At 39.0% G+C, this 556,035-nt stretch overlaps 7 protein-coding genes across 18 annotated transcripts in view; 3 read left to right on the forward strand and 4 right to left on the reverse strand.

The window, feature by feature from the left end:
- Positions 1–8,816: 8,816 nt before the first annotated feature.
- BMPER (BMP binding endothelial regulator) lies at positions 8,817–155,167 on the reverse strand. Its single transcript, XM_086468291.1, has 15 exons — positions 155,050–155,167; positions 154,055–154,140; positions 130,552–130,651; positions 119,095–119,177; positions 117,489–117,579; positions 116,579–116,661; positions 79,816–79,915; positions 76,389–76,498; positions 75,633–75,773; positions 73,242–73,346; positions 67,721–67,766; positions 58,413–58,742; positions 52,193–52,529; positions 15,762–15,892; positions 8,817–8,998 (listed from the first exon to the last, which is right to left on the reverse strand). Exons 1-15 carry the CDS (start codon positions 155,165–155,167, stop codon positions 8,817–8,819), a joined length of 2,043 nt encoding a protein of 680 aa, XP_086324417.1.
- Positions 155,168–158,670: 3,503 nt separating this feature from the next.
- BBS9 (Bardet-Biedl syndrome 9) lies at positions 158,671–456,699 on the reverse strand. Its single transcript, XM_086467596.1, is given in 24 exon segments — positions 158,671–158,706; positions 158,708–158,812; positions 245,119–245,129; positions 286,553–286,663; positions 310,456–310,678; positions 327,712–327,894; positions 380,266–380,418; positions 382,571–382,743; positions 387,392–387,487; positions 389,710–389,850; positions 393,603–393,617; positions 395,698–395,802; positions 396,744–396,846; positions 399,520–399,573; positions 401,867–401,943; positions 405,282–405,463; positions 420,444–420,573; positions 421,593–421,776; positions 423,502–423,586; positions 424,766–424,940; positions 449,100–449,213; positions 451,659–451,723; positions 452,900–453,050; positions 456,588–456,699. Coding segments are annotated over 24 exon segments (2,784 nt in total).
- A 1,805-nt stretch (positions 456,700–458,504) lies between these two features.
- NT5C3A (5'-nucleotidase, cytosolic IIIA) lies at positions 458,505–487,198 on the forward strand. 9 transcript variants are annotated; one of them, XM_086467694.1, is made up of 10 exons: positions 458,505–458,616; positions 474,098–474,204; positions 481,529–481,627; positions 482,071–482,140; positions 482,849–482,895; positions 483,282–483,367; positions 483,617–483,706; positions 485,024–485,186; positions 485,649–485,849; positions 486,583–487,198. In XM_086467694.1, the coding sequence occupies exons 1-10, from the start codon at positions 458,505–458,507 to the stop codon at positions 486,682–486,684; spliced, it is 1,077 nt and encodes a 358-aa protein (XP_086323820.1). In that variant the 3' UTR covers positions 486,685–487,198. The 9 variants fall into 9 exon arrangements, with proteins under 9 accessions (XP_086323820.1, XP_086323821.1, XP_086323826.1 ...); XM_086467701.1 differs by lacking the exon at positions 458,505–458,616 and adding an exon at positions 473,647–473,729 and having other exon boundaries at positions 474,074–474,204; XM_009951905.2 differs by lacking the exon at positions 458,505–458,616 and adding an exon at positions 473,647–473,729.
- A 7,196-nt stretch (positions 487,199–494,394) lies between these two features.
- FKBP9 (FKBP prolyl isomerase 9) lies at positions 494,395–512,561 on the reverse strand. The gene is made up of 10 exons (XM_086467837.1): positions 512,308–512,561; positions 508,409–508,554; positions 507,656–507,845; positions 506,792–506,937; positions 505,352–505,541; positions 502,889–503,034; positions 501,465–501,651; positions 499,230–499,375; positions 496,925–497,088; positions 494,395–495,237 (listed from the first exon to the last, which is right to left on the reverse strand). Exons 1-10 carry the CDS (start codon positions 512,559–512,561, stop codon positions 495,055–495,057), a joined length of 1,752 nt encoding a protein of 583 aa, XP_086323963.1. The 3' UTR covers positions 494,395–495,054.
- Positions 512,562–526,767: 14,206 nt separating this feature from the next.
- Positions 526,768–533,197, forward strand: RP9 (RP9 pre-mRNA splicing factor). The gene is made up of 6 exons (XM_086468260.1): positions 526,768–526,964; positions 528,209–528,239; positions 528,883–529,012; positions 529,319–529,410; positions 530,870–530,931; positions 532,063–533,197. The coding sequence occupies exons 1-6, from the start codon at positions 526,768–526,770 to the stop codon at positions 532,286–532,288; spliced, it is 738 nt and encodes a 245-aa protein (XP_086324386.1). The 3' UTR covers positions 532,289–533,197.
- Positions 533,198–538,979: 5,782 nt separating this feature from the next.
- Positions 538,980–545,904, reverse strand: LOC104353081 (uncharacterized). The gene is made up of 5 exons (XM_086468463.1): positions 545,757–545,904; positions 543,123–545,054; positions 542,136–542,261; positions 540,162–540,284; positions 538,980–539,017 (listed from the first exon to the last, which is right to left on the reverse strand). Exons 1-5 carry the CDS (start codon positions 545,902–545,904, stop codon positions 538,980–538,982), a joined length of 2,367 nt encoding a protein of 788 aa, XP_086324589.1.
- A 3,060-nt stretch (positions 545,905–548,964) lies between these two features.
- The window catches only part of KBTBD2 (kelch repeat and BTB domain containing 2), a 13,691-nt gene continuing 6,620 nt past the window's right edge, over positions 548,965–556,035 (forward strand). The window contains exons 1-2 of one of the 4 annotated variants that reach the window (XM_086467918.1): positions 548,965–548,993; positions 555,969–556,035. The exon at positions 555,969–556,035 is cut by the window's right edge and continues 463 nt beyond it. The gene's annotated coding sequence lies outside the window, so the exon portion shown is untranslated. Of the gene's footprint in view, positions 548,994–549,305; positions 549,327–550,682; positions 550,699–553,019; positions 553,236–555,968 lie in introns of those variants that run through there. The other 3 variants (XM_086467920.1, XM_086467921.1, XM_086467919.1) reach the window with 3 other exon arrangements.

Consider the following 556,035-nt stretch of genomic DNA (forward strand, 5'->3'; position numbering starts at 1 on the left):
CAAAGACTGGTGAGATAAGCCTGCCCTCACCAAGATGAACATTCAGTGTCTCACAATAATGAAGCAGCCTGTCACTGGGGTCTTCACATCAATACAATCAATGTACTTAGTACAAACCAAGAAAGGAGTCCCACAGCTATAGAGCATGTAGCACCAGTAGCCCTGTGAATTTAAAGCAAGCAAAGTCACGAATCTCTTACTTTCTATGCTCTCCTTATCTTGGTCCAGAAGGGAGAAATCCACCAAAGAAGGTTGTCTTCTCACTCAGCGCAGAGCAAGGCCTGCTCTCAGCCCTGGCCTTTTGGGTTCATGATCTACTTACCCTTTCAGCAGTAGGGCAGGTTCCTCTTTGCAAAAAAATAAAACACTTGGCAATTGTGAGGGCTGTTCTGGAGCCCAATGGACATTAACAGGAGCCTTGTCCAAACACAGATCAGGGGATTTCTAACAAATGCATTGTTCCTAAAGTTTCTGTGATTTTTGTAAAGCATTATAATTTTTATTCCACCAGTGGGAAAACTAGGGCAAATAGCAGTGAAGTAACTTGGCCAAGTGATACCACATAAACGAGTCAGCAGCTGAACAAAGGGTCCCAAAATCCCAGCTCCCAACGTACAGGTAAAAGTAAAGGAAAACAGTCTGCATGGCTCGTCCCTCCCCTCCCAAGGAATAACAGTATTTGACATCAGTTCTTAGGAGCACACAGTATTAAGCGTTGCATGGGAGATGTTGCTTTTTGAGTCAGACCTTGCAAATCAGGACAGCAATTTTCACTGATAGCTATGAAATAATCAGGCATCAATATTTATCTGCATAAAGATAATAAATATTAAGTTTATAAGGGAATAAATAATGGTTTTACAAACATACTCATCACATTCCTACTTTTACAAAATTATATTAGTACAATATTCTTGCAAAAACTGTATAGACACTCAAAGACAAGCCATATCAAAGTTACTGCACAGTTTTGCAGTTCTGTAAGATACATTAAACTACATAATCTTTTTAAATTCAACAAAGGTATAAACTGAGACATACTGAAAACCGAAATTTAGTAAAATTTTAAATAGATTTCATATTTACATGAATGCACCTCAGGTGAAATCCATTAGAAATTTAGCACGAGTAAGCAAAGCAATTCTAAATGTTAAAATGTAAACATTCTGCAGTGATGCTTTTGACACTTTGGAGCACTTTCCACAAATTGCTTATAAAATATTTCAAGTAACTAATCCATACATTAATGGCCTCAAACATCTAATATATGTGATACTCACTGTAATTTTCCCTGCAACTTCTCTTACTTCGCTTCCCCTTGATCTTTTGCAGGGTAACAATTATAATGCACGAGAAATTAAAAGAAAAAAAAAAAAAAAGCACTACTTGTCTTTTAATGTAAATATCAATCTATGGGTTCTTGTAGAGTTACTCTTGATGCACACGAATATGAAGAAAGTCAGGACTGTATATGGTGGGGCTCTAACACCTGCATATTTACACCCCGGACTAGAAAACAAACATTACACATTCAGGTGCCTAAGATGGGAGAAATTATTTCCTCCAAACTCTACTCATTTATTTCACTCCCTTCAAGACACAGTGAAATTTTAACTGTAGAACTGCATCAGCACATACCCATTCTGGATTTTGATCCATATTCTTTAGAACCCAGTCAAGTTTTTTCTATGGGTTTTGAATGCCACTCAATGGTACTTGTTAAAGTAGTTGAATACTTGTGCTAAATATTAAAAAAAAACCCTTTAGTTTCTAAATTCTCTTTTCTTCACCAGTTTCTACATGCACTTTTCCTTTTTCCTTATTAATACCATTTATAAAAATTATTGTGAAAGTCAGTTAAGTACAACAAATTACTTTTTTTTCCCCCCCTCATTTACAACTTCTGATCTCTTGTAGCAAACTATTCGTACTGATTTAGGCTGCAGATGCTTTTATTTTAATACAGTGTTATCAAAGTTTTATAATGAACTATAGCTAGAAAGTTTTATAATGAACTATAGCTAGAAGAAATTAGAAACCTAATAACTGAGGGCAGCCCCACCAGGATTATTGATTACTTCCATAAGTATAAAGCCGGCATGGTGCTAGTATGATCTCAAACCAGTTTAAAACTAGCGTAGCTAGCAACAGCTAACTCACTGAGTTTGTTCCCTACTTTTACCAGTGCAAAAGAAAAAAATTCAAGTCCAGTATGTCCCTTTCTTTTAATAATAATAAGAAATAAAATAGGGTAGGAAACTACAATGTATTGTAAAATTATTATGTTGACATCAGAAATCAATAGGGGAGATTTTTCAATCTTCTAAAATCTTAAAACGTAAGGCCTCAAAAAGCCTTGACTTCTATCATGTTCTAGCAGTAGAAAGCAGCATGGTAGATCTATGTATAGAAATCATGAAGAAATACAAAATATCGTGAGGTTTAATATTTGATTGTGCCAGATGCTGAACTCTCTGGCCCTGACCCAGCAAACCATTTAAGCATCTGGTTAGAAGTCAGCATGTGTGTTGCGCTATTGAAGCAAACAAGGTTATTCAAAGTTGGAGCACATAGTTAAGTTCTTTGAACGACTGGGTCATTAAAGTACCAACCACTTACTGCTAGAGTATAAGGCTAAATTACCGCTATGAGCAGGTTGTGGCGTAGCTGTCCATTGTGAGGCTTACGTACTGCTCTTTGAAACATGCATTTCTTCACCACTGGGTAAGACAGACTGGGTCTGGCTGGGCAGGAAATTCCTACATTCTCATCATTTCACTTTCATGTGCAAAACCAAATTATATTGATGCCCAGGTGTCTTGGTTTGAAAAGACAGGTGTCTGTGGAGGAAGGCAGGAGCCTCCCTTGAAATGGAAAGTGCAACCCCCTTCCCTCCAAATTATTATAATTTTGAAATTAACGGGCCTTCAGGCAAAGATATGGGGAATAGGAATAGCAGTTCTTTACTAATATATATATATATATATATATATATATATATAACACAAGGCAGGGAAAAACAAACAACCCACTGGTTTACACTGACAGAGTCAGAAAATACAACCTGACACCCTGTTAGGGTGGCAGTAGCAGTCCGATAAGATGCTGGCTGCAGTCCTCCTGAAGCGATGGGTGTAGTTCTGTTGAAGTAGCTATCAGGGAAAAGAGTCTGGTCTTCTTCCCAAGGTCCAGTGGTAGGTAGGTAGCTCTTGTCCTCTGGAACTCCAGTGGGGGGAAAAGCTCCTCTGGGAATCCAGTGGAAGAAGGCTGCTAGGGTGTTCGAGATCTCAGTTTTTATTTGGCATGGACTGCTTGGCTCCTTCCCCCCCCTCCCCGGGCGGAGCATCTCACAATGGGATGGGGAGTCGTGAGGCAGTTCCTTGATGGGCCATTAACAGGAGATAGCCCAGGAGCGAGTTATCGATGGGTCAGGCGATAAGGCATTGTTGTGCCCATTAACAGGAGATAGTCCAGAGGGGGGAGGCAGGGAGCACCGCCCCACCTGGTCTCATCAGCTCCTGAAGATGGTAATAGAATATTTTTTTTTCTTTTTGGCACATTTTACACTGTAACCCAGGACACCAGGTATAAGCATCACTTAGGGAGATACAAAGCGCTATCAATGATAATGGTATTTATACAATGCCACCCCTCTCCCACCACACACACACACACTCCATTGAAGCCAACTTCCTCCTGTCTGCAGGGCTAGCATTAACTCATAATGCACATGGAAAGGGTAAAGTCATGCAAATAGCAAATGCTACATGTCATATTTTACATTGCTTAGAGTTTCTAAGATGCTGCTTGATGCTGAGCAACATTGCTGCCTGGTAAAAGTGATATGGTCAAAAAAGAAAACTTGTGCCCCCTTAGTAGTAAGTAGAACTTTCAATTTTATCTCAAAGACAGGAACAAGACTAGTTATAGAAGTGCATTTGTAGCCTTTGTTCTGACAGTTGTAGACTGGGAAGTGATGTGTGTTCACTAAAACATAAATCCTGGAGGAAACCAAAACAGGTTTGTTGTGCTAACAGAAGCATGAGAACTGAATTCTGCAATATTTTTGCCTTATCTCAGCCCAGGAAATAAGATCCTTTTCCTTAACTTTGGTGGCTTCTTCCACTGTCATTTAAGGGTGTGAGAAAAGTAGGCATAGAAGCTCATAATTTAATTTTTATTATGGATTTCTATACCTACCAATATATGCCTGTTCTAATCAGATCTCAACATATGATGCTGCTGTGCTTGGTTTGGGTTTTTTGGGTGGTTGGTTGGGTTTTCTTCTTACTCAGGGAGCGTGGATGTACTTTGCCTTTGTCAGAGAACACTTTCAGTTTAGTTCTAACCATTTAGAGGGAAAATATCCACATAGGAAAACAATCCTATTACTACTTTCTCTTTTCTCATTTGCCTCTTACTCTTATGCTGCCACCCTGCCTCTTTATTTCCTCATGTTATTGTACCGTCTTCATTCCAACATTGTGCCATGGCCATTTGAGGTATGAAGAGCTACCTCGTCTTCATAGGAGAAACTTACTTTTCTGTTTTAGACTCTGTTTGGTGCTCAGGTGTCATGGTGATTATTACACTAGAAATACTAATCTGTGCAACAACCTTTACACAGAGAGAGAAGAAATTCTGTAGTGGCAGCACAGTTAGGCCTTTGTCTTGAAAAATTTACAGTCATAGACTAGAAGTGTTTCTGTAAGGAAGCAAAAACATCTCTCTCAACACAGGGCTTTCTAAAGTGGTAAAATAACAGAACAAGAATTTGATCAGTGTTATGTCATGTAAAGTTCCTGTTTGTCAAATACTGAGCCCTTGGCGTGTAATGCCCCCTTAGTCAGGACTGTTCCTGAAATACCTGAAACATCTCACCACTTCAGTGCTAAAATATGTTGACTGCCTCACTTTCCAGCCTCTCCAGCTGCAAATGCATGGGGCTGTTATTCTCATATCCGTTAGCTCTGATATAACCTTGTCCACTTTTGATGAAGCTTCTAATGAGAACTTACTTCTTTTAGGTTATCTACTAGAACTACTTTTGTGGTGCAAGGTTGGGGTCACATCTGGGTAGGATATTAAGAATGTTTTCATTTTTTGCTCCAAGTGCATACCTTAGTCTATAGAAGAAAGGTGTTCTTGGAAGATGTGGGAGTACCTACAGAGTCAGGCTACAACTCAAATTGCTCTGCTTGGCTGAGGCTTGTCCCCATAGTTTATAAAACTCAATATATACAACAAAAATAGACACAGCTGAAAGTAAATGAGGAGGAAGTAAATATATTTGACCTCCACATATGCCAACTAAAATCTGACTTTGAGGTGATGATGATATGGGAGATAGGGGACAACCTGATGCAAAGCAGACCTGAGTACATTCGTAAAATACTAGTTGACATTCCCCATGTGACATATGGCATTTTAGAACATTTTCTATCCATAAACTTAAAAAAACCCCCAAAGCCTCATTTCCCCAATGAAGTACAGAATATTAAATGACTTGCCAGGGAACATGTAGCAGGTTAATGGTGCAGCTATTGATCCAAGTCTTTCCTTAATTCCATCCACTGGATTACAGAGCTGTTTCTCAGACTCCTTTTCGATCATTCTTTGGCTGGAACCTCTGCTCCTTCAAATATATTTCAGCTTACAAATTGGCCCAAAGTTACATTTACAGATTGACATAAGCATAATCAAGACCAAAACTTACACAACCATCAGTTTTGCATGGTGAATATACCATATGGATTATCAACCTTATGCTATTATTAAAAACACATTATTGCATACTAAACACATTCAGCATATTGAGATTGGATTATCAGTTAATTTTGTCAAAAATAAATCCTCAGTGATCCGCAGGAAGTCTCCAGCCGTAACATCCTAGGGGTAATATTTCATGAGCCAAGACAGCAGAATTAGAAAGAATGCTGCACTAAGGAGGAAGATGGGCTGCAACCCAAACTCTATGAGGCCAGTGGTAATGCTGTTATTGATGCTATTGGGCTAGACTTGCAACTTTTGAATAGCCAGGAAGAAGTGAGGCAAACAGGAGAGTGGAGTGAGACAGCCCCAGGTGGGACTGATCTGGTTGGAATAGCTCAGTTGGGCACAGGGTAACTACAGATACAGATATAAAACCTGTGCCAGGTTGAAACTTGGGGGCAGTTTCTAGAAAAGCGGAACTCCTTTACCTTAGCCTGCACATGTGAACTGAGCAGATGATAGCCCTTACTGTGGCCTTGAAAACTGCTGAGTTTGGAGGAAAAAATAAGGGCACAGTCAGACAGCTTAAAGGTAAAAACCACCTTCCTCTCTTCCTCAGTGTACATCACTAAAGCAAAAAGCAGGAGGCTACCCTTTTAATTAGGCAGATAGGAAAAAGCTAAACCAAGGAATGAGTCCTCATTTTGAGATGACCTGCAGGTCAGGTTTCAAACTGAACCATTTTAAGATTTTTTTTAAAAAAAAAAAAAAAAAAAGAGTTCATCCTACAGATAGACTGAGTCACCTCTTCACCTGGCATCACTTAAGCATTGCTTGAATGCGATCAGTGGACTGTGAGAGCTGGAGGGCTCTCCCTTCACCTCTCACTCACCTTCATCAGTCAGGAGAAGAAAAGGGAAGGACAGTTCTATACACTGGTCATGTATGCAATTCACTTTGCCTGTATTTTTGTTTCAGAAACATTGTGCAGTAAGTAGTGAAAATCTGTCCTAAACTAGAGCTAGGCAAATAACCTTTCTAATGGTTCAGACCCCATATCTCAGCATCAAAAGTTCACCGGCTGCAATGTTCTTTGGTCTAACTGATGCTTTAAATTATTTTAATGATTGCCATTTTATATTTTAACTCCTTGGACCAATTGCAATTGTTCTAAATTTCAGCTTCACCATTCAATTATCACATGAGCCACATAAAATTCTTCTAGTTTCCTGCTTTGATGGGATCTGCCCATTTGCAATTGTGCTTCCCAGTGCACTCGTGTATGCGGCTTCAAAACCCTCTCTGCTGGTAATACAGAATTATTTGATTGATCCGAGAAAAAGAACGTGAAGAGGACATAAAAAGATCAAGCTGAGTTTATTTCAGATTCGGATAAACGTGCATGGAATGCTCCTGGCATTATTTGTCCAGCTGTTTTTAAGACTGTGGGCATTGTGGATAGTGTGGTGCCTAACCTAACCAGGCTTTCTCAGCATCTTCCTCCAGGATGGGACTGCAGACAGGTTGTATAACCCAAGTGTGTTGCATCCACTCATCACTGTAAACTCAGACCCTGCAAAGCTTCCTGGAGAGTGAAGAATTAAATGAGAAAATTGTTCAAAGCATTACAATGTGCAATGTCAATGCAAAGCATAATGGAAGTAGCTGCGTAGGAGGATATTACTTCATTATAAACATAAATCAGATGCCCAAAGATTTCTGTCATCTCCAGAGACCATTCCATCAGGCTCTACAAGAGGTTTTCCAGTGGAAGAAAAATAGCCCCCCCCCCTTCAGGCTTGAGAAAGTTGTATGGCTTTTTTAACAGTTTCTAATGAAATCCCATATTACTGCTTCTCCCCTGGGAGACTTCAAAAGTTGTGCAGACTTCACAGAGCCCACATGTTCATAAACCTCAAGCAAAAGACCAGTAAGGAAATAAATTGCAGTTCTCCAATTAGCATTTGACATTCTCTACTGGTTTTTTGGTGGGGTGAATTTGCCTTTCTTCTAAACCATGCTGATAAATTAAATGAGTTACTAAACCAGGCATTATTTCATGTTTTAAGGCACACTGAAATCAAACTCTCCTAATTCACAGTGGGATTTGCTTTCTGCATAATATCTGGGGGAAATATGAAACAAACCCAGCAGTTTCAAACATGTTAAAGGGGCTAATATGTACATGAATATTTTCTTCATGCTCCTTATTGTGTATTCACAGCTACTGCCAAACACAACAACAGAGACGGGACATTAGGATATGAAATGGGAAGCGGTCACATTTTCAAAGCAAGCTGCTGGGTGCCAAACACTTTTCAAAATCTGGCCCCTGACTCTCTGGTGCCGTTCCAGAAAAATATCTCTATGCTGGAAGTTGGCCAACCAGCTTTGGAAATCTTTTTTGCACAGTTATTTCAGTAAAGCATAAAAGCCAATCCCCAGCTTTCTCTGCCTGATTAAGCACTGTCACCAATCACTATGCAGCTCTGAGGTACGCATGAAATATTCCTAGATAAATCCTCCATCTCCAGAGAAATGCGTTTCCTGTACAACTGTAAATCCAGGTTCTGTGTTGAAACTAATCCAGTCTGGCAGTGCTATGGCCCTAGAAAAGTTTCCTTGGAAACAACAAACTTATGCAATGGCAAAGTCATCCAATCTTTTCATGCCACTATATCATATTAAAAACACCTGGTTTATTTATACAATGACTTACAGATCAGGCTCCTAGAAATAATAATACATAAACTTTATAGCAAAAAATATACATATAATAATTCATCCTTCTATGATATATAGAAATGATGTATATTTGTGTGAGTGGACATATATATAAATATATGGGCTGTACTTACGTTTAGGGCACTTTTGTATAGGTATGTGTATCTACATACACACAGTATACATTTATATATCTTTCTAGGTGCCATGTGTGTATACATAAACACACATAAATATACACACGGGAGCATATTTACACTCTGTAAGTTGACATGTACTTTGCAGAATCTGCACACAAACAGCTGGAGTCCTTCACTGGCTGTGAGCATCAAAGGGGTCAGTGACCACCCGCATTAGTGTCCATGGAAAGAGAATGAATGTCATCGCTGTGGGCAAAGAACTGGCTTGATGCATCTTCCTTTGTGAAGAACTAAATTTGCTGGACAGTGGCACCCTGCAACGCAGGGCTTGTTGCATGGGCCAATCTCATTCCAGTTGTCACATGTTTTGACACATCCTGGACCACAGGTATCATAAACTGCACCGTGTTTACATTGGGTTGCTGAAAGGCAGTTAAAAGGAAAAGAACAGGCACGTTACACAGAGTAACACAAGGAAAATTACATATCTGCTTGTTTCCTTCTGCAAATAGGAAAAAGCGCATTTTGGTATGATGATCATCTAGAGGAAAGAAATCACTTGTAAAGCTGTGGGTTGACCCTGGCTGGACACCAGGTGCCCACCAAAGCTGCTTTATCACTCCCCTCCTCAACTGGACAGGAGAGGGAAAAATATCACAAAAGGCTCATGGGTCAAGATAAGGACAGTGTAATAAAGCAAAAGCAAAGGTTGTGCGCAAAAGCAGAGGAAAGAGAAAGGATTTATCCTCTACTTCCCATCAGCAGGCAATGTCCAGCCACTTCCCGGGAAGTAGGGCTTCAGTATGCGTAGCAGTTGCTCCAGAAGATAAACATAGTAACGAATACCCCCCTCCATCCCTCTCCTTTCTCTTAGCTCTCATTGCTGCAAGGACATCATATGGTGTGGAATATCCCTTCGGTCAGCTTGGGTCAGCTGCCCTGGCTGTGGCCCCTCCCAAGATCTCACCCACCCCCAGCCCACTGGTGAGGGGGAAGTGTTGGAGAGCCAGCCTGGGTGCTGGGTGCCCCCTGCTCGGTGGTGGCCACACCACCGCTGTGTTACCGACACACGTTCCAAGCGGCCCCTGCAGAGCACAGCACGATGAGGGTTGCTATAGGGAAAATTAACTCCATCTCAGCCAGACTCGATACTGTATTGAATGCAACGCTACTTTACATCACAAATATAAAGGCAGCAAAAATCCTAATCAAAAAAGTATCAAGTTCCTGGCAGTCTTGAACTTTTTGAGAATTTTAACACAGTTGATGGTATATAAAGCTTTGGCAAGGTTTCTATCTATAGGCAGATCTATGCTTTATATTTAAGGCTTAATGTTGTTTATTTATTTGTTACAATGCCTTTTATCAAAGATTCTTGAAACGTTTACAAGGACAGACCGTTACTATCAGTCCCACTCCTACAGAAAGAAGAAGAGAGAGTCATTTACCACATCAGACTTTCTATTCCTAAGACTGTACTTCCAGTGTTGCATATTGCAGCAAATCAAAACAATGCTGTTAATTCAGCAGCACCATTTCTAACACAAAAAAAAAAATTAAAAAGCAATTATTTCCATGCTTTATGCTATTTTACCAAGGGATCACTAAGAATGAGGATTCTTATACATAATGATTCCAGTATCTATTAATTGATTTATGTAGTTGACAGTTCAATGCATTTCCAATATAAGAGATCACTGAGGGCTCAGCTAAAAGCACTATACACCCTCCAGATCAATATTTAAACTCTTAACATTTTATATCCTGCCTTTTTAGTACGGAGAATAATACATGGTTCGATAGCAAATAAAAGTCTGTTATGCTTTCTAACGGCTGTGATGATTGCAAAAACAAGTACTGATAAAATAGTTTATAGATGGTAAGAGACTCTCAACATCCAGCATCATCTCTTGCTATTTACAGAGAGGTGGTTGCATTAAGGTTTCTTCTGTTTTAAGAGAGATTGAAGGTCCAGATTTTTTAAAGAACAGTTCTGTGATGGACAGAAAAATGCTGTTTTGTTGTGAACATTGGCCTTAGAGTGACATTACAATACTGTTATTATTCATAAAGAGAAAACAGGCAGAAATAAATTGATTAAGTATGTATAAGAGTGTAACAGAAGATGGAAATCTTAGTGCTAAGGCATCATAAATTTAAGGGGTTCCTCTTCACCAGTAACAAAGTGATTTCAAAATAGCACCAGCTTCTTGCAATTTTTACTTCTTATGCATTTTATGGCATTTATACTTATGTGAAAAGCAGCCCCGAAGAATAAATTCTGGCAAGAATGCATACAAAGTTCTCAGGACACAAATCTTAAATAAGCAAACAAAAAATTGGAAAAACTGGAAAAAAAGGCAGAAAATTACCTTGGAGTTACAGAGAATCAACAGATGAATATTAGATACATATTAGATATTAGGGAAAAAAAAAAAAAAAGTTTTCTAGCTTTAAGCATGAGAGAGCACCAGAGCAAGCCACCTAAAAATTCTGAGAGACATCTTTTATAGAACATCACTTTAGAACAGGTTGGAAAAAGCATCTTTCAGCAATGTTCAATATTGGCTTATTCTGCTTGTGGGCATAGATCTTCTGAGAACTTTTTCCAGCTTTACATTTCTGTCTTGCTCTGCACGAGAACTTTCACACACATTGAAGAAGGAACAAACAAAAGGAATAACTAAAATGAAATTTAAATGAAACAGGAAATTTAGAAGGTGGGAAAAACACACAAGCGATATTGAGTGTACAGTGTAAGATGTTAGATTCACAACAAACTCTGCACTTACGTACTGTGTAAGAACAGAGATTGAATCTCTCTAAGAGGGGAGATGAAAATGTGCAGATTTCCCAGGAGCTTGGCAAACAATGTATTAACTGTCTAGAAAAGTAGACCAAGATGTTCAAAGACAGATAGTGATGGTCTCTACACAACGTGAATTATTTTAAGGGGGCTGTTTACTAGAAGGTTTTGTTCCTCCTTGCTGAAAATGAGTTTCCCTTCAAAGGATCTCTAACAGACCAACCACAAATTGAAACATTAGGCTTCAGTACATGCAGTTTCCATATAGAAAGGTCTGCAAGCTTCAGTTTTTAGCATGCACAGGTTTCATCCCACAAAGCTTACTGCAGTAATAGCTTGCCCGTTCATTCCACCTGAGCTCTGTTTGGTGCCTCAGCCAGAGGTTTTGAAGAAAGTTGGCCAAGGTCTCCTTTCCACTTCCTCATCTCTGCCCCAGAGCAAATGAGGATATATTACAGGCTGCCCTTGGCAGCCGTGGCATCTGTAAGTACTCCCCAGCTCTGCTGTACCACATATGGATGTGGTATGTCAAAACACCTCCTTCTCCTTCAGATGATGCCATGTAGAAGATATGACGACTTTATTTTCTGCTGTAGGCAGTCTATAATGTCATTATTAACTTGCTGTCAAGGGAAAAATCAGAAAAGTACAATAGCTGCTGTTTAAGTTCCCTGGATGGCTTTTATTGTTGAGTGCTTCAGTTGTTAACATGTGGTGTGATTGATCCAGAACATTCCACTTCATCAACAGTTTAAAAAATAAAAATAAAGACATTCTGCAGTAGGCTTCCCAGGGACTGCTGAAATGAATCAGCACCATGCAAACAAGGAAAACAGAAGTGATGCCTTTGCACCCGTCTTTTAAGGCAAATTCCTCTCTTAAAGAACTGAGCTCTGTTACTAATAACTTCCTTAGTGCACTAGCAAAAAAAAAAAAATCAAAAACCCAACCCCAAAGCACAAAAGTTACTAATAATACTGCATTTTGCAATGTTACCAGTCCCAACAGGATTTTTCCACTCTTCTTCTAGAACATGTGTTTGGCATGACAGATGTGAGCTTCCTCACACCGCTTTCTGAGCTAGTGGGATGATAGCCAGCTCCAGTCCAGAAGCCATATAGCCACATAAATACAGCACTGTGCCTGAGCTAATAAACCCTGCCTAATAAGACTACACAGTTTTCAGACCAGAGCTGGTTTATTCCATCCAGTTTGCCAGTTTCACAGAGAAGGCTTGTATCTGTCTGCACCTGTCTTTGTAGACATGGCTGTAATTATTTAGAAGGAATGCTTGTTCCCCAACACAAATGCCAAAAGACCCAACATGGAACTGTTGAAGGATTCCTTTGGTGGATGATATCTGGTAAATCAGATTCCACAGAAACTTCCAAGTTAATATCTCTGCATCAATGAATCATCTTGCTTGCACATTTTGGGATTACAAACTGAATGTCACTCATAGTCCTTGCGATTCACAACATCTTTTTCTGACATAGTAGAAGGCAATAGATCTGCCACTGACCACCCAATAATACCCTTGTGTTAATCTTTTCAACTCTCAGTTTTTAATGAGTTTCCACTGAAAAGTCAGAATAGCCTTCCGATACATATTCACATGGAATAAAGCGATTAAAGGAAAGCAACATATAACAGCCAAAAAATGCCACAGCAGAGAAGAGGGGACCCAGGAGAGAAGAGTTAAGTCAAAATCACGTATACATTCATCCTCGTCTAGTTCTACCGATCACATAGGAAAAAGAGAAAATTGTTCAGCTTTTTTGAGGCTGTTGGAGCATGTCAGCACGCCAGTGCTACCATGTGCACTTTGCACTTGTATCGTAGTCCATATGGGCTTTTTCTTCTTGCCTGTGTGGTCATGCCCATGGCAGGGAGTTATTGCCATTTGCCATTCTTGAGTCTTCTTTCTCTCAGTGCCCCCAGAAATTCAATGTTAATTTGCTGTGGCCCAAGGCTATTTACCACTTCAGTTTACTTAGTTGCACTTTATAAACTGCTTGCTTAGCCTTTCTTGGGCTGAAAAAAATCTTTTTTTCTATCGCCTTTCCTTTTGAAACCTCTTCCATTTGTATCCTTTCTTTTCCCTCTCAATGTATCACTTTCTCTTATTTCTTCTTTTCCTCACATTGGCTCTCCTGTTTTGATTTTTTTCTTCTTCTTCTTCACACATCATGTTTCTTCCTGTGCCCATCCCAGCAGGTCTCACTCCCCACTACTTCCCATAGAAACCCATACTCCTTTCCAAACCCTCTCTGTTCCCATGCAGATCTCACAAACCCTTTCCTACCCTAACCATTTTCCTTGCTCATTAGCATCTTCTCTTCACCCCTCCAGTTAAATGACAGCTGACATTCCCCTTACTGAGCCAGCCTCAAAGGACAGCAAACCTTGAGCAGCAGTATTTCACAGAAGACTTAGAGGAGGATACACTGCCACTCTGGGGGAGGAGGAAGGGCACGTAGGGAGCAGGACATGTAATTCAGCCTCCTGAGCATCCTGTTTGGCTGGCCCTCCAGACAACACAAGCTTTCTAAAGATTATAAAAATGAGCTACGCGTACAGCATTCAGGGTAGAGGAACTGGCAACCACACAAGATCTGGTTTTATAACACACAAAAGAATAATTAAAACCTGACTTTACTAATAAGTATGCTCTATTTTCATCAGAACACAGCTCTTCCAAGTATCCCACCAGCTATGAAATGTCAAGCAGGAAATGAAAGTCACAGAACGCTAAAGTTTTATTACAGATATATTGTTTCATACCCAGGAACTTTTATCCGTAATTAGGACACAATAATTGCAACTACAAGTTTTGGGGAGAAAAAAGTAACTTAAAGATTAAAAACTTGATGCTGTTCACTGGTAACATATGGAGTGCAGTCGATGCACTTTAATGCTTACCGTATGATTTATAGAATATGGTGCTACTTGTTCAACATTGGATGCTTAAGTGTTTTGAGGGTACTTGACCATATATAGCTTATCTATATTTTCTGCTTAACAAGATTTCCCCTTTCCCTTTAAAAGTCTGCACTGAGATTAAAAAACACGTGTGGATTTAAACACTTTTTTTCATTAGCTTTAATGGGAGATCTGTGTTTAAATTCCTTCATAATGTCCTCTCAAGGACTGTTTTTGCCTTAGAAACTTTTCTTGTCTTTGGTAGAATGCCAGAAAAAATTGTGAAAAGAAGCCTCAATTAGTTAAGTCGTGATATGCCAACACTTGTATAAACTCCTTAAAGCAGGGACCAGAGTTTTTATTCTTTTTACAGCATCTGCCCCAGTGAGGTCTCAGTCTGAAGTGCTCCACTCAAAAAAAAAAAAAAAAAAAAAAGTCAATATGCTTGGTTCAGGTTCTGCATGGATCTGCTACCAGATCAATACATGAAAATTACATACGTTATTAGTGCTGTCTGAGACCACATCCTTAAATAGGGCTTTCACTTAGTGACACCCTGTTCGGGTTGTTCTGTTCATTTGTAAGAAGAAAAACGAGCCTTTCGGGAACAGTCAATCAAATCTAATTTGCTCTGTCACTCACCTACGCCTGAAGGCTGTTATCATGCCTTCAACAGAAAAGGAAATTGAAGTTGAGAGAGTAGACCCTGAGCCACACACAATCACCAAAATGGACCACAAAGTAATAGCTCTTTGACCAGCACTGAGTATCCTTCTCTCTTTTTTTTTTTCCAACTACTGTCAATTGCTTTACATAAATCTGAATACATTTCCAGGCAAACCGATGCCATTATAGAATGTCCTAAATTAATGAGACTATCATCAGGGGAAATACTCATCTGCAATATTGTATTTTACTTCAAGTGCCCATGACCACAGGCCACCACTTCTCATGGAAACAATTACTCACAATTACTTGCAATTAATGCAGTCCTAATCACATGGGGAATCTGGTCCAAGTACCAAAATTAATGCAGTTTTGCGTTTTAATATCCCCATTAAATACTTTCTCTTGTCTTCCTTTGTTGAACCTACTGCAATTATATATGCATGTTGTCTCTGGAAATATAACTGCAGTTTAACAAGAGGTCAAAACATTATCTGTAATCAACTGTTTACATATCCTGAAAGAAAAAGGCATGTACTTCTTCCTGGAAGTACATAAAATTAAGATAAGCTGCATTAGAGCTGAAAAATTTTGCAGCAAAATAAACATCTGTAATATTTGGTGGTTGAAAATCTTTCCTGGTAAGGTCTTTCTCCATAACTCAGTGCAATCCCAGTCCTTTCTAGCTGGTTTATTTTTGATCCTCCTCCACCAGTAAAAGGATAATAGCCTATTAGCCTATGGACTTCGTAAGCCTATAGGTTACAAAGAAGCAGTCTCAAAACGCTTACCTGCACAGTTCTGCTCTGGTACCCACTGGACTTTCAGCCCTTCCCTCTGACAGGCTCGGGCATACGCCAGGAATGACTCGCAGTAGCAGTTTTTATGGACTGGGCACTCGCACATGTCTGTTACACAGGACCTGCAGAACAAAGCCCCAAAACAAATAAGCAAGGAAAGCTTTGGCAGATATCTGTCCAAGGTTTGGAGTTTGCTTTCCAGTCACATGGAGTTCAATGCCACAGCAACTTGTGCTAAATGGCAAGAAAGCTAAATGCATCTCTGCTGTCACATCCCAAGGGCTCATCTCTTTTCTGATGTGCTGCTCTGATGCAGAGAATTCTCAAGAGCACCAGGGAGAGAACCACACAGAAATAGGGAGGTGAGAAAAAGAGCCAAGAAGCATCAGGCAGGACTGAGACCACAGTGGGAAAAGGCAAACTCCATTTTTGCAATGATTTTATGTCAACACCAGATAAAGACTTCTTTCTTATTCCCTGGAAAGTAATAATTTAATAATTTTACCAATAATAATAGCAGCAGTGTTAAGTAGATGACTTCTGCAGGTAGTGAGCACGTGCCCTTCCATGCAATGCATGAGAAATGGTGCCTTCTCTCCAGGTTACCTCCAGCCTCTCCCCACTTTGAAGGCTCTAAAATACTTATATGCTTGTTTTCTCAGCGACATCACTACTAAATGCCAACCTTTAAGAGAATCCAAAGGAGCAGGGGTGATGCAGAATAACTGAGCAGTTCTCATGCTTGGAAATCCCCCAGGCACTTGTTCATACCACCATCTTCTTCCATTGCATAAGATGGAATCACCACAAAACATAGCAGGGAGCAAAGGTGCTAACATGGCCCTAAGTGAAACTGCTACTGCATACGTCACCACTGTATTTCAAGTTAGCTCACCCAGAATGTGTGCCCATTTGGCATAGACCTAAACTGTAACTGGCAAGAGCCAGTGGATCTGCAGTTAGCAGTTTCTGCATAGGCAAAAATGCCTAGACACTTCTGCAAACGCAGCAATGCAAATTCAGAAATTATGAGTATTTACTGCTCTGAGGGGAAACATTAGAAGGCAGGGACAAGGTACGGGGAAGAAATACTTGTCGCTCTGAAAATCATGCCCTCAGTTCCTCTGCTTTCCACTGATGGTGCTCTGTGCATGCACCTTGGGTGTCCATGGGCAAGAGCCCGGTGCTCCACACACGTTCAGGAACTTCTCTGTTCCTGAGAGGACAAAGGCAATGTTTGCGAGAGGCACAAATCCTCCAGAAAGACCAAGGGCTGAAATAAAAAATGAGCTCTCCATGTTCACTGCTGTTGCTGTGGACCAAAAATTCAATTTTCTATAGGAAAAGGATGGATATAGGCTTAATTTTCCAGAAACTTTCCCCATAGCTGAATAGGTAATAGCTTGGAAAAGGTGCAAGCACCTCAGTCAAAGTAATCAGGAGCCCTAATGCCCATACAATGCTTTAGAGCCACTGGAAATGCTCTATTCAAAACTAGGAGAGAGAATTAGTGGTCCTTCAAACATAGACAAGCTTGTTTCTGCATATTCAACAGTGCCCCTTAAAAAGAAGTATTGCCCCTTGCCAAAGTCACTATTTCAGTGATCATTCATATGGTGAAACCTGACAGTTCTGCTTGACATTTCCCTGAGCTTTTAATAATTTTACTCTCAGTGGACCCCCAACATGAAACTATCTAAAAATTCACTGTGACAAATAAGCAACATAAGCGCTAATGTAAAAAGGTTACCTGTCCTGCATTTAGCAGTATATACTGTGGACGAACAGAATTGCTTTGGATCACGTATATAACATGTTCATATTTACAGAACCAGTGGTTTTAATTTGAAATAACTTTACTTTCTAGGGACAATGTAATTTTACTTCACTGTAGTTCTGCGGTAGGTCCCTTTACATCTTTCCCAGTAACAGATGTTGCTGTATGGGTATCACAGCTGATGCGTTGCAAGGAACAGATTAGCACAACATCCTTGGCATTGTTTGATGTTGTTAGTTGATAAAAGACCTTGTATAAGCACAAAGGGTCACCTTTTTTACACGACACAGTATATAACATTACACTGTTTCCTTTGGCCTCAACATGTTTGTAGTCTCTTGCTAGCATCCCTCCAGCAGGCACTGCTCCATATACCCCACACCATTTAGGAGATCTTTGTCTTATTTTACAGTGAAGTAGATGCCTGTTGGCTACTGAAGCAAATTATTATCACAAAGACATTCTGTAATAATCTCCACAGACAGAGTCCATTATCAAGATATCATTTCATCATCTTTTTGTTTCTGTGCTAGCCTCCTTTATCAATCACATTTTCCTGTTCTCCACTCAGATTTAGTTATTATTAATACCTGCAGTGTTTAGGGATGCTTGCCAGTGCCATGTTCACCTTCCTGCCTCAGAAATTATAAAATCCTAAACTTGAGGTACTTCCTCCGCTTTTCAGAGCATAAATACATTTTTTTACCATTACTTAGAGGGGGACGCCACCTCCTGCACTGAGTCAATGCACCTACAGCTACCTCAGGTGCTCACATCAGGTCAGGAAATCTCCAAGCTCACCATCAATCACTCAGTCTTTTTAATCATTAACATGTTCGTGGCAAGGCTAGAACTTACCCTGACAAAGCCTGGATATGGTCTGAGGGATTAGGGAGGTCAGGGCACTGTTCCCAGTCTGCAGGAGGGCAGCCACGCTCTTTGAGGGTACGGAGTTTAGCCCCTACATACACCTGAGCAACACTACACCATTAACCCTTGGCATTGAAACGGCCTTGGACATCCAGGCAGGCTCCAGCTATTTGCTACAGTGTTCAGCATGGGTGCCCACTGAGGGAGGTAGCATGCCACATGCAACACAAACAGTCCTCTGATTCATTACGCACCTAATTGCTTGTGTAATTTTTATTTTCCCGAAGTATTTAATCCTGGTGACAGCTGCTGGGCTCAAGCCCTAGGCTTGGCTGAGGAGCAATCATCAGATGGCAGTGGTTTTATTAATGAATTACAATTTCTAATTATTTGTAAGGTTTAATTAATTAATTAAGGTTAAATGAAAAACTGAGAGTAAAGGAAACTATATCCGCAGCTGCCAAGCCTAGTCAATCAAAATAACGCCTTTTTTTTTCCTAATGATATTCCTTGCTGGCAAGTTTAATGCATTAATATTAATTGTAGTTAGATGGGTTGGCAGTCAGAGGAGAGGGGTGTTTTTATATGTCTTCTGAAATCAGCAGGGAGCATGTTTGATAGCCACTGTGTGAGTCAAAGGGCGGTTCTGGGAAAGGATGTGGAAGCATGTCCATCCTCTGGGGGTTGGCTAGTGAGGGGGAGCTGCCGATGGTCCATGGGCAGGCTTTAACTTTGGATCTGTATTTTTTTTCAAAACGTGTTTATTTCTTGCATTTAATTACATTTCTCACACTTATTGTTGTTACAGTTGTATTAGAGAGCTATTACAAGATGCTTCACTAGGTTAATTTAAACACCGATTCTTGTGTGCTGTCCTAATCCTTCCCCCTTGCAAAAATCTTTGGTATGCCCATAGCTTTTTTTCCCCATCCTCTCCAGTGACTGATAAATTTCAAAAATTAATCTCTGCTACCCTAGATTTTGCTTCCTTTTCATTCCTCCTTTGAATCTGATAAATAGATTTGGTGACACTAACTGCATGTATGCAGAGGCTTATCTGTACTCTAATCTGACTGGACTGTTCAAACAACAGAAAAATAAAATTTTAGTAAAGTGAAGCTGTACTGACAAGTTACCATACTGCACACTAACAGAGAATTAGAGTCTTCTGAGGTATTGTGACTCTACCAAGACCAAAACATTTGTTTGAATGAAGTAAAAACATATCAGAAGCTTAAACATCAAAATATTAGTCATATAGAAATAATCCCACAGGAAGACTGCTGTGCAAGTTATAAAATGAAGCCATTTTACTAGCTATAAAAATACACCCAAGGTACTTCAGGCAGCCTTAGCTCTGCCCTCAGTGCAATCATGTAGAGATACAATGATGTTGTGGTCCAAAAAAAAATTACATTTCTTTTAAAGACATATTTACATTTCTAAAAAATATTTGGTTGTGATGGTGCACTTTATCTGGAGTCCCTGCTCTGAATAAGCACCGGAGCACAGCCAACCTCTCAGTCCTCAACTGGTACCAACTGCCTCACTGTGGTTCCTTTTGGTGCTGTCTATGCTGCCTGCAGGGTGTGTGTCAGAGATGGCGCTAATTGGGTGTGTATAATCACAAACTGTTGCAAGGGGAAATCCATGAAAGTGAAGGCATCCGGCAGCTGTGGGACACACCCTTGAAGGAGACAAACACACACACGCTCTGCTGCCACATCTTCAAAGCAAACTGGATGAGTACGCTCCTTCAGCAACAGCCCTTTTTCACATTAAACCATGGAAAGCCTCCAAGTCCCACAAAGGGCAAAGAACCGAGTCCTGTGCTACATAAGCTATTAAAAAGAAGAAAAGATCACAGCAAGGAAGCCTACAGCCTTAGTCCGTGCCACACGGGATTGAAACTGCAGATGTTCACTTGCTGAACATGAGCAGTTCCTTTTTCTTTTCAGTATGCACAAATCCAAAACCAGAACCAGCCATTTTAGGGGGACTATTTCTTTTTGCATTTTTTTCCCCTCACATTTCACAACAAGACTGTGACACAGTGCATTTTCCGGACCCTTTGGTATCTTCAAGAAGTGGCTCTACACAGATGGAAAACACTAACATCTTTCTCTTTCCACCAGTAGGTCTTAACAGACTTTACAAAAGCAACTAGAGATCATGCATCACTACATCCATTTTATGTATGTGAAGAGGCATCGGGTAGTGAAGGGGGTTGTCCTCTGTACCTGGGATAAGCTGTACACTTGCAAATTCCAAAGCCTGAAGGGCCATCTGTGTAGAAAGGAGGATTAATTTCCAGCCCCGCCATCCCGAGATGCAGACTTCTTGGGGTAACTTCTTATTGGGTATGCCAAATCAGAGTTCTAGTACAAGCTTGGCCTAATTTAGCACTGGTTATGATAACAGCCATACTCTACACAACAGCCAGTTTGGATTCCCATAATCACATCAGCATGCTCATAATTTAACAGCAACACACAGGATTCATTTTTCCTGATGCAAAATTAGACCTCCTTTCTCTTCCATTACAGGAAAAATAAAAGCCAATGGCTTCTGTCAGTAGTTATGTTGTTACAAGAAAGTTTGTTTGGGCTGGTTTTCCTACAAAGTTTTAATGAGTTGCCAATATTTATGCCAGCTAAAGAAGTCATTTCACAAGGTGAGAATATTGCAAGCTCTCTCTTGTCTGTATGTGCAGGTTTAATCTTACTGAAGTATTGAAGCATGGTGTGTAGAGCTGGAGACCTTTTATGGCTTTAGATCAGAGGCTTGAGATCATTCTGCCTGACTCCAGAATTTACTAATATTAATGCAAAAGCAGAAAATTACTCATGAGGAAGGTAATTTTGGAGGCTGCTAAAAACACAGAAGCACTTACATCTATTGAGTATTCGTTCAAAGCACTTGCCTGGGGAACAGACTGTTTCATGCACCAAAGGCAGTCATTTTCAAGGATCATTTCTTCCAAGAACAGGTCACTACATCTACACTCCCTCTGTGCTTTTCCCACACATCATAACAATGGTAACATTGCCTTAAATTAGGGCTCTGATAAAGGTATCCATAACAAAGTTAAATCATCAGTGCCCTGATCTGTTTTTCTGTTAAGTGGGGAAGTGCCCAGAAAAAGCGGCAGGCAGCATACATGTACTTTGTACTGGAGACTCCCCCATGGTACAAGAGCTCCCACACTGCTGAACTGGCTCCAAAAAAACCCTAAAAATGTGGGAGCAGAACAGGAACTTACAGCTCATCTCTAGTGAGCTGTGCATAGCAAATCTACTGCAGGCATATGCTTTCCTATAAAGAGAGCATTGGCCATAATGCTTGAGAATATCACAGTTGTTTTTGGCAGATTGCAGAGGAGTTTGCAGTAGTAGGCATTTGAATCACACGTTCAAATTTCATCCCAATCCCTGACTTTTCTGCAACTTTGAGTCAACCATGGAGTGCATTGCCACATGGAGCCAAGCAGAAAGAAATTATAAAATACACCACTCCACCAAAGGGCAAGAGCTGCATGTGAGCTAAGATTTCTAGGGCATAGCAGTCACGTTACACACACATTAAAGAGTCCTAATTTAACTCTGAGTGCCATTGTTCCTGTTCCAGATATAGACTTGGCACTCAGAGATAATTAAACAGAATCACACAAGATATCCGTATCCATCCCTGCCTTGCCAAGGCACCCTTCCAAAGCAGTTATTTAGAGAAGTTCAGTCGATTTGGGAAAAGGATGCTTTTAAATGCAAGTGGTAATTATTGTTGGTAATTTCCAACATAGAAGAGACAGACAGCAATTAAATTTTTATTTCGTTGCATATCCAGCTCCTTTAAAAAAAAAAGTCAGAATCCATACTTTCCTCACAAAGGGTAAACAAAAACGCTATTTTCCAGACACTGAATAAATGAAGGTCCGTGTAGACCTCTGAAAAAACACACTGTGCTGCACAATATCACCACAAACCTATACTACGTGCTGCTAAAAGTATTATCCAAAAGCCTTTGGATAAAGCCAAAAAGAGTGTTCCATGTATATTTTTAACTTTTATTGAGAGAGCATGCTGTGCCAGAATTGCGGTTTACTGCCTTAACCAACATTACCCACAAGAATATGGTAAAATGAACAATGAAATGTTCTGGAACATTTTCTAAAACTGCATAAAATTAAAGTTCTCAGGACAGCACTACCCCGACACCTATTTATAATCTCTCTGAATATATAGTAGCAGTGGTAAAGGCACTTAAAAGGAGGGAAGGAGGAAGAACCAAATAAAGAACAAAACAGCACAGCAACCTTCCCTACTTCTTTCTTCATGATAATTCTACTGCTAATGTGTCAAGTAGGATTTTCGTATCTTGTGCTTGAATCCGTACGGTTGTCTGTGGCTTTAAATGTTCATTCTGGTCCTGAGAATGGAAAGGTTGGCTAAAATCCCTCCATGGGGAAATAGCTGAACCATGACTGAGGAAGACAATGAAGTCCCATGCTGGGCTCCAAGAAGCATCTGGTATGACTCAGAATATTTCCTAGAGCTGAAGGTTACAGTACAGTTGAGCAGCTGACTTGCCACCTTTAGAGAGAGTGGATTTTTGCTCAAGAAACTCCAACGGAATATAGAAATGCCACCCACAACCCTGGAAGAGCTGACCCCTTGCACTCTCACTCACTTTCAGAAAGTGGGAGAGAGTTTTCACCGCCTCCTCTTCTTTTTCAGTTGTGCTGGGCCATGCAGAGTTTAACCTTTAAAGGCCTGGCATTTGAAATAAATATCTATATGCATGAGAACGCAAGTATTTGAGACTGAGTTCATATTTAGCATGTACCTTGAAGTGAAACAGTTAAAAACCACTTCTTTGTGCACATTACATACAACTCAGTATGTGGAATTATTGTAATAAAGAGGACATACAGTGTAAGTTTCTTAACCCATTTCAGACAAGTGACCAAAATCACACTGAAATGTACCCATCAAAAAATGCTCTCTTTTACTTGCTTACTTGAGCAGTATACATACAATTTATTCCACCTTTGGTGAGATTACTGCAAAAAGGATTTGGCTGCCTGCATGCGGTATGAGCTGTGGTTTGTATATCTGGCTGGAAAATACAAGGATCATAACAACTCTGCTCTAGAACAGAGTTTCCAAACTCGTTATAAAGAGGTCATTCGCAATAAGAAGTTCGGACCAACAAAAAGATAGAGAGGCAAATTCAGGAGCATCACCTGGAACCTGACACTGAAGGTTAAAAAGCTAGAACCTGACTTCTGAAGACATGTATCTCTTCAGTTAAGTAATATCCACAGTCATCCACTTGCAAATATCCATCACATAATTGGTAAAGATTACAGTAGAGGTATGTCTTATGCTACCTGATATGGCTTTTCATGCGTTATGCAAAACTTTCTGGTGAAAAAACCTCTAGGTGCTCTTTGCATTATTAAACCTTCTAGTCACCTTCTAAGGGATTTTCTATCAAAAATCCCATCTTTCATAGGCCCAGTGGCCTGAGGTCTATAGCATATGTGCTCATCACTGATTTCCTATGGCAGACTGTTTCGGCCAAATTATGTCAGAACCCCATCATTTCCCCTCAGAAGCCACAATCTAGAAAAATTCTTAAATTTCATAATTTCCTGTTTTGAATTTCTTAAGCCAATAAGAATTCCTTATTACAGATCCTGTTCTGACAGAACACAGCAGTATTCAGGGTACTTCAACTGACTGCATCAGATGTGTATATCAAGTCTTTCTTATGAGAGGAAAAGAAATGGAGGATGTCTTAGTGGACCTTATCAATATCCATACTAGTATTCCACATTTCCATTCACTGTGTGCACACACTTAGCTTAGCGCTTACACTGCTAATGTGTGTTTGCCTTACGACAGAGACATTCCATCGTAATGGAATTTTCAGTGTCCTCTGGCATAGCTAGAGATGGGAAATCCATCATCATTTTGAGCTTTTGCATTACGTGATTGACATAAAATTTTATCTTTTTCTCCATGTCTAGACTTAATTTTTAAAGAATAGTCCACCCAGTCTCCAGTTCTTCAGACACAAGTGGAGACTGAACTGTCACATTAGAGAGTCATTTCAATTTCAAATAGACAGATGTGTTTTAATATCTAACTTTATCCTATTCAGGAGGTAGTTTCAATTAACAGCTAAAATTTGTTATTATGTTTCATACAGTGCAAATGAACATGGCATAGACTAAATGACTCTAATATGACTGCATCAACTCTCACTTTAGCAGATAGAGCGCCCATTAGTGTATTCTGTGTGACAGTCCTCATCTGAGAAAAGCCAGAGGTTTTTCAGGAGCTTATAAACATCCTAAATAGAACCTCAAAAATTATTGAAAGGTTTTGAAGTCATGACCCTACAGAAACATAAAACCATGTAGATATACCAATAGCATATTGCCATAGTCATGAGATAGACATATAAAATAATACAAGATTTAAATCTTCTAAAATAAAAATTTAAAACAGATCATCTCCTTCTGTCTACCAACAAAATATATCGTGGCCCTGATATGCCATCTGTCATAAAAGTATGTCGTATCCAATAACAAGCACAATGAGAACACAAAGCAGGAAATATTTCCTAAGTGTAAACATAAACTGAAGTTATCTTCAGCTTTTGATGATGATTCACTGTATATATTTCCAAGGAGGTTTGTGATATAATAATAAACAGGCTGGCTAGTTTAGAAACTCACATTCTTAAACTCTGCAGAACGCACTCCCTGTCTTAACCCATATAAAATTAACTTCAATCAAGCATATTTTTCCTCTAGGTGGCTGCAGAGCATTTAAAAAGTTGCTGGCTCCAGATGTAATAGGAAAGAAAGCAAGCAAGGGAAAGAGTAGATAGGAGACTGCTACTTAGAAAACAGCTTTCTTCCTCATCTTGCTCCTTTTACAAACCAAGAGCCAAAATCTCGTTTCAGCCATCAGATGAAAGTGAGCATTCCACATTCCAGCCTGTCACACACTCACAGTGCATTTAATCTTAGAGGTCTCCCTGCTTGCTCTTCAAAGATAACTGCTAGGACTTGCAAGAAGTGGCACAAAAGCCAGCTTACCTGAATTGAAAAATTAAAAAACTGCTCTGTTCCTGGTTTTACGGCTTATTGTGTGGTCCTGGCCCAGACCCATACAAAGACTTAGGCACATAAAGCATGATTTAGGTAGGATTCAAACACCTGAATGCAAAACTGCGGTCCTGGCTTGGTTGCTCTGACCCCAGAAAGGCTGACCTTTTCATGCTGGATACTTAGTTCCCGCCTTTATGTTTCCTCAGGCACCTCTGTTTTCGCTCTGCATGTTCTCAAGACTGCGCGGGCATTGGCGGGCCTAAGTCCAACTGGCACCCCAACAGTGAGGTCCTCCTGCACACCAAGGAGGGCTGTCTTAAAACAGTGCTGCCTTGGTCCCATTCAAGATTCAGCAGACCAGAGGGAGAGGGTAAGCACAACATTTTGACGGTGATACAGGACAGCCAGGAGGCAGAGACATGGTCTCTGGTCAGTTTGACTTAGCTTGCTACTCCATAGGCAGAAAGCTTTGGATAAAGAGATACTCTACATATTACCAGAATTCTTTTTAACCTTCCTGAGTGCAAGATCTCAATTGCAAAATACCATACAGAGTCTGAAAACACAGTGGATGAAATGCTGGCTCCTGTAAAATGGATGGGGATTTTCCTACTGACAACATAGGAGCCGAGACCCAGAACTGCCATCAGAGGTTTTTTTGCAGTTCTGTACTTTAATGCTTTGAAGGATCCAGACTCTTTCAGGACACAACTAAACATTAAATTCAAGCTTCCTGAATTAAAATACTATGAATTAAAATTTCCTGTACTAGACATAGCAACTCCATGACATATCAGCCTGGCCTGGGAGCCACAGGAGCCCACATGGATGTTATAAAGTCAGAATGACCTAATTCTGGGTGAGGTGGGATGAGATGATACAAGCAGATGGAGCCCAGCTTTGTTCTCCTTCATTACAAACTTACCTTTCAGTGTGTTGGTTTGGGCACAGTCATTTACTTGGCTAGATACAAAGACAGATCTGATGTGAATCAGCAGTCTTTGAAGAGAAGTGCCGGCCACCGGCATGAGCAAACCCTCCCTATCACAGAAGCATCACGATCATAGGTTATTTTCCTTCTCATCTGTGGATGATGCCCAGTGGCAAAGATGCTAAGATAAAGTCTGGGCTTCATCTTGTATACAAAGTCCTAAATATCTGAATTTGACTTTGCCTCTTTTTGTTGGCAAGGCATAGACTCCATGGAGCAGATCAGTGTCCAATGTTAGCTATCTTGAGCATACTGCCTGACAGAGTCACAAAGCCATTCATTCTGTCTCCATCACTTTTCACTCCATAAAATCTTCCCTGGCTTCCCAACAGAAGCAGCAGAGAGATCTCAAAGCTGTACTGTTTTGTTATGAAGCTTGCTGTCAAATTTGGCAGTGGCTGCAAGCTACTTTAAACCTTTCTCACCAGCGAAGTTTGAGCGTAGAAATTGTCAGCGCTGAGTGTGCCTTTCAGTCTTCAGGAAGAGGGAGGTGGCACAGCTGCAGCAAAGCAGCTCATACAGCATGTCTCCTGAAGAAGCCCAGCTGACAGGAGAGGGAAACCCTAGAAGGCAATACGGAAGGAAAAGCTGTTGCTGGAGGTTACGCAGGATTCATAGCTCATGTTCTCCATGGGTCCTCAGGAACCACAATGTTTACAATCCATACCTCTGGAAGGCCATAGATTTCTTCCCTATGAGGTGAGCATGTGGCACCTGCTCAGTAGTTTTTCTGCTCCCATGGATCTTTCCACAGGTGGAGAGCCCGAGGGCCCATATGAAAGCATGAGCAGATTAGCTCTGTCAAAACAAAGATCCTGTTTTTGTGCCAGTAAGGAAAAAAGGAGGGAGCAGGGAAAGCGTAAACGAGAGCATATGATATATAGAAGGAAAACTGTGTTTTAACAGAATCTTTTCAAAGTTTTCCACTAAACTTTGGTTGCTTGTAGTGCAAGTTCTGGAATGCAACTCCCTCGTCCCCTTAGGATGGTCTCCATTTTATTATGTTAGTAGGGAAACCCAGCTTATTCCTAGCAGTGCCACTGTATAAAATGTTTCAATCTCAAGCCAAAGTGGCAGGAGGAAAAGCCCCTCCTGACTGATTTTCAGCCACTATTCTGGGGCCAGTGATGTAACATGATTTTGATGATGTGCAAAAGATACTTTTGCTACCAAGCAATAAGTAAATGACAAATGATCACATCAACATGAATGAGATTATATGCATCCAAAGGTTACCCATAGGATGATTCTAGATTTCAGCTGAGATACCTAACCAGAAGGAGCAAAGGAATCTCAGAAGAGGGGAGGAGGTATTGGTGATGGCTCAGGGGAGATGAACTGAGTAATGAGAGAACATTAGAAGCTCTTCTTTCCTTCCCTCCCTGCTCTCCCATTTCAGTGATGCAGGGCACATGGATATTAGAAATAGCTGTGCTGAAAGACAAGGAGTAACTGCAGTACCAGCAGTCCAGGAGAAAAAAAGATGGGGATCTGGACAAGTGGCAGTACCATAAGTCTGTCCCCTTGGAGTAGGCAATGGTGGGGAGGTAAGGAGGAGTAAATCCTGTTACACGTATCTATAGCAATTCCTACAGTTCAGAGACATTAGGGAGGCAGAATGAAACCTATGCCTACCAAAATGAACACAAAGAAAGGATGAGACACTTCAGTAGGATCACAAGAGTGTAAGAAACTTGTATATATCTGCATAAGCTGTATCAGTTCAGCATATTAAAAGTAGCTATTGTCTCCAGGGATGCCATTTAGAAGATTTTATGAGCACTGGGCAAATTGTTACACACTTAAAAATCAGGGGAAATGACCAAGTCTTTAAGGTGCAATTCACCTTGCAATGTAGCCAGGGTCTAGTCTTCTCAAGGTGTCTCACCTTTAGATCTAACTTTCCTGGGTAAAGACTGAGCCTTCGGCTTTGATTCATGATGAATTCTACAGAAAGTGCTACAGAAAGTGATGTGATTTCTCCTCGCTCTCTGACAATATTTGTCTGGATGCAGTCAGCTTTAAGCCTCTGCTTTCTCACAGTCTCTCCCAGAGATATGTGGCCAGGACTTATTCCTCTGAGTTGCAAGGTGGTGGCTCTTGAACATGCTTTCGAGAGAGATCTATTCTTCAGAACACTTCAGAAGAAACAATACAGTACATTGTACCAAATCCTCTCTGTCTTCCATGTGAATCTTGTAAATAAGATCTGTGTTAACCAGAACCAGTACCATTCTGCTGTACTTTCCTCTTTCTCTGTGTGTGCATGTGTGTGTATATAGGTTTGCTTCTTTTCTACTGCTAGGTCAGTAATGCAATAGGCTATGCATTGCACTTCAGGTTAGACAAAAGTCTTGTTTACTTAGTTGCCCTTGTATTGCATTGGATATCTTGCCATTTGGTGGAATTATAGCAAAACAAGAGGAACTTAAATTTTAACATTAGTTCTCTTGCTAAATAGGTTGATGAAATCATATAGTACCTCCATGGAGGTTTGCGCATGTTCAGCGCACTCCACATGGATGTCAGCTGCAGTCAGATCTCACCTCCCTCCACTTATAAGGAAAGAATATCACCATACATGCAGAAGTTAGAATTTTGTCTGATCTTGAAATCTTCTCAGAGAGATTATATTATTGTGAATGGCAAGCCCAGCAGTTCTTAGAGATCCCTTTATGTAACAGTAGCAGCAGCCATGGAAAGAAAGAGGCAACAGAGTTCTTGATCCCATCTGGGCAAAGAGTACAAAGGGAATCATCACATCTGTATGAAGAGAGTGATGGTGATGGAGTATTAACAGAAGAGGCAGAATCCCCACAGCCAAACACTGCGGGAATGAGTAAAAGCCACAGAAGGAAATGGAGGCTAAAGAGAAAGGTCCACAGTAAATATCTGCAGATGCTGTCACTTGCAGTGGGGGCTAAACCAACAGGGACGTAGTAACACACTCATGTAGCACCTACTAGCCTTAAAGAAAAGAGAAAAAAAATCCCAGCCTCACCGGTGGAGGAATATTCTTTTCAAGATCAAAAGTCAAGCAGCAATAAAATTCGTGTCAAAAAACATAGGCAGAGGAGGTTGTGCATGCTCACTTGTGAACATCTGCACTAGGAAGCCACTTAAGTAACCATGCAACAGCATGGAAGAAACATCTGCAGCGTGTAGACCACCAGCTGTGCAGTAATAATACTTTGAATATCCAGAGAGCCTTTCATCTGAATACTGCAAAGCATTTTCCAAACAAATTAAGCTTCACAACACCACTGTGAGCTTCTTATTTAATGGTAGGATTATTTCATCCTGCACTAAAATGCCGTTGCTGCCAGAATGAAAAGTAACACCTGTTTATCATCTCACAGAAATGTTGTCCAGTTTTCATGATGGGAAGTGACAAAAAGGCTGTAGTTAAGTTAAAGTGCAGGAAGACTTGAGGTGGTCAGAATTAAATGTTTAGAAATGAAACTTAGAAAAACAGAGAATTACCACACTCCCCCGTTACTTTTTATACAAACTGTCACATTAATTTTTATGTCCACATGCTGTTACTCTTTGGTCTTTATTTCACACTGGGAAGAGACAGCTTCCTTGGGTATATACTTGTAGGGGCGTCTACAGATGTGCTCAGAAGTACAGAAAAATACCTTTCTTGGTCGTATACGCTCAATAAAATATATTGCTGTGCACTGCAAATAGCTTTCCTTTGTACTCCTTCAGATCTGTTTTTATACAGCATCCTGATGATTATACTACAGCACTGCCTTCCAAGGCAGCATGCCATCTAGTAAGTCCTAAACCAAACTCCTTGCTGTGTGTGCGCTTTCAGCCCGATGGGCTACTCCATGTAAGCAGCATTCTGACCTGACTCTGCTGAGTTAGTGAGATCCGACTGTATGTTTCCCAAGAGCAAGGAGAAAGGCTGGAGAACATGACACTTGAAGACAGGAAGTAGTAGACACCCTATTATGATTTCCTCTCTCTGTTTCTTAATACACCCACATTTCAATCCCATTAATGGGAAATGTTAGTGGAGGAAGCAGTTTGATATGGAAGCTGTACCAGTGAAGCAGGCTGGTTCTTTATCAAATGAAGCTTAGTACTGGCAGAACAATGTATGATACTGTGTGGGACATACTGTCCTGAACGCTTCAAAGCTAGACAAACATCCATCTTTAAAACTTGAACTTTTTGAGGGCAGCAGTGAGATTCTGATTTGTGCTTGATGCTAGATCCCTAGAATCTTAACCTATGAGTAGGGCCTCTTGATACTATGGTTAAATAAAAAGAGTAGCTAGGACTTGGAAATGACTAATTGTAGAAATTAAGGGTGTTTGGATATTAAGCAAATAGTTCTAGCTTTGGCTAGGGAGTATATTTTAAGCATTTCTACATTCACCATCTCTGAGCTGGTCCCAGCTGGGCATGTGGTGGTTAACCTCAGGCCAACTTCTCCCTTCTCCCAGAAAGCTGGTTCCAGGAGGACATGGCCTGGCTTGAGAAAAGAAGGCTCTTTCATGGTTAATATTTTCCAGAAACACTCGGTGTTGGTCTAACTCCGTCCCTGTTGAAGCCCAGGGTAAAATTCTGTTTGTCTGTAATGCCAGGTATGGTTGGCCAGCACCAGCTGCTTTTGACGTCTCATCCTACACAACCAGCTCTCAAAAAGTTCTCTCATACTCACATACTGACTTTTCTCCAGAAAGAGCTGTTTCTTTTCTCCATGGATGCAACCGAACACATGTGCCAAGTTGCTCACTATCCCGCCAGGACTGCCTACTTCATTTCAAATAAACCATAAAATGGCATGAATTACTTGGGGAGAATAAAATGTTCCCTTTCAGTATGTACATTCATTAGTTTTTCTCTTGTATGCTTGTTTTGTCCATTTGTTTCATATAGGATTTTCCTTAGCCATATTTAAAATAGTGAATAGGAGGATTAAGTCTTAAAAAAAAATCTTATTTTCAGTTCTATCACATGTAGGATAAGCAGTTCATCTACTTTTTGATATATGATCTTGAGCTGCCCACACAGTCTGACCCGTTTAGAACACCATTAGTAAAGTACAAGGGACTTTGAAAGGCTTCTGTCCCTAGGAGTGTCAACATTTGTTAACCAGCATCTATATCCATTTTGGTTTTCTGAGATTGTAACGTTTGAATTGTATTTTGTGTTTCAGTTTGGATAAACCTCAGAGCTCAGAGGGTAACACAGCTGAGACCTAAGCTGCACACCAGCTCCAACTTGCCAGTTGAAATGATAGCATTGCATTGTTTCTACAAGACAAGGAGAAGAACCAAAATCTCCAATTCCAGATCCGACATCTGTTCCAATTTAGTAACAAACTAAGCTCATTCTCCATCCCCCATATGCATATCCACACGTATGCACAATGGAACACTCAATTTTAAGGACATTTGCCTCTCTGGATCTGGATCCTTGTTGGGCCACTTCTAGTTTCCAGACACAACCATAAATCAGTCCAGCTTTGCTAGAGAGTGGAGATTCACAAAGAGCCCCAGGCAAAGATCTCTACCCAACTTTCCTAGCCCCAAATCTGGCTCTGCAGTAATACACTATATTTATTCTCAGCAATGGAATAATATCACATATGATCATAGTCTCACCAGTGACAATTTATGAGATTGTTCCCCCTAACCTTCCTACATCTGGTCCTTCACAGAATTTGTATCCATCTTCAGAAATCACATGAAAACCATGTCTTTTCTCAACTCTGCTTTGAACCCCCGCCATTTGTGGGGTAGCAAGAGGACCAAGAAGAGCTGTGAAGGACGGTAATGTTGAACCACTGCTTTGGAGACACTGGAGCCCATGAGCCTGCATGACCATGTGATTGGACTCAGTCCCTTGCTGTCCTGCTGTGGAGCAGCTTGGTCCAGCAGCACCAAGAAGCTGGTGTTAAGCATCTTCCAGCTAGGCAGCCAGTTAGTTGGTTTGGGAGGCTTGGCAGGGAGCTGCACTGTTAGAGCTCATAGTTAACTAACCTCAGGCCTTGACTTGACGGCTTTTGTGGTGATGCCAGATAAAGGAGTCCCCCTGCCCCTTCTTCCCTCAGAAAGTGTTCTTCTCCCTTCTTTTTACATTCAAATAGAATCCTAAAGTTGAGGAAATCAGAAACGCATTGCTGATGTGCTCCAAAGATTGCAAACTGCAAGGCAGGGACCAAGCTGGTCACCCACAAACACTTTGCTGTTTTGCAGCATGAACTCCATGAGGGTAATAGCCAACGTACCACTTGGTGTTTTTTATGCCAATCAGAAGCTGCAATGATAGCAAGTAGCCCTGAATGCCTGAGAACAGCAGGTCAGCCTCAGAAGCATTTCATTTTCCCATGGTCTGTTTTCATACTTCATTTCACAGACAAGTACGTGGGCAATTTGGAGCCTTGAAAGTGAATGCATAGTGCAAGTTAGTGTACCGTAAAAAATATTTATACCCCTAAAGCATAACTACATTCACGTGCTAATACAGTAGATATTTTTAAAGTCAAAGCAGCTTGAAATGCCATTTTCCCCTCAATGTTTCCTGCTAAGGTTGTGCAGCTCGTGTGCTTTTTAACTTGCAAAAAATCCAAAAATTTATATTTACAAAACAGTGGTGGGGTGAGAGCCCCGGCATTAAAGTCTCTTATTTAACAAGAAATGAAGCGAAGCAAGGTATTTCCACAGGGTATTGACAATGATCCTACTGTACAGGTAGGGAAAGACTCCGGTATCTTTACATAGCCTCTGCTAAGGATACCACTTTGCTGCTAATTATTTATGTAAATGACTAATAACAGAGGGAAGTCACCATCTCATTTAATGCAATTTGCATGCTGCTCACTGAATGCAAACCTTTCAGCCCTAGACTCAATTCAAACCAGAGGCAGTTGTTAAACTATTTGCATTGATGGTCAGATCTCACGTGTGGGGATGGAAGAGAGAAATGATGACAAGTCTTAAGTTTGTTCTTTGCAAGTTCAAGGCAATGGGCAGATCCAACCAAGGAACCTCTACCTTCCCCTTAAGGAGTCAGTTACAGGGTGGATAACAAACAAGTCATGTCTTCAGCAGGGGGAGAATGGCAGAACTGGCTCTGACACCATCTGCCGTCCTCCCCATCGCTCTGCTTTGCAAGGTGCTTCATCACTATTTAGCCTACACCTCAGACCATCTCTGCATGGTAGACAGAGCTCCTCTCTCATTTTTTATTTTTACTTCCAGTGCGTTCCTGAGGATGAACAAAACGTACAGATCACACCCTGTGACCACAGAGTGATGCATAAATCGTGTTTCTGGGATACACATGCTTCCTAGGGCTTCCTCTGATGCTGCCTGGAACGCCACAGATATGTGCTATCTGGCCTTTCCAAATCCCGACCCTCCATAAGGGCAAGGGTAGCGCACAGTCTGCTGCATCTGACTTCCAAAAGCAGTGGGGAATATGCACAGATGTGGAAGATGTCCATGTCTAGTTGCTATTATTATTATTACTTGTCCAGTATTTACCAGATTTTCTAGACATACATTCTTCTGGCCCAAAGTCTTGGCTGCGTCGTTTTAATCAGGCCTGAGCTATCTAGGTCAAAAATGGGGTCATGAGGATGACATTCAAAATGGAGAGTTTGTGTTGACAACAGAAGAAACAAATGCTGTCCCATATTATAATCTGAAATAAAAATGCAGCAGTTTTCCAGCAATTCTGTGAAAAATCTGTTAAACTAACTAGACTCCATCAGTCATGATGACAATCCCAGCATGTATTTTCTTTTTCCTGTTTTCTGTGCAATAAAGTGACCCAGAGATGTTTTTCCATTCATGAAACAAATAGGGAAATGTCAGGTTAAAGGCTGAAAAGAAGAACTTGGCTAGGATCAACACTTCTTTACTGTTATAATTATTTATAATTATTGTTAATATTATTGTATTACCAAACAAAATAGCTCCATTGTTTTACACAGCAGCAGTTGCAGGTCCTATGATTCATTGCACGCAGTTGCACAGCACTCTAGTGTGGACTTAAAACACACTTCTCTCTTAATCCTGAATGGACATGAACCTGCACATACAATTTCCTTGGTGGCCTCAAGCACATCATCTCACCTGCAGCAAGACAGATGAAAACTGCCATTAAGGTCTGACCCTGAGCTGATATAAAGTGGAGGAGAGCTACAGAAAGTGCCATGCCACAGGCTTGTACTGAGTGCCAGTAACAACAGTCAATACATAGTCCTAACTCTCTGTGTGTACTGCACCGCAAAGGGACAGTCCCTGTAAAGGCATCCATTTATACAGCAACAGTCAAAATAAATGTCTCCATTTAGATACCCCATTTGCACTGTCAGTCCCACTCGCTGTCTTATTCCCAGGGAACTTCCAACTGCTTCATGTTCTGGTTGGACTGCAAATTCCTACAACATGAAGCAAACACCTCTTGCCTCTGGAGCAGTCCTTTTCCCAGAAACCTACCTAGGAAAACCCATGGCACTCTAAAAGACGACATGGCAGAACTGAACCTTTTAATTTTAAATCTACTTTTATTGCTGTTTACAGCCATCACGGGAATCACACAGCATGCAAGTCAGAAAATGCAGACACCAGAAATCAGCTAAGTGGCAAATACCTTTCATTTGTGAGTTGCAGATCAAGCACCCAGCTGCTGCCCTCAACACTGGACTATCTCCCTGGCTCATACGGACTCTGAAATCTGGTGCTAACCTCAACTGCTCCAGTCATCAAACTGAAAGAGATGCCAAATCTAACCTCTATAGCCTGCCTGCCCAACTTGTCTTCCATAAAACACACTCCCCAGCAACACTGGCATAAGTTCAATGGAGAACATTGATGTTAGCGAAGCTGTTGGGTTCATTGAAGACCTAAACCCAGCAGAGCCAGCCCCTCCACAAGCACATTTCTGCTCTCTGCCCACTAATTGGGCAACATAGACAAAGTGAAAACCCCAATGCTGAGCCAACGGGTAAGTCGCCAGGAAATTTCAAACTGCTCCAAGCATGACAGCCAATGGAAACCATGACATAAAGTTCAGAGGAAGGTCACTGCTTCAAAATTTCTTTCTAAAGAGAGATTTTGTTATGATTTTTCTTTTGTAAGCATGGATCAATGGAGCTAGAGTACCAGACAGAGAAGAATGGTGGATGTATAAAAGAGATGAAAAATAAATTTTGAAGTACTTTTTGCCTGGGTGGTTCAGGCACATGTTTTCAGCCTTTGGTACAATGTGTGCATCTGCAAAACTCTGCACTGATGGGCATGGAAGTGGTTTACATGGCTGCCCACGTTCTGCACAGCTGATAACCCCCTGCACCATAAGGTCAGGGGAATTGGACAGACTCTACAGTAGCACCTGACAACCATTTAGAGGGTTCTCACTGAACTGGGAGGCTCACATATTAAGACTGAGGTATGCCTGGGCTGGTTCATATGTGACAAAGGGCAGAGCTGGGACCAAGCCTCACACCTCCCATTCACTCAGCTCCAAAACACCAGTCTCCTCCTGAAGGTATCAAAAAAATGTTATGCTTACTAAAAAACTTTGGAGATTCAAAATGAAAGCCCTTGGCCACCTGAAGAAAAGGGATTACTTCTTTACAATGGGACTCTGGTCTTCTCCTGTGTCTAACTGGGCTACAGCTGAGTATATCACCACACTGCTTGCAGGTTTTCTATGTGGTGTCATAACAACACAGAGAAATATTACGTTGAAGTGGGTACTGCTCTCCTTCATTAGGACTGGATCATCTTTGTATTAAACAAGAAAAAAAAAAAAAGGCAACAAAAAACCACTGGGTTTTCTGCCAAAAGCTGCATGCTTTGTTTTGACTAAGGTCCTCTAGGAGCTCTGCACAAGCTAAGACAAGAGATTTAAGGTATTTTATCTTGTGAAATTTGGACATAGACTTAGATTTTTCAGAAGTAAAAGAAACATGACACCAGTTCAGCCCTATGTTGTGTGGGCTCTTCACGCTGTGTTTCGTGGCAGCTTTCTGTATTTGAAGGCTATCACACATGGAAACACATCTCTTGTAACAACCCACAATCATTTACGCGACTTTCCAGATCAAGCCAACTTAAGAACCATGTGGACTCAGAGACAGAAAGCGGGTTCAGAGAGAATCCAAGCAACCAGCATGGCTACACTGCTGAGATAGCTGTCAGTCTGAAGGTCACTTCTAATCCCACTGGTTGTAAATACATAATCTGCTAACTGGCTGCTAAAGAGTTCTTGCTGGGCTGTCAAAATATTTGCCTGTAATCTATTGTGTAGTCCCCAGTAGGGTCCACTTCTCACACAGTGATCGCGTGAAGCTTCTCTAAAATACAGAGCAAAAACATGCCACTGGGTATTTTCAGAAAAATCGACTTACAATGGAAACCCCAGAGGAGAAACCAGCAGATCTTCTGTCCCTCACGCCCACCACATGTGCACCTCCAGTGTGGAGTCCTCTGATAAAGAATTAAATGACTTGTGGGTAGGAAATGGCAAAGGGCAACTAAAATTACATTAAAGTTTCTCATGGCTTTTCTCTGGTGTTTTCTGCAACACAAATGTCAAAAGATTAATTTGTTTACTGTACACAGATGCAACAATAACCACAATTGCTTCCCAAGGAACATTCAGTACAGCAACACTCCAGGTCCCTCTCTGCCACCATAGCATTTTTCCACAGCATCTACTGGGGACTGCCACAAGTGGGAATGCCAGTGTGCAGTCCTGAAAGCACGAAGCGCCCTGCCTGAGCTCAGAGAGCCAGGCCCGCTATCAGTAGGGGAGGAGAAAACCCATGCTATCTGCTGGAAAGCAACCAAGAGAGACATCATGCAACCATGGGCTACAGTGCATCTTGTGCCACTAAAGGCAAAACTCTTAAACGTTTCTCTGATTAAATCGGTGTTAAACTCATGACATTATTCCTGACTTAAAAATATTATCAATGAAAGAAGAAGCAGCTTAACAAGATTAGCCATGGAAATGTTGCCACACACTGAACTACATGACTGTGTCCTTACATGCTTGCATAAAAACTCACACAAAGGTATTCACTGAAGCCCATCAGTGACTATTCACCCAAACAGCTGCCTGTTGCTGCAGATAAAATGCTTATCACATAGCGGCCTGTCCCACCATGTGTGAAGCACATTCAAGTGAGAAGGTGGGTGATTCATTCGGGTCACTTCCATTTTTGGGACATGACTTTGACCTCAGTCATTTGGACTGTTCCCATTACACTTCCCTTTTCTGAGTGACTATCAAAGTTCTCAGAATAGCAGGAGGAAGATCTCCTCCTGGGCATCGCAGGAGCTTAAGATGTGTCAGATAAATGCATCAAAGAGGAGATTATTCCTGAAGACTAAAACCCACTGGAAATATATATGACAGCCCCAAGGCAGCCTGACACTAGCATCCCTCAGCTGGGGCTGTTAGACAAACAGCTCATATTTTACTCAGAGTGAAAAAATCACACACGTTATGGTTCTCTGACACTCTTTAATCTTAACACAGCTGTGAGCTTCTTTCAGCAGAGAAACCTTCTGGGTGAATGTGACCTTTGGATAAATCCTTGCATGTTCTCTGTGGTTGTATTTATTGTTACAGTCAGGCTAATGATTCACTTCGTGAACAGCCCTGGGAGAGATCTTTTTCCAGCAGCCCTACAGACCTGTAAACGTGTTCCTCCATCACTGTCACACCTGTACTGCAAAAGGGGAAAACAAAGGGTCAACCAAAAAAAAAAAGGTATTCTTTCACACTTTCATTTGGATTACTGCACAGAAAGACAGCATTCATGGTTGCAAGATATATAAGGTAACACTTAAAATTTTTAACATTGAGGCAACTGGCTTCTGTAGACTGTAAGTTATTACCGTTTTCTGGAAACACTAGCTACCAGGACATAATGCATTTTCCTGAGCCAAAAGGACAAGTAAGGCATCACTGCGCTTGCAGAACATTCACATTCAAAGCAGGCAGTGGACACTACAAGAGAGGAGGACAAAACCAATACGAGCCTTGAAAACTAAACCACACGTCTCTTTGCCAGCTTTCAGAAATACTCTTAATCTTAAGATAAAGCTGGTTTTCTTGCAGCTGACACTCAATATCACAAAAATTGTTTCTGTTCATATTGCACATAAGCATAATAATCCTCTCTTGGTCATTCCACACTCAGCTCACAACACAGTCCTTTTGCTGAGCCACCAAGAAGCCTGAATTCGGTCTGACCATATAATTTGACAGGCTCCAAGCTGCCAAGGAAGGGAGGCGTCAAAAGCTCCCCTCTGGGTCTAACCGTTGAATGGGTTATTGGGTTATTTTGTGAAATACAATTCTGCCTAGAGCCCCATGAGCTGAACTAGCCCCACTCTCGCCACTGACAAAAGATGAATCAAACAGTTGGTTCATGTCAAACTGGAAGGCTTTCTCACATCTGAATGGAAAGCAGACTTAAGAATTTTATTAGTACCTTAAGCTTGAAAGTGAAGGATGCTGCCAGCCTCGAGCCAGCATCTGCAAGAGATTAATTTCATAGAGACTGTTAAAAAAATAGCAGTGTTCAGATCTTTAGCAATGTATATAATTCAGGCAACAGTCAGAAGCAGGCAAAAATACATATGCTGTATATGTAGGAGTGATAGTCATGTAATATATTAGTTTATGAGATCAGGCTCTGATCTCTGACTTTCCTGGCTCAAACACTCTTCTTTCAGGCATCTGATGGTTTTAAATGATAAAGCTAGCACAAAAGCAACAGTAGTGGTGACCTGGAATGAGTTCATCTGGATTTTCTTGCTTCCCAGGAAGGAGCAGTCCATGTCACAAAAGCCACCAGATTGTTTGCAGTTATTCTGAGACAGTCAAGGAGTCAAGGACTGGATAGATACAGGGATGATACCAACTGTGGATTCAGCAAGCTGTGCTGTCATAGACCAAGATGGAAACATAACAGTAGGACACAGCAAGAAGCTCCTGTTGCTTCTGTTCATATTGTACCCATTCAACACACAATGCTCCCTCACTTAGGCTACCAATCCAGCATTTTCATGCACTCTACATAAACCCAACAACTGTATGTCAAAGTGGCATATCCACAATTAAAAGCCTCTTTAAAGCAACACTGTAATGTTAATTTCTGTAAAGCATTGTAACAAACATTGTAAGAAACTTTGGAATAATTCTGAAAGTCAAAGAAACAAGTTTCTATCCTTGGAAAAGGTCACTGTCGGATGTCTATACCATGCAATCTTCTGTTTTCAGTCAATATCCAGACTTGGTAGGCCTTACGGGAAAAATCAAGCTTAGTTTCCCCTCAGTCAATATTGGTTCTCAAGTCAATAAATCTTAATATTGACCACAACACAGAAACCAGTAACTGTTTAATATCTTCTTCTGGGTTTTAATTATAAACACTGAGGAAATTTGTCAATTCCTGACTTCCTAGTCATATGGAAAAGCTTTTAAACATTCTGCATAGACCACTGTTGATCTAGCCCATCACAGTTACAGAAATAAAACATATTCCACCAACAATTCCCTGAGCATATACACAGGACCTTTAACCTTGGCACAACTTTGAACCCAGCGTGTGCATCTGCTGCAAGGACACTGAAGATAATAAATAGCATCTTTTTATGTTGCAAGAGTTATTATTTGCAGTGCCACGGTTAAATTTCCTCTGCCCATATGAAACTGTAACTTCCATACGTGGTGAATGTTGTCAAAAATCCTGTGGTATCCCATAACTAAAAGTGTTCCTGGCCAAGTACTTTATCATTTAGAAAGAAATATGAACAGCACTGAGAGACAAAGAGAAATAAAAGAGACAGGTGAAGGAAATTCTGGGGCTACAAGACAGCGCAGTTTGCACGCAGCTGATAAAGAGAACCATGCAGCGTGAATTCCTTGCCTCAAAAACCAGATGAGAATCCTGGCCAGGGATATCGCCTAGCTACCCCATAACACAGGCTATGGCTATGGAATAGATTATGTCAAGTCAGGCAGGAGTCTAGACATCTTGGGAGAAAGCATGGGCTCATGAGAGAACACCCTGCCAGAGAAGTCTGTTCCTTCATTGGCTCTCTACCACTGCGCTTTGTGTGATCTCGCCCGGCCATGCAGAATACATGTTTCACAGGTGCCTGCTAGCTGTGTTCTTCATCTGCAGGTGATGGATCGACACCAGCTTGAAACAACTGTCTAGAGATTAAACTAACCAGGGAGACAAACTATCTGGAGATCAGTACAGGAGAGTTAAAGGAGAGCTGGAAGATGAACCAAATATCCCTTACTAATGGGCTGAAATGTCTGTGTAATGTATTTCAATTCTGTGCTTATTGGTGTTTTTGAAATCAGATCTTCTCTGGTAAATAACGGTTGCAGCGAAGATCTGGGCCTTCTGTAAAGTGAGGAATTGTGATGCAAATAGTGGGAACTACATATTTCAGATGCTGACAAAACACAGCCTAATTAATGTATAGAATCTGAGGGCACGTTAACAACTCAGTAACAGATAAAATAGCCACTTGTTTGTGGGATCTGTGTAGTTCTCTGATTACAGAACAACTTTCAACCCCTTCAAGTGATATATTAGTGATCCTTCTCTATATTGCCAGCAAATCATCTTTGCCTTTGGAAACAAGGCCAAGAAGTGTATTTCTCATGCCATGCAGTCAATAATCCTTTTTTTTAAAAAAAAGGTTTTCTGTACCCACAGCAAATCTTGAAATCATTGAAAATTTATGTCACCCTTTGAGGACATCTAGGAAGTCTATGATCTATGTCATCACCTCACCATGAGAAATATCCCTCCAGAGAGTATGGGAATTTTTTTAATGAGAAATCAGTACAAAAGAGAGTAACCATGTAGACAGAAAGATGACCAGAATGACAAAAATGGGCTTTCAAACCTCAGTTAAATCTTTGATATCTGAAAGCAGAGTATGGGGGTTTTCTTGCATATTGACTCCTCCTGCTCCAAACCCATCTTTTTTAGTACATGCCTCAATCCATTACTAGGTTTTGACTTGTTTTAAGGTTCTTATTTGCCAAAGACATATTGCTGCATGGAATATTAATGAGGTTGTCATCTAACTGGGCCTTACAGGAGCAGAGAAGATTTAGTATCTTCTTAAAAAGACTAGCAATGCTTTCTTCTGAAAGTTTGAGAAGAATTTGTGCTTTGACAAGAATAAGACAATACACTTCCTGTGGATGTGAAACCTCTTAAATCCCATCAGAAGAACTTGAGCTTGAGGCCAGGAACCAGCCACTTTCACATTTTAATCTCAAATCTGCTTTTGGCTTCCTGCACAGCAAAGAACTCTTTCTTCATTTCAACAAGTTTAAACCAGGGTACAGTGAGAATTAAATGTTTACACTGCAATTTGAAAATGTAAAGTGCTAAGAAGGAGCACTTAGGAAATGAACTTTGTAAACTTTTTCCTTGCTGCCATGGTATCCACCATCCTCAACAGCTCCTTACTTCATGTAGTCATAGACTACATAACCTTAAGCACTCACCCTCTGTAAACTACATACCTCACTTGAGAGCTGATGTACAAAAATCAGCTGTCTGAATACCTTAACACTTACGACAGCTTCCTCTGGACTGATCATAAGAGCAATGACTTGTTATTAATTTTCACATGCTGGATTTATTTTAGCTTTTATGTTTCAGGAATATTATATAAACAGAATGTTAGTTGTAGGAGTACCCAGGAATGCAAGAAAACATATGGCTCCAACTCCCTTCAGTATTCACAGCACATTTCCCACCAATTTTAATTTCAACTGGCTTAAGTGGGGGAGTCAGGGACAGACTTAAATGCTCTCATCCTCTGCATATCATGACATAGAGGTGAAATCACAGCACCTGGTCTCACATACGCAGAGGCCACCATTTGGGTGAAAATATAATCTACTGCTCCCTTTGGGTGAGGAAGGGACTGTTTATGGTGTATTTTGGATCCAGTGGAATTTTAGTTCTACCTCTACTCCAGGATGGCACTGGCAATCTTGGGTCTTGAGACCTCACCATGTTGGCGTAAGTCTATGCCTACTCTGATGAGTCCACCAAATACAGAGTTAATTACAAGAGCAAAGCAACACATGTGTGTTTCTAAGTGACACCTCAACAGTTTAAAGGGTGGGTGAACCTGACACACATACCCATGCATCCAGCCTGTGCCACGTACCTTACCCAGGATTAGGTATTGTGACGGTAAATATTTGAGATGGATAAATACATATTTCTGTATTAGCACAAGTACTGCCACCCATTCTTGCCTTACTTCCCAAGTCTGTTTTTTGCTCTGGTGTTGCAATGCCCTAGGGTACAATAATCTTCAGGTGCCAAGGTTTGCCACCGGGGGGGGGTTCATGAGATTTTGCTGTCATATCCCAAGCCCTTATCAGCACTGGCCCTGCTGCATACGGCTGCGTAAGACTTTTGTGCTCACAGGTAAACGAGGGCTGCGCTGGCCTCATCACGCTGCCAATGCCTGGTGCTCAATCTGCTTTTGCTCTTGGTGCTCTGCTGCGCAGGGAGCAAACATTTTGCAGGCTGAAGAGCAGCAGTAGAGGCCTCCCAAAACAGCTTGTGATGCTCTCGTTTGCAAGGCTGCATAAACTGTCAGTAATGTGAGGTGCTGATTCCTTCGTGTGCTGTGAAGACTGAAAGAAAAATGAGGCTTGAGTAACTAACAGAAGTTAATTGCTTTACACACTAGCACCTTCACACTTGAAAGAGCAAGCATGGAGTATGGGACCTTCACATATCTATCAATACAACAAGGGACAGACAGGAGAGGAGATTTGCCTTTACCCCAGCTTGCTACTTTATACCACAGACAGCTAGTAAAAAGCTGACATAATGCAAAGGTCCCAGGAGATCTTGAAGACCCCCCAAATATTTTGGATGCCCTGTCAGATTCAGGAAACACCACCAAAACTGAAGGAAAAACCTTCAGCTATTAAAAACACCCACAAGAAAGCTTTCAGTTAAATCTAACCCATATAAACTCTCCAGAATGGACCCCTCACATGTGGCAAGTCAGCTCTCCAAAAGACAGCAAGAACAAGCTTGATAAGCTGCTCAGAGCTGTCAAAACCTTCCTAAGACAAACTTTCTACAGAAAAGTTTCTGTGCTGATCACAGCTCACGTCCTGCTTTGTCTGGTTATCCTGCCAGAAGCATAAATGAACTCATAAGAATAACAGGAGGATTAGGCTAAGCTTATTTTTAAAATATTTCCCACAAATTCATCTCATTTGCCTACTTATAAACACCCTCGTTCATCTTTGCTGTGTGTCTAATTAGGCAGGATATACTGCAGGTGGCTTAAAATAGGAGCTGAAATATAGTAGCTTTGCAGTTATGCATGTTAAAGGAAAGGTAATTAAAATTTCATGCTATGAGATGTAAACTGATCATCTCAGGGGCCTGAAAGGGATTTCTCCACCACAGTTGGCCAGCTACAATATGGGTGGGTTTCCTCTTCATTGCAACGCTTATTAGCCTCTGCCCAAGGCAGAATATGAGATCTGATGGGTCAGTTTCTTGAATTATTTATTCACAGAAATATACATATTACCATCAGCTAAGCATATCTGGATTTTATTTAAAATCAATATTGCAATAAAGCTTAAAACATAAAAAGATAAAATTAAATTAAAACAAACTAGCAAAGAAAGCCCTGCTGTGAATATGTCTTAAGAGGTTAATTGAAATAAGATCGAACAGAGGTCTGGGATTTTGTAGCAGCTCTAGTTAAAATTCTGTGGTACCTGACAGAGACATAGGGTTGCTTCCTCAGATGACGCTGACAACTTTTCTGAACAGCACCTCTCCAAAAAAGGGATTTATTTTTATTTATTCTAAAAAGAATACTTCAGTGTAGCAAGTATTTTTGCTTTGGCAATGGGTCAAGTTGCACCAAATGGCACGTGGTATCTTTTAAAACATTTCCACAAGGGAGGATATCATTCTGCTTTTCTACCAGTTCCACCCCATACTTGCTCTCCTCTTCTTTTTAAAAATGATGCATTGTATTATATTACTGAAACACCAGGGGTGTTTTCCAGAATGTGAAAGGGCCCTTTCCAAAAATTTTTATTAGTGTATGCAACAGGGATGCGCTCGTATTTTGCCATGATAGTCCTAGGGCTCGTTCATGCTTACTGTGAAACAGTGGCATTTTAAGATTGCAGTTTTAATTCAATATTTGAGGTTGGGAACTCTATATTAAAGAAGTTATGCCTAGGGCATGCTTAAAAGCTCTAGCCATCAGATACGCTTTGAAAAATATGAGGGACAGCAGACCTAGCATTGCAGGCTTTTTCTACAAACTTCTTACAGCCAAGAAGGAAGAACCACAAGTGAACTCAAGTTAGTGAAACACAGAGAGGATCTCTCAGTTGCCTGTGGCTAGACAAATTAGGTCTTCTGCCTTGGAAAGCCACCCTTCAGGTTTTCCCTGTGAAAAAAATGCCAAGCAGACAGGATCTGGGAGCCCTGATCTGAATGTGTTTCATTTTGTCTCCCCCAGTAAAGAATGGACTCGCTGTCTCTGAACCAGCTGCAGTTTTCTTGAATCATCTGTGGTACAGCAAATGGTGGGAAGGCTAACCAAGGTTTACTAACTCATGAAAGAGATTAGTGTAATAAACTTTCATGGGACAGGAACAGTCACAACGATGAAAACCTGTCACGCAAATATAGCAAAATTCCCATTGACTTCAGTGAATCAGGATTTTATCCCATGACTCCAAGGCACTGTAGAAAAACAAACAAAACCACCCTACCAAACCTCTGTTACAGATAATTCAGGAACAAAAAGTTCTGAGAATGCAGTCCATACTGACTAATGAGAAGGGCATTTATGTTACCCTACTTTTCTGTTAGATGTCTCCCCCTCTCCTCCCTTCCCCATAGCTCCTACCATCCTTCAGGATCATTTTTGTCTCAGTCAAACTGACCTTAACATTTTCACATGCAGAGTCTCACATCTGTCAGACACTGAGCAATACAGTGGAAGACAGTATTTGGTTATGAAACACCTGACTTGAATTTCATTGAGCCAGGTAATAAACCAGAAAGAAATTGAAGTTTTACTAGGCAGAAGCAGGTTTTTTTGTAATAATTCTCTATATACCTGCATGCATGATAATCATAAATTGAGTTATTTCCTGGAAAAGTGAGAAAAGAAGCCTCATACTGCACTTGCAACCAGTAGGAAATACCATCTCATTCAGTGTAAAAGGACAGCATCAGGTAGGGTTATGATCACGTAATTAGGTAAGCAAAACAAACACATTCCAGCCATGCCATCCTTTGAAGGAGACGAAACTTCCCTGGGTTTTAATCACAGAGTAGTATGCTGCTTCATCTGGTTTTCCTATAAAAACATCTTTCCTTGTTAAAAAAAAAAAACCCAAAACATTACCTTTCCATATAGGGAAGCACAAAGCGGGTCATCAGGGAAGCACGCACTTCTTGGCTGGAAGCAAGCCATGGACAGTCCCAGGTGAATAGTGTCTGTCCAACACCACAGTCTTGTCACATTTTGGAGCCCTCTCTACCCTCACCCCCACCCCATTCCCAATACCTCAACAGGAAAGGAGACATCTGTGAATCCTCTGGCACTGCTTCGATGTTTTACAGCTGTAATAACCACTGATACAAAGACAATAATATTTTCTGGCCCCAAATTCCTGAGCTACTTTTCTAAACAGACACAAGTGGATGGGGCTTGGTTATGTGAAAAATACCCCACTAGGGGCAGGGGTGTGGGGAAAGATGAAGAGGAATCATGATCTGCAGATAATTGAGCTTAGCTTGGCTGCAGATTTATCTTTTCTGACCACTCAACCTATTTCTCCAAATCCAAACTTCTCATCCTTAAATCTAAACAGTATTTTTCTGGCAGTTTGCACTCACTCTTGGCTACATCAGATGAAAAATACTTAAAGGAGAAGGCCTAAAACAGTGGTGATCTATAGCCTTATACATATGTGGCATTTTTGCAGTCCTCCTTACCATCAGCATATAGGTAGCAAAGTTTGATGCTTGCTGCTAGAAATCCCAAAGTGCATCAGACACTACAAAGTCCATTTTCTCCCATTTGTGAGCACTGTCAGTCACCAGCAGCGTAAGTCATGGTGCCTTGTACCTCTATGTCAGCAAGTTCATCACAGCCTTACACAATAGGCACAGGCTGACTATTTAGAAGTGGTTTGGGGAATAATGTCAATTCGTATAGGGGCATAAAGTAAAGGCAGCAGGCAGCCTGGCCAGATATGCATAGAGAATGTGTTCCTAAGCATCAATTGCTCTTGTAAGGGCTGGGAACACCAGCTCTCCCATTTAAGCTTAGTCCTTTGTGCATTTCTCCAATGCAGATCTGCAAAGGATCACTTTGTATAAGTAGAATAATATCAAGCAGAGTATTTCTGTACAGAAAGCCTGAATATTTAAGCACTTAACAATGCAAGCAACTAAAACTCCAGTGCTAACTTCAAATGGATGGAATTCTCAAAGATGCTGAACAGAGCAGACTAGAAAGTGGAGCACACAGCTCATAGGAAACTCAAGTCCTGGCACAGATTTGCTTAAAATCATACAATTATTATTTCAAATATCTTAAAATTCCTTTCTATACCAGAAGCTCCCTGGGTCCTACAGCTGCTCAGTAACAATTTGCCCAAGAAGCTGAGTAAATTGTTTCATCCTGAGCTCCTCTCTGTTGTGGTCACACTGCTGCTAGTACCCAGACTCGGGGCCAGCTTCAGGCAGGCAGTCTGACAGGCGCAGGAACATCCCTACTGTAGCACGAGGGCAAGTGGGAGCAATAGCCACTGGGTCTGTGAGGGGACCAGCCATGGACGGCTTCATGCCATCGATCCTTTTCTCAAATCAACACCACTGGTTTGACTTGAAGGGAGGGACAAGCCAGCTCTGCCCAGGGCTGGGTGGGAAGACAGATGTGGAAGCTGGTGCAGGAGCAGGAGCCGGGACAGAAGTCACTCTAGTTGGAGCTACAGCTGCCCTTTGGTTACACCACAGACGAGCCCTGGAGCAGCCCGGCCTCAGCTGGAGCAGCACAGGCAACTGCTGTGCCCACATGCACAGCCAGGACCGAAAACCTCGCAGGGAGAATTTTACAATATGCACCCTTGGCAGCAAACAGAGGGCTCCAGAGATCCCAGTTCCACCCATCCCTTTAACACTTGAAACCGGCTTTTCTGAAGTCATTCTTCAGCCTACATTTCTTCTGCACCATCCTGCTGAGTGAACATAGGGGCGTAACCACATGAATTTTACAGCTGTAGGACATCATTGTTAACAGGGAAAAAAACCTTCAAACCTTCTGCTTCAAAGCCACAAACCCTTGGTCCCCATCTTAAATAGAGCTCATAATTAACTTAGCAATGCTATGGCTCACATGCTCTCTGCAGCCATTCATGGCATATCTGTCAAACTTAATAACAGGGAGCCGATGGACTACACAACATTACAATTTATGCTCTAACCCTAAACAATAATATTTTCTCTAGTTAAGTGGAAATTTTTAGAAAAACTGCAAGACTGCAGCAGTTAATTGCATAAAGTTAATTTCGTTAACTGAAATAGAAACTCATTAACTGATTAACTGAGAGCTAAGATGGAGTAATGTCAGCACAGTGACAAGCAACATTTAAGACAAGAACTGCAATAAAGTAGATTTGCAATTTCTGGATGTATTTGATGAACAGATTCAAACAAATGAAGCTATTACTATGTTAATTAGTGCTTGCCATAAAATACTGAATGTGATTAAATTCAAGTGTTTGAGACAAAAACATACCTCTTATGACAGTTACAAAAGTGAAAAAGAATAAATAATTATTTGGTCTGCTGTTGTCTGTTTAAAACAATAATAATTATAATAATAGCAACAATAACAAAAATATATAACAATAACAACAGTAGGAAGAACAATAACAATGAAAAGAAGTCTCAAGAGTTTGGAGCACAAATTTTCTAATCTCAAATGAGGAAAAAATCTACTGCATGGCAAAAGCAAGACATTGAGTATTTTTCCAAAGGAAGGTCCCAAGAGGCGTCAGCCATGGCTCAGCAAAACAGGCATGGGGGCATCCTGGGCACCTGTCTGCCCTGCCACGTTGCTCCCTGGCCTCACTGGGGCTGGAGTCACCTCCAGACCCCTGCTCCAGAACAGCTTGAAGATACACAATGACGTCAGCCATGAGGTAGGGCTTGGTGAGCACAGAAAGTCTTCTTCTTCCTCAAGTCCCCTAAGCTCCCCAAATCCTCATCCAAGAGTTTAAATAGTACCATAATATTTCTTGATAATGTGATAGAGCTTTTTCTGGTAATAGCAGCATGAGAAATTCAGATGGTATCGTCTATTTTTAGTGCTACTTATACTCAAGAGCAGCTTCAGGAGTCTGAGTGCAAGCTTTATTGCATACATGGTCAAAGTATCCCCTCTAGAAACCTGCTACTGAGTAACCTTAGTAACATTTTCTTTTTTTGGCAAGGACTAATCCAGGATGCTTAGCCACATTAAAATACCAAAATAGACAAGTGGCGATGGTGATGACTGTCACTGCTAATCTCTTCTTCACCCAGACTTTGCCAAAATCTCCTGGAAATTCAAAATAATTTCCCTGCTTAATGATCTTGCCTCCATAAAGTTCAACCCCAAGGGTTATTTTTAGAGTATTACTCATGAGTACTAAACAACTAGCAATGCATCAAAGACAAACAAAAAATACCAACCCAAAACTAAACAAAACAAACCACAATTAAAAGGCCATAAAACGTGTCTAGTTACAAAACAAAGTGGTATAAAATTAGATACTAAAACTGTTAGTTTGGACTATTCCAAAATCCCTTCTTGTGCGCTTATATTGTGCTTTCTTCTACCATGTGCTTTGCAGAGAAACAAAAGTCACCAAAGTCACAACATCAAGAAAAGGGTTAAGGGCAAGGTGCACAACCATTTCTCCTAAGGCATCACAGGACTATCAAAGTCAAGCTCAGGAGTCAGCTGTTTTTCACCCCACAACCACACAGCTAGGTCTCTGCTCTTTAAAACATTAACCATATCCTTTTCACCTACCAATCATGACAATCTTGCTGTATATCTTTTTTTTTGATCACTAACAAAAGGAGAAACTACAACTGTAAAAAGAACGAGACTTAAAATTAATTTGAGACATCTTCACAGAGATCTCCTCAGTAACACAACATCAGACAAATGTTTGCAATGCATTGTTCGCTGCCTTTTTTGGTATTTGGAGAAAACACACCCTAATTCGTAATGTTCCTGCTGAGTTTATTTCTATTTCTGAGAATTCTTATTAACAGCAGGTCACTACCAGAGCAGCATAATGAAAATGAAGCAATGTTGATAATATAGGCAAGAATGACCAAGAAAGGTTAACTCTTGGGAATGCAGAATTTCAGGTGGAAAAATTCCATAATACATAATGTTGGAGGGTAAAAACTGAGAAGCTATTCATTTCAAAGAGATGAACAGAAAAAGGAAAGAACCTGACCCTACCATTCTGCCTCTTCACTTCTTTTACTGCTAGGAGCTTGTTCGTAGTTGGAAAGAAGATTTTTTGTTAAACCTAGCCTGAAATTAGAAAACATTGACTAAATATGCTTTTCTAAAAGACCTCAGCAAAAATGGTAAATGCTAATTTAAATTTCTTTTAATAGTAATGTAAATTTTCATCACCAGTAATGGGTTCTTTGAAAAAAATGCAAATCCTTAAGTACTCATATTTATACTTAGACACACACACGCGTATTTATGTACGCAACGATTTATGTTAGAAAGGTTCCCAGAACTTTCTTGAATGTATGTCCCATAATCGTTACCTCCTTGCAGGAATTTCCTAGTATCAAAAATGGCCACAGTCATCGAATAAGTTGCTTGCTACAACTTTATATGTTTCTAACAAAAAATAACTTTCTACTAAATATCTTTCTGTACTAGATTTCTACATAATATAATTTATATTTTATCTTTGATTCCTGTATTGGGAGCTGAGCATTCCATCAGCTGGCAACATCTAAATGGAAGCAAATGAACAGCTACTTCTGACAGAATATGATGGTCATTCTGACATAAAGTTTCCTTGAGGAAATCAGACTTTTCTACAAAAGGACACAATGAAATTAAATACTTGCTTGATTTCGTTGTCTTTCCAGGACAAACAGAAGACATAGTTTTGAAGAAACAGAAATGCTCTACAGTAATTCTTGTGTGCAAGCATGTAGAGATCTTTTTTCTGGCTGCTGTAGCCAAAATATAAATCATTTTCCGCTGTGGTGTCAGGAAGTGTATTGCACTCAATTAATCATGAGCTACTTTAAAAAAGGGACAAAAATCCACTGCAAAATGAAACAAATCTCTCTGTGCCTGTTTTCCATTTGCATTGTCATCACTTACCTTTAGAAGACGATGGAAGTGAGATGGGAATGTTGCTGAAAAGCATTCAACAGACCCTGTGTGCATGTGTTAGCATCTCTAGTGCTCTCTGCTGTGCCTCCAGCCATTGTAAAAGATAAAGTATTATACCCTGCACACAATATAATCTTCAGTCTTTGCCAGGCTCCTAGCGCAGGGATACACTACAGCAAACTAAATGCAGAAGCATGTAGACTACAAGCCAAGCTGTGTGTCGTTTTCTAGCATTTCCCAGTCCCTGACGTATTCTGCTGGGGTAGATAAAAGTCTTTCTGTCTCATTATAAAAGAAGAGGAAAGACAATTCATAAGGGAAATGGAGTCATTTTTGAAAGCTTTTCCTAATAAACCCAACAGTTCAGCAGATGTGCACAAGTGGGGAAAGCTGGGAGCACAGAGATCAGGCAGCTCCATCCACCATCATACAACTGTGACTTGGCTTGCTTTTATCTTTTATGTCAAGCAATCAAAAGAAAAGCCAATTTTATTTACTGAGTGAGAGGCAAATAAATTCATGCCAATTAAAGAACAGAAATGATACCTCTGTGATTTAGACGGGAAGCATTTTAAAGATAAAAATTTTAAAATAATACATTCAGACAAGGCTTCTAGATCCTCACCGGCCTCCCTTGCTCCCAGGGGAGGATGGGCATACACTGAACTTTTTGTTAACACTCTTCTTTCAAACTCTCAACTCAGAAACTACACCATCCAAGAGGCACTAGTAATATTTAATATCCCTGCTTTAATAAAGTAATTTTGAAAATGCTCCTGGGAAAACACACTTCTCTGGACCACAAGCAAGAGCAATTAAAGTCAGCCTCAACTTTACAGCTGACTTTGAAATCAGAAAGAGCTTACCAAAATGTTTTGAAGTTTCTTCCCCCTCTTTCCTCAGTCTTGAAAAGTACTTTTTCTCTAGGTGATCACAAGTCTGCCTGACTTTCTCACTGTTGGCTGCTTGGGTCTTTATTAACCCAGGAACATCTTCTTCTGATTCCTGACTCAGAAAAGCTCATCATAATGTAACTCTAAGCCTGTATATTAATTCTTAGCAAAAGCAGCTCAAAACATGTGCTTAACTACTACTGAAATTGGGCCAGCTGTGTGTTTTTTCTCCTCGCAGAGTAACTTACTATCTCCCTCCGCAGCAAGCCACGCTTACCGGTAAAATGTGGTATAATCCACCGTTGAATGACAGCTCTGAAACTCCCACGCTTTGAGTTTCTGGCATTCCCGATGAGCTCGGAGTTTCACCCTGACTGTACCATGACAGAGCTCGGGCACCGGTTTTCTCTGTGGGCGGCTGCAGAACTCATTGGACTCCACGCGCCAGGATTCAGCAAAGTCATCCACATCAAACTTAAAATTCCCATCCCCCCCAATGAGGTCATCTCGCTTGTGCCCATTGTAATTGCCACAGAGACCACAGAGTTTGCCTTTCAGATGGGGCGCAGCCATGACTTCCACAAAACTGTCTCCATCCCATGAGATTTCCAAGCCTAATAAAGAGACCAGATAAAAACACACACACACAAAAAAAAAGAGAAGAAGACATTGAGGATAATAAACTGTGCCTTATGTTTGTGAAACAGTGTTCACGGGAACCTAAACAAAGCCATTGCCTTCCTTCTGATAATGTTGTTAGATTTCTATATACCTCCCAGTAAGTGCCTCTGGCAAACGTAGTGTTTCTTAAATCACAGTCAATTACAACACACTCATGCCTGTCTCTGTTTATTTTTGTTGCTCCTTGCTAATCAATGGGGTTATCCTGAAAACTCTGGAGCAAAGGCAGAACTACTCTCAACATCGGAAGAGGGCTCTTGCAAAATTCTGCAAATTGAATTTGCTAGGGCAAATTTCTATCTGATTTCGCCAGGGGCCCAGAAATTCAGCCATTGTCAGCCATTGCACAGGTCATGGGCATACAAAGGTGTCTATGACCCATGAGACTCCACTAGTGACCACCTTATGGAAAACATCCTTTTCTTGCCTGCAAAGCTGACACTGATCACTCATTTGGATGAATACCACTGTTCCAATACAAATACTTTACTTTGTGTGGGTAAAAAGAGTTAAAAAGATGACCACAAAGATATGTCAGATGGTTAATACTGTTGTAAGAAGGCATTCTGAACTGGATTCAAATTGTTCATTCAAAAGTTGTTAGTTCCCAGCCTTTTCCAGTTGTCTTCATAAGTTAGCAACACTGAGGAATGATAGTAAACATCTAACCTTCATCGAGTGGCTTGGACCTAAGTGCTTTGCTACAATCTGTTTTACAGTAAGGTTTTGCGCGTCTAGTATATCAAAATAGCCTTCTGTGGGTGAAATCCATTTTATCTGTCTGTACCCATCTAAAAGCTAGGTGTCTAGCTTAAGTCAGATGCCTGGGCCCTCTGTTTGATGGAGAGAAACATGCAGCTCTGGGTCACAAGATCGGTGTCTAATGCAGAGGGAATGAACTACTTTCTGAATGCCTTTCTGTTTCCAGTGATACTCCAGAGGGCCCAGAAATCAGGTGGAGACTGAACTTCTAGTTTTTCCCTGAGTGATTGTAAATTAAATTAATTCCATCCTTTGAGGAGTAAATATGTGTCTCATAAGGGAAAGCAATTTTGGTATCATATGTGAAAAAAAGAACATCAAGAATCACTGCTGCTTAACTTCTACCCAAAAAATGGCCTTTCTTTTATTTATTTCCAATGTCTGATGAATGCTACTTCACATCTCTGCAGTAACCCTGCATCTGAAGATCACAAATCATTTTGCTGTTGTGACTTTATTCCCATAAAGTACCTGCGTGCAGCGGTTAGTTAAGGATAAACACAGGAACTTGCTTTTAAACAGGGTAATCCAGATCTTACTCTCTTCTCCCTGCCTGGCCAAGAATACCAAACAGCATCACTCCATGGTGCAAGACTGGGGCTTCACTCCAGCTTTTTACATTTGCTGTGTGGGCTGGCCTAACACCACCCTTTCCTCTTGTAAATCAGTGCTTGTCACTATGTGATCCAAATCCTGCCCTATCCTGATGTAAGTAATTAACATACCAGTGACTCACTTCAAAGCTGGAACCCTTCCTTTAGCAACACAACCCATTGTCTCCTATGACAATTCCTACCCACACCACAGAGAAACAGGGTGAGGCTCAAACAGCAATCATGGCTACAGAAGGGGTACTCTGCCATCGGTACATACTGTCCTGGCACTTGTGTGGTTTACACCGTATCACCTAGAGTTTGGGAAACTATTTACCCAGCAAGGTTGTACAGATAATTCTGCATCACTGGTCTCTACAGTCTATTGCATCATGTTTTCTTATCACTATAGGTTAGCAATGATAGCACAAATATGTCCTGAGCTGACTATGCCTGAAAGCAGTTTCAAATTATCTAATAAACCCAGAATGGTATAGGCCCACTGTGTTCTCCTCCAAAGGCACTTTACGCCCAGCCAACTGAGAAATTGTGCAAGACTACAATTGTTAACAAGGCCAGCACGGTGGCAAGGGGGAAAGCTGCCTTTTAAGCTGCTGCATACATTATCATTGCTGGACAAATTCAAATTCCAGCTGTCTTTGCTTCTGACAATGCTGAACAAAACAAAACACAGCTTGATTTGCAGACACCAGATTAATACTGCTGTGCTGGCATTTAGAAAAACCTTGCCATTAACTTATAAACTAAGATTTCTTCAGATTTGAGAAACATATGAACTTTCTCAAAGCTTGAAACATCAAGATCCAAATTCTCAGACAGTTCTCTTCAGAAAATAACTCCAGTTTTTAAGGTGGTGTTCAACTTCTTCCCCAAATGAGCTCCCTCAGAAGCTACTGACTTTAACCAGGGTCACAAAAGACTGGCTAATAATTCTATCTTAATTTTCCTTTTACAACTTTTTTTCTTAAGCCAAGACTTCCTGACTTTCAGTGAAAGCACTCAAGTTCATTATGAAAGATTAACTCTAAAATTATCCTTAGTATTTGTGTGTCCTGTGTGAGAGTAAAGTTAACCTACTTGTTACATGTTGCTCTGTGAACTCTAGGTATGCAGACAAGAATAACATAAAATTATGACTTTTCATCTCAGCATATAAAAATGCACATTTTTGAATCTAGAGAGTCCTTCTTCAATTACTGGATTTGATTCAAGAGACTCACAGTTTAACCACCACAAAAGGATGTACTTTCCTCTAGCTAGGTATTGTTTAATTACACTATAGTCTGCTGTAGTTGCTCAGATGGAAGGGTAATTTCTAGCTTTGATGAACAGCCTAAAGGTTTCTGTCCATAATGAAGCTTATTCCCTTTTGGGGTAACAAGGAAGGGAATTTACTACTACATGCATGATAATTTTGTCGGAGCCTGACTGCACTGTGCTGTGTGTGCCTTTTTGTTTGTTCACAAGCAAAAAATTAAGTTGGTTACTGTAAACCAACAAGTGCTGTGACAGACAGGATCATTGTACAGACCGATGTTTGAAATGGTCTCCTTGGCAGACAGAAATTGTTTGGAAGAGGTTCTTGGTGCCTATACCTCCCCTTTCCCTCCCCCGCCCCAAATGGATGAGTTTCGCATTCACTTGGACAAGGATCAGAATCCAAGAGATGTGAAGCCAAAGGATGCAGCATCTGTCCCATCTGGGGATGTGCAGATAAGGAATATTCTCTGAGTTACTTTTTAGGGTTTTCCAACTTTCCCCTTTCTTTGAAGGATGCTTAACCAACTTGTTACTTGATTTCTTAACTTGGCACACTATGTGCTCTATTACATTTTTTAAAAATCCTTCTGGATTTATGCACATCACACACCGAGTTCCCTATGCTGGGAACTCCCATCAATTGTTCTGCATGATTTTTCATGGTAAAGGCATCCTCAAGAACTGGCAGACCACTCTTCCCTAAATATTTAGCGCCAAAGTGGTACAGAAAACCTTAGTAAAGCAGCTTCATGCAAAAGATCAGCACAGAAATACCAAGAAAAACAAATGCTCCTGTACTAAAGGGACAGATAAGTAACACCAGCCCTGTAACCCTCTGCTCTCTTGTCTTTTTAACACAGAAATTTTAGACAAGGACTCATCACCATTCCAACCACGTTCATGACGAAGTACCTGAAAGTGCAGGGTTCCAGAATTGCTGCTTCGTGGCATCCAGGGCTACAGCTGGTGAGGAATTTAGCAACAAAACAGGTTTTCACTGCAAAATGCCAATTCATCAGAACTGAAATGCTTCAGGGAGACATATCAGATTCAATGAACTTCCAACACAGCACAGGCAAGGCTCCAAGCTGCTTTCCTGCCAGCTTGCCTGGTGGGCTGCCTGGAAGCCTGGATTCTCAGGATATGAAGCTCCAGGACAGCCCTGCCATGCAGATTGCCCTGTAGGCAGGGACCACAAGGCTTCCTGAAGCTTTGGGCTCCCCTGTTTTACCCGGAGCTCAGCTCCCAGCTCTGCAAAAGGAAAACTAAAAGCTGTGGGAATGCCAGTTGAGCTGTAAGCACCAGACCCTGTGCTTCCCAGCCCAGTTTTACTTTGAATTTTGCTTCTAGTGCAGTGGTTTTGCTTATTTTTCATTACTTCCTTCCTCCCCCTTTTTTCACCCTACACTGGGAAAGTCTGTATTTTTTAAAAAATCAATGTTTCATTCTGAAATAGAGAAAATTCCTCAATTTTTTTTGCCCCTGGCAGTAGGAATTTCCTGTGGAACAAAAGGTTTGTCTTTAAACCAGTTCTACTCAGCACATTCCTCCTCTCTATAGCCTCTCTGCTGCTTGTCCTCTCCCAGCAAAATGGACCCATGCCGTTCCGCTGCTTTCCAGGCCTTATGTGCTATGGAAAGGAGGACTTGGCCCATCGTTCTGTGTTCAGCAAGAGAAACCCGATCCTGCTCCGTTAAGGGGAGGAATTATTTAGGCTATAATTTGCAGTGATTACACACTGTTTGGTACGTTGTCATATGCCATGTTTGCACTCCCTCTGCCAACACATGGACAAGGATGTGTGTAGTCATTTATTAGGCTTGCACCAGAGACAAATGGAATAGCAGCAGGATTAGCTGTCATTCATCTTCGATTGAAAACCTTTCCTTGGCCTGTGGTTGGCTAATGAAATCCACATCACCAGAATTCATAGCATTCAGCTGGCTGCAAAGAGAAACCCTCAAGATGCTTTTAATTAGAAGTTGTGAATAATGGTCAACTTGTGTGCATTTTACAGACAGCCACAAAAATCTGCATTGCCACTTTGAGGAATGAGCCCAGAGCCGGGATCCACATTATGCAGACTTACATTTCCAGGGGCTATATGAACAGGTGTCTAAATTCTCAGCTTAACAGTGGGTGCTAGTGTCCCCCTTGAAAAAAAATGATGCTAGATAATGAGTATGACTACGCGTCACGCCTGTGACTATATCACTCCATTAGAAAGACTGGTTTCACTGCTTTCACATGGCATTTAATTGAATTAACAGTAAATAGTATTCTCACTGAAACAGTACTTCACTGTGTAAGTGAAATCTCTCAGGACTACAGAGTACCTAACACATCCTAATGGGAAGGTTTTAAACTTCCCTCAGTACTTATCTATGCAAGGACACTATACTTCAGAACAGTGTATTAAAACAAATCTAAGTCCTTTGGTTTAGCATTTTGACAATTAATATATTTTCTAGGACTCAAAAGACACGACAATCTGCTACCTCCCTTTCCTGTTTCTACCAATAAGGTACCAGATACCCTAAAGTTTCTGATTTCCTTTTGCTCCTGGTGCTGTGGGCTCTCTGTTCTCATGGACAAACTCTTTCTCGAGCACAAAGCAAGCCCAACAATATGGCACTGAAGCACAAATTAGGCTTTGGTTTTCAAACCAGGACCTCCATTTTGCTGGGTAGCCCCAGTGACTTGTTTCCATAAATTGACAACTTAAACTCATTCCAGCCATTAGTAACTATGATTTTGTATAATTGCTGACTTAGACTGTGAGGTATGTTGCTGCAACTAGGAAAAAACCTGAATGTTATGTTGAAGAACTGATCTCCTCTCTGTTCTTATTTATAAGTATCAAACGATGAACCTGCATAAGCCACTCTTAAGTTACTGGAAGTGAAAATCATGGTACATTCATCTATGCAGGCAGTTAATTTTCTGCTGCAGAATGAAACATAGCTTAGCAAATGCTCTGCAAAGACTTTGGATTCACAGCTGAGGTCTCTGCTTGTAAGCTGCAGGGATTTTGAAAGCACTTTGGGTTGCTCAGATCTCTAAAGAGTTACAACTACGTTTATTACCACTATCATGCTTTTTTACTGACTGCTGTTTACGTTGCACTTGAGAAGTCCTTCAGGGAGAAAACACACACACAAACACACACACTTTCCCTACCTGCTTTGGTTGTCACTTTCAGCAAATAACCATCCAAATCGATCTGAAATTGCGGTGTCTCGCAAGGAAGTGAGATGCGGGTCCCATTCCACTTCACTGTGAGGTGCTGCTGGAGGCTGATAGTGCTTCTGCCCAACACAAGGTCCACTGACTTTGTCCAGGAGAAAGAACGGGTCCGACGGGCATCATTTTTTACCAGCACCTGAAAGGGCGAGGCAGAGGAGGAGCAGTCTTTTGTCAAAACGTACTGACATGTTCCCTGAAAGTTAAATGTCCGTCCATCAAAAGTGTTGTAGTGAGGGTCTCCAAATACAGTGCAAACTCCAGGCTCTGCAGGTGAGTGAGAAACAAAAGCGCCATATCAGGATCAATCAAAGTTTGAAAAAAGCAGTTGATAAGAATTTAGAGGATGCTGTTCTCACCTAATCTATCTCCCTACAGGGCAGATTTGGCTGACGTGCACTAGGAACACGTATTTTTGAAAAACAGGAGCTTCATGGCTTTAGTAGAAGTCTTTCCCAAAGCGGGTGGGAACCAAAGGCCAATTCATCCTTGGGGCAGCATAGAAAGGCTAACCTGTAGCTAGGAACCAAAGACACATCTTCCAACCTGTAAGTTTTTTCCTTAAACATAATGTACCATCTGAACAGTTTAGGTTATTACAATGCCTGACAAATTTTTCAAATTATTTCATTTCTAGAAAATACAAGCCCCACTCATGGTATCAGAGCAGGCAGAGCTCAGATGTCTCTGGAGATGTGTGATGGGAGCCTTCCCACCTAGCTTCAGCTTTCCAAACATGAAATGTCTAGTCTAAGCAAGTCACCCAGTCTCCCCCTCACTGACAGAGAGAAACAGACATGACTAAAAATTTTTTCATCTCAGCAATTTTAGACATCCCTTTTAATACATGGGGAATTACTCTCTGGAGGAGCCTGTCTCTCTGCTGCCAGCTCTGGGAGCACAAACAAGTATCCAAGACTACAGGCATTCCTCTCAGACAATTAAATTCCCCTGGGAAGAGCTCCCACCCTTAAGTTGTGTTATGGTAGCAAAGCCAAACCCACTAACAGAAGCAGAATTCAAAACACCATGCGTGTATTTTTGAGAATAATTTTAATGTCCTCGGTTAGGCAGAGGTGAACCCCTGACATTGAAATCCATCAGACCACTTCAGCAAGACCTGGTTCTGTCTGTATTTTACACAGGCACGCTTATAAATATCGTACATTTATAAATGAGGTATATTTATGGGTTTTTTCCAACTTATCTGTAGAACCAGCATCTTTATTCAGCGTCACAAGCTATCATACATGTTGTTCATACACAATTGACTTGTAGTAGTTATTGTTATCATGCTACCAACTAAAAGTCAATAGCATGTAACTAACATGATGCAATGACTGCCCAAGGGCATGGTATCTCTACCAATCATTTTCATCATTACAAATGGAGGGAGATTTCTTATTGATATTTGCAGCCATATGCTCGTTGAAGAAGCCATGGCTCAAAGGCAGAGCGTTTCCACACTCATGTCAATGATGCTGAGTTACCCTGCAGTTACCCAGCAGCTGACTGAATTGCCTCGCAATCAAAGACAGCAGCAAATTTATTTGCATTGCAGCCTTCTGGTACAACAATAGGTCCTAACCACATCTCACTGCTGCTTTTCCTGGAAGGAGGAGTCTCAAGGCAAAGAAATGCACACTGCTACTGCCAGCTGAGTACCCATGGGCCGAGGCTGCTTTTGAAAGATGATGCCTGTTTTATGGGGAGGGCTTGGTGCAGTAACAAAATTTAACTCAGTAATCAGAGAACTGTGAACAGCATCAATCAAAAAAATAAAACCAAACCAAAAACAACAAAGAAGGGAAGAGCAACAAGGAATACAATTTATTCACTGAAAAAAAAATTATCCGACTAACAATGGCTTGCCTGAAAAGGCAGCTAAAAAAAGGCAAATTCAAACCTACAAAAAAGACGACAACATGGATGTTATAGAGAAGAGGCAGGGAGTTCCTTCGGTGGAGTTCAATGCAGCTCTGACTAAGCAATACGCCTTTCTCGGCAGGGTTTTTCAAACTAGGCAGAATGCTATGCTAAAGCAGCTATATTTCTGGTGTTTTTCTAGCTGTAGTTAAAAAGCGTCCAAGGATATCTATGCGGAGATACAGAAAACAGGGCTGCAGAGGACCCCAGGAGACATTACCTTTTCCTTCTTCAGCTGTCATGCAGAATCACCTGTACCTATGTGATTCTTGACAGACATTTATCTAACCTGCTTTTAAACATCAGCAGCAATAGCAACTCCACAGCTGCCTCCAGCAACCTGTTGCAGTGCTCGGCTGTCCTTACTGTAAGCTGTTCCTAAGGTATAACCTCAGTCCCCATCACTGCATAGTGCAGTGCCATCACAGAGCTAGTACTTGGGAGATCTGTACCTTACCCCTAACTTGCCACATGCATGCTTCTTTAGCTAAGCCAGTAACTAGTCTTGGCATCATTATTATGCCTCTCTACTATGTTTGGCAACTAGGGACCAAAAGTTTAAATTTCTCAAGGATATTATGTTGACAGCTCCATTACAAGTCAAAATGAACCACATGTGATCCACAGCTATGGAAGTCAGGCCCAACGGACTTTAAGCAGAGCCTGAAAACAAAGACGCTTAGATAAGGGAGTGCGTTTAAAAATGTGCACTTTTGTAAGTCTCAATTTCCTCATTGATACCAATGAGAACATCAGTAACTGTTTTCCAAAGTCCATAAAAAGAATAATTGATTCTCCATAAATTGTCAGGAACAATATAGTTTTTAATTGCCAATGTAATTGGTGATCCAAAATCCACAGATTCTATATTGAGACCATCTGACTTTACCGTTACTAAATCATACTATCCTTATGTACTCATGTAATTATCTGCATGATGAATATTAACATATGTTTTATTACCTGCTCAGATTCTATTTCATTTTTTCAGGCTTTAATTTTTCTTTAAACATTAATGACAACTTTTATGAAAACAAGGAAACTACCAACAAAAAAAAACAGCCCAAAAATCAGTGAAGACTTCAGAGAAGAGAACTGGGTTTTTGTCTGCGTTTCTAGGGGCCAAGAAGGTGGACACATTATACATGTTATTAACTAACATATCAGGAGGAGCGGGCTGGATCTTCACCTAAGCAAGTGGCTAAGAGGCAAGACATGAGAGGAACAAACATAATTTAGAGATGTGCAAGTAAAATTGATAGTACCAATGGGATCCAAAGGAAATATTTATTTTTAATTTCTAATGTGTTATGCAGAGTAATGTTGTTTTATGTTATGTTACATTGTGTCACGTCATACGTCAACTTGATGCAGTGCAGTTAAAATAAAAAAGAATGTATTTTGGACCAGATAGCTGAATGTCTGATCCAAATTTTGCTGTTTTTTTAATAACCAAGGAAATAGGGGAGGGGAAATCTACCTAAAAACAGCCCAAATAATCGATTCTCTGATATCACTGTGTAAAACATTCTTTAAAGGTTTGCTAAAATTGTAGGGTTTTTTAAAAAAAAAATCCACACCCTGCAAGAGGGTGTGTGATAACTCAGGCACTGCCAGTAAGAAGAACTGGTTGGCCTAGAAATAAACCTTAAATACCGGGTGTACCAAGACTGCAGAAGACAGGCAACATGAGAAGACTTCCTGCCATTTTTAGATTTTGGGTTGTTGTTTATTTCCTTTTGGGAGAGTTTCAATCACATCATGTTTTATGGTTTGCTGCTCTTTTTTTATTCTTTTTTTTTTTCCTCTTCTGAAACAAACCAGTCTTTCTGCTTGGCTGTTTTTTAAATCTATTGGAAGTACCAGTTCTCTAGTTAGGATCATGTGTGACTTGCTCCTCTGTTGGGACATAAAGGATGGAAAGGTGTTGCTGCATCACCAAAGCTACGTTCCCCAATGCTGAATGAATAAATTTTGCCAGCTTGTGCTAACAAGTCATAGGGTCGTGGGTAAAGAGCCTTCCCTTTTTTTCCTACAGTAAATTGTTCCCAGCTTATTTCGGATGCTCTTTGTCTCTATCAACTGTCTAGGGTAGAGCTAGAAAAGGGCAATTATATATGATACTTCCCCCTAAATCTCCCCCAGTCTCCAGCTATTTTCAGCTCAGGGACTTTCAGAGGTAGACATGGTTTCTCTTTATTTACTAACCTTTCATAGACTTCTCTGAATTTGTCCAGTCTCCCCTTGAACCCAAAAATATTTTTAGCATCCACAACATCCTTGGGCAAAGCGCATGAGGAACCACTGCCTCTTGCTTCTTTTGAACCTGGCATTCATGATCTTTGATGTCTTCTTTTGCTCATCTACACATGCACATGAAGGCAAATATACCCATTCCCTCTCTGTCCATGAAAAAACACAGATTTTTCAAAGGAGGGCCCCAGAGCTGTGTTCAGGAGGCTGTGATTTTCAAAGCACCTTAGGCACTCAACTCTGATTAAACATTACTGGGAGCTGGCTGCAAACACCTCTCAACCTCTTCTGGAAATCCTGCATTTAGGCTCCCAAATCAGTATTCAAAACTTCTGGCTTTCATAAAAGCTTCTGGGAGCTCAGTGGTTTTCGCATTTGTTTTTTAAGCAACGAAATATGGACTTTATGCTTTTTTACATTTGACAACATTAAACTACACCTGTGATTCATGCAGTTTGCTCAGCTCCCACCTGAGGCTCTACAGCTTACTTGAAAACTAATAATAATAGCTTTTAGGTGCTAAAGTGAATGCTATAGAACTCTTGGCACACTTTCCTTGCATTTACAAATCATGTGCCCAATTCAAATGAAATAGTGACTTTTTATTAGAAAAGGTAATGAGGAAGGTAACTGTGCGCAAGGAGCAATGTTTTTTAAAACACATTTATCTGTACAAAAAAGGAAGCTGAAAAAGCAACAGTAAGGAAAATATTTTAGCATCGTTTTAACATAATCTCATAAGAAAAAAAAATAGTTTATGAAATCATGACCTGTTTTGGCCAATACGGAGAGATAAAAGTTTGAAAGACAACTCATTTCTAGTAAGTAGTATGCGGAGTAAAGGTAAGAACCGCCTATTGAAATAAGTGGTTGCCAAAAAGTACCTTTCTGCCTTCCACCCAATGCCCCCAACTCCCCCAGACAGTATCCAGCCTTTCTAGAAAGGCGAGATATACATACTGCTCGGTGGAGGCCAGACAGACAGTCAGCACACACATCCTGACCAGCCGGAAAGCATGAGTGTATTGGCTGAGCAATTAGCACACTTGTAGCTCCAGAGCAGCCACAGGATATATTGTCTCTAGCTGGGTTTATTATTTGTTGGGATATAAAGGAAATGGGACACAAATCCATAGGAAACCAGGCTCTGTTAGCTCTGGTGCTCATGGAATAGCTTGTTTTATTTTTTCAGGAGATCAGAGCAGTCAATTGAAGTCCAAGATGTCCAGATGTCTGGTCACACTCTTCTGGGCTTGTAGCTAGTTAGGAGTGGCCAAGAAAAATATACTTTAAATTATAACTAAAATTGGTTTGGACACTTTCTAAGTAAGGATAGGGAGGAAAAAATACAAGTTTACCAGTTAATGGTGTTCTGGTTGCACACCTATAATTCAAAAATATCTCAGCTTTTTAAAAATAAAATGAAACTTTGAATGCAATTAGCCCATATGCTGAATTAAGCCCTAAATCAAACAGAACACATTATTAACTTTTGAAAACTAGGTATAGAACACGCATAATAGAATTTTATTAGCTTTTCTGTAAAAAATGTATAGCCATAGAGTACTTTCCTCATAACTGCTGCATAGTGCAGCTTGATATAATACACATTACAAGGTGTGGTGTCAAAAACTCCACAGGAGACTTTATGGTCTATTTCATAAATAAAATAGCTATTCCAATTTGTCCAAATACATATTTATACAGTAGACCATCATGGCTGAAACAGCTGAGGAGGTAAATCATGAACAGCATTCCAGCATGAATAAACAATTGCAGTCTTTTTGTTGATGTATTTCTCCATGGCAAGGAAATAACACAAGAAACAGGACCAGCAAGGGCCTATGTGGTTCTTTAGTCCCACTCCCTGCTCTCACAGGTACCTACAATGCCTAACACCACCTTTTTTCTTCCTTTTTTTTTTTTTTTCTTTCAAGAGTCAGCAGTTTTTTCAGTATTTCTATAAACAAACACATTAAAAGGATGCAGGACCAGGTGAAAGTAGCAGCCTTTTACTCCTAAGGCTGGGTCCAAATGCCCTTGAGCTTGGTTTATCTCTATTGGTTATTTTGTCAATTAAAAAAGCTGCAGAATGATTTGTGATAAAATTTTCTGCCCAAAAGAGGCGTTTACTGCAAAATTAATCATATGTATTGCTAGACCTAGATGACTGCAGTCCACTTTGAAAAATCTTCATCCATAAAGCCTCACAACGACTTGGGTAAGACTGTGTTAGAATTACCGATAATGATTAAAATCTATCTACATGGTTGCAGTAGGAAGCTTTCATACTGCATGCTGTCATTTCAGCAAGGCCTATCAAACCCTCTTTGTTGAGAACGAAGATTTAACCTCCACTGCAAATTCCCATCTTTGTCTGGAGCTGAGAGCAGTCTGTTAATGTTACTTGAACTCAGGTTTAGTGTTTTCTTTTTTTAATATGAAAATGACCTTGGTCTAACATAGGATTACTAATTTATGGAATTGACGTCAGTGGTGATTTTTCTAAATCAAGCCCAAAAGAGTACATTTCATTACGTTTTTACAGCAGCATAAACTAAACTGTTGAATTTTCCACTGGTATGACCACTGTGTTTAATTAGTGATAACTGTATGCCAGCCATCGAGCTTAAACAGCAACATGCCAAAACTAACCATAGTTAACTTCGGCAACAGTAGACAAAAGAGACTCTCCAGCCCTTTAGGAGACAAGGTACTTTTTCTCTCTGCAACAAACTGCTTTGAAAATAATCCTTTGATTATTTTTTTTTCAGCTTAAAGTGAACACTTTAACAACGTGACTGTTTTTGACCCACTTCATAGAAATTGGCTGCATTTAAACTGTACTCAAAGCTCTCCTGTGTACAGTATGTTCTTGTACCTCCTATGTTGTTTTTACTTTGGAAAATTAATATCTGCTGGACCGCCAGAAATGTCTGGTGTGTTAACATGTGGAGAGAGGATCAACATGAGTGGGTGGGTGAGGGAAAGGGCTGTGCATGTACACCTTATCTCATCAGAAACTGGCTGAATTAGTAAAGTTTCTAATTTCTATCTGAGATAGTGATCATCACTGAAATCCTTAAGCCTTTTGCCTTTCTTATGTCATGATGAGATTTACAGCACTTCTGCCGCAAAGGTGAATTAGTTTCTTGCAAATGGCAACTGTTAAAACGCTAATGTTAAAACAGCTAGCGGTAGCCACCACTGCTGTGTGACAGTGGTGTTTAAGCTCTTTGATTACATTACCTGATAGGAGCTAGGAACAGCCTTTAATCATAAAAGCTTAGAATCAGCTCAGCATCAGCTCTCCTCCAACTACTAAATGGGCCCATAGTGAGACAACTCTCAAAAAAAAAGGACCACTCCGTTTCATGTGCAACAAAGGAGCATGCCACCATGGGACAGCGCAACAAGCCTCCTAGCCTCACACACAGCCAGCGTAATGCTGACAGGACCCATAAGAAAAGGCTAAGGGAATAAGGTTGTCTATCCTGAAGGCTTCAGGGACACCTAAGAGCAGTCTGCCAGCACCTAGAAGGAGGTTACCGGGAAGATGGAGCCAGGCTTTTTACAGATCTGCATGGCAGGAGGACAAGCAACAATGGTCTGCCCTTAATTTCACATGTCTTATAATCATGACCATTCCGTTCTTGTATCATCAAGAAGTTCTGACTTTTTAGGTAGCCTGGTTCCTAGATCACTTTTGCTTTGAATAAGTCTATTTTTTGCCACCTCCTCCCATGAAACAGTTATCACAAGTCAGCGTTCTCTGGCAGCATTTCTCAAGGAGTCACTGTACTGTCTTCTTTTTAACTCCTTACAGTAGAGGTTCTGCAGTGTTTTGAGAGTATGTCCGACCCCATTATTTCCTCCCCCCCTGCCCCCCTCCATGTCACAAGAGAACACATGAATAAGGTTACATGAGACTGAAACATAACAACAGAGGCAAGATAGAGATTGATAAATTCATGACACTAATGACATGTCATGTTCAAGAAGAGGTCTGTGCAAATTTCTTCTCCCTTGAAACTGAGCTAAGTTGAATCCTTTTTCATTTCTCCCTCTGCTCAGTACTATTTCAAGTGTTTCTGAGGTTGCCACTTATATTTCATTTCATTTTGATAAAGAAGACGTGCAAACTAAATTTATTTTATCATAAGTTACATGTTTCAAAATAATTGAGCTGCAGAGTGGAAAAAACAAGAATTTGTGCAATCCAAGAGCACCCAGAATTGAGTTGATCAGCCAAACCACTTTGATTTTAGACAAAAGAATAGGAAACACTCGCCTTAAAAACCTGTTCCTTCTTTCAGAAGCCTTCCTATAAATCAAAAAACCCTCATTTTAGCAGTCTGTCCCTATTTGGTAAAATACTTAAACATGTCCTGAAGAAAATATGTAATTGCATCCTGTTAACTTCAGTGAAGCCAGGTCACACTGTTGACTTAAATAGGACAAGCTTAAAGATAAATATTTGTGTAAATAAGTGCTTTGCTGACTACGAGAGAATAAGTGATATTAGAAGACAATCATGTCTGAAGTGAAGAGCAAAGGGATAAAAAGGTGACGGTTCATCTAAACACCATAGAGACAGAAAGACAGCTTTCTATTGTACTTTCCACTTCTGCCCCAGACTGTGTCTCAGATTTCTGCGCACCTTTTCTTAACTCTCACAAATCACCTGCAAAGGTGTTGAATTATATATACATATAGTTGGTCTGTTACTTACAGGTATAAAACGTACCCAGTCCTAAAACTTACAACTCCATTCATTTGCTTATTCTATTACCTACAAATTTGACAAGCCAACTATATCCTTCAAAAACCAGCACCTCAGATTTGACAAAAACAGTGTTGCCATTTGGAAAAAAAAAAATAAATAAAAAATACTCAGGCATTTTATTTAAAATTTACAGATTTATAGGAGGCTAAATCTGTGGCCAGCAATAATCATCTGCCCTTTAGCCACCTCTGAAAAGAAGGCAGAAAAGCAAACATACTTCTATTATATTTATTTTCTCTGAAAGAATAAAAAAGTTAAAGAATGTGAAGAAATAACTTACTTTCAGTGCAAATAGGACAGCATCCTTTTCTGTTCAGGATTTTACCCTAATTGGGAGAAAGACAGGCTGATTTAATGAAAGAGTTTTTGGAGCAATGACTGTGTTATGTTGTAAGGCTGGATAAGCCTTTGAAAATAGTTCCAGTTGTGTTTGAACTCAATGCCCTGGTTCAGCTTCAAATATCAGGTGCTAAAAACAGACAGAACTATTCAAAGAGCTTCCTGGCAGTCTTATAAAAAATGAAATACTAAAAGGGTTCTCTGTTACCACTTCTCTCTTTAGAGACAGTGTGAGAGAATTTTGAACTCATGTATTCACAGATATCTAAAGCAGATTAATCATTGGGTTAACAAGACCACTACGTTTTCCCCACCTCACAAAATATATACAATACATTTCCTATGCACACCCATTTAGTTGCCACACAGAAGCAATCTGCTCCACACCCACCCCCACACTCCCTCCAGATCATTCATTTTTCCTACAAAAGTGAAGGCAGGAAGGAGGCACTGGTAGAGATCTAGTTTGGCCAGATTCCTTTCATGGCTAAACCTTGTGGTATCTCTCACCAAATCATATTACCAATCACACAGAATCACAGAATGTTAGGGGTTGGAAGGGACCTCAAAAGATCATCTAGTCCAACCCCCCTGCCACAGCAGGACAACGGGTTCAAGTTTTATTTACCGCTCTGCCCAGGACAATTTTATTTATAGTTGTGTCTTATACAAGGCCATCTAGAAGCAGAAGGCATGCCTCTGCGTATGCACATTCAAGCTCCTTTTCAGTCTTCATCAAAGATAAAAGATACTCTATCTGATGTTACTTAAATGCCCTAAAGCTAACCATCAAGCTAGAGGTTAAGCCTGGAAAATTTCAGACTGAACGATGTGTTTTTCCAAGCAAAAACTGGCGTGGACTATAACAGAACTTATGGTGATATTGGAGCTCACCCGCATTCCCACACAGGGAAGGAAGAGACACATGGAGCTGTGCTGCTCCCCAGCACTGACCCTTTGCTCCAACAGTAGCTGAACACAGAGAAAGTCCCCTTTATGGGACCACTGCTCGTGTTCCCCAGCAAGCAGGTGAGCAAGGAACGGCCAGCAAGAGCAAGCAACAGGAGCTGTGCTATTCTGCCCACTCAACAGTGCAGAAAAACTCATGAAAACAGAAAAGTAATAGGTGGCAGGTCTATGCAGAGAGCAGGGAAGCGGGCACAGGCAGCAAGCCCTATTGCTGTCTGCCTTGCTTTCTGCCTACAGCATTGCCCAGCTTTGACAATGTGCATGGGGAGAAATGAACTCCAATATCTGCCGGCAGACTGGAGTGGAGCATGCTCCATCCTGCTCACGCTTGATGTACTCAGATGGCATGAATGAGAACTTGGTGATGAGTGCGCTTGGGCTAATCATCTGCAGGGCATAAAAGTTCAGTGTAAGCTTGTCTTTGAATGTGCAACTGCATGTGAACAGACTTGAGGCACATCTAGACTTGGAAAAAGGGCTGGATCAGAGCTTCACTGGCAGCAAGGGCAGTGCTTAGATGTTTGCGTGACCACCAGGCCCCAGAGCAAACAGAATAGCTGAGGACCAGGCTGCAACAAGGAGACCTACTCAGCACCTGCTAGGACAAAACCACTTAAAGGAGGAACCTGTTAAAACTGCACAGAAATAGGGAGCTTGGCAATGCTTGTTTGTATGAACGAAGGGCGTGCAGCTGAATGCCACACACTGCACTGCACAGCCTTACCTCTCCATTTCAATAAAAGAGTTGAAATCATCAGCCGAGCTGGAAGTGGCAAGAATTCAAGTGAAATTGGAATCTCCAAGGCAGCCTGCTGAGGCTGGTTACTTGAGCCACCATGTTGGCTCAAGATCCTGTTTTTGTCTTGCAGAATAAGGAAACCCATTATTGCTAACATGTGCTGCAAGAGTTCGTTAGCATTGAGGATTCCCTTAGGAGTGGGCTAAGTGATGTGATCCCATTTTTCCCTATGAATATTTATAAGCAGACCACATTTGAGTCTATTTATTTTCTGGGACTTTTCTTCTTTTTTATGAGGTTTTCAATTTTATGTCTGAGGTTTTGATTTTCTATTTTTTTAAGGCAAGACTAATTGCAGGGGGGAAGGGGGTTGTTTGGTTGTGCAATAGCAACAGCTGTTGTTTTTTTGTGCTTCATTTGGCACTAAAGTAAAAACAGCAACTTTTTGTTTGTAATAACAGATGTGTATAACATTAAATGCAGTCTGTGTTAGAGATGGGAGAACGTGTTCTGAATAAATTTTCAACTCACTTGAAGTTCACGAGTTCAAAATTCACCCACAGAATCAAACTCTGCAAATGTCTTCACATGCCGTGAATTTAATTCTATTAACTTTTGCACAGCCTTAGAGCTCAGAAAAGGCTGTGTGCTGTAAAATTCACCAGGCTTTCCTCTAGCAGTACAAAAAGAGACATGTTCATGACAACTGACCATTACCACAGGCTTACATTGTTAGTGGGGAATGCAAAGGTGTAAGGAGAGGAGGTGAGGCGGAAAATTATAAGCATGGGTAATCCGAAAGGAGATGGCACAAGGCAAGAAAGAGGCTGGAGCAGGGCTAGGGCAAGTGAATAGCAAATTAGGTAACAAAAGGTCTAAAGGATTTCTGAAACTCAAGTCTTGCCAAGTGTTGAGATTACTCCCTTTCTATAAAGTAGTTAAGCATGTGTTTAAGTTTAAGCACACATGGAGGGCCTACTAACTTCAGCAGGACTGGACATATGCTCAATAGCTTTGCTGGATGGGGGCCAGTGTGTACTGCACCTTGCAGGCCCACACTCCAGGTAGCTGAGAGCGGGAATATCTATGTGGAGCCAGCGGTTGGAAAGTAAGAAACAGAAACCACAAGCCACAAGGCTCACTAGAAGCCCAAGGAGGACCGATTTTATTATAAATATGACAGGAGGGATTGGATTTGTGAGACGTATTGCCTCCGCTGCAGATGAAAAGAAGCTAAGAAAGATACTTCCTGTAATTACTGATACAGGATTAAATACTCCAAAAAGAAAAGAATACAAGAAACAGAACCATGTGCCTAGCCCTATGAAGAAAATGAAAGAAACGGCAGAAACAGTCTTCGAAAAAATGTCAGCCTGCCACCAATACATTGAATAATACAAATGGCTGCACGGTATTGGAAATTTCTGCAGAAATACCACTTTGAAACCCATCCTTTCAAGTAATAATTGGGCAAAATCTACATTGATAAATTAAATAATATTCCACCACCAAAAAACCCACAACTTCATGCAGAGAGTATTAAGACTGCATGGTAAAGCATTTAAGTCGAGGAATAATATTGTAAGTTCCTTGTGAATCTTCAATCCTTTCACACTCAGTTCTGTGTATCATAACACAGTTTAAATGAGATAACTTTATGTGGCCTGACACCCTAAGGGACACTAAACAGCATTTTATTCCACAGCAGTCTTCAATAGTCAGTAGAGACTGCTTACTGCTAGAAATATTGTGAAGAGAGAAAAGAAATGGAGTTCACACCCCTACAGTTTGCAGAGCAGCAGCATAACTCTATGCATGATATCCAGACTTTCAGAATCAGAATCACTAATACATCTTTATCTTGAATAATGTGGTGTGTTTAATTAAGGTTTATAGATTTGTGACAGAATATCTCATCAAAGAGACTAGCACATAGACAAAAAGTAAAATATTTAAATCCATTAGCATACATTATTTGCTTTAAAATTACTTGGTATCCACTTGGAATAGGAAAATAAATCTCACTCTAGAGTTTACATTCTTCTTTGTCCTTCCAATTTAGCTTGGAAGAACAGCAATGTAATGTGTACCTGTGGAGGATGGTGGGTTTGCGTGCAGCTTGCTGCAGACTCCATTTTAAGGTGGGGAGCAGGCTGACTGGTTAGATACTGGAAGGAATAGTGCTACAGGGTAACAAAGCTGGTCTTTTCAGCCTAAAGGAACCAGACCTTGTGTGAGGACTCAGCTCGGAGGTCTAGGGCAGTTTACAACTTCACGTTAACCTTGGAGCAAATTGTGTAGCAGTACTGAACAAGTTCATCAGTCAGTTATGCTGCCACAGGACTGTGGATGGTGAATTTTACCCACCATTTTCATTTTAGAAGACAGTTCATGTAATCACCTCAATGCTCAAATTTATATATGGGTACTGCTGAAATGGTGTATTTCACTTAAGATCTATATTAAGCCGTATTAGTTATTTGATCTCAGAAGCATCTTAAACATTTGAAATGCATCAGCATGGGGAAAATATAAATGAGATGCAGTGTGTGCCTGGTTCTTGGCCAACAAAATATTTGAAGAGACTTGAAGAGTCCAGGCTCTCACCTCCTGCTTATACTGTGAATGGCCTGAAGCGAGCAAACCTGATTGCCATAAGCCATATCAGGTTCCCAGAAGAGCAGCTCCATTTGTTCACACTTCCTAAGATGTATGCAACATCTCACATGAGGCCCATTAACAGGAGATGTGCCCTCTGCAGTGAGTGCCAGAGTGAGATGAAAAGGAAATCTCCTCTGAGGATGCAAGGATTTCTTTTGCAGCCCACCGTCACAGCAGAACAGGGTGCGTCAAGGTACAGACACTCCATTCTACCACCGCTTTTGGATCTCAAAAGTTTACGCATATAAAATTCTACAAACCAGAATTTGTCATTTAAAATTTTACACCTAGGTGTCTGTGACTCATATTTTCCCCACTGGCTTCCAGGATGGAGAAGGAAACACTGAGAAGGTGTAATGCTAACGACTTGGCGGTCTCTTCTGCAGTTCTGTTCTTCAAAGATCTGCCCCTATATGAGGTGCTATTTAGAGCTCCCTCTTCTGAAAGCTTGAGCCATTAAAACAAAATAATTGGTCAGTGACAGAAATCCAAGAAGAAAAGGCTGACTTTAGTTTGAGGTTTCAAGCAATGCTAGTTTTTGAAGCAATGAAGTAAAGTTACAATTACACCACTCTCTGGGTTCACTTCAGCCTTTCAAATAAAAAATACTCAGGTTGCAAACTTAGAGAAGGCAGCATGGCTTGACTGAAATAATTTACTTTCCTTTGTTTAATTTACGTTTTCAACCAAGTATTAAGCCTCATATGCACTGAGAAACGTAAGTACAACAACCTCCTATGGCTTGCCTTAACAATATGCATGCTCTTGAAATATTAACGTAGTCAACTCACCACTCTGTAAAGCTATTAAATATATGTGAAAGAGATGTTCCAGTGCAGATACTTGGGAGAAAGAAAGTTAAAGGGAGGAGGCAAAAAGGAGCAAAGAGTGTTCAGAGCAAGGACAGAAGCAGGAAGCCCATCTTCAGGGTAGCAGTAGCACACTTGGGGAATGTCAGCTTAAATTAATATGCCAGAGGATCCCTTCTTTCCAATCTGCATGCCCCACTGCCATGCACAAACTTCCAAAAAAACACTGAAAAAGATAACGGTGGAGAAAAGAGAAGAAAGCTCTGTTCTTTTAAAAAACTCACATGAGGACAGCTGCTGACTGGAATGCACTGTTTCTTGCGACACTCTGTCTTGCCTTTCACACAAGCACAGATGGTGCAGTTCACAGAGGACCACATCTCTCCATCCTGCAAGAGGGAACATGATACAGTATCAGCTGGGGTGGCAACAGGAAGCTATTTCAGCAATGTATGATTGCACAAGAAAGGATGACTTTCCCTGTTGGCATTGTGTCATTGTTTAGTCTAAATTATTTTGAGGTGTCTGTCCACGGCCAGTCAGATTAAAGACAAAGATCAAATTCAGCAGGGTTTTCTTCCCTTTGGCCCTCTAAGTCAGAAATTCATTTTTCCAAGGCTAACCAAATCATATTTGCATTTTTCATCAGTGTCCTGATTATTTGCATTGTTTTCTCTCCAGTGTGTGTCTGAGATGTGATCACACCTACCACAAATTTTCACTTAAGCTCACATAATTAGAAAAACCTGATTCACTGGGTTGAGTGACATCTTTAAGTTGCTGCATGTGAAAGTATTTGATTAAGATGTCAGCATATAGTGAATTTATTCCCAGGTGAAGCATCATTTTGACTTATGGCAGGAATGGTCGAATAATGAATTCTAATTTAGATTACTCACAGCACTTTCACAGATACTTGATCTGCTAAACATCTGAAAATGTTTAGAAGAGATACAGTGCTGAACTTCTCAAATGCAGAGCAGGTAAGACTGTCTATGTACGGCTCTTAAAGTATTAGGTGCAGAGCAAAATATGCCTTATGGTCTTGTCCCCACTTACTTGGGAAGGACTGCTTGTGGAACTGCCCTGGCTCCTTTTTACATCGTATTGCATTTACCAAGTGTGGTTCCTAAAACATTCTGTCTCACCCACTTGTAGTCTTGTGCTAGCCCACTTAGAGCCAAAATGTGCATGTTTTCTGTTTACAGGGCTACTGTGAAGGAAGGGTGAGGATAGACCTGACAGGAACAGGCAGTCCAACCAGACAGCTGTGACCAATTACATGCCCGCCTCAACATGGTGTTCTGACCAGAGAGGAAAACAGACTGAAATGCCAAGGATCCTAATTTATTCAGCTCAGCATGCTTGGTCAAAGGCTGTCTCACCCTTATCTTTTGTTTCCAGGCCATGTTACGATTGCCTGGTGGTTCCTGATGCAGCACGTGTTCTTGTGGGCCTGTAATAACTGTTCTCCAAGCATCCGCTAGGGTACCAGAACATACCACAGCTGACTGCATGCAGCTACCCTGATCTTTTGTCTCACAGCTGGTTTTTTGCACAGGAGCACAAAAACACATTCGCTGTGTCCATTCTACCTGTGTTAGACCATTAACTTCAACAGAGTGATACTGGATTTATCTTTTTGCATACAAGTCCAGAAATGGGTATACTGTCTCGTTATTTTTTCCTTACTCCGTATAATACTTAATAATATAATAAAATCTTCACAAGAAGAAGAATATTTTACTTGGGTGCTTAAGAAGCAGGCATTTGTTCCTGAAGCACAATGGCATCAGTGTGAAAGTGCCAATCAGATGGAGTATAGTCTCAGCATACAGTAGGTTCACATGTAATTTCCAGAATAAACACTTCAGCTATGTACACAAAAGATGGAATAAATGGGAAGCAATTCTGGCTGAGCAAACCAAGTATTCACAAAGGATTTAACATTTGATCTGATTCAATGGTCTCTTAATTCACAGATGGCCCATGAGGTGACAGAATCTTTTTCTGACACAGTGTGAAAAAAGCCACACCACTTGGAAAAACAAACAGGGTCTCAGCAATAGCAGAAGTTTTCTGCAGGGGATTACCTGTGATTTGAAAACATTGGGTGAGAGTACAGTAGGTAATAGTTATTACATGGTTACCCTAATATAAGATGTCAAGGGGTTCTGTCCTTAACAGAGACATGAAATGCAGTAAATCATGACTAACTTTCAGACAAGATGAACTTCATAAATCTCCTGTTGGCTCAGCTACGGAAGAAACTCTTTGGCTCAGCAGATAAAGCCTACATACCACTCAGAATATCTTCTCCACGAATATCAGTGTTTGTCTGGGAAAGCAGAGCACTACTATCTCTTACTAAAAATGCATTACTTGTCATGAAACAGCAGCTTGAATCTCTGCATATGGAAAGGGAGACAACCTGTCACATCAAGGAGGAACTAAACTGTAACTGCTGCATATCAGCAGAATTTACACAAACTCAGGGAAAAAAATAAAACAACAGATGGCAAATTTTGCAAAGCTTTACCTCTGTGTTGTTCCATCATCAATCAGAATGGTAAGGATTCTGCTAAAAAACACGCCACAATACTAATTTGCAGTAACCTCATGCTGTTTCAGCTGTTACAATGGCATCTATTCTTGAGCCACACCTGAAACTTTACCTGGAAGATCTTATTGCCAAACTTGCACACTTTCACTTCCTCAGGAAAGATATAGGAGACACACTCCTTGCAGCAGTGGTCTTTGTTTTTATTGCATTCACCAGGAAGTAAGCATCTCTTCTTACATATCACTGTTGAATCCTAGGTAAAAGGACAAAAGGAAATCATTAAATCATCACCAAGATGTTTGAGCTCCTGTGTGTCCTTACCATAACATTTCTGCTTGCATCCACCCAAGCTACAGCCCAACTGCTTTGAACAGGTCAGCTCAGAGAAAATAAAAATTATTTACTGGATTAAGGGTCATGGTCTGTAAAGCTAAAGCCCAACTTGTATTCTGTTGGCCTGCAAAAGCTTACTGATTTCACGATACTTTCATTTTTTTGCCTAGGTGCAAAAGCACAAGTGGTCACAGACATGTTAGAGGAACTAAAAAAAAATCACTGCTGTTCAGCAGAGATGTGGTAATTCATCATGTAGAAACTCCTCTTCCACTGTAATGCAAACATAAAGAGGACCACATAATCCAAGTAACTTCATTTTGCATCACACAGAATCAGGCATCACGCCTCAGCTGAGGCAGTCAGGAACTTTTTAAACTTTCCTAGCACAACTGCAAGTGCTCTTCAGATCAGATTCTCAGGGACCACACAAGATGCCAAAGAACAGTATCAGGGCTTACATTTCCACAGCCCTACAAATTACTGCTAAGCTAGACAACCAGCAACACACAATACAAAAGCACTGTGGACTTACCTTGCATGTACACATTGTGCAGTTGTCATAAATAAATGAGGACCCATTATCATACACGTTGCTGTGAAAGAGGCAGCTTCCAAATGGGAGGTCAAACACTTTCCTCTGTCCTGAATATAAATAACAGTAATAGAAACAAAATGTGGTTGAAAAGATGCCACATTGTCAACAAAAATAGTAGGGCTTATTGTCACCAGACCAAATTCATATGCAACGTGTCATTTGCTATGTGTTTCCATTTTGCTGTGAAAAAAAATATGTACTTTTAACAGTTCACTTTTCTTCTAGCACACATTCATCTGTACAAATTCTACCATGGGAGGGTATATAAATATGATTTATGGTACGTTTATAGTGGAAAAATCTTTCTTCTCCTTTTCATCATAAAGTGCACAGCACAGCTAAAGGAATAAAAAGTAAGCACCGCAAACTCTTAGGGTAGGTACACTTAAACTAATTTAAACAGTCTTTAACTTAATGAAATAAGTTATCAAATAAAGCAGCATTAACTGGTTTTAGCATATCTCTCTCAGGGGTTCACAGCAGCCAAACTAAATTAACTCAGTGACACCGATGCAAAAAAAACCATAGGTGGTGTCCAGTCTCATTAAGATGGCTTGGTGTACCACGTTCACGCAAGGCTGCAAGAAATACAGACATTTGCATTGTTTATGAGCAGGATGAGGGCAACACAAGATACTTCGTTTCCAGAACCCACAAAATATTTGGGTTTCGTGAGAGTGAGGAAAGGCTTAGAGCACTGTACAGGGAAGGCAGCATCAATATCAAATCCTTCCTGAAGCCCTGAAATCCTGCAAGCACTTTCAGATCCAAGTTGCAACACACTTTGTGTTCTGCAAGCTTCTCTTATTCCTCAGCTTCTTTCCTAGTAGGTTATTTTCAACAAGTGACCATTATGATAGATAAATATAAGCTCTTTACAAAAACCCTATACTTATCTTCCTGGTTTTGAATACCTTCCCCTGTTTACTTTTGGTGGCAGCCAACTAATAAGTTCTTGTATGAGTGGCTGCCAGTCTCCCAGCTTATCATTTCTGAGGTCTGATGTTAAACCGGCATCAGTTCTGAGGTAGGGAATGGCCACTATAAGTACATACAAGACGACGCTAAGTACTAGGCCAATACTTCAGTGCTCAAACCATCAGGTCTTGGCACACTGTAATTCCTTCCCTTTTCAATAGTTCCTGATAAACATGGAACACCTTAAAAGAAAAAGGTTCCATTTTCCTCTGAGATATAAGTAAAAAAAAAGGATAAGCATACAGCAAAATCCATTGGATCAGCCTTCAGTTTTTACAAGTCTGTTAAAGTAACTATTACACAAAAGTTAAGAAATAATTGCTGTTGTTCAGTTAGACACAATTTGAATATCTCTCTATTGTAAATCAGCTACCTTGAACTAATCTGTGCTTGCATAAACAGCCTTCCTTTTACTGAACATGCATCTTTCTGAAGAGGCTTAATTTCTCTAGCAGGACTGTCATATGAAATCAGTTGAGGATGCTCAGTAGCCCTAAAAGGAACTACTCTACATCCATGCACCACTTATGGGCAAAGCCTAGCCATAGCCCCACCTCTAACAACACTTCCACTGCTCTATGTGGGGTCAGGACTTCAATCACATAACTTACGTTAACAAGTGAACAAAAGTCCAGTTCTCTCTCACACACTCTTGCCATGCCTTGCAAACCAACCAGCACAATTCCGGGTGGCCAACCCTGTTCAAATAGTGGTAAAAAACCACTGACAAAGGAGCTACCATTTTAAAAGATGTGGTGGTGAAGATATTGGCTTAATGGTCAGCTTTGCTGGCTCATAACCACTAGTTAAACTAATAATTCAAGTCCCAGTAGAGTCCACAGCATTCTTCTAAGCTATATATGCTGAGTATTAGGAATTCAATTGCAGGGAGGTCCTCCACATGGTACTTTAAAAAACATGCCTCAGCAGCATCCATGAAAACGTTTCTCTTTCCCAACTGCCATGCAGTGTGCTACACATCCCTTGGTTCTACCTTTGCTCCAAAACTTTCAACACTTCTCTGTGAATAGACATTATCTATTCACAGGTATATGACATGCTTTAGAGCAAAGACCACATAAAATGAAAATCATTATTATTAGTGAACTCATTTACAGACACTTCTAAGAGGGGAAAAAAGAATCTGTAGAAAAGTCCCCATGAACCAGTCAAAAATTAAAGCTGGGTTTTGAATGCCTAGATCAAGGAGGGGAAAGTTCAGCTGGGAAAAGCATGGGGTGGAGAGGACACAGGCAGTTTACAGAAGGAAAGAAAAAGTGTCCTCAGCCAAAACAGAAGCTGGGAGTTTGGACTGTTCTCCTCTCCATTTCATTCCTCTACCGTATTACCCTCTGGTGCTGCAGTTAAATGTTCCAGGCAGATATTTATCTGTAGCACTTCTCAATTAGCCAATAAATAAATGAATAAAATCAGGCTTGTTTCAAGCAGTATTATGAGAAGCTGGAACTCTCTATGGCTTGCTGCCTCCAAGGCCAGACCTCCCTGTACACCTAACTTAGCCCTGGAAACAGACTTTGTATAGTAGTAAAGATATAGTCAAAATGACAAAAGGTTTCTGTTGAAGAACTGGGTGTTATCAGCTCTGAAAAGTTTCCAAACCTAGTTATAACCTCATGGACCAAATTAATGCTAACTTACTTGGTAGGCTGTAAGTGCTTCTTGTTTATGAAATGGAGGAACACGTGTTGAGGAACCTGTGGGATCTGCGGACATGGTAAGAGCAAAATAAGGACACTCAAAAGTCACTGCCTTCCTTGGCATGACTTGGAAGAACAAGCCCTTCTTAGAGACCTTTGACTTACTCCTTTAAAATGTGTTGGAAAGACATAATTGAAAATATTCTTGGCTGAAACCATGATTCCACCTTAGGAAGGCAACTATGAGGGAGACTCCTAGGTCCCTGGCCGCTCTGACAACAGCTTCTAAGAATGCAATTTCAGTCCAGAAGTTTACTCTGACTTGCATTTCCTCAAACGCGAGAGTCCAAATGCACACATGAATAAAAACATGAGAGGGTGAGGCCTTTTTCTCACGGCAAACTCCAACAAAACATTTCCTCCTGCCTCAGCCTCCTTTGTAAAATGTGTCATGGAGGAAGGAAACATCTCTATATTTGTCTCTCTAAGGAATTCAACTGGTCTATGCTCAAATGCTCTTCTGCTGCTGCTTGCTTAGTACCACCCATCACAACCTATGCCCTGACCCTGTGTACCTGTTTAAGCCAGTCGACTATAAACTCCACTGAGCAATATTGTCTCTTCTACCTCCCAGAACGTACCAGTATTGTGAAATACTGGTATAAAAGATGCCACGCAGAAACATATCATATTAATTACAAAATTACCAAGGAAAAAACCCCACTCACCTAAGCATTTGGGGCAACACTGTCCAGCAGGAATATGACTGAGGTGCTGGGGACATGACAGAATGGGGCAGACTTCTTGGATGCACTGTGTCCTGCCACCCTGAAGGAAAATAGGCTCAGTCAGAAAAAAAATAAAGCAATACGTCAAGTAGATGTGAACACATCCACACAGACTGGTAACAAGTCTTGAAAAGCCTTAGCCAAAGCAGTATTTGCCAACAAAAATTCCTCCTTGCATCAGGCCTACAAAGAACATGTACAACCATCCTTCAACACTTTCTATGTTGCTTGCAGACACCTTGGATTATTCATAATTTTTCATTCTCTCAAGAAATTAATGTAATAGTTGAAGAAACAGTGTCTTTCTATCTTATTTCTTCTTGTGGATATGAGAAAACCAGGGAGAATAAAATCATTATCCATTAACCTTTCCTGGATGTTCAAAAAAGTTATTGAGCAATTTTTAACATTATTCTTCACCTCCTGTGCCATGCCCTTCTAGGCTTGTCTGGGACAGGGATTAAGTGCTGAAGCAAGATGAGAGCAGGTGTTCTTCCACTATGTCCATGACCTCAGAAACCAAGTAAGCCAAAGTCACTTAAGAAAGCACATTTTTGTTAGCCTCCGAGTCCAACTATGCAAACCCAGAAGGTCTGCTTCCTTCAGAGGACTGAAAACTAAGAAAGCATATGAAATTTTAAGAACTGATGTGGCAAAAAAAAAAAAAAAATAAAAGGAAGAAAAGAAAAAAATAAGCAACCTGGACTGGATATATCCTGGTATATGAATGAATATCAGAAAGAGAGAGAGGCAACAAGCACAGCAAAGACAATGGCATAGATTATAAGTCTAAGATGAAGTCAGTCAAAAGAGATCTTTATTCTCGTTCTGCTCTGTTGCCTAATTACTTCACTGTGCTTATACAGTGTTTAGCTCTGAACACTCTACCAACATGTGCGCCATATGCTTACGAGAGGTCCAGGTTGTGAAACTTTAAAAATCAGTCCACCTTTGTCTTAGCAAGAGAAGTCAACCCTGCCTTATTTACCACTCAGAGCTGCTGGCTCATCTCAACAATAAGCTTTATGTTCCTGAATGCTGCGATGGAAGACTTATGAACAGTCTCCTTCAACCTACATGCTGGATGCCTCTCGGGTCTCCCTGGGGAAAAATGGAAAAAGCTGTTCATTTTGAAGAGCTCTGTGCCTGAAATGATGGTATGCCATTCCACTCCTAATGGCCTCGGTGAATCATGTAAAAGCTTTTACATACAGGCAGACCCACATATACACTATTATAGAGAAAATAACACACTGACTGTACCCCTGCTCTGTAAGTTTTCAGGCACTGAAGTCTACCTGTCCCACGGGGCTACCAAAGCATCCTGAATGTACATGGCTAAGGACTGCTCGTAATTCTTTCACTGTGGCACGCAGGAACACAGAGTTTATTGTAGACTGAAATGACTGCTCTAAATTAAGGGTCAGATGAGAAACTTGACAAAACAAAATGAATTCTTTGCTGATGTTCCTTATGATGCTCAGGGAATAGCTCTGTGAGAAGAGACACAGGTGCAGAATGAAAGAGAAAATTCCAAAGAAAGGCTTTTTGAAGCAGTGCCATCATTCAGCCCAGGAAAAAAGGCTAAGAGAAGACAAAGTTCAAACTTCGGTGACAATTCAGCAAATGGGAAAGTATGGTATGGAGACCTCAGCCAGCCTGGTGACAGGATCAAGGGTACATCCACGGAAGATAAAGCAATGCTCCAACACACAATGATCACATTTCCTTTCTTGCAACCTTGCTTCTGTGTTTAATAATTACATATCCTATGCCTCTGCAGAACTTCTCTGCAGTCTTGCTTCTCTGACAGATTGAATCAAAGCTCAGGCTTAGCACATTATTGAGGCATTGCCTTTGTAGCCTGTTGTACAGATATTTTTTAAATACAAAATGCCATGAATAATATGAAATATTTCTTCATTTCGTCTTTTGTTTGTAGCTTCTTTTTTACCTTTTGCACTGGCCCCTCCCTCTGCACAAAACTAAGTTCAGTTGCATCTCTCTTTACCCCACTACTACTCCAGCTCCCAGCTGTAATGCTGCTTTTTAACACCAAATTATTTTGTAACTTGCTGCTGTCCCAGATAGGCTCTTCCAGGCTTGAATATCATGCTATGGTGCAAGTTCAAAACCAGTCTGAAACAAATCAGCCTGTACCATTTAAAACAAGAATAATTCTACTTGCCCTACAGAGCTTAGAGAGATAGCTCGTTGGGCATTATAAGGAAATGTCAAAACCTATACAGTATTTCTATTTTCTTAAAAGGCTCAGTCATCACAATTCAAAACTCACAATGCATTCAGAATACCAACTTTCAAAGCAGAATTAGCTAGTGCTGCCAGTGCTTTAAATTGCATGGACTAGAAAAAACAGCACAACGGAAGTTCAACAAAAAAATCAAGGGGAAAAAAAATAACTCTGGAAAGCAAAAAGATTGGCTCTGCATGGCCTAAGCAAGGGTGGGAACTGCATAGTAAACACCTTGCCTCCTCCACCTCCCAATTACATCTACAGCTTTTAGCTCACATTTCCCTGTTAAGCGTAACATCTCCCAGGCAGTGAAAATATTCCAGGTCCAAAGCAACACCTTCCAGTAAAGCCAAACCTGAATTGGAAGCCAGCACAGACCAATAAAGTACAAGTGACACCTGCTTCCTGTGAGAAATGCTATTCAAGAGCTAGGCAAATAAATCCTTGAGTGACAGTTACGTGAAGCCTTAATCAGGGGATGCTGCTGCAGTCCACAATCCTCCGGAGGTAACAGATTTTTTAAGAAATCTACAGTCTACAATGAAAAGATTCACTTTCCACCTTGGAGACAAAGAAAAACACTAGAATTCCTGTTGCCACCCTCTATCTGCAAAACAAAGCAAGAGGCTCCCTGGCATTGCCTCAGAGGGAAATACGGACTGAGCTATCACCTCATCTCAGCAGCTTCCTTCAGAGACAGAAGAGACAGGAAGATGAAATAGCACTTTCTAACTCTCCCACAAGCGGTCCATCTTTGAGAAAAACAGACAACGAGTCTTTCCTAAAACAAAAGCATGGAGCTAGTCTAGCTACCCATCCACCCACTTCTGCTAAGCTCCTAGCTCAAATATGATGCTTCACTGCTCAATAAGGACACAAGAAGCTTTGCAGAGTTAAGAGATGCACCCATCCAGGCTGTGGCTGACTTTGCTGGAGAAACTGGATGAAGGATAGAGTGCAGTTTCTGGGCAGACTACCCACATGCCTGGTGCATAGCATGTATGCAGCCTGTGTGCTAAGACAGACAGAGAGAAAAAAGTCTGCATAAAAAATTGTCTGTCAATAAAAACCCCAAAGGTTGGGAACCTGCTGCAATTAATCTCCAAGATCCCCGAGTTTCATCTACCATGAGGGCAAGAACAGTGACCACCACCAGCAGAGCTGCCCTTGTTGTAAGCAGGTTTTGAAAGCATGCATGAAATCTCAGGAAGACAGACGTTTCCATACTCCCAGTTTGTTTGCTACTGATAACAAGCATGTCTAAACTTACTAATATTTTATATACATGTTATCTAATGTTAAAGGTTAACTTCAGTATTATCAAGAACCATGTTTCATGTGGGCATCTCATTTTCCATTTCACTTTCAGGCTTTATCTCTGTGCTTTAGTGAAGCTATAAATCACGTATAAAAGATTCCTCCCTAGGTTTGCCCTATGTTCACCTTGTGCTTGAAAGACTCTGCTAATCCTCTAACAGAAGTAAAATTTCCATTGATTTTGCAGAATATTTTGTCTAAGTGCTGGATTAGAACTCAGCCCACAGTGGATTGTAGGCATTTATTTTTAACTTTCATTCTAGAAGAAGTGTGAAAGGTTTCATTTGTTACCAGAGAGGCTATCCTTATAGGGGAAAAAAAGTCATGAAGAAATATCAAAATTACATTTCCCTTAACTCCAGGATACATATTCCAGACATTTAGAGCAAGGTCAGATACACACTGTAACCTCAGCAGGGGTTGCTGTAAGAACAAAGACAGATGTTCAAGGTTGTCTCCAGCTACGAATAAAGATTTTACTCCACCAGCATGAAAAATACCTTTGAAAGTTCAACTACTGAGCAAGTCTGCCCCACGCCAGTGGCAAGAGAAGCCAAATAAACACAACTGTATGACTGTTTGTCTTCAACCGCTCTAGCACAATGCAGGTGACTACAGTCACCATGAACATACTGAGACATTATCCTTTTTGTGACAGCAATGGCATAAAGACAACGAATAGAAATCTGCTGATAAAAAAAATAGATGTATCATCTGAGATTCACATAATGATGAGTATTACCATCCTGGAAAAAAAAAGATTAAGGCATACCAGGATTCCTATTTCACACCACCACATTCGCTGATGTGTATAAGGCCTCCTACATGAATTGGGTAGTGTATCAGCTTGCATACACTTGTTGGTCACCAGGAGCTCTGTCTAATGTATTAACTACTGTGTGATAGTAAAGACGTCCTCTACCTCCCAAACGTGTACTAAACACATAAAACAGGTCAGCCACATGTACTATGCAAACATCTTCAAAATGCCCCTGGAATAACATGCTTGTAAACCCATACCTTGAGTTTACAATCAGATGTACAGTCCTTGATGTATCATGCAAGTAGACTTCAAGCACAAAAGTGAGAGGATACTGTATTTAGAGTGTGGTTTTAATCTGGAAACAAAATAGGTGTTCTTTCCCAAATCAGATGAAAGACACTCTGATTCTTACAGGAACGCTGGTGCAGTATGTGGCAGACAGCCTCTGGGAGTAACTTCACCCTTACACAGTATTTCAGGGTCCCTGAAACAGCCATGTCACGCACAGTGAGAGTTCCCTGGAAGGGTCATGGGACAGACAAGGTTTTTAGGAAATGCACAAAGTAGCAAAACAGTTCTCAACATAAAAGCAAACAGCACATCAATCAGTTCAGCAAACAGACAGACAGACAAGCCAGAGCTTCCCACATCCCTGCAGTCTGATCTATTGTCTAGACTAGGATTTTAAAATGCCTCTTTAGAAAGTATTGGATAAAATTCAGAACAGGGAGATCTTGAGCTTCAGTTCAAAACAGCAGGTATTTATACTGCTTTGCATGTGCCAGATTTTTAAACTCTGGATCTAGACCTCAAACCCTATTTACTGAGATATCACTGCTATAGGAAGGCTTTAGAAAGTGGTCCTAGTGGCAGTCTAAAGTGGTGTCCTAAGAACCGCATGTGCAGCAAATGCTCTAAAGAGCTTACCTTCATTTTAATACTAGATCATGCAGGTCAGTGTGGATATAAATTATTGTCTTAAATGTCTTAAAAATTATTTAAAATCTCTATAGATTAGAAATGGTAAGCTGAAAGATATGAATAAATTTTTAGAACAAACTCTGGGGCAAATTACAGGTACAATTCTTAAACAATCCTTTCCCACTGTTTTCTCTCAGTCTGATGCAAAGGAATTCCTTCACACAGCCAAGAGAAGCCTAAAGAACTCCATTAATTTCTAGCAGGTAAGAGTTTGACTACTACCTCTCCCTTCACATGTACCCTTAGGTGTATTGTTTGTGTCATCAACAAGCTGTATTAATCAGAAAGATTGATTAGTTGTGTCAAACGGATGTAAATTCATGTCCCTGAGCTCCTAGCAAATTGCAAGCATGGTTGGAAAGCGTCACAGAGTTACAACATCTTGACCTAACTGCAGGAACCAAACAGCCTCCCTCTTTTGGAAGTTAATCTGTATGTGGTTGTATCCAGCTGCTGAGGAATTAACTAAATTATCCATTAGTTAGTAATTTAGGGTAGGATGAAGCCTCTAAATACTGTCATGCTTTCCATCAACCAAATACCACGTGTACAAAGTGACTCGTGTAAGTGCCAAGCCAATCCAGTCTTGCCATCTATTCCATTCCTCAAGAGCCACATGTTTCCTGGGATTGCTTAGATGAAGAAAAGAATTTTTCTCTTTTTCAGAGGGAAGTGGTGTGCTGTGTTTGTTTGATGAAATATCACAGCATCCTCCTAGAGAGTGAAGTATGCTGTTCTAGGGTATATAGCTCTCCACTTTGAAATTGGACTGCTAGGGAGCTGCTGGCCCTGGTTCTTTCAAGTTTTGAAAGGTGATTTGCACCAGCTCTCGGGTGGGAGGAGGTGGAGGACCAGCATATTTACTGCCTTGGGTGAAAGAGAACGTTCTGGAAAATCAAATCTTGGGTTGCACAGAAGCTTTCTTTAAGTATGCACAGGCAGAGACACTGCTCCTAAAATTTCACAGTTGCTGGAACTGCAGAAGGGCTCCTCAGGGAAGGTCACACAGTGCTCTGCTCTCAGCTGGAGGACTCAGCGCAACCACCACTTGGTCATATTTCCCCAGTCTAATAGCGTTGTGCAGAAGTGTTGCTGGGATTATATTGCATCTGGCTTCACAATCCGGCTGAAATCAAACCGCTCGCTGACCCAACAGCCTAGCTGCAGAACAGCCAGCAGCCCTCTTCCCTCCAGGGCTTACGCATTGAGCTCTTGGCTCTGTTGAAAGTGATGTTGTAAATAGCCCCTCTTCACTTGGAAGTCTTGAAAGGTTTAACCATGGTGTGTACTTTTCCCCTTTCAGGCTGATTTCCTAAGGAAAGAAGGCTTATGCAGGCACACCTGTAGCTTGTGAAACCCTGATCAGCTCTAGTCACAATGATTAAAGGGACTCCTCTGAGATAGGTATATAGAAATAAAATAGCAAACATCAAAAATGATCTTAAGATCTCAATGACATTCAGTTCCTACAGGTTTTGCCAAAATCAGACTGCTGCAGAGAGTAGAAAGTGCCCAATTTCCTTCCCAGAAGGGACACCAGAAAGCACCCCACAGTGCTAGGCAGCAGCTGGTCATCCAGGCAGATCTCCCAGACCTCCTGCCTTTTGCTTGGTGCTCGTGTCATGGAGGTGCTGGAGGAAAGCTCAGATTATTGCAGTTAGGGCAGATAAGTAAAGTTGAGGGAAGTGAATCTCCCCCTCTACACCACTCTCATAAGACCCCACCTGCAGTGCTGCATCCAGCTCTGGGGCCCCCAGCACAAGAAAGACATGGACTTGCTTGAGTGGGTCCAGAGGAGGCCACAAAGATGATCAGAGGGCTGGAGCACCTCCCCTACGAGGACAGACTGAGAGAGCTCAGGTTGTGCAGCCTGGAGAAGAGAAGGGTCCAGGGAGGCCTTACAGCAGCCTCTAGTACTTCAAGGGGGCCTACAGGAAAGGTGGGGAGGGACTCTTTGTCAGGGGGTGTAGTGATAGGACAAGGGGTAACCTTGTTTCAAACCGAAAGAGGGTAGTTTTAGATTAGATATTAGGAAGAAGTTCTTTACTGTGAGGGTGGTGAGACACTGGCACAGGCTGCCCAGAGAAGCTGTGGCTGCCCCCTCTCTGGCAGTGTTCAAGGCCAGGTTGGGTGTGGCTTGGAGCAACCTGGTCTAGTCGAAGGTGTCTCTGCCCACGGCAGGGGGTTGGAACTAGATGATCTTTAAGGTCCCTTCCAACCCAAACCTTTCTGCAATTCTATGACGAAACAACAAGGACCACACATCTATAGAAACAGAGCTGCATTACTTCTGCTGCTCCTGGAACAATATCTCTATTCCTAGGTTAGCAGGGGCAATGGGACATAAGGCAGGTCTGTGTCCCATACCAATTGCACCATTCCCATGATATGAGGCATTTTTCTTCATGTCTTTCCTGTTTCTGCCCCCCGCCCCCTCCAGTACGTACACAAATTCATAATAACTGTGTTCCAGACTGGCCTGCAACTACCCTGAGTGTGGGATGCTTTCAGCTGGAGCCCAAATACTTGTCCTGCTTTGGGATCTGTTATTTCAATGATCCTGGACAGTTCAATAACTCAGACTTTTTCCAGGGGCAGATCTGTTTCTCTCACCAAATCTCTCCTGCAAGCAGAAATAATGGGTCCCACAAATTATTCTGTCTTTCATTAGCTACTCTTTAATGTCCTTAAGTTACATGCAGAAGGCAAAGTTTTCAACTCTGTAATACAAGTGCCTATTCCTTCTTCTGCTAGTTGATAATGAATTAAAATTCAACAGTATCTCTCTACAGCTCAGAGATGCCTGGATTCGCACTGCACCTTAAACACCTTTGTGGACTGTTTAATTATCCCGGGCACTATTCCCAACAACAAATCACCACTTCTTAGAAAATTTTTTCCCAGTAAAAGAGTACCTTTTCTCAACTTTACAGACAATACACAATGCTACATAGCAAGTTTGTTCTTGCTTTCAGCATGGAGATGATTGGCCAGCATCTGAAATCCAGCTTTTCCTCTAGTCTGAATCCTTCACATCACCTCCATCACTTGCTGCCATTTCACACACTTACTAATCCAACTCTCCTCCTTGCTGCAGGTCTCATTAAACCGATTGCTGCCACTGCGCCTTATACAGTCCATGCTAGGTAGTAGTATCAAAAGGCTTCAGAATTCTGAAATTAAAACTAGCTCTCTATTAATAGAGAGCTACTTAACAGAAAAGCCGCAACCACAGGTACCACTGCACGTACCTTCCACTCACATCTTGGTGTTTCCTATAAACCAGACACCCTTCTATAGGCTATGCTTCACCCTCAAATCTCCCTGCTAGTTGCTGCACAGGGCACTCTCAAACAGTGCAAAGTCGTCTCTCTGAATGCTGCTAGGGAAAACAGGGTTAGGGATCTAATGCCGTACAGCACTCACTACAGCACAATGCCCTTCTATAATGCTGGAGGTTAAAAGACATACACGTGGTGGAAGAGGTGGATTTTAAGGCAGGATATAGGCAAGGACTGCATCAAAGGCCATACAAATCAGTGGCAGTCTTTCCGTTGAGTTTCAGTCCACTTTGGAAGACAGCATTTTGAACAAAAGTCCCAGAAGTTGCACAGGGCAGTGGTGAAAAATGTGCCAAGATAACTGTGTAAGCAGGAATGGGCCAGAAGGGCAACCCCCACTGCAGAAAGGGGCAGAGCTTTCCACCACCTTGGGGGTAAAGAGCAGCAGCTTCATGGGGACAGCACAAGGGAAAGACAGGCATTGGCAAGGAAACCATTCTGGCGTGCCACTGCAAGAGAGACTTCAGCTATTCATGATTAATTTAGCTGTTACACCAGAGGTCACCAGTGACTATGGAAGCTTTGCCGTGAGCCACATGATTATTTATTTCTCTTCTAAAAAGAGAGTTTCTATGAAAAATTGCAATAAAACATCTTATGCTGGAAACTGTCTGTGGCCAGAAAAACTATTAAAAACCACTAACAAGCTGCTTCAGCTTATTCATGTCCCACCCCAGATAATAAGAAAGTTAGGGTTAAATCCAAGGGACTTTCCTAACTTCAGTTATTAGAAGCAGAGCAGTAGCTCTGTAAAGTAGGTCCTGGCTTCTTGCAGCCATGACTTTTCCCCTGACTCAGTTGGAGGCTGCTTTGTTTTCATTGGCATCAAGAACACATGGAGCACAGACCAGTGGGTGTACAGTTGTGTATACACCACCAGTGCATTTGCATAGCATTTCAAAGTCCTAACCCAATGCTTGCAAAATTATAGTCACTGCCACAATGTATTTATATAAATATCACTTGCTTTTCATAAGATAAATTTGCAGAAAGGTTTTCCTTTTTTTTTTTTTTTCTTTTTCTGCAGCATAGTATTTTTGATACTACCTTACAAGCTTTTCTTGCTATGTCCCACAGTAAATGGTACTCCTATAAATCCCACACTTTGGCAGCTGTTGGTGACTACCCTTCACCCCCACTTCTAATTCCCACATTACTGTGCAGTACTGGCCTCCCTTCTGAGAACAGCTTTTCCTTCTGAACAGTCCATTTACAGAGATACAGTTATTAAATCCCTCCAGTGTCCCCAGCGTGCTTGTTGCACACACAGAATACTAGTACCATTGTGGTCTTGAGAGAGGTGACAATTCTGACTCTCACTTCATCATCATTCTTTAAAATACTTGGTCATGACTAGAAACTCTACAGATGTATCCGTACAGCTTCGCCTTAGAGCATTAGTTTTAAATAATTCACCCTAAGTTATCTGCAGGACTAAATTGAAAGACTCAAGTGAATTAAATCTCCAAATGCCCAAATTCTGACATCTGGCATTTAGATACAAAATAAAGGCTTTATTTTCAGCAGCGTGGATGCTTTCTTGTAGACAATATGAACGTCATTTCATCGCATGGTTAGAAGCTTCATTTTTTGGAGGTTCAAATGTATAAATAAGGTCATGAATAAAACCAACCAGGGTTGTTCTGGGAAGAGGAAAAAAGCCCACAATTTAGAAGAAGGTGCCTATGCACCTGAATTTGGAAAAGTTGTTACTAGATCAAAACCTGCCAGAATAGCCCACAGCAAGTCACTGTTCCATTCATAAGCGAAGAGAACAAACCTCCTTCAGTGATTCAGGGCAATGAGGTATTGGAGAGGTTGAGATTTAATCCTTCACTGGATGTTTCTGCAATTTATGGATGCCCTTGCCTGAAGGTCTGATGATAAAGCACACTGATAGCTGTAGAACATCAGTGCAAAATAAATAATTCTGTTGTAGTAGTGGTAATAAGGACACTACTTCCAGCTTTTTACAAGACCTTTATACATGCACGTACCCCTCCTTAAATGTTATGCTTCATGTATACTGCTGAGGTAACCTCAGGAAATATAGGATTACATTGCACTGCTTCCTTAATGCATCCATCAAAGGTTTTCATTAACAGGAGATCCTGTTTGTCCTAAGCACTTAGCAAAGAGAGTTAAAAATACACTTTAAAATGTTATGCAGACTTCAGCAAGAGAAAGTGCTTAACTGCAGCTCATTTAGACAATTTCTTGGAAATAAAGTTTTAGGAAAACTAGGCTACCTTTATGAAACCAGTAGGTTACGAAACTTTCTACAGTGAACAGGGCTAGCTTCAGTCTACCTACACTAGACTCACTGTAGGCCAACAGTACTTATCTATAATTACATCCCTAATACCACAGTGCACAATTCCACTGCTTTGTACTACCTAGGGCTGTCCCTTCCCAGAGATACGGCTTGGCTTTACTCCAGGGTAGGGCACAGTTTGGCTTGTGATCAAGGGAAAGTAACACATTTTTGTCTTAAACACAAGCCTGAGCAAGGAGTGCTGAGGAATCTGCAGCTCTCCAGGAATAGCCTTGGGAAGCACTTTGATTAGGAATCATTTACAAGTCACAGTTCCTCTGCTGATTCCTCCTTCCTCCAGGGGTAAGGACTTACAGAAGCATCAGCAGCAAATTCTGCCATTTCCCAGTCCTGACCAGCAAGACTGATAGAGGAATCACATTTTCTTCCCTCCTTCCTAGCTTGCAAACCATCTGCACATGTATGGGGAGAGGGCGGATGAAACCCTAAGTCCATTCCTCCTTCACACCCCTGCATAGACCATGACATACACTCAGGTCTCCCCCAGCTTTTCTTCCAATTTTTTTTCCCAATAAAATTCATATCCAGCTACTGCTGTTAATTTATGTGTGGGATCCTGTTGCTAATTACTGGCTTCTCATTGGCAGCAATGCATCTGTAAAAAGCTGATGCCCAGATCTATAAAGATCTTAGGCTCCTCAGGGACACCTTAGGCATGATGTAGAACCTACAGAAATATCAGTTTAACCATTTAAGCACCCAGAGCATACCAGGTCTGGCTATATTTGGCAAGGCCAGCTCTTCTGGCACCTGCTTAAAGGCCTGCTGCTGTTCATGCTCTGGATCAGCACCATTACAGCAAGCCAGCCAGCTCCGCACTTATCTCTGAGCTAAGCTCACGTGACATTCACAAACTGGATAGTCCTATAACTAAATTCTTTGTGAGACCGTATACATAGGCCATGTTCAGCACATGGCCAACTTCATTCCAAAAGACTGCCAGAGGAGCTGGAAATATTTGTATCTACCTCTCCAGTAACATCCTGCTAACCAAAGCACTTCAGAACAGAGGCGCAGCCCAAGGTGAAGACGCTCCATCAATCACTTGATAAAGCAACACCATCGAGTAGTCAAAAATGAAAAGATCTATGTGAAACCATTTTGTTGTCTAGAAAGGATTATGTTTCCAGAGCCTAATGAAGAGGGCACATACCACAAAGGAAGAACTTTTCACATTCTATGATTTCTCATACAGGAAGATCTTTCTGCATTTTACATTTCAGAAAATACTTACATCATATTATGACTAAGAATGGGGATCACATCACATGCAATTGGAAATGCAAATTACAATGCATTCTTATATTTGGCTTACTGCCTCAACATCAAAAGCCATTAGTAGTGCCTAAGAGAGATAATAAGCAAGCAAATAAAATTTGGGTTTGGTTGCAAGTATAGGTCTCTCCTTGGCCCTGTTAAGTTTCAATTGTACCTGTCTAATGATGTGAAATGGTCTTAAAATCAGCATAAAGTGACTCATTAAGGATTCTCGTAGGAAACAATCATACATTTTTACATGTAAGATTTGTTGAACTCTCTGTTAATTAGCAGAGCAAAGTCATTTGGAAAAAATGTGAATTATTTATATTGTAACTGTCATCCCACAGGCAGAGTACTTTGATAATTTACTTTTCCAAACATTGTCTTTTTTTTCCCTACTCTTTTTTTTTTTTAACGTGCTCCTTAGATTACAATCCAGAACTCTCTCCTCAGCAAGTTTCCAGCATTTGCAGTGTTCTCAGCTGCATGCACTTCCAGTTATTAACTTTCCCTCTATTCTTGCTGCCCTTGCAGAGAGGTTCTCTGATAATGTGAGAAAGTGTCATTTGAAATTATTCTAAACCAGAGAACAGCTACACACTCCAACCTATTATTGTAAGTTAACAGTAATGGCAGCTATACCTTTCAAAATGATACAATATTTTTTACTATTTAAAAAACAGACTCATCATATAAAACAGCTGCCATGTTTATTTAGATAAGTGCTCCTCTACTCTTATAAGTGGAGGCTGATGACAGATGTGTTTTTAAGGGAAAAATATTAACTCTAGAAATGTCAGCATCTGCTTCTTTTCAGCCTAGCCTTACGGATTCACACATCATTTTTCATCCACAGGGAGAGTTTCTTTTTTCTTACAGAGAATCTGAAAACAAGGGTGTAAATTACCGGTCCCGAGGCCTGACAGTTTTATTAGCATGTCACTGGTGCTACATGTGTTAGGTCTGATTAGACATAGAGCGCGGCTGGTTTCCACAGCCCGCTCCTTGCAGGATGAAGAAGGCTTGCACTTCCCCAACAGGAATTTTCCACCTGCCTGTTCCATTTCTGTGAATTGATATTTGCTATGGTAAAGAGATGCCATGTAGTTCCTGGGGTTACTAGAGAGAAAGAGATTAAAAAACACAAAGCAAAATTTTCTACTAAATTCAAGAAGGAGTCCAGCTTTGTGGCTCACAGAGCTAGCATGCTATAATCAATTTTAATGTATTTAGTACAGTAATTGTTGTTCTTTTAATCATGTACATAGCACTATTAGTAGACACAGCAGATGAAGCTCTATACCTTACTACATACGTGTGAAGAACACCTCCAATGTCTTTATCCTACATCGCAGAGGAGATCTGCCGTACTTGCATTGCCTCCCAGAGAAATGCATGCCAAAAGAAAACACCACCCAAGGATAATTATGTACAATCAAACCATGAACAGAATATGAACAAACACCAATTAGAAGATGGCTGATAACCATCAGCAATTCAAGACAAACCATCTTCCAATTAGTGACCAGTTAGAGCAAATTAGAGCTGTAAGAATGGACCACATTAGCTAAGAAGTCCCTCTGGGCAAGATTCATGTACATGTCACTAGCCTGTGCCACCTCAGACCCAGTGACTATCCAAGACATTTCCATAGCACTGGCAGTCATGATAAAAGATTTACCACTGAAGACCCATACCTGCCTAGGACAACAGCGAGCAGCCACAAAAATGCCCGTGTTGAATAACCAAAACCTGTCCTACACTGAATGGTAGCTGTTCTCCACAGCTGGCTATCTTCACTTCAGACTATGCTCAGGTTGTTAGCCTAGACATTTTAGTGACAGTAAGACTTCTCCAGCATGGTTGCACAGAAAGGTGCTGACAAATCTCCTTATTTCAACATTTTGAGCTGGCCAGAGATAAGACATCACTCCTGTCTTGTCTGCAGCCCACACTGACCTCTTAGCATGGCACTGTACCTAGGCAATATGTCCCAGAAAAAGCAGGCCATGAGCTGAGAACTTGAAGCTGCCCACATCCATTACAGGTGCTTGTACGAAGTGATATCGCTAAATGACTTCACAAAATTTTCCCCGTTTTCCTTGAAGTGGGGCAGTGCAGATCTTCTCCTGTAAGAGTAAGTAATATATTTACATAGGCACTAACAACGTGCTGCAGGCTTTAAGCATAAACAAAAAAGCCAAAACACCAAGTTCTTGCCTGAGCAGCTTTGTGATCTAAACAGGTAACACAAAGCAAGGGAACAAATGGGAAGCAGCTTAACAAAACTGCAACTCTGACTGTCCTGTAAGCTTTGTAATTTCTTTGTTTGCTTACATATTTTCTGCAATTTATCCTCCCTTTGCTTACTCCTTGGCCAAAACATATTTTTACAGATGGGGCTAAAAATAGCAATAGATGATAGAAACAGAGGACCAAAGAAGGAAAGTGTTGCCAAGTGAGCCTGCATGGATTCTCTGCAATTCTGTGTCCAAGTTAAATTGATATTAGAGTAGCCACTGCTAAGGGCTTTCTATTTTTCTCTTTTTTTGTGGGTGACAAGCACTTCTGCTATTGTCTATGCTTAATATTCCTGAACTCTTAATTTTTAGGATCGATCAAGCATTTAATTTTTAAAAAAGTTACTTTGACTGACATTAAGCTGGTATTTTTTCAGCAACACCAGGGGAGTCTGACTGGCAACTCCATTTTGTTTGTAGTTCAAAGACTCTACAGGGACTTTATTTTCAAAATAATTTTACGTTTCTTTAGGAGAAAACGTTTCTTCTCTCGTGCCTTTTCAGATTGCAGAAAAAGATGGGTTTGAATTTTTTGCAAGTGTGACCACAACTCTGCCAAATCCTGTACACTTTTAAGTCCTGGTTAGAATTTGCAAAGCATCATATTTTGAGAAGATTAGAGAAAAAGGTTATATTTGACTTAGAGACTTCCATTTCTCCCAAGGCCTCTGTAAAAATCATGCAATAAGGTTGTCCAGATGGCAATCTGCAAGTGCAAACTGTCTTCCCCAGCGCTAATTAAGACTTATGCAAAGGGAAAAACAAACCAAGTCTACTTATAAGTCTACTCTGCTTTTCAAGGAAGGAAAGTTTAGCAGACATTTTGGGTGGTTGAGGATGGCCACCAAATTCTGTACACCAGGCGTTCTCCAGGTGGCATTAGCAAGAGAGGTGTCCTAGGAGAGGCAGCATAGGGCTCTTGATTTGGCACAGGCATGACACAGTTTATTCCTTAGACATAAATGAAATAGAAGCAGCAAAATAAGGACGAAGAAAAATTCCTACTGGGAGCATCACTCAAAATACTGCCTACTCTTCCCATATCATTTAAGAAAGTGCATGTACCAGAAGCAAGAGAATTGTCTTTTAAGTGAAGACACAGAAGAAACCACATTGCTTTCTAGATAACAACAGTACAATTTGTGCGTGTGCAAGACCTTCTTGTCAACACACTTCTGTTTTAAACGATCTGGAGCAACTAAAATAAATGTAAAGGAAAAGTGACTATTTTGCAGTCTCGTCCCCCTCCCAGCCCTCCTCCCAAATGTGAAACACTTGCTTAGGAAGGGCTGCTCTTCAAAGCTAAATGTAATCTTCTCTGTATTATCCCTTCCATCCATAGCCCTCTCAAAACTTTCTTAATTAATTTTACTGCTGGTTTCAAAGAGCTCTCCAAGTTGGCTCAAATCCCTTTAGATCACATATCAGCATTAGCAACAGAAGATATATTACTTCTCTCTCTTTCTCCCACTTTCTCTAAGAGGAAGCAAGGAAGGATGATCAGTCACGTTATCACTCAAGAGTATGAGGCAACTACTGCATCGGAGTCAAACTCTGGACTCCTCCTGTAATTTTTATACACACTACTAACTTGATAGATGCTATGTTTGGTTTTTCTTTTTTTCCTGTAGCTTTTTTCTTTCTCTCTTTTTTTTTTTTTTGACAAATCCTGAAGGAATCAGTCTATTCCATAATAATCTCATTAAGTCAAGACAGGTTTGAATTATGTTTCTTTTTTCTTCCTTTTTCTTCCTAAGTTCAAAAAAATTTAACTTAGATTTTCAAACTCACCAGAACTCTTATGCAGATACAATGAACTCTGTGTAAGACCACGGACAGGATATTTCCTAATGCAAGGACTTCTCAAGAAAGGTCCAAGAGCTTTCCAGAGTAGTCAGGTATGGATTACAGCCAAATTCACACACAGCATTAATGTAATGTCACTCTAGTAAAGGCAATTTGAACACAGTGAAATAGCAGCTCCTTATACCAAAGCTGAATTTGACGGCAGTGATTTTAATGGACTCTTTTTCTGAAGTAATTATTCACTCTTCATTCATAAAAGGGTGAAAGAGAGAGAGGGAGTGGAAAAACCCCTGTACAGATGTCAGACACTCATAAAGAGGGATTCTTCTATTCTGGTGTAAATTCTTTGCAGATTGCACCATGCATTTGTCCCATTTGCAAATTCACTAAGAGAGAGAGGAAAAAAAAAGCACTTTTTTTTTCCCCCAGAGTGAAACTCTTTAATTACAAGCAGGGTTTCAGAGTAGTATTAGAGTGACATATAATGAACAAAAATGCAGTATTTGTAGCTACTTTTAAATGCAGAAAAACAAGGGGGGAAAAAATGCCTGCAGTGTACACTGAGGTGAATTACTAAAGCCCCTCTCCATCAAAAATCAGAACCACCAAGACCACCATAAAATCAATAGTTATCATATTTTTAAAGCAACATTTAGCTTGCGAAATTTCAAAGGAAAAACAGCAGTTCCTCCCTTTTCTTGCTCCCACCAGTAATGTTCAAAAAGAAATCTGCAAGTTCCACTTCTCCATGTTTCTAATCCACCAAGACTGTTTAAAAAAATAATTCTTTTCTATGGAGCATTTGATCAGATGGAAGTGAAATAAATGGAATGGAAAGGACGAAAGACCCTGAGCAAACTCTTCTCCAAATAATGTTTATTTGGGCTTGAAATTTAAAAATTAAAAGAGTTGAATTGAGACACGCTGTTGGGTAAGCGTTGCAGAACAGCCTGTGGGGCACTTCCTTGGTAGGAATCTCCAGCACTGGCAAAAATTCCTCTCTGATTCACCCTCACTGCTTTTCTCCTAGTTGAAAAGAGAATTTCTAACGAACACTTTAATTTCTCTGGTCCCTCTTGAAAATCCAAAGGTCATGAAGACCCCTCACCACTGCAAACCTGGAAGGAGAAATGTTGCCTCCCGTAGGCAGCCTGGAGAGTATGGCTTACAGGAACAACACAAAGCTCACACAGGTCATGTCAGCTGGTAAAGAACAACTAGCTGAGCAGGAACACAGGGCTGTGCTAGCACTGCAGGGACACTTAAAAGCTGAGATTTGTCAAGATGACATGACTTCAACACCAATTGCAATGCCGTGATTCTCTCCTTTTCCCTCTATCAATATCTGAGCCTTTTCTCTCCTCCTCATCTTTGGGGACTTGGGTTTTACTCAGAAATATTTTTCTTCTGTAAATTGCCATTTTTATCTCATGTCACAGAACCAATCTCCCTGCTTGGCCTGTCTTCCCACCCCACGCAGTTGCACTACACACACTATGAAGCTGTTCATCCATCAGCGAGCCCAAGCGACCTGCGGCAACATCGTGTCTGGCAGCAGTATCACCATGGGGTTCTCACCGGTGGGTTCCTGGGGAGCCTTCCTCAGCAAAAGGTCGGCTGGGAACTGAGGCGCACACACCTCCACGAGCTAGCCCCAGCCAAGTCCTCCCACCACAATGCCACAGCAGACCTCTGTTTTCTTTCACTCAGCTGGCTGTTCCCCAGGAGCTGAATTAGGCAAGATAGCTAGACAGCTTCACACAGGTGGCAGAAATCTGTAGGTTTAATTAGAAAAACACTCTCCCTGTACACAGGGGATTTCTGCTGGGAACCTTGAAATGCTTACAGCAATGAACCAGAATCTGGTAACCTTCTGCCCAGTCTTTACCAGGAGGCCACTACTCACTCGAAGGGAAGCTGAGCGTACGCAATTTTGGTTCACACGTCACTCAGGTGGAGAATTCACAACGTCAAACACTGCATGGCCCCATCACTACAACAAGGTCCTCCACACTCAGCACTTGGCCGTCTTAGGGTTTCCAAGCCACATTTGCTTTGAGTGCTGGAAGTAAGGAACAAACAAGAACCTAATTTTAATCTTATAGAGGGGCCTAAGAAACAGGGAGTAAGTTAGAGGGGCCCTGAATGACATTCACTACCTGAACAAGGCCTCCAGCGATTCAAAAATGTAAGCACCATAAAGATGGTTTAAAACAGTATTTACCTCATTCCTGATCAACACAAGGAAAGGGATAATTGTGAATATGGGCAGCAGTTGTGACTCTAGGACCACCAGCTGATGGTTGCCTTCCAGATCTTAGCATTACCAACTGGAGACTATCCCATACTCAGAGGTTTGCCAAGAAGGGTTGCATGAGCTTCAGGCAAAGGCAGTCAGATTATCTCAAGCCACCTATATCAGCTGCTTGAGCCTATGCAGCTGACTTTGCCTGCAGTCCATTTAGCAAGTGCTTCCTGGCTCCCTTCCACTGGGGGAGCTCAGGGGATAGGAACGTACACAAGACGGGAATATCAAACATCTGGAGATGGTAACATCTTAACCAGCACAGCTGCCAGCAAAGCGAACATCTGTCTGTTGCCCAGGTCTCCTTTCACAAATGAAAACGCTCTCTCCCACAGGCTCATCTGCGGACAATACAAGTATCTGCTCCCTCACTAAGAAAGTACCTTGTCCGTGGTTAAGTTTGTCTACAGTGTGAATTAGCCCATGCAATAGTCTGTGTTGCCACAGCTAGACTGCTTTGGATATCAAAGCTAACTTGAGTATACTACAGCGTCAAGCACATCTAACTTTTTTATTGCAAGTTTCAGTGTAAATGAGCCACAGTAAAACTAAGAGGAAACAGCACCAAGGAGAATATTCTCTGTGACTTTTTGGCATGACCAGTACTACATATAGGTTGGATAATAATGATGCGATTCCCTCAGACTACTTACTTTCCTAAAGAACATGACACATGGTTTGGTTCTTAATGTTTAAACTTTTTTCCACCCAGTAATTAAATAAGTTGTCAAGCAGCTCTCCCACACACAGGCAAAGCTGTTGTTTATGAACAGTCTGGGGCCCTCTCTGAAGTACTGTTGAGGATTTGGCAAGCCTCTTAGACCCAGCCAACAGTGTCATGTACACCCAATCTGCACTGACCCATGCATCATGCAGACGGAAATGCTACCACAGTCAAAGGACATTTATTAAGACATGGAGAATTCCAGATTTAGGAAATTCAGAGCACCAGAGCAGATCTTAAGTCTCGTGCCAATCCTGCCTGAGAATGCAAACCACACTACAGCGTTGCTACAGGGAGAGCAGTGTTAGGTGGGAGGGAAACACAACACCCAGCACTTATCAGGAAACTTTCTCGTCTGGAAATACCCTGCTCTCATGCCTCCCATTCACTGCTGGCTTCACCCAGCATGAAATCACCGCTAATGCTGCCCGTCTCTCACAGTAGTTTATTTCATTCTGAGGTGTAATCAATTCTTACTTTACTCCAACTAGCACATTCCTACTGGTGATGTCTTTAGGCTCTCCTATTCTCATGACATCACTGAGACACTGTCTTGCTCTTACTGGCCAACAAAGTTTTCAAAGCACTGCGTCTGGAGAGGGAATTCCTGCCTGAGAACACAAGAAGCCACTTCTCTCTCTGGCTGGTTCACTACTACTGCCGTCAAATCCTGTTCAGCTTCCCAAGCAAATGCACTTCTGCTTGTTCACCTCCTGCCTGTTCCACCTCCCCTCCAGCCCAGTATGGCATAGCTCAGGGCATCTCTCAACTCCCTTTCTACTGCTGCAAATTACACAGAAATTATGTGCTTTCTACCAACAGAGAAAGATAAAACACATTCGCGCTCTGTTTTATTCCATGCTTGGCTAAATACATCTCTGCTATTGCTCCTGATGGTCTGTATTGTAGGAGCAGCAGCAGTGAAAAAAGTAACCATTCTTTTACCAAATTTCTCAGTATAATGATTCGTTCTTCTAGTACATTTCCTGCCTTTTGAGAATTTTCTGTGTTTTAGGGCAAGGTAAATAAATCCTGCAACTCACATGAGTGTTCTATTTTTGACAGTTCTCAAGGATATCAGATTAATGGACAACGCTCAGTATCACGAAAACATCGTGCAAGAAAAAGGGAAAAGCCACACTCCCTGGGAAAATACATAGAGATTAAGTGTTCCAGCATGAAATGTATTTTGCTGCGTTCCTGCTGGCTCTTTGCCTGCCTTCATGTGGGGAGAAAGGATAAGGTGTGAAGCCAGATCAAGCTTCCTCTTCTGCCTCCAACAAGACAATCCACAACCAAGGAAAGAGCACTGCAAATAAGCCCTGCATACAGATGCTTTTCAAGAAAGCAGGACAGGCAGTCCCAGTGGAAGGTGAGCTCATACTTAATCTTGGCTGGCCACATGCCCATTTTCTCCAGAGAAGGTGTTAGCAGTCCAGGGATATAGCTGTAGTTGAAGTCGTATGGACCGAAGTCATACGGACCTTTCCCTACTTCCTAAAATTCTTCTTCATTAGGACCATCGCTAAATAACATGAAAACATTTCTCTCATCTTTAACAGCTACAAATAATGTGTTCCACCATCCACAGTTAAACTCAAGAAAATTCAGATGTAATTTTTAATGCTGTTCCTTTCGTGACTGGAGTATCTGCTAGGACATTTCCTTCAATGTGAGGCAATGCTTTGCTCACCGGATGCAAACTCCCAGAACTTGTCATGTTTGCCCAGTTGTCATTTGTAGATATTTAATGCTAGCCCAACATCTGTATGTCACATTCTCTCCTTAAAACCCTAAGTGCTTTTCAAAGCCTGCCATATGCCAGAGCTTTCTCAGTTATTGCTCATCATTGGAAGTGACTCTCCTAGTTTTTGGAATGTCATCTCTGACCCAAAAAGTTGCCTCAGAGACAAATACCACCATGCTCTGGCTACCCTGCAGTAGCTCATTAGAGACCTGGCACTTATTGGGACCATCCAATCATCCCAGTTAAAGGATCCCCCACTGTACAGTAAATGTGTCCACATCACTCAGAACCAGCCTTAGCAGCAAAAGAAAACAAAGGTTAAGCGAGTGTATTTACTTAAAAGCACAGACTAGCAGTAGTAGAGTAAAGATACAAAAATATAACACAAATACATGTTTAAGCTTTCAGTAAGTAACAAATGATCCACTTCTCAGCTGCCCCAACATCTCAGGTACCTCCCACTTACCATAAATTCAGCCAGTCTCCCTCTACATCCTGAAAACAGACTCTGTAGCTTCTGTTGCCTGGGACAGCACTGGTCTCCACCTCTCTGCCTTCTGCTGTGCCCTCTCAGAGGAGCGGGAAGGCCTAGAGCAAAACCTGTGACACTTCTAACTACATCCAAAGCTAAAATGTCTTTGACCCTCTGACTTCTTTTCACTGCATGATGGTGCTCCATGTAACACTGCAGGAATTAAGTCAATCTGGCCTAATTTGGCACTTCTACTTTTTTTTTTTTTTTTTTTTTTTAATAAGCACGTTCCTGATCTCTGCATCTCTTACAGACAACTCAAGAAATAGTGGTAAAACTTCATATACTGTATTAGGAGGAATATTAAATCAACATCTCCTTATAGCAACTGCTGGAGACAAGCCACTTGCCCAGATGAATCTTTCTTCTGCCTCAGTTTGCGAACCCTTATGTCTGAACCAGCAAACAGAGGATTCAGATATACAGAGCACTTGAACAGGTTAATGTAGCAACATGCACAACGGAAAGGCGTCCATAAGAGTCCTAGTGAACACAAAGACACTGCTTAAGTAGCCCAAGGTATTTCTTTTTAAATATTCAATTGTGAGTGAATCAGTGATGACTCAAAGAAAATAACCCTCTTGTCTCCCTATGGGAAGTCAAGCACACAGTAACGAAGGTTGCCCCAACAGACACAGGCGAGTAGCTTCTTCCGAGGATTAGCATGTCATTCTCTGCTAGAGGAAAAAGGAGAGAAAGGAAAGGGAAAAAAGAATAAAATATCTACATTTTATTCTACATGTCTACTACACCATCCCCAGGCCCTTCCCTTCAGAAATGAAGGAAATGAAATGTGAATGTGAATTACTAGGGCATAAATTGCTTCTCCTTCTTAATTACAATAGCACTAAAGGTACAGGCCTTCCTAATTATTTACTTCATGGGGTGGATTGTCCTCCTAGGTAGTCTACAAGAACAAGAGGAGTAGATGCCTGCTGGCCCTTAGGTCTAAAAGAGGAAAAGCCCATCACTCAAGAACCTATTTTGTGTTTACCAGGGTGATTACAAACAGCTCCAGTCCCTTACTTCCTTCCCAGCCTTGCAAAAGGTTAAGTGTTAGCAAGTTTAAATTTGCAGCTTAAATTTGTCCCCTACATGCTGACTTCAGTGGTCATATGACTAGCTAACCCCCGCATAGCCGTGGCTACTAGCCAGCCACCACCTCCTAAGTAAAGCACACTATTCGGTAACCCACTCGTCTCATGCCTTACACATTAAATTAGCCAAAGAGAAGGTAAGTCGAGTGTGAATAACCCTGCAGCAAAGCGGTTGCATCCTGTTAACTGCTGCAAGGAGGCAGAGAGGCTGCACCGAGCGGTGCTAGCTGCAGCAGCCGCTTGGGAGTCGTGCTGTGTATGCAAAGGCATTTCAGGGCTAACGAGCTAATGACTGGTGACTTCATTTACCTTCATTTTAATAATAAATAACAACGTGAACCTAGCACTTGCAGCTAACTGGACTCCAACTTAACACTACCTTTTTTAACTCCCCAGTGGAGCACAACTGTTTAGATTTCCTTCCTTTCTATTCTCCTATCATTTTAATTAGGCTGAAACCCAAAAGCTGTATATTGATGCCTGTTGTTCCAATATTGCAAACTTTTATCAATCTATATATGCAAAAGTTTATTTCAAAAACTGCACTGTCACCAGAAACCAAATCCAAGTTTTACCCTGCTGACCCAAGTTTCATTACCAGAGAAATTATTATGGGGAGAGGCAAAAGCAGAGAACAGGAGCACTATTAAAAGGCGTCACTCAAACACACACACACAAACATATACACGGTAACATCACCAGCCAGGAAGTCAGCGTGAACGCAAAAAAAAAGGTCAAGTACTTTCAGGTTCTAGGGAATTATATTTAAATTGGGGGATTGCTGAATGCAGAAACAGAGCTGCTGGCACCTCCCAATATGGCTCTTATTAAATGTCTGTTATTAATTGTCCAGTTAGTCATAGCTGGCCATGGCTCTGCTTAGGAGTTTCTGAACTTGGGGACAGCCCGTCAGGCTGCCTGTAGCACTTCACAGTGCCCTTCTACTGGTAAGATGCCTCCGCACGGGATAACTTCTCCTTTTCCATCACTCTGAATTAACTTTCACTTTCTACAGCTCCGCGTGCTGCTGGAGCGAGGCAAGCGCGCGCCCTTCGGCCAGGCGAGGCTGAACCCCGCCGCACCCCACCCAGCCCAGCGTTGCCTCGCCAGTGGCTCCACCAGGCCCGGGGGGCAACTCGGCGGCTGTCTCCTGCCTTTTGGTGACAGGTCTTGTGCGTGCCTTGGTGCCACGCGTCTCCTCGTAAGGCCTGGCTGGGCCTGAGCCCACCGAGGCACGGCTGAGGTAGGTAGCCCTGCCAAATCCCCACACCAAGGGATCAGCCATTTGAACAATTCGCTCTTCACTGAAGACGTTTTAGCTCTCCGACTGACTTCTCACTTTATGGCTCCTGGCTTTTTTTTAAAAAAAATCCCCAGTTACAAACCTATTTCCACATTGTTTTCAAGGTGACCACTATAACAGGCTCATGACGGCGGAGCAGGGTGATTCACCCCGCCTGCCCCCCCCCCTTCCCCCGGCAGCCACCAGGTGGCGCTCGGCAACAGCGCGGAGCTGCCGCTGGCCCAGCGGGGCCGCGCCCGGCAGCGCCCCCCCGCGGCGGGACAGGGGACGAGCCCGCAGAGCCGCGCGGCCACGGGCGGCCGGGAGGGTCCGGGCCCCACGTGCGCGCACACGGACGCCGGCGAGCACGCGCGAGCACGTGAGCACTCGTGCTCACAAATACGCGCGCTCACACCAACAGTCACGCGCGTGCGCAGAGCGGCGCACACACGAAGCACAAAACCACACGCAGGTCCGGAGGTACCCACGCGCGCTTCACTTCTTCCTGTCACTGGGCCTGTCCTCGTTTCAAAAATAAGCCATCCCCGCCCCCCCCCCCCCCCCCATCACGTGACTGTTTTGCACTATGGCAAAACAACCCAGTTAGGCTACATTTGTAAATTTTCCATTCGGCCTCCAGGCCATTACACACGTCGTTATCATAAAGTTTGCTGGTGTTTGCTCTTGAGTATCAGAACGGTAAGCTCCAAAAGCAGGACTCCATCTACCCCTGAGTTAACGCCACTGAAATGAACCTAATTAAACCAGGACATCACAGGTCGTGCAGGATTACTTGAAAACCAAGTTTGTTTTCCAAAATTCAGAGGCAGCACACAGCCATCCCCAAAGACAGTAGCCTGCTGTTGACAGCGCTCTAGCAATAGGTGATAAAATTATGCGGTGGGCATAATTAGTTTCTCATTTTTATACCACCCAACCCAACTCCTCGATTCCATTTTTACAAACAAAGTTATCTCAATTTTATCACAGAAAACCACATTCATTTTAATATTTGTGACCTTTAAGTTCAGCATTGTTTAATTCAGATAAAAGGAGCAGACATTGAGTCTAAATGCAATTGGATTTAAAAGGGCTAGAACAAACTTCTTCCCTAGGGCCAGGGTTTCAAAGCCAGTGCTGTCAAGCCTTTCTCACTCAAGCATGAGGTGGTGCTACTCAGCACCGCCTTATTTGAGGCCATTTAGCTTTTTGGAACCAAGAACACAATCATCATTTACCACGTTTGAAAATTTCCATCCTGTTTTGTTTCATTGCTTTCTTTTCTGCACTGAAATGTTGAAACTCTGAGTCCTCAAAAAAAACCCACCCAAACCCCAAACTAATTTCTGTCAACAGACTGGAGAGAAACATCTTGGTAGTATTTCATGGGGCTGACACATCCTCATTCTGGTGTTCTGGCTGTTGAAGACAAATCGTCACACTCCTACACATTTTCAACGTATTGATTCTGATTTATTAAACCAGTAATTTTGCAAACTATTATGGAAGACTAAATTTTATCCAAATTACTGTTCAGCATTGGGGAAACGGGGAAGCAGATTTTAATACATTCACTATTGTACACTACCCAGATGCTGGATACTTAAATAATTTTTATGTAATAATATTAAATTGTTATTTATTTTGTAGTTGAACCACAAATATGCTTGTTGGTATTCTAGATATGAATATTTCAGGCTATTCTGACTGGGCATGTGTGGTATGCTACATTTTATTCAGTTTTCCTTCTGTGGGCAAGTGTCATCCCTAGGAGAAAATCTTCCATCTGATAAAAGTTGATATGAATTTCAAATGAGATCTTAGAAATTATTTTTTGTGATACTGACTTAAAGCTCCTACTCCCAGTATGACTGGTTTACTTTGCTTGCAAGAACACAAATACTGCATAAATCCTGTACATCAGAAATTATTAATTCCTTTTTTGCCTTTGCTTTCATCTGCCCACTTCCAGGACACATCTTATGCATGCTTCCCCCCTTTAATAAACATAAGTATTTAGAAAAATATAGAGTTCAAAACAAAGCAGAGATGAAGTAATTTGTGGGGAGCTAGAAATTGCAGATTTTTATCTTTGTACAATCTGGATACCCCTGGGTTTTTGTGGGCAAGCTGCACCTTCCCTTGCTGTAGCAGCTCCAGGGTCCCAGTGAGTTTGAGCTGTGCTTGCTGCCCTTGGAGCACTGTACGCTTTACACGTTGTTTTGCAACCACTACATCACGAAGGAAAAAATATTGCCGAAGCATGACTTGGCTCCCTTCTGCTAAACCTTGCCACATCCTGAGAAGAGAACATCCTCTCTGTTTGAAACCAATTGCCCTACATCAAAAATCAGACTGGAATCAAAAATTTATTATAATCAGAGTATAACGGGCTACTCACTACAGCAGTATCAGGGAAAAAGAAAGCAAAATCCATGTCAACTTTGGGAAATTTGCCACCTCTTTCTGTAAGTTTGAAGGAAGTCTGAGATAAAGGATTTCCTGGAGACTGACAGCAGTGAGAGGCAGACGGGTAAGATATTTAGAAATAGAGGCACTCATTACAAAAACTGCAAAAAGTACTTTCGGTCATTAGATGTATTAGTAGTATCCTTATTAGCCTCTTGTGTGACTCAGAGAAATGGAACAACAGCTAACGTGCTACACAGGCTGATGATATTTCTGTTGATGTACGAGCATGTTTCTTCCCCCTCCACCACCCCCCTCCCGGCCCTCAAATTAGCCTGTAACTTACTCCTCATTTTATATAATTGCTTGCTGTTACCTCTGCTGAATACTCAGAAAGCAAGAATGTGTCCTCCAAATGCCATAAATGCTAAAGCTTCAAGTGAAGCCCATTTGAACACGGCGTAAAACCCCACAGCCCATACTTCAGGAGGCAGAGCTATTACTGCTGACCACAAGGAATGTAACAAAACCAAGGGGAAAGAAAATGCCTCCCTGGCTTGGTTTCCAGCAGGTGTCAACTTTTATGGGTCCTATTCCCATTTAGCTGCTTTATAATATGCATACTGTGTTAGAATCAGGTTCACGGTTAAAAAGACAAAGTCATAGTAGCAGACACTGTTCAGGTACTACTGATGTTTTTACAAGTACATGCCAACTACAAAGAGCAGCGGATAGTAGGATATAATAAACATAGGATTTTCCCTCCCTGCGTGGTCCCAGACATGTACGTACCCATACTTGCTTAAGTGCAGCACTGAAAAACCTAGATGGAGGAGGAATGGTAATTGCAGGAACCTTGGGGAATTAAAAAAACGGACCTCAAAAAGACAGAGAGCAGGGCAGTTAGCTGGCTGCTGAAAGAATAAATAGTGCATCAGCAACTAAAATTGCTAAGAAGAATTGCTATTCAGCTGCCTCCAGGAGAAGCAAAGTTATGCTGCAACTAGGAGAGGGGGCAGAGAACAGATGGAGCGCTGAAAAGCACAGAATCCTTAGACCACTTGGAATTAATTATTTTCACGTACGCTGTCTGATTTTCAAATTTTTGTTCAGCATGTTGAATATTCGAGTACAAGGCAGAGGATGGTAAAAGGAATAAGACTCTCCTCATTGTTATGCTCCCAAAGCCGAGGCCAGCTCTGTTTTTTCCTGTGAAGAAAGCTATTATTGGCAAGGGCACATTAGCTTCTGTCCTACTCTCAGAAAACTCCTGGTGCTGTGTTCTGGAGAAAGAAAAGAAAAAAGGGAAAAGAAACCACACAAAGCATGCAAGCTACTCAAATCCTTTTGGGCTCAGGCGCCTCAAACATCAGATCTGAGCCTGCTGGAAATCTGGACTTTACACTTTCAATTGCGTTGGCTCTGACACCCAAGTAGGCGCGATAAAGAAATTTCCATTTCAATGATTTTAGCACAAAATATTGAGTAATGCCACTAAACTCCATTTTACAAAACAAAACAAAACACACAAAAAAACCCAAAAAACCTCACACATCTGCTTTCTGTAGAAAATCTCAATGCTTTATTACAAAGCCTCTGGCAGAGAGCTGAAAACTTCTTGGGTTTTCAATGAAGCTTGGGTTTGTCAAGTTTAATGGTGTTCTAGTCATGTTTGGGACAGAAGCTTAGGTACTGTGAGAGTGCAACTTCCTGGAAGAAAGTTAAGACATCCAGGCAGTTTCTATCACTAGAGTTAAAAAGCATTTTTAAGGACTCACCTTTCATATTTAAGCATCTACAGTGGAAGCTGGGGACTTAGGTCCCACTGCTGACTCTAAGTCCGAGGTTAGAGTGCCTACAAAGATTTCTGCATCTTTTCTTCACATTGAGGTACCCACAGCAGAGTGCCAAAGATGTTATGATAGTTGGCTCCTAGTCAAATTTTATGTCTGAGAGGTTAAAGACAGAATAAGTAAATCACTGTCATGTCTCAGAGAACTTTTTTTTCCCTTTTCTGTTTCCTATGTCTATTTTGACAGACAATGAATTATTCTGCCTATCCCGTTCTCAGCCTAAGAGGATGAGTCATATAAAAAAGTTACAGCCTATCACAATCCTGAAAATAGTTTGCTGGGTACCATTTTCCTCCCCTTGACTATCCAAGGTGTTTGCGTCTCATTATTAAGACAACAAAAGTAATAAATATGTTCATTAACATTTAAAAAGCTGATGGAATGCAAGGAGTCTTTCTATATGACTGGTTTGTTGTAAGAAATGTTAATTTATCACATATCCCAGCTGGAGAATAGTTTATCAGGCAGGGTAGGAAACTTGCTCCCTTATCAACACAAAATGCTTCCAGGGCAGAAAACAAAAGCAATACTGTAGAAGGCACTGGAAAGAGCAAGGAGAATTTAGGCAGACTAATAGCAAGCCAAGATGGAATTTGGCAATCACACTAGATCTCAACAGCAATTCAGACCTAATGATCGCAAGTTTCACTTTACATCTTGTACAAAAGACATTAAATATGAACAAAGTCAACAGCCACAGCCATTAATTAAGTAAAGAAATACGGTACCCAAAGTGATGCAGAGGTCAGACTTGAGAGAGGGGAAAAAACTTAAAACCCGAAGCTTCTCATGTGTCAATGTATTGCCTCCAATCTTTAATCTTTTTTTTTTTTTCTTTTGAAAATCAGGCAAAGAAAAACAAGTAAGTGTTATACAGTTAGTTAAGCTCTCTTGTGTAAATGTGTTTAGCAATATTGTGCATACTAAGACAACTTGCCTCAGGACACAGAAGGCTGTGTGCAAGTTTAAAATCATTAACTATTGTTATCAAATAACAACCCCCAAACCTGTGACACCCAAGTTTATTTAAACTGAAAGGGTGACAAACATGAAAGCCAAGCACTCCTACTCTTCTCAGCCTCTTCTTCATTGTAATACCAGCCAGAAGGGTCCTGAACTCTTCATAAAATGTTTGGCAAACAAAGGCTTTGTTAATTGACAAGCTATTGCTTTTACTGCTTCCTACCACAACTTGTGGGAATCTTTTAGACCCAAATCAATTCTGCACACAAGTGTTCCCATGAGATGCCACACGCATTCCCATTTGAAGCCACTTACAAGAAGTGCTACAGCCATCTCTCATAAAACCTTTGTCTTTGCAGGGCACTTCTGAAACCTCGTGCAACCCTTTCATCCCCTGCTGGCAAGCAGGTTCTTTTTTTTGTCTGTTTGTTTGCTTACTCTAACCAGGTTGTTTTCTGCCATCTTACTGCTTTGTTTTCCCTCCAAGATAGTTCCTTGCCTTTGCAAGGAGTGAGTTATAGCAGAGATGTTTGTAGTCTTCATTGCAGCCCAGTGCCAATAAAAAATAGTCCCCTCATCAGAGGCTGCCTGTTAACAGCTCTCCTTTATTGTTAAAGCTCTGTGTACTTAATTCTTCTCTGTCAATAAGAACAATCAATCTCAGCCTGTTAATTAGGAAGAGTTTAGTGAGACAAGGGACTGCCACCTGACAGCAGAAGCGCTGTTCCTTTGCCCTCAAGAACTACATAAACCTACACTCGAGGTATAAGCCTTTATTATCACCCTTTAAAAATGGTCAACCTGCATTATTTTTTTCTTTATATGCTTTAGGAGTGCAAAATCCACCCTGCTCTGTGCATTTATTTCCTTTAAATGATAACAAGTCCTGGACACTTTTTCTCTGTACTGCAAGAGGTTGTTCACAGTTGGAGGGGGCTGTTAATCAGCATTTACTTAGGCCCTTCAGGTACCCAGAAAGTTTTTAAGTCTTTCATGCTTCTAGTGTCACTTAATTCATTAATTATTGCAATACCATCTTGGATCATCAAACTGGAAAGACAGTCTCTGTCCAAACACAGGCTTTATAAAGGCAGAGCTCCTTCCTCCAACTCATCAGCATTTCCACCCTTCCTTTCCAGCAGGAAAAATTCCCTGCAGAAATCTGCCAAATCAGCCTTTTATCTTTCTTCACATTCTGCCACACTTTCTTCTCTCAGGGACAGGAATACATGTCCTTATGGCACAATGGCACTCATCTTTGACTGGTGGCCACAGATGCCCTCTCAGAAATAACAACTGAGTAGTGCTACCTGTGCAAAACGATGGAGAAGAAAAGAGAAGAACAGCTAGAGGTAGAGCCCTCTGACTGCACAGCCAGGAGAGCATGGACCATGCTGAACCACAGAAGGCAAATTTGAACTGAGTCCTGAAGGGCAGGAGGGGCGAGCAAAGAGCTCTGAGGAAGAAAGTGATATGAGAAAGATGCTGTATGTTCTAGGCTCGTGACTCTTAAAGAGTCACCTAAATCTTCAGGAAGCTGCTCAATGCCTCTGCTCCCCTAGAAATGTACCCAAACCAGGCACAGTCTCGCTGCACAGAAAGACTCCTTCAATCCTCACCAAAATTAAAAGCATGACGAAGGGTTTCTGCAGCCTGAGCCAGTAACATGCTCTGACTAGGTAAGCTAGGAAGATCTGCAGGTAGGAGAGATGTAAGACAATATTCAAATATCCACAGAGGGAGGAAATGAGACCTTGCCACTGAAAGATGCTTTCTAAACTCTGAGATTTGAAGTGCTTATGAATATAAATCATTTACACTGAATAATTAACACTGAATTATGCCCACTTGCATTGGTATTCAAGAGCTCACTTGTATTTCAGAAAAACTATGATTAATTTTATTTTTAACTTTACTCCATGACTTTTATTAAAAAGATTTTTAACTTTTTCCCAGACACATTTTTTGACAAAATTTTTACATTTTTGAGGAATCAAAAGAAAGATTAAAATGGCCTGCCAATGACAAAAAACACCTCACTTTTTTTTTGACCACTTTTTTTTTAAACGTCCAAACTATTTTTTTTTAACTTTGATATTTCCAAAATTAAAAGAATTTAGTATTTCAGACATGGCACATGTAGTGTACAATCCCTATGGAAGTGGGTATACTTTTTGAAGCCTGAAGAAAATCAGATAAAGAAAGAATAAATAACAGGACACTGTCTATGTGTCTATGCCACATTATTTTTCTTGCTGAAGTTCAGCACATAACAAGCCCTTGCTCTTCCACACCAACATGCACAGCCATATTACTTTACCTGCCTGGAAGATTGTGTTTTTATTAGGCCAGTCAGAAAAGCAAACTTTCTAGCCTTGCAAAAAATCTGCAGACAAATGTATGGGGGGTTCCCAGAGAGACACAGTGAGCACCCCTCCATATGCCTTTTCTGAATGCTTACTGCTCTCCATTTGCATCCACCCATAAGCCAACCATTTCTACTTACATCACTAACTTTGAGAAAGTGAACACTCCTCCTACCAAAAGACCAACTCTTTGCTTTTCCAACCCTGATTACAACTCTTTGCATCTGTTTCTTAGCCCCTGAAGTGGGGGCAGAAGTGTCTGCTGGATCTTGGAGCTGAATCAAAGGAGCTGGAGTACATGGAAATTAGGGAAGATCAGCATTTGGCACTTCACTGAGGATGGAAATTTGAATTTGGACATAGCTTCTGCTACCAAACTTCACTGAGGATACATTTAATTGCAGGTTCCCCTGAGTTTCCCCATAGATTGGAGTACCGCCCCGACAGTCCATTGTGGTGGGACGTATTTCAGCAGCTCCCAATATCTGTTAAACCAAGCCTTTAAAGCAGTATCAGGGTGTTTTATCTCCCAGCTGACTTCAGGGGCAGGATCCATCTTGGCTATCTTCAGCCATCTCAGAGGCCAGGGAGTTTCGTAGCACACACACCCCCCCCCCCCCAGTTAGTGGAGGAAGATAGGCATCTGCAGAGAGTAATCCATCCCACCTCTCTCTCTCCATTAACTTAAGAGAAGCCCAGATAAGTAGTTCAGACGAGACAGATTACTTCTGAATGGCTGGAGCTAGACAAGATGAATTCCACCCTCAGTGTCCAAAACACTAACATATGTAGCTTCTCATTACTTATCACAGTTTCAACGCCTGTTACTCATTGATTTAGAAACAGATTTTCTCGATGCGATTTCCTTTTCTTTGTGCAAAACTTTCATTATGCAGTTTTTGCACCCTAGCACTCAGGAACATAAATGACAAGACATTTCCTGCACAGACCCACAAGTACACCTGCAGACCAGGAGCTGTGTGTGTCTTGAGTCCCTCTGAGCACACTTGAGCAGCAGTGTAAAAGCCTCTGACGATGCAAAGGAGATTGAGCAGAGGCTGCTTTTAAATTCAGCTCTCCAAGGGCCCCCCATGCTCTGCTTCCAGCCATTTGGGTTTCACTTGCTTTGAATCGTTTTGGAAGAGCAGATAAGAGCTCAGGATTGCTTTTGTGAAGCGATGCCGCTTGGGGACCAAACGTGCGTGACCACCCATCATCCCCATGACGTGCCTCCCTGCAGGACAGACAGACGGTGCAACCCTTCCCACTCCCAGCCCTCGGCCATCCCAGCAATGCCGTAATCCAGCTTCCAACCGTTTCCCGAGCGGGTCCGCTCCCCTTCTCCCCGCGGGGGTGTGGAGGAAGACAGGTCCTGGGCTGCGGCGTCTCCATAGTGCTGTGCGCTCTCAGCATGGTGGTACCTCGTACCGCTGCATGCCTCGCATGCCGAAACGCGCAGCGCCCATGGTCTGGGTAACAGCGGTGTGAGTCAAAAGAGGCTAGTTATGAGTTTGGATACTACCATTTAAAGATAAGCTTCTCCATGGTTACTGCTCTCACGCAAGGTCACTTTCCTGCCAAACCTCCTCTCCTCCCTGGCTCTCTTTCCTTCCCTCTCCACTATTTTTTTTTTCCCAAACAAGCTACATCAAAAGAGAAAATGAAAACATTTAAGATAATCACAGTCTGACTATTTTAATGCAGGCTGTAGGAAAGGAAACATGTAAGCCAAGTGCTCTCACTGTGCTAGCAGAAACACACTCTTGAGCTCATAAAAGTAGTATCTAAGAAATAACACTTGATTAAAGCAGCCGGTCCTTCATTTAAGTAGGTGCTTATGGTAGGGAAAATATCCAAAATTTCTCTAGAACAGGCCACTGGCCTATCATGAAAAGCAGGAACAGGCCAGACAGATGAATTATTGCGAGACAGCTGGGTTTCAGCCGGGGTGTGAGGAGATCCCCATTATCCTGTCCACCTTTCTTACACAAATGCCTCTCCCCAGAGAAACTGAGTCAGTAAAAGCCAGCTCACTCATTCCTGACAGACAATATGCACTGAGTGAGAGGTGATATATTTTCATTTTCAGCAAGAAATCTTAGTCACCCCAAGGAGCGGCTCGCTTAGGAGAGCAGTAATGGAATACAGGGCCTTTCATCTCTGCCTCACTGTCACAAGCGCAGCCTGGCTCGGTAGCAACCCAAAAGTTACTAGCTAATGGGTTGTTTCAATGACCTCCATGAAACAAGTTTGATGGGTTTGGTCCAGTTTTCAGTAGACAATAACTAGAACTACAAGTAGCTTTAAACAGAACCCATATTAACAAGTTGAACACATGGCAGGTAAGGACCGAACGACTCGCGCACATGTAGCCGTACTGTTGCTTTTCCTACCCTTCAGGGCCATGGAGTGCAAGGGAAGCCCTGCAGTCAGCCAGCCTGCTCCACAGAGACAGGGATCCCCAGCTCCTAAGATCCCCATTTTGTCCTAATTTGCACAAGCAATGCGTGTTAAAAACAACAGCAAAATAACATCTTAACAACCATTTCGCATTCTTTAGGAGCTCAATAGTATCTAACAGGCGGCACTTTGAGCTGAAAATACCACAAATTTGAACTACCAAAGACTGAGCCCCACAGTCCAGGCCTGCTGATGTGTCCTGACTTTTGAGGACATCATTTTGCAAGGGTAAAATTCCTTTTTTTTTGTAATTCATTCCTCATTTTAATACATTTAGTGAGTGCAGGACAGCCCTGCATCTCTCCAGGAAAACAAACCACAGCCATCCCTCTTTACTTTTTTCCTGTTCAACGCTACCTGTAGTCCCACCCTGAGCTATCTCTGGGACAGTGATGGCCTATGGAGACCAGAATAATCCACCATTAGAAAAGCTTGCTCCCAAGTAAAATGCAGAATTCACCCTGATGTAAGAGTGGTTTGAATCCTTACCCCATCGCCCCCAAAATACCTTGGCAGTCATTTGTGCCACTTCCTCTGCCACATTTCTGCAAAAGATTCGCTAAATAATTACAATCTGAAATCCAGAAGAAATCTAATTTGGGGTGAGGCACTACCTTTCATCTGTTAAAGCCTGCACAAGTTACAGCACATCACAAGCCTTTTCCCATCACGTTGCATGACTAGATACACCTATCTTTAAATAAGGCATCCCCCAACTGCTTAGGTAAGAGATTTACTAGGGACCCACTGCCAACAGGGAATGGATAAAGCAGGCAGCAAACCACTGTCACAGCCCTGAGGGTGCCCCTGTTATTTCCTTTGAATTTAATTTACATAGGAATTAGCATAGGCCAAAATTCTGAAGGAAACAGGCAAGAGGGTAAAAAAAGGCATTGCAGAGAGAGGGAAGGGGATAGGTCAGGTGTGGCTTACACATAGATGGCATTTCTTTTGCACTTGGTAAGATTCAGAATTAGAGCTGGACATTTTATACAGATGTCATTAACAACCAAAACTATCATACTTCTTTCTCAGAAGGAATCATTAAGCCTCTTGCTTGAGGGTTTAAATGTCTTACTATCAGTAACTGATATGTTTCCTTTTCTACCGTAGCTGAGACTGGTAACTGTCAAAGAAAGACCCTCAGGCCTGACCCTGTATTCTGTATTCCTATATTTCTTTATATTGCTCTCCCTAAATATCTCCCACCTCCCATGCTCTTCTTGGCACACCAGAGAAGTTGCTTTTGTTATTTAGGCAACCAAGGAAAGTTGATCAAGGAGATACTGGCACACCAACAACAGGGCAATAGGCAACATCTGTACAGTATTCATGAAAGAGCAAAGCATAACCAGAAAAGACCCAAGTATGTCTCCACGGACTTGTCAACCATTCAGACCTGCCTTCCCCTGAGGAACATGACCAAGGAAAGCTGGAGTGTAAAGCTAGTACTTTACAGCTGAAGCAAGAAGGGGACCCACCGAATAGAGAGGGAGCAATGTTCCTCAGCCTGGGACAGGAGGCATTCAGCAGAGCAGGAGCCCAGGGCATATATCACTGTGACATATGTGACTCCATATGTGCATTATTACAGGATTAAAACTTAAAAAAAACCCCAAACAAAATTACTTGAGCAGCCTAATTCTCCAGAGGAGCAGTGAAGATTTAGTGTAAATTAATTTTGCAGATTACCAGGATTTTTTTTTCCCACAAAACAGTACAAGTTCTTTGCAGCAGCTTCATTAAATATATGTGCCTATGTATAAATACATATTAATTTTTTTACTCTATTGTTCTCCCTTATTTTATTTTCATGAAGCGGGAGAGCTGTGTCTGGTACTGACAAAACTCTTGGCATTCTACTGAAATGTAAAATTCCCTGGCCTTGCATTTTCTGCTGATAACCAGCCCATCGATTGCAACAAAAGCAGTGATCTGAACTTTGCATTTTACTCGTCTCACAGATCACACCAATAAAGTCAAAGTTATCTGCCCCAACTCACACAGCATTATCTTTTAACCTAATGGAAGTGAAAGAGAAGCCTGTGCTTATCACCCGAAGGATGCAATTATTACTTCCTCTCTATATCGTTGGTAGTCAAGGGTAAAATCCAGACTATAACCTTTTCATTAAGCATCAAGCGAAAAATCCACCTGGGACAGCCTAAGAAGGCTACCCTCATCCTTTCGCTCAGTAATTCAGAGCAAAGGCCTTTGTTGCATATAGCTGAAAGGAATCTTTGTGAAAGATCAGTTTAAAGAAACATCTAATAAATGTTGATCAATAGATGAAAACCAGAAAGATTTCTGCCTCCTCCTGCATGATCCCATCACAAAAAAAAAAAAAAAAAGCACCAATTTAACACATCAGCCCTCTCCCAAATATCCTGCTCTATCCGAGTACAGTGTAAGGTCACAAAAAATTATAAATTCAGAATACGAGCAATATAATGTATTAGTGCAGTAAAATCTTCCACAGAAACCTAAACTCCAAGAGAAGAATGCATAATAATGTTGAATTCCTTATACTTTTTCTTTGTTATGGCAATAATAATGTGCCTTTTGAAGTTCATGCAGGGAGACACAATGCCAAAAGGCAAATACTTACAATACAAGAGCACTTGGTACATTTATTGCCTTCAGGCCTAAATTCTTCTCCTTCATTGTAAAGTCTTCCTTCAAATATACAACCTGGAAAAAACAGCATTTGAATAAGTTTAGTTCAGGATAGCAGGTTGCCTTTTCTCTATAACACACCCCACCATAGGACAATATGAAAAGTAAATCATACCATCCTCTCCGATACAAATAACTTCTGAAGCCTTTTCAAAGGCCTTGAGAACCCCCAAATATCTTTCCTGCAAAGATATCTGGGAGAAAGAAAGCATCCTTCTCCAGCAGATATATCTGCACGAATGAAGTTGAGGCTAAATCAGGCCTTCCATCAAAAGTGGCTTTGAAACACTTTGCTAAGCTGCTTGCTTTTTACTACTCATTCTTACTCCCCAAGTATAATATAAATATAATATAAATTAGATGTTGGCAGAAATTATAACTCATTAGAATATAATAAACCCATTATATCACGAATGGAGCAGTGCTTACCTACAAAACTTCTGTTAAAATCAAATTAGCCTATAAAACCATGTTACTTTGCCACCATGCTTCACAAAGGCAACATATTCCTACTCCGTTTCAAAAAGTGAGTCTCCTTTTTTAGGATTCCTCTTATACTTCCCATTCTAACAAAACCCCAGTCATCAGCCAGGCAAAACCAGCTGACAGACTCTCTGAAAAATGATATAAATACGTCTGTGGATACCCCCTAGTCTGCATGTCCTCTATTAAAAAAATATTAAGCATGCTCTTGTGTCATTTAGTGCCTCTTGAGGCACTGGCCCACATTTTAGTAACTTGTCAAGTATAATGAAGAAGTTAGAGGCACCCTCCCCAGGTAATGATGGTTATCATTAGAAACACTTGCACATGTGAAACAGCATCTTCCCATGAAATCTCACCTGGACACACAGGACAACACATTCCCATGAGTTTGGAAGGGTTTTTGCAATGAACAACACACTGTACCTCTGACTCTACTATCACTCCTTCCTGAAAAAGAAGCAGATCAGACATGTTTATTGTTAGCATTGTGGTTGCTTTAACAAGCAAAAATCCACAATTACCAGCGGTACAATTAAAGTCTGGCGCATGCTGTGGAGTTCAAAACTGGATTTCAAAACCTCTTTTCTTTCTGTACCTGCTGCCTGGTATTATGATTCCAGGTTAATCCACAGTCAAAAGATCCACTTGAGTCTCCCTGACTCCGGACACAGGATTTGCCTTCAAATGCATCAGGTAAGAAACCAAGCACCTTCTTAGGAAAAGGAATCCTGCTTTATCAGGAATCCTTAGCCTCAGTAATCTGCCATGCAGCTCTGGTGAAAACAGGCCAGAAGCAAGGCATTCTCATCCCTCTCCCCTTGGAGGAAAAAAGGCTTAGAAAGCAGATAAAGGCATCTTGTTCTGTAGAGGGGAGACGCTTATCTTTGATGCTTTGCCTGATAAGTATTAGTAAAGTAACATTTCCTGTACTTCTTGTTCAAGAAGTTAAGAGTTGTCCTGAACAAATCTGGGTGTGAGGATCTGTGCACCAAAGGCTGCTACTTTTTTTTTGCCACTTTCAGCTTTGCAGTTGGAGGCAAAGAAACCTGTTTTTTAAATATGTGGATCTAGGGTAAACAGGATCAACCAGTTTTGCATTTAGACACTGAAACAGGCAAAAATAGAACTGCTCATTTCATGTAGCGAACAGTGATAAAAGTATCTAAATTCACATTGTATCTTTTCATTAAGTGCAACGATACAGAATACTGCTGCTCCAACTTCATTCTCGTGGGTGGGTTTTATAGAGCAGAGGTATCACAGAAAAAGAGAAAAATCTTGAAACTCTCTTTTCCTTTTGTGTAAGTTCTTCATACTCATTCACCTCTCCTCTTTCCAACAGCTGCAATTCTTATTATCTGCCTGAGTATTATTATTAAAACCAGATCAAATTGTCAGCAAAAATAGCAGACCTATTCACAGACAGAAACCAAAATTCCCTACATAAGTACTTGGTTTGTGTCTGAAAATGGACAATCTTGCAAATGTTATGGTTGCAGATAGGCAAGCTACCAAAAATGCAACCCTGGTAACAGTATAGGAGCCCAGGAAAAGAAGATTTGGTTGTGGGTTTCTTTTAAAGAACATCCCAGGTAAAACCCATGGACACATATGCACAAAAGTGACCCATTACTAAAATAATAATTTGTATCTCACAAAAGGCTTAGCATGCTGAAAAAACAAGGACTTATTTCAAGGTCAAGGCAGCAGGAAATGGCATGGCTGTGTACCTCTCCTTCAGCAATGTTTGGGTATCACAGTACTCAAGTCATATAAAACCTATCATTCTGAATGTTTGGTTATAGCTGGCCACGTCTGAGTGGAGTTAAACTACTTTCAATGCAAAGTCCATATTGTGCTTTGGGTATAAAATATTTCAGGTTATTTGGGTTGGATAAAAAAAGGCTCAGTATTTCATGGGAAAAGCTCACAACTCAATTAGCACGATGCTAACATCCTTACCTGGCACTGGTATGTAACACAGGGATTGCCAGGGAGGTGCCATTTCATAGAGCTGTTGTATGTATTTCCTCCAAAACTGCAATCTAGAAGAAGAGACAGAAGCACGTCAGTTCCGCTGAACACAATGATCTTGTGGGAGGCTGCTGATGAGGATCACAGAGCAGCATCCTAAATGCGACCTATCCTCTCCCCTGGGTTGACAGAAGAGGTAGAGCTAACAGCTGGGACTGACAAGAAGGATCGTGTACTGGGAGGGCTGGCAGCACCACTGTCCCGGACATCTGCTGCTGATGCGTGACTGGCCAAACTCCTTACTGACCATGACAGTTCAAGACAAACTAAAATTAGTGACAGTTTACCTAAAAACGGATGTCAGTGCTTATTCTGCAGTCCATTCAAGAGTGCTTAGCCAGTCATGCACTGGAGGGGGGAGAGGGAGAAGAGAGGATAAGAGAAGAGCTGTAAACGTTCATCATCCAGCCTGGCCTTGCTATCCTCATCCATTAACCAAAACCCCCAGGAGAGCTCTTCAGCCAGCACAGCTCAGCATGGATGAACTGACATCAGCAGAGCTACCCTTCCTTTATACCTTTTCACTTTCATGACAGAAAAGATCAACATCCACATAAACTAAAAGCCATCAAGGTCCTCTGTACGGGTGGTGAATCTCTGAGTGGGGACTATTTTGGAGTCCCACCGGGTTTGGCTTTATGACTCTTTGTGTGTTATATGACAACATTGTTAACAGAAAACAGGTTGGTTTGCCAGTGCATAGGATCAGCATGCATTTTTTGTGCAAAATGAAGTTTCATTGAGCCATTTTGAAAAAAAAAAAAAAAAACCCCACACATTAATTTTCACTTTTTTTTATTATGTGTTCCTACTAGTTTCCCTTCCCACACTTTCACTGTTTTCTGGTATTTTGCAAAAGCGAAAACCAAAAAGGAACACAAAGACAAGAATAAACTAACTCACCAGAAAAGCAAAACTAGAAAAGACATATTAAGCAGAAATAAAATATAGTTGTTTTAAAAGAGTTTGTTCATTAATGCAAAATTGTTTCAATTCAAAATTAGCTTCTTTGGAGACCTATAGTATTTCTGAAAAAAACATTTTAGAAGCAACACATACCCCATTTTCTTCAGGAAAAATGCCCTTTTTCCATTTATTGCTCTGAGGGTTTTTTACTAGTCTATTTTATTCAAAATGAGATTGATCAAACAGCCCATGAAACCAACAGGAATCTTGCCACACACTTGGAAACACAGACAAATAAAGAGAGTCACCGAGCATAAAACTACACCCAAACGATGTCCATGGCACCGTTCTCTTTCCACACCCTACTTCTGCAGCTACCCTAAGTCATTCTCTGCTGTGTAGGGTGCACTGTCCCGAACTGCTTTGGGCTATACCCTTCTGGAAATAAAGGCAAGTTATCAGCCCTACATCAGTAAATCTCTGAGCCCACTGTATAAGAAAACTTGAGGGTCACAGCTCTGAACTGCTGGGGAATTTAAAATCCCCACAAAATCATTTTGAATTCAACCCAAAATTTAAAGGAAACCTAATATATAAAGATCATTTACAAATGTGTTAACTGCCTCCAGTTAAGATCTTAAACAACAGAAGACTTGTACTTCAGGATCTTCAGTATTCAGAAATTTTTTCAGACCAAATACAGAGCAACACAGGAGAAATTTGCAGATGCTGTGGCTATTTCACTTACCTAAGCTGAAACAGGTATGCTTTTTTAAAGAGTTGATCAGTAGTCTAATAGCTGGCTGTGATAATTTAATCTTTGACAAATACTGAAAGGTACAAAGTATACATCTGAATCTCACATTTTTTTTAAGTAGCAAAGCCCCTGTGAAGTTATTTTGAATAATAAAGAAACGTTCAGATTCTCAGCTTATTTAATACAGTTCAGTGTGAGCTCTCATACACACAAGACCATCATGTCAAGAGAGAAGCATGAAGCCCTATACTCCTCTTAGGCATTTTGAAGTCCCATTATGAAAAACACAGAGCTAATCTTTCAGCACAGTCTCACTTATTGCTCACTGCAAACCCTGATGAATAGCAGAGCCTGTTCAATGTGTTTTAGGATTGTCGAGATGCAGAAGCCCAGGCCATACTGGCATACTGGTCCCACTCTGACAAAGATTTTGCACATGTGCTGGGCACTCAAGATGGAATAAGCTGTGTTATTAAATACCTGTGCGATGTTTTACCAGATGGGTCTGGTATCTTCAGCCATGTGCAGAATCAAGGGCAAGGTTGGAAACTAGCAACTGCAAAATACCATGCATATTTGCTCACCAATTATGTTCTTTAACTTAAAATGTTTCCTCTTTAAGAAAGCTAATGACCCAGGGCTAATCTGTATGTACAGATGTGCGTATTAAACTGAAATTTTCAGTTAAAGGATTAGTCTGGTTGAGAAACCATGAAAGTGGTGTGTCCACACAGTCACCGCTGCTCTCACTTGAAGTGCATATCCAAGCTATGCTACAAAATCCTCTGCCCTGAAGCACCAGCCATTGCCCCTGTGGAAAGCAGCAAGGAGGAACCAAACGCCATCTGCCCACAAGCCATTTCTGTCACTGATATTCGGTGCTGTCAGCACTGGGGGACAGCACGCCAGAAGTAACCATGGCAGGGAGAGCTTGCAGGCAGCAAAAGGGAAGTTTAGAAACGGAGATCAGGATGGAAAAGTCTTCAGAAGCACTGGAGATACTAAGATCACTCTCGAGCTTTAGAACAGGCCAGCAGGTTGAATAAGGGAGACAGAGCAGCATCATGCAAGCACCAATGCGAGGCACAGCGGGAGCTGGATTTCAGCAGATGCTCACTTGAGGAGAACAGCATGAAGGAAGGGGAGAGTTAGCCAGTAACACAAGCAGGCTTGGTGAGAGCTGAGGGAAGGCTGAATGTCAGGCAAACTGAAAAGAGGGCAAGGAAGTGCTTTACAATCTCCAGGTGAGATTTTAACCTGTCTCTGACCAGAGGTGTGCCCTGACACTCTGCCCTTTGGATGCCCCAGAGCTACACCCACTACATACTCTTCAAAAGGAAAAAGAAACAAAGCCCGCATACCAACTAGTTTTTCTGAACCTCATTTTCAATATACAAATCTCTCAGCTGACCCCTGCAAACATACACGTGGACTTTCCTAGCACACCTACCCATAGCATCGAAGTTTATGAGCCTCACCTAAATTCAGCTGAGTGAAACCTGCCTCGCTCCATGTGCCAACTCAGTTAAGCTGTTGTAGCTCGCCCATAGATAAAGGTCCACCATATTTGGCTTGGAAAGTAGCAGTCACTGAATATCTCACGTCCAAAGGCAAAGTCCCTGATGTAAATTTCTACAACAGAGTATAGCGGAACATACTTCAATTTCCTAAAAGCTGTTTTAATTCCCTTTTGAAATATTATGACATTAACTTACTGTCTCCATTCACCATTTGAAAGGGAGAGCAGGAGAAAAGAATAAATCAAGATAGATCAGAGCTTAGCCAATCACTTAAATGCCATCCACTTGCTTCTGCCTGAACACATGCTTAAAAAAAACGCTTTAAAAGAAAGGGCTACAGAGGAGGTTTTCAAGACAGGAACCCAAAAACCGTGCAAATGTTCTACAGAGTAAATGAAAAGTAACATATTTGACATTAATAGGTAAATTTGATCCCATGACATATACCCATAAGGAAAACCTTTAGGATTCCACATACAGAAGGAAGTCAAATATCAGTGGTCTACATCAATTTTAATGGTGCTAAGGTGATTCATATCAGTCAAGGAGTGTGTCCTAATGTTTTAGTCCTTCCTGCTTCTTTCTGTAAGAAAAGTTGGTGTTATATTAATGTAAAATATTAACTTCCAGTTAGTTGTAGGTTTTGTTCTTATTACCTACTTCAACCAAAATAGTTCAGATAAGTCCTGGACAAACATGCAAGCTGAAAGTTGCTTATCTGAATCAAACCAAACCACTGGATACTTTGAAGTTGGTCAATTGTTGTATATGCAGTGGAAACTGCCAATTACCTCCCGGTCACCTCATAAAGGCAAAATGATTCTCTAGACTTGAGCCATTCCTGCACAAAAAATGATGATAAAAAAGTGAAATCACTTCTAATTTAGCAATTTAGCTACTTTATTTCAATGTTGTTCATGCCTTACTTGAGCACCTCAGTTTCAAATATAATAAACCAACCTTTGGCTCATGTAATTTGAAAGAGAGAAATTCAATTCCAAAACAAACATCCTCATATGGAATTGGACTGGAGTAACAAGAGAGGCAAATTATAGCAGATTTTGTTATTGGCACGTGCACAAGCTGACAATCAGGAAGCCATTTGTTTTTCCAAATCTAGTAACAATGTTAAATGACCCTTTTTTTTTTCTTCCCCAGACATCCCAGCACAGAGCAGTATCATGAAGATAGGGAAACAGACTGTGAGAGACAGTTTAGTAGTGCTAAAGCTCAACCAGTGTCCTCAGGAGCTCATTAAAAGCAAGCCTTTATTACTCAATTTGACATTGCCTAATAAGATTCCAGAAGAGATTTTTGCTTATTTTAGGCTAATGAGAATTTTATAGACAAGTCATTTCCTTATTCTCCCAAGAGAAAGTGATAGATTGGTGCACAATAGACCATCTCCCCATCCCTCATTTCTTCAGCATCTTTCTTCTCCTATTAAGTCTTCTTCTTGCTTTCCCTCCACTTTCTATTTAAAAAAGTAACCTCTCTATTGGCATGGAAAATAAACACTAGGAAAAAGAAAACAGTCAGAAGACATGTTTTATTTAGTGTTTGATAAATTAATCCTCAGGGAGGTATCCAGGCATGCTAACACTAAATACCAGTTCTAGCCAAAAAAACCCCAAAAACCCCAAACAAAAAAAATCCCAATAACTTGCACATTCTGCAGTATTTCCCTGGCATGAAATCTGTTGGCCAAAACAAGAGAACTGTGAATCACACATGCACATAATATAAAATACATTTTCATGTGTCTTAATGATGGTAAAGCCATTGATAGCTACTAAAAATTAAACTTCCTATTGGGTAACCCTGGTCTTCATTTGTCAACACAGAAGCATGAAAATATATACAAAATCTCCCATGCTTATTAAGTCTAACTCTAAACAGAGAAAATCCAACTCTTTCCTCTGCAACCAAGAACTGTCAAACGTATTTGCAGCTGAGCCATCGCAATTACAATACCCAAAGGGATGGGAGGTGCAGGGGCCGTATAAAGGGCATACAACACAGCAAGGTGGCCGTGGAGGCGAGCTGTGCCAGGACTGCACAGTTCATAGGCTTATGACATAAAACAGCTCATATTCGCTGAGCAGATAGCAGCAGAAACATAGGCATCACCCCCTCCCAGTGCTGTTTTTACCCCCTGCACCCCACTGGAACTGAATTTCACCTTCCCAGATGTCTTGTATTTCACGAATATGTATAGAGGGTGAAAAAAGTCACTCTTCAAGGTCCGTAAGAACCTCATGATCCAAAATGCTATATAGTTAAAGCTGCCATTGAATCTTGAGCTGATACTCAATGTACTTGCCAAGCCTGGCAGCTGGAGAACTGTGACCCCTCATGGTTACAAGGGGTGTCACGAATGATGTTACTTGGTGACACAATTACTTGCCATTTATAACCAATTTCCTCACACCAGCAAAACCATTCATGATCAGTACAGCTTACAGCTTCAGAGTTAAACCGTAAAAGAAATTCTTATTTCAGTATTAAGTGTCCTAAGATGTTTATCATGTTGCTCCAAAGAAATGTTACATGTGAATGTTGTGTGAAGCCTCTATCCTGGTCTTCAGCTTGGTTTTACTTTGCTGCACTGGACACAATGTCCACACATAAGTTACAAGTGCATCCATATACCACCACAGAGGTGTCATGCTATTTTCTAATACAAGCATCCTGAACAACTTCGCTGTGATTGTAAAAGTCTGGGTAACTGACGTTTTACTGCAAAGGTGTTTATGACAACATGACAAGACAGTTCATTAAAAGCTTCTTACATAAATGGAAATTATATTAACCAAGGTAATAATAAAATCTGAAATTTGAGGCACTATGGAACACAATAGTATACATCAGATATTCAAGGGATATGAAATGTATGTGCTAAGACCTTTGTAAGAAAAGTTAACTCAAAGGAAGGATGGAGAGGTAGAGACCTTTTCTTAGACATAACCAGAAGTAAGCAAAGCTGGCACCACGATGGTACTGGATGATACTGTCCTTAGCGGCTATATGTCACTGCTTCAAAATCCCTGCCTTTACTTGAAATGCAAAGCTAGAAACTGAATGAACGTTGAGATGAACCTGTACCTCCAGCCTCAAGAAGCAGGCCTCCTGGTTCAGAGCTGGCGCACATTACCAAGAGATGGAAAGGCAGTGAGACAGGCCAAGAGAAAAGTTAAGACTTGATTATGTCCCCAAACCATCTCTTTCCATAACCAGTCTCTGACAGATGCTAGGACTAGATTATTCAGATGCTAGCCCATCTCCCACCACCTATGTATTAGGTTGCACCCTTGTCTCTGAAAGCTTGCCTCTGAGCATGCGAAGATGGGCTGCATGTTATAGTGCCCCGTCAGGGTCCCACACAAAGGCACCCCTGGTCAGTCTTACAGCAGGGCACCGAACTGGTATCGAGTATCTCATACTAGGGGTGTCCAAAGGCGAACAAAGTGCCAAATGTATGCGTGTCTGCTGCAGGGCATTAGTAGAGTAGCCAGAATACTGATAAACTCGTAACCTCCCTCTAACTTCCTTTGCAAGCCAGGCCTAATAGCTGAAAATTGGCTGCAATCCTCACCCATAATATTTGATATCCTTTCCAAGAAATGCACAATTAACTATGATAGCTTTGGATATTCAATATGCAGGGGAACTAGCACTGCTGTTGCCTGGGATGTGATTACATTCTCTGGTAGAGTCCAGATCAATGGAGCATAGCACATGAACCTCTAAGATCATTAATTACTTTTTTAAAAAAAAAACACATAACAAAAAACCCCACAGTAACTCTCAAAAGTTAACAGGGGCACATAAACCAAAATTGCACATGGGAAGTGAAAGAAACTTTGGAACAAATCTATCTATTGTAACAAATACCCACCAATTTTGTGTTTGCACATCCACAGAAGACTCCGATTCTTAGGATAAGAGAGTAGAATATGGTGCATAATTTTAGAAATGCAAACTTCATGCAGCCCTGAGTCGGTAATACCATGTCTTCAGAAAGCAAATAACTTATTATTAGAGGTGTAGAGAGCTCTATATCCAAGTGACAGGTCTCCATCCAACTAAATAAGAAAATGCTGCCAAATCTATTTCTATAATCTCAATGATCTCATATGTTTTCATTAAACATATTAAATAAAATGACGGATGAAAAGCGGCCTATTTATCCTATGCTAAAGTAATAAGAGGGCTTAATTTTTTAATATTTTCAAAATGAATAGTATGCTAGAGGTATATGGTATGTTTTATAAACTATAGTAAGCATCTGTCAGAAGAATAATCTCACTGAAAATCTGCACCATTATACTTAGTTGTTTGCATTCTCCTTGCAGCAGGGAGCCATAATCATGGGCCCACATTTCTCTGTTCCAGACTTTGCACAAATGCACAGCAAGAGAGCGCTTTGCCCCACCAACCTTACTATCCAAGGTCCTATGGGCCTGAAGTCAAGAACAGTGTTAAAACAAATCGCTAGTCTGGAGGATTAAAATCTTAAGTAAAGCCAAATCTTTTAATATGTTAGGGATAACATGTTGTTTCCACCACAGAGAATTTTCTGATTGCAAAAGCTATATTGCTGCTGTTTCTTACTTTTTTATTTATTAAGAAAAATGAAAAAAAGTGCTAGAAATTATTTAAGAAGCATACAAATACCCAAGCAGAAGCAAAAGACACATGCTCAGCACATAACTATTTGCAGGAAAAACTCTCTACCAACAATTCCATTTCTCCTGTATGCAAAGCTCTAAACACAGGAGTTGAGCTAGATGCACTGTTGCAGACGTGCAGTATTTCTTTGTTTCAGACTACTTCTTTGCTATCAGAGATACTGGGCCTACATACACAATCCTCATGTGCTCCTCATAATAGAATAAAATATCCTGGCAGCAATGTCAGAAATGACTCGCAAGTGGTGCTTTCCTTCCTACACAAGCCATTTCTGGAAACGTACCCGTTGGTCCTGATGTTATCCTCCTGATGTTGTATTCAAATGACAGCAGCTATTCATTCATTCATTCATTTCTTCACAAGGCAGGAAGACGTGAAGCTATCAAAGAGAGCTGGCAAGAGCCCGTAAGGCCTCATATTAAGCTTTTCTAGGCTTTGGGAATGAAGCCAAGAAAAAAAAGCATCAGGTTCTGATGTCTTTTCTTCGTAACATTTTGTTCATGTTTAGATGAAATGCAAGCAGTAAAAAAGAAAAAATTTTAAAAATCCCTGTTTCCCTTTTCCTGCTTGCATTCCCTATGGGCACTCTGGCAGCTTGACAAAATAGTAACTGAGAACAAGCGCTGCAGGGCCAAGTCCTGGCTGCAGCTGAGCTCCATGCCAGGAGTGCCGGGGAGCTGCTAAAGTTCTATGCAGCCAGGCTGGTGTTTGCACCCTCGATTCCCCAAATACTCCCCATGGGACACTCATTTTGGATTTTACACAGAACAGAGCAGGAGCCCCAGCAGAGTTCAGAGTAGCAGGAGAGCAAGCAGCCTCCCTGGGAGCAGAGGTGGCTCCACCAGCCTCTTCCCATGGCACCAGAACAACCTGGTGACATGTGGTGTTGGGACTGCTGTAGTTATATGGGTGCATATTTTGCTTTACCTTTCAGAAACAGACGAAAAAACTTATACAGAAATTTTGCATTTACTTTGAAAATTCAGCCTCCAAGAGCCTTTTTTTTTTATTATTCTGAAATTTAGAGCTATTCTTGCATCTTAAACACACTGGAACTGCCATCTTAGATCAGACCAAACATCCTTCTAGCCAAGTATCTTCTCTCTGATAGCAGCCAATAACAGACACCTAGGGAATAGTAAAAAATACAGGGCAAGCTCCATAACTCTACTTTAGCCTCCAGAGGGGTGAGAATAAGCAGCTTACCTGGTATTCCCTCAGTGGGCACACCATGGACTCACACAGAGGGACAACAGGCCATTTTGTTTTGTACCCTACTCCTTTCCTAATAAACACAACATTCACTTTTCCCTTTGGAGAGCTACTGGGGTTTGAGTTGATCCTGCCACAGAAGTATCTTTTATAACACTGAGAAACAGTTGTTAATTGGTAGTTGTCAACTCAGAGCCCAGTATTATATTTGTAAAGTTAGGACTGCTTTGTCCTGTGTACACCTGTTTACTCCCATCCACGTTAACTTCCTTTGCCACTTTGTCATCAGTTGTTCAGTGTCCTAAGAACCTTCTGCAACCCTTTGCAGGCAGCCCTCCTCCTTTACTACCCTAAAGAGATCAGGTCAGCAGCAGCAACCTTTCTGTCCCTCTTCATCCCTTTTCTAGATCATTTCTGAGCACGTTGACAAGTTGAGATCTTTGCAAGGATCTGTTGGTAACCTTTTTCCATTACAAAAATAACCATTCATTATCACCACCTGTTAGTTATTTGTTGTTGAGAAGAGTTTCTCTACAAATTCAGGGCTGCTTAGTTTCTTTAGTAGTTTTTGGTGAGGGATCTTGTTGGATCTTGCTGTCCATATACTTTTGATACATTCGAAGGACTATCATCTTTGTAAGACATAAATCTTCCTCCTTATATTGCAATTACCCACACGCCTCCTAATTCTATTTTTTAACAGTTTCTATTCATTTTCCCATCAGAGATGTCAGGCATACCGATCTACAGACGCCACGGTCAAGCCTATTAATAACGTTCTGTAGGTGCTCACCTCAATTCAGGATTAACAGAAAATCTTACAAGGAGTTTGAAACAAGGAGTTTGAATTAAAATAATACATTAACATAAAACCTGTGTCCTCAACTTTGTAACATTAATTTTCTTGTGTAGAATCATTTTGTATGCTTGCATGCACATATGTATATGTATGTATATAAAATTTTCAGACCATTAACCAACTACACATCCCATTATGGAAATGAAAAAACAACCTCCAGCCTAATCAAGCCAATGCTTAGTAATCTTTTGCTATAAAGCTGACACTAAACACAATTTGACAAAAGAAATAAATTACATTTAATTTATGTAAAACCTGTAACTACAAATTCTTACTGTTTCAGTAGTGCTTTAGTATTTTTTTTCCAGTTCATTTCCTTTTCTTTTAAGTGTCAGACTTCTAGACAAATCCTCGAATTGGGGCTTGCCAAACCTATTCCAAAGTTGCAGCACAGAAGCAAATCATGAGCACAGCAGTTAACGCACCTCTGCAACCATCCAGGAAAAACACTTATCCATCATACGTCTCTTCCGTCTGAATTTCAGCGTAATCTGTTTTCCTACATTTGTATTTCCTCTGGGAAGGCAATAAATGCTTGCATTTCCCAACAATTCATCCTACCCTATCTCCTTCTCAAAACCACTCTATCACCACTAGGGAATTAAGCAACAGAGAAAAATAAAGAAAAGTAAAGCTGTCTGAATCCTACATTCTTCATGTCTTTGATTGCATCAGCAGTCCCTCAGCAAAATTAGTGGTTTAGACCATATTACTCAATATAAAAAAAGACTAATTTTTAACTTCGTCTACTTGCACATTTTTCATGTGAATAAGCATGTCATGCATGCTTACACAATTAATTTATTAATTTTTTCATGTCTGATAATTATCTCATTCTAAAAAGCTTGGAATATACAGTGTTGTTTAATAAATAAATGTATAATGTTCAGATGGTTGCCCATTTTGGCTTTAATAAAAATGTCCATGATATTAATATTTGAATCAGGAAATATTTAGTAAAATGAATAGAATAGTTGGTTTGTTTCTAGTATGAGGAGGAATAGTCATTGATAATTACTCCACTCTTTATTAGTCAGAAGCATTATTCTTATTCTGTCCATCCCCACAAAAAGTTTAAGGAATTCCTGTTGACTTGTGACTACTAGCAGATTGATGTTGACCTAAAATATTTCTGATGAAGTTAGAACAGGAAATGCCTCTCAAAAGACTGACAACATACCAATGAAGTACAATAAAGATGTATTTCTAAAGGATTGTTGCTGCATAAGAACTAATAATTACAGGACGAATATGTGAATCTATGCATCTCCACCAGCTTTGTAAACATATTTCTATTAACTATGGTTATTGCCCTTCTCTAGCCTCCAGTGACAGCCAAGTCCCAGCTGAGAGGCTCCCAACTCTGTCCTATCTCTGGCAACATAAATGTGAACTGATGACATTTTAAAAAGAGGGAAACAACAGGAAGGGAACCGCACCTTTGCAATGCTCACAGCAAGCTCCTCTCTGCTTAATGACGAGAGCACAGTCCTTGGAGAGCATCGGACACTTCTCCCTTTTGCATGTCACTTCCTTATTCTGAAAAAAAAAAAAAAAAAAAAAAAAAAAAAAAAGTAGACAAAAGCTATTGCAAGCAAACCAAATCCATGGCTACCATTTCTTCCAATTCAGAAAATAAAATGTGAGGCTAGCAATCTGCTCTTTTGCTTCAGGAGAGGTCCTTGTGATTCAAAACACCTTTCTCCCCTTGAAGGAACACAGTAGAAAACAGTCTTGAATTATCCAGGAGCCCAAGTAAATGGTGTTTAAACTCCACTTAGACAATCATTCATGACCGCTACCCATCACAGCACAGAAAACTATGCCCCACTGAAGCAATCCACTTTACTTAAATGAAAAACTAGCTACATGATGCGCTTGTTAAACTATCCTTGGGGTCTCAAGGTGCTGCTCCACGAACTGCACAGCTCAGGAATCGTTTCTTACTGTGACAAAAAGACAGACGGATGAGGAAGAAGTGGCAAGCTCAGAGAAAACAAAATTCTCTGCCACTGCTAAAAGCCATTTTTAGCTAGCAGTCTTACCTAGCTACCCAGAGGTCCTTCAAAAGAGGCTACTACATACTATACTAGAAAAGAGACTACCGTAATTTGTGTTTGTCCCCAAAACGCTGAGAATCAAGGAAACACCACAAGCAGGCAGAATCACTGTACTTTATTACAGTGTCAACTTTCTATGGCAAAAGCCAGCCATGGCCAAGGCCAAAGAGCACATAGACCACACATCAATAGAGGATGTGCAACAGCAGGCAGGAGAAATATTCCATTTACAGGCCTGCCTTGCCCCAGTGGTGTCAAACCTTCTGGTTATCCCTGCCTTTAAATAAGGGCAGAAAACAAATACTTTGGGCGTTTTGTTCAGTAAAATTCTGCTACTTGAAATTCCTGTCTGAAAGCAGCCTCTGAAGTCACCTCCACCTATAATTAGTAGTTCAGTTCATTAAGTAATACAGGTGGCCATCTACTAGATGCAAGCACCCACCTCACTCAATCTTATGACTTAATTAGAGACCAAAAAAATCAAAGGGCTACAAAAATGTAAATCATAAAACTAAAGGAAAAGAAGCTGTGCTTTCCAGTCTTTTTCTTTTCTCCCTGTGGCCTTATTCAAGGTGCCTGTGAAGGATAACACACAGCTTTTATTACACTCCAGCTCTTTGTCTAAAATCAGAGGTTTATTTTCTTCAAAGTCACTGCCTGATCTAATGGGAGCTATAAAGGCACTTCAATCTTATCAGTGCAAATGAGGACTCACTCTCACCAAGCCAGTGTGAAATCAGCAAATGAGAATCAGGCCCTAAAGCACAGCTGCAGCGACACAAACAACTAGTGTAAAATGCCAAGTCACTGCTATGTGCTGGCTGCTCTGCATCACTCCAGCATTGCAAAGCAACCATAAATGCAATTTAACTGGCAAGTTAAGCTGAATTTATGGCAGGTCTGTAGCTCTGGACTGGCACAAAGCAGCCACAGCACAGCACTGCAACTGGCTCAGCAACTTCTTTTCACAGCTCAGGGTGAACTCTTGATTCTCCTTCACGTGAATGTAGTGCCCCCTGATTTTGCCTCCATAAAGTCTGTTGAAGGGCAGCAGAATCAAGTTTACCAAATCGACTACAAACAGTCTGTATTTTAAAGGGTTCTGCTAAGCTCTGATTCTCTTTAACAAGAGTTTGCTTAAGGAAAGATTTAATAAGCCTAGCGGCCTCATTACATTTGTCTGTGAGAAAATCTTATGCATGGTGAAAATGGGCCTGAAGGAAGGGCAAAACCCAGTTTAGACTATCTTCCTTTGGAAAACATGATTTACACAGCTACAGCATGCATCGTGGACCTCTGTGAGATCCAAGATGCACAGTGCCCTTCTGGGCTAACCTAGCTGGGCTGGACACACATCAGGGGTCCAGCAGGCAGCTACTCGTCGGACTCCCTCCTCAAAGGAAGAAATTATTATTGCAGACCGCAGCGAGAGAGATGAGAAGTAAAACACAGCTCTCTATTTCTCTTTGTTCCTTGTTTCCCAGGGGACTCCTGGGGCAAATATCTCATGCAGCCCAGCCTCCCAGGCAGCTTCTCATCCTCTCCCCTGAGCACCAGCTGCCTCCCTCTGCCCTCAAGTACATCCTGACTTCTTGTTGGCAATCAAAAACGTTCCTAAGGAAAACCCTGACACATATTTCAAACAGGAGATACTTGCTACTTACTGTTCCTAAGTAAAAGCCTCCTGTTTGCCCCGCATCACTTAAACCAGAAATCTCTGCCAATGTTGAGTTTGGTACCACTGAGCCAACCCAAGAGGGCAGCCAAATTTGGATCTTACTCTTCTTCCCTTATCACCAGCAATGCTGATGGCTCAACCCCAAACTCAGGACTTGCATTACAGGTGAGGATGGAAGTAACTGGAAAGAAAAAGCAAAACTGAGCCAGGCTGTACATCCTAGCAGCTAGGAAGTTTTCTGGGATGGAAGATTTTGGAGTTTGTGTTGTGGTGCCAAGGGCTGTTTTACATTAAGCAGCTGTTCCACATAAAGAACATTAGTGGCCCACAGTGTAGAAAGAGAAACTGAAGGGTCCTTCCCCCTTGGACAGTGTTTTAAGCAGAAGGCTACAGATCCATCTTTCTTCTCACTATCCCAGTAGACCTTGAACTACTTGCTGCTCAGTGTTCCAGGCTCAGCAGAAGAGGGGCTTTTTCCTTGTGCTCGCAAAAGCCACTAGTCCCAGCAGTAAGGATGCTTGTTGGGAATACAGGAGATGAATCTTTGAATTGCTTCTGGACATAGAGGGCACCGAACCTGGATCACTGTCTCAACTGTGAATTGTTACAGCATGGTGCTAAAAGGCAGGCAGGAGGTGTCACACTCACTGCCTGACCCCGCCCCCCCCCGCCTTTTTTTTTTTTAAAAAAGAAAAGAGCAAGATCTGCCTGCAGGGACAGGTCTGTGTATCCCAGGTAAACAGAGACAATCGTTGCCAGCACGAGAAAAAAGCTGATCCTCCTCTTTAGCTAGTATTACAGGCAAGCCCCAGGTGGCTCCAAAAGTCTGTTTCAGATGCCACCTCAAGGTGCCTAACTCCCTGCCATCAGGGCTGGGCTGCTCTTCCAGGGTGTGAGGTACAGCATTGCTCAGGGTGCAGGCCCCACCACTCCTTTTGGGGCTTTTTGCTGAACAAATATACAGTAGACCCACAGCCGCAACACACTGCCCTGGGTTGTCTTCACAGCAAAATCCCTCTTGTACTATGAAGAGACAAGCGTAGATCCAGGGAAGCACATCCAAGTGCCTCTTGCTGCTTCTAGGACCAGATTTAATCCCAAAATTCTTTCCAAAAGTCCTGTTGTTTTATCTCAATGCTGCATCTTGTGGAAAACTAGGCCAACAGATGTGGAGGAAAGGGTTAATGTACTGTGCTGATCAATCATAGGACAGCAGCAGATAAAACAGGGCTGGTAAATCATTGTTTAGTCTATTGCAGTCGTGCATTATCCAGTGCAGATCTCTCAGGCCCACTGGGTGTAAAAGTACAAAGATAAAATAAAGAGCAATTGTCATCAGGAGGTGGTTTTTTTTTTTCCCTTCACCCTGTCGCCCAAAACACTGCTATTAATGTGTACTGTCCATCTGCTTCTTTCAATTTTGCCTTCCTCCCATTTCATAAGGGCAAAGAAGAGGGTGAGAGCAAATGGACTTTAGCAACAAATCCTTTCCTTCCAAATATGTCCCCTCCTACCCCCAGTAATCATAACATTTCATTACTTGTCCCAGCCATACATTTAAAAAGTCACTCAGTAGCTGCATACAGGAGAGCTGCGTTACCAAACCTCCATCTGTGTTGTCAACAGCGTCTCTGGAGTTGTTGAAAGCTCTCACGATACTTTGATTTTTGCTGTTCTTAAGAGAAAACTTCTTAGACGGCAACATTCAGAAGCCAACAGTTATGGGAAGGCAGGGGATTTTTTTTGTTGTTTTGTTTAAAAGACACACACTCTGGCACCGAAAAGTGTGGAAGAGACACATGGCTCATAAATACATAAACCATTTGCTAAATCAGAAACCTGGGAGTCAGTCAAATCTATAATAGGATCCCAAGATTCATAATAAATAACTTTTAATTATAGTCCTGCACAATAGTTATTTTAAACAGATGGTTTATAGATTCACATCTGGGATTTTTTTTTTTTTTTTTTAATTTAGTGCTCAGGCACACACACAGAAAGAGGGAGAACCTCAGCTAAGGTTTTTATTAGTGTTGGAAAAACACGTATTTTTTTAAAAGAGGTCAGGCTGATCCAGAACAATGCTGCCACAGCTGACGCAACTCCCCAGTCAGTGCTCAGATCAGCAAAGAGTTCGCACTGGAATCTCAGAGCCCCTCAGAAAGGAAAATTTAGGAAAGTGCTGGAGGATCACCCTGGACTCCTCTCTTGCACTCACTGACCCCAACTGCCAGAGAACTCACATTTTAATGCATTTGGGGGAAGACCATAAAGTTTTGTTGGATGCCCACATTTCTCTCCTCTCCCACGCTTTACCAGTGGGAACCAAAGGTCTCTTTAACTCAGCATGCAAAGGTGATGTCAAATTCCTATACAGGAGAGATACACTAACCAGACCTAATACCAGTGTTACTGCTTCATGTTACCTTTACTACAACCTCCTCTCAACGCAATTTGTTCACCTTCTACATACAGCTCGTATTTTTACCTTCCATCAAAGAACTCCACACAAAATAGTCCATTCTGGTGACAAAGTATATCAAACTAATGGCCTTAAACTCATGTGGTACAGTTAAATAGAATGCCAACATGAAAAGGAAAAAAAAAAAAAGGCACTAAAAAGAAATCTGAATATTTGGCAGAGGTCTTGGAGAGGATGCGTGCCAAACCACAGCTTGGAAGCCGCAGCCAACTTTCTACAGGGTTCCCCACTGGGCTCCTGCTGGCTCACAGCAGCCACCAGGAGGATGGCTCTTCTCAACCTGGATTTAGCTTGGAAGAGAAGAAAAAAATAAAAATCAGGAGTTTGCTTCATGTCTTCAGGGCTGCACCAGGGAGTGCCTCCATCAGCAGTACCCCAAGACCACTGTTGTGCTGTCATCTGGCTGATGAAGACCTTGCAGATGCAGGTCCTCAGGGGGCTCAATTTCCATTGTGAGAGTCTGGGGTTTGCTTGCTTTTTTTTTTTTCTCTCCCTTTTTATGTTTTGAAAATGCTTTTAGGAGGCTTGCACTGCATTTCTGATATCCTGAGGTTAACTATTTATATTGAATAGGAAAAACGTTGCTTAAACTTCCATTTAACCAAAAAAGGCTGAGGAGAGAAAAATAATAAAAGCAACAAAGACAGATTAGGTAAAATATGAACTACCACTAATGGCTAATCCTGAAAACATTTGTTTTTTACCATTATTCATCACAGTCCCACTAGTAACTCTGATAGGACTCCTCACCAAGTAGTTCAGAGTGTCCCGAAGTTTCTGCCAGGAGAAGCCTGTGGGATCATCTGCCAAAACAATAGCAATTTTCAAACAATGGCAAAAGTTACCCCTGGGGAATTTGGGATGCAGCGTTCAAATATGCACATATGACCTTAGAAGAAGAAAAATCCATTTAAAAATGAATGGAACAAGTGCACTCAAGTCACATAGGCAACATCTCCACTGCAAGGCATAGGGCAGACTCAAACACAGGCTCACACTGTGTGCCATGACCCGCACGCTCTCTGTCCACGCTGCTGGCAAATGCTGCACAAGGCCAGAGCATCCTCTCGAGTGCGCATGGAGCCGCACTCAGTCCACAGAGGGCATAGGAGCAAAGGGCTGGGCCAGCACTGGCCACAGGCTCTGTCCCTCTGTAAAGCTTGAGAACACCAGGCTCACAAACATATGCCTGCACCTATGCTTACGTGCAGACAACCCCAACATTAAGTCAACTTGAGCTCAAAAACAGGCTCAGACACATGCACAACTCAGTCTAGACAAATCCTGAGGCGCTTTCTGAAAATACTACCCTTGCTCCTTTGGCACTCCTGCCTTGAACTCACCCTCTTGGGTCCAATTTAAAAACCTCCCTTTAACTGGCAGAGTTGATGCAAGCAAGCAATCCTTGCTAATACTGTGGGACTGCTGTCTTCCATGAGCATTTCTCTATCTGAGCAAAAGCCACATAATTTGGCTTCGGGGAGGAGACACCACTCCCCAAGAAGAGAGGTTTGCAGACATTTTGAAACACTGTCAAGGGAGATGAGAAAAAGGTCTCATTTCCTTTTTCCCCTCCAATTGTATGTTTGGGGTTTTTTTCCTTGCAAAAACAAATTTTGTGGGTACAATAACAAGAATGATTTGGAACACTAGGTGTGGTTTTAAATTCAAGGGGCAAAAAATATTCCAATATGAAACAATGTCTGTTCTCTGCAAAATGATATAGTTCTCTCTGTTTACCCACATAAACCTACAAACGCCAAGGCATACACTTCACCCCACAGAGAGAAAAGTCCTGTGATTTTAAGCATGTCTTCAATTGCAATAAAAAGACTCACAGGATTGAAGCCAAACATACACTTCACTACTTTCAGCATTAGGTCCTTGCCCATAGCACAACACGAGCATGATTTCTGAAATTACTACCCTTGCTCCTTTGGCACTCCTGCCTTGAACTCACATTGCATTAGATGCAAATGATGGTATTTCATCAGGAACAAAATATGCCAGTTCAGTCCACAGAGTCTCTCTTTCCTTTTTTGAGCAGAGCACTCGGTAGCCTCTGATTTATCCCCTCATCCCTGTAATCTCTTTAGCTTATCTGGCCTCTCTGAGGGCGAGCAGGGAGGAGGCCGCAGCTCTCCCTGCAGTGGTGTTCAGCCAGCATCAACCACCCTCTTCATAATTCAAGCTCTCCCCGCTCCCTAGGAAAGATGATTAAAACAAAAGCCCTGCTGAAAGATGACACCAAATTTCACTGCAAACAGGTATTCCCCACTGCTGTGAGGAAGACATGAGTATGTGCAAGTCAGTCAGGACACATCACTCACAGCCCCTTATAGACTGAACAGATTTTTTTTTTCCCCCACTGTGGTTAATGATGTTCACCAGCATGAGGAAAGTGACCTCGCTGGCCTGCTGCAATCCTGAACACTCCCTGACAGCCACCCACTGCACTACTACATGAAAAAAAGAAAGCACTTTGTTCCTCTTACATTTTTTTGCAACTGCTAAGGCTGCAGCTGGGATCAGGTCCCATTACATCAGACATCATATAACCATATGCAAGGAGTATATCCCTGCTCCAGTGAGCTTATTGACAAAGTAGACATAGCCAGACAAAATCACCATAACTGCAGATTAAGTCAGCGAGAAAGCCAGAGCAGGATCCAGACCACTTAGCTCTCAGTCTGCCTGCCTCCACCTCAACCTCCAAGTGCCATTTTGGATTAGAATTCTTCAGCTGTAAAGTTAAAGGCAAAACTCTTTACCTGTCAACAGAATAGCATGATGGTCTTCTAGCAATAAGAGACACGGTCTTCACAGGTTCCCAGAAGTTCATCCTGCAGTCCAAGAAACTACTTATAGTAATCCAGAAGCCAGGTTTCAGGGAAGGGGTGGGCACTGGGGTTCTCATGGGAGACCACACCTTTGCATTTCACAAGATATATGGATTTAAAATTCACAGCATTTTCCCATTAATTTTAAATGTGTTTTTAAACAAACAAACAAATTAAAGGTTTTTCTACTTTGTCAATAAGGAATTCATATTAATTATCAGTCACCTAAATCTGATGCCAATACCTAAGAAAACAGTAGTCACAGGCAATACCTGTCTATTTGAAGCTCAAGGCGCAAATCTGTACCTGTGCTGCTGGAAAAGGTTACAGCTCACTGACCCAACCCTATAGGCATATGTTCTACCCTTGTTGGATGTTCCCAGTCACTCAGATCAGCCAACGAACTTTTCAGATGATCACTGCCCAACTCATTTTGAGCTAAATGAGTGATCTTGAAAGTGTGGTCCAGCCTAGCCTGGTTTACCTCCCAGATAAGTGATAGGCAGCCGAGGGCCATAAAATCTTCCACTACCTTAGCTCAATCCAGAGGCCACCTGCACACAGCTGAAGTCAGCAGATGTGGAACAGTATTGCTGCCGTAGGTGCATTAATTCCTGGAGCATGCTTCTCTGCTGACTCCCCTGAAGTGTCATAGGACATCTTGGAGAAGAAGTTTGCTTCTATCATCCCCAAGCCAAACTGGTCTGAAAACACTTTAAGTAAATCCTACCCCAAAAAATTGTTGAAGATGGCACTGATGAATTATCAAGCTGATTTCATAGAGGGAAAAGCAGATTGTGCCAAAGGTTTAAAATAAATTATGAAATCATTGGAATTCAACAAATTTTAGATCAAGCCATAGTGTCACATTCTGTCCCATCTCAAAAATTAACTCAGGCCCATAAAAAGAGCATCCTAACAATATTCTACTTTTGCTCATTTAACTACTGCCATCCTGGTCCTGTAGACTGTTCAACTTATTTTCCAGCAGACATTTGCAATGAGAGAAAAAACAAAATCATGAAAACAATAAAAATGTACATCAAAACCTGAGTCGTCAGTTCAGAATTCCTATTTTTGGATACCAATATCTTCTATTACAAACTGAATACTAACAAACAGTAAGTTTTCTTCTACTGATGCGAATGAAAACATTTGACTTTTATTTAAAAGACTGTTTCTTTATAAATATCATTTCATCACATTTTGATGGCTAAATCTACAAGTATATTATCCAAACAACAGTCACCTGTCAGTGCATCTTTTTTATTGCCTTCTCTGTCTGAAGTCTGCTTACTCAACTCTTACACTGGAGATTTGGGCAGTGGCAAATGCTCTAGTTTTGGGCTTCAGTCTGTTCTAAAAACTTTGAACAAAGCAGCCCTTGAGGCCATGTACTTCTTAAAGAGCTTAAAAAGCCCAATGGGCCTCCTAACTTACTCTGCAACAAGTCATATCCCATGAAGAAACTCACTTCTGTACAACACAAAAACAGGGCTAGATTAAAGAAAAGGGAAGAAAAAAAAGCAAGGTCCCCTGCTGCTCCGTCTGGCCAGAATCATGTCTTTTACTGCCCATATCCTCTAAAGAAACGATGCTCTCATGATATATTACCCTAATACATCACCAAGTGACAGTTTTCTCATGATACTGTATCCTCAAAGATGTGATGCATGCCAGAAGCAGCAACAGGAGATCTCAGCTGGGGGAGGGAAGGGTTTTTTACTTTCTTCCAAATTTTTAATCTACATGTTGGTTTTTTAATGTTATTTTGTCAGGAAAATCCCTGACAATCCTAGTTTCATAATCTAGAGGACTCCTAGAAGTTTCAGAGTAGTAGCACAGTTTTTAAACTGGAAAGCACCAAAAAAACCCCAAAAACCCAAAACCAAACCCTTTTCATTTAATTGAAGCAAGTTTTGAAATACGACCAAAACACTTGAGGAACAACAACCAAATAAAAATAGTAGCCCAAAAGAAAGCAACAAGAGTCTGTTTTCTATTATAAATTATTTAGGCAAAAAGCCTCCAGACACTGCTGTTTTAATGATCTTGTAAGAAAACTGAGTGCTGACCCCACATTTGTTTTCTTACATGATCTTGCCTGTACTACACTGTGGTATTAGAAAACAAGAGGAGGTTATTCACGGCGATCTGCAGAGAGAAAGGGCAGCCCCCAGTTTGTCAATCTGTATAGAGAAGAGTGGGAAGAGACAAGGACCAAGAGCATTTCAGGCAGGATTCCTTGAAGAGGGCAAGAGCTTTTGGTGTCTTCTCATGCTGCCTTCAACTCACAGAGGCTCACTCCTTTTTGCTGCAACTGCTCCACGCTAGTAAAATCTCGGAGGGGCAGGCAGGAATCCTAACTCACAGACAGCTTATGGCAGCAGTGCCCCTCAAGCAGACTTCATCTAGCTGGTGCCAGCAAGAGAAGGCTCAAGGCCAGGGGAGAATTTAGTCAGAAAAACCTGCACCACAATGATGTTTTATTTGACACATCTCATTTCTATGAGTTTCTACTTCACATCTACTCAAACTTCTGATGGATGCAAAGCTTCCATCAGATGCAAAGAAGGAAAGTGGAATAAGCTTTCCTTTGTTGTGATCAACCGCATTGTGAAATTAAGTTAGATTGTGACTTTCAAAACTTCAGCCAACGCTGTAACTACTAGGAGAAAAAGCATATTTTGACTTGTGAACTAAGCAAAAGCGATATGGAAGTCATTGAGAGGAAACTAAAAGCCAAAGCTGTCAGAATCGCTTTCACAGTCCTTGAGCTGACTTTGACCATATTTGTGGCCTGGCCCTTGCTGATTTTGGGTGAGATGTAACAGCCCTCATTCACAGCAGTGATCACTTAGCCACATGACAATACCATTGTAGTCAATGAAACTACCTGCGTGAGTTCACAGGTTTGAGCCGAGCTCTTCAGCGCAGACACATGCACAATGCCCTATGTACTGGGCAGACCCAGTTAATTAAATAGTTATTTTTAAACATTGCTCTGGAAAGAAGTTTGCTGTACAAAATAAGAAACTAATATTGCACAACCACTTTCTGCTTGAAAAATCCAGTGGTTAAAACATGCTTTTGCATAATTGTAGCCCTGCAGGGACAGTTTTCACTTCTGAAAAGCAAATTATCTTCTTTCTGTTTTGCACATGTACAAACAAACACATTCTGGTATGTCCAAAGCTTGTGAATCTCAACTATAATAATACATTGAATAGAGGCCATAGAAGCAGATTTTTTCCTCAGCTTGTGTTTCCTTCACTCCTTCCTGTCCCCTGGCCCACTTGCACTGCTGGAAGTAAAAAAAATACCTGTTTCTGACAAGTAAATGGAGCTGACATTAGAGCGAAGCTCTAAGGTGAACAGGCTATGCACAAGCCATTTGTCATCTTGACAAAGTGATTTTTGGTCACCAGTGGGACACTTTAAAGACATCTGAACGGTTGGCCTTGACCACCAGCATTTCTTATGGCTTATAAAGGGACTCATGGGACCAAGAACACAACCTGCTTTTGGAAGCAACTCCTGCAGTGGTACCTTTTGATAAATGTAAAGGCAGTGTGATATATCAGGTGCCATTAAGATTTTTGCTAATAGGTTATATCTACATAACTATGGAGTGCAGATAGCATCTTGTTAACCCAATTAATGAGACTCAAATGTCAGGAAAGGGATTATGCCTGGCTCAAAGTCCACAGCGCTCGCAAGGCAGCCAGAGATGATTTCATTGTGTGGGACAGCACTGCTCTCTTCAAAAACCAAGAACTCAGGCAGCAACGCTACTACCTGAGCAGCCAGGGGGAAAACACAGGGGAGATGGAAAGATGGTCTGAAATCCAAAGGTTTCACACCTTTAGCATAAGAAGGGCTCTTTATGATGAGAGACTCAAGTGCCATGTAAAAATGAGAACCTGGGGCTGAACCGAAGAAAAATAAAAAGTATCCATTTGAAGTCTTGGAAACTTGCTATTTTATTAACTGTACCTTCCTCTGCAATTAGAGAAAGCCCTCATTGCCAAGGCACAGCCCCATCTGAGTTGGAAGAGGAACAACATTTCATCCAGCCTGTCCACAGTGCTGTGTTTTATGCAGGCAATTGAAACACAGTTCTCTAGCCTAGAGAAGAGCAGAAAATTTCCTGACCAAGATGAGATCACTAATCTCTGCATCAATGATTTTCGATATAATTGACAATAAACTGCTTTTCTCTCACAGCCTCCAGCAACAGTTGTATGACATAAGAGGAGATCACTCTTGTCACCCAGGTCAGCGCAGTGAACTCTGAATGGCACAGCATGAGGTACTTGGCCCCAAGATAGAGAGAGGGATTTAGGGTAAGCCTCGTACTCAGCACCTCCTGTCAGCTCTCTGCTCAGCATGCCAGCTATAAGAAATCCCTGTTCTGAGTTGTCTTCTCAATGGAGGAGACCAGACAGTTAGCATGGGCTGCATGGGCCAATAGCCCAAGCTAAGCACTACTCGGCAGGTGAACATAAATCCTTTGATGGTAACAGTACCTTATAGCCACAGTCACAAGTTGTCCACAAACATACAGTAGCAATATTAAGTCTCCAGAAGATGCTTAAAATACCAGAGTCATACATAGCTTTCCTGGAGTCACATCATATCCTCTCAACTAGAGCTCTGTCTCACCAGTAGTTTTTGTGCTGTCTTGTATGCAGGTAATGGCCAGTGAACAGGCTAGAGCTGCCTACTCATCTCTCCAGATGGTTGCCTTCCAGCAAACCTCCCTTTTGTTGTAGGTGATTTACTTTCTTTCCCCCTTTATGGCTCCCACCTTTGTATGTTTCCATATGAGGACTGGTTTATTTATGCCAAGAAGCATGATGACATCAAAGATATTCTACACCAAAATAGTTATAACACAGTTTTAGACACCAAATACATACCCTTTGTGTAACAAGTAGTACATAAAACCACTCGAATTTCTTACTATCAAGGTCTAGAGTTCTAGATTTTTTCTAAATTTCCACTTCAGATTGATTTTTGGGTCAAATAGTTTTTGCTTCAGGACTGGAAACCTTGCCAAGTTAAATCGGACATATACAGACATTTTTCCAGAAGCTATACAAATTGCACGCTGCTTCTGTTTCCTCCACTTGTTAAACAAGCTCTGGTTCAGTATCAGTGAACTATGCTGCATCTTAAATGTCCACATCAGAAAGCTTCTCCAGAAATGCTTAATGTGTTTAGATCACAGACAAACTATGCCTCAAGCATGTGTCTATTAAAAGGGTTTCTTACACTATCACACCATCAACATTTTAATGTATAATGATTTTAATTGTCCAGCATTTTTTATCCACTGCTTTTACAAACAACCCATCCACCAACCCTTGGTTTACATGCTAAAAAGCTTGCATGCTTTGCATTCTACCTGCCAACATAATTTTATTCATTTATTTTAATCAAAAGCATTTGCCACATTGAATCACCAATCCACCTAACCCAGTTAACTGCTCCAGCTCTCCCCAGAGCTGAGTATTTGGGGCAGGGGGTAAAGTGCTAAATATGAAAATAATTAGCTGTGCACTGACATATACAGGGAAAAAAATATTCTGTCACAAGCCAAAGATCAACAGTCTCATAGTAAGAGAGCCTGCTCCTCTTATCAGTATTTTAGGTCCCACAGGCAATCCTTCAGCTAATAGCCTTATCTGAAGGCCAGCCACCCTGCCTGGCTCCTTCCTGCCCCAGTGTCTTCCAAGTGGCACAACCTGGAGGTGTTTCACTAACTGACACAATCAGATCATAACCACTATGCAGCCCTAGCGCAGCCGTTTATCAGCTCTTCCCCATCTCTCTCAAACCATGCTTCAACTGCACATCACTACCCAGACAGAAAAAAGGAGGGGGAGACAACCTCAGGACAATAAAGGTCTGTTATTCTTCAGCCACTAACAAATCATAAGGCAAACCAGAAAAACAGATGCAAATGTACGACTCTAGCTGGCCATCAGAATACATTTTGGTGGTTCCAAACCTTGGGGAAGATCCAATTCCTGTTAAAGCCACTTAGTATAACTCAATATAAAGATGCCAGGAACAGCTAAAAAAGGAACAAAACAAGAAAACAAAACACAAAACACACAACTTTCAGTCTATGAGCTATCAGAAATCGGATTTTCCTGGCCAAGTCTCTACGACACATTGGCTTGCATCTCCCCGAGGAAGGAGTGTGGAGCTGCTGCTTCCATGCCTCAAGCAAGATCTTTAGCTATGAAAGAAAAGATGAGCCATACCACGGCCATCTGGAGAAAAGGGCAGCTAACCCTTCAGCCAGCAGGGGAGCCTAGGGTTACATTGAGAACCTTAGCAGCCCAGAGCTGAGCAATACCTGGTTTTTGGTGTGAAGCAGAAATGGCAATCTTCAACTTCTCAAGCCCGGCACAGCTCTGGACATTGAAGCTAACACAGTGCTTGGCACAGAGTAATTTAAAACTGAAACAGAAGAATCTACACAGTTGAAGAAATTTGCACTAAATATCCAATTTACAGGAAGTTTCAACACTGCAGGTTGGGGTTTACGCCTAAATAAGGCAGCGTCACTACCACGCGGCCACCTGCAGATGTCCCACATGAACTAGACCTGCTGCGGAGCAAAATGTAGCATAACCATGTAAGCATAGCTCTAAAGCAGAGTTAAAAGACAGCCTGATTCAATCTTTGACACCGAAGCTTTGCAAAAAAGGTTTATTTGAAATAGGGAGTCAGAAAAACTGGGGCCTCGATTTGTCAGGGAAAACATCAGACCTTTTGCGTTATTTTTCTAAATGGCATTTTACCATGTTTCCATCCTTTGTGCTCACAAGAACAAACAGATCTCCAACTCTAATTCTGTTTCAAAGTACTGCCTTTTGCCATAGCACTTTACAGCACAAACACACAGTGCTTCCCCCTCCAAAAAATCTAAGATACAATACAGAAAATGAAAACTACAGCCAAGAGGTTTATGTGTAGAACAGATGAGGAAACAAGTAAAGATGATGCAAATCATAAATGATGCATGAAGACATGCTGTTTTTTCAGCGAGGTGGTGGTACACAGTCCTAGTTTAACAGCCCATTTTGAACCACCATCTAGAGCAAGTGGATTCCAGACACAGGGGGCAAAGGGAGGAAAAAAGTCTAACAAAAAAAATGGGAGAGACAAACAAAAAGTATATGAAATCCAGATCTCGGCACACAAGGTCAGCTCCTGGGGATGACAAGGGATGGGGTCCACGCTGTAGTTGGACCCAGAGCTCAGCACCTGATTTAGTTGGATGCAAAACGCTGCACAGAGCTCAAGCAGACAAATGGTCAGACTAGGAATTTTTTTAGCTGCAGCTTAAAGCATACAATGAAGAGGCCAAGAGGCCTCAAAGGAAGTAATTACAGCAGTTATTAGGTACAATATGAGCAAGTACCAGTATGATAGTCATTTTAATAGTAGTATTACAGGTAAAAGCTTTTATACAATATTGTTTTTTCTTCACATTGGCCTTTTATTTGACCATAAACTCAATATAAAAAGGCTGCATTTTCATTTGATTTTTTGGTTGTTGCTTAATATTTTTCTTCCCTCAAAAATTTCTATTAAAACATGATGGGGAAATAAAACCAGATATTTTGTGGGGAAAAAATATCTATTTTATATAGCAGCAGAAAGCAGAACAGCAGAAGTACTGACATTGTGAGCCACTCACTTACAGGACCATAACTCTTAAAAAGACCGTTAACAACTCAATGGAAGAAACTTGAAAGCTAATAAAAACTATATACAGGTAACCGTATGCTTTTAAAATGCCATTTTGATATTGGACTGGCTCTTTAATAATGTTTTTCTTATTGGCAATAAAAAAGTGCCTTAACTTAGATTGATCCATTTTGCACTTATTATAGACACATTCCAAAGACATTTGCAACTGATATTAAATTTTCCATTTAGTTTATGGCATTTTTGTGCCCTTCATATTTTTCCACATATTATTTATATATTTTAAATATGTTCTTTTGTATTTGAGTTCTCTAATCCTTTAATTATGCCAAAGAGAATCTCATTTCCATACTTGATGGATTGGATCTTCATCATCGTTACAGTCACTTATCACCAGCTCTCTTCCAGGAGGGTTTTGCCAAGACCTATAATCAGTTCAGCACTGTGTGCATATGTATGTTTGCTTGATGCAGCTGACTCTGTGTTAGAAATGTGCAAGTAGTGAACTCTTCACTATCCCATGTGGTCTGAGAACAACATGAAATAGCTTCTTCAAGCCTGCAGATTTCCAGAAAGGCTTCATCATAAGCTGCCACATGTGACTGCACACCACATCTCCAAACTAAATGTCACGATAGAGCACAGCAAACTAAAGGCAAACATACCTGCATAGGGATGTGCCACTGTGAGGCCACTCTGGGATGTGAAGCAAAGCACAGAAAGTAGACTTCAAAAGGTCCATGGATGACACAGACACAACACCCAGCTATACAACCTGTACTCATTCCTCAGAGGAGAAAATTAGATGAGATGTTGCACATGGTACTACTTGGCTAGAGTGGCCATATCTGCATATGGCATTAAACTGACATGAACATTGCCTTATCACTGCTGTTGGAAACTTAGAGGATCAAGATTGAGTATCTTCTACCATAGGTAGTTTGTGTTTCATTCTCAGTCAGGCCAAAGCCTTGTCTTACAAGTATCGTATGAATTAAGAACAAGTACAACTGAATCTACCTACCTGAACCATCCTTCAGGAGAGCCTACCAAGGCAATCACCTCCACAACAGGTAATTAACCAGCTCTAGGCTCTTGATCCAATTAACTGACTCACTTCTCACTTGCAAAACCGTCTTCATATATATATATACACACACACACACATTGTTATTTGGTCTCCACGACAAAACATATATGGGATGCCCAGCGGCACCAGACATGGAGTTAAGACTGGTTTTTGTTTTCAGAGTTTGTTTCTGGGGTGTTGGTTTTTTTTCATTTAAGAGATGGCATATACATCTGTATTGTTTTTAAACTGGATAAAAACTAATACAGCTTTCATCATGTTGATCATGTTTGTGTTCCAGGAACCCTTCATGCACCGATCAAAATAACATTCTCTTCTGCAGTAATATGGGGGTGAAAACTACCAGTACACTACTGTATCATAGGCTTTTTTGTCTCTTTGTTTGTTATTTTTGTGGGTGAAGAGAAAGCTGATTATATTATACAATAATAAAGACCAAGAATATTTAAATTGAAAGAAGATGCAGTCTTGGTAGATTCTGTAGTTGATGTATGTAAACTATTGAAATTAAATTAAATAAAATAGGTATGAAAGAGTTGTTTGATGATTTTTTATATTTTTTTTTAATATGCACTACTCCACTAAAAGTCATCTGGGCTGCATTATACCTTGACGCAACAACAATTGAATCCTGATGTACTAAAACACTGCCATCTTCACTGAACATGTGTCAAACACTTGCTCTCAGGCTAGCTATGCGCTTTCACCTTGTGTATTGTGCCACAGAAATCAACCACGCTATAGGTAAAGAACCCCAGCAAAACTAGTTGCTTTCTTGCTTTAGTCTGCAATGAGGAGTTGGGGTTTGGGTCAGGGGTGGGTGGTGCAAGGAGGACAAGGGGTTGAGGTTATTTCTTCAATTTTTTGTTTTGCTTGCACTTGGTTTCACTACTCTGTCGGTGCAAGCTAGGTAGAACACTAGGTCTTATAACGACAAATTTAACATATTTTTTTTTTTTATGAGCAAAGGTCAAATTCTACATTGCACATTTGGATTTAAAAGCGGAAATTTAAACTACAGAATGATGTTTCATGCTGAATAAAACTTACGCCAAGCAAAGCTCTGATTTCTAGTTTCCTGAGCTCCTGCCTCCAAACTTTTCTCAGGTTTCCAACACTTGGTTACACTTTCTGGCTCACATTTATTTCCTTCTGTTCTGGATTTAGGTGATAAAAGGTTGAGACATATGATTACCAGTCCTCAGGTGCAGTTGGCAAGTTTGAGGTGCAGGCATGAGGGAAAGAGGGAGGAAAAAAGGTGGGGGGGAAACGGCATTCGTTTAGATGAGGTTTGTCAAGATCACTACAGGCTTTTATCAGCTGTTTCTTGACACAACTCACTTTGCTCTAAAGTGTTTCGGAAAAATAAAAAATTAATAAAAGACCTTTTTCTCCCCACAAAGAGCACACCAAAACTAAAACCCCTCATTCTCTTGACAAAAATAGAAAAAAAAAAGCTCTTGCGATATAAATGCCACTGTTAGCTGAGGTATGCTTATCTGTTTCCTTGCAGTTCCTGGCTTCTCACCTGCCCCTTTCAGCTGGCAGTTTTGCCACGTTCATTTTAAAACTACATACACCACTGGCCAATGGACGGGTTATTCTTGGATCTCTGCTTGCTTCTGGCAAGGTGTTCAGCATCCATGCAGACGATAATAAATGAGCACAAAATGACATGGCTTTCCTCACCACCACTGGCACCACTGCCTGTCATCGTTGTCACTGCTGAGCTCATCTCACCTTCAAAAAACTCAGCACTTCGAAGTTTAATTCAGGCTGTTAATTCTGTGGTTTTTACATTCTCATCTTATAATTATGCACAGGTTCTCATTTCACCTATTTCCGACAGGCTGTAGCATTTTTATGTCTTTTCCACACGTATGCTGAAGCATATATTTCTTGAAAGCAAATGCCATAATATCAGGTGTGAGCCTACTTCTATTTTGAGTTTTCGATACCTTCCAGCCAAAAAGCTGTACCAACAAAAACTCTGCTGCACTTGATCATTTACCGTACTTGTACCAGAGTTGAACTTAAAATATTCCATGACTATTTTATACGCTGACACCTATATAAAAGAAAGTTCCCCCAATATTCTGTTAATAGCATTTCTCCCCTAACATTTTGAAAACCTCAACATATAAAACATCCAAAATTCACAAAAATCTGGTAAGTTTTCACATTAACGAAGTTTTGTTTCTACTATCAGAAATTCACTCGTGCCTCCACTACCTGCAGCCCAAAATTTTCACATCTGAAATATAAAGAGGCGAATCTGTCATACATTACATGTTTGGGTTCCTCAAAATGCATAAGGTCTGTGAAATGCTCCTACGGATTGAAATAAACTCATTTTTCCACAGATGTGGGAGAATATTTTTAGAAGATAATTTTTGCATTAGGTAATGTAGTTATAATTGCTTGTGGTCTTAAAGCATTTAATAACTGGAATAAAAGAACTAATTTCTCAAACTGAATCAATATAATTCCATTATAAATACCATCAAGATTATATATTTTTACCTATAATCATCATTGCCAATTTAGACAAGTTCTTTAAAACCCAAACTTTTTTCAGTCAACTTCATAACCCACGGTTTCACTACTTTGATTTTCAGAAGCCAGAAGGACATCAGATCTTCTTACTATTGGCCACTAAGCATAAAATAATTTCACAATCATATGTTCTCTAACATATTTTTTTGTACTGTCAAGGGCCACATCATTATCTGAAATAACAGTTTCCCTTTTTTGTGACAATATTTTTTTATTCACAGAGTTGGTTGACTTAGTCCTTGCTACTGCCCATCACATCCAGAATTTCCTTTCAGTTGTTCACCTTCCTCTGATACAGAGCTTGCTGCAGCTTAGAGCATTTTCCATCCTTTCATCAGAAAAGTCTTTAGCTAAAAATACGGTTGCAATGGGATGCTCAGCCACGGCACTTCACAGGTAGGCCGTTCTGCACTTTTTACATAACCTAGCTTCAAGAAAAACAGTTTTCCAGGGCAACTTCTCTATATCTCTTTTACCCACTAGCTCTAAGTACTAAGGATGCCAGTGCTTTCTCCAGTTTCTGTGTTTAACAGCATATAAGGTAAATGCACGAGAAAGCAGGTACTTTCAGTTGCCTTCAGCCTGCTTTGCACTATTCCAGTATCTCAAGCCCTATGGAAAGGCAGGCGGCATGGTAGCTTTCCAGAGACAGCGTACCTCCTCGGAGATGTGGAACCACAGACACTCAAAGTGGAAGTGAACAGAAGACCAAAGCACACTGGCTCTAAGAGCATTCTACAGATAGCAACAGCAAGTCATACATCATAGTTCTCAAAACCTCTGGATCACAAAGTCAGCTTTAATTTGCCTTTGCCCATCCATGCCTCAGAACAAGCTCAGGAGAGCAAACCCAAAAAACCTGGAATCTCTGCAGCCTGCCCGTTCAAAGAGAAACAAAAAAGAAAACGAGTGTGTTCATACTGCAACTGTACCACCCACATCCACTTGTAAAGTGAAAGTGCATGAAGTGAGAAGGGATGGCTTTCTAGTATAACCATTAGACCAGGAGTTAGACGGAGCTTTCATCACAGTCCTACAAGAAATTCCTTGTGGATAAACCACAATCTTTCTTCGACTTTGATGTTTTTCTCTAAAAAAAAACCCCAAAAAACCAAAGTCAAAAATCAGCCACTTCTTGCAGTCAGCTGTAATTAATGACCAGTTCTTTGGAGATCAAACTCATCCATGTTTATTAAGTGCTTAGAGATGATTAGATGGACACAATATACCATTGCTAAAGTGTTGTAATTGTAAAAGCTAACATTGAAACTACTGTCTTACAGATGCTAAAAATGACCACTTTTATGGGCATTATTAAGACCATTAACTAGAGATGTATAAATTACAAATTAGGGAAGTCTAGATTTTAGCCAGTGGCTTGTTCAGCTGGTAGTTCTTGCATACGGAGCTACAGTGTACATTTACACACACATACACGCTCTTAAGTCTTACCTGTTTCCTTATATTAAGGACAAGCATCAGTGCTGTTCTGTGTACTCCACCACATTTCATTTCAACAAATAGGGAATTCCAAAACAGAGTTATCTCATGGTGGGTGCAATGCCTTTTTATTAGAAAAGCATTACCTATACTTTAGAAGTGAATGACTTACTATATACTGTATACAAATCTCCAGCACATGTCCCCCAGGCTGAATTCCTGTTATCACCAAAACTTCTCTTTTCATATATTACGGCAGATGCTCAAGAATGAACTCATCTTATTTGGTAGCTAGACTTGGCTGTCTCTAGGACATCCCCACCCGTGTCCCTTTTGCATTCAAGATCCAGTTACTGTTACCAGTAACTCTAAAACTACAGCTGGAAGCTTTATTAAAGCAGCATCCCCAGAAGCCAGTCTCTGCTCTATCTGCCTTGCTCCTGTTCATGCTGCCATCATGAATATCAGTCTTCCCTGTCTCTGCCAATCCACGGGAGAACTTTTGGTTTTAGTCTTCCTACCAAGGCTTCTCAGTGGTGTACAAGGAATTGCACTTGTCATTGCTCTTTACGGCTTTTGTTGCGTTATTGCAACTTACTCATAACCTATGAGTTTCCAGTTTTTACCACATTTGCTCTTAAGAGTACTAGCTGTTGCTTTGTCCTCCCAACTGATTTAGCCTATTAAGAGTAAGCTGGAGACCACTGTGGTCATGCTGCCTCCATCTCTCCCCTTTGCTAGGATGCATCCCCATCCTCTGCAGGACACAATCTGCAGTCAGTTCTGTCAAACACTTGATGATTCAGTTCCCACATTTCAGTTCTGTCTCCTTTCATTTGTGAGATGGGGAAAGGCCTGGAAGGCAGTTATTTAGATATTCCTCTTCTTCCCAGAGCCGCTCAGATTTCCTTAACTCGTGCAGCTATTTATGGCAGCTTGCAGTCATGGGAAGGTATCACTGCTAGGGAAGACCTGCCATAATCCAATCCAATCCTTCAGTTACTTGTTGCACTGGTGTTTTTAACACAAGTGCCCTCTGCTGAATTTTCTGTTCTCTCCTGGACAGCAATTGCTTCCTTCCTGGAACAGCTGATTAAGCTCTCTTTTTAGTTGCTCACTTCTTATGATATGAACATCCATCAGGTTTGCCCTTGAAGAGTATGATCAGTCTTCCAGAGAAGGTTCCTAACTGAGAATCACTATTAAACAGTATTTTTAGTTGGATGTAAGGAAACCTGGTTCTCTTTTCCCTCCTGGTCACAAATACCACATCGTTTCTTTTGTTTCTGCTCTCCCCAGATCTCTTAAAATTGATCTTTTCCCTTGTGGCAGGACTCAACAAAGAGTTCAGCAACAGGCTGTCCAATAAGTCATTGCTTTGGATGCTGCACAGTGTTAAAGTCAGTATGTCCAGACTGGTTTCCTTCTCCTCTAGCAGGTCTCTCAGCTTCCAACTCAAGAAACAAAGATCACATTTATCTCTTGGCAGAAATAGGACAGAGCGTATTCAGTGCAGGTAACTGCAGTAACTCACTAGGCATCCACACTCCTAATAAAACATAGTGTCCTCTTAGCATAGAAGGGAGCCAAATGCCCTCAGCTGCCATTTCACTAAAGTAAAGCCTTACAAACCACAGAGATTTAGAGTTCTTACTTCCAATGTTTTTTGCAGTTCTTCATGTTCATGCACTAAAAGGCTGCTCATTGATTTAATAAAGCCAAGGTCTAGAGAGATCTATAAATACAAGTATTTTACCCTGATGCATTATTGCCCTGATGCCCAAGACTGAACTTCTGCTCCTTCACAGATAAATTGCTTCCTCGCTGGTTAACACCAGCTTCCATTAGCAAGAGTGGTGGCAGACATATTTGGGAAGGTGATCCATGATAAAACACAGCTTCGTCTCTTTTTTGCTTTCTCTTTGATTTCTTTGCTCACCACATCCCATGCTCCTCCTTTCTCCATCTCCCTCTAGTCAGAAGAATCAATAACTTATTCTTTATCACTATTAGCTAAAAAGTTATCACTGAGTCTCACTTAAAATCTATTGAACTCGGGGCAGCAATATACATCAGCCTTATGGGGCTCAAGATCAGCATCTTACAGTTGCCAAAACTGCCTTCTAAAAGGCAGTCTGAAACAATTATTTAAGTCTGCTACAGACTTACTGGCTGGCTAATGCTAACGATATTAATAGCAATAATAGAAGGGGGGAGAGGGTGTCTTGATATTTCAATTCTAAAGTAGAACACATTCTGTACATTCAGCTCTTCTATAACTTCCAAAATTTAAACCGTCATGCTTTCTGGTCTATACTTTTCTTTGTGTTCAACAGCAAATTAAGGTTTATGGCTTTCTTTTAAATATATTGTAGGAAGTTTTATTTAGAACAACTGTTTTTCAATATCTTCTAAGCCTTGGCTTGTCCAGCTGAATTGCTCCCAAAAATGCTTAACTATGAAGCAGAGTTACAAGGAAAGGGAATGTTTCTCCCCAAAATGTGTATCAGCTAACGGCATTATTAACCACTGAATTCCCAGCAGAGCAGGCAGTGTCATCCCCAGAACAAAGCGCTCTGATGCAAGCACCACTTGTGCTTTCACTGTTGTATTATTACAGCATGTATAGTCACATTGCAGCCTTCACCTTGCACCTTGCTGCAGCTCCTCAGCCACTGGCGTGTGAAACTAAGCATGTGGGAGCTCAAAGTAGCAGCATTTCCAGACCTCACCTTTCACTCTCTTTGCTGAGCTATATACAAACACTTTTGTGTGCACCCCTGACTTTGTGAAAACAGTTCTCCCTCCAAATTCACATGGTAAATGCGGTTTCACAATGTCATATTAAAGTCATGTACGCTTTGTGCCCAAGAGTTTTAAAGTCAAAGAAATGATTGCCAGATCATGGATTGGATTACTTTCCATTAGCTCAGCTCTGAGATAACTTTGTGTTACATAAAGGCGACAGAGGCACCCAAGATTTGACGATGTGAAATATTCCCCTCTCTGTGCAGTTACTTTTAGTACAGGCCTAAATCTTCTCACTATGTGAAATTCAAACTTACCAGGCAAACACACATTATACAAGGGTTGTCTGTGATAAATGGTATCTGCAGAATTTCCCCTTCATTTTCACATTTTGCAACAGATCCTGAAATAAAAATAAAAATTTTAAAATACTGATATATTTCAGTTCCCCCAGCTGGTTTTGGAAACTATCGTTGTAGCACTCATGTTTAACCCCTGCTCCATTCCTAGCCTTCGATTTTAAATCTTGCCTTAATTTGCCTGTTTTAAGCAAGCAAAGATGTTCAGCGTTCCTGTAAGACTCCAAAGGGAACTGGGAAATGACTGGCCTTTTACTGCTGCACAAACCTAGACTTTCTTTGTGCCCCAGTTATAGCAAAGAAAGACGCTTCTTCTCTTCTCAGATGACGTGTGGAGAATAACGAGTACTCCACGCAAAGCAGGATACTTCTTTAACGACAGACCCAGAGCTCGCTGCACCCAGCAGAAAGCTGTCCGTTACACTCCGAGGACTTGGAGCAGGAGTACAGCTCAAGCCCTAAACCAAGCATCCTTTTAATGCACAACAGCCAACTGGCAAATGAGTCAAAATTAGCAGACTAGCTGTCAAACGGCATCAAATTAGAAATCCCTTTACGGCCCTCACGCTGATTAGCCAGTGTTGTGTCATGTTGGATTCACTTCTCGAAATCTAACGGCTCCTCACTCGCGCTAGAAATTGATTCAGCGTTTCCCTCCGTACCCCAGATATCAGGAAAATACAGCTCTCCAAGGAAGGGGGGAAGGGGGGGAGGGGGGGGGGGGGGGGGGAGGGAAGGGAAGGGAAAGGAAAACAAAAAAAGCAGGGGGAAAAAAGGATAATAAAAAAGGGGGGAAAAGCACGGTTCCTATGTTCACCTGCCCCGCACCGCGCGGTTACACCTCCAGCTGCCCACCCCTCCCGCGAAACGCGGGGCAGCCCCAGCGCCCGACGGCGGGTCCCGGCGGCAGGTGGGCACCGCGCAGCCTGCGCGCCCGCTCCGCGCCCCCTTACCTGTGAGCAGGGAGGAGGCCAGCGCCCCGCGGAGGCAGAGGGCGCCCAGGAGGACAGCGGCAACGGCGGCCAGGACGAGGCGGGGGGCCGCCGGCCAGCCCCCGCCGAGCCGGAGCATCGTCCCGGGGGTGCCGCTGCCCGCCGGCTGCGAGGCAGCGTCCGGGACGCGCCGTCGGGTGGCGGAGCCCGCCCGCCGCCGGCACGCCCGCCGCAGCACCGACCCTCGGCGCCGGGCAGCAGCGGGGGGTGGGAAGCAGCACAGGAGACTGTGGCCCGCCGGGGAGTCCCACCCCACGGCAGCACCGGGGGAGGGGACTGTGGGTGCGGGGAAAGCAGCTGTCAGCGCCTGCCCCTCGGCCCCGCACCCCCTCTTTCCATCACCCCCCTCCCCTGCCCGCATCCCTTCTTATACCTTTCTCTCCCCATAGTCCCTCCTCCGGCACCCCCCGGCCCCCATGCCTCCCTCCCCCCCGGCGCACACACGCACAGACAGGCTGCCAGCCCCAGACCCCGGTTCCCTGCTGGGAGATGCCCGGCCACTCCCTCTCCCGGCCCCGCCGAGCGCCGCCCGGGCCGGCCGCGGCGTCGGGGGGCTGCGCCCGCGGCCGCTCGGCGGGTGGGGCGGGCGACGGGGAGACGATCGAGGAGGAGGAAAGAAGAAGAGGAGGAAAAGGTAAAAGAGGAGTAAGGAGGGGAGGAAACGTGGATCCTCGGAGAGGTCCGCTGCGGCGCAAAGCCCGGTACCTGGGCGGAGAGCGGCGGCGCCTCCGGCGGGCTTGTCCCCGGCTCCGCAGCCCGGCTTGTGTCAGCGCCGTTTGTGCTGGCGGGCGGGTTTTGCCGGCCGACAGCGAGCGGGGAGAGGAAAGAACAGCGGGAGGGACCGGCGGGGACACGCAGGCTGCCGCTGGGAACGCCGCGGCGGGGCTCCGCTCCCCGGCTGCCCGCCCGGCCGGGGCCGCCGAGTCCGATCCCCCCGCCTCCCCTCCGGCCCCTGCGCTGCCCCCTCTCTCGCCGCAGCACAAACTCCCGCAGCCGGAGCCCGCCGCTTCCCGGGGCCGCTGCCCCCCGAAGGGGCTTTTTCCGGTCCTCCCCGGGGCTGCCTCTCCCCACCGGGGCAGCCTGGGGCTCGGCGGGGTTTGGGCTCAGCCCGCCCGAGGGGCTGGGGCGCAGCGGGGTGACAGCGCTCGGGGCCGCGCTGTCCCTCCCCGAGCCTGACCTGCGTGCGGGTCTTGGTCCATCGCTCCCCGGCGGGCTGTTGCCTTTGCAGCTCCTCCTCAACACTTGCCCTTTGCAGATCCACGCTATCCTAAGTACAAACACAGGCAAGGTTTAGGTATAGACATCACCGAAACCGAGCTCTGGCACACACAAGTACACGAGTGGTCTGGACAGGGTGACAGGTGTGGTGCGTGGCAGGAGGCTTTTCTGTGACAGACCTTCCCAAGCCTGTTTTATAAATCGTTTTCCTTCCAACTGTGATGTTTCATTTGGGGAAATGAATGCTCTGTGAAATAAACTAGTCTGATAACAAGCTGAAAAATATTTTCAGATTTAGACACGTTCTTATTTTCTTTCATGGGGGGGGGGGGGGGCGGGGGACGGGTAGCTGTGAGCTACTGTTTCAAAAAAGCTTACAATAGTGGCAGATCAGGTGCATGGCAGGCTGGTAGGTGCAGGATTACTTCAGACACATTTCACTTCCCAGTAAGATGCAAGACAATTAGATTTGCATGTTCATTTTAAGAATAAAACTCAAAAGTCAAGACCTCTGAATGCCTTAATCTTTATTCTAAAAAGTAAGATGTGTACACCTCATACCCAACACCATTTGTCACCTACCTTTAGGGTAGGAAGCAAAAGTCCTAAAATAGCTAAAATTGCACCTATGATAGGAACTGTGGAAAACTGATACTGGTAAACTTGTAGACATCACTAGCAAAATCCTTCTCTATGAAAAAAGAAAGCCTATTTTTTTCTTATCTCCCAAACTCAATCTGTACAGGTTGAAGCTGCATAGGCAAATATGATAATTTAAATGCCATTAAAAGGGTTTTATGTTCCCTAAAAGCACAAGTAGGATACAAAATTTGCCCCACATTGAGTAGAATACATAAACTCAGTACATAAAGTGTGTAACCTGGATATATTGGGGGGGGAAATGTCATCTTTATTATTTCCTGCATTTTAAACGTAGATGAGCATGTAGAGGTACGTATTACGATGCACTACTCCAGAAGAGATTTTCACATTTCCAAATGTTTTTTCCATTGGAAAAGTGTACTGAATCTTTTGGCAAACTAGCTTTTTCTTACTTCCCTATCTGCAATCAGTGGCTATGTTTCCCTTTTCTAATTCCAGTGCAGGCACAGCCCTTCTAAAGCAACAGCCATAGGACAAAAAAATCTGCCCTAATAATTTCTCAAGTGACAATGGGAGAGTACTTATATCATTGTGTGCATTGAATCTTCTCTTCGTGATGGTCTAAAATTCATTAAATATTAACATCACCCGGTGTGAGGAACATACAAATCACAATGAGGGCATCAAATAACAGTTCAGGCGTCCAAGTAACAGCAGGGAACACGCTAAAATACTCTGAAAATGCAAAATGTTTCATCTTTATAAAATGAAGACAAGAGGTGACAGCAACTGAACTTCACACTCAATCCCTGCCATAACTCATTCAGTTAACAAGAACACAGAATGAAATCATACCTAAGGTAGGGCAGTTATGGAGCAATACACACAGACTTGTTACATGGTTTTACTTTTTTTTTCCCGGGGTGGGGGTGGGGAAGTGTAATCATCACTGAAGCACCCTCAACACACTGATTAGGCCTAAAACTTACTCTGAAACACCTGCAGCATGAAAATACTGTCCATGGAGTGAGCTCACTGGGTCTGTGCCTCTTTCCTAATAGCACCAGTGTCGGGGTGAGGAATTTGCCCATTCCTTGCTTGAAACACCTGCTGAAATGGGACTTTAAGTCTCCCCATACCATGCCTACAGCACACTTCACAGGCTGATAGCTGCCCAATAGCTGAGGGCTCTCTCAGGAGAGAGAGTGCCCTGGTTCCCTATCTCCCCTCTTATCAGGGAAGAGAGGAGATGCTCGTTGTTAGCAGCAGCCTCTCATTTCCTCCTCATGTTGATAATGGTGACATGTCATGGAGAAAGATCACTCTTTCATTTAAATCTCTCATGAAGTAAAACCCAGCCTGGGAAGGAAATACGCCATCTTAATCCTCACCCACCTTAGTTCCACACATTCAGTGCTACAGGTATGGTATTTGTCACAGCTTTTTACCTCTCCCTTACCCTATATCCAAAGTCCACTTTATCAGAGGTCAGCATCCTTTCTGATTATAATGGTGCACTAAGTACAGTTTCAAGGGTTTTTTTGCCTTTTGCATCCCTGTTCAATTTTTCCAAGCAACATTCAAAGCTGTGGTAATTTTAGCAAAATCAGAGGGTCACACTGAAAACCATATCCTGCTATCAGATATGCACAGAGACTTTGTTAAATGCCAGCAGTTAAAACAGAAGTCATGCCATCAAAACCCTTTCCTCTTTTGTATAAGCATTACATGATATCAGTTGTTATTGAAAGGATACATCTGTTAGTTCTGTTTATTGGTCAGCCTGGGCTCATCCAGCTTGAGAGAGCAGTAGCTGTTCACAAATACAACTTTGTATGTAATTCAGCTCCTCCTCCAGTGATGCTTTCCCAGCAGTCAGCCATAAAACAATGTCAGCCATTAGCTGGTCATAACAATGGTTCAACTTAACACCCACCTAAAAATAAAAAAAAAGCTTTTTGATTAACAATAGTAACAGGGAAGATGGCAGTGACCACATTCACATCTTTGTGATTATCTGTTTTACTGGCAAGTCAAAATTGCTAGAACTGGCAAGTCAAAATCGCCCAAAATCATGGGCTAGAGAATTCTTCCGAAAGCAGAGGAAGACACTGAATCACTGGAATTCACATATATTTTCTTTTGTTTAGGAAACTCACTCTTCTAGGTCTTGGGCATAGGCCTTCCCAAGGGTCCCTTACCATGCAAGAAAGCGTGCGGTAAACATGCTGCATAGGAACGTGTATATGTTGGCACTGGGAACATCCCTGCTTTTATTACTTTTATGTTGCTATGCGTTATTTTAACACAGTTTCTTTGTATTTATGAGACTTTCAAAATAAAGAAGAGAACATGCCTCTGTATTTATGTCAATGGGCACAACTCACTGTTTCCAGTTCTGTTTTGCTGAGTGACTATGCATTCACAAGGCACTGAAGGTGGTTTGGATATCAGATTGAGCATACACATGTCTATTGTTATTAACATTTTACTAAAGGTAAAGAATTCTCAGTCCAATAACTTAGATAATCAAAAAGAAGCTCACACACATCTGCTGTAGTTGGAGGAGTGAGTCTGATAAACTTCAACCCTGCCAATTCTTGAAGAGACACCTGAATTTGGGAAAGTATTTTATTATCACGGTGCATCAGCACACAGCAGTTGGGAAGCTCCATAGCAGCTCATAGGATCATGATGGACACACACTTTCATGCAGGAGAGCAGACAGGAGTTACTTTACTGTTCACCCTTCGGTGGCTGATCGGGTCTTCACAGTTCAGTTGTACTGAGCTGGGCTGCAGCCTTTCAAATGCTTATGCATGTTCATTCATTTCTGTGCTTAATTGAGTTTTAAAGTTAAGAGTATCTACCGGTGTGAACAAACAATATTTCTCGCATGGACTCTTTTCCTCCAGGAGATAACGTTAATAAACCTCGAGACTGGCTTGAGTATATCAAAAAGGTGCTCCTGACAAAGCTCCTGTACTGCAAAATATTCAGAAAATTAAATTGATGTAAATGAGGTCTGGAGACCACACTAAGAGGTTTTAAACTGTAACAGGATTTAAAATGGCATATGGTCAAAGTCTTTAAATAAAAGGGAAGTACAAGAAAGTATCTAAAAGTTACAGTGACACTTACTTGAATAAATGTTTATAAATTTTATCGAATAACTCATCATTTTGACAATTTTCCATAAACCCCTGGAACATGCAAAGCATTTAACTTATTTGCAGCAAGATAAAGATAATGAGCAACATTTTAAAAGTTTATTAACATAAAATGTCCTGGCACAGTCAAACATGCATACTTCTATTGTTTAAATTATATTTTCTAAGAATTCAAAAAAAGTTAGCCTTACAAAAGGGAGTTTCTCATGGCAAACGTCTTCAAAACGATCCTCATCATCTGTATTTGTACAAATGCAATCCAAACGAACAGAGCATAAACTAAACTGTATATAAATGCCACCAGAGCCTCAAACTGCAAAATACTTGTATGCCACAGAAAATACCATAGCAAAATGGAGACAATGGACCGCTCTAGTAATCTATACCAAATATGTTAAAACAACAAAAAAAAGTAAATTATAACAGAAATGCTGATGCTGTCTTATGGGATTCCCAGCAGAAGCTATTCAAGGGGCCATAGGCCAAGCAAACAGAATGAAGTGGCATATGCTCGTATTCCTTTTTGTTACTTCGCTGCTGTAAATAGTTTGTCTTCCAGAGATAATAAAAATTATTTTGTGTGAGTTATGTAGTTTTGTGTTAGGTTTACCCTTGAACATCTGCTGTGTCTGATAAAGGATAAGAGCTAATGAAATCACATGAAGAGTGACATACATGAGGTACTTCTTTGTTTTCAATTTGTGAGACAAACCAAAACCTGCATTTTGCCTGGCTGCTCTATTAGCTAATAAATGCAACAAACAAGAAGTACTTGAGAAACATTTTATAAAATGGAAGACTGATGATTGCAGATGAGAATGGACCCTCTCTGTACTACAGAGAGCCACTCTGCATGTGCAGAAATTCTTGATCCCACCCCCTGCCCTCCCCAAAAGAAAAGGCATGCTTATTTTGACAGAACATTATTCCCCCCAGCCAGGATCCAGTTCAAAAGCAGCTGCCCCTACCAAGCACAGAAAGGCAAAGGCTTGCATTTCTGCTAAAAGAGAAGTTTCCAACAGTGTACATCCTGCAAGAGCATCGCTTCACCTACCGAGAGACTACCCCATGAGTTCATTCCTCCTGCTGCTACTCTTGTTTTACAGCAGAATTTCTCCCAGGACTTTTTTTTTTTTTTTTTTTTTGAATGACAACTAAAGGCTTAAAACCTCAGAGGTGAGTTTTGAGGAGTGACATATATCAAGCTGGAGCCTCCTCTCCTTCACATGGGTGCCCTCATTCACACTCAAATGAGTGAGAGGAGACTAAGGGCCATTAATTTTAAGTCATATATAATAAAAAGTTACAGCTCGTCGACAACGGTAGGTGAAAAAGAGAGACACTGCTGTGCGGTGCAGCTGCTGGCAGGTGGCAGTGTTGGGAGAGCAGAGCCCTGCAGCCGGCAGCCACGGACCGGGATGATCTGGAGCTGCTGCCACAATTACCCTGAACCGCAGATCTGGTTATAGCAATGTAACCCATATGTGCTAATGTCTTGCTCCTGCGTGAGCGAAGTGCTCTCTTGGTTTCTTCTCAGAATGTGCTTTTTCTTTTTGCTCATCGGGCTTTGGCTGTACAGCACATTTGCTTTTACTGTCCCTGCAATTAGTACAACAGACCTTATTTTATCTGGAAACAAAAGAAAAAACAGTTTCACAAAGAACGCCTACTTACTGATATTTTCCAGATACTTTTTTTCTTAAGAAAATTGCCTATGCAACATTACAGCTGGTGCAGGTAAGAAATCCTCCCTACTACTTCTTACTGGCTTCTGATTTAAACAAAGCACACCTAATTAAGCATTAATACCTGATCTATCCTACTGACTGACAGTACCACACATGTAGAGAGCAATGAAGTGACAATCATAAGGAGTCTTTTTCAGCTCCAACCTTGAGGATACGTTCACATAATACATATGAGCAAATTGGGGTAATCCTGCACTGATCTGTTGAAACTTCTACTAGTTATGCAATTTCATAACGAGCAATACAGCCATTATTAAAGAAGCAATACTACAAGATTTAATAATTATACTGAAATGCCCACCAATCTGACTAATTAAACCCCGGATATTCTGCATGTGCTTAAACCCAAAATTAGACAAGAGTACACAAAAAAGCAGAAATAAGCAAGTATACTAGAACTAAAAAGTAGAAATTTGTTAAAAACTCATCTTATTTTGCTTACCAGGTCAGATTAATCTCAGCACTTCACCAAAAAGAAAACACCCAGCTTCTTGGGCAAGAGAAAAAATGTATTTCCGGAAGGCAGTGTAATTCATCTACCTGCCTCTCAGCTATCCAAGGCTCTTTCAGGGTGAGACGAGAGCATCATTAAATGTGCCAGAGGTGGGCTTTTGGTGTCATTATACAGATCTGTGGTCGGGTTCTGCCAAATCCCCAAGTTCTCTGACAGTAGCGTACCTCTAAATACATAATTTAGGAGCATGAGCTGAACAGAGACAGGGAATTGTATTTACTTTGGGAAAGTATCAGTCACATGTCTTGTATATATTAGCAGGTTAAACACAAGAGAGTCAGCTGAATTTCTTGTGACCAAAGAACACAATTAATCAACAGTTTTAAGGCTTCACAGAATTTTAATTATGTATTTACACATGGTGTATGCTATTTATTTTAGGTTATCTTTAAACATAGACTCTGAAGTCTCAAGGTAGCGGCTGGCAGATATTCTGACATACAAAACGATGTCTTTGTGAGAGGCTGGTTGGTGATAAGCTGTTTTCAGAACAGAATTTGTGGGTTTAGGGATTTGGGGTTTTAATTAAGCTAGTCTGAAAAATGACAGAGCTACCTCTTTACCAAGTCGCTTAAAATTCTAACTGGTTTTAATAGTTAAGTTTTGATCAAATTTGCTTTAATATTCATATGTTTTGATCAAATTGAAGTCAGTCTGTATGGCTGTAGTGTGGTTTGTATCAGTATGGAAGTCCAATAATGGAGAAGATAGCTATTATTAAACAAAAAGAACATTATGGTGCTGGAATTACTTTGGAAACTGCTGACCATGCTCATAGATCACATAATTTAGACCCTTCCCCAGGAAACATTCACACATCAATGAAGTCAAGAAGAATAATCACATCATGGGCAGAAGGCCCTCCTGTAAGCACTTGTTGCAGCAGGTCCCCAGAGGAAGCCAGGATAATGCCATTCAAAAGCCAGGCAGCTACAGCATCGGGGTGCCCCTGTGTTCAGGGTCACCCTGTGTTGGGTTACCCAAGAAACAGGTCTCTTCTCCCAAGGGGGATGCATCTCCTGGGGCTGCCAGGAGGAGGAATTTGGGTCCATAGGCCTCTACAAGTGGCAGCACTAAGTGCTGTGCACACAGACAGCCACACCTCTGGCCTGGGGTGTCCCAGAAGCACTCAAGGACAGTCCACCCCATTGCAACCTGTTCAGTTAGCCCTCCATTCAAACTGGCAGCAGATGTAAATGTAAATCAATCCACAAACTCAGCTAAGCAGCTGTCAGTGTCTAGGGTCTCCCAGGCTTTCCTTGGGAGCCAGTGGTTTCATGGAAGCTAGGCAGAAACAAATCCAAAATTCTGATTGGAACCTTCAGAGAAAAGGCATGAGAGTGCTCCTGTACTTACAGACTATGCCAAGCTAGCTGTGTGGCTTGGCTGCCCGCTGGCACTGCTCGGATGGCTTGCTTGGGACATGCACAGTGTGGAGCACCTGCAGGATGGAGACCCCAGCCTTTCCCTAAGAGGTCATCCAGGATGGTATTTCTAAACTTTCACAATTACTTTCTTAGATGGACTTGTTTTGAAGCATGTGTTTACCTTCATAAATGTTCATATTAAGAAAGAAAAATATCAAATAATAAATCAAAGAACTGAGGGTTTGGCCACCCCACAGCAGAGCTGCTTTCAGCTCTGTTGTGCCAGAAGTAATGAAAGCAACTGGACTTCTTAAAGATCATTTCTGTGCATCTTTATTTAAAAATAAAAAATCATCCCCATGCTCCAAATGATGATGAATGGACATCTGAGCATTCCACAATATGACAACACAGGCCATCTATTAGAGAAAGTAACATTGTGAGCACTAGCCAATGCTCACAACAGCTCCACGCTTTGCTTTTGGATCCACTCCAACTGGATGAATAGACAGCACAATTCCCAAAATGCAGGAATTCTGCTGCTATGAAGCAATCAGAGGACAACAATCAAGCCTCGGCTTTGTAATGATAAGATTTCAAAAAACAGCCATTTAAGATAGTCTCTGTGGTTCATAAAGCTGTTTCTGCAGAGCGCGCAGAGGATAACACACACATACGTTCACAGGCTTTCGGCTACTGGCCCAAGTGCAGAAAAGGATTAAGACAAGACAGTGAATTTACATGATACAAGCTAGAAGAAACAAGGAAGAAAAGATGTCTCTGAAAGCTATATTTTCATTTCTCCTAGAAGAGGTGTAATGCAAACTAAGTATTTTTTCACAGCTAGCAGGATCCAGCCAGATTGCAAAGGTATGAGCATGGGAGCAGCTGAAAAACAGATCTATTCACTCACAATCAAATTCTCCAAATCTGGAGTCTCACTTTCTGGGTTCTCAGACTAAGCCATGGGCCTCAAGTTTAATTGGGGTATCTAAAAATATGAGCACAATCCAAATTATCAGTTAGTTTTGACAACACAGGTCTCAGCAAGGGAAAAGACAGGGACTGAGCCGAGACAGTGTGGTACATTAACCCAGATATCCTCATGGGCACCCAGTGAAGATGATGAGAGACATGGGAGCCTGTAAGGAGAGCCAAAACTGTTATATCAGTTTATGACTGTTTTCTAAGCACCACATGGTGCTATAGTTAACAAAGGGAGGAGGCCAGATGACACCTCTGATGTGAACCAGGCGGAGGCACGAAGCAGAGGAAATCCAGGGCAAGTCTTGAGGGATGCTGGCACAACCTGACTGCTGGCACAGCCTGTGCCGGAGTGGGAGATTTACCCTTGAGAAGTAGAACTGAGCATCCGTACTTCTGCCCTGTTCAAGAGCACAGAGGAGCCTGTGTGTGTGTGGGGAGAGGGGAGAAGGGGAAAAGGGCTAATGCATGGGCTGCCTAGGCACACTGTCAGAGCCTCAACTACCCCAGTTTCAGTTTGTCCTAGCCACATGACTAACAGTCTAGCCCTGAGTAACAATGAAGTAGGCACAAGAAATTAAGGAGAAGGGCGTTCCTTTCACTAATATCCTCTGGCTGTTTTTTTTTCCTGAACAAAAATGTCCTCTGGATATTCTAGTGAGTAAGTTTACCATTTTGGAAACTGCTCCGCCACACCCAATGGATGCTGAATCAGAGTAACACAACTTCCCTATCTACAGGCAGTTTGATCTGCTTACCTCTGCTGTGCCGCTCACTCAGTTGCAGTAGTGCACGGCTGCTTTGAAGGAGAGCTATCAACAGGGGTAAAAGTGATATGGAGAAGGAATAATTTGTCTTTAAAAATTTGGTGAATAAAAGTTTTCAGTAGTGAGGACAATGATCAGTAAGAGAGGAATGAGTTTCAAATCAGAAGTCAACATGGACATGATTTGATAGCAAAGCTCTACACAAAAAGTCACATGCAAGTTTCCATAAGTGTTATCACGAAGTCTCTCCCAGCTCTACTATAGCAACCCAAATAAACATAGAGGTAAATGCCCAAACTCACTTCCTAGCTTAGCCCCGGAGGGATGGACGCGCCCTGCTGCTTTGAGATTTAAGAAGCCTAACAGCTAAATACTGAGGGTTCTGATTTGTCTAGTGGGTATCTCCAAATGACAGAGCACTGGATGAGCATTTGTAGAAATTGTTTTTCTGGACAATACAATAATCCTGAACAAGAAGGACCAGACTGTATTGTGGTGCCTATTAGGTTTTTGTGCAATCAAAATTGTCAAGCTGAAGGTAGGAAGACCACCAGGCTCAGCAATTAGGTCCTCTCTCGGCATGCTGTAAACTGGAAGCCAAAAATAAGTGGCCAGGTTTGAAAAAGTTGATCTTAATGAGAAGCAAGAAAGGTTAAATGTACAAAGTGTTACTCATTGGGATTTATTTGCTCAGTTCTAATTTTAACTTTAGCTAGCCCAGTAAGAGGTATCACATCACCGTCTGGGTAGCTGTCATACAAAAAACAATGCAGCTACCAACTTTCCTCCTTTGGATGACATACTTGGGCAGTAGCCCTTTAAAAAAAGCTTCAACTTCTTTAGAGCATTTGGTTTTCCATTCATTATTTTCCTGATGCTGAAAGCAATGTTATTCAACCCAGAGAAGAATAGCTACATTGTATTTCAAAGGTTTAACCAAAACACTCATTTTGCTGCAAGTTTTCCTTCTTTCAGGATTTTAAAATGCATCTACAAAGTGGCTGCTGGGCAAATTCACTGATTTAGGGTCCATGGGATCTGGTAGACAAAGAAAAAAAAGAAGCAAAAAGGAAAAGAAATGTATGATGATTGCAAGAGTGACTGCTATCTACAAAAATGTGGATGACAAGGAGGACTAAAAGTAAAGAAAGGACTCCTCTCCCCACAAGATGAGCTAATGAGTGCTGAGTTCGGAATGACTTTGTTAAAAAAAAAAAAAAAAAAAAAGAGACAAACCCAGAAATATAAAATCAATTCTTAATACACTAAGTGTTTACCATCCACAATCTATAACCACCTACAAATTCACAACTCTCTTCCACCTTATTTTTGCCAACCTCACCTGTAGCATTTACACAGAATGCCATCCTTTACCTTCTCCAGTCCTGCTTGCCTGCAGCGAGGAAGTATCATCCATTTCTGCTCAGACCTTGCTTTCCTGTGACTCTCAGTCTCTCGATTCGCAATGGTGTAGGACTAGACAGGTACAACTGACATAGCAATGATAATCCATTAGCTATTCTGAAAGGCCAGCCACATTGTTGTCACGGTTTGAGGCTGGGCCGGCCACCAACGAATGACAGACGCTCTCTACTAACCCCTCTCCCCTCCCAAAAGTGAAAAGGAGAGAGAACAAGGGAGAGAGACTTTACGGTTTGGAAAAGAAAACTAAAACAGCTTTAATGGAACAATAACAATAAAAGAAAAGAAAAGAATAAGAATAAGGAAAAAATGAAATATATACAATATGTACAAATACATACAAAACCAATACCGAACCCAACTCCCCCCACCCTGATGACAATATGTCACCACCACACCACAGGGCTGGCACCGGGGCAGTCCCAGGCTGGACCTGGCAGCAGACAGGGATGGGATACAGGAGCTGGACTCAGGCACTGGATTCAGGGATGCACGGATCAGTCCTCCTCAGATGTCGGCCATCGAAGAAGAGAGGAAGAGACGAAGAGGAGAAGAGCGAGACCCTCGTGATCTCTCAGCTTTATACTGAATATGATGTATATGGGATGGAATACTCTGTTGGTCAGGTTTGGGTCACCTGTCCAGTTCGCTCCTCCCTGTAGGTGCGACTCTTTTCACTCCTGGCACCCCAACATGGAGTACAAGATTTAGCAGTGACCTTGGTCGCCATAAGAACAAGTATAAGCAAGGGCCTCTCTGCATACCATTCCTTGGTACGAACTATAAACATCAGGCCTTATCACTGCTAGGAGCAGTCACTGTCTGGAAAAACATGCTGCTGTTTCAGAAAATGCCGTTAGTTAGAGGAGACTTAACTGAAAAGTTAAAAGCACTAAAACAGAATTAGTTCTGATTTAGCCCAAACCAGGACAATTGTCCATATTCTTCTTTGGTTGCTTGGCCACAGAAACACTTTTTCAGTCTCTTACTGATGTCAAGCTGGTTGTTATCACTGCTTCCAGCCCTGTTGTATGACCACCAAACACCCAAATGCACCAATCCCACAGGCACAGTCTTACCCAGGCAAGGCAGGATTCTTCTTCTCAGGAGAATACATTTCTCTGTGGCAGCTGGCATAGGAGCTTTAGGTCATGAATCTGCTGGGAATCCAGCTCCTTGGGTCTCCTCTTCCTCCTCCCAGGTGTTCTGGTCACTGCCAGAAGAGGCAAATCCTTACAGCCAAAATACTGTTCCCCAGAGCAATGGGCAAAACTCTCCCCTCCCAAGTCACACCTACCAGCTGCTTTTGGGACTTGCATCCTGAAGTCTGCAAAGCAGCTGTCCAGTGTCATGATGAAAAGAGACATGTCATACCATCACAAAATATCTAGTTAATGCTGGAACATGGCACTCAAGTAAGCAGTCAATAGAAACTCTCTGATTCTACTGGATCAGAAGCAACCACACCATGTTAACCAAGCTGTGTTCTCACCAGTTCCTAGTTACAGTCACTGCTCAAGCAGAAAGAAGACACTACACATCCAGACAGCTGGAAAAGCAGTTCCTGTTATATATGCAGCAATTTGACTGTTCTCCAATATTTATGGATCCCAACTGCCTCCACTTCATTATACCATCAGGGGAAGAAAAAGCACAATAATCCCCTTTATGTCTCTTGTAATTGAATCCAATCATGATTATAATATATTGTGGGCACTTGAAGTAACTATTAATTATTGAATGCTTGCTTTACAATGAATTGGAATACGATTGTTATAGACCAACTTCATATATTCTGTAACACTTCCAAGATGCTGTAGAACTGGTCTATCCTTTAAAATGAATAAAGTAATAAAAACAATACAATAAAAAACTCACTTCTTTCCCAAACACACTGCAGACTTTGCAATACAGTCTCTTCATATTTAGCAAAGTAAGGAGGACTGGTCCAAGCCATCCTTGGATCAAAACCCTTGTTTTCTAAGGATGCCTAAGAATAGCACCTATGCTACATTCATTAACAATGATAAAATGTCTCAATATAATGAGAGGAGACTGGAGGTGCCAATTTTTGAATAGTAAATGAAATTCAGGAAATAGTAATAACAACAACAACAACATCCCTTTAGAGAAACCATGGCAACTTTTAAAAAGATAGAGGGCCAAGCTTTCTGTTGCTCAAATGCCAAATTAAGTAAGTGCATTCTTCTTAATAAAACATGTCCTGGAAATACTTCCCTCCCGTACTGTCTCGGTTGAGGAGCAGAAAGAGAGCATGCTGTTCATTGCTTGATTTCCTAAACTATTTAATAGTGCTGCTTTGACTGTTGAAAAGCTGCTATACATCATCTTGAGAGTGATTTCATCTCATAAGTGGCTGAAGTAACATTAAAATGCTCCGGGCTTTTATTTTGCTAGGGCCTATTTCACACGCAGCATCACTCTCTACAAAGACACAACCACTTCTGGGATGGAATGCAGCAGCTATTTAATTAATACTGACTAGCTAACCCTCATGCACATTGTATTTTGGGACTAGTACCTTTTGGAATCACCCTCATAATTTATTACATCATCTAGCTAGGAGTTAAATGGTGCTTATACGTCATCTTAGGACATGCAGTCTCCAGCAGAAGAGTAGGGATGCTCTCCTGTCAAAATCAATGGCAAAATACTCAGTTAAATTCAACAAAAGTAGATTTGGGCCTCTAATCAGGTTACAGTAATGACTCAGGATGACTGACCTCCCTTCAAGATTTCTGATTAGGCAACAGCTTACGTAATTGGAACAGCTTTTATCTTGTTTCTGCAGCTGAATATGCTGTTGGCCTGCACCCAGCTGGAGCTGTGGTGGAGGGTGAGCTATGATCTGCAATGATCATTCCCACTTAGGAAGCACTCAAAGGCTCTATTCTGCTTATAAAGATGAATCAAAAGATCTTATCAAACACCGTTATCATTGTGCTCTGGAGTCTTAACTGGTTTTGCCAAAAATAATTTCCAAAAGAAATATTTTTTTATGATGAGAGTGTAGTGTTAAAGCAGTGCTAGCAAACAAATGAATAATACAATATGCTCATGCTACATCAAATGGAAATTACTCCCATTAGAGGTAACATCAGTTTACATACTGTAGCCTGAGGGTGCGGATCTCTTCCAGGGCTCCTGGTTACTTTTGTGATTTTTTCACTGCTATAAAAACACGATTTTGCTCAATCCTTTCATTTTAAGAATGAGGATGGATACCAAAATCTCCAATACAGCAGGTTCACCTGCAAACAAGGATGTCTCATACACACATAGTAAATCTAAGCACGTGCAAAAGACCCATGACAGCGCATGTGAAAAACATCAACCTACAATGAGTGTATATGAAAATATAATGCTATTTTACTCCCTTTCCTGCTTTTGACAACATGAAACTCTTGGAAAATATCACAGTATATTAAAATTAAAATTATACTCATTTAAATGTGCTTGCATGCTGCATTTGTTTGTACTTCTGGCTATAGCAGATGTAAAGATACAGCGATCAGGACACTTTGTCACAGAACACCAGGTCAGATCATTAACTGGGTTATGCTTCCATCCCATGATTAACTAAATCACTTGCTATACATTTAATGCTAACAAAAGTGCTAGGTGTGATCTGCTGGTCTCCTGGATAAAGCACACTCCCCTAAATTAGCAGCTTCTACACAGCAAACAGCTAGCTGTCTTGCAAAGGAGAAGGAAACAAATAATAGTTTCTGATACTACTGACCATTATAAAAATTTACAACAGGAGACAAACAAGTAGAGAGGAGTTTCAGACTCTAAACCAAGCAATGTTTTTCAGTCTTTATATAAATATCAAACTGGTGTTGACCTTAGTCTACTGGAATATTAGAATAAATCCTCATAGAAACAATGCATTCAAAAACACCTCTACCTTGGATCACTTTTGCTGATTATAAGTCCAGCCTGTAGACACCAAGTGCCTCAGTCTCCCACTTGTTTTAACACGACCTGGGGGCATTCTGTCCCCTCAATAGGATCAAGGCTCATGAACCAGAAGAAAGGTATGCAAACTTCACCTTTGAGCTGCAAAGGAACCAAGTCACCTGCAAACAGCATAGGAAGATACCACATAAACACTGGAGGAAACTTATGCTACGAGGGAGTAAATAAACAAAGTGACATGATGTCAAGGGGTAACAACAAAGCAAGCTACGGGAAACTCAAGGTTAATTTCAAATAAAGAAGCAATACAGAATCTTGGTTTTAGGAGTACATCATGTATTTTACAGCACCTTTGGAGGTTTTTTAATAAGATTCTTTATAAACAGGATATTCTGATAAGAAGGAAAGATACTTATTCAATATGATGCATACTCTGTATTTTTTTTATGCTGGAAAGACTTCACATGGAAATACAATCTCTGCTTAGCAAATTTCAGTTTATGGCAGTAAATTACTCTTTATAAGCAATACAAGAATATTGAAACTTATCTCTAATGCTTGCTGTACAGTAAACGCTGAAGAGAAGAAAAAGACAACACATTTTAAAGCAAAACCCAACCCCTTAAAAGTAAAGAAATGTTGGTTTTCTGTGTCATAGTTTAATAGTAGTTGGACAGAAGAATCAATCTGGGGCTGGAAACCACAGTCCTAGTTTGAACTCAGCATTGTGTTCAAAGCCCAAAAGATCAGCAGAGCCCAGACCTCCAGATTTTGGTCATCAGAGTAGTAATTGTTTTAATCTGTTCTTCTAAATTGCAACAGAACAAAAACAAAATCAAAGAAAAGCCCTTGGACCATAACACCAAGAAAATAAACTCCACCAAGAAAATAAACTCTAGAAGTATTTATCTGTTTAACAGAAAAAAAAGTATATATTTTGCATTAGGACTTATTTTAGAAAATGCATTTCAAAGTGCTATAGCACAAATATAATAAAGTTGCCATGACTCACAGCATGGTTTTCAAAATGTCACAAAATTACTTGTAGATAGATGTATACAAAATTAATTTCAATTAAATGATAATTTAAAATATTTTTTTTCTGTGAGCCACCTAAACATATAAAATTCTCCTTGAATACCTAAACACACAGACAGGCTGCATATTTATGCTGACCAGGCATTACTCTAAAACTCTGTTCAGAATAGTTTGATTGGCCAGCAATGTCTGTCTGGGCCTCAGAAACATCATCAATGAGAACCAAATATTTGGTTCCCCCCAAACTAGCAATGTTTCCTTTCATTTTTCAGTTGGCCAACTCTCTAACTTCAAAACTTCCTGTAATTGGCCTGATTTTTTTTCCACCCAAGAAGAACTTAAAAATTCAAACTACTTTTGAGAACCGCTAAGAATTACTTTACAATATTTCCTCTTAGCCTGCTGTGTAAATGACTACATTTCAATGGCTTCCTTCCTCTGAATTAGATGAACTATTTGGCATTGGGGGAAACTAAGGAATTTTTGTTCAATGCAACTTTCAACTCCTGATGATACTATCAAATAGCACAATTTATTGCAATATACAAAAAGGTCATACATTACTACAATACACAGTCTTACCTTCCCCCCCCCCCCGCTCTTTATTACCAGTATGTTTTCCCCTTTCTGTAAAACTATTCTCATGAGACCTCATTTTACAAAGCATGGAACAGAAAAGGCAAATAAGAGTGCTTCTGAGCCTTATAGCTTAAAATGACAGAAAATAACTTAAATAAGAGGGGATGATACAATTGACCTGAGTGCCTACTTGTTGTTTACCGTAAACTCCCAATGAAGCCAGGCAGCTCTGAGCACTGGGATCACATTCAATAATGGTAATTATGACAGAGTAATATATTTCACAAAAGTCTCACAAGTAGTGTGCTTTCCAGCTATATTATACGCCTATATTTTAGGATTCTTTGGTCCAGGATTCTACACCATTATGGTACGGTCTTTCAGTGGTAACCGTGGTTGATTTTTCTAGATTACCTAGTAGTCACTGACAAGAGGACAAAAGAAGATTTGAGATCTATAGTTAAAGTTTAAGCCTAATAGCTACAGCAATTGATTAGTTCTCCATGGATTTTCTTTGGTCATTGAGGTGTGTACAGAGACTACAGGAGATTATTTTATTGTGTAATTTTCGCAGCGCAGCAGGGTACCTTGACAATGGGTTAGATACCACCCTCCTGACAAAAACCACAGGGGAGGGATCAGTGAAGAAAACTCAACCAGCAGAATCACTCCATAACAAGCAGGGGGTAGGATTTTTCCTTCCTGGGAAAGAGGCAAGATTTCTGGCCCCACAACTTGTAGATATCTGAGGTCTCCTGGGGGACAGAGTGATTTTTATTGGGAGTTGCTGCCCACTTCAGTCCTAGAGGTATGAGAAGCCTTACACAGTTCCCTGACCACTTAGCTCTATTTAATAGCTAACATGTTGAAAAAGGCTCTATGAAACATGGCTATATCATGTTTACTGAGCCAGAGTAGGACCAGAGGATTAAGCAGCAGACACACAAAAGTAGCGCAAAGCTAGTTTTGTTTTGGGGGTGGATGCAAAGAGGTTGAAAGTAGATACAGACATGATGAAGGTTGATGGCTTAAGACATCCTGAAGAATAAGGTCTCCTTTTTATGCACAGATCAGTCTAGCACAGACCACAGAAACGGCCACAACCTATGCCTAAACAGCACAAAAGTGAGTTGCAGGGACCTCTTCTACAGCTAGAACAAGAGTTGGTGAACACCTCCTGAGGAAACCAACAGGAGCGTGGTATGGGGAGATGGCTCATGGAATTGCATCCACCAGAAACTAAGATGAGACTACCAGTGCTTTTTGTATCTGCCATCCAAAAGACCGCAACTTGTATATTGGTACGAACCACAAACAGCCAGGAGAGGCCTCGTTCAAATGCCTGTTTTTACACTTGACTCAGGTCTCAATTACGTTCAGTGCCAAGTATCTTTTATTGGTATCTCAGCTCACTCTCACAAACCCAGACATGAGCCTGACGATTCAAAACCCTAGGCCAAGGTCCTCTCAAAGGTCACCTCAGTTGATGGGTGCATTTCAGGCACCATGCATGGACCTGACTTTCAGAAGGGAAATACTCAGCACTTTCTAAAAACTCAAAGCACCCTCCAACTAGATTAATAAAAATTAAGGCACTCAAAAGTTGCTAGTTACTTCTGATAATCTCACCCATAACTAGAACAGACTGATTGACAAGAAAAACAGAAGTTACAGTTAACCATAAAAAAAGATCCATGTGTTGCTGTGCTCAAGGTACTTACAGTGTAAACTTTATTCACATTTATAGTGACATAGTTAATGGCAAAAGGGTTTGCCCTTAATGTCCAGTAACCATATTTTACTCTATATCTCTAGAGAGCAGGAGTCTGTACAAGCAATGAGAGAGGGGAAAAAAAAGTTGATGGATTACCAGCTTTTCTTCTGGTGGTGAATTCAGCTGTCTGGAACCATGAATGTTAGTACAGAAGGAAACGAGATAGTTATCTTGTCAAAACTGTGATATAACAAATGTTATAATCTCAAAGGGAGGTACAGTTCAGAATATCTTTTAAAAAAGATAAAACAGAGCCTGAAATAAAGGTTGCTTTTAACTATGTGTAAACAGTCTTTGATCAATCAACTGAATCCTTAGAAAGGGCTGATATATTGCAAAACATAACACAACACCCCTACCACAGTTGGGTAAGTGCTTAAACTCTGCTTACAGAAAGGATGCTAGTAGTTAGCAGGGAGACCCAACCAAAATTATTAAAATGGAAACTTTTTGGATAAATTAGAACAGTCCTCTCCTCCTGGAAGCTGCAATCAGTAGACAGTAAAATGGATTGGTACTGTTGCATTATAAATGCATTTGACATCAGACAGAAATTCCTCCTGAGGGTCATCTTCAGATTTCACGGCTTCTCTGCTTCCTCTGCTGCATCCTCAGACAAACCTATAAAGCAGAAAAGAGATGCTTAAAAATTCAGTGTACTTGGCAACCGTACGCTCTATATTGTTGATTCCATCAGTTTGTAAAGGCCTTGGTTATAGCTGGAGGACAATTTATTACATGCAAAACAGTTAGGATAAAAATGCATAACTTGCAAATTCAAGCACTCACGAGTTTAGAAAATACAAAAAATTAAGGCAATAAAGGCAATTTCACATCAGCTCTTTTATGCATATGATGGATAATACAGTTGTAAAATCATGGACTACTCTTACATCAGAAAAAAATGACAGGGAACAACTAGGCATGTGATCTGAGACACAGCTAGCCCAACATACTTGCATTTTGCCTGCCCCTTTTCCTAGGTAGAACTGGCAATACAAATCGCAAAACAACAGAAAATGAGGTTCCATAAACTCATTAAAAAGGATTTTTGAATTAGTTATATTTAATATAAGGCTAACACTTTGGGCAAGGGGAAAACAGCAAAACTGCTGTATTGAAGATAACTTCTGCCTTAAACCAAGAGTATGAGTTTCCTATTTTAAAATATCAGTTCAAGAGATGAATCCATCTTGGACTGGGTATTAATCTTTGCCATAGTGAACCTGCCAGATTTGGAAAAGTGAGTAGAAACTCATAAAGAGTTACCTGGAATATCTAGGGAGAAAAAGAATAGTAGATAATCACACAACTTTGTATATGCACATACCTGCATGTCTTTAAATCGAAGTTATTATTTAACCCAGCAGTTCCTTACATATCCATTATTAGTTTAGGTTGAAAATTATTTACCTTAAACACTTTTCTAATGAATGTAAAGCAATCCAAAATTAATTGTCATCATCTCCAAATGAAATATGAATAATAATAAAAATAACTTTTATGGGTTGTGATGGTTTCGGTTTTTGTGGGTTTTGAGGGGTTTTTTTATGAGCCATTTCTGAAAAAGGCTGAAATCCCCACACACCCAGTGATTTCAAATGATCCAGCAGGTCAGAAGAATAAAATTTGAGCATCCAGGTCTTCTGAACTCAAGCCGCCAGTCACCCATCAGCCCGAAAATCATGTTTACACAGAATTTAGCACCAACAATCTACATAATCTTAAAAGAATGTGTTTTCATTTAGATCTGTGTAACTCCACATGAACAAAAACATCTAGATTTCTTTTTCAGTTTTTATTTTACACTATCTGTTTTTTGGTGTTTTGGTATAAATATTTCAGTATTTACAATGGTTTTCATGGCTGATGGCGCTAAACTGAACAAATTTTATCTCAAGCCTTGAGACTGAAGGAAAGCATCAGTGAAGCTAACAGAGCAGGAGATCAAGGATAAAAATCACCAAGATACAAAAGACCAAAGCAGTAAAATTGCAGCAACAGCTGGAAGCCCAAGGCCCCCAAGGGGCTAAGAAGTTCCCCTTACTGAAGTTTCTACTTTTTTTTCTTTTTTTAAAGCACAATTAAAAATACCATGTTAAGAGCTGACTTGGGTTTACAAAGGTCAGCCCTCGAATGGTAGTTCTTTTGTTCAAAACTCTTATCACATAGCACATGCTGGGACGCCAAAGGGACCAGCAGCAGGTCCCATCTTGTTTCTTTAATGATCTAGGGGAAGAAGGTAGGTGGCATGTTAATGAAATGTGTGGATTATAAGAAACCGAGATGAGCTACAAATACTGGAGAGGAGAAAGAAATATTGCTTTAGGACTAAGAGAAGATAAAAGGAGATACCACTTGAAATACATCATGGAAATAACAATCTTAAACACAGATACTTGCTGAGGAAAGCCCTGCAGAAGTAGCAGAGTGGAAAAAGCTATGCATTTGCAGTGAAATACCCCGCGTAGCTCAATGCAGTGTAGAAGGCACTGCAGAGCTCACAGTTAATACTGTTCCTGACTACACAGCTTTGTTGAGAGCGTATCTGGAGGTGTTTACAGCTCTGTACTACATAAAAAGATACTGGAGAGATTTTACTCTCCCACCATAATCAAGGAAAAGCATTTGCAAGAATTATGAAACTGATTTCTGCACACTCTTATAAAAGCTGGACATGCACATAGTTTGGATGAGAAACAGCAAAAAAGTGGTATGATTACAGCCAGCTCTTGAAGAGAACAGCTGCAGATTTACCCAAGACCAAGAGGCACGAACTGGTGCATTAGCACTGCCTGCTAAGTTGCACACTGAAGACAGGTGACACTGCCAGTGCACAGTGCTCTCAACTTCAATACATTTGAGGACTGGCTGGAGGACATCTAAGAAGCACAACAGCATAGAAATTAAGGAAGTGAGATTTACAAAAATATCGGGGAGGACAACACGGATGACCAAAAATCTTCATGAAAAGGCTATAATATCCCAACGCATCTTTTCCTTTATTAGGTTGAAAATATAACATGTTAAAAATTAAAGTGTAATTATAAAATTATAATGCAAAAACACGTATTTGAGCTGTAAAATAGTGCCCAAGACACTGCTTGCAAAACCTGTTATTTCCATAACATCGACTTCTTGCAAATAACCTCTGTGTCTATTTCTACAAACTGCCATGCCAAAATGGGCAATATGAATTATTAGTTTCAATCTCATGAAACACAGCAGATCCACTAAACCTAATGTGTTAACTGTAATTACGGGCTGGCAGAACTGAAGTAATATAGCAGGATTTAACTCCATTTCACACAACTTTGCCCAACAGCACTATACACAGCTATAGGGAACCTGGAATACTTCTGCATGGATCAAAGAACTACCACAGAATTAAACAGTGGGAGAGGTGACCTGACAGATGACGTACAGACTGTGACTATTTTTATTGTGTAACTCCAAAATAGGAGGCAGTATGAAAACATGGCTTGCAATAATCAGCCTTCCCACCTCTACCCTGTATTTTTTCAACATTCAATATTTATTAGTCATCTAGGAGAACAACAGAAATTTCACATTGATCTATCTGGCACATGCCATATCATAGTAGGTAAGATGGTTAAAACCAGAGAAGTTTATCATCAATATATTCTGACAAGCTTAGGCAGATCCTAAGAAATACAGGGTATAAAATTCAAAATTCTGTAGATTAAGGCTCATTTACCTCATTTCATCAGAACAAAAAGCTTCCTTCTGCATTCATATACCCCATTATGAAGTTCTCAATGTTTCATTTTATAGATCATTCAAAAATCCTGTCAGGATAATACTGGTCTGAGCATACACTTAGACAAATATATATTAAAACGTTTATATCTCTATTTATAAACACAGTTAATCAACTAGGAAGCTGCTTTTGGAAACAATCATGATAAATTTTAACTCCTCTGCAGTAGGCAACCCCAGGAGTTTTTGGACGCAAGTTTTCAAAACAGAGTTAAAATATATGATTAAATTAATATCCTGATTAGTAACATGAGATTGCATATATCTGAGGTCAAAAACAGATGCCACCTTCAGTCACTTAAATCCCTCAAATCGTTTTGTGTAAACTGTTTTGTGTACTTGTCAATCAGAGCACATTAGCATCCTCATGAAAGCAGCTTCTATAAACACAGACATAGAATACCTCAGTGTGTTAATTTGCCTCTTGAAAAGCATGACTTAATGCATACATATCATTGAGTCACAGAAAGTTCATTTGTAAATCAAAATGTATTATTGAGTCTTGAAAACTTAAAGTTCAAAGAAAATCAGTTACAGTGACAGAAGCACCAAAGAGAGCTAAAAAACTCAAACTTTCCCGGAATTATTATTCATGCAGCTAGAGAAAAAAAAACAAACCAGAACACAAAACCACAAAACAATGAAACATTTAAAGGGAGGGATGATATTTGAGCATGATGGCAGAAGGCAGGAGAAAGGATCATTTTCTGTAGTCATAAATTGTTCACACTAAGCATGATGGTGTAAGGTTTAAAGATGTTCAGGTTAAACAGTTAGGCAATGGAACAAACTACCCAGGGAGGTGGCTGAGTCAAGGGTATGAGAAGTTTGCAAAGATAGAGTAGATGAAATCCTACTGGGGATTAGCGAGAAGGAAGATACACAGGCTTTGTACTGGATGACCTAAAGGATCTTCTCCAATCCTATCATTTATGCTGCTATGATTCATCCTAAGTAGAACATTTTGGACTCTTATGAATTACTGGCTAAGTTTCCTGGATACTATTGTACATTAGTCTACTCTGAAGCATGCATAAAACTAAGTCAAAGTTGGCTTTGAAGTGTTTGATCTACAGTATTCAACACTTCCCAGTCTTTTTCATACAGTGACTCAGAAAAAGGGCTGTTATAACAAGACAACAAAAGTTATTTTGAGTTCAGATTAAGTTAGAGAAGGGAGGCACCTCTTTCTTCAGCTATTCCCACCTAAAAGAAAAGAGGAAAAAACCACCCCATCTCATGGCCTGATGGTTAATATTGCTATTTCTAGACCTGACATAAACCAGTATTAGAACAAACAACAGCTTTAATGTAACTGTTTTTCATAAAATTTTGGATCCAAAACTAAATGTTCCAAATGACCAAAGTTAATAACTCGTTTTGCTTTTCTGTTAACAAAAGACAACAGATTTTTCCCAGCACCTTCAAGTTACATTTCTGAAAATTGTGATAATTTTAAGAACTCCATCTATTCATGCTAATAATTTTCATTATCATTATAAACTGCTTGAGGAAATATATATAACTCCCTTTTTCTTAGCATATAATCTTTATTCCATGGACACAATCCAGAGGGGTTTTCAGAAATTTTAAGAAAGTAACAATATGTTGCTTCTCCCAAGCAGAATGACACAGTTTAGCTTGGAGTGCAAAAGGGATTAAAATCATTGACTTTAATGCAGTGCAGAAGATTCATCATCATGATGGACAAGCTACAAACTTTCCTACACTGCTTTAATGAGAGAAACTGAACTTGATTAGTATTCTGTATCACTTTTTATGGAATAATAAACTGAGAGTGAGCCTTACCATTGTGTCCCAAGTCACCAGTGAGTCACTGATCACTGCATACATAATTTCAAAATGATCAGAGTTTTGAATCTGAAAGGGGACTGATGGCAGCTGAACGAGTGGGAAGCATGGACTGACTCATTCATTAAAGAATTGTGTAAATCAAATAAATTTGCTTTTCATTAGGAAGTAGTGTGACTGATAGCAAGGACTTCATTCAGTGAACTTTTCTCTGTCCTAAGGGACCATATACATCAGAATGGATAACGTGAAACAACAGTTTCCATCACTCACTCTTAATTATACTCCCTGCTAACTGCAACTAACGTGGCAAGTCCAACCTATATGAAGCTATCAGAAGTTTCTAAACCACCACAAAAAAGCAGGGGTAGAAGGTGCAGCTCTTACCTTGGGGGTAGCAGGGACTATTCCCACAAAACTTAAAAAAAACTTGCTAAAAATCTTCCTTTTGTCATTCTGACTTAATAGTGACATGTAATAGCAGTGTAACACAATGGAGATAACAAGGAGGTAACAACGACAAAGGTAACATTTATCAAGTGTCCACATACTTTTTTTTTTTTTTAATTAACTTTTAAACACCTTACGAAGTTCTTGTGCATTCATGCCCCTAGGCAGTAGCCCTCAGTGGAGACTCTGCAGACATGGACTTGTGGAAACTCAGGCCAACTGTGAAAAGGGACATGTCAGGAAAAGTTGCAGTGCCTTTTCCAAAGCAATTTCTTTGTTTTCCAAATATCCCTATCATTAATTTTATCCTGACAATTAACGACTTATGCTGTGCCTGTTTTGTATAATACTGTTGACTTCAACCTTCATTACATTATATGGTGTATGCACATATGTGTACCAATACGCATCCCTACCACAAAATTTTCTCTTGAGGACCCCAACACTCAACAAGCATTAGAGTTGCCGCTCAAGGAAGGAACAAGTAGATTGAATTACTGCCCATCTGTTTTGGCTAAGGTAAGGTGGTGTGCACTAGTTCACCATTCCTGCGATTATCAAGTACTCAAGCTGTAAATGGTAGAGTTCTGACTCCTACATTTATAATGTTGCAAAGTTTCTATGCTTTCTTTAGGCCTTTCTCCTGCTTTCTATTTGGAAAATGCCCAGGACATATATGAAATGTTTCCAATATAAAGTCACCAAATTTGAACATCAGGAAAAACATCCAATGACACTATCAAAAATTCCCAAGGCACACAGCTGCTTCTTCTAATGACCCCAGTCACACAGACATATGTGTGTGTGTGTATATATATATATATATACACACACAAACCCCCACATACACACTACTGGAATAAACACATTCTGTAAAAAACAAGGAGCTGTCACAACATTGAATTTAGCTTACATTTATAGATACCAAGGAAATAAGAACAAGAGGAATGGGATGCTACCTAGTTTGAAGCAATGTGGAGTCCTGTAACCACCACTCTAATAACAGTATTCTAAACTGCATTCAGGAACAACAACAAAAAAAAAATCAAAAAATTATTACAGAGCAATCTGAACATGCTTGCAGGAAGAAAAGCTGCTTAAAAAGCAGCTACCTGTCTGAAATGAAGTCATTGATCATTACTGTGGGAAATGCAATTTCAATGAAGCCAAAATTTTGGATGAAATATGCCTATTTGCTCCAAATATGTGGCATGTCACAATCACCTATCAAATCCTGCATATTTTTCTAGGAAAGCTTGCAAATCTTTTGAGAAATTAATGTTTTCATTCAGAGGTGATCACAAATAGTCACAAATGACACATTTCAGCTGGAACAGGTATTTGTTGCCAGGAAGTAAAACCCTAAAAATGAGTTTGCTTTTCAATGGCCAAACCTCCCTTCTTTCTAATCAGCTATCAGCCTTTTTTAGAGCAGTAAATTCATTCACTGGCTTCTAGGGCAAATGTGCACAATACAAATCTAAAAACTTAACTAATTATGGCCACACAAATGTCAATGCTTCAATTTATTCTTCATCATGCTTCTATCTTCCCATTCACTCCAACCCAGGATCCTATTAAGCTTTTCAGAAATGTTGAGTCCTTAATAATTTGCTGCCAGAAAAAATATATAATATTTGAACCATGTATATTGAGATTAGATAGATGATAATATATTAGAAACAGGGTCTTTTTTGCACAGATGCAACTCTTCACTTTTTCCTGGGGAGAAGTAATACCATAGTAATCAGTCTTTTGCCTGCTTGATTCGTTGTGCTGTTTTGTTGACTTCCCAGACCGGCAGATCAGCCAGCTGACTATTAACAAATCCTTTATCTTCACAGGCAAGTGATCACCATGACAGATAAGCAAAACTCCAGGGGCAGGTTAGCTTTAGGGCAAGATTTTCCACCATTTTCATATGAATGGCAGTGAATCCTACTCCTGGAGACCGCCACCCTGTGTCCGCCTGCAGGAAGATCTATGATCCTTTATGGATATCTTAGATAGATAGATAGATGGATAGATATAGATATATAGACAGATATTACAGTCAATTCCTACTCCTATAGGTTGTCTGCAGCTTGTAACTGACACCTGAAGACCTATCACTTCCCTGTTAGTATAACTTCAAACATTCCTCATCTACTTATGTAACTTTAGCCAATACTGAGCAAACTTTTCACCTGAGAAAATTGCAAATGCAGGTCAAACAAACCACAGTCAAATTTCTGCGGAATTTGTCAGACCAATTTGGCTAAAAAAAGTAAATAATTACAGCATTTTTAGTATTTTCAAAATATTTTGGATTTTCATTTCACACTGAATTATTGCAAATAAACTTCCTTGAATATAATGCTGTGGGTTTGTTTGTTTGTTTGTTTGTTTTTAAAAAAAAATAGCAAATACAAAGTTTAAGTGAAATACTTCATTTGAGGAGAAAAAGTGAAATCTGAATCAAGCATTGGAGGTTGTCCCAAAATAACAAATTTTCTAATTTTTTGCTTCAAGTTAGAAACTTAGAAAAACACGAGTTATTCACAGAGCTCTCTTCTTGTTAATGTGTACCTGTATCTTAAGTCAAAATAGTGCAGTTACACTTTTAATATGCATAATTGTCAGAATGAAGCTTTCAACAAATTTAGCTCCAATGCATACATGCAAAGTATATGTGGCTTTATCCAACATCAACTTCAGTAAAACATAGACTAAAAAGTGTATCAGGTTTCTAGGGGAAAAAACTTCACCTTTTTATGAATAATGAGTCTGATACAGACTTGCATCTAGGGGCTGTGCTGTGCTTCTTGTGCAAGTTTAACTGTATGGCCACACAACAACATAGGACCTTCATACATAAGCAACAGTTTCTCCAGCAGAGGTTTCCAACATTTTCTTTATAGCCTACAGTACACACAAGCCCATGGCTCCTCAGTACCAGAAAGACACAACAAGGGAGAAGAAATTCCAAAAGGAACAGCATAAATAATTGTGTGACTTTTTTGGAAAACTGAAAGGAGGAGAAGGAGAGAAATAAAATAGCTAAAGGCAAAGCAACATTAGGAATTGTTTAGTGCAACGAAGAGATATAAAAGTGGATCAGGAAGATGAAGTCAAGGAAAGGAATATTCAAGGCTGCTTAATGCCACATATTGTCCCAAGGGAAGTGTTAGAAGGCACATGGCTTATGACATTTGCAAGTTAGTATCACAATGAAGACAACAATCTGGTGATGTCAGGGAGATGGTCAAGCTGATACAAGACAACTTTTCAATTTCTAACTCCTATTACCAGACAACAGATCTGAGGTGCTACAAATTCCTGAGTGTTTTGTAATATTCACAGAAACATCAGCTTTTGCTTACCATCAAGTATTCAGCAACTGAATACTCTTCAGTATGTTGCTCCTTTTAACAATGGAACATTACAGTGCAAATGATAAAATCATATTCAAGATTTCCATGGATTCTTCTGGAAATAACATACAACAGGATTTTACCATTTGATGTCATTTTTCCTTTGGAGTCTTGTGGGAAAAAGACATTGGTAGAGGCGCAGGTTTGAGGAAAAATGTGTTTAAAAAAACAAAGGAAAATTAATACTTTTCTGTAATACTTTCCAATCTTGAATTTCACACATTCCTTTTAAGCTACAGTATACGAGAAAAATGCTTTAAGAGGTTTTTTTCCAAATGCCATCTTTTGATAAGTCTCAGTGTTGGCTTAAAAGCAAAAGAACAAAATAAAAAGAGCCTGTATTAAAGTAACAGCTGAAATTTCTTTGAAACGGACACTTAACTCCTTTCGATTGCTTACCAAAAGTCTGTAGCTGCTTTTTTTGGTTGTTGCTGTTTTGGGGTTTCCCTAAGTCCCAAATCTGTGCATTTCTGAATGACGACTAGAAATTTCTGGGCCCTGCAATCTCACGTCAAAATCAGCAGAACCAGAAGGAGGGCAGCACTTTGCGGGACTGTTCTAGCACCTCCAGAAAGAGCAGTAGAAGCCAACACATCCACATCTAAGGCTTGGAATGATCCTAGAATCACAAAATAGTTGGGGTCAGAAGGGACCTTTAAAGGCCATCTAGTCCAACGCCCCTGCAGGGAGCAGGGACATCTTTAGCTACATCGGGTTGCTCAGAGCCCCGTCCAACCTGACCTTGAATGTTTCCAGTGATGTGGCTTCTACTGCCTCTCTGGGCAGCCTGTGCCAGTGCTTCACCACCCTCCTTGTAAAAAATTTCTTCCTTATATCCAGTCTAAATCTACCTTCCTTTAGTTTAAAACCATTACTCCTTGCCCTATCAAATGATGAAAGTAACAGTATTAAATGAATTACAGATTTTCTCATGAGCTCAAGAAGCAATAAAAACTAAGTATAGTCAGACTGCAGGAGAGCAATATGGTTTTCATAATTTTCTGTGACTGTAGGGAAAACACGCTTAACTTTTACAGACAGCCAATTTGGTATTACAATTTTCAGGAAACGTCACTGCTATGGGATTCCCACAACAAATGCAGGTTATGTTGAAATTACTGCTTTCTGCAAAGACACTGCTCCAAATAAATTCCTGTCACATAAATGAGTTAGTTTAATTATGGTGCAACACAACTAACTGTCCTAGATCATAGACTTCTCATTGATCTGGACACTAATGAAGCTAGGAAGAGCAAATTATTTCATTCTGGTAGTTATGTAATGTTAAGATTATTTCCTCATTCATTAATAAAGTAAGTGCCCGAACAAAGCTAAGAATGCAAAGATGAACATGCTAAATCAGAAAAAAAAACCCCACAAAACCAACCCAACAACAAAAAGACCCAATAAGGTAAACAATTTCCAGAAAATACACTGAAATACAGTGAGAAATAGATCTTTCATTGTGCAAAGTTTCAACTTATCAATCACTTTGCAGTTCCTTCCAGCTTTGGAAGAAGTTTAAACGTCAGTGGCTTGGAACATTCAGAAACAAAATGAGAAATTGCAACGTAGTTAAAGGATATGCCACAAATAGTTAAAAAAAGATCCTTGATTTAAGGTCAGGTACTGTAAACACTTACCATGGTTTATGCATAAGTAATTCCACTGAACTTAAGGAGTCCTACAGGAATTCTCAAACATGTAAATGCTTGCAGAAGCAGAGTCTAATTTTCATACTACAAGTTTTTTAAGTTGCTAACTGATTTTATCTTTTCATTCTGATGAGTAGTACAATATTATCAATTAAATATTAATTAATGCAAACAAATGATGTGTCTTGAAGCATGAACACCAGGTTTCAGCAGCTGTATCTATATAGCAGAGAAAGAGCTGCCTTTGGAGCTGTTTTACCTCCACAGGTTTTCACAAGCCACCTTGAAGTGAGTGACAGTTCTCAACATCAATGTACTCCTACTTAGCTTATAGGACAGAGCTCTGAGACTCAGAGCAGCCCACTACTCATGCATGATACTCAATTAGCTACAACTCCAGTTCAGAAAACTGTCTCAAATCACTTAAGCGTATAATCAATTGAGATCAGTGGAATTGAATACACCATGTATGTGTTCAAGTTGGGTGAATGCACAAGCACTGTTCTAACAAAGAATCTAAGAATAGCCTTAAACGCTTTCCTAAATAATGCCCCAGAATTCTCTGATGCTATAACACATTATTTCAACCTATACTTCAGAAGTGCTGTTATCAATACATTTATGTATTCATTTCAATATTATTTCAAAGTTAAACTTGCTAGAATATTGATTTTGGAAAAATCTTTGAAACATGAAAGTGAGTTTGTGTATAATTTTTTCCTTTTCTCTTACTCTCTCCCTCCTTGATTTTGCTAATGATCTCTGAAACTCTGGCATAAAAGAACTGTGGCGAAACAGAAAATAAAATAAAATTTTAAAATCTACATTCATGTTCTGAATGAAATATAAAATGCTAACGAACAATGCCCATTTATTAACAAAAAGAAAATTAGTTGAGTTTTTTAAAAAATTTTGGATTTTACTGTGCGCATGACCTGCAAGTAACGTTGGTTCGAGTTTTCTGTGCATGGTTTTAAATGTAAAAAGAATCTGGTGACATCACCCAAGGAAATACCCAAATCATATATTACATTTAACTCAATATAATTTTGTTTAAAACTTTCTGAGGAAACAGATGTTTTTCTTGTCTCCAAAGTGTTCTCAAAGGACTTTCTGCTTTTGCACATGGCATTTCTGATTTCTCACTGCAGGAGAGCTTTACATCGAAGTTCACATAGAGCTCCAAAAGCTCCACTGGAGCCTCTCAAGGTGATAGTTAGGGCAAAAATGTAAAGAAAGATATGTTATTGAGAGCCATTCTGTTGCAGCAAAAGTGAAATCTAAATACAGTAGATGGAGATTTATCAAAATGTAGACATAGTCCTGCTGTGCCTGCTCATTATCTGCTTCTGCTAGGATCTTGCAACAAGCTGGATGCTATTGCTTCTCTCCCAGTGCATTTGGAGTTTAGAGGTCTTGTTGCTATAATCAGGGACTTTGTTGGAAGAAAGGCAATATACATCACATGTAAGATGTTTTGAAAGGAGCTGCAAGTTAAGGTATAGATAATTTTTGTTTTTAACCCTTACTTGGAACGATAATGGTGTTTTCCAAACTGTCATCCACAAAGTCACGGTCTGCAGCCCACGAAATCAAATTAAACAAAAAAAAAACCATCATCCTTACAGTATTTTCAGCTAAAGGTGCAAACATATGATCATCTGCAGGAGATGGGCCAGCAGAAATATATGATTGTGAAAGTGTGAAAACCACTCGTTCAGTGGTGCAGGAAGATAAAAAGTAGAGGATCAAATTGCAGTATTTGTTTAAACTACAGATGATGAACAAGAAAACAGTAAAACATATGAACAACAACAATGTGTAACGAAGTTTCAAATACTATTTAAAGTAGGACCTACCCTTCTTCTCATGCCTTTTGGAAGGCAGTAGAACGAGAACTTTTGAAATAGGTCCGGGCATTAGCATCTCATTTAATGGACTGCAGTAAGGACTACCCAGTAGCTCAAGACAGACAGTTCCTTTAAGCATGGTGGAACAGTCTGCTGGCTCACACTTAACATGGCCAGATATTCTCCACCCACACAGAAGAATTCAAGTTGTCCTGTCAGAAATAGTATTTGCCCACAGGATTCCACACGCGTTACCAGACTGAGTCACTGTGCAGTAGCTTGGAAAAGGATGGCTAGTCATTTTAACAAGTTACAGATTCAAAAAGGAATGAGCTATTCTCATACCTATCATACATCATGCATGGGATGACAAGTTAAATGACTTCGTGTTTGTAAAACTAGACTGGATGATACTGGGATACCTATCTTCAGAGATGATGCAACACCACACTTCCCATTCAAGCCAAGACTGTTGTGAATGACTTCCTAGAAATGCTTCTAATACATCTTTACCTTCCAAATTCCAGGATCAAAATGTTATCTTCCTTTATTCCTTCTCTTAAATCTGATCTAGAAATCCCTTTATCTGGCATATGATGCCACTTTCACATGACAATACCCAGATCTGGCACATACCAAGCCTTATCTGTTTTTCCAGGCTCTTTCAGGAGAGACAGAAATATATAAGGAGGATGATAAATTCTGAATACAGTTTGAAATAAATCACTTATCATTGTTAGATCTTTCTGTGTCATTTTGACACACTGAGCTCTACGGTTGGGCTCTATGATCTTAAAGGTCTTTTCCAACCTAAATGTTTCTACGATTCTATGATAGCACAATCTATCTAAAACTTTGGTTGGAGACTTTTGTGAATGTAAATAAGTGATTTTAATTAACTTAATCAGATGATGGAAATAATACAAGGCTCTACCATATCTCCCTTAAAGGCATGTGCTCACTTGTCCACAAAGCACATAATCTACTCTCTTAATCAATGGGTATTCAAATCATGACAGGAACTGGCATTGGATTTCAGGGTGGAAACAAAAAATGACCCACAAAGTTCAATGGGATTATGAGTCAATTGAAGTCATGAGCCAACAGCAGCCTGTCGCTGATGGACTCTGCCTCACCAGTAGGTGTTACTTCAGCCATTAATGCAGATTGCTGTATGGCCACAGGGATATGCATGCCTGCCAAGGTACATAAAGAACATCCAAACCACATTAAAATCTGTCAGAGTGTGAAAATATCACGTAACACCCTGCTCTGCATCTGCAACAGCAACCAAAGTAACATTTAGGAGAAATGACCACGACCACACCCATCCCTATGTCTGCAATACAGCCTGAAGGTTTTTCATTGCTGGCCATTCCACTTAATCATTCAAAGTGATGCTTGGCTATTTGATTGCTGCGATTTAATATAGCAATAACAATAATCCAGACTATGTTTAAACCACTCACAGTACTTCCAAAACTGTTTATTAGCATTGGCTTCTGCTTTACTAGCTATTTTCAACATACTTAATACTGAAGTTCCTCTCCTGGCACCTCTGACTAAGGCCATGACTACATGAAAAAGGCGGCCTTATTTTTTCTTCAACTGAGTATTTGATAACTGCACTTACTTTACAGTTTATTTATTTAACCTCAGCTCAGGCTAAAGCCATCTAAAATGCCCTACGCATTATAACTTTAGGTCCAAGACATTACTGTATACAGAATACAGACGCTTTTGTTTCTCTCTTGAAATGAAATTCAATAGCTCCTCTTCAACTGCAAGGCCATCATTTAATAATCCCATCCTTTTATTGCAATCATAGTCTGAAAATTCAGGTCCCCATGCTCAACATCAGAGTATCAGACATACCAGACTGAGGATTTCTGTTATGCTTTCACTAAATCTTATCTTTGAGCTTGTACTTTCCTACTTGTAACTGAGCCTCTTTCTGAAGACCCTCAGAATGGGAAGCTCATCACTAGCAGTCTATCATAACCTTTCAACACAAATAACTTTCCATGGACTGGAATGACTTGTTTCTTAATGTATAAATTTCATCCTTCTTAAGAGTAGAATTCCAGGAACTGAATGCATCATTTAAGACTTACACCCCAACAGAAGCCAACATTTTACCAAGCAGTCATTAAGATTAGACAAAGAAAAGGGCCCCCTTAAAAAGTAGGTTTTGTTCAACAGGAAAGGCACAAGAGCAATATACAACATAACAAAATGATGTGTCTATTTAACATAAAACATCTCACATCTGTTTTCTGAAAAATGTTACCTGACTTTAATGTATGCACTAATATTTTTATTAGTTTCTATAAAACTTACACAACTTTTTTTTTGTCTACAAAAATACAGTATGTGAAAGGCAGAAGTGTGTAGCCTTTCATCTATACACAATATGAAAGAACAGCATTTCTCTAGGAGAGTTTTGTACTAATCCAATGCTTATAAAAGCAGTGCAATTGAAAGCAGGTGGGACGCATACAAGGGTTTCTCATCATTCTAAGCACACAGTTAGGCTCACTCAAATAATAAAACCTCTATGCTTATTCAGTCTTGTACTTCTCTTAAAGCTAGGCTACTCAATTGTGCCAAATAATGTGTTGTCCAACTTGGATTAAACTGAGAACACTAAGCTCATTTTTCTAGTGAACTGTGCTGTACTTGTACGATTTCTACATTACAAACAGACATTATCTATAAGAAAAAATAAATTAAAACTTTTTAAAGTCAGCACTGTTTCAAATTTCTCATATTATTGGTGAAACCTTAAATTATAATATTCTTGAGATTAAAACTTAAAAAGAACATTATAACCATGATGTAAATACGATTGTATACAATTAAGTACTCATGTGCAAACATATATCCACTCTGCTAAATGCTGCACCGTCACTATTATTTATATTTGATCTGATAGCTGGAAGACCATTTTCTTTAAAATGGTAAACAGTAGATAGCATCAACATTTACACTCATTAAAGATTAACAAGTGGCTAACAAAATTTTTCCCGCATTCATTTTTTGCAAACTTAAAAGTAAGAAGACGATGAAAGAGTAACTCGCATCTCATTATGTTGAATTGTAACAGAGAAAAAGAAAAACAAAGATGATAAAGCAAGGGTTTACACAGTGAATCTGCTGATAGCTGAACTTGTTGAGATAAAATAAAGGCTATAAATCAACTTGAAATAGCTGGAGTTAGTAAAAAGATCAGGTAACTTTCTGGTGTCTTTAATTCTTCCTACCTCATATTATCTATTTTCATAATAATCTTTTAAATTTGGCTTGCAGCCAGCATCAAACACCAAAATGAGAAGTGACAGAACAGCTTTTTTCTTTGAAATCTGACTTGCCAAGGAGTGGAACCGTCACTCAAATTTGCAAAGGCAGTTCTGAGATCCACATATAACTTTGAAATGCCAAGAGGCCAGTATAATGAAATCAAGATTAAGTCTGATTGTCAGTACTTGTATTGGAAAATATATATACTCTGAACTGTGCAATGTCTGTGATTGCAACTCGGTTCTGGAATTGAAATGCTTGCTTTATGGAAAATGTTGGTACTCACCATAGGTTTTCATCCTCAGCTGTATCAAAACATGGAAATATAACAAAGAATGAAACTTTTCACTAAGTTTCAGATCAGCAACATCACCATAATCACCATAAAACAAGTTGTGGTTACAAATAACAACAGAAATTACAAAATCTCATTTCCTATCCTAATTCCTATTCCTGATTTCTGTCAGATTTACACATTCCCTCTCCCACAGTTTGCCCAGCTAAACCCACCTGTGTCCCCTCTCATCTCACTTTACCCTCAGCTACCCTTCACATCTACTAATTGCCTCCCAAGCAAGAGCCACAGTCAAGCTGGTTTTGAGGTAAGGGTGTACTTACTCAAGATCACATCAAACACAACAGGCAAAGTTAAACTCCTGTTTGAGCCTTTCCCCTAGTCATCTGAACCTTTCCTTTACACCTACCTGACAACTTCTATGAAATTTGTATGAAATTATGTATTTTTTGAGATGTTTATCTCTCTTCAAAATGCATCAGAAACTGGTCATGGGCGTTCAACAAGGGTGGGGAGAGAAGAACAAGAGACAACCATTATTATTACATAGGGTTTCAAAGCAGGTTAAAAATTAAAGGCATTTTTGTTAGATATGAAGTAACCGGACATTTTGAAATTATAATTTTGAGATATTCCAGTTCAGCAAATCCAAATATCCCATTTCAACATGTCCAATTGCTTCATGTCAAACAAAAATAGATGCATTTTCAGCTCGGTTTCCTGCAATCCATCTGTGTCTCAGAGATATTCACTGAAGTTGTGCAAAAACCTTTACATAAACTAATTTACCACAGGGCAAATAAAAACCAGTATTGTCGATTTTCCCTGGACAAGAGTAGCTTTTAGATGAGAACTTTTGGAGAATCAAGAAACACTCAAAATCAAAAGCCCACGCCCTGACATTTAATTATATACTCCACTAGGAAAACAGTCTATGAAGGAAGCACTTCTAAGTTAGAGGCTTGTATTAAATTCAAAAAATAACCCTATGATTTATACCACCAGTTAGCTTCATAAATTGCCACATGTTAAAAAGCAAACATAATTAAAAAAGCAGGGTAGATTTAATACTTTTAAAAATGCCTTCCTGATTGTAAATGTTCTGTAGAAAGATGCTACTGAAAACTGCAACATTTGAAGAGATAAAGAAAATGCCTTTCAAGTGGAGATGCCCAATTTTACCCCCAGGTTTCTGTGGAACATCACATGGGGCTCATTAACGCAAGCTCTGTCGCACATGGGCACAATCAACACACTGGCAGGACCCCAGCAGATACCTCCATGCACAAACTCAGTGCCATTGCTGGAGTCCCCACTGCATGCCCTGAGCGCAGCCCTGACACATGGGAGACGACTAGGAGAGCTGTAAGCCCCCTTCACACCTTCCTGGCTCTCGGCCTCTCTCAGGGCATAAAGAAGATTTCTACGAAACTGGTGGAAACCAATTTCTGTGGGCTGCTGCCCGTGGAATAAAGGAGAGAACAGGGATCCACAGAGCAAACACTTCTCAGCTAGGGTTTGCAAAAACAGGTGCTCATTTTCAAAAGGAAAGTAGTAGTTCTGGATGATGCACTGAATGAAGACCCTCATCCTCACAAACATAAGAATGATGGGGGATTCTTTTAGCTGGTACCACACAACCCTAAAGTGCACCACCAAAGTGACTCTTTAATGGATCATCGGGGAAAGGAAGACATGGGTATGCATCTGGCACATGCACACCAAACACAGAGTACCTCTGTGCCGGGGAAACTCTCCGTTGGGAACCTACAAAAACCCTGCTGGAGCTAAACTGAGCAGAATTTGACTATTTTAAAGGAATACTGGGTATTATTAAGCAATGTTGCTCCTCACTGGGGCACACCACTTAAGAAAACACAGCATGGCAACATGAAAGCATATGCCAGCAACCTTCACTGTTCAGATTTTAAAGAGAAGGGCTTAGACTATGATGATCTCAATACAACCATCTAGTCAGATGCCTGGAGTAATACAGAATATAGAATTTCACCCAATAATTTACTCAACAAGTGTTTAACTTCAAGTTGAGCTTTTTGGTGTAAAAACTTGAAGCGAAGAATGAATCACATCTGTAAGGAACTTTCCTTTCTGCCCAAAATTTGTCCTTTATTTCTAGGTCCAAATTTTCCTTGGTTCTGCTTCTAGCCTCGTACATGTATAATACATCAGCTCTAAAATCATTATCTGGTTTTGTTCACCTCTATTTTACATCAAACAAAACACAAGAGGAAGCAAAAAAATAGCTGTAATATGCACATTACAGAGCACTTAATCTCATGTCTAGTGTCATACAAAGTACAAGATAATGATCTTGAATATAACACACATTGTCTACTACAATTGTCATGGCTTGGATAGTGAGTTCGATTTGCCAGTACTAGAAGGATTAAGTCTAGGTAAAGCACATGTCTGAGCAAACTATGCCCAACACTGATAGTTTCCCCATTTGTTCGCTTATGGAATGAAGGAGACAGAAATGACACTCACTACACTCTGAGCTTTTGCACTTTCAGCAGATTTTTCTCCACAGGATATGGAACTGTCTGGTGGACTTCTCTCTCTTTTTTTTCAAAGTATGTTTGAAAGCCAGATGACTTGACTTATGCAAAAAGCTTTGCTTTAATAAGTAATTCTACTGTCAGACAATTTTCTTTACAAAATAAGAGAACTTTTTTTTAAACTAATTTGCTTCTCTGGCCACAACTATGGAATAGGAGCTGTCCTGTACTGTGTGTCAGTCATTGGAAGAGCAGAGTGGAGATGCTGCAGGCCTCGGCAAACTGAATCTGTGTTTTATAAACTAAAAAATTCTACTCCGCACTTTGCAACTTTATACCAGAAAGGTCTCTACTGATTAGGACACTGATGTTTTCTTCATCAGAAGGCACTGCCAGACATATTTTCCCAGAAGCCTTCAACTTTAGTGTTGCAACATAGTAACAATGGTGGAATAAGCTTCCTGTTAAGAAAGAGTCATACTTCAGCAATAAAGAAGAAATGGTGAAGCTCAGAACAGCAGTGTATAGAGAGATGAAGACAGCCTGGACATTTGTTCAGTATCCTAAAAGTGCCAATTGAGCTCATGTGGTAGGAAAACAAGTAATATGGGAATATAGTTGCTCCAAGTTACATCAGCAGCGTTAAGATGGAAAGGGAAAACCACAGTTTTATGCTGTTTCTGAATCAGGGGTAGATCCTCATCACCTCTGACAGAGGACATTGACCAAAGACTGCGGCTGGTGGTGAAATCTTTAGCCAGGTTTGCAAGATTAAATGGCACACAGGAAAAGAGCAACGCATGCTGAAACAGAGCTCTCTGTGAGACACTGGCTGAGCTGAGGTAGCAGAATTCAGTGTAAACATAAAATTTCAGAAAAATATCATTTTACCACATTCATTAACGAACCAAGAACAATACCAGGAACACAGTTACACCCACATCTTCGTCATCTTTTACGAAAGCCTCAAGCCCTAAACCCATTCCTGGCAGCTTCTCTGCAGAAGGTAGTATTAATAGACTAATGACAGCAGCTTCATAATTTAGACATACATACACGCTGGGACCAGGTCCCCTGATCGGGTCATCCGGATGAGAACCAACAGGCTACTGTTGCTTTGCTTCTAACCACTTCCTGACTATAGTTTAGCTATTTAGTTTTTCAGCACCTGGTTTGTATTTGATTTGCAAAAATAAAAATAAACAATCTCCTCCAAGGAACAACAAGAATATTGCATAGTATGCAGTTTGTGACCAAAGCGGCTAGGAACCGAGGCAATACATTCTCTGGTACCTAAGCCACAGGTCAGATTGGTTGCCAGCTAAGCCAATATTTCTGGTTTGAAGCATCTGCTGAACTCTCAAACAATAAGAAAGATTTGTTCCATCCCTGAAATAGAAAACCAAATTTAAGAACGGCTGTGTAAATAAAATAGAAGTGCATTCAAAACCAGTGACCCAGAGTCCAGCTGTTTCTGGAATATAAAGAAAATTAAGCTGGGAAGACGTCTTGAAGTTTGAAGCTGTAATTCTACTGAATTCAATATGAATGTATACACAGGAATAAAAACGGCTCTGAAATATAAAATTTAAAGAACAAACAATTTTTTTTCAGATATTTATCTGTAAATAGAACTAATTTTTTATTTTACTGTTAACTTTAAAAGGCACCTGCTGAATTAAAAAGCTGGGATTCCTATTTTTTCCTAGCAAATAATATTGTATTTTTTATTGCATATAATTGTATATATTATTGTAATATCATGACTATTTGGTAAATAAATCAATCCATTGTAACATTTTATGGATATCTCATCTTCTAATTTTAATTTATCCACTTTAATTAACTTTGGGATTAGTTCTTCCTACACAATTAAGCTTCAGGCCTTAAGTAAAAGCTATATTCCAAATGCCTGCTTAAAGTTGCTCACATAGCATGTTGCTTAAAAATACAACTTGTCCATCAAGCAAAACTGAATAACAGCATTTCAAAACTCTGTATAGAATCTTAAATTCTCAAATTAGTTCAGGGTTACCCAAATCTCACTGATGTTCGATTATCATTATGCTCCTTAGCACTCTTCTAGCATGGTGACGGGAACCTGAAAAGAATCAAATAGACACTTACCTATCTCCAGAAACTGTATAGCAAGCACATTTCATCCCCCTTACAAGCTGTACAGTTAATGCTCAGTGCTGGCAGCACGTCAGGGTGGGAAGAAAAAGAAATGCTTCTGTTGACCACCACCGAATTTTCTTATGCCCCAAACCAGCTGCACATCTGGTTCCCTACCTACTGATTCCAATCCCAATTAGCCAGTCTGCATAGAAAAATCTCTGGCAATGACTACACTTATTTTCACATTGAATAGCAGGGAAAAAAAAAATTGTTGAATTGCAATTTTACACGTTCATGTTGCCACATATCATGGCACTAAACCAGGGACGAACTTACACCTCCGCTTACATTTTAGTATACACATATTTCCACTTACTTCTGTGTCAGTACTCACAAATTTAAACCTAAGCATGATACAATATTTTAGAATAAACTGGGTAATGCCTGCTTCCCATTTCCTTCTATGCCTTGTGTTTCTGCCTAAAAATAAACCTTCCCCTACCTTTAGGAAAACAATCTTTCAAAAAGTACTTGCATAAAAGCACAGGAATGGCATACACAATCCTACTTAGCTCAATAGCCACCTTTTGATAGTGACCCAAAGTAGATACTTTGGTTCTGTGCATAAAGCAGAGGAAAATACAAAGCAATGTTCACCTTCTAGCACTCCACAGCTGGAAAGTTTCCTGAGCTAGAGCTCAGTTTTACACTTTTGTAGCTAGTAGTTCTCAACTTATTTTTCTTTCATAAATTCATCTAATCACTGAACCCGTTTGTACTTTGGGTTTCCACAACATCCTGTGGGAAGGTGTTGTACAATTTATATATCACATAGAAAGGTATCCACTTTTTTTTTTTTTTTTTTTGCAGTGTGCTGCCTGATATTTCACTCAGTGGCCCTAATTTTAGTATTCTGAGAACCATTGAACAATCCCACCTGACTCCACACCATTCAAGCTTTTCTATGTGTCTATCATACTACTTTGTGCCTCATTCACCTATTTTCTATTCTAGAAAACGGTACCATGAAGCACCTGATCTTTAGCTTAAATTTTGCCCTTTGGATCTGTCTCATCCCTCTTTGTCTTTGTTATCCCTATGGATTAGGACTAGCATCTTGCCCCTCCGTTTCCTAATAGATATTCTAAGTGTCTTGACAAGTGTATCACCTCTGCACACTGATCTCCTACCTCAAGTAGGAATTTGCCCCTCTTTGGTTAAGTGGTCACAGTTGCATAAACTAGGGTTTTTTTCCCCAGTCAGACTCTGTTCCAAAAAGTCTTCCAGTCATGTACTCTTCCCTCATGCAGCAAGTGTGGGAGGAGAAGAAAAGGGACAGACAACACTTCCGTTTACAAAAGGCCCCACTGTTCCAGCAGCTGACAGACACATGATGCCAAAGTGGCTAGATCGCTTTCTTGCGCCTTTCCAGACACTGTGCTTCCACCATTGCTCCTTGGGTGCCAAATTCCTGCCAGCAGAACATCCTCATTCATGGCTGTCACAAGTACAAACAGGACTCACAAAATAAATGGATTCATAGCCAAATCTAATCCCCAAAGTATGACAGAAGCCATATGAGTAATCCCTTATCTGTCAGGGCTGTGTTCCACTTCCTCTGCACATTGCCCACCAAAAAGGGCAGAGATGAGTAGAGTAGTTCAGTTGTGGGAAGCTGCTGGCATAGAAGGAAGCTCCAGCTGAGCTTATAATAGAAACCACCTGCCCCTTCGTTATGATAGAACAGAATTTCTCATTATATTTCCTTTATACTACTTACAAGACAGGAGATTTTCAATGTCATGTTAAAAAAGAGAAGGCAATTTAAAAGGATAAATGAAGAAGGTTAAAAATAAAAGATGCATTTATTTTTTAATTAGTACACCCAGTACCTTGGTAGGTTAGTAAAACAAAACATGCCAAACAAGATGCAAAATGTGATGCAAAACACAGAAACAGAAAGTAAGAGTTATTACAGCAATTTCTTTTCATCTCAAGATAATGCCATCATTGCAGACAGCAGGAAAGAAATCCCTTCTGCTTTCAATAACCAATGTACAGCTGACCTATGAATGTCTCAACTCAGGTTCCCAAAGCAAGTACTAAGCACCACTGGCATCAGTACATTCCCCGCTTCACCACAGTTATGTTTTCTAATTTAGGTAGAAGTCATGCAGGGCATGTTGAAAGTTAAAATTCCATAACCTGCTACTCTTCAAAGCAAAATAGCCACAAACAGGTATGTTTGTATTCTACAGCACTCAAAAAGTAACCACGGAAAAATGCTTTGTTGTGGGTCTAAGCTTTTGGTAAAAGTTGATTCAATGCATTAGATCAGTTTTGAAAGCAAAAGCTAGATCAGCTACCAGAAATGGCAGCGCATTTTTTTTGGCACCGTAACATGATTTGAGAGCACAACTGTACCTTGCACTATGATCCCATCAGATCTTACAAACACAACTAGGATGGACCAGTATGGTACTTGGCATGGCAAACTTCCAGGGAAAAAACTGCTGTCAGTCCACAACTGATGACAGAGCAGATGATATGTTCTACTCTTTAATCAGTATCAAACTATCAAGGTGTGAAAGTAACAGAGATTGTGTTTATTAGAGGGAACACCTCATTGAATGGAGCACCACAGCACTTGAAGCTGTCACGGTTAGGCAAAGATCGTTTGAGGGGACCTAGAAGCAAGTTCCTAGCCCCTTGGAGTGATCAAAAAGATGGTAGAATTTAACCTACAACTAAGAAGGAAAATTAACAAGCAAACAGATAAGCTGTGTAACAAGATTCACCCCGCAGTCTCAGTGGGATACAGTATTTTCTTCACGCTCTCTCCTGAACTGTTGTGTAGTGTTGCTATGTACTATTAAATACTTACCGCATTCCACCCCAGGGGTGGCTCCATTTCAGTGCTGGGTGAAGTGATCCTTATTTAAACATTACTTAGCTCACAGGAGTGCTGTGAAACTTAATTAAATTAATGCCTGCAAAGTGCTTTGAGGTTCTCAGATGAAAGGTGCTATAGAAATCCAAAGTACTATTAGTGTTTCTGAGGATGGGAGAAGCAATTTGGATAAACTAAAAACCTACATAAATCTTCCCTTAAAGCACAAGTTTTTTGCAGTTTCAGTTAACCTATTTTTTTATTTTTGTTTTCATTTTTAAGACCTTTACAATTCCTGACTTCACCTTCAATTGGAATAACCATTTTATAACCACACAAGACAGAGCATACTAAAACCTCACTCATTTTCAGCCTCAACTTTACCTCTGCTTAAAAAGACACTCTCAATATTTCAAACCACATTGCTCTCAAAGATCATAGCCATCTTTTTATCTGTAATGTTACACAGACAGCTTCATTAGATAAAAAATAAGCAGGTCTTGAATCTTCAGTTAATTTACAGTTACAGAATTAGCAATCGACTGTTATTGGAGTCTCTATATGTGCTGAACTGAAAACGCAAGCTGTAAGTAACATCATCCTGATTCTACAGACAGCAGAAACAATAGCTTTTGGAGAAGAAAACAATAGCCTGGGGAGATGGGATTTTCTCCTTAGTCTCTGTGACTGCCTTTGGAATAATACAATTTTTTTTACGTCCAAACTAGGACACTTCAGAAAATCTTCTTTCTTAAAAAAAGTTCAAAAGATTATAATCAAAGTTCTCTGTTACCATGCAAACGGAGGGCAGCCTTTTACATGACACGTAGCTGAAGACTACATAAGAAATGCATTTCTAAAAGGTATAAACAGAGCATTATTAAAATCATGTTACCACATGTAAAACTTATATCAAACAGAAGGTAATTAAATCCCAGAAAACTCATGAAAATACTCGTTCTCATGAAATTCTCAGCTTAGTTTCCAAATCAAAACAATATGAATAAATATCCTAAACAGAAAAACTGCAAGAATGGAGCTTTCAATTCTTTCGAGATTTGCCCCTCACCATTTATTTCCTTTGCAGTCTGGAACTGAGAAAAGGAATGCTGCAACTCTGTCACCTGCAAGAGTGGACCAAGGGATGTGGGTACATAAAACAGTATGGCTACTCCACTTCAGTATCACTTTATTCAATGCAGGCTGAGAGGAATTTTTATTGATTCAGTGCACTTTGGGGGTTTGGCATCTACTTACAGGTTATATAACATTACTGCGAGAAACCATTTTTAACCTTGAGTATGCATGAATGCTTATGACTACTTTTATGTTATGAGGTAACTATACAGGAACTGAAAAGGCTGTAGTCCCAATCTCTGCCCTATATATATTCACTATAATTGCCACCTGCATATAAAAATATATGCTTTGTTTGACTAAAACCACATAGAATATATGTGTTCTTTTGAAAGAACATAAGAACATCAACGTGAAGTAAGAGAGGACAATGCATCAAATGTTGCCCAAATATGAAATTGCAATTTGGTGAGCAAATAAACAACCACCAGCCTACAGACAGATCAAAATACAGTTTATTCTACTTAAATGCAACCATAGAAGTGAAATCTGGTATCTGTACTAGAGCATACACACCAAAATGCTACACATCACAGCTTCCATGGTGAACTGGCCCTACCGGAGTCCAGCACATATTTGCCTTTCCTGTGTTGCCTACCACCATGGACCATGAACCATCTGTAGAGAGACTTCCATTCATTCACAGAAACCAAAAACCCACCTAGTACACTCCCCTCATTTAAGCCTGCATATGTTCGATACATATTTTCTTTCAAGTACCTATCCATCTCTTTTCTGGAAACTCTATTACTTGCTTCTCTGTTGTCTTCTCTCTGAAAACTGTACAATATTAATAACCATCTTTGTAAAACAGCAATTCCTCCTTAATTCCTTCCATAGACAGCACTTCAAGTCTTGCCCATATCTCCTTGTTTTCTGCCCCAAATTCTAATTCAAAAAGCCTTTAAAGATAAGACTCTTCCAATTCCCTTAAACTTTACACACATCTTAATTGAATCCCTCTTACTTCAGTAGAGTCCCCTTCTTTCCTAAAGAACCCTGACCTAGTTATTTTGCACAACTGGAACCCCTGTATTACTGCATTATTCTAGCTGTCCTTTGCTCTGCAGTAACTTTTCTCTTTCTGTGTTTTTCCTTCTTTTAAATTAACATGCGTTCCTTACACAGACCTAAAATTAGTTCCTACAGCTATTCCTGAAATTTTCAACAGTGTTTTTTACAGTTTAACACAAACACTATACAATGCCTTCTGTCCAAAAAAGATTTACAGATACACTTTACGTTATGTTTTACCGTATCTCCAGGAAGTGCCTCTTTATTTACAACTCTCTTCCCTCTCAGCAAGTAAGACTATTATCCACGTTATAGAACCAGAATCTCATGCAGCAGGGACCAGAAAAGCCTATGGGCATGGCTTCACCCTTGGCTGAAGCTCATCTAAGTATGGGCTGCAGCCCAGAGTGAAGGCCCACCCTTCCTCCTCCTCCCCCCTCTTGGGTCCCTGCAAGCAGGGCTCACACAGCCAAATCAGGGAATGGATCCAGTTGAAAATAGACCTCTTTTGTCAGGTTGCTAACTGTCTCCTAGCTCAGCTGACCGTCCCACCACGTACTGGTGGTGTCACCACAAAGGGAAAACGCACAGCTGAGAGGCAAGCACAGCTCCCACTTCTTTCAGCAGGAGTTTGAACTTAAATATGATTCAGGTAATTGTAAAACTGCAGCCACAGTGTAGAGACAGGTAAGATAGCTGCCCTGAGGAGTCATTAATACAAAATGGAGTCTTATCTCCTGTCTATTATTCCAGCTCCTTGTTCCCATTCCTTCCTTGTACTGGTGCCAGGCCCAATCAGATCACAACTGAATCATCACATAACACCTGGGAAACCTAAACTGGCAAAAACCATACAAATATTTCCTAGTGGTTTAGTGAACAACGTGCTAGCACATAGGTAAGGCAAGGGGATGGGCTCCAGACCTGGGGGCAGGAGCAAGAAAGAACAATCTCCTCTTTCCAGCAAGTAGTGATCCTAGACTAGCTCAGTCACCTCATCAACTCCACACTAAAGGATTTTTTTAAAGGGCCACAAGCTAGTCAATTGTGAGAATTAACCCAGAAATATGTACTACTGTTCCAGTGCTGTGCTTGCAAACACTTTAGACCTTTATCTCAAATAGCCTTAATGACCTTTTGTCATGCTCATGGTTTGCCAGTATTTGTCAACTTCCTACTTTCTTTCTCAACCTATTAGTTTTTAGTATCTTACAATTCACCAGTTAAGCACTGTTGAGTGTTTACTGACTCCCACATTCCCCAGTTGCCCAAACTCTGAATCACACTATTCTCTGTGTATTAATCCCCTTCATCTTCCTTAACCATTTTACCTTTCACCCAAATTCTTCAAAACATTTCTCATAGTACAAATGCTGTCCTCCTTTTAACTTTTTCTTTGCTAGAAGTAGAATTTACCCAGATTTACTTTCTACTTACAATCATGTCTTTCCTTAACATATCTCTGAATTACTGGTCTTCCCCTTTGAGCTAGCTCTCAGCAAACTTTGTTTGTTTCCTCCACTGGGGAAGAAGGGCCACCTCTTTCCAAACCCAAGGACGGGCAGTAGTAGTGTGGTACCCGTCGCAACAGAATCTCACCCCAAGCATAACATGTACAAGTATAGACTAACTAATGTTCAAGTCAATCGAGACCATACAGCTACCAAATGATACATTTAGGGTAAGACAGCTGTCCTAGCCTACCAGTTACCTCCATTATCAAGTATGTTATAAGCATCACACCATAACTAAGTTTTAAATTGGATTTCACCTTCTGTCTATTGGCTCTCCATCTTATATTCAGATCTAATTAGACTATGTTAATAGACAATGTTGAATGAAAAAACAGAAAAATGGACAGAGCAAGAGCTGAGCAATATCCTTAGTAGAAGGACCTGATCCCATGAGGTTCTGAGTGCCCAGAAGTTCAACACTATTAATGTAAGTGAGGGTACCAACTGAGCAGTCTCAACAACAGTATGTCACCACTGATCTGAAAAAAGTTTAAGTGCCAGGCTTTATAGCTCTGCTCTCATGAATCTCTAGAGACTCAATTTACATGAATGCTTTTCCAGAAAACAGTAGATAATCTCTTGCCTATATGGCACAATCACACACACACAAGCAGTTGTAAAAATCACTCAATGTTGCTCTAGCCACAAGAACCTGTGGTCACCCTTAACTTTAAACTCTTGACCAGTCCTAAAGCATTAAAGCGAATTACACAATTGTGCAAACATAGACATGTAGGCTTTTGCAGGCCTCTTCAGAGAATGAGATGTACATTTCTTTAAAAGACGAGAAGAAAACCTTTATTTTTAATGCTGGGACAATTTTAATACATTACTACTAAAAGGACAAATTGGCTATTCTGTCAACAAAGAACACCAAAAAGTCGACTAGTCTTGTTACAAGATGGGCAAAGATTAAATGTGATGAATGTGCAGCTGATGAAGGAAATGTATAGCAAAAACTTTTCAGGATGGTACTCAGACTGCTAGCAGAGGGCTCTGCCTTGCCAGCTGCCAGAGCTCAAACAAAGCCTTTGATGAAATCACAACTACCCTTGTCTCAGTTTCACCAAATAAAAGAAACTGTGGACAGTTTAATTATCACAGAACCATTACCATCAGCAGCAGTTTCATAATCTTGAAATGCTGCCATTCTCAAAAGCCATTTGCTCGAAAAAAAAAAAATCCTTAAAACACAAGAGGCTGTCATACTGTCCAAACAATAGAGCAATTCTTATACAATCAGACGCCGCAACTAATTATTCAAAACAAAAACATGCCCCCCCCCCCCATTTTTAAACAAAGGAACAAAGGATGTAAATTTTATCCAGAAATATTAGATTTTAAAAGGAGTAAAAATATCTAAAAATCAAAACAGATGAAGAGTGTAGACTTGCCTTTCTTTCGTGCCTGCACAAAACTGATTCTGTGTTGAAGGAATGAATACATACACTGTTCATGTTCCTAACAAATGCAATAAAAAATAATAAGTAATAAAAGTAAACTCTGTAGGAGCTTTTTCGGTCACTTTCACTTACATTTCAAAGGAACTGCCTGCTTCATTCACACTCTATCTTATTTAGGTTAATCAAACTGTATTTTATTTTTTCTTTGGCACCTATAAAGATTGTACTGATACAGTGCCTATTAAGATAAGTGTTTCAATGTTCTTTCTTCTTACCATTAGTCACAATTTCCTAACACTGATATTTTGCCAGGAAGACGGAGGAAGCAGTTACAAATGCAAGTGATTAGTATGTGTGCATGTGCCTTGACACACAGTTTTGGTCACTTACTAATACAAATACTAAGCTGGCCTAAGGGCATCTTTGTGTCATTTTCCATTAATAGAAAAATATGAACTCTCTGTAACAAGTTGCTACTAAGCATTATTTCCTTGACTTCTATTGAGTTAACTTTTCAAACATCTGATGTTTGTTATTCATTTTGTACAGGGTTTGGACGTTCTAAAAACCTCAGTAATCAAAACAATATGCGCATTGGAGAATGTTCTTTTTGTTAGTCTATACTGGTCATATATCAATTATCTGACTATACAGAGACTGGAGTAAGTTCAGCTTGTTTTTCTTTTATGAGACAGTTGCCTATATACCAATTATATATGCAAACAGTGCCCAAACACATGGGAAAAAAACGACACAAAAAGATAGATAGCAAAATCCTCAGCCAGTTGACTCGAGCAGGGCCAGAATTACACTCCTAAAATTTTGGTTTAAGACATCCTGCTTGAGAAGGTAAAAGGAGTAAAAAATTATGGAGTTTATGAAGAGGAAGCTCAGAGGATAGCATAAAAACACACTGCCAAAATAGGAAGACAAGCAAAAGACAGCTAGAGAGGAACTGCTGCAGAAGAGCACAAGTAGAGCTGAAGTCTAAAGGGACAGTGTGAAAGCTACGAAGTGAGACGATAAATGTAGGTAATTCAGGCAGGAGACAGTAGCTACTAGAGGCTAATAAAACCAGTGGCTGTTAATAAAGGAAGTGATAGAAGGGATGTATGCAGTTTGCAGTACATTTCATTAGACATAACTGAGTGGGAGGAATACGGTTATTAGTTGTCAGAAAGGGTCCTGGACTAGCAGGGGGTTTTCCAGAGAGATGCTGTAAGCAGGTCAGTAGCATGCTTGATCTGAACCTGAAGTGGGCACACAGGCCAGAATTCTTGCTTCTAATATCCCAACACTTGGAGCTGGGGGTAGTAGTGTGGGGATTTTAGAGGTCCGCATGGTACACAAGGGGAATGGATGCAGTAAAGGTAAGCAGAACCAGCCTAAGGCTTGAAAATAATCAAGTGACAGGAGCAGACTACTGAAGAAGGAAAGTTTGTACCTGGAGGCTGTGAACACCGTAAGTAGCAGCTCTTGTTTCTAAGGTGGCTGACCCGCATTAAGATTCAAAGAAATCCTTTGGAAGAAATCCAAAAGGATTTCTACTGCTACAGGAGGGTCCTGGGATTTGCAGTCACCTATTGTCCAAAAGAATGTTTCTCTGCCTGACCTGAAATGAGAACTAGGCAGAAAAGTTTTCTTTGCTTCATTCTTCTGAGCTGGCTGCTTTTCCTGGAGTCTCTTATACCAAAAGCAAAAATGTGTAAGACTGCTTCTATAAAAATACAGCAAGTGGGGATCTACGGAAACAGGTTACCATAATGCTTTCCTTGATTTTAGTTAGATATTTTCTAGCTGCATCAGAAGAGGAAGAATGCTTCTTCCTCCTTCTTGAGTGCCTCCCCTCCCCCCCCCCCCCAACAAAAAATTAACATAGCAAGTAATTTGGGAAAGGTGTGTTGCACTACGTGCATTATCTTTATAGGACACATAACAGACCTCAAGGGATAACTCTGAAGATGGCCTTAGTTTACATCCACGTCCATGTAAGTTCTGCACAGACAGCAATATGGGGAACTCAAAAGTCATGTCTGCTTCATTGCCAGCGCAACTTTCAACTCTGCCCCTAGCAAAATAACCACATCTAGAGCAAAATGTTTTAAACTCTGTATAGACGTAAAGCCAGGGGAAAAAATAACTCCTTCACTTCCATGGAATCAGTTAGGGAAGGGATAAATTACAAAACAAATTCTAGATGTAACTAAAGTTGAAGTGAGGTGAACTAGTAAACCAGCAAGGTACTGCTGGCGTCCTGTGAGACATTACCATGAAGTCTACTCTTTATTTTTTTTCCTTAGAAGACACACAAAAAGGCTGTTTAAGCTGCATGCAGAGCCCTAACTAACCACGTCCTGAACATGAACACTTAAGAGTCTCAGTAGCTGCCACCGCAACAACAGGGAGAGCAGACTGGTGTAGCAAGAGATTGCCTATGCATGTGGCAAAGCACTTGCATCTAGCAGCCACTGCATCAATGTCACCTGCAACTGGCCTGGGATACTCCGCTTGGCAGTTTGATTGGCTCTACATTGTATCAGAAGGCACACAAATGTCTGCGTGCTTGTGTGCCTTTATGCGCATGCACAAGTGTCAGGGATCGACACCAAAGCTTTTCTTAATCCTTTACTAAATGCATAAACCTTTAACTTTTTATAGGAGCTAAAATACAACACAAAGAATCTCTCAACCATCCTGATAACAGTGAATTTACGGAATGTAAAATAATGTAATGTAATATAGGTGAAATATAATTTATACTATCAATCTTCTACAGAATTCAGATACATATTAGCTGAACTTATAGGAGGAAGAAAGATAATTTGGAAAGATATCACTTTAAACAACAGAACAGATGCATAAGGAAATATGCATCTTATTGGAGACAGCATAAAACTGAACAGAGGTAAAAACACCACCATACATTGTTGACAGAACAGAAATGTATTTAACACTTCTTCGATCTTTATATATAAATAGTAAGCTTATTCTATGAAGATTTATGACACTAATTCCACTAGATTATTTATTTTAAATGAGGTATTTAAATCAATTCACAAATGGATTGTTCTGTGCCAACTTGGATAGCTCACAGGCACTGTACAAGGATTTTAATATAGTAGCCCTTTTGGCAGGGGAGGGGAAATAGTTGTGTTTTCCCTTCCCCACCAAAAAAGGCTTTTCTATTAGAAATATAAACTCAAATCCAGGGTGACAGCTCATCTCTCCCTAAATCTAGGCATGTTTTTTTAAAAAGCCTATGAAATTATAAAGAGTTAGGAATTATATACAAAATAAAAATATGACAGAAAGGGAAGCTTTCATCTCTTATGGAAGCAAAGACTGTTTTTGTTGATACATATGGAAAAAATTAGGCCCAATTATATGTTGTGCTTTGGCACTGGGGTTCCAACTTCACCACAGGCTTATTTTTTTCACAGATATACCATTACAGCCAATTCTACCCTTGAACATTTGAACTCAAACCTTGTAACACAGGCATTTTTGTTGCTAGATTACTTGTACCCTGGATGAAATGCTCCATGTTACCGTTGTACTATATTTAGAGGTTAAAAAAGGGTTATCGGTATAGACTTCAGAGAACATATATTCATAAAAGTATAATAAGCTTAAAACATCTTGTGAATAAGGCACACTTTATTGCAGCATAATTTTTAGTTTTCTAAATTAGATTGTGAATTACAGTCCTCAGTATCATGAGCTAAAAATTCACTCAAATATAAGTTTTTAATACAGCAGAACCATTTTATTTTATGTGATGAATCTCTGAATGAAGATAGTTGCTTTTTCATGTTAAAAGGTGACATAACAGAGAGGAAATAGTCTAGCTAATCCTTCAAGACAGAAACCTGGGCTGATAAAAGAGGAAAATTTCAAGAGTTTCAAGAACTCTTTTGCTACAACAGCCAGAGATGCTAATTTACTAGAGCCCGTGGACTGCTTAAATATGACTGATCACACATTGACCAAGATAACACTATATCTGGCACAGTCAATTGCATGCTCTCTTTCCCCTGAGATTTTTCAAAGAAATAGAATATCCCTAGACATTGTGGGGTTGGAAAGTGTCTTCTCTGATTTCATAAACGCAGGATACGGAGGATCCATCCCTCCTTTACACCATTAATGAGACAACCCAGTTAAAGTCTACAGCCAAAACTTGTGATCCCTAAGTAACAAGGAACAGAAATACTAACATTTGTCCTCTGTACCTCCCCCCCCCCCCCCAATTTAATGTAACTGCAAATGTTTGGAATCAGACAAGCAAAGCCAAAACTCCTGAGGAAGATAAGGTGCAAAAAATGGAAAATGCAGACTCATCTTCATGACTGTTTTATTCATGACACGTGAATAAAACCCTGCAGCTCAGCAATGGTGACAAAGGCTTCTATAATCATTATAAACTCCATTTCACAGGGGCTGGAGCCAGAAGGGAATGTGAGATCAAGTAGTAGATAGCTTTCTGAAATGCATCTCATTTTCATATGAACCCACCAAAAACTCGAAGTTTAACTACTACATCACCTCTTAATATAAGAAATCTTGACAAAAGACAGACATGCAAAGCCCCAAAATTCAAAACAATGAGTCAGGCTCCAAAACTCATGACATTAACTTTAAAAATACACATGTGAAAAAAATAATACTAGGGTGTTTTACTTTTGCTTTCTCATTCCTGTGATTTTAATGCAAATCTTTTCACAACCATAACTTCCAGGGGGAAAAAAAAAAAAAAAAAAGGATTACATATAGAAGTTGACATACTTTTAAAATCTGTTGTGTTCAAGAGCTGAAGGTCTTACTGAAACATCAGATTTTGCAAGACATACAACTGAGAGCTAATAACACCATCAATAATTTAGGCACCATTAACTGGCATCCTTTTGCCAAAAAGCGTATCACCTATGAGACGTAAGACAACACATAGACGAGTAGTTAATGAAAAGATGTGCTCCTGTTCCTGCAGAGAAGCTTTAGAAGGAATTTGGAAAATACGATTCTTGAAGGATTGTTTCAGGCCTGAAGCATTAAACACACAGATAGACAATAAGACATGACAAGGACTGTACACACCAGAACAGCATATACCAGTAAGCGACAGCAGCCCTAAAGAAGGAAGCAAAGCAATGGCATTCGTGACACCTGAGGACCAAGAAACTGAATGTGATATGATAAGAGACAGAAGAATAGAGATGGCCAGAGACTGAAAAAATTACCTTAGAAACAGAAATTTGTATAATTTGTAATCAGGAGAGATTGATGGAGAGGAAGCCATAATCAAGAGAAGACTGTAACAGTCAAGGTAATGACAGAAAGGACAAGAAGGGAAAAATATATTAAAAGTGTGAGGTTTACAGATGAAGATTGTTTATGATAATTCTATTAATTGTCACTTGAAGAAGGACAATTAACAATACTCAAAAACAACCGTCTTGAATTTGTAATCAATGGTCTACTGCTAAAGGCCTTGAAAAAAAAAATTTTCAATACATTTCTGCAGTTCTTTTAGAAAAAGCATTGTAATTTACAAATCAAAACAGTTTGTAAAAGCACTAGTCTAAATAATGCATAACCATCTCTGTGGCTAAGTCCTTATGTAAGTGTAATTATATTTTCTTATCTGAACAGAGAACACAAAGACACAGCTGTCTTAAAAATCTGCTTTAAACAGATCTGTCTGAAATATCTATGAAGATCATCAGTCATGTCTGGACTAAAGATACAAGCTTCCCAAAGATCACAGGCATAGGTAACGGCAGCCAGGCTGTCTATAACCTGGAAGAATGAAATGCCAGAGCAGGCAAGCCATCAACCATCCATCTGTGGTATTTCCTAAATGCCTAATATACCTTGATATACAATGTCACCTAACTGAAATACTATAACAATAATTGGTTCTTCCTGTACTTAGACAAGAATGAACATTATACACAGAAAATGGAGAGAGACACTAAAATCAAATGTAAAGGACAAGGGAGAAACATTTATCAGAAACATAATGCACATAGTGAATACTAATAACTTGAGCTATTGTATCTTACATGGAAGGGTACTAAAGTTTTCCCCTTGTGTAGCAAAGGCTGCTGCAGAATTAGGAGAGGATTCCTTTCAAATGGATTCATCTTTTATAGCAACTACATGAGAATAACAGGAAAAATTTCTGCAGATTCAGATTGGTTTTAATTAAACCTTACAATGACTAAAAGTTCCTCACGAATCAGCAAGTTATGTATCCTAAATAAGGTTTACAGTATCTCTTCACTTTAAAAATAATGGGAGAAAAACTTAAAGTGACTAAATGTACCTACCTTTATCCAATCTTTGGTGGTGAAGACACCAGAAACATCTTTTTCTGATGCCTGTATAGGACACGAAATCGCTTTTCTTAAAAATTAATATTGTCCAAGAATGTCAACAACAGAAATCAATTTTATTAAACAGAATATGAACTTGAATGGTTTATTTGACATGAACTCCAGCCATCTTGAAAATACCTAAGATGCTTTTGTGAATACAATGCCCCTTCCAGTCTTTCACAGGAAAATATAGCTACTGTTGATATCTACAATCTTGACAGTATGGATAATCACATACTGATAAGATCATGCTGTCTGGGCACTACAAAATTAGTTCTGTAGTCTGCTACACGCTTTTCATTACATGCACAAAGACAGAGTAAGCTGCAAATTCCGAAGCAATGTAGCACTCTCCTTTAGAGCAATACACCTATCAGGCTGATGTCACATTTTCTCTGGATTATCCAAATCAAATTTGTAACCAACACCCAGAGTTTGATAAATAGACTTGAATATGAACTTTATGACAAGATTTTAGAGCTGGCCTTCAAAAACCAGCAGAATATTATGAGATGAACAGAGAAAAAAAGCCAAAAATACAGTCTTAATATATCTATTGTTTATTTCCAGTTTTCCTATGTTACAGGTTTTTTATTTCCAAAAAACTCTATTAAGGAGTTTATGCTTTCACAGAATTTTGGCTACCCTAAATTAGGAAAAAAAAAAGTTATCATGGATGATGAAACAACTGTATCAAGACAAAGTTATTAAAATGAGTTGTTATATATTCGGCCTGGTACATGAAATTTTAAGAAACAGCAACCACCATTTTTATGTTTTCTCTCCAGCCTTACTAATTCTGCTTCAGAACATAAAGCAGAAAATCATACGTATTTTTGTAGAATTAACTAAAAATGGGATAGCACAGTAAAAAGTTTTAAAAAACCCAAACAGTAACAACACATCCTTTAAAGGTGGGTATTCACATTATAGTAGCCATATTTTCTTACAGCACTGGTTATTGATTCAGTGGTATCTGAAAAAATAATGCCATTTTACATTTCCTGGAAAGTTTCCTAGGATAGCCTCTCATGAATGACACTTCATTTAGTAATGGATCAAACTTTCTCACAGTAGTTTCACAATGCAGAATGAGAATCACACAGAGATTGCAGAAGCCTAAGCTAGTAAATCTACATAATGCTATGGAGTACATCATGTATATTTAACAGAGTGGTATATTTAACACAGTGGCTATGGGAATAGCGTAACTCTTTTCACATATCGCTTTCACTTTTGGAGTAAAAGTATTTTTTTTAATGCAAACAAAATTTTAAAAAATCTTCCTGTTCTGTCCACGTGATGAAATTAAGCCTCATATAAACCTCACATTACTGCTGCAGAAGTGGAGCAGTGATCCACTGACTGGATTAGCCACATGCATCTGGGATCATTCAGGAAAGGTAAAGCAATTAAACGAAAAAGTTCGAAGGCAAATGCATCAAATAACATTTGCTACACCTTCTGAGGGAAGTATTTTTAGCACGCTGGTGGCACATTCTACCATCATCTAAATTCCAGAAGGAGACCCTCCACAAGGACATACATTCAATTTTGGCTTATGTGCTTCATTTCTCAATCTTAAATAAATTCACTCTCGCTTTCTTGAGCATCCCTATATACACAAGCACTCTGGAAAGCATTCACTGCAATCCTTTTCCTTTCCTCTGTCTCCACAGAGAATTATGCAGGCCACAGTTTTAAAGAAAACACAGTTTATGAGTCAAAAAGACTGTTTGGGGAAATACAAAGTAGATGACAGATTTGTAATACAATATGGAACTTACATACATGTATGTAGGGGCATACAGGTTAAATTATTGCCTGATGGATTTCCCATGGCAGTGAAATAGAGGCAGTCATTCTGACCTTTTAAAAGTTGTTCATTGGTACTCTAGTGCTGAATAACAATCATTAAAAATTATTTTCTGTAGTAAACAGATGGCTCACCTTTTCAAAGGAGCTCTCAGGTGTTCAAGGGCATGGATAATGACTCCTATTATTTCCTTGTGTTCCACCTGCTGCTCACAAGGTAACTAAAAAGGAGAAATAACTAGAGCACCCTAACTCTGAGTAGACTCTTGCTGTCAGACAGCCTTTTGGGCACAGAGCAGGTACACGCAATTTATGACAGCTATTAAACGAATTTTTTTGAACACTACAGAGAAGCAAACACACCTATACTGCTTACATATGTTAGGTCATCTAAATCTGTTAAGTCAGTGAAAGGCAATCCAAGAAAGTAATAAATTTTTATTGAACACACGTTTTGGGAGTTTTGCCTGAGTAGCATTACTTTGTTTTGGCCTGAGCGGGAAGCCAGAATTTACCATCCTTACGGTATTTCCACTACAAAGAGAAAATTATGAGAAAGTCACATGTTTCTTTGAAGGAACTTTTCATTAACAAGTTTATTTGTCTTTAGCTCAGGATTGGGCCTGGTCTTAAGCTCACTCTGCTTTCTTCTGAGGCTGCATTTTCACAATTTTGTGTCCCTTGATTCTCTGTGGGCTCACTTTGCTTGTCTTTCATATATTTCCACAGAGAGAGGGAATGCTTACCAGGAGTTCTGATGGGCATCTCTGTAAAGATGTGGCACCACAGACAAGCTACAAGCCTGTCAAGGCTTCCCAGTGCTCTTTGGGACAGCTGGCTTCTGCCACCTCATTGCCACTGCTGGTGCCACCAACAACAGAGTAAAGTTTACTGTGCTGAAGTCACATTCATTTTCTTGTTTGGACATATATGTAAACAATATTCAGGAAGACTCCTCAGTCCACACATGTTTTGAAGTGAGATAACATTAAGTCGCACAAGACATCTGTATTTTGGCCGGAAACAGTTTTCCCACCCCCCAGCTGATTCCACAGAAGTTTTACTGCTGCTTACGATGAATAAAGTCTTAAATTGCAACGTAATAGTGGTGTCATTAAAAAAAAACCAACAAAGTGATGGATTTAGGGTTTAAGTTTTGGACTGGATTCAACAAAAAACATTGTGGAGAACTGTTCTAACAGGTTTTGGGGCAAAATCAAGAGAAATATAATTAACTTAAATTCATAAAAATAAAACTGGGCATTTGCCATTCATGCTGCACCACATAGCTACAAAATACAGCACGTGCTGTCAACAAGATGATGCCCACAGTTCAGACTGAAATTATCACAGACAACAGCCCACCTCTGGAAGACACTTCGCATCTTCAGAGACGTTCACTGAAGCTCAGACCCTCTCACAATAAAATTCTGAAAAGATTGCAGCAGTTTTTAGCTACTACGCAAATACTATCATTTCACTGAAATTTACTGAAATCTGGACCTATCAAGAGGATGTTTTGGGAATTTACAGGGGTGTGACAGATTATATATGTCTTATTTTGAAATGAATGCTATTTACTTTTGATTTTTAGTATCAGTAATATATTTTTTCCAGATTCTATGTAGTTAATGTACTTGCACCTGTACACATGCACAAAAGCAATATTTTGATCATGGATTTACTAATTATTTGAAGTAGGAAAACTCCCTTTGTTAAACTAGCACTACCACTTTGGTGTGGCTCTGGTACAAGACTACTTAACTAATCATTTCATTTTAATGATGTAATGAAAATACCGCAAGGCTGTCCTTACAGTCCTAATTACTAGTAAAAGGATCTAAGGGGATACTTTAGAATATATTCATCCTGTACTCTGTGTACCATAAATTCAATTAGCAAGCTATATGTTCATACTTAGATTAATATACTTTAGAGAAATTAATTCTTCATTAGTGACAGGTATACTAAATACTTCATTCCTGTTTGTACCAGTTGCTACCCTAATTATGATTTATTCCAGTGATTAATTTTAAAACTTTGATGTAATGCAAGATTACTGTTGAGTAGCAAATATAAGTGAGATTTAACAGTATATATATATATGTCATTCTCTAGAAGTTAATATCAACAAGTCTATCTGTCTTAAATAATAAAAAAAAATATTCCCCTTTTCCAGCCAGCAAACATCCAAGCTAGATGCACAGTAGGATTTTAAACATGGTACTTTTTGCATTTCTTGCTTTATTGTCGCAGCTTAAGTATTTTTCTACATAATAAATACCCTATGTCTCCCTGTTTTTTAGATTTAAGTTGTACTTAATTTTAAAAGGCTCCATACAAAAGGACAAGTTTAAACATTCTAAATAATGAAATTAGATCCTTCAGAATTTCTGAAGCAATTAAAAAAACTATGCCCCAAATATGGAGTTTTATAGGTTTGGTCTAAATTCTTCTCTGAAGAATTGTTAAATAATTGTCTTTCTACCAAATTTCCTCTTTCCAGGAGGAGCTTGAATAAGCTGTTAAAAATCAGCAGGCTGATTATTAACTATAATATTCAAGATCAACATTAACAAATACATTATTCAAGACTGACATTCTTAAAGTAGATTTGCCTTTCCTGAGTCTTCTTTCAGCCTGTCAAAGAAGGAAACCATGGGTTCCTGTTCATTTACTGCAAGTGTATAGAAGCTGCATTATTTCACTGTGCACCAGCACAGATTTCTTTTTCTCTTACATTCTATTTATAAATGAAAACAGATGATCTCAATAAAATGTAAGTCTACAGAATTATGGCTTCCTTTATTCTAGCGGTAAAGAAGTTTATACATAATTGGCACATAATTTTACCCAGTGGTTTAAACTATTTCTTGAACTTGAGAAAGGGACCACTCTCTTTAAGAATCTGATGGTTTCATTTCAGTGCAATCCATCATATTTTCTGATGCTAGTAAATGTGGATTGACTAAATGGCACTGACCTATTACGCTGTTCAATGCTCAGGAAAGTTTCCCTATTTCAGTCTCGAGCCTAAGGTCCAGATCAGTACAGTGGACCAAGACAACCAGCAGCTTATCAATAATAAAGACAGAGTGGCTTGAGAAGATGGAGGTCAAATTCTTCTTTCACATTAATGATATCAGGAAATTGAATTCCATTTAATGGAGAGCAGAACTTTGCCATCTGTTATGCCAATACTGTATTAGTGAAATGTACCTCTCTATACATTTCATAGTTACATGTCAAGTTTTATTCAATGTATATATTAGAGCTTAATGTTTTAGTTTCCTGCCAAGATTCAGATGGCAAAAACTGCTTTGTATTTTCATTCAGTTACTTTTTGGGTCAAACAATCAATTATCAAACCTTTTACATGAGCAATTAATAAATGCCAATTCTAAAAAGTGACTGATACAAATATATGGCAGTGCAGTGTGTTTTTGAGACACTAATAAAGTAAAAAGTAAAACATCCTTTACACTAGCTCCAGAACACAGGTCAGACCTTCAGCTCACATAAAACCAGCACAGGTCCATTGACTTCAGTAGAATAGCACTGATTTTATACACAATGAGTTTCTGGCTTTTTAGTAGAGGTACTATTTCTCTCAAAGCATGACACCACTACAAGACACAACACACTAATAATGTTAACGTTTCATTTGTTACCAGATTCAGTTTTATCTAGCAACTGATTTCATTACCTGGGAAGAGGTAGAGGGAGCAGGATTCAGTTCACCTCATGATAAACGTGCAAAAATTAGGCATCCACTTTGATATAATAAGATAGACTTTGATAGATAATGGAGAAAGGAATTCACAACCAGAGAGGAATCCATTGCCTTATGTAAGACATCCATCTTAGAGTAGGATGATGTTTCATCCTATCCTACTTTTCTGCACACTCTAAAGCCTAAGTAGCTAGCACTGATCACACATCCAACTTTGAAACTGTAATTGTGGAAAGTTGTTAATTTGGCTATTTGTACTTCTTTTTCCACAGCTTATCAGGAGCTGGAAGACAAATTAATCATAGTGCAGAATGTACATAGTATCTGATTCTTTGCTACATTACATGCAACTGTACTAGTTGAAAATAGGATGTGTAGCAACAACGTTTTTCAACACATCACTGAAGAACTTTATGATCACAAATCAGTCCTGTTTCCATCTTAAACTACAACATACTCAAAACATATAGCTGCCTTGAAAAAATAAAATGGGAACAGATTATAAATCACAATCCAGTCATCAGCTTGAGGTTCCTTCCATCACAACAAGATCATACAGAATCACTTTTCCCTTTTTAATCTCTCTTGCCATTGAAAAGAAATCAGTTTTGGAAAAATTTAGCAGTATGAATATGATTATGTGAATGAATAAAAAAAAAAAATCCCACTTTTCAAGTCACTTAGGTCATTCAGCCAAAGACATGCTGTTTTATAATGCACACCTTGTTGTGTGCTATAACTTGAACAAAAATATTATTAGTACAAAGTTTGTAATAACATACTTTTAGCATTATGATAATAAACATTGTTAACAAATGTTCTACAGTTGGCAAGGACACTGCTCCACCTTACACTAGCTACTAGCCTTGCAGAATAAAGTTTAACTTCTTAAATTTAAAACAAAAAAAAAATTCTAAATCCAGAAGATTTTAGAGATCTTTTTGTGAAACTACTTGGAAATGAAAGTGACCACAGAAGCAGATAAAAGACACAAAATAAAGAAAAGCAACATTAAAAAATCTCAGATCTTATGTTACAATGTTATGATCAAATTAAGGTTAGAACTCATCAAGAAGTTTTCAATAGTCTTTTTAAAGCAGAAAATGCAAATTTGCCAAATTAAAAAAGGGGAACAGATGACAAAAATGCCTCCAGGTAGGAGACTCACTTGGAAAGAGAGAGTCTTTAGTTCAAGTCCTGGATTCCACTATTTCCCCAGATACCCAGGCATTCCCTGCCTATCAGTCTACTGGATCCTTGGAGGTGATTGACTCACTCTTTACAACCATTTCATTTTGGATAACTAAAATTCATTGAAGCAAGGATGTAGAGTAAAAAATCTCCACTTCCTAAGAGAATTCAATGGCATGACTCCTTAATGTGGGTCTTTCCCTCTCATTAACACTTAATTTATTTAAAGTGAAACAATTCCGACAGGAGAGACTGAAAAACAATCATTCCAAAATTACCAGCATATCTGCTGGTAAAACATGTTCATCCGTGTCTTAAGAGAGCCACAATGATGCCTCTGCTTAGATCAGCGAATAAATATCAATTATTAAAACAGGCCCACAGGAAAATTTTACATTTCTTTTTTTCATTAAAACTATTTTGAAATCCAAACCATCTAAAAATAAACTGAAAAGAAACAATAACTAGCATTATTGTTTCTACTGAAGGCATTTGATTAAGCAGGTGTACCTTGATTTTGCATGGGTGAACAAATCCTGTCCCTCAGCTTCTGCTCATGGGGCAGAAGCTCCAGCTCTGGCCACTGGAATTCACTCCACAAATATCCTTCAAATATTGGAGGCGCCAGTATCTACACATGCTCTAATGAGTGCCAAGTAGAAGGGGGAAATCCGTCCTCTAAACCTATGGGCTGTGCTCCTGCCCCCCATAGGGGCCAGATGCTGGTCTCCATCACTGCCAGGGCATGCTGGGGACTCATGGGCACCAATCTGCCCAGCCTCTGCAGGCCTTTCTCATAGAGCTGCTCCCCAGCATTACTGTAAGAATTTAACCCTTCCCAGCTGCAGCACTTCGCACTTGTCCTTGCTGAATTTGATAAAGTTCCTACTGGCCCTTTTCTCCAGCCTGCCTGGGCCATGCTGAACAGCAGACTTGACCTTGAGGATATCAGCTGGTCACCCCAATTTCATGTGGTGCACACCTGATGAGAGTGCACTCCATCACCTCCTCCTGATGTTCAATAGCAGTAAGTCACAGATAAACTTCATTTGTGATTGTCCTCCAGGCAGAGTATGATCCACTACTACACTCTGAGTCCAACCGTCTAAGCAGCCATTTCCTCATCTACGTGTCCCTCTCTCCAGACCACGAGGCCTCAATTTGAGTATCATTCCTTTTGACTTGTTATAGTGTAAAGCTATGTTTTCATGTCAAATCTTTTATCTTATTATCCATAACTCCCAAATTGCAAATGGTATAAAGGAGATTCAAGACATGGAAGCCAAAATTCCTTGAAGAAATTTATCTTACTAGTGGACTATACATCTTAATCTATATTCCAAAATATGATACCTCATTTGGATAATAATTGTTTTCAGAGTACTTCTTCAATTTCCTTCACTGTTTTTTATTTTTATAGTTTAGGTTGCATTATCTTAATAATATTGTACCATGCCATATTTACAATATGACCATTGCCATTGCAATTAAGTACATGTAGATCATAGTTTCTTCCCAGCTCGGTTTGGTTACCAAGTTTGCCACACTAGCAGCAGCATAACTTGCTTCAGCAGATTTAGGCTATATGCTTCTAATACTTTGACAACTGTCTGGGTTGATATGCAGGTTGCATATGCAAGTTGTGCATCTGCTTTATCAGAGATCTTGTCCAAAAATGTTTAATATTTAGACCATGATTTCATTTCAGTTTGAATGACCTGCAAATTTGCTTTGCTTCTTTTTCAGCAAGACTTTAGTATCAACATCATGAAAACAAAGTAGCTAAATAAAGTTGCAGTAAGTGTCCTATTTAAGGTGAAACTTTCAGTTCGTTAAGAACCCCAAAGTGCAACATATATACTACATATTTCAACAAAAGCTTTCTATTTCCACCCCACCACGCCTCCCAAAAAAAAAAAATTATTGAAGGTAACATTTCTTTGAGCCTTTGGAAGGCTATCAATGTTTTAACAGTTATATTTATCTTAAGCACTATTCTGATTAGATAATCAAGACTGCATGAAAGCTCCATTTGCTCTTTGTTTATATCAAAAATCTTTACAACAGTAGAAAGTGTGTTCTCATCAACTAAAGAAAAATGGAGCCAGTAAAATAAACTAGGAGATACACTGAAAGAACATCCTTGTTTTCAGTTATACACAAGGAAAGACTTAGAGTGGAGTTGATGAGGCATCCTGGAAAAGTTAACATTATCAAACAACAGACATTTGGTTCCTGTTGCAAACTTTGGCAGACACAGTCTAGTACCATAACTGGTAGTTGATCCACTTCTTGCTGAAAGTGTAGCTTAAACCTTTTTGATCAGCCATATTAAACATATTATAATTTTAGCATAATAAAAATATGACCTTTATTTTTGTACTTGACTCGGTCACTATGCACTTAATGGTGTAAGCCTCCAAATAAAAAAAAAAAATGGATTTTTTTTTGGCAAATTGAAACATTTGACTGCCCTCTTGGTTTCAGAGAGTCACTTCCTTCTTTCTGGCACAACCTATAGTAAGGTCAAATGAAGAAACAGACCTCTGATCTGCTGATTCCATTGAAAATAATAGCTTTTTTATATATATACAAGTATTGAGGTGGTTCTTTTGCTCAGACTCTCACTAAAAGACAATAATCTCTCTCACTAACAAGAAAATAATCTAAAAAAAAAAAAAAAAGTAATGTTGACAGAGCTTTTGATCCTACCAGTGACTAAAAGCAAGGTCAGACAGAAGCATGATCCAGAAAATCATGAGCTTTGTAGTGGTTTTTGCAAAGAGAGCATCTTCAAAGGGAGAGGGAGGAGAAGAGTCAGTCAGGAAGCTACAGAAGTCATTCTCAGATGAACAAGAGCTAGCTGGAACTAGAAATAGGGCCATGAGAGAACAAATTCCTAGGGAAAGAAAAAGCTTCCCTGTGTATTCCTTGGGAGAGGGAAGGACCACCTTTGTAAAACAGTAAGTTCAGCCTCAAAAAGTCTGTAAAATGAAGAAGCCACTGAGTCTTATCCAGATGCAAAGAATTCCTTTTCAGAAGAGGAAAAACCCAGCTCCTCCATCTAATCTATTTTTCAGTATAGAAAGAAACTACAGATGCTTAAAGAACAGACTTTCAACCCAGCTCTGGCTGTCAGGAACACGCTGAAATCCCGGGAAAAATAAAGTACTCTGAAGCATTCAAAACCTTTCAAAATGTCAGCTAAGATGGAAACAAGACTCAATTGCTACTACTACTCTTTGTATTCTAGCTATATCCTTAACAAAAATCTGACTACCCCTCTGCAACATTTAGACAGTATTTAGCCAACAAGTCGAAATTCACTACTATGAACACTGATAGCACTTCACCTTATGTCATTAACACAACTGGTCTATGGGATTCACTACAACAAGAGGAAGAGTTTAACAGAATAGTCTGTCTATAAACTAAATATTGACAGCTATGTGAAGATTAAGATTCACCAATGGGACTATTCTTCTGTGTAAAGCTACTGAAAAGGTAAAGGCTCTTTATATCAAACACCAGGTTAGTCTCTTTGTATTCTGCTGCTAGCATGGATCTTCCATGACCGCTTCAGTCTCATCTTCTGTCATTCAACCTCTACTCATTTTTAGAATTAATGTATCATCTGTCTTCACTTTACAGTAGACAATGAATCATATCTGCTTCTCTCTTACCACACTGCATCCAAGTTACTGGGGAAAAAAATTAGTCAACAGTGCAGACCACAGCATTAAAAGAATAACTGTTTCGGATTTTTTTTTGTCAGAAACTTTATGGGAAAGGCAGAGATGGGCAAGTCACATTAGGAAAAGAAGCTCATTTCAGGAAAATATAAATACCAGTTATAAGTCAGAGGGCTTTGGATGTTGCATAAAACAGTCATTGTAAACCTCAGATGGAATCCTGCACACAAGTGATTGTAAGTCATCATCCTAATTATTCAAATTAAAATATTTTAAAATCTTGCATCTTACACTTACATGAAGTCACAACAGCATAAAACCAGGGACATGATCAATAAAAGATAATGGGAGCCTCTAGGGTTGTCTCCACATGCCCAGATTGAAAACAGTGCAGTTACAATTTGAAGTCTGTATCAGAGATGCATAAGTCATTCTTCCCTGCCTGTACCTTTACAAAGAGGTGATAAGTCCAGCACTCAACACTCAAAGGAAGTTCCAAAAATACAACCATGGGTTCATACATCACTGCCTAACACGAGGATGTGCTTAATGCTCATCAAGGTACCTATCTTCCATTAACACCTTCCTTTAACTGCTCAATTTACTAGTGCATGATTCATTACTGTCAGAAAAATACCTTGAAATGTTCTAAGATGATTCAAATTATTATCAAAATTGGCATCAGCCAAAACTACATTCACTTTTCGCACGGCTAACCAAAAGCATCAGATGCGATTTAGAAGTCCTACATTTCTGGATAGAGGTATGAAAAATACAACACTTTTCTGTGACTTTACCTGGCTTTCCAGTTTGGTTCTGAAAAAAAGTTTGTGCTCTGGCTAAGATGAGTCACAGCACTTTGTTTTGCCAGGATCCTACGACATACCACCATCAATTCCTACCAAGTTGATAGCACTTTCAACTTCATGTCACCCCCAGCAAAACATTTGGGAGGTTTGGGAGTAGTTGCTGTTTATTTCCTTTTCTTCTCATGAAAATGATAATGCCAAGTCACTGTGACTGGTTTGCAGCCCTGGATGTTATCAAGAACTTCCTGATTTTTTTTCCATTGTGTTGTTTTGCCTTATATGAAGAATATAAACAGAAATTCTGTCTTGAAGTTGAACCGCTCTGCTATAAAATCTCTGATCCCTTCCAGCAATTTCTGTAAAAAGTTAAGCATTCACATTTGCTTTTCTAAAGTCACTCACTAGCCTTTCCACGAGGAAAAATAAATCATCTTCACTAATGACCACTAATCATCATATTGGGTTAAAAAAAAAATTTTCTCAAGTTGATTTTTCCTTTGATTTTGTCTTTGGAGACTTGGTTCCAGTTAATACATAGCACACCCCTCCCTTGGCTAACCCACATTGGCTGGAGGTGATTTATCTGACTGCCATTACCTAGGTAATTTGCCATGTATCATTACACTGTTGACCAGTGATTTGGGAGTCCCAGCAGTATCCCTGGGATGTAAAACTAGTGAGAACCTACTATATGAAAGCTGGAGTTATTATACTGCTCCTCTCTGAGCTATTTAAGCTACTTTTAGGGCACCCTGGAGTTTGCTTCTTAAAGTGCAGTATTTATTTTCCATGACAGTTACAGACTTAAAAGCTCAGGGCCTGATCCAAAGTTTCTTGTAGTCAATGGCAAACTTTCTAGTGATTTCCTTCGCATCAAGGCTTCCAGTGCCATTCACAGAAGTTATGGCCACAAATAGGACCCTGTTTTAAAGACACAAATGATGGTTCATAAGGGGTGAGCCTTTACACTTACCTCTACTGCTGCTAACAGCTGGGGATAGGAAGAATACACCACAGAGCTGTTATATTGCCAACTCACAAACAAGTGCATAGGAAGCAAGAAGGGCCTTGATATCAGGTCCTCAATTTTACAATTTGGAAATAGTTTGGGCTCTTGTTTCTCTCTCTATCACAAAGGATTCATTTGGGGGATGCCTTTTTAAAAAAAATTGTATTCTACAGATTTGTCCTATGAGCAGAAATATTTGCATTTCAATGGCAAATTAAAATGTTCTTTTCCTTCTAACTGTTCAGAATTTTGGGGATGGATTCATTTCTACACAAAGTTTGCTAGTATCAGCACTGACTTCCTACTTATAAGAATTCTAAGTTAATAAAAAAAAAAAAGCAAGCACCCAGACAGTCAGGAAAAAAAAAAGTATGGCTTCAGCAAATTAGTCTAATCTGCAAATTAAGGATTTTAAAATAGATATAATCTATGTACAAACATTTTACTCTCTGATACAGGAAATTTTAAAGCAGCACTAGATATGTTTTATATCACAATGATTGTGAATATGATTTTTCTATAGTATAGAGGCAGTTTACAGAGCCCTGAATCTGTGATTTATCCATTGGGTTCGCTTCATGTTTAAAATCTCATGTTGCACATTTAAAACATCTGTTGTTCTGAAAGTCCTTAGGAACAAGGAGGGAACAAAATCCAAAATCAAGATCATAATATGGCTAAATCACCTCTCAGTTTTACTTCTATATTAAAGCTGCTTTGGGGTTTATGAGCCACAGAAAGTTTGTCTCATTATCAAAAAGGAAATGAACATACACCTTGAAATGACTAAGACTATTTAGAGCACAGATTGTCATCAGACTGAGAGATGGTGTTTTCAGTAGCTAGAACTGAGCAATGACACAACTGAAGGCTATCAAAATAATACAACATGACTAATATTCTCAAATATTTTGGCCCATTAACTGCAACAGAATTCAATCAATTTTTAACATATTCAACAGCAAGTCTCCTTCTCTGTCTCAGAAATAGTATAAACAATTCCTGTTAAGAGCAAGCACGCAAAGTTCTTTTTTTCTAATATAAATATGTAATGCAATGTGAAAAACTATAAGTACTTCTACAGACAAAGAAAAACAAGAACAGCAATAAAAACTTATCAAAAGGTAACTTCCTTTTTCTCCCCAGAGACCAGAATGCCAAAAAAAGGAGGAAAAAAAAAAAAAAAGACTAAAACAGTAAAAAGAAAAGGACAGAATAAGTATGAATTTTACACATGCAGATTTATATTTTTCACATAACAGAACGAAAGCAACCTCCTAAACCATGTATACTGTCTATTTCCAGACCATGCATCCTCCTGGTCTTCCTCTTGACTCTGAAGCTAGCTGTATGATCTTTCAACCTGAATATCCTTGTTTCACACCTGCCTTATAAGTGACATATGTTTACGTTATTACATTATGCACATGTTCATATGACACGCCAGGAGTTAACATTTCTGACCTGTAAAGAAAACAATGCCTTCCTATTACCAGTTAACCAGTATATTGTACGTATGAGTGCACTACAGCACAACTGCTGGGAAATTACATGCACCACGTACACTTCTTCATCCAGTGCCAATATTTTCGCCTGTGTCTAGCTTTTACACTCTGCGTGTACAAACTCTTCTGAGGATTCCTTTACCTTATTCATTCCACAAACCAGATCTAAGCGCACCTTGGGCATAGCAGCTGCAGACAATCCTTTTTGGAGAACCCCACAAAAAGGTCAGCTATGCTTGTTAAGATATTTAAGGTGTCTGTTCTATTTAAATCAAGTTTAAAAAACAAAATAATTGAATGAAGTCTAGTAAGAGAGAACAATTCCACATAAATGAAAAACATGTGGAAATGTTCAATAGGTCAACTATGTAAAAACGTGTTATATACTGTGTTTATAGGTATGTTATTCACAGACAAGGCTGGCATTAAGGTTTTATTGATACCCTGGTGAAAAGCATGTTAATTTAAGGGCTGCAAACCCCTTTTCTTTGCATTTTAATGTAGACCACAAAATAGCACACTAACACAATTATTTTCAAAACATATTAACTTGTACTTAATTTACATTATATTTTGATTGTAAATCGCTTCTGGCTTTGTATCCAGATTTATTTGCAGGTGACCTGTATATATGTCATTCCCATTCATAGGCCATACGAACATTTCTGAACTTCAGAGCTGAGATTATAGATCCAAAACCAGAAACCTATATTATACTGCAGGCTCATCTTCGGTGAAAAGTGCTGGACATTTTACCACAACTAATTAGAAAATCTAATCCAAATAATACAGTGTTTGATTTAATTGTGCCTGGAAACATTCAAAATTTGGGTGAAAGCAACTAGACTAAGTCTAAACATGGAAGTCCAAAGGAAAAAAGTTATCACAGCAAAGACCTTGCAGGTACAGAAACATTTACACCCAGAAAACAATTTTAAAAAGAGGGAAATTTGTGCCTGTAAATAATCTTTGCTTTCAGCGAAACTAACGATATGATTGTGAATAAAACGTGATTTAGTGGTGGTGGTGTATTGAGGCCTCTATTTCTTGCTTCGCTGTAGGGTGGTTTTAACCATCCTGCACTCAACAGACTTGTCGAGGAGCTGAAATCCTACACAACCTCTTTTTAGATCAGATTAGGCTTTGGACTTTTTAAATCATGTATCGGAAAGCAATCTACATTTACATAGTTCTGGAACTATATCAATGCAGCACATTATATTTACGTTCCCCCTAGAAATCATGCCAGTTTTGTACTGAGCATAGTAAGCAGTTTACTACTGCTAGGCACAACACACAGGATTCGCTTTAAACCATCACCTTGGTAACTGTCCTTATCCAGCTATACCACTAACACATTTAAGGAACTAGAAGTCCTATAGGGAATGCATGAGCAACTATGGCAGGAAGTTGTTAGCTGCTGGGCTCATGACTCAGAAATCTGCTTTCCATTTACACCTGCTTCAGCCAGAGTCTTTAGACCAGAAACAAACCTTTGATTAAGGCTGGGAGGTGTAATAGTAGGTGTGATTTGAGAATACAGGAAAATATTGTGAGTTATATCCTTTCTCAGACACTATTTAAGAAGCAACAATGGATACTGACTGACGTTACAGACTGACATATTTCCTATCTATACTTCTACCCACGCAAAACATTTAATACATAAAACTAGGTTATAAACCTACACTATAAACCTATGTGCAACATATATTTATATTAACTAGAGAAACAATATTGTACAATTTTGTTTTCCATTTACTAGCTTCAGACTTGGAACAAAATTTTTATCTAAATACAAACAAATCAAGTGAAAATGAAAGAATCTTTCATCACAGAAAGCACTGTATTCTACAATTAAAGGTCCTATTTTGCAGCTGATATGACTAAGAAGAAAATCTGAGTACTAAATACAGATAATCTTCAAACCACGCTTTTATTTTCTCAGGGATAACATAGCACCTACAATAAATGTGGGAGGAGAGAGAGATATTAAAAAATAGAAAAACTGAAACTAAAATCATCTTATATGCATAATTAATTCCATTTGTAACATGTCCAAATAATAGCATTTTATTTCAAAGGTATACAAAGATACTGATCTACACTCTTTCAGAAAACAGCAGAGGCCTCAATAAAGAGATACGGACAGCAGAAATTACTTAAAAGGCATAATATGGGGCCAAACACGTGCTGGAAATGCTCCACTAACTTGAGCTCATAAAAAGAGAAGAAAACATTATTTGTTGAGGATCAGGGGGTTTGTCAACTCCACCATTTACATGAACAGATACTTCAGGTTCTATGTCAATATTCAAGTAATTTCAAATCTTTTTTTCAGCCACTGCTTATTACTGAAAAGGTAAGGTACCTACACATCTGAGCATGAACCCACATGTCCACAAGAGTATATCCAGAATTTTAAACGGCAGCGCTTACAACATTGATCTGGGAACATATATTGAAAACACATCTAGAAGAATGAAAACACAAATTAAGTGAATGTGTTGCTCTTTTAAATTGCCATTATAGGTAATTCTTTTTACAATGAATTCTTTCGATAAAATCTTACCACAGGATTTATCTGTTAAAAGGTATATTTCTACTAAACATACTTACTCAGATTTTCCATGGTAAAACCTAAAAATCATCCCTCCACTTCCTCCTCATACTCATTTCAAAGAGAAATTAATTATCTGCTATGTTATTTTATTTAAATTATGCTTGACATCTACAAGAATTTAATAAGAAATCTATATTCTGTTTCTTCTGCGGCCTTTCCAGTGTTTACAACATTATTCCATCCCATAAACATGATAAAGTATATACACATGTGTACACAGCACTTTTCTATGTTTTGACTATCACCTCAATAGCTGCCAAGTAAAAAGGAAAGCATTCTAGATTAAAAAAAAAAATCCTTCACAAGCTACTGAGACTACCCTCAAGAAAGTATTAGGCACGTGATACATATTAGCCTCCTAATTTGCTGTCTATATGATTATTTTCACCAGTCCTGATGCACATATATTGACTATTTCAGCACAGGAAAAAACCTCACCCGAGGATAGCAATATTTTTCTCGTGTCAGGCTCCAGAATCTGAAACTGGTATCGATCACTAAACCCCTATATGGTTAGTTCACATACATCAGGGTCAGATGAAGTTTAACACAATTCAGGACTCCATAAGCATTACTGTCTGCTCAAAAGCAAACTGTGTGTCATTTGTCCCTTTGTCCTCCTCTTTCTTCCTCTTGTTCAACTAAAACTGAAACAATTGCAGTCTCAAAGACCTCAGGAAATTGCAACTTGATGAGAAAACACTGTAGCCAGCTGAATTTCAAGTCACTTCCTTATTCTACCTTCTTGGATTCTTTTTCCTCTTCTCCTTGTCCAGTACCAAAATTGCATTCAACAGTTTTATTATTTCTCTCAGAAAATAATCTGGGAAGGTGGATACTTCTCAGCTGCTTTATTAACCCAGGCCACATGAAATATGGCATTTCAGGGTATCTCAAGGATCAAGTCATTGTCTGAACTTACCTAAGTTTCTCCTTAATTAAGTTTCATTAGGATTTTCAAAAGTTGCATGACTCCAATATTCTGATCCAATAAATTTGCTGTACTGAATCATTTTGGATGTCCTTAGGCTCTTTTTTTTAAACAGGTACTTCTTAATTTACTCACCTGTAGCTCTACATGTATAGATAAACCAACTTAAACTGGAGGATGGGGAAGAAAAAGGACAGAAATTAAGAGGAGTGAGAGAAGTGACAGAAAGGAGAAGATTCATCAGAGAAATGTGAGGTAATCCTCACATCGCCCCCATCCATGCCCACTCTTCCATTCTTACTTTTTCTTGAACTTTAAACAGTTATCTGTAATCAATGAGACTATTTTCTAAGACACAATTACTTTCTGCTTTGCTGTGATTTTTTCCACCTTCAGAATTTTAACCTTCAAACTCCTTAGCAAGTCTATTTAACTAGAATGTACACAGATAAAATTTAATGAAACGTTACACAAGAACTACAAATCTCTGATAATTCAGGCAACAGTTGTCACTGATGAGATGGATCAATTAGAAGATGACTAAATGCCTACAGTTAAGCAATCAGAACTGCTTGCTTTCATTCTACACAAACATCTGAAACGCTGCAAAAAAAAAAAACAACCCAGACAAACGTTTCAAATATTACAAAACTCCTAATGGAATCCAGTTTGGGCAAATACAACGCCCAAGATGAATGATTAACCTTCTTGCAATACGTGCATAATTAAACGAACGTGCTAGTGTAAGCTTCCTCACAGAAATGCACTTGCAAAAAGAATTTCAGTGAAGGTCACCACAGTGACTGAAATTTGAAATGCAAGAGAGATTTCAACAGAGGAGCAAAGACAAAGACATTAAACACTGCCAGTGAGGAGAGGATGACATATATGAAAGAGAAACACAAAGTGAAGTTGGTGGAATTTTTCAGAGACAAAATGCAAACAATGCAAAATTGGGACAGATAATGTGAAGAGTCATTTAGTTCAATCACATAGAGTAGAATTTGGTACAGGGCATATTATTTGCAACGGTGCTCTCAAGATTAAAACTTCACATTCTGGAATTTGATCTGAACAAGATTTTCAGAAGCACTTAAAAGCAATTCTGCTCTTTCTGAATAAAATAAAAGACAACAACAACAACAAAAACAACAAAACCCAAAACTTTCATTACTCCTGAAAACACTCTAGCTTTTGAAGCAAGCATTTAAGTCACACACGTTTTGTTTCTTACAATTTCCATTCAACTCATTCATGTGGGGAATGGATGAACTGCAAGAATTTTTAGTAGCCTTCAGAAGATAGAAAAAAATACAGACACTGGGAATAGAAAATCTTATAATGAAAAGCATGATACAGAGCTCAAAACCCTGAAACCAAACTGTCTTCCCTAAACATCTGGCTTTCTTTTTCAGCATTTTATGTCCATAATAAGTAAGTCAGGTTTAGGAGTGCCAGTTTATTAAGTATTTAAAAACGGCTAAGCCATAGCAGCTGCCTGATCTCACAGCATGTCCAAATCGACCGAATGTTCCCTGCTGGTAGCAGTATATTCAAGTACAAGTATTACTATTATAGATTGCTACTAATGAACACAAGGTTTAATTTTAAACGGGGCTTAAAAATCCATTTCCTTCCCTTACCATTCGCTATTTATTTTTTAGCTACTGAATATTCCTGGACAGTTAGCAAAAATCTTAAACATCTCATCACTATGCAGTACTGTTGAAAGCTTCAGATGTAACATACAATATTTCTGAATTAAAGTTACTTTTCTGGAATCAAGTAAGTAAATACATACAATGCCTGTATATTTTTCTTTTCAAACTTTCATTTCAGTTCATGCCTTACAGTTTCAACTCACCAATTCCTATCATCTGCACTGAGGCTGAGGGACAGCAAAAGAACAGATTTTAATGTCACCACTCCTACTTCTTACACTCTCAAATAGACTTTTCACTTTTATGAGACTATGAAGATAATTAAAAAGAAAATATTTTTCATTTGGATTTAGTTTATAAAATGTGTAAGCTCCACTACTGAAACTAGGCAATGTTCACAACCAACTAATTCAGATTTTTGACCCTTTGGGTAGTCATTGGGATTAGGCCACTATGAATTTCACTGCTTTAAAGGAAGTTTCTGGATAGCAGAAGTACAATTGAATTGGTAATAGAACTTGGCTTTAGAGAATCATTGCATATCAGGTGCAGCATGGAGAAGGAAAAGAAGTTAACTATAGAGCTGTAGAGCTATGAGTGCTCTTGGTTAATAGCCAACAGCAGTAGACAGCTCCCATAGTCTATCTATCAGGTTGGTTAGTCCCTTACAGTGACTGTATTGTAAAAACTTTGTTTCCAGTTGCTTGGACATGAAGTAAGGAGGTCATGGAAGAGAAAGCTCTTCAAGAATAGCTGCATATGACCACCATAATGACTGAGAAAGGATAGGGTCTGTTGTATACACATGACAGATAACAAAAAGACATATAAATACATAAGCATCTCTACTTTTGCAAAATAAGCAAATCTCATCAGATATGCTAGTGTCACTGATTAGCCCTTCTCAAAATTAGAAACAAGATCAGACAAAGGTGGGACTAATTTTGAAGACCCAAACAACCTATTGAAAAGACGATGTCTGCCTTCTGCCCACGGTAAGACTGAATCCAACCAAATATGACAATTTTGAGCAGTATGCATTCTAGTATTTGGCATGTAAACGCATTTTTTTTGCCTAACATATTTGCTGTGATATAAGGATGACAATTAAGATAATTCAAGCCCAAAAGAAAGATGATTTCTTCTAAAAAATATTTTAATAATTCGGAATGGTTCGAAAATAATTTCATAATCCAAAACACTGCTTGCATCAAAATTAAGTTAATTAAATGGAATTTTTCTTTTCCTCCAAGAGACACTGCCAAAATTGCTTTTCACAGTTTGAGCTGAATTTGTTGTGATTCATTACCAAAAAATCACAGTTCGGAGCATAACAAACACATACTAAGCTACTAGTAACTAATAATGAGTGCAAGTGATCATTGAAATTATTCAATGGCTTTCACAGCACCAGAAAAGAGATTGATCTGAACTAGTTTAACATGTTTCCGTTCTATTGAATGTTATCAAAATCAATAAGTTTTGAAAATTGCATTTTTGGTTTCCTCTATGACAAATTTCAATAAGCCAAAGTTTCCTATAGCATTCCATACATCATTTTAAAAAGCATGAGAAATTGAGACTTGTTACCCAAAAGTAGTAAATCTAGAGTATTAGTCAGAATTAGATTATATAAGAATCACCTAAATAATTAGAAGAAATTACCTCAGTTAAGACACTATTTTTCAAGTTCTGTGTGGTTTACTTGACACATGCCCTGCAAGCTTCTATTTCAGGGATTTTGATGCTCCCTGCAGTGCTTGCAGCTACTCTCCTCAACCCTCCTCACCAGCCACGCCCACATCCAGACCAGCCTACAACCTGCTTCCTTCACCTATTCCAGACAAAACAAGTGAGGTTAATTTAAGAATTTAAATGGTAGGTTTTTGCTAAGCAAGGTCATTTTGTCTGAAGCAGTTTAGACAGCATTCAGCAATTAGCTCCACTCACAAATCTAAATTGCCGCTAATCTCTAATAGGGAAAAAAAAGAGGGGGAAGAGGGAGAGGAAAACTATGTGTATCTGTGTAAAGGTTACAGATTATTTCTTTTACTGACAAGCATAATATGAAAGACTGTGACCCAAAGCATTAGACAATTGCACTTGTGAATTATGATAATGCACATTTCAAGGAACAGAGATCTTTGGGAATTAAAGCCCGGCTGGATTGGTTAAGTCATCAGATGCAAAGTGTTACAACTGCTGGTCTTGTTTCCCTGTTTAATCCCTTGTTGAGGGAGTCCCAAGACGCTCTTTAATTGTGTTTATACAGCAAAGCAATGATATATCACATGTGGCAGTACAGAAATATTTTCATGCTGATTATATAGGTTTGTATAACTCTGATTAAGGTACTTCTCCTGCAGTAACTTTACAGTTGGACTTTCAAATTTACATGTGAACTTGTAACTGACCACTTGCAATGTTTGCATTCCCATAATTAAAAAATCTTACCAAAAAATTACATCTGGTTTGGTTTTTCTTTTACTTTATTACATTAAAATAAAATTTCATTCACATGTCTACTGTGCATATATTGCATGTACCTTCAGAAAAGCAAGCCTCTTCCCCTGGTGATCACCCGTTCAGGTAGCAGAGTACCTAAGATTAACTCCAAGCCTGTGCAGAGACCTAATTCTATGTATTTCAAGAAAAGCAGATTGCAATTGTTTCGTATTTTACACACTACTTGTTACAATGCTGCACAGTTCCCAAGCACAAATTATAAGAATAGTATCAGTTATAGTGTTTAGTCATAGCAGATTCTCAGAGTAATTAGAGTTTCATGTGTAAACTACCATATGAAGAAAACTCTCTTTTCTCTTCTAAAGCCTGACAGATGCCTGGGGTTCTTTTTTTTGTTTTTGTTTCTTAATATTTGCATAATTCAGCATTGTTCAGAGGAGTCCTGGGCATAACCAAGAAAAAACCTGTAATCATTTCCATTGCAAATGAAAAGCGAATGTTTCAGATTGCAATCTAACAAGTTCACATTATTTTACAAATATTTTTGGAAGGAACACTAATTAAAATTTGTTTTATAATGCTAGAGTAGGATGAGCTACATTTGAAGCTGCAAACTCAGAGGAAAAAAATATCAGTTCCCCATAAATACATGAGTTATATTTATGTTGCAGCATTGCTGTGTGAAAAATGAGAGGATAACCAACTTGCAGCCTCCTAATAGAACTAGTCTGAAGAAAGAAAATTTGTTGGGTTTAACTCCTATAAACAGACTCCATACAAGCAAGGAAAAAGCATTTCAAGCCTCAAAAGTGGAAACAGTCATACATTCCTTAAAAAAATCTCAGGTCTTGTTTGTGAAGTTGCAGCTAACAGAGCCCTGTAAAATCTTATTTATTTCACAAACAAATATATCCATTCTTAAATATGAACTGTATGTATAAATGTTTACAGATACCCTAATACTATACACTATGCAAGCAGACTGTGACTTCCATTCAGCAGTGTTAAGGATTTGCTTAGTCTGTTTTGAATTTAGGTAATGGTGATAATCACACTAGATTTTATATCGTTTAGCATGTATAATAGCTTTACCAGATAGAAGTATTTTCTTAAGATACAGTTCAGCTGTATAACAGACAAGGTATGTAAGCAAGTGAGTTACTCGGGCACGTTCCTATACACTTTGCTGACTCGGGGACAGTTTATGTGGCAGGAGTTGGGCCTCCAATTAACCACAGATTTTTTTTCACTTTTAAAATATATTATTTTAAGTAGAATTTATGGACATCAAACAACAAGCCAACATGAAACGTTTCTGTTCAAATGATTCTGTACAGCCTGTGCAGACTGTATCAGTATTATGCACCACACATATTAGACTCAACAGTAGAAAGCCATCAGTAGTTAATCTTAATTGGTTTGTGTTGTTTTCTGCCACTGCCAACATGCATTTGAAGTCAGAAGTGCTTGTTTGCATGTATACTCTGTGCCTAGGTTACTTTCATACTGCGACAGGTCACATCAAAGTCTTTGCACACCATTTTCAAAAGGAGTTTAATAAAAGCAAATGAGCCAGTGACTTTTTTAAAAAAGAAACAGCTCTTGGCACCCAAATTCCATTACATTTCAAAGGAATTTAAGAGCTCAACTCCCTTAAGGTCTTTAATGTAGGTTAGCTACATATCATTTATCAAAATAGTAACTATTTGATCCCCACTCATATAAAAAAAGATGGGTGCCAAGAGGCAGCTTCAGCACCTTAAAGTCAGTGATTTACATATATCAATTTAACCTTATATATGGCGCCTCCACAGTCATTACCTAATAACTACTTTATTGCTTCCTGACAGGGGCCTCCTCCACTGTACCACAGGCATTAAATAATACACTTGGGTTCCCACACTTCTTTCACATCATGGGTCCATCACTGGACCACTAACCAAGCAGTTGTCATCCAAAGCTAGCAAAAGTTCAGAAAAAAGTGAAATATCAGACCAGGTACAATTTATCTTTTTGAAAGAACTCAGGAGAATTTTCATAGAGTGCTATCAAAATCAATTGGTGCACCCAAAATATATATTTTTTTTAATATACTGACTTCATGAGTCTATAAATAGTCTTAACACTGTACACTCTCTTTGAGGGAAAGAGATATTTGAAAAGTAGATGCTCCCATGTTTTTCAGGATACGTTCCTGTGCTTAGGCATGGCTCTTCAATGCTATCTAGACAATTCTTCATTCTTCAGTTCGGCAATTCTTATACTCTGTAGGAAAAACAGCTGCCATTCTTACCACCCAAACAGTAATAGCATGTAACATTTAACACAAAAGCAAAGAAAGCAAATATACGAGGCAACTACTCCCTCAGTATAGATCAGCAAGAAAGAAACCAACAGCAGAACCTAGAGGTTGACCTTATGTTGTTTTGTAACATAAGCACTTTCCACCCAAAGGGCAAAAGTCAAGGAGGGTTTGACTATGGAGTCAAAATAGTCCTACCACTCTGTTATTTTAGCCTCCCTTTCTTCCTCCTGATTACTCCAATCAACATAACCTACAGCATTTAGTGATAAACCTGCTGGCACACAATTTATAGAGAAACAACACTTGACTCTCTTAACTACTTATCTTTTTAAGCAGTCAAAGGAAAAAAAAAAACCCTACTATATATAGTGACTCCTTGGTGTCTAGCCTTCCCCCCACACCCTCCGCCCTTGTTTTTTTCTATGTGCATGAGACATGGTTTTAAGCACAGCAAGAGAGAACAGTTCACTTTCCTGACAGGACATAATAGATGCTTTTTTCACAGAACTGAAGGCAGCTTGTAATGCATGGCTGACTGCAAAAAGTAACTGTGAAAGGATGGTAAGATTAAGTATCTTTGACTATATTGAAGAACGCAAAGCCACTAAGTTTATGCCACTAATTAAGAATTAGTACGTACTTGCATGTGGTTCAAACAAAACAAAGATTATTCCATTATAAGAATAATTTAAGGCAATAACAAAAGCTTATTTTTGTAACTAAACAAGTATAAGAACAGTAAAGGGGAAGCAAAAAAAGTACTAAGTAAGGAATAACTTTCCTATTCTCATGAATCTGGGCAACACCAGCGACTGATATGCAGAAAAAATCATGGAGAATGTGAAAGGTATTTTGTAATTACTTTGTCAATCAGTGGTAGAACTCATTCTTCCAAAAGAATACTTCTAATATTGCTATATGATTACCCTACACATTGTAATACTAAATGGCATAACTATACTGATTTTATAATTAGATAAATTAGTGTACAGAAAATAAACCACTTAATTTTAAACATCACTCCAGCACTAACTCAACTAATCAAACATTTCCAACTCAGACTTTTAAAACATCAAACTATTATTCCACCACTGATGTAACCAGTGATCAAAAATAAGACACTTTCCCCTCAAGATTTGAAATTTGACCATTTTCTCAGACTGGAGGCATGGCTTTTTATGGAGTCACCCAGAGGTCATATTCAGTTCTGTATCTGGGCTTCTCTTTTTGTGTTCAATAACACGACCAGAAAAGAGCTGAAGGACCAAGTGAACATGGGATTGCGAAAAAAAATTAGTATCTATTGCAGCTGCATTCTGGAAAGATAGCAGGCAGAGAAATTGGTCTCTTACATCTCAGCCAAAACCAAGTATGTTCAAATCATAAGTGATGTGCACAGAAAAAACAACACTTACTAATGCACAGAGAATTCTAATTCAAACCAGAGAAAGCAGGGAACAGTGATTTTGCATGAAGAAATGAACCCAGAAGAGAGTAATTTGAAATTTCAAGAAGTTCTTTATATTTTTAAATTTCTTGTAGCTTGGACAAAAAAAGAAGAAAAAAGGCTTTGTTCCATATACAACCCTCCTCCTGTTATAGGTGTCCTTAAATCTTTCTCAGCCTGTATCTGCTTATTTTCTAGACAAAATAATATTTCTTTTTAAACACATCACAAAAGAATATAAAGAGGCTATAGGGGAAAAAAAAAAATCTGGATTTACATGTCTTCAAAATACCTAAGAAAGAAAAATATCAGTAAGAGAGAATAGTAACAGCCAATTCCAGCTGTGTGTTCTGGATGCCTATATGTGGATGACACATGAGCCCGTAGGAACCTAACCTGATTTTTTTGTAACAGGCTGTGTTTGTAGAACTGAAATTTACGAAATCAGTGGTTTGATTTTTTTTTTAATAGGAAAATGGATCATGATTGATTTTGAAACTTTTATTAGAATATGATACAAATGATACTATTTTATTTCACAGTACAAAAAACTGTCTTTAAGAAAACACTTTTTATTTTCTTAAAGTTAAACTAGCTTTTAATCAGTAACTCCCAAGTGATTTCAAAACCCAACTTGTTCACAATCTATGGTCAACATATGGTGTCTATTGAAGTTGATCATAAAAAAAAAAATTAATCATATTAAGTGTACTTGAGAAAGATATTGGCCTTCTGACAGAATATAACCGAGCACTTTCTGCAAAGGTTTCTGCAATACAGATCTCCTATCTGCTTTTCATATCTTTCTAACACAGATTAAAGGACAATGTGAAATAAGGATAATGCTACCCTACCAACAACTGTATAGAAAGTGCATGTACAGACAGTGGCAGTAACTTGGCTGGGCTCTTACATCAAGAGGAGCGAGTATTCTTGTGCGCTGGTCATACACAGGCTGCGTTACAGCATTAGAACTACGAAGAAATAATAGCCAAGGGACTCATTTATATCTGGTTTTGCAGATGAGACAATTTAATATGAGGATCCATGGGGTACATGGCTGTAAATCTTTGACTGAAAATTACACATGGAGGCAGAAAGCAACAGAATTATTGCAATACTTTGAGACTTACAATGAACATCTCAGAGCTCCTACAGCATCAGTACAGGGTGCCAAAGACACAAATCACTAGCCTGAATGGAAATGAAAAAGAAAATGTTTCATTTGTGTAAAAACATTAGAAAGGTTGATTTAACTAGATAACAAAATCCTCACTATATCCAGTTGATTTATAAGGAGTTTTTTATCTATGAGACAACAATATTTTGCATTACATTTCTCTGCAAAAAAGGGCATGAGTTATTCTTCACTACCACAGTAAGAACAATAATATATCAAAGGGTTTAGGAAAGGTACATTTGATTATATCCCTTAGATAGTCCATAAAGTAAAACAGCACTTATTGCCATTTCTCTAATCCAAATCATCCTGCCTCCCTAAGTATCTCAAAATGCAAGCAGGCTCACCACTTTTTTAGCACAGCTTTACCGGAAAGAGACCACCATGAGCCTTCTATTGCTAAGACAAAAACATCTTATGGTATTATGTAGAATATTGTACAGCGTTTACAGTACTAATTAATAAACTATGAATTAATACATTTATACAAGGCAATTTCTATAATTGTATAAATGTAAAGTACAATACCTTTACAGAACAGAAATGTAAACGTCTCTCCTCAATTCAGTCCTGCCCACAAGCCTTCTCAGGGATCCGGAGAAGTCTTTAAAATTCTCCCTGCCTGTGGTCTATGTTCTCCTGAGCAGGGATATCATGCGAGTACTCTGAAGCACAGGATGTCTTCAAGGGCCAGACTTTAATACCTGTTTCTCTGAGTTCACATTATCCACAGGTTATCCTCCTTGCCTGCCCAGCAGCAATGAGGTCAAGCTCCTTCCAGGCCTCCTTCCTTATCAGCACCAGTCTCACAACATTTTAAGGGCAGGTGAGAACCATATGCCCTCAGGCCAGGCAGCATGCCTAGTTTTTCATGTTGCAGGTGAGACTGGGTTGTCCTCAAAGTTTTCTCTGCAGGGTTGCAACTGTGTAACACTGGAATTCACATTAAAGGTGACCAAAACCTAAGCTCAACAGATGGCAAATCTGGCCTTCCAGTGTACAGCAGGTGCAGACAGAGCTTTGTATTACCATTCTCCAGTGGGGAAAACAAAATTCTCAGTTCTGTAATGAGTGATGCTTAAAGGCAAGGGTCAAACATCCATCTTAAGCATTATACCACCATATATTATATCCCAGAGCTTCAGTTCCACCTGTGCTCCTGTGCCACAATCTGTGGCATAAACCTTCAGAAACATCTAAGCATAAAACACAAGGTGGAGATGTTAGGTGGAATTTAGGTTACCTGTATTTGGTGTTGGTCTTCCAAAAGAGATTTAAGTAATCAAGTCTCTACTGGGGTGAAAGAGTCGAGTTTCTCCACAGTGTAATTAAGAAAAGTTTATTATGTAAACAAAAGCTTGTAGTACCAGCTAGTATTATTACCTACTAGGATTTAGGCAACATATATAACTGGGCAAGGCACGTGTGTGTGTCTGCCTTCTCCAATGCCACCCTAGAGAACACATCACTTTTGAAGAAGCAGGAGACAGGTTCGTTTTTTAGACTGACTCAAAAACACACTGTGCTCCTCGGAATACTCAACTGCCGTGCTGATGGCAATTTTCATCTTTGAACCTCGCTCTCCAGCACTTATTAGGCATTTTGCAGTTTCTAAAGTAGTAACTTCCCAGAAGTATTATCAGAACACAGCTTTTACTGCCACCCCCCATCCCATCCCAAATGAAGTAGTGATTCAGCTGCAAAGTAGTAAGGCTTAAAGCACGCTAAAACACTTCTTTGCATACACACTGTCTCCTCTTCCTCCACTGTCTTCTCTATTTCCACTTCCTCCCTCCTGTTTTGTCCTCTGACTGTATGCTTGGGCACAGACTGCCATGCTGCTCTTGGCTTATATAGCACCTACTATAACAGGGTCATAGCCTGTGAAATGAATTCCAGTGCACTACAGCGTTATAAACAATCACCACCAACAGGCCTGTCAGAGCAAATTAACTAAGTATATTTTGGTGATGCATGATTCCTAATTGCTTCTTAAGCAGTTTCTCTTACTGATTTATGAAATCCACTTTTCCACAATGAATTAGATGGCTGTTAGTGCAAATTATTGAAATTCTGCTTGACTTATGCAAAAGATTTCATGGGCAGATCCTCTGATGGTGCAAACTAAGAGCTTCAACAGAACAGGAAGAACAACAACTTATACCACCATCTGTCCCTTCACCCACATCAACCTCAGACCTCCTCATAAACATTCCAGTTGAGAGGGTATGACTCAATCCACATTTGTACCTCAACAATCAGTCCTGTGGAAAAAAAGTATCCATTAGGGTTCAATGCAGGTACGCTTAGTGAACCTCTATTGTACCTTGACACTGTACATACCTGTAGGTGGTCCTAGTTGGATGGAAAAGTGAAGCTAGGAGAGGGAAGGTTACCACTTCATCTCCACTCCTCTGCTATTGGCAAAGCCATCCTTATGTTTCAACCATGAGACAGAAATGGATGAAGTGTGCAGGATCTCACTGGCATTTAGGAGATTTTCCCCAGCAGCAGCTGGTTGCTGCAGCTTGGTCTAGACATGAAGAATTTAAGAAGTTTCCTTGTAACCCCCACAGGAAATGGCCAACTGTGAAACTGCTGGAATTTCCCGATAATCACAGTGTCCTGCCCTGTATTGCAGAATAAACAACATTGACAGCGATAGGGCACCAAAAGTAGACTTTACCAGTTTGCTGCAGCAACAGGGAACTTCCACCTACTTTTCACTTTTCCTCATTATGAGAACTGGTATGTGTAACATGAGCTGTTCCTGACACGCTCATATATATTCCCACAGTTACACAAGCGAGTACATATAGAAGAATAGAGGATACACAGCAGAGCTGGATTATTTCAAAAGGTTATATTCGTTCTTATTGTTTCTTTCATTACACAGGCTTATGACAAATACTGTAATCAATACTCTCTTCAGCCTATTTTTTATAGAGCAATTACACTAAAGTACGATTTCATGTACTATATAAAATCACGCATGGGGAAAAAAATTGGTATTTAAAGCATACATCTCTTCTAGCCCACCTTTACCTTAAACTACAAACAGTCATAAAACTGGCTTTATGACTTTTCTTTTTAAATCAGCAAAGACTCTGGATTATACTGCCAGAAAGATCAAGAGATACGATAACCTCAAATACACATGCCTCATACCCGTACGCTTTTTGCAATAAGAAGTGATAATAACAATGTATTATTATTGTATTAATAATAATTATTAATTCATAGATTAAAAAATTAGAACTAAGAAACGTATACTACATTATTTTTAGCTATATCCCCACCACTACCTTTATGGAAGTCTGAAAGGAAACCTTTAAATACCTGGTGAAAGTTATTTATATGCAAGGAACAAGATGTCAGGCCATGAACTCAAATAAAGGTCGTGCCACCTACCCAACAATATGCTTGCACTTCTTAATAAGCAGAACCCATACAATTTCAGGAGGGTTTGGTTTCCTCATACAATTCTAGAGATAAGTGATCAGTTCAAGTAGCTGCATGTTTAGCCATCATCCGACTGAACGTGTTAACATGAGTGTTAACTATGATGACATGCCATTACACATTGCCTGTTCTTCCTATCTGATGTATTCAGAATTTGTGAAAACCATATTTCAGGACTCCATGAAACTCCTGCATATCATCCACCAAGCTTGATTAGCCTGCAAAAACAGTGGGGGAGTGGCAGCTACCAAAGGCAAGTTCAAAGGCAGGTCAGTAACAAACTCTATACAAAGGAGGATCAGGTGGCTTCAGCTGCTTGTTTTATCATCAAGCAACATGGTAACGTCCCTTTCATTAGGACTACATCCAATTCTTCCATCACTTTTTTCCAAACCGAACTTCAAGAGCCAACTAAAAATATCAAGCAGCAGACTCACAGCAAGTGAAGGGCAACAGTAGCATCAAATGGACACAAATGCTCAAAAACATCACCAACTGCTTCTGGGGGATGAGGGTTGCAGGCAACCAGCTACACCTTTGGTCACACTGGCCAAAGACAGAAAGATGAACAGAGCTGGAAGATGCCCATAAGTATCTTGGTAAGGCCTTGTTGGGAAAGGCATAATAAAAGATGGAAATGTAACAGCTAACAGAGACCAAGAATAAGAAAGAACAGATATATACAAACCAGGATCACACTTCTGATGGCTTCTAGCTGGACTAAGCCAGGCAGCTCATCTTGAATTACATTACACTACCATGGTGCTTCTGTGAAGTCCGAATCCAGCCCCTGGTGTCTAAGTAATAATGCCAAACACACCAAGTCGCTCATGCCTTCTGTCAGGCCGTTAAAACATGCTACAGGTCTCAGACCTGGCCCAGGAAGAGAAGTTTTATTTGACCACCTGAGCCAGTGAAGGTGGCAGGCAGCAAGTGTGTGCTGACGTGCCTGCTGCAGGGAGAAGTTGAGTCACTGTTCACCATGCCAGCTGGATTCAAACACAAGTTTAATAAACTGGTTCACTGCAGTGATCATGCCTGGTTGCTGCTGGCACAAAACGCTTTCATCTCTAAATGTCACAGGCAGGTTAGTGCAGCTTTTTTTTTTTTTTCAGTAGGTGAATGGAAATGTGGAAATTCCAGCTACAAAACCCCAGAATGAAAGAGAACAGAAAAAAATTAATCTACATTTGACGTTGCTTGTCGCCGGCATAAACTGGCTCCATGATTCTAGCTCCAGATTAGGAAAGGGAAGTAACAAAAATAAGCTCGTCCTCTGTGGTCAGTTATAGTTGCTGAAATCTTGGAATTATTTTCGGTGCAAGTTCATTCTGCAAAGGTTTTCTTGGAATAGGTCAGGGAAATATCAGGCAAGGAAGTAACTTCTTGTCAGACAACCTGAAGAAACACATTCAGAAGAGTGAGATGTAACCAACGCATTGCTTGCCAGGAAAGTTGCATGTAAATGCCACTGAAAATCCTCAAGAAATGCATAATCTGTACTGCCATGTCATTTTGCTAAATTCCTTCTCTGGTCAAAGTTGGTCAATTTTGAACTATACTGCACTTCAAGAAAAGAACTGATCTCTAGATGGGTGTAAACGCTATTTAGACCTTGTTCAGAACTTTTTAACCAGATCTCAATGTAAGACAGGTAAACATTCATCTTCTCATATCACAAATAGGAGCAGCAAGGTCAGCAGCAAGATTTTCACGAAGAATCTATGAATCTTAGTGCCCTAGTTGATTGTAAAACTCACTGCTCCCAAAGCTTCCAAAAAGCAAGTTGAAGTCATCCCAAAAAGTCTGTCACCCCCAAATATTGGCATCCAGTAGCATAGGAACTTTTATAAAATTCTGGTTTATCTGTTTTGCTTTGTCTCATAAAAAAAGGCCAATGATAAAGAAAATGAAGGTGAAGGTTTATTTTTCATTCCTCAGCCATCAAGTTGCACGTGTCTGCTGACCATTGAACTTGATTTATTTGCAAGGGCAGCAGGGAACAATAACGGTTCTCCAACAGAAAGGGAAATAGAAGAGTTACAGAATCACACATAACCCTCCCCAACATCCTTTTAATGATCAAAGGAAAGAAAGATAACCATATTTCCATTGTGGATAATGAAATTTGAGATTCAGGTCATCATCTTGCCTGCTTGTTGGCAGAATTAAGTTAAGGAGCAAGTCCCAGTTTCTCACTTCAAACATTTATGCTATATTCAAAGATAATTTATGCTTCACTTATCCTCTTCCATCAAAGAAACAGTAGAGATACGAAGCCGGCTTTTAAAAATGTGACGATCATAAATTTGATCATATTTAAAAGGAAAGAACTTTTGTGTATTTTTATACACTTTTCCAACATCTAAATAGGGAAAGTGACTTGCTTTGCTCCTGTTCATTCTGGATACAAGTCAGATGTGTGTCTCAACTAATTTGCCTCACCCTGGGCCTCACTAAGGATTGCCAAGCCTTCAGAAGGTTGTTTCTAAGCTTTGAGTATTGCCAAGAGAGCAAAACTGCTTCAATATATGTCAGGGAGACATTGAGGAACTTGTGTATTATAATTTTTGAGTTCTATCTGGAGCTGAGATTCAATAAGGTCTTGTTTCTTTGTGATAAAAGCTATTTCGTCAGAAATATAACAGAAGTATAACTTTACATGGACAAGCAACAAGTGTAACAAGATAGACATTTAGGGCCATTCACAGTGTCGTTGCCAGACTAGACAGGCATGCAAAATACTATGCTCTGTCTCAGAAGGCTCATTATTTAAAAAAAAAAACAACAAACAACAAACATTCAGAGAACAAAACAGGATTGAGTCAGCATTTTCTGCCAGGAAAAATATTATACAGCTTAACAGCTACTGAGGACAGGACACTGTGAATTCAAAGAAAAAGTAAAAAATTATGTGATTCAGTCTCTAAATGTCACCTCAAAAAGAACTGGAGTGGGATGAAGTCAAGTGGTTCAGCCAGCCCACAGCAGGATGTATTAGCAGGATTACTGGAGACAACTTACGCCAGCTCTGTACCTCAGAGTAGGAAATACAAGCATGTTTACATGCCTGCCTCAGTGCCTTCTTAAGACAGCACATCAGACCTTTCAGTGACCTTCTAATTTCTTTTTCCCAAACCCATTTGCACATCAAAACTTTAGACTGCAACTTCCTTTGTTAATATTATGATATTCCATGTTAAATTGATGATGTTACTTTATATGAATGGTTTAGTCTAAACTGATGGCGGTAAATTTTTACCTTACTAGACAGTGTGGGGATTTGGGTGCTGCATTTTAATCAAACAGGCCAACTGTAATCACAGCTGAAACAAATGCACAAATTTTGCCTTGAACAGACTGGTGAACAGAAACATGATGAAAAACCTCAAGCACAACATTCTTTTTAATTATTTACACAATAAAAATACATTAACATAATTTCTCTTGTAGAAGCAATTAATTTTCCACAACTCTACAGCTTATGTGAGGTCTAACCTTTGTATTAGGTCCAAAATAACCACCTCTCTAACCAAGTTCCTTTAGAGTTCCCTGATAAGCAAACACTGCTCCAATGACATAAATGGAGTTGTTTTGGTTAGATACTGGTAGCCTGATAGTGATTTCACCTTTCTAGAAACTCTGAAAAGTAGTGTACCATGTGACTGGAAATACAGTAGCTGGGGTTGGAACACCAGATTGCACCTCTTCAGCTCTACTGAAGTTTTTAGTGATGACCCAATGCAGCATTTGAATGTCATGTGGTTTATATATATATATATATATAAAAATATATATAAATAAACACATTATAGCTATCTATTTACCTAAGAAAAAAGGCAGAATATTAGGTCATTAATAGCCTTTCTCTTGATACTTTAAAAAAACCAAAAAACAAACCACAACCCCCCACCCCCCCCAAAACAATCAGCTATATATTCCAATGTAGAAGCTGACTTACCCTGGTAGCAGATACTCAATACTAGAGAATAATTCTCATAATAGTAGAGCAAAGTTTTAGAATAAAAATTTACTGATGAAGCAACAAAAGCAGAGTTAGACTTTGAAGATTCACAAAGACTGCAGACTGGGAATCTAAAATGTCAGAACTAATTGCAAAGATTTTTAAAAACAGGCTCTTGGATCCATTTTTTTTTTCCCACAAGGCCAGAGAAGTTGCATAGGGCAGTATCAAATTATTTTAATCTGAAATATTATTAATCATTCAGGATCTTTCTCTTCCTTTGAACTCGAAGTGAAGAGAAAGTGAGTGAAGAGAAATCAGAACCATCAGTCATCTGCAAAGCTTTTCACAGTCAAGGCAGTGATTCATGTTATACCTGAATGTTCTCCAACATGTCCCTATAACTAGTGAATTTGACTGCCATTAAGGGTAACACATAATAAAAATATCATGGTCTAGCAAACTAAGCATGAGATTCAACTGAGAGAAATTCTATATTTTAGTCCCCAATTCCTCCTCAAACTTATTCATGTAATGTGTCTGCTTTAGTTTCTCCGGGTATACATCTATCTAATCATCATTACTTGCATCACCATGGTGTTTTGCTGACCAATGAATCTATGAAGTGCTTATGATCAGAGCTGCAGAATGGTCATGCAAAAGTCTCTTACAGATAGGTGTAACCACTCCCTCCCCAATCCCTTACAATCATCATTTACACAGCTGCCTCTTGCAAAACACTCAAATTTTGGTAAAAACATTCCATGTCAAGGAGCTAGCATCATTCCTAGGACAGGAAACAAGGAAGAGAAACAAGCAGCACCCTGGCACGTCCACATGCATTATAGAAAAATAAATCTGAGTTAGGATTCACTAAGTGTTTTTCTTAATAAACCTGTGCATTGTTTCTGTAGCAGACTACAGTCAAAAGAAGGCAAAAATTGATTCAGAGACTCCTCTGAAAAGACTAATATCAACAGAATGTAGCCTGCTTTAGGTATCTGAGCAAGACATCAAAGATATCAAAATGGATTGGCCATCTGCACTGGGCAAATGTCCTTAAAGACGTTAAACTTTCGGGGGGTTTATTCTCCTCCCTTTTCTAAATTTCAGAGATGGACCAAATACAAAATTCACTTGATTCTGGGGTGAACTGTGCAAGTGTAAGTATTTTTTATCCAAGGATTCAAAAAAATAAATGGTTGCATGCCCTTCCACCATTCAAAGGGCTCTAAAGGATACAGGAAATATGCCATTGCCAGTTCAATGACTTCCGCAACTATCACTCTATTGAAAGCAATTTTGGGATGCTTAGCTTTAGATTTTCTTCTCCTACATAATCAATGACCTTTCCTTTGTTGCATCTCTCAAACCTTTTTCCTATCAGAAGGCTCAGTATTCAAGCAACACCACCTGAGCAGATGAAAGTACTAAAAAAAGACAGGAAAAATGGGGAAAACATGAATGTGATTCAGATACCTTGAGTAGTTTTCAAGATCACAGAAAGCCACAATATGAAACTCTTCCAAAGAAAACACAACTTCCAATGCCTTGAATGTATTATTTTCTATCTACTACAGTGACAATTTCCCACCCTGGTAAAATACTGATTTTTAAATCAAAAATCTTTTTAGTAATTAAGGGTTTAAAGTACTAACATGGAATCTTCACTCTTGACTGATTATATTATACCCACACAACGTATTTTGCAGCATGCAAAACAGAAGAACACGCCAACGTAAAAAAACCATGACACTTCATTATTTATCTGTTGATGATTAATTCTGACAATTAGCACCATTTGCACTCCTGCAGGCCTATTTTCAGAGTATTAAACAGAACAAGTTCTGTGACACTTGTCAGTTTATTAGAAAAAAATGACCCATAGATTTCATCATGAAAGAGGAAGGTCATCAAAAGTTATAGAGATTTGATTAAGCCTTCTTGATCAAAAACATACCCCTCTAACCTTTCCTTTTCCTGTACTTCCAAGTGAGTTACTCCATACAAAACCTTTTTTGCAAATGCTCAAGTTTCCTAAAGACTACTAGACTGTTTGTTTTTCCAACTGTAAAGGTAGCAAGCAGCAGTGTTACTGATAAACCTGCTTGAAATTTGTATGCAATTACATTGCATAAAACCAGTAGAATGTTAGTAAATTATTTCCCTTTTGCCCATCAACAATGTTATTTTCTGCATATCATTAGATAAACCTATTTGATATACTTGTGTAAATTATGTTGTAAATTACCTTACTTCCATGCTAGCAGCTGAATGAATATGCAGAGATGATGTTGCCATTCTCTTTAGTGACATGATATTCCACAGCATTAATTTCCACTATACTTTCATTTTTTGTAGCAATGCCTATGCTAGTAACTAGCATCAATATTATATTCAATATATTTATCACAAATTTTTGCTAAATCACTAACGTAATGAGCAAATAGTAAGAAAAGAACAAACAGTTAGAAAATGAAAACAAACCAAACCATGGTCCAGTGAACTCTGGCTTTGCTTTAAACACATTAGCAAATACATATCTCAGCTCCTCATTTCTCCTACATTTCATAAAGCACTATTAACCCCTTCACTTTGGTTGCGGGTGGGAGCTCAGTGCACCAATGAGATATGTTCAAAACTAGACAGCCTTCAATGAGTTAACTTTTCTTCCACTAAGGTGAAGAGTTTTGCTGACCCAGTGCGAGTCAGCTTGAATAAAATTCAATTCTGCTGTAGTCAACAGGAAAGTAGGAAGGAAAATAGGATTTAACAAACAAAACATAAAAAGTCCACAGCAGGAAATCATTATTTGGGCAATTGTTCACTTTGTTAAGAGACTGGACTGTATTAATATCTATCAGGGTATACTGCTGTGTTTGTGGTTTCTCTTTAGTGCCACGTCTAGTCTAATTAGTTACAAAGTGGTCGTACAGACAAGTGAAATATGCAATTGTGTGAGGTTTCTGAAGAATACAGAATACATATGTCATTGATGCATAATCTAGCACCAGCTTATTCTGGTTAAAGTTTGAGTGGTTGATTAAAATTAAATCAATACTAAAGGAAGCTCAGAATGCCAATAGAAGTGGCTTACAGAAATAGTTTCAGTGACCATTACAGCTGCTATGGATTAGCCATGTTAAACCGTTCAGTTCAAGTTAATGTTTTCAGTACAGATAAACAGAACTGCAGCCACAGTATTCTGCCTGCACATTTGCAGTTAAAAGCATTCTAGGAACACACATAACATTGTTCCAAGTTACTATTTTACATTTATCAGTTTCAGTCATGCTTCTCACCACAAGAAGGTTAAATTAAAATTCATTAGAATATAATACTAATGTGCAAATATATATATATATGACACTGTAGTTAAATAGATTTGTAGACAAAACCCCTGTAAACTGCTGGGGAAAGCCTGATGTTCTATAGGCTTTTACAGATCACAGAACCTTACTCATACAGTGATCATAATCATTATATTATGAAACATAAAAGGCTATCAGTAATAACCAGTGAACAAGGTAACACCAACAATGTTTGTACTGGAACAGTTCCTTAACTTCCATAAGTATGAGAGCTGTCATAAACCAGTTTCTTTAGTATATTCTGAAGGTTCTGGATACAAAGCAGCACCACAGGCAGAACACTCACTTTACGATCTAGCTGTATTTTAGCTCCACTTTTTCCAAGAAAAGGGAAATATTTTGCTGGCTGCCAGCCTTACTCAAGCTTCTTTGAAGCTACCTTAAAAGCTACAACCAGCCTTTGAGAAATGAACTTTTCGTTACAAACTGAAGGTAGTGAGGTAAGAGAAGGCTTGCAATATAACATAGCCAAACTTTTTATCAGACTCTGGCAATTTAGATCAATATGAAGGCACTGGAGTGATGCCAAATTTACATTGCTTGTGAATGTAATTCCATGGTTTGTACTGAAAAAAGATTTTGATTGACTTGTTTTAGGACAGGAGCGTGGCCCCGCCAAACACTATTTCCCAATACTGCAGAGACTTAAATGAGACACATGCTGAATATATCACTCTGATCCATTCATTTATCATCTTTTATGGAACCTAAGGGATTTATTAGGGCCACTTTATCTATTAACATTGTATCCAGTTCACAGGGCATTAGCTGCTCAGAAAAAAAAGGAAAAGGTCAATATGCACAGCAAGCTATTGCAAAATGCATTCACATGCATTGCATTTCACTCCTGACCCAATAACTGCCCTTTCCCAACCTTGATATTTCAGAAAACGGGGGTATATTTTACAGCTGACATTTGGTAGGGCTATCATTTGCCAGCTTTCACAGTACTATGCTTTGACCACTTTTCAAGGTGTGAGATCAAACCCAGTATCTGGCAGGATTTCTAATCCCCTCTAGCCAAGTCAGGCTGAAATGCAGAACTGGTGCAAGGCTCCTTGTAGCAGTCCAGCCCCACACAAAACCTGTTCGGGAATAAGCTGATGACACACCTGTGTAGGTTACCTGTGCCTCCTCTGCTTTTCATCTCTCAGCTAGCCTAACATTTCAAAAGTCTCAGCCAAAGCAGCCAGCCTCAGGCTTTAGATTTACACAGAACCAGTGGCCCCATTAGCCTCCATAACTAACACGGAGGAAATGCACTGGTACATCTGTTCACCCTCAGCCAAAACTTTTCAAAAATAAAGTGCATAATATTAATTACACATGCCTCATCAAGCTGCAGGGCTCCAATACACCTGTGGGTTTACTAATCTATGTATCACAGGAGTTTCCAAACTTTTGCATGGATTATTTGATTATTCTATCAACCACATATTTATTAAAATTCTGTTTCAAGCAATCAATTTAACTCTAAAATAATTATTTTCAGTTTTAGTCTGCTAATTTGAAATCAGTTTCAGGTATGTACATTAAAAGATATTTTGTTGGAGTTATCTGTAACTTACAGATTCATAAAATCCCTCACATGAATCTGAGGGGTAAGCCAGGTTGTCGGTAATAATCTACATTTAGAGAACAGAATTTGGTCTGCTTATTGTGAAAAGTCATCTTTTATATTGTACTTACACTGACTGCCTTCTTTTCAGATAACCCATTGTAAAACTAACCCAATACTCACCATTACACGAGATTGCAATTCACTGAGGTAATCTTAGGGGTCAATTATAAAGCATTAAATATTTGGCTTCTACAAATTATTATCAAGAATGGATGTCATGATTTGTTTCAACTTCAGGTACTTGAATACCATCACAGAGCACCGAATTCTGCTGGCAGATGCCATGATATTATTCAGGAAATAATTTCGTAGGACAAATTTACAAGATAACATCGCAAGTTGTCAGTCAGGGCCCAAGTATTACAAATATAAACCACTCAATTATTAAAAAGAGAGTTTGATACAGAAGCAAGCCTCAAAATGAGAACAATTAATCTTGTGGCTTTGACACTAGGCTGGCACTCAGGTATGGACCTAATTTAACTAAAACTACACTATGCTTTTGGGTATACTTTTTGAAACATATGTAAGATGTTCTTCTGAAAAATGAGAAGAGTAATATTTTTTTATTCGGGATAAGATTGCCTCTTCTAACAAGATCTTATTTGCCGTAGCACAATAACAAGATAACCTCAACTAAACCTATTCTAACACTTCAGATCACAATCTGCAATGACCTGAATTCAGGAAGGGGTACATACAGACATCAGTGACTCCAAAACAAATATGACAATAGAAAGAGCGCACCAAGTGCCTGCGTGGCGAAACCAAGGCATGGTAAACACAAAAACTAACATGAACATGTATAAGGAGAAAGTATCTTCAGCTACTTTATACTCCCTAAATTATGTCACAATCATGTAATGTCTTTTATACTTCTTTTATCCAGTGGCATATGAATAGTACTTCAACGACATAATCAATACCAAGACAGCATGAGACTTTTTTTCCTTAGATTTATGCAATAACTGTGGTATAACAGTTTAAATCAAATCTCCTGCTTAAAGCAGGGCCAACGCTGAATTCAGATGAGGTTGCTTAGGTTTTATCTAATGTACTTAGTCCTGAAACCTCCAAGGAAGGAGATGCTATAGCCTCCCTCGGAAGCCTGTACCAAAGTTTTACTGTCCCCATAATGAAAAGTTATGGCTTTTTTTTTCCCCTTTATGTCAATTCGGAACCTCCCCTTTTTCAATTTACAACCCTTTTCTCCTCTTCCTCCTGCCTTGCAGCTCTGTGAAGAGACAGGCTCTTCTCAAAACCTCGTCCTGAATCCTGGCTTTCAGGTCCACCCCAAGCATTCTCTTCCCCAGGCTAAACAAGTCCCACTCCCTCAGCTTCTCCTCGTAGAAGTGCTCCAGCTCTCAACTTTGTAGTCCTCTGCTGAACTCACGCAATTTTATCAACACCTTTCTTATACTGGAGGGGACCAAAACTGGGCATGATATCGCCAATGTACATATTTCCAGGTTTTTGTTTTGTTGGTTGGTTGGTTGTTTTTTTAAATGTAACAATATTTTTGCCCAATTACTTGAATTAATCTAAACATAGCCATTAACCAAAAATATTAATATAATCACAGAATGTTTGGGGTTGGAAAGGATCTTAAAAACCACCTAGTTGCAACCCCCCTGCCATGGGCAGGGACACCTTCCACTAGACCAGGTTGCTCCAAGCTCCATCCAGCCTGACCTTGAACATTGCCAGGGAGGGGGCAGCCACAGCTTCTCTGGGCAATCTGTTCCAGCATCTCACTACCCTCACAGTAAAGAGCTTCTTCCTTACATCTAATCTAAATCTACCATCTTTCAGACTGAAACCATTACCCCTTGTTCTACCACATGCCCTTATAAAAAGTCCCTCCCCACCTTTGCTGTAGGCCCCCTTCAGGTACTGGAAGGCTGCTGTAAGGTTTCCCCAGAGCCTTCTCTTCTCCAGGCCGAACAACCCCAACTCTCTCAGCCTGTACTCATAGGGGAGGTGCTCCAGCTCCCTGGTCATCTTTGTAGCCCTCCTCTAGACTTCCTCCAACAGGTCCATGTCCTTATGCTGTGGGTCTCAGAGATGAATGCAGTACTGCAGGTGGGGTCTCAAAAGAGCAGGATAGAGGAGGAGAATCACCTCCCTCAACCTGCTAACAGACTACTAGGAAGGCTACAAGACCTCATGGCCTGCATCCTGATACTGTTGTGAACTCCTAAGGTAAAGAACATTCTTTTTTGAGTATATAGCTTATTTATGCTTTCTTATTTACATCAAGATTTGTCACTATTTACTGTTTTAGAAGTGTCTGTTGCAACTAATAACTATATTTCAACACCATTCTGTTCAGAGACCAGGTATATTTCAGAAATACTAGATACCCTGCATATACAGAACAAGAATGTTTTCTTAGTACTTTTGCTATTCAAGAAAAAAAATGTCAGATATAGGTATTAAAATCCAGATAAACTTTTCATATTCAATTAATTATCTTCTCCTCTGACTTACAATGTTTGTGGACTAATTCCTGCATCAGCTATAATTATTCTGTTAAAGTACTAAACCCACTTTCATAAGCCCCCTTAGGGTTCTTTCTCCCTTTGGACCACATGCAATTTTTCCATTTACCAAGTTCATGCTGTATTCAGCCTCCTGTATTCATAGTATAGAAAGCTCTCTTCCCTGCACTAACACTATGAATTTTAATCCTTCTCCGTTGTTGTCTTTTAGGAAGCAAGAACCATCATCCCTGTCTTCATACATCTCAGTCACTGTTTTCTCAGGTCACATTTTTCATTGGAAGTCTTGTGAAAATAAAATCTTTTTCAGACTAAAACACCAAATCCCAACAAAACTCTACCAGTCTTGCAGCAATAAAGCTGACCTTATTTGGTGTCATCTTGATCTTATCTGTATCTTCAATTTTCTCCCTCAATCAACATAAGACATTTGAACAAAAAAATTGCCTTAAATCTTTTTGTAGGCAAAAATAATTACTGTAATGCTTGACTCCTGTTATACACAAAAAACAATGGAACAATTACTTCATTTGTTAGGAAGAGGTTAATATCACTGTGGGCTCCTTGTAGAGCTCCAGCAGTTACAAAATCTCTCTGTGTAATGTATCAGCATTCCTGAATTTCTGTAGAACTGGGGGGGGGGGGGGGGGGTGTGGGAAATCAATATTAAAAAACAGGGAGCTGGAGCCTTTACATGAAATAGTTTTGTTCCTCCCACAAAGCTAAGTGGTTTTGATCTTTCTGAACTTCTCAATCATGTGTGACCAAAGAATTCTTTGCAATGAATTATGTTTGCTTTCTATGTTAATGAAAAGCCAACATGCATAATTTATAGAAGCTAGGAACCAAACATTAAAAAAAAAAGCCATAAAAAACCCATAGGAGTCTTTAATGGGAGGCTCCTCACCATCTAAATGGAACTGTTATACAATATTTTTCTGTCAGATTTATTAGGTTTTATTTGAATATGTTTGACTTTGCAATGATGTTTGTACAAAAATTCCAAGGAGGAAAACATTAAAAACGAATAAAATCAAACAAATGAATGGTCACAAGAACAACCAAGGAGTCTGTAGAAGACTCCATTTTCCTTTAAAGCCAGCATTTGGCTTAAATCTCAACCATAAATATCTTAAATACAACGGACTCCTTTCACAAAGATAGATCCTGATATTTTACTTTCTTCTTAGCTTTTATGCTGCTACTCCTCAGTGCAATGACTTCTTTTAAGGAATGGTGTTCCACCAAAATAACTGTCATCCTCTTTCTATAGTGACAGGGAAAAGCTTCTTCCAGAGGCAGGAACTGAATAAACAGTGGAAAAATATCATAAGGTCTGAATCCTGAGCCACAAACATCAACAGGGAGCACTTCCCATTAGCTTGCACAGCTTCGAAGTATATGTAGCTATACGTGTTTTGTAGTGTCATCTGCCCCAGCCCATCCCCCAATAAATGAGACTGTATAGTAAATATTCTATTGAAAAACAAAGCTAGCAATGGAAAATGTGTTTCTTCACCCTGTTCCTTCTTTGGGATGTATTATTTCCTTTTTATACAGAACAATTAGCTTTTACATGTAACGTGTAAGAATCATCTCTCATCTTTTTAAAAACTAGTATACTTCATTTGAGTTTGTCCACACAAGGCAAGATTATTCATCTACGCCATCTTGAAAACCTTGAACTGCCTTATACAGAAAGTTGCTAGACTACCACTAGCTGTCGCTGTAGGTACCATGCCATCTACAGGTTTATTTTCTCTGCAGAATTAATTCAGCACTTAATCTGAAATTGCTCCTGCCGTGAGTCATGTCTGCATGCGTGATCTTTCATATGACAATGCAACTTGCTTGAGATGCATTGATACAGATTTTCAGATAAAAACAACCCCTTTGTGCATCTGAAGAATTAATTTTCCAAAGTATCTTCAGTAACTAAATGTCAAGTTAATACAGGCACAAAACACTTGAGCATACAATATTCACATTTACCTCACTAGACCTGAAAATACTTAGCTGCATCCAAATGGCTTTTAATATGAAAAAATATTGACAGAATATAAATCTTAGATCTTAACCAAAATGTTCAATTAATAGTAAGTTTCAAGGTATGTATCAGGAAAACATTAACAAACTATCAATGATTCAATCTCATTCTGTGCTGATGCAAATTACTCACAACAATTATGAGTGAGATTAAATAAGATTAGACTGATTACGTGCTATTTGTATAAGCAGAGGAATGAAATAAGTTTATACTTTGAAAAGAATTCCAGAGCTGGATCTCATTCCAAAGGAAAGCCTGATCAGGCCAAAGCTTTTGACAAGCGAGCTGGTTAGACAGCACAAAACACCATTTACCTACGATAAAAACCTGGAGCGTCACTGCTGTTGGGAAACAATTTTTCTGAACAATCCAAGCCCCCGCTTCTTAAACTCAGTAATTAGAAAGTTCATCCTATCCATTTATTACTGCAATATTCTTTATGAATCATGAAAGAAAGCATTGATTTGAAGAGGAGCTGTTATGAAATCCATTGCTGTGTTTAACAAGGTGATTTGTTGGATCCTACATTGCTTTTAGCAGTAATTACAAATTACAAATCCAGAAACAACCTTCTGTTCACCTTTTCTTCTAGCTAACCTACTACCTTTTGGCATTTCCTGTTCGCCTGTGGTAGGTCTGTCTGGGGATACTTAGAGCTGTAGATTTTGCTAAGGTACCTGCAGCAGGTCAAGTCTGAATTGCCACGGCAACCTGCACCCTAGAAGCCATTTGGCTGAATTCATATCAGGATTCTACTGTGTTATGCAAATTCAAAGCTTCATAATTACAAAATTAAAGTTGTTTCTCAGTGTGCAAAAATATATATGTGTGTGTGTTTGAAAAGGTAATAGCATATTTGTAATAGACTAGAAAATTCTTATTCTATAAGCTCTTTCTTTACTAATACAGTCACAGTAACAAAACCATCAAAAATTCCCCTCATTGTCTTAATCACCTCAAAGTAAAATGAATACCAGCATCAAATAGGGTCATTTAATATCATTGACACTTACTTCCACCAATGTTTTTTTATATGGAAACCAAAGGAAATTAATGCAATCCCATACTTTAATAGGAAAGCAGTCCTCTCTGGTTAACATAAAACCAAGGAACTCAAATCGTTTCTAATCCAGTCAAACTGTCCATCAGGGTCCTTTCTCATAATCAGAGACCAGGAGAATGAAACTACTGCTCCATTATCTTATGCAAATACTCTAGATCGCAAAAAACTTTCACAGTTCAAATCCTTCTCATTTAAAAACCATGATTTGATCATGCACTTTGATGCTTTGCTAAAAAGACTAAAAAAGATACAGTGATGGAAATCATCAACACTAAGAGAATTGGAAGACACATGATATGATGCACTTTAATTCATTTTTATCACCTTTTTGATATTAAACTAAGTCATCAATCATAAAATAAAATTTATTCTGGCAAAAACAGAATTATATGTACAAACCTGATCTACATGCAGCTCAAATTATTCTTTCCTACATAGCTGGAACCAAGGAAAGCAGTAAGCGAAGCACAATCAACAATATGACACAAAGACAAACTTGAAAATCTTGACCCCACCCGGAGCAGCATCCAGCTCTGGAGCCCTCAATACAAGAAGGACATGGACCTGCTTGAGCAGGTCCAGAGGAGGGCCACAAAGATGACCAGGAGGGTGAAGCACCTGCTGTGTGAGGACAGGCTGAGAGAGTCGGGGTTGTTCAGCCTGGAGAAGACTCTGGGAAGACCTTATAGTGGCCTTCCAGTACCTGAGAGGGGCCTACAGGAAAGGTGAGGAGGGACTGTTTACAACAGCACATAGCAATAGGGCGAGGAGCAATGGTTTTAAACTAGAAACGGGTAGATTTAGATTGGACATTAGGAAGAAGTTTACCATAAGGGTGGTAGAGAACTGGAACAGTTTGCCCAGAGAGGTGGTGGAGGCCTCATCCCTGGAGACATTCAAGGTCAGGTTGGATGGGGCTCTGAGCAACCTGATGTAGCTACAGATGTCCCTGCTCCCTGCAGGGGGGGTGGACTAGATGGCCTTTAAAGGTGTCTTCCAGCCCAATGCATTCTATGATTTCCGATGACCACAGTTACCATATGTCTATCTGCAAATGCAGATAAACAACTTGGTAAAACCATTCTAAGATTAGTATTTACACGCTTTTGCAATATAAATGGGGATAATTTATTGTACACACAAGTAATTTCTATTTTATTTCCCAAAAATTTGTAACTGAGAAAAGTCCATCAGAACAGCACTCAAAATCACTGTTCACTTCAATGTATTCTGCAGAGAAAGCTTCCTCAGTACCATGGAAAACAACTGAACTTCAACAGCAGCAAGACATGGTAGAACAACTAGTCATGCAGCTCTTTTCAATTCTCAAGGAATAGTTACGTTTATTTGACTTGAAGTATGATTTTTAAGAAAATATTTTAGACTCTGAAACTTAATTCTGATCCTGACTTTCTGCATGACCTTGGGTGAATCTCAAACTCTATATACCTCAGCTCATCCTAAACTAAAATGAATGCAGCACAATTTACCCACCTCTATAAACCTTTATCCTGCTTGGATGAAAGGTGTTTCGCAACGTAGGTGGAAAATCTTGTTATTTATGAAAGGAGGCTTCTAACACAACCCCTCACTTAATGTTGTTAGGGCCACCCTTTATCTTTAAATCTAGCAAGACAATTATTGATTAATGATCACATCACCTCTGTCAGAAATACAAAAGCAATATAAACATGCTTGTGCCTGACAAATCAGCCATCTTAAACAATGACTTGCGTAATTTTTGTGTATTTATCCTAACGCACCCTCACTTCAGTAGTTTCTAGCAGTTTTAAGTGGATACACTTACATCAGCCAATCCTAATACCTGCGAGTGGTATGCTGGTGCTAGAGCTGAGGAGTTCTCAGCTTTAGTTTATGAGCTACTCAGAGGCTATTGCACAGATCAGTTCTTGCTTCCTCACATTTAGGTTTTTCAACTCATTGCAAACACAGGATCACATTTCCAACCCAACAGGTAGGACTAAAAAGGAAAATATTGTCTTAATCTATGAAATACTTATAGTAGCCACCCTATTAAACTTTATAGGAATCTATACTATCCAGGGCAATACTGGGCAATTCATTTTTGGAAAAAAGAGAATTTACACTGACTTCAGTGACACTATATCATGAATAACGTGCTGTTGAGATTATTGTAGTTCTTAATACTGAATGCAATTTATTGCACATAATTAATACCTACCTACAAATAGCAAGGACTGAAAAGATACAATAATAGTTATTATCTGTAAGGAAAAGCAGCCAATTAAGAATCTATTTTTTGGAGTCTATCACTAAAGAAATTTCCCAGTTATGACAGGGACCAGTTCTTTGCTGTTGCTGGCAACAATTTCATAAGTTACCAAAACTCATCTTAAAACCACACTTTGCCTGAATGAACCCTATTGGCAATCTGTTTAAGAACATCACTGTGCTTGGTAGATGGCAAAGGAGCGACTGACTTAAAAATTACTTTACCCTGGCAAGAAGTCATAAAAAGCAAGATATTCAGCTAAGAAGTAACACTCTACCTGGAGCAGGTTATACTTATCCAAGAGTTGATATAGTTAATAATCAAATGTAGATCTGCTAAGAATAAAATACACCATCCCCTGCTAAAAGTAGTTATTAAAATTGGTAGACTGGAAGACCAAAACTCTAAGAATGATAAGTGCTTGCTGACTGAGAAAAATTACATTAGCAGTAGATAAACAACTGAAATAAGTAGACTGACACAATACAACAGAAGGAAACAGTTGCATCCCAAATACAAGGACACCTTTTTTAACATGGCAATAAATTATGAGTAAGGAAGAATGAGCACAAATTACCTTTTCATCACTCACCACAAAAATTTGTTACAAACAGTAACTGACTACGCATTAATGACAAAACACTGTCAAAACATGTGAATTTCAGTGACATTAGAATGTTAAAAGCAGTTTCTAAGACAGCGGAATTAAAAACAACCAATCCAAAATATAGCTCCTCTCCATTGGTCAATTAATAAACACATCTATAGATGATTCTGAATTAAGAAAAAAAACAATCAACCCAGAAAATCAAGCACACACCTGCAACTCCCTGTAGCAGTTTTTTGTAGAAGAGCCGCCTTATTTTTGTTCTAACAGCTGTAAAGGTATCTCAATGCAAAACAAGCAAAAGAGACAAGGTACGCACTAATTGTGAAGCTAGGTCTAAAAAGAACCTCTAAATCCTATGAAGCCTAAACCCTATGAAACCTAAGCTTCAAGGTACAGTGGAGCTATTGGAGGCATTTCTTTTACTGTATATTAGACTTGGAAAGCTTTAGTATCTTTATTCAGAGGCTGACACTATCAAATATACTATTTGATCATACACCAAAAGATTACCAAAAAGGAAGTGCAACTGCAGCAAGAATCACTGCTTTAAAAACCCAGCCAAACCTGAAATCAGGGATATTGGTAGTATTGGTAGATCAAATATATTTCTGTATCCTAGTATCCTACTTTTTGCTGAAAGCATTTGTATCCAATGGACATCACAGGCAGAGCTGCCAGGCTATTACCAGGGTAAGTGAAACGTGTAAGAAAAAGAGACAGCCTATGCCAAGTTAAATACCCTGGTGCCTCTCCCACTACGTTATTAGTAGTCCCACCACTGGGCCTGGCAGCTTTCAGCTTTCCTTTATGCTCTGTTTACTTCCTTGCCCTTCTCTGGTACATTTCTTAAGCAGAGATATTTGTTACACCTCTAAAGAATCAGAGGCTTATAGCTCAGCATCCACAGACCTGCAAGACAATTTTGCTGCCTTCAATAATACAGAAGTTGCTCACGTTCAGTCTTCCAAGAGCTTCAGTGTTTAAATAAAGCAGAATTTGCAAAAGTACCTAAAAAACAATTACTGTTTATTTAGTGAAAGATTTACATACCCAAGTAATCAATAAATTGCCTGTATGACCTTCACAGCCTCTATCTGCTCTCCTCTCCTGGGAGTTCAAGTGGGTAAAAATGAGACCTCTATTGCATATCCGTAATGCCTGTTCTTTCCAACGCCATGTTGCTCTGAGTTTTTCCGTCTCTCTAAACAACTTGGTAGAAAAGTTACCTTTTTTAAAGTTGCTGCTCATCAAGCAGATGACTCTTGATCGTCTTCACTATGATTCTTTCAGTACTGATGAAAATCAAAACCAACAGAAAGACTTAAGAGCACTGGGTTGTTTATAATTCAACACTAGGGAAAAAAGTTATAAAGGATGAATTTTTTTTTTTTTTTTTCAACAAATACGTTTGCCTTCAAAACAGTTATAAGTTTCATAATATAACCAGATGGACGTGTTCTCTAGACCTACACATCTTTCCTCTTAAAATGCAAAATTTTTCATTGCTAGCACTGTGCCATAAGCCTGGAATTCTAACCCAAGACTCAGAAAAGAGAGGAGAGGATGCAGATAGCCTTACAATAGAAATGAAATTTGCAGTGTGATAAAAGTATACACAGGGAGTTCACAATCGCAAACAGGTATGCACAAACTGTAGATATACACAGTCCCTATGGAAAGCTTTTAAAGTTCTGCAGGAGCTGCAAACAGCAACAAGGCCTAAAGCAAAGCCAAGGAACACTTGGAACTTCCGAGAAACTGAGCATGAACACAATAGCATTTATGAAAGTATGTGCTGAGCTCTGACAAGGTACCTCACAAGTCTCAGTTCAACCAATGACTTTAGCAGGAGGCTTAACTGCTTTTCCTGCTACCCTTCTTCTTGAACCGGTTCTATTTTGACTATTGAGTGAAAAGCAACAGCCAGTGTAAATCTCCTAATCCCCCATCTGACATCTAAACAGTGTTGTGAACAGCGTTGTTGTGAACAGCGTGATCCAGGTTAAATTTCCATTAAAGGACTTCCCTGCTTTAATTATTTTTTCAAAGAAACACACACACAAACATCAAAAAAAAAATTATCATAAACAGGCAAATAGGCTGGAACTCTACCAGGAAGATGTCACTAGGCACAGTGAAGAACTAGGCACAGTGAAGAACTAAGCATTGGATGATATCAGGAGGTTACCCATCCACAGAAGAAAACTCATCTCCATATTAAAATGCTCATCTTTTGGGTTTGCACAAATTCCTCTTGATTGTGACACGCTTATTGTTTCAAATATTTAATATTGGAGTTCAGAGGAACCAAAGAACTCTGGAAATTCCAAACAGCAGAAAAGAAACACAACACAAAGACTAGTGTCAAATAACTACAACGTTTCTCTGTATTAGAGCCAACAATTTCAGGTACTGATACAATGAATGCTGCAACCATCTAAATATATTTAATATTCACACCACAATAGCAACAGAAATACAGAGGACCTGTACATACAAAAGGACTGTTCCTGCCTTAATTCCAGCTCAGTGCATGAAACAATTATTACATGCATAAATCCATTCCTACTCAGTACATCAGCCCACTGACATCAAAACACATTCTGGAAAACCATTGACTTCAGGGGCCTAGTTATCACAATTATTACACTAAAACAGCAGACTAATGAATTGGGTCCCCATGTGGCTATTTCCATCATAAAATGTATCCCAATAGCTTCAGTGGTTTAAATACCATTATGAGAGAATTGAAAAATCTAGTCCCTATTCATTTACATAATAAATATTACACTATAAAATAGGATTTTTCTCATAATTATTAGCTAGTAAAAATCTACCTGTTCTCTTTTATTTTATGTGGCTGCTACTGCTTTCAACATTTGAAGTCACAGTTGAAAATAAATCAAAAAAATTTACAACTGCAGGAGGAATTAATCAATACCATAATTTTAAGAAAAACTATCAGTAAAGGATTACAGAATCATACCAATGACAAAATGCAGTCAATTCAGGAATATCTTCTTTTGTTGGACTGAAGAATATCCAACATAATGACATCTGATAAAATATATAATTTAATAAAAAATTACTGAACATGACCAAAAACTGTACTTAATTTTATGAAGTGTGATGATGTAACAATTAGATGAGACTTAAAGCTAGCTGCTTCTACTACATTCTGCTTCATAAAAAAAACACTGAACAAATTTTGAGGGAAGAGGACGAAAGCCCCAGCATTTTTCTTCTGCAGAGAGAACTTTTACAGTTTGTAGTTGAAGTGTCCCTCAAATTATGTCATTATCAAATGTGAAGGAAGCACAAGCTGTTTTAGAAAATCTATAGATGTGGCCAATATCTATAAGAGATACAGGGAATGGACAGATCTTTGAGGAAACTGGGAGTCTGACTCATTTGTTCTTCCTTTGCCATTAAAAAAAAAAAAAAAAATTCTCCAGGGGCTGTATTTGTTTTTAACTTCTAACTCCTAAGTGGGACATAGCCACAGTCAGATAAAGGGAATAAGAAGCTAAGAAGTGGTACTATAATCTCCTCATCGTCTGACACAAAGTGTACCACGAGACGCTAAAACTGAGCTCTGATGCCTTTTCCAAGTACTTTCCTTTTTTCAAAATGACTGTAAACCCCATAAGGATAAAAGTTGTAACTGAAGCAAAGACAATACAGGCAACAAAAATGACATCAGCAAGATATCAACAGGAAGAGGAAGCAGTAGTCTCTGAATCTACTCAAGTAACTCAAAGACCTGGTTCACCTCCCTATTCACTTTGATTTCTTCCAATCAAAAGCCTAATACCATTCTTTTTTTCTTAAACATGGAATTCCACAGTCTATAATATCGTGTTACTTTTAACCTCCTTAGACATACAGAAAATGCAGGATGGTTGGTTGAACATACATACATAAAATCAGACAAGGCACCAAGGCTCATAATTAATGAGATGAGCTAAAATTACATCAGCCCAATTCACTTCTGTTTAGGCAGAAGGATATAACCAGTTTTTCAAATTGAAAGTCAGTACAATACAACACAAATCTTGCACCAATGATTAAAAAAAAAAAAGTAATTTATCTGAGCATATCTAACTTACACAGAGTAAATGTAAAGACAAATTTAAAGACAAATTATAAATTCGTCAGTTGTGTTGTAGAAGCTGTTACTTGCAGTAGCATAATTGTCAAGGAACATACAGATGTTATAGTCAAACCTCAAGCACACAGCTTCTTGCAAAAGGCTATACTGTCAAGGAATGTTTTGACTACATAGAGTTTCCTGAATGAATGGGCATGTAAGACCTTTTTACTGATAAAAAACTACAAATATGAAAATACATAATGTTGATGACAGTACAGCTTAGGAACAAATGAAATTAGAGGATTACTTAGATTGTTTTTTTTTTTTCATTTTATTCTACTTAGAGCATCCATTCAGTTATGTATCACATACGCCTCAAGAATAAAGACAGGGTGAAAGTTATACTGTTCAGAGCTATAGAAAAGGTTTTATTGCATGTTTAATACATCAAAAGCACAGTTTTAGCAAAACTCAAAATTCAAACAAAAATTCAAACAAGCCTTTCAATTGAGTTGCACAAGAGCAGGACCACTGTCTTCAAGCTAATTCATGCTGCTTCATAAACAGTTATTAAACAAGTTATCTATTTTCCCAGTGGATTTTTTGTATATCCTCCAGTATAGTTATTTTTTTCCCCGACAGAAAAATATTGTATATAACCACAGAGTCTTTTAGTGCCTTGTGTCTAAGTCCACAGACCTACTTTTCAGAGAGCACATCAGTCAGCCTGAAAACGAAGTCTGAAATAAGACCAAAAAAAAAAAAAACCCACAAAAGACACGTTCAAAACCACAAGAATTATTAGTTCTGCTTGTCAACTATATTTTAATAGTTTTTACAAGTCTCATCCTGAAGTTGTGTGAGAACTAGCTGGCAAAAAAGCTAACTATAACTTATCAGGGAAAACACAAAAAAATGTAAGCTATCTTGAGTGATTCTCAACAGCTGCATTTTAAAAACAGAATCAGGACTGCAAGTGCATAAACTCTGACGAAAACACTGATTTATTTTTAAGTATGTTGTACTTGGAAAATCGTTATAAACCAAAACAAGGCACAGCTCAGCAATGGAAAAGCAGCTAAAAGAAATCCATATGGGCTTCATCTTTTCATATTTTTCCCCCCAGACAAATCCTGCTGCCCTCACCGGTTTTCTTCTGTACCTCAAACTGCACTCCCTCTCCCTCTCTTGTATTTCTGCTGCCATCAATGCAGACCTGAGTTGCTAGTCTCTTTTCTTCCCTTCCTTAGAGCTAATTATCCATCTGCTTGTCATTCAGACCTTTCCCAAAAGTTTCCTCCCCAAAAAATTTTCTTCAACAACACTTCACAGACATATGCGTTCATGTGTATGTGCAGAACGAACTCAAATCCAGGGAAAATTAGTACCCTAAGCATACATGTGAACATGCATCTGAAAGATCAGGCTGGAAAAGTGAGAGATAACAAGATAGTAGTTAAATTTATTCTACAGATTCTACAGATCTGATTCTGCAGATTGGATGGCAAATGTGCTAAAAGTTGAATCAGAATTGTGGAAGAGATCCAGAAATACCTCCTCAGGAATCTCTAACTTAAGGGTTGAAATATCCAAGCAGTGGATGTCTGGTTCCAGAATGCAATACTGGTCACTTGCCTACATAGCCTATGAACATAGCAAAATATCTTCAAAGTAAAGGGTCTAAGAACCAAAAAAGTTGTATGTAGAGCCACAAAGGACAGCCAGTAGGAAATACTGCACTTTACATTTGCTGGAACCTCAGCTTTCTTACTCCATCATAGAATCAAAAGCATGGCTGCCTACCAAGTGTCTCCAGTTGGAATGGATCAAGGGCAGAAGTCTGCACTGAAGACAGGTGCCTTAATAAACACGGTTGTCTCTTTGTAAAACTCCCTTCTCGTGCTTTTTAACATATGTAGCTGTCATGCCTGAGTTTTGCTCTGAAGCAGATGGCGTGGATGCATTTTAATAATACTCAGGGAATGCAACTCCAATAATATTCTGGCACGTCCCCACTTACTTAGTGAAAGCCAGTGAAAGTGAAGGGAACTTTTAGTCCAACAGACATCCTTAGTGCATTTAAGGCATTTCTAAGGCTAAAGTAGAGCATGAGCTCACTATTGTTTTCTTATGATTTTTGTCCACTCCTCCTAAGTCTCATTTTAAACACCAAAACAGGTGTTTCAAATCTTGCCTTTAGAAAAGGGACACTGTGAAAGCAATCTCAGTTCAGTACAGCATCATGAAGACTATGTGATCTTATAAACAGATAAACTACTCTATGTCTTCATTTGAAAATAAAGATCCAAGTTGTTCATGAGAAATAATTATTGTCAAATGTATCATTTCATAGCATCAGTAACAACAAAGCACTTTTATATGTTTAAAGACATAGCGACCCAATTACAAGAGGAAAAGAGATCATAAAACTGGGTTTCTGAAAAAAAAAATGAACGCTGACTTCATTGCCGAGTATAGCCCATACAATGAAAAGATTCAGACTAAAAAAAAAAAAAGACACCAAGAGAAAACAACATCTTTCCTCAGTAAGAAATTCTCTGTGGTATCTCAACTAACATTTATCTGCAGCTCCCCACTTTCACTGTTCATGGCACGGCCTATGTAAAAACAGCCAGCAATCGGTAATGACACAGCCTGGTGAACAATAACTTAGTATAGAGTTACAGAAAGGAAGAAGATTGAGAAAGACAATAGAGGAAAAGTAATTCCAGTGGAAAGCTGAAGATACAGAGTTTGTTGTTGGCAACCCACTTCTGTACCTCAGGAGACAACTCCTTTCCTGCCCAACTTAAGTAGCAGCAACAGACATACACAAACAAGAATACAAAACGCTTAAAATTTTGCCTCAGCACCATATTTATGGGTGACATAAAAGTGCCAGGGTATGAGATGGACAGCCAATAGGTGCTATACCTTAAGAAGTGCCACACACTGCACAAAAAATACTAAGAGACTACAGCTTCTGCTGAAATAATTTGCAGGCGCAGGGGATCACGCCTCTGGTTGTGCACTGCCAGCTGTTACACAACACATTCCTGGAACGAGATCAGCGTAAATGAGCAATGCTATGTTTAGTGCAGGACATAATGGGTTATGAATCAGAAGCACTGAAGAAAAGAAGCTATTCTCTTTTTAAAAAAGATGTGTTTCCAACATGTATTAAACAGATCAGTAAAACAGTGACTGTAACATTGAAAATATCACTGCAACCATTTATTCCACTTAACATACCACCTGCATGACAGAAAACAAAAATATGTGCACAGAAATGGAAAGTAAAATTCTACCACAGTTAAATACACCACACAGAGACCTTTTCATACAACATTATCAGCCAAAATAAGAAATGTCAAAAAACATAACGTCAGAGAAATCTACTAACAAAATTAAATTTCATCAAGGCTTAAGCCAGAGGAGACAGCAATAAAACCTTGGTAAACAAACTTACACTATACTTTAGAAAAAAATCAGAGAAAGAAAAGTTAGCAACATTTTTTACTTTTATTTCAATCTAGACTATTTCAATTTAATAGAGATATTTTTGCAACTAACAGAACCAAATTAAGGGGTTTAGTCACCTAACTACCTAGTAGGCAGGTGCAATCAAGTGGCTAGGTGACTAAATCCCAAAATATGGCTGTGCAATTAAACAGCAGACACAAATTTGTCCTTACAAAATAAGTCATCTTTCAAAAACAACCTCTTAGGGAAAGAATTAAAAAAAAAAAGTTCCTTATACTTTCTCTACAACTTGCAAAGTAACTGATCCTTATATTTCATCACCAGAAGGCTTTTCTATTAGAATGAAATTTGGAACAAACAAACAAAATAATTTAAAATGAAAAGGACTTGTGGGAGGTACATTAGTAACAGGTATGCTTTTTTCAGTTCCCTTTAATCTGCCATATAGCTTTATAATTAGACAGATCTGATTCAAGTGAGCCAAATTAATCCATAAGCCCGATTAAAGCAAAACTCTAATCGAGATTTCTACTCTCTATTCTGTGGATCAAGTTATTAAATTACATCTGTGCTGGTATAGGCAAAAGTAATATGTTCTCCTTTAAAGCCAGCAGCTTTATAAAACCATTAATTTTTTTTCAGCAGGAACTCTGGACAAGTTCAAACACATGCAGCCACCCAGCCTGACCAATATGAAGTGGAGATAGAGCAAAAAAACCCCTAACTAGCCCCCAAATTAAAACCATGACGTTATACGGTGGGGTTAATTATCAAGTTGATCTTGCTACTTTCTCCTTCCTGGCTCTTTTCCTGATGTAGGTCTTTAAACATCTGCCCATGCTAACCTCGTGAATCACTAATTTACGGCACACATTAAGATAACCGAACATGGTAAAGAGGAAAAATATACAAGAGCTCTAGTATTTTACACAGAGAGGATAATTTTATCAATGAAGCAGTACACAATAAACCGCCTCGCAACGTTTTTCACAGAGTTAAAGAAAAATTAAACTGCAAGAACACTTTAAAAAAATTCAGGTTTTGTCCTACTCTCAATTTCAATAAAATAATTTTATATGCTTCAAAAAACATAACAGAGAAACACAAGTTCAAGGTACACTGTATAAAAACAACTATGAATGCTGCAGTTCGAAATGGTTAAAATAACATACCTTAAGAGGACAGCTCTCTAGTGGTAATGAAGTGCTTTGGCTTAAAACTAATTCTACAAGTACTTAAACCAAAACCAGAAAATAAATATTTACTGGACAAGCTAAAAGGTCAGAACTAGCTCAGGCCTCAGTTCAGCGAAACACCTGCCTATGAATACCACCACTGCTTATACACTAAAGTTCTTGTCATAGCTGTATCACCAGGGCCCCAAATAAGCATATAATTTTGCTAGTGTTTGAATACTCTGTTTGCAGTATTAAGAACATGTGTGTAAATGGTTAAACTAGAAGTGGCTACACATACATAATTGATCCTAAAAGATGATACAGTGAATCTTCAATGTTTTTAAAGTATCCTCCTTTTTTTTTTTTTTTATCCTGCAGGGCAAAATGAGAAAATATAAAACTACACAAAACTTCAGTTCCATTGAAGAGAAAAAAGATATTCAGCCCTTGTGCTGATGAGACACCATTCTTTTGAGAAAAGGCTTTGCTTACCCATACAAACGTCTAAGGAAGAGTGCTCCTGCAAAAGCACATTTTCCTAAGGTAATTTCTGGTTTCAGAAAAGAAAATGCATTTGAATAAATGGGTTTTAGATGCATAAACCTAATACAACACAGCTGTACTTTTCCCTTCTCCAAAGAAATAGGTTCAAATCAGATTGAGAAAACAACAGTTATTCTAAAGAGGCAGAAATGAGAAGAAAAGTGGTTACGGTAAACATTTTTTAGACTGACCTTCTTCTCTACATATGCACACAAAAAACCCCATACAGCTAGATGTTACTCAAATAACAGATGAGTAACCTCCTCAGTGGTTATTCACATCCATGGGGCACCACAAGCACAAACAGCCCACAACTAAAATTTCAGCTAAAAAGTGGGATTAAAGAGTGGAGATCGATGCAACATAGCAGCCTCAGATAAGATGTATGGTCACTTCTGTTCCTAACTGAAGTGCTAAGGATTGCTTTGTAGATGGATAGATGTTATACCTATACCTGCACAGCTCAGCAGAGATCTCACAAATCTCACTCCTTGGCCTCCTAAGAAAGGAGATAAGAGCTTTGAAAGGCCAACAAATGAAATTCAGGCAGGGGAAGCTTTTATGTAAATGATACGGGAGATCAAATCAGATCAAAGTTCGAGCTGGTCAGAAAAACAATATCCCTATGAAACAATCTAATGTGAATAAAACTGTATTTTCTAACAAGAACCCTTGAAAAATCAAAACCACATGAAAAAATTTTGCAACACCTGATTAATATTCTAGACATTTGGCGACTATTGAGTAACACACACTTTTTTAAACAGTACGTGGCTCCTGAGGTGCCCTGAGCATGTTATTAAAGGTTCATTTCATTGATGGGTAAGTGTAAACTAATTGCAAAATTCTGCACCTGAGCAACAAAATAGGAAGCTGATTTCAAAATTATATTGAGACTTTCAAGATTTCGCATGGTATTTGACTAAAGTTAAACTTTCAGAACAATTCTTAAATTTCATCATCTCCTGATTTTTTAATTCTAAGGATATATACACAGGTCCATACATTTAAAAGATGGCACAGCATAGGACCTAGTTAACTTTTATTCTGCTTATATCAAAGAAAAATCCACTGAATGACAAACGTAAACATGACTGTTACACAAAGACCAGCCTAATCTAAATGTGTAACCAGTACTGGGCATCCACAAAACACAATAAAAAGTTGATCATTTTTCGCTAAGTCTGTTTCATAGCCTTATAAGAAAGCAGTCATGGAAGGTGGCAAAAGGTAAATTAAACCAGTAACGAGGATAGTCAGAAATAAGTTTTTATCAAAAAAGACCAGTTTGGCAGAAGTTGACTACAGATATCTCTCGGGTACTTAAAAATTCAGGTTATGTTTCATTCCACTGATAATGACACATTTGGCCAGTTCTTCGCAGAGTAAGATATCCCTTACCAGAGAACGATGTTTGATGTGTTCTTTTTTTTTAAACTCTCATTGCTCTGCAATTACTATAAAAATACACTTCATTTAAAAACTAAAATACTATGTGCAGAATTTGAGTATTTTAATAAGCAGAAACTGACTACTGAAACATTTTACTCAAATATGAGTAAAAATTGAACAGTACGTTTCAGTTAATTCTGCTGCCACTATCAGTAAAGTATACTGGGTGCATCTACATTATAATTTACATTTGGAACAGAAGTGAGCTTTTGAAGTCACCCCCACTTTCTGTACTTCGGTTCACATATCATGGAACAATCTCAAAGAATACAGATGAGATGCCCTTTAGATGGAGCAACACTAGAAAATGTACTTCAACCACTAATGGAGTCCATCAGACCAGATTAGAGAGAGTCGGAAGCAAAACACCCTGAAATATAGATAGTGTGAACATCAAGCTCCCCACATAAACTGTTTCCTTCCACAAATGTTGGGGGGGGATTTGCCCTGCACTGTTCAGTGTAGCCATTACAATCACTATTTAGACCACAAATCATGTTTACTGCCATATGGACTTCCATTTAAGTACTGCAGAGTAAACTGTTTGAACAGCACTGAACCTGTTACTTATCCCTGCTCACTGGCATCTGAACTTGAGAGCGCTCAGTCTCCACAGTCCCCAAGCAGACAGAGACAACCTGCTGATGCTTCATCTCTACAAACCTAGTAAAAGAGCATAAGCAATATTGATTCTGAAATAAGCAACTGCACTTTCCCAACACTCAATCTTTTAACTCTCCAGGACTGGCTCAAACATTTTCGCAGCTGTGCAGAGAAGGGGATCAAAGAACTGCTTGAAGTGAAACTAGCTCACTGTGCAAGCATGGCATGAGAACTCCTGAAGCAAAAATGCATTCAGTCATGAATGCCTGAACCTAGAGCTTCCCCCGGTGCCATGTCGCTCCCTGCACGGCACATTGGAGCACTGAATTGCCATATGCAGGCATCGAGGTAAGCCCCAGAGCAACCCACAGAAAGATACAGGTATCTTCACTAGTTCTTCAGAGGTATCTGCTTTCTTCACTAACTATCCAGAAGCTTAAGCTGCTAATGCAGATGACATGAATCACCAAGCTTGAAACAAATGCTCACATTTTCAGACACTGAAATACTCTGTTAGGGGCCTGAAGTAAAGCAGTCAAAATACAGCTCTCTGCCCAATGCAAAGCACATTTAATCCAAAAGAAAGCCTATCAGTGGTATCAGTGATCTTGACTATATTGGATATATATCTATATACAATGTTAACACATAGTAACCAATAGCAATATTCAAAATAATTTAAGAAAATGTTATGCCATCTACTTTCTCTGTACTGTATAGTGGGGTCAGTGGAACAAAACTGACCTTTGGATTCACTGGAGACAGCAAAAATTGTCTTCCCTTTCTTTCCTTTTAAAATGCTAGGGATCTGGTAAGGTTGACCTCGGAAAAGGCAAAAGTCCGCTTCTTTCCAATGCTAATAGATTAAGCCAATAATCTGAATTCTGGATAAGCATTCCAATTAAATATCAGTAGTCCTATGTAAATCTTATACACATCCAGATGCAGAATTCAAAGCTACACAGGCACAAACCTTCAAATAATAAGTTATATCTAAAATAACTCAGAAGTTCATTCCAGAAGATACTTAAAATGTTCATAATTTAATAAGACATTTTTGTTTAAAGTTTTAATGAATGAAATGTTATATACTGGCAGCTTTGCCTCATTCCACTGCTGTGAGCTCAGTAGAATTAAAGGGACAGAGGCGTGGGGAATATGTATTTCAAGTCACACAAGCACAAGGAGTAGGAGTGTCTTACACATATGGTTAGTACTGTTTTATTATCCTGTACGCTTAGTAATGTGCTTAGCTAAAGATATGTTCAGGTTCCAAATGCACCACTTAAGCACACCAGAGAGCTCTGCAGATCCTCCAAAGGTGGAAAAGCTCATACTTTCCTATTCACACCCTTTTTCTCTTGGATCAGTCTTATCAGTTTTACTCAAACGAAACTGCACTACTTGTGTTTGGTATTGTGTTGCCAGTGTTGGTGGTCTTAAACTTCCACTCCTGTCAAACCTCCTTGCAGGTACTCAGTTACCATTTTTCCCTTCTCTATTAAATATCTAGTTTTTAACACATCTAAAAGCATGGCATTGATTTGAGACAGCATGGAAGAAATAAAGAGCAGAATACCAAGTTTGTAGTGTAGCTCTGTTCTAACACACTGTGCTGGATGGCAGCGTGGGGGAACAGACACACGAACATAATTTTCTGCATTTTGTTGCTTAAAAATCATAATTTTAGTTTAATTTCTCTTTAGTTTTTGAAAAATATTTCCTTACAGTGTTGTTAATTCCTCATTGGCCTAAAATATGCCAAAAAGTTGCCATCAGGTATCTGTTACATAAGACAATATTTAACCATACTGAAAATTGATTCAGAGTTTGTTCAGTCTTTAGAAAATTGACTTCATAAATGTTCAATATATTTTATCTCTGTATAAATTCATGATCAAATAATCTTAAAGCATTGCTAATCAGCAGGTTCTTCTATATTAAGGCTCCTCTAATCACAACATGACAGACTGTTTCTGATGGCACCTGAATGATACCACCTTAAATGAAATGAACATGCCCAACATAATTTGGGCAAGAGAAAAGATTTGAGCCTATGCCACAACTAGCTTTCCAGTGCCAATGGTTCTATCAAAAGACTTGACAAATTTTTACAAACTTGACAAATCATTTTGCTTATCGTTGTTCCAGTATCAGAATTCTTCTGTTCCTTCAGCAAAGGCGAATCTATTACCAAGACATTCCTTTTTCCTTTGGCCATAAATCTGTCTTGGAAGAAAAAAGTAAAGTTTTGACAAACCTCTCCAATGCAGCTCAATACGAGACAAATTGTCTCTTGTCAGAACAACTCAAAAATACAAAAAAACCTGACTCCAGTTTCTACTGGAACAGCAGGTAGAAAGAGTTGTCATATCACAACACAAAAGGATATGAACAGATATGAGTGGCAGGCAGGTATTTTTCTGGGAGAAAGGAGATGCACAAAACAAGGGAATATACTTGTCTGTCCAGAGATTCCTGCGGAAAGTTTTGTCAGTTATTTTATACATCTGTACAAAGATAGCAGGTCTCTCAGGATCTCTCTCGTCATGAGCCTGTTAATTTTACTTCAAGCAGCGCCTGCCAAGAATAGACTCCCCTGAAACTGTTACTTATGACAAAATCAGGCAACATGCATTACTTAATGTATATTGCAGATCTTAAACCCCATCCCATTTGCTGGAAATCCAGAAATTTTCTTTGTATTTCAAAATGAAGCACATCACCATGGTTCTGCAATGTGGACAACAACACATCTCTAGCAAAGTCCTAGCCTGAAGATCTAAAATGGCTTTAAAAACCTTTCTCAAGAACTCAAACCCAACTCCTATTTTTATGTGGTAGTAGATAATGGTTATCAAGCACGCTCGAAACACCTGCTTTCAGAGAATTCGCAGAATATTTCACTATTTAGGATTTAAGGAACAGAAGACAGGAGGGAAACCCCAATCCACCCACTTTTGTGACATAAGAACCAAGTACTTCTCAAAGCTGATACAGCAGAAATTAGAAACATTAGCACTCAGGTTGCTTTTTTAAAAAAAAAAAACACCACAAAACAAACCAACCCACCCAAAACACAAAAAACACACAACCCACAAAAATCTTTATGGGTTTTCTCTCCCAGAACTACACGCACTCAGCAGGAAAACCATGAAAGTTGACTACTTGGAGAAATACTGAAACCATAGCTAATTCAGAGACAAAATAATGCTGGGAAAAAAACAAAAAAAACAAAAAACAAACTCCTGTGTTTGAAATAGTGATTTAGGTGGAAGGCTTTTTGAGAATTAGAGAATAGCTTATAAAACTTAATTGATTCTATATTAATTTTTTAATTCCTGTATGAACTTTAACCATTATCTTTTCCACAAATGTATTCCCACTGATTTGCAGAAAGAAGTCCGAAAACACTTTCAGGTTCTCTAGACTGAGCCGCATGCACACTTAACATTGCAGTTGGCTAGTTTTTGATTATTTCTTAACAATTGTATTAGATAGCACTGTCACCTCTGTTCTGTGATTCTGTAAATAACCTAGAATCTGATTTTAGGAGCAAATAAACATTAGCTTCACACACAAACTTGTGAGGTGTGCTTCTAGGACAGTTTTAGCTGATGCTTCTATTGCTTTATTTGTGGCTGCCCATGTGTAACCTCCTGCTTGTATCAACATTAGTTCTCATTTGCTCTTCTGGAGACAGTTCAGGAAATTAACCCAGCAGAAGATCGTTCTTTTGGGCATTAGGAACCAACAGGCAATGCTCAGTTATGGACGGAATGGCAACCTTGATAGCCATTGACCTAAACTGTTACAGAAATGAACCTGAATTTGAAAGAGGAAACAAATGGGTAGTAAATACGGATAAGGCAAAATTCAGTTCAGAGAAAATGTAGTCTAATCATTGACCAAAGTAATGAAATGTTGCATTCATTTTAACTACCTTTCTCTACATGTAATACGATAACTTAAGTGCTACCTATGATTGTTCTTTAAAATTCAGGAACATCCTACACTCTGAGAAAGAGTTACCTAAGTCTTCTTAATGAAATTCAGACTACAAAATCACAAAACTGAATATGCAGAGCAGCCATGATAACTGGACAGGAAACCCAGCAGTCCTGATCACCTTTGTCTTCATAACTACCAATAACCACTAATAGCTTCTGCATCTCCACCAAATATTACAAGCTGAGCACTGAGAAGAATTCGTTATTCGCCAGGAAGAAAAAGGACTCCAAGATTGAAGAATGGAAGTGGGAGCAAAAGGGGGAATCGCTCTAAAATGAAGCTGATAACAGAAAAAACAGATCTCAAATACAGATCTTAAGGGTTACCACAGGGGAAGGGGATGCAGTTACTGGAAAAAGAAATCAGTTTTGGCTAAATAGTCTGTGTTTTCTAGTTTGTCTTTGCATGAAAGTACACAATATAGGTCATCATGTACTACCTGACTATAAATATCAAGTATTGAAAAGAAAGTGTGAAATACAGGATGTGATACATTACTTTAAATTGATGTGTAATTGTCAGAATAGTACTCCAGAAAGCAATTGAAATTTAATAGAAGTTCTTGTGTTGCCCCTCACCCCTTTTCTTTTTCAGTTTAGCCACATTTATTGTACTACACTGTGTGTATCAGATGGCTCCTCTGAAAAATCCTTTAAACAAAGGGAAAAGAAAAGAAAGAATGACAATCTAATTTTAGACTATTCCAGATTGATTTCTAGTCCATGCTCAGATTTCTGGAATTCAGCCAGAATAAAAATTGTATTTTAGAGAAAATGAACTAACACAGCCCATGAACAGTTTATTATCCTAAAGTTTAGCTGTTAGCTATAAATATTCCAAAATGTTAAAACTGCTGCTCAAGGGTATTTATGTGTTGGCTTAGCTTCATGTTCGTGATGGAGTCTTGACCTATTCTCCATCTGACAAAACCAACCAAATGCTACGGAGTATAGGAGAAGCAGCTGTCCTAATATGACATTTCTTTCAGGCTTACAACCAATTGCATTCCAAGAGAGACCAAATACAGTTGATAACAGAAAGACCACAGGGCATTTTCACTTTGCCTACTATACTCCCCTGCGAGTCCAGTGAGACTACATGTACTTCACACTGTATGTGCTTAAGAACTTTGTTGGATTAGGTCCTGTGTCCACAATTTTAGAGCTGTGAGAAAATTGCCAGGAAAAAGCATAAATGAGTTCTGGCACAACAGATTGTGAACAGAAGAATGAAGAGGCTCCCCATCATACACAAACCACCTTCCATGGCATAAACACAAACTAGTTTTCCAGCACTGGTTCATTAGGTAACAGAACTCAGAGTAACTTTACAGTTCCACCTAATAAGGAATTCAAAAGATCCAAATAGCATTCCGGGTTCTTTTCTCAGTGCTCATATTTACTAAGGGTCTGAAGGTGCTCCAGGTACTGTGGCTGCAAGTCACAGCATAAGCTAATGTAAGCCAGGGCTGTTGTGGCTGCCCCATTCCCTTCTCCTTCCTTGAAGCAGCACTCGTGCTCTTGCAGTTACGCAGTAAATCATTCAGGAAGCTGATCAAGTCAACAGCTAGGATACAATTTCATGTAGTACTTAATTTGATATATCTATGACCTGCTGCCAAAATGGAGACTCATTCTTTTCCATGCATCATGATGCACGTATCAACCTCCTCCACTGCAGAACTAGCAGCTTTGTACCTGTAGACCCAGTTACAACTCACTGACCCCATAAAATAGTAACCTTTCCTTTTGATGGTCTAGCTATAATGGACAAAGACTGAGGTTAAAAAGCAGCTTAAACCACACTTGAGGCAACTTTTCAATCAGTTCAGCTTCTTAAAGCTACCTGACCACATGGTCATATAAACAGTAGTGCTGGCACCAGTGAATGGAGAAACACTTGGTGGCTGGGAGGAAGAGAAGATAAAGCTGTGGCAACTGCCCTGATTTAGGCCATAGCTCATTCAGATACAACCAACCTAGTTTTAAGTTAGCTAACCTAGATGCTGCTAGCAGCCTAGCTAAGCAAAAGTTATCTTTTCAGGCACATTTTGCAACGTGCAGTGATTGCTTAATGCTGCTAGCAATGCAGGCCAGATGAAAGAATGCACGATTTCAATCATGCTTTTTACAATTAACAACTCTGCTGGATTATGACTACAGGTGAGAGAACTAATACCCATGTGATGTGGAACATTTCGTGTATTTTGTATTTTTCTCATTTTCTACTGTGCTATGTTCTTCTAATCTCTGTTCTTACCTCACTACTTTTTCCTCTTTCCCATCTTCCAGGATGTTGCCAATCTCAAAGTGACAAGTTGTTAGTACTCATACACATGAAGAAAAAAAAATAAAATCTAATGTTTGTTTGAATATTAAACACACCAGAATAAAGCCACAAAAGAACAAAATTTTTTTTTAATAAACAGCCACAGGAGAGCTCCAACTCTAACTGCATATAAATTTGGTATTTTTAAATCCTAACTTTCACATTTAAGGTTTTCTTGAATGGGATCAGAGATCACATCAAAATCCATTTTGCTAAGGCTACTTTCCAGAAAACAAGCTTAGCTTCTAATTTTTAAAGTAGTATTCTCCAAAGTGCTAATACATAGCTGGGGTACTGGCACAGTGTTACACAGCCCATCTCTCTGTCCATGACCCTCACAGGGTACTAAACTCAAAGACAGATATGCCATTTACAAGCTAAAATACGTTAAAGAAAAAAAAAAAAAATCACAGATTCAGTTCATTACTAATGTGAAGGCAAGGGCAACCTTTACAGAGAAATTTTAAAGACAATTCAATAAGAGCTCAGATTTGATTAATAGTATTATGTTTGCTGTCTTACTAGAAAGCAGCTATACATTGAGCTGAAAAGTAATCTGGTCTAACTGGTGTCACAACATTTTTTACTCTATTTCAGAAACATAGCAAGCTAAGGAACTACAGGGGTTCTGTTGTGGTTCACCTTGTTCTGTGAGGCAACATGGGCTGTAGATAGCGTAGCAATGATAAAGACAAACGTGTCCTCAGCAAGTGGCACAGTACATTTGTTTTGAGGGCAGCAGTAAAGGAAACAGACGTAGTTGTACCACCACTCCAGATATCACATCCTGTGCTGCTAAACATTTTGGAACACATTTCTACTTTTCCCCCTGAAATAGAACCAAACTTTGAAACCAAAGTCTGCTCTAGGAAACACAAACTATTTTTGCATCCATCATGTTACCAAAGACGTAAATTTTATCAGCCTTATGCACTGGCATACTGCTTACTAACACTGAGGCAGGAGTACAGATTTACTCACTTAATAATACAGGGTAGTAAGACACACCAGCACTGCTTTGTGCAGCATGAGTATTTCTGGTCCCATTTCCAGTAGCTATTACAAAATTCAGCACTGTTTTCATTCACTTCTACTTCAGCCTCATACCCTAACTTTTGTAAACACTGCAGTAGGCTTAATACTAAATTGGTGAGGGTGACACTGCAAGCACAGGAAGATGGAATTACTGTAACAAGTGAAAAAGATTAAGAGATACTCTGTGGAATATGACAATACAAAATGACTCAATTAGAATGTGCTTAGCAGAGCTGGCTGATAAATATTTGATGAGACTGACAAAATCACTACTCACCTCAGGGTAAGTAATAAGCACTGCATTGTTGGAGCTGTTGATTTTAATAATGAGGGCTACTGCTCTGCTGTTGCTTGTCCCTTTTGTGAAAGTCTTCCTAAAGTGTAATATTGTTTGGTCCCAAAGTGCATAACAATCCTTTAATAAAGTCATCCAATCACCCTCACCCAATGTGGTGAGCTTGAATCAGCTCTTGAAGCAGAACTTTTTCAATTCTGTTAGTGTAACTGATGTGTCCCTTGATCGGAAAATTTCAGAACTGCATTAACCATAGTCAAACTCATAGAGTCATTTACTACTAAATTTTAATTCTCCACTGAAGTTAGAAATACGACAGTTAGTTGTGACAGCACACAGAGGTGGGGTCCCAAAAGCCATTATTATTAAAACCAGAACATGGACTTCTGTGAATTCGGCACATGTTCACACTGGAGAACCGTGTCACCAAGCATTCAAAAAACTGCAGAAGGGCTCTTAACACTACTGCATACAAATGTAAAATAAGAATTTTACTGTCCATTTTAAGTCATCGGTTTTAAGAGCTACAGCTAGAATGACCGAAATGTGTACCATTCCAGTATATCAATGTGAGAAAAACTTTGAGCCACAACAGACTATTGGGATTAGGGGTTCAAACCTCTTCTGAGACATGTCAACCCTAGCATCACAATATCACCTACCTGTACAAACATGGAAATCACATTGCCTCTATAGAAAAGCTCCGAGCTGTAGAACCTTGATAGTGCAGTAACGTTTTGAATACTTCATTCTAATAATTAAGAGAAAAAATTGCCAATACCAACTCTGGAAACATTTCAGTACTATCCACAACGTTATTTAACTAAGATGATATGCTCTGGCATTACATATCATTCATATTACCAACAATGTCCACTCCCTGACAATTCAAAGCTCTAGCAATGCTCCAAAGTGGCTTATAACGGCACTGATAATTTCCACAAAATGACATGGAAAAATCTATTTGCAATTCCACTAACACTCTCCAACAAAGAACATGTGGGAATGTGCTCCCTCATTTCAGGCATGTCAGCAGTTCTTTAAACGAGAGTCAATGTTTCCATTCAAACCCCTATTTTTCAAGAGGTTGCAGAGTCAGCCCTCAGGGAGAGAGAACCGATACCAGCAGTTTCAGGTGCTTTCATGCAATCTGGTATCTCAAAACCAGTCTTTTTTCTTTTTTCCTAAAGAAAGTGTAAGCCATTAGCTCATAATATGGATGGCTGCCTTCTGGAACTATGAGGGGAGAAAGGGGTACAAGATACTAAAATTACTTCTAAAAGAAGATATTTTGGAAAATAACCTCTAACACCTCCATAATGTCATTTTTTTTTCCAGCAAACAGTTCCTAAAGACCTAGAGTTAATCTCCCTTTGGTGGCCAATGTTGACAATATAGTGACTCTTGGCATTTTGCGTAACCTGGAAAACCATTTTACAGCCTTATCCTGGATTTAACTAATACTCATCTGATACATCAAACAATTACATTAGTATTAACTTTAAGATTCTGAAAAAGTTAGTGAAACACTTTGAGTACAGAAGTAACATTTATTATGTATAATCTGACTTTTGTATAAAACTTAGGCCATTCACTCCAGCCCTGAGTTTCTGCATCGGAAAAACTCCTTCTTGGAGCACTCAATGAGTTTTTGGGATTTCCTAAAACTCGCAATACTGGTTTTCAGCAGTAGAGGAGGACTTAAAATGGAGTGCTTGGCTCTGTTTTGTCTATTGAACATCTTCATTTTATTTAACTCTTATATATAAAGGTGAAAAGTAGAAACCAAAAGCGTCTGTATTCTCCTCTGCCTGCCAACCTTGCTGTCCAGGGACGCAAACAACTGACCAGGATTCAACACTACACCTGGCAGCCATTCCATTGGTTTGGAACACTGAGCAGGCATTCAAATAATGTTTTGATGAGTTTCTCTGTCCTTTTCTTTTTTTTTTTTTTTTTTTTTTTTTTTAAATAATACCTTGTTAGAAATCATCATGGCATGAAATTTTTATGTTTCTAAAAGAGTGCCCAGAACACATAGAAGCCTTGAACATCTAACACAAATGCACATAAAGAGTCTGTGTACTACCTCACTAACCAACAAAGATCTGACAAAAGAAGTGAAGCCAGGAATAATACACTAATCCAAACAACATATGAAATCCAAAGCTATCCACCTTCTGAACAAAATGACGATTTCCCAGTCAAACAAAAAACTAGGTACAAAAATTTGTTTAAAAGAACTGGAGAGTCAGTAAAGCACTAGGTGGGAAAACCAACTATCTTGAGAAACAAGTTTTACTGAGTATTCAGTGAAAAGATTTCACCACAGAGTCAGAGAAAATAGCCAGCAGTTCATATCTATCAGAAACGAAAGTGTTGGGCGTATTTGCAGTGTGCACTTTAGATGGCAGATGTGACAGAGAAAATAACTGCTGAGAGGAAAAAACAACACAAGAAATCTTAAAAACACGAGCAAGGAAAACAGAGCATTAACATTCACCATCACAGGAAAAGTAAGCAGCAGCAAATAACAGAAAAGTCAGACTAGTTTCTGTCCTGCCCATCTTTACTGGCAGAGGATGAGCATGTGAATGAATCCTAGTGATAGACTATCATCTACTTCTCTTAAGCTCATAGTTATGTAAGATAACTGCCAAGGAAACATGAAAACCAGCTTTTAGTCACATAAAAAGCTTTTAATCTTACCTTTTTTTTTGATTCCTTCTACTGTGCTACAGCTCCCCTTTCTTGCATACAAGACCTATTCAGATTTGGTAACAGTGTGTTTAGCTTTAACTTTCATTTTGTTCCACATTTAGCATGCCCTTTCTTCTCAATCTCTCTTTTATGTGCTCCTTATCTTCTATTATCCTTCATCAGTTCTCACGTTTAGGACTTGATAAAAGTAAGGAAAATTTTTTATAGATCCCAAAAAGCTCTGGATACGGCCATGAGTATGTTGTTATGCCTGCTATCACTCTTCACTGGATACGGCCATGAGTATGTTGTTATGCCTGCTATCACTCTTCACTGCTCCCTTAACTGCAACAATAGCAACCTTTTGCTAATAATTTCAGGAGTGCCTTTGAATTCTGAAATCACAAAAGTGCTTTAAACAAACGATTTATTTTTTTTTCCATTAAAGCCACTGAATTTGAAGGAAAAAGTTCAGGCTCTCTATGCCATGACTTGTTCATTTCATACCTTTTTTCTGTGATCTCATAGCAATTTGAGACAGCCCATGAAGCAGAGTGTAAGGTACCCTTCAGTTCTTTGTTTCATTGACAGTCATGAAACAAAGTGGAATTAGCCAGAGACTTTTTTAACCTTTGAAAGGAAACACTTTGTTAAAGACTACCACAACCATTGTTATCGGGCAAACACCCAGAGACTGATCTCTCTACCCACTGCAGTGGAAAATACACATTATAATATAGTTGAATCTGCAAATATTAGAACATAAATAAGACTTGCTATGTTCTCATGTGTTATATTACATTCCACAGGAGATGTATATACAAGCTCCTGCTAAAAGAGAAACTGCACTTCATTCGGTATTGACTTAATGAAGGAATTCTCACATTAATCTCTTAAGCTGTACTTCTCTTTAGAAAAACAGGCTCTGTGGAAAAGAAAACCTCCATAAATCTCTTCAGATCTCTCCAGAAAAACAGGCTTTTTGTAGCCCAGTGATTTTCTTTGCACCTTTTCTTGTGGAAACAATTAGCTTAGCAATTTTAAAGCATTAGGTAGGCCCAGCTGCAGGCTGCTGGTATCTTTCCTATTAGATAGCAACATCCATACAGAAAGAAACAAGAATCTACAATATATCAGTGGGTAATACATAAGTGAGCTACTAATAAGGTCTTGAAGGAGCTTTCACTTACCTGAGGCCATCACAGGTTTCAGCATTTTTGCCAGACTTGTTCCTAAGTCAAGACTCTTTGTTAGCTCAAGGACAAAATACTGTGTTGCAATTCCTTGTCAAAATGCTTGAAATAGAACTTGAACTGTCAGAGGCACATTTACCCCCTCAGATAAGCCCTGCTAATTGATCCTTCAATGATTTTCAAAAAATAAGTCATAAGTATACTAACCAAACTTCAGACAGAAGTTCAGGTTCAAAACTGTGGCCATGGACAGCTGAAAAGTCTGCATTGCCACAATACTAATTTGTTCAACTGATTGTCTTGAAAGCTCATTATGGGTATGAAATCCTACTCCAGACACATACATTTTTCCAAAATGATCTTCAGCTTAATTTATACATTTCCCTTTTATTTAATCTCACTACAATACAGTTAGTATTAGGTCTGATTTCTGTCCTACTACACTGTCTAATCGGAAGTTAATTACTTGACTACATTCATTGAAAAGACTTTTGCTGTAATTGGCAAGAGTATCAGTAACAAAATGACTACCAGTGTAGCAAACAATGATAATTATAACAACAATAGTAAGGCCATCTGTATCTTACTTATGTATGTCGAAAATTTAGTGCAGTTATGAGTCCGATATATAAATAATATGATCTAGAGCAAATAGAAATCTTTCATAGACTTGTTTTAGAGTTGTTATAGCATATTTAAACACTCTTCAAAACAAATTCAAGAATGTTTCTGCTAATTTGTGTAGGTAAAATGTAACATTAAGAACAGTAGAGTACAAAAATAAAAAGTCAGTGGATAACAGACAAAAATTCATACCCAAAAGCTCTTTACCATCTGCTTGTACAAAGCATTTAAGAATACTCGTTTCTAAAATCAAATAAATGAAACACTATCACAAAACTTCGTCTTATATTACAACACTTTGTGATGAGCTGTTTTATAGATGGCAGTTTCACAGTTGCATATTCATGTAAATTATGATTGGTAAGAAAAATTAAGCACATAGCTAAATTTAAACACGTCACTAGACCTTTTAAAGAAAAACAGTTGCAATTTTGCTTTCTAGCAAGAGTTGTTTAGACAAGTTTCTGTAAATAAGTATCTTTGTGGGCTAGAATCATGTGACACTTCCTAAAATTGTCTAGGCATAATAAGGACAGCAATCTTTTATTAGAAGGGTAAAGTTGAAAGATCCTCTTAAACAGCACCCACATCTACACGAATGTTGTCATGCAATGCTGTATATAAAGTAACAAATAAATAAAACACACTACCCAAACTTGTAGGAAAAGCTGTGCAATGCCTGGGTGCAACTTTGGAGGGCGTTTTGAAAATTTGGCTCTGAACATCTTGTTTTGTAGGAGTATAGCTCAACCTCACAGTCATTTATTTATAGCTGCCTGTGTATTTAAGCAAAAGTACTAAGCAAGATGTTTCAAATTAAAAGACAGTTTAAAAAAAAAAAATCTATTCCAATACATAAATATAAATGCTGAGACAGTTTTTGATCTTAGACGATGTGAATATTGAACTATGAAAGTTTATTTACTTTACTAAATATAATCATATAAGAAGAGAACTTTGAAATTTGATCTTTATATTATCTAAACATTTGCATGACAGCAAAATACAAAGAATTTAAGTAAAAACAGAGGCAGCACAGTAGCGAGTGCAAATGCCAAACCTTTGGCCTCATGAATAGCTTCTCAGAAATGTTTGTATTTAAACAATAACTGTAAATACTGGGCCATGTTCTCTGTTGCTCTCAGGAAGAGATAATTACTCTGAATTATCACAGCAAAGTTGGGCAAACATTTTCCTTAAACATTTAAGACTTCTTTTCATTTAGATAGATCATTTACAGGATAGATTTACAGGATCTTTGGTGAAAAATTCTGCCAGGAAAATCAAGTCTTACAAGTTGTGAAAATTCCAACAGCTGCATGACATGACACTTGACAAATCTGACTCCGTGTTGTAAAATCCTGAACGACTTATAAACTACAAAGTAATCAGCACCATTGTTCCACAAAACAAACAAACAAACAAGACAAAACCAAACTCAAAGATACATTTTTCAGTCCAAACATTCTTTGATTCATACCAAATTTTCATCTGGTTTTCCATCAGCTTACTGGAGTTACTCACGATTTATCAGCATAAAACTCTTTACTCATAAAAGAGCAACCAGATCCTTTCTATCCAAAACATTCAGCAGGAATATTGGTTAGAAAAACATGTCTTAGGAAATTGTCTTTCATAGTAAGCAGCATGCAGTGGCAGCATATGAAGAATACATAATACATAAAGGGCTACATCCTGATAAATACATACATCGTTATTTCATCCTAAAGCTTATCACCAGCACAATTGTTCAGAGAAAAGTTGCTCTAAGGTTCACCATGGCCCTTAGAGAGGTCACTAAAAAGGCAGCATGTACAAGAATTTCTTTATATTTATTTGCTACAAACCACATTTTCACCTCATTTCAGAGATACTTAAGTACAAGGGAGAACTTGAGAAGTGGAGTCCTGCAATCTCCACTAAATGTTACCTTCTAGAACATATGAAAACTTCTTGAAAACAAACTACTCAAGCAGACTGCAACTCTAGTAAGAAATTCATAACTTGTAAAGAGGACAATGGAAGACAGTGGGAACAGCATAACAAAGAGAAAGGCAGTCCACAGGACCTACATGAAAGAGTCTACAATCACTGCATTTGTACTTGTGATTGCAGCAGAGGTCAGCATATCTGCATTGGCATTGTAGCTGTGAGGTCATGGAAAAACGTAATGATGTAACAACAGAGTCTTCAAAGTGGACTCAACTTCAAATTATATTCAAACTCTCCACCAGGCTTGTGCAGCCCACAACGAAATCTGTGCTGCGCTGTCCCCACTCTAACCAAACCACCAAGCAAAGTTAGCAGGGATGGATTTATCATCCTAACGTTATTCATCCAAATGCAATGGACTCGTGAATGGGCCAGAACCATTCATCTTCTCCTTGCACAGCCTTGCAGCGTGACTACTAGATGTCACTTTCTGCTGTCCTAATAACTATTCCAAGTAAAGCCAAAAGCCTTATTGACACGCTTAGCAGCTGCCTGGAAGATCTCAGTATTTTGTATGAGATAACTTGCAAGCCTGTGGCAGTATACTACCCTACTTTATAGCACAGCACAATCTTCCAGGTCTTAGTCCCTCACTTCCCTCACAGGTCTTTGCATAGCTCATACAACATATTTAAGACAGTGACCTCTTTCCTAGGCCTATGTCTACTCATGAAATTGGAAAGCTTTTTAAAAATGCTTGTCCAAAAATGCATGTCCAAAGCGCATACTAGCATACATGTAGCATGCAGTAACAGGCAGTCATCTCCATACACTACATACAACATCTCACTAGCAAGAGATTAGCAAGCTCAGGTATTTATTAGCAGCAAGAGCTTCATGTAAATTAACTGTTGAGTATTTATTTTGAGTTCTGGTAAATTCTACAGGGTTCAATGCCATATTATCACAGCTAGATTGCTAGTGATACTGGAGTTAGCTAGCTCACATCTAGCTCAACACTGTCTACGCAAGCAGCAATCACAGTAGTAATAATGTAAACATACTCATAGCAAGCTTACAGAATCTGGCACAGAATTCAGGTCTTCTCTTGTTCTAGCCTTCTCAATAGCACTTCTCTTCAGCAGATTTATATGTACAAGCAATTTAAAGATAAGCAAGGGTGTCCAAGTACAGCACACCTCTGAGAGGACTTGTTTCTGCCTTTCTCAGTGAGGAACTCGCACTGCTTCCTGCTGAGACCTTTGCAATTCAGATCCTACACTTTTCAGTAGATAGGGAACTTTGTTTTGCTTTGGTTTTCTACCTCTACGATTGTACTCTTCAAAACTGCTTGAGTTTTTTTTCCTAATCCAGCACTCTGTATCAGTGAGAGAAATCAGAGTTTACCCTTTGTTCTGATACAGAAATATATGTGTTCCCACTAAGGCAACTTCATCACCTTTTTTTTCCACTACATTTTCTATAATAATTAACACAATTCAACCTGTACACAATCCTGTTGCTAAGATTTGGTCTGGCACCAGATGGAGCAAGTACGTAACCACACTTCTCACTGTTTCACTGTGGATGGTAATCCACTGCGTTCAGCTGAAGTCCTCCCGTGACCTACAGAATCCTTTGGAATATTCTAACTTGATCAGGTCATTTTATTCCTTTGATTTCCATCTTCCTCTGTGAATGCAGTCTGTTACTAGAGATATTTCTCTTCATATTTCCTACACAAGGATATCAACCATTGTGCCCATGTTCACACTAAACTACAGCTGAAGAGACCCTGTTTTTCCTCTTCAGTTTTGAGCTATTTGGTGTTGTAGCCTCAAACTATTTTTATTCATTTAACCCTCTATCATGGGGGTATTTTTAGGTAGAGAACATTAAGAAACTTAGGCATGGCATATCAGACAAGCTGATACAGCCCTAGGAAAAACATTAGTTAAATGCAGAAACCTCTCTAAAGCCAGTATAATTTTGCATTGCCATTAAACCACCACTTCTGCAAGAGATATGAACAACAAAAGCCATCTACAAGAAGAAAACAAAACCTCTCAACTTAAAATCTGTCTTGAACTCCCTCAGGAAATGTATCAAGAAAAACAATTTTTACTCTACTTTGTCCCTTTTTTCTCTCATTGACTGGACATAGTTAAATTAAATGCAAACTTCTTAAAAAAGGGACATAAGATACAACAAATATTCTTTGAGGGCTCATTGTAACCACCATGGTCTTGCTGCAGCCTCTGGTACCCGAGCAACAACTCAGGCCAAAAATAGCACGTATAGAAAAACATTGCAATATTGTGATTTCATGCCTAGTGTTACCTTATGGTTTAAGTAGCTCCCTTGGCTCTTACACTTGCAGGAATTAGAATTTCCAGACAGCTCAGTGGCAGATCTACTAGGCACTCTCTATATCACAGCACTAACTGGCAGATGGCAGTCAACTCTTACCGTGAATGAATCAAATTCACTGGTATAATACATGGCTGTAAACCTAAAGACTTTTTTAAAGAGTTTTCATTCTGCCTTTTAGAGTTACAAAGCAACAACAGCCAGCTACGTGATGCAAGTCTCAATTTTTATCATGGGCTAAGACTTACAGTAGGATATGCAGGTCCCCATGCAGCTGTTTCTGGACCTCATGAACACACTTCTACACTTTTCCTCTCGTGCTAGCCTTTTCAGCAATCAGGTTATTTAAACACAGCAGAACACTACTGAAGAACAAATACGTGCTTGATCAGAAGAATGGGGCGTCAGACAAAGAAGAAGGATCGCCTGCCATGCTCTTGATTTATTGGTCCAATTGCCTGAAGTTGGAATTTTACCAGGATTGTATCCTACATCAGAGACACAACATACTCTTCCATTACCAAGAGAGTACTTAATATATCCAGATGACAAAGGTTAAACTGTAAGTATGTCAACTTTGACAGCTTCCCTTCTTCTTATGACCTGAAGTCTATGAGGACTGCAAGTAATCAGAACTCCAGAAAAGTCAGAGTTCTAGGCCTTCAGTGGATTTTTCAGGTCATTTTTGTGAGTAGATACTCATTTTGGAGTTTCAAGTTACGCTGTGGCACTATTATACACTGATGCATTAGATATCCTTCTTCTCTGCCCACTACTAAAAACTTGCTAATGTGAAGTCTGCTATTGCAATTGACTATATTTTCCAACTCCCTGTCTGTGCAACAGTTAGCTGGGCAAACAAGCACCTGAATGCATTTGAAACACACAATTATCTGGTTTTTGCTGATGTGTAAGGATATTCTGTTTCTGATGATTGTTGGTTGCAACATCTAAGCTGCTCTTAACTTCAACACCCATCTATAACGAACACATCTGATTTACAAAGCACATTCAAATATATTTAAAAATAAATATTACAGGAAAAAAAATCAGACAATGGGGGGGGGGGAAAGAGGAGTGAAGGTACAACTTGGTAAACAAAATGGGAAATAGCTGCAGTCAAAGCCTGAGAGCTTACCAGGCACTTTATTAAACTGCAATGCACTGCATTACAGTGCTGCTTTTAAAATATGTTAACACTATATCACAGTTCCCGGCAGCATGAAGTCTTTCCAGAAAATGTGTCATCAATGTATGCAACATATTTTATAGCCAGTACAATTTCATTTTATTATATCCAATAATATTTTTCTGAGTTCTAGGAAGTCTCCCCACAAAGGTAAGTAATGACCTTATTTTAATCAGCTGGCACGAAGTGTAACCACCATACTGCAGAAAAAAAAAGCCTTTATTACACCAAAATGTCCTCAGTTTCATTTTGCCTCTGTGGAAGAGGTCATGAATAAAACCTGTGAGAATCTCACTCAAGTATTATGTAGCACAAAACCTTTCAACTGTTATTTAATTCCAAGACTGATCTCTACAGTTTAACTGTTCTTGATAGAAACTGAATAAACTCAGAATCCTACACGTTGTACTATTATTACAAGAAAAAATTTAAAATTATGCTAGCAAAGCCTGAAAGATATATCATTTGTTTCATACGTCCACAAGCATTCTAAAGAAAATAACATAATTTTCTTTTCCTTACCAGGCTTGAATTTCTGCTTTGCAATCTGCCCATGACTGGGAAATGTTGCTATGGAGCCCGGTATAACTGTTCTTTCCTCTAAATCAGACTCTGGGATTGTAGTGCAGCCACCTAGTTGAAAATGGAAGAACCTTAATGTGGTGTTTATGTAACAAAACAAATTCACTGGTGCATAATTAAGGAAGAGAGGTGATAAATTAGCTGATAGGAACATATAAAACTGAAACAGTCTTTACTTTCACTTCACAGAAATGTTTGTTAAAGAAAACTATTACCATTGTTGAGCAGGCTAATTATGCCTTAATGACTCCTCTACTACTAATGCTGGTTTGAAAAAAGTTTAAACGTATTAAGGTCACAGAATATGTAAACCTGGTTCCACACAGAAGATAGAAATAATGTGAGTTGTGTTAAAGATCAGATTACCAGGAGCTAGTTTTTTAGTAAAAGTAATTAAGTCTGAATTAAATAACTTTACAAAGTCAACAAGCCTTATGAAGACTGTTAGCTTGCTGCAGAGAATGACATAAGATGACATTTTTTGGACAGGCTATTAAGTATAGTATCTTTATTACTCAGTGCTACAGATATAGAAACACAGGGACACTTTCTCTGTCCAATAACACACTGCACTGGCAATGCCTTACTCATAAGTGATCTCAGGATGCATAGTATAATAGATTCTTTGTATTTTGCAATATTGCTTTCCAAGTAGCTCAGGAGAGAACATAATGACTTAAAGCTTTCTCTTCAAACAAGTTTAAAGGCCTACGTTTAAAATATTAAGAGAGGGACAATCTAGTAGTTGTATCACCTGAAGACAGCTGCAGTAGCTTGCAGTGGAATAGGTTGATATAAATTAACTTTGAAACAGCTGTGATGGGGACTTTGGAGTACATGTCACTCACCACAGAAAGACCATGGCCTTACAATAAGTGCATTGCCAACCACATAGTACACAACTGAGATTTATCTCTTTCTTATAGCCCTCCCAGGATCAGCATTAGCAAGCAAACAAATCTATGTACTTATTGTGTTCTGAAAGCACATGTTTATAAACAGCACATCAACTCCCAGAGGAGAGCACAGACTTTTCACCTTTATCTCAGAGTTGTTCTGTTTTGGAAATAAATGTTCTACTGCAGGCCTCATAACTGGTGTCTCAAATCTGCAGCAACACAGGCCTTTGTCTCCTCACAAACTGAGTAAAATAACTGTCAAAAAGAATGTAGCATCCCCAAGTAGGAGAGCTGCAGTTTCCCCAGAAGTTGCAGAAGCACTGAGAAAGCAATGCACAAGGTCCAGCAGAAACATACCACACTGTCTAGCTAGGGTAAAGCAAAGCACAGCAGCTCCAGTGAATCCTGTGAAAACACTCATTCCTACTAGCTCGAGAACCGATACAGCATCCTTTGCCCTGAGGAAGAGGAAAGACACAAGCTACTATATTCCAGGTATACCCTGCCAGAAATTCTAAGATACAGAATGGGGTTTAAGTTGGATTTAGAGCAAATTTTTTCAGTTAGAAAGGAAGGTTAGGAGTAATGTGTCAGCAACGTGCAGACTTATGACCCATGACAGCTTCAGATATTTAGTGTACCTGCTATGAAACTGAAAGATAAAATGGGAAATTAGGAGAAGGTCTCCTTGTTAAAAATACTGTAACACTGGGGCAACATCTCACATTGCATTAAATAAAAATGTACCTACACCCTAAATGAAAATAAATACCAGTAAACTAATACTTCTGTTCCCATTTGCAAATTGTGACTAAAATGTAAACAATGAGATTTGATGAAATAGAAACCACTACTTTAAAAGTCAATTTAAATATTTTTCATTCTTATTCTTCAGATAAAATCTACCCTATTAAAGAGTAATCTAAATATGGGACACAAAATCAAGGTTTTTAAAAGAACTATCGAGAATGGCGTCACACATTTTAAAGTGTTTTATAACATTTTCTAACAGCATAAGTGGAAACTCACCTAGTAAATTAGCATCTATTGAATTTCTATACAGAAATAAAAGAACTTTTACAATGTTCATTCTAAAACCTGAATATCAGTAACTTACATAGCCTTGAGAATTGGCTTTTGATGCCAAAATATTTCATTAGTCATCAACGCTGATAGTAACTGGATAAGAGTCGGAAAAGGTCTATTTGCCCTTAGGTACCAGACACTACTTGCTGAAAGGAAACAAGACTTCCTGCTCTTGATTTTGATGCAAGAGATTTGTTAAGATTTACTTGTCATCTGATGCTATCAGAAGTTATTAAAATTAAAAGCAAAATTCACTTCCATAATTGTATTTTCTTGACAGAGGATAACAAGTACTGAAATGTTACCAGTGATAGACTATTTCACGTACAAAGAAAGTGTAGACAGAAAACATAGAGCAATAGTATCAGCATCAATATTAAGAGTAGTAATTATTCTTACTTCTGCAATGATACTTGTAACTTTTCCCTATGAATTGTTTTTTAAATACTAACGTTTCAAAAGGCTTTCCATGTGCTGAGAGCACCATTCTCAGTGGTGCGTGATTTCACCAGGACTTTTGCACCAATAATTATTTAAATGAATGGCCAGACAAAAAAAACAAGGTAAGTAATACTTTTACTCTTTTGAGGCAACTAGGCTTACACGACCAAGGTCCTTGTGCCCCTGCATATCTACCTTACTCTTTTAATATCAATATTACCTTCTAACTGAAGGAATTACTAGAATTTGCTGAACAACGTCCCTTAGATTGTTCGGATGCCTAGGATTAGGTAGAATGACTGCACACTCATCTACGTATCAACCTGCATCAACATAAGTGGTATCTACTTCTTCCAATGGAACCAATGGCAAATGTCATTTTCTTGCTCAAACAGGTGCAGGTACCCATCCTCAAGAGAATGATGGATACGTCTGACAACATGCTACAATTCCTCACAGGAAGAAAACATTGGAGACCATATTAAGACAATTGTCACACTGAAAGAACCAAAGTGCTAAAAGTAAACTGTAAATTTTCAACAAACTAAAAGAGACACTACATAAGGCACAAATATACACCACTGAATATAATATTTAAACCACAGTAGACCAGGATTTTGCAATTAAAAAACATTTTGCAACTCAGGACAGCTATCTGAAAAAAAAGAATCTTTCCAGCTAGGACTCTAAACTTTTTTAATTTCATACTGCAAGGGTTCTACTGAGGGTATCTACTCTGACTTCTCTGGTCAGAGACTAACAGAACTTCTACTAGTAAAAAAAAAAACAAAAAAAAAACAAAAAAAAAACCACACACCAAAAAAACAAACAAACAACCTCTTTGAATTCTTGTATATCTGGATAAATTTCAAAAAGTGTCCACCAAATGTCCATTTCAGAAAGCATTTATAATTTTTATGCACCTGGAATCCTACAAGAAATCACAGCAGCAGAATAACTCACATTCATTGATAATTAAGTGAATAGTACAAATCAGAAAAGTAAAATATTTAAGGAAAAAGAGGGAAAAAGAGGCACAAATAGTAGTACATAAATCTACACACTGGAAATGATCCAAGTTGAGAAGTTCTCCAGATGTCAGTCTGTAAACAGTGCTTCATAAAATTAATTTCCCCATTAATTGTTGGCAGGAATAACTCCTAGAATATGTTATTACATTTGACCCACTCTTTCCCCCTTTTCTGTGTAGCTAAATTCTTGTCTGACATCACAGATCTTTTATCAGTTGTGATAAATCCAAGAAAGCAAGCTTTGGTCAGCAAAACTGTTTGATAGGGTACAACACGCATAAAATTACACTCAAGCTAATTGTGAACTTTGTTCACCAAAGGAAATGAGACTTCTCTTGTTTATTTTCACTACATCTGTTTTTGTAACACATTTGGTTCTTAAGTTGGAAAAAGACACCCACACCCAAAGGAAACATAAACATATAATACACAGTGAACAAAAATTAAGTACTGACAGTTTTCCTACAGGTTCCTATCACCATGTTTTTACACATTTTAACATGGCTCTAGAAGTTGAAAAACAGGAAAACGAAAGTAGTATACATCCAAAAAAATAAAAGGCACTTCGAGGGAAAGACTATTTGGGTTTCTTCTTTCTCTTCCACTCAATCACAATCTAAACTATCCATAAAGTTTCCATTTTCCTCCGAAATTAACTCTTACAAGAGTCCACAGAAAGAAGGAAAAAAAAAAAGCTTCCCCAGCAAGAGAGCCAAAATGTGAGCAGGAAGCTCTCTAAATAGCAGGTTTTGTCATCCAAGTGTATACCATTATAAAACAGAGATAATCTAAAAAGTAAAACTATTTCATAGAGATTCCTGAACTATATGCAAAACCATATACGGTTGCGTTTTATGTGCTGTCCATAGTTTTTAGGGAAGTGTATACTAAAAATAAAGTCTAAGGCATTAAAGATTACTCTCTCCAGAGAAGTATTAACAGAATTAATCAGTTACTTCTATGGATTCTGCCAGCTTCATTCATTCAAGTCCTGTGAATTTTATCAGGATCTGCCCATCAGAAAGTAGCTTGCCTGTTGAAGTAAACACTGCACGGAGGCTTTGTAGACAGACAGTGCTATTGCTGCTTTCTAGAAGGAAGATAAAACAATAAAATCTATAGAACAATACATATTTGAATGTATGATAAGGTCCAAGGAACACTTATTTGCATACCAGGTCTGGATTAGAGTGTCATTTGAATAGACACATTCCAGGAATGCTAGCATATTTCCATTGCAGAGTGTAAGGAGAAAGAAGAGAGAAAGGAGAAAGAGAGAAAAGAAAGATTTTTTTTTTTTTTCCTAAATGGGTGTTTGATAACAAACACTGTTACAATTTGCAGTAGAAAACAGTCCGTGTTTAGTTCAGATATTCACTAGCAAAATGTAGTGAATTGCTAATTAATCAGTTACGGATTTCAGAACATAGTGCTCAAGTCTAATAATGTGGCTATAATTGTGCAGTCACAAAATTCCATTGTTTTGTGCCTGATTTGACATAACCAAATTCAATCAAATGATGGAAAATATTTCTGTATTACATTCCATTAGAATAATAAAGTAATGAAAAACCATACCACTGAACATGCAGTCCAAGGTCATTGAAGATCACCAGAACATATTTTCAATGGGAGTATATAGAGACATACCAGACTGTTGTTCTGCTTTACTCTTACTTAACTGAAACGTTTCTTAACAAAACTTCCAGTTAATGAATTCCATAGCTTGTACTATAATAAGTTACCTCTACTTGCATTAAGAGCTACGCAGAGATAATTTGCACCAATTGTGTGGCTTCTGTCTGAGCTTGTAGCACGTTCAACTATTTTGAACATGTCTGAATTCATAAAATCTTGACTTACAAAGTTCAAGGTACCTTGGCAGCATAACCTCTTTATGGGAGCAACTATGCCATTTAAACTGTCAAATTGTCTTGGCCTTTCTTCCAGGATGAGGTTCAGTGCATGTAGCATGCAAGTCATATGAACGGCATTAGGAAACACGTTGCTAAGAACAGATCTAACAGCTGTTTTCATTAAAGCACTATTGGACGTTCAGCCAAGAATACAATCAAAAATCAACATTCAGTAGTACCCTTACTAACACAGGATTGAGAATGCAATAACATTAAACTATATAATGCCATTCAATATTTACCAAAAGTCATTTATTAGTCACTACAAACAAAGGATGAATGATGACAGTTGTGCTTTTACCACATAAGTGTACTGTTCCATCCAACAACCTATTCACCTGATGAGCACGGACTGGCTGAAAAACATGCTCTGTGTTCTGGCGTGTGTTGAGAGAGCTAATTGCTACTGAGTTTTGTAGTGTTTGGAGGACTTCCATCTGCCTTTATGTAACAGCATTAAAAAAATCAGCTTATAACAAGAACTTTTCAAGGGGAATACCAACACTTGAAAAACACTGTAACAATAAAAATCACTGTATTTTTCAGAGTACACTTCCTCACATTACACCTGGTGTTTTCTGTTGACTGGGTCCATGTCATCTTCCCCATATTCAGTATAACACTAACAGTAGCTTTCATCTAGCATAACTAGAAAAGATTTTATTTCAAAATGCTTAAATACAGCAGTAGCAGAAGGTATAGAACATACTGTCATCAACGTATTTTCAGTACAACAATCTTCATTCAGTAACAAATTTAATTTTATGCTATCCTTTTGGGAAGCAAGAGGAATATGCAAGGGTTTTGTCATTACTAGTTTTGTTTTACATATATAAACTCATTTCATGCATGTAGAATCACAGAATCATTTTGGTTGGAAAAGACCTTTAAGATCATCAAGTCCAACCATTATCCTAACTCTACCAAGTCCAACACTAAACCATGTCCCAAAGCACCACATCTATACATCTTTTGAACACCTCCAAGGATGGTGGCTATGTATTAGGATACATATGTACAAAATATATAAAGAATTTTATATCAAATGTTTTGTTTTCAGTAAGACATGATCTTTTATATTAACTTCTTTTGGCAGTGTATTTTAACAAAAGTTTAATAAAAGTATGAGCAATTTCTTAGTCCCCACAATCTGCACAATACTTATTCTAAATATTTTAGAGTCAAATTCACTACAAACACTATCAAATGTTATCCTCTTTATATCATTAGATAGAAGAAATATTTCATCTAAAAAAATCAATTACATCTTCTTGACTGATTTTTTTTTTTTTTATCTCACTTATTATTAATTTTACTCTGACAGCATCAAAGTTCATCCTGACCTCAACAAGATCCAAATTCCTTCATTAAAAGAAATAACTTGATGGGAGATGATTTCTATTAAAAAAAATTCTACTCCTCAACAACCCCACAAACCACATACCCCACAAAAAATCCCAGTATGTAAACACCATGCTATTTAATTTCCTTGCATTAAAAGCCTATGTTCTTACAAAGAATTTGTTATATAGTCAAACTCACTGAATGTGTGTAGCATTCTGATTTTTTTGCCTACTCAAAATGACTGAAACATACCGTAAGCACTATAAGTTGTTTTGGCTCCCCTCCATAGCATAAACTTAATGACTTCATACACAGAACAACCAGATGCCAAGGATACATTTAACTGGTAGTGTTCTCTGTTCCTTTGCTTTAATTTGGTCATGTCTACAATACCAAGTAAAGCAGAGCAACGGTAGTCTGTCTTGAGTGTGAGAGTGTTCACATTGTGGATTCAGTGTTCACACTGATCACGTTTAAAATGTTTTTAACTCTGATCTGTTTTGAAACTTCACATTTTGTTCATTACTTCATATTCAACAAACAGTTCCCTACAGATCAATGTACTTCCCTCATCATGTAAAATTTATGAAATCAGACCAGTATCACATCCCTCAACACTATCAGTACGTGACATTACAGGATTTTAAAGGCTTAAGAAAGCTTATTTTAATTGAGCAGCCATTGCAACACATGTGCATGAAGTTTTCTTCTATGTATAACTAACCACCAGTTCCCAGATGGACTCAGGAATAACTTTAAATGTAAGATAAAGTGATTACATGATGATTATTATGAAGCATTAAAACATTCACATTAAGACAGTAGATCTAATTCCTTCATATGCAGAAAAACTGTTAGAAATACTAAACAAGAAAGTCCATTGACTGAGCATAGACTTTCCCTTTCCAAACGATGCAGAAGTAAAAGAGAAATTGGAAAAGGCATTGTCTAGATAATGATTTGCCTAAGTAGAGTTACTGAAATCCAGATTTAGTTTCCATTATGTAGTCAAATAGCCTGCAGCTATAATATCTTCAGCTGGCACCAGGCTTAGTGCTTTTTTATCGATCTGCCCATAGCTTAAGTGCACACATAAGGAGATGGATTGTTAAACAATTCTTGTAATCTATCATTGATTATGGAAATATAATACATCTTGCAGCAGCATCTGCACCATCTCTAACATAAAATACTACTGACAGCAGACTGTTCATTTTATCCTGTGAACTCTCTAACACTTGTGGTACTTTCTTTGCACCAGCTAAATGGATGAATTTGTTAAGCACCAATTACACAACAGGCCCTCTCACAGCCTATGGCATAAACAACAACATATCATTAGATTCTTTGTGTTTGAGTTACATCAAATGTGAAGTACAATTACAGCTAATTAACAAGGTACATTCAAATCCTTTGTATTTCTTTTTTTTCCCCAATCTTCTACTCATTTGAAGATTTCAACAAAAAAAATTCTAGGAGAAATATAGTATTTCAAGTTCACATTTTGTGGCAGTTGCTAAAGTCAACCTTTGCAAAGGGTTTGGTACAGCTATTAGTACTACATGCTGAGTGTTTCCTACTTGGTGCTCAGCAGAAATTAATAGAAATGAATCAATGTAATTTTTGTATTTTCTTTATACTTCTATCTCTATACTTGTCACGAAGACAAGAGGATGGCACTGTCATCATTGCACCAAACTTACAGGAAAAAATGAGGCTTTTACGGTCCTCTCATTTTTTTTCCTCCCACAACATAATTGGGTATTTGTGTTTTCCTTTCTACTAACACCATATCTGCAATGAACTAGAAAACACCTGTATCTTCCTTGATCAAACACTGAAGAAAGACCCACCTGAAGTGAATTCAAACTCTGAAGGTACTTTTAAAAGAAGTCTGCTTCAGAGTTCGCTCTCATGTGTTCTGCTAAGTCAGGTTACCAACCACTATGTGAATATGAGTAAAACAGTAACATAAAGTACTGTCAAGCAAACAGGAGAAATCCTGACTAAATTAAGTCAATGGCAAAAATCCCAGCGACTTCAATGGGGCCAGGATTTCACCCTTATCTTGTTGATCAAAAAAATTATTTCACTGTTCAGAAGGACAAGACTGCTATGCCTGCCAAGAATTTCTTAATGCATCTTACCATGGTGAGTCTGAACTGTATAGACCTCTGTAACTATTCCTTTTTCATTCTACCAAGGTAAGCTGCTGACTTGCCAAAAATATTATGACATAATCAAACAGCATCCACAACAAAGCTCTTTTATCTTGGCAAAGAACTAGCTGTACCAAAGCTCTCCTTAGCATAACCTTACCACTGGTCTGCAAATGAATAATTATCACTCCCTTAACACCCACTACCAACCACTGATGCTCATACCTGCTGAAGTAGCATATCTGCATCATAAAGGAATGGTCTGAACCAAGAAGTGCTTTCTTGGTTTTGCAATGTTGTGTTGCAGAAAGCTTCCTGTAGTTCAATGAATCACTAAGCACACACCTGAAGGAATATCTTCTACATAGCACAGTCCCAAATTCAGAGTAGACAAACTACGAATGGTATAACTGAACATCTCATATTTCTTTGCAGGGTTTACAATATACGCTGTAACTACACTAACCAAAATTATCTCATGTATATGCAAGTCAATAGCCAGAGAGAATCTAGTTATCCACATGAGAATCAATTTTACACTAAACTAGAACAAAACTCCGTTTTTAATGTGCTGCAAAGACAACCAAAAAATAAAAGCTCTTTTTTTGACATAAATAACAGTACTTTTTATTTGGAAATATTTGAGAAATCTGTTGTAAGATTGTACAACATGCATTTTTCCCCTTGCTAACTAATTAAATGCAATAATCACGCAGAACCGGTTAATTTGTTCTTCTCAGACTGGGATGAGTATTGCAAAGCATTAATTCTGCCAATACAGTGTCTTTGTAGGGAAACATGGCAGTTGTTCACTGCCACAGGCATAATAAGAATTCATCTTACTTTCATAAGGACTTTTGGAATAGAGTCCCAGGAGCATAGGAAAAATCCAATCTATAACATAACCTCTTAGTTACCTCATCATTATCTGGCTGGATTGTACTTTACCTTACTCCACAGAATTCCCTTCTCAACAATTTATAGTAGAACGTAGTCAGACCCAGGATATCTAACAATTTATTCTACTAACTTCAATCTCATGCTTAATTCCTGTCACATGATTGCCTGCTTTATCAATGATCTGATTCAAATGAGGATGTCAGTTACTAACTTAACATTTAAGTATTCCTGAACAGCAACCTAATACCCCTAACGACTATTCTAGTTACAAGAAATCCTCTCTTGTTTAGACAAGATAAAACCCAAGAATTACTAATTCATATCTATCTAAATAGATTTTAAGATTTGAAGGAAACAGTCTGATCATTTAGCCAGACTTTACTCTGAAATGCTGTCCACAAATTCCTATATGTAATTCAAGCATCCATTTAATTCTAAGTGGCTTTCAAGAATGTCACTGGCAATTATTTTTACTTAAAAACCCCTCAGTTTTGACTGAGAAGTTTATTTGAAGGAAGCGCTGGAAGAAACACCTGCTTATCAGTACTCTGATACAGTTTTACGATAATTGTGAAAGATTTCTCAGTGCAGCTATAAAATTTAATATAGTTCAGCACAACATAACTTACATTAAAAAAGATTGTTCATAATATTTATTACCCTCCAGTCACACTATTTCTGTTCAGCCATCCATCTGAATTGAGGCATCCTTCATGATCCATATACATCAGACCTTCTCTTTGATCTCTAATGGTAAATTTAAAGGCTGAGTAAAAGTTCTTTGAAACACAGTGTGGCACAGCTGCTTATTGTTGCATAGAAGACAGTAAGTTATTAAAATTGAAACTCAATTAATACAGTGGAACATCCCCCTAATCATATCCCACCTTTGAAGTAATATCCCTTTTGGTGATACCTCTGATTTACAGTTAACTAGTTTTCTTCAAGTGGAATAACAGCCAAGCTTTGGTTAAGATCAGAATCAATAAAATACATCTTTCATCAAAAGACAGAGATACTGGCAATGCACCCTGCTGTGGTATTTGCACTTATAATGCACAGCAAACACCCAACAGATATGCAGTCTACCATGTTAATCACACGAAATTCATCAAGCTTGAGGCTTTTACCAGTTTGCTGAAGGTTTTTATAATTCTACAAGAAAGTACTTCAGCATTATTTAGCTAACTACACATTAATTTTTCATTAGTGCTTTAGCAACATTCTAATTAACAGAGGGTGAGCGAAATCTTTGCTTCAGTGTAACTGCAACAAAAGAAAACCTTAAAGATTCAAGTTTATGTAGCTTTCCACTTATGTTTGCCCCCTTTATCACCACTGTGTGGTTCAGCCAGGAAAAAAAGAACTATTTTAAAGAATTTTACAATCTGCCCAGTGTCATGAAGCACATCATGTTTGACTTCATTACATTTTTCCAGCTCAAATATCAGATCAAAGTATTACAGAAGGGTGAATCTGAATAAACATAGGGGCAAGGAAACATGAATTTATGGACCTTCACTTACCATACAAACACTAGCTGAACTGGTGATACCAGCTTCATGAGCAAATTAACAGCTGGCTGCTCACAAGATTTAGAACAGTCATAAACATGACTGATCTTCCAAAATGCTCTCATTCTTTAAAAAAATTAAGAAAAAAAAATCTGCAAGTTCAATACTGATGATACACAACTTCGTAACAATGTCAAGCACTCTGATTCAGGAAGACGTCACCCTTTGTCTCCCCAAGAAAAAGCCATCAAGACCACGGGGGAGCAATTCACAATGCAGCTCCTGAGGAGCTTTACCGCAGTTGGATCTGCATCCTATCTGTGCTGGAGGTGATCACACAAAAGAAAAAAAATAAAAGGGAAATTAAGAGAGATTCTGCACCTCATTGACTGCCGTCCATAACCCAAGACACTACATTAAAATGCCATTATTTTCATCTTATACCTTTGCATATCAGCCTGAGCTATGCTTGCTGAGGCACAAGCTGTACCCGTTCTCCCTAAAACCCAGCCTGTCCAATCACATCTACCTCCAAGTCTGGTGATCCAACCACCCAGAGGCATTGAAAACCACCCTGCGTCGCCAGATGGATCTGGCTGAGTAGTATGTTCCCAGAAGTTGCAGAGCGCTCTCTCAAATTAGCGTAGTTAACCTCGGGGAATTATTCCTTAATTGCAGCATAGTTTTCTATTGTAGCAAAAAAAAAAAAAAAAGAAACAATTTATTAGGACAGACATCCCTGGCTCTGTGAAACTTGCAGTCCAAGAAAATTTTAGCCAAACTTACAATAAGATTGTAATTTTAAGTTTTGTTATCATATAGTTACACATTCAAAAATTATCTTCTAGTATAGAATTTGTCATGCTTAGACTAAGACCCAAGGCAATTTCAGCTTCACATGTTAAAGCCCCTCTTTTACCTACTAAAGTCATAAGACTTTTAAAACTATTTTTTTCTGTTTCAAAAAAGCATTGGGAACTTTTCTTTATGCAACTCAAAACCAGCTGTACTTCACAAGTAAAAACTTTCCAAGTGCCTGGCTCTCTGCAGATTTTGGCAAATCTATTTGTAAAACTGAAAACTGTGGGCCTGAGCCAAAGCTTTCTGAAGTCTATGGAAAAACTCCCATAGATTTCATCAGGATTTGGATTAGGCTCTAAAAAGTCTGAAATAATTGAAAAATCAGTTCTGCATGTACAAAGTATGAAATTTTCACCAGGTTTAGATTTATTAGACTCCTTTATGGTCATGTGGAAGAGCAAATACATTGTAAGTGGTGTTAGTGATGTGCACAGAGTATTGCACTGTTAATTCACCACAGAGTTCCACAGACTCTTACATGTTACACTGCCTATATAATAAAAATTATTAAATCAATTCCACATACACAAGCACCCTTACTTCATTTTAAAAAGAACTGACTATTGAGAAACAACATTCATACAATCATAGCTCAAGTGATTTTGGAGGGGGGCGGGGGGGGTGTTGGGGGTGTTTTTTGGTTGTCTTAAATTGAGGACCAAACAAAACACAGAGTAAGAGTTTCCTTTCAAAAGCTCTAAGATAAATTCTGTGATAACTCAAAAAAAAGAAAAAAATCACGCAAATAACTGTCTCGCTCTGGGCATACTGTCTCAGGGCAGTTTAGAATAATGTAACACTAGCAATTTCAGTTAAGATGCGTTGAATTTATGGCAGCATAAGAGAATAGTTCAGCTTACTCAACCTAAATGTGCTAGAAACTAAAATAAAAGTAGCAAATGCAAAACAAATGGGTTGTGGTACCTCCAATAACGGCCACAACATCTCCTGATGTGTAAACAATTGCATGTCTGCTGACTGATGGATGCTGCTTCCAGTCAGAAGAAACTGAATAAGCCATTAACCTTGACATATTCTGGCTTGAGCTATATATCACATTAAAAGCAATACTTACAATCAACTTAAGAGAAATGTCGCACACGCACATTAAAAAGAAAAAAGGAAAGACTCCCAAAGAACCTGTTTTCAGCGTTTAAGAGAGGAGGGGTGACCTGGAGATTATTATCCACCACCACCCCCACCCCCCTTCATCAGTCTGCAATCTCTCTTCTCCAATACCTTTATGGGGATTGATATGCTTTGCCGTGGTTGTACTTATGCAAAGTAGACAATCACTGTAATTTTGCAGTGGTCTTGCCTAGATAGAGACAGGAAAGGAACAGTCATCTAAACTGAAGGGCTAATTATGCTCTTCAAATGCCTACAGGTATGAATACCAATGCACCCCATCATACAGGCTGTTCTTGAAATATCACAAGAAATTAAAGGAATCGAGGGAAACCTGTTAGGTGGAAATCCAAAGTATGACTGGACATACAAGACTGACCTCCCATTAATAGCATACCTTAAATAAAAGGATTATGCTACGTTATTAAAGTTTGGCTTTAATTAAAAATAGATTACCTCATTTGTTATAGCCTCTTAAAATAATTATCTAGGGTTTACTTTTTTTTACTTGCTAATACTGAGTCTTCTGAAACAGAAGGTTAGAGGCTGTACACTCTCCTATTTAGCAACACTTCTTCAATAGTTTTGAATCATTAGCTTATTAGTGCAGATTTTAGAAGTTTATTTCTGCTTGTGGTCTCTCAAGGACTCAAACAATATAGCAAATAAAGCCCAATGACAAGCACGATCATTAGGGGAAATACTTTCAACTGATAATTATTTTCACCAAAAGCTTACCTCAACATTATGAATCATTCGTGATCACTTATACTTAAATAGCACATATTAAAATTTAATGGATTTCAATGCAAAGAGCCAGCAATAGGATTGTACACATCAAGGCACTAATGTGTTGATCCTAATTGTACTTAGATGAGGCAAGTTGGAATTGCAATGCTGCCAACTGAATTTCATAGTACAACAAATGAATGAATCCCAAATCTCAAGTGGGATTTTTTTATTCATTATGCATGACATTTTCCTCTTTAAATTATTAAATTTCTTTTAAATGTTATTGCTTTAGTCTTCTTAACCTTTGTGCTCCTTCCCTCTGTGGTTTTTGCCAGCTGTAATATCAATTGAGATGGGGGGATTTGCTGAACACCATCATAAAAACCCGTTCACAACCCTGCACACAAATGTGTCTTCTAACACTTCCATTTTACTTCTCCGCTTTTCACAATACTGCAATCTTGGAATGTTCTAAAAAAAATTAAATATGTATTTTTCTGTCAGTGTCTTCTTTTCAATTAAAAAAAATAATTCCAATACTTTACCATTGCTTATGTGACCCCTGAAAATTAACCACTTGGAGAACTTTAATTTAAGTCCAGTAGGGTGATGAAATTTGACTGAATTCATTAGAGTTAATGATGACCTCAGACGTTCTTCTTCACTCCCTTCCCACGTCTGATATTCAGATTTCCATTTTTAAATGTGTTCACTCGAACCATGCAGAATGGCATAAGAACAGGCTGCAAGGCAAGCTGGCTCACCACAATCTATTAACCTGTAACCTGTGTTTTACCAGTAAAACACCTAAGTATAACTGTACACAGGAACTATGACACAAGACCAGAAGGCATATCTGAATTTTATTTATACACAGGTGTTATTGGCTCATGGTATGACCTTGGGAAAGTAATTTAATTTCTGTATAGTTGAATTTTCCTTTCTGCAGAAATAAATTTTAAAAGTTACTAAAACAACAGAAATAGAAGTTTTAAAGAGCAAACTTACAATTGAAAGAAGTTACAAAGAGTAAAGATTCACATCAGAGCGCCAAACAATCAATGTTTCTGGCTCCACCAAGCTGTTCTTAAGCAACCACAAAATCTTGTTGTTGCAAGCACTCCCAAAATTCTCCCTAATGATTTGCTACTCCCCTTCATTTTCACTAAATCAGCTTTATGGGGCAAGGGACATATTTTTGTCTCAAAAATAGAACCCAAATAATGAGTTTAAAATGTTTGATATATTACTATTTGCTTGTTTCTAGGCTTTTATATTAAGATAGACCTGTTCATCATGAATAGCCGATAAATTTCTGCAAAAATATTTTAAACACGGAGAACTAGAGATCACATTAAAGTTGCAGCACTGTACCATGTTCCGTTACATACTATATCATGTCTCATTATTAGCTGGCTCATCACAACGTAACAGAATTGCATGACAATGCTAAGCACTGTAAGAGTTATGGCAACTTATTTGTTCTTATTATCATTCTTATGTGATTATCATCTGCAATTAGATGGAGAGAAGAAAGTTTAAACATAACTTTTATGTTTAAAAACCAGCACAACAGTTCAGCCATGCAGAGCTGCACAAATGGTATACAGAAGTACACAACAATCACACTGTTTACAGATTTAGTCTCCCATTACACCTCTGTCAAACCTTGCTAAAATCTCATTGCCTGATAGAGCCACACTAGTACCACAGGATTTTCTCTGCAGTTGCTGCTTTGGGCCAGCCATATTGACAGCCGACCAGGAAAAGGGTCTTCCTACCTTTTTATTACTACCTCTCACTGTCAGAGCCATTTACTCCCTTGGGTGGCTGGTGATGGATGTGCTCCAGCTATCACAGTGAAGGAACTGGGCATATAGTTGCATGGACATCAAAGGGCACATTATGGAGAAGAAAACCAGTGAAGCATAATCTGGAGGATAAATGCAAAAGCTAGAGGGAAAACAGAAAACCAAACAAAGCAGAACCATACTGGCAGCTTTACTAGAAGGAAGAACTACAAAGAGAAGATAAAAAGTACATATTTTACTAAATGTTTGTTTGCCTTAAGGCAGTATGAAAAGTCTGAGAAGTTTGAAAAAAAAAATTATACAGCGATGATGGATGTGTTTTGGTTTCAGTGCAAGTAGTACACAACTTCCCACAGAGAAACCTTTATCTGGGTATGGAAACCCCAGCTCCTATAGGCAAGACAGAAAAAAATATACTTGTTAAAATGCAATCATACATTAACTTTCAAATCAGATAAATATGTCTAAGTTTTGAGCGCTTCAGAAAACGATCAACGAATGTGATACTTCAGTGATACGTAGCTATCCTTCATATAGATATATATTAAACAAATAAGATTTTTCTTACATTTGCTGGCTAAATTTATCCTTCCATTTAAATGCAGAGTTCAGTCTTTTTTAATTAATCTCATACATTTAAAAAAATACTTTTTCACTCTTAGTAAACAACTTGATTCCCAGGCGAATCAGTCTTTCAAGGTATTTTATTGATCAATCTGTATGATTTTAAGGAAGCTAGAAAAGGTGAGCTGGAGTTTTCATTGTAACAGTTGAAGTAAGTGAACGCCAATTTCATATTTAAGAGCCTAAGCCAACAAAGCCATAGGAATGAACTGGCAGTGCTTTGTAAGTGTGTTTTAAAAGCCTCTGGGTACATCTAAGAAAAACTCCTCAAACTGACTTATAATGAGAAAGAGGCGCTTTTAGTAAGGTTTAGATGCCCGAGATGACAAATACCAACATTCTCTAGACACTTTTGTAAATGGTACTGTCTCACCAAATAGTGGAAACAGGGGAGAAAATACCACAAAAAAGATGGGTAAAATGCTGAATCTAATTTAGTCACTGATAGTTTCCACTGACCTCAGTGGACTGCTAGTTCCATCAATCAGTACTGACCAATCTTCAGGTATACAAAATCCTTGCAAGTACTTGCAGCAAACTTTGTGAATAAAACTTTACTTTCACTTTTCCTTACACAAACTTCATAAGCATTGTTAAAAAGCTTTATCAATGCCCAACATATTTAAACTAAAATAAGAAAAAAATACCTAGAAGCATTATTTTAAAAGAAACTAATGAGAAGAAAGTAGTTCAGTATTTCATTGCTACAGAAAACATATGGGAAATATCTTAAGCGAGAATCATACTTCATAATGGACCAGTCTTCTGTGTAGATAAACACACTGGACTTTTCACATCTATGTGAAAGAATTTATTAGCAATTTTTTTTTTTTTTTTTTTTAATTTTTATTTTTTACACTTCTCTGCACCATGGGGGTGCTATACAAAGCTGTCGGTGCACCATGATCTCAGGCTCACAATAGTTAAGTTACAGGAAAAGTTTTCAAACCATGAGCAGTCAGCCTCATGTGATTTTGAGAATAGTTGCTGCTAGTTCAAAAGTATCATCTAGTCCTCGGTGCTGACTTCTGTGCCCTCTTCAGGCTGCTATTTTACTTTTGAATAATTTTAAACTCATGATTCTAACTTCTCCAGGTAAAAAATTACTGTAATTGCTACTGAGATAACATTAGCATGACAGACGGAAATCTGTGCGAGTACAAACGACAGGCACCACATTTTGCAAGACACGTTAAAGTCCACGCTATGAAGTTTGAGAATACCCAAGTTATACTGCTTGTTCCTTTCCCCTAATGACCAATGAAGAACTGATAATTAACAGTGTAAGACAGGAATTTGCAATAACAAAAATCCCATTTTTTTCAGGTGGAACAAACTATTACTAGTCTTTCTTTAAAGTACACTCTCTGTGTACTAAGAAATTTGCAGCAATGCTTGTGTCTTTTATTTTTTATATATATATCTATAAAAAAAAATATGTAAAAAAAAATTAATATTGCTCTTCCAGGAACTCAAATCCACATGTTTTTCCAATTAGTCCTGACATTCTCCTCAAGTTTAGTAGCATGTAAACAGAGAGTTCCTTAAGGAATATGACACATTCTGTTGCATCCCAGTTTTCCAATTAAGAACACAGCTTCAAAATGGGCAATATTCACTGATGGATATCACTATGGGATTTTGAAAAGAGTTTTTTATTTTTGAAAATATTTTTGAAAATTTTTATACGCTTATAAAAAAAACAGACCACAACACACACACACGTAGAAAAACTTTTGGCTTCCCAAAGGTGACTTTGAATACATTCTGGGTACATATATATATATATATTTAACATGGTAAAGAACATTGTTTTTAAAGTTAGTATTTACCCATTCATAATTCAAATGATAGAATCATGATTATACAAAGCAGAATTATAATCAGCTTGACACATTTAAAAAAAACTATGAAGACAAAGTGTCAAGTCAAATATATACTACCATGCTTAGGAAAGTATCATATGTATAAATACAAAATGGGAAACATCTGGTTAGGCAACAACTGTGTAGGAAACTGTCTGGAGATTGAGATGGAGCAGAGTATAGCAAGGAGTGTACCCTGCTATAGACAAAAGGAAAAGCATTCCATTTTGGAAAACAAGCAGTAAGAATTGAAAGTCATCATGAAAAGATTGAGATAATTTAGTCACAATTACTATAAAAGAAAAAGTTACTTGAAGGTATGTACTGAAAACCTTCCAAAGCCTTAAACTTTATAAAGAACATAATTGCCACCTCCACCTTCAATATTCACAATAAACCAGTTTGGTTTGCAGGAAAAACAATGTATATCAAATATTAGGAAAACCTTCCAATACAGACACTAAGCTACCATACAAGATACCTTGTTAAACCTTGTCCAAGGTGTTTAAAAGTTCAGATAATGTATGCAGAGTATCAGTGACATAGTTAACCCCATTGCAACACAGAGGAGAAAACCAGATGAGCAGTCAGCTTGACTTCTAGCTCTACCTTTACATAAATCTTAAATATTATGCATACACAAAATTATTTGCAAATCCTACTTCCTGGATGCAAAATATTCCTCCTTTTCCTTATAATTTCAGCTCTGAAGGTTCCGTCAACCTGAGGAAATAACACTCTGGCATTCCACAGATTTCAATGATGCAGTACTCAGTGACTGAATTTCAGGTTAAATAATAGTTTCTCTACTGCTCCAGTTACATTCAACTGTATAAGTAAATCGTGCTAAAGCACAATAAAAGATATCTTAACCAAACAAAAAGAGAAAAAAAATACCCAAGTGCAGTTAAAAAAAGAAAAAGGATGGTATAAAGAAAAATAAAGTCCTAATTTAAACTTAAAAATCCTTGCTTGAACAAAGCATTGAACTGATACAAGTGTCATTTGCACAACTGGAACTTCTATGGGAAAAGAAGGATCATATTCTAGCCAAAAAGCAGCTGAGATACCCAAAGTATAGGTGAGGCAATACTGCAAATAGAGCTCCAATCAGACTGACACCTAAACAAGTCTCCAAACAGCTGACACTGCTTAAGGTTTTCAGAGCAATCCTGCAAAACACACACATATTATAAGAGACCTTTAAAAGCTACATAATTAATTCACTGCAGGTCATCAGGATTTATGCTATAAATTCTCACACCCATTAAACTCAATACATGACAACCTGGGTGGTCTACAGCACCTTTCCCCAGCACTTCCCTGGCACTGACCCACGCTGTGGGTTGGCACCCCTCACTAAGCCCCTCACCCTTCCTCTCATCCAATGGTTTATGCATTGCCAAAGGCAACACAGTACATAATACAGCCTGATGCGCCTTAGAATCATTGGGTAAATATGATTATAACTGATTAACTTTTAATCATCCTTTTAAGAACACTTTACATACTGAAAAACTATCACGTCCCTCCTCAACCTTCTCTTTCTCTTTCCCTCAGAAGCAGCGAAAAGCAAAATTGTTTCAATCATTTACAATTTTTGTGCTCTTCTCTAAATTCTATTCGTCTGTTTTTCTCAAATTGTGTTATCCTGTAATTTTAACTGAACCTTTCTCATCAAGAATAGAAAGAAATAATTATCTCTCTTCATTAGAAGTCATATGACTACATCCCAAAGTTGGAATTCACCCTTAATGGGATCATACCCGTGACATATTTAGTTGCTGGTCCACTATAACCCCCAGGAGTCTATATTCTACAGCAACAGTGCTTAAGTTATTATTTGTCAGTTTTTAGTCTGATTGTTACTTGCTAGTCCTTTGCACTTGTCTCGACTGAACACCATCTTACTGACTTCAGATCCTTCCTCTAATTTATCAAGACCAGAGTTACTGCTTTTCAACATGCTTGAAACTGCTAGCTTTTTGCAAAACCACAATTCTAATTCATGCTGCATATTCAATCACAGAAGCCACTGAAGAAAATAATGAACAAAACCAGACCCAGCAAAGACCATGGCATACCTCTAAGATATACTCTTGGATTAACTACAAATACTGATAACTGTTTTCTGAAGGCATGTTTCAAATAGTTGCACACTTAAAGATAATCAGCAGCTTTTCAATGTGGCTTCAGGCAATTTCTCTAGACTTCAGGGTATACCATCTTGAACATATTAAATATAGCTTCTAGAAATCCAGTGTACTCTTATAGTGCTGCAATACCACAAGGGTATCAGGCACTTTTAAACAAGTTGGTTCCTATAGAAAAAGGAGTTTCCACCATTAAGAAAATGAATGGGCTTGAAAAAAGTGGCATTGAACAAAATCCTCAAGCTAATGACAGCTACATTACTGAACAATTATGGGACCATCTTTGCCTTGGCTCGGAGCTTAAACATCCTGAAGAACTTTCCCCTACATTAACATCCAATATTCAACCATAAATCTTCAGACACAAATTCAGTTCTCACCATCTCCCTCTCCGTGTATAGTTCCACCTAATTTTCCTCTACCTATTCTTGTTCCCTCCTTTAAGGACTGGGAGAAGATATTCCTCTTTTATAGGCATTTTTGAAGAGATCTTTACTCAACGGCATATAGTTATTTTGTAGACTGGTTTCCCTTTATAGAATAGCATTCTCAATTTCTTCCTAGTGTAGACTGAACAGGTGCTTTTAGCTGGAATCAAGAGTGAGGCAAATTTCTTGATTATCCCCATTAACTGCACTGTTTTCACACTGAGGAGTGGTCCTGGGCACATGAACTTGTTTCTTTTAGGTTGAATCTAACGATGCAGATGATACAAGTCATGTTGCCAGCTTCAACTACTTCCCCCTGAAAACTGCTTCTAACAGACCACGCTACCTGCCAATGATAGCCGCAGAAAACCCGAACAGGTGACAAGGCAAACAGGTTTAAAAAGCATCAGCAAAACCTTTATTCTCCCAAGAAAGCTCCCAGTTTTCTCCAGTCTGTCCAAACACCTACACAGTTTCAGAGCATACAGCACTACTACTGTTAGTAACTGCTTAAATACTATGCTATTTGGGAGAAGTATTTATCTCTAATGAGTCTGTCCTGTAAATTAAGATGAAATTTCTTATTTTTAAGCTCTTCCATACTTTTCCAAAAAGCATATTCTGCAGCAGTTAATGATTAAACATATAAATGTACAGACCCTTTTATCAAGGCTTCAGGATGAACTCTTAGTGAAAATAAGGAAGTTACATGAGGTTTTTATAATTTCTTTAAATGATACCTTCTTGTGATACTCTGAACTGTTAGCCTAATTAGGTCATAATTTTGATTCTTAATTAGGTGATTTGATATTCAAAAGAACTACACACTAGAGTCAGCAATTTTGAAAGTAAAATGATTTATTTTGGAATCTGTATTTGGATTACAGACTTTAATTCTTTTTTGGGTAAGTCATGGCCAAAGGGCATTTCAAGTACAGCTAAAACAGTTTATGTTGGGTGGCACACTGCTATACCAGGTCTCAATCAGCTCCTTTACAGGTACTTAATTTTTTGCTATTCATCATGTGAAACGGTAATCTTGGCCCCATGTATCACCAATACATGGCTAACAGCCCACAGTCAAATATCTTATGTTTTGCTTGGAATGTAATTCTTCCTTGTGTTATTTTTATTTGAGAGGTAGTATAACTGTCTACTTATACCACAATGGTAAAAATTATTCTACTGCACATCACTCATGCCTTCTTAGTGTTATTTTATATATATATAATATATATATATATATATATTTATATAATAGAAAAAAAAGTGGGTTTAACATTTTTTAAAATTTTAGTCTTTATATATGCAACATAGAGTATGACCAGATCCCCTTCCCAATGTCTGTCATGGTACCTTCTAATTTGTTTACAGTTTTTAAAAATTTTACTCTTTTCCCAACAGAATTAATCATAACCAAATTGAACAGTCCCCTGACTAACATTAGTCAATTGAATAGGCAGAAGTGAATTTCCTTATTATATGGATTCACTTTAGTAGCTTCAATGGAAAAAGATGAACTGCAGCTATTTACACCTTTTCAAAATTCTTAGAAGGAAAAACAATGCCTACATAATCTTTTCAAAGTTCAACAAATGAAATACCCTTAAAACATTTTAGTCCTGTGAAGAAATACTAACAAAACTTTGCAAAACTAATTTGATGCTTATTCCGGCTCAGTTCTTCACTTCATGTGATTATCAGTCTGCTTCCAGATATGAGCATATTGTAACACTAAAGAAAAATTACCATTCTACCATTGCACAGTCTGAAGCTGTTTTACCAAATTTGAAGTAGGACATGCAAAGGAGAGCTGTACATAGTAATAACAAGGATTTCTGAGTTGCTGAAACAATTCATTATTCTCTATAATGTAAGAAAACACATAAAATACAGAAAATCGAGCTACTGCCCTAACACAACTCCAAATTTAATCAAATATAATACCCATGAAGACAAAATAATAAACTCCCCATTTTAAGCATGAAGCATGCATACAATACATACTTTTCCCTACAGGTGCAGGTGAAGGAGGCCATTGAGGCCAAAGACCATAGTGATATTATGTGATCTAAGAGACTATGAAGCTGAATGAACATCTAACCCAAAGTCAGAGCCGGAAGCTGGGAAAAAGCAAACTGTTTTCAAGTCGGCAGGAACATCTGAGGTTTACTAAGACACTGTCTCACTAGAGAAAAAAAGCAGGAAGAAAATGTCTTGTAACAGTACAAAAATGCTACCTTCAGACTCTACAGAAAAGGTGTGCCTTTGCTCCCACTGTTACTAAAAGGCAGGAATAGAGAAAAGGACACGCATAAAATTTCTTTAAAATGGTCATTTCATGACATTCATTTAAACTGTTGTGCAACACTCATCTTCTCTACTTTCCTTTTCTAAGTGAGAAATAGTCTTCAACACCTACTTAAATTTCATCTTTAATGTCATGCTTTCTGTGAGATACCATCCAGCCAACTAATACTTTCTAATGTTCAGCTTTTTTTATTCAGTGTTATCACTACTTCATAATTAGTCATATGTATACGCCATAAAGCCAGTAATGCAACCATAGTAATTTCTCTTTTAAGAAAGCAGGACTTTTCACTCCTCACTTTTCCATCAGATGTTAGAAACTCACACATGTATATATTCAATTGAAAAATGCAAAGAGATAAGTGATGAGGGTTTTAGAGCATAAAAATGACCATCTGGGGTTCATTTGCTGCATTACCATGTATATGCTCTCAGAGCAGCAAGAAGCAATCAAATTGAGATAAAATTTAGATTTAAAATTATCTTATTATCTAACTCATTCTACCGGTCAGTTACACAACCAGTCTTTGGTTTCCACAACCAGTGTAAAACAAACTGCTAGCACAATCAAATGTGCCTAATTTTTAATTTTAATATACGAATACATATTTTTAATTTCAAACATGTACTTCATGTCTTACCTGGCATGACAGCAGCTTCCTGAGTGGCTGACTCTGTACTTAAGGAAAGGCGACCACCTTTAGCCAGTCTGTCACAGAAGAGGGTGATGTTCTTCTTCAGTCTGTTAGTATCTTTGGGCACGCACAACTGGCTGCTGAGAGTCAAGGCCTGTTCCTTAGAGCTCTTCGACAAACAAGTTCTTAATAAGTAAGAAACAGCAGCATCCACAGTTTCTTCCCAACCCTGAATTAAAGAAGAGGAAATAAAATAAAACTAGGTGAACTGTAACATGAAATAGCACACTAAAAACAAAGTAACAAATCAAGGACTAAGAATTTTCAAATTATACTAATACATAAAATGTAATTTGGGGATTAATGACTGTCATGAACACCCAGTTCTTTAGCTTGTACAAGCAAAAACTTCCCCAGCAAGCCTGAAGAAAAAAACCCAAACTTGCCCCAATTTTGACAGAGAAATATCATTTCAATAATAATACTATAATAATAATAATAATAATATGGTCAGAATGTGATGTAACAATTAAATTCAGTAGTTGCATTAACTGAAAACTAGAAGTTCCTGAATGTGACATTTAGAATTAAGAAAAAAACAAGATGTAAATACAAACGTAATATGCACTATATCTCATTATGCTGAAGATATGTCTAAGCCAGGGTAAAAAAAAAAAAAAAAAAGGTATCCACATTCTTTGGAATCACTGTCCAAGACTCTGAAAATGTGCCAATAGCACAGAACACCATGACTGCAACCCAAAGCTGCAGATAGTCAGTATCCACATATAAGATCAATTAACTTCAAGATATAATACCCAGAGCATTAGCACAGGTGTGTCAGTGCTCTGATGAACTGGGACTTTGATTCCTAACAATGTAGAGCGAAACTGTAAACACTTATGAGAAGAGCAGCTTAGTAATCAGCTCAGTTAAAACAAGCACCTATCTATGGAAAAGCTTTCAGGAGGAAAACCGATATTCAGTGTCATATTCAGCATACATACTTCCACAAAATAAAGTGTACACTCCTGCAAATAACACTTAGTAAAAACAAGTTTCTTCTCACAAGGCACCTTGAAAAGCACCTTTAACAGTTAGGTTCAAGTTAGTAATCTGTACTATGGTTTTCAGCGACATGAACAAATCAAAGACATTTCTTCAAGTAAGGATCCTGGAGAGCAGAAGTCTTATTCTTTGTGACAAAGTTACTAGATTAATGTGTAAAATCTAACAAATGACACCTATCTCATTTATGCAGTGTGCAATGCAGAGTTGACTCTTCTTGATGCATTCTGTAATCTTAAATTACACTCTATGACGAGACCACATAATTAATCCAAAGCATCTATGATTAATGAACCTGCAAGTTAGTCACAAAGCCTGCTCATGTCTTTTCATGACAATCATGCAGAGACTGGACAGACTTAGCAACTAATATGAAGGGCATTGTGGTCTGCTTACTTCAGGACTCATAACAGCTCTTAGTATTCAGCTACCTCTAAGCAAGTTTTATATACGTGCCACTTATGTGTACAGGGAAGTGATATTCAATCGCTGCAGTATGAGTCTCTGCTCTCTCGACACTCCTGATTGGTTGGGGCTTATTTTGGCAACAGTTTTTATTGACTTTAGAAGTTTTGAGGGTACAGTTTGGAACCACCCAGCTCTACCTGCTGCTAACAGTAGGTAACATCAAGGTAGCTTTTTACAAGGCAATTACTCAGGCAGAACATAAAGAAAACTCAAGTATCCAGTTGTAGTTAGTACAACCCCATAGTCTTCTAGTTTTTAAGTTCATTCTCATGATGGATTCTACTTGACTGAAAACGCCCAGCTGAACAGCAAAATCAGGTATCTATCCAAATTTCCACGACTGGGTAAATGTTTTTAAAGAATGACCTGTTGGAGTCCACTGTCAAGCACAAAGGTTTGTGAATTTCTTTTATTAGACACACATGGCTTTTGTGAAGGCTAGGTACTACTTTCCACACAGAGAAGCAAAGGACACCCTTCTGACCTTGTTACTTCCCTAAGAACAGGTCCAGGACAGATGCTTACTAGTGGTCAAATACATCAGTGAGACCACACGGTCATACGTACTTCATCCTGGTCCACACATCTGCTGCTCTTTATAGTGTGTCCTGAAAACATGCTGTATCTGTACAAAACATTTAGATTTTTCAGAGGAATAGGATCTTTGCCTTTTCCAACTTCGTAACAATGACAACATTAACCTACTGCCTTATCTGGATTTCCACCCCAAAGAACATGTAAATTAGAAAAATCATGCCAGTCAATCAATGCCGTGGTAGCTTAACATTTTTCAAATATTCTAGAAAGATTCCACTGGAGTGTAATCCATCCACTGACCTGTGATGGTGACAGGAAATAATCCATTCTGCAGCCAGTTTAGAGGTTAATGAGCTGGTAAATGCTGTCTACATTCCCACATACTGGGCAATGAAACTTAATATGTACAAAGCATCAAAACCAGTCAAGCTAGGCACTCCTAATTATACTACAAATCATGAAAAATAAGACAACGTAAACAGAAGAATCTGAGTTTCACTAAAAGATAAAGAAACACATGATTAACCAATGTCAGCATACAGTAGCTGAGAAGCTGGCTGACATATCTCTCAAAATAAGTTACAAAAATGCAGGCAAAAGGAGCATTTAAATAAGGAAACTGAAATACAAGCTAACACAAGTCAGGAAATTAAGAGTGGCTAGTATTCAGTGCTTGGCTCACACAGGTATGTTTTACTTTGTACCATAGCCTTAACATTTTCCAACCCTTGTGCTCATATTCAATTTCCACGTAAAACTGGTTTCTCAGTAGACCATAAAACTATCTTCTCCAATTCAAGTACTGTTGACCTAGCAAGCCCAGTCAAATCCAAAGCAGCCCTTATGATTAGTGAAAGAGTACACAAAGGCTACCTCTACATTAAAAAAAAGCCTTGATGGAAATCTGTTGAAGTGATTTCATACGACTAAGAATTAATGGCTGCAAATAAGACTGCATTTGTCAGCAATTTTTATTGGTGCAAAGGGAGAATTGAAGTAACAAGAAAAATTCTTCACCCCTTCTGCGTTAAAAAAAGCTAAAAGATGTTTGAAAATGAAAGTGTTCTGGTCTATAGCCTACACTGCAGCCATAGTTGAAATATTCACTAATTGCTTTCTGTGTAGTATTCTGCATATTCGAGGTCTGAAAGGAACCCTTTCAAGAGAAGTTACCCAGTAATCCGTCATCCCATGACCAGCAAGAGTTGCCATAACTGCCACAACAAATGCAAGTCAAGGCTCACAGGAAGAGGTATTATTAAATCATGCAAATTCTTCATATTTACTCTATCACCTGGAATAGATAGGAAAAATACTTAGTTCCTATCAGTTTAACTTTTTCATTGGAAAAGGTTTGGCTTCATATTTCGCATGTATATATTATTACTTTTCTCTTGCAGGTAGTAGGTAGAGATTGGCACCTTCATTTAACCAAATCCTATACACTGCAGGAGTCTGAAGAGCAAATGTGGATTTGTGATCCTAGCAGAGCTAAGATTGTACTAGTACACATCACTTACATTCCATATATAGACAAGGTCAACTAGACATACATAGGGGCAGGATCTGAAAGAAGGATTTCAATATTGTTGTTAAGATGCGTAGGACGTGTAGATGGGGAGAAGCGTGACACAGGGCCTAACTGCTGTCAGATTTAATAGGTTTACTCATATAGTTTAGATTCATAAGATTTATACTGTATAGCTGTCCATAAGCACCTTCTTAAGTTTTCAGATTCCACTTCACCAATAACATCATTCATAAATCAGTGGAAGTTAATGAAGCAAAAGATGAAGTACTGGTTAAGCTAAGTTGCTCCTACTGAGCTCCAGACAAAATCCTATCTAACTGCACAGCACAGAAGTTTACAGCAGTTGTTTTCCATTGCAAACACATACAAAAATAAAAGTACACAACCAGTTTCTAAAGACGCTAAAGCAATTTTACTTGGAAAACACTGAGAATCCAATGGCTTCTGCTGCAAACACCACATTGGAATTTCTGGCTGATACAGTGGTTTTGCTTCATGTTTCCCCCTGGAACAGGGGTGAAATGCTTTTAACACAGACAAGATCTAACAAATAATAGAGAGACTCAAGTAGATAATAATACAGCACATTCTGTCACATCACTTTGAGCAGAAAAAAAAATTAGGATATTTTTCCTACAATTTTTACCACGTGCCCTTTCTATTAAAAATAAAAGCATTTGTTGCTTTGTAACTGAAACTCTTCAGCAACTTTTACCAAATCAAGCTATGCTTAAGCAGATAATGAATAAATTGAAAGTCTACCTTTCACAATATTACTTAATATTAGCCTTTATTAAAATTTGTTCTGAGACACTTAATGTCTTGACACACAAACCACTGATTTAGCTGGTAGTGAACACACATCTAGACAGCCAAGCCAATCCTCATCTAACTGATGAACTCTATAGACAAATTGATTTGACTGATCACTGAGAAACAGTGGGCAGTCAAATCTATGATTTGCAACGATAGCCTACAGGACTATCTTAAGCATATAAAAGGTAGATAAAACATTTTCAAGACTTCTGAAATTATGACATCAATAATATTCATCAAGTTTTACCTGGATCAGATTATAGCAACTAGTGATACAGCTATGTAGCTTTATAGAAACAGCCTGATAAGTACTCTTCCCTAAATCCCTATTTTGAAATGTTAAAAGTTATCATTACATCAAGTATGTATATTTACAGAAGACTTTTTGCTAGAGCAATGTCTGCAAGCTAGATTTTTTCCTGTAAGAAAAGCCTGTCATAGTTGTAAATAATTTATACATTTACCTTCAGATAGTCCTCAGGCTTTAAAAACAATACACACAAGCAAAGAAAAGATACAACTGGGAGACAGAAAGGAGCCTTTGGATGTGTTGAGAATGAATGCTCAGATTTTCTGACACAGCATTTCCTTTCCTTTAGCACTCTGCAATTGTCATAAATACACATAATGCACCACAGCTCAAATGCTACAAAGGCTCTGAACACAAAATGCTCAAGACACATGTAGACCAAAGCATGGGAACTGAACAGGTAGGGGTTTTTGTGAAGTTTTTTTGTGAACTTTAAAACTTCAACTAGTTCATTATGTTGCATCATAACACAAGTAAAAATACCATTTTTAACCACAATGTTAACCAGATGACCCCAAAATACTTTTCCCCTATTTTAATATAGATAACCATGGAAACTCAATTTTGCCAAGCTATTAGTCTTCCAAAGTTTTTCTTCTCTGGATATAAAAGATGAGCAAACGGTTCTCTTTGAATGTAGACCCAAGTTCATGATGTGATGCTTAATATAAGAAAAGTATAAAACACGTTAGTAGGATTAACTATTGTACCACTCAAAGTAATAGAAACATCCGTGTTATGTAAAAGCAAAACAAAAGACAAAGTAAAGGCATAAATGCCAGTCCCATAAAAAACATTAATAGCTTGATTATACCTACAAGGTTTGAAAAGATGCAAAGTTAATTAGTTAATGATTTAGTCTGCAAAAGAAAGAAACATTGTTCTAAATACCACATGATTCACAAGGAAACCATTGGAGAACCATAGAAACAGAAGATTGTTTTGACTGCAGTTGAGAGGTGAATGTTGTCTCCTGAAAGCATGCTTACACCAAATACATAGACAGGGCTGGAAGTTACCAAGATCTTTGCCATGCCTTTGACCCTGGTTAAAAAGTGCCAGGCAGAATTGTTTGCCCAAAAGTCTAACAACAAATACATTCAGAAACAATTCCATTCTTATACTAGGTAATGCAGAAGAGCAGCAACTTCTCAGCAAATGACTGCTAATGATATAAGCCCACTACAACACAGCTATACTCTGAAATGGTTAGATGTTTTCATAGCTATTTCTCCATTAGGCCATTTAGTTTTGCTTCAATTAAATCTGCCGGTTTCTTTTAACAAGCCAGGTAAACGTGGCTTGTGATCATCAGGAAAAACACCTTTAATGTTTCATAAGACCCACAAAAGCAAGAAAAAGTAGAAATAAAATAGCTACTTCAATCTGTGGTTATGGCATTTTGCATGATACTGTGCACATCCCTGAGCTGCAAGAATATTGACTCCTATTCAGGACCAGAATCTAGATGTACAAAAGTAGCTTTAAGCAACCACTGCAATCAGCTGAACTCCATTCTAATAACTGCTGCATTGCATACAGAACACCTCAACCTGCACAGCTAGGAAATGGGGGGGGGGGGGGGGGCGGCGGCTTAAAAATGCCCAGTAAGCTCCATCAATACAGGAAAATAACAATTTGGTTTATTGTCCAAATAATCAGAGAGCATATAGAAGAATGCATTAAAGGAAATTGAAAGATATAAAAATATTTCTTTGAGCTCATTGAAAGTTGGATAGTCACAGACGGACAGTTCATGCCAGTGGGATTTTAAGTTTTCCGTACTTTACAAAAGATGTTGCCTATGTTTAGCCTGTACCCGGGGCTAAACTGCAACAGTTGCTTTATCACCCAATGAACCCTCAGCAACCAGGGAGGGGAATTGGGAAAAAGGAGAGCAGACCCATGGGTAAAAGCGCAACAGATTTAATGAAAACACCACCAATACAAACAGAAATATACTCAGCCAAATGAATATGCTATTCTCACAATCTACTAGAGAGCAGTCCTCAGGAGAAGCCAGAGGAGGAGCAGCAGGAATCCCACAGGAGCAGCCTCTCCTCAGCAAACCTCCTCCTTTTACAATGACCATGACGTTATGGTATGGGCTACACCAGTAGCTAACTCAGATCAGCTGTCCTGGCTGATCAGCCTGCCCAGCATGGCTGGGCTGTGATTCTATCTCAGCCAAACAGGACAGATGTAAATAATTGTCTGATAAGAACCTTCTCTAAGACCTTTGGAGGCAATCTTTTAAGCTACATGACTCCACTGCTGCTCAAGAAACAAGTCACTTTGCCTACAGGAAGCTTGTATTTCTGATTTAGTTTATAAAATATGAGATGAGAGGACAAATTTCACTCAAACAATAACTATAGTTACTGGAATTTTTAAACAAAGTCTCTATTAAAAAAATGTAACAAAATGCTTTATGCAGATAACAGCAAAAAAAGGGAAATAAGTCACAGATGCCTACAGAAATCTGTACACAGCAGTGCTTGCTGATAAATCTCTTCATAAGTTTAAAGCACAATAAAATTCGCTCAAAACTCTTCACATAGGATGTCTTAGAAAACTGCATCATTGTTGTGAGAAGATCAGATTAAAATAAATTATAGTACTATTTAGGGCACACTTTCTCCAACCTGGAGGTAACCTGGACAGAGTCTCTGGGTGGGGAAAGAGTGCTCTATAGGGAGCAGACTTGGAGATGTTAGCAGGAAGAAGTGGCTCCTGTAAGAGCTCAGAAATACTGCAGGGCTGAGGACGTTCCAGTGGAAGGATGGGGTGGTCAACATGGAAAGGGAGTGGGGGTGGGGAGTGACTGTTGGGAGGTAAGTTTGAGAACTGGTTTATGGAATCAACAGAACTCTAGGATTGTGGAAAATTTAGTTAGAGAGTTACAAATTAATACTCTTTGTCTTAGGTGTAAATAAATCATTATAATAGCACATCAGTCAAACTTGAACAAGAATGTTCCTACGTTGTGTTCATGAGCCAGACAGATATTTGATTCTGTATCTTAAGAAGTCTCTCTCAAAAAGCCTGAATTTACTTTGAAAGCCTTTATCATTATTAATATTATTCCTAAGACTACAGCACTTTTTTCAAGCTGCCTATGAAGTAACTTATCCTGGAGTGATAGCCCAAGCTAGTTCTGAAAGAATTCAAATGCAATGTGAAGCATACTGCAAAAACTATGCAAAATTGGTGTAAGCCGAATTATGGGAATTCTTACAGCTGTTAACTCAGGAATTTGCCTGGCTATATCTTATTTCTTTATTTTAGTCACAATAATGATTTAATCAGCTTTCAAAAATACTAAAGTACTTGGAAGCTCACCTTACTGAATAACAACCTTAGCATTTATGTTTATCCAAACCACCAAAGAAAAGGTTTCTATATCTGAAGGCACTGTATATACTAATTCAATAGAAACACCAGCCATGTGTCTCTCAACACTTTGCCTTTACGGTGATTTAAAAAAAAAAAAAAAAAAAGAAAAAGAAAAAAAGTCTTACTGTTACATGTACAAACTGGTAATCCACTAATCCAGGGCTACTGAACTGGTAGTCTACAACACAGGCACACACCATTGGCAAATTTTGCCAGGATTTCACTGTGCTACCTGTCATCCTAACCCACATTCTTCAAGCATATTGTATATTTCTAACTGATCTATTTGTCTCTACAAGGAGATAACAGCCACAGAAGCCATGAAGATGGCATGCAACATTTGCCCATTCTGCCAGAAATGCAGCTCACAAACTTTCCTCACGAGTGTTCCTGAAAAACTACTGCTAAAAATGAACTGATAAGGCATTTAGGAGATGTTTTGAACAGAGTCTGAATAAAATAAAGAGCCAAGCAAATGGAGTATCTATATAGCACTCAGAAAAAACACATAAATATATTACTGAAGTCTTAATGTATTAAACTTTGAACAGTCTCGAGAGACAGTATATTTTTTAAAATGCATATGATTTGGTTGAAAATTATCCTTCTAACAATATAAAAATTTTTCTTCATAATGCATTAAAAGCGCCAGTCACAGATTATTCTAGAGTCTTCTACAATTTACTTTTCTAAAATAAAAAACAAACAAAACCCTCTACTTTTATATAAGTAGCAAAAACCTACCACTGGAATACCTAAAAGCAGGGAAATGGTGAAATCCTATGGACTAATGGAATTCAAGTCTGATGACAATCCAGATGAATGACTCAAGCTTAAATACATTCTAAATCTACGAAGTGCCTAAGAAGGACATTTGTAGTGAGCACACAATAGAAAAAGGACCAACTGAAATTCTTATACTAATCCTGCTCTCTCTAATGATATCTTCCTTTAAATCAAATATTATGTATAACACCCATAATATTAACTGACCTGATTTTTATTTCTATTTAAAATAATTCCATTCCAACACGAATTTGCAGACCGATGAAAAGCAATATTGAAGTGAGGATATAGCTGAACATTCAAGACAAGGCAAGAGACAGAACAACTAAAATTAAGAAAATTAGTAAGATACATAGTTATAGAAGTTCAGTAGATTAATCAATTTCATTTCAAGGAAAGAATTTTAGGCAGGAAAACATCCTTATTTGTGAGAGAGTACTCTAAAGTCTTAATCTATTGTCAAGAGCTACATTATAGACACTTAAATCTTATTGAGGATTTGGACTTAGCATACTTACCTACTCCAAACAAATTACAATTTACTTAAAGCTCCAGGGATAAAAGAGAAATGCAAAAACCAGGGAAGTACAAAGTAACGTCTTGGTAACTGACCACGATATGTCATCCCCTGAACAATCAAGCTCTGTAGGGATCCTGATACAACAGATATTTAAGGTCTAAAAGATTAAAGTCTATGAAACACAGAAGAGTACAGAAAGGAATCCAGACTTACACAGGAAACTGTCCAAGATCTCTTTAGAATATTTACTGAACTAGTCTGCGTATAGCACAACAAGTCTGTGCAGAGGTGTACAACAATAACTTCATACTAGCAACTATTTTCAAGCAACTTCAGAACATCTAATTCAAATATTAATAGCTCACATTTTGAGGTAGTAGATTGCAAATATGAGCCTTAGAAAAAATCCTTTGTGAATAAATCTGGGGTTTTTTTATAACAGTTTGTCACAGATACACTTGTCATTTCTGCACACTGTAATTGCTGTAATTATGCTGTAATTGTCAGTGACAACAGCAACAGCAACTTGTTCTGTTCAATGTAGAAATATTTATATAATAGAAACTTCAGCAGCACAAAGTCCTCTCTACAAGAACTACTCATTTTGACTCCTGCTTGTTAAATGTACATTGATATCCTATGACAACTTCACCTGAGAGAAATCTATATGACAGATTCTTCCCTTAAAAGTACACTTGCCATTTAAAAGTTTTTTTTTTCTCTGGCATTTTTGTCCTCTGAAGCACAATTCACAATCCACTGCACACTTCTGCACTAAATACAAGACTAATAGTTGTTGGAGGATTCTATTCTATGTACATTTAACTTTAAATCAAAATTTGCCAAAACCTCCTTCTATAATGTCTTCAAGTATGGAAGGAAAGTTGAAAATGCATATGACTTAGAAATCAACTTAGTGCTTTTACAACTATCTTACAGAATATGCTTTCAATTAGGACACAACATCAAGGGAATTCTCCACTGACAATCAGCTTCTTTAAAAGAAACAACCCAAAAGAAAGAGTCACTGATTATTTTTAGTGCTAAGACCTTTTGGTCAACAGCATTGCTGTAATCACTGTAATGCATCACTGTTATAATTAAGCAGTTTAGATGACAACTGATCTGAACTCCTAGTATGCAGCACATATTCAGTAATTACTACTAGACTAAAATATTTTGGCTTCTCTTTGTACCTGAACTAGATAGATGACACTACCCTAAGAAAGAGAAAGTGTAGAAGTCCCCATCACAGTATTACATAGAGAAAGATGTCTCATAAGAGGAGCTTATTTAATCTATCAAACAAAGGCTATGTCTCTTCGGACAACTGCAATACTTTGTAGGATATCCAAGTTAGTTTTAAAGAAGGTAATATATGCTGGTGGCAAACTCATCACAGCAGAACAAAGTTCTGCAATAACTAATTTACACCAAGAAATAAGATTCCCGAGTAGGCTCCTGCTCACAACAGAAACAGCCCACTAAAGATTAACTTCAGTATCTCTAATACTAGCAGAATAAATAAGGTACTAGCTCATGTTAAATACAAAATCAAATCTCAAAACTTTTTGTTTTAAAATACATCTAACCAACAGATATGTCAGATTCTCTATTAGCATAAGGTTTATACCAAGGCTGAATGCTTGTTCTGAGCTTGATACAAGTTCCAGGGAATACCATGAAATAAGACAAGAAAATGACAATTCTTTCTGTCCTTAGAACTTTCACAATTGATAATGCATATCAAAACCTGTTTCTGCATAATTTTGTTTGAACTAACTCATGCCACTTGGAAGAAAGCTTTTTTTTTTTTAAAAGCAGTACTATTGCCAACCACCAGAATTGAGCCCTTTAAAAAAAAAAAATTAAATATATATATATATATCTCTCTCTCTTATGTCATCTTACCAGCCACCACAAAAACTGTAAATGATAAAAAAAAAAAAAAAAAAAAGAAAATACAATTGGGAATAGCTTCTTCTGCTGGTCCTTTGAAGTGGGAAGTATCAATTGAAGATGTTATGCATTCTCATTAATACACAAAAGGTTTAAACAGACCACACTAAGGCTTTCTTTCTCAGACCAACAAAACATTGACACTTTTCTATTCTACACACAGAATTCACTGTGAAGAATCACGTGAATTCAGCTACAGCTGAAGATCACCAGACAGTGGTGTAATTTGCCTCCAACTTGCTATGTTTACCCTAACCCCCTGTCTTTTCAGTGAATAAAATTAACCGCAGGAAGGGAAAGATTCACAAACATTTAAAGGAACTGTGATAGTGCTTAAAGTAGTGGTGAGACCACCACCTCACTCTTCAAATTCCCTCTTTCCCCCAAATTACCACAAACGTTTGTTCTTTCATTTCTAGACATTATAAAAACGAGAAGTAATCAATCAGTTTGAAACCCCGCTTTTAAGGGATCACAAACAAAAGTAAAGTACAAATGATTACACATCAATTTGCAGTAACTTACTGGCTCTACAACCATGTGTCCTCTCTACCTCTCTAGCAGTCTCTGATGTACTCTAGTCCTCTTGAAAGCAGACAAGCAGGCAGTGCACTGAGCAAAAGATTTTAACTTCCATAACAAAACATAAAATCAAAGAAGGCTGGTACTTGAGCCATGCTCTTACTCATATTCTGACACTGGGTCACATATACATGCCTGAACAAAGGATATGGACAGGATCCAGGCACCACTACTCTGTTTTTAATCTCTCACCCTCATACTGAAGATTCCCTGCCCAGGGAGGAGTGGGAATCTCACTCCTTCACCTTCATCTTTCCCTCACCTGACATTCTTATGTTGCCTGCCCTGAATCAAAACTAAGCTTCAGATTGAGGCTGACCTTTTTTACTGAAAAATGGTATGTTTTACCAGGAAAAGCTTAAAGTTCCTTCCTTTTATTTTGGCGATTAAAGGTTTAAAACCCACTACCTTTTGTAGGTTTTGGTGGTGGTTTTTTGTTTGTTTGTTTTTGGGTTGTGGTGGGGTTTTTTGTTTTGTTTTTTGTTTTCGTGGTGCTGTTCTGTTTTTTTTTGTTTGGTTGTTTTGGTTTGGGTTTTTTTTGTTTACACTCTTACTGGACTTAGGTGCTTGACTGTACCAGAGAAGTCTTTCTGAATAGTTCTGTTGCATGGCCTTGGTTTGAATAGGAAGAAGACTTGTTCATCAGCTTTCATTTTTGTAAAAAGACAGCCAACAACATTTAATGTAAAGTATTTTTCCCAGCTGGAAAAAAAGGCAAATTTCACATGCTTCTCCCTCTAAACATAAATTATTTTCAGCTGTATTATCCATTTTGTTTCTAGAAAGAAGGGGGGCGAGGGTAGGGAATAAATCTGTCTGCTATAAACTTGCCTGTTCACAGAAATAAAGACTACAACTGTATGGGAAAACGTTCCAAGTTACCAGTTGTCACTGCCCACTCTCTTGTGGTGGTTTTGGGTTTTTTGTTGCATTGTTGGGTTGTTTTGGTTTTAAGAACTTGAAGAAGTATTTACAAAATACTAAAAGATAATTTGTACAGACCTATAGCAAACAAGAAAACATAAAATATTTCAGCCTATTTTAAAATATTTCAGTTTGTTACACAGTTGGAGCTTTGCATTTAAAAAGTAGTTAAAACAATAATCAGAGTATAGAAGATATAAGATAAAAAACTAATTCCAGATGTATTTTACTGTGATTAAGACCTAGTTGGATTATACTCTAACTAATTACAAGAATTAGTGAAAAGTAGCAATTTCCAATAAATTCTAAGAATTCGGGGTCATAAAAATTACACTTGCCAAAGATGTCATTGTCAGCTCAAAGCTTCAAAAGTACTAAACACTAATGGAAGAATTCAACTAAAACTTGGCTGCTGTCAATCTTGACAGAATTAAGCCTCCTGGAATTACAGAAATAACCTTAACTTTAATCTTTAGAACTTCCACTCAGTAAAGAATTCTTCCCACATATCTTTTTAGATTACTCAATAACTCTACAGTAAAAGCCATCTGCTATCACGCATAAAACCCAGCAGGCTATCTAGTCTTTCCCAAGCGACTGATCTTTCCTTTTTCCTGTAATTTACATTCAGATCATCTTCTGATAGAAATCACAGACACTTTTGATAGTAACTTCTTACTAGGCACTTCATTATATTCTTCTGACACCATCTCTTTTTCATCACTGCCTTAAAGTATATTTTTCTACTTTATCTAATCAACACTGTAAAGTAGTAAATTTATAGTCACTAACTTAAGTTAATTACACTAGATCATAGAGTCACTTAAAAATATGCATTGCACCCTCAGGCATTTTTCTTCTTCCAAATTACAACTTCAGTAAGAAATTAAGATTGAATACAGACATTGACTTGGTTGGTATGATTCCAAACAAAAAAAGGGAGATGAAAATGTACTTCCTCAATGCCAGTTTATAGCTGTTACTATTAACTAGAGTAACACAAATGTGACTATAATAAGAAAGGCATTATTCTGAGCAATGAAGCACCTTATGTCATTATTTGGTAACATCATGAGAACTATGAAAATATTTATTCCTTGGTAAAGTTATCATTGATGGCTGTACTGCTGAGGTCCCTCCACCAGTCCTAAAGTTAGAACATTAGTATCAACAGACTTTTTTCCCTTTGTAGTATCTTAAGCAAAGCAAGCATTAATAGCTTAATGATCAGACATACGAGGCATCAGTCAATCCAGACGTCACACAACCATTGTATCAAAACTATCCCATGCAGAATGAACTTTGTGAACCCTTCAAATTAGCCTGGACAAATTCCCTCCTTTCCCAAAAGGATTTCCTGTTGTAAGCATATGCTTAGCATCTTTCACATATCTTTTTCCATCCAGGTAACTCAGCTTGGTAAAGTATAATCACTGAAAAATACCCCTTAAAATGTTCCTTGCTTTTTTCATTTTTCAGACTTTGAAGTACTTCAAATTGCTGTCAGTCCCTGTTATAAGCTAGTAACAAATACGTTAGTCTTGCAGAACACTCCCCAACTCTCCGAAAGAAAGTGAATTGCATAGTAAAATCTCTGATACATCATTAATATTACTATGGCAATCACGTATTCTTTTGTCTCCAAAGCACTCAAAAAGAGATTTCTGCCATATATTTCAACAGACTCAAAACCATTTTAAAGTACGGTTTGCATGGAGCTGTAACACTATGCTCTGAAATACTGACAACATATACCCCTATATTTTGAATATGGGTTCAATTTTAGTCCTACAGTAACAAAGTACATAGGACAAAACTGCACCTAACTTCCTTGTGGACAAGATTAACTCTTATCCACTTTTGGCGTCACTTTCTTAGTTTCATTAGCAGAAGGATTAGCTCTTTTATCCCACTGGTCAAAAGCAGAGACCTGAGATATCTCACTCAATTTCTGGTGTCATACTTCTCAGACTGTGCAGAATTCTTGAAAGAATCACTGAAAATGGAGAATGTCCTTGTATTTCCAATACTAAACAAAAGAACCCTTTTAATCAGTTTAAGCAAAGCAATACTGTTTAGGTGCTAGCTAGAAGTCTACTGCTGGAAACAAAATACTACACCAAATATCTGTAATTCCCAGAAAACATGCAAGGTTCCAGTATACTTCCACTATGTCTTTGCGGACAAGAAAAACCAAATTTTACGTGATCTTAGACAAAAGTTTTCAGCAACAGAAATCATTTAACAGTCTGAGAAAAAATTGGTGACAACAGGAACACAAACCACCACTTTTGTATTTGCTAAATATCTAACCGAAATGATTGCCAGGTCTAGAAAACAAGAACCAATCTGTTCTAAATGGAATGGCATGAACGAGAATAATGTTGATGTTATGGTCAGAGAAGCATTTCTTTTTATGGTAACTATATTCTAAACATTTCCCTTTTAGTAAAAAAAAACCTTCCACAGTTTAATGCTCACAAGGCAGAAAATGTTCTGGAGATGTAGACTGCATCCAAAGTATCTTCTAACACAATCCCCCCAAACAAAAATATAACAAGCCATTGTGCAGAATTGTCAGAAGAGTAAATAAAAATTCTTCAGCGTACTTACTTTCACCAGCGTTCCGCTCAACTGCTTGCAAGGAAACCTGAACACTAGCTAGGAGCTTCTGTCTGTAAATATCACCGGTATGTCAGAAGATTTCCCCCTTCCCTGCCTAAACTTCTCCTTAAATTACATTCAGATTTCAGTCGTACCGTAACAACTTCAATATGGCACGTATTTCAGTATTTTGTAAAGATTTCAATTCCATTTCCGCCTCCAGTTATTGTTGCTTTACATTTTTCATCCTGGCTGCTCTGCAGGACGTACATCCTTGAAGTATTTATGTGAGGTCTTACAGCTTTAACATGGAATATTGTCAACTACTATATCAAAACCACATCAAGCTATATACTGAAGCGATATCCGGTATTATAGGATACGCAACAGATTTCACCATGTTTTATCAAAACATGTGTCAAAGCAATGCAATTCCTGACAGCAAAATACAAGTGAGTCATGCAAAAAATGATTGTTCGTGCTTTTACAAGATTCATATGAACTTTCTTTCAATTCCATTCATGGGAATGTACACTCCTTAATTGCACAGCTTGATTTTTTCAAGTTTAAATGAGGACAAAATCCAAAATAAATCTCAACAAAATTGTTCTGTTTTGCCTGCTATGGGTCAATATCACATAAAATGCCAAAACGCTCCCCCCCACCAGGCAGAAATTGCAGACAATCCTATATCCACTTGGAACCTAGCACAAGCTTTCTAAATGGCCACAAACCATTCTAAATATTCTGGGTATATACCAAAATTGGGATTCACTGTACATTGCAAAAACCCCGTGCAAAGCATGAAAATTAGAATTAATGTGTACTTAGACAATTCTTATTTTTTATTCTATAGAAGTAATTTGTGAGAAGTTATGCTGTATACTTTATAGTTCAGATACCTAAAAGAAACTGTCAAGATGTATTAATGTCAGAGTTCATGTCTCTTTTAACTGTGGCAGGCTATCTTTAAGTACATTATTCCAGAACCCAGTAAGAAGGCTGGACTTGAAACTAACTGAAGATTGACTCTAAGTTTATAACATTCTTTAATTCAACTAAGGCAGTGTTTAGCTGAGGACTTTAGGCACGAATAGAATACAGCATTATCGTTCTTTACAGACCATTTTCCAAATTTTGCATACAATCTCACATGGTCACACTCACTAAATCAGAGCAGAATTTGCAAGATATCCACACAATGCAGGACTATCTAGAGCACAGTTTGAAGAACAGAAGTATGTTATCTATTCACAGTATTTTCTTTGTATAACATTCATCTGTTATATAAACCAATGTGCAAACACTGAAGACAAAGTATGGAAAAAGCTTAATAGATTAAATATACTCTATTACTGTTTGTAAATGTCTATATTTTATAGTTCTATTGGAACGTGTGCATGTGAGTACACATGTATATTATACAGCATTTATATTAGAGTCTTCAAAAAAATGGGGCTATTCTGTTAGTGTAGTAACAACTGGACAGAAGCTAAAACCAGCTAAACTTATGTGAGACATTCCTACTTAGCTTGATAAGGAAGGACTAAACAGAATCTAACTCAAATCACCCTTCTAATGAAATATTCTATAATCTACTCCTAGCTTCCTGTGAAATCAATGTAGCTTGCATCAAACATCTACTTAATAAGGCTACTAAATCACTTCAAAGGAAAGTCTTCAAAGCACAAGGAGTAATACGTAAATTTACAAGAGCTTAAAGCTCTGTCAGTGAGCATTTCAGCTCTAACAGATTCTTACCAGCTCTGGTGTGTCTTCTGCTAATGGCAAAAACGTAGCTTCCAGAATAGCAACTTGATCAGGGCTGAGCTTCTGCCACAGACTAATCAGCATAATCACCAGATGGGTGGCACTTTTCAACTTTGTGAATGCCTGGAACACATTGGCTTGATTTTCTTCTGCTGCATCTGCTAGAGCTATTACCTGCAAAAATTACAAACGTCTGTTAAGTCTAATTTTACCATCCGTGAACACTCAACTCTGAAATTACCTTTGGCACACTCATGTTTTCCTTTAGAAGATCCTGAAGAATTCTGTTTTCCATAAACACAAACCACCGAGTACTTATCTAGATTTTTCTTTTGCATACCAAAGGCAATTTCAAGTCCATATGGCAACAGGATTAACCTAGTACAATCAGTGTAGAAAGGACTCTGTTCAGAGCATATTCTTGTGACACTCCTGAAACTGATCCCCATCATAACACATAATACACGGTAACAAACCAACTTCCAGGTTTATACCACACAAGACACTAATCCCTGTATGACCAGCAAGCCTACTGTATTAAACAAACAAAATGCATTGATTTTATGCAATTAAAAATGCAGTATATAATTATTTCCACATGAACATAACTGCCATTGTTATTTTAAAAACCTGGAGACACCTGAGAGTTTATCACTAGTTGCTTCAGCTTTTATGCCAAAATGTAGACATTATGGATCATGTAGGCAATCTCACTTTAACTGCCAGACACTATGAAAGAATTTTCAAAACAAAATAAAATGGCAGATTCACTTCTAAGATGGTAAGACAGCTTTGCTAACTACTTCAAGATGGGGAAAAACAGAAGAGCTGTTCTACAATATTCTACTAATTTCAGAAAAAACTTGTCATTGTGTACAATATTGTCCACTCACAGCATTACAAAAAATGGTATTTTGAAAAACATTGCTATAAACGCCTGCTTTCTTGAAATATAGTGTTTAGACATTTTCCATTTACTTCAACTAAAAGAAAGGAACAAAGGTTAGGGGGTTATCCTGAGGGAGCAAACTTAAAAGACCTGTTCTTATGAATGCTACTACATCTTCATGTTGCCTGAATAATACTTGGCTTACAGCAGCGCTAATTGTCTTCACTGTCATTTAAATCAACACAAAGCACCTCCCTCAACCACTTTCTCCTTCTGTTTACTTTTCTGCAAAATGGGGTAATAGGTGCTTGACTGCAGTTGTGAAAAGCTTCACAGAAATGCAGTTAAAGTGTAATTAGTATTACAACAGAATTTACAAAGTAAAACTTGCAGAGCTTGATCCACTAACATTTGGCAACAGCAGGAAAACGAAAACACTATATGATGCATCTTCAGCCTGGAAACAAAGCCAACCAGCTGTTAGCATCTGGTGGAGGAAAACTATTTTTAATCTGCAACACTGGCATTAGAGATGCGTGTGTTCCCTCTAAGCTCCCATGCGACCAGGAAGATAAAGAAAACAGAATTTTAAGGAATGATAAATAAGAAACATTTCAAACAAAATGTGTTGATAGTTTTTGGTTTAGTTTTTAAAATGTAATGTTTCCAAATAAAATGGAGAACCCACAGAACACTCATGAGTCCAAACACTACATAAATCAGAGCCAGTAACAAAATAAAACCAAAAAAGCCCAGCTAACCATGTGAAGGAGAAGTGAGAAATTAATCCTAAATAGTGAAAACCAATATGATGTACTTTGCTTGGAGGAGAGTAACAGTATCACAGACATGTCACCTGATACAATCAGTTTGTTCAGACCAAACCCTGATGTTCTTCTTATGTCACATTCTGCCTGAGGTGGAGTTCCATACTGTAGTTACTTTTCAACAGGGTTATGGGTGACATAGCTACATGGCAAATGCAACACTACGTAGTACCCTACATCAGTTGCATCTGACCACTGTAAGCAGTATTTGTATGCACTATACAGTTTCACCTTTCCGAGGAGACAAGCAACAACAGTACAGAAGTTCTCCTCAATCTGACAGGGGCCTTTTCAAGTATCTTTCCTGTCCAATACGCATTTAAGAACTTTGGGAAGAAAAATATGCAAAGATGAATTTAACACACTGATGGCAATCATCAGTATGCTTCCTATAATACCATTACTGGACAGCACAGTGCAATAGATAAATTCACAATTCCTGGAATTTGGAATAAAGACAAGCTAGCGGTATCCTATTACGGAAAATCCTCAGCTAACGTCAGTTTTGCTGAAGAAGCAGGCAAATACATTTGCACTTTATGACAACTACCTGAACCTCACTATCACAACAAAGGTAAAGGACACCTTCTTGACTGAGTCATTGATGCATTTCTAGGTCATCTCTTACTCTGTGCTGTATATTTCAGCTTACACTGTACTGTATAGCTGAGAAGTATAAATGACATGAGAGAAGTAACTGACGTGGCCATTTACCTTAAGAATCCTTCATTTCAGAATGGTCTTTCTTTCCATTTTATAACCATGAACAAAGGAAATGCTTACCTTTTCATAAGCTATAGATTTAAAACAAATATACCAGTACTGCCAGACAATATCTAATGTACCAAGCCTATAAACTATTTTGAAAGCAGCTTCATAAAAAAATGTTAAAAAGTACAACTGTTAAAAAAGTCTGTCTTTGGTACAAAATTTTACAGTTCTGAAGACACAATAATACAAGATAAATATTATACCAGTGATAGGCCTAAGTTTCTAAAGGAGAGGTGCAGTCTTGGAAGTGTTGCAGGTCACTGAAACATATAGCAATTGAATCTCTACATGACCACATATATACAAGTTCTACTTTACACTTGCAGAGAAACCAAACAGTGGAAAAAAAAAACATTTCCAAGTACTAATTATTCTGCTAATAGATGAAGTGACAAATACACCTTTCTGAGACCTGGAATATCCAGGATAATAAAATATTAATTACCATATGATAATGTAGGCACACCAGTCATGGTAGTTTTAGAAAAGCCTATACCACAGACAGAGAAAGGGTTGTCAAAACAGCACTTTTTGAGATATGCTGAGAACTGAAAGCCAAAGCAACACAGAAAGCAGCTGGAAGGGACTAAAGATAACTTTGACAATACATGGTTCCACAGTAAATACTTAATATGAGGGAAAAAAAGAAATCTTCCCTCACAGAGGAAAATAAAACATCTCACAGGACATCAGCTATAAATTTTATAAGCACTGTGGGGTTCTTCATTCAAACACTTGCAGAATTCATGCACGAATAAATTCTAAAAACATGACATTCACATTTTTTAACTATTTTATTTACACCTGAACATTATCTCTAATTGTGTTTTACAATAGTTGAGGAAAATAAAGAATCTGTACAGTTTGCAAACTGACATCCTAGTCTCTTCAGACTCAGTCACAGTTTCTCCATAATTTCCCAAGTGTATCTTCAGTTCTCACAGTAGTTGTCCAATCTGTTTAGTTAAGATCTATTTTATTATCTTTCTAAACAGATATGAATTTTTAAAAAAGGGAAATCTGTCTCACTTTTTCACAGGGTAGGTGGAAAAATATATTGCAACTGGCAGTCCCAAGCATAGCTTAGATGCAAACATTTTAGATCAACTGAAGCTATCAAGTAAAAAGCCCATCCATATTCCCTAACACCTACCATTGCCTATTTAAAATTTTTCTTTCTCCATCTTTAATATCACAAAGCTTTCGAGTAAAGAAAACCAAAAATAAGTTTGTCAAACTTTCTAATCCCAATGAAAGAAAAGAAAGTGGCTGATGCAGGAAAGATTTAACAGGCACTATAATGAGTGTTGAATATATATATTCAACATACTCAATACTGAGTATAGCATTGAATACATATTTTTACAACCGACTAAAACTTGTTTTTCATTTACATCCTTTTCTGTTTAAATTTTTCTGACCACATTCTTGCTTTGTTCCAATAAACCTACCCACAGTACAGGCCAGTAAACTTATTAATGAAAGCATGTTGTAAAAAGAAAAGGAAAAAAAACCTATTCTCTAAATTAAGATACTATTTAAGATTTTCACTAAACTTCATATTCACAGTTGCAAAGGTAGAGCTGAAATCCGGAAGGACTTTTGTATTCTTGAGAACTTCACCCCTCAACACAATTGCCAGGATTTGACTGCAATAATTTCCAAGCGTAGAGCATTTCTCATGTTTTCAGCCTTAAGTGTTCAAGCATAAAGATTTCTCTCCACACTTATTTCATTGCTAAGTAGACCTTATAAGATGTCAAGCATTTGAAAACTGTAAACTAATGGCAATTCAAGTTTTAAAACCAACCAGATTTCTCCATTATTAGTACTTATAGATATTTTTTAGAGCACTGTGTAACATCCAGCAATAATTTCAAAATGACTAATCCCTCTTGAAAAAGTCTTGCAACATACCCACTCTTGTATATTCAGACAAGTTCCTTGGGGCAATAATGAACATCACTCTCCCAGACTTATTCCAATAATACAAAAAAATGCAAATACAATTCCAAAAATACAAAATGCCTTCTATTAACTGGCTAGGAAGTTGAAAAAAACTTTAAAAAAGTAAAGGGCAAGAAATGAGTATGAAGTTCCAAGGAGCTTTCTTTTGAGTTGGTAGGGTATTTTCTTGGAGTCCCTAACATCATTGGGACTGAAGACTCTCACAGGTTTCATGCCATATTCTAAAATGGAGAACAGGAAATGTGACCAACAATTTGGTTTTCTTTTTTTTAAAACAGCCAAGAAAAACATAATTGCCCACCAATGGTGAAACTTAAGCCAACTAGTCTTATTCTCACCTAGTTCTATCACACAGGGTTCAGTCTCTAGTAAATTTGAAGTATCTTCATTTTTAGCAGAAATCAAGTCTGAAAAGAGTAGCAGTTTGGCATTTCATGAGTACAGAATCTCTACATTTCAGCCATAGCACTTAGGAGCAAGTTTTCTATGCAAAATTTGTTAAAATATGAAAAGGGACACCAGAAATCTAATTACTCTGAAATGGGCACAGGGATGATGAATTATCAAGACTATTATGTACCACACTGTAAATTAATCATAATCAAAGCCTTTATACCTGGTTTCAAAAGAGCCATTCTGTACACAGTTACACAAGCAAAGAGAGATCACAAGCCCACAGGTCTCTTCTGGCAATTGTTCCTATGGAATAATTTATTGCAAAGTAGTTAATTGATCCAACCCCTCCCTACTATTTTAAAACAAAATTAGATCTTCATAAAGCAGGATTTTACAGAAAAAAAATAGAGAGCTGAGAAATGCTAGGATTACTGCTTGTTCATCCCTATTGCAACAGGACACTTGCTATTACTCTATTTTACCCTTTCCCCACAGTCACTCTATTTTAGATAAAGAATTACAACCCAGTTACTAAATCTATAACAAGACCTAACAGAATATGTTTTGGGGGGTTTTAAGAAGTCACATATTCTAGTTCCCATAGAACATGTAAGCATTTAAAGTCAAATATATTTTTCCTTACAAGACCCTTTGTTTACCTTGCACACATGGCACGCAGCCTCATACAAAAGCTAAGACACCAGGAAAGCAAACCTTTAAAACAGGTAAGACAACATAAGTGATAATATCAATTTAATTAATAAAATCCTGAATATCCCTTGTTCTGAGAGTAAACTTTTTTTTCCATGGACAATTCCCAAAGCAGCGTACAAGGTAACAAAACAGTGATTAGCAGCCTGATTCCCTGTGGAGACTGTTTCACTCAACAACCATTGTGCTCACAGCTTTGACAGGTGACTAAAGCTTTATGGAATGCGGGCAAAGATATCCATGTCAGAGAGTGATCTTTATCAAACACTAGGTCCCCAGAAAGAATATCCATGTCACTCCCGCAAGGGAGCACTTTTAAACACTGTGGCATTCCCACAGCACTGCAACGGGTATGTGAGAGCACATCTTGGGATTAAGTACCTCAGGCCACAATTATCTCACCCTTATAAGAATGCCTCAGCTAGTGCTAACCACGACCACAGTTTCTAAAACTGTGGCATAGGCTCACCATGATGACAACAAAGCATCTATTCACTAGACACCAAATATCCAGCTTTCAAGGGATGCTCAACATGACCTCAATCCAAGACGATAGCACAGACATTGCAGCATGACAACCCATGCTTTATCTGGATATGCCCAGCTACCTCCTGAAATTCTACTGTCTCACTTGATGGGTGTCAAATTATTGATCATCACAAGTAATTACTATAGCAACCTGCGCGTCTGGAAGCCAAAACAGACAGATTAAGGAAATACTTAAGGTTGCACAGGAAGTTGTGTGGTGTTATTTTCTTCTATGTTATTTCCATGACAGAATTATCATTAACAGCTCTACTGCACCTTCCTAAACTGGAATTCACCACTAAGCATTATCATCTACAAGCACAACACACGTTAAGGGTTAAGAGGGCAGTCAACTCAAACACTCTGTAAGAGCCAAATGCATGTACTGTTTAAATTCAGAAACCTCTTTTGAGGCATCACATACATCAAAACTGTCTTACCACCACAAACTGAAGAGATAGTGGATTATTATCATGGAGAACCACACTGCATCGTTTATTTTATCTCATTTTAAGAACTGGTGACAACGATGTTAACAAGAAAATCTTTCGGGATAAAGTAACTATAATTTCAGATATACAAAGACATGGTAGTAGGGATATGCTCAGTTTAAAATGGAAAAAAAAAAAAATCTCCAGCCTTTTCATTTTTCCTTTTTAGAACACTCACTAAGAAAACAGGCTATTAGTTTGTCTTTACAAGTCTCTCTTCCCTCAGCTTTTATATATACCACTATATGCTAACTAGAAGTTTTTTTGAAATTTACTGCAAAATATTTAGTGAGTTCAGAACCCTGGGCACCTGAGAGCATAACCCAAACGTACTTGATTGTTACTACATTTAAACCCAAATTAAAACCTTGATAGATCAATGTCACCCTGCTCCGTAGGAAATGTCTATTTTGTCTGGACTAAGTATTTAAACAAGCTATGTCACTAAAATCCAAGCATGAAGACCACCTGGTTAGCTCCAGTTCAAATGGGTATGATCTAATTAAAGGAAGGAGATTCATATTTCTGTAAGTATAAGAATACAGCTCTTCATATGCATAAATCAATTTTGACATTTTTTCTGACTTCGCAATACTAACATAGTGGCAAAAAACTGCTTGTTTGCACCACTGATGCCAGGTTACTGGTTTCATTTAAACACATCTTAGTGTTTTATACTGCTGCCTATCGTTATGCAAGCTATCTTGTTTAAACCCACCATAACAGAAGAAAAGAATTCCTGTTGTCTCTGGTGTTCCATCTGCAGGAAGGATTACAGTTAAGATTATTTTAACTTGATTAATATACTTTTCTCCATTTGCTTGTTTGTTTTTAAAGGGGTTTAGCATTTTTGAGAAGCCAGATAAATTAATATGGTCAATAGGAAGAATATACAGAAGATTATTCAAATACCTGACACTTGACCCCAAACATTAGCTAAACGTTTAGCCAAACATTAGCTAAATAGACAGAAAGAGGTGGAGAGCTTGCTTTATATCACCAAATACACGGTATTACATAATGATGACCAAAACCATTTTACAACAAAGGAACAGATTTTAAACAGTGATGTTGCATGCTTTGTATATTAAAATAAGCTGTGAACCTAAACAGTTTAAGAAACTAACAAGGGCCTCACCTGCAAATTTCTAATTGTATTTCAGTCCAATGGGATCTACGGATGGCCAGGAAATCAAGAGAGACCCATTACATCCCACTTCTGCAAGCATTTACATACAGTGAAGTTCAATGTGTAAAATCAAGGGTTTGCCAATCCCAATGGGAAAGCTGCATTGACTCACTAAAGACAGGATTTCATCCTGTTAAAGACCATTACTCTCAATGTGATCCATCATATGCACCTAGCAGGAAAAAAGCATTTGCAGCACATTAGGTATCAGGTGATGTCTACATTCAGCCTGTGCCAGCAGCTAAGCTATGGCCGTGATTCTATCACCCAATAATCCCTCCCCAGTTAAGAAGGGGAATCAGGAAAAGGAGAGAAGATCTGAGAGTCGAAGCAAGGACAGATTTAATGAAGTAACAAAACAAATACAGTACACAAAGTTATACTCAGCCTAGAATGTTTGGCCCTCCCAGTCCTCAGGAGCAGGAGAAGCAAAGAGGAGGAACAGAAGGGACCCCAGCCAGGAATCCCAGCCGGAGCTCCTTCTCCTTAGCAAACCTTCCCCCTTTATACTGATTATAACATTATGGTACAGACTACACCTGTAGCTGACTCAGATCAGCTGCCCCGGCTGACTCAAACTGCTAAAGGCCTGCCTGGCATGGCTGGGCTGTGATTCTGTCCCAGCCAAACCAGGACAGGTGATGAGTGTTGTTTTAGAAATCTAGAATAAATCCACAAATCATTGCTTCCCAGAAAGTATACAGTAAAACACATCTCCTAAATCAGGCTCATCTCATATTTACATTTTATTATAATAATGAAGAACAATTAACATGTGACAAACACATCTTAAAAAGGGTAATGAAAACAAATCCAGCTAACACATATTATTTTTCCACCTATACAGATGAACACAAAGCATTCCAGTTAATTCTATTCCAACATCTTTAACAATAAAAGTATCAGTATCAAACAAATCAGCAAGCCAGTCAAGACAGTGAAGTTCTAAACTAAATGCCAAACCATTAAACTTGCCCACCCAATCCCACTTGCAATTTTGGCACTTCTGCTTTATACTGAACCACCTGAGGAAATTTCCAGAAGTCCTCATGCAGGTTGAGCTAGCATATAATTTTAAGTGATTAGAAAATATTGTTGTTGCTATCACAGTGTCTGGGAGTAACAGTAAGACTCAGAATGAGTAAATTAAAATAATAAACTCTGGAAACAAATTCTAAACACAGCAATCAAAGAAAACAGAAATCAGGCTAATTAGTAGCTCAAATTTAACTACAACACTAATTTGAGGACATCTCATTAAAATTACTTTTCTGAGACACTTTAGAATTTTTCTATTACTAGTAAAATCTTGAGAACATTTGGAAGTACCACTACATTTGGAAATAAAACAGGCTTCTCAAGTCAAAGTGCAAAGGTCATAAAACATATTAATTGCTTGCTTGAATACCTTGTCTTTGAATTACAAGTTTTCCATAATTTCTTTGTGCTGAAAGAGACATAAACTTTCAAAACCAAAGGAATATCATGATGAAATGCAGGTTTTATAAAACTCAGTTTTAAACAGTCTGTATAAAACTTGAACAGAATTCAGCAAGAGACTGGAGTTCACTAGGTTTTACTGGATTTACTAGCAAAAAAAAAAAAAAAAAAAGAAAGATGGTTTCAAAAGAGTCATTTAGTGAAAGTAAAAATTCATTGTTCATGCAAGGTGCCACAACACTAAATTTCAGCCAAAGTAGACTCTTGCGTTCCTCCACAGCATAGACCACAATAACGCTCGCTCCACAGCAATATCCAGCAAATAACCTTTACAAACTTGAGCTGCATCCTACTTATGATATTCAACTTCTATTCCAACAGTTACTGCTATACAGGAGCGACTGCTTTCAGTGACATAGATTTCATTTTATGGGAGTAAGACAAGTATTAATAGACCAAAAATACCCCACTGCCAAGTCACACAGCAGGTGGGCTTAACCTAATAATGAAGCAGCAAAGAACATATATTTTTAGGTCACTGAATTCATTGTGCTGCAATGATACTCATTCTTCTACACACCTGCAAGTGCACCTTCTAACTCTCTTCTCTCAAACTGGCAAATTAAGAAAATTCCCACCTGGAATACCCTGCTAATTCACAAACACAGGTCCCACAGGAACAGAATCAGGTGCAGTTTTCTTTACATGCACACCTGTCCTAGCCACACAGTAAACTCAGGCAGAGCATTCTCCCAGTTAAACTTAGGAGTTAGAACGTAAGCAGCAATAAAAAAAAAATAGTTCATCATATGTTCAGAATACGACGAGCTGCAAAACCTGTAATTATTTTAATGAGTAAAAATTATTTTATCACAGGATTATTCTGATGAACTACGCCTCACCATAGGCTATGGATTGGTATCCAATAAAGTAAATGTCACCATTATTTATGCACATACATGTTTACAGGGTTGTTCTCCTGCTGCACTTCTAAATATATCTGAAGATAGATGGCTTTCTAACATTCATTTTAAAATACATTATTTATTGGTGCATTTATAACCTCTTAGCCTTTGAGAAAGGTCACGAAAAAACAGTTCAAAATTGGCAGTATAGGCAAAAGTCCTTCAACTACATCCTTGAAAATATGACTTTTTCCCTACTTTCAGTAGGACAACAGCTAACTCCACTCATATCCTACATTGTTGTTCTTGTCCTTCAAATAAATTAAAAGATAGAAGAGCTAACAAACAGCATCAGTCACATGTTCAGCATCAATTCTCTACTGAATAGCTGTGTGGCAAACTCACCAATTTTTGAGGTAATTTTGAGACATTTTTGACCTAGCCTGACTACCTATGTACCATGGTATGCTGACAGAAAAGCAAGACAGTTCAGGGCACCTGGACTTAAAAGGGGAATAATCTCTCACCTTCAAAAAGACTTCATGTTCAATTCAACTCTACTTCCTAGAAGCAAGACATTTTTTACATGAAGGAAAGAAGTGTTGAACAGCCTGCCATCAAATGCACAAGAATTAATGCATTTATATTGCAGCCTTCCACACAAACACCTCATTCCTTGACTTCTCCTTTACTCTAACAGGCAGCTGAGTCTATGGAGGAGACGGGACAAGATGTGTAAGGTCTTCTTTAAGTCTTGCTGACCCAGACCAAGATTCCTACTGGGACCGCTAGAAGTAGGGGAGCAGAGGAAAGAGATAGGAAGTGTCAGGTTTGCTTCAGTGTCTGAAATGTGATAATCAATCTTGTAACTTTCTCTGTTTTAAATCTAGAAAAATCTCCTAATTGTCTGAGCAGAAGTTTATGGATAGTTCTACTGCATAATATTTGGATTAACAAATAGTAACCTCTATGTAGAGCAGGAAAGAGCTCGTTTTTCAACACTAATATAAAACCACACACAAACACACCCCACTAAATTAGTAACAAATGTTCTTACTGATTTTGGCTGAGATAAGCTTTCTGATAAGAAAAGATTTTCCTTTCAAAAAAAGCCCAATTTAAACACTTGTCTTGTTCCCCTGATATAATACAGCTGAAGTTCATGCCCTGCTTCAGTCAAATCTAATAGTTTTAACTTAGTTTCAACCATTACTGGTCATAACAAGATATATTCAAAAGGGTATTTATGTTTGCTTTGTTCTATTGCATCAAAGTTAGGAAAACACATCTGGCTAGCATACATTCTAGCCATACTGCAGACCAAAAATCCAGATAAACGTTTTGTCTAGAGGGATGACTAAGTAAGTTGGCCAAATATCAGAACAAATTCACTTTGATGTTTCAAGTTGGTAGAGCTCAGAAACATGACCTAAATTATACAGTTATGAACTATGGCAGAATTTAACATGAATAAAATGGTAGGAACCTGAGGAAAAACATTTATCTGCTTTCACTCATTTTCATGAACAGTTCATATTTACACCTTTTGCAGTACCATGTCCAGTGCTTGCCTCCACTGTTACCAAAACTGCCTTGGAGTCTGCTTAGGAGCCCATACAGAAGGATGGCATTTGATTCACATTGCAGGTGCATATGGCTGAACTCAGATTGCATCAACAGAATACAGACAGAATTGCACGTAAGCAATTCCATCAAAGTGGCGCTGAGCCATTTGTAAAAAATTAATGATGAAAATATATAGAAAGAGATAAAACTCATATTGGGTGTAGAACTAACTTACTGAGCTCCATTGATCATGTAAGAAAGTAGACAGCTGGCATATTAAATGACAGGACTGGAGAGAATTACTGAGCACCATTCCTGTGGGAAGAAGTACTAAAGAAAACCCACTGTGCAATGAGAATATGAACCAGACATTCTGTTCTTTTCTAAATGGAAAAATCCTAGAGGAAAATATAAAAGAGAAATAATTTCCCAAAATGAAATTACTCCACTGCAAAGCTTACTGACAAAGAAACTGGAGGAAGAAACGTCTGATACCCCCATGGAGCAAAGAAGCTATGAAGAATCAGGAAGATACGCAGCCTTACTTTCTTTTGAAGCAAATACAAGAACATAACTGTTTAAGAAGAGTGAGATCCACAAAGATAAATTCTAAGATGAGGTGGCTCCCTTAATTTCCTCTATAAACTCTGGAGGGACCATTGCGCTTTTTTTAACCATAGAAGGTATCTAACTTTCAGTACCCTTGACTCTAGAAGATGCTTCTTTCCTTCCATTGACTACAGATGAAAGCTAAACTGCTTTTGTGAATCTCACTCACACATAGCATAACAAAGCAAACCCCATCTATTCAAGAGATCAGTACAGATGACCTTTAGCAGTACATACTGAAATAAAACATATGAAAAATAGTATCAAAGGACAATTTCATCTCATTAGAGTCAATCTTCATCATTAATAAATGTCTTTCCCTCAACTTTATTGAAATAAGCAACTGAATAGTAGATTTTAAGCAAGATGCTCCTATACGCTTAAGTACTCCAGTATAGCTGTATTCTTGTGCCTCACCATACTGTAGATCAGGATGCCCTTTAAATTTCTTCCTCCTCTATACAGTTTATCTTTCTTAAAAAGAGCTAAAAAAGTTGGAGGCCATTATAAATGTTAATTCTTACAATACCAGCTATCCTTTAATACAACATTTGTAGGCATGAGTTAGTGATCTTCCCTTAAGTACTAATGAGACAGGCTAAGAGTAAAATTTTTGCAACACACGCTCATGAATAGCATTTTTTCCCAGTGTTCACAATACTTGAAGACAAAAGCAATAAGAGCAGCCAATTTCATGTGATGAGAATGATTTTTCAGATTTCCATTAAAACTGAATTCAAGGGAAAATAGCAACACTGCACTGAGCGTTGAAGGATCTTGTTTGAATTTTTTGTATCTAAAAATCAACAAAATGTAGTAACCAATTTTATAATTTATATATTGGTAATTTCCTATACAGACACACTTTGTTAATTCTACATAAGGGGCATTTCCAGCCTTTCACTACCCTTTAGAGTTATTTCTACTACTTCCTACAGGGAAGTCTTTCAGTTAAAGGCACAGGTTCTTTCTCACATTGTAGACAAGGATAACTATAAACACACACACTGAGATTTCCTCAACTAGTAGTTTGACTCTACATACTCAGTTGCCAAAGTTTTAACTACCACTAACCACCACAGCAACAGTACACTAAAGTCTGCACGTCATTTGCTTGATTAGCATTCCTCATCTCAGTAGAACGACCGAACTGCCAATATGAAGAGCCTTGGTAGGTGAAGTAGTTTCAAAAATATATTAATAACCTACATCCCTAAGTTATGTTTTTGAAAATCACACTCTTCTTCAAAAGTATGCATCTGGAAAGCAGCTATCATTGCTTTATTCTGTAGTAAAAAATAAAGCTATCCTCAAGACTATCAGGTCACTTGGCACTACTCTAAGACTGTAATAGCCGCTTAAAATAAGTGACTAGAGCCATGATTACATCACACCACTTACCAGCCCTCCTGTTCTGGACATTGGAGATACACCTCAAATAATTCCTTATGATCAAATACAAAGCTATCCATGATATAGTTAGGTTCCATTTTCCACAACTCCTGTTTGACCGGGACAATCTGTCTCCTGTAAATGCTACAGAAGCCTAACCTTCCTCCCTTTACCCACTTCAATATACCCTTGAAAGACAATAGGTGTCTTGAGGTGTGCACACACCAAGGCACGAATTCTCAGAGTCAGGTCTTCACCTGACAGCAAAAGCATAACATCCAGAGTAAATTGAAAAAGGAGAATAGGAATAAGTGAAAGTTCAAAGCATGTTACATACTGGTATTCACCACAACTTTTTCTTCCACACAGTAGTACAACATGAAAAACACAAAATTCCCAACAATTTCCCTTACTGTGAATAGTAACAGACTTTAAATCTGGCAAAGCAGCCAAGAAAGTGGTCCACAGACAACTTAACCACAGACAGTTTAGATCCCTTAATAACAAAATTTTAGTACATTGGGTTTTGGATTCATTATCTACACAGCTCAAACGTTTAATAACTCTGGCAATAAGTAAACTAGAGCTTTACCTAGAAACTGTTAAGAGTATTTCTTTTCCCATTGAAACAAGCCATTCCAACCTAACTCTATATACCACATACTTCTGTTTAAATTCTAAAATACAGTTTAAAAACAATCAACATAAACCCAAAGTAAGTAAATAGGTATCCTTTATTTGGGGCTCATGTTGTTGAAGCATCATGTTTAAGAAAGGATCAATGTGAGAGTTGCTGTTTGGACCCTTGGGGGCCCATCAACAGAAAACAAAATTCCACTACTTCAACCGACATATGAACAAGGACAGCATGTAAACATCACACCATATTAAAGTTACTTTATGTTGTTTTCCATTCTCTTTGCCACAGATAAGACATATTCCTAGTATCAAAAAAGGCTACAGGTAAACAGTATTTTGTGATGGAGGCAAGCAATTTTAGAATACTGTAAAAACGGTTATTCTCTGTTTGAAGCTGAAGTTTTATCACCAGCAACAGTACACTGAGTTCACACAGCAAGCAAGTTGTGAAACAGAATACCATATGTTGTGGACTCAACTACAATACACATCTATACTACAACAAACAAAAGCATTAACAAGTAAGACATAAAAACTACAGTTTAGAATACCCCTCACACGGCTCTGGTAACTGAGAGTCACAGTGCTTATCTGCCAAGTTATACACAAAAAGGCTTGTATGTACACTAGAAAGTTATTGCTTCAGAAAGTCTCACTGATGTGGCCAACATTAGGGTAAAATAAACCACAAGCTTGGGGGGGCTGGGGGGGGAATCATTGTATCCTGCAGTTATCTTTTCTAGCCTGTCCTGAGCGCTGCAAAACTAATTAATTTTAAGTAAGTTTCTTAAATACAGTACAGTTAGGTCAAACCTCATAGTCTCATGTTTTTTCACAAATCTAAAACCATGGATTTTTGCTCCACAGTTGTTCCATACTAAATCTGTAAAAAATTAAATATTGACCAATTATTTTTAAAAAATTGACTCTACATTGATAAAGCCAGAATTTTTCCTTAAGTCAAAGAAAGCTCTGTCACTGACTTCAGCAGAACTAAGATTTTACATGAGGAAAAATCAAATGCAAAATGTAAACAAGCTAGCAAAATACATTTCCTCTAATATATAATCCTAATTCTGAATCATATAAGACATATATATTAATATATAAATATGGTAAATATATATGTCTTAATATATAATTCTATTCTTAAATAGCAGGTTTCTGTCTGTGGACAAAACACATTCAGCCGCTCTTGCTCATAACTATTCATAGAAACAAAAAAATTGAAATTGCCCTGCACTGTAGCAGAGAGCTACCCTGATGTAATAACTCACTTGATAAAAAGCAGCTCCATATTAAATGAAATAATTCTTTCCCTCGAAGTTAATATTTAGCATTTTCAACATTCGAAGATCACTGCCATCATCAGGAGTTATTATCAGAGTACTGATGGACAGAATCCCTTTCAAAATGGCAAGGGGGTACTTCTGTCAGTAATTATCCCTGCTAATTGGAAAGTGTCCTCTTTCATTTAGGGAATGAAAACCTTGTACAGGGAATTGTTTGTCCAAACCCTTAAAATTTTTAAATATGAGCTAAACTGAGGATTTTAAAAGGTTTATAGTTATGTTTAATATTCTCCTTAGTAGCTACTGGAAACTATCATGTAATCGGAACACAATTTTTCCCTTTAGATCAATGAAGAATATATATTCAACATTTCTGCTTCTTGAAGTTACTATGTCACATCATAACTGGAAAAAGATAATCAAGAAAGTAACACTTCTAATGGGAAAAAAAGTGTCTAATATGAATGCACCACTCTCAGGTAATTGGAACTTTTCAGATTCTTGAAGATGTAAGTACAAAATAATATTCTTATATCCTCGTTTGCAGAACAGTCCCCTCAAACCGACCCTTACATATGCATTTCAAAACCCATCAGAAGAAAGATGAAGGAAAAATATTCTATTAACTATTTAACTTAAATAGGGAGGGGATCAAGTAGGTTTCTTCCCTGTTGTGCTGTGGTCTTTTATCCCTATCTTCTGTTCTCAATCTGACTGATACTGCTTCAAGACACACAAATACCGCTCCAAGAAAGAACACCCACACCTCCACTGAACTTATTCTTTGAGCTTTTCCTTTAACCTGTGTCACAAATATAATTACAACTACCAAAATAGTTGTTAATTTTATAATTTCTATTTCCTTCCATTCCTCTCAAGAACATCTGATGCTGCAAGATCAATAAGCACAGTACCAGTCCATTTGTTTTAATTTAACCCAATAAAGTCAGGTACAACTCATCTTTCAAAGAGTTCAGTTTACATACACAGAAAATGTAGATTTTATTAGCAGTGTGTTCTTAAACTTCATACGATGAGAAAACTGTCTCAGTATGTATACAGATATTTTAGTACGTAAACACATTGTGAAATGTGTTTAAAAGCACCAGTGGCATTTATGACTATAATGCTGATGTGCTTGTCAATTTGCTACAAGATGATTATACTAATAAATAAGGTCCTGGGTGGCTGTAATTAAACTTTCCACTATACTTTACATTATTCAAACTTCTGATTACATTATGAAAGCTTCATGTAAGCTGGAAGCACACAGGCAGTTATGTTCCACAGTAATACAGCACCACTCAGTAGGTGTTTGCTTCTCAGTAAGGGTCAGATTTTGCTTGTAGCTATGGCCCTCTAAATTGGCAGGACACTAGTTGTACTCAGGATTTGTCATGAGAGTTAAGATTTGCAGGATTCAGCCACTGAGGATTCCTGGGTTCTATTCTCCACAGCTAGGGAGAATACGGGATAGGATATTTTATAGAATAGGATATTCTGAGAGAGAGAGAGTTTGTATATTCTTTCTATATATGGAGAATATGCATATTCTATATATAATATAGAATGATATTTTTAGGGACACATCTTCACTGCTGAAAACTACTCTCACAAGAAAACAATTAGCATTTAATTTGAGCAATTGCCAGGCAAAACATGAGATTTTTCTGTCTGGTCCTACTCCTAGTAATTTTTAGGGGTCAAACAAGAGCTTTTTCCTTACATCCCGTTACAACTACTTTTATTGATGTTCAAGTAATTGGTGATGTGACAATAGGCACCAATATACCTGTCAAAACAAATATATTCCACATATTACCTGAATAAGACCCCTGTAATTGAAAGGCTAATACATTAACCCATGGTGTCACGTACTATGTGGGTAGGAAGAAAAGCATATTTTTTTCATCATGTCTTCACCACTTTCTTTCCAACATTATTCTGACTGCTTGGCAGCCGATGAAATTATTTTAATGTAGGTATGCTCAATTTTCAAAATAAATTGGGCTCTTTAACAATTTTCTATAATATATTGTTTTAGTTCAAAAACTAATAGAAAAATCAAGATGAGTGAACTCCTACCACTTTCTTCATATCACTGCTAGAACATTGTAGCCTGATCTTTTTCTCATTCTAACAATCTGAAATTGCTTTAGAATGCATTAGTTGAATGGTCTTTAATTTGAATCCTTAATGTGGCTAATTTTTACTCTGATTTGTTGTATTTTGTAAGTCTTAGATAAGGGTCTCCTGTTAATAAAAGGTACACTTCGACTTTGCTTAAGCTCACTTAATCATCATATATTATAGTGCCAAGACTTAAAGGACAGTTTTATGACTTCATTTCCCTAAGTGGTATCAGCCCCTTATCAAAAACTTTGCATACAAGCTTAATTAAAACATGACAGCAAACAAAGAATGAGTTGATTTAAAATGCAAATATAAAACACAGCCAAAGTATAAAGCACAAGATAAATCGCTACAGGCTATATACTAAAGTACACCAACAGATTATTTAAGCACACAGAAAATAATTTTTTTGCAAATAGGTCAGAATCTGTACAACTCCTTAGAAAAAGTTGTGATCATAAATAACGATTTTACAAGCAATGGTCTTCCAGGCCCATGAGGTTAGTGCGAGTGGCAAATACATTCCTAACAGCATAGACAACCTTTATTTTTCCTAATTGGGTTTCTATGTCTTCTTCAACCCAGTGAAAATTCTGTCACATCAAACTGACAAACTTTTTACAGCCACCTGGGTCTGACAAACAGGAATACAACCACGTGAGAAATGTCAGTGAACTTCAAATAGTACATGGTGCACTTTAACCACTGAAGTCAAATGTATATGGAAATAAAGCCTTGAAATGGTTCAAGAAAAAAAATTTCTACTGGTGCGTAATAAAATGTAAATTGCAGATTAGTCTAATAATGCACAATTGCTGACCTTAAAATAATTTGCTTCTAATCCCCACTTAACTTAAAACCAAATATTTTAATAAACAGACACTTTATTATCTGTTTTCCCCATCGAGATTTTTTTTCCCCTTAATATCTGTATTATTTTTCTACAGTGTTAATTTGATTATATTTTGTCTTCAATGGAAATTAAGCAAGGGTTATCTACCAAAGAAACACAATACTTTTTGACAGAATTCTTTACTCTATGCATTTAGCTGCCTTCATGCTTTCAGAACAAGCCTTACTACCTTCTTTTTACTCTTTCATCTTAGCTAAAGAATTTGATTTAGTAGAAATGTTACAAGCTCTTTGCATCTCAGGTGGAGACCAACATAATGTCACTGGGCATATTTTCCTCTTTGTCCTAGTTAGTACTATTAAGGTCTTTTTAATGAGTATTTTAACAAGTATGTTCTTGATTCCACACCTTTTTCTGAACTTGTCAACAAGCTCTGCTCCCTATGGGAAAAAAAAAACAATAAAAGACTAACTCAACATCTTTAACAAAGGCTCTGTCCTTCAAAGACACTGGGGTGAAGGAGCAATTTAATTAAGACAGGAAAAGAAGCTGCCAATCAATTTTAAAACACCATTCATTAGATGAGTTAATAGATAAAAAGAGTGCCACAATTTCTGGAATCCAATCTCTTTCACTGCTGCAAGCAATACCTCACTGAACATGAATTGCTAAAAGGATTGACATAATATATTTTGGGGGAGGGATGGGTTAGAAATGTTCACATATTCCAGTGAATCACACTGCCATAATGCTTTCCCCTTGGGCAAACACCTGTTTAGGAACTGGGACATATCATTAAAAGTGACTTCACCTTCTTTTATGCTCTATGCCAAAGTCAATGAAACTCATTTGGGTTATGCCAGACCAGCATTCCATTCCCATGTTCTGGACAATTAATTGCAACCTTCAGTTTGACTGCTTATCTAAGATGTTTAAAACAGTGCCTGAAAACAGTGAAAGAAACAGAAACAGCCTTCAGATTTTCCACCTAAAGAAATGGTGGCACTAGCTTAGTTAACGTGAACACACCCTCCAAACGCACGAACGAAGCAAGCAAATTATTAACTCACAAAGTGTACAGCACTTCTCATTTATTCACTGATGATGTCATACAAATTTATAGAGGAACCTTTCTTAAATACCGAAAGACCAACAAATACATCAGCACACAGTGAAGAAAAAATTCTACTGTGAAAATTACTTAAAGGACTAAAAACCACCCTTTTGTCATCAACAGCATTTTTGCCAAATTCAGGTATGATAATTTTTTGCAGAGATTTACTTGCAGGTTTTGCTGAAAATTAACCAATTAAGTAAAATGACAATGTATCTATTCCTTTGAGTGTCATCATTAAAAGTCACATGTGCAAGATCAGAAACGTAAATCAGTAATATGTAGGCTACTTAAGTACCATAGATTTATGTTCAAATGCATCAAATCTCTTCCAATAATTTTGGAGGATACAAATGCTCTAAACAGCTGAACGTTCATTGTTATTTTAAGTACTTAAAGATGTAGGAACCTACAGTACAGTATGTAAATTTGAAAGTGTAAAGACTGGTACTTTTAATATAAAAAATATTCAACTATCTGACATTCATTACTGTACATTCTCATTTTTATTATTGCCATCAGTCTTCTCTTCTTTTGACTGTGCTTTATAACTGTAGATAACAGTGGTTAGAAATAACACTATAAAAATTGATGGAACCTTATAAATACACACTGTTTTACTTGTAGTGGACCACATCCTGGTTACTAGGCAGATGTTTGCTTTTTGCTAACACATAATAAATACATAACATCCAAGCCAAAATTAGGTTAACTTTCTACATCACTTGCTCCAGTATCAGAGACTTCAAAGCAGCAAAGCCAGCTCTGTGTAAGCTTCGCTACCAGTCTGCCCAACCTGGCTCTAGCACCCCAGTAAGCACAGCACACTCTACTTTGTATCTGCTGGGCTGCCTCACACAGAGCCTGTGAGCCTCTCTGCAGCACATGAAGCCCACAGGTAGGCCCAGCTGCCAGGATCTCAACATGCTCTAGAGGACACCGGACATGCTGGCATGTTGTCCTCACACGCTATTTTCAAGGGAGCACTGGAGCCTCTCTTTAAAAGCACAGGGTCTATAACACCCCCATACTCCATCCCAAGCACAGCTGTCCTCGAGCAATTTTAAGTGAAACAAAATCCACTTTGAAGCCCTTGACAGCCAAACAGAAAGCACAGGCTTCTCAAAATGTCTCCAACAGGCTAGTATGGTCCTTTTTCTGGTGCTAGATTTCAAGAGGCAATATCTAAACATGCTAGCTAATGCTTTTATCAAGTTTTATGCATGCAAGGTCAAAGTCAGACAGATGTAAGGATTGCACACTTAATATTATTGACTACTAAGACTATATTGATCTAACAGTTTATACCAAAAACTTACAATTAGATTCTTTATTTATTAATGATAATATAAATTTTAAAAACTTCTTTTTAAACCTGAGAAAACTATTGCCAGGCTATTTCTTAAAGGCACTCGATAAAATAAACCATCAAAAGAATTAAGATGAATTCATATTATAGTGTGTTCTCAATAGTATACACATGACAGTACCCCATGTGTTTCCAAAATATTTCATAATAATAGTCAAATTAGGGAAATATTTACATTACATGTTAAGCCTATAATGAAAAATTATTGCCTGAGTTGTGATACCAAAAGAAAGAAAACTTCTATTGACAAACTTACTTTTATGGAATTATGGGTAGTTTTAAGAGTCCCATTCTTTACATCCCCTTTTCCACCCCAGACAAACTAGAAAATTTATGTCTTGTACTTCCAAATAAAGTAAGGTGACTACGACTGTTGGTCCTACTGCCTCCATAGTCTTTTTGAAAAGAAACATATTTATGAAAGCTATATCAAAGTATTACAGTAGCCAGGACTTTTCTTGCCATTATTTCAGATATTCTTCTTATTTCCTGAGCATGGCCAATTACCAGTTTACCTGGAAATCTGACATAACCAATGCATTAGAATTACACAGGCAGCTGGGATTATCGCATCACTCTAGAAACCTTGACACAGAAGGTCAATTGCTACTGCAGCTTACTCAAAGTCAGGTAATTAATCTCAACTCTTACGATTAAGATGGTTAAGTTTCAAAAAATATGATGTCTAGCTGAATCAAATCAACACCTTGACATTCACATATTTGAAGACTGATCCACCTGTCTAAGTCTGAGCTTTTAAAACTGAGCTAAAATATTTCGAGGCCAGGAGAGTTTTTTGAGACAGTATTATTATGCCTGTGTAAGGAAATGTAAGGGAAGCTTCCCTGATTCTGGATACAGATGGCAGGTCTACCTCAAGTGACTAAAATCTCAGCTATGGCCCCTCAGCAGAAAGTTAACACTCTCAAATGAGACATTGTATCTGATCACGCAAAGCCTTCTAAAACATCTCAGTGCAAAGCATACACAAAGTATTGGACTGAAGAATTGCATTAAACACACTTTCGTTGTAGTAGATAAGGACTGATCACATATGAAATCCAAAGTAATGCATGTAGGGGCAGCCTTTTAATGCCAGTGCAGGTACAACTGCAGCATATATCAATGCACTATGCATTAGTTCTTAGACTACCTCTGCATCATAAAACAAAAGTTTAAAAAATGGAGGATCTTTCTTTTCAGAAAAAGGTTTGTCATTTGAAATTTAAAAGAGAGACTAAAGGTTCTTAGCTGAGTTCTTACCTTATCTGAAGAAGTTCATTCATCTTTGTCCTTACCCTCAACCTCCAGACACTGCGTCTCAAACTTACTCAACACAGATGTCTACCACAACCTCTTTTAAAATTGTAACAAGGCTGTAGACTCTTCTTTGTAAGACCTGTTTAACAGTTGAAATCATTAATTTAAATCCACCACTGAGCACCTGAGCAGTATGTTTTCCCTCTTGTACCTCTGACCTGAATATTAGGGAAAACATTTCACTTTGTTTTCTTGTAGCTACGTTAAAAGAAGGGGGAAATTACTTGCACTTGATTTTGTTTTGGTAGCTCTAATCATTAAACAATAACTGCACTTTCAGAAACTATGGGAATTAGGGAACCTTGAGGAAAGTACCACTTGGGGAATGAAATTCCAGTAGTAAATGCCATTTGGAAGTGTCCTCAGAGATTATCAGTAAATTGTGTAAATGTAAGAAAGGATCCAGCAGGAAACTAAATGGGTCTGTCCTGAATACCGCGTTTCATATTTTCTTTAGTCACTTACAGCATGGAATAAAAAAAAAATATACCCAGATTCCAATGCACACCACATCATGAGGGCAGGGCACCAAACAACAGGATTAAACTTTCAAATAACTCTGAAAAATTGAAGGCTATGGAAGTTTGCTATGCAACAGAAGTGAAGACAATTAAGTATTGCATTTAGGCAGAAATAATTCACTGTATAATATAGGGGAGAGTGTCGCTAGGGTTATGTAGCAGATCTGCAGAGAAGTATCTCAGTATTTCGGAAAACCAAAATCTGAAAACAATCCCATGGTTTTCTGCTGTTGCAAAGAAAAATCCACCAACAGCACAGTGCAATGCATAAACAGTGATTGTGTGTATATAGACACACAAAAGAAACCTTCTATAAAACAAAGCATTGTTGCGTTTTGCTGGAAATGAGCCACCATGAAAGGACTAAATATTAAAATGAAAGACTCTGTTGACTAACATTAATCATTTCCATGCCACTCCATATGTAGCATTTCCCTCTAGATTTTTTTTTCTGATATCTGTGTCTAATTTGTTGTGCTGTTAATTAGGTAAAAGTTACTTGCAAGAAGGTAGAACACATATTTGCATTTTAGATTAATGAGCTGGGGAGACAGGACTAGATCCTTTATTCGTACATCTTAACTGTAAAGTATTACAATAGCCAGGAGCTATAACCATTTTGCTATCTGTACCCAAGAATTACACTAAGTATTCCTGAAACGGACATTGCAAAAAAAGTTTAAAACAAAACATTTTATCTTATTCTTTGCTAGTAAATATCACGAATATCTTAATCAATTTTTCATAAAGCATGGCAAATTTAAAAAGCCAACAACAATTTTCCACGAAAAAACAGTATTTCTTTAAAAGTAATTTCATATATCATCTATAAGCTTGAGTGTGTAATTATACAAGTTCTGTATGTTTGAACATAAGAATTCTGTATGTGACTTAAGACATTATAGATTTGAAAGATAGCACTAATACCTTAGAATAGTGCAAAAGAAATAAGGGGTCCTGTTCTCCAATGTGGCTGAGCTTTGTGCAATTGGTGCATTATGCTGTCTTTCAGCAGAAGGAACTGAGCCACATCCTGAGTTATCTGTAGCCACAGGAACTGTGCAGCTTGTCCCAATATATCTAGAGCCAGGGACACTCCAGCATGACCCTATATAGGGATCATAAGTAACTGGTATTTCTATACCCTCCTAGAAGGATCAAAACACAGAAGTCTAAGAAGGTAAGTGCAGATAGTAAAAGATTCTCTAGCCACTGCATGAACAGGTCAGTCAGGTGCAAGTCAGCTCTAGACCAGAAATTTTTCTGAGGTGTTTTTAGCACTTTGCTAACCCAGTAAGCTTGGGCACAGCATTTCACACCACAACTTCAGAATTGCAGCACGCCAGAATTAACTAATATCTGCTGTAATAAATGTGTAGACATACTGTGCCAAAAGCAGAATTCTCATAGGATCATTTCTGATACAGTGACAGTATTGCTGCAGAGCCAAGGACCTTGCCCAACAGATGTAATGTTGAAATGTAAAATATATACGATTGCAATCTTAATTTTAGCTCACATCTCATCGTTATTACTGGAGGAAGAAAGTGGCTCAGTGTTGAAAAACAAGTGCTTCAGCTCTGGGCTCAACTCTCTGCCATTAATTCCTCATGTGCTAAACAACTAGAATAAAATCTCACACCTCAGTCTCAAATGACAGATCAAAACTACAGTGTAAATTATCCAAAGAACTCTGTTCCCCTACATTTCTGCCAAATTATAAAACATATCAGGTCTAAACAAAAGAAAGTGTAATATCCAACTTGGATGATGTACAGCCGTGTCTCCATCAGACCATAGAGACATGGCTGTCCCACCTGTTTTATAATGAACACTTCATTCACACGTAAAATACCTGAAACGTTCTAGAAATCAAACTGAATCTATGCTGCTAAAGGTATTCTACAGTTATCTTTACAACCTCTGTGTTTAATATACATACAAATATACACACTCAAACATGTATTTGCACACACTATACGTCATACACTGCACACTACATAAGTATACATCTACGTATCACATCTACAAAATAAGCATGAGGAAGCTATGCACTTCTCATGCAGTTTCACAAAACTGTTGTAAAATTACTAGTTTCCCTCGGGTTTTTTCCTTTTTAATTTTCCTGCTTAACAGGGCATACCGCCTGCACTAAACAGAATGGGCCCTTTTCAACAAGGACCAAAGCAGCGTTATAATACAGATTTTTCAGAACTGAACTGTAGCATAATGCAACTAATATGCATAGAGCACACTCTCTCAGGACTCGTATTCTGCTGCCAGAACAAGGGAGGCCCACTTATTCAGCTGACCTCCCATCCTGAGAAGTATTAGGACTCCTCCTCAAACTACCGAGTCTCAATCCTGGCATAAGTCCAGTACTGCACTCGTTTCATAAATGTGCTTTCAGAGCCAAGACATCTGCGTACTTCAGTGACATGCAAGTTATAAAAAGAGTGTTTATATCCAACTTCAGTATAATGTGAAAGTTTAGCAGCCACAAGACAGCTTTATACAGTGACTGGACATTACTTAAAGACTTCATTGTACTTCCAATGATAGTACTCAGCAAAATAACTAGAACTCTATAAATTAATTACACTTTCTTCTAATAATTACTGACTCTTCTGGGTTTATAAATAAGATGGCCCAAGCACCAGAAAACATGGCAGGAGGCCCAAAGACTGATTTAATATTTATCCCTACTGACCACTACTTCCCATTATCATTGGTCCCTGCAGGAAACAAGAAAGTAAGCTTCGAATCATACAAAATGGAGCACTGCAGCTGCTGAGCTGCACAGCCTTCTGGGTGTGCTTTGTCCCAAGGGCCAGTTCTCTGATGGGACTGAAATTCTTCCATGAATCCTATTCCTGACATGGCATTTAAAGCCTTCATTTTTGTCCCTCACAGTTCAGTCTTCCTACATGTATCATTCACTCCAGCAAACTCAAACTAGCAAACACCATGTACATTCAAATATTTTCCGAGTGGTTTGAAAGGAGTAAAAATCCAGTATTTTCAAATATCTGTCTAGCTCCTTCAGACAATAATGGTACATACTGCTTGCCTACAAGAATTACTTGTCTTCCAAGGAAAGCTGGACACACAGAAAGCAACTTATAAAATGCATTCTTACAGTATTTTTAAAAAGCCTCTGCTATGAGCCAGATATGCAAATATGTTTTATCATTATTCATCATCATCTGAACCTGGGTGGAAAAGTCACAACTGTTAACAGAGGTATCTAGATAGACACCATATTGGAAAAGGAATTCTTGAGTAAGGATGGAAGAAAACCATCTGAAAAGAAGCACCATTTGTACCTAATCTTCCATGGAAGATGTTCCAGCATTCCCCTAAGAACTATGCCCACTCTGCTTGTTACTTTCATCTAATGCTCCTGCTGTCATTTGCTAAAAATTCCCATTTTAGATTCTTAAATACTCAATTTATTAAAATCTACAGTGAAATTTATAGGAGTACACCTTTAAATAAGTGAAGAATAGAGTGGTGTCAGGACTTTAGTAATTTGATAGGATAATCTACATAATCTTTCTGACTACGTTATTTTATATTTTAGGAATATCAATCATACTTCTCTACTTTTGCTTTTCCTTTAAAGCTTTTAAGGCCAGATTCACTGGGACTTTGACTCATTTTCAGTAATAAGAAAAGCAGAAGCATGCAGTACCAGTTTGGAAAGGTTTACAGATGCTTTATTTCCTCAGAATAGCTAGAAAGTACATTCTCCTTCTCCCTTTCACCTTACAGATCCCACTGCTGCTTACATCTTCCCATGACTTTCTATACACATACCCTAAATTCCCTGCCTGGTGGCTTTCACGCTCCCCTGCATAAATTTCCTTTCATGCACACAATCCCTCGTACTCCAGAATTAATATAAGTCCAATACACCACCTTCTGTCTCCTTAACTATTTACACTTTCATGGACAAATATCTGAAGGGATAGAGCAGGTCCAATATAAACATTTTGCACAGATTGAGATTTCATCATTTTTATCAGGTAACACGTTTAAAAATTAAGATTTTGATCATAATTCTTAGGAAAGTTTGTCAGCAAACATTGCCAAATAAATAGTATTTTTCAGATGAAATAAAATCCCCATCTTAAATGTGTAATTCAGCTCCACCTTAATTGCAAAGCTGCAACTGGCTCCTTAAAATGTTTTATGCCCTTTCCAGATATGCCAATGCTAAGGCAAGTACAAATAAATTCAGAATTCTTCAAGAATACAATATTTAAATACAGTACACAAAGCTGCTTCTGTGGAGCTGGGGCCAATACTCAATACATTACGTTTTCTGAGACAGCTCTACTGCCTCCTTTCCATAAAGACTTACTTGTGGGGTGGGGAAGGGAGGGGAATGCATTTTCCTGTCAAAGAGCTCATCTGCTAGCACCGCAATGAATGTGACATTTTTTAACTACGAGACGAATGTAGTGTGGAATGAACACAGGTATCTATGATCCTCCCAGCTCTAACTGCAGTTGTGTTATGAATATTTAAATAAACATCTGGATTCCCTTTAGAATTTAGCCAGGAAGGGAATGCTATGTTGGGAATAGTGGATTGGGAACAAGGATTCAGACTTCTTTCTAATGCAAGAAATTATTTCTTACATGGTTCCTGCATCTCTAATGAATATAAAAACATACCTACATACCAGCTTGAAAAATGTAATTAACAGAGAAATGTAGATTTTAACAGTTTTATTTTGCAGAATATTTGGCAATTTAAAACCTCAATGAAAACACACAGTATTAACACTTTCCAGTAGAATTTTAAAAAAACTATTCCATTTGAGCCATTTAATTTTGTGGAGTTTGAGTTCTGAAATTGTCATGCTCTCAATGCGGACAATACAAAATCATTTAAAGAACAAACATATGAAGAGTGGAAAATAGTAATTCAAGTAAAACATTCAGAATTTAGCTTAATTTCAAAATGCTACCTTTCCAACTTCCTCCTTTAGTCTCAAGAAATACAAATAATTTTAAATTTAAACATAAACAAGAAATCTTTACATATGCTCTATAGAGAAAATGTTTGAGTAGAACAATCCAACAACTACAAATAATTCCCCAAACTAACACTAATTAACAGGCTAATTTCAGTGACTCAGCATTTTCGAATCAAAAAATGTTGTCAAAAAAGCTAAATAGCTCCAAAGAAGAGACGTAACGACCTCCAGAATAATGAATATTGCTATATGTGTAGGGAGAACATAAAAAATGCAAAAGACTAGTTAAATATGGTGGAAGAAAAGAAAGCAGAAAAGGAAAGAGACATCTGCAGTAGACATTCAGGATGCCAGAAGGAAGTGGCTCCTGGACATCAAGATTTACAGGTGATAAAAGACTAATTAAAATTGTAAAAAAATTTACAATTAAAGTAAGAAAATTACTTCAAATTCAGGCTCAAAATATTTTAAGAACTATTCTTTTCATATGACAACCTGTGCTACAAAACCACTGAAAAGTATCCTTAAGTATGCATTCAATATAACAATAACCTTGAGCTGGAACAAAATATCCAATATGGTGGTAGCAATAGTGATTGAGAAGTACAGTTTCTCCAACTGTTTCATCCATAAGGCTCTACAGTATACTCTCAGTATACTTACCTTTCACTTCAAAAAAAACCAAACACACAAACACAAACTATTAACAAGCCCTCAGCAAAGCCCAAGTACTCCCAAATTTCTTCATGGCTCACCTTAGTTCAATTCTTCTAGCAGTGCTCTACTGCTTACTCATAACTTATTAACAATCCTCACAAAGACTTTTTTTGCACCTCTGAGTGGAATACCGATTGCCACATTGGAAAACTGCTACTTGTGCTTAATCAAACATCTTTGTTCATCAGTCTTCCTCCCACTACTTAAACATCCCACAAGCTTGTAATGTGAAATTTGTGAAGATGCAGAAAATTCCATTGTCTTATGGTTACAGGTTTATGACTTCACTGCTAAAAACAACCAGTGGTTTAAATGGGTGATGAAACAGGGGTCATATGGATCTTAAGCTACATTTGAAGGAATACTCAACACTGCTGCAAGAAAGCAGCCCATGAGCAAAACGATGTACCACTGTCAATCAAGTTTTTACATTTAGAAGGTGAATTTCAGAGATTAATCTGCTGATCTTTTTCCTAACATTATGCACAGCTGTAAATCTCTGACTCCAGTACCACTGACCTGAAATGTGTAAAGAATTTGAAGTAATTTTATTACTTTAATTGTATTTTTTTTAGCAAGCCAACCTGGTAGAAATGTGACTGTTGAAACATACTAAAATACACAGCAAAATTTTGATGCCAAAACAGTATTTGTTCCTGTTGCTACATTTTTTTTCCCCTTTTTTTTAAATATCAGTGAGACTGGTGGTTTTTGTTTCAAGAGAAATTGCAAAATTAAATATCTGGACAAAGATCTCAAAGAGTATTATCAACTCCAACAAATTTATCAGAGCAATAAAAAGGCACTTAAAAAGAATATTTCAAATATTAATACAGAGTACAGTTTGCAAACCTTGCACAAAAATAATGTTTTAATAGGAATATGTAGTTGAAAAACTGAAAAGAGAAAGGTAGATGGAGAAAGAGCTTCCTAAGATGACAAAAATCTCCATTTTACTCAGCATGATTAAAGAAAGATTGAGACTCAATATCTTATGAAGTACTCTTATTACACTATCATTTGCAAATAGCATTTACTGCTTACATTGCACTTTTAGTGCACACACATTAGTACGTTTATACACTAAAATGTAGCAACTTACGATTGTAAAAGTTGTCACAGTAAAGCTGAAAAGACATCCAGATCTTCCAGTACCAGATCTCATAGTACATTCACTGGATTGTGCTGCCCACAACACAACTAACTACATGGGATATATAAATCCTAAACATTTAAGTGACAGGAACTGCCTGATGGACCTAATTAATTGTTGTCAACTGCTGTATTATCAGTTTGAAGTAAGCAAGGAAAATCCAGCCCTAAGTGTATTAAACTTGAAAGAAAAAAGAAACTGTTTACACAAGAAACGCAGAACTATATACTATCTGGTAAGTTCCTTTGCTGCTATTTGGTATCTGCTAAAAACATATTGGTAAGGTTTGTATGCAATCAGTTTGTGTTCCATCAATAAGTTCTTACCTTCCTGGAGCTGGGAATAATTAATATTTTATCACTTGCCATATTTTCAAGTAATTCATATCTAGCGTAATGCTGCTGTGACGTATATACTAATTATACAAAATTACTTTAAAACTAAACACTAATTTTCATTAAGTTGAGTAGTATCTAAGAAACCTCTCATTCACCACACTTTATTTGAATTTTACATCTGTATTGATCCTGACTGAAGACCACAGAGAAGTTCGTGATCCACACAAAAGTTGACCTGCACGGGCCCAGGCTGGTGCAGTGCTGCAAGCCCAGCATGGCCTTCAGGGCTGGGTTGTGCTGCACAGATCCCTTGGCCTCGGGACAAATGCAACCAATGCAATGTAACAGAGGAGCCTGTAGCAGCTCCACCTCCATATCACCAATTTTGCCACTTGTATGGCCATGCCTTTACCTGAAAGTGCAGCAAGGTCTCTTAAGAACATTGTTCCTTTTCGACTACAGAAATGATAAAGGGTTCTTCCCTTGCTTTCCTAGAAAATCCCTTAACAGCTTGAATGATCAAAAGGGAGAATCTCTTCTACATATGGTGTCTGCTCAGCACACTGCACATGGGTTGGAGGTGTATTTGATGCTACCATGTCTGGGATTATCTATGCTTCTTACAGTGTTAGCCCAAATAAACAGCATTGTGAACGATACCTTACAGAGTCTGAATGCCTTTCTTATGGGGATCATAACTGACCAGCAGCTTCCAGTGCAAAACATCTCATGTTTATATTTTCTTATCCTACTGCTGGCCTACCACACTGCAAGCTAGGCAGCCCATGGTAGCCTGGGGCTCTACAGTAGCTCCTCCTACCCACTGAAGACTCAGAAAGCCAAATCCAGGAAAGCATCTAACCTTTACACAGGGGTTAAAGCACTGCCCTAAGAAGCATGATGCCAGGTCCCAACCATCCTTAATTCCCATCAAACTCCCTAATCATCGGGACAAAAAGACCCTGGAATGAGAGTCTCTAAGTTGGACCCAAATGAAGTAGTGAATGCAAAATGTATAATGCCAGAAAACAAAGAATACAAACTGCAAGCCAGTGAGAAGAAATAATCCACTGAGCTGTTTGGCTATGGTATATCCTACTCTGGCCAGACTAAATTCTTTCGCCACTGCATGCACTGGAATGCATTCAGATGTAGCAACTCTTATGAAGGTCAAATACCACACAAGATACTGTAAAAATCTTTTTTCCTCATATGCTGGATATTATCCGGTAAAGGGGGGAGGAAATACACCAGGGAGGGGTTTCACTGATTTTTTGGACCATTTGGTTGAAGGCTCTTCCCTGCTTTTTGCAAGCAAAGAAGTTCATCCTATACTGTTTTAACTACAATTTTGATCAATTCTTTAAAAATAAATTGTTATAATTGTCTGACACTACATATGTGCATGCTGCAATTAATGAAGAAATATTTTAAGCACTCAATCTACTCAAACATGTTTTTGAAAAACTGACACAAATATGTTAGGCAATTAATCGAAGTCTATTCTGTAAAAACGAATATAAAAATCAAAGAAAGCCTGAATATATAAGCTGCCACTGAAATAGCAACTTACCCACATATTCTACACTAAAATCTAATCACCACCTCACAGATAAAATTTTACTACCTCATTTTCAATTAAGCTCTGAAAGGTGTTTCATTGACATAAGTTCTGGCATGCACATTTCCTTGTCAGAGAAACAGAGCACAAAAATCTGCATATCCACAAGACAAGTACCCTTCAGAACATCCAAAGTCTGTTAAAGAATGCTAGCCTACTTATCCTCCAAAACGCTGAGCAAGTCTTTTCCCCAACCCCAATAAAGACCAAAGTACAATCATGCCCCTTGGAATAAGCACACACTTAAACCCAAAAATATTCACCTTCCCTCACTACCACTGCTTTTCTTTTAAACTTTTGTTTTCTATTCCTTGACTATTGAATCTATTCCTTCTGTACCTCAAGCTGTCTGACTCCTTCATTCTATCTTATTTATCCCTTAAAACCTTGACACTCTTTGCCATTCCTCATTTCTTTTTCAGAACTGTGGGAGTCAGTTTGGTTGATCTGTGAGCTTCCCATTTCTCAGACAGCCCTCCCAACTTTGGTCAGGCTCTCCCTGTCTCCAAAGATAAAAATCCAAAGAAATACAGTTTCACAGATGCCAGCCATTTCTCCTTCATGACATATCCACATTAAAAAAAAAGAATCCCATGCTTTAAGTATGCATGCCAGGAAGAGATTGTTTCATTGTTTACACAGCTGTTTTAAAAAAATGAAACAATTTTTAAAAAATATTCTTCAAACTTTCAACTTTCTTTTCTTGTAATTCCACATCCTAAGTATTTGGAAACGAAGATATTTTTTAAATTAATCTTCATTAATCTGTCTAGAGTTTTCAATTTTTTATGGCCTAGATTCTCAGAATAGTGAATGGAGAAGTCTTTTTTCAGAGAAAAAAAAAAAATATTGAAACCTTAAGTATTCACCTAACCATACCAGGCCCAAATCATTCAGTCAATGAATAGATTATCATTCAATTTGATGGACATTGGGCTGGGCCTATTGCACATGAAAAAAGTTTCTGTACTAAATGTCAAATAAGCAAATATTAAAGATTCAAATTAAATAGTTCTCTCTTTTTTTGTACTAGTATTAGGCAGACCTTCAGTAATCTTAACCATGCTGAGTAGCTGCCTTTAGCACATATTTAAATCAGTTCTACACACAACAATTCACATGATCAAAATTATACCCATAGGATCATTCATACGGACTAAAATGCCGGACTATTTTATCTGAAGGCTGGGTTTAATTCTGTTCTTGTTATTTTTGTAATGTGATGGGTTTAGTTATTTGGCTCTTCTAAAGATATTAACTATCAGGAAAACAAGGATATAATACAAGAACTAAAAATAAACCAGTTCTGATACATGTTCTGCCTTTCACAATTTGGTTTACAGGTCTACAGTACATTTACGATTCTCACTGCATTGGGGGGAGGAAGGGAGAACAAAGTCTGAGTGGTATCAATGAGGTGCTGTTGTTCGCTCTGTCTTGTCACTAAATGTGAAACAGGATCTGAACCACAGCACAAATCACTGTACAAAGACTCTTCACACAAGATTACCACTGCAGAATTCAGCATGTTGGCATTGCTAATGGGATGAAACTAGAACAGTATGAATAATACATTACATGCACCAATCAATGTTACACTGTAATGGACTGATGGAAAATAAATACCCTTCGTGAAAACCAAGGAAGAACTTTCAAATACAAATATTTTATGATTACTCATTTATTATCTTTACTAGATGAAAAGAATCAACTGTGACAAAAGTGTAAAAGCAGCATAAATGTTGCTTTATCTTTACAAAATATTTATTATTGCTTTGAAGCATGACTAGCTTCTGTACTTTCTGGGTTTTCTTCCCCTCCACCCTCCTTTCCCCTCCCAGTCAGGACACACAAAATCTAAATGCCCATTCCTGTTTTAAATAATTCCTAGCCCTGTATAAATCAATTATTTGGATTTAAAAACTAAGAGAAAGTAGTATGTGCAAAAATGTCTCATTTTGTTTAAAAGTTCCAGATTCTCTTCCTCTCTTCAGTGTGTCATCTCACTCATCTTTTCTTCCAAGTACAACCGCTACTACATTCCTCCAGCCCCCAGTCTTCCTAAATTCCTATTTTCTCACCCAACGGCAACAGTCATCCACACACTTGTACCTCCCTTGAGCTAAGATCGATCTCTTAGTCTCACTAGCACTGACAGCTATATGTAGAGAGTGCTTTCTTACACAACACCTTACTTCAAAATAGTCTGCACCCACCTCTCTTCTAGGCTTCACAAATGCATCTAAGGCTCAGATCTCCTTCCCTACTGCCCCACAACCTCCATGAGCTGTCAATCTCTGTGCAGATCATAAATACCCCCTACTAGTTGCAGTGCCTGGAAAAGTAATAACAAAGGCTGGAAAGGGTCTGGAATCATGATAACAAAGACAGCTCTGTATTCCAGAGTCTTGAATCTCTCCTTTTTCTCTGCATGCAGTTCATGTGCTATAGTCAGTCCAGTGGCATATAGCTTGTATCATCATTGAATCAAAAAAATAGGCACATCACATTCTCCAAGTTATCACTCCACTTTCTCTTTTCCTCATCTCAAAAAAATTCAGTGAGCATGCTCTTTGTAGCCACTATCATAACACTCTTCCCAGTTGCTGAAATTTTGAAACTTTCATTCTACTACTTACACCAAATGGCTCTCAAAGTCTAATGACTTTTTCATATATTAATTTCAGAATCAACCCACCGACTCCCATCATGATGATTATCAAGGCATAATTACCATCCCAAAGTCTCCTCAATCCAAAGGGCTTTTATGACTATCTTCAGGTTTATTTATCTTTGCAACGACACCTCTATCTTGGCCATCTGTAAACTCCACAAGTTTTTCAAATTTTGATTTCAGATGTCCCAGTGGTATTCCTAGCAGAATTCATGAAGCAACTGTCAACTAAAAATACAAATAAAAATTACCTACACAGAAATCCCACTCAGCTGGCAGGTATACAGCTGGGCTTGCCAGAAGGCAAAGTCAGAGACCAGCTCCTGACTGCTGTCAATGCCAATTTAAAAATAGCCATTTTATAGCTTTAAAGTAATGCTTCTGTAAAACAACGAGATGCTGCTGTCTAAATTCTAAGCACTTTATTTTCTATCTTGCCTTGTTTCCAACTTCCAAACAGCAGGGGGGAGGCAGGGAAAACAGTGTGAGGGTACTCATTATGTTAAAAAAAAGACAGACAAATACTGTATTTGTGTTGTACAATATTTCAGGCAGTGGTTGGTATTTTAAGTTTGGACTGCCTGCAGAGTAGGGTTCCAACTTGAGTGTGGCCACACTGTGCTACCACCGAAGAAATATTAAGATAAGGAATACTGTAGGGCGGCCCTAAAATTAGTCATTGTCACATGTCCCACTATTCAGAGAGAATTTTAAACTTTTCTTCATGATCCCTATGGCCTGTATTTGTTGACCACTTTTTTCTTTAGTTTACCAAGACTAACAATGTGCTCTGTAAAATTTAAGCGTCACTTTCACAAGAATAATGACCATTCCAACAACCACATTTTCTCATTAGCGATTGGTTCTTAAATGTATTCCCCTTTGACTTCTTGTAAAGTCTTTACAAAGACTAAGCAAGAAAAATACTAGATGAGCTTCACACCATTCTTGCTCTGTTAAGATTTTCTGGTATGGGAAAGGTCAATAACTAATTCCCTTCAGACTAGAGACTGAGACAGATCCAGAAACTTAAACAAAAAACAGTATAAGAAAAGTCAATAAATGAACCCAGAAATCATCTTATTGTGTCACAGCTTTCCTAAATACCTCCATGTTTTTATCACTCTGACCTTCATCCTTACCCAAGGATGTTAGATTTGTTAAATTCAACACTTTGTTAGAGTTTAGTGTACTAAAACGGCAATATCTTGAGGAAAAAAAAAGGAAAATAAAAACTTTATGCCGTGTTTGCACACCATCCGATACACTGGGTGCCTTGAGCCTAACCGGAGTCTATAGGTAGTCCAGAAATTTAGAGCTACACCACACTGCATTAAAGATCCTGACCAGAAGGAAACCAAGGCATTTTCAATTTAAACAGAAACTTACTGCCATCAGAGAGATCCAAGGTCACAGCAGAAGAAAATTACTTAGCATATATCAGAGTCTGTTACCATCCACTGCTAGAACCAGAGGACATGGGAAAATTGGGGAACTGCTGTTTGCATCAGACTGGAATGCTGGGATAGCCTCCTAAAAGCCTGCTCTGATTTCTCTCCAAACAAACATCCCTACCCCCTCAGCATGGCAACGTTAGTTTCTCCATAGGTTTCTTCTCTCACTGTGCCCGAGGGAACTGTCCTCATCTGACCAGTGAGGACAAGGAGGAAGGGACCAGTGCAACAAGCAATATCCCACACTTCTCCCAGGCACAGGTGTCAGGGAAGGGCCACTCATGACAAGAGTGGAAGGGGATCCACTGAAGGATGGGACGGCATACTGTGGGAATGATAGGTCTCCAGTGCCTACAAATGATTGGATGGGGATCCCAGACTCACTCATCCTCAGTCTCTCATTTGACCTGTTCATATTGATTAATGAGCTGAGAATGAACTTGTCTGGGAACATTTCCCAATTTAACTTTGGCAGTGCAAGGCATTTTGAAACCCGGGATCAGAAAGTCCAGGGGATCAGGCTGCAACCCAAACACTGAAAACATAAGCCTGCTTAGGGCTCTAAATCCAGATCCTGACATGAGAACAACACTAGAAACTATTAGTAAAAATGTATGGCTTGATTCAAATTATATAAATTTTAACAGATGGGTTAAGGAAAACTACATCCCTTTGTGATTTAAGAAATATTTTACATGTCTATTTTTATTTTCAATCTCTGAATATACATATATTCATTTTTTTTCTTAGCTAAATACATAGCTCTTGCACTCATTAACGCACTTTAAGACTAAATTTCTTCTTTTCAGCTTCTGAAAACTACTACTGGCTTTAGTGTTATAAAAAAACCTGTACTTCTAGGTGGTCTCTTCACTATTCTTTTATACTGCTAATATCCAGCAAAGCTATGCCTATACAAAGAAAAAATATCTTAAAATAAGTTTAGATATGCAGACACATAAGGAACATGCAAGAATCCTTTCACATCATTGGGAATTTTCCCCAAGACTAAACTATAAGACTGACTCAAATTGCATACATTATCCAGAAATCAGTATTTGCACACTACTTATTTACATTTTGGAGGGTCTAGGTAACCATAAGATCTTTTCTTAACGGTTACATTCAAAGTAAGGCTTCAAAAGGCTAAAGAAAATTTTGGCATATTATGGTGAAATGAAGGCCAAAAACCTAAGGCCTGCTAAATTCTAAGCAATCAAGCAGGGAGGGGGGGGAACCAAAAACATTAGTAGCTAAAATTATAAAAGGCAGGGGAGTCTAATAGGTTAAGTTGGGGAAGAAGGGAAAAATCCTAAACTGTAATCTCAACTCTTCCACCAGCTTGCAGTCTAGCCTCAGATAAATTACTAACCAGTGACATTTAGCTACGTACAATTCAAAGTTCTGCTTCTATTTACCAGGCAAGCCTGAGAGATCTTAGACTTTACTTATTCACTATACATTAACAATTCTTTAATGATTATTTTCCTAGTAAATTCCACCATTGCCTCTGAGTTGCAGAAGGAAAAAACCTACAGAAAGAACTTCACTAAACTGCAATCTTCTTACACAGTTTCTCCATAATTTATTTGGTATTCTATGAATAATGAACTCCTTTTCTAAGTTCTTCCTTTTTTTACAATGTACCAACTCTTGACAGGAAAGCTAAACATATTTATAATATTTGTCTTTTGCTGCACTCTGCTGGAATAATCCTTTTCTCAACTGAAAGCAACATTGTTCTGTATGCAATGCAAAAGTTAACAAAAGAGAGGCAGAAATCCAGGAATCTTATTTCTTGTAAAAACATACTATTTTGAAACACATGTATTTTTCAAACCAGAATTTAAACCTTTAAATCCATATTAAGTTGACCTAATAAAGTGAGCTACTTTCAAAGACAGAGAACCTGAAACAGTCCTAGACAGAACAGGAATAAAGAGGGTTCCCTACTGCTCAGAATAAAACTACAACAATAAGGTACCGAAAAGCCTCTTGAAACACAGATGGGAAGAGGCTGGTTTTGCATGCATCATTTTAACTATCCTTCGCCTGATAAATACGCTATTTTAAAGAAGCAACGTATGCACAGTAACATAACCCCCTCCATCTGATCCCTGATTAAAATATGAAAAAATTAACAAGACAACATAGGTTAGTATAACTTTCACAGAAAATGAGACAAGACTTTGAATATCTTCAAAAAATTACTATAATTTACTGGACCTTTTATGACATTTTAAAATTTACAGTCCCATTTATTTCATTTTAAAAAATGAAGAAACTCACCTGGGCTAGAGAACAGACCTCAACTTGTGTTAACAGTCAGAGCTATTAACTCCCATGATAATTCATTCTGGCTGAGGATCTGCTCCAGAATCACCCAAACATGCTACACAAATTAAATGTTACCTCCTACTAGAAAAATATACCTGTGATCAAAACAAAGCATTATGACTTTTTTCTTTCCTTCACGCCCCCCACCCCACGCCCAGAGTAAACTCCTTTGCAGTGACCATAAACTTCCAACAAAAAAAATTTTTTTTTGAAGGGGAAGTAAATAACAGATGCAACAGAACAGAAATGTCACAGGCTTGTTCTAGCAGCCTTCCGAGGGCAATGAGGAAAAGCTTTCACTCTTAGACCTGTCTTGGGAGTTGCAAATACAGATATTGGCACCAGTCCCAGAATACAAAGCATACTTTTCAATTTTTACTAATACCTGCTAAAATTGTATCTTGGCATTTTTGCTCGGAAAGAAAATTAAGGAATGACCCTTCTTAATGCTTTGTAATCCACATAAATCTCAAAAACTCTTCTCAGGGAAAGGTTTCCACAGATATATTTTTTTTTCCCCAAAGAACAACAGGGCCTCTTAGGCAGCCTCTGACTTTACAGATCGCCTTCCTGAATTCAAAACCAAGAATAAATACAGACAATAATCAACAAATCACTCAACCCTCACATGAATAGTGAAGTAATGGTTTCAGAGCTTACAGACATAGAATGTATAAACAGTGACATAGGAAACAAAACATCAAAAGAAGCTTTCAGAGAAACTATCTACTTTAAAGGTTGAAGTACTTAGCCTAAAGTTGGATAGGCCAACTGGTTTCTCTGTAAATGCACTGCTGGTATTCCCATTTACCCTCAAAAAAGTTTAATAAAATACACTTCAGAAACTAAAACTGGTTTTCATAGGAACAAATCTATACACTAGAGGCCAAATGTTTCTCTGTTCCATAGATGGGTTTCCCACAGAAGAAAAAACACATGAGCAAGATGAAGACTTCTATCAACATGTTTTTCTTCATTTGTCTCTGATGCCTTTGTTAAAAATAAAAGGTCAGTGATATCTAACAATAAACATAAATGGAGACTTGTATTTCAAACTGTAACCATGCCAATCTGCAATTTTTAACCCATAATGTAACAAAACATATGGGAAGAACAGGTGAAGGAACTTTATGGAGACACTGGGCTTCCAAATGCAAACAGATAGTGCAGGTAACAATTTAAAAACTAGATAAGGAGAGCACTTGTTAAGTACTGGGTAGGAATCAAGTCAGACAAATCTGTTGTAGACAAGCTTCCGCTACCGTGGATCTTGGAAAAAAAAGTAAAAGAGGAAATGAAGCAGGATATCTTTGCACATGACAGGGAATTTCATCCTGTGGAATTCCAACTAATTGCAATTATAAACCATAATCTTTTCGCATACTTTCATATAAAATGCAAAAATACAGGCCAGTAGACATGAATAAAATACTGAACATTAAGTCAACCTGTAAGATGTTCATATCTTCTGCAGTTTATAATTTCTGCATAGAATTAAAAACTAAGCAGCAAAAACTATTTTTAAATTTGCCAGAATTTGTCAGCAATTGAAGAGATGTTTAATGAATCATATTCCTTGCGATTCTGATCAAACAATACAGACTTCTTCCCAAAAGGAGGGAAAAATCTGAAAGATAGCGTTTAGTAGCCAACAAGTAATCTGCTTCGTATCTGTTTCCACAATAAAAACAGAAAAGCAATTGAGTGTATCAGATGCTCATAAAAGCTAAAAGGAATAAATGTAGGTAGAAGACATAGAACATATTGAAACACAGCTGTTTTCTTGAAAATGTTTTTTTTAAGACAGACCTTCAATTGCCTGTTGGAATGTAACAGACAGCTAATGCACAATGAAATGCTCATTAAGGAGAGATGAAAAAACAAGGAAAATGCAAAAAGTGTACTTTTCCTCCAGCAAAGCATGGAATTTTCTCAAAACTCCCCATTCAAATTAGAAGAAAGGTAAGGGCTACTGTTTTCTTTAACATGACAAATCTAATTAGCTAGCAAATATTTAACCAATAGCTAGAGGTTGCTCTTTAAGTACTAAATAATGAGATGTAATTAAGGTAGCAAAGGCAAAAGGTTACTAATTTAGGGCATTGCTATGGTGCAGTGTTTAAATTATAGGTTTTATACAAAACGCATGGGCCAATGCACAAGAAAAAAAAATCCAATTTTAACGGAATGCAGAACAAATTAACATTTTAACATTATAATACTGCCCAATTGTATAATGGGATTTTGCTAAGTGTCACAGAACAGAAAATAAAAGTAACACTCCAAGGTATGCTTGTTAACCTCTTCGATCTAAATATGTTACGAGCCTACTGACAGCAGTAAATAGACACATTGTAACATGAAAGACCGAATTCAAAGGTCTTTAATAGGTGTTGCTTTTTCTAAGTAGATTGGCCTTAAGAGTATAAACAATGAACAAGATAAAAATTATGTTATCCATACCAAATACTTTCAATTTTCCTAAAGGCAAACGGCATGATCCATTTAAAAATACCATTTAAAAAAATCCACTCCCTGTGCTATAGTGTCTTTTTCTCCGCTTCTCCTTCCCGTGTTACAGGAACTTAGCCTGGCAAGTACAGTCTTCAGCACCCATACATAATGTTTTCTAGGTTGACCTAAAGGCTGTTTTGAAAAATAAGGATTACAGCCATTATGGTCAAAAGCTGCCACCTGAACATTTCAGCATCCTGGTCGTCCATTGAACAAGAGACTCAAGCAAACACTTGATTTTAAGATGTCTAAATAATATCAAGTCTGTATCCATAACAAATTGCCAATATTAAAACAAGAAATTGGCAGCCACAAAACTTTCTCAAAGAACTCAAGGCAAGAAGAATGGGCAGAACATTCTATTTAATGAAAGCCTTAAAATAACGCCTCTGTGTTATGATACTCATCATTACTGTCTTCTTCCCTCCTGACTTCTGACCACCTCAGTTCATTACACCAACTTTTCCTGCATTAACCACCTTTTTCCTTTTCATACTGGTTTAAATTATCCACAACAGAATAATTAAAGTCTTCACAAAGTAGAAATACCTACTGTGTGGAAGTTAGTAGTTAAGCACAACTGAAACATAAAATAGACCTGTTGAGATGCCAATTGGCAAGAAGAAATGGAGAAGAAAATTCTTTTCCCTTTTGTTTTTGTCAATTTACAGATTTAACCAACGGTTTAGCTCCAACATAAACTGTATCTTTTATTAAAAAGATCTAAACTGGGAGAATGACCACACAAGTCACATTTTTCCTCAGAGAGGCAGTGGCTAGAGCAGCAGCTCCAAGCTGACTGCAAGAAATACACACATAAAGAATCAGATTTTTATTTTTTTTAATGTCTATACTTTTTTTTTTTCCTTCATGAATCCATAGTCCACTACTATACTGCCTCTAGTAATACCAAGCAGTATCCTAACTCACTTGACTAGGAGTGTGCAACAAATACATAAGCAGTATTAGAAGTACTGGGCAGAGCAGGTGATTGGTGACCTGAGGTCTATTCCCACCGCTACCAATGGTCTATACAACTCATTTTGGGCCAGCTATCAGCGACTAAATTAAATGTCACACCTGTAAGAGTACCCAAGATCAACAAAATAGTAATTTAGAGGCTCATTTGCTATATGTTAATGGAAATGAGTAGTTGAGGAGGTTGATGTAAAATTATTTTAGATTAAGTTAGGAAACAAAATAGCTTGGTGTTGCTGGGTTTACAGTAAAGATACAACAGTAACCAAATCCACTTCAATACCCAACTCAAACCAAGATCTGCAAGCATTAGCTAAGTAAATAGTTTAGTTAATTTGGCCCTCAAATATTTATTTCCCAGGTGTGGGATATGGTTTTGGGGGGGGGGGGTTGGGGTTGGTTTTATTTTTTTGTAGAGGGGATCTTTTTGGTTTGTTTTAAATCAAGAGTTTGTCTTAAAATACACTTACATTACATGACTTACGTAGTTCTCCCCCTAATTATTTAGTTGTTGGTATAACAAACATATAGGTCAATACGAACCCAAGCATTACACTGAATCCGAGTATCAGTCTCAGAAGTATTTACTCGGCATGAATTTGAAACCAACATATACTTGCCATCCAACCACAATGCAAAATTATCATCTGTTGTACATCAAAGAAATCAGTATCACTTATCATGACCTTAGACCATAAAATTATCTAGTTAATGTTATTCCAGATACCTGAAGGCACAGCACCCATGTACACACTGGTGAAACAAGTAGCCACCCAAAAGCAAACTATTACAATTGCATCTGAGGCCACCAAAAATGTTCTTAGTACTGCATGCAGAAATTAACCAAAACTGATAATAATTTAATAGTAATTTAATTGATCACATCTAGACCGCTCAATTAAAATGAGCAATTTCACAAAGCATATATCCAGTCAAATCCGTATCCAAACTCGCAAAGTAACAATTGTAACCATGGAAGCACCGTGTACATTCAATAGTTGTTCTTAGCTGTATCGCTTTTATGCCTCAAATGCTTTTGTACTGCATAATTACAGGGCTGATATAGAAAGCTTTCTAGGGAGCATGAAATAGTGTTTTGCATCCTTCTAGGAAGATGGTATCAATTTTTTCATTCAAGCCTTGATTACACTACTGCATAGCACTTCCTCTCTTGCCTATGGGGTATATTTCTCCCAGTGAAAGACCCTGTCAATGATTCAAGCTTCAGCACAGGTATTTGATATTTCAAATTATCAGATATGACATCTCTTTCAAAGAAATAAGACTTATCAGTATTCCTTTCTTTGGGGAATTGTAGATAACCAGTTCCATTTTCACTCATTCAAATGCACACAGGTTCTTTCAGTCCCTGCAGAAAGCCCTCATGTACGGTCTGGTGACCTCATGTAAAGGCTGAGGATCTACCCCCAGGAAGGAATATATTATTTTTTCCCCACTTCAAAAAGGCATTAGCTACTGAAACAAATGTCACAAGAATTGCCAAAGAAAGTTTATGTCACAAGAAGTGACATAAATCACTTCCTGCCATTGCCTTTATGCACCAGAGGATAAAATCTGCCCATAGCCCTGAGGACTGAATCTCAGTTTGAAGAATCCTCTGATAGTTCACATTGTTGCAACAGTTCTGTACCCGGGGGTGGAGAGGCAGGTGGCAAAGGGGAGCAATTAAATAGAATCACACTTCTGGTCCTTTAGTGATTTGAATGGAGCAGTGGGTGTTCAGACCTGGCTATTCACAGGTTCAGGGGGAGCAATTCAGTAGATGGGGCTGTATGACACAGCTCAGTGTAGCTGAAACCCTCCTTTGTGGAAAAGGCAACAGGCCAGACTGAACCCAGTCCAGCAGACCCCAGTTGAGGCGCCTTGTGCCTTATCTACACATACAAGGACATTTTACTTGAAACCTCTTTCTGTCGTGATGGTTGTACTGGTTGTTTCCAGCTTTTACATGCACCTAGCTCCCTCCACAAAAAAAGAACTCACTGAAGAAACAAGCAATTTTACCTATTTGTCCCACAAACTGGCTGACCTGAATGTAGACCATCCCACACTGGAGCAAGTAATTGCTACCACAGACCGAAACACAGAAGAGTTGTGCCAGCAATCCTACTATATACTTCCCAAGCACAGCTAACTACTTTCAGACATTTTTGGAACACATCTTCTAACAAAAAGGGGCTTTGATGACATTGTAAGTATTCCGCTGTTAAAGCTAAATGTCTTAGGGAAACAGAAACATAACACTATTTGAACACCAGTAAAAAAGAGAATTTTAATTATATGTAATAGCCAATAAGCTACTTTTAGCGGCTATGAAAAAACTACATTTAGCAGAAACTGCAATAAAACAAGAGAAGTTATATTTAACTCCTCCAAAGAACAGCATATTTATTCAAGCCAAAAAGAGCTAATTTATACTATTGGTGTAGTTCTCACTGACATTATCTGGGGAAAATGACTATTACAGGAGCTGGTGTGATATATAGCCTTTGAGTCATGCATGATAAACCCTAATGGTTTTGCTTTGAGGTAAAAATCCTTACTAATCAAGTCATGAATCATTGCCAAAATGTCAAGTTGCTGAGGCCATGTGTGTCAGAAGTGTGACTCTAGAGAGAATACTCAATCATTAATGATCACTTTCGAGATTTTTATCAACTGATTAATAAGCAAGGAAAGGAGTTAAGGGGCTTGAGCAAAGAGTTAATGGGCCTTTAATGACATTCCCTCTGTTTTAGTGGATAGAACCCAACGAGTTTTATTTGCCACTGACTTACAAACCACCAGCGATCGAAGTGCTCCACACATTGCAAGTGTAAAATAATGCAAAGGACAGTACTTATGCTTTTAAAAGGTTTGAAAAATATGTTTATTTAAAAAAATGTAACGCCCATACTTATTTTACATTACACCTATGTAGCAGACTACAGATTAGGAAAAAAGAGCCTAGCTTCCTAAATCAGTAGATGGACATGAGGTAAGGACAGGAATGATGGTTATTTTCTTTAGTATATTAGGTGCTGGACCTGTTGGTATCAACTATCAGGGAAGCAGAATTGTGGCTTTTAAGATACACAACTCTAAAAAGACATTCAGGAATAATTCTGAAAACTAAAATGAAGCTATGATTAATTATGTATATGTACACATATATATGCATGTATACATGTACACAAACATATATCCTTTTGTACTACTGCCTATCAATTACCCACATCTAAGGAGAGCAAAGGCATTTCCCTTCAATAATCTTTGTGCTGAAATCATTACAGAAATATCCAACAGCCTGAAACAAGGAAGTATTACTATCCTAGAATATTTCCAGTCCTCTAAAACAAAATAACTGACTATAGGGAAGTCAGTTCAACACGTGAGTCTGCCACCAAGTCCAAGAAATAACAGACCCAAAAATCTAATGGGAGGGTATCATTTGATAGCTGGGGCAATCTGAGAGCAGAAAAAAACAGGAAACAAATGAACAGACAAAGAGGGGAGATTGTGCTTCCTTTCAAAAGGCCGTGACAACATCCAAATCTCTTGCTGAAGAGATGAAAATAAGTAAGAACCTTCCAATTAGGGTGGCTCCATTTTCCACACAGCTATATTTTTCATGCTAACAACAAAATGCACATGCACATGCACATGTAAAAATTCCTTTGCAGAATTTAATTGTAATTTACTCTAAGTGTCAAATACACATACCTTCAGTAGTGGGAAATTCAGTATGAGGAACTGGACGAAGCTGGAAGAGCTGTCACCAGTTTGAGGTAACTGGACTCCAGGAAACTGAGCAAGAGAGATACCAGATACGAGATAGAACCTAGAGCACACGCCCAGAGCCCTAAAGACAGACAGCACCTGCAATTCTGCTTGTCACAGCACCCAAAAGCACAGCATAAGGTCAGAACAGATCTGCAGAGAAGGGTGTGGACAGTCACAGAATTGTTCCACAACAGCCGGAAGACCGGAGATCGTGAACCACCTCCAACTGGGAATCACATAATTACATTAGTGCAGTGCTATGAAGATTTATTAGTACAGTTTTCATTCAGCTTTGGCACAGGTGCAAAGCTTCCAGATGGCATCACACAGGCAAAGCAGATGCATGATAATATGCCCGCAGGCATAAAGGAAAGCCCTTAAACACTGGGCCAGACTCCCACGTCTTGTAAACCAGGATGTCTGGAATAATGGTGGTTTAAATCAGCTAAGGATCTGTTCTGAAAACTGATTAGAAGTGTTAAACATAAGCATATTTTGTCTTGTCTATGTATTTGTCAACTGTTAATTGGAATATCTGTTCTCATTTGAAGTGCTGATATCTCAGAGAGGAAATCATATGATTCAGAAAATACAATTCAGAATCAACTAGTTATCTCAATCATGATAATGATTTACATTCAAAACTAATTTTGCATGTCACTGTCAAATACTATAAAATGGACACGAACTGGCACAGTGTTTCAGTACTCAAAATACTGCTTGACAAGGTTTCAACACTCTTGCTTGATCACAAACCAGAATGAGAAATGTAATATGCATGAGCAGCAGCACTAGGGTGAAAATTCCTCGCAATTGTCTTAAGTAAGATGTGCTCAAAGGGATTCTAAGTTCCTTCACGTTCTGTCCAAAATTCAGATTAATTACACATTCTGCTGAAACCTCAAGAAACATAAATACTTAGCGCACTTCCCATGCTCTCCTAGGTTATGTCCAGGGATACAAAATATTTGCTTTTTCTCCATACATTTAACTTTGAAAGTTTATTGTATCATAGCTTCCTCTTTTTGGATGCTTTTCTAAAAAAACATTTAGTTAACATTTTAACATGAGCTGAATGTTCTTCTTGTTTGTGTATTTTAGAGTAAACTTAAACAAAGCTGCAAGTCAGATCCTACATGCTTTAATCAGGTGTTGCTCTAAATTTTTTTCTTTCTTTGAGAAAAAGAATGCTACAAAGTTAGCTTTAGATTCGATTATTTAGATGTCAAATTTCAAGACTAGAATAGATCCTGTCATATAGAACGGCTACTTAATGTCACTCCAAAAATAATATGGGATTGAAGGGCTCCAAAAGGATCAAACCAGTTGCAAGAAAATTTATCCATAAACAAAGAACAAACGTAAGGACACCTAAATACAAGTCCTGTGCTGTGGCATAAAACTGTGGGCCAGTCCTAAGTTTTAGCAGCTGGCATAAATTCATAGCACACTTGCTTAAATTTCATCTCAAAAAACATGATATAGTCCATCTTTCTGTTTAAATTAGGGTACGAAGAAACAGTTGTGTAATTAAGTTCATGAAGTTCTGAAAAAATTAAAGCATCTTTCTTCAAAACTATCATATGAGAGAGAAAGGGCAACTCCTGTGACATTACTAGTTAAAAGAACCAGTACATTATTTAGAGACATTTGACTTCTAAATCCTTCGCAAAATCCATCTGTTTCTCCAGAAGTCTCTCCTCCCCAGCTCAAGATCCCCAGCTAACATCCAGTGCTGTACATGTGAGGGACAGCTCAGCTCGCAGACCTCAGGGAAAACAGCTATCCTCATATGTGGATTAAGCTTTCTCAGTCACAGGCAACAAATTCCTACACAGTTTACTGCCATGTAAAGAAGTAAAATGGATCCTCCTGGTGGAACCCATTTCTTTATTCTAAATGAGGACTCATGGTATTTCTACCTGGAAGCAATTGTGTTTGTTGACCACTTCTAACAGACTGATGGTGAAATGCTACAGTCACTTTCCAGTGCTGCTAGCTATATGAACAAGGCAAACAATGTATCTGAAATCTGAAAGACCATTTAATACTTTTCCCCTTGTTTCAAGCAGAGTTTTTCAATGAAAAATTTCTACGCTAGTGAATCTCTTCAAGACACAAGTCATATGTGGAACTCACAAGATGCATGACCAAGACCAGCCAAAATAAATACAAACCATATACTAAAGAAAGCAGAATGAACTGGACAACTTCTCATTGTTTACAGAGCAAGATCTGAAAATTACATTGAAAGTCACTTCATTGCTGCTTACAGCCAAGTATTTCTGAGACACGTTATTCAGTAATAATATAAATAAAATTATCATGACAGAATAGCTGAATTAGGAGAAAGTAAAGGGAACGAACTCGCAGCATCAATTAGTTCTAGCAGTTCTGTTTAGAAAAGTATGTTAGATCCTTTTACTAATGACAAGACTCTCAAATTTATCAAGTACCTTAAAGAAAGGAAAGCTAAAATGTATCAGCAATCAAAAATAAAGACCCCCTGTTGTAGAACATGTAGTTATCAAGCCTGGATGTCTAAGGTTATGCAACTCTGCTGACCATTTATGTCAGGCTTGTTCTGTCAGTCCATTCCTACTAACTGTAGTTTCCAATGACTATACAAACTTTTACAGTGACATGAAGAAATCATTAAGTTCCTCTACATAGTTTTTAAATTAGCAGACTGGGAGGGGAGAGACAGTACTAGTATTTCTGCTGAGACAGGGGACATCATGCATCTTGCCTAGTTAGATGGCTACTGCCAGTCAGCACCAGTGCACAAACAAGCAACTGATGGCAGGGTGCTGGGGCCATGGGTAAAACTTGAGATGTCAGCACTAGAAAGCACAAGCGAGTCAGTGGATTTACAGGGTGGGGATGAAGAAGCCAACGAACATAGGGAAACCTGAGGTACTGTGCAATTAGTGGCATCAAAGAATAGAAAGGGAGCTATGATTACTACCTATGATAGAAGTGTGGGGATATAGGACAAATCTCTTTTGCTTCATGATTTGTCTTAATTTTGCTAACATTTATGGTAATACAATCCAAAGTAGAAGTATTGCTTTGACATCACATTTTTTTTGCTAACCCAAACTGTTCAATCTTGTCTCAGACTCATGTTTTAAGTACTTAAAATTGGGTAAGCAACAGTTACTGTCCTAGGAGAACTCCACCCCATGTTTCAAATTCATCCTTCCTCCTCTTTCCCTAAAAGAATGTAACTGCAGTAGTCTTCTAAACATGGTTATAGGGTTAAACACAGCTTATACCTAGACATATCTAGTACTGCTGAGATTCACTAGGATAAAATCCATTTAGGTTGAAACAAGAAATTGAACCATCTGATTTTTATGACACTTCTTAACTCCAGCTTGTACCTGGAAACCCAGATAATGTAAGTCAAGAGTGAATGTATGACAACTGTAACTCCAGGGCAAGCACCTACAGCTACTGCCAAAATACAATTTTTTTTCTTCAATGTGACAGAAAAAAATTGTATAGCTTAAAGATCATTAAATTACACTTTCAAGCAATAACATGTCTCTAGTAGGTGAACATTATACAAAGCACATGCTGTTTACAACAGCTACCATAAAATTTGCTGCAATCTCATTTCATATTTGAAGTCCTTTAAACTACAAAAGATCTATGCAATCTCAACTACTGTTCAATTGCTTTTGAAAGTATCTAATTAAATTGCTTTCTTAGAGCAAAAGCTATCAGCATGTCAAATTACACTGGTAATTTTTTTAACGAGAGATCAAGAAATTAATCCATAGGCACAAAAATAGCAACTATTGCAAATTGATTTTTCCATTATTTTCATAATACCTTCCTACAAATCATTCCTAAACATAGGAATAACATTTCCTTTGACTAATCTACAAGGCTACTACATATATAACAGCTTTTAGCTTTTTTTTTCCTTCCAAAATGGAACACCTGATGTCACTATTTGTTAACTGTTGTTAATAGTCACTCAAATCTATTTAGATCTATAATATTACTTCAGAAAGACAAATCCTAGAAAAGATTACACAGCTCTATAAAACCAAAAGCAAGCTTTTCATCATTGCACACACTGATGCCTGCTTATACCTTCCTCCATTATTGTGAAGATGAAAAGTAAGACTAAAGTTTCCTTATAATAAACCCATTAGTAATTTTATTGCAGCACTAAACACATCCTGCTTTGTTGTTATTGTACAAGGACTAATACAAAACTTTAGCTCATAAATAGAAATGCTTTTTACCAGAGAATCAAATGCAGCTTGATTCATTTTCTCTAGTTTGGCATTTATAGGTTTGACACATTGCACATCTACCTACGTATCGCACAAACACAACTTTTACTTGAAGGTGAAAATCTGAAAATAAACATTTACAATCTACTTCAGTTGTAAAATTCCAATCAGTTCAGCAATTCATAACCATTTGCAAGTGGGCAAAGAAACAGCACAGAGTAAGTTTAAAGCAGGTGTGTATCACACCTAGGTAATGAAACTACACAAGCTGAATTTACCATTATTTGATTTGTATTTAAAAGGCTGTTCACACAAAGGTTATGTATCCGCTGTATAACTGTTCTGATGCAAGGAAATAAGGGAAGCAATAAGATGCACCTTCATCTCTGTGGACTTGGAGAGATGATACCATTATAGCTCCAATTTTAAAAAAGTCCTAACCTATAATAGTTATTCTATTAAGAATGTAACTCATAGAGCCCAAGTCTTAGAGTCTGAGTTAAAAAGAATAATAAAATCACTACTTGCATTAACCGGAAACTCCTTCCTGTTCTAGATGAAAAGGTTTGGAATACACTATAGAACCAAAATATATAGATTTCCCTTCTGACTGCAAAGCCCCATGTAAAAAGTAAGAAAACCTTTCTTTGTACATAATTACTTTGGTGAAAAATGAGGGGATAAAACAATGCAAATCTTTCTTTTCTCATAATAATACTTAACATAAGGGAGAAGACGGGATTCTCAGACAATAGTAAGAGAACAAAAATCAATTTATTTTCTAACAGAGTATTTTATTGTGGTATTTATCACATCTATTTTATTACAAAAACCCCTAAAACTTCTACATCACTTATCCAGAGTTCAATCCAAATTCCACTGATGCAAATAAGAGTCATTCCACTAAGAGTCTTTGGGGTATGGATCATCATTCTTCATTGAATGCATTCTGCATTAACAAAACATAAGCATGGTACTCACAGAAAACTTTCCAAAAGGAAAAATAAAGACAACTTGTTTGAACAATTCTTCCGAAAAGCCGTATTCTCATAAATACAATCATATTAATTCCAATGTCAAGAAGGCTACATACTTAAAAGAATTTCTGGGTTGAGACTTCATACTGTTCATATTTATCTGGCCTCATTATTTCTTTACTGAAAACACATGTACCATATTTTGAATACTTCAGCTATTTGCATTAGACACACTTGTTCAAATAAAGACAGAAGATACGGAATTAAAGAAAGCAAGGTCTTTTCTAATATAGGAAATGCATCATCAAGCAATTTCACCCACATAGCAAAGAGACAACCTTAAATCCTACCACAGCTCTGTTTCACGTGCAGCAGTGGGGTCTTTAAGGTAATTACTATTTTACCACAATTACGTTTGTACTAACAACAACATTTCTTTGTTGCAATGGAATTCACACCAATAAAAGAAAATGACAAAGGAAATCTACCAAGAAAAACGTGAGCTTGCTTAAAACAAAGTTTTAACAAACATGGAAAAAGGTAAGCATTTGTTTTCTGGAAAGAAATCTTTTTCCTCATTCTCTTTTCAACTACACCAATTCTAATTAAAAAAAGCTTAAAACAGTGATTGTTAAGAAATATACCCACCTAATTTTGGATTGAAGGACTAAAATAAACTTTGGCAATATGCATCTATTTCAACCATCTGATTTTTGTCATTTCTCAGAACTCATCTTTCAGTTTAACTGCGCAAGAAAACTGCCCAGCACATCCCAGTTGCTTTTAAGTTTAAAGGCAACAGTTCTACACAGTAAAAGCAGACTCAAGAGACTCACTTTTGTTTATCTTTAGGGCTCTAGTCATGCCATTTCAAATTGTTAAAGATTCCCCCATCTATCACAATACCTAGTATTTCTTAAAGTAACCAGAAAACCCCCACTTTCAAACTTAAACCATCTCATAGTTAACTCGTTCACAGTAATTCAATGAAATAAAGGCAAATCTGACTCATGTATAATCATACACAGAAAGGCAGTTCTCTCCAATTTAGAGAAATTTTTTCTTAGAACAAACAATAAGGAAAAATGTTTTTCCTTACACCTTTTTAGTTGTTGTGATATACAACAGTGCATAAAGGTAAGTGTTTTTTTCCAGCAAGGAATTTAATTGTGACTCAGCTTCCGTAACGAGGCATGTTAAAAAGTAAAATCAGATCCTCCAACTGAAAAGCACAAAACACAAAGTAACTTCTTAGCAAAGGGGATGCATCACGAAACAAGGGTTATTCTAAAGCAATGCAAGGCTGAGGCAGGAAACAAGAAAAATTCCATGTGTACTTCCAGTATAGGGATGGTTTAGGAATGAAATTTATTTTTTTTTTAGACATTGTTCTTCTGCAACTATCACATTCTGAAGTGATTAGAACATAAAATCCCCACAAGGAAGGACGTGGTCAGCCTCAGACAATTTTGTTGTGAATGTTACACCAGCCAAACCATTCCACCAGTTTACAGTGTACCATAAAATATTTACACAAGCTATGAACTATAAAATATTTTCACATGAACTATAAAATATTTACACTATCAACATCAGTTTGGAAAGAATGATGTGCTGTCAAGCTGGTGTGACCCAGGAGTAAAGACTGTGGTCACAGATTAAATAAAACTATTGCAAATCATCTGGAAAGTTGCAGGGAATATTAGGTTAAACAAATTACTGCTTCCTGGTCTCTTGGATGGTAAATGTAACCAGGAAAGCATAGCTTATATGCTTTAAGCTAAGTTTTACCAACAACATAAAGAAAGGTTAGGCTCATAATCAAACTGTACTGACCTCTCTGAATGTTCCTTCTAGCAAGGTGTCCAGATGCTGAAGAGGAGCAGGAGTCTTGTCTTTGAATCGTGTCAGCAATCGCCGCTCAATAGCTCGAAACTGTACAGCCCTTTCAGATAACAGCTCCTGAAACTTTTCAGCATTCAGACGTAGCTGCAATTTAAAGGTTTTCAAGAATTCAGGTTAAGGGTCATATATGTTATGTATGCACATTCCAGATGAAACGGGAGAATGATAGTAAAATTTTGGGGAGAGTGTGTATTATTCAAATGTGACAATATCATTTATACCAGTTTCTTATTTCACACTCCTTGTGAAGCTTATTAACATTTTCAGTGGCAAATGATAATTCTTGAAATCAAAACTAATTGTCCACAGCCACAATAATCTGTGAAAATGCATACATATCTCACATCAAAAAGCCTAATAACAAGAGTGAAATTTCACCACCAAGATCTCAAGATTTCATCTTGGTTTGATGTGCTGCTTATGACACATACACATAGTGCATTGGATTTGGTATTCATTGCAGTAGAAAGTAAATGCACGAGTAGAAGTGCCAAATTCTGCACTGTTTGAATGATTGTCTTTTTCTGAAGGGAAATCCTTTTTCTTTTATATATACTGATCAGCTATAGCAACAAACTTTCTTGAAGGTTCACAAAATTTTGAACAACATTGTATATCAAACGCTCAGATAATAAGAATTCTTATTTTATCTTTTCATCATCCTACTTTTCCCCAGTACGTGTTTTCAACATAAAAATCACTAAATAAAGGTGAGTCTTTCAAAAAGCTGGGACTCCTCTGCATAGCTGACATGCTGTAACTAGCAGAAGTTATCAGAAGAAACATTAAGACACACGGCTTTCCAGATGTGAGCATTATGACACATACCCATTTTAAAGTGCCCCAAAATGAGCAGAAAAATTAGGCTCCTAAATTTAGAAAACAGATTACATTTAAAATAAGCAAATGTGCCATTCTGTCAGTACATGATTATGAAGGACAATTCAGGGAAGCTGAGAGAAAAAAGAAACACTATGCAGCTTTTCTAGAAATAGGAGGAAAAAAGAGACATCTCAGGTAATATTCTCCCAAGCTGGCCAAAAAGAGTGTGTTGAAACAAACAGGGATGGGAGCATTAGGATCCCCCTGATAGATCACTGGATACTTTTTAGACCAGATTATTATAAAATTTCAGAAACTTCAAAATAGCCAGCTGCCACATAATTAGATTCTAAATTAGCATTCCAGCAATCACACCCATATTTCAAACTTCAGTGTATTTAAGCTTGTGATACAATCTAATGAAACCTATTAAGGTATTTCTACAACACCAGTCAATAAAAAAAACCCAAACTTTTTGATTTTCAAGTTAATTGAAAGAATAACTACTCAAGAGCTTGAGAGATAGACCTGGATCTAGGCTGACTCCTTAAAAAATCCCAGAGAATACCAGCTACAACTTCCATTTTTCTGTGTGGTGGTGGCTCCCCCTCACAGAAAATTTAGCAGCATGAAAGAACATCTAATAGTATTTCTCACTTTTACATACACAAGTTGCTGCTTTTGCCCATTACACAACTTTAACAGAATTTTTCAAATAGCTATTCTGTTGGTTTTTTGGTTTGTTTTTGGTTTTGTTTTTTTTTACTAGAAAGGTAGTGGAGGAAGGAGTGTATATATTTTATGTTATTAGCTATTTCTACAAGCTAGCTGAACTATTGGAGATTTTTTTTATTGTCATTCGCATGACCAAACAGGAGAAAGTAATTACATTTATTTTATATCTGGTCTGATAAACTTCCTTGAGCCTCCAATGCTGCTTCTACAAGGTCAGTCAGTTTTTTAAAATCTGAAGAGACTTTTTATATAATTATGATTCAGGAAAAAAAAAAAAAGCTGGCTTCATTATTACATAAGAGTAAAATAGCCTAAAACTAAGGACAAATTTTAGAAACAATTTTACAATTAACATGACATTAGTAAATGAAGAACCCATGGCTTCTGTACAGGCAGCGCGCAGAAAGGCAAATACAGTACCTTAATTTTTATCATTGGCAGACTGCATACTAGCTAATTGTGCTCTGCTAATCACGAGGGCTATTTCAGAGGGAAAGCATTCTCCATATGTTAAAAAGTAACTCATGACAACGACACTTATTCCAGCAGTGTCTTAGATGTAACCTTCTATTTTCTGAAAGCCAAATGCCTATGATAGCTATAATCTGATTAATCATAGTACTAACATAAAATTTTTAAACCAGCAGAACATTAACGATACACCTATTATGTAACATACCTCAAAATGTTGATCAATTAGTTCAAAATATTCTTGCAGGGGAATTGAACCAGAAAAGGTACATGCAAAATCTTTGCAGTTTTGCTTCTTGAAATGCTCTTCGAGTCGAAGCGTGAGCTCTTTTGTTATCAGCCAAAGGTCTTCTAACTGATCGCTCTGGATCCTATATCGTTCTTTGAAAACAAGAACGAATACAAGACTGATAAACACACATCCAAGCCACATGCATTCACTATATGACAGTTTAGATAACACACAAATTTAACTGGCTAACTGTATCCAAAGTCTATATGAGTTTTTCATGAGATACGTGTTCACTTGTACTAAACTAATACTTGTATTTTATTGATGTCAGTCCTAAATACTCTCTCTTTTATCCTAACTTTAACAGGCAATTTTGTAGCACAAAATTAAAGTATCTATTGCTTTAGGCCTACTTTAGAGTATGGGCCTGTTCATGAAGAACAAAAAGCTATGAAGAACTACCATTATAAGGAAAGAAGAGAATTACTGGATGATATTAAGTCATAGCAGGCTGTCTGCAATAAGACAACCTTAGTGACCTTTTCTGAGGCTTGGAGGCAGAATCAGGCTCAGTTCACTTTGGACCATGACAGAGGCACAGCATCCCAAGCACCTGATAACAGTGGTAACAAAACAACTCCAATTCACCTAAAATGTTGAATGTCTCTTGGAAATGGTTATTGAGTTCTTAGATAATATACTCAATATAATTTTTATTACATCTCCACTGCCTAGGATATCTCCTAGTAGGAAAAGTATTTCTCTAACTAGTCGTAGACAACAATATTCAGTTTTGATAGTGCTATGGTTCACTCTAGATACAGCTAATATTAGTAGAAGGTGATTTTTATCCATCTACACACTATGGCTTTGTAAAAATGGCTTACTGTAGAAATGAAAGTGTTTATATAAACTGAAGTGAAAAAAGGAACCCTGTTAGCCAGTGTTATCTGTCACAAAAATTCATTTAACTACCACATTTTAGTGAATTTCCAATTAGCAAGCTAGTGGAATGAGATTTTATTTCTGTTGTTTTCAGTCCATATTTGTATAATCCTCTCTTCAGTTTCCAGAAAAATCAGAATTAACCGAATGTTGAGAGGAAAACATTGTGGAAAATCAAAGCAGCATTTTATTTTATTTTTTTCCAGATAAACACTTTCAAACAATAGTTCCTTATTTCTTTTCATTACTCATCTACCAACACCTTATCCAAAAGGATAGACAGAAGCTACGAGGAAAAACAGTTGCTGGGGTTTGATACAAAATAGTTCCTTTTTTGCCCTTTTTAGCAAGGTTCACAGTAAATTAATCAGAATTCTTTAGAACTTGAATGTACTTATTTAAAATTTTCTCAGCATTAGTAATTCAAGATTGTTTGACATTACCACTGGCATCATTCCCAGGATACGTATTTCACTGAATAGAGAATGACAAATTCTGTTTAGAGTGTAACAGGAAAGAAGCAAGTTTTATTTAAAAACATGCCTGTTAAAGAAAAGAACACCATCTGCTAAAGATAACATTCAACCTAATATCCATTTTTTAAACACTCACAATGCAATGGCTGGACTTAGTTGGATGTATCATCATACTCTGCCGTAAGTGATTTTTCCTTGAGGGAAATTAGCTCAGATGTTTTCAGGCCAAATCAACAGTCATTCCATTTATAATTGACATACCTAATACATTAATGGTCTAAAATGGATAAAACTAATTTCCTCCAAAATGCATATTTAGTTTCCATACATTATTTGTTAGTCAATACAAACACAATCTAGTTCTACCATGTCCTGAGTAGAGAGCATTGCAGTCATTTGTTTTACATGACCTGCCAGCTCTCAAAAAAGACAAATTACATTTAGAAATTGCACAAAACTGAGAATCTTTAGTTGTACTAAATACATGCTTTAAACAGAAATAGAATGAAAAAAACTAAAGAAATAACTCTGCTTCTGCTTACCCTGTGCTTTTATAATAGTTAACCAACTTGTGTCAGCTTTTTGTTAAAATGAGCTCTGTTACAGAAAATTACAGTAGATTTTCAGAAAATTCTTAAACAGAAAAGCAGGAGACCAAGGAACACAGATAGCTTACATCGGTTACAAAGGCTTTTAACATGACACAGGTTACCCAACTAGCACAACCTGCATTAAGAATGGTTGCCCTGCCAGTTGATTATCTGAAGGAAGTCTAGATGATTCAGTTCACTTCTCAGCTAGCAAGCTCACATCAGCAGAAGAAAACCCAGTCACAATTAGCAGTCAAGCTGTCTTTACACTTTGATTAATAGACAGTTTTAAAAAAATTCAGAAAAAAAAATAATAAAACCTTAATCTACATGGGACAAGCTTCTCTTCAATGTGTATTAACTGCCAAAATGAACTTTAGGCTGGGCTTCTTTGCAGCAGTCCTCTTGACAGGCTGAAGTACTATCTTCAATCACTACACTGTTCAAAATTGATTAGCTGATACAACTAAAAAGCAAATGTCAAAGCAGATGTCATTCATGTTTGCAGCTTCAGCAGTGAAACCCAACTGAACCTGAAGACTTTCATTCCTCCATGCAGTTCAGAACTTAAGGTCCATTTGATAACAGATAAGGAAAAAGAGGTCTTCTTCCATTGTCCAAGATTAACTTCTTTAATGGAGAACCAGAAATAAGGATTGTTCAGTCCCAATGAACTTCTCTACTTTTCTGAAACACCATTACTTCTAGTCACTATTTGTCTACACATACAATTTTCTTTTCAAAGAACAATTCCACAGTGATAATATTCCATAAGCACTTTTACAATGTATAAACTCAGTGTTAAACTACATAGTAGAATAAGGACCTCTCAAATAATACATAATTTCATCTGCAATTCAATAGTTCCATAGAAGATCTGTCCACTCAAGCACAATCATTTCAGTATCATGAAATTTACCAAACAAAGCTTTTGTATTATGGATATTCTCTATTCATAAAAATATTCTGAATTATTTTTGAGTATCAGACCTTTTACAATTTTTTTTTAAATTAAGTTTTACTTAGGTAACATTACAAATAAGCAAACAGCCCTAAGAAATTCTGTAATGAACTCAATCCAATGCACAAAGTGGATTGCTGGAAACAGGCTGCTAACAGAGAAGGTGGCATCAAACTACTCATTTGTTTCCTAAAGTAAGGATTCCCAGACACAAGAAATGAGTAGTCACACTAAGAGAAACAGATATTTTGAATCTCCTTTGTAAAGTGAACTTCACAAGTAAAGCAGTGTGGGAAAGTTTATAGTAAGACTGCAAGCGTCATTCCTAACTAGCGAATAAACAAACCTGAGAGTAAAAGCTTGAGGGTTTGGGGAATTAAAAGTTATAGCCTCACTAGAAGCTAAAACACATTCATTAGATAGACACAAGTTTGTCCCTTATATAGCATCAGATTTAGTAACTATGGAAAACAAACTCCAAATGAAAGATTTAAATTGTAATCAAGAAAAAAATTGTTCTTTATAAATCCTTTAAATTCTTTAGTTTTTAGAAACTATCATTGCATGTCTAGGTTGTTAAAATTGTTTAACATCTACTATATTTAAACAAATATTAAAAACGAACTAACAATAAAACAGCATGCAAACAATGCATACACAAACCAATACAAATGGATTTGAACCTCAGAAATGTAAAGTTATTCTTGGTACAATGAAAGTTACTCTCCAGATGGTTTCTGTTTTTAAAACACTTGATTACATTAGAAAAGGTATTAAATACTATCTCATAGCCCACAGCTGACGCCACCAATATTTATATAACCCATCATGAATACTGATTTTCGAAAACAGCAAGGCAGATTATTTTTGTGTCAAAAGAATTTCACATAAACAAACTAGATTCTGATTTCTCATTCAAAACAGTTGTCAAAGCATTCACACAGTGTTCCACAGGAACTCTCTGCAATGCCCAATAGGCATTCTAGCTTTTCAGTTTGTTAGTCTGCTCTATTAAATGAAGAATTTGTACTCTGCTGGCATGGAAAACACTAAACACAATTGAACTGATTTGGTTCCAACGCACATAGCCAAGAATGAGTTTAGTGAGTTGAGTAGTTGTATAGGGCAAGACCATAAACTCCAAAATGAAGAACATCTTTTTTAAAGAGCACAAGCTCACATGGTTGGAACACGCCTATTTAATTCAAACTGCCCTACAGAAGAGACACTGGACCAGGCAACAGCATATCTACAAGCACATTCATACATTCTGTAAACATAATAGGATGGATATTGAATCCATCATCCTATACTTAAAGATACATAGGCATCTAGAGGTTGAGACAGGCATTTACTTAGACGCAGAGAAGCAAGTAAGTACAGTCTGATGCCTAACTGAAGTCAAGAATTACTGAAAGTCAGTGCTTTTTAATCCCTTTCAAAAATTCTAGTAGATGACCACTTCCAAAAAGGTGTTGAAATAGCTTTGAGGAAAAGAGGGGTTTTTTCCATTATTACAATGACAGTATTAATTCATTAATAAAAGCATTGATAAAAACTTGAAGGAAACCAAATTTCTTCAGAGAATTGTCACTACAGAGTGCCATATTTCGAGTACGATTTTTTGTTTTGTTATAAAATTTCGTGCCTTCCCTACAACGTAATTAGACATTTCGGAGGGGTAAGAAACAGTTGGTTAACACTTTGAAACTCCTCTGTAGTTCTCACAGAGTGATTATCCTTCTTTGCATGATGCACATTCTCATTTTCTACATATACTAACTGATGATCAGGCCTCTTCTACATTAATACTAATAGCACTTACGTGATGTTTTTGAAGCAAGAAGAGTGGTTTTTGAACCAGTTAAAAACTGAAATCCCAGAACATTTGCCTGGTCATCCTCAGATGGATCAACAAAGTCTGAAAGAGAAAGTTAAATCCAGTTTTCTATAATCGACACTGGTATTCAACAAAACCCAAGCCACAGGCAGGACCACATCACCCTTCGCACAAGCAATTTAGGAAAGGCAATCTGAATGAGACTGCTTCTCTCCTTAGCACTCAGAAGTAAAGAACATCAGCAGTACTTTGGTATACCCTCCCTTCATTCACAGGCGCAAGCTGAGCCACACACTGTTGTTTTTCCCCGCCTGGAAACAAAAGGCAGATTTCTCAGAGGTTCAGTCTGTACCATCTAAAGAGAACTGTGATTAGTGTACAGCCCAAAGACTATCACCTTTTACCAGATGCAAGGTCACCTTTAATTAAGACCTTAATAATAATTAGAGATATTTATGCAAAAATGTGGAAATTATCCTAAAACTTTTAAGCACACTCTCTTTTCAGCTTGCAGCACAGAGCACAGCTAACATCTGGCTTGCTAAAACTTGCCTCTCTGCAAAGTCCATGCAGGCCCACCTTTCTTTTCATTCCATGCAGTGGATCATACCAGATTAAAAGTTTTACAGTACTACATTTTAAAAACTACTCCATGTCACCTCTCCTCCCAACCTTCCCTAAAAATAAGGCAAAATAGAGAGTAGAAGAGATACAATTTTTATCAAGTACATCAAGAATCCAAAATTCCTTCACAGATCACACCATAAATAGCATGCTTTTTCCTCCCCTCCTACCCCCATCACTGAAAATGGGATGAACAGAAATCTGAAGATTTTAATACCTTCTTCTGGAACACATTAGGCCCATGCTTTGTGTTATATTTTCAACAATGCATCCCTAGGTTAAAAATAAAATATAATGCTCTATTTTGAAAGCATTATTAGCCATAATGGAAGCCTATAATTAAAACCTCAAAATGTAGACCTTTGAAGAAGAGTTTCTCTGTTTCAAGTAAGTATTACACAGCACACCCATTTGAGAGAAAAGGCATATTTACCCTCAAAGTGAAGAAAATCATGCTACCAAAAAACCCAACCATGCCTACTCCACTGCCCTCAGACAAATGCACTATATAAGCTTTGCAAAGAGATGCAGCTCCATCTTAAAATATCATGTTAAAGTTGTTGGCCCATACAACTCTCAGAAAACTGTTCCAGAGCCTTAGTCCTCTGAAGTTCAGAAATGTAATCACTGCCAGACTGAACTTCCTCACAATCACTTTATAAGCCCTGTTTAGTCATTTCTTCTTGTGCTAATATGGATCATCTAAATCCATGATACAGCCACAAAATATTTACTGAAGGCAACTGTATTCCCTTTTTTGCCTGTGTTTCATTAAGCTAAATAAGTCACTTTCTTTTAATTCTCCTCTTCAAATCCCTAGATAAAGTTCATAGCCATACACTTCTGAGTGTGAATTAATTTTTATTTAACATCAGAAACCAGCACTCAGTGTGCCAGTGCATAGTAACATGATATTAGTTTCTTGCATGCATTGCCTAATGCATCCTCAGTTCTTATTTGTGTGCTTATGATGGTACAATATTGTACCACAGAGTGTTCCTGTGGTAACTTCCACCTCCTCTCTCTCTTCCAAATTATGAGCACATAATTACAGCAGAAATAATTTTTACAACATTACACTTTATAGTACTCAATTTCATTTTTCTTTTTCCAGTCCTAAATGGCACTTAATTCCTCCTTCATATTATTTTAATATTCTCCTGAATATAAAATGTAGCTCAGGTTTCCGCATCAGAAAATGTTACTAGAGTACATGTCTTCTTTTTGGTCCGAGAAGGCTAATGAAATTATTAAATAAGATCAGCTCCAGACTAATTCATCAAGAACTCCACAAATCTTCCTCCAAAGCAACTAAACCCCTTACATACAATATTTACCTCTTTTGCTTTGCCCTGCTTAACTTTTTTTTTAACTGAATGCCCATGTTTTCTACATTACAACACCACTGATTCAGTTTTATGTAAAATGATTTTCTGGATACATGAAAATTAGATTCATATCAGGCCCACTATGTAAAGAAATCTGCAGTTTTACCAGAGACAGATACACTAGCCCATGTGGATTATTATTGAAATACTATGCCATCATTTCTTTCAAAATATACTTTTTAAACATTCTACCATTAGCTTTGTCAATTACCTCATTAGTTCAACACAGACAAACAATTCCTGTTGGAGTTCCTAACACATTTCCTATTATAGACATATTTAAAAACATACCTGGAAAAATGGTGACGAAGCTGACTGGAGGCTTATTGGTATCAATAGTTAGCTTGTGGTTTGCTGCTTTTGAAGGTTGAGCTGGAAAGCAAATTAACCGCAAAGGCAGCCTGAAGTTACACTGTGCAACTTTCAGTATTCCTAAAATGAAAGAACACAGATTCATCTTTCACATCCACATTCTGAATACAAAATGCTTCATACTGCTGTCCTCAAACAGATATAACAAGATATTTTTAATGTCATTAAGGAATATGTTAAAACAAAAACTATGTAAAATTCTCAATTTTCATTAAATGTTCCAACAAACATACTTTAAATTTGAATACTTTTAATTACCTTTTCAAGTGAACATTTTCAACTGAATGAGTAAGCAAGAGGTATTAGCCAAATCCACTGCATACCTGTATGCATACCAATTAACATGTAATGAAGATTAACATTTTACTTAACATTTGATACTTCAGATAAACAATTCTACTTTAACATAGATGAAAGCTGTGTGATTACTCCTGATGCTTCAAAAACAAAATTGAAGCATGCACGTTTTCATCAGGAATATCACAAATTAAAACCTTTTTAAAAGCACATTTACTTTTCTTTTCCTAATAATCTTAAATAACTTCTATGCAACCTTCATATCTTCAAAACACCTGTCGGAGGTTTGTGGCTTAGAAAAAAAAAAATTTAATAGAATTTAAAATAACTTTGGGTAATAATCTCTGTCTTTCAACTCATTGCATCATAATAAAACAGAACTGTAGAACTAACTGGCTACTGCCTTTGGTATTGGCATCTAGTATCATATGCAATCTTACCAGAAAGTTGCAAAAGAAAAGAGGAAGTTTTAACACCAACATTTAGAAAACACGTTCATTAGAATATGTCAAAAAATTGCTCAAATATAAACATTGTTTAAAATTGTTGGTATGTCAGAAATTGCCTGATGGCGTCTATGTGAAAGGCAAAAGTTCTACTTGATACGAAATTTGGAGTTCTTGCTCTTGTGGGCAGCCAGTTATGGTTTTTTGCAGAGAATGTTTTTGATGAAGCAGCTAATAGGAAAACTTGGTTGGGTACAGACATCACTACAGGCACCAATATTCACTGAGAATAGTGTCATAGAAACAATCACTCATTCTCTCCCAAATAACCCACAAAACTAAACATTAACCCAAACACTCACCTCAGCAAACTTTAACAAAGTACATTTTTAGAAAGAATAAAGTAAGTTACTGGCATGGATTACATGAGACAAAGTCATGAAACTGATAGCTACACAGAGGTTATCAGTCATGTAAACTTAGCAGGTTAGTATAAAAATAGAGCTCTATCATTTAAAGTCATTCAAGCAACCCTTTCTGCTAACAATTTAGTTTGCTGCTTTGCAGATCTCTTGCAACAAAAAATTATTTCTAAGACTCATCTCAGGGGAAAAATATTGCTAGAAGGCTCAGATTCATCCCTCTGGTTGTCAATTCATTAGCTCTTTTGGCTAGCTGATAATGCCTCCAAATAAGTATTTTGCAGAGGCTTCCAAAAAGCAAAATCAGTATAAAATGAGCAGAAAACTTAAAGACAGGTCCTCAGAACTGGGATATCCCCGGTTTCCAAGGAAAATTCTTGAAAAAATACTTGACAATAAACCCATGACCTTTCAGAATGATTCACTCAACTGTACCTTCATCATCTGATGGGAAAATCAAAATCTTTTTGTAATGACAACATAACACAAACATTTTATTATTGAACACAGATATGGAGACTTATCAACAGGAAAAAAATAGTGACAAAACTAGCCATAAAGATTTTGAAATATTTTTATATTTAGAACAAGATTATTTTCTTCTTGTTTCAAACCAGCTTTTCCTAGATAGTCTGCTCTCAGTCTGCCTCAACATAAATATAATTTTTCAATATTTCAGAGAAGGGTTAAATCAGAACCAAATCAAATAGTATCTGGCTCGGGGCGGGGGATGGGGCGAGTGGCAGCGGGCTGGGGAGATTTCTAGTTGATGAGTCCAAAACAATTACATATAAGAAAACCAGCCCAAAACGCTCCAACAAAATATATCACTACAGTGAAAAACTCTTGCTGGGAAATGCTTTCAGAACATTTCAGAATTTTAAATGACAGTAAAGAAATACAAAGTAGCAGCAAAGTGTAGGAGCCAGAACCTCCTCAATCCTTTGATGTTATATCTAGTAATACATCTCACTTCATCTAGAGTTATGGTACATTGCACAATACACAATTTTAGCACTGTAATAAAGAAAAAACATGGAATAAAATTCATAGTCTCTTCTAACCTGAAATACAACAGAAATTTTGTAACATTATCTCATAAGTTACCACTATTTAAAGGCATATTATGCACTTACCTGATAAAAGTAATAAAACAGTTACATGCACTGTAGGTACAATTTCATTTCCAAATTACTCATGCATGCACCTTAATTATATTTACAACATTGATTTACCTGATAAAAACATTAAAGCTCAGATCTCTAATTTAGGATGTTAACTATTCAGAGAATTTATGCTTTTTCTGGTATTGATGACCCTGATTTTAACTAGTCCAGTGCACCTCACTAACATAAATTTTGTTCCAGATAATTCTGCAAAGTTTACTGTGCTCCACAATATTCTCTTCAGCATCAGGCTTTTATCTTAAGTAGAAATTTCTTTGAAAAAAAAAAAATCCATATCTTCATTTTCAGAATTTCAATTATACACATCTATCTTTGTATAATTTATTTATATGTTTACTCTATTTTTTAATACATTTAAAAATTACATTGTGTAGCAGAAATCTGCCACATGGTGATTGCTATTCTTGCCAAGAGTATCACAGTATTTTATTGAGATGGTTCAAGCACCTGTTTCCTCTACAGCACCTCAAGGTCCCCTGAAACATCCGGAAACCAGATAAGGAAGGGATCCATTAACAGTTACCTACTTTTTCACTTCACTTAATCCACTCATAAGAGCATAAGTGTTGAAAAACAAGACTCAAATATACAACTATATGTAAAACGTCTGTTTAGAAAAACTGCAAAACTGAAAATACCCTTTCAGTTGATGTCTAAATCCGTGACAAGCAACTTTTTCCCCTTCTCAAAACATGAAAGAATTTGTACTTAATATATATTTTAAAGTTAGTAAAATATCTCCTACAGGGAATGTATCTTTTAACATACGTACACAACTACATTGCAAAACTACCCTTCTCTCTTTTTAGTCTACCTATACATAAGCTACCTTTCCAGTCCTGTTTTGTCTTTTAATTGTACCTTTTAAAAGTATGTCTGCCACGATCACACCTAAGTTTCGTACTGCTGGTATTCTCAGTTAGAAAGCAGGCTTTTAGCCTTGAATAAGATGTTTCCAACAAGAACTGGAATGAAGCAATGTTAAGTGACATCATTCTCAGAGATACTCAGTCCAAACAGCAGAGCATTAGCTACAACTCCTTAATAGCTGTTTCAGTTGCACCAAAAAAAACCTATAATTTAGCTGCCTAAGTTCTTGCTGAAACTTGAAAAAAATAGCTGAAAACATGGTATAGAAAGAACATACAATTGTGTTTTCCATTTCCCACCTCAAAGCACAAGGCACATAATACTTCGCAAAATTTCTGTGTTACATACGAGAAAGTGCAATACAGCTCACCAAGAAATGAACTGCCCTGTGGATAATTGTCTTGTTCTGTCTAAGCCTCATTTCTTTCAATTTTCTCAAATATTCACACCTTCGTAGGATCAAATCACGGATAATATGAACTTCTAGAAATAACAGGTAAAATAATAGTTCCCTTCCAAATCTGCTTTATTCAGCATACACTGTCACTCATTAAACCATCTAAACTTTGAAGTTTTTTCGATTCACTCACCTTCAGGATTGAGGTCTACCGTGTAACCAGCAATGGGACAAAAGGGGGGAAAAAAAAGGAAAAAAAAGAATACATAAGATGCTACTCAAATAAGAAAAAAAGGAAATTTATTAACAGGTTTTAAGGAACTTAAGCTACATTTGTTAAGTAGACAACACATAAAGACATCATACTAGCCAAAAACAGACGTGAGACCACATTCGTCAACAGTGCAATCCCATCCAACCGAGTGATTCATTAACCTTCAGCTGTATGAATCCCATAGAGATACACTGAAGACTGATTTGGCCACAAATATGGGTGTCTTAAAAAACAAGGAAAATGTCTCTACTCAGATAAAATGAAGTCACAAAGGTACTTAATTTTTGTTTACTAGTATACTACACTTAAGGATTGCCTTGTATAAGGAACACTAGTATTTCTACGTAATTAAATATACTTTTTCCAGCTTAATAATTCGTAATTTAGCAAGATCTTAACTACTCTCCTTTATTTAGAAGTCTTCCAAATTCTACCATTAAAGGTGAATTTTTAAAATTTCTCCTACAGTTCCCTAATTCTGTTAAATGTCATGTCTTCTAGAGATTTTTTTTAATTGCATATAAACATCAAACATACTTAAAGATATAAGATTTCTTTACTTCCCTAACCAAAAGGCTTGCAAAATCCAACCTAGTATCTAAAATATCAGCATGAGTTTAACTAGTATCACCTGAAAGAAATCATATGTTCATTTGCCAGTGAGAAATACTCTTTAAGTTTGATAGCCTGGTTTTGCAAATCAAAACTCACAGAAGCAAAAGCAGCAAAAGAAAAAAGAAGTTTTCAAAATCAGAGGATCCAAGATACTCCAAAGTACACTACCTATACAGTCATACCACAAAAACCTGTCTAAAGCCACTTCACTAAGGGGGACACTTACAAAGGTACAGCATGTCATTCACAAGGAATAAGCAGACTCACAATAGAGGGGCTGAAGTTGTACAAGGTGTTTGTGCAGGGTCTCAAGAAAAAGGGAGGAGCATCTCCCACCCTCTGCATGTATCTGCAAGCCTTGTCTAAAGAGGGTAAGATCAAGTTCTTTAAAAACATGAGTTTCAGTTTTGTCTAGAAATAAACATTTCAATCGTCACACGGCCTAGACTATCACCATAAACACAATGTTTCAAGTGAGAAGCGATGGGAAGTAAATGCTTAAATTAAAGGGTCTACATAGGATAAGGTACTCAAGACCACCACCCTTCACAGAAGCCCTAACTCTACACACATTTCTTTGATGCTAGTCTGCTCCATATCACCCTTACATTTGTGCTGGCACAGCTTTGTGTTTGCACAGTGAACCAAATCAGTAAATCTGGCTGAGAAATAAGTGTTGATTGTGTGAGCATAACAGGGAAGGAGGTGCAGGAGCAAAGCAGTGAGATGTGAACAGACAGCTTAAACTGTTTTTTGCTGCATTTAACTTAACATGGAAGCCCTGCCTAAATTCATTTTTTCAGTAGCCCAACACATTCACAGGCTGTGTGTAGAAAACTAAGCTAGTCAGTCTTCAGCTATGGATAGGAGGGTAAATTCTGTCATTAGGGTCATTAGGGGATCATAAAACTGAAGGACTTAGTTTCTGTTCCTTTGAGTCAGTTTATTTGTTTAGAATTAATATGTTCAACTGTTAAAAGGGAAGTGAGGAATAATCACTCTCAATGCTTATTAAAATCTCCTCCTCTGTAGGGAGGCAGTTATTGTCACATTTGTTGGCAGCCCAGAAGGCTGAATAGTCATAAAGATGTAATTAATTTCCCACTCCAAGAGGTGGTCCCTTAAAGAGTAGAACAGAAGCAAATTGATAGGAGAGGGTGGGAAAGCTTGTACAGCTGCTTCCCAAGCCACAAGCATATGATTTTTACCTCTGTGAGACAAATTATAAAACTTAATGATGTTATACAAAATATTAACTAAAACAGAAGACTAGACTCTGATACACATTATTTCTTTTATTATTACTGCTTTCAATATATTTCAAAAGAACATTTATAAAAAATTGTCAAGAAAAAGATCTCCAAAAAGGTAAATCAATTTCAAATCTCCAGTGGCTTACCTGTTGGTATATTATACGAAACCAAACAATTTCCTTCTAGTTCTGATGGAGAACAATTCCTCTTCAAAAAGACAGACAGGACCACAGTTTCAGATGAATCTGGTTCTAAAAATAATACAAAATTAAATCAAGTTATAGGAGCTTCCAAATGAGAGCAACATTTTCTAGCAGTTTGGGAAATATTCTATGAAATTATGATAGTTGTTTCCATCAGTTCACCTCTATCAAATCACTGGACATGCTTTTTTAAGTCTCTAATTTGTAAAAGGCAAACTAGTCTCTTCAGCTTGTAACTACCTTGAAGCATAACCAATAAAACAATTCAGCACACTGAACACAGAGAATATCAAAACAAATGCAGTTTTATATTGTGATTTTAATATTTTACAAAGCCATCAGCCCTTTGCTTCTGTCATGTTAAGAAAACGTTCCTTTCAGATGAGAGTGGCAGATAGTAAAGCTCTGTTTCAATAGGGACCATCACTGCACATTTTGGAGCAGAAATAGTCTTCAGTCCCAACTGAGGGAGCAGGACACACTTCTCTGGTCTTCAGCTCCACTTACTCTTCAAGGCAATCCCACCTGGAGCCTTTTATCAACAGAGTTGGAAAAAGGCTAGAATCGCCAAACAGTTGATGCTAAGCTGGGAACATATGTTCCCATGTCTACAGCAAAACAAGCTTTCTATTCTTGCTTTTAGCTCAGCAGTGCCATTTCTACATAGACAGAATTGCCAGCAAAACACAATGTCCCATCAAAATAATAAGTAGTATTTTTTGTTCCTCTATCATGAAGATTCCACCCTGCCTCTTCTTACCTGCCATGCATCCTATCATAATCAAGGAAGCAACTTCATTCCTTTCTACTTGTCTTCCTCCACCAAGCAGTACCTAGAAGCTGCGGACTGCAGGCAAGATAAATTTGTAAATGCTTTAACTGCAGTGTATCTGCAAAAACACACTCGATGGAAGCTGGACTATACCTTTCAAACATCTTCAGAAAAAGTAATATGATACAATAGCTGTAATGGTACTATGATAATTTACCTAAATCATCAAAGACGAACTGGTCACAGGTCACTGCTAATGGAGCTTGTACACATACTGCCAGGATTGGTTTCTGCGCAGTCACTCTGCTCTGTATTGTTATCTAAACCAAGTGACATACAGAAGTATTTAAAGGAAGCAACAAATTAATCTCTGTATAGCAGAAAACAAACATAACTAGCATATGAAACATCTGCAAAGAGCAATTCAGCAACCAAGGTTAAGACCTACAAATTTCAACTTCAAAATGACTATTTTCCTTTTACAATTCTTACTTACTTACAGTCAATAATGGAAAACAGTAACTCGAAAGGCTACAAAAAAACTGAGGGGATTTCTCATGTTCTTTGTAATTTTAACCCAGGAAAAACTAATGCTAAAGTGTAATTAAAACGTTAATATTTTGCTGGTGTCATGTGCATTTGTTCCAATGTAAATAAAAATAAAATGTTGCCTCTTTTAGGTGACTAAAGTAAAAAAATGAAAAGAATAAAAACAAAGCTAAACAAAGAAATTACTTCCTTTAACTGCAAAGAGCAATGTATAGTCTTCTGAATAACTTCACAGACCTATTTGATTTTTTATTGTAAACAAACCCTAAAATTCAATATACAAGATACCCAGCACAACTACAACTCTAGATTTATGAGAGCAGACCTAACCTTAAACCTGGAGTGGCCCTGGTTGCTTTTATTGTAGGCAGTTATTTCTCTGTAAAACCAATCAATATCAAGAGAGTCAGATCTCAAACAAAAAGTATAGTGGTGACTGACATCTGAATGTGGTCTGCACATACACAGACCATATTTGTTATCATCTGTTTTCTGTTGCTGGTCTAACAAAGAGCCCACTACAGCCAGGTTAAATCAGTTTAGGAAAATATTATTAGTTATGAAATTGCTCAAGGGTTAGGAAGTTTGACTATAACAGAATTAACATCAACATTTACTTTGGTTTAACAACACGTTTGGGCTGCAAACAGGCCCTCAGATCATCTATCGCTACTAATGCTAGCAAGGAAGGATCATATCTACCTCTGTACATATATCGGGTAAACTTCGCCCCATTTTCTGAAGCCAGAATCTCAATGAAGATGGAATCAATAGCCTTACAGATGTTAATGCCAATTAAATGAGCTGAAGACATGAAGACATGAGACTGCACACTTCAGAATATCAAGACAGCAACATTTAAAGTTACTGGCAAACACTACTTCAGTGCATTTCTCAACTGTGTTTGGCTTTCTGCTGCACAGAGGAGCCTGAAGTGAAGAATCCTCTTATCCAGAAACTTGTCAAAAGTATCTAATTTTATTAAATGCTTTTCTGACAGGCCTGTCATTGGTGCAAAATTAAATTTAAAAATTAAGGTTTTAATATAAAAATAAGTGTCACAAATTCTAGAAGGTTTTTTAGAGCACAATGCACTGCCTGCAGATTTTTTGGGTACAATGACCACCATTACAATGGACAAATAATATTCATTAGTAACATTATCACAGGAAAAAATATTCTGAAAAAAATTGAATGCCTTATAACTCCTACATTTACTATTTTTGTTTCATTAAAAGGTATAAAATGCATAAACAAGAAAACAGAACAGGGAATTATAAAATCTTCCTATTAAAAAGCTTATCAATACATAAAACACATCCATGCTCATTTGAAACAGTGTCTGCCATTGGCCTTACAATAGCAATAATGAACACATGAGGGAGAATGATGGGAGTTACCTGTGTTCCCAATACTGAAGTCATAACTGCTCTCCAAAAATTGAATTTGGCAAATATAAACACAATACTTATCTCTGTAATAGCTCACTTATACAATATATTGGCTCCAATGTAAACTAAAAGCTGGTAAATTCATAACTTTCTAGAGGTAATTTAAATTTATATTACATATTTTAAGGTACCCTTATATTTACATAGCCTGATTCAAAGTCCAATGCTGTTCATCTGAACTTCTTTGAGCAAAACTGTCACAGACTTTATCAGGATTAGGATTTTATACTGTATCATTTTAGCACTTAAAAAAAAGAGAAAGATGCTGTACCAAGTACAACTAGACCACATTAGTGTAAGGGAATCCGGTTTGATAAATAGTCCAGTTACCCTCTGAACATTTCACTCAAGACAGAGAGAGCACTTGCAAGGTTCTCAAAAATAAGGCTCCATTGATATTCCTAGAAGATCCTCTCAAACTCAGAAATAAAGGTCATGATCCTTTTTAGGCAATACTGAGGAGAGGAGAAACCACACTTGCACCCCCTTGTATGCGCGCACACACACACACTTTCTTTAGAACCAGCTACAAACAGCAGCTCTCATAGAGGATTGCAATGATGTCACTTTTCAAATTAGATTTTCCTAGCACTTTTTTTTCCACTAGCAAAAGCTATGAAAGTCTTTTTACAAAAGTCTATTTTTGTTTATTGACAACTAAAAAGGCACCTGAAGATAAACTTCACATTTCGAGTAACCAAACACATATTACCTTTGAAAAGTGTTGGAAAAATTCTTATAGCTTAAAAAACAACTTCATTCCATCCTAATAATGTTTTTGTGTCTGCTTTTTGATAAGCCTATCAAAACTCCATTCGCTTTCTGACTTCAGCAGAAGGCTTACTAGAATGACACCTTGTCATACAAAGGAGAATTAAGTACACGCATTTCAAATTTTACTGCTTTTCATGATTTAAGTGAAATACACAGAAAGTGACAGGTTAAAATTTGCCATCACTGTTTGAATGCTACTGTTTGAGTTAAGCACAGTACCTTTACTGTGACTGATGGTACTGCCTCTGCTTTTACCTCACTGTCAATGGCTTGCTGTGAAGAAAAAGATGAAAACAGAGTAAATTCAATATTACACATGAATGAGTGAACACAAAGAATGCAATATTACTTTCCTACCTTCAACTTCGTAAACAGGGAATTAACGGTAAAGGACTTATCATTCCTATGACAGATTAAAATACACAAAACACATTTCTGAGTTCCTTCTGAAAATGTAAAGCCTGTGTTTGAAATTGCCTGCAAAAAGGATAGCAAAAGGTCATGGATGTTGTGTATATAAGAAACTAATACACTCTGATGTATATATGAATATTTGAAACTGTTTTGTTTGGCACACTACTTTCCACTGTATATTTATTTAAATTCTGGAAATACCTTCTGTTATTCAGTAGGGAAAGGTGACTTCCAATCTGCCAATATATTATATACATACCATAGTATGTACTAGAAAATCACACACTATCTTATAATCAGAAATATATTTTGAACTTCAAAAGAAAATTATGGCAGGCATCTTCCTACTCCTGGTAATTTCTATTTCAATAGGCAAGTCCATCTAATTGAAAATTCATCTTGACCTTGCAGTCTATTTCAATATCTTATTTTATGCTTATATTTCATTTTGCAACAGGTCAGTTCCTACAGTTTAAGAAAATGTTCCTATTAGTTTAAACTGTTTTATTTTAAAGAAACACTTCACTTCTGCTATAATACCAAATTAGTGACTTGAAGTTATGCCTTCTCATGATAAAAGATTAAATTAAGAACAATCTCATGTCCTCTACCCACCCTCCTTTTCATCCCAACATGCCAGTATAAGGTCCATATCTGCAAAGTTCCTAAGAAGTCAGAAGGCTGGCAGGCTCTCTGGGTTCTAAAAACAGAACTTTCATTTGTACACTGTGTACCTTTTTCAGCTGAAAAACCAGCTACTTTTATACTAGCTTGTCCTGCCCACTGCCTCTGGTGACCAGTGGTTGATCCTGAAGCAATATCAGGGATGCAAAAAGATTGATCCTTACCATATTCAGCTTTCAGAAATCAGCTAGACTTCATGGATCAGAGGCCATAAAGGAGGCGGTGTTAAATAACCAGAATGGTCCTCCACTTGCTTATCTAATCCATTTACATCCTCTGCGATTTTACCACACACACCACAATTTCAAGCTTTTCACAAGTGTAGAAGTACTATCTGCAAGCCTGTAGTTTCCAAGATCACTTCAGAAGCCCTAAACTTGTTTCCACGTTTGCTCTATCGGTCCTTCCCCATGCAGTATCTTATCAGATTTTTCCTTTCTAGATGGCTACTGAAGGAACCTTCAGAAAAGCCTACCACACAGGAAAGTAAGATATAAGGACAGCATTGGTAAATAAAGATTCAAGGCTGTGCTTAAATTGATATAGTGAGTTACTTACAGATGAAACAGAACATTTGCATCTGGAAGGCTGGGCCAATGAGCACAACAGCATCAGAGCATTCTATGGACCTAACAGTTCTAAGTACTGTGAGTAGATTATTGCAGCTAGCCAAGACCATCACACTGTCCTTTTTTCCCCACAGCCAAGTGTTAGGACACTAGCGTACATTATAGACAGGCCCTTTATCAAAGAATAATAGTAGAGGCAGTGGTAGTAATAACAACAGAGCTTAAATAAATATATATAAAAAATTATTAAAAAGCAGCTCCTTGCATATTTTTTAAACAGTAAGTAGCCCTGAAAATCAGTTTTGCAAAAATTAGTGGCCAGAAACAACTAATTACAGATGTTCTAGTGTAAGAAGTATGTTCTGACATGTTAAAGTGAAAAGATTTAAAAGACAATATAAGCTCTCCAGAATCTGAACTTTAATTAATTTTTAGAAACTACATATGTATATAAGATGAATAAACTAATTAGGCTGCAAGACCAGAGAATATTGAATGATGCCTTGCCAGAAAAAGATTATTTCTTACAATGCATCTTTGAATGGTTCATATATTCTATCTTTAAAAGATCCACAGGGTGCCACTTCTACTGATTCCTCCCCATAGTATTAACTGCTCACCAATATAAAGTTGTTCCAGATCCTGAGTTCTCATTCACTTACAGTTGCTTAGCCAAGAATCTAAAGGTCCCCAGACAGAAGATAATAAATAATTTTAATAATTCTAGTTAGCTACAAATTCTAGTTAAAAAAAAAGTGCATTTTAATTGATGGAAAACTGGAGACTATGTAGAAGCTCAGTCCCACAAATACACAGTAATCACTATCCATGATCAACCATTATTTACTCCTATATGAAACCAATCTTTTCAGATTTCCTGGTTTTATACAGATACATACAGATTGTGCATCCAAATCAGGTGAAACTTCTGCTGTGACGATTAGATCTCTGTGTTTTTCAGATTTGGGCAAAATATCTGAAAGAAAAAGTAAACCAGCTGTCCTTTAACAAACATGCAACTACATCTCTGAAAAGAATACAATTTCAACAGTATCAAGTTTCAGATTTACATCATTATCCTACTAGTGTAAAGAAAAAAATGCATATGCTTTTTGACCAAAGAACCTTTCCAATTTTATAAGATTTCTACAGACAACCTAAACCTGGATCTCATTCTGGATTTCTGATTCATATATGAAGAAGGATTTAGATTCATTCTGTAACAAGATTTCACACCTACTATCCACAAACCCCAGAGACTGTAAGGAATTTTTTAACTTTTGTCCTCACGTGCATATACAAATACATCTATATAAACATCTCCAAATTACACACCACACATGTCATGGCACTTTCATCTAAATAATTTGATGATGAATAGGTTAGATACAGAAAGATTCTATGCCTAATAGTGTAAAATTAAAATAGATTTTAGAAATTCCTCTGCGTAAGAAGGTATATGAAAGTTTTATGTATAGAACATTACATGGGTTACAATGTATTACCTGATGATTTCCAGGACTGTCAACATACAACGCAAAGAATGTTATGAACTCATTTATATCCACGATATAAAACCTTATGCAGATTCACATATGTAAAAAAAGTTGTAAGGATTACAAGCTAGGCACTTAAATAACATGAGGAATTACATAATCTCCTCTTAAGGGTTCAGAAGTCCCACTCTAAAGTATTCGCGTTTTTCTGAAAAGCACCTTTATTTCTTAAAACTAAATGTATTGGGAAAAGAAAAACCCAAACAGGAAATGTATAGTTCCTAAAGTAACAAACAGTAAAGGAGAAATTGATGTAAAGGGGAAATTAACATATTAATCGAATAATTGAGAGCATGAGAACATTGAGAAAGCTGTAAGAATTTTATTAGACATAGGGTCCTGAAATTGACCCAGAACTAGTAGGCAGCACATTATCTCTTTCTAACAAGAGGGTCAAGGGAAAAGATTTTGATGAAGACAGAAGTAAGTTTTCATTTTCTTGTGCCCAGAGAAAAATGCCTCCCTTTACTACAAGGGAAAAAAAGCAAAACCAAAACATGTTCCTCCAATACCACCTACCAAAGCAGCCTAAGCCTGTTTCATACTGGCACAGCTGCACACAACTAGTTCTGCCAATTACACATAGCTCAGCACAATCCATGCCACTTGTGCACACAAGAAAATGTCTTCCTTTTCTATCCCTTCTTAACCATGTCTTTTCAGGTTGCTTCTTCAAGCAAGCTATGATGCAACTTCTGTCATACAGTCATTTTTCTATTAGAAATAGGACAGAGATCACAAGCAAAGTTTACATGTAAGTATCAGCTTTTTGTTACTATTAAACTGAGCCAAAACACCTATGTTTAACCACTTATGTCATCCTGACTGATGCAAGTAACATTAGATTTAAGTTAGTATAACAGTTAAGATATTTTAAAATATTTCATCATTTTATAACGTAAATCCTTATTCTTCAAAACATATAAAACAGCTTTAGTTCAACAGTTTAATGGTCAGCACTGGACAGAAATACAAGACATTTATGGAAATAACTACTCGAAGTTTTTTTTAACATGATGACCTAATTCTAAATACCTTCCATGTTTGGAAGTCAAAATGAAACAAAGAAACTATTTCCATATAAGGGTAGATATTTTCAAAACAACAAAAGCTCTTATTGCACAAACGTGAATCCAAAAAGACAGAGAAGTCAATGCCTCATTTTAAAGATCATGTTTAGGAGTAACTTAATGGTGACCGATGTTCAGGAGTGTTTTGTATTCAACCAGACATGATTAAGATTTATTTTAAGACTTAGCTAAAACTCTAAGAAAAAAGCCAAAATGAAACAAAGCCAAAACACCCAAAACTGAAAGGCATTCTTCATAGGTACAATGTTTTGTTATAAAAAAGGTTTTCTCACAAGTTTTACATCCAGTTAAAGCCAAACACAACATCATTAGAGCATCTCTCCACAACAAAAAGAGCATTCACAAAAACTCATCTGAAAACACAACTATAACACCTTAGATTAGATTAGAAAGATTGAGGGGGGAAAAAAATTAAGAGAGAATGGAGAAAAGACCAACAATATTCACAGTAAACTTGTCAATCATACCATGACAGTTATTAGAAAAGTTATAAAGGACAGCTATGTTTCCTTTGTCTCTCCCTAGATCTTCTGCACAATATGTTAAAACTAACAAACAGAAGCTGATTCACTTCAAATTGATTTACTCCTTCCATCATGCTTTTTCTTCCTTTGGTTATGATAGCCATACAAAATTGTCAAACACTTACAAAGAAAGGTTGTGGTAAATATCAATGGAATTTACCCACATCTATATGCTTAAATAACCAATTACTGAATTTGTAAAATTAAAAAACTGGTATTAGTCTATCCCAATAACAGACAAACTTATACGCAATTACAAAAAAAAAGAAATCTGAGTTGTAGAATCAAGCTCACGACTGCAGATAAACCATTTCTTATTTTCTAAGGATTTCAACTGTGAGCTTTTTCCGCTCTTTTTTTACACAGAAAGCCGTGACTATTTCTTTAATGCATCTTAAGAACATGCTAACTATCACCAGGAAGAGATTTTAATTGGTTCTTTCTATTTGTCTAAGCTTTTTTCATAGTTTCCTGTAAAATCACATGCTTCCAATTCCCTGTGCAAGTCAGATACACTGTTTAAAAACTCAGTTATGAAAAACAGAGACTTTGAAGGATCTCTGTAGAAATCATGTGCCCTTACTTGAAAAAAATCAATGCAAGTCATTAGCAATGTATGTAAATTCCAGAATTTATCATGATGAGTTATTTGGGTTTTGATCTCTCTCACTATGTTCTTCAAATACAATCACTTTTGAAAGAAGTTAAAGCAATAGAAAAGTTCCTTTAACAAAAGTCATTCTTTGTTAGCTGCATGACTTAAGACGACATTTGTAATAATCAAATAGAAATTGGCAATACTTTTGCACTCTCTGAAGCCTAAATATATCAGAATGTTGCTGTGAAATTCCTTAAGTTTTCTTGCTTTTGTGTATGTAGTACATGCACTGTCAGGTTTTTCTCTGAACCCTTGCATAACCTGACACAAAATATCTTGAAAGTTCCACAGGCATTATGAAAATACAAAGGAAAACAACTCTGTATCCAAGGGCCTTACAGTCTAGGATTTTGTTCTTTATTAAATGTTACATTTCCTACAGAAATGTAATTATGGTTAAACTATGAAAATAAAGCAAAATATTGTAAAATGCTAAAAGGAAAGTCAAGTGGTTAAAAGTATATATTATAGAAAACGGAGTATACCTTCTGTTTTTGTGGCCTCCTTGATGATTTTCTGAAGCTCTTTCATTTCGGTATCAAATTCTTCATAGTTTATTTCCCTAGAATCAACCGTAGGAGCCTGGAAGAGCGAAGGATCAGTTCCAAGGTAGGAACACTGAAGATGCCCATCATCACTCAGAGTGACTATAACACCCTTCAGGTCTCTGCATTAAAAAAAATAAAGCTCATTAAGAAACTGGGAAGGGTCACAGAAGCAGTAACTTTGAGTTTCGTTGCTTTTACTGTTCCATCTACAAATACAATAAACTTCCTGTTTTTAATGAGATTCTTTGACCAAAACCACAATATTTATTCTTCAATTCAGATGTGTTTATTAATATTACTCCCACTTATTGCAATGACACCTAAGAACCAATCTGTGCCAGATAGATGACTACAACGTTACCCAGGTGTCTCAGAATCTGTATGATCAAGACAGGTAAAGGAAAGGATCGGAACAAACAAGCTGAGTAGACAGTACACTTGTAACCTTTTTTATTCACAAACTGTTACTTATGTTTTTTTGAAGTATGGATATTTAGGTTGGTACGCAGAAAGAGGAATTAGCTAAACTGGAACACCAAGAAAGGGACTGGAGAGGATGCGCTAGAAGAAATCACTAACAAATTGAACATGTTCACAGTGAAAACAGCAGTAGGACTTTGATGGCATCAGTAGCTCCCCTAACCCATTCTTTGGCTGCTACTGCAGCTACTGTGCTGGCTTCAAACCCCGGCTGGCTCTTCCCTGCACTATCTTTCTCAAAGGAAGCCACATGGATCCAGAACATTCCCCTTACACTGCTCTGGATCAATACAAATGAGTGTTTTATTAGCTGCACTATAGTCTCTTTTCTCACAAGGAAGCAGTACTTCGTTGAACTTATTCCTACAGAAATCTCACTCATTTTGTTTATCTGATCATGTACCATGCAAATGCAAGATTTAGGAAAGTATTTAACAAATTATGAGACAACAGGAAGTACTGCCAACATTTTGCTTAACTTGCAGGTTATTCCTTAGTGCATTAGGCTTTCTTATCAAAATTAAGTTTTGTGACTATCCCACTCATTAAACCCCTGTAAAACATTTAATTTGTATAAATGTTCAAGGCATAATTCATATTCAATAAAAGAATAAATTCTTTTAACTTAGATGCACTGATACCTTTCAAGTGCCTTCTCTAATACAATCCTCATTAAAAAACACCTAGCTATACAAAAAAATAGAATTCTCTCTGGTTTCCTATGTTGTCTTGTAGCATGGCTCCAGTACAGAGATAGGAAATCTCATTCCAAAATTTTCCAGGGTAATAGTAATTATGAAGGCAAATTATGAAGGTATCACAGATTAATTTTGATAATTGCTGGTCCAATTGGACAGTCCAAAATGCCTTTTTACAGATTGCTAAGGCCACAATCCCAGTGTTGGTTTCACAACTGCAGCCAAATATTCTGGAAAAACTATGCTGTAACTGAGATCATCTGAACTCTGTACAGTTATATTACAACTGCATACAGAAATGAAGATGTCACTGGGCAAAGTACGAATAAGTTGTTGCTGCAGATAATTTAGAAATTAATTTTTACTCAGTGAATGAAATAAATCTCCTGGTTGAACTATGAATGTATGGAAACTGGTTGGGGTTTTTTTTGGACAACACATATCTCCAGTTAGTCCTTTGCTGCAGGTGGAACACACAAATCTGAACTGCCTTCTGGAATTGAACACACACAATAGGGCTCAAACCACACTGTTCCCCTTATTTATTATATAAGCTCATCTGAAACAGTTTTCTCTTTTGGGACTACTGTTCCTATTGCCACAGAAAAGTTTCCAGCTACTACTTCAATTTTTAACATATATTAACATTCACTACAAAAACTAAGCAAACTATAATAGGAGTCTGTCTCTGTGAGCACCGTAAGGCTGGAGATGCCAAGTCTCACCCAAGAAATACTTCAAGAAAATAAAGTAGAAGACCTAATACTGATTTTCACCTTACATATCTTGTACCTGTGTTAGCAGCCATCCTGTGAATGTGATGGCCTCTTTGTGACCTGTAAGCTTGGGGTTTGCATCCATTATTTCTGACAAATAGTGAACTCTCAATCCAAAGTGAGAGGAAGGGGAATTAAGCATGAGTCCTGTTTTCTCTGGCTGCATGAATATTTGTTGCCAACTACAGTTGGTTTTCTTGCTCAGGACTGGGTCTATCAAACTGCTCATCCTAGTTTTCTTTTGTCCAAAAAGCTCTGTGTTACATTTACAAAATTCTGGGTGGCACATGGAACAAATCGATTGGACTAACCCTGAGATCAGTATACGAACAACGCAAGGAAACAGACTATTGTGAATACTTGAACCATTACACAGTCTTGGTAAGGTATGCAAATAACACCCAATGTATAGGACCTCGCTTAATGCCTGCCAAGTGTTTGCAAAGAAATTCGCCACGCTGGCCATGGGCACAAAGTCTTTAAAAAAGGGATATTGTTGAAGCAGATGCTACCATACCACCAAATACACTGCTCCACACTTGGCTATTTAGTTACATCAAATAAAGAAGTTGCTAAAAATAAAAATAGGACAACATGAGAAGCTGCATCATGAGCTTGTTCCACAAGTGGAGAAAGAAAACTGATACCTGAAAAAAAGACAATTTCTAAAATTCTCCAGCAATGGCTTTGGACCATCTTAAAATTTCTTTCCTGAGGCTATGAATCTGTTAAGGAAAGATCCTTGAGGACATCTGAATGTAAATCAAAAGGGCATGATGAAATACAGTTACACTTATCAATAAATTTTTCATTATATACTAGTAAAGTATAATACATTCAGAAGTGGTTTGTAAATACAGTCCTTCCTATGTACCTCTAAGTTGGCAGTCATCTGCAGGCAATCAGTCTATCAAATAAAATCAGCTCAAGACAATGAGGTGGTTTTCGTATACAAATTACACTTTTCTTCACTTTCGAGTTTGTCAGCATTACAGAATGCACGCTCAAAAACTCCATCTTAAAACAAACTTATTTCAACCAACTTTTGTGTTAGTCATGACATCCTTTAAGTCTGCACCAGCTCAGAGAAAAAAGCATTGGTTTAAGAAAGCAGCATTACAAATGTCACTTTTCCTTTGCTTCAGTTACTGCTCTGCTGGGTCCTGAGAAGATTGTTCAACATGAAACACACAGAAATACAAAAAAGCCTTTTTCAGTAATGTTTCCTTGTTAAAGCTTTCCATGAATTTGTACATCAATAGAAACAATACGGAAAAGATGGGTAACCAGTTATAGCAGATGATTTAGAATACATTAATTCCTCTGTCGGAATGTTTGTCAGACAGTCAAGATTATTTTCTCAAGCTTTTATAATAGTGGTTAAAGACAACAGGGGGAGGTGGAGCATATTTAACAGTTTTATAGTAGTTTCCTCACAGCTACTGCACCCATACAATATCCTTGCAAATACCATTACTTCATCTGGCACATTTTGCACACAATCTGGAAGTTCAATTACTTGTTAAATTTCTTTTATTGTAAACTTTTTTTTTTTTTTTTTACTATATAACACACAATAGTCAAAGTAATAGCAAAATCTAAGGGGACAGTACTTTAACAGTAAGAAACTCAAAGTATGAAACAAATTATTATGGTATCTAAAATAACTTTACAGTACAAAGCAACTCCTACACACATATGGTAATAATTTGAAAAACTTTTATTGGATTCTGGGTAATAACAACAGCATATGCTTTTTGTAGGTCCTCTCTAACTAAACAAATTGCTCACAACATAATTCTTAAAGAAATTAAAATGTTTTGCATGTTTCCAGTTATATAATACCAAACTGATCACTCAAACAATTGAGTTAGAAGTTGAATCTGTAATTCTGAGTTCTTCTTGAATGACACAAGCTAAGCCTTGGACAACTCTTAGGACAACGTCTGGTTTTTGACATAATTTACAGCTTTAATTATTTATAATTATAATAGCATATAAAACTCCTACCACAATTTCAGAAGTAGTCTTAATTGATGTTACTCATACCAACCATTTTAGAAAACAAGATGCTTTGCAATACTACTTACATATTATTTATAAACTACTAAATTAGGAAACTAATTGTTTGAATTCAAGCATTTTGAACACAATTCTCTCCTCATTTTATCATCCTCTGAAGTAATTATATGCAAAACTATAAATGCAATAGCAATTTTTAGTTAAGTGCTTTTGAACAGCCAAATTGTTCTAAGTTTCACTACCATTTCAATATCATTTTAGCTGTAACTGGGTGATGTATTTGATAAAATGCTGAAGAAAGATCAGACTAGGAGTAATAAACTATAAGAATTTTCTAATATGAACTAATGGGAGTAAAAGTTGAAAACCCATCTTACTCTTATTAAACACACATTCCAAAATCAGACCTTCAGCTGAAAATTTAAAGTATATCTGGTGCTAGCTACCACTGATTTGTAACTGGTTTTGGATATCCATGAAGCATCCTCAGGCTCCTTTGAAAACCCCACCATCATTAAAAAAAAAAAAATAAATCTTTGTTCAGCTTGACATCAAAAGTAATACTTGTATGTATAAGATTTACCCATTCTGCTGTTAGACATGAAAACAGATAATCCGTTTGCTCTCAGAAACTAAAATTTGTTTAACGCTATTTATGTATTTAATGTGCTTTGCACAGTTTGCAGAGGGCATGCAAACATATGATGTAAATAGAGTGTTCAATTATAATTGTTTAACAATATGCGACTATACTGAATATTATTAAGTGGTAAATAATTTCTGCTATTGCTTTGCAGAAAACCATTCTTCATCTTTCCCCACTTGTGTGACAGTTTAGGGTTGCTAATCTTAGAACACCAGCCACAGACCTAGTTAAAAAAATTACAAAATACATGTAAGAGGAAAAGGGAAATGAAACACGATTCCATCTTGATAACTGGTGGAAAAGCAGTTAACAAAAGAGAAGTTATGACTAGAACAACAGGTCAACACCCTTCCCTTCTTATAAGCACTGAAATCTACTAAGAGCCATAACTGAATAAAACCTAAATTTGGCCCGAGTGTTACCATTTTGAATGCCTGAAGGATTCTCCAGCTTCCAGGTCTCATACAGTACTTTCACTCTCTACTTAGGGGGAGAGACATTTTCACCAGCACCTTTACATGTGACCCCACACAGCAACACAGCAAACTAGCGCCACGCTGCACAACAAATTCAGACATGTCTTCAGCTTGTGTAGTTTTCCCTTTGAAAGAGACTCTTTGCCTAAAATGCCAAACACCATCCTGCGACCAAATAAAAAGGAGCATCTTCCGCCGGACAGCAAAATGAAAAACGTAGAGAAATTACTTGGTTTTACTTTTACTGCCAAGTTACAAACAAACACTACTTGCAAAAGTGTGGGTCAGGGGTCTTCTCTGCTAGACCACTACTGCCACCTGCGGGGCAGCACAGCAGGGCTTGTGAGGGCAAGCCAAGTAGCGCAGCTTTCACACAGGAGAGCCCTAAAAGCTACCCTATCACATTAAACGAAGCACGGTTGGTTTTTTTTAACAGGGTTCATATAATAGCTTGACAGTTTTAATGTAAGGGAATCTTAACAGGTTAAGATTTAACAATGCATGCAGAGGGACAGACATCCACGCACATCTGCTGGTTCCTTCAGGCCCAGAACGCGCATACTGGTATAGGCAGGCTAGACCCACAATTGAAGCTTATGCTACAAATTACATATAAAATTAATTTTTATTTGAAGGATTAACCAACTTAGTTTCTGTTTGTTTTAAACATAAAAAAAAACTATTTCAAAAGCAGTGAAGGTTTTATTAAAAAGTAAAGCAGCCAGCTATACAAAATGCAGATTTAAATTAAAAGTAGAATTAAAAGTAGAATTAAAACAGGATACTCAGTGTGATAACACAGGCCTTCAGAAATATATGACCTTGCTCTAGGGAAAAAAATTTAGAGCTCTGAAGTATTATATATGGAAGGAAAAGTTCGTAACTTCCATATTGAATTTCTTATTATCACAGCTCCGTATCCAGGACACTTAGTGTCATTATCTGAATTGAAAATGAATGTGAGGATTGATAAGAAAACTTGATTACTTGAAATAAAAGTGTAGCCTCTTAAGTCAGAGCTCCAAATAAGAACTAAGAGAAATTACACTGTGTTTACATTTATGACAGTACCAGTATTAGCAGTAAGAAAGAAATTAAGACCAGCTGTGACACACCTAAGACACCTCCATGCTTCATTCCCTCTCACATCAAGAAGGACATATTTCTTCGTTTGAACCCCCTTCACCCAAAGCCTAAAATCTGTTTCAAGGCCAGATTCCCCCACTGGCAGACAGGTATACAGCATCTTCCAAAGGCTCAAAGGCTATGTACAAAAACTAGCAGCTACAACATCATGAATATAGGATCTGGAGAGCCAAAAAAAGTTTATCCTTCATCTAAACCTTCTCTCACTTCAAGCCAGTGGTTAGAGTCCATTTCACTCCAGGCAAGCTGGAGAGGCCCCTAGCATCTCCGCTTCAACAATAAAGAGATGCAATGTACTATACTGATAAAATCTACATTCTAGAAGTTTATTGTTTTAGATTAAGCTTATTCTTAACTCTTTGCTTCATATAAGCTAATATTAGACAGTACACGAGGAAAATCAGACTACCCACAGACTGCAAAAAGACTAACAAGAATAACCATGATGCGTCTTTACCACAGATTTATTCTGAAAGGATTGAATAATTACGTAACTTTAAAAACACTCAAATTAATTTCCATGTCTTTCTTATCACAGTTTGACAGTGATGAGCCTGCAAGCTTCAAAATTCTGCAGCATCCCAGGCAGGAAAAAGTGCATACATTATTACTTTTAACAATACTTATCATTGTCCCTTCATCCTGTCTCGTAAAGAGCAAAGCTGCTCTTTAAAAGTATCTCTGGCACTTTGCACCACTAGCTAGCTCTCATCTCCATAGCTCAACATAAATGTCCCACCTGCTGGTCCACATATGAAAAAATGTCTTTCATGTTAATAGCATAATAATCAAGACCTTCAAAAATCAACAGCCTTCGACTGTTCATAACAACTCTTTTTCAAACAAGATGTCCAGCACTTCCATGGACAGAGCAAGTGTCACAATACATCCATAAACTCCACCCTATGGTCCATACCCAGCTCCAAGACTGAGTTCAAAACCTGACAGTTACATTCTACTCTGTCACAATATGAATAGGCACAGAGAAATTGCAGGTCAGCGCAAAAAACCTAAGCTATTTGTTTAAAAGCAAGTCTTTTATTTTAAATACTAGATGGGGAGTTATTTGCCACCTTGTTCTTGAGCAGTTAAAATTTCCACTTTTAAGGCTTTCTCTAGAACCATGAGTGTAGGAATATTTCAAGTGTTATTCTAAAGTAAGATGAAACCCTTACAAAACCATATGACTGTAAAAAGTAGGTTTTTTGAAAAAGCAAGTAAGTAACAAGCAATAAAATTAGAAGAACTGGCAATATGGGCATGTGCTTAATATCATACAGTAAATGCCATCTGAAACTAACTTGCTAGAAAGCCCAGTCATGAATCACAGTATATGCTGGACACAGTATTTGGCACAACTATGTCTTTTGCAGGATCAGAATCCTACTAAGGTAAAAGAAATACAATCACATTCATAATTTGTGGTTAAGCTACATACATTCAAATTATGTCTTCCAAAGACCTTTAAAAAGGCTAGTATTTTGTACTCCCACGTCTTGACAATCCAGTGGCAATTTAGTGACAAAAACAAATGCAATCATGGGCGGTTTTTTCTTAAAAACATTTCTTTAAAATGCCATTATGTTTAAGTAGAAATCAAGAATTCTCTGCAGTTAACTTATCAGATCAGGCAACATTCTTACAGAATACTCAAATAAAAATTTATATATATACATGTATATAACTGAACAGTTCATACTGTGCGTCATAACTGGCATTGCTTCTGTTACAGTACTACTACACAGAAAAAGGAAAAAATCTTTCAACAAACTATAAAGTTTGATTCCTACAGTTTTCCTTTCATAAAACCATGTAATAACGGCTAATTTTTGTTCGTTTTATATGTAAGTTTTGCCATTTTTATATGGTGGTTCTTTAACAGTTGTGGTAGCTGTGGTGATGTCAGTTATAATAAGGAATAACAGATGGGCTGGAATGAAAAACAAAGTATTTTCAAGCATCTGGATAGCTAAAAAATTCAACGAGAGGGGTTTTATTTTGACTCTACCCACTATTACCCTATATGTGATTGCACTTTTACACCTCATATACTTAATTCAACTACAATACTTCATATTTTTTCCAGTTAAATTCAATTCCTGTTGCCTTTCTACTGTTTGGAGAACGCACCTACACAAAGTACACTCATCTAACCACCCAATATACTATGATTCTGTGCCAGAGAACAAGATTTTAATTTTCTTTAAAAAATATCGGAAACTAAAACTTCATAAAGCACATTTTCAACCAATACCTATACACCATAATTCTGAACTCGTCTTTTTATTCACATACGTCATTTAAACTAAACCGATCAGTCTGTTGGGCTACTTATGAGTTAAAACCTGGGAATTAATCCTGTGTCAAAACAAAGAATTTAAACTAGCTTATGTTCCATTCTTTACGGAGACAGGTTGCTGAATCAGAGACTTTTATATGTGAACTTATTCAGATAAAAGTGTCATGAAGTTACAACCACGTTAACTATGTCAGGCTCAAGCTATTACTTGCATACAGAAGGTAAGTCTTGGTTCTATGAAGCCAGTGAACAACAGTTTTCAGAAACTTTATACCTCATTAGCCAAGTATGTATACAAACTACACATTTTTTACTAATCATTCTAATATTATGAAATTATTAACATATTACCAAATCAGAAAATCCAAAAGGAGAATTGTATTAGAGATTTTTCTAGAAGGCAAAAAAGTCATTCCCTCCATGGATGTATGCTCGCAGCCCAGAAGGCCAGTCGTATCCTGGGCTGCATCAAAAGCAGCTTGGCCAGCAGGTCAAGGGAGGTGATTCTTCCCCTCTACTTTGCTCTTGTGAGACCCCACCTGCAGTGCTGCATCCAGCTCTGGAGCCCCCAACATGAGGACTTGGACCTGTTGGAGCAGGTCCAGAGGAGGCCCACAGAAATGACCAGGGGGCTGGAGCACCTCCCCTGTGAAGACAGACTGAGAGTGTTGGGGTTGTTCAGCCTGGAGAAGGGAAGGCTCCAGGGAGACCTTATAGCTGCCTTCCAGTGCTTAAAGGGGGGCCTACAGGAAAGGTGGGGAGGGACTCTCTATCACGGAGTGTAGTGATAGGACGAAGGGTAACAGTTTTAAACTAAATGAGGGTAGATTCAGACTAGATATAGGAAGAAACTTTTTACTGTGAGGGTGGTGAAACACTGGCACAGGCTCCAATAACTGTAAAATTCTTATTTGTTTTGTGTTTGGGTAAAGTTGGGATTGTTTTTAAACGCAATAATCACAAATATCTCTCAGTAGAGTGTTCCCCTTCAAGATGCAAACTAATTAGAAATCCCGAAGTGCAGTACCACATATCGCTTGGCTTATGCTTAAAGTGCACTGGAGGTGGTGTAGGGACAATCTCTATTGGTCAGAGTCACCACAGCCTTGCAGAGTCAAGCTGCAGACTAATGGGGGGAGACCAGACAGGAACAGAGTACTGGCATACACAGTAAGCTACTAAGTCATAAAAACCACCCAAGGCTTTCTCACACATTCTTTTGAACCAAGGTTAAAGCATGAGGAGAGTTATTTTTTGGCAAGCATTCATTGCTGCTCATATGGTCCTCAAATAGCCAAGGCCAACTCTAACATTGACAGTTCAAAGCTGGCACATCAGACTATCAAGCCAAAAAACCTTCCCACTTTGACCTGTAAGTATCCTTAAGTGGTCATCTCTGATTATAAAGAACGAATGCTGCATGCCTGTAGCAGTATATGGCAAAACAGAAGAGTCAAAGACAGGTAGCAAGAAATCACTACCTTCAAGCAAAATAAGCTGGAAATTACCAGATAACTAAACAACACTGTACACATCTTTTTACATTACTCATCTGTTACACATTACACATACTTTTATCAGAAAAGATGCAAGAAAAAAGGAAAGAGGCAGCTAGACATAAAATGATAACTCAGCATGTAGCAAGAGACTATTGCTTCAGTAAATCAGAAGCAACTGTCTCCAAAACTAACTTTTAAGTGTTTAAAACTATCTTAAAATACTCTCTTGTAACGCACCCATGTAACTAACACAAGTGGGGATTTTCCAAAAGACAGGAAAGTGCAGTAGCCATGGCTATCAGCACCACATGGGACAATACAAATATTCAAACACTAACGTAATCACATAAAAAATTAATTTTCAGTACCTTCATCAGTCAAATAATCTCTCCTTTATTATTTCTGGAAGGGGAAGGAGGACTCATACAGGAACTGATGACCTACTGAATTACTTCGTCTTACAAGTAGTAAGAAAATTGGACAGTACTTCTTTTGGGAATTTCTATATGTGAATATAGAATGTGGCTGAAGGTGAAATTATCCTTCATCTAAACATGAAGTTCACTGATAAACTGGGGCCTAAAGAATCCCCAAAAGATTAAAGAAAGAGGGAAGGAATATCTTTCCCACAACACATGCCCTAAACCCTGAGAGAAGGCTGTTTTACGGTTAGAACTGTGCCTGCTGATAAATTCCACATGAAATTAACATTATATTGCCATATAAATACCACCAGACTTCATTTCTTGATGGATAGCCAAAAGCACAAAGAATCAAAATTAGGGACATCATGAAATACTGACCTGAAAAAAAGAGGCATTTGAGGAAGTTAGCAGTTTACTTCAGTTTAAAAGAAAAAAAGTCAGGTTACCTTTTAACAGTCACAGGCATATCAGATATAACTTGAAGGCTGCATACAAACAAAACCAAGTAGTAAAACTAAGACTAGTGAGCTTTAAAAATGTTCAGAAGAAACAAAGTCCCTGATTTAAAGGCTCTATGCTTTGCTATTGCAAAAACAGGTTTGTAACTTGTAAGTGATCAAAACAGAAATCCCTTTCCTGAGACTACACGCAAGCAATAATGTTGTATCTACATGGTTTTAACTCAACCCACAGTGGCATTTCAGATGTTCGTGATGGGAACACCCCTGAGGCTAGCAACACGAGCTATTTTGGTTCAGACTGAGAGCACCTTAACATAATGTTCTAGTTTCAGGCCAGTCGGGTCAGAGTAACACCTAGTGCAATCAATCACCCATTAAAACGTGGTACTCTCAGGGACAGTTTTGCGAAGTGAGTTAATGTCAAATAAACAGAAAGGTAGTTGTCTAAGTATTTGAATTTACTGCAAGGCCTTTTTATGGTCAAGCATATGGAGACAGGATAATTCAGGCACAGAAACACAAGGACAACTTGTGATAAGCCCTTAAAAAGTGACTTTCTGCTAATTTCTGAACAAGTTATTTCAGATGATTCAGACAAACGTAACCCACCTTTTTCGTGGGGGAGTATTAAGTTACTTGCCTTTACAGGCTCAAATCCCTGTCAATAGGAAAAAATTTACTTTCATATGAGGTGATTCAGCTAACAGGAACTCTGTGTAGGAATCACATTCCTATGGGGTTGCTCCACACACAATTACCTGAATTACGAGGGAGGGAGTGGAGAGAGAAAGAAAAAAAATCCAACACATCCCAAGAAGCATCAAAAAGTAACAAATTCACAGAATCAACAATCTATAACCATAAGAAATTTACTTCGCAAAGGAGATGCGGAGATACAAGGAAGATCTTAGAGGAGGTCTCTGATGAAACAGAAAAATGGAAACTAAAGGGCAAGAAAAAAGTGAATGGACTTTGATATCAATGATAAGAAGATATTTATATAATTATGGTGGATACCAAGCAAATACTGCTGCTCACGATTACCATTTCAACAACAAAAATTTGAGGGGAGTAGCATTTCTTGTAATTCCTTTGTGTAACTTCCCAGATTTCAGCTGTTCTAACTATAGCATATGGACAGTTTCTCTTCAAATCACTTTAGAAGGGTTTTTTGGTTGGGTTTTTGGGGGGTGGTTGGGTGTTTTCCAATCAATTCAGGCAGAACACCTAAATCATTTTCTTCAAGAGTTTCAACTTCAGTGAGAATGCCTTTGCACAGCCATAACTTTAAGGCATGCAAAAATGTAACTGTCCAAGCAGGCTTATCAATGGCAAGATGAATTTATGCTGAGACAAAGTCCAAAGCAGTTTAAATTAATTCAAATTTTCAATGTAACTGATTTTACCTCTGAAGTAATCCAGCCAGTGTTAAGCATGTAGGAGTCTCCTTGACATTAAAACAATGTCATAAACAGTTAGTAACTACTATATATTAACAGAACCAGAATATAAACTTCCTACAAAAATAAGGGACAAACTTGTATAACAATGATTAGAACTGAACTTCCAGTTCAGTGATCACAATTAAAGAGATGTTCAGATAAAACCCAGAATAAGGTAGATTCTCAAATTTTTGCCTGTAGTTCAAGTTTCTGATCACAAGCTTTTATAGGAAATTTTCAGTTTCCTGCCAGAGAACATTCAAGTTTTAACAGAAGGCAAAAAGTGTAGTTCAACAGCTTAAAAATACATCACTTTTAGAGTGTAGAGACACCTCATGAAAAATGTTATAAGTAACCACTTATGTTTGCCGCTGTTTTTCCTAGCATGTTTCTGAAAATGTGATGGAAATTAAGCATTTTATGCTGGAACTTAATCCAAAATGTTGTAGTGTGTTATCATTATTTACATACTGGTATTGCAATAGGAAAATACTGTATTTCACATTATTGTAAGAGGAAAAATCAATTCATGAAGAATAAGGAGGAGCACACACTAGAAACACAAAGTACTTAGCTAGAATTCTCCAAAGCACTTGAACAGTTGATCTTACAAGTAGACTATCAAGATTACAGGATAAAGTGTATGACTGCCTTTATGAGGCAATCATTACCCCTGCCCCAAGGGATTTACATAAAATAGCTTCTAATAATGCTTTTCTTATCCAGCAAGCCAGAGCCGTACATTAGAAGTAATAGACATTATGCCAACAAGAAAATACAGGTGAACATACATCATCTGCACAGACAACTGCTTTCAGAACACTCCATTTACTTTGTAAGTATTATTACAACAAAAGTGGAAAGGATGTGAAAGTAATTAATTGACATACATCATATTTAAGGAACTTCAATCTCTCAGCAGTGTAGGATTAACAACTCTATGCTTATTAAAGTATTTAATATTATTTATGTTACAGTAGTGCCCAGAGGCACCAGCTGAGACTGAGGCCTCTCTTGAGTGGAGTATTAGAAAATCATTATCACAAGGACTCACAAAGAATTCCTTTTCGATTTTTTTTTTGTACAAAACATATGTTTTGTTAAAGACAAATAACAACCTCTATAAGCTTTACTACAGTTATTGCTGTTTAGCTCATCTTTATTTTTCATGTCAGAAAGAAGTACAAGCATACCACAAATTTTTAAATAGAAAGACAGAAGCATAGCTCTGAAACACGAATGCCCTAGACTTCTCCCTGCCTTTCAGGTCATTGGCTCTACACAAACGCACACAGACAATCCTTCATTTATTAGCACTTGTATAAACCAGTTTGTATAACTGGATTGCTCTCTCTCCACCCTGCATAGAACAAACCCCCAAACCAAGCCCTAGCATTAGTAGGCCGGTGGGAATCTAACTAGCAAAATGATTTGGGACAAATTAGTAGGCTCTCAAAATTCTCACTAAGATCAAACCACTCAGTGTTAAAGTTCACACAGAACAAGCAGAATCTGCATGAACTTCTTAGAGGCATTATTGAAACAGATGGTTCAATAATATGAGTTTCCAAATAAATAATTGTATATACAAAAGTTAGTACAATCTGCTGTTGTAAAAATCAATGCCTTTTTCAATTTTTTTCTGACACAAATTTTTTTCAAACTTCAAAAGCTGTAATGTCATATCCTGCATAATTAACATTTGTTTTATACTAACTGGCCCACTGAGACTATTCATGCTATTTTACTTGTAAGACCTGTTGAATGAAAGCCAGCACAACTCTCTCCAGAGAGTCTAAAAAAATTAAATTATAAATTATTAAAAAAAAAAATTAGGTAACCATTAGTACCAAACACAAACATCCCTCAGACTACTCTGCACAAGTCAGTAAAGCACAAGTCAGATGTTGCATTTTCGTTTGATAAAATGCACAATTTATGATCAAGTATACAACAGTCGGTGTACTCAAACAGTATTCAAACAACAGTGTATGTTGGCACAGCAGGCACAAGCCTGATGGGGATCAGGCATGATCTACCTGACAAGGACACTCCTGCAGCATCCTATATGGTCACAGACACTGGGCAGCCAGCACCCACCACAGTACAGCCATAAGCTGGATTGTAAAAGCACTAGCTAAACTTTTCTGTAGTTTCCTTATTTCAGTAACAGCAGTCGATCCACCACCCAACCAGTTTTTCCCTGACCTGTTGTCTTACGCATACTACAAAAAGTTTTGGCCTGTTGCAGTGCAATCCTCAGCAATTTAAACAGTTCCTTAATTTCCACAGTTTAACATTGGAGTTTAACAATCTGTTCCAACAAATCACCTCTGGAATTCATATGTTCTTAAACGCTTAATGAAGAACAGATTTTCAGTGAGATTCCCTATTTTCCTGTCTCAGGGAAGGATCTTACAGATTGCAAACTTCACTTTTCATTCTTTTAAAGAAGAAACAACTCCACTGGAGGTATGAGACCCCAGGTTCTACCTTTACTCAAGAAAAACATAAAATCTAAAGCACAGTACAGCAATTTGAGTATCTTCTAGAATTAACAGCATGCCCATTAATGAAATGAGTATTTTACAAAAAGAAAAAACACTTTGAATTTTCCTTTTACAAGTCTCCTTATTTGTTACATACCTCAAAAACGTTTGTTAGGATCTAGAAGCAAATTTCACAACCAGGAATTAATCCAAAAAAGTAAACATTAACAAGTTACTTACTGTAAATTTGCTACTTTCACTGAGACAGGAACGTGGGGAAGTTGAGTGGCCCACTTCAGGGTAACATCTTGATAAACATTCAACATTTTACTATGGTTTCCAATTAGAGTGTTTATTGTTCCTTCTTTTACTGTTGAAGATAAAAGCAGTTTTAGGATGGAAGATTTTCAAAAGTCACTACTTTTCATTGAGGCTTATATGATTACACTATTTCTTCTTTTACTTTTAAGCCATTACTTCTTATAAATGAATTTAATAAAATTGAAGTGTCAAAAGTTATGAAAGTTACATTGACAATAACCAAGGACATGTGATTAATTATGGATATCAATTTCAATTGCATACTACACAACACATGCCACAACTTTCCAAGGTTCTATAGCCAGCCATGCTTGGAAATTTATAACATGACAAACAAAGACTCATAATTGCCATGTTGGCATGCCAGGGTAGATATAACAAAATACACATTGGTTAAATACCAGCTACTTATACTTTTCATCAATTTATTGACTTGCGAATACTGATTAAAGGTGTACGCATTTATAGTGTTTATTTATAGTATAATTTAAATCAGAAATTATAAAATGTGAAGATTAAGATCATGAAGTCTAAAATTAAAATTATATTTTAAGTCTAAAATAAGACATGATGTCAAAAATTTATCAGATAGTTTCTGAAACATTAATATAGGATAGGTATTAAGAATCCATAGTTCTATACTGGCAGCCAACCAAGTTGTTTCCACATAATGTAATAAATTAGTGTAATCTAACAGTAAACTTTGGTTTGGTTTTTTTTTTTTAGCTATCAGTAAATGACAGAAGGCCCTCAAACACTAGTTTACTTTTCCAAAATCTCTCATTCTTCCATGTTTGTTGCTTTGGTAGCCTGGGCAAACTTACTCAAACACTAGACAAGTACTTTAATTGGTGACGAGAAAAATATCTATTTAGATTCTAAAAATTATGACACTTCACATTACGTAACTTTTGAAAATAAACCTGCTTCATCCAAAAAGAGAGCTCCGATTCCACACATTTTCTACAAATCAACAGAAAATTATTCAGAAAAATATATTTATTCAATGGAAAAAACATATTAGCTGTAAAAGTAACCAAGCAGAAGTTGAATTTTCCTTTTACAAACCTGAGCAATAAGGAATGAAGCAACTCGGACTGTAATCAAGCTTTTTCATGAACCGAATTTGCCCATTATCCTTAAGGCAAAAGAAGTTTCTCTCACCAAGCACAAAAACAGAAGAAACTGCCTGATTGAAGGAGACAACACATATATCCAGTGCTTGCTCCCCGATGTTTAAAACCCAATCCACCTTCAAAAGAAAAAACATGCTCCGGTTGGCAGCTGCATATTGAAGAAAAAACTCAGAGAAGGCTGAGAACTCATCAAGTTACATGAATATCATTAGCATAGGTAGAAAAGCAAAATCAAGGTCTTTTTTCAAAGGAGAGTTATCCTCTTATTTTGAAGGCAGTTGGTAACTTTCCTTATCATGAGTAAAGCAGCAAAAACACCTACTTTTTGAAAGTCATGAATTGATGGCTACGCAGTTCACTTAAGTATACTTAAATTTTAAAATACACATTCCATTCAAAATGAAAATTATTTCTATTTTAACTATTAAATCCAAGAACAGAGTATTAGAATCATTTAAATCTGCCTCTGTACATGTCCTTACATATTAAGGGCAAGGTTAGAGAGCAAAAGGTGCTAACTTATTCTAACAATACATGTAAATGGAAAAATAGACAGTTTTAGGTGTGTAAGCCAATATCGCAGTCACTAATGTACACCCTTCAATCTGTAGAATGTTTGTGTATATCATAGCTTGTCCACTTTTCCAACTACATACATCAATATAATAGACAACTACTCAGGAGCCTATATCCTTGCATCTTTAAACAATACTACTGCTTATTGATAGATTTCATTGGTTTGTTACTTCAGCTCCTCTGAGAAACTTCAACTAATTCACACATGCAAAAATTGTTTTTGACTGCTGCCAAGCTGGTTAAACAGAAATTTAGAATTTCTGAAGTAAAAAATATCAAAGTTCAACTGTCAGCACTTCCTACGTGAACAGCATCAATCATTTTCCTTAAAGAACATAGAATGTGCTGGTAAACATACTGGCATATCTGATACATGAAGATGGAAGTGCCATCTTAAAAGTCAAAGGGAAAAAAGGCCAGGCTTATTACATTTGTCTCCATATATGATTTTCATTTTAGACTAAAAAAAAGTATTTAATTTGCAGCATATCTGATGAAGCTTCCAAATTTCTTATTTAAAAACTATGTCTTCTCCTAATTCAAGATGTAGGACTCTGACTTTGAAAATATTCTACGATTAGCCACTGGAAGGAAGATTCTCTCCCAATATTTTACTGTCATACCTGAAATATGCTGAATCCAGCATTTCACACGTTATATTTAGCAGACAAGCAATTCTACTGCAGGACCACAGAGAATGAAATTCTCTTCCTCTTAATAGGAGGTAGGTCAAATATTCAAAACTGTAGTCACAGAGATCTCCTGAAGATCATTGAATCCACAGTTTTTTGAAAAAAAGGGTCCAGGATACTGACTATTTATGGAAACACTTTTCACTGCTGAATTTTCTCAAAGTACAAAGGATTCCCCAAGAAGAACAAGGTTATTTTTGTAAGTCAAATACAGTCAAAAATAAATTTAAATTAAAAACATGAGCAATATTTCAGGTGTACCTATTCATCTATTTTTTTCCTACAGTTTAGGTTCTGTATTACAAAGGCTGCCTTAGAAATAGTTATTTCCAGCACACAGTTGGTTGGGGTTTTTTCCTCTCCTTAGAAACTGTGAGTTTTAAGGCCCAACCTTAAACAACTGAGGCCCGAAGAAATTTTAATAGAAATCTACTGGAGTCTTTCCATTGCCTTTAACGGCAATTGGATCAGGTCCTTTGTCAGCAGACAATGTTTCCATTGGTTACTTAGCATTGGTCTTTTTAACATGTATGCAGTGTACCATACAGGTTGTGTAAAATAAACAGGTTTTACCGCAAGCCTTTTTCCAGAACTAAGTTTTTGCTGTTCTGTTTCTTGCCTTTCATCAGCATCTGTCGCAAATGCCAGCACTTGGTATCTGTTATAGGAAGTTTAAAAAAGTAAAAAAAAAAAAAAGCATATATATATCTTTGTAGTTAATACCCTTACACTAAGTAAAAAAGAAAATGTAATTATTATGAGTATACATGTTATATGCATACATTATATATATATATATACAGCAAAAGCACAGTCTAAAAGGATTGTTAGAAAAAACATTGTTAGAAAGCAACACATCTATCATCAGCATCACCACAATGTCCCCTTCCTCTAGCATCCATCTGATTCTAAACAGATGGATGCTTAATAAACTCTCAACATGGTGGTTCCGTAAGAGAGTCCCATGTATTCAAGCTGCTCCGCCATAGTGAACACAAGTCCCACCCTGTCTGTCTTTTCTTCCTCTAGAGCCTGGAGTCATCAATTACAGCACCTTAATCATGCAAGCCACCCTGTCACATCTCTAACTGCACAACTTCTAGTTCCAACTGTTTGTTGCCAAGGCTGTAAGTGTTTGTAAATACACACTTAATATGGCCCCTCATTCATCCCACTTCCTCTAAAGCACCCCTGTTTGTGCACTTGACCCTTATGCCCTATACCATCACCTACCTGATGGATTTAGCACCTGTCCCTCAGTCTAGCAGTCAAGGAGGCTAACAAGCCTCCTCTGCCACTTTGTCAGGTGGATTCCATCTCTCCCCACCAGCCTTCAGTTCTTTGAGAGGATCCTATGATCACAGAAGCCAAAGCCCTGTCTCAAATCTCTTCTGAAAAACTGAACACATTCATCAGACTAACACCTATTTGCATCAAATTAAAAATCCCATGGAAACAACAGGAAGGAACACCTTGCTCAAGCAGTGTAGTGCAGACCACTCTGAAAGCACAGATTAGACTGAACTGAAGCAGGGAAAAACCTGACACTTGCAGGACAACACGATTTGCCTTGATAAGTTAATAAACAACACATTTACACAAATAAAATAGGACCATGAAGTCCTCAGGACACACAGTAGGCCTTCTTCTATGAATGTACAGAGACAGTAATCACCCAACAACCTACAACATTTTTCTTCTTTATTGCAACTACCTATCACCTGCTTTAAGATAGAATATTACCAAAGGCAATAAAAATTAGACATAACTTTTAATTTGTTTACATATTAAAAGATCACACAAAAATGTGCTATAATTACAGAATATGAACACATACTTGTAACTCTCAACCTGTCGGCAAGAAGACACTGTAATGAAAGAATCTGTCCGAGAGCTGTAAGTCAAGGGACCAGGCAGAAGAAAACCAGGTAAAAAACGGCCAAAAGCATAGCTTTCCTGTTCAAACAACATGAGCATCCCATCCATGGACTGTATGCATATCAAATCTCGACCTAAGGAAAGCAAAAGAAAGAAATACAAAAGAAAGAAAGCAATGTTATTTTTATAGTTTTAATCCTAAAAGTGTTATTAAATTAAAATTGTAATCCTAATAAAAATAGGATGCATTTTATTTCACATGAGTGTTTACTAAGAGGAAGAACACTAAATATTCCAATCTCATTAAAAGCTCACTTACTAAACAAACTGGATTTGGGAGGGAATAACATTCAGAATATATTAAGAGGAAAAAAAATTTTTAAAATAGTTAGAAATTTCTAAATATATAACTATTACAATTTCAGTTTTAAGAAATGTTTCAATACTCCCCAAACGATTCTGGTTCTTAAATGCCTCCATAGCTTACCAGCAGTCCTAACAACCGTGGTTTAAAAATTCTACTCTTTCAAGTCTACTTAAGCAACATAAAGTCCTACAAATACGTATTGTTGCGAAAATAATACAATGGTAATGTTTTCAGCACTTTGCATTCATATTTTCTGTCTTCAAGAAAAAACAAAACAGGCCCACTTTGTTACCAACAAGAGAGAAAAAAAAAATTAAAAAATCAGCTTGGAGTAAATTACTTCAAGCCTCATCCGTTATTCAGCAGCCTCAAGACATGATGCAAGACATGACTTGTCATGACTCAAGTACACTAATCTAAATTTAAAGTCTCCTTTGGAAGACTTCCGAGATCAGAAGCTGATTATGCAGTTTGCATTTCATATGCAAGGGTAACACTTCAAACAGACGACATTTTGCATGCATTCAAAGAGAGCTACACTACCTTCTGAAGTTGATAGAAGTCTCTCTCCTGAATAAGCCCCTATCTTGCAAACACAACACGAAATAGTTGTAACACAAAACGTCTATTCATCTCCATTAAAATACTCCATTATGCCTCAGGAATTATTCTATACACATGGAGGACCCAAACAAACCGTCTGTCCACTAAGATCAATCCTCAATCTGTTAAGAACTGTTTTCTAACATAGAAAGGTGAAGCAGAACAAAAATAGACTAAAACTTCATTCTTACACTTCAATAAAGGTAACAAAGGTCAAAGAGAGACTCAATTTCTGAAAAAGCAACAAATTTAAAGTACAGTGCAAAACATTGTTCATCTCCACTGTGATTCTTCATAGAAACTTTAACTACTTTAAAATAAACAGCAATAATAGTGTAATAGGTCAGCAGTGTATCATGTTACTTGTCCTTGTGATTAAAATATATAATAAAAATTTAGCTTAGGGTAAAAGAACAACAAAAAAAAAAACCACAAAACAAAAGGAAGGTAAAGTAGCTGGGTCCTTTCCACTTGCCCCCCCTCATTCCTTTTTCAGATTTTCCCATCTTCTAAAAATCAAGTTTTCCCATCCTTCTTTCCAGATTCTACATATAATTCACTTCATGTTCTATAAACCCTGTTGCAAATATCAACCATTTGATAGGAAGGACATTTGAAAGTGTAATTCATGTTTGTTAGAGGCAAAGTTGAATCTTTCAGTCTCTAGCGAAAAACTTAAAATACTTCAGTCCTTCACACCACTGATTATAGATAGAACTGTAAAACAATTTCAACACTGTACTTTCAGGAACACTGATGGCATTTCAAGCACGTAATCACAACACCTGTTTCTTCCCTTATGTTCTACATAGACCTTTTCTGAAAAACTTAAAGGTCATCCTTATTTAGTGGAGGTTTTGTGTGTTTCAAAACTCCTAAAGTGTGCATTAACTGACAATATCAAGCACGTTTTGCTTTAGCAAGGTAAACTACTGCAAGGTAGTAATAGCATTTCCAATTGGCAAATTAATAAATTTAAATATAGAAAATACTTTTATTAAACATTAGAAAAATCCCTTATTCCTTATTAAACATGAAATACTCCACTAATCAAGAAACCTTGGTGGCTTCAAAAAGAAGCATAGCTGAGAAACAATGAAAACTCATCTTCCTAAGCTGAAAAATGTCAGAATCTGTATTAATAAACTAACGTGTTATACAAAAGCAATTCAACATGGAAATAATTAAAGTACTGTTCAAAAGCAGTCAGACTAAGATTCTGCCTAATACTGAAGCCAAGCCAATATATCTTGGGGTTTTTTCTACCACTGCAAGTGAGAAAATTTAAATATATCATCTTTATAGCAGCTTATTAAACTAGTGACCAGTTGTCACTAGCAACTTCAATTTGATGTCTCAAAATTGATGTCTTCAATTTTGAAGTCTCAAAAGTTTAATCTACGACATTCTGAAGTTTCTACCACTACACTGGAAACTTGAAACATTTTAAATGTTTCCTCTTCCACGTGCAGATTAGTCATATATCCTTCTAGGAAATGTGAACTCTTTAGCTCTGTTAGAAGCAAAAGTCAATGAAGAAATGTTTCCTGTGACTAAATGCAATCATTTTTGAGAGAATTAAGGGTTTGACATAGATCTCCAAAAGCATTTTCTAAAGAGATCAATTGTTTAAGAGCTAAGATTTTCCTCAGATTTTCTACACAGACTTTTTAAATTATAAAGCAGGGCCTAGGGCTTCTGTTCAATCTTAGAATTTAATGTTCATAAAATTAGAAACATATTTTACAGTATACAAACACATTAGATATGCATCTTAAATGTGCATAACTAGTATGTTTCCTCTGAAATTATTTGTATAAAGCAGCTTTATTAAGTCTTTAACAATCATTTACCCTCTTAAATATTCTTCATAGGACAGATTCCAGAACTGTTTGATTTATTCATAACTTGTAGCTGACATTCTGCACCTGAAATGTGGTATTCAAGAGGTTACAGCAACTACCGATCATAGTTAGAATAAACATTTGGTTTGCTGCTTACACCGAGTCTCTGAAGTACTAGCCAAGAACACTGCAATTACTTCACTAACATACAATTCAGAAATTAGTGACAGTGACCTATAAATAAGTACCTTATATGTTTCAATTAAAAATAAATCAAGATGCATATGTGAATTTGAAAGTTATTTAATATTAAGGTCCTACAATTCTGAATGTTCTACTTTTCATCACTAATAGTTGACACTATCAACTATTAATGCAAATAGAAGAAATAAAAATAATGTATTCATAAAAATCTGTAGCAACTATACAAGTTGAAGGAGTATCACTTGAGGCACACTAAGGCTGTGAGTAGACAAATGAGCAAAACCCATCTAATGCTTTGCTACAGCTGGCAAGAGCAGTCCTACTCACCTCCTTCCGTCTGGGCCTCCAGCTCCACTTGCTTAGGTCACATAGTTCCTCCCCACTCCCAAGCCAGATCTGGTACTTATCTGGTGGCTGTTAAGCTGATAGTAGGACACAACCCTGAATTTGTAATTTTTTAAAAAATTTTCAGATGAGCAAATCATCACCCCACAAATAACTTCACACAAGCTTAGCAACTGCCAGGGGTGAGCCAGAAACTATCAAAGTGTGACATGCCTCTAGAAGTGATGGTTAAGGGTGTAAGGGCCCAGGTTGTTTTCATCCTTGATCCTGCTGGGGAAGAGGAAAAGGGATGGAACAACTTACCCTCGGCACTGTCTCTAGGCCTATCAAGGATAAGAGGGTCATTAGGAGCAGGCAGCATAGCTTCACCAAGGGGAAGTCACGTTTGACCAACCTGACAGCCTTTTATGAAGACGTAACCAGGTGGATAGATGATGGTAGTGTAGTGGATGTGGTTTATCTTGATTTCAGTAAAGCATTTGACACCGTATCCCACAGCATCCTCGCAGCTAAACTGAGGAAGTGTGGTCTAGATGATCGGGTAGTGAGGTGGATTGTGAATTGGTTGAAGGAAAGAAGTCAGAGAGTTGTGGTCAATGGAACAGAGTCTAGTTGGAGGCCTGTACCTAGTGGAGTCCCTCAGGGGTCAGTACTGGGACCAGGACTATTCAACATATTCATCAATGACCTGGATGAGGGAATAGAGTGCACTGTCAGCAAGTTTGCTGATGACACAAAACTGGGAGGAGTGGCTGACACACCAGAAGGCTGTGCTGCCATTCAAAGAGACCTGGACAGGCTGGAGAGCTGGGCGGGGAGAAATTTAATGAAATACAACAAGGGCAAGTGTAGAGTCTTGCTTCTGTATACCAGTACAGGCTGGGGACTGAGCTGTTAGAGAGTAGCGTAGGGGAAAGGGACCTGGGGGTCCTGGTGGACAGCAGGATGACCATGAACCAGCAATGTGCCCTGGTGGCCAAGAAGGCCAATGGCATCCTGGGGTGTATTAGAAGGGGTGTGATCAGCAGGTCGAGAGATGTTCTCCTGCCCCTCTGCCCTGGTGGGACCGCATCTGGAACAGTGTGTCCAGTTCTGGGCCCCTCAGTTCAAGACAGGGAACTGCTTGAAAGAGTCCAGTGCAGAGCCACAAAGATGGTTAAGGGGGTGGAACACCTCCCTTACGATGAAAGGCTGAGGGAGCTGGGTCTCTTTAGCTTGGAGAAGAGGAGACTGAGGGGTGACCTCATTAATGGTTATGAATACGTAAAAGGCGAGTGTCAGGAGGATGGAGCCAGGCTCTTCTCGGTGATGTCCAATGACAGGACAAGGGGCAACGGGTGCAAGCTGGAGCATAGGAGGTTCCACATTAACCTAAGGAAAAACTTTTTCACTGTGAGGGTGACAGAGCACTGGAACAGGCTGCCCAGGGAGGTTGTGGAGTCTCCTTCTCTGGAGACTTTCAAAACCCACCTGGACACGTTCCTGTGTGATCTACTCTAGGTGGTCCTGCTTTGGCAGGGGGGTTGGACTAGATGATCTTTGAGGTCCCTTCCAACCCCTAACATTCTGTGATTCTGTAATAAAACAGGACCACAGCCCTAGACTTCAGGAGTGCAGGCTTTAGTAATGGAGGAACTAATGCTCATGGAAACCATTTCCAGACACAAAGGACAAGAAACTAATCAGGAGTAGTCAGCACAGATCTACAAAGGTGAAATCACACTTAACCAACCTAACTGTGTTCTACAAAGAGGTGTGTAGCTTTGTGGATGACAGGAAATCAGTGGATGACATTTGCCTTGACTTTAGGTGCTGCCTCCCATAGCATCCCCGTACATAAGCTGAGGAAGTCTAGGCTACGTGAGTAGAAAATGAGGTGGGTTGAAGACTGGTTGAACTGTCAGGCTCAAAATGTGTACTGCCATTCAGAGGCACCTCAATAGGCTTGAGAAGTAGGCAAACAGGAATGTCACAAAGTTCAAAGGGAAATGCAAAGTTCTGTCCCAGCAAGGAATAACCCCAAGCATCAGTACCCACTGGCAGTCAACCAGCTGGAAAATGGCTCTGCAGAGAAAGACCTGGGATCCTCCCGGACAAATTATACCATGAACCATCAATGAGCCCTTGCAGCAAAAGTGGCCAACAGTATCCCAGGCTACCTTAGGAAGAGTGTCACTATGAAGCTGAAAGAAGCAATCCTTCCCTTCTACTCAGCATCGGTGAGGCCACATCCAGAGTACTGGGTCCAGTTCTGGGCTCCCAAGTACAAAAAATAACCTAGGGACATACCATGGCAAGTCCAACAAAGGGCCATAAAGATTATTAGGGGACTGGTACATCTTTCAGATGAGGAGAAGCTAGAGATCTGGGGCTGTTCAGCTGGGAGAAGAGATGGCTCGGGGGGAATCTCACCAATGTGCATAAATACCTAATAGGACAGAATGAACAAGAGGAAGACAGACTCTTCTCTGTAGCACCCAGTTACAGGACAAGAGTCAACAGGAACAAGCTGTAACACATGATATTCTAAGTGATCATAATTTTTTTTTTTTTTTTCCTACTGTGAAAGTCATCAAACACTGGAACTCATTGTCCAGAAATGTTGTGGAGTGTCCTTCCATGGACATATTCAAAACACATCTGAACAAAATCCTGGGCAACTTCTAGCTGAACCTGCTGGGGAAGTGGGATTAGACTAGATGTCACAGAAAGAATTATTCAAATAAGGCATTCAAAGAAGCCATTCTATCTTTCATCTCTGATCTACTCCAAGGCACTGTGGTATATACCTGTTCCTCTGGGCCGTGAAATTTCACAGGATTTAGTCCTGTCACATACTCCTGATCAGAAAACAGCAGAAACCATTAGAGAAACTTGAGATGTTTTGCACTGGTATGCTATCAATGTCAATGATATCCAGCTTCACTTCCCAACAGTTGCTGACATGATTATCACACTACTGGCACAGTCTAGAAAAAGTACGAGTTAGTCATCTGGATAAAATTATGAGTAACCAGTAAAAGTACTCTGAGAAACTTGTACAAACACTGATAGCCAGTAAAAGGTGCTAGCCCACTGGTTGCCACCACAGTCTTTTAGGTATAGTCATCTTAAGGTATAATTATTGGCTACTAGAAATAACTAATGGTATTTTTATTTGGCTGGCAAGAAAATAGTGCTTCATAATCCAGGTGTCCATGTGACCACAGTTATTCTACATCTGTTACCTCAAAATCATATGTTTGCATTCGGCATTCAAAGGCATACTGAAAACCCTCTCATTACTGAAAACTTTACATTAGCTAACTGCTCAGTTCCACTTCTATTTTACACCTTTACCAAGAATACAACCCTCTTAAGTCTGGTTATAGAGAATCTTTAACTCCCCTTCCACAGTTCCCTACGAATTTTCCTACCATCAGCAGTGTGCTACAGAAGAAATCTGCAGCTGTCTGCCCTATTTCCAGAAACCTAACTTTCAATGTCTAGCTTCAAGGGAACTGCCTGGTACCTGAAATGTGAAGACAAAAGCAGATAAAAGCATTACAGATATCAGCTTGAAAATCTTTTTAAAGGCACAGTAGAACACCACATTTGTACGTCATTTCTTAAGGCTTCTTATTTTTCATCTTTTCTTCCTTAGAAAGCTATAAAAGCAGGAAAAAATCCAAAAAAACTAAAATTGTGCATAAAATAATTTGTCACAAAACATTATAACTGATTATTTTAATTTTTGCCATATTGTTATTCTACTGTTCTGAAAAGTTCTAAATAGTGCTTAATATATCATAAGATTAAAAGACATTTAATTGTAAAGTGAATGCCCTTACTAACACAAAAATCTTATGTATTTTGTAGTAGAATTAAGTTTCAGATACTTCTGGTTATACTGATGGTAGTGAGACAGCTATCTTTTAGATGGCTTCTGACCACAACCTTCAGGGTTTAAGCTTGTCTAAAGTATACCATTTAGTTGTTAATTTCTATTCTTCTGATTTTTAAAGACAAACACTACAGCAGATATAATTGATATGCAGCGATAATCTAGTAGACATATTACAATTCAAGAAAAAAGTGAAGGTCAGCAGAAGTGTTGAGGTGTTACTGCTTAAGTAACAAGCAGTAATAGCTTCTGCTCTCATGTATATTCTGAATATCAATCTTATTCTTAACAATTTCATTACATCGTGAAAATGCTGAATAGAAAAACTGTAGCACCTTCTGCAATTTATATGAAGCTATATGTCATATCAGACATGGAAGCATTCGTCTTTAACATCCATAATCCCTAATCACACACAAATACAATTGTTAAAATATCTCTTGTTTTAACAGTAGTGATATAATTGAATATTGCATAATATGACAAGTTCTTTAGATCACTCCAATGATCTCCAAGCATACTGCAGTACCGAACCATAATATAGGAAGAAACAAATATAAGGCACCTAAGACTTAATCAGTAATCACTCTTTTTGCCTTTAAAAGCACAGCATCACTTAATATTTCTACCACTTTGTTCATCACATTTGCGTTGTTCCTACTCACTAATTTTCCAATTTGGATTTTAACTAGCTTGTATTAGTGGATCAAACTCCAGTTACCCAAACTATTACATGTAAAGCATAATTAAAGAAAATTAAATTGTGTGTGAACTCTTATTTCCCAGCTTTTTATAGGTCAACTTATTTCCTTTGGCCATTTGTTTTTAATGTGTAGCCAGTGAATGGAGTTTTTATGTTTCACTTTAAGAAATCCAAAAGCTCAGACGAAATGTCCATTTCAAAAAAGCTTACTGCAGCCAGTTGGCTTTGCCAGTGACATATTTATAAAGTGAAAATATAACCCATAGTGTTTTCTGCAGATCAGATGGAATCACTTAGTGTACTCCACATAGTTTCAGCAGCTTGAGTCTCAAGAGGAGTGTCCCTCAGCCAGAAAGTGTTACTTTTAAGCACAAGTCCAGCTACTGTTGTTTTGTAGTTTTGTTATTCTAGCATGATATGAATACATTTATGTCACACATTTAAACCACAACATATTTTTAGAGCTAATGCAAAGCCAAAATGAGAGGCCGGTGGTAGCTCTTTGAAATAAGCTTCTAATTAAAGCTATTTTGGACTTCAAGTTTTTTGTATGTTAATGATTTCCTCTACTTTGAGCCTCCCCTCTGGCACCAAATCATTTTCATAAAAAGTACATTATGTAATCACAAGGCCTGAGCACCATGTGAAATCATGCAATGAAAACTACAGTATCGAACAGGACAAATTAGAAAAAGCTTCGTAAAGTTTCATATTTTAGGGAGATGTCAGCAGAGATAACTTTGTGGCAGTCAAAAGCCTTGTGTGGAAGGAAGCATCAAGGAAAAATGAAAAGATAAATCGGCATTTACAAGGCACACAGGAATCTAAGAGCCTTTTAATGATACATGGGAAATGTTTTCCTAATATAGTGAAAGTTAAATCCATAGTGCATTGACGAGCGAAACGATGGACACAAACTATTCCCACACACTGGAACAGAAATTACTGTCCTAACTTGAAACAAGGAAATACATTTTCCTTTTCCTTCACCACCGAAATTTGCTCCCCAAAATTCCTCCCAGCATAGATGACAGTCTCCTCTAGTTCAAACCCATTTTGGAGAATTCAACTTGCTGCTGAGCATAGCTCCTAAAGCAAAATAGATCCGGGTCAACCATGAGAAAAGCTCTTCAGGAATCCCTTCTGACTAATGGAAAAAACATTTGAAAATATGTCGGGCAGTTCTTAAAACAACGTATGCCTAGTAAAAGGCAAGTCTTAGGTTACTTCCCCAACCCAAAGCAGGAAACACATGTCAGTGTACATTCAGAAAGAACTCTGAATTGACAAGCTTGGTGGTCTGGTGGCTGCTCATCGCATTACTACAGAAGGGATCAAAGTTCAGGACTTCAGCTGCAACCATTCATCCTAGGCCAAAGGATCTGACAGCACCACCAAGGCAGTGCAATACTCTGAACACACATAAAGAGGAAAAGGAAAAATGCCCCGCATCACTCAATGCTAATGCAGGTACCCATCCCAAACAATTCACAGTGTACATGTGTTCCAGCTGAGACTAAGTACTTTTCTGCTGGAATTGAGAAAACACTTCAACAGGAAAGAAATAAAAATAGAGAAGTGGATAGGAATTTAAGAGAAACTAAGGAAAGCGTTTAAGGAAAACACTAAATCCTTATTCTACTGATGTTAGCTTTAATTATTTTCTAATCCCTTCTGGATATTAAAGTATTACAGTAAAACTTGTTCACAAGTCCCAACACAAGAGATGGAGTTAGGGCTCTCTCCAACAGCCCACTCTGTAAGAAGCCTCCCTGGTCAAGCCAAAGTAAAGCATGCAGTCAGAGCTGCCATGGGAAAAAGAATCTTTTTGCTTCTCTCAGCCATCACACTGTATTCTCTCTACCCAACCTCTTGCAGATTTCTGCCTGCCATAAAGCATAAGGAGGATTTTAGATGGAAGAGGAATCTTGAACTATTAAAGTATCTCCAAAAGCCAATCAGCCCTCACTCCTTTAGAGAACTGTGATATACTCCTCTATTCTTGACCTGACTCTTACCACAGATGACATAGTTAAATTATGCAACTTGGGAATGATCCCTTCAAAGTTCATGTAGACCTGAGGTGGTTGAAGGATCCTTAGGAAAAACACTAGTGTGGTTCAAAGGAGCACAAGAGACTGATAGTACAGAAATCCAAAAGTATCCAAAAAACATCCAGCACGCAAAAGTTCCTACTGAAAGAAATGTGGTCTTTGGCACTGTGTAGACATGAGAGGTAAAGTCTCCTCCCCTAAACATATTCTAGTACTCAAATTTGTTTATTACAACCTTCATATTAAGCAAATAATTTTTCCCACATTCAAAAGTGAATGTTTCTATCTAGCGTAAGAAATAGTCTTGGGAAACATGTTCAGACAGCTGCGAAAGCAGTATCACACAAAGTTGTTCTTTTTTCAGTGCAACAAATTATAGACAGTACAAATAGAGTGGGTCTCGAAAAAGAACATTAGCTGTGCATGAGACAACGGCTGTATGCATAGATGTAGCCTGAATAATGATAATTCACAAAGAAATGCTAGAAATCTTTTTCATTAAATTCTGTTTCTTGCATAACTACTTTACAAGCCCTGGCAACTGCAGAAATCTTCTCTGAAGCCCCTGCATTCATAGAGGTATTACAATACTGACATACACTTTTTCTAAAGAAGGTAGAAGAAAGTCTGTGAACCTTTCCAATGTTAAGCTGCCTTCATCTGAGGTTATACATCTATCATACATTATATAAATATTATAGAACATCTTACTGAACTAGCAAATCTACCACAAATAAAAATGAAATAAAGACAAGTACTGTCAGCAGCTGCCCTTCCAAATCAATAGCCTTTGACCAAATAGTTAAGGCACACAGACATTTTTAAGGAGTCACAAATCAATAGCAGACCTTTCACTGAGCTCGGTTGAACATGAGGAGCCAACCAAGAGCTTATGGGTCAGGACTAAAGGGAGGGCAGGGACAGGTGACATTATAGTGGGGGTCTGCCACAGGCTGCACAACCAGGAAGACCAAGCAGATGAGGCCCTCTATAGACAGATAGGAGCAGGCTCACATAAACAAGCCCTGGTCCTCATGGGGGACTTCAACCACCCCAACATCTGTTGGAGGAACAATACAGCAGGGCATAAGAAATCCAGGAGGTTCCTGGAATACGTTGATAACTTCCTTCTCCAATAGAGGAGCCAATGAGGAGAGGTTCTCTGCTGGACCTTCTTCTCGCCAACAAGGAGGGGTTGCTAGGGAATGTGAAGCTCAAGGACAGCCTTGGCTGCAGTAACCATGAAATGGTGGAGTTCAAAATCCTTAGGGCAGTGAGGAGGGCGCACAGCAAGCTCACTACCCTGAACTTCAGGAGAGCAGACTTTGACCTCCTCAGGGATCTGCTTGGTAGAATACCATGGGTTAAAGCACTAGAGGGAAGAAGGGCCCAAGAAAGCTGGTTAGTATTTACAGATCACCTCCCTCAAGCTCAGAGGATGACCTGGTGAGATGCATCTGTGGGTCCTGAGGGAACGGTGGATGAAGTTGCTAAGCCGCTACCCATCATATTTGAGAAGTTGTGGCAGTCTAGTAAAGTTCGCGTTGACTGGAAAAGGGGAAACATAACCCCCATACTTAAAAAGGGAGAAAAGGAAGACCTAGGGTACCACAAGCCAGTCAGTCTCACCTCTGCGCCCAGCAAGATCATGGAGCAGATCCTCCTGGAAACTATGCTAAGGCACATGGAAAATAACGAAATGGTTGGTGTTGGTGACAGCCAACATGGCTTCACTAAGGGCAAATCATGCCTAACAAATTCGGTGGCCTTCTATGAGGTGGTTACAGTGTTGGTGGATAAGGGAAGAGCAACTGATGTCATCTACCAGGATTTGTGCAAACCATTTGACAGTCCCACACAAGATCCTTGTCTCTAAATTGGAGACATGGATTTGACGGATGGACCACTCTGCACATAAGGAATTGGCTGGATGGTCGCACTCAAAAGAGTTGAGGTCCATGGCTCAATATCTGAGTGGAGATCAGTGACATTCCTCAGGGCTCAGTAGTGGGACCAGCACTGTTTAACATTTTTGTTGGTGTGATGGACAGTGGGATTGAGTGCACCCCACCTTCAGCAAGTTTGCTGACAACACCAAGCTGTGTTGTGCAGTAGACACGCTGGAGGGAAGGGATGCCATCCAGAGGGACCTTGACAGGCTGGTGAGGTGGGCCCATGCAAACCTCATAAATGCAATAAGGCCAAGTGCAAGGTCCTGCACCTGGGTCAGGGCAACCCCAAGCACAAATACAGGCTGGGCAACGAGTGGATTGAGAGCAGCACTGAGGAGAAGGACCTGGGGGTGTTGGTGGATGAGAAGCTCAACATGATCCAGCAATGTGTGCTTGCATCCCAGAAAGCCAGCCATATCCTGGTTTGCAGCAAAAGAAGCGTGGCCAGCAGGTTGAGAGAGGTGATTCTCCCCCTCTACTCTGCTCTTGTGAGACCCCAACTGCAGTAATGTGTCCAGCTCTGGGGTCCCCAACATGAGGACTTGGACCTGTTGAAGCAGGTCCAGAAGAGGGCCACAGAAATGATCAGAGGGCTGGAGCACCTCCACTGTGAAGACAAGCTGAGACTGTTGGGGTTGTTCAGCCTGGAGAAGAGCAGGCTCTGGGGAGACCTTATAGCAGCCTTCCAGTACCTACAGCAGGCCTACAAGAAAGATGCAGCAGTACTTTTTATAAAGGCATGTAGTGACAGGACAAGGAGTAATAGCTTTAAACTGAAAGAGGGTAGATTTAGATTAGATGTAAGGAAGAAGTTCTTCACTGTGAAGGTGGTGAGGCACTGGAACAGGTTGCCCAGAGAAGCTGTGGCTGCCCCCTCCCTGGCAGTGTTCAAGGCCAGGTTGGATGGGGCTTGGAGCAACCTGGTCTAGTGGAATATGTCCCTGCCTCTGGCAGGGGAGTTGGAACTAGGTGAACTTTAAGGTCCCTGCCAATCCATACCATTCTATGATAGACCCTATTTCACAATATTTTACGTACTTTCAAAAGTTATCAGTAGGATCTTAAGTCACCATCATACAATAAAATCTACCATCTTTAAAATGCCATTTAAGACAGACCTGCAAAGCTATAACCAAACAGAATTACAAAATCTCACTGCTAAAACCCAGTGAAATTCCCCATCTTTTCTCCTACTCCATTTCTAGTCTCCTTAGGCTAAGAAGCTTCTTGGTTCCTAAGCACTTCCCAAAGCACTTCAATTCTTCACTAATTTTTTGAGCTAGAGAATTGTTGAAAATATTTGCTGAAGAATTCTCTCCAGAATAACTGAAGTCACATCCAAAGAACTCATTAAAAATAGTCTAACACTGAAGCTTACAACACAAAACTGGGATTTTACTTTACAGACTCTTAGGTCAAACTTTTCAGCCAATTTTCACATTCAGATCATTTCTTTATATACATCCTAGGCTAGAAAACAACATACAGAAAGGACTAACTCTTATTTTGTGACCAAATGAGTCAGTGACTTACACCTCTATGAAAAAAATCACCATCTCTATTAGCTTCCTTTTCGGCAATCTCAGAAAAGACACCGTAGATTTAGAAAGAAGGAACAATTTATTATCTTGTATTTTAAGACTGTCGGAAGCACACTGCGAATATTCAAATGGTCTTATAACCTTGCGACTAACCTTGCAAAATATTATTTTCATACTTTTGCAGGTAAGCAAGATGACACACACTTTCGTTCCAACCAATCATTATACTAAAGAGTATTTGCATATATTTTATTTCTGCTGTAACCCTTCCTTGTCCTTTTTATTCACTATAGTCATCAAATACATTGCGGGGGGGGGGGGGGGGGGGTATTCATGTTTATCTTTATTAAATCATGCTGATAATCAGACTCAGCCATGCTAAAGAAATGCAAAAACTTAGCAAGGCTGCAGCACTACTTTAAGTTATGAACGCTCTCATCTGATCTGACCTTGCACAAGGGGCAACAAAACAGACAACCACAGCAACGCATGGTAAAGTTACAGATTAATTTTGTTTAAAAAATTAATTTTGAATCCAATAACTAAAAATTTTCTTTTTGGTCTGCTAAGCTTTTTTTTTGTGCTAGATTGCTTGTTTAAACACTTCAGAATTCTCCAGCTTCCCCTATGTCTTGGTTTGAAAGACAGGTGTCTGCTGAGGAAGGCAGAAGCCTCCCTTGAAATGGAAAATGCAACCCCCTTCCCTCCAAATTATTATAATTTTGAAATTAACGGGCCTTCAGGCAAAGATATGGGGAATAGGAATAACAATTCTTTACTAATATATATATATATAACACAAGGCAGGAAAAAAAAACAACCCACTGGTTTACACTGACAGAGTCAGAAATACAACCTGACACCCTGTTAGGGTGGCAGTAGCAGTCCGATCAGATGCTGGCTGCAGTCCTCCTGAAGCGATGGATGTAGTTCTGTGGAAGCAGCGATCTTGTAAAGGGGTCTGGTCTTCCTCCGAAGGTCCAGTGGTAGGTAGGTAGCTCTTGTCCTCTGGAACTCCAGTGGGGGGAAAAACTCCTCTGGGAATCCAGTGGAAGAAGGCTGCTAGGGTGTTCGAGATCTCAGTTTTTATTTAACATGGACTGCTTGGCTCCTTCCCCCCGGGCGGAGCATCTCACAATGGGATGGGGAGTCGTGAGGCAGTTCCTTGATGGGCCATTAACAGGAGATAGCCCAGGAGCGAGTTATCGATGGGTCAGGCGATAAGGCATTGTTGTGCCCAGTAACAGGAGATAGTCCAGAGGGGGGAGGCAGGGAGCACCGCCCCACCTGGTCTCAACAGCTCCTGAAGATGGTAATAGAATACTTTTTTGGGGGCACATTTTACACTGTAACCTAGGACACCCTAAAACTTTAAAACTTTGCCACTTGAAATGACAGCATCGTACACCACCAGCCCTTAAACTTCCAGCAGGCAGAGGCTCTGCTACTTAGCAAGAACTATTATTAATGTAAGCTCAAGTCTCATTGACCAAAGCTTATATTACCACCCAGGGGAAAACATGGCAGTCCTACACGAAACAAGTATATAAGATAACTCTACCAAAAATTTTCATTTTTTTACAGCTTCTTGGCTTTCTAGTTATATGGTGACTCTTTTTAAAAATCTTTTTCATCTGTATGCGCACAGCTGTCCAAGTTTCCCAATGATAAACCTATGACAAGGACTAGAAAAAGCTGTGACCATGATCAGCACAAACTGGATACCACAAAGTTAGATTTCTCCTCGTGAATCTGAAGAAAGATTAACTTGTCACATTTCCACTGATTTTTATCTCCTCTTGCTAGCTTGTTCCCTCTCACTTTTGATACAGGCAAATTACATTGTCTTTGCTTTGCATTCTTTCCTGCGCTTGGAGGATACACTCAGACCTACTCACCACTACCTAAAATCTCCAAGAAAACCTCTCCTGAATGATGAGTAGAGTGATTTCTAGTAGGAATGATTTGCACCAAACCTAATAACCCAAAATACAATTAGTAGAAAGCATCAGAGCTTGTACAAGATACATTTCACCTCTGTAAGAAAAGCAACTAACAAGGGTTTGGTGATCTTCCAAATAAATTTCTATAGGTTAGAGACTTTTTTGTAATGAAATAGTCACATAAGAACACTAGAAAAATAAACAAAAGCTACATATACACATTTCTGAAAGACTCTTTGAGAAGACAAAAAAGAACAAAGTCAGACACTAAAACTGCATTCTTTTGGTTGAAAAAATATAGGGCAGCAAACTAATCTGATAGACACACATCCACATGAAGAGCTGGAACAGTTAATAAGAAAGTGCATGTGTAAATAATAAAGCTGTACCTAAGTTTGAAGTAACAGAAAATTCATCATGCCAAACTATTTATTAGACAGGGTGATAATATATACTGCATTTCTAAACTCTACAGACAGCATCTCTAAACTTAAGTAAAACATCTGATAGGATCTCAGACAATTGTCTCACAGGAAACCAGAGGATGGTAGGCAATAGCACTAAGAAGAATAATCCAGGGATTAGAGTAGGATGATGAATTAAATATGAGTCAACAATATGCCACTAAAAAGACAAATGCAAGATTGGGTCATTATTAGTATACATGCACTATTAAAAACATATGAGGTAATTCTTGTTCTGCTTGGCACTCGCTGATTCTTGGTAGGAGTACTGCAGAAGCCGTAACCCCACATGCAAGATACAAAACATTTTAAACTACCAATGCACAATGACTGCACACATTTGGGTACCATACTTCAACAAAAGAAATTAGAAAAAGTATCACGTAAGATCTATCAGAGTTTTGAGAAGCAAATCTTTTACTTACATATACAACTGCTCCCAAAGTTATATATTTCTACAATTGGTTTTATTTCATTTTAATTATAGTGCTTTGTTTAAATGAAATGCAGATTAAGTGATATATCTAGCAATTTATAATTTAACAAAGTTCTGTCATACTGAAGGCAATGGGATTTTGTACTTCAGTTAGGCTATGATCTTACCCATTACTGTTAAGAGAAGTTGAGGAAGGTGAAATGAAATGGATGGTAAGAGTTCCAGAGAACATTTTCCATTATTTTTCCATTCACATGTTCAATTCAGAGGTTCTAACTCCATTATTTAAAAAAAAACCCACAACACTAACAGGCTTCCAAAGTTACATGAGAAACCATTTAAAAGTAGTCATCAGCAGATCTATTCCACAAAAAAAATCATGAAGGCCAAGCCTTTCAAATAATCTGTCCTTATCCAGAAGCAATTTAACAGGAAGGTAACAGTTAAACATTCTGCTCCTTAACAGAACTAGACAATAAATCAAAGTCCAAATTTATACTGCTGCTGTATTTAAACATAGTCACAAGAATCATTTAACCTCACAGCGTAAAACTCAGCTGATAATTTTTTTCTGACTGACACCTAATAAAATTCATTCTTGCAGAATTGTGGAAAAGTTAAGCACAGTCTACCCTTCTCACAAAGTTTCCTGTTACAGGGTTGCATGGTTTACACATATGTTGTATTTCATTATTAAAGAAATTCCTCCATATAGCACCCTCTTTGTTGTAATATTTAAACATACTTTGCCTCTAGGCCAGTGCTATAATAGAAGTAAAATGAATTCAAGGCCATTTGCCGAGGAAAAGATAGGTTGAGGGTATTTTCACACTTTTTTGCCTCTAACTTTTTCATGTCAAAGCTGTATTTTCTTTTTTCCTTCCCATTGCTAGCATTTTATTATTTCCTTTTATTGGTACAGTATCCATTGAACAATGTCAAATAAATCTGAACTTTTCTGGAAGCCAAATTAAGGCATTAAAGTTTCAGATTAAAAAATAAATTCCAAAACCTGTGCATTATTAGGAGGATCCAATTCTAAATAATTTGAAGAGATTATATAAAACCAGGATGAATTCACTGATTATTTAACTATTAGATAATGCATGTATATTTTGGGGAATCGCAAAAAACGGTAATATTGCTTTTTCAGTGAAAATAAAAAGCCATTATCTACAAGTGAACACCATTCAAAACTAACTTAGCAACTAAGAAAGCAAGGTTATTAAACTGTGCTTTCTCTCTTTCACTAAATAACCCAACAGCTTGTGTGTCCCACTGGTAAATGATCAATATGTTGTTTCTCTAGTGCTTAAGTAGAAGGCAAAATCTTAATAACAGAAATTGAAAAAGAAAACTGAAAGCATTTAGAACATTCATACACCCACTTTAATGTACCACTTACACGCTGAGGAAAAATCACAGAACTCAGCCCTCACCTGGGAAAGGTCATCCTTCTACTACAGCACGTAATCACTCACACAATTCCTAAGGACTTCAGACAGTAGCTCAGGAAACCTGCACCAGTCCTCAAAGCACAGAATCTTAGTATTCACTCCTTATACACTGTTGTTTATTCATGTATGAGCTACTATCCTGCCCACCATTCAGCCTAATGCACGACCAACTGCAAGAAATGTAATAATCTGTAAAGCTACCTTAGCTTCAAGCAATAGAGGTTTTGTTTTTACTTTAAAGCACTTCTCCATCCTTCATATCTTCTCAGCAGAAATTTATTGCACATACTTTCCTTAAACATAAGCCACATCTGACTCAAGGCAAACACGGTAAAGAATGAAATCATGGCCTGGTCCGCACATTTTTTCAAATCAGTAGTAAGGGCACTTTTCTTTTACTACATAAGAGCATAATACCATCATTTCTTATAAGCAGGCTCCACATGAGTAAATCTCTCTTTTTAAGAACAGTCAGGCACAAGTAGCATATTGACTCTTTCTCAAGATGTAGGAGGACTTAGGCTAACAGGTATAAGCTAGCTGAGTTGTAATCCATTCAACAGAAACTGGTAACGCAGGAATACGAGTGATTTTTCAAGTTAAAGAAATCTGAGAAAGAGACATAAGAGCACCATGTCTAAATACCCTCAATGCGAACAAGACAAAGTCAAGGCACGAGACAGTTTATTTCTATATGTTGTAGGTACAAAATTAAGATAACTTCAGCACTAATTATCTAAATATCATATTAGAAAAAGGCTATAAAAATCAATTATGAAGTCATATGAATTTGTGCTGTCTGAAAAATTATTTTGCTTAATTTCAATTTCCTGCAAATCTTCTACTGTACCAATATGAAAATTCATGAGATTAAGTAAGCAGCTGATAATTATCTCAACTATCTCTGAGTGATTACCCATCTATAAGAACTTTTAATATTACCCCATGAGGGTAGTTCACTGCTACTATTTCATCTAGTCATGAAGTCAACACAGGTAAATTGATTAACCAGAATTCCTGCACAGCTAGAACAGATCCAATTCAGCATTATTTTAATTAAAGAACTAGACCTATGTGATTTTGGTGGATCTGTAAACAAAAAATTTAAGAATGGAACAAAACTCTGATCAAATTACATCAATCACAAATTTAACAATGCTGGCTTAAAATTTAATCACCACATAGACGAAAAAAATCTTCTCACTTTTTTAATAAACATTGTTTTAACTTTAATTAAGATTAAACATTATGTAGAATATTGCTTAATAAGACTTGACATTAATCTAGAAGTAATCAGATTTATGCCTTGAGAACTGAACTGGAGGTACACCGCTGCATAAAAAAGAACAAGAAAATAAATTCTTAACAGCAAGGAACAACTGTAAAGTTAAAGCTGCAAAGAAATGAAGAGTTGTGTATTATTTTCCTTCCCTTTGCCACAGATTTTTAAAGCTGTCACAACTAACTCTGCCTACATTGTGCTTGATTTATATTTTCATCTTTGTAGGTTTTTTCCATTTACTTTTTTTAAACATTTCCATTAGCTTTGTTTAGGATTCTAGATAATCATAAGGGATGTCCTTGTTATTTCCCACATCCCTGGCCCCTTAACAGTTTTGCTGAAAGTACGAGTCAAGTTCATTTTGCGTTTTTGCTAAAGTTCTACAACCAACAGAATACATTTTGTTTTAATCAATAAAACACTTCCAGATATATAGGTTTCCAGACAGTGCTTTTGTGTTTTCTATACTTCATTAAGTCTTGCAGTAAATACACCTGTAGAGTCAGTTCAAGTATAAATGCAGCTTTAGAGATGCAGCCGACTAACCAATAACTGTAATGAGAGGACCATCTAGTGGTGACAACCACAATTCACACTGCTATTTTAAAAACAAATGCACGCTGTTAATCTATGCATGTCCCTGGATAACTTCTCAGTCTTTGGCTTTTTTATTCCATAGCTTTAATCATTTCTTTAATTTAGATTTCAGTCTTCTATGATGAGACTAAATAAATGGGCTTGTTGATTTTCTTCATCTCTTCCTGTTACATCTACGTCAATCCTTTCACGTGTGAAAGTTGCTCATAGCATCAAATCATTAATCTGAAGACATCAGCAAGAACAAAGATGCTAGCAACTAGGCTACAAAATAGGTTTGTTTACCTCACAGTTCTCTCCTCGGAGAAGTCTATAATACATTTTTTCTTAATATACAGGATACACAATTTTCATCAGTTGAGAAGTGACAGTTGTACTTGGTATGTTTTACATCTCCATCACATTTCAGCTAAACACGTGCAGTTTAACAGACCATTACAAGGGTCTCAGATTGCCATGAAGTAGCAGTGACAGGAAAGCAAAAACTTACACTGGAGGAAGCTGACTGACAATGTGATACACATCTAGTGGTGTTTGCTTCTATATTTCAAACATGTCAAACAACTGCCAAGACATTCTTCCCCAGCTACCTCAGCAACAGAAACTGTGAGAAATCCTCCTCCTTAATGAAGCTGAGGAGAACAGGCACAGGGAGAGGTTTATGTAAGCACACATTTAACTACAAACAGCTGAAGGAAGCTTAGTGGAGCTTTACAACCAAACCAAAACATAAAAGAGTAGTAGAGCATTTGCTTCTAATAGCTATTCTGCCTAATGTCTAAAAGCTCTGATAGGACTCTAGGTCAACCAATACTCCAGATAAAAATTTCAGGCAGTTTCTCCTTAAAGACAGGCATCCTAAAGACACTAAGCTGCTTTGTAAACTGAAGAACCAGATTCTACTCCAATCCAATCTAGGCCAAACTTTAATAGGAAAGCTGAATGTTTGGTCTGAACAAACCTCTGCTTTTTCAGCCCCTGTAAGGATCTAAAGGGAACTGCAGTATTTTCAGCAACTCAAAGTTAAAGAACTGCTGGATTGAAACAGAGTTCCCTTCTATACTTTTATGCATACCTTGTTGTCTACTTATGGAACAGTTCACCAATTTTAGTAGCAGTCACTCAGCCTCAGACATCCGTTCCAGCCTGTTTTATGCATTTCTTGCAACACTACCTACGCCATCCCACACTACGGGAGGTTCTTGACGACAAGAGAGCATGCTGAGTGCTTTCCCCACAGGGTTCTCTGTAAAGCAGGGGGCAGCAGTAAGCCTCAGCCACCTTCTTTGCTGTTCAACCTTCTGTTTTCAAAGGAATTTGAAACTTTTTCCAAAGGAATGAGCAGAGGCCACCACAGAGGCCAAAGGACATGTAGGATGGGATATGAAAACTGTATGCTGGCTTTACATCCCAACTTTCAAAACTGACTATGCAACCTTAACAGCATCAAGACTAATAGAGCACTTGGCATCTCAGTTAAAGCCACAGCTGCAGTGGCCGACTAGACAGCACAGACTGAATCTGCTCATGGGTAGAAATCACATTATGAATGATTACGGGAGAAATCTGAATGCCAAGAAGCAAGTATTTTATCTGAGGTAAGAACAAGCAGTAGCAAACTGAGCATTTTCAGCAATATCCATTAAATTGGCAGGCAACTGTTCAGAAGTAGCTCAACAAAAAAGAAACAGAGCATTACCTAGAACCCATACAACTGTTCATCCCAAGAAAGGACAGAAAACCCTCAAGAATGTGTTAGAGGACACCAGTACAAACTACTGTACACAAACTCAATCCTATTTTTCTTTTGCCAGCGTTAACTGGTATGGCTGAGTAGAATGAGTTTCTTTACCACCGAAGGCACAGGATTAAGAGCTCCATTAAAAAAATAGCATAATCTTCAGCAAGGGAAATCTCAGCAAGACTGAGGAACTTCATAGATCAAGTGCTCTGTGTCAACTCCTGCAGCATTCTTTGCTTCCTCAGGTGAAAGATTATGTTTCTGAGGGACTGACATTCATCCTCCTCCCAGACACTCCCACAGCATGCTTTCCCTTAATGCATTCCTCCTCCTGTTCAGCTGCCATTTTCCTGTGTCTGCTTCAATAGCTCTGTAAACGTGACCTCTGAAGTGTCTCTTTCACCTTCACATTGTTTCAAGGATGCTTCAGTATAGCAATAAGACGCATAGTAGTCACAGCAGTAACAGAAGGCAATAAATACACAAACTCTCCCTATATTTTGTTAGTCCACTTCTAGAGTGTAGTGTAGAGGTCAGACTGTTAGCAAAGCAAGCTCAATGCCACACGCTTACAGCACTGCCACCATCAGGAATTAACCTCTGTTGAAGGTGACAGAGACTGTTAGCAGATGCCTGGCAAGAATTCCAGAGAAGCCTGTGGAAGGCAGAGACTAAAAAAAATAATTATTTACAGACTGGTTGGCTCTCAATTGTATCCCAGAACATTTGCCAAAGATACACAAGACAGTATGGCAGGCTAGGCCAGGACAGGCATCTGTTTTCTAAAATTAACAATGCTTGATAGACCTCCTTTCTGGCTCACTTTGGCTGGTCTTGCAAGGTGGAAATAAAACCACAATACTGTCATTCACAAGCCTCAAGAAGAGAATAGAGTATTAAAGCTGATGGTTAAAAAACCTGAAATAGATTCACTGCAAAAGGCTAGGGGCAAGATTAAAAGCACATCGTTGACAAGAAATCTAATCAGACAGTCCAGGAAAGCCACATAAAAAAGACATTCAGTCCACGAAATCTACAAAAAAGAACATGCTTCCATTTCCTCAAAAGATCTTTCTCCAGTGTCCATTTTGCCTATTTCTCTGACACTTCAATATATGCCTTAGTAGCCTACCAGGTACCTGAACATTCACTATACTTTTCATAGATTTAGGTCTTAAACAGAAAGCCGCTTCATCTTATGATATGAACATGTTTTATTGCATAACACCAATCTCTGCCTTCCTTGTTTATTAACATTTTTGCCACCTCAAGACTTGAGGTAATTCTTTTTCCACAGCAAGACACACTTATGTGAACCGGAACATGGGGAAGAAAGAAAAGGAAAGCAGCTTGACATGCTGGGACATAAGTGCTACTAGAAAACAGGAAAAGTTTGCAGAACTTACCAGAGCTCCCCCTGCTCCTCTTGCTGCTTTGTCAGGACTGGCCCTCATTTTGACCGTCCTAGGTGTTGAAAAGCGTTTGGCTGCCTGAGTAGGTTCTGAGGTAAATATTACCTTCTGTCTCCCTAGCTTGCAAAGACATTTTCTTCATTACATCACTTGCATCCGCCACAGCTCACGATAAGGTATTTAAGACAGGTCTGGCATCAAGATTGATCTGGTGATCAGACCTCTAATCAGATCTCCATGGTAAACCAACAGGAATGTCAAAAATCCAGACAGTTTATTCTGCAGAACTGCATGGTGGTACATGGGTATTTGTTTTATTCTTCCTGAACCATTCCAGACACTCGCAACTCTTAGCTTACAATCCCCTCAATACTGTTACTGCAATTCCACTACTGTATGTCAGGAAGCAGACTATTCCCTCCTCTTAGATTTAGGAAACTCCATACAGTCTTTCTGCTGTTAACAGGAATATGCTCATGCTCTATACACTCACTCCTCAAGATACTCATGGCACAGATACTTTCTCACCCACACGAGCTAACCATTTTTCCCAAGGTGATTGTGCAAAATTAGTAAGTGAAAATCTCTTCAGTCAGTACGAATTTTGGTCAGCTAAGCTTAAGCCCAGGGACAAGCTTGAGTTTAGGGAAAGGCATTGTAGAATTATTATTAGAAGATTACTAGAGACACAGAACTAAGGAACTGTCTGCATACACTTGCCATGTTGACTCAAAAGACTTTCTGCCTTGGTAAAGTGATATCACTCTGCCAACAGTTTAGGGGCACTACTTGTGTAGATGACTACTGCCCCCCAATATTGTTGGGCAAACTTTACTTCTGAAGAGAAAGAGCTGTGATGTAGAGCAAACCTAAATGCTTCCCGATTGGAACACAAACACATTCATAATTGCGTTACAAGTTCAAAAAAGGCTGATATATACTAAACTCATTCAAAATACACACATCATAAATACTATTTTCCACTGTTAAGTTCTTCCAATCAAAGTTTTAAAAATATTTTTTTAAAGTCTGCACTACAAATCTTTAAAACACTTGATATTTTAGGTTCAGAGAATGAAGATATTAACTTTTTTCTTTGTCCAGAATAAGCAAGTTGCAGAAAAGCAAAACAGAATTAAAGCACAGAAGAAAATAATTACCTTAGATGTTAAAGTATTTTACAAGGGAAGAGCCAAGGGGCTTGTAACATTTTTTAAAATCAATATTATCTTTGTAAATTCATATCCAGTTCAAGATGTGACAAAACAACTATTCTGCATTTAACAGTCTTTGTCTCATTTTAGTTCAGTTATTTTCTGTATGCATCAGATAAAAGGTACCATTATTTACAGAAAGACGGTTTCCTCTAGACAGCAGCATCATGTTGCCTTTTAAAATTTAAGTTAATTCTCAACTGTTCAGAGTTAAACAACTAATAATAAAGAATATGCAACAAGAATCTTACCTTTTACACCACCAAATGGACCGTAAGTCATATTACAAGCAGTTCTCTGAAGATTGTGCTCATACATCAGTTTAATCTGATACTGGTTCCCATGTTCCACATTTCCCAGAGTTCCTACAAAAAACAAAGAGTATATATTTATATCTTTAAACCATGCAAAGTGGAAGAAGGAGTACCAGTTTAAACAGCCCTAAAAAAACCATATTACTTACTCCTGCTGACTTTGAGATACAAAAGCTCACACTGCTACTTTCTTTAAAAAAAAAAAATCGCCAAGCTACAGAAATTCTAAAGGTCAGAACCAGAAATTAGGTCTTATTATACTAAATATGGTATAAAGACTTAGCAAGAGATTGAGATTTCATTACTTAAATGTATTTTCCTTCATGTTAGGCACACCTCTAAGATCAGAAAAAAGCCTGCTCAAATGGGAACTGTTATGATTCTTTAGTTATTCAGTGAATGTATTATATCCAACAGCCAGCCTTAGCTATAATAGTCTTTGTCTCAAATTAAGCTGTAGCTAGTCATCAGCTATAATTTGACGAAGCTACGCCTAGGGCACATTCATCACTTGCCTTTAGTTTGTCTGAAATTCAATGCAGAGAACAACAACCTGAAGATAAGAGACAAACATACAGGAACAAAAATAATTTTATGATATACATCACATTCTCCGAAAAGGTCTGCAAGCACTTTAGTTTCCTGACTTCTTCAGTGAACTAGCAGAAATTCAAAAAGTCTTTCTAAAGAAGCTGGAGTTAAAGCTCCCTTTTTGATAATCAAAAGTCTTTCCTGCACCCCATGAAGAAAACAAAGTTCTTCAATCCCGTAGAGTAACACTTAAGGACTACTATTAGCAATCAAAAAACCGCAACTTTGAGAACAGTCACATCAGCAGGGGAAAAGGTGTTTTGAGTGAACGATATCTAAGCTAAATCCTACCACAGCTTTTAAGTATAAAAAGAGTATTCCAACATCATCTTAAACAACATGCTATGAAATATTTGTAGCTTATGCTAACCTTTCAGGCAATTTCTCCAACTAAAATCCAATATAGCTTTTAAGCAATTACCCCTGAAGCAGGCCCACATTAGAGAAAGAATTGCAACAGACATGAGGAAAAAAGCCCTGGCTGGATAAGTAACTAGCTAAGTAGCAACACCAGAGGAAAAACAAGTTAGAAAGTAGTCAGTCTGTGTGTACTGACTGTAATACAATATCCAGGCCACACTTTAGTCAGCCCTGAAGGATGTTTTCATTTGTCAAGGAGAAGCAGCACAGTTACTATATCATCAATAACAGATAATGACAACGTGAATAAAGCAAGTAGAGATCCCACTTTATGGCAATGTAATTTGCCATGGAAACATAAAGAAATAATGATCATTATTTCTCAAATGAGCTTGTTCAAAAGTACCTGTTCAGATGACAGAAGTTACCATTAAAGCATGAATGCTTACAAACTAGTATGAAAAGTCTATTATTGTAAAACTTTACTTTTATTATTACTTAAATGCTTAAGTCATGTAGACTGAACAGCAAATTATAACTAGAAAAGAATTTTAGACTGATTTCTTGTTGTATGCCATTAATGCAAATTTTAAAATAAATGGGCTTAATAAAAATTGTGTCACTATTAGAGAGAAAGGAAATTATGAAAACTGCAGTACACCTCAAAGTATCCCTTCTCAACAGAGGCCAATTTTACAGGTGTCTCCAGATAAGATAACTAGAAGGCTAACAGAATCTGGAAAGAGCTCATGTGTTTGTAACCTATCTGCCTACAAGGCAAGCAAGAACAAGGAGATAGCTGCTCCTACAAGAAAACCTGCTCTTATAATGAAAGGAGCCACAGCTGTCCCTACACAGTGAAAGTGACCAATGTACAGTTGTCTGTTGAATTATGAAGACGGGGGTACAAACAATAGATCTCTTAAATCTGTGCTTTGCTTTAAGCATGTATGAGAGAAAATTCAACACACAGAACAGACTTGCCTCTTTACATACAGAGAGAACACAGCATTTAGAATTCCCAGACAAAGCCAGCAGAAGAAAGAGGATTTAAGAAAAAACAGTAGTTTCACCTTCTTAACAGTAGTAACCTCCTGTCTTCTCTTGGGCTAAATTACCAGTGTTCTGGCTTTCTAAGAAATTATCTGCATTTTTGATTTCAGAAGTAATTGCAATTGCTTCATTTTTAAAGAGACAAGTAAATTGTCATTAAGCAACCATTTGTTCATTAGCATGGTAACCAGTAACACCCACTCCTAAAACTGTGATAAGAACCCGCTGTTCACAAGCACTACCAACCACGGACCATCACACACATGACAGCATCTCAGCCACTGAGCAGATCAGCAAATCTCTGTTAACCATTGGGAAATCTAGACCTAAGTACTAATGTTTCCTCTTCATACATGAGTTTGAGTGAGAAAACACGACTGTAGCTCTTCAAGGATGATGAGCAAACACTGTATATACCAAGTTTAGCATTAACCTAATCCAAACTTCAGAATACACTTACAATCACTGAAAAACTTGTACCCATAAACTAACCTGAAACAGCATATACACAGAGTTTTCGGGAATGCAACACAGCCAGATGAAGTCCTTCAGTACCACTGTGAAGAAAGTTTAAAAAAAGCACTGTTTTCAGATAAATTCCAAGTAAAACGCATACAGGATAAAATCCAAGTAAAATGTTGAAATTACTTTCAGGTGTGGGCCAAATCCAAAGGTTTGGGTGTTAGATGCTAGCATAAAAACTCAGAAGTACTATTCTTCCCAAAGTCATATTGCAGCATTTGAAGTTAATTTCAAGATTATAATTATTCCTTTAAGAGCAAATTTTCAGATTTAAGTATGAAGAGCAAGTCAACTATTTTCCCAGTTTAGCCTGAAAATCATTTCAGACAAGGTGCTGTTAATTCTTCCAAAAACCAAATGGATATGAGGATCATCCCTCCAAACAAGTATTATTCAAGCGACTGCATACATTACTTTTTGTTAAATTCACTTTTGTAATAGCTGCATGGAATCTAAATTAAATTATAAGGCAGAAGTCATAAACTTAGAATCCTATATTCACATTCTTCTTCCCACAGATTTAAGTAGTATTTCCTGCAGCGAAAGTTCTTGTGCTGTAACTATAGAAAATGTTATAGATCATTTCACAGGGTAAGGCATTAGAATTCCTGCACAGAGTCACTCTATGAGTAAAAGAACAGTTTCCAACCAATGCCAGCCTTTTAGCTTGTGGCCTTTGGTCTCAGAGCACAAGTCTTTCCCATTGTAGTACAAGTTTTTTTCTCTCATTTTTAAAATAAAGTTCTCCTAAATAGATCCTCTTACATCCAATTAAATATAAAGCCTTTTCCTTACGGTCATAGTATCTTTCTCTATGTGACCACTTATTTCCACTAAGTTCATTGGAATTAAAGATCTTCAATCCACTATCAAACCCAAAACAACTGGCCAATATTACATCTGAGATCATAACAAGTTACTCAAGTTTTCTCAACACCTAAAAAATCTTTCAATATAAGGTTTTTCCTGTTCTACTTGTATAATTTTTTAAAAAGCATATATCTGGAAGATTATCCTCCACATATACTTCTAGTAAAAATTCTTTCATATCAAGACAATTAGAGAAGCAGATCAAATGCATCAAATGCAGTCTTCATAGATGTGCTTAATAGTTGTCCATCTGGAAACTGAAAACTCGACCCCCCAAAACAAAGAAAGAAAATCACATATAAGCTTTAAATAAACAGCAACACAGCCTGTTGTTGACTTACAAAACAAATCTTCCCACTTCCACCTGCAATATTGGTTCTCTTAACTGCACTTCTAAGAGTAAGTCTTCAGGTTGTACTCCATCTCCAGGTTTCACAGGATGCGGATTAAAGATTCGGAGATATCCCATATAACTGCCCACAATAACTTTATCTACAAAAAAACACCAAAAAACCAAAGGAGACCACAGAATACAATAGCACATGTGGAATTCAATTTGCTGCAGAAGTGCTTCAAAGAATACCATAAAAAGATAGAATGTTTACACGATTCAACTAACTTTGATTATGCTCTGTCTTCTAGGTTAAGATTAGCTTTTTTGCATATCCATGGAAACCTGTCAGAGGGTTCAATATGGCAATTACCATTTCAGCTTCTACATCTTGGATTTGTGCATACACATATCACACCAGCAGAAGTGTGACATTTTAAAATTGGGACCAATGACATTATCCAAATGCAAACCACAGTCAGGTAATTACTACCGCAGGTCAAAGCCAGGCCTTACCTGCTCTTGAGACATATCCATTATCTCAAAGAGGAATCTTTGAGATTTATTTGATTTATCTTCAGCCACAAAAACTTGCAACTCCAAGTCCCTCATTCAGAGAGTACTAACTGCTTTTCCCACTCTCATCTTCTCCTCAGTTCAGTAACAAGTATTCCACCAGTTGAAAACTAAATCCATTTTAGTTACCAATTCCTTAAAAATACTTAAGGGAGGACATTTTGACCTGTGCTTAGGCAATTTCAACTAGGTGATTCACTTTCGGTCCTGAACTCTGGAAGAAAAAAAGCCCAGTTCGAAAACAAAGAGCAAATACAATGTTGGAAAAAGTAAACAGAACAGCAGACTACTACTCCCATAACACTGTTTAGGTCCTGCTTTTATACCAATTACATTTTTTCCACTAGGAGAAGACTGTTCAGAACTCCAGCAGAATTTTGGGGTTTTTGATCATAGGCTGCCCTACACAACACCAGCCCTGCTGGCAACACATGGGGTACACCTGTCTCAAAGGGGAAAAAGGACCTTTGCACAGGAGTTAACAGGGCTCATTGAAAGAGCTTTAAATTAGATTTGAAGGGAGAAAGGAATAAAACCAGGCTCACTAGAAATAAGCCTGGGGGCAGCACAAAAACGTTTGAGGGACAGTGTGCTAGCAAGGTTATTGTGTTAGAAACCACAGAGACGCCTGAGAACAGTCACATAGGAATTAGGGCTTCTCCCCCCAAAGGGGTGGCAGCATCAATAGCCCAACTGAAGCACATCTACACCAACGCACGTAGCAGAGGCAACAGGAGAGGCTGGAAGCCATTGTGCAGCAGGAAAACTATGACACAGTTGCCATCACAGAAACACAGTGGGACGACTCACACAACTGGAGTGCTGCATTGGATGGCTACAAACTCTTCAGAAGGGACAGGCAAGGAAGAAGAGGTGGTGAGGTAATTCTGTGTTAGGAAGTGTTTTGACTGTCTAGAGCTTGATGACAGCGATGAAAGGGTGTAGTGTTTATGAGTAAGAATAAGGGGAAAGGCCAAGAAGGGAGATATGGTGGGAGTCTGTTATAGACCACCCAACCAGGATGAAGAGGCTGATGAAATACTCTATAAGCAGCTGGGAGGTCTCACAATCACTAGCCCTTATCCTCATTAGGGATTTCAACTTACCAGACATCTGCTGGAAATACAATACAGCAGAAAGGAAACCGTCCAAGAGGTTCCTGGAGTATGTGGAAGAGACCTTCCTGACACAACTGGTGAGGAAGCCAGCTAGGGAAGGTGCCCTGCTGGACCCATTGTTTGCAAACAGAGAAGGACTTGTGGGTGATGTGATGGCTGCAAGCTGTCTTGGGCATAACTATCACAAAATGATAGAGTTTTCAATTCTCAGAGAAGCAAGGAGGGAGGACAGCAGAGCTGCCACCTTGGACTTCCAGAGGGCAGACTGTGGCCTGTTTAGGAGCCTGGTTGACAGAGTCCCTTGGGAGGCAGTCCTGGAGGGCAAAGGAGTCCAGGGAGGCTGGACATCCCTCAAGAAGGAAGCGTTAAAGGCTCAGGAGCAGGATGTTGCCATGTGCTGAAAGATGAGATGGCAGGGAAGACAACCAGCCTGGCTGAACAGAGAGCTTTGGCTGGAACTCAGGAAAATAAAGAAGAGTTTACGACCTTTGGAAGAAGGGGCAGGCCGCTCAGGAGGGAACTACAAGGATATCATGAGGTTATGCAGGGAGAAAATTAGAAGGGCCAGAGCCCAGCTAGAACTTCATCTGGCTACTGTCATAAAAGATGATAAAAAAATGTTTCTATAAATACATTAGCAACAAAAGGAGGGCTAAGGAGAATCTCCGTCCTTTATTGGATGCAGGGGGAAACAGTGACAAAGGCTGAGGTACTTAGTGTCTTCTCTGCCTCAGCCTTTAACAGTAAGGCCAGTAGTTCTCCAGGTACCCAGCTGCTGAGCTGGAAGACAGGAAGCAGAATGAAGCCCCCATAATCCGAGGGGAAATGGTTAGTGACCTGCTACATCGCTTAGACACACACACAAGTCGATGGGACTGGATGGCATCCACCCAAGGGTACTGAGGGAGCTGGCAGAAGTGCTCACTAAGCCACTTTCCATCATTTACCAGCAGTCCCGGCTAACTGGGGAGGTCCCAGTTGACTGGAGGTTAGCTAATGTGACACTCTTCTACAAGTAGGGCTGGAAGGAGGATCTGGGTAACTACAGGTCTGTCAGTCTGACCTCAGTGCTGGGGAAGGTAATGGAGGAGATCGTCTTGGGTGCCATCAGGTGGCATGTGTAGGACAACCAGGTGATCAGTCCCAGTCAGCACAGGTTTATGAAAGGCAAGTCACTGTCCCTGGAGGTATTCAAAAGATGTGTAGACATGGAGCTTAGGAACATGGGTTAGTGGTGGGCTTGGCAGTGCTGGGTTAACAGTTAGACTTGATCTTAAAAGGCCTTTTCCAATCTAAATGATTCTATGAATTCCTACTGAAAAAGGTTATACACCAAACCAGTAACAGCTCAACTTTATTCAAATCCTCCTGAAAAGGGACAATCTAAAATAAAAATAATCTTAAAAGTGTGGCAATGGTGAAATTAAACTCAAGTACCTCTACAGAGCAAAAAACAGAGCTCCAAGATGAGCACAAGCGTATCAGAGAAAGATGCCAAGTATTTATTAATTTAAAAACTACAGAAACAGAAGAACTCTGACAGCAACATTATTGACTATGTAGAAAAGCAGTGTTTACTCAAGCACAGTTGCTCATTTCAATGGCCCCTTATTTTCCAGGCAGGAAAGGTTGGTTGGTTGATTTTTCTAAATTCTTAGCTGATTAGCTCTAACCTGTTTGTCCCCCTCCTTAAGTTCTTTCAACAACTTACAATGTGCTTGCGCTCTCGTGACTAACTGAAAAGGCTCTATTTTAAAGATATCTACCATTGAGGGAATAAGACACAAGAGAAATTACTACTGAACACAAGCAAGAATCAAGATGTTTAGAAACCTACAAATATACAAAGACAAATGGCATTGAATTTGTCTTCTTAAGCCTACAAGGTAACATTAAAGATAGGGGACTTTAACTAACCAACTAGACTGGCTAACGAGCTTTCAGTATTCATTGGTCAAAGCAACCTTGCAGCTGTGTAGCTTAACCATGTAATTTTGAATTTACCTTGTCCACTGCCACTATTATCAACATCAGCAACACACAGACAACCTTGGTCAAATTCTTCCTTTTCTCCAAGTATGGTGGACCACCAGTCTCTAGCTTTAAACAAGGACATTCTTCTTTACTGAAAAGGAAACAAACAAATGTTCAAGTGTATACTAATATATATACAAATGTTTATACAAGCAACTTTTTCTTTGTAAGCAACAACTCTTATTAAGTATATTCCACCTCTTAGCTTCACATTGTTCTAGTGTGAGCTGAATAAATGCTAATTTCAGATGTCTTGGGTTTCAGCTTATGCAGTTCAGAAAACAACCTTAGGAAACTGTGTCATTAGTTCACAAAGTAGTGGTGCTAGACACTGCTAGCTATAGGAAGAAAAAGTGAAAAAAAAACCAGCTTTTTTAAACTGATACAAGCCTTCTGTAACAAGCATTAAGAAAGTAACATAAGTTTTTAAAATCACAGAACTGAGGGTTTTTTCCTCTTACTAAGGATTGTCAGGAAAAAAAAAAAAAGATTCTGATACAAGTTTTCTGCAAGAGATTTTATTTTTAGAGAAGTAAATGGAGACATAAACAGACAATATTGAAACCGCCACCAAGTAATCGCCTTGAAGATGCCCTAGTGACATGACTAAAGAACTCGGTCAGATAGGGCACAAATCAGCTTTTCTGCTCCCTACCTGCTGTTATTTTAAGAAGGGGGGAGGGGGAAGAGACTAATCCTTTTGTAGGCAGCTGGACAATACCATTACCCTAGTTCAAATCTCACAGCGCCACGAGCGGGACAAACCCGACCCCGCGGAGGGGCTGAGGGGCAAGCAGGCAGCGCCGGCTCCGGCGGTTCTCGGGAAGAGAGAAAAGCGATGGGCTCACCCCTTGCTCCCCTCCGGAGCAAACGCAGCCCCGCAAGCCCGCGCCCTTCCTCTTTAAAGGAAACCATGCCTGGCAAATAAAAACATTTATTTTCTCACCTCAGGCGGTTACCGTCGCCGCGCCGGCTAGGCAACCTGCCGCAGCCCAGCGCACAGCCCGCCCCGCACACCCCCTCCCTCGCAGAGCCCCCGTCCTGCACCGCAGCAGCTCCACCGCAGCACCTCCATCCCCCCCAACCCCCGCCCACGGACCCGCACACGCACCCCAGAGCGGGGGAAGGGAGAGAGAGAGAGAGAGACCGGCGGGGGCTTCGCTGGACGGGAGACGGCACCTCCCGGGCGCCGTGCGGTGCGGTCCGAGCTTCTCCGGGCCGGCAGCCCCGCTTCCTCGCGGGAGCCCCTGGCTCAGGCACGGCCGGGTCACAGCCCCCTCCCCGCTACCGCCGCCATCTCCGACGTCCTTCTCAACGCGCTTTCTGCGCCGGCCGCGCCCGGCCCCGCCCCTCCGCGCCGCGCCGCGCCTCGCCCCGCCCCGCCCCGCCCCGCCCGGCCCAGAAGGGCGGCCCGCGCTTCGCGCCGGCACTGGGAAGTGTAGTTTGGGAAGCGGCGCGACGGACCGTTGGGCGCTCTCATTTCCTCCTGGGCGGGGGGAGAGGGGCATTCCTTTGTGTTTCCTGAGGCAAAACAACCTCCCACCTGGTGCTTTTGCGTTTCAAAGGCCTCACAGAAACCCGTCGCCCGGGAGGGCGCCTTCTGCGCCGCCCTGCTCCACCAGCCGTCGCTCTTCCTCCCCCCGCTTTATCCTTTTGCGTGGTACCGCCGGCAGGCCACGCGGCGCGTGACGTCTCGCGGGGACTCCGCGCCGGAGCCGAGGCGGCGGGGCGCGTGCTGCGGAGGCGGGCGGCGCGCGGCGCCGCCGTTGCCGACTTGCCGGGTCTGGCGGTGGGTGGGGGGCGGCGGCTGGGGCCGGCGCTGAGGGGCATCCCCCGCTCCTACTCCAGCGGGCGGCCCCCGCTTCTTCCCCGCACCTGGGAGCTACCATGGACAGGACCGCGGTGGCGAAGATGGGAGCGGTGGCCAGCGCCAGCGTGTGCGCCCTGGTCGGCGGGGTGGTGCTGGCCCAGTACATCTTCACCATGAAGAAGAGGACGGGTAAGAAGACCAAGATCATCGAGATGGTACGTGGTAAGAGGCCGGGAGCGGGGCGACGCGGAGGAGGCCGGCGCCCCTCCGCCCCCGGCCGCACGCCCGTCTCCTTCTCCTCAGGCCGGCGCCTCCCCGGTGGGCCGGCTTCCCGCGGCCGCCCCTGGGGACGCAGGCGGATGTCCCTTCCCGCTCCGCACGCCGCCGTCACGTAACAGCCCCTTGCCCAAAGCACGCGGGTCCCTTCTCCCTCTCAGTCGTGCCCTGGGGACCCTGCTGCAGGTCTCCCCTCCAGAGGTGTGGGGCTGCCTGTGTCTCGTGTCCGCGCCTCGAGGCGAAGGGGCAGAGGAGGGGTGTTGAGCCCGGCTTCCTAAGGACGGGCGGTGGAGCAGGCGGAGCTGTGCCGCCACAGCATGCTCCGCTAGCGCTAAGCGTCTGCTCCGGCCTGGCCTGTCTGGCCCCTGTGTACCTGTGCGTGAAACTGTGGCTCTTGGTGGTAATTTAAAATCCTGCTTGTAACTTGTTTAAAAGAAAAGTGGGGGGGAGCCATCTGTTGAAACTGGGAAGCAATGTCTGTCCACAGTTACTATAAAAGGAAGATGGAGCAGTCTCTACTGCCCATGTTAAACTTTTATTTAGGGTATTGTTTAACTATCTCCTTGTCAGTAGTTGGATGTTAAAGGTCTTAGTTTAGACATTTTATGTTTGAATCCTTCAAAATCTGAGTTTATGATTTGGAGACCACTGTACTGAAGAACTGAACTGAAATCATCAAGTCACTTGATGTTAGCCAATGGATATTTTGTGATCTCCCCTGCAAAACCTTACTAAAAGCTCAGATTTGTTTTTTTTTAATTACACATAGAAACACAAATTTTTCTGAGAATCTATATGTCAGTTGCGAGCCATCAACTACTCACTTGGCCATGTGGTGCAACACTTGCCGGTGGAGGTCACACAATGCAGTTTGTGATAATGCGGGTCCAGAGAAGAATTTCACTCTGTGGTTTCACTAGCGATAAAAGTCATCATACTTACTGTTGAAAATAATATTTGAATGCTGTTTCTAGTCATCAGGCAGAGCATTCAACAATTTGAAGGGGTGTGTCTTGCTTTTTAGTTTCTGCTCTCCCACAACAGCTTGTGGAAGAGCAAAAAGTTTGGATTGCCACTTTAGGTTTTAGATCTATTTCTGAAAAAAGGCTATGGACTCTATAGCAGGATTTTACAAAACTCATTTGAAAACTTACAGTGGCATAAAACTGGTTAACTATAAATTATTCCTTTTTTTAAATTCTAGTACTGTAATACTGGAACTTACTCTATAGTTATGTGGACAATAAAGTAACAACATTTAAAAACCCAACCATACAAACACTGAGAAAGCGGATGCAATAGTTTTGCCAGCTCCTATTCACAGTCTCCCATTTGAGCCGTAGTTCAGAAAGTGCCTAATAATTGCTAAAGATGTATTTGTACTAACTTTCTGTACAATGTTTAAGTGGTGTTTTGGCTGGGAAGACTTTAACTTTTGTCTTTGTTGCAAAGATTTTGCCTTTTGTAGGGAAAAAATTTGTTATGCCAATGTTACATTGATTTCTTGTAAGTGAATTTCTGAAGTACGTACTTCAGATAACAGTTTTCAGAGCTACGTTCTTGGATGCAGATCTGTGATCCTAAATATATACTTCCAAAAATTCTGCTTTTATGATCAGAGCTTTTCTCAACTTTAAATTGCAAGGGAAAAATAAAGCTTGTTCAAAGCACGTCAGCTTTCTCATATGGAAACATTTTACCGATTGGATGCAACACGTTAATACTATCTGCTCACTTAGAGAGGTAGCATTTCAACCGACATTAAAGTTGGCAGCTTCCTCAGGCTAACATCTTTAGCTCATCAGCTGCACATCTTCTTTCTGCCTCAAGGAGTATTTTCAGTGGGCACATGTAGTCAGGATGCGAAATTTCTTTGAAATTAGTGAAATTGTTATGTAAATTTCGTGCCAAGGAGTTTAGTTTGTCAAATAAGGGCAAAAAAGTGTTGTAAGTGTGTGTTTTACTGGAATATGCTGCATTCTGGAGAACTTCCTGAAATAGTTTTATCCAACAACGTGGATTTGATTAAACATTTGTCCTTTACAAGACACCGTGTCTCTTTCAGTTTATCATGAGAGAGACCTTCCTTTGAGCTTTGTGGAGAAGGTGCTGTTTTCCAGTCTGTAATTTAGTGTAAGTTGGGGGTGACAAAATACTGCTTTATTGAAATGTATTTGTTCTAACAGACGAGTTACTAAAGCAGGCAGGTCTTCTGTGTTAGATTAAAATTACAGGATTGTTTTTGTATTTTCAGCAGATTTTTTTGGTTCAAGTTTTCTTTGGGGAACATTACACTTTGGTTTTATACCCTCAGTAGACTCAGAATTACCTTTGTTTATATCTTTTATCAAAATGAGTAGGGAACAGGCCTATTTACACCTTAGTTATGTGTAATTCTCACCAATGAAATATTCTTTCAATATAATAAACTACAGCAATAAATCTTTTAGTTAAAATTCAATGAACGTAAGACCCAAATGTAAGTAAAAAGCTGACTTACAACAGTGATTAAACGCTAAGAAGACAGTGATGTTTACCAATCAAATAGAATATCTATAAGACAAGGTAATAGCCAGGATTATGACACCAAGAATGTTTAATGTGAAGAAAAGGGGAAAGGATTCTCAAGCATTGTGGAAAATACAAGGGTAACCATGTTTCCTTGCTGAATAATAAAAATCAAGAAATTCTTACAGATCTGTCTCACATTTCAGTAGATAACTTCTTCAGCAAAGTAATTAGCTGGTACACAAATTTAAGCTTAATAAAGACACCATAAAATTACTGCATCTTATTTAGAAGCAAAGGCTTAAGTTTGGAATTAAAGTATTAGTATTTTGTCTTCATTGACCATTTGAAGTTTGCAAATAGAGAGTTTCCCTTACACACTGGTACATGTAGACAGAGTTACTTCGGTTCCTCTTCTGAAGTAACAGAGGCATTAATAGTAAATATATAGCCAGTCACGTGACATTTTATTCTGTGTGTTGAGAAACAACTCTCTCTCAGAGCCTTCTGTGTTCCTTTGCACAGCCAAATTGCCGTTTTTGAGAAACTGTAAAAGTATTCCTACAGTCAGGTGAAGGTAAGAGTTAGCTGCAAGGTTGCTAACTTTAATTTAAAGAGAAGGTTAATAATTAATTAGATCCTTAAAGTAACTTATTAGATAATGATTGATAGCTACTTTAAAAAGAGATTAAACCTTACGGTAACTCTCAATCTTTTGGCTTTTTCAGGCCCCAGACAAGTTTACAATTAAGTTGTTGATCCTTATATAGCAAATGAATTCTACTGACAATAGACTTCCGTATCTTGCTTACTCTTTGTGAAGCCTTTCAGAAACTCAGCAGAAAACAGGTGTTCACAAACTAGAGTGGAAAATGTTGCTTAAGTCTTTTGAAAACGCTCATCTGTAAGGAATAGCCCATGCTAACTAAAATACAGGGGTAATGTAAGAAAAGGTGCTTGATGGAGTTAACAGTATTTTTTGTTGCTTGTCTGTTTCATAAACAAAGTTGTTAGAACCTTGGATTTTTTTCAGCAGCTTGTTCCTTGCTCTTTAGTTTTGGAGCTTTTTATTCTATTTATTTTATAAGGGTGAGAAACCATAATAGAACTGGTTGAAAACAGAATAGCAGAATACCTCAAACTGAGACTTACTCTCTCAGGTTTGTTTTCCAGAAAACTGGGCCAACACTTAATTACATTTGTCTGTTTCTCCATTCTGTCCCTGAAGTGACAGTGTCTAATTACCCAGAAGAAACACTTTGTATCATATTTCAACATCAGCAAATCAAAAATCAACTTAAAAAGCAGTTTCTTGTTTTACAGGAAACTTCAGCCAGCCATTGATAAATGTCTGTGGCCACTTTCCTTTTTAATACATGAGGGGAGGAAAAGAAATTCATGGATTTGTGCAATATTAGAATTTACCTGGAGAGAAATAAGCAAATTAATAAGAAGTGGGGTAGCTGCTATTTATCTACTTCCCTAAGAAATAAAGGAACGTAATCTGCGAGTGTGACTGTCATAGGATTTGTGTGGGGAGATATTTTTTATTATTATTCTTTTACTTGCCCATCTCTTGTGAGATTGGTGCATTGTTTCACAGGGCATCAGAGCATTTGTTCCACAGAGGAGGGGTACAGACCTTTACAACTGGCAGCAATCACATACCACTCCACTTCTTTATTCTTGTGTTGTTGCTAGTAACTAGTTGTTACAGTAACGGTGAAGTTACTCTGGCATGAGATGTTGATGACCTCCAAGTGGAGAATAAAGTAAAGGAGTGTGTAATACGTAGCATACATATTCAAGATTCTAAATGGCTGTATGTGAAACTCCTTCATACAGACTTTTTCCTTTACAAAGACGAAGAAGAGTTTGAGCATGAACAAAGCGGAATCAATAAAAAGGGAATGGAAGGAACAGGGACTCTCCTGATGATACCACTGCAGGACATTGTCACTTTCTGGGTATTGCAGTGATGATATTTTAAATGCTGTGACCCTGAGAGCTACCCACTGATGTGATCCATGTGGCAATGATACTGTTCCAAAAGAAAGGTGCCGTGATAGGAACCTAAGTAGTGAAAAGCTAAAGGACTCCTGAGACCCAATACTGCCCCCACCTATCAACATGTGATTGAAAGCCCTTACAGTACTAGCCACTAGAGTATTAGAATAATTTTTAGAATATTGTTAAAATTTTAAAACAAGGTGGTGCTGCCCACAGCCTTTTTGTACAGATAATCATAATATATAATAACCTAGAATGTGACTTGTAAAGCAAGTATACACAGGCCAGGAAAAACACTTTAAGTATAGTTCGTGTTGTTACAACTGAGACACTAGTAATAGGTTTTTATTCTCACTGTAAAATCATTCATCATTAAAATCAATAAAATCATAAATCATTAAAAAATTTGGATGCTATGGGAAGAAAAATTGACTCAGTTTCAGTGTTTTCTTCTAACACTGTTAAGAATGAAAAAGTAGTCTACTATACGGATTGTGTACATAGTAATATTTTACTTTAGTACAATAAGCTGATGCTACAATTTAACCACCTGTTTCGGAAGTAGGTTTCAATTTTCTGAAATTGCTGCTGCCTTTTTTTTTTTTTTAATTCAGTAGGTCTTGAAACATATATTCTTACAAGGAATGGGTATGGGAAGATCAATTAAATCGTTAATTCTGCATTAGTTTCTTTCGGATTCATCCTAGTTATAACAGTTACCAAAAACATGATGATGAGCTACACCTGAAAATTGAGCTGCAAGTAGTAAATGCAAGTAAATGTCAGGGTACAATATATGTTGTAGGTAAAGGCTCAGAAGAGCTTGTTTGTTGCTTTCTTCTACCTTTTGTATAAAGTCTTTCTCCAAGAGAGAAAAACAATCTTTCAATTAATCATTCCGCTCTGGAATAAGTTTACGTTTTCATAAATGTTTGGTATGTGTTAAGTCATATTTTCAAGAGGTTTTTCTCCTCCTTGTGATAACTCTAGATTATTGGTTGAGCTATAATGGCATTATTAAACTCTTTTTACAGACTAAGACCAATGCCAAATACTGCAAGTATTAAACATGTTACCTTTAACTGTCAAACAGTATAAGCAATAAGGTTTTTTTAATTGTCTGAATACATATATCATTTCAACAGTCAGTCTTGACTTAACAAGAACCATCAACTTCTATAAAAAGTATCTTAATTGATCAATAGAGGCATTGAAGAGACTCAAGGTATGGCTCCAGGCTTTTATAGGCAGGAGAATACTAGCAATTTTAAATATACCTGTAAATATAAAAGTGTCACTGTTTGTTTAAGTCTGGAAATTTTTTAAAAATACCTGAATTTTGAAGTTCTTTCCTTAAAATAAAAAGTTAGAATACCTGCCTCTTACCTTTTATTTTCACTTGAATGAATTGCATAATGCAAATACATAATCTTTTTCTGTGTTGGCTACTTCCAATTCATGTTAATAGCCTTCAAGCCATCAGCCCCCTTTCCTCCGTGTGTGCGTACGCAAGCATAGTTTGTGCCAGGGTGCTACAATATACCCTTCACCTACTGTAAAGAGTAAGCGTTGGAGAGAGTTTAAGGAAAAATATCGGCAGAGAAACACACTGTTAGATTTTTATGTGCATTTGCCAGATGGTAATTAATTTTCAAGATTTAACTCCTAGCTAGTTGAGCTGCAGCAGACAGTGTAGACCAGCAGGTGGCACTAGTGTGAATTGTTTTATCTGTTAGCTCGGCAGGTCCCTGAAGATAGATAGACACTGTCTTGTAAGTGACCTGTCATTTAAGAAACGCTGTCCCACAGCAACTGGCATTTCTTGGCCACTGCCTGACTCCAGGTCAGACACCTACAACTGAACTGCTCCTGCATGCAGAGGGTCCAGGGCAGCTATGTCTCTGCTGCCTGTCAGATGCTCAGAACTGACATTTGGCTGATCCCACCACATACTAAGTGCAACTTAGAGACAGGAATAGCTCACAACTATTCTTCCTGGCCTCATTTCCTAACCAGCGTGCAAAGAGATATAAGGCCAGGTAGGACTGGGCAAGAGAGTTGGGTAAGTATACTGTCATTGAGTATGTGGAAAATAACAGTTAGGACGTGAAGTCAAACTCTTCCCTGGGTCTTCTTGCAGTTGTGTCACTGCAGCAGTTGATCTGTAGTGATCTCCTGGGGCAGAGGTCTTCATATAGCAGTTACGTTGACCAGCTGCTGGACCTCAGCTGCTTTCTCTGACCCCAAACTAGTCAATCACCAATGATCAGCTGCTGTAAGACATCAGAGAACTTACGAGATTGCAGTAGACAGATATTTAGTCCCATGTCAATCATGCAGCAGCTTGACTGGCACTGTGCCTTTAAGTTGGAATCTGTGGCTGTTGTGTTGGTCATCTCTATCTTAGGTTATTTGTGTGGAGTTTCTGACTGTTTAAGAAAAAAAAAAAAAATTGGTGCTCATTAAAAGTCCAATGGATTTTTCTAATTTGGCTGATCTTTATATCAATAGAGTTGTTTAGCTGAATGCTAAACAACAGATGAGGCATTTTTCCGTACAAGTGGACACGCTTAAGGTGGCAGTATGCAGGTCAAAGAAGACACCATATTTAAACACTAAAAGTAACTCTATTCTTTTTGTTCAGTAATGCCACAAAAGAATACAGAACTGCACTGACTTATCTCAGAAAATAATTACAAAAATAATTTTTCATGAAACTTCTATACATTATGTAAAGAATACCTATTGCTAGAAGGAAAGGTTGCTTCTGCTTTAATAGATGCTAACCTTTAAAAAAAAGTGTTCGTTTATTTTGGTTGGGTGGGTTTTTTTAAGGGGTAGGACAAGGCCTAGACCTGGACACTGAAGATTTATATAAAGAACTGTTTGTGTGCTTTGCAGATTGAATCACTGAAATAATCCAAGTTTATTAGAGGTTTTTGTTTTTACCTAAGAGTTTGATTTGCTCCGCCTTAATGCTGACAGAATGAATACCACTGAAATGTACCATTAACCTTGTTCCTTTAAAACTTTCCCTCTTCATTGGAAACTTGTATCAGACTGAAAGTGTAATTTTTACACTTAGCAGTTAGGAATGCAACGTTTCTTATCTTGGATTGAATCTGCCTTTGCAGCATAAGTCAGTTATGGGTAAGCCTGGTCTGCGTGTTACCATGGAAAAACTGTATGTGAAACTGAAGAGTGGGAATTAGTACAAAGCAGTGGCAGTATGGGTACGTTAACAGTAGTAGTAGGGTCGTACAAAGTGTAGTAGTGGTAGTATTACTACAAACTGGGTTTGAACATGTCCTATATCACTTCAAGAGGGTAAATACACAGAGATAAAAGAAATAAGGAGCATCCAGTTGCATCTTTGAATGTATCCAGCAGTCAGAAACACCCATAAAACAATGAGACACAGAGACGAAACAGTCCGTCACACCTCAGGGACTTTTAAATGAGTCCATGGTATTTGTATGTCATCTTTAGACTCAACAGATTATTTTTTCAAGTTTAAACAAGGGTCTGTACTCAAAGAGATCCTGACAGTTAAAAACTTAATGAGTCTCAATATGGAACTTCAATTGGAATATATTAACACTACATTCTTCCATCAGAATTGTAGCATCTGGTAAAGCCCTGTAGATTAAACTTTGTCCTGCTGACTTTGGTTTCACACTGGGCCCTGCAACTCCACTATTCAAGGGTCAGAGTTTATTTGATCTAGATACAGCATTCTTAGGCTTAGTGAAAAAATAAATCTAAGCAGATGGGTTTTTTCTTAGAAGCAGATAAGAGAAGAAGAGAATCAGCAGCAACTGCTTCAGTCCAGGCCTTCGGCTTAATGCAAATTCCATTTAGATAGTGTTACGTGGGAAGCTTCTAGGGAAACAAGCATTTGTTTTTAAGTTCTTTCAATGCATGTGCATATACATATATACAGTATATTTACTTATAAAAAGTATACATGCAAATGTACAGTTTGGGGGAAAAAAAGTATAGGTCATCCAAATGACGTTATTATGCAAGGTGAGCTTTTGCACACCTGATAGCTAATTAAGAACTTACAAATATACCACAGTATCTACATCCTGCCAGTTCTCAGAATTCTATGCTGTTCGCCTAGGTATTTTGACCAAGGATTAGTTGTACCAACAACCTCAGCTGTAAGCATTCTTTGAGTAAGCGTTAGATTCTGTGTAACATGAGAGGGATCTTTCAGATAGCCAGACTCCAACATCTATCCTGTTACCGTAGCAGTATTAAAGGAAAATGAGAGTACCACTCAAATTGAAAAAATATAATTTGTCAAAAATGAATTTTCTGTATCCGTGTTCTCTGAAGAAGAACTGGAAGGAAAAAGGAAGGATGGGGTAAAAAATAACATACTTGAAATTCAACCTGAAGCACTATCATGAAGAGCAAATTATTCTCCCTGTGTCACATGTTATAGACAGGGAGTGTTGACTTACCTTCCATGAAAGGTCTCGCCCGATACAGATAGTATCAACTGTCTAGCAGTGGTCTATAGCAGAGGTCCAGGGAAAGCTTAAGAGTGGGGCAAGTTGTCATGATTTTCTTCCAGAATGATTTCCTAGCCTCCAGCAGCTTGGGTTTCAGAGACAGTGTCTGTAGTTTAAGATGAGCTTTTTTTGTGTTGTTATCCAGTACCTTTTTAAGGCTGTGTAAACTTACAGTAGCACCAGAACAGGATTCCACGTCTTTCTATTTAATTGCATGACCTGTAGCTGACTCCTTTAATTTGTTTTGAATGTGCCTCCCGTTAATTTTAGTCGATGACCTCTACTTCTTACACTGGAAGAGATAGTGAACAATCTTTCCCTATTAACCTTTTCTATGCCATCCAGTCATTTCTTTTCCGGGCTGAAGAATTCTGTTATATTCAGTTGTTCATTATATGGAAGCTTTTCGTATCATGGCTCATCCTTACTGCCCTTCTCGGGGCCATTTCCAGTTCTGCTCTATCCCCTGTAAGGTGGGGAAACCAGAACTGCATTTGGTGTTTTACGTTGTAAGTGCATGGTGGGTTTGTAAAGAAGGCTGTCCAGAAAGCATTGGTAAGAATAGGCACCCATGGAATGTAAGTATGAAGGCCGAGAAAAAAAAAGCTCTTTTCTTCATCCCTGCAATGAGTGTCGCAACCATGATTTCTTCTTAAATTCTAGTGCTTTAGAAGCTATTCATAAAATTTAAGCATAATATAATAACTTCTTAGTATTGATCTGAGCTTGCTTACATTTAGAATATTTTTATATTTTTTTTTGTGCAAGGGGCGGGGAGGAATGGTTAAGGAAAAAACATCAAACTCTAGCTCAAGTAGGATGTCATTTATAGGCTGGTATTTCCAAGATTACCAAGACTGAAGATCATTCGATTATTTCCAGTTATCACTGATTACTAAACAATACATAACTTTTTTCTTTTTTAACCTACCAGTTTTAAAGGTTAATTCTCTCCGAAGTGACAGAGTGGAAGCAAAGCACAGAGATAAGGCAATTCCCCTAACATACAATCAGAGGCAAAAAATGCCTGACCTGAGCTGTATTCATTCAATCCCAGAACGTTCAGAACTGGTTCTGTATGGTTTGTACCCCATATATTCTCTCAGAAAGAGACTAAATTTTTGCCTGGAGTAATAACTAGCAGGATGAGATCACATTAAATACTGGAAATTCAGGCCCTAATTACTATTCATAGACTTCTATACAGGATTTGAAATATTGCAGAAAGTGTCAGCTTCTATTGCCACAGTTGTTACAGTTCTTTCCGAGTTTTGTAATGTGTAACAATACCTCCCTGTTTGAGAAATATGTCTTTGATTAATGTACAAGTCCATCAAAACCTCTTGCCCCAGTGTTCTGTTACCTGGACTTCAAGATACTAAGTCAGCAATGTATTTGGCTTGCCTTCATTCCTACTTTTTTGCTTTTAGAGAGTTTTTGTAAGCACAAGAGGAAGGTGCATAAGGGACAATGATGTTGCAGTATCTTTTATTCTGTCATCTGAACAATCCCATATAGAATTGCAAGTCATGGCTTCCTACATGTTTCCAACTGATGCTAAAAACTCTGTTCATGTTAGAATTGCAGAACTACAGAAACTGTTTAAGAAACAAATCAAAATGAAAACAAACCACAGAAAAAACCACCATCTAATTCTGACGTCATAGACTTTCATAGAGTAACCACCTTGAGAGATCATCAAACCTGAATAATTTATCTCACTGCATGACCTTAACACAAGCTAATTATTTTTCTTCTCCACTGCCTAAAACCTTTGCTTAGTCCTAATGAAACTAATGATCTACCCCATGCTTAAAACATGCACTGTTATCTTGCTGGATTAAATTGTGTCTTTATGTAGCCCTACTTTTTAGTGAATGACAGTGGTTTTATTGAGACACCATTTTTCAGCAAGTGCAACATCATAGTGATTGTTGTATTAAACATGACAAGAATACATACTTAAGAAGTTTAGTTCTTTATACATTTGTGTGTGTGTGTGTGTGTTAGCACTAGTAACTTTGTGTTCAATACAGCTATAAATACAGCTATAGATGATCACCAGCTTGCTCTTATATTGTAAAGGACGATTGGTCTCTGATCAGAGCTCGAAAATCTCTATCAAATAAAGTTGCTAAGTATGTCTTGTGATGCAGTGTTTACCTCCTCTAATCTGTTCTGTGCATGCATTTATTTTTGCCTTTTAAAATGTGATAGCTGAGTAGATAAAACAAATTCTCAGCTAAAATTGTACTGCTGAGTCTTAAAACCATTCGGGTTAAGACCTTCACCTTCTTAGCACGTGTCTTCTCTGGATTTATCACAGTTTAATGAATTCAGTCTTTAATACCTTATTAGCACTCCTCCATAGCAAGTGCTGTTAAAGCTTTTTCTGTTTAAAGAATCTCTTATATTCTTCATGAGTCATCTCTAATACACACATGCTTTCATATACAAATATTTCTATATTATATCATACTACCTGTAAATATGGCTATCATTGTTTTACACCAAACCTGTACTGGGAACATAAATGGTATCCAAAATTCCTGCAAAGTATCATTCTAAACCTTTATTTACCCCAGCTTCATCAAACTGAACATTTATCTTATTTTCCTTGTAATTGTCACTTGCAAATATGAAAAGCTATTCCTTGAACCAGTATGATGCTCATTAACTCAGTTCACTGGGGCATGAATAAAAATCATGTTTGAATAAAATTGTTTTATTTTGATTCCTTTCTTTTGCTTGGTTTTGGTACTTGAGTGCTAAGGTTCAGTTAGCTTTCCCTGTCTCATGGAGACTGCAGCAAGTAGTCTGCTTTGGAAAATACCTACTAAGTAGACTTCTTACAAAAGCAAAATTGGAAAACAAATACAGTTCCTTAATGGTTAAAATTTCTGCAATAAAACAAGGTATTGCTCAAGTAAAGTTGGTCAATACACTAAATATACAGGGAGATATTAAACGTTCAGTTGTAGTAGGCTCACTAAACAAGAATAAAAGGCAGTAAGGTCATGAAAAGCCACAAGCTAATATTTATGCTGTAGACAGGATTCAGTCATCTCTAATTTTTGTAGCAAATAGCCTGATGAACATAAATGACTCAAATATGACCTTTCTTGATCTTTAAAAGCTGATGTCAGTTTAGTTGAAGTATTCAACATTTTACTTTAAAAGTTCAGCTTACTTGCTTATGTAACTATCTGTGCTGAGTTCATTTCTTTCCACAAATAGGTGCAGCTTAGGGCAGAAGTGTGTAAGGACTGGTAGAACCAGTTTTTCTTTGCTTCAGACTAAAACTTCCAGTGTTTCATACTCTTAGAGCATCCTGAGTCTCTACAAATGAAGTTCACCTAACACCACCATATAAAGTTGAGCCTTTTCGTAGTCTTACATGAGTAACAAATCATCTAACATTTTAATTCTGCACAGAATATTCTGCAGTTGAGATGTGGCCTCATCCAAAGAGAAAAGGTTAAAATAGAACCTATGTGTTGAAATAGCTATACCTCTTTAGTTCCTGGTTCTTAAAATATATTTAAATTACCTTCGGGTTTGTGAGAGCAGAAGTGTCATGCTGGACTCTGTTTCCCTCTCTTTAAAAAAGAAGTGGTAATTTTAGTTCACCTCTTACCAGAAGTTAAATACTGTAAACAAAATGCTCAACTGACTCAAGCAGTAACAGAACATGGTCAGTAGTAGCTATTGTAATTAAAGTGTTTGACACAAAAGTTTTCTTAGACTTACAAAGACAGTCTTCCTTGTTTTGTAGATGAGGAGTTTCATATATGGCATTTTCATTAAAGTGAAAGTACACTGTTGATAGAGATACAGTATATGTTTTTCTAAGAATTAGGTGTTGGCTGTATTAATGTTTACAGAAATTTTGCTCACGTCATTTTCTAGCTCAACACCACCATAATCATTCATTTAAAATGCTTTCTAACTAGTCTGGTATACCAAAAATTAGTCTGTAAAAGTTTGACTTAATTTCTGCAACTCTCTTCTTTAATCTTAAATTGTATGTAAATTTAAAAAAAAAACTCCACTTTTTTTGTTCTCCTAACTTTTATAAAGAGCTCATTAAATTCTTGATAGCATTACAATTAAATTTCTCACTGAATTGCATCTGAGAAGTACCAGAATATCAACAGGCCAGCCCCACCACATCCCCATCTCACCTATGAGGTTCACCAGACTTGTTTTTATCAGTATCATTGTCACCTTTGAAATATGTAAAAGCTCAAAGACAGGTACTTCGCAAATTGAATGTATGAACTGATGCCTTTACCTGAACTACATGATTCATCTAGCAAGCATAGTTTACTTCATTGCTCATAAAACTTTTTAAAATTTTATATCCAGCACTGCCATAAGCTACAGCTTTTTGTTGTGCAAATAATTCTAATTTATTCAAGATGCTGCATTATACATGGCTTTCCCAAACATTATGGAGATACTATTAACAAAAAGCATGCCAACGGTATTAAAATACTATAAAAGGTAATATTCCCTGGATTTTTCCTATTACAACAGTGTACAAATGCTATAACAAGTAGATTAATGGGAGCTATGAATCCTGGCAAATACCAATGCCAAGTGAGTTCAATTTACTGTATATAGTTTTTGCAGGGATTATGTTTTATTTTGACTTTCAAACTGGTTCGCTGCTTCAGGATGCAGCAGGCCTTAGCATGTACATTTGGGGGGATCTTACTTGATTCTAAGAGGAAGCGTTGATGCAAGTTGCGTGTTTTGTATCAGCTGCAGTATTCACTAGTTATTTCATTGGGTCAAAACACAGAGAGCAGAACTGAAAAAAATGAAAGCACTCCGCGTAGGTCAGAGTGAGGAATCCTGACAGAGTACATACTGGCCTGCAGTTGGAATGTGGACACAAAACATATGGATCCACTGCACCATTCGGAAAAAGTCTATTGACTTTTTTTAAATGTAGAAAACCAGCACATCCTCCTTAAAAGGAAACTGTCATAACTAATGAATTTCTAGAGTCCTGGCAATGAGGAGGGGTTTTTGTAGCATTAGGGGATTTGTATGTGCTACACTATTAACCTGCGCTTGCTTCAGTTCTCACGGCTGCACTGGTCACATTCACGGCCACATAGGAACTGGCCTCATGTTTGCAGTTAGTTCTGGCAGCCTGAAATAGTGCTCATAAACCTAAGGTTGAACATGAATTATGGGACAGCATAGGGAAGCTTGAACTGTTGCTAGAGCAAGAGTTAACTTCATATGACACTTCCAAGCACTTGCACAACTTCAAAGTGTAAATACGATTAGGCAATACTTCCCTCATCCTCTCAGGGTAGAAAAGATTCCTTTTAAATACATCTTCCGTGTCACCTAGTTGCTGTCTGTGATCGGGTGACATGCCTAATGACAAGCTTCCGAGTTGCCTTGTCTCTCAGAAATCCCAACAAACAAGCCTCCTTGATTTCCTGTTTCAATATCACATAGATAATTAAAGTCAAAGCAAAGATTAAGTAATTAATTTGCTGCTTCTACACAAATAAATGCGTGTTCCCTTTTAAACATTGAGGAGGCCATGTCAGTGAGCTGTAATAAGTTCGTGGCACTCTGCAACAGGAAATCCCAAATACTTGGCAAGATTTTTGTAAAAGGGTTAAAAAGTAACAAAGTAGTAAACTTGTGCTTTGAAAAACAAGTGCCTTTCTCTGTTAGAGCAGCCCAAATTTGCCTGCTGCATCCATGAAAGCTGCTCATTCAGTGAAGGTCAAAGGTTTTGTTGTTGGTACACCAGCTGATCAGCGGCTGTACTGCTGAGCACAACAAACTGCTGTGCATTGCTGATGTGCGTCACAGGACCCTGGGGTTTTGCACGGGGATTAGTCAGGCTGTATTTGGAAACGCCCTCAACTGCACCTTGTGCTGCTATATTAGTGTTTCTCAAGCAGGAGGAATTTTCTTTTGCTTCTGCAGCTGCTCCTGCAAAACCCTCTGGTAAGTGCGCAGCTTCTGTCAACAGTACTGACCATCTTCTGCCTGCATTTATAAGCCAAGGTTGTGAGCTGAGGCATGACTTACGGTTGTTTAATGAACAAACTCTATTTTTTAAATAAAAATTTGATAGCGCAGAATTGGCAACAGCACTGAAGGAATAAATATATTTACTAGTTTTTATTGAATAGTTTAAGTCAACTTAAATGCTCCTCTACTTTTAAATATGTGTTAAAGTAGCCTTAAGTGTGGGTATTTTCAGAGTATGTACCACGCATGTCTGCTTTTATTTCTATACAGCAGGAATAGCAAAGATCACATAATATAGCAGACTAATTCTTAAAAAGGATTTGGTTGGTTTTTGTTGGCAGCCTGTATGCAAGCCCTGCGTCTCTGGACTCTGCTTGCCACCTGTGCTGTTGCAGTAGGACAAAGTCAAGGACAGAAGAATCAGGAGTGCCCTAAGCCCAACGCACAGGTACTCTTTAAAAGCACAAGAGGAAACACTGTTGTCATGTTTTCTATGAAAGCTCACGCTCCAGATTTTTTTTTTTTTCCCAAACTAAATACCAGAATCCAGCACATTAAGTGTAAAAAGATGTAAATAATTAGACAAAGTAAAACAGTAAAATTATTTTTAGTACACATCCTATTCCATTTCTTACAATAGCTTAGGCAGTGAAGCCACTTCTAGTTATTTCATGTAACCTGTGCTGGATATCTAGTTTTGCAGCATGTTATCAAGCAACTGTGAAGATACTCAATGCTCTGTTGTTTCATTTCCGTAATAACATTTGCCTATTTACTTTTTAGATAAGTAGTCCTAAGGCTATTTCTTGGCAAAAATACAGAGAGTAATTTGGTAATTACTAGTTACTAAAGGTTTCTTAGCATATTTGCATTTACGTGACATGAATACAAGACATACTATGTTTTTGTAACTGTAAATTAATATCTGTCATGAGCTCAGGTTATGCTAGCAGACTGCACGGTCGCTAGTGCAGTTCTCCTGACTAGCTGCACATAACAGAGTGCCTGATGCGATTACACTTGCATCCAGGAGCTTTTCATGTTCCTGTCTAAAAGATAAGCCTACTAACAGCTGGGGCTGCTAAGAGAAACCTCTATTGCACTCATGGACAAAAATTCAAATTGCCTGAATTAAAGCCAATCTTTCTTTAGATATATATGAGCACATACAGATGCCACACACACGCTCTCATTCTGTGGTTTTTGTTATGGCTGCTGTGTTTCTCGCAACTTAACACTTTGCAAATAGCAGAAGTTACATGAAGAAGCTCGCGCGCTCTTCAAAAGCTTTTTGGTGAGCTTTGTTTTCTAGAGGAAGTAGATGAAAGTAATGCTCTGTAGTAGCAAAAAGAAAAAGGGAGTGGAAAATAAGACACAAATGTAAATTAAGGAACATGCCCCTTTTCTTTATAATTTCACCAAATGGTTACTTTCTGCCACCAAGAACACTGAAACCGATTTTCTGGAGCTTGCCAGGTTATCAAGTTTCAGAGCTATCACTGATGCCATGCCCTGCCTTTTTTTGGTACATGTCCATAAGTAAGTATATGTGATAGCTAGTCTCAGACCTTGGAACCAGGCATCTGCAGTTCCCAAAATAAATGTTATTTATTCTTGGTTTGTACTCTTTTACCTGGAAGCTGTCACCATAGACTAGAAATAAAATTTACAAGTAATTGAATGCTCCCTATTTTATCACTTTGATTATCATTTTCCTTGTTCAGAAATAACATTAGTAGTTCTCTCTCCTTGCTAGCCCACCCTTGTGTGTCCTCTGTATCAGAAGTCAGTAGGTTTGGAACTGGTCTAGTCTAAGGCAGGCTTATCAACAAAGTAGAAAAAAAGAAACTGTGTCATAATTGAAATTCACATACTGTCAACAGTACTATGACTAGTTCTTCATTCTCTTACCACTTTTATGACATTATGGTCATCTGAAATTTTGTGGCATATTTTCAATATGTTTCTAAGTGGAAGAATGGTTCTTATTATTCAGAATTACTGACACCTAACAGAGTGCTCTATCAGTCATCAAGAATTCTAGTTCCCTTAAAAATCTATTCACACATAATGCAGGGTGTTTTCTTAGCAGGGATTTTTGGGAGCCATCCATATTAAATTAGTCTTTGTAAAATAAGAAAATTGTATTTGCCAAGTAGTGTAGGCTTAACAGGGTACCAGTATAAAAATACTTGGCCCCATATTTTTATGTCCCTGGTTAAAGCATTACTTAGCAGATTTACAATGATAACCTCTTATATTTTTAGTTATTACTAGTAATAATTCAGTCTGTGTATCTTAGATTTGATTGTGAAATGAGCCATAACTACATGGAGATAACATAGCATGTCATTCATCAGCTCATCTTTCTCAATTTAAAATTACAACTAGTGAAAACCACACAAGGTACCACAGTCATCCTTTACATGAAGTTTCCTTTTTTACTGGACATTATTTTTCTTTTTTTTTTTTAAATCATGGGGACTTCTGTTGTTTTACAGGTTAGGGAAGTAACTGCTGTACCTCCAGCACTCAGTAGATTCAAAAGTTCAGCATAATCTTAACTCCAGAAGATGACATTACACCTTGTGCACACAATCAGTTATTAATTCCCCCAGATACCTGATTGAAAATGCCTACTGTGGCAGCTGTGAGTTCACTTAGGTACCTGCCTTCTATTTTGGTGATTATCACCAACTCCTGTTTTATAATCAAACTGACACAGCATGCACTTAGATACACGCTGTCCCACATACTAAGAAAACAATATATATAAGCAGCACACAGATACAACATAAAAGCAGCTCTGTTTGCACTCCTGCTATCCCATTGTTTATAAGAAACTTTATTTCAAAACTGGAATTCAATACGGTCTTTGCAGTAAATAGTTTTCCTCTTTTTTTAACCCAGCTACACAGATGCGTGTCTCACATGCTAAATAGACTTGTCATTTTCAAACTATCCTTGTTGTAAATGACCCATTCTGTGGTTTGTAGGACTGGGGGATTTCCAAACCTGCGTGAATCCATTACTGTTCGTTCATCAAGGTATGACTATAACATTGTTAGCTACAAATTAATTTCCTACATCCTTATTCCAGTTACCTGCTATCACAAACAAGCAGATCTTTTTTCCCCCCTTTTCATAAATCCAATTAAGCTCAACCTTTAAAATACTTTTCTTCAGTTCTGTTCTCCTTGCTTCTCTCTGAAGGCTCCTTAAAAGAGTCAGAGACTAGAAACTTAAATGTATTTGTGGCCAGTGTGTATGCCAACCCAAAATTACCTTCAGGAGTTGTCATCTTTTAACATGTGTTTTAAAAGAGATACCAGCCTCTGAGCTGTTTCAGTAACAGATACATGTCCTTGGTAAGAAAGCAATACTCTTCTCACACTTTTATAGAATGACAGAATAAATAGGGGCACTTAAGTGATTCAATATGATGTACTTTCAAATTTCACAGTGAAATATGAATTCCTTTTCCTCTGCTTATATAGTTTTAGTTCTCTATGTAGCAGGTCCTTGCTCTGAAAAGCTTTCTTGTCTTGGTTAGGTGCTGTGGGGACTCCTGTTCAGCTGTTTCTCCATTGCTGTTCTTTACAGTCAATTGGTGCATCAGGATTTTGGGCCTTCTGTGTATGCTGAGTTGTCTCCTACAACTTTCTTAAACAGTAGAAATACAAGTTTATCTTCACTTTTTTTTCACTCTTGGTTCTTTCATCTGTCTTACCAGCTCTTTCCAACTTGAATCTGCTTGTCTCTTTCAACTCTAAAGAATGGCAAATAGGCAACAACAAACCAACAGCTACACTGAGCAGAAGTGTGAGGCATTGAAGGAGACAACAGTTTGCTAGAATGCTGGTGTCTGCTTATTAGACAGTTCCATTTAATTCTAATATAATAATGATAAAGCCCTAATAAAATAATTGCTACTTGACCTTCGGTTGCAAATATGAATACAAGGAACTAGCAATGGGAACAGTGGCTATTTCAACTAACCATATTTATCTGAGGCTCTATCCGATGCCATATCCATAATGAAAACTTGGGTTTGCCTATGGAAGTGCCTATGAGACTCAAATTGTTTGCATTATACTCACTGCAGAAGACTATCCCCCACCCCCCAAACTAAAATACTCTTCAACTGACTCCAATTCTTCTGTTAAAATGGAAGATATGTTAAAAATAAGAACAACGCTCTTGAGTAGGAGTATCAGTTTACAACACCAAAACAGGAAGCTTTCATGATAGTTAAAGTCTTAAGCAATATCTTGTTTAATGTCATCTACTATGATGTTTACTAAGGAGGCTTTTCCTCAGGTTGTTTCAGAAACTCACAAAAGGCCTCAGTCTGAAATAAAACAGTAGCAAGCAATCCAGCTTTCCTCATACGGTCTCTCCCTCTGATCCCTCTGTCTCCCCAACATCTGTTTAAATCAGTTATATTAGGAACTCTGTTGCTTAGTATCCAAGTACACTAAATAACATTTGAACTATTTCTTACAAAGGCATGCATTTAGATTTCACTTTGTTTAATTTTTGCATTCCAAGTCTAAAAATACATAAAGAATTTGCCTTCTGAAAGCAAAGGAATTAGATTAGTGTTTACATTTAGCCTGTACCTGGGGCTAAACTATAACAGTTACTCTTATCACCTGATGAACCCCCATCAACCAGTGAGGGGAGTCAGGAAAAAGGAGAGCAGACCCGTGGGTAAAAGAGCAATAGATTTAATGAAAATACCACCAATACAAACAGAAATATACTCAGCCAAATGAATATGCTGTTGTCACAGTCTACTGGCAGCCATCAGGGGAAGCCAAAAAAGGAACCTCAGCAAGAATCTCACAGGAGCGCTTTCCTCATCAAACCTTTCCCCTTTATACTGACCATGACATTACGGGATGGGCTACACCTGTAGCTAACTCAGGTCAGCTGCCCTGGCTGGCTTGAAATTGCTAACGCCCTGCTTGGCATGGCTGGGCTGTGATTCTGTCCCAGCCAAACCAGGACAATTAGTCAATTTACAGTGAAAAAATTACAAAACAGTCAAATTGCTTTATCTTTCATTATAGAGAAAAAAATGCTGTATACCTACCAAACAAGTGTTTTTTATGTAGCAGCACTGTATAACATACAAAAGAAATACCATAAAACACCTTTAAAGAGTTGCAGATTGTTAATATTTCAGTTCCTGAAGCTAGATCTGCTGATAATTGTGAATAAATATCTGTAAATGTTTGTAGATGTATTTCACAAAAGATTAGCGAATTCTTTAATAGATATTTTCAGGAATTTTATTTTTTGTTTACGCTCACTAGCTTTCTTAATGATTCCCAGCCTACAATGTAGCTGATAGTTGGAAGCCAATCCTAATGTATCTTTTTTGATTTTGCTGTGCTGATAAAAGTAGCACTGCAGCCACATAGATAACCCCTATCGTGGTTTAGGAGGTACCAGTTTTACAGAAAATGTCTTTGCCATAGGATGGCAAGGGAAAACCTTATATCTTCCAAACTAAGTGAAAATAATCCAGTTTGTTTCTTTACGAGACTTATAAAGAAAGTAGTAAATACCCTGTCATGATGTAAGAATTTTTGGCAGTATGTATATTCTGGTATAGGTGAAACATTTTGGATAGGTGGAAAAACTTGGAAAATTGTCAGAGACTCATGGTTAGGGTTCTAGAAGGATTTCTATTTTCTGTTCTCATTAGTGTCTTTGAGGATATCAGCCAGAAAGTAGCAGTAGGCAGACTGGGGATTAGAATTACTTGTTACATTGAAAAACGGGAGGACTGACATGGAAGGAAAGATATAATTCAGCAAGACTAAATGTAAAATTTATCACTTTGTGCAATACTTTTTTCTGCCTAGGAGTGACTTTGAAGTATATTTGGTCATTACCAACTGAATTTGAATCATGATCACCGTATTACTGCTAAGTATATTCAAATATATATAAAGTGTATTCAAATGTATATGCAAAGATATTATCTGAAGACATGGGCCAAAGTAGCCCTTCAGCTGAGGCCTTTTCAGAGCAGAGCAGAGAGATTATACCCACAGTTATGGATGCTGTGTTTCAAGAACGATGTGATTCAAATAGGTGGGCCAGGACAACACCAGGATTTGTCAGAGGTTTAGAAAACGGTGCGCTGCATAAGAAGATTGGAGAAACTGCTTTTCTTTGATGCAGGAAGAAGGGAAAAATAACCAGTGAGCACCTCTGAAAGATAATACTTTCCTTCAGGATGAATGACCTAAAATTACAGTAAGGAAGGTTAAATAGAGATTTAGTAAACTTTTCTGAACATAAGGCTAGTTGAGCACTAAAATACATGGTTGAGGAAAGTGAGAACATGTGAGTGGAGGTTTTGAAGAATGTGTTAGACAAGTATCTGCTGAGAACGATGTAGCTGTAGTCGTTTGCTCCTACCTGAGGGCAGCGTGGACTAGAGCCAATATTTAAAGGTACCTCCAGGTCCTTCTTTTCCCTGACACACAAGTGTCTTTTCCATTACAAAAACATGTGTTTGCAAGACTTTACAATGTCGTATTTTTCGTAAATGATAACCTACTTGCAATTTGACTGCAAGTCGATTGTTACTGATAAACAAAAGGCTTGGTAACATCAAGAGCAGGAAGAAAGTGCTGTGCAACTCATTAACAATTGGCAATATGAGAACTCTGGTTCTAGAAATGTGTCTGGAAATAGAAGCTGCCTTTTTTTTGCCTTTTTTTTTTTAAATTGGTTTATTGCAGCAAAGATTACATGCTAGGTATAGGAAAAGGAAAGCTGAATGATCAGAATGTGGAAACTGCAATTCCTAGCACTTCATCATCTCTGAAGTTCTATATACAGAAAATAAAATTTACTGCTTATAAATGCCCATGTAGACAGATTGCCAATGTATGATACCTTTTCTTTGGAAAGAGTCCACATAAGGAAGGAAATATATACTAAATTTGGAAATTTATATCAATGAGTAGTTCTTTTACCAGTTCTGAAAGGTTGAAGAGAAGCTTTTAGAGTAAGCAAAGGCTTGGGAGCAGGGTGTTGTTTGGGGCAGGGTGGAGGGTTTGTGTTTGGGTTTTTTATTTTTCTTTTTTTGCTAAATTCAGCCTTTATCATAATATTCAAGAAATATTCTTGACTCAAAAGGAATATGTGCTGTGATAGCATGTGTTATTTCGAAAGTGTGCAGTAAAATAGGTAATGGAAAATGACTGATGGACTGGCTAGAGAGCAGGAGTTGCTGTACGGCCTTGTTGCAATGGACTGCTTGGTTGACACATGCAGCATTCTCAACAAAACAATGGGTGTCTAAAATCAGCCTGTCATCTTTATCTATGTGGAAACTTTAAGGGCATATTAGTTGCACAAATAGCCAGTTTTAAGGTTCACCATTTCCCAGTGACATACTTGAACTACAAGGTGATCCCATGTGCCCTGTTTCTATATAGCTGCCTTATTTCCTACAGGTAACATTATCTTTTCTGTGAACGTCAGCTTATTGAATAGTTTGGTATTAGAAAAGGAAATGAAAACAGATAGTGAAAGCAAACAGAACTGTATGCAGTCATCATTTAATACACCCAGAGTATTTTCTCTTTGTTCTCACTCTTAACTTGCCTTCCTGTCCTGATCATGTCTTGATGTCATGTGAAACTGTTTATAGATGCAGAGCTTCCAATCTGATGGGTAGCAGGTATGACCTAGTAAGTTTTCCTTTGTAAGTATATTTCTGTCTTTGTTCTTACTCTTCATAGATGCCAGAATTTCAGAAGAAGACTGTCCATATTAAGGACCCAGGGAGAGTAGAGGAGATTATTTGTGGCCTCATCAAAGGTGGAGCTGCCAAACTTCAGGTAAAGATAGTAGAAGGTGTAACCAGTTCAGAATTAAAGCAATCGTGATTATTGCTCTGTGCCAAAAATTCTAAGAATATTTATAATAGAAGCCAGCCTTCAAGTAATCTCCAAAACTTAGATATCTGTTAACTCTTCTACTAGCCCTTGTTGATAGAACTGTAATTCAGCCAGACACTAGTTAAACTAAATTATGTAAACATATAAGCTTAGGAATTTCAGGAGATATTCTGACCAAAGAATTAGAACACCAGTTTTGTCAGAATAAGGTTATTCTTATAGGATATTCTGCTTACGATGCAACGGTTCAAAAAAATAGGGAGATTTCTGTGACACATACGCTGCTCAACTGCAACTATTGTTGATTGTTCAGAATTTTTAGCCATTCTTTATTTTGTCCCTCCATGTTGTAAGAAAGTTTTGCTTTTTCTTTCCTTAAATAGATTATTACAGATTTTGATATGACATTAAGTAGATTTTCCTACAATGGAAAAAGATGTCCAACTTGTCATAGTGAGTACTTTTTTTTTTTTTTTTAATATGGATTGGTTTGTTCACTCCTTTTAGTTTTTCCTAAATTTTACTTTTCTATCCAACTTATTCCCTAATATATGAGAGTTTATATTGCCTTATTACCTAACCTGTACATCCTATTGAAAAGGTATTATAGTGAGTGTTTATGTGTGTTATGTGTGTATATATATATATGTATGTTAATAACAGTCTGTGTGAATTAAAATAAGATAAGTTTTCATTCAATTAAAAAACTTAAGGTCTGAACTGTAAGATGTTACTGGCTAGATACAGTAGGTTTGACTTATTTTTAAGAGCTCAGAATAGTCTGATGCCTGCAGGACCCAAATAGTAAACTCCTTGGAATTCTTGACATTTTAATCCTTTTAGAACAATTAAAAAAAATAGATTTAATAATGAAGTGGGAATCCTAAAACACATAGGATGATTTCAGAAACAGTTAAATCTCAAGGAACAGATAAGAGGTTTGTAATTAACCTCTTATTTCAGAGATGAGGGGAAGGACAGTTAATACATCTTCATGCTTATGAAGAAATGTTCCTTTTACTTGTTGCTGGTAAGAAAAGTTCTGAGGGAACATAGTGGTATGTCATCAAACATTGTCCTCTGTGCCATTTACAGTGTCATATAGCGAAGTAAAAGAAATACAACGTCTTGTTTAACACTTTTTTCTCCACTCCCCCCCAGACATCATTGATAACTCTAAGCTCATCACAGAGGAATGTCGGAAAAAGGTAAATGGAAAACCTGCTAGCTGTTGGTTTGTTTTTCAGATAACTGTTCTTATTCCCTAGCTGTACTGTGCTGAATTACGCAACACGACAAGACAAGGGATACTTTCAGATCCTTAAAGCTCTCCGAGCTTTCTTCTCACTGGCTGTAAGGCATCCAGTCAGTAACAGCAATACTTGTATTCTTGATAGTGGCATGTAGTTTGGTTTAGTAGTATCCACTTTTTCTTAGATATATTTACAAGCTCTTTGTTCAAAGAGCATTTCAGATTCCATTTTATGTCAATAATGTAACTAGAATAAAGGAAGTTAATTTGATTGGTTAGATCAAATATCAAGTGTTATTTTACAAAAATACATTAAACATCTGTTGTTTTTTTCCCCTTCAGTTATTGCAGCTGAAAGAAACCTATTATGCTATTGAAATTGATCCAGCTCTCACTATTGAAGAAAAATATCCATACATGGTGGAATGGTAAGAGACACCTCCCATTTTCAAATTGTACTAAGATTAGATTTAATGAGTTATTAAAAGCAAATTAATGGCAGTAATTAGCTTTTAGCTTACACATTAATGGAATTAATCTCTTGGACTGTTGTGCAGCAACTGCTTTTGTTTTGCTGTTAACTTGAATGAGCAAGAATTAACCATACAGGACGCTTGATTTAATGAAAAGTGAAGCTTTACAAGTCAATTTCCACCCATTTTTTGTTTATATTCTAGGTACAATAAGTCCCATGCACTACTCATTGAACAAGGCTTACAAAAAGATAAGTTTGCAGAAATTGTGAGGGAATCTGATGTTATGCTGAAGTAAGTTCCTTTTGATATGAAAGATACCGGTTTGGAGCTTTTTCTGTAGATTCTTACTGTGCGTTTTCAGGGGAAGCAAACACACACACACACATTCCTGAGGATGTGACACCATAATCTTAGAACATAGTGAGGTTTTCATGCCCTGCTTTATTGATAGCTTGTAGCCAAATGCTTACAATGATCACATTGTATAAACTACAGATCTTAAAAAAAAAAAAAAAAAATTAAAAACTGTGAGTCCCATCTCTACAAACTTCATTTCTGTAGGCTTTCAGCCTTTTGAAGTTGCACTGGTGGCTTCTTTTTTTGTAAGGGGAATGTAGAGTTTAACTTTATTCCTTTGAAAAATATTCCCTGTAATAGTTTTATCTGAGATAAAAATGCAGTGACTTGAGGAATATGTTTCATATGTTGTATTAAATGTTGTTCTTCCTTTATGGCTAAAGGCAAGTTTAAAAGCCAGCAAAATCCTTGCTTGAAATGTGCTGTGGCTCCCATCTCTTTTAAAGGTCTCCAACGTAGTCTGTAAACGTTAGACTACTGAAACAAGATGTTAAAACTTAATTTGTGGAAGCATTTGTTTATCTGCTGACTAAATTCTTATCTTTCGCAAAACAGACAAGCACATCATCTCTGCCTGTTTGAAAGCCTAAGTCCACTTGGGTTGAATCTTCGCTCACAGGCTAAAATTCCCTCCAAAACTTTCATAATAATAATTTTGTTTAGAAACGTAAAATTCTACCAGTCAATGTCAGCGTGGAGAAAGTGTGTAGAGATAATATTATCTTGTTCCTGGAATACTATACATGGTTTTGATTTGGTACTGAAAACTAAAACACCTTCAGGAAAGAGCAACAATAAATGTTTTCAGGATTTAAAAGCAAAATACAATTTGTTTTATGGTAATAACCCTATAGAAAGTCAAACATTTAAGCAAGGAAGATTGAAAGATGTACAGCCTGATAGTAGCGAGAGAGAGTTCTACTAGTTGCTTACTTGTTCTGGGGTGATTGGGGAGGGGGAAGTGGGAATTTTTAAATCTTTAAAACATGATTAGATGGTTTTGGGGAAAAAATTATACAGACCAAGACCAAACAGCTTGATGCAGGAGTTTCTTGCCAAAATTACATGCCTTGTGTTAGGTCGATGGTTTTCGCTAATGTGAAAAGGTGAGGCGAAAGAAATAAAAGTGAAATGCTGAGGGAAAATTAATTTTTTTTTCCAAAAATGATGTGAATGTCTTCTTAAAAACTCCTAAAAACTTTTCTTGGATTTCTTTGAGATTTGATTTGTATTTACATTTGTGTGTTGCAGGGAAGGATATGAGAACTTCTTCGATAAGCTCAGTGAACACAATATCCCTGTGTTCATATTTTCTGCTGGGATTGGGGACATCCTTGAGGAAGTTATCCACCAGGCCGGGGTCTACCATTCTAATGTCAAAGTGGTTTCCAATTTCATGGATTTTGATGAAAACGTATGTATGAAATAACACGTTCTTACCAAACGTGACTGCTCGTGGTATTTAGCAGCTATTCATATATACTGCAAGATGCGCATTGTGATGCAACAGATGTAGCCATCTAAACTACCATATAGAAAATGAGAATTGCACACTCGGCACTCTTCCAGGCAAAAAACAAGCAGAGGGTAACAGTCCAGACGCTGCCAGCATGCTGTGACTACAATACCATTCATTTCCTTCAAGGAGAACCTCACGCTCAGCCTGGTGCAGCACTACTCCTCCTCCAGGCAGGGAGGATCACTGGCTGTCTAGTCTTAACATGGCCATTACAGTCATGACGTTATTTAACAGTAATTTATCTTGTTCATCATTAGAGATTACATAGTTCAACAGTAGTATCTCCTATTTCATTCTAGATTCTGTCCTGTCTATACAGTACTAGAAATAACTTCCGTGGTTTGTTTCTTTTAATAGGGAATATTAAAAGGATTTAAAGGAGAATTGATTCATGTTTACAACAAACATGATGGTGCCTTGAAGAACACAGAGTACTTCAAACAACTAAAAGACAACAGTAATATCATACTGCTGGGTGATTCTCAAGGAGACTTGAGTATGGCAGATGGAGTAGCAAATGTTGAGCACATTCTTAAGATCGGCTATCTCAATGATAAAGTAAGTAGCCCTATAGAACCTTGGAAGCTTTGAGTGAAACATTGTGCATTAGAAACAGGGCCATTACAATAAGCTTCAGATATCAAACTAAGTGTTTGGCCCATATTTAATTTGACATTTCAAACATTTTTCACAGATTTCTTGCCTCGAGGTTTTTTTCCTAACCCATAAGCTACAAAAAGACAAATGTAAATTGCTTTGGTTTTTGTCCTGAACTACTTCCTAAAAGGTATTTTGTTGAGAAGTAAAATTCAGGGGCTAAAGAAATTAATTCTCTTAAATTCCTGTGGTTCCTCCCCCTCCTTTTAATACTGGATTGATAATTGAGCAAAATTACAATCTTCCAAATAACAAATTTAGGCAGTGTCTCTTTTTTTGAGGCAACACAGACCTGGTCCTTTGCCAAGTTGTAATGCACATCCGTTTGTATTCAGGAGAGTTTCTATGTCTCTCTGCCTTTTAGGAAGCTGAGGAAGTAGTTTCTCTTTCAGTATCTTTATGTGTGAGATCCTGGAATAAACATGAGGTATTAGATCCTGGACTGCGCACAGAGTTATGTCAGGCCACCCCTACTCTGTCATCCTGTGGAATCACTCATAGGAGCAACACAGATTGGCGTGGCTCATTCCCTGAATTTGGTAGACAGACCAGGCAATACTTTAATGACAAAAAGTCTTTCAATAATTCAGTCTGTAACTAAGTGGGACTTCCTCTTTTTCCCTTCTGCAATTAGGTAGATGAGCTTTTGGAAAAATATATGGACTCTTACGATATTGTCTTGGTGAAAGACGAGTCCCTGGAAGTTGCCAACTCCATCCTACAGAAAATCCTGTAAACTGCAGTCTCAAGTCACTCCATTCCTTCTAGGAGGCAACAGAAAAGCACACGTGTGCCATCTTCGATGTGTTTATTATGCATTTACAGAACTGTTTAATTTAATTTAAAACTTTTATCTTCATTTTGGTATTTTGAAATATATATGGTATCCACTGTCAACTAGAAGCTCCTTTTACTGCTCTTATGCTGTTCTTTACTGTCTCACACTCCTGTTATAACTAGATTTACATCGGATTTATAGCTGTGATAAACTGCTGCTGATGGGATACTATGGTTCACTGTCTTTTAATCGGGCATTTCAGAGAAGCATTTTAGCAAATGTGGCTATTTTGTAAAATTGAAGACGTAAACGTTCTGTGAATAAGCAGCGTGCGCGCTTGTGTTGCGTTTTCTTCTTTCGAAGACATTTCAGTCTCAGCTATACTTGGAAGGATCTTACTCATATGCTACAGACTTTCACAGAAGTTTTTCATACATATATTTTTCTTCAGTAAAAATGCTTTATTCACCCAGTTCAGGCAAAGTGTTGTTTCTTAATAGATTTTTGTACCATTACAAAACATTCTATGTCCTTACTGTTTCTTTATCCTCTATGGAATGGGAATAATGTTTTAAGTTAGTGTATCTGAGGTAAAGCTTCTCTTCTTTCCTTGTAACGACACATAGTTTCACAAGCTAATAGTACACAGCCCTAACTTCAGTCCCTTTTCAGATCTTATTTTGTGTACTACTCCACTTCTAGCCTGCTGTTCCGTGTCAAAGTTAGCATGGCTCATCGGAAATAATTTCTCTTGGCATTCTCAGTGAGCTGCTCCAGGCACAGAGAATCAAAACAAAGGTAGATCTCAATCTTGGATTTTAAAAGCTGATGTAGCCATCTTACAGACTCATGTTTTCATGCTGCCAGCCCCATGCCTCAGAAGCACTTAGGGACACCTCTCGAGACTGGCTTTAGGTCACCTTCCCACTCTCTGCAAATTGTAAGCACAAGTACCAGTATAGCATCAAGCTCTTCTAGCTTTGTTATGCAAGTCCTACACGCACTGACAGTCCTGCACTTCACAGAATCACAGAATAGTTTGGGCTGGAAGGGACCTTTAAAGGCCATCTAGTCCAACCCCCCTGCAGGGAGCAGGGACATCTTTAGCTACATCAGGTTGCTCAGAGCCCCGTCCAACCTGACCTTGAGTGTTTCCAGGGATGGGGCTTCTACTGCCTCTCTGGGCAGCCTGTGCCAGTGTTTCACCACCCTCATTGTAAAAAAATTTCTTCAGAAAATATTACCCCTGTTCTGAACACTGCACAGTACGTCTCAGCATCGTGTGCAGAATGACACAGCTTAATAGAGCTGCAGCTCTGGAAACTTACTGATATGTTGCAGGAGAATATGAAGATGGTGGTGTGACCCTGGTCCTCAGAGGTCCCAGCCGTACTAGCTCTATTAATAGAACAGAGGCAATCCCACAACTTCCCTAACGTGCAACAGAGTCATTGTTCTCCTTCGCTTTCTTTTATACACAGCAGGAACTGTTCCAACTTCCATTCCCTGAGGGACTGTAATGAAAACACAGGAAAGCCTAGATCTGCATTCTCTCCCACCGACAAGTAATACACATCTCAAGAAATGGCCTCTTTCCATCCAATCTGTGGTCTGTTATCTCAATTCTGACTTGGTAGCACCAGTCACAATTTTTTTCCAAATTGGCAGACTTACGTCTGATACAAAACCTGCTGGAACTTTTCCAAGAAGACAAGATGGGGGGTAGTTTCCTTGTCCCCCCACTGCAGTAAACCAAAATTAAACCATCCCTGTATTCTGACTGTATGCTCGATGCACAGCCTGAGGTGGTGTGAGCATCCTTTCATAATCGTGGCACACGCTGTGGTGGCAGGGACCTGCTGAGCACAGGGACCTTTCAGAAATTCCAGCCTGCATCTTAACAGGCAAAGACTGAGGGATGATGTCCTCCTTGTGTACAATCTACAGTCATGTAGTTCCCTGCTCCTGGCACAGGGGCAGTGAGATCCCCAGAAGTGGGAGCCTTAGAAGCTGTCCATTGGAGCAGAAAACCACTTAAACCGCAAGACCACCGAGGAGAGGACAGCGTCTTGGCTGCCTCCCCTTTGAGAGCCGTGACTCGGGCGGCAGCAGACGGGACGGGCCGAGCGTGCCCTGGCAGTGCCGGTGACAGGAGGAGACGGGAGCAGCAGCTGCCTCAGCCCTGGCCTGCCAAGAGCCCGTCAGCCAAAGCCAGAAGACAGGGAGAGCTTGAAAGCAGTAGTGACAGCTGCTGAGTCAGAGCATCAAGACAGCTGCTGTTCGCCCTCTCTTCCGTACATGCACAAAACCAAGCACCCAGCAGCAGCGGGTGCTGCAGCTGATGTGTGACTGACAGGAGCAAAGCCTGACCGAGTGGGAGACGCTGCCCAGAAGGGGCTGAAGGCAAGAAGGACTTGTGGCGGTGGGGCTGAGTGAGGGAGATGCTGCAGCTCTAGGAGAGTGCGGAGCTGCCTGGGGTGGAAGGAGTCACAGGCGAGGGCAGCAGGCTCGGGGGTAGCAGATCCCCTTGGAGCAGCTTCGTACAAGTCGTCACAGAAGAGCAGGAAGAAGAGTATCAGACCATGCCAACCGCAGCGGGACAGGACAGGCTTGCCGGTGCCCCGAACACCCAGCCAGGAAGGCGAGAAGGATGTTCCCCAGCACACAAGGTACACGCTTTCTCCCTTTCCTCTCCTGCTTGGATGTGCTGTTGAGCCAATCCTCACACTCAGTCCCTGTGGCCTCTCTCCCTGCCCCCCGCATTTACCAGGGCCAGGGAGGAGGGCAGGATGGTCATATCCCAAAACTGTAAGGGAAGGGGTGGTCATCTTTTGCCAACACTATGGTTTCAGCACTGTCGGCACGATGAGCAGGGCGATGTTATCTGTGACTCCCCACAGGACATCAGCAGGAGCTGCCCGCCCAGCGGAACGCTGCCCCAGTTTCCAGGGCAGGTCAGTGAACACAATTTCTTTAACAGCCTACGTCAGGGTTTTAGGCCAGGGGGGTAAGGTTGGTCATTCTTGGGTTTGGTGGTTTTTGCTTTTTTAAACAGGCATTCATGCTGGCTCGTTTGTCAGAGCTGCCAAATAGAAGTCCAAAAGGCAAAGGCCTTCTGAAAAACACCAAGGTGTTTGGATGCACTGCTTGCTCAACCAGTCTCCAGTTGCAAGGGGCTGATTAACCAGGCATTACTCCCAAAGTTTACACTGGGACAAAATTTTCCGTTTACAGGCAGGTTACCTTTGGAATACAGATAAGTTAAAATTTAGAGTATGTGAAAAGTGGGCAACAGCCACTGCTCTGCAGCACAACACATGTCAGCAACACACTCTGGCACAAGATCATTCTGGCTACAAGCATAACGGATTTCCCCAGACATCCCAGCATCAGAGAAAAGGAAGGGGCAATTCTGGTGTCTCTGGGAAGTGCTTCTGAGAGGCAGGACTGCCCCATGTTCTCATCCAACTTGCCTCAGGATTTCACATAAAGTCACTGATCCTCCCTCCAGAATTTACCCTACAGGAAGAAAGCCATCTCTCCTTCAGTGTGAGAAGGATCTCGTCCTTCAACCCAACCCCAATTGAAAAAACAAACAAAAGAAACCAAACCAAACAAAAGAAACCGTATAGAAAAGCACAGGCAGAGCAACATGGAAAAGGAGCACCTTTACAGCAGTTACCAAAACAGATCTCCAGCTACATCTTAATCCGAGTTACTGAAGTTAGTACCAGCCTGCCTAGAGCCCAAGCGTATCAGAAGCGATCATTTGATGGTTCCCCAATCACAGGAATACTTAAACCTCATTGCCTTGGTAGAGGACTTCAGCCCAAATAACCACCTCAGGCACTAGGTAAGGAAGATTTTTCCAATCCCACCTCCAAGCACATGGACAAGGAATGGTCAGTCACCACCCATTCAGTCCACAGTGACGGTCACATAAAGAAAAAGATGCTTACCCTTCCACAAGGAGGCAGGTAAGTGAGGATGTCCAGCACACTTTCCTCCTTCTGTCATTAAATCCTGTCGGTCTCAGATTCTGCTTTAAGGGTCTGCCAGAGCAGTGAACCTTTGCTAGGGCACAAGAGCAACTAAGCCACGCTGCAGCCACCTGAGGGAACCCATTTCCTGTACAAAGGGTACCTACGCGCCAAATAATTCCCTCTTTGAAATGCCGTGCGTATGGCCTTCTAGAACAAACAGTTACTGACATGATCAACCTGAACCAGGAGGTCTGATTTAAAACACCTCCACAGTGCTGTACAGATCACCAACATCCTTTCATCATCTCACATCCCGCTGCCAACCACAACTCTGGCTTATCTGGGAGTTAAGGGAAAACACAAGATACCGCTTTTGATTTCCTCCACTTTTTCAAAATCCCATCTTTCTGTTGCTGATCTGTTGGCTACAAATAAGAATTGATACTATCAGTTGCCTCTCCAAAGCCATGAACAAACCTGACTGCAAACAAACAACACTGCAGCTACAGGTTAAACCATCCTCCTCCAGTAAGTCTCATTCTTGTAATTGCTACCCAGATTCTGCATTCAGTTTTAGAAAAGAGATACTATTCACAGTATGTCTTTCTAAATCAAATTTCTAACCAGAAACATTTTGCAACCCTAGGAGTATATTTCATTTATAATTCAATTTGGAAAGAAAGGTTATCACATATTTCCCACATCATTTTCCCATAGCCAAAAGAGTTTATCTAAAATTTAAAGCAAGGAATAAGCAGCAAAGTTAAGTGAATTTGTTATTTTATTTTTTTTTCCCCTCTACTCACAATAGCTGTTCTGTCTGTAGCACATGTCCAAGGTCAAGTATTTGGGACCTTTATTTAGCTAAAAATGTTTCCTCCTGAGTGGGTGTTGAGACAGCTCAAATGTCCTCTTAAAGTCAAATATACACTCATAGTCCTGGACTGAGCCAAAAACTTGCACTAGTCAATATGCCATTTTTTAAGCTTAAAGGAATATCTGAGTATTTTTTCATGCAGACAAAAAAATAACATTTGAGTCCAACAACCTCAAACTCCAATATAAGTATGATTGATGAATATACTTGGAACAGGCAGAGTTACACAGCAGAAAGCATCGCTGCCAAACTAGGACAGAAAAATCACACAGAAAAAAAATTTATAAACACCTGGGTCTTTCCGGGTACACACCCGTGTTCCTTTTCCACTGAGCCTCTGATGATCCAGCAGGTAACCGCCAACCTGGCTGCAGGCAGCTTCCTTTCACCAGCCGGCCGCCCGGCTCTGGGAACAGCTCCTGGCTGTCTCACTGGGGAGCAGCAGCAGCCCCGTTTCTGGAGAGTCTCTCGTTAGCCCGACCGTCCATTTTCACCTGGCTGTTAGTGACCTTTAAGGGGTTCTCATCTATTTTTCTAATGATCTTAGTTAAGCATGTGAGGCAGGATCTGCTAAATAGATACTGTCTGCGTAAAAGATTACCGCACGCTTTGAGGTAGCGAATGTTTCCCTTGTATCCATACCCACCACAGGCCACCCTCTCCAGCAGGATGGTGATGTAGAGGGATTTATTTATCACTGGAGCCGGGGGTGCAGGGGCTGTGCTGAGCTCTCCCAGTCCATACCAGCACAACTTCATTCCCAGCCAGCTCCTCCAGCCCCCAGGCTCTGGTTCAGTTAACTGGCAGGCAGGGCCCCCTCGCTTTCAAGGGGCTGCCCCACACCGTGAGCAACAATGGGGAGAGGACGCAACAGAGCTACAGCCCTTTCCTGAGAAGCAAGGTGGCCCCGAGCTCTCCTCTGAGGGAGGAGCCGTGGCTGCCAACAGAGAGGAAAAGAACCGACAGGGTCTACATAATTAATCAAAAATTCTGTATTTTATGCAGTTTAGTTTAACATAGCCAGGTAGTCCTGGCTGCTGTCACCTTGTCTGGGCAAATAAATGCCCAGTATAAATACAACTATTTTGCAGCGAGTTTTTTCCATTTATTCTCTGTTTTCCCCCAAAGCTGCATTCTCATTTCCAAAATGGCAGCCTCCAGGCTTGGCGGAGATGAGGTGAGGGGGCAACCAAAACCTCCTCTTGACAGAAAAGCATCATTTCGATGGATCACAGAGCATGTTTGGTAAGGCCTAAGGAGCAAGGGAACGAGACCTCCAGGTGCACTTACCCCAGCCAGAGGCACTGGTGAAGTCCTACATGCTATCCCATCACTGATGTGCGCTTCCAAAAAAGCCCAGCCCGGCAATCTTTGGGATTACCAACTGACTGCGCTTCTGTGCATGGCGCTGCTCTTTGTCCTGGAGGACGACTCTGCTGTCCTGGTTCACTAGGAACTCCCCACACCACCGCCTGGGAAACACCTGGAATGATCCGATATCCACGGTACTTACGTCTGGTATAAAGGGCCGGTGCTCACATCCAGCCCAGCCCAGACTCCCAGCATTGGACCCGCAATACCTGCAGATTCCGAGCTACAGACGAAGGGGAAACATCGCACCTCAAACACAAACCCCCGCGAGCTCGCTTTCGCTAGCCTGGGGAATGAAATGGCATTTCTTACACAAGACAATTTCATTCAATGAGAGACCCAGAGTCCCCCCGGACGAGAGAAACATCACCCTCCCAACCTCCACAGCTGATGGCCGTACGGGATGGGTAATTCAGGGAATGCCTGCTAACACCAAAGAGCGACTTCACTTCACCTGTGTGAAGTATAAAAAAACCCACCTTTTATTGTGGTTTATTATTTTCAATCATTTTGAATCAAATAAGCTTAGCTGAAAGTATTTTTCGTGAAGATCAATAGCAATATCGAACATACACAGGATAAGCCTGCTGTGTGCAAGAGAGCTGCATGAAGGGAAATTCCCAAACCATCAAAACGCCAAAAAAAACCCCAAACCTTTAACAGTAACAGTCAATCAACGTTTTATTTAACAAAAAGATCAGTTCTCCAACACTTAATGGTATCAAACTAAAAAAAAAAAAAAGTTTCACTGCACTTTTTATAACAACTGTATTAAAAACCAATACAAAATGTTTTCATCCCATTGAAACACCAGATTTAAAAAAAGCATCTCGGGGAGCTTATAGCCCACGTGTACAGATCAAGAAAAGCAAGAAACTAGACACAAAGCATATAATGGAAACACAACTCCCTTTCTACTACTGGTCTTTGTCAGTGTCTCGCTATACGTCCTTGTGCTCTTTACACGTAGTGTACTGGCCACACGGCCCTCCAGAAAAATCTGTCTGCTTGGTGCACGTCCTGCGGGACAGCTTGCTACAGCGACAGAGCTAACGGGTGATGGTCTCAGGAGTTCGCATACCGTGAACAGCGCTGCCAGGGCTGATTTGGTGTGAGGCATCGGCCAGAACGCTTGCAGACACAAACAGATGGGTCTGCTTCTTGATTCCATCACTGCCTTTGTGTTTGTTCACCGTGCCAGACTGCTCTGCTGCCTGAGCTCCGAGGACATACTCCTTGGTCTAACAATTCCCAAAATAGGAGACAGAAGCCCAACACAAAATCAATTGTACCCGGCATTTATGACAGTATTTGGACCCCATAATGCTAATATTAACAAAACTATCAAGTTGCAACTAGAAAGGTTTGGGAATCGCTGATGGGAACAGTGTTTCAACGGGCCAGCGAGAGTCAAGGTTATTAATTAAACACAAAACAGACGGCAGCAAACTTTTATTTCGTCAGGTAAAAACCCAACACATCCGCGGTTACAACTCTAGGCCTGTTCTGTTTAGCTCACAGCTTGTGGCGATGTCGCCGTGGCACAGCTACCGCTGGCGCTTCTGCAATCCGCAAAGCGGAGTTCCTGCCGGCAGACGTGCAGACGAGCTTGTTCCGTCACTGGGAAGGGTGCTCACGCCTTCTGAAAGGAACCGGGCTCTACGGCTGACAATTTTTACAGGGGAATATTTTCTGGTTCGGTCTCCTGCACAAGTAGTTTGGATACAGAAGGGGTTTTAAAACCCTTTCAGAAGCAGTCGGTAAGTTCTCTCCCAGCCATCCATCCATCCAAGTGACCGTGTGTTGTTCAACGAGAACTTGTGCAGCACAGAACAGCCCACGTGGCTCGCCGTGCCACGTGCGGCAGTACACTATCTGTTGATACATCCTATCCTGAGGCACTTAACACTTTTTTCAAATACACCTAACAATTCCAGCTGAAAGTCTCTCCCTACTCTAACAGCCTACCAGCGCAGAGGCACAGGCAGACGCAGGCTATCTAGCTGAGGGCTAACCTCCCACAAACATGCTTGCCGAAACCCCTTCCAGTACATGCGTTCAAACAGTAGGTCAGCTCAGGGCTCTTTTTTCTTATTTTTACAGTTCATCATGTTCCTCTTTGGCCTCCTGGTCTTTCAACTTGAATTCTTCAGCGGTAACTTTACCATTTCCATCCCGGTCTTGATTGGTGAACATATTTTTAACAATCTTTTCAAAATCAAAACCAGGAGCTAGTTTTCCTTTGCCAGAATCGACTTGAGCTTGAATGTACTCTGAAAACTAAGGGGAAGGAAAGGAGGAGAAAAACAGCTCACAGTGAAACAGGCACTTTAAACTGAAGAGTAATTACAAAAGTAGCATTTATTTGTTGTTGACTATTCAGCATTTCACTAATAACTGAGCGTATGTAAAAGCACACTGTTACTATCCTGCGAAGCTTACAACCTAGATCAGACTAATCAGGACAGCCACGTGAGGTTAAATCACTCTCTGTGGAGCTCAGCAGGGATTTCCTCAGTTGTTCCGGTGGGTCCTGGGCCCGTAACAAGAAAAGTTCTTTTTCACAGTTTAGGGAGAAGATGAGCTGAACAGAGAGCGACACAGAACAGACCTATGTGGATGAGGGGGGGTTGTTTTACATGCTGTTGCAAGAAGCCCACACTGTAAAACAGACATCCGCTGCACCTTACAGGAAATACCACACACGAGAAAGAGTCTCTTTTCTGTATTTCATCCCAAGTATCAGAATACCAGGAGATTTCTCAAAGCAGCTGCAGGCATTATGCCTTCTGCTTGACCATGGTGGGGAAGGTTGCAAGGTTACGAGGTTAGTTTTCCCTAAAAATCCTTTTCCTGGTGATTCAAGGTGATTAGACAACACCTGACAGAAGACATACTGCTGGCTTGCCAAAACCAGAAAGTCCACGACCAAACACAGCTTTTCCAATTACTGTTATCTCTGGTGCTACTTGTTAAATAAGCTTCAGCAATTAGAGCTACCTCTGACATTCAGTTACACCTTTTAGGCCAAGCATCCTCTCCTATCTCCTTGGCTTCTCCTTCTCCTCCTTGCTAGGCGACCAGAAGGATTCGGATAGCAACAGTCACATCCTACCTCACTCATTCCTAGACCGGTAAAAGCGCTTTTCTTCTCTGCACCGCAGAAGCGGAGGTAAACAAAGGAGAGAAGACAGAGAAGGGAGGAAAACAAAGAGGTGGAAGAGCGTGCTAGGAAAAGGGAAAACAGGATTTTAATTTTACCCCCATTGGCTTGTTAAAATGCCCAAGGGCATCTCCTGCTGCTCCACAGGCCACAGTCTGCCCCTTGAGCGCTGCAGGCAGCGCTGCTCCGGTGGTGAAGGACACAAAACAGAGTGACAGAGAAAAGTGACAAAGACGGCGTAAGAAAAGAATGAAAAACCAGAACTCCTCAGCCCAGAGAAAACGCAGAGGAAAACCTCGTGGAGGTTTATGTTATCAGAGACAGTGGCCAAGGCAAGCGTCTTTCAACGAGGGCACCCAATGACATGCTCACACTGCAGATTTTGCAAGCAAGCAAGGGGAAGCCCTAGTTCTCACAGCACACAATTCGCCTGCGGAAGGAGCGGCCACCAGCACTGCCACGCTCTGGACGCCATTAGACAGCTCCTGTAGGCACTGCTGCCGCCTCGGCTCTGGCTCGAGAATTCACCCCAGACTTCAACTGACAGCCACTGAGAAGGCTGATACAGCAGAGGACCGCTGAACGCTAACCCTGCCTCTCAAGCCTGTGCCCTAAGCATCTGCTGTTGACCAAGGAGACCACAACAGTAAATGACCTTAAGTAGTACGGCCATTCTCAGAGTTCTCTTTTCTTTTGAGGAGGGACCACAGTCTTCAACATCTGCATTGATGGTGGTAGGAGAAAGCATTTTGATTATGCTGGTAGGAGAAAACCACTGCAACTGTTTTTGCTATTTCAGCTTACCTCCTCCAAAAGAACCTCTCCATCATGATTCTGGTCTATTTCTTCAAAAAGGTTGGGAGAGACTTCCCCATTCCATACAAACATGTACCCTTCAGGCAATCCAGACACCAGTTCCAGCAGTTCAATGTCGAAAACTAACACAGCACTACCAGGCACTTCTCCTTCTGTCACAAGAAATTGCAAAGCAGGGTATTTATCCTCACTTACATTGAAAGGTATATTTCAGAGAATCACAGAACGGTCTGGGTTGGAAGGGACCTTAAAGACCGTCTAGTTCCAACCCCCCTGCCATGGGCAGGGACACCTCCCACTAGACCAGGTTGCTCCAAGCCCCATCCAACCTGGCCTTGAACACTGCCAGGGAGGGGGCAGCCACAGCTTCTCTGGGCAGTCTGTGCCAGTGTCCCAACACCCTCACAGTAAAGAACTTCTTCCTAATATCTAATCTAAATCCACCCTCTTTCAGTTTGAAACTGTCATCCCTCGTCCTATCACTACACTCTCTGACAAAGAGTCCCTCCCCACCTTTCCTGAAGGCCCCCTTGAAGTACTGAAAGGCCGCTCTAAGGTCTCCCCGGAGTCTTCTCTTCTCCAGGCTGAACAACCTCAGCTCTCTCAGCCTGTCCTCACAGGGGAGGTGCTCCAGCCCGCTGGTCATTTGTGTGGGCCTCCTCTGGACCCGCTCCAACAGATCCATGTCTTTCTTGTGCTGGGGGCCCCAGAGCTGGATGCAGCACTGCAGGTGGGGTCTCATCAGGGCAGAGTAGAGGGGCAGAATCCCTTCCCTCAACCTGCTGGCCACACTGCTTTTGATGCAGCCCAGGGTGCCACTGGCTTCCCTTTTAATCCATAATTAAATCTGTCTTCCTGCTCCAACAGGTCCTTTTCTGCTGTGATCCCCAAGCCCTGTGACCCCAAGCCCACCAAATCTTCCTGTTCACTTCAGCAGAGGTGATCAAAACATAAAGGAAACTGTCATAGTAAAACTGCATCCTTTTACCTGTATAAGTAAAAAAAAAAAAAAAAAAACAAACTGCAGGACTGAATCAATTTTCATTCACCTCACTGATACACTGTGTATCAGGGTGCTACTGACAGAGTCAATAGTGTTGCAACAGCTTGGGACTTTACCTCAGTGAAACCATGGAAGGTTTAATTTATCCTTGAAAAAGGAAACCGAGGTCACCTCTAACTTCTGTCCAGTAGCAAACAAGCAACCTCTTCAGGTGTCTGGGTGTATACCAGAACACTAACAAACATGCAATGTTTCCGACCATGTACATCAAATGTAATTTGCTTACAGGCAAATACCTGTGACAGGTATTTAACACAGCAGACTTTTTATGTTATGAGGAAATTTTCTATTTGTTATCTATAACTGTGCAATTTGGTAGTACAAAATGTCGCATACGTACACTACTTGTAATCTCTCCTGGAAGACACGCATAAGCAAAAATGATTCTTTATGTCTTACCTCAAATTAACTCTCCATTAAGCGTGGCATGTGATGCCAGACAGAGCATCTTTATAAAACACCAACTGTCTGGAGCTATTCAAAGAACACAGCAACTTATGTGAGTGTTTCCATGCATATCAGAGTTTGTTCATCTTGGTGATCTCCTGATAGACTCCTTTCCCTCAAGTCTTTTAACTCAGACCAGTAACAACCACACAAACTATGTGTGGCTGTGAAAGTTCTTGTCACCTCTCTACTGTTTTTATCATTGTTGACCCCGTCATTAAAACTTGCTAATATACTCCAAAAACAGAGCAAACTGCCTTAAAGGCATTGGTGTTGGGGTTTCAACAGCACCAATACACTGTTTCATGTCTTACATTCAGTTTATGTAGTTCCTGAATTTTAAGGGTTTTTTTTAATTTCCTAACATATTAGTGCTGAACAGTCCCCTTCAGCTTTGCTTCCTGAATAACATGTCACATGTCGAAGCATCAGTATCCAATTCCCTACCATGGAGAACAGTGTTTACATCCCTCTGCAACACTAGAGTGCCTGGAGCTTTCCATTTTGACAAAGCAACCTTTCTGGGGACACATGCTCCCTTTTGTACCGGCATGGGCTTTCTATCGGCCGCAGCAGCGGTATGACTTAAAACGCAACACACACAGTATGTACATATAATTGTTTGTCTATAATACTGCAATGAAAAACCTCTAAAAAAATCCCATGCAAGCAGGTAAGAGACGCCGACCTTATGTCCTAACGCACAGCCAGTAACCAAACACACGTACTTGTGTTTCAGTAACTTAAGAGATGCGAAGTGGATGTGCAATAGGTTTCACTCACCAACTCCATCTTCTCCATAACCAAGATGAGGTGGAATAACGACTGTTCGTCGTTCTCCAACGCACATGTCTTGAAGGCCCATGTCCATCCCCGCCACCACCTGACCAGATCCCAGAACTATGTTGTAGGTCTTGCCAAGGCTGTGTCTGGAGAGGAAGGGAAGAAAACAAAAAAAAATTCAACACAGAATAGACAATTTCTGTTGTTCAAAATTACCACAGCATTAGTAGTTTCTTGTTAGTGTCCCGTTGTTGCCAAAAATTAACTCCATGCCCAGTGCTCTGTCCTACCAAGGAGTTACCTGAAGTTGTTCTCAAGGTAGCAAGCTACAGACAACACCAGACAGAAGTGTCCCTACTGCTGACAAGTCCTCTGGTACTAAAGCTATAGGTTTCTTGAATGAAATCCAATCAAAATCATTAATCCTGCCAATTAAACCCCCGAAGTATTTTATCTCAAAATAAGGGCTTTTGCTTTTCATGTATTTTTAACTAATGAAAGTTGGACTTTTTGGCAGATTTAAAAATTCCAGATGTACATTTGTCCCAAAGCTACCAACCTATAAGGATCTGGGTGCATTCACGTGGATCAGCCATCCCTTTAACGAAACCAGTCACTGTCATGTAGTAGTCGCTTAACCCAAACAGCCTGGCAGTATACCATTGCTACTGCTAATTAACCATAGAATGACAGAATCATTCAGGTTGGAAAAGACCTTTGAGATCATCGAGTCCAACCATCAACACTACTCTACCAAGTGCACCCCCAAACCCCATCTCCAAGCACCACATCTAAACAACCTTTAAGCACACTAAGGGATGGTGACTCAACCACCTCCCTGGGCAGCCTGTTCCAATGCCTGACAACCCTTTCAACCCATATCGTATTATGAACTCTACCTTGCTGCTGGTGGCTCAATTCTAAAATCAGAAATCACCACGAGTTAAAACCCCAGAAGTTACACATGTATCATGACTCTAAAAGCTGAGCGTGCAGTGTCACGACTTTTCACTTGGTATGGGTCACAACAGCAAGACCCCTTCCTCTGTCGGTCTCCTTTCTTTGGTTATTTGGCTTGGCCATACCACTGCAGGACATGCTTGTCCAACAGAGTATTATTTGGAAAGGAAACAACTCAGAGGCTAGGAGGTCAGCCTTAAAATTAGGAGCACAAGATTCCTGATCTTTGATTCTCTATAAACTCTTTTGAATAAGACATCCCTTGGTTCCTGCTACAAAATGGGAACTGAGCATTCCTGACATACAAAAGGCGTTTTGACTCCAAACACGTCACTTGCATACATACTTGCCTGCAGCATCACATCACATGCTTCAATGGAAGCCAGCTTTTCAGCTCTGCCAGCTATTGCGTACACTGTGAAAACTATGAGCTGCTTCCTCTGTTAATTATAACCTGTTCAAAAACAGATTTTCCAAACTTCCTTTCCAAAAATAAAATATTATTTAGATGACTTGCACTACCCAAGAGACGAAGGCAGACAAAAAGCAAGCAGAAGCATTCTTGCAGCTGCAGCAAACGGCGCAATGCGCTCACTTTAGTTCTATATGAGACAGACTGGAGCAACCTCTTGATTCCCTCATAAACCTACTGTCAACAGGAAGAAGAGGAACATTATCATCACAGTCATAGTCAAGCCCTCTGATAGTGTCAGCAGGGAGAAAACTTACTGCAACACTACAATGCAGGAAAACTAGCGCCCGTGGGTGGTACAGACAGTACAGGCAACCATTTACTATAAACCACACTCAAGAAAGCTTTAGCAAGACCACGCCAAGCAGCCCTACCAGCCCTCTCTGAGGAGCACTGAATCAGCACAGAGTACAAACCCCACCCAAGAGACTGAATAAACTTGGACAGTTCACTCCTGCCGAGCCCTGTGTCACTCTAGTATGTCTGCCCCAGACACCTCACTCAGCCCAGTTAAACAGACTGCCAGGCAGACAGCCTGTTTCATCACCCCACCAGTAGTGTTCATGTCCTTCTCCAACACACTCCTACACCTTCTTTGTTCCCAGTTCTCTCACTATGCTATGATAGATGGTCTCTTCTTTTCCTCCTCCTCTGTATCTTAGGCAGGCAGACATAAAAAGAAAAATACATTCTACATAAATACTCCCCTTTTCTACTTTATTCCCTGCCAGTCTGCTTTGCGGGCAATTCATTCTGCTGTCAGAGCTGCTAGGGATATTTTCTTTACCAGGTGATATACTTACGTTGAGTCTAGCAAAGTACCATCCAGGAGGGAAGCATTGTAGTGGTACTTCAAGTAATCTCCCTTCTTACTCAGTACGGTGCAGTTGGAAGGTTTGTAGTTAACGGTAATGCTGACCGAATCTGAGGGATTGTGGAAGTCAACCACATGGATGTCAAAGACCAGCACTGCAGATCCTGGAATCTTTCCTAAATAGGAAGCAAATTAGGCAAGTAGAGAAAGAAACGGTACCCAAACAGCCTTATGACAACCAGGTACTGCACCCTGTAGGAATATGTACGCCCACCGTGTCTGCTACTGAGTCATTTTGCACTTCTCGTTCAGAATTAAAGGATTACACTTCCTCTGTACGCAACAGATGCAAGCTGCATCCAATGCAGGAAAGAGAATCAGTGGAAAAGCACTAAACACACACTCAGTTCAACAGTGAAGGAAAAAGTTTCCATTATTCTGAACTGGAAAATTATGCAGAAATGAAGCAATAACCATGTATTTCTTGTGACCATCCTAAATAACTGACTCGTGTTTCATGAACCAACTCATTATTGATCATTGAAATTCTCGTAGGACTTCTCATGCTTCAAGGAATGCCATTATGCCTAAAAAGTTACACTTCCTTAAAACATCCTGACAGCAAGTTCTTCCCCCCGTTCCCAGGGCAGCGTGCAATTGCATTGCCAGGATTGACAGACACATCCCGACCCAGGAACTGGGTTTGTCGGTAGAGGAGTCTAATTTCCAAATCAACAGCATAGAATTTGCATTCGCAGAAGACAGGCTTTTCTTCTAAGTAACTTTTTCCAAATAACATCCCAGGAGGTACCTTCTGAAACACCAGCCATAAAACTGCAATCAGCTGGAAGGGTTATCCAACCTCTCACAGCAAACTTCTTGGGCACTAATGACTTTTCCCAGAGGAATGTTAATTGTACGTGTAGATACACAGACACTTTGCTGTTACATGCATCCACCGTTTACAGAGGTGGCTTAGGAGTCCACAGAGCCTGTGGCTGTGGAAGCAACGGGGAAGAAAACTTAACCCAATGAATTCCTTTAGCGTACAGAGCTTGTTAAGACACACTGCAGAGCTCCTGGCATCCAACTACCAGCCTGTCTGAAACACAGGTTATCCAAATGAGTCCAGGCCACCAAGTACCAGTCTGCCTCAAACACTAATTATCCAAATAAATTCAGGTCACCAGTTACACATGGGATTGTTCTGCATTCTTATTGTCCTACTTATTTAGCTAATTAAAATAATTTTGCAAATTCTGGGTGTAATCCTGTTAGTTGTACGCCCACAAAATAATGAACTAATTAATAAGCATTTCAAATGCCAAAAAAAACAGAATTACAGACAGATTCACTAAACGACAAAGGAAACATCCTTAATTGTGGAAGACTTGAATGAAAAGTCAAGCTCACCTCTTCCTTCTTCTCCATATCCAAGATGAGGGGGGATTATTATTCTTCTTTTTTCACCAGTGCATACACCCAGCAAACCTTCATCCATTCCAGCAATCACATAACCTTTCCCAACATACGTGTCATATGTACGATTTCGTGAATAGCTATGGAAAACATTAGCATTTTAGCCGTGTCAGGCGTACTTGAGAAAACACGGAATCTTCCAATAGGTCTGCAACACAACTCTTTAACCAGTTAAGGCCAAACACGCGGTCATTAACTAGCACCAGAAAGGCACAATGCAATCGCCACATGCAATGAATTCAGGCCATCACGTTTCATCAGACAGTGATGCACGAGACACTTATTAACCAGACTGGGACCCTGGCTAGGCAACAGCTTATTTGCAAATACATTTCTACTGTATCTCAAAAGCAAATCTCACTTATTTATATATTTTAGACTAAACAGAAAACACGTTTTAATAAGTAACTGAAAAAAAATCTGTTTTCTCCTTTACATTTTCCTCTGCCCCAACTCTACTTTAGTAAGTGCTTATCAACTAGATACAGTTTACATTCATTTTCACACAACACCCTTCAGACTGTCTCATTTTGCAACCACAGCTATGTAGTTCAACTGCTACAAGGAGGAGGTGGGATAAAGAGGTTCTCCTGGGATGCACAGCATTAAAATGAGTCACGGAAACAAAACAGTATCAATACTATCCCTCCCTTCCAAACTATGCCAATCACTTATCCATAGGTTGAAGGATCTGCTTCAACACCTAATGACAGAATATGACAAGCCAACGATGTTTATCACAAGGATGTGTTTGTCTTCTGCACTTCTTCAAGGCATTGCTACATGAAGGCACAACCCAAGGAAGGGAAGGCAGAAAGGTTTTAATTCATCTTTACAAGGTGACTCTGGGAAAGAGCAAGACCAGTGCAGACCCTGATGTAATTCAGAGGTTTGTTCCACTGCTTTAAGTCCAGACCGCCCTGGCTGAGCTGCCCAGGGCCAGTTCTGCAGCTGAATATTGCAAAGGAAAAAAAGGAAAAAAAAAAAAAAAAAAAGAAGGAAAAGATCATTGTAGCTCTCGACCCCAGCTGTTCTCAGTGCTTTTGGCATGCTCCCTGTTCTAGCGAGAAAATTTTTCCTGAACAACTCCAAGGCTTTCCATAACTATTGTTAGCTGCTCTGTTTCTTCAGAGATACTTGTTAGATATTGGCCCTTCTTGCAAATTCTGCAGGAAGCCAGGATATGACGCTCTAACGAATAAGCTCTCTAACAACTGTCAGCACTTTAGAATGATGTAGAGGCTGCTGTCTACAAAGCATTTATTACTATTTATTGACAACAACCCTAAAATAAATACTACAGCCATTTTCAAAAATTGCTTAATTACTACAGACAATACTCATTTACATCTCAAAAAAGAGACATTCTGGGCAGCAGCACTGTGGATAAGCTTTAAGTCCTTAACTTGCAAGTTTTCATAAGCTGTAAACGAAGGTCTGCAGTGATGGCTGCTGACGCAGGTCTCCTGCTTTCTATCTTCCCACCAAGCCGGGCAGCTGAATGGGGAGGTCAAAATTCATTCTGAACCTTACTGCACCCCAATTCAATTACAGGAGATACAATTCCCTGACTCCTCCTCGTGGGAAGTAGCACACATTGCATACCACGCAGCTTATGTTTACAAACTGATCCTGACCTTCAGCTTGCAGCAGCCATAGTAATACTAAACATTTTTCCATGAGTTTATTTCACAAAACATTTTACAGCGGCTCATTTTCAACTCTTTTTGGCTACTTGTGCCAGCTGTTCTGAAAGCTGGAGTAGGAAAGAAAAGTACTGCTCATTAACGAGCAAACAAAGTGACAGGAAGCTACAAGGCTATTATTCATCATATAATTTTGTATATGAGGCTCATGTGCCTAAAGAGCGTTGAATTTGACGTGACCGCAATCCCTCTTCCTTTATCACAGAAACCCCACTGCTGAATTCAGTCTTGAAAGACATTAGCCTTCAAAATGCAAACAGTTTTCAAGTACAAATGGAAAGACTGTCTTGAGATTAGCCTCAAACTAGCCACTAGCACACTGACTCACAATTCTCAGGACATAAAATGAGAGTCATGTTGATTTTCTCTCTCTTCAGTAGTATTACCTCTTTGGCAGATAAACTCTGTGGGGCAAAGAGTCTTCATGGATGCCTGTCTAAAGCATACATATCTTCACCAGGTGGATCACCACCCCTAGATGGCGTCTGTGATACTGTCATGACACAAAACAGGTCTTTTGTCTTCCCTTACTGAAAAGTTTTTTATGAGCTTTTTAGGAAAAGACGACTCCAACTCCAGGCAAAAATTTCAAAAAGGAAGGAAAAGCAAAGACTTGTATTTGGGTATATTACGGACAAGACAGACGAGTCAAACTGGAAATGGGACCTATAGGGCTGAACGGTTTGGTTACCTGGAATCAAACAACGTGCCATCCAAAAGTGTGCCGTTGTAATGGTATCGAAGAAAGTCTCCTGTCTGGCTTCTCCGCTCACAAGATTCAGGCACATGCTGGTTCTCAATAGCAATACCATCTTTGGGGTTGTGGAGATCTAGCAAAACCACGTCAAAGACGAGGGAAGCTTGGCCAGGGATCTCCTTACCTACAAAAGTGTCAGAGCAGAACATCGGTAAGAAATAGCAGGTGCTCTAGAAGGAGCTTCAACTCGTTTGTTGAAGAAAAGTAACCTACTGCCAAACATCAAGCACCTCCCCTCCCAAAGTAACTTAGCGTAATCACTTCTGGTCAGCATTTTGTGTTTCATGTGTGGGTTTGTCACTCAATTCTCCAACTCAATTATTTCATTCTGTTCCTATCGTGATGGCACTGCCTCACTGAAAACAACAGCCTCTTCAGCAACACCCACCTTAGCCAATACCCACCAGCTCCATCTGAGTTGCATGGCTTAGTCTATCAGCACTTCCAACACACTTCATGAAAGTGCATAAAATAACCATTAGCATACAAATTTGGCACATCTGCTCTTCCCATCCTTTTAATATCAAAACACGAGGCCCAGAAGCTGCAGATGAGTACACTGAAGTATCTCAGTGAAAAAGTACCTTTCCATCATCAATACACAAATTATAGTGTGGGTCACTTTGACTGAGAACCAGTGAGCTCATAACCTCAGCAAAATTTTAAAACATAACTCCACAAAGCTTCATTGTCCACGGAGATGGCTATCGCAGTTAACGGTAATGAAGTCATGGAGGGGGTAGGAAACCTCGTACACCACAGACACATCCTTAAAGATTAGAGCAGAGAAAGAATTTAAGGAAGAGTCCCAAACTATACCTACCTGTCCCTTCATTTAACATGGGGACCTCTATGTGTATGACCTGCAGGCTGCATACAGTCTCACAGGGCAATTAATCCATCTTATAGTTATTACTAAGGCACCGGTTGTAATAAAAAACAAACAAACAAAAAAAAAACAACAAAAAAAAACCCTGGAACTAAAAATGCATTTTTCTTTTGTCAAAAGTTTTCTGCTCTCTGTGGCAGTCACTGAAAGAATCATGCATCACCTGACTTCAAGTTTTTGGAGCCACTAGATATTAACACAGGTTATAGTCTCTTGAGTGAAATGAAATTTCAATATATAAAGATTAAAATTCTATTAATAATAAGCCTGTTAAGCAACTTACTGTTTAAATTTTTTCTAAGAAAACTTGTACTTTCTAATGAGACCAACCCTGTATATAACCCATTTTGAACCACTTTTTCCATCACTTCGTTCCATCTGTCTGAAATGGGTAATAATGCTGCCCATAAATCTAAAACACACAAAGTACAAGTTTATTTTAAAATATGGATGACTCGGATAAAAGAAAAAAGAATAACTTTTACCATCTCCTTCTTCTCCATACGCCAGGAAAGGTGGTATTGTGATAATACGCTTCTCTCCTACGCACATTCCCAAGAGACCCTGGTCCATACCAGGAATCAGCCATCCAATTCCCACATAGGTATCATAAGTTCGCATCCGATTATGGCTAAAAATTAAGAAAAACAAAAAATCCCCATAACCAAATGTCAGCCTGCCACAGGAAAGAACAATATTAATCTTTAAAAGCCACATGCTACACACAACATAACCCACAACTTGCTGCTCCAAAAATATTGCTCCTTGATTTACCAAGGGATGGCTGTGTATTGTCTTCCAGAGAGCTTAGGTACTTCAGGAACCTAACAGAGGCTTTGAAAAGTGGCTCACAAACGTAACGGCAGCTGTTATTAAAGCTGCTATTAGTAAAGCTGTTATTATTTGTATTCCAGCAAACTTGAATGAAGTACACATGCTGTAAACTTAGAATCTCAGTATGAAAGTGTAAGTAGCTCAATTTCATTACAAACTCTACTTAGTTTATAAAGCTTGTACTGAACTTGAACAGCTACGCTGCAGCGGTTATAGAAATGTTCAGCTGACTGCAATAAATAGTAATATAAATGCATGAAATAGAATTTAAAAAAAAAAATCGGGGTCGGTAGTGCCCATACGGAAACAAGGTACCGTTTTATCGGTTTGAGTCAGTACTGCTGTCCTACAACCAACGAATAAATTACTGACACTCATATGATGCTAGCTTTCATTTCCAGTGTTTCTGAGCAATTAGCATCAATTGTTATATCAGTGAAGGGGGAGTAAAGGATGGTTTTAAATTACATGAGATACCTACTAAAATACACAAAGACACACAACTCACTGCATACCTTGAATCAAACAGAGTCCCATCTAAGAACGTTCCATTGTAATGGTATCGTACAAAGTCTGACACCTGGACTGTCCGAGGACACTTCTCAGGTTTGAAGTAGGTCTGAACCTGCACCTCGTCCTCCGAGTTCCAAAGATCTACCAGGAGCACATCGAAATGGAGCACAGCATTGGGGGGTATCACACCAGCTGCAAACCGAAACAACACAACCAGGTTTATTTCCCTTTCTCTACCAAGCACCAGCAAAAAGGGAACCAACCCACACGTACCCTAAGAAACCCACATAAGGCACACCTTACTCCTTGCTATGCTTATATCCCCCTGGCCCCTTGTCACTGCCGCAGCTACTTACGGGGGGGAAATCTGGCAACAGGAACTGTCCTCAGGTATGCCTGTCAGGCAAACTGATCGTGATTTGGCATTTGTTGCCTCTATGAGTCTGTACAGCAAAGCTGCTTTTGGCACTGCAGCCAAACCCACTAAGTATTTAACTGTTTATACCTACCTCACTGTTAACTTCAGTAGATACGTTTGTTTGCTGAAGGTCCTCCACAGTCCACAGCCCTTCCTTCAGCACACAGAGGGCACCAAGAGCAATTACCAGGCTCAACAAATACCCCTGAGCAGGGGAGAACCCCTTTGAAATACACTACTTGCAATTTCTACCCTCCTCTTCCGTGGCCCCGTTTTCCACCTGCTCTGCTGAATCCCTTGCACAACCAGCGACTCACTGGCCCGAGGCTGTACTTACGGACGCCTTCACTTCCGTAGGCGAGCTTGGGGGGAATCTTCACGAAGCGCCGCTCGTTCACGCACATGCCGACCAGAGCTTTGTCCATCCCAGCAATAAGTTGACCTTTTCCCACAAACACGTTGAACGTGGATCCCCGGTCATAGCTGAAAGGAGAAAAACAGACAAAAACATTAGCGGTTCATTTTCCCACCATTCCGCTATTTTTTTGAGGGTTTGAGCGTACCTTGCCTCCCCCTCACCCTGTTAGCATAACGAGAGCTGCTAAGGGAAGGGGCAAATCCAAGAGTTCCTGAGACTTCAACCCAGATCTCCATCTCTTCACCATCTGTGTGAAACACATTCTAGCAACATGCAATGTATACAGCAGGCACCGGAAGCCCATAACCACAACAGCTAATTTATGCACCAACACTGTAAGCAGCGCTGGAAAAACAAGGAAGCAAAGGAAAAATTAAACACTACTATGAGATATGAAAGGATGATTGCTCTCAGTAGGATCTCAGCATACTGGTTTTGGTGAGTAACACCACAAAAATATTATGTGAGATCAGCAAGCTTTGTGATGTGAGGCATCACGGTTGTGGACTCTCTGCGGGAGAAGAGGAAAGGGAAAAGAGGCCTTTTCAAGTAATAGTTGTGAGATTTGCCAATTGTTTATTTATTTTCTCCTCCACATTCCCAGCTCTCATTTAAAGCACAGAGTCATGCTTTAAACAGCAAGTTTGCCAGATCAAGAATCAAGAGAGCTAGCTAAATGATCTTCCACTGTGATAACACATGAACATTTGAAAGGTAAAAGAAATCATGCTTAAATGATTTACAGTTTTCCAGAGAGGACGGAGGGCAACAGAACACTGACATCAGCTTACGTGGTCAGTTTCACCACCTTAAATCTGCACAACGACTCCACTTTGCTGTGCCTGAGTTCCTGCTGTTATGCCATTTTTTGAACCGACGTATAAACATACGGCAGGAAGCATTTCAAAACCTTCGTGCCTATTTTTAAGCTGCTATTTTCTCAAGTTCCCTTTATAATTTAAGGGACTTCTTTTTTTTCTTCCCCCAGATAAAAGGCAGCCCTGAAAAAAATAAGTAAAAAAACCCCAAACGCTTGTGCCTCTTTGCATGCTAAAATATTCTGGAAAGCAGCCAGTAGCCAGATATCACTAGGGAAATGATGTCAAACTTTCCTTCGAAGACTGTACACATCACTTCCACAACACACTGAGCCTCCTAACAGTCCCAGAGCCTCCAATCCCTCAAATATCTTACTGAGTGATCCCTCTGTTTGCTCCACCTTTTCTTTTTTTTTTTCCTGGCAAAAATTTCCCTTGAAATAGAGAACCCTCTATACAGGGCATTCACTTTTGGTTGCATGGGTATTCCTTCTCCCAGGCGAGGATGGAAAATGAGCTCCTGACAAATTCTACTATACACACAAAAACGTAATTAAGATGTTAAGGCTAATAACACGTCCTAAAAAATGTTGGTTTGTGGTGATTGACAGGGCTTGGCAATACACCTGTGATGGACTTAGAACAGAAGAGCTTTTTTTTTGCCAAAAATAAACCTACAATTAAGAAAACATCAATGCTAAGCAGAGAACTGAACAAAGCAGATCATGCAGCTTTGCAGGACTGACTTTGCAGATTCCTTAAAACAAAGCAAAACTAGTTTCTATTAGTGGAATTTACCAAATTAACAGCAGATGACTAGGCAATTACATTCAGACTTAAAATGCAAATCATTTTATGGCCATGGAAATAAAAATGCAAATACTGATGGAAAAAAAAAAAAGAGAATAAACAGGCACATTAGTTAATTTATGTGACACAGACAAGATTACGAAGACTTTGTCAAGGCTGTGGACAATAAGATCAGTATTTACCACCTTCTACTTGGAAATACAGAAACATAATTTTAAACCTCAAGAATGTTTTCAGCAGCTGAAGAAGAAAGTAAGTAAAACTGCCCTTAGTTCAACACCCACAGTATTTTCTAGGCTGATTTCATAGTAGCGTTTGACTAAACTGACGCTGGTAAGCACTTTCATGAACCTAAAAAAAAAACCCAACAAACTGGTAGCAACTCAGGTAGAATAATGGGCTTTCTAATAGGATAATTTTAGTATAAATTGACTGAATAACTTGTAGACAGGGAACACTAAAGATTTTACAACAAATACTCCAAAATATTTCTTCCATTAACCTACAGAACATAAAACCCTCCTAATTTTCCATTGTCTTAACATGACAGACCACTGCAATCAACCTTAAAAACCAGACCGTGGTTAGTGAATAACAAAAATGTATGTCAACAGGAGCTGCCATCTAGAAAAAAAAAAATCACGAGCTGAATAAACTTGACTTTTTGCACCTTTTTGAAACGAAGGCAGTCATACAAGTACCCAAGTTACTGCTTCTTTAATGATATTTAGGGGACCCAAAGAGATAAGTGCTACAGTTCTGCACAGCCTGTTCCTGCCCCAAATAATTCAGAGCCAAATGAGAAGGAACTTGGAGTTAAACAAGAGCCCACACCTGGCCAGCCCCTCCAGGTGCCCTGCCTCAGTGCGGAAATCTGCTGGTATGACTCGGCGTAGGAGTGAGCCTCAGTATGTGTCTGTAGAAATGAGAAACACACTTCTGAACACATGGTTGGTTTTCCAATTGTCACATATTTGTAAAATGAGCTGTGAGGACGCTGCCTTGGTGTGTCCTCACATCTGCAGCTAAGGCTTATTTTCCGAGACTGTCAGTTGCCAGTGAATTCCCTGTCCTTGCTGTGCCTTTTCCCTGAAACTGCACCAACGCCAGCTGAACTGCCAGCTACCGCATCCCGCACTTTATCCGGAGAAGCGCTGCTGAAGTGGCACTACCAGCGTACTGAAGTACAGCCAGCTCCAGAGGAAGAGCTGAGCTTACTCTGAAGGACAGTTGTTTCCCTAAGGCTGTAGATTTTCCTTGAAGCACAAGGAAGATTACCAGGATTACTGAAAATACATTTTGTTTTTTCTTCCCAAGTCATACTTTGATCAGTGGCAATGAATGAAGCAAGAAAAAACAAATAAGCTGTCAGCAGCAGCAGCATCCTTCACAATCTCCTGATCCCACTATTTAGGCTTCCTGATCCCAAAACAACAGCAGGAAAGCAGCCAGACACTTCACTGTACATAGGTCACATTCATTCAACGGTAGCTTATTCAAAAATTTCTGTGTAAGCACAGCCTGACAATCCTCATATTTCTGGCAAAGACAACGATTCAGAAATGTTTGCATTCAAGTAAGTTTGAGCCTGGAGAAGACATAGGAAACGTACAGAAAGGAACAGGCAGGAAATCACCAAATACTGTGAGAGACTGCTGTACCATACACGGTCCCGTTTGCCAGGCTGATCGAGTATCCTTATGGCCTTCTCTCTTGGAGCAGAAAGCTCTCAAGTCAGTGCCTTGGACAAGGAGCTGGAAGAACGCAGCAGGATCCATCAGGGCAGGCAAACCACTGCGAATGGGACCCGGCCACCGCAGAGGTCTCGCCCCCGGTGCCCAGCAGTCACACCCCAGCTTTCTGCCCTTGTTTCGAAGACATCTTCTCATGGCGGCCTGTACATCCTGTGTTCCTGCTCGTACGGCATCGCCCAGCTTGCCACTAGCCCACTTACAACCGGCCTCCCCAAAAGGGCTCGTGGGCAGCCAGGAAGAGCAGCGGGATCCAAGCCGAACCTCAACCGCGGCCTCCACCCAGCGCCACCATCCCCCAACACCCACCGCTCGCTCCCCTCCTCTCCCCACAGCGCACCCTCACTCCAACCCAGCCCCTGCAAGAGGGGGCTGCACCCCGGGACGGGAGGGCGGCAGGGGGCTGCCCGCCGAGCCCCGAGGCGGGCGCAAGCCAGACCTGGAGTCGAAGCGGGTGCCGTCGGGGAAGGCGCCCAGGTAGTGGTAGCGCACGAAGTCTCCGGGCCGCACGGCCCGCGGGCAGCTCTCGGGCACGAAGCGCCGCTCGACGCGGACGTCCTCGCCGTCCCAGGGGGGCTCGGCGGCGGGCACCGGCGGCGCCTGGCAGGCCGCCCAGCTCACCAGCAGCGCCGGCAGCAGCAGCAGCGCCCCGCAGCCCGGGCCCCGCCGCCGCACGGCCGCCGGCCCCGCCATGGAGGGCAGCCGCAGGGCGCACTAGGCGGCGAGGGGGAGGCGGCGAGGGGGGAAGGCCGCCCCGGTCCTCCCGCTCCTCCTCCCGCCGCTGCCAACTTGCAAACGTGGATGAAGCGCTCCCACCCGGGACGGGGGAGGAGCAGCCGCGGCGCCGGCTCCCCCCCGCCCCCCGCCGCCGGCCGGCCGCCCCCCATCCCCCTCCCCGGGCTGGCGGCGGTGCGACGTGGCGCTGGCCCCGGGCCGTCCTCCCCGCCGGTGCCGGACGCAGCAGAGGGGGGCGGGCGGCCCCGAGCGGGGCTGCGCCTCGTCCTCGTCGTCGTCGTGGTGCCACCCGCCCCGGCGAGCAGGAGCGCTTCGGAGCGGGGCCGTGCGGGGCTACGCTCCCTGCGCGAGTTTAGAGGGTCTGTAGGGTTAAAATCCCATCGCAAATGTTCCGGTTTAGATCAAAACCGGCGTCTGCTGCTTGACGCACATTTGCAACACCCTGTCAGGGGGGCTTGGGGAATGACACTGAAAAAAATGACCCGACAAGCGCCCAGCAAGGCACCAGGGTCCGAGAGGAATCACCGTCCCAGCTATCCCCTTGTCCTCTCTTTGATCTCGCAGCACTGATGGGTTCGCCGTTATTCTAACTGGTTTCAGTGGAGAAGCATGGAAATGCCAAGTATCTGCATGTGAAGCACCAAACCCCGAGCAAGGCAAAGTTAAATAACACAGTATTTTTGAAAAGCAGTCAATTTTATGTATGGCAGCAGGTTTGGGGCAACTGGTTGGAAATGCAGGCACACCTAGGAACATCACTTATTTAAGAAACATCAATGATAAGATTTTGTTACTGATAAATTACTAAATAAGCACAACCCACACTCGGGTGGACTACTCGTGAAAAAGAAACCACTGAAACCAGGGCAGGTGGTATGGTGATAAATGCCACTGAGCACCGCAGTTGGGGGGACCATGGCTCGCAGGCCTGGCTCCCCAGTCTGTGCATCCCCCACCCAGCTGTATCACCCCAGCAACAGAGGGGATGCAGCCAAATTAAAGGTTTTTTAAGTGCTCCCAAAACCACTCTTGTATAATATTGACATATTGCTAGGAAATGGCTGCTGCTCGATGACCTAAACAGTGAAAAAAGTTAGCAACTTGGGCGGCTGTTTAAAGATCATGAGATTTGCAGTTACAAATCGCATCCTCCTTCCAACAACTGTCACGCTGCACATTCCAAATCAGCCCTGCGAAGCATCCTTTAAACCAGCCATGCAAATTGTCTGGCAGTTGCCTGGATTTAAATAGCTTATTTTGATGTTGGTTTATATGGACACAGTTTGTTTTCTTAAGGAGAACTCATAGTTCACCATTGGAGTATGTTGATACAACCAACACAAAGATAAAGCTTAACCTGCACTTGGCACTTCCTTTTGCCAGGCAGTGACACAGTCTTTATTTATGCCTGCTTATCTAAGAAGTTCTATGTTTTCAAACAATTCCTTGGACTCTTCACTATTTATGCAGTTTTGTCCTCATAGCTCAGCACCTCTGTCAATATCAATTCTCCACTTCTGATGTAATTACCATTGCCTCAAGACTGCTGTTACCAGGGTTAGTAACTCCTAAAAGAGCCACGTGTCCATTCTGTGTTACCAAGCCTGCGTGCTTCGGCCCTCGCTCCATTCGCCCTGTAGCTGATGCACCATGTGCCTCTCCATAAGCACAGGCACAAATGGAGATAGTTGTCTGCCAGGGAGGTACAGTGGCTTCCCCTCCTCCTAGTTTTGTTCCGGGAGTACAAAGGTAGCAGAATGCAAAAGCTGCCCAGTATTTTCCTTAGAAATGTCATTTTTAACATTTTGCTATTTTTCCAAAGCAGAGACATACACACACACACAGCGCAAATTCTTATTTATATGTCGGTATGTTTGAACACTAACCCAGCCTCCCCAGCAGCTTTTCAGGGATGCTGATCACTATCAGATCGCCTGTTCTTCAGTCAGCCCGAAACACAGCAATGACTAATACATGGTGAGCAGAGGGATAAGCACAGACATGCCTAAAGCTCCTAGAGACGCTGGTCCTGGAGGGACCAGACTGAAAAACAAAATACAGCTAAGGTCTGAACTCTTAGCTTTCAGGAATGTCACAGGTCAGACATTAAATGAGGATTAAGGAGCTGGGATTTATGCCTTTGCACCTCCTTTTGCAAGATGCTGTGTGCCTCCTGTAAAGTTCAAGGGGCTGCAGTTCTCCTAGCTTTGGGCTACACCGTATCAAACTAAATATATCTCCATGATTTGATGCTGTTCTCAAATCTCTTGAAGGGCAAGGAAGTAGGACGCCGGCTCTCATTCTCTGTCTGTGTATCTCAGCAGCATTTCTATTGGAGCTCATCACACAGAGGAGAAATTCAAGAGCTCAAATGCCAAGAAGGTAGATATGAAAATTCCTTCATATGCTGCTGGTACAAATCATGTCTCACAAGCACTGAAGAAAGCTGAGGAGCATGCTGATGAGTCATTTCACATAAAAATTAATGGATGGTAACATGGAAAAAGGAAATAAAGCCTCAGCTTGAGTCTGAGGTAGGCAAGCTACTGCTGGTGTGTAACCTGAGATGCTGTTCTGCTCCTTGGAATGCGCTTGAAGCCAAGCGCCAGGCAGTGATGAGATGGTGGGCCTGATGTAAATTAAAATGTTTGCAACACACTCGGTCACATAAACACAGGAGAGGTTGTCACTAGTGAAATGTTCTACTGCGTAGCTGTTGGACTTACCCAGTACTTAACCACTAACTGTTCTTAATTACCTACCATACAGCTAGGATTACAGGCCCGAGGATGCCTGAAGTTTGTACTGTGTTTTGATACAGAGGTTTTCTAAAAAGGTAGCATACCAAGACAGAAAAATATTGAGTGGATTTGCAATGTTTTCTAAATACTCTATCAATTATACATCAAGAAAAACAGAGGTAGTCCTTTTTTTCTTAGAAAGAATATGTTAAATGCTGCAACTTGCAGATACCTTGAAATTATGGCAGGCAAACTTAGAGAGAACTCAGATAGTAGAAGTAAAAAAAGTGAGAGCAATGGGAAACACAGCTTGAACTGATATAAAATCCAATTAAAAAAAAAAATCAGTAGGTAATATTCAGAAAGATCACAGAGTAATGCTGGTTTCGGCTGTATAATCTACAGGGGGATTGTGTGAAGGGACTCTGAATTATTTTTATCTTCTGCAGTTTTCCACAGCTGTTCACCTCGGTATGTACTCTCCTTCAAAGCCCGGAGAAGATCTTTAGAGAATAGTTTTGGGCTACAACTAATGCGAAAGAATCACTTTTAGCTGTCTCTGCTGAGCTGAATTTCAAGTGAGGAAAATAAAAACCCCAATTACAACTCAAAGCAAATTTCTCCTTCTAAAGATCTGTAAAGTTCGTGGAGATCTTCCAATATTTTGAAACAACCACAGAAGCACAGTGTATCAACACTGGTTTTATGTATCAAATATAGCTAAAACCCGTAAAACATTCTCAGCCCCCAGGTACTCAGCAACTCCCCTGCTGGAGGCCACAGCATAACGAGATGCACCAACAGAGCTGTCTTAATTAGTGCTCATCAGCCTGTCATTCCAAATGTGCCACACTAAATTATCATTCAAGTGATTTAGCAGATCCAGCTCATTTTTGACAGACAGGGGTTAGACAGCAGTTAGAAAAGCCCACTGCCACCAGAGATGAGGCAGTAGCTCCCAGCCCCAAACACAAGGACAGATTACAGTTGGCTGTTGTCTTCCGCCAACACTGCTGCTGTTTGTAAGGTACACGGCTGCCAAAGGCATGAACCTAGATTGCACACTTCTGAGGCACCAGCCATGCCTTCTTTTGTGTTTGCATTGCAACTGCTCTAGTTTGTACACTGCTAGAAGTAAACAAATAGTTGTAGCAAGCCAACTCTGGGCAAAACTATTTCCTAACACCACCGGAGCAATGGTGTTGGCCTCGGTGTAGTTGTGCTAGTGCAAAACTGCAGAAAAACTACCCTATGCATCCAGTTTTTCTTTCACAATTATGTATTTACATGTTTCCATTCAGTGTTCATGCATTTATCAGACAATAGATAGATGTGTATGTATTAAATACAAAAATGCCACTACCCTCATTTCACAAAAAAGGAAAGAGTTTTCAGACTGAAATACCCTTTAAAATAGAGACCACAAAGGTCAAAATTCACTTTTTCAGAAAAGCTGAAATTTCAATGTAAGTATGAAAACCAGTTACCAGATTTTCAGAAAAGTTCATCTATGGAGAGGCTAAAATTTAAAAAAGCTGGTCATAAGTGATGTAATACAACATAAGTAGCTGGAAACAAAACGGGAAATGTGTTGGATAACAAATTATTAAAACTCACGTGAACTACAGCATATTCTAAATATATTGCAGGTACCCATAAAGTCAGAGAATGGTTTTAAAACAATGGAGTGCTTATACTAAGTTTATACTAAGCTGCAGAAAGACTTGGATATTCCTAACAAAGGATACACATGGTTAAGCCACAGCTTTTCAGTCTGTGGGTTTCTATAGTATCATGCAAAAGTAGTAAGGAAGCCTGCTGTACATTGGCCTAAATTCCCAGTGAGTGGGGGTTTGCATCTGCAGTGGAAACAATCGAGGAGACTGCACACCAAAAAAAAAAAAAAAAGTAAGGCAGAAAACTGGTGAGAAACCAGTGAACTTCTGTCTTCTGCCGTACACAATTTGGAAAACAGTGAGTCTCACTGAACTTTCTTACGCAGCACGCACAATCTCAGAACTGTGTTGCTCAAACTGTGCAGAAAGGAGTGGTTCCTGCAACAAGGATCGTGCTGGTTTTCTCAAATGCATTAAAAACAATCAAACAATTACCGTTTGCCTATTACAAAGGGTCTTCACTGAATCAAAAGGGAGGGCTGAAGCCCTATGCATTCATTTGAAGACTAAAAAGCTTCTCAAGAAGCAGCATAGGCACTAAAGTCTGAAAAGCAAATAGTCACCATTGGGTAACTAATTTATCACGCCGAAGTTTTATCACGCCCGATCTGTACTGTCTGCTAGAACTGTTATAGCTCCATAATTAAAAATAATAATGTCTTGTTCCAACATTCTTTTAAACAAAGCTGCCTTAAGAAAGTTGGTTTGTAACTTAGGTATGGGCTACGACTCCTGCCCAGAAAGACAGAAGAACCCTTTTATCCAACCTCCAGTCTACTCCCCACCCCCACAACCACCACCCATCCCCTGCCTATAGCATTTTGCCTATAAAATGACTTCTGGAAGCTGTGTGTGTTGGGAGGAGAAGAGGAAACGGTTCCCCTGCAAACAGCTTGGCACAAAATAAACGATGTAAGGGCAGCTGTTCTACCAGAGGAAAAACCCGCCCGCATTTTGAAACGTGCCCACCACAAACTCAGTTTGCCTGTCTTGGCTGAAAGGGTTATTTGCAGAGGTGATCAGAAGTCAGGTCAGTCACTTCTGTGCATACCAGCGCTGTAGTGCCAGTGGCCATGGCCTAAGCAAACTGGAAACAAGACACCTTGTTATTTTTCCCCTCCTTCATTAATATTCACACGTGAATCCCCTGGGATCTGCCCGCAGAGGTGTTACAGAACAGGACTCACTGGTTATTAATGTATGTAAGCATTAAAGCTGGTGCTTTTCAGGGGTCCAGTGCAAGAAGATCACTGCAATCTTCTCCACTAGTTAGTAAGCATTTAGTGACCCTTGCATGAATTATTTACATTCTGCATCTTGAGAGAGAAAACGTCGTGTATTCATACACTGGCTCTTAATAATTCACTTCTACCAGAAATTTCAACATTCTTTTGGAAGCAGATTCACACAGACTCATAGGATATTAATGGCATTTCTGAACTTGTTTTTAACAGAAAAGAGTCTGTCTGTGGAGCCACTGTGGGGTGGGATTCCAATAACCTCTTCCAGCCACCTGCATCTGATCTGTGTACTACAGGACAGGTTGAGGCCCGGGCTTGCAAAATTGTGTGCTTTCCCATCACACAACCATCTTCAGGTGCTTGTGCAGAGCTGGTAAGGCCATACTGAGCACTGGGCAATTCTGATCCCATTCCTGTTGTGCTGGGCTGTTGCAGCACAGGTCACAGCATTTGTTGCTCGCCTTCACCACCAACTGCTGCAGCCAAGTTTTATCTGCCTGTCCTTACGCTTAGGGTCCAGACCAAACATCCCATGCAATCTATGTGGGCTAAAGAAACACTCCATAAGCATAAAGCCAAGAATTAAAGTCTTAGCAAATGAGTCATTATTAGTCTGGTTGCAATCATGCTATGACTTACAGTCCAAATTAGCTAATTACTGCAGCTCATTCAGTAACAATATAATTAAAACTACTTTACACAAACGTAATATTATCTATGCCTTTCCCTGGTATCATGCTCACCCTTCCACTGTACTCAAAAGTCAGTAACACCAGTCGTCTTCAGAAAAAGCCAAGGATGGTGATAGAAAGTTATCAACATCCCAAGTCTTTTGCCATGATTACAGGACTAACATTCGTGGTTTCTTCTTCCTCTTTGCCAGGAGGAAAATGACGTTGTGCATTTCTTCCTCCTCACTTTAGGTCTGCTTGGGGACATTTTCATCGGTCTGCTAACAGTCTGTCAGCTTGTTCCTTCTTTGTTGGCTCACAGTTCCGTGTTATATCTCAGTTTACTGTATGTTATAGGTTTTACCTATGTTGCACATTTGGTCTTTGTTCTCTTTGTTAACCCACAAAATGGATTGACTCAACTTCCAAGGCTTCATTTTTTTAGTGACCTGGGGTTGACAGTTTGGGGTTTGGGTCTATAGCATTGAGGCCTCCATTACTGTCCTGTGCTTGAATTTTCAAGGCCTCCACTGCTACCTTGTACTTGTACTTTGGGAGGCCCAAAATGCCCTGTTTTTTTTCCCTACAGCCTTCAAGCTGTGGTTTCCAGATAATTTAACTAGTGTTTTATTAACACAGCCTAATCACCTGTAGCCAACATCTATTTGTTTTGGCAATATCACTGGTACATTGTTAAAATTACTTTATAACTGGGCAGAACACCCTCATTTCTTAGTTTATTCAAGCATGACCGAAAAGCTCTGTTCAAGGCTGGCAGTAGGCCCTATTAGAGGATGCTAAATTGATTTTTTTTTTTTTTTTACACACTGCATGAGCAACATATATGGGAGCACAGGCCACGCATGAATCTGCCTAGATACAGATTGGACTAGGAAAGAATGTGTTTTCTCTATCTATAATGATATATTTATCCTTCCATTTCTATATCTATATAACTATAGATGACAGTAACTTGCAAGCAAAAGTAACTATGAGGGAGTGCTCCTGGATGTCATTCACAGCAAAACTAGAACAATGGAATAAAAATATAAAGGCTCCTAGACCACCATTTGTAAACACTAGTTTTGTGTGTTTGCCATGAGTCTCAACAGTCCAATAGCAGAATTCCTTTCTCATCCCTGTCAGAGACACTCCTGGGTCAGCTTGCTTAACTAACCCTCGCTTCATTGCTGCACCACTGCCACGCTAGTCTTTCCATATCACCCTTTTGAGAGGGGCAGAGAAAGAAGAAGGTCTAGAACTGCGAGTTGCCACGCATTTCTTTTCAGTTACCTAGAAAGAAGCTGTTGGTAGCTTGACATATGGGAAGTACGTTAAGCTTAAAGAGCTGCAAACTTTGGATAGTTTTGAAGACTATGGTTAAGTGGGAACAGCTGTTTTGCATGGAACTAACAGATCAGCTATTTTAACAACAGAAAGTCATCCTCCTGCTTAATAGAGGTGGCAAGCATAACCAAGAATCTTTGCCTTAAACTTTTTAGATTGTATTTTTCATTACTTTATTTCTGTGACCCATTAATAAACACTGGAGCCTTTTTAGGCGACTCAATCAGTGTTCCACTGGAAAGTTGGCAACTCGGAGGGGACATACCACGGGCAGATGCTGGCACTGAAGATGAACTTGCCTATTTTATTTGATACGCTGGGCATCATTTAAATGGGAACTGTTTTATCAGTCACTTTATTATGGAGACAAAATTCAGGAAAGGAATCTGCTTTTGCAAGGGGAAAGTTGTTGTAAATTGATCGCTGATTTAAAAATATAGCCAAAGCTCAGAAGCAGGAATTTCCTGCAGCTATGAAAAAAAACCTAGCTGCCAGGCAAAGAATCTAGCCTTGTTCCCTACTAAGTCAGTAGCAAAACTCCTGCCAACTTTGATGATAGTAAGACTATAACCATTAGGGGTTAAGCAGCAGTATATATATAGATTTAATGCATGAGGAACATCCAATCTGGAATAATTATCATCCCTGTAATAAGGGGTTCAAATTGCAACAATCCTGACTCAGCCTCTCATCTGTCAAAAACAGATAAATAGAGAATTACAGATTTCATTGCAGCTGGCTGTGCCTTATGAAATGAAAGTCTTGCCCACTCAGCTTGGGCACAAGCGATCCCACAAAGGATGGTATGTTTTGTAAGAAGTTGGGAGACTGTCCAAGGGTTGTCAGCCAAAATGTCCCTTCCCCACTGCTGTTATATAACGTGCCGTTAGCATCTGCGTGCTCCTGCTCCTCACACAGTTCCCAAATGTGCTCAGTCCTTACTCAGGCAAAGTCCCTTGAAGGCTGCATGAAGCTTTGCCTCCGTAATGATGCATTCGGGGCCTTCTGTTAACAGAAGAGACACCAAGTCAGTGTATACGCAGAGGTACAAAGCTGTATCAAGAGTGCACTACACAAATATACACCGACCAAATACAGCCTCATTCTTGAAAAGATGTCAATGGCACAACAAAATGGCTGGGACTACATACAGGGGGTTTTTGTATTTATTTATAAAGACCAGAAAGCAAAGGACAAAAACTCATGAAAAATTTAAGTTATTCAGTGATTCATGTCTCTCAAATCTTAAAAGTGAGTCAAAATAATGAAGAAGGATCAAAGACAGATTATTTGCACTGAGTGGTGGCTTGAAGAGACGGTAAGCATTATACGTAGAATCATAAGGTTGGAAAAGACCTCTAAGATCAAGTTCAACCATCAACCCAACACCACTATGCCCACTAAACCATGTTCTGAAATGCTACATCTACATGTTTTTTGAACACCTCCAGGGATGGTGACTCCATCACCTCCCTGGGCAGCCTCTTCCAATGTTTGACCATTCTTTCAGTAAATAAATCTTTCCTAATGTCCAATCCAAACCTCCCCTGGCACAAGTTGAGGCCGTTTCCTCTTGTCCTGTCACTTGTTACTTGGGAGAAGAGACTGACCCCCACCTCACTGCAGCCTCCTTTCAGGCAGTTGTAGAGAGCGATAAGGTCTCCCCTCAGCCTCCTCTTCTCCAGACTAAACAACCCCAGTTCCCTCAGCCGCTCCTCACAAGACCTGTTCTCCAGACCCTTCACCAGCTTCATTGCCCTTCTCTGGACACACTCCAACACCTCAGTCTGGTAGTGAGGGGCCCAAAACTGCACACAGCATTCGAGGTGCAGCCTCACCAGTGCCGAGTACAGGGAGGCAATCATTTCCCCATTCCTGCTGGCCACACTATTTCTGACACAGGCCAGGGTGCTGTTGGCCTTCTTGGCCACCTGTGCACAGTGCCGGCTTCTGACGGAACAGGTGATTTTACCACTACAAACTCCAAGTGATCAACAAGGCAGTATCTCCACAGAAGGATGGAGGGAGTTCATCCATGTAATCAACTGCCAGAGGGTTGGAGGACAGCATTTACAAAAAGGAAGACAAAGCCTTTTCAAAGTACCAGTGTATCAGTCCTTGGTTAGATTCAGTTAAAAGATTTGAGTGCTTAAAATGGGATGTAGCCTTACCAAGGGACTTCAAACTAAAGCTGCAGTTCAAATAGCTTTGCTCAACTGCTGTCTAAACCTAATGACCAAAGACACTTCCTTGCTTAGCTGTAAAGCTTTCCTGCAAGTGCATGTTTTTGAATACCCTAGCTAGTAACCTGGTCTTTACAGAAACAAACAATTCAATGCACCTGTGCTTGGCTGGGATCCAAAACTTTGATGTTCTTTTGCCTCATTTTCCTAAAAGACTTGCCCCTGTAGACATTTACAGAGTCTTGAACCCTGACAGGATCGGGACTGTACAAAACGCTGCTGTAGCCATCATGTTCTTTCAGACATTTGCTCCCTCACTCCCTTTACGTGATGTGGTATGGCAGCAAACACCACAGGCAAGGTTCAGGTGTGTAGGAACACTTTTCACTGCTAAGCAGTGCTGTTGTAAACATGAGATTAATCTGAGAAGCAGGAAGCAGGAGCACAATTTTGTCACCTGCTGCAACAGTGCTAATCAAGGGAGAACTGGGCTTTGGCCCCTACTTGGAGCACCAAATTTGTATCCTTCAGAAAGAAGTACAGTTTCCAGTGTTGGGATAGGCACCCCTCTTAGTGTACTCACAGCCAAGTTCAAACACACTTGTCCTGCTGACCCCATGAATCTCAAATGCTTTTCTCTGCTGCTTCCGAAGAGTGGAACACAAATGGTGGGTGGCCCCCATCGATGTAGCCGTTAGCCTGACGGTTAGGGTATTTTGTCATGGTGACAAAGGAGCCACCACCACTGAAAACCTCGACTGAGGAGGGAACTGAATCCAAGTGTCTCGTTTTCTAATGGTTAATCTAGTGTACAAAAGAGATGGTCAGTACTTCCACTTCAGACAGTTTTTCATTTCTCTGTACGAAAGGATGTCAGCACCTGTCTTCACAGCTGAGGTTCCCAAGTGGTTAGAATTCCCACTGCTGTTCTGAGGTAGCCTTCTCTGCGGTCAGAAATGGTCCAGATATTAGACTCACTCTATTCTGAATGTCTCCTATCCACTAGCTTCAGGGAGCCATAGGCTGGCCATGCTGGATTCAGACTGTGCTCTGCTCAGCCTGCTGCTGCTTCTGGATCCCATTAGGAGGTGCTTAACTTCCCATGGAGCCTAACACGGGTTCTGGATTCCTCTCCTGTGCGTACTATCTGACCCGTAATCAAAACCAGATCCTGTCCCAAAGCTCTAGCCAGCCAAAAATGGAGAAAAACAGATTGCCTGACATTCCGCCAGGGTTACACTCTCACAGGCACACTGATGCCCATGGGATGACACAGATATAAATTAATTTGGCCCCAGTATTATCACTCGTAGTTGAAACATTCAGTTGTTTATAATAAAGTTGTAGTGGATATTATGAAACATACGGGCCTTGCAGATAGTTCACACTGTGCCAGCAATTAACATTTCTGCTTAGATGTTTTGATGAAGCTGGAATTACAGCGTCATGACAGTCAGCTGCTACAGTAAGACAACATTTCCCCAAAAATTAACTTCTTGAAATGTCTGAAGCACTACATTCAAATAAAGGAAAACAACAATACAACTTCAAATAAGTACCCTGCTAAGTGCAAGGAACCAGATCCTCAGCTAATACAAACCCTTTAAATAGAACAGATTTAAGCAATTTACAGATATTGAGGATCTGTTCTCCAGAATAATAGAACTGAAAATAATGATTACTTTTTTCCTACTCCCTCTTCCTTCACAATTAATTTTGTTTTGATCTTCCCTAAGGACTGATATGAAAGCAATTATCTCCTTGGGTAAGTGTGCAATGGTCACAGGAATCCAGGGCTTTTCTCAGCAAAGGAGAAAAAAGAAACTTTGGAGCTACCTACACCTTTAAATAATCTCCTTCTATTAAAAATGGGGGTAAAAAAAGTCTGACCCTGCAGCTAGATACTTCTGAGCTGGGTAATAAAGTGATAAAGTTAATTTCTAAGACAGATGAGGAAATGCACTAGAAAATTATTTGTATCAAACCAAAGAAAGAACACAGTTAAACCACCGTGGCTGAGCAGATTCATGTACCTATCTAATTCCACCCTCTGTGTACCCCATTACGTTACCGAGGTGAAGAGTATTACACAAACGCCCTGATCTGCTCAGAAATTACGGCCTGGGCATACAAGCTGCCAGGATGCAAAGAACACAGCCAAGCTCTCACTGACTTAACAGTAAGAAGAGGATAATATACCACGGTCTGTCCTTCTGCCTCCACTTCAAACCCCACACTTCTGTTGAGACTATGCACTTAGTTCCTGAATCTGTGTCAATTACTCTGTCAGGGCTGAAGTCATTGAATCTGAGGTTATCTAAGCCAGGCCCTTACCTGCTCCAAACTGGCAGAACTCTTCTTACTTCAGCCGAGCTAGGGCAGTCAAGGCTGTATGACAGTGAGGCTGGCAGTGTTTCTGGAGAACTCCTGTCTCTTTTGCTATTGCACACATCCCTCCCATAGAACACCATTCATAAACTGGACACTCTCCATCTTAGAATTAATCAGGTTTTCTGTCACTGTCCTAACATGCTGGAAAGCTGTTTCAGAGTCTGACTACTCTGTTGGTTTGAAAACATGAAGTAAAAAGGCACTTGAAAATAGCAAAAATAACACTGGAATGAAAGGGGAGGGGGGGGACGACATCTCAGCCAGATGGATATGTTGGAATTAGTTCCCGAAGAGCAGAGGTTGTTTTTTTTGAGAAGTGTATCTGCAAGATTACATCGCTTTGCTGTTGAGTGTTGTTTTGTGGTAGAATGGCCACTGCGTTCTTTCCAGTGCCAGTAAACCTAAAAGTTGGTGCGTGAAATAAAAATCTTCACCAATAGCATGTACTACTGGCATGACATGCAAAAGCTAGATTATTTTGCTTAAATCTTAAAATAAACACCAAATCATTGCAAAAGACTGTGACATAACTAACCAGACAAACATAGTTTCCCAGGATCTGAAGTTACAATGGCAGCCACTTAGCTGGATGCAAGTGAGAAACAAGACATGTGATCTTTCATCCCAAATAAGTAAGGTTATACCAAGTAGAAGCTAAAGAAGTGCTTATTTAACAATATTACATAAACCCATATTAAGTAAGCCCTAAGACTGCTATTTCCCTTGTAAAAGATCGACTTTCTCATGACTGTTCTTGTCTTACTGTACTTCAGAACCACAGGGTGCGGCAATCGCAGGTACCATGGAACAGCATCCTTTGCCTTTGACGTGCGCTTTGAAGCGCCAAGATGATCACAGTAAACATTCCCTTCAGTTCCTGGCCTTCTAAGATATATTTTTTCGCATTTCACTCTGCTCTTAAGCAATCCCCAAAATTTCACGTGCCCTGGAACTTCAGCATGAGGCTAAAGTAGCAATTTAAACGTTGCCTTACCAACACTGACCTGCCTCTGTTCCTCATCCCACAGCAGAATGATCACGGCTGGGGCAGGGAACTGCAAAACCTGGGGCAGGTTCAGCTCTCCAGGGCTGTTCATACGCTGCAGAGGAGGGAGTTGCCCTTTGCTTGTCAGGCAGCTCCAGCCATGGCAGCACGGCCCTCGCCGGGCCTGCGGCTAGGCCCTGCCCCATAACCAACATGTACCTCCCATGGCACCAGTCCGCCCATTAAAGAAAGAAAGAAAAACCAAAACCGACTCCATGTGTTCTGGATGCTATGGAAGATGGCCCTGACTGTTTCTTCTCTCCATCTGCACATATTTTGCCCTCTGGCAAGCACGGCCTGTGACCACCACGATGAGGGCCTTCCTTACGCACCTGGCCCCTCTGCCCACCCCGACACCCCTCAGCTGTGTCCCCAACCTGCCCCGAGGCCTCGGTGAGGGAAGCGACCCCCTCAGCCTACCTGTCCCCCCAGCCTGCCTCTCTGCCCGGGGCTGCCGGCTCCTCAGCACCTCTTGGCCAGCCCACCGCCATATTCCCCCAGGCCTATCCCTGCCCTCCCAGCCCCGGTGTGTAAATGATTGAGGCACTGTGGTGTTCTTCTTTAAATACGGTGTTTTGAAGGCGCCACACTCCGCACCTCATTTGTTAGCTGCGGGAGGGCTGAGCCCCTCCTGCCCACCTGGGCCCGCGGAAGGGGGGGGTGCGAGGGGAGGACAGCGGCAGAGGGCCAGGCCGTGGCGGAGGGAGGGGGCGCTGCCCGGCCTTGCCGCCCCGCCGCCGGCAGAGGAAGGCCGCGCTTGGCCGGGAACGCCCCGCCCGGCAGGGGAAGTGAAACCGAAATGCGCAGCGCGGAGGGGCGGGGGCGTCGCCGCGGCCTCGCCGTCCGCCGCGGCTCTGCCCGCCGCGGCGATGTCCCACAGGGCGCGAAGGGGGCGGGAGGAGGAGGGGGGGGGGACGGAGGAGGAAGCGGCGAGGGGCAGCCAGGCGCGGCCCAAGAGCCATCCGGAGCCCGCGGCGAGCGGCGGCAGGACCCAGGACCGGCATGAGAGGAAACGGAAGAGGCAGGAGGCGCAGCAGCTACAGAAGCTCCAGCACCTGGAGTCCTTGTAAGGAGGGGAGGCTGCCCGGGGCTCCCCCCGGCCCCGCCTGCTCTGCCCTGAGCCCACGCCGCCGGCATCTGGGGCTCGTTTCCAGTGCAGGGTTGGGGGTGGTTTGGTTTTTCTTTTTTCCCGCGGCCCCGCGGAAGGCAGGGGCCCGTGCCCTTCCCGCGGCGGCTGCCCCAGCCCCGTCACGATTTAAAAACACGGCCCGTTTGCAGGGATCGGCAGGTCGGTGCCTCAGTCGCGGCCCTGGCTGGGCGCGATGCCGGTGTCTGCGAGCCGACGGCCGCCGCGGCGGGGCTTGGGGCCCTTGTAACCGTTTTTTGGGGGAAAACGGGGCTCTTCCAGGTTCCTAGAAGCATAGAAGTAGAGGGGGTTCGGCTGGTTGCCACTAGAGTGGATTAAAAAAAAAAAAAAAAAAAAGGTTTGGGATGTGATTCCATTAGTAGCCTGCGGTGCTGTGAAGGTTTATGCTATCTCATGGAATGAAATAAAAAGATCAGAAGATTCATAAGAACATGATTTTTTTTCCTTTGCAAGTGAGAGTAATAATCTGTTTGTCGTGAAATGCACTTAACAGCACTCAAAAGTCATAGAGACCGTTTCATAGTGTCTTGGCATTGAACTCCTAAGCACATGTGCTTTCGCAGTTGCTGTGCAGCATGTAGCACCTGCTCGCTATTTGGATTATAATGCCTGTTACTGACTCCAGACAAATGCTGCAGGAAAGGTGGTACTTTGGTCAGTAAGGTTCTGCTTTCGGTTTAATACACAGAAGATGAAATTATTATAGGCTAGGTTTGGCTGCCAAAGGTACATGTAAGGAACTGCCTGACTTGACATGTCCAGCTGACAATGTCTGTGATTCAGCAGTGGTGGAGTAAAGAAATTTGGATCAGTGAGGTCTTGGGGAGGGGTGCTACAGAAAAAGAGAATTGTGCATTCATGGTGACTGAAGCTGAATTGGATGTACCACACGTCCCTGTAAAGCGGTGCAGTAAAAGTAGTTGTTCTCCCACAAGAATACAAATCCGAAGGATGTTTGCAAGAGACACGTATGGTGGTGACAAACACTATCTCAGTCTGCTTGCATCCAGGTATCTGTGTTCTGCTGTAGTTCTTGGTGATTACTGATAGATTAAAGGAAAATGCGAGGTGAAGGTTTTAACTCTATACCATTGAAATACTGTATTTTCTCGATTTATTTGCCTGTGCTAAGCTGCAGAGTAACTATTTCTGTTGCCTTTCAGCTATGAGAAACCTCCCCCAGGGCTGATTAAGGTTGGTAAATATATTGCAGTGCATTTTTAGCATTACATGGCATTTTCACACAACCTGTCGTTTAACCATTTAAGTGTCTGTAACCTATATAAATTACAGAGAGAAGTAGGTGCTTCCAGGGGAAAACTCAGAGCTACCCAGCTACAAGCTGACCTCTTTGACTTGGTGAATCCAGAGTGAAATGCCCAGAATCAGAGGGGAGTCATTGATGGTGATGCAGATTTTCAGTTTGAGTGACATCTTCTCAGGATTCTTCTCATTGCTTATGCTCAAATATTTGTGTAAAAGTACTTCTCTTTAAAAATGATTATTGCTTTTGCCAAATTTATATACCTAAGCCATAATCTGGTACTTGTCTGTTAAGTTTTCATTTATATTATTTACTTAAATAAATTACTAAAATAAGTAGGAAGGAATGGAATTAATATGGCAATAATTAATTCAAGGGTGAGGGGAAAAAGAAAATTACTTAGTACTGTTAAAAGGGTCAGGTATTTTGGATCCTTTATGTGTTACGAGAAAAAGAAATGTTACAGGGGAAATAGGTTCCATATTAAGTGAAGGCCTGCACGCTTGGAGTATTAATTTTTACGAAGTTAAAAAACAGTATGTAGTTTTTATTGTCCTTACCTTTTTTCTGTAGGAGAATGAAACAAAACCAGAAGACTGCATACCTGATGTACCCGGCAATGAAAGTGCACGAGAATTCCTGGCACATGCCCCGACAAAAGGGCTTTGGATGCCTTTGGGGAAAGAAGTCAAAGTCATGCAGTGTAAGGCTGAAAATGTTCTGGATGTCAGTGGACCTTCATATAGCTATCCATTTACTCTGGGGGAGGGCAGAATGTCTGGTGGACAGGTGACAAGGTCCAGGTAGATTGGCATCATATTGGTATAAAAGCAACCAGTACCTTGAAGGCTATAATAGCCTTGCATTTTATGGACACTTATCAACATAATACTTGTATCTCTCTAGTTGTTCCAACAAATTGGAAATATTTTGCATAATTTTTGTTTTTTTCTTCTTCTGGTCTGCCTCCAAGATGCAATTCACTGCTACTGCTTTTTTATTTTTAAAGGTTGGAGGTGTAAACGTTATGGACACAGAACAGGAGATAAAGAATGCCCATTCTTTATTAAAGGCAATCAGAAATTGGAACAATTTAGAGTAGTGAGTACAAATACTGTATTATTGCTTGTATTTTTTTAATACTGATGGTGCATAATCTTGCAAGTGAAGAAAAGGCTGTTAGACGATGCTTTATTAAGGACTTTTCCTCTGTCTCTAGCATAATATAGATGCCGAAAATCTCCTAATAAAGAAAAAGCTACAGATGTGGTTGGATGTTTGACTGCTTTGCAGAAAAATCTACTCTTCAAGAGGAAAATTAGTAATTTTTACATTTAAATGGAAAATCTTCAAGAACCTGTTTCAACTGTTATATTCAGGTTTTGTGATTAAACTGTCAACATAACAAAAAGCGTTTAGTCAAGCTTGAGCTGCCCACATTACAGCTGCTTCAAGCCTTCCGCTCTCACTGTGAACAACCACATCATGAAGCCTGTTGTCTAGGTCTGTAACCCAGTCATTGTCCACAAGCCTGATCTCTTGCTACATGAGGCTGTATCTCAGGTCTGCAGATTCTTTCTGCGTGACCTCTTTAACTTTTCCTGTTGCTCTGTTGCATTGTTAACCTATATTTCAAGCTCTTATCTTTTTGGGTCTTACGTCCTCATTTCTGGCCTTGAAAAATGTAACCTGCACTCCCTGTGTCCACATTCTGGACTTAGACTGATTGTATGCTACTGCAAGGAGTATTTTTTAGCCCTCTCCCATGACCAGATTGCCTCTATTCCTCACTTTTCCTCAGGCTTCTTCTCTGTTGCATCAAACTCTTGCTGTATGTGCAAGGCCCTTCATGGTGCATTCCCAACATCTTTCCTTTGCTACTGGCATTTTAATACCCACCTCTGGTCAGCATCTGATACCTCCTCTCTGTTGAACTTGTTTGCTTAATCTTCCAACAGAAATGATCACCCCATCTTGTTGCTGTATTCTTGCATGGCATAAACTCACTTAAATGTCTGCAAAGTTTATTTGCTGTCTTCCTTCCCAACTGCCTTTTGCTGCTATGCCTGTTTAATTTTAAAAGAACCAATTTAAGAACCAATAATGGTAGTGTATCGCATGCCAGGGCAACTCCAGCCTCATTATCAGTTTGTCTTGTATTCCTTGCTCCTGTATTCCTGTGCTTGTATCCCAGTTTTCAAAATATTCTATAAGGGCATTTTTTTCAACTTCAGTATTTCATCTATGTCTAGCTACTCCTATAGTAGGTGTATGGGGTTCTCTTAGTGGAGAGGGAGAGAGGTGGTCTGCCTAAGGAGAGCCCCATCATTGGTGATGTAACTAGGTAAGCTTTTCCTAAAGTAAAAAAAAAAAAAGTTCAGATTAACAACATTAAGTCTGAGATTGTACCTGTGAATTAAGAGGTTGCTAAGTGTATTTCATCATTTGGTAAGAGCCTCTTGCATTGGCTTGCTTTGGTTTATTGTTTTAGGAAATGCAACGGTCAGTGCTAAATACTTTTATTTACCAACATTGGATTTTCTCTTTTCCATTTTAAAAGGCACATGAAGATCCAATGTACGATATAATAAGGGAAAATAAACGTCATGAAAAAGAAATGAGGTAAGTGTGTCTCCATAGTAAACTGCATTTTCAGTTTGGTTTTCATTTTGATAATGTGATACTAAATGTATAGGTGAAACTTTGAGATAAGCTACGCTTACCAACTCAGAAGATCTTTTTTAACGGCAGTTTCTTTATGTTGGCAGAGACTAATGCATTTCTGCTTTATAATAGTCACTCGGTAGTACTTCCTACCTTTTAAATTCTATTGGTGTCTATATTTTTTTGCAAAACAGTTTAAAGATGAGTCATTCATTTATGCCATAATATTCAGGTACTTGGGTTTAGTTTTGGTTTAGGCCTAAAAAACAGTTTAATTTATTTCACTGACTTCATTTAGATGTCTTCTAAAATTTGACAGATCAAAGTGTCTTCAGTAGACATGAAGGGGTGGATTTAGAAAGCTAGTTCTAGGCACCTGATGGTCCTCATGTGAGGTTAAGTATATAAAGCAGCAGAGTTTAATGCTTTCTTGCTTGAACTGCATGAGTGAGGTAACTGAACAAACTATAGGTAGCCCATAGAGTGGTACTGCTGCTGTGGCTGTGTTGCTGCTCTTTTTTTTTTTTTAAAAAAAAAAAAGTAAATCCTTAGAGAGGATACTGAAGACGACAGTAAAATAAGCAAGTAGTCTGTCCCCAGTTGGCAGTAATCCATCAAGGTTCAAAGAAAGAATGCCCGTCAAAAGTACCTCTGCATCTACAGCAGCCTACTCTGTCAGCTTCACTGACGTCATCTCTGTATCAGCAGGGCAATGAATTTCATAATACCATAATCCCAGTATGCATCTGTGTACGGATAGCATAGAACTTCTTATGGTGGTCTGGTGATAGCTGGTGCCTCATTATTTTGCACACATAAATACTGGCCAAAAAGCCAGTCTGGCTTTGATATCCCGTGCGGTGAAAAGTCCCTAAGAGGAGACAGTCTGCTTGTCTCAGGAGAGCTCGCTTTTATCAGTCTGTGAAAACTATTAACAGGAGTGTAATTCAGCAAAAGAGGAAGTGTTCCCCTGCCCTTTGCATGCAGCTTCCGTTTCTGAAGCTAGATAGGAAATGGGTGAAAGCTAGAATAAATTATTACAGTAGAGGAGCTCTAGAAAGGATTCTCACCCACATTTTTTAAACTCAGGATACAGCAACTGAAGCAGCTCCTGGAGGACTCTACCTCAGAAGATGATGATAACAGTGATGACAGTGCTGAGGATGATGAAGGCAGCAGCTCGACTTCCTCAGAATGTAGAGATAAACACAAGAAAAAAAAGAGAAAGAAAGAAAAGAAAAAAAAAGAAAAGAAGAAGAAGAAAAAGAGAAAGCATAAATCATCTAAATCTAATGAGAAGTCAGAATCTGACTGACAGCAGTCACCAGCTGCATGCTCATTGACCCCTGCTCATGAACTGCAAGGAAAGATCCAAAGAATGAGGAAGAAACCACCAGAAAGGGCTTTTTTTCCCATCGAGAACATACAACTGGATATGGACTGCATCCTACACTGGCTGTCCTTTTCTGCCCCCCTGCAGTGCTGCAGCCAGAAGGAAGGGAGTTGCAGCAAACAATACTCTGCCTGCTGTATCTCTGTACTGTAACATCTGTGCTAAGGGTCATGCGGCATGGCCAGCGGGGCCTCTGCAGTGCCACCTGTGGCTGTCAGCAGAAAACAGTGACTACCAAAGTATTGCCAACAAATCTGCAGAATTAGCAGAATGTCTATGGAAGTGTCTTTTCTCCATGAAGTTATTTTATTATGTACAAAGCCTCACTGTAATGGGACGACAGTTTGCACGATGCAGAGCACTGGAGGGTCACTTACAGTGCTTATGAACAGCAGGTTGTACTGTATCTCTCTTCCTTGCATACTGTCTACGTCCTGAAGTTCAGCGTATTTATCCTGGTACTGGCAGCTAGGGAGATAAAGAGCAGTGCTGAAGGGTGAAGAAGTTAATCAAGGGGATTTACTTTAAGATAGAATTGCAGTGTCAGCAATTGAGTTTTTTGTGTAGCAAGATCTCAACATCACCATTAATACGCACAGTTCTGCAACACTGAAGCGTCCTGCAAACTGCAGGAGTGGGAGCCAAGTGTAATGATGTTAGATGTTCAACTGTACTGTAAAGAGGTAGTGGTTTTAGTTATTTAAACGAGGGGGTTTTCGTGTTAGAAATGAGAGATTAATTTCTACATATACTTCAGTATCAGTTGTTTTGATACATTGGAGGCTTTTTCCTTTTAAAAAGGCTTGGGGAAATAAATGCCAACTTTTTTTATGTTTACTGGAATTATTTTATGTAGTAATAGTCTATGAATCATCTCACAAGAATATAAATGTGTAAGGCTTTCAAAATGGTTTTCAACTATATGCATGTAAGCCACAGAACAGTAGTAAAGAACATGTAAGCAGGAAGAAGGGAAAGTTTTGTGTATTTAATTGACATAGACTGACACTTTTCAATAATCTTATAGGCTCAACTAGAAAGATTGAGATTATAGCTATAAACTGCATTAGAGTAAGCATCTCCTTTTGAAACCTCAAGGTACAGTGGTAAAACCACAGGTTTGAGAAGCTAGATGATACATATCAGTACTCTGCAAAAGGAGAAAGAAAAATAGATTTGCTTTGGAAGGACTTACATAGAACTTAGTCTCTATGCTTATGCTTATTTTGAAGAAAAAAAACAAAGCATGATAAATTTCTAACATAGTAGAGTGAACATTACCAGTGATATCAAGGAACCATAGACTAGAATGCATTTAAGATTTTTTTTTTCCTCTCCTGAGAGCTTTGGAAGAAAGGACAGGGAAAAAATACACGTTAAAATGTGTTTTCTCCCTCCTACATGTCAGAGTCATTTAGTAAAAATAAACCCCCATTCCTTGCCCATCATTCACAATACATTCTGGGGAAAAGCAAAGTAGTCAAGGTCTACTTACAAAGATTATCTTATTCCTAGAGCTTTAATGTGGAGTTGTGTTTTATCCTCCAGTATTCTTTAGCATATCTCCCTGTGATGGGATTTACTGGTGACTCCTGATAGTTCCCTGTATCAGCATCATCATCAACAAATTCAAAGCTCCTGGCTTTGTCACCAGAAAAAAGATTTAACAGCTGAAATAGCATGAGGAGATGCACAATGGACTGGCTCTCTGTACTGCTACACTGGGTGCTGAGAAAATCCATGCATTTGTAGCATTGGCAATTGTTGGACAGGTGCTGGAAGCCACAGCTAGCCTTTGCCTGATGCATTCATTCCAAGAGAATGCTCACTCATTGGTCTAGAGCAGAGCTAGCTTAAAGATTTCTTCAGTTACTTCGGCTTCTGTTTTTTAAGATTCTTCTGTTTAAGATTCTTCTGAAGCTTAGTGGAATAAAATCAAATTCAATTTTTTCTTAATCTGTCATCCGATTCCTTGTTAATGGGTCCTTCCCATTTTACCTACCAGAGTCTACTATTTGAACAATCAAGAAAAATACCATAAAAGACCATTTCTAACTTAAATGCAATTTAAAAGTTTGTTTTGAGATACCAAATCACCAAAGTCTGTTCATACCAGTAACTTCCCACTCATGGTCAATAGCAGATGCCTGCCCAGCAGAGCAGTGCCAACTCCAGGGGCAGTACTTCTGTTACTCCACTGAAATGCTGTTGCAGCCTCTACTGCTTGTAGAGCAGGTACATGAATCATAGGTTACATTTTAGTATTTGGTAGCCTTGGATATATTTTTTCTTTTACATCCAGTCACTTCTTGTAAACTTTGCAGTTTCCTTCAGCAAGGAACTCTACAGCTTAATAATTAGTGAAGAAACATAAATTGCTTTCACATTGCTCCCTACTAGTTTCATTTCATACACCCTAGTTCTTGTACTGAAAGGCATGCAAACAACCAATTCCTATTCATTTTCATAGACTCATTAGGTTGGAAAGGACCTCTAAGATCATCCCATACAACCATCAACCTAACACCACCATGCTCGCTAAACCACATCCTGAAGTGCCACATCTCCAGGGATGGTGACTCCACCACTTCCCTGGGCAGCCTGTTCCAATGTTTGACCACTCTTTCAGTTAATAAATCTTTCCTAATGTCCAATCCAAACCTCCCCTGGCACAAGTTGAGGCCATTTCCTCTTGTCCTGTCACTTGTTACTTGGGAGAAGAGACTGACCCCCACCTCACTGCAGCCTCCTTTCAGGTAGTTGCAGAGAGCGATAAGGTCTCCCCTCAGCCTCCTCTTCTCCAGACTAAACAACCCCAGTTCCCTCAGCCGCTCCCCATAAGACCTTCTCTGGACACGCTCCAGCACCTCAGTGCCTGTCTTGCAGTGAGGGGCCCAAAACTGCACACAGCATTTGAGGTGCAGCCTCGCCAGTGCAGAGTACAGGGGCAGGACCACTTCCCTGTATTCTGTAAGTCTCTATCATATCACATACAAAGATTTTAGCAGGTCTTTACTGAAACTCATAAAAGTAGAACCAGTTTCAAAATTAAAGCTTTCAATAGAGTAAGATTTCTAGTAGTGCTAACTGGCAGCCAGGGCTAGAGTGCAGAGAAGCTAAATTCATCATTCAGCATTTTAAACAGTGCCAAAGCTGGCTTTTCAGAGACTTTAGGTCTTTTAGGAATATGTAGCCTAGAGATAAATACCAACCCACATTTATATTAATGGAAAATTATTCTCTGTAGAAGTAAATCCAGAAAGCATGATAGAAAGCTATGGTCTTGAGAGACCTTTTTAAAATCTTAACCATTGGACTTTTAATATTTTTGTTCAAACCAATTTTTTTTTGGTAGCAATCCTTACCTTCTTTGTAGCCATGTCTATTTCCATTTGAAAGTTCTGTTGAAGCCCAGTGGTAGTAATAGCATAATTGTATAGCCCCATGAATCTAAGTAAGTGTGAAATGCAGCTACAACGTATCTCAGAGGCAATACAGCTTGACAGGTCTTCAGCTCCCAGATCTGATTATCTTAATGCTTTGAACCATTCTTGTCAGAAAGGTTATTTCAGCAAAAATACTGACATCTGTCTTCTTTGGCCATGAAATTACTTGGGGTTTTTAGTCTTGTTGACCGAGATGGCCGGTGGCAGCGGGTCAGCCAGGGGAATCCGAGGACTCTCTTTTAAACAGTGAATTTGGTTTTTCCTTGGTATGCCCACAGTTAGCATGCAATGACTGGTTAGGTTTTTTTAACCATTGGCTCCCATCTTCCATTGTTTCATTTTAATAAAGACCTGTAATTAATATTTTCCAACATAGGGCAGAAGACAGGACATTTTAAAAGGGAAAGCTTTATGCCATCCAGGTGCTGCCAAATTGAGGACTGTAACTGAGAATTAAAACCTGGCAAGCCAACCTAACCCACTGGCTCCACTTCAGTGACTACACCACACCCACTTTGCAACAGAGGTTTTAGTTAGTGTCAAATAATGATTGAGAAATTACAAATCATAAATAGTAAGTCTGTCCAACCGAAGCTCCCGGTATGGCAGTCTGAGGCCTCTACGGTTTGTACTGGTGTGCCAAGCAGCAAACAGATTCTTCAGCTGCCTTTCAGTAGATGCTGCAGGAAGTGTGTGAAAACTTCCAAGGCAAAGGTAGTGGCAAGTTCACAACACTGCCGGCACTGCAGTTACTCATCATTGGGCAGTTGAGCTTCAGTGGTAACAAAAGCTGATGTGTATGTGCATCTGTAAAATTAAATCCCAAATGTCACTGTGCCTAGTTACCTGGCTGAATAAAAAGAGCCTGGACTTTAATTCACAGCCTTTTAAAATGCAGTTTGTACTTCACAACCTTTCTGGAGCATAATAAATTTATCCACTGGAACATTAAACACAGTTGTAAGCCAGTTGACTTAAGATACAGTCCACAAATCATCCATGCTGCTCCGTGAAGAAAAAGCCAAGGAGAAGATTTAGTTTTAAGGTCACAGGACTAGTACTGTCAGAGTAGAGTACACCATATATAACGTTATCCAAAAAGTATTTCTGGAGCGCTAGAACATGCACACATACCACTTAAGAATTAGTGTGGATCCATAGCATGGGTACACCACAAGATCTTAAGCAATTAGTTCAAAATAAAACAAAATTAGTTTTGTTTTCAGACAAAGAGCTGTCTAAACACTCCTACTGCTACTCCCTCACATCTTGGGAGCTAGCATCACCAGGCCCTAAACCACTTCTAAACTACATCTGGGTAGAAAGCACGCTAACACAAGGCCTGTGAAAGTATGACTAACATGACCTTCACAGGGAGTTCCTGTGAAGTATTAGCCATTCCCAAAAATCTCAAAAAAAGAGAGTGCCATCTAACTGTGAGGTTGTGAATATTCCTTTTCCAGACAAGCAGCAAAAGACAAACAATTAAGTCCATCAGCAGAACTGGCTTAGTACTCAATCCCAAAGCTACGCTCAAGTTCAGGGAAAAAGTAGTCAGCCTTTACCGAAGATGTCTCAGTTACAGCTGAGGATTAGTCTTGGGTCATCACTTAGTCTTCAAGTTGAAGGGATTCTACCGCTCATTCTCCCCATCAGAACAAAGTCTATCCCCCTCTAAGAGCAGCACATTCCTGTATCAGATATCCAAGACCAGCAGTCCTATCTTTTCCAGAGTATTAAAAAGCTCCAAGCTTGAAGTAATTCCCTCCCTCATTTTATTGAGGTTCTGATACAACAGAGGTTTTGTGCAGCACAGAAGCCAATTAAGAATTTGTATTCCTTATTTTCTTGCAGTGCTTAGAGTAGAAAGGAAACAAAAACTTGTCATAACAGTGTTAAAGGGGATCCTTTCCCCTAACAGCTTGGGGTAAAGGCTATAATTACAGTAGCTCTTTAACAACTAAGCAAGTGCTATTAGAAATAGCAAGATCAAGGATCAGTTGGTAGGGAATCCTCAATACTCCTGAGGGAAAACAACATACACTCAGTTACAGGTCAAACTAGTAATAGGTAGGCACAAAACTTGGATAAACGTAGTATTTCCTGTGACTGCATTCATGTGGGTTACACTAGGGCACAGACCGAATAAGAACATTGAGAGAGGACGCTGAAGACAAGTCCTGTCTGCCCACCCACCCCCTCAAAGAAAAACTGTGGGTTCTTTTTTTTTGTTTGTTTGGGTTTTTTTTTTTTACAGTTTCCCAACCTTTTTCACTTATACCATCACTTTATTTGGAATCATCCAAGAATGCCAGTATCATGTTTATTCTTCTCACATGATGATACTAGCTTTCATAGACATGAAAAAGATCACACATTTTTAAGCTATCCATCTCACCTAGATCAGTCTGCTTCCATTATGCATGATAGCTCAGCAGAGACCTCATTTTATCATCTTAGTTCTATAAATAGAAGTAATCAGTAAGAAGTCAGGGAACAGGGCACACCACTGTTGTAAAAACTTCTGTTTCACCTTCAAAGTCCGTCACTCCAGCTCAGGGTCTCCACAGAAGACTTCAAAGTCTCCACAGAAAAAGGAAGAGGCGGCAGCAGCAGCACATCAACTCAGTGCTTTAGTTTTAGCCCTCAATCATGCATTTAAAGAAACTTGAAACTACTGACTTCATACAGCTTTAACTGTATTTCTTTACACTTTGACAAAAATGAATCCAGCCAAAAATCCAGCTGATGCAAGAGAACCTTGTGCATATGTCCACATCATACAGGCAAACTGACTATGAGATGAGATGACATTGACAAGCTTCACAATCCTGCAGACCCTAAGAGCAGGGCAGCAGTAAATGGTAGTCATGCACATACATCCCTATCAAGCTTTTTTGCTTCCGCGTATAGATGGAATACAAGAAGTCTCAAAGTGCACTTTATTAAATTTATTATTTAGAAAGTGGATGTGCTAGTTGTAAAAAGGTGACTTCACTGTTAAATACTTAATTCCATTTTAATAGTGTCATCAGTCTTTATAGTGCCACTTCTTACCCTTTAAGAGTGCACAGCAACTTACAAATATACAAGAGAATAACAACTGAGTTTTGGATTTATGCAAACCTGCAATATTTTTTTTTCCCTTCCTGCCCCAATGTTGGCAGTTATCTTCTCTTATAGAGGGACTTTCTTGTTCCACGCCCTAAAGAAAAAAAGAAAAGACCAAGGTATGGATTGTCCCTTCAAATAATATATGTCAATTTGCTTCTAAAGAAAGACTAGACATCAATGATTGCCTTTTCCTGTTGCAGGAAAAGACACTGATGGTTGATACTAGAACTACGTACTCAACATCCCAGCAAGGATAAACTCCGCAGGAATGGTGTTGGACTTCCAAATATCCCAGTATAACAGATAGATAAGAGTTCCATATGAAACTCAGCATACTTTCAGTGTGCTTTTCTAACTACATTGTTGAAAGCATCCAAGAAACACCAACTATTTCTGGGGCAAGGATCTGCAATTAAAGGTTTTAAACTGATGCTTAAGTAACCTGACTTCAGGACTGATGCCAATTTTGACTAATAAGATGCTTCAGTCTAAGTTTTTGTTTCCAACCTTGCAAATCTATGGAATTGTAATCCTGTGTTTAATATGAGAAAGAGACAGTCTTTAACTAACTGACTGAATATTCAAGTTAGGTCTACTATGCCAGCTTGTTCTTTTCCAGAAGGAACTCTGATCTTTCAGGTAGCTTCTTGTAATTACTGACCCTTTTCAATTTATAACCTTTTCAGACTCTCCCACAAACGCACAGAAGCATATTTGTTATTGAACCTACTCAGTGTGATTTTCCCCTCGTTTTTCCCATCTTCCTCCAAAGTAGCAAGAAGCTCCTACTCCACAAAGCTGAAGTTCTTAAGAATTATCTATATGCATTTGTGTCATATCAAATTACAGTATTTTGGCTGAGACACCTTAGCTTAAAGAAAAGGAGATGCTACAAAATGACACAGGATCCAACATTCTAAAAAGTTAGAACAGTTTGAAGAGCAACTAGACTAAAACAGCGAGGTTTGATGTTCGTTCCCCCCTTTCCCATAAATAAAGAGAAGGAACCTAACCTGGTAAAAGCTACAACAGTATTCATAGCAAGGTGACTAAGTGTTCAAAGTTCAGCTTGCTTTTTTTCCCCCACTTGACTTGTCCACATACATAGCATTCACTATTATTTCACAAGCTATCCAATATCCTTGCAGTTCAAGCAAAGAACCACAAGTCCCCAAGATAGTAATGAAAAAAATGCTTCTAGCAGTCATTTTTGTAGCTTGTCACTGTATACCAACCTTTGCGTACATTGCTTTTGGGAATCTCCCACATTTCTTCTTCTACCTCACTTTTTGTGTCTCTGCGTTTCGAAGGTGGCTTGCCTGTTCTTTTCTTCTTTGGTTTAACCAAAGGTGGGCACCCTGAATAGCAAGATACAACTGGTGTTATTTCTCTTAAAGCAACTTTCAGCTTGACTTTCCCTGACTGGTCTGTGGCATTCCTCTTTCTCCCTTCCCTCTGTGTGCCTATTTTAGCAGCACATAAAACTGACACTACGTATGTCAAGCAAGAGTCTTCTATGTCTCAATATTTAATCACTGTCTAACCATAATTCTGGATGCATTGTATTTTGGGTCATAACTTGGATAGGTATTAATGTGACAAAAAAGAACCCAGTGAGGTTTGGATAATTCTCCTCTAGTTCTCTTTTCAAGTGTTCAAGATTAGGTGATAGCTGTCCAAGTGACCCAACTCACCCATTCTCTTTAAAAGTCTGAATTCTTCAGACCTGTTAAGCTATGCCCCATAGGCACACAGTTCAAGAAGCCAAATTTAACATATATTACTGTTAAAGCAACAAATCTTATTTAGCCAAACCCCCTTACTTGGAGAGCACTTAAATTTAAGATTAACTTGAAGAAATCAGTCTTAAGATGTGCTAGTAAAATTACATCCTTTTAAAAGTGTTGCTTGTCTGAGGCATCCATTGGCATGAAGAACACTCAGAAGAAACTAATTCCTGCTTCCTGATACTGAATGTGATAGCTCCTTCAAACTACATAGGCTGGAAAAGGAGGAAGAGAAAGCAGGGAGTAACACAGAGGCTGAACATCCTCAGTATGCCACACCAGCTATGACTCAGAAGAGACAGAAGGGACATGCTGCAAGTTAAAGGTAACAATTATTTTAGAACTATTTTATTATTTTTATGAATTATTATGAGGAGTTAAGAATGGTGCTGCTAAAATAAAGTGTTTTCAACTTGTAGAGCAGGCTAGCTTTAAAAAAAAAAGCCCAGCACACATTTTGAAGAGGTCTGTGGCTAGAAAAGCTAGAAAGCCTCCAATGCAGAAGGGAAATCTTAACCCCCAACATGCTCAAACAGGAAAGCAATGCAGAGAGAACACTAAGGAATACACCTCTAAAGAATAGTCTACTGGGCTGTTGATACCGGAAACCTGATTTACATTATCACTGAACTGAAGCAAAGCAAGTCATCAGCCTGTTCTAAGATAGCTTCACGCTGTTACTCAATAGTCTGAGCCTGTGACACTTGAAAGCATGTGACCCAGGAGAGCAGGAATACTCAGACTACAGTTGTTCCAACAGAACTTACACTAACAAACACCCTTGAAGAGTGTCTAGAAACAGAGCTGAACTCCAAGTAGACCTTAATTGTAAAGAAAAAACATTCTGCTTCAGGAGGAAAGAAAGAGATAGGGAAACTATTAACCCTTTGTTAGAATAACTTTGGGTTGTTCATCCTTTTCTTAACCACATCAAGATGATTTTCACTCAAATCCTTTAGCAGTAGCGGGCAACTGTTGGTCCATGCTGGTTTCTCTGAACATTGGCCTGTGTAGCGATTGCACGTGACTTCCTATATGCTCTATTCATCAATATCAGAAACTACCACTGCATGTGCACTCAAGAGCAGCATTACCTGGGTCAAGAATTAATACTATCATTTAGAGCTGTAGCAACATTTCACAAATAAGGGCTTTGCTTGGCTGCACCAAAGCATTTGATGCTTTGATTTCCCACAGTACCTTTAAAAAATAGCTATAATGCCTCCTTATTTACATGTTTGAGCAGGATAGAAATATACCCTGAGATGTACTGACTGACAGGCATTTCATCAATATCAGAGCAATGAGAATTAAGTTTTATTATCTTCAAATCTTTTCCAAACACCATAAGCTTTCTGGTTTGTATCGTATCCTTGTGGATGTTCCTTATGAACAGAAGCACACTGAGGAAATAAGTTGTACCTTGTTCTTCACTCTTGGCTGGGGGCGAGAGACTACAATGCATTTGGCTAGTAAATTTGGGTTTAGCACCACTTCTAATCCAATACTCTTCAGGTGATATCCCCATGTTCTCCCTTAACAGCCTTCCTAATAAAAAAAAAGTTGATTTAAGGTCAGTATTTAGTTTTGCTAATGTTAAAATTACAAGCTGCTTTAAGTCTACAGATTTTGTCCACAGAAAATAAAGTTTAACAACACTGAGCCCGTTATTAGATCACCCTGTTTTAGATGCCTTTCACAATTGAAGACTGTAGTAAACAGCAGCCACTTACTGAAGTACCCACATAACCAGTTATGAACCCTGACTGACAACTCTCCTTATTCTCAGGTCAGATGAGTCCAGTTTCCACCAATATCTACCTTTGATTAAACAAAATGTTCCTTTTCCAGATCAATGTATGAAAATACAGCAAAACTTTTGTTGCTAACAGTAAGAGAGCAGCAGCTATAATAAATTAATGGTTTGACTTCTCTACAGAAAAGTTACACAGGGAATGGCCACCAGATTAAAGTGAACTTAATGCTGTTTAATGCACCTAACACGGGTCTGCAATGGGAGAGTCAGAATGCTTGTATAAATTTAAATGCTAATTTCCAAGATATTCTTAAACAGTGGTAAGTGTGTAGTTAAAATTACTTGAAGCCTTTCAAATGAATAAATTGCCACTAATTTCAGAAAGGTAAGAATATCAAATCTAACTCAAAAGAGTTTGTGCAAAATTCTCTGCTGGTTGTGAAGATGCAGAATCCTCAGCCAATAGGTAAAAAGTTGCAGCAAACCCCCCACCTCAAAAAAAAACAACCCATATTCTGCAGTACTTCTGGCTCTAAACCAAAGCTTCGACATTCTCTGATCTTCCCACTGGTTCAAACTACAACTTGTAACTGCAATTAGATGTTCTTCATGTGTTCTATTAAGCAGCACTTCGTCCTCAGCAATTAGCTTACCTCCCAAGAATTTCCGTAACATTTGCTGGTGTCCAAGTCCTTCTCTTCTTGCTGTAGGCTTCTTTCTTCTATAATACCCATAGTCATTGTATACAATTTCATCTTGTTCTTTCTCCTTTAGCTTGTAAGTTACACCAATGTTTTCACCAAGGCCACTCCTAGTTTTTATTTTCCCTTGAACAGGCCAGCTAATTAACTGAGCTGGTATAGCTTTAGGTGGTTTCCAAAGCACTCTCTGACCAACTTGGTAGAAACTGCCTTTACTAGGCGTCAAGATTCCATATGGAGCTGCTTCTTGAAAGAAATACTCAATTTCATCCATGTCATCCTCATCCTCCTCTTCCTCTCCATCTTCATCCTCCTCCTCTCCCCTCACAAAGTATTCTTCAGAGTCCTCAGCTTCTGACAAACTCTTAGTTGCTTTTTTCTTGAGAGAACTGATTTTTTTCCAACTAGAAGATCTAGGAAGGTCTCCCAGCTTTCCACCTTTACCGGAAGCCTCTTTAATCTTCATGGTTGAAGAGTTTTTGACATCTGGGTCATTCAAGGTGTTCATCTGCTCCCTTTCTACCGCTTCACCTTCATTAAGGGACCCACCACTTTTAATTTTCTCTTTCTCCACGCCTTCTGTACTTTTCTGGAAAGTATACATGCTTGTCTGAAGCACATAGTCAGGGACAAAGTAAGACACCGGGGCATTATCAATTGATGAGCCTTCCTCTCTAGAGGACGTGTCATCAGAAGAAAGACTGAGTACACTTTGACGTTTCCTTTGTGGCAAACAAACATCATAGTTGTAGTTTGTGTCCATACTGTCCAAACAAGCCAGCCAGCTGTTAGAGGGAACATACTTCTCAATTGATTCGTCACACCAAATACTTTTATCTGTTTGACTTTCATTGGTGGCACTGTGGCTTAGATTCAGCTTTTTCTGATCAAAACTCAAGTCACTCTTTGCCTCCATATTAGACGGAGGTAGTCCTGCTTGTTGAATAAAGCTGGGCTCTTCTTGATAAGTTTTTGAGCCTGTAGATTTTTTAGAGCTAGATTTCTTAGCTGCTACCACATCCTGTCTTACCCCTGGTTGATCTTTGCCAGCAGATCTTGCCAGCTCTATTTGCACTGCCATGGTTTCACCTGGGAGGGATTTTGCCCCTTGACTTGCATTTGCCTGCTTTTCTGCATCCAGCTTCACTTCATTATTTTGGATCTCTTTTTCTGGCACAGTTTCAACACCCTGCTTTGAGGAGAAAACAGCTTTTCTCTCATCTAAGGAAGCTCCTGGCACCATTTTCTCCCCTTCATGAGGGCCATATATCATTCCTTCGCATGAGCTAACAGAAAATAGGTCATGCTGCACTAAATTCTCTGGGACTGGTTTACCACTTGCCACATCATACAAAGGGATAGTTTCTTTAAAGGACTTCCACAGTTGAATAGCTGGAGAGCCATTTCCATATTCTATCCTCACTTCTTCTTTCTCAAAGGCATAGCTTCCAGTGGGAAGATTCCTATACTGTGTAGAGCTGCAAGGGCTCTTGTTATGAAACTCTTTGTCTACCACAATGGAAGATCCAGATGAATCTTGTTTCTCTGAAGTACTTTCAGTCTCTGTACCTATACCAGAAGAAACACAGGCCATATTTCCTGCATCACAACCTTTCGTTTCTGTACGGCTATCCTGATGCTTTTTTTGCTTGTTTTCAGGCTGTCTAGGATCAGTCTGTGTTTCTTTAGTCTCCATTTTTTTCCCAGGAGTACTATAGTGCCTAAATCTTGTTGCATGATAAAACATAGGGGAAGGTGGGGGAGCATTAAAATAAGGCCTTCTGTTAATTCTTGCATGCATTGGATGCTGTGGAACAAAAAATCCAGGGTAGTCATGGAGCGCAACAGAATAAAATGGAAAATATGGATTTCCACTTCGGAAGCCTAGACATTGGGAGTAAAAAAAAAAAAAGAGTAGAGACAAATATATCTTCTTTCTGAAATAAGTAATTGATTAATATTTGCTTGCATACACAGGACAGCTACAAGATCAGACACAAACACAAGTAAAACACTCCGCCTGTCAATGCTTGGAAGCAAGTCTGGTGCAGAAACCCAGAGAGTTCCTTGTTATGGAACAGCTTACCTGCACAGCTACACTTCAACCAGAGCTTGATTTTATTCCTTGGAACACACACCAATTAGCTTTCTGTACTTTTTTGCTGTTTTATGGACTATGCTATAGCATTGTCTTTGAAAAAGACACCTCCAGACAGAAGTTAGGTATACCACTTACAAGATGTATTTAACAATACCGTTTCTGTGTGGATTTTTAAGTTTATGTTTATCCATACCTATAATGCACACATGTGGAACTCCCATAGACACATTCTAGAGCTCTGTAGCTATAGGATAACCATTACTTAATATTTTGCTTAGTTTCCATTCTCCAGAAGCAGATGCTTTCCAGTATATAAGCTACAAGTTTACCTAACATTTCATAATTTGGATCTTTGACAACCAAAACATTACATTAATTCTACCTTAAACTCCCAAGAAGCTTGTTAACAGACACACATTTGTTTCCTCCACTCTAGCAGTAAATTGCTAAGCAAAGCTACCACCAGCAGCTCTCATTTAGCTTACCTGGAGCAGGTACACAGTACGGACCATACGCATGACTGAGGTACCACGGATTTGGAAAAGGCTGTTGTGCTGTTGGCTGTGCATAAAAAAAGGGTCTTGTGTGGTTTGTGGAATACGATCCACTTTCTGAAGCTGAGGCAGTATTCATTTTTTTTAAACACTGAAAGAGAGAAATGATAAAGATTAACTGCTTTAAAAACTGTGTGACCTAATGACTTTTATGCTTTGTCAGAATTCAGCAGGCATTCCTCTCCCAGCCCAATGAAACCAGATCTGTCCAGAAGAAAACTACAGTCTTCCAAAGAGCAAGTAAAAAAGTAACATAGCAAGGTCAAAGATTTTAGTTCTTCTTTCCTAAGCAAGCTCTTATATGCAGCTCTCGATATTGGTACTTCAAGCTAACATTATAACATATTTTAAAGCCACAGGACAGTTGCAAGACCAGTAACTTTAACAGTGCACACATCCATGTAAGTAGCATTCCAGCCAATTAAAAGCTAGCCTTCAGTTAATTAACCTTGAGCAAGAAGCCTTAGGAAAAAAAATAGAAGGCTTCACACAAGCAAAAGTTTGGTGCTTCATGAAGAAGCCACTTCTTAATGCCAACAGATCGGTTGATTTTGAGATCACAATAAAAACTCTATTAGTTCAGGATTTGTACTTTATAACATACTTAAGAACAATAACAGCTTACATAATAAACCAAATATCTCAGTGACACCATGCTTCCTATGCTTAAACCAAATGAACAGGTAACAAAAACCCCAGCAAAATCCTTACAAAAAAGTGCACATTCAAAGTCATACAAAATTTGCAAGACAGAACTTCCTCCCACACTTGCATATTTCCTCAGTTAACTAATACACTAATTCAGTCCATGCCAACTCATACAAGTGATACAAACCCTGTCATGCATAGCTTATAAGCAAGAATAAAAGAAGTCAGAGAACACAGAAGACCTGGTAACTACACAGAAAAAAAGCTCAGCAGCTCAGCTCCTTGGAGAACTTAAGCACTGCAGTTACAGAAGGAAAAAAAAAAAAGAATTCAAGACCTGTTACAAACTGGCACACAGTTCAGCCCAGAGTTTCAGAAAGCTTTCAGGAGCACTAGAGCCCTCTATCAGTTTCCATCTAGAAGGGCCTGTCCAGCTCTTGCTTGTAAGCACCAAAAAGCCTACAAACTCCCCTCACTCTCTTAAGCCAAAGCTTCCAGAACTATTTTAAGCTTTAAGATAGTGATAGAGGGAAAAAAAAAAAAAACCAAACAAAAAAAACCCTACAAAAACTACACTATTCCTACCCCACTAGAGGCCCTCAAAATTAAGGTCCATACTGCTGCTGCAACTTACAGCCCAGCAAGAAACTAACCAACTCTTCAGCTCACCCTTTTTATGGCAGGCAGCTGCTGCTTGTCCACTCCCCCTGCCACCTGAGGCCCATTTAACAGTAACTCGGGGGCCTTTATGCATCAACACGTGGGAGGGGGGAATCAAAACATGAGGATAGGAATAGTGGTAAAAGCCTTCAGTTAGTAAACAGAGAGCTAGTGCTCTTATCTTGCAGGTGTTTAAGCTGTATCTGTAGGTATTTTGCTTTTGTAATGTTGGAATTTATGTTAAAAAAATGAAGGGAAATGTTACTAATCCTTTGCTTAAAACTACTGCTGAAGATGCTTTTTGTAGGGAAAAACAATCAGATGACATGAGGCAAACTTTACATTTGTTTCTAAAGTTCACCAGTTGTTCAGCACCGAGCAAAGGAAGCAATGCTCTTCTATCCTGACAGGGCTGAGTGGACTGGCAAATGTAATGTTCTTTCTGTATGAACAAGGGAAGCACTTACTGTGGTACAGTGTACTCTACCACATATAACAGATATTTATGAAACCTGAGGTTGTTATTTGACTCTGCCTTGGGCCTTTACAGGAGATAAGAAGCTGAGTGGCCGCTTTGCAACTTCCCATCTCTGAATGACAGAGCAGCGGTATTGGGAGAGATGGTGAGAGAAGCAAGCAGAGGGAATGCACTGTGCCAGCAGGTGAGTGACTAGAGAAAAAAAGAGGTGTGGACACTTACAGACTCTTTATGTTTCTAGGTTGGGGAATTCCTGTAATTCCTCTTTTTTTTTTTTTTTCCTCTATAATGTTCAGATCAAACTTGTCCTTTGCACTAAGGCATACATTATGAAATGCCCAGGAAGGATTACCAATCTTGTTCCTTGCAGACCTCCCCAGTCAAAGCTTGTCCTTTCCATTGACTTGCACGTCGTGTGCAGGTCACTGGTGTGACTTGTCTGGGATGTTTTAAATCCCCAACTCCTGCATTCGTCTTTCACCTTTTTAAAGTTAAATTCCTAGCCTTTCTTTTGGTGGATGGACCCAAAGAGAAATAAATAAAAAACCCAAAACCACTCCCTAGCTTTTAAAAAGTTGCCTGTCCTCCGCATTTTCCTCTCCTCAGACCACACTCCCCCCGTCCCATCGCTTCCCTCCCGCGGCAGGCCCAAGGCCCCAGCAGCCTCCGGCGCATTCGCTCACGGGGCAGGCGAACCCCGCCTCTGAGGCTCCGCCGCTGGGGAGTTTCAGCGTGGGGAATCTTTCAGCGGCGCCGTGCCCCAGCCCGCAGGCGGCCCCAGGGAAGACAGGAGGAGCTGGGAAGGAGGGAGGGACGGGGCCGGCCCTGGCGGCGGCCCGCAACCGCCATTGCGCGCCAAGCCCGGAGGCTGCAGCGGGTCGCCTCTGCCGGAGGGGGGCGCTGCGCGCCCCCGGCGCCGTTTAGCGGACGGGCAGGCAGGCGCGCTCGCTCCTCTCGGGGGCGCGCTCTGCAGCCCCAACTGCGCCTGCGCCGGTGGAAGCGCCGAGGCGGCCGCCGTTCCGTTGGCGCGCGGGCGCTTGCGTAGGCAGGGGAAGCTCGGGGGAGAGGAACAGGAAATGGGGGCGGGCCGAGGTGCCGGACCTGGCGCGCGGGGATCGCTCCCTCCCCCGCTTCACCTCGCTCCGAGCATGCGCAGGGGAGGCGGGCAGGCGCGGCAGCGCGCGGCGTATCGTAACGGCCGCCGAGCGGCGGTGGTGCGGCGGGGGACGAGGAGGCGGGGGGCAGCGCGCCTGCGCGCCTAGGGGCCGCCGCCTCCGCACCCGGGCGAGACCGGCTCCTCCCCCTCCCCCGCTTCCCCGGCCCCTCGCCCCTGCCCGCCCTCCGTCGGGACGCCGAGGCAGAAGAGGAAGCGGCGGTCGGAGGTTTGTCCGGGGTGGGGATGGCGGTGGTGGCTCTCTCGCGATCGCTTCCTGCCGCGCCGGGAGGTGGCGGCCGCCCTCGTCTGGCGCGGCCGTCTGGCCGTTTCACGGCTCCTCGCCGGCGGCGGCCTGCGGGGCCGGAGCGGGGGTAGGCCGTCCTCGGCCCCGGCGGCGGGGGAGGCCCGCGGGGGGCTCTGTGCCCGCCTGCCGCTCTCCCCCGCCTGGGCGTGGCTCCCGCCCGTCCCTTCCGTGACCTGCGGCCGCTCCCGCCCGGCAGCTGCGGCTCTCGGGCCCGCTGGACGCCGGCGGAGACCCGCGGCGGAGGAAGGAGGCGAGGTGGCTTCTGGGGCCGCCTCCGCGTCCTTGGCCGGGGCCGGCTGCTGGCGCGGCGGAGCTCGGGAGGGCCGGGAGGAGGGGAGGGGAGCGGAGCGCGCCGGGCTTTCGGCCGTGCGGCTGGCGGGGCCGTCCCTGACCCTCCGAGCGCGTCGGTACTGGCGGAGCAGGAAGGTGCCCCCTTCCTTAGGCCGGCGGGGAGCTTCTTAGGGAAGCAGGAAGGGGATTACAGCGATGGAGGGACAGGCCGGGCTGTCCGGAAGAGGGAAGAAAACGTGTTCCCTCTCCGGTACCGTGTCGGTGCGTCCCGCAAGCTGGAGGGGGCCGCAGACTCGAGCGTGTGATGGGGTGGGTAGCAGGGTTTCCAGCGTTCAGTGCGCCTCTTCAGCTGAGCCGGCTGGGGTGTTTGCGACTCCGGCGGTGTTTTTAGAGATGCTTGAAGGGACAGACGCGGTGAAGCCGCGTGTGGTATCACCGTCTGTTGTAATTGCCCCCCTTGCCCATACGGCTGGTGTTGTGCATGTACGTAGTAGTAGTACCTTCAGCGACCGAGGGTGGGCTTTAGTGTTTATATACGGATTTGAAGAGTCAAACAATTCTTAGCGAGCTTTTGTAGACTAAATATGTGCATAGTGTAGCTTTGAAGTGAGCCGTCTGCATGCCTAAGATTTTTCCAGTATTTACTATTATTTCTGTTATGAACGGGGTAGATACCTGCTGCTTTTGAAATAACTTTAATTATGCTGTGGAAACTGATTTGTGTCGTAGTTAGCATATATGTTGTTAGAGGTTTCCTTGCAAAGCCGCAGCTTGACTTTGTATGTTCTTTTGTGGTTGTAGTGGACCTGAAAGGCAGTGTGCTGCTATGAGCTCACCTAGGGCTGTATGGGAATTTTGTTAAAGAGGATGTATTTAGGAGATTGTTAAAATACACGAAATCCACTTAGTTCAGTTTCTCATAATGTACCAGGAGAAATAGCTAAGTTTTAATCTTTAATAGGCGTGTAAACTGTGTTGTCTCATGGTCTGGGTAGAGGTGTCACACCTCTTGCCTGATTATTTTTGTGTGTGGAGTAAAAGGGTCCGGTTATACTCGGTGCTGTGTAACAGCATCTTGCAGGAACAGACCAAAGTGACAGAAAGGATGTTGCTGCTTATTTAGTATTTTTTTTCCTACACTTTGGACAGGTGGTGGTTGTTGGGATTTTGAGGCAGGCTTTTTTGTTCTGGTCGTGTGACCATGACACAGAACAGAATTGGTGCAAATCCTAGAATGTCTCTTATTTCTTTTAGTGGCTGTTGCCTGTTGGGAATAAATTTTACATGCATGAATAAAATACCCATTATAAGACAACCTTTCAGGAACTAACTTATGGTTAGTAAAGCTACATTAATTATTAATCTTCTTAATGTAGAAACGCTTGAATTTGTAGTTGAACATCATATCTCAAAGTGAGTATTTAAGGGAGTGACATACCTGTGAACTGGAATTTAAGAATAAAACAGACCAGCTTCATTAACACTAGAGTTCAGAGGAAAACTCCACTTTTCTGTACATACATGATACATAGCTGGATCTTTACGGAGACGTCCATGGCCCACTTTTTTTCTCAGGTTAATTTTCCAAAACAGGTCAAGTCTTTCCACAAAGCAGAAATGCCCTTGGGGATGGAAGCTACCTGTGCTCAGCATAGAAGGCTTGTTGCCAAGTGAAGTTGTTGGTTTATCTTGTGCTAATTTTATTTCTGAGCAGGTATTTCCTTTAGTGTATAACTTCCTTTAGGAGCAGAAAAACAGGAAAGAAACTGGTAATGAGGAGTGCGTTGTGACCAAACACGTTGTTAGTGTGGAGTCTGTCACTTCTGGTCTCTAGCTTCTGCATAGTTTCAGAAAGCTCACCTACCTCAGAGTTGTAACTCGCCTCCCAAGCGTAATATGTATGGAAAATAGCAGTAGCTTGCAAGTGAACAGTAATTTTTGAGATGATAACATTGTAGGAATAAATTGGTCCTTGGTTTTTGTGAATTTTCGTGTTGTTGCCTTATTAGAATCTCCTTGATATCCTCAGGTTTCTGGACTGCAGTGCTATCAAAGACACCTTTGATGGCTTTAGAAGAGAGGGAAGCTTCCAAGTCTGGAACTGCTTCATCAATAACCTATTTCTTTTTTTGCTGCCAAGGATGCAAATTTGATACAGGACTCAAGAATCTAGAGCTTCCAACTCCTTTTTCTTCTTTCTTTCCTATCTTTGAGATCTGTTGGCTAGGGGTATTGATTTACATAATTGATTTTAGTAATTTTTAGTCATTTGTATTCTGCCTTCCTATTAGTTGGTATGATTGTTTTGAAACACGTTGATTTGTAACTCAGCATGTCTGTAATAGCAGTCACTAAGTGTTGAAGTGCCTGAGCTGGGTATTTTCATTGCTATCTGGGACGATGCTCTTTCTACACACGTGAATGCTTGTGTAGTTTGGCTTACAGTTGTTCAGTTCTTAATTCTACATTTTATTACATTAAAAATAGTGAATGACTCACCTCTTTAGACATGTTTTTACTTGTGATTTGTATGCCCTTGGATGGAAGTAGGCATTTGATTAAATTTACAGCTTTTTTTTGTAGCTAGAACTTGATTAAATCAGTTGAATGTCCAGGGAAATAAGTTTTGATTGTTGTTTTTTTTTCTTCTGAACATACAGGTTTATTGAAATGTGAATTGTAGTTAGTGAAGTTAGAATTCAAGAGATATTTAGATGGCTGAAGATAAAGATAGGAACCTATGAGACTTGCGTAGATCTTTAAGTGTTTCCCAGAATTTTACTGGAAGTTATGGATCTGATCTGGCACACTTAATGGGATTTTCAGAAGAGCTTCTTTCTTTTCCTAGTGTCAAAATATCTAACACCCCCCCCCTCCCCCCAAATGCATGTCTGTGTATGTATTTCACCCTTGTTATTTGGGGGGCGGGGGGGGGAGGGCAAATTTTGTTTTGAATTAGTCTGGTTGAAGAATTTTATATCTCTCTGTTATACCTTCCCCTGCTAATTAAATTGGAAATAGTCGATGTACTTATTCCATGTTATACATTGAAGTACGGTGCAGTATGTATCTGTTTATCATTCTTTGCCTGACCTCAGAAGATAAACAGATTCAAGGAAGGCAATTAATAGTGTGTCCCATAACTCATTAACATTTGATGACTGATTTTTCGAATGGTCTCATTCAGATTTGAAGTGCATGAACAAGTGTTGAAAGTCACCTCATTAAAATTACTGAAGCTAAAAGGAATAATTACTTAAAAACAAACCCCTCCTATCAACCTGTTACTTAATGTGGCTCTCCAGCTTGGTAGGGAGTTCCTTTGGATCCCCCGGTAATAATTTGGTTTAGTTTGCAATCCGGGACCACTGTAGCTGCCTACTAGTCCTGTTCAGATAGCTGACTTCTTGGAAGGTACCCAGAACAAAATGGTCATTCCAGTGATATTGTTGAAGGGGAAAGTCTTATTTGTAGAACTTGTGTTCAGGGATTACTTTTATATTCTATCAGAATTTCAGTTCAGGGTATTAAGCTAACTTTGGCCATGGATCTTTTCATCCATAAATCAGAAATGCTCACTGCTGCATAGTTTCAGGAGCTACAGGAGAGTGTAGTGCATCTGTACACATCTTTTGGAGTTCATGGTTTTTCAGTTAGCTGAGATCTAAGAGCTGTATGCCAACCCAGCCAGTGCAGTGAGAGAGATGTTAGGCTGGAACTGGAGATAGCTGAGCCTCTTGCAGTTCTCCTTTGGCAAGTATGTGGCTTTGGACAAGCATATTCTTATTTCAGTGCTTCAGTTTTTCAGCCTCTAAGGTGGGGAGAGTGTCTCCTTTAAAGTTGTCTTGGACTCTTCAGAGAGGTGTGAGAGAGGTAGGTAGTCTTGTGTCTGGTGACTTGCCAGACACAAAATGATGTTCCTACACCACTTATCCTAATGTTTTGAACAGATTCACTTCTCTTAGGCAAAGGACCATATAAATGATGGTAATCTTAGACCAGAAATCAGCGATCCGTGTTGTATTTACTGTTCTCCTGAGGAGAATTTAGTATCCCATGACAAGGGATTGAGATGTGACTACTGCCTTTGTGACAAACCCAAAATTTTATTCTTTAGCAAATGGTTATCACTGGCTGCAAAACACAGTATGGGTGTGGAAACCAGCAATCATGCTACATACATGTTCCTACCATGGGCTGCTTCCCTGGAGCACATCACGGAGATGAGATGGTTTCAGATCAGCTGTAAACCAAGGACTCCAGCTCTGTAAATTTACAGTTCAGGGGTGGTTCACATCACATAAATGTTCTGCAACAAGACTCCTGTCATCTCCTCTGTGTTTGCTGCTACTGAGGGTCATACTCAAATGTTCCAGCTATTTATAGTAATTAATTTCACAGTTTCAATTTGTCTTCTGTTGAACAGGTCTGCTTTTTCAGTTAGTGACTGTCAGCCGCATGCTGCCAAAAATGTCTTTAATCTTACTAGCAGGGGTATATCAGTTTCTCCATGGCATCCTTCACTGGTCCTGTTACCCAACGACTAAAGCAGTGTGTATTAGTTTTGCTGTGTTCTCCTGTTTTGAAGACTTATATTCTTTAAAATTACATCAGAATAGAAAGTTATGCTATTGATGATTTCTCTTGCTACAGCTTAGTACTACTGATGTGCTGCCCGAACGGAGCTTAATCCACCAGCTTGTATTGTTCTTGAAACTTTACTCCTAAGCCAGGAAAAACAATGCTGTAGAGAGACCCGGGATAGCAGTAGAGCCACGAGTTAGTTATTTCTGTGAGCCTAACGCACTTAGGAAGTCTGTGTGTCTTTGTAGCCATTTAAAGTTCAGTGCAAAATCTGTCAGTGGATTAGGTTGCATGTTAAGCTGTTATCAGATAACCAGGATAGTAGTCAGTGATGCAGAGACAGGATGCATACTAATTTGCTGGAAAGAAGCTGTGACTTGAAGCAGGTCATTGCTTTAGACTAGCAATATCTTTGTGTATCCTTGACAGACTTGTGGCTTAGTGACTTCAGCGGTTAACCACACCTGAAACCTGAAGGTCTGAAGTCAAAACTTCTGCTAATGTCCATTATTATAGCAGATACTAGTTTTTCCTCCTTCCTCCCCCAAATATTAACACCTTTTCTGTTTTTCTTAAACAACTGGCTTCACCTGAACAAACAGTAAATGTTGGGCTTGACTACTTTGACTGTTTTCCAGTTAAAAGTCAAGTGAAAACTAAGAGTTTGAGGTTCCTGTTTGTCTGTATTTCTTTGCTGAAGAAGGAAAGGATCAGTGGTACTAAATTAGTACTAATTAAAGTGGCATTAATTAAGCATATCTGTTTCAAGTGAGTGAAAGTTAAAGGACAGCTGTCTTTGAATTGCATTACAGGCAGGACTCTGTTGAAAGAGCAGATCTTTGATAAGGCTGGTGGGTGTTTCTATAGCCTTCATCTTACACTAAATCTTGTATTTTTGCATGGGGTTTAAAGTATGTAGTTAGAAGTAAGGTATTCCTGCATTCACCGTTCATCGTGAACTATAATGATAGTGTCGTCTTAGACATTAGACAAATGTGTCCCTGGTTATTCCTTGATTTTGGAATGTGACAGAACAGTGCAAGGTTAAATAGATCTGGAAGTATTTGATAGATCTGGTGTCCTTATGGTGGTGATTTTACCGTCACAACTATCCCGTTCTTAATTATGTTTGTTTGTGTTCACATGGAAGATAAAACCTGACCCCATTTTTAAGAGGAGGAGAAATGTCTGAACAAGAAAACAGACTTTGGTGGCCTGTGCTCATTGCTCTAGAACCACTCCAGGTGTTTTGACTCCTGCTATTCCAGCATCCCTTTGCTCCTGTTATCCCCTCATTTTTCTTTTCCCCTGTCTGCAGCAGTTGTGCTTACCTGGTTGTATGGAAAGAATTTTTTTCCTCAGAAGGAAAAAAATGGAATGTGCAGTGTTAATAGGTGAAGCCCTTCTGCACAGAGAAGGTGAATCAAATAAGCACTGGGAATATAGGTTGTTGGGTGTTTTGATCCTTAGCTCTGGTTCTGGTTGTTCTCTAGTTGAAGGCCAAGGTGAAATAAATGGGTTGATGACGATGTTGAGAGTTTAGTTGGAAAATGATGGAATGTTGAAGAAACTGCATTTGTATTTTAGTGGCCTGGTATTGATAGACAAAACCACAGAAGCAGAACAAGTAGCTGTTTAATATGGAAATGAAAAAAAAATGTGGCTGTCTTCTCAATGGCTGAAGGAAATGCACAGGTGTACTTGGAGGGAAAACTGGGTCATTCTTGGAAGAGGAATAAGGTCTTCCTGAACCTCGTTTTAACTCTGCAGCCTTAGAAGCTGTGTTGATGAAATAAATCATCTTAATTCATGAGTCTAGGTCTTGATGAGAATTCATGTACAAACTCTTCAGCTTTTCATTTCTCTTTGATACTTTTGTTTAATTTTTTCTTTACAAGAGTTTTAGTGCAGTAATTAAGTACTAATTTAGAAATAAGTTTGTAAGACTATTATTTTCAAGGGGTAACTATGAAAGGTTTTTGAAAAAGTGCTAATGTGTGAATTTTATTTTCCTGCTTTCAGTCACTCAAGAGCAGCCACTGTTCACGAGATGTTACCACGAAATCTACCTCAGACTTCACTTTTGCTC

This window comes from Leptosomus discolor, chromosome 7, assembly GCF_034619465.1.
Source record: "Leptosomus discolor isolate bLepDis1 chromosome 7, bLepDis1.hap2, whole genome shotgun sequence".
In the NCBI taxonomy this organism is placed as follows: domain Eukaryota; kingdom Metazoa; phylum Chordata; class Aves; order Leptosomiformes; family Leptosomidae; genus Leptosomus; species Leptosomus discolor.

Excerpts from the sequence above, each read along its gene's own strand:
- BMPER (XM_086468291.1), bottom strand. The coding sequence starts at position 155,167 with ATGCTCCGGCTCGGCGGGGGCTGGCCGGCGGCCCCCCGCCTCGTCCTG. Across the intron at positions 119,178-130,551 it reads TTGCTGTGAGCATTGCAAAG|ATTGCAGTTTTGGAGGAAAT; the intron begins GTGCGGTTCCCT and ends CTCTTCTTCTAG. Across the intron at positions 76,499-79,815 it reads GTGTTGCCCCAAATGCTTAG|GACAGAGGAAAGTGTTTGAC; the intron begins GTGAGTGGGGTT and ends ATTTATATTCAG.
- NT5C3A (XM_086467694.1), top strand. The coding sequence starts at position 458,505 with ATGGACAGGACCGCGGTGGCGAAGATGGGAGCGGTGGCCAGCGCCAGC. Across the intron at positions 483,707-485,023 it reads GAATCTGATGTTATGCTGAA|GGAAGGATATGAGAACTTCT; the intron begins GTAAGTTCCTTT and ends TGTGTGTTGCAG. Across the intron at positions 485,187-485,648 it reads TCATGGATTTTGATGAAAAC|GGAATATTAAAAGGATTTAA; the intron begins GTATGTATGAAA and ends TTCTTTTAATAG.
- FKBP9 (XM_086467837.1), bottom strand. The coding sequence starts at position 512,561 with ATGGCGGGGCCGGCGGCCGTGCGGCGGCGGGGCCCGGGCTGCGGGGCG. Across the intron at positions 503,035-505,351 it reads GGCACGTTGTTTGATTCCAG|CTATTCACGAAATCGTACAT; the intron begins GTAACCAAACCG and ends TGTTTTCCATAG. Across the intron at positions 497,089-499,229 it reads TTATGGAGAAGATGGAGTTG|AAGGAGAAGTGCCTGGTAGT; the intron begins GTGAGTGAAACC and ends TTCTTGTGACAG.
- RP9 (XM_086468260.1), top strand. The coding sequence starts at position 526,768 with ATGTCCCACAGGGCGCGAAGGGGGCGGGAGGAGGAGGGGGGGGGGACG. Across the intron at positions 526,965-528,208 it reads CTCCAGCACCTGGAGTCCTT|CTATGAGAAACCTCCCCCAG; the intron begins GTAAGGAGGGGA and ends GTTGCCTTTCAG. Across the intron at positions 529,013-529,318 it reads AGAAGTCAAAGTCATGCAGT|GTTGGAGGTGTAAACGTTAT; the intron begins GTAAGGCTGAAA and ends TTATTTTTAAAG.
- LOC104353081 (XM_086468463.1), bottom strand. The coding sequence starts at position 545,904 with ATGAATACTGCCTCAGCTTCAGAAAGTGGATCGTATTCCACAAACCAC. Across the intron at positions 542,262-543,122 it reads GTTACGGAAATTCTTGGGAG|GAAGGCTGTTAAGGGAGAAC; the intron begins GTAAGCTAATTG and ends TTTTTTTATTAG. Across the intron at positions 539,018-540,161 it reads CAAAAGCAATGTACGCAAAG|GGCGTGGAACAAGAAAGTCC; the intron begins GTTGGTATACAG and ends TTTTTTCTTTAG.